Source organism: Cuculus canorus, chromosome 3 (assembly GCF_017976375.1).
Source record: "Cuculus canorus isolate bCucCan1 chromosome 3, bCucCan1.pri, whole genome shotgun sequence".
In the NCBI taxonomy this organism is placed as follows: Eukaryota; Metazoa; Chordata; class Aves; order Cuculiformes; family Cuculidae; genus Cuculus; species Cuculus canorus.
In genome coordinates, this window is record NC_071403.1 from 15,701,456 (window position 1) to 16,278,171 (window position 576,716).

At 39.4% G+C, this 576,716-nt stretch overlaps 7 protein-coding genes and 1 long non-coding RNA gene across 18 annotated transcripts; 4 read left to right on the top strand and 4 right to left on the bottom strand.

Moving 5' to 3' along the window:
- The first annotated feature begins 2,054 nt into the window (after positions 1 to 2,054).
- On the top strand, positions 2,055 to 286,348 carry KCNQ5 (potassium voltage-gated channel subfamily Q member 5). Of its 4 annotated transcripts, XM_054062691.1 has the most exons (15): positions 2,175 to 2,656; positions 196,676 to 196,766; positions 212,835 to 212,961; positions 234,607 to 234,782; positions 235,217 to 235,342; positions 242,851 to 242,961; positions 244,863 to 244,958; positions 248,351 to 248,445; positions 249,934 to 249,960; positions 253,001 to 253,057; positions 258,903 to 259,123; positions 271,540 to 271,648; positions 279,290 to 279,421; positions 280,280 to 280,406; positions 280,789 to 286,348. In XM_054062691.1, the coding sequence occupies exons 1-15, from the start codon at positions 2,307 to 2,309 to the stop codon at positions 281,728 to 281,730; spliced, it is 2,787 nt and encodes a 928-aa protein (XP_053918666.1). In that variant the 5' UTR covers positions 2,175 to 2,306; the 3' UTR covers positions 281,731 to 286,348. The 4 variants fall into 4 exon arrangements, with proteins under 4 accessions (XP_053918664.1, XP_053918666.1, XP_053918663.1 ...); XM_054062689.1 differs by lacking the exon at positions 253,001 to 253,057 and having other exon boundaries at positions 2,055 to 2,656; XM_054062690.1 differs by lacking the exons at positions 2,175 to 2,656; positions 253,001 to 253,057 and adding an exon at positions 196,306 to 196,379.
- Positions 286,349 to 288,971: 2,623 nt separating this feature from the next.
- On the top strand, positions 288,972 to 308,157 carry DDX43 (DEAD-box helicase 43). The gene is made up of 16 exons (XM_054063600.1): positions 288,972 to 289,014; positions 290,411 to 290,466; positions 290,841 to 290,973; positions 292,054 to 292,200; positions 292,690 to 292,771; positions 294,406 to 294,562; positions 294,636 to 294,754; positions 295,030 to 295,140; positions 296,512 to 296,653; positions 298,487 to 298,587; positions 299,347 to 299,434; positions 300,992 to 301,119; positions 301,657 to 301,766; positions 302,473 to 302,611; positions 303,733 to 303,820; positions 307,140 to 308,157. The coding sequence occupies exons 3-16, from the start codon at positions 290,910 to 290,912 to the stop codon at positions 307,245 to 307,247; spliced, it is 1,584 nt and encodes a 527-aa protein (XP_053919575.1). The 5' UTR covers positions 288,972 to 289,014; positions 290,411 to 290,466; positions 290,841 to 290,909; the 3' UTR covers positions 307,248 to 308,157.
- A 1,884-nt stretch (positions 308,158 to 310,041) lies between these two features.
- On the bottom strand, positions 310,042 to 321,195 carry CGAS (cyclic GMP-AMP synthase). Of its 4 annotated transcripts, XM_054063601.1 has the most exons (6): positions 319,718 to 321,186; positions 318,356 to 318,430; positions 317,543 to 317,765; positions 316,671 to 316,916; positions 315,093 to 315,195; positions 310,043 to 313,082 (listed from the first exon to the last, which is right to left on the bottom strand). In XM_054063601.1, exons 1-6 carry the CDS (start codon positions 320,147 to 320,149, stop codon positions 312,740 to 312,742), a joined length of 1,422 nt encoding a protein of 473 aa, XP_053919576.1. In that variant the 5' UTR covers positions 320,150 to 321,186; the 3' UTR covers positions 310,043 to 312,739. The 4 variants fall into 4 exon arrangements, with proteins under 4 accessions (XP_053919577.1, XP_053919576.1, XP_009563113.2 ...); XM_054063602.1 differs by lacking the exon at positions 316,671 to 316,916 and having other exon boundaries at positions 310,042 to 313,082; positions 319,718 to 321,191; XM_009564818.2 differs by lacking the exon at positions 318,356 to 318,430 and having other exon boundaries at positions 310,044 to 313,082; positions 319,718 to 321,181.
- Positions 321,196 to 321,605: 410 nt separating this feature from the next.
- Positions 321,606 to 331,184, top strand: MTO1 (mitochondrial tRNA translation optimization 1). 4 transcript variants are annotated; one of them, XM_054063572.1, is made up of 12 exons: positions 321,606 to 321,921; positions 323,234 to 323,433; positions 324,128 to 324,245; positions 324,883 to 325,172; positions 326,873 to 326,985; positions 327,111 to 327,301; positions 327,547 to 327,677; positions 328,137 to 328,341; positions 328,422 to 328,593; positions 329,308 to 329,426; positions 330,040 to 330,197; positions 330,379 to 331,184. In XM_054063572.1, exons 1-12 carry the CDS (start codon positions 321,726 to 321,728, stop codon positions 330,604 to 330,606), a joined length of 2,121 nt encoding a protein of 706 aa, XP_053919547.1. In that variant the 5' UTR covers positions 321,606 to 321,725; the 3' UTR covers positions 330,607 to 331,184. The 4 variants fall into 4 exon arrangements, with proteins under 4 accessions (XP_053919547.1, XP_053919548.1, XP_053919549.1 ...); XM_054063573.1 differs by having other exon boundaries at positions 321,607 to 321,786; XM_054063574.1 differs by having other exon boundaries at positions 321,776 to 321,976; positions 322,011 to 323,433.
- Positions 331,185 to 342,430: 11,246 nt separating this feature from the next.
- Positions 342,431 to 346,777, bottom strand: EEF1A1 (eukaryotic translation elongation factor 1 alpha 1). Its single transcript, XM_054063187.1, has 8 exons — positions 346,665 to 346,777; positions 345,836 to 346,025; positions 344,699 to 344,878; positions 344,282 to 344,578; positions 343,880 to 344,030; positions 343,457 to 343,713; positions 343,036 to 343,270; positions 342,431 to 342,831 (listed from the first exon to the last, which is right to left on the bottom strand). The coding sequence occupies exons 2-8, from the start codon at positions 345,977 to 345,979 to the stop codon at positions 342,707 to 342,709; spliced, it is 1,389 nt and encodes a 462-aa protein (XP_053919162.1). The 5' UTR covers positions 345,980 to 346,025; positions 346,665 to 346,777; the 3' UTR covers positions 342,431 to 342,706.
- A 7,128-nt stretch (positions 346,778 to 353,905) lies between these two features.
- Positions 353,906 to 358,503, bottom strand: LOC128851894 (uncharacterized). Its single transcript, XR_008449427.1, has 3 exons — positions 356,571 to 358,503; positions 355,972 to 356,081; positions 353,906 to 354,408 (listed from the first exon to the last, which is right to left on the bottom strand). It is a non-coding gene; the product is annotated as an uncharacterized LOC128851894 (long non-coding RNA).
- Positions 358,504 to 365,070: 6,567 nt separating this feature from the next.
- Positions 365,071 to 393,681, bottom strand: SLC17A5 (solute carrier family 17 member 5). Of its 2 annotated transcripts, XR_008449288.1 has the most exons (12): positions 393,542 to 393,681; positions 388,725 to 388,921; positions 387,126 to 387,359; positions 386,545 to 386,632; positions 383,698 to 383,784; positions 382,355 to 382,473; positions 381,314 to 381,472; positions 378,539 to 378,671; positions 376,756 to 376,903; positions 371,201 to 371,291; positions 367,832 to 369,663; positions 365,081 to 366,811 (listed from the first exon to the last, which is right to left on the bottom strand). XR_008449288.1 is itself a non-coding variant. In XM_054063448.1 (11 exons), exons 1-11 carry the CDS (start codon positions 393,600 to 393,602, stop codon positions 369,526 to 369,528), a joined length of 1,455 nt encoding a protein of 484 aa, XP_053919423.1. In that variant the 5' UTR covers positions 393,603 to 393,681; the 3' UTR covers positions 365,071 to 369,525. The 2 variants fall into 2 exon arrangements, 1 of the variants encoding a protein (XP_053919423.1); XM_054063448.1 differs by having other exon boundaries at positions 365,071 to 369,663.
- A 15,810-nt stretch (positions 393,682 to 409,491) lies between these two features.
- On the top strand, positions 409,492 to 486,609 carry CD109 (CD109 molecule). Its single transcript, XM_009564821.2, has 33 exons — positions 409,492 to 409,634; positions 410,746 to 410,906; positions 430,275 to 430,303; positions 433,937 to 434,167; positions 434,311 to 434,436; positions 440,934 to 440,973; positions 441,629 to 441,713; positions 442,412 to 442,508; positions 443,575 to 443,710; positions 444,598 to 444,707; positions 446,312 to 446,551; positions 446,887 to 446,988; positions 447,081 to 447,143; positions 447,877 to 448,053; positions 450,426 to 450,578; positions 451,336 to 451,410; positions 451,844 to 451,904; positions 452,456 to 452,591; positions 453,353 to 453,470; positions 455,481 to 455,594; positions 455,809 to 456,027; positions 457,425 to 457,569; positions 458,528 to 458,704; positions 462,901 to 462,982; positions 464,271 to 464,499; positions 465,038 to 465,203; positions 466,331 to 466,521; positions 469,901 to 470,056; positions 470,146 to 470,211; positions 476,398 to 476,534; positions 480,486 to 480,642; positions 481,058 to 481,160; positions 483,875 to 486,609. The coding sequence occupies exons 1-33, from the start codon at positions 409,576 to 409,578 to the stop codon at positions 484,063 to 484,065; spliced, it is 4,332 nt and encodes a 1,443-aa protein (XP_009563116.2). The 5' UTR covers positions 409,492 to 409,575; the 3' UTR covers positions 484,066 to 486,609.
- The last annotated feature ends 90,107 nt before the right edge of the window (positions 486,610 to 576,716 follow it).

Consider the following 576,716-nt stretch of genomic DNA (forward strand, 5'->3'; position numbering starts at 1 on the left):
ACCGTAAAAATAGAATGCTTAATTCATCACTAAGAATGTTACTTTTGTTTGCTTCCAGCTGTCCTGGCATCTGTGGCTATACTTCAGTACTGCCCCATGCTATTTGTGCTCACAAACTGCCTTCCTTACTATTATTTAAATTAATAGATGATTTAAGCACCACTAGAGGGCACAGAATTATAACAATATTTCTTAGTGGATCACAAAAAGTACATCAGGAACTGGAGTTCGGTAATTTCATAGTTTGTAGTTCAAGTCCCCAGTTTAAAGTCCCAGTTGTGCAAACAGCAATACACGCACGTGGGTCTGCTGCTGCCAGCCGAGACATTGACTACCCATGGCAATTACCCCAACACATTTCAGGGGTGAGCGCTTGTGATACAGGGGCGTTACTGAGAGGGATGGACCACGTGCTCTCATTTGAATGGTGCAGTTCAGCTTTCTGGATACCAGTCCTCAAATATTTAACTCAAGCAACTCAAGCGAGTAGAGTATAAATGGTTTGGGAGGCCCAGATGATGGGAAAGGCACGCTGCACATCTTCAGCTGTAAATAGGGACGGGTAAAATGAAGAATATAAACACTTGCATATCAAACCAGGGAAACGCAAACAAGTATTAAATGAAGGATTAATTAACTCAATTTACAATTCAGAGAAAGAGGAGTAGGTATGTGCCACTGGAAAGCTTAAATATTAATGGGATTGCTGTGGATACTTATCAACCACTTAACATCTGTTTTGACATGTGTGCTGTCTCTGTCATCTCTTATCAGAAGTGTGAGTGGCCACTGTGGTTCACATGTTACCAAGTTCCTGTTCAAAGCTGCCCGAGGAGGAAGTGCAGTGAAGAAAGGAAGAAGATGAAGGGCTTTTTTCCCAGTGCTTGAATGGCTCTGGAGACACTGTAGCAGTAAATTAATACTGTTGATGTTTCCACGTAGCTTTAGTAGAGGCACAAGTTAATGTCCACAGCCAGAATACATCTACTTCACCCCTTACTTCTTTTCTGGGGGATGGAGATGGTGTGTTCATCAAAGGCTTGAGAACCTGGCCTCTGACTAGCCAGTACAAAGAAAACACCCTGAAATTTAATTGAATTTCAGAATGCCTCCATTGATTTTTGCATAACCTTAGCGCCCACATCGCTCTTCATTAACCCTTCACCAATTACCATCGCACTTCTCACACTACGGGTCCTCAGGCTGCAAAAACACAGCTGTTTTTTCACCAAGCTGGTGGCTGAAGAGCCGGTGGCTCATCCCCTTTCCTTTCCTCTTCTCCTCCTAGGGAATCGCGTGGCTCCCAAAGGATCCCAGGGGAAAACCGGGGAGCACCGGCAATGAACGGGCAGGGAGGCAGGAAGCCTGCGTCGTGCTTGGATGGAGGGATGGAGGGAGGGATGGAGGGATGGATGGGTGGGTGGATGGATGGATGGATGGATGACGGACGAATCTATCTATCTATCTATCTATCTATCTATCTATCTATCTATCTATCTATCCATCTATCCATCTATCCATCCATCCCCCCCTCCCTCAAGCTCACCTTGATGCGGCGGGGAGTTAAAGACCCGCTCTCGGCAGGGGGAGCTTTGTTCTCTCGGCGCGGTCTCGGGCACCGAGCGGCGGCACCGCTGCGCTCCGGGAGCTGCCGGAGGGAAAGGAGGAGGAGGAGGAAGAGGAGGAGGAGGAGGGGGAGGGGGGGCACCCGCAGCCAGGGCAGCCCCCGCCGCCGCTGGGATTCGCTCTCTCTCCGGGCACCCGAAGCGGCTGCCGGGCTGCGCCTCCCCCTCGGGGGGGACCACCGGCCGCTCGCCCCGCCCTCCCGCACCCGGGGTCCCGCCGACAAGCCGAGCCTCCCCCCCCGCCCCCCCCCGCGCCGAGACTTACGGCAGTTTTGTTACTTTCTCGGACTTAAATGGACATTTCCCAGGAGCGCGAGTAGCCGCTCGCCGGCCGCCCCGGCGCTGCCTTCACCGCTCCGCGCTCCCCCCTCCATCCCTCACCCCGGGACGCCGCCGCCGACCCCCGCCGAGCCGCCTTTTCTCACCGACTTTTCTCTTCTCTCTCCGCCGGGAGCACTAGCTCGGCCGGTCCCGCCGCGGGAGGGCGGCGAGAAGGCACCGCCGGAGCTCCTCGCCCTCCCCGTCCCGGGCCGCGGAGCCACGGAGAGCCCGGGGGAGCCCCCCGCGACGCTGCCGCAGCCCCGCTGCCCCCTCGCCCCCCGCTGCCTGCTGCGGGTGGCGGCCGCGGGGTGCCTGTCGGCCGCCCGCACCCTGCTCCGCCGCGGCGCCCGGGGTGATGCCATGCCCCGCAACCACGGCGGAGGGGAGGAGGGCGGCTCGGCGGGGCTCTGGGCGAAGAGCGGAGCGGGGATGAAGGATGTGGAGTCGGGCCGGGGCAGGGCGCTGGCGAGCGGGGCGGCCCGAGGAGACGGGCTGCTGCTTCTGGGCACCGGCGGAGCGGCCGCCCCCGCCGGGCTGCGGGAGGGCCGCCGCGGGAAGCACGGCGCCCGCATGAGCCTGCTGGGGAAGCCGCTGTCCTACAGCAGCGGCCCGAGCTGCCGCAGGAACGCCAAGTACCGGCGGCTGCAGAACTACCTGTACAACGTGCTGGAGCGGCCCCGCGGATGGGCTTTCGTCTACCACGCCTTCGTGTGAGTACCGACCCGCTCCCCCTCTCCTCCCGTCCCGTCCCGGACAGAGCCGCGGCGCGCATCTTCCCTCCTCGGCTCCCCGACCATCCCTCCGGGGCGCATCCCTCCTCCGCCCCCCGAGCATCCCCCCGGGGTCGGCCCCCAGGGAGGACGGGCACCCCGGCAGCCACGCCGAGAGCGCCCGGGGGGAGGCAGGGGAGCCTCTGCCACCTGCTGCGCGGCGCTCCGCGGGCGACGGAAAATCCTCGCAGCGGTGGAGGGGAAGCTCAGTTTATTCGGCAAAGAGAACCGGGGGAGAGCACGGCGGGGAAAGCACGTGCTGGCTCGTCTCCCGGGCGCTTGAGGCCGCCGGTTTGCGCCTGGGGGGCTGCGCGGCGCTCCCGCAGCGGGGCCGGGCGGGGCGAGGGGTGCCGGCCGCCCCCGCATCTCCCCGCGCCGCCCGTAACCCCGGCGTGCGCCTCGCTTTGCCGGCACCGAGCGCGCTGCGCGCTTTGAAAAGTTAGCGCCGCACCGGGGAAGCCGCACCGGTGCCTTTCCTTCCTCCCGCGTGTGTTTTTTTTCGGAGCTCGCCTGGTTCCCACCCTGAGGGCACCGCGGGTGGTTCCCACGCGTCTGCTGGAAGCGGTGCTGCCCCGAGGGATGCTGCTACCCGGGGCCATCCCCGAGGGATGCTGCCACCCCCCGAGGGATGCTGCCACCCCCCGAGGGATGCTGCGACTCGGGGCCATCCCCGAGGGATGCTGCTACCCCTGAGGGATGCTGCTATCCGGGGCCATCCCCGACGGATGCTGCCACCCCCCGAGGGATGCTGCCACCCCTCGAGGGATTCTGATACCCGGGGCCATCCCCGACGGATGCTGCTACCCCCGAGGGATGCTGCTATCCGGGGCCATCCCCGACGGATGCTGCTACCCCCGAGGGATGCTGCTATCCGGGGCCATCCCCGATGGATGCTGCCACCCCCCGAGGGATGCTGCCACCCGGGACCATCCCCGAGGAAGGGTGCAGCGAGCAGCCCCTGCTGTGACAGCACTCTCCTCCCGTTATCTGTCCTTACTGTGGTTTGTGTCTTAGCAAGTGTCTCCTCCTGTGGCCCACACTGTAAAAGACCCAGTGAACAAAACCCACATCCCTTCGCATTACTCTCTGGAGAGCGGTACTGTCACTGTGCTGCGAAACTTGTGCTGCCTTAGTGATGGGGTCTGGCCTGAGGGAGCTGTGTGAAGGGGGCACGAGGGCCCCAGATACCTAAAGTGCCTCTAGGGCTAGTGATGCGCCTTTGTTCATTAGCAGTCCCCTATTTTTACAGGTTTGGGTAATATTCAGGGAAAAGGCCTGACTTGGGAGCCTTTTGGATGGCTGAGCAAGATGTTCAGTACCATCTGGCAAGGAATCGTTGCAATGGATCACAGTCCTAAATGAAAATGTTGCGATAGACTACAGAGAAAGGATGATAAGCGTTACTGTATTTGGGATATTATACAGGGTATTTTCATGATTAACTACAGAAAAAATACCTTAAAGAAAATGGAAGACTTAATTAAGATGCTGTAGATGCTATATTTCCATGGTAGTTGTCGGAATCAAGCTACGGGTTACAGCAGCTTTGGTAAAAAAAACAACCGTTCCCTGAAAGCTGTTTAATAGCACAAAGAGTATTCTTCTCCCAGCATCAGAGGAGTCCCCAAATCCTACTTCGATAGAAGTTTTTCTAAGTGAAAAAAATACTTTGCCCAAAGGATGGCAATCTGATTAATAAGATATTTTGTGTAAAGATTTATATTTACTTGATCAAAATTGCTGTAGATAACAAGCAGTAGAAACATACGTAATGTTATATTTTATTCGGTTAAAGGGATTGTTCTCCACTTAGATGATGTCCCCATTCTCTCTGTTTTACTGTGAAAATCATCTCTTACAGACTGAACTTTCATCTTGGAGGTCATTTATTTGGTACCTTTTGCTGTTTGGGTTCTTACAGGTATTATCTTGAGGCACAGATGGATGTTAAGTAGTGTTCTGAGAATCACTGAAGTATTTGCTAGGAATTGCCTTACTGCAGCACCTGAAGTTACCATACAAAATCTTTAAATTTGAGTTTTGGACCTTTCTAATGATGAAAATAATTAAACAAAATAAAGTTCAAGCTGGAAATGAAGTTGACAAGTTTAAACCTCCCCCCCAAAAAGTAAATTTTCAAACAGAGTGAAGTCATGACACAGCAGCACTGTAAACAAGGAAGATTGCCAGCTGCGTTTAGATAATTGCCTGCATAGAAAGAGTGCCAGTTTTAATTTTTAATTGCAAATGGCAATTTTGGCAGCTGTAAATGCCAACATTATATCTTTTACTTGAGCAGATCTGTGTGAAAAAGCTCGAAACATTACTGTAATATAAAGGCACCCAGTAATAAGGACCTTTAAGGATCTGTCATTGCTACAGTGTTTAATGTGCATTTGAAGTTCCATTGGATTTCAATTTGACAGCCATCCTCATTGCCAGTCTATAATTATTTTAATGTATTTATATAATTCTGTTTTAATGACTGCCAGATATTCAGATAATATTTTTGGTGTTTCAGGCTCAATTCTTTTTTTCAGCCACCTGATCAAACATAACTGCATCTTGGAAAACATTCTTTCTTACAGAATTTTTAAAAAAAACAAAATCACAAACAATGCCGCTATTTGAAAAAGAGTTTTGAAACAGACAAATAGGTTATAGTTGCTAAGACATTACTAAGTACATGGATGAAGTGTCTGCTTCTACCTCTGTTAAGCTATTCTTGACTGCAGTAGAGCCCGTTATAGCTCTGTACTATTTCTGTTACAGGAATGGGCTGTCTGGTGTGAGACCTTCTGTGTAGATCATTGGTCTCCTGAAATGAAGCACGTTCTCATACGCAGGTTGAAAGGACGCAAGAGTAGTTTCAGAGTTTCACGTTCAAGTCTTTGATCCGGAAGTTTATTTAGGTTTGCTTGATTGTTTTTGAAATAAGAAGTGGGTAATTAAGTGCCAGTTACAAAAAAAAGGAACCATCCCTGCAGTGGTATTTTCATTCTCATTTCCATAGAGAGAAACAATTTAAAGCTGAGAGTTATGCACAGTTAGTTCTTTTTTCTTTTTGCCCTTTCAAATAAGACAGAAAAATAGGCCAACCACGTGAGGAATGAGTGTGGTGACCTACATTCAGAAGTCAATTGTTTAGCTTATTTGTAAATATAAACTTGTAAAATGCAAGAGGAAGGATTTACTCTTCACCAAAGACCTTTGACTTCAGTAGCTGTGCTAGGGGTAGAGCCGTACATTACATGTTTCTTGGCTCCTTTTTGTGTACCTCAGTAGTTCTTTACACGGAAGCAGTAGTTAAAAATCTAAGGTCTTTAGAGTAAGTTTTTGAAAAACTACTTTCCAGATACCACGGTCTTCTGTTCTTAAATATTCAGGAACACCAAAAATATTAACACTTATAAAATCAGAAAAGAACATTCATACCATTTGTGAGTAATGAGTCAGTAACTTAAACTCCTGCTGGTAAAATATTTATGTCACACCACATCACCTACACATGGAGCATGTGCATATTGAACGTGTGCGCACGTACTTTAAAATGTGATATTGCAACTTTTCAGAAGCATTGCCTTGGGATGTCATTGGATTTCTTTCTGTTGTTGCTGTTGTTGTTTATTTAGATTATTTTGGGTTGTTTGGTCTGATAAAAATGTTATAGACATTGCCTTAGAATGGTCAAAGGGGACTTCCAGATTTCTTGCAAGTTTAACTCTGGGTATCATCTTCAGTTGTCATAAGGATTTTGTATTATTTTTATCCTTAGTTGACATTCTGAAAAAGAGATGACTTGAGATGTTCAGGAAAAAAAATACTACTCTTTGATATTGTTTATAGTGGTAGGATGTAATTACTTACATAAGTTTCCTAATTTAACATATTGGATTTATTTCAGGAATAATAAGGTATCTGTTTCTTACTGACTTCTTTGCAATATATTCCATGCAAAAGTCTTTAACGTTTGCTGGGGGGATGTCCTTCGCTTTACAAAGCCACCACCTTTGCTCTGGAAGTTTCTGAATCACAAATTGCAGGGCTGGATGTGTGCACAAGGGCAGTATCACTTTGCATGACCTGTACTGATAGGTTTCCACTGGCATCTTCTGTTGGCTGTTGCTGGAGTCAGAAGGTACAGTACTAGGTGAATTTAGGAGTCTGTATGATGATGTTCTTGTCCTTTGCGTTGTTGATGGAAAGAGGGCTGAAAAATTGTTTCTAAAAAGATTCTAATGATGTCCTCAAAGATTGAACTAGCTATTTTAGTTTCCCATATCTCCGAGAAAGGACATAGCTTATAATGATTGTATAGCTGTTGAACAGCAGTGTCTTTGCATGTGAGCTAACAGCGCTGCAGGAAGTTTCCACGTTCTGATTAAAAAAACAATAACGTGCAACAGCCTAAATACTTATTTTTTCTTCTACTATTAGAAAGCAGGAGAAACTATTTTCTCTCTTTATTTTATTCATCTCAATGCATCTAATGAATTCCAGGTGCACTCTAAGTTAAAGTCTGTGGCTTACATCTTTTCAAACCACCATTTCAGAGTCAGGGTCTGATGTTGTCAGGATAACAATGTATTTTTATTTAAAAAAAAATGGCAGCGTATTTACAAATAATAGGATTGACAACATAAATGATGTGTTAAATCAAATTTTATTAGGTACTAAGGAGGTAAAAATTTAAACATTTTGGTAATTTCTGTTCAAGTTATTGCAGGCTGGTACTAAGTCACCTGTTAGATCACCCTCTTACCAGACTGAACAAAACTCAGGTCCTTCAACTTCTCTATGTTAGACACAAGCTTGAGGCTTCTGACTATCTTAGTTGCTCTCCTGCATCTCTTGCAGCTTCTGTACATCTCTGTTCAGCTGTGGGGATCACAACTGGGTGCCACAGTGTGAGGCCATGTTGAGTAGAGGAGAAAAATAACTTTGTTCATCCTGATGGCCCCAGTCCTGTAATGCAGCTGTATGCTTCTTGCTTTATTTCTGATGAGGGCATGCTGTCGGCTGGTACTCAGCCTGCTGTGTCTGCAGGAATGCTGAAGACCTTTTTGGTGGAACCGTCACCCAAACAGTGGGTTGCCACCCAGTGTGTGTGGATGGGATTGTTCTGCATCGGGTGCAGATCTCTGCTTTTCTCTTTATTTGAGTTCATAGCTTTTTATGTTTATGGCCTATGTTTTCTTGCATTATCTCAGTCACTGTACATTGAACAGAGAGGTGCAGATATGAATCTTTAAAACCGCTTGCACTTTTACTGTGATTGGCAGAGACTATAAAATGGTCAGCAGTGCTTCATTTCGCCTCCTTCCCGGTGTTGTTCATGGACAGCATTCCTCTCCTGGACCCTTGTCATGGGCAAAACATAACATCTAACTTCTCTTTTTCACTTGCCCATCTCAGGATCTTCAGTAGATAAGTATCAGGAATGTTAATTATGTAATACTTATATATGTAAGTAGATGTGTACTTAACCTTAGTGGAGTGCTGCTTCATGTTTTATTTTTTGAGGCTCAGTGTACTGAATTTTCTCATATGTTCTGGCCTTACTTTCTGATGCAAGAGTAGTGATTCAGGGGAAACAACTAATTTGTCATAAAAATCAATATCTTCACTATCCTAGAAAGAAGAGAATAGAAGATTTTCTTTGAGAAAGAGTCATCAAGACATGAACTGGTAAAAGTTCATGCATGTGGACTATCTTCTATTTGTCATTAATTTCAAATGGGATTAGGAATGGTGTATGTAATTAGGAAGGTGGATATTATCTTAGATTAGCGTTTGGGTTTTCAAAGTTTCAATAAATGTACAACCTATGCAAGAAGGGTCTTCTCCATCTTCTACCAGTCTTTAAGCATGAAGTGAGATAAGAGCTTTCATTATAATTATCCTTTTGCCCTAATTTTTTCCATCATGCAAAATTCACACAGTTTGCATTATGTTTGTGAGTGAGAGTCCTACCTTAGATCTGTTTTCCTTTGTTTGCTGGTCTAGGGCATGACATTTCTTGTCTTTCTTACTGAAGGTCTTGTGTGGTTTGGGGACTCTACGTGGACTTCCTGTGACTTTGTATAGTGAAAGATGTTGCCTGAAATTATACATGTTGCCCAGGAGTTGGATGATTTCTGTATAAGTAATGTTGGATGATTTCTGTATAAGTAATATTGCTTTAGAGGATGCAAGAAAGATTTTAATTGCCTGTGAGACAGTATTTGAGTGACAGACTTTCAGGGTAGGCTCTAGATGACAGCTTAATCAGGTTAGACACCTCTATTTCCTCCCCCCCCCAACATTTTTTAGGCCTTTGTGGTATTTGACTTTTGAAAGTGAAAATAAAAGTCATGATACCTATACAGACTTGATGCTTTTTTCCATGCTCCAAATCTAACTGTATTTTTACTGTTGTTGTTTTTAGCTTAAATGGGTTTTCTGAGTTGGATGAAAGTACAGTTCAACTAATATTTTTGAAAGAATTACAAATAATTTCTTCTATCAACCAAATGAAATACCAATGATTATTCAATCATCAGTAGTAATTTCCCTATTCATGAGAACAGACATCATTAATATATTTACCAGTACTCATAAAAATGCAGTAAAATTTTTCATAATAGTTTCAGTAGAGAGGAAAAACACATGGTTCATAACTTTATCAATCTTTATGGAGAAAACATTTTATTCCTAGATAATGTAAACTCCTGACAGTGCAGATAAAGCTTACTGCTGTAAGGTAGTTGTTTCTTAATAATTCAAAGCTAAAACTTAATTGCCAGGTGGTTTATGGCTCATATTTCCATTACCATGAATGTTTGAAGAAAATTAATGAAAGCATAAAGAATGCTATCAAATGAAAAATCTTTTACATGTATACAAAATAGACATTATTTGCTACATTATTCCTAGTGAGACAGATGTTTACTCCTAAAATAAATGTTGCTTTTTCCCTTTGCAAACCATTAATACAACAGAGCATGCATTCTTGGCTTTTTTTTTTAATTAATGCTGGTGCATTGAGATTTATCTCTAAATATCTGTTGCGTAAACTGTGCAGAGTTTGGGGACAGTTGAATCTTCTTTTTTTTTTTTTTTCTGCTTTCTCATTTTCTCTGCGAGATATTGTTTTTTAAGTTTGTTTTACGGATTTCCTGTAAGAGAGCAAATGCAGATTACCCAAGTGATTGCCACCACACGTCAGTTAAGATAGAAAATTCATTTTTCAATTTAACAATTGCAAAATAATTTTAAGCAGTTGCTGTGCTCATGTGCAAAGTAAACTTCCTTTAAAGATATTAATTAAAAGTTCAAATGTCTTAGAGGTCAGCTGCACTTACTCAAGACATATTTTCAAGTTTCTGTTGAGCATTAGATTTAGCTTGTGGTAGCTGTCTGAGTTGCAGTGTAATTGCATTACAGGAAGCTCAGCAAAACGTTCGTCACTTTGGGCACTGAAGTGTAGTTTCAGGCAGCGCCTTCTTCTTGAAAGACTGATTACTTCTTAATATATACGGACTAGTACAGTGATTCATTGGTGGACATAGTCATCCAGCTAGACGTATCTGAATTTCTCAGTTTGGACTGCACCCAAAAGTATATGTGTGTATTTTCCTCCACAGAGATGGACGTCAATATGTATGATTTTCAAAGGCATGGAGTACCTGCAGCTTCCTTTCATTAGTCGATTGTGCATTCAATGGGTAATTCACTTTTTTCTCCCCACTTGTATAGAATGAAGTTTAACAAGTGAATCATGCTCTTAAACTGATTAGAAATAATGAAGAAAGGAAGTTCTGTACTTGCCCACTTTTTGATTTAAGTAGTATATTTCTGCTTGTCTTGGCTTCCTTCTTGCTTTGAGACTCCCTAGTTCCACAAAGCAAACATATTACACCTTTCAAGATTTATGTAGAGTTATCGTAGAATCACAGAATCACCAGGTTGGAAGGGACCCACTGGGTCATTGAGTCCAACCATTCCTAACACTCCCAAAACCATACCCCTCAGCACCTCGTCCACCCGTCCCTTAAACACCTCCAGGGAAGGTGACCCAACCACCTCCCTGGGCAGCCTCTGCCAGTGCCCAGTGACCCTCTCCGTGAAAGATTTTTTCCTGATGTCCAGCCTGAACCTCCCCTGACGGAACTTGAGGCCATTCCCCCATGTCCTGTCCCCTGTCACTTGGGAGAAAAGGCCAGCTCCCTCCTCTCCACAACCTCCTTTCAGGAGGAATATTTTATTGTAGCCATTCCCATATGGTAGCAAAAGAATGGTGCCAGGAGTCAAATATGACAACAGCAAGAGAGTAAAATCTTTCTGCCTTGAGAGGAAAAAAAACTACCAAACACATTCAGATGCCTCCCTAATTCACAAGTGTCATAGATTAGAGCATCTGCACACACCCTTTTGAGGTCATTCAGTCAGAAATAGCATCTAACTTCTCCTAGAGCATTAAATGTAATTGCTTTCTACAGCCTAAGCTCATCTATAACCATGGTATCTAAGAATTATCCATTAGAAGCAAATGCACAAATCTTCCTCTTCCAGGCTCTCTTGGCAGGCGTGCACTTAAAAGTTACTGCTGGGGCCTTTCTAAATAACTGAAAGGATCCTGACATACTTGAGAGGGCCTTTTGTGGGAAAATTAAGATGAAATATTGTTTTGGATGCATTTCTGTAAGTAGTGGGAGTGGAGGGCTACTCACCATTGGCAGTGAGCATGGAAATGTAGGTTGATCTCCCAAGGAGACAAGTCTGTATCAGTAATGATGTCTTTTCATTGGCAAAACTGGTATGTCTTTGGAGAATGACACGTGCTGGCTCATTTGAAGCTGGCATGGCGAGGCTGGAGCAGCCCCTGCACTGTGCCAGGGCTGGTGAGCAGGGGATCCTCTGCCCTTCAGGTGGCCCAGCACCACAGTATAAGCATTGCTGTGTTGCCAGGAAATCACACAGCAACCTCATCGCCTTGAAAAACTCTTTTACAGCCAATAAAAGTTATGCTGACTGAGGTTGGAAATAGTCTCTGAAATCATTAGGAAGAAAGAAATCTCTCTCTCTGCTCTCATCACTCTGCAGTCGATACTTGTAGAGTCAGATTTTTTTTCACGTGCCTCAGATAAACCATTGCCACAGGAAGGATGGCAGCCTTGCTTTTTGCCAAAGTTTATATATAGGTGGCAGGAAATGTGAAGCACCGTGTGAATGAGCTACTTGCAGATGTCTGTGCAACAGGGAGGAAAGGAGAGACTGTGCTGGCAGTTGGAGGGTTTTCTTAGACTTGTCCCTCAGACCCTTCTGAAGTGCAATTGGGAGGTAGAACTTAGAATCATGGAATCCTTTAGGTTGGAAAAAAACTTCAAGATTGACAAGTTCAACCCTAAATCTATCACTGTCAAGTCCACTAGTAAACCATGCCCTTAAGTGCCACATCCTAAATACCTCTAGGGATGGTGACTCTACCACTTTCCTGGGCACCCTGTTCCAGTGTTTGACAACCCTTTCCATGAAATAGTATTACCTAATATCCTATCTAAACCTCCTATGGCACAACTTCAGGCCTTTTCGTCTTGTTCTATTACTCCTTACTTTGGGGAGGACACAGACACCCCCCTCATTACAACCTTCTTTGAGCCTCCTCATGCCTTCGGCCACTAGAAATGTTAATTCTTTTTTTTTCAGGGAGGTTTCAGTACACTTCCTGAGCAACAGTAGTTAGTTGCAATAAGTATGCATGTTCTGGAGTGATTTATTCACTTGCTAGTCATGTAATCTGTGGATGTTTCTCTCTTCAAGATGTCCCGGCTGCATCTGTAGACTGAAGATGAAGCAGAATTTAGAATAGAAGAGGAACAGCTTTGCTAATGTCTGTGGGTGTTGAAAATTTTTATATAATAGAACAGTTTGTTCAAACAGACACAGTTCTTTCTCCTTAAGCTTAGAAACAATAGATTTCATTTGGTGGCTGGAGATACTGTCTGGAAAGACGTTAGCCTTCCTCAAAGGTCATGCTTGACTGCTGACTAAACTCGTGATTTGGCATCTGCAAATATCTGTTTGCTTGGGTACTGGAATCAAGAGGTTATTGTAGGCAGGGATGAGGCAGGTGATGATCCTGAATTATAAACAATCTTTGGAAAGAATTTTTATTTTCATGGTTAAAATGTTTGTAGACATACTTTTTAGTGGTATTATTAATAGTTTTAGGCACTTATATGGTAATTATTACGAATATCAAACTGAGCATTGATAAAAGCTCTTATGTTTCCATCAGGGATGACGGCAAAACCTCATCTGAATTAGAAACATGTTTATAAAGTTTCTGAGGTTATAATTGAGAAATTCTTCTGTGGAGAGAGGAAGGCCTATCTTCAAAGCTACTGCATTATGGATGTGTGGGCACTTCACATGACGTTTTGTTGTTGAGACACTGTGAAGGGAGAATTATGGTGAGAGCATTTGTGGAATTGCAGAGGCAGAAGTTATCTGAATGGGAACAAGATCACTGAGGTGAAGGAGAATTTATAAATGTCTATTTGACAGATAATGAATATTACTTTCAGGATAGAAATGTGTTTGATTTGTATTATTAATATGTTGTTAATTAACATTTTCCCCCTTTTATTATCTCTTTCTGTAGAGAGAGTGCTGAAGTACTAGCATGACTCAATTTATTGCATTTATATATAAATAAAACATAATATTGATCTTTACGTTTTTCTTCCACTGAGGTCTTGACCCTGCGTGCAGACCTGAGGAAATCAGTCATATTTTTACTACAGCATGAAAGTTTTATTCACTACCTGATTGTATTTCTGATAGCTTTTCATTTGGTAAATGTTTGTGTAAATCTCCATGCTGAGATTGAACCTCAGATGGTCTATTCCCGTCTGGATCCACTCTCTACTGGAGTGTGGGTCACTTTTTAGCTGCTCTTGTGGGTCATTTGATCGGCAGGGATGCAGCTGGGTGAGCACAGTGCAGCCCAGTCTCTGACCTCCAGTATGGCAACATCTACACTTGGAGAAAAACTAGGGAGGTGCATCTGAAATTCCATTATTTCTGAATACCCTTTAGCCTGGTGAGAAACACGATCCTCAGGGATTTTTTCTGCAGGAAGGAGTTCACTCGGTCTTATTCCTCCGAATTTCTCCTTGAAACCACAGTTGAGTTAATGATATCCATAAAATATAAAAGATATCTAAAAATATGATAATGTTAGATTAAATGTTGTTATTGCTGATCTTCATTAATGGGAAAGTTGGAGCTGAAGTAGCTGTACCAAACTGAAGCATGATACCACACCAGTAAGTGTCAGAAGGGAAGCATTTATTTGGAAAAATCCTTTGTATGATTTCGCTTTCCAGTATTTTTTCATTTGTCTATATCTGTAAATCATCTTACCACAATGAAAGGTCGTGGCATTCTTTTTTGCTTGCCTTTATCACCATCTTTAGGGATTAATTATAAATAATATAACTGATAGTGACTGAAAACTTGGATAGCTTAAGACAACGCAATGACATTTCAGATGTGATCTATAGCTGGAAGATAGAACTAACTAGCAGAGTGATCCCTATTTAAGAAATATGATCTTATTAAATTTTGATTGTGTTCTTCAGGTTTATTAATCTCTGGCAAAACTGTATTCTTCTCTGTCTTGAGTGGGAAAGAGGCAAATCTCTGTGAAATAAGACTAGAATGAAAATGATCCTGCATGAAAATGCGAACAGTTGTAAAGATTTCAAAATCATTTAGAGATGAGTCAGTTAAGTGATCCAAGGTATATTTTGATTTTGTGAATGGGTTAAGAATACTATGGAGGTTCACTCAACACCAAATACTTGTATTTACACCCTGCAATGAACCAGAATTTGCCTTCGTCACAATCTGGCGTGTATCACAGAGCCATGTTTTATGGATGCACAGGATATCTGCTGTATTCAGTATGTTGTGATGGCTCAGTAATAAAGTTCCGTCTTTCAGCCTTGTCTTTAAATGTGAGGCTTACTGTAGCGGCTATGTGACGTTGGCAGGTTATGCAGTTCTAAGTATGGATCTGTGGATTAATTCCAAGCTGAGGGCTGCCTTGCCTACCTCTAGAGGGTGTGCAGGTGACGGCAACAAATCACTACACATACAGTTCATACTGTTTCTGGCAGGAGGATAAAACGGGTATCTTGCAGTCTAGCCCTAGGAACTGCAGGTTATGTGTTCTAAAAAATCATTAACTTTTTTTTTTAGTTTTATTAAAAGCAATAATTAATGCAGAATACCGGAAAATTCTTAAAATGCTTCGTGAAAATGGTGACACAACACACCCAGCCACAGCTCTGCAGATCACTCTCGAAACTGCAAACTTCTTTCTTGTAACAAATGCAGGAGTTGCAAGTTCATGATTAAATGATGCCAAGTATTTGTGTCAGTTTTGTTCTTGGGAGTTCTAGCTACCTGTCTAGCTGTCTCTCAGTGTCTTAGGTGCTCTGCAAACAGTGAAAACTCTTCACAGAAGAAATCTGTCTTTGCTTTTGACATAACATGGAAAGGCAGAACGATGGCATTGGTCAGCATCGTGGGCAAATGCTAATTCTCTCCCTACCCATTTGTAAATTACCACAGGCAAAGCATCGCTGTCTTTTATTCAGGATGGTGATGCAGAGATTATTTGAGATGGACCATTGTCATTCCTAATATGATTTCTGTCTTACCTTGTATCTCAAAGTCAGGACCTATCTGTCAGCACAGCTCAAACTATCACTCAGACTCTTAATATTTCAGTTCTTGCAACCTCCCTCTGTCTGGACTCAACAATAAGAGTGCTCGGCCCTGTAACTGTATAACCCCTGCTGCTCAGCCCAGAGTTAGCTCCTCTTACTGCCCAGGGAGAAAGTTATTTCTCTTAACTTTCAATAGCTGCAAGAAGCATCCGCCTAGTTAATTTTGAAAATTAATTTTAAAATTGAGTAATGAAAGCAGAAAGACAACCTTGAATGATTCATTAATTGGGAAGAAAGAATAAATGGAACTGTTCATTTTTGCTGGGTCTGACAACTCAGGAGCGTGTGATAGAAGTGTTGTTCATTTAACAACAAACTACTGACAGCAGAAGACTATGGTGCATTTCCAGCTTACTGCAACTGAACCAAACTTCAGTAAACCTGTAACTAAAAACAGGGTGTATTTTTTTTCCAGTCACTTTTTGAAAGTGACAGTTATTTTGGCAGATACTGAGCTGTTACATTAGCGGGGAATTTCACTGTGTAACTATTGTATTAATGTAATTTATCGCCTGGTTAATGACAGTTTTCTTTCTGCACTATTTGGCTTTGTCTGTAGATACTCAGTTAGAGAAATGGATGGTTGGTGGAAGAACAAGCAGAATGGCAACACCGCTTCCCAGCATGTGGCAGGGATGCCAGGACACAGATGAATTAATTGTGATAAAAATACACAAAGTCTTATGACTTTTTCTGTGGTTGGGAGCTAAAACCCCATGAGATATTAAGTGGCTGATAGAGACAAGCAAGAATGTGGGGAAAACAATCAACGGGATGCCCTGGGAGAAAGGGTTGATGTCAGTCTCATGGGTTCTTTGAAACAGGCTGTTGTCAAACTCTTAAGGCGTGACGAACATTGGAAAAGGTAGACATGAATTGGAGTAGTTTTTTTTTTTTTAAAGTATGTTTTCACAAAGCTCTTTCTGTCAGCAGGTTTCTGCATCTGCATACTTTTGCAGTCTGAAGTATGGAATGAGAAAGGACTTAATTAAACTAGTTGAGGAGTATCAATATCAACTGATCATATTGCTGTGATATCATCACTGTGTCTTTTGGGACATTCTACAAAACTTTTAAAGCCTTGTATAAGCCTGTGCAAATTGTTGAAAAACAGGAATAAAAAAGAATATCGTTGCTTGTGACCTAGAATAGAAGAACAAGTCAGATCTTTGCAACTGAAAGTCTCAAGTAGTTTTTCTATCTTATCAGCTAACCTCTAGATCATAGGAGTTGAAAATTGATTAATAATCTGTCTAGGTAGGCTGAGTCAACTATGTCTGCTCTTTCACTTTTACATTGTGTTCATTAACATAGACCTTAGAATTTGTTGTACACAGGTACACACACTGAAATCTTCTGGTTGTCTTTTGTGTTTGCCTTATTCATGCCTCAGAGAATGCACTGGGAAAGATAGAAACGTATGGCCTCTCCATTCACACAACCGTAGCAAACCAAAGAGAACTTAACACTTTTTTGAAACCTCACCTTGATTATGTAGACACCTTTGTCTTCCACAAAGACAAAGCAAATAAGACTGTCAGCTCTTCTGTCCCAAGGGGGAAAAAAAGCTAAACCAAACACATTGGAAAAACATGGTTATTCCTTTTCTTTTCTTTTTTTTTTTTTTTTTTTTTTTTTTAAATGTAGAGTCATGACAAACTTTTGAGTCTGAAGTGAAGTATTTCTAGGTTGTTTCTGCAAGGGAAAGGTAAAGAAAAGGTCCTTATCAATCTTAGAAGATTTCAGGTGTTTTCTAAAAAGTCACTAAAATAAAGACGCTAGACTTGCCTTTGAGTGGCTTTATAGCTACTCTGCCAGTCGATTTTTTCTTCTTCCAGTGGTGCCCAGTAGGTTTCCTAAGGGAGTAATGATCTTTTCCTACCTCTGTGCTCTCTGGTTAACTCAAGTCCTCCCTCAGAGAACCACGGAACTGGAACCTAAGGGTTTGTTAATGGTCACCTTTGTAAGAGGACTCCTTGGACATTGCTGAGGGATGAAAAGAACCACAGCTTTTATGACAGTGGTTTATTTCCTTTGAAATCTCAGCACCAGCGTGGCATTTAGCTTGCACTATTTTGAGCTTTCAGAAGACTCTCTGATGCATTAAAGCATGTAGATGTTCACATATATATATAAAAGTGCTGATGTACATTGCTGCCCCCACTAATGAAAGCAGAGAATGTGATTTATATTTTGTTGAGTCAAACATTAGTACTTTTGGATGAAGAAGTCTTTCGCAGGTACAAGTGGCAGGCCAAATCCTAAAGCTGTTTACTAGCCATTAATTCCACGCTCAATCCAGAAGCTCTTACTCAAACAAAATACCAGTGAAGAAATAGGATCCTTTATCTTTGTGTTATCCTGAATTTTCTAAGAGTGCTGTGTCGTATAAAGAGAATTCTGCTTCAGGTTTCTATCAGTCCTGTGTCATTGCTGTCTTGTGCAGCCTCAGAAGTGATCGCTTGTGCTGCGTGAACTGTGGTATGTTATGTGGTAAAACTACCTGATTGTAGATCACAATATGCTGTAGGCAATGGTTTTAGATCTTTGCTCTATCTATTTGCAATGAATAACAGAGATTGCAAGTAGCAAAATACTTTTCCTTGAAAAGTAACCATTAAAATACTGCTGCAAAGGTAACTATAGTGTTCCGATAATGATACGGTACAAAATAACATATTTTGCTACATGCAGTTTTATTCATTTCTGAAAATGATTGTTCTCTTGCAGGCATGGAAATCTGGATATGTTCCTAATCTAAAATCAATAGGAAATACTTCAGTTGTTCAAATAGCTCTTAAACATATTTTAGTTTGATAGCTGATTTTATATTATGTTTGCAGCCTTTATTCAAAGCCGTATTTAATAGCAGAGTTTGCTTCATAATGAATATAGATGAAGACTGTTCTTTATATTATCAGTCTAAAACCTCCATGTATTCATATAATGCAGTTGAGGGTAAGTTGGAATTTATTGCTGCATTACTTGACACATAGCTATCAACTAAAAGAACTCCTTCAACTCAAACTCAAGACTTATCACTTCCCATTTAGAAAATGACCTTACATTTAGTCAAATGACTGTGTTAGCAGGGTTATAATGGTTCTACAGTAAAGCAGCTATTAATGGACAGTTCTCAGTATTGGCATGGATCACATACTGGTTCATCCTTTAATGTTTTCATCTTCTCTGGCATTTGGACTACATGACCAATGTAGGTCCCTTCTAACTAAATAGTCCTATTCCCTTCTCTCTCACTCCGTCATCATTGTCTTCGTAGGCAGTGGATGTCAATAACTGTAATTGCTTTATAGTTCTTAGTCTTATTCTTACTGTTATGATAAATTTTTAACTTTCTTAAAAAGGCAGAAAATGTGGGACAATTAACCTACATTTTTCTTTTGTGCTTTTTCTGGCATCTTTGTGTAAGTTGCTAGTTATTAATGACCACCCTTGGGGTATGAAAACAAATATCCTTAATGTTCTCATGATGAAATACATTTTCTTTTGAAAATCTCTGGGACCAGATTTCGTTCATTTACACAATGATTTACATGATTTTGTCCATGATTTACTCAATTTGCTTGCATAGTATTGTGAAAAAGAAAGAGCAAATTAAACCAGCTCAACTGCACCCTCCAACATAGAGGTGTTTCACAGAGAAGAGACCTGGATGAGCATGGGTTTTGAGGGGTCATTTGGTCTATTGCTCACCTGTCCTGGACCACTTGCAAAATATAGCACCTAAGGTTATCTTTTTAGCTTAAGTTTAGTGACAAAGTTGCAGCATGACTTGCTTGGTAAGTCTGGGTTTGTACAAATTGTGTGTTTGTTGGAAACATTAAAGTCTAGCTGGAAGATTCTGTCTACAGAGAGGATTCGTTATGAATTGAAAAAACCTTGCACTTCTAAAGGTTTAAAAAAGGTGATAGCTGGCAATAAAAAATGTCACTGCTTTAGTGTACTTACCCTCATTTTATGTTAAATCTGTTCTGTAGTATTTAGTTTAGAATAGGTGTTCCTCTGGCTCAAATCGCATAGAGTCACAGTTGTGATGATACTCTTGGCAGTACCAGGGACAACTGCTTTGAAGTTGTTTCCTGTTGTGATCGTCTTTCTTGCAGTGCGGTGTATGCCGATACGTTACAACTTGCAGCTTGTGGTGTTTTATTGCTTAATTTAACTATAGCTTGCATTTCTTATGGTTTGATTGGTTGGCAAAGCATGCAGAAATTCTGAGTCAGATACACCTATTTCTGGTTGCCCAGTATAATAAGGTGCAGCCCTGGAGCAACATATTTTGTGCAACTTTCCAGGCACACGAAATTCTGAGGTAGAAGGGATGGTTTAAAATTTAAAAAAAAATAATAATGCCATTTAACTTTGAATTATGTTTGTATTTGTTCTTATGAGCCTCTTGGTAATAATAAAATTGTGAGGGGTTTCCCCCCCCTTTTTTATTTTTACCTTTTTTTCCTTTAATAACTACGACTTTGTTACGTATGAAATATGCCAGATGGACATTCCTGGAAATGTAGGTGTCCTGTACAATCTCAGGGTGGCTATATAGAACTAGCATTGAAATTTCACAAATTTCTGCTTTCTATAACCCTATCTTGGGGCATTGCTGTTGAAAGTGAGTTTTGTTTCTGTAGCTTGTGTAGTCTGGTTTGCATGACCACCCTGCTAGGAAGTGCACTCATTAGTGGTACTGGACTTTGGTGCATGGCGCGAATGGAATATAGGGCTGAAACCAGCAGCTTGTATTTCAGGAGACAATGGAATTATTCACTGCTGATAATTTTTGGCTCATAACTAATGAGTTTGAATCTGTCACTAGAGAAAGGAAAGAGTTTGGCCATAATTCTTACTGAAAAAGGAAAATTATTTGAGAAATGTTTCCGTATGTTTGAAGACTAAGATTCTGTTGAGCAGATAACTGTTAGCTGCATCAAACATGATTATGTGCTTAATTGCTTGTGTGTAAATAATGGAGTAAAATCCTTATGGGTAGCAATTGAGACACACCTGGGGGCAATTACGTACAGCGGTATATAATATTGGTTTCTTTGAAATACAAGAAATATGCTAATACTCATGGCACAAAATTGCACACCTCCATGTACTGAAAATACTGCCTCCTGAGAGAATCAGATAGATTAAAAAAATCCATTTGTTATGCATTTTTGTAAAGAAACCCATTATCTACATTTATTCTTTCTTTAGATTTATATTTTGAGGTCTGCCATTGTTTTATCTGCTTTGTTCGAGCCGATCTGCTTTGTTATCTACCCTTGGCTGACAGCAGACATGGTTTGCTCTGGGAGATACCAATACATGTCTACCAAGATGTAGCCATGTGGGAAACCTGGCTTGCTTTTTGGTGCTGCTAAGCTGCTGGTCTGCTGTTGTTATGACAGTTACTTCAAATCGGCAGTCAGTCTTGAAGTCTGTAGTGACGTGAATACTAAGTTTGGATCACTATGGTTTTGTATTTATGGTTACTTAGGCTTTTTCCCTATTCCATTTCTTCATTTATTTTCTTTTTAAATGTATGATCTTTTGAGTCTTGTTTATTTCCCCTACTAAAAACCTTTGCATGTGATTGTTTTTCTTTCTCCGAAACCTTACTTTAAGATTAAAAACACTCCATTTATAATATATATTTTACAAAACTGTATTAAACACATAAGACTAGATTACTCAGTTTATTTTATTTAAAATACATTTTATAATTCAGTTAGGTATTCATTCCCTAAAATTCCTGGAAATAACATGGACAGCATCTTAAATTACCAGGAGAGGAAAAATGAAGTGACATTGAAGATGCAAAGCCGAAATTTTGGGATATTGCTATGTTATTTTTGGTTTATTTTTAAAAAGGGAGAAAATATTTTTTATACCATTCTAAAACTCATGCAAAGTAATTTTTTGAAAATAATATTGATGTCAATGTTTATCCCTTGCTGTGTAGCTTTGGAAACTTCTGGCATTTCTTCTGTGTTTTAACATTTCCCTTCTTTATATGATGTTGTTTTGTTCTTTTGATGTAGCAGCCATACACCGGATAGATGTTCTGGTGCAATGTGAGCAAGTTGAACTGTTAATTAACATATATACTGGTTTATTCTTCTTGCTAACTGCATACCAGAAGCACCACAAAGTGAATCAGTTCCAACAGATTGTAGACCCATCATAATGTGCATCCATTCAGTGGACTTACACGTAAGTTTACGTGCATGTATGTACGTACAGACATGCTGTTGAACATAGCAGCTGCTGATATCAAGGTGAAGTGATGTAGGCTTTACCCTTTCCACATCACTTAGGGCTACCTTGCACCAGAGCTGGACTGCATCTGTCCTGACTTTCACTTGGCCAAGGACCTCTTCTGGACATCAGGTGACAGTCCATATTTTTTTTGAGCAAACTATCCAAAAGAATGAGAAAACTGTGTTGCAGCCCACCAGAATGATGGTTTTTATAGCATGAAACTTTTATCACATTTTATGACCCGTGTGGCCACTTCATCTATCCTATGTCTTTCTCCCCAAAAATGAGAGGTTATGGGAGCAATCGGTCCCCAAAGACAAAGAGCAAATCAGAGCTGGGGGCTGAACAGCTGAAGTGTTCAGAAGTGTGGTACACAAGACCTCCTCTTGGCTACCCTCTGTTTAGCAGGATAGACATACCCAAATGTACTTAATAGCTGAGTTTGCAGAGCCATAGTGTAGTAGGTTTTTTTAATGTGTTGCGCTTCACTTCACTAGGAGAACCTTTTAACCTGAAATCAAAATGCTTTGCAGACTCTTCAATGTTCCTGTTAAGGACAAAGAAAATCCATCATTTCCTTTGATTAAAGTTTAGATATTTGTGAACTGGTACTTTTTTTCAGGAGGAAGTTTTGCTAAACATTCCCAACCAGGCATTTTCTCTTTTCCACTTCCCCTCTTTTCTTTGGAGATAACCGACATGAAGAAAGGCAATGAGACTCCCACTGGAGAATTTTTCCTGCGTTTTTCATGAGGAATTCACAGAAGGAGGCTGAAATGAGCTTCTTTGCTCTGGTTGGTAGTCTAGGTAGCACAGTTCAGTATTAAAAGTACAAAGTAGGGTTGCAGAGCTGAACAAAAGAGCAGCTCAGATACCAAATGCATAATTTGTGGACTTTATATGGAAGTATGAAGTGTTTGGATTGATAAATAATGAGTGTAGTAGTGGTCTTGTGTTTAGTAGTATGATGTAGTATTTTTAGTGCTTGAAATACTTCTAAGAAAAAGAAGAATTTTTGTTATGCAACTAATCAAAGCAAGTTGCTGTTGCAAGTTAGAAATATACTTCAGGATGTTTAACATTTCACAGCTCTTTCTTGAGAGAATGCAAATGAAGCAAACCAGTAAGTGAAGACAAGTTGATGTTACACTCTGGTGTTGCTTCCTTTAGATTTGGCTTAAGGCATAAAATAACAGCTTGAGAAGCCAGTGCAACAACAGTAACTTCTATGATTCATTTAGAGTACTCACATCTTTAAGCATAAAGGAGCTTTTTGAGGCTACACTCTTGATATAAAAAAAAATTCATAGGAACACATGCCCTTAAATGCGCTTATGTTTTTCTGCCAGGTGCTGCTGTAACAGTAGTGTGGATTTCTTAGATCAGGAAAATAACTGAAAAGCTGTACGATCTTTTTTCACATTATGCTATGAAATACCAATTGAGTGTCATTTGGTATTGAGCTCTGGGAAAAAAATCTGTTTGTTTGGCAACTTCTGTTATTCGTAACTTTACAAAGCTTGGCTAATATTTGTTTCTAAAGGAGAACCACAAGAAAGTGCCACAGGAACTTGTTGATTTTGCTGCAGTTCTGACTGCAAGGGAGGCAGATGCTGATGACTCTCCATACTCCTTTGCTTCTCACTCCTGCCCACCAGTCTGTCTTGCTATCTGCCTGCTTCTTTAGCTCCCTGCACTTCCAGCTTACCATCTTCCATCTGCGTTTCCCTAGTGGACCTCTCTGCAGTTTGTTGAACAGTAGACAAGCTGGGGTGAAGCCCAGTGAGCAGTGGCATCCATGAGTTTGGGAACTAGAGATTTGGAGATCCTACCATATTCCCATGTAGATTTTTAAAATTAAATAATTTTTGAAGGATTCTGCACTTAATATTTCCCAAATTAAATCCAGAATTGAAAAATATTTGTCTTTTTAAAACAAATTTCTGTGGGAATTTTTATGTCCAGTCCAGATTTTGAATATTTTGTAGTTTAAATAAACATCTGATTGTTTTGATTGAAATGAAAATATGCAACATGCTGGAAAGAGATTGACCCAGACCACTTCCACAGTTGCTATGTTTGGTTTGTGGGGAATGTTCACTATGGAGTTGCTTGGAGCTCCTTACTAACATTCTGCGCAAAATCTGAGGGAGAAAACAATAGGAAGGTGGCTGATGCCCTGTGGTGTGTCTCTTACCTTGCTGCTCCAGATGTCTCCTGATGATCACAGCTCACTACGTATGTAGGTACGATGTGGCACAGCTGACAATTCCGCACTGCATATTTTTTTAAAGTTAATGTTAGAAGGTAGTGGTAGATACCACCATTGCTGGCTTTGGACTACCACGTGGACTGCACAGGTTAATTTTTCTAACATGTGAGGCATGCTGAACATATTGAAATTCACTGTGAGTGAGTTGTTGAGGTGTCTGAAGTTCCTGGATGTGCTAGGCAAGCACAGAGCAAACTCTCCTGCTGGGCTTGGACAGACGTGGGCATTGCGGGGAGCTCACTCATCAGGTATTTCTGTTGTGAATTTTACTGTAGTTGAAAGGCAGTTACTGCCGCACATTTTGCAAAAGTGTTTGGCAGCCACACAACTTGCTTCATTTTTATTGACTAATTACAAGACAATATTGGTTGCTCTGTTTTCCAAGTTCTGTTATTCGCATGTGAAGTTAATGATTTAAAAAAATGCGAGAAGTGCTAGGTGAGTGGAAAATCACCATGATTTTAATTAACAGGTAGCCCCATGAGTAGCAGAATTAATAAAACCTGGAATTCCTTTTCTGGATTTTTTTCCTGTTTTGGTGCCTTAAGATGATCCAAGCTCAGTCTGATGTTTTTTTTTCATATGTGGCATATTGCAGATTTCTTTCCTATGCATTTCTGATGTGCCTTTCAAGCTGTGTCGCATGCTGCACCTTTTCTTTGGCACAGGATTTGCACATAGTTTCTCTCCTCTGCCAGGTCATTTATTTTCATTAAATATGTAAAAGCAAGAAACATTTTTGTGAATTTCCCCATCTGTCAAGTCTGAATTCGGCTACTGGGCTGAAAAGTTGATTTGCTTTGAAGGGAGACTGGAGCAGTTGAGCACACACACAAGCCACCTGATTGCATAAATCTTGTTTCCATAAGAATCTGACTCCAATCCCACTGCTAACTCATCCATTATTGGAGAGAGCTGAACTGACTGTATTCCCAGAAACATACCGTAGCACCTCAAGACTGTATGGCGTATTTTTGAGTATACACTTGGTTTGTCAAGGACAGCTGACTTAGTGGAGTGGTAATGGTGGTAACACATATATTCTTGTCCCATAAATATGCATTGTACTTTGCAAGGAAAAGATGAGTCCTCTGTCTCAAAGTTAAACCTGAATAAAATGCAAATCACAACATATTAAAATTGCCTTGTCACTAAGGTCTTTCCACTGCGAAAAAGAACAGCATTCCTGTTGAATGAGTTTTCCTGAAAGACAAATGTGAGATACCCCCACACCTGTTGCTTAATCTCTGTGAACAAAAGGGTGATGAATACAAATATGAGAAATTGTACCCTTTTACCGGCCTGGATAGATGTTGATGTTAAGCAGTGATAGTGCTTTCTACATACTTGCCAGCATTTAGAAATGTTGTCCAAAGAAAACTCTCTAAATAAACTGGGTGCTTGCTGAGCTGCAAGGAGTGAATAAACAGAGAGAGGTTGCCAAGAAAGCGAAGTACAGGGCACTGCTTGGACCGGGCCAGATGTATGGGGTGGATGGAGGAGCCGTACGGGAAAGGCACTTTGCACCTTCAAAAGCTTCCAGAAATGCTCTTACTCCTTAGGGAGCTGGTGCAACTGTACTGTGGGAAGTACATTAAATTAGATTGTACAAACACTTGAGACTGTGTGGAAAACAGAGCAAATGCTAAATATATTCAGTATTTTGTACAGTAAAAGTAAAAGAACACCTGCAAGTTTCTCTTGTGTAGTCCTTTGTCTTTCACAGCAAAAGCATAATCATCCTATCTTTTTGTTACTGAATAGTATCTTCTTTTTATTGAATTGGAAAATGACTCTTTATTAGTCTTGAATGGAGAATTTCCCTTGAGTAGCTGTTGCGTAGAATAACAGTTTAGCTGTTCATGTTCAAACTCGACTGACGAAATTGATTTTGGATTAAATTATTTTAATTTTAAATTTTCTTGTTTTAATATCAAGTGGTTTAGAGAGACTTTGCTGATCTGCAATACACAGAAAATGCAATATCATGCTTCAGCAAAATAACATGTAATCATATTTCTTGATTAAATTTTTACCTGTACCTGTTGTTAATTATTACAGTGTCATTCACAGTGTTGGTAGCAAACAAAATTGCCTGTTGGTGGCAAAGAAGGTTCCAAGTGGCTTTGTTTTTCATTTCATGGCTTTCAGGAAAACAATGTTTTAAAGTTCTGCTTATTTTCTATTGCTGATTAGTAACTGTAACTGAGAAATACTTTCTCTCTTGTGGGTTTTGGTTTGGTTTGGGGTTTTTTTCCCACCCTTTAGCTTCAGCAGATTCAAAACTGAACACCTTGTTAGGGTGTACAAAACTAGTGACAGCTGTACAAAAATATATCTAATACCAATTGATAGGATTAAAATTACTACTCTGAAATAAAAGGCACATATCAATAATCTAGAATGACCAAATGCCTTAGAAACTACATACTTAATGTTGGATACACATTTCAGCCGATGAGCAGAAATGGAGACTGAGTGTATGTGAGCACATACAGTGTATGTGTATATAAACTAATTCAATTATAAACTTGGCAACCAATGCAAACATAAGACTTGGTTAACCTCACTCACATATCTGAAGCTCAAAGAGCAGCAGTATTTCTGTTGCATCCCACCCTGTGTATTTGAATGCCATTGCATCTACATGTGCTGAGCGCTGTGGAAATCAGCAACATGATAAGGCATGTTCCCCTTCGGGCTCCCTTGTTTGAATATCACTTACTCAATGGCTAAAGATTGTCTGTGTCAATGGAATTAGATGATACCTCTTTCTGGGCATGTGTCTACATCACAAGAAAAAATCCATTTTGTTTGTGACTAGTTGGCAGGATGGCTAAAAGCTCTAGGCAGAGAGGTTAAGAAGTGAAATTATAGGAAAGCTGAAATGCCATTTTCTTCAAGAAAAGGTCATTGAAAGGCTTGGATGGAAAGAAGGCTGTTGGAAAGAGAGTGCTTGTACTGGTTTTTGTGGGGGTTTGTGGGTTTTTTTTTCTCCCTCTCCTCTGAAGAAAGATCATTGCATGTCTAAAATGAAGAAGAAAAACAAGCGACTGAGAAGAAATGCCTAGCGTTCCTTTTTATTCTACATATACTTTCCCTGTCATGTTTATAAGAGAATATTGGCATTTTAACAAGCCAGTTAGTAGTATTTTAGAGATAGCGAAGAAAATAAACTAATAAAAGAGTATCCATTGCTTAATCCAGAATTATTTGTGAGATACTGATGATTTTGAAGGACAAGAATAGTTTCTGAAAGATCTAAGTAAATGCCATACTTGTACCAGCAGTAAATGTGCAAGAAGTTAAAGTCTGTGTCCCTTTTAGGTTTCTAAGATTTGTAGAGTTGTAAACATTCTAGCAAAATTGCAGAATGGCAACAGAATTCTATTAAAAATATTATTATAGTGTTCTTCATGAAATTTTTTTTCCTATTTATGTTTTTATTGGCTCTCTGTAGGATATGGGTTCATAACCCAGTCATAATCAGTTCCACTCTGAAATTAGAAATGGGAGTAAAGCCACTTTTCCGCAAGTTAGAGAGTAAACACTGTTTTCGTTCCAGCAAAAATGTGACTAATAATGGTTCTTCCTAAAGACATGAAGTGAAAGGCGTGATATATAAAAATTGTTATCTTGATGAAAAGTGATAAGTTATTAAAAATACTGTGAATTAATGCAATTCATTTCTGTCTACATCTGTAAAGGAAAAAGTGAGCATTTTGCCCATTTGTATTAAAATATTTTAAATACTGTAAACATGCCAATGTAATTTATATTGTCGGTTAACATTTTATATACTTATACCTCTAGAAATTTCCAGGGATTATTTAATGTTATGCACTTCTAAAGCAATTTAAACTGAAAACAAATACAAGGAAAGAAACAAATACAAAGAAACAAATATAAAGAAAGCTGTTAATTATTTCTTAAAATTCATTGATTTTGTTCTTCTTGGAATAAATAAGGGAACTGGAAAACAAGACGGAGATGAGACTTCCTATCCTAACATACCAAAACATGATCTTATGGGGTGAGCCTACTTTTGTTAGAATGGGTTATATTTGCATGTTCAGGTTCCTTGTGTAGACAATGTGGACAGAAGTACTCCAGACTGGTTGTGTTATAGAGAGGGAAGTGATGAGAAATTTGAAACAAGTCATTTTATTTTAGTTGCAATGCATGTTGAAAATGAAAGACGAAGTCTAATTAGTGTATGAGTTTTTATGTATTGCTGAGCTGTGAGGTATGCTGTGTGAACCTTTCTAGTAGGTTTTTCATAGGCTTGTCCCAGTGTGCAGATAGATTGTTGAGGAAGGGATTTGGTGGTACCCTGGCCTGGGACATTGTTCTTTTGTCCCTTGGACCCTCTATCTCAGCAAGACACCTTTGAAGGTGTCAAGACCCAGAGGTGGTAGTTTGTAAAAGATGAAAGTTGTTCCCATCTCCATAGAGCTATCTGAGATTCATGGGTATCTCAAGAAGCTGGAGTGTTAAGGGATCCAAACCGAAACTCCAGCAAGAGGACTTAAAATTAACTTCCTTAAGGTTAAACTCTTAAGATTTCCACTCACTTATAGAAGGATAATTGCTGTGGGAGTCTGGAGAAGAAATCATGTCCAGATTTTCATATATAACAATTAATACTATCGATAGAAGAAAATATTGGCTCTTAAGCATCTCAGGGAAAATTGGTCATTAGGACAATAGCATGATTTAAAGTAAATTTTGTAACAAAGACGTATATGCTGAAATACTTGCAATCTTTCTGCTTTTAAAATCTGAAAAGTGTATACCAGACTAATTATGGTGTTTATAAAGTCTAGTTTATGGCAAGTTCATCAATGGAGATTCTAGAGATTATGATTTACAAACTGTAAATAGAAGACAATGGATGTACTGTTGCACAGTGCTTGGATATAATTTATGTAACTTTGGTGCATAGATCCCAGTCAGATGCAAATAGATCCATTCCAAGAAAGTCATAGTGCTAATTAATAATTCATCTATATATTAACGAAAAGTAATGTTCAGTGCTGTCAGAGGTGGAATTGTGCTTCATGACACGCTGCATTTTGCAGTAACTATGACATGTTCAAATTGGCCATATGACAGACTTTCAGTTTTATTTCTCTTGGCTTTTCTGGTCCTTTGGCAAACTTGATCAAAGAATTTATTTCAGAACAGTCAACAGAACCCCAGGAGTTGAGATGAACTCTGAGTCTTTACTAGGTAATGGCTAAAACCATTTAAAGAAGGTTTGAACTGAGATTACAGTTGTGGCTCGAAGCTCAAAGCATGCTTATTATGAAAAAAAGAAGAAGGAAATGAAGATCAGTTTGATTAAAAACATAATGCTTGTTGCAATGATAGTAGTTTGAATATCAAATACAAGAACTGTGGATATTTGAGACAGCAGATGTGTGGTGCTGGTAAATGTGCTGGATTCAGATAAAATTGTTCATTGACAGCTAGCAAGCAGCTGTGCTGAGGCAGAGCAGTGTTGTACAAGGTGCTTTGGCTTGGTTTTATCTCACTCCTTTATCAACCAAAAGTGCTGATAGGCGTTTCACGGAGCAGCATGATGCACTTTACCTTCCTTTCTTGCTGGAGGGATCTGTTCTTGTTTCCTGTCCTCATCGGATGTATTTCACAGTAATGTTATTTACTGACAGTAGAGTCAGTTCACCTCTGTAACGTTTCAGACTTTTTCGAGTATGGTCTGCTTTTCTGTCATAGTGTGAATTTTCATGTATTCTGAGCATGTTTTCTCTTTTGAAGTATTTTGTATATGCCTTGTACCAAAAACATTAGCTGTTTTCTTGCTGAAAAAGCCACATGTTGAGTTTTATGCTTCTCAGCAGGGACCGCAGTAACTGTATCAATTTTTTCAACACTCATTCAAATTTGCAACCCTGGATTTTTATAATCATTGCATTTTTTTCTGTAGGCATACTTCAGTCCCTGCATTCCTCCCCCAGTTTTATTGCCCGTTTGCGCTTTTTCTGCCTCCATGTTTTATTTTGTTTCTTAGAGCATTTCTTTTTCCTTTTAATGACTTCCATCTTATTCTTTATGCCATATTTTCAGGGTACCTTAGCATCAGTAGACAGTACTTGAGTATGTTGTATGTAGTTTGTGCCATCTGTGCCAGTCACACTGGCGTTTATAAGCTTCACATGGCTGAGAAGAGGCCAGCTTGTATGGGTTTTCTGGGTGCCCACTGAATCCCAGACACCTGCTGCAGGAATATCTAAATACGAGGAAAGAAATTGGAGGTGGCCATTAAACTTAGGTAGGTATGGAAGAAGTTACCCTAGAGTTATATGAGAGCTCCACACATTTAACATCGTCTTGATGATTGCCAGCAAGTTTTCTGAAGCACCACAAAAGAGTCGGTGCTGATGTAAGCCCAGCCTGAAGACACTGAACCAGAGAGCTCCTCCTTGCACAAAGTGGGCTTAAAGCCTTGCATTAAGATGGGTACCTGCTCTGAGTTGCAACACGCTTAACGGTCCATTTATATTCCTTGGAAAGGTGGCAGCATAACTCAGCTTTTGCCTTGATGAATAGCAGACAAAGCATGTAGAGTGTGTTGCTAGAGAACAACATAAAGGTCAGGCAAACTCAGGCGGTCCATCTCCAAGAAAACAGAGACAGTTGCTTTCAGGGACCACAGCAACTGATTTTCCTTCCCACTCAGCTCATTTATGCTACATGATTGGGTTAGCACTTCTCCTTAGCTCATTACGTATAATGGTGTTTAGCAATAATTGGAAGCAGTGACTGTTGATGTAAGGAGGTGTTAGCGGTACTGCGAGTGTGGCCGCCAGTGCTGTACCTTTGGCAGCAGATATATTCAGCAGTGTTGAACCCTGTCTCAAAATGCAAGTAGCAGCTTTGAACTACATCGTTCTAATTTGCTAAATATCTGCTAAATTTGAACTTGTTACTGTATTCCGAATCATCAAATGGCACGAGATGGCAAATGATTTAAAACCAGAACTTCCTGAGCTTTGTGTTTCTTCAATATTACTGAAACAACTTATTTTCAGAATAAGGAAGCTGTCATTTATTAAGTATGATATGCTAGGCTGTTTGGAAAAGAAAATCAGAGGCTGCATGTGTCATCCATGCAGAGAATGGTTGTTAACTAAGTTGGCCCCACTGCAGTGGGTATACCAGTGCTCCACTTGATCTTTCTACACCTTGAAGCTCTTGGCTTCAGCCTTTAGCCCACTCTGTTTACATTGTCATCAAGATGTCAAGGTAGCATCCAAGGACAAGGCTTTTAACATATTTGCAAGATAAAGAAAGATATGAACTACTAAAAGCTGTCCCTGTACATTAAAAGTGTAGTCTAGGTGTACAAGGACAGCTAAACTTAATTCTGTGCTCTGAGACAAGGCATTTATCCACCTTTTGTGCTGCTGTACGAGTCTGAATAGGCAAAAAATGAGTCAAGGCCATGTAAAATAAAAGTAAAAATAGAAATTCCTGATATTTGCTATGTAGTTATGAAGAACATCCATTTTGCATAATCTAAGTCGTATACAAGTCACCAGTTTTCACATTATGGGAAATCATGTGGTTCCATACAAAGGCCATACCTAATAAGAGAAAACAAATGACAGTGCACACACATTTCATGTCCTGGGAAGAAATAGCAGGGATGAATTGTGTAAATGTTAATCATGTCATTTACCTCATGGCAATAGGTTTTTGGATGCTGGGGTGATTAAGACTGTGAAAGAACACATTCACATTATAGTAGAATTTATGAACTGACATTAATGAAAAATTAGTGTTACCTGTCACATAAATACTTGCCATAACGAATACAGATTGTAGGGTTGGAAAAATATCCTGCTTGAGAAAACACCTTTCAATAATAATACACAGTAAGGTTAATAAAGTGTTCCTAAAGATAGATATTTTTCAAATGAAAACTTTGTTGTTCTTGTTTCCGATACCATCAATGTCATGGTGAATATATACATTTTTCCTCATCTTTATACTCTTTTTCAGCTTGATTACCTTTACAAAAAGAAATCCTTGTAGCCAAATTATTAAGACATTTATTCTTTCTGCAGATGGAAGATTAAACGAACAAAAAGTATTAATTCAATTTTTATTAGGATTTTTGGAGCTGTTGATGTAGAATATCTACATATTCCCTACATTTTTAAGAAATTGTTGTAGAATATGAAGAAGTCTCCTTGTTTCTTTGAAAACTGGGATGGTATTTTATACCTTTTTATTTAAATAAAGTTAAATTTGTTAAATCACTATTAGTTAATCTAGGTTACCTTTCCACCAGTAGCCAATGCCACCAGTGCAACCACTAGCACTTCCTATACAGAAATGGGCTTTTAATCCTTGACTTATTTCTGAGTCAGAGTAGGACAACAAATTAATTTAAGTAGGTGCAAATCACAGGAAAGAGATTCTGGATCCATAGACGATCTTCCAAATGTTTTAGGGGTGAGTAGTGGATGCGTATTTAAGGTTTGTGCTGCTCTGTGAAGAGTTTTGCTTCTTTATTGATACTGTGACTTCTTAACACGTACAGGATCAGGTTTAAAAGTTAGGTGTTCAGTATAATCACTTTGTCTTTTCTTGCCTCTTAGATTAGAGCTTTACGATTATGTTATCTACTTCTGTAGCTTAACAAGTTGTATTGGAAAGATTTTGCCATTAAAGACTGAACCGGGAGACATATCGTGACAAGCCAACTTATTAATCTGTGAAGAGTACAAAGTACCACTGCTATCTAATGACTAGGAGTTTTGAACATCTGTAGATTGGTTTTCAGTATCATTGGAGCTGGACATTTTCAGATTGAGAGGACTGGTACTGTACTGATAGCTTTAGAGGTGATGTCTGCTCAAAAGCTGTATATACAAGATAATCTACACACCTGAATTAATAAAATTAAAATACTATTACCTGCATGCTCTGACGATACAGGTTTAAAACCAACTGAAAGTAACCAGAAGAGTTGAACTATAGGCTGTCCCTGTATTCTGCTCTGTCAGTTTACCTTGCTTCTTAGTGTGGAAGCTTTCCTGTCGGGTATGTTCTATGGCATGGAAACAAAATCAGAATAAATCTGTAGTCTAGGAATCCAGACAGTGTAATTTTCTTTTGTTGTTCCTGTTTATCTTGTCACTTAAGTCTTCCTCTGTGATTTGTTTTTCAGGTGTTTTTTTTTGGGGGGGGGAGGATGCACACGTATCAGTTTCTTTTTCTGTATTTTTGGGGTTGTTATCGCTTGGCCTTTGTGAAAGCTTTTTTTAATTGTGTCTAAGCCTACACAAAAGCATTTTTCTTGTCTTACAAGATAGCATTTAGGAAATATTAACTAGATCTTTTGAATGGTCAGGGAAAAGATGCAATGAAGTAAATTCTTAGTTCCGTATCCTCTGCTTGCCATACTGAAAATGTCTCCTTAGGAGATGAGTGACCTGATGAGAAGGGAAAATAGAATGGATTCTCATCACAGAAGGTCACAGGGCTATTCTAGTTTAGCAGACAATTTCAGAATTTGAGGAAAAACATTCTAAAAAGACAGAAACATCTCTCAACTCATAGAAATATGCCTACTAGCTCAGTATCCTAAAGCAAATTTTAATTCAATTTTCTTCCGCATTTTATACATTGCTAATTTTTTCAGGTAATAGACATTTTTGTGGTAGTGTTTGCACTCTGTTGTACTTATGGTTGTCCTACAACTTGTTTTATGTTTCTGCTAAAACACGGTAAAATGAAATATTTTCCTAGGTTATTTGGAAGAGGAGGTGTTTCATGTTATGATAGCTTAGAGTAATTGTTTGGTAAAGTACAGTACAGCTTCTTAAGAAGCAATATAATATAACATTTGCAACTATGAAAGCCATACTTAGGGATAATGTTTTAATAGGACTGTCTTGCCGTTCACTTCCTCTAGACAGACTTTCCTTGTTTTGTTTCTGCTTGTTTACGCACATGAAGCTTAGATGAAACAGTCCTACACACAGATCTTTTCCTTCTCAAGGGGGTGATTTCTGTAGTCCTGACACATGATCTCCAAATACAGATTTTTGCATTTCTTGGATGTAGTCTGAACACCACGGCAGCTTCAGAATACACTTGAATTTCCCCTGTAAGCAGCAGTCCCCGAGTCATCAGAACAGTAATTCAATCTCAGTATCAATAGCAAGCATCTCCTCTATTCCACACAACAGTGGTAACTTGCAGTTTAAATCACAAATACAAGGGGTGCCAGGGTCCAGCTCTATGACCAATGAGCTCCCTCTCTCCTCTTTTGTAGCTCCCAGTGCCATTTTCCCTCTCCTGTAGAATCGTAGAATCATAGAATCATAGAATCATAGAATCAGAATAGTTTGGGTTGGAAGGGACCTTAGAGATCATCCAGTTCCATCCCCCCTGCCATGGGCAGGGACATCCCACCAGCCCAGGCTGCCCAAGGCCCCATCCAACCTGGCCTTGAACACCTCCAGGGATGGGGCAGCCACAACTGCCCTGGGCAACCTGTGCCAGTGCCTCACCACTCTCATGGTGGAGAAATTCTTCCTAATGTCCAGTCTAAATCTGCCCCTCTCCAGTTTATACCCATTGCCCCTCATCCTATTCCCCCTCGTCTTATCACCACTGTCGTTAAATCCATTTCTTGCCCCCATATCTTGCAGATTGAGCTTTCACCTGGTGAGCATGTGGAGCTTACCACACTAACTGTTCTCCATGGGCATCCATAGGAAAGCTCCTGAAACAGCTGAGGAAATTGCTGGAGTGTATTTTCTGGGCTCTTGGTGAGATTGTCTTGGGCTTGTTGTGTGTATGCCGAGTTAGGACCTAATAAAACTCTATTCTTCCACTGTTCTTTCCCATTCTTTATATTTAAAAATAAACCAGGAACAAATGATAACACTTAAGTTCTTGGTCAGCTCTGCAGCTGGAGAGTAAGTGCTGCTTCTACTTGCAAGTGAAACTTGGAAGAAGAGTTGTGGAAATAGGACTCATGGCAAAGTTTTGCTGTGCCAGATCTCCCTAAATGACAGGCAATGAGAGGTAGGTAGCCAGAAAATATGTATAGACTTCAGGCGTTTTGAGAATGACATTTAAAAAAAAACCCTTTACACTGGAGACAAGGATGTGTGGCACTTGTCTAGCATTTTCAATTGGGATTGATGAGCTGAAGTCAGCATGTTACTGCCTGCAACTTGCAGAGAGATTTAACCATCTGTACTCTCATGTTTCTATAGGTTACATCTGGAGCCTAAAAGACACAATGGGAGGACCAGTGAGAATTCAGGATGTTTTTTAACATTTTGATTTTCAAAGCAAACTTTGGGCATCACACCCTGCAGTCACATGGACGAAGTTTTATTTCAGCAGCAATCCCCAACTGGTTCGAAAAAAATTTGAAATTCAAAGTACAGTGGAATTGTCAGATTTGGGATATATTTGCTGGTGTAGAAAAAACACCCATGAATGAAAGGTTTGTGCTAAGTTGTTTCAACTTATTATTATTACTTGAGCTACATTATGTTTTTTTCACTGTGCAAGCTTTATTAAGTACTTCATTAGAAAAGGCTTTTTACTGCTTATAATTCAAACTTTGTAGTCTCCAATTTATACAAGTTCTACCCAAATCAGAGCATAGTGAGAAAGTAAGGACACTCATGAGTTTGTCTTTGCAGAACTAAGCTTTAATTGTTTGCAATCTGTAGCTTTGAGGAGTTTTTCAGCTTACTCTGATTTGCTTGAAGAGCTGTGATTTCCTTGTGGTGAGTGTTCGTCTTTATCTTCATTGATGAATATACATATATTCTGGATTTTTCACTTGCTGCAGATTTCTGAGACTTCATGGGAATTAATTTGAGGAAGAAGATGAATATTTGGTTCAGTGATGGTAAACAGTGTGGAATTCTTAAAAGTGAAGTTACACTGATAATGAGATAAATGCTATAGATAAACGAGAGGTAAGCCTTTGATGTTGTGCTGTCACAGAACATCTGCAATTGCCGCTCTTTGCTGAAAGATAGGTAACAAGCTGAAAGCTTAGGAAGAGAGGCTTGAAATCTCAGTGTGATACGCTGGGAAAGACTTGGGAAAAGCTGAATGGTTAAGGGACTTTTTGAGAAAAAGGCTTCTCATATATGATGTGGCAAAACTATGAGAAAGATGCTTAATGCTACTTTATCTGCTTTCCTTCAGAGTTATTTATTTTCATTCTCTCGTGTTCTCAGGACCAGAGATGCCTGTGAATTATGATAATGTGAAAACAGTTCTGAACACTTCACTGTCTGTTTCTATATTAAAAAATGATTAATTTGTATGTGTGGTGTTGTACAGATGGCTCAGTTGTAGTGCAGCCTAAACCTAAGGGCAAGTAATGTTTTTTTCTCTTTTCTAACTATAGGTTGAGCCGGTATCATAGCCTACCCTCAGATTTGCCTGATGTTTCTCAAGGATGTGCTTTCAGTGATTTTTTTTTAGCTGTGGGCCTTGCTAGCTTAGATTTTTTGTAGCAACATTTCCTTATACCTGAGTTATTTTGAAAATTATCAATTAAAACATCCCAGCTTACTTAAAAAGAAAAAAAATGAAAGAGAAGGAAACAGATGCTTTTATTTACATTCAGCTACCAAAAATGAATGAAAACAAGTAACCAGGAAAGAAGCTACCAGAGTTGATTAAGAGCAAAGGTTTATGGTTGTAGATGGTTCTGGCCTTTGGGACAGAATCTGTGAATATCTGTTGGCATTTGGTGATACTAGAAGCCTTTGAAAAGCAGATTAGCAAGTGGCAGGTGGTTTCTGCCAGGTTAGTAACTCCAGGATGTGCCAGCTGGGGCTCGTGAGGGCTTTCTGGAGCTGTGAGGTGTGCAAGGAGCTGGGAGTGTCACCAGACTTGTGCCTGGTGTTTGCTGTGGTGGCTGGAGGCCAGCGTTGGTGAAGGAGCAGGTGCTTGGCGGGCCTTGGACATCTACATCAGAGCTCCTGGGGAAAGGAGCCAAACAGGATATATGAGCAAAATGCCTCTTCCCTCGTCCCTTTTGTGAAGGTTCTCCTGCCTTTGCATAGCCCAGAGCTCATGAATGCCTTGCCTCTAGGCGTTTGCTTTCAGCTAGGACATATTTGTGAAATAATGTTCTTGCCTTGGAGTTGTCTCACTAAAATTAATTACCGAAGCTAATTTTGTTTTTTGATCCACTATAAGATAACCAAAGAAAAAGGGACTAACCTGGCCCTGGACCTTTGTGTTCTCTTAGGGTAAAGATGATGCCAATGGCATTTACACATGTCTACCTTGGCTCAGTTTCTTAATTAATAATGCAGTGATATTACGAGGTTGGCTGTATTTCTTTCCCTTTCCTGCACTTCCTCTGGCAAGAAAGTGTTTTCCTTGATGTTTCTTACTGTGAGATGTTGCATTTCCTTCAAATCTTGAGTCCCTAGCCAGGTTCAGGCTGATGTATTTAACTGGATTTTGAGGCTCAGCCTTTCCTCCCCTGGGTCTGCATGACGCATGCTACTGGCCCTCTTGAAATAAATTAATGTAACAAAATCATTTCAATCATTCAAAGATTTAAACAAATAATTTAAAAACAATGAGCATACGCTGTGCCTACTTAGTTCCCATCTAAATTGGACCGTGCCCTAATTAAGATAAATGGCCTTTTCTCTTCATTTACAGGAATTGGAATGAGTGTGAGGTTTTGTTATCCCTAGCAAAACCTGGATGCTTCCAGGCTCTTGTGGCTGTTTCTGTCCAGTCTGACTGACCCTGCTCGAACTGATGGATTGCTGTTTGCTACCAGGGCAGGGTAGTAGCAGTAAGGCAACTTCTTCTGGTGTGACCTGGAAAAAGGTTGACAATTAACCACTTTCATGCTGGCAGAAGGGGCCTTAGTGCTTTATTTGCTGGGCCGAGGGATCTGTGTTCCTATGGGGAAATTTGGTGACAGATCCAGAGGCAGTATAGTAATTGCTAAAGAAAGTGCGCTACTTCATGTCACGTTAAGTGTGTGGAGTTTTGAAAAGGCACATCTTAAATGTTATGATTATTACTGTTAAGTTTTATCTAAGGTGATTCTGGGGGTCTGTCTCGTTACAGAGGGGATGTGAGGAAAACCACCTTCTGAACAAGGTGATGTTATGCTTGTATTCATCCTACATTGCTGAGAGAGAGGGAATCCTATTCATTTGCTTTAATATGTCTCTGCTTTCATCCTGTTCTTCATTTTGCCATTAACTCTTGCCAAAAGAACAGGATGAGACTGCGGTGTTGAAAGTGATTTGAGTCACTGCAACTGTCTTTGCAGCATATTGGGTAGTTAACAGTTAAGAATTAATTTTAATTACCTCCTTTCCAGCTGCCTGCTGACTTGAATCTCATTCTCCCTTACCTTTCACATCAGCCCTTCTTTTATTTTCCTTTTTTCCTTCCCTTGACTCTCAGAAAGGTGCTTTCTAAATGAATATTTAAACAGGCCCACTCTGGATATGCGAGTGAGCTTAGACATTGTCCAGAGAAGTTAGCTGGGTTAAACTGATACCCAGAGATACACTCAGGGAGCTTTCTTCCTCCAAAGGCACCTTTTAGGGTTCTTCTTACTTGTTATTGCTGCTAATCACACAGAATCATAACTCCTGTGTAACAGACATTAACATCGTTGCCTACCTTTATGGCTAGTTTTATACATCGGTAGTTCCCTAAAACATTTGACCCCTATTAGGACATGCACACCATAAATTTTAAGTATGCCAAAATTAAAATCCTGTGTTAAAATTAGCCCAGACCATGTAACAAAGCCACCTCAAAGAAATGCAATCCTTGCAGTCGGCTCACATTTTCAATAATATTCTTTCACTGTCAGAACATTGGCATACTTGTAAAATTTGAGGTTAACAGTGTTTGCAAAAATTTATATTGCTTTGCATCAGTTGCCGAGCTGGAGCACACAAACATTATTATAAATAAACAATTTCACATGTTCTTGGGAATTTTATGAAAATCTTTTAGCAACTCCTATTTACACATGCATATTGTATTTTTTTCTTATGCACACATGAAATATGACCTGGACATTGCATCCTTTTATGACAAATCTTCAAGCTCTTAAATGTGTTTGAAGGGTGAATGTTTTCAGAAAGGACAATACAAGTCTAGGTTTTAGTGTGAAATATTGCTGTTTCTCAGTTTTTACCACCAAAGTGCACAATCTAAAAATAAAACTGCTGGCAAGTACTTAACTACAATAGCATAAGGAAGTGTCTCCAGAATAAAGAAATAAACCAGCCTTCAGCTAAAGCATTGGAGTAAAATGAATGTGTAATTCATCTGGGAAGCCACATATTTGGAAGGTACTATGCTATGGCTGGGATATCCAATTTATCAAGACAAAACATTTTGCTGAATGTTGCTTGGAACTGCTCTGAAAACCCTTAGGATACCACATTTTCCACTGTGCAGAGGCCATTAAAACTAAATGACTTGGAAAAACAGTAGCCACTAAATTACAGTTTTATTAGCACCTACATGTACAGCAGTAAAAAAATTGTAAATTCATAAATAAATTAATAATTTTTAAAGCAAAAATGAAAATTAACTATAAAATACTGTATAAACTATGATGTCTCAGGGTAACCATGACAGCAGTCTGGGCTTCATAATCGTTTTCTGGATCTGAGCATGTGCATTTTTTTTCTTAACTGAAAGCAGGGATGTGAGGGATTACTGTACAAGCTCTAGCAAAAATAAGTATGCTCTTGTTCACTGACAAGTGAGAATAGAGATATGTCATTTTAGGTATATTCCTGTGCTTATCAACCAAGTTATTGTGGTTTTTTTCATGTCAGTGTCAAAGCTATTTCCCATTCATAGTGTTGCATCCCGCTGTCAAGTGGGATACAAAATGTGTATTTTCCCTATACCATTAGATATTATATCAAATATTTTTAGAATTAGGGTTTTTCCTTTGGTTCCATAAATGATATGAGCAACAAATTAGACCCAAACTACGTATGTGTAAATGTTTTTTTTTAATACAAAAAAAATGTGGACAAGGGTAGTGTTTTGTTCTGTTTCTAATTGCAAAGAGAATGCTGAAGTTAAAACAAAAAGAATTGTCTTTTTCTATGACAAGTGCTTATATTTTGCAGCAAATATCTGAATTTTAAAATTTATTTTTATAGAAATAGACATTGATATATCATGCGTGATACCAAAGATAGCGAAACTAATCTCCATTCTAGGAGAAATATTTTAATTCTGCTCATAGAAAAGTAGCAAAACAGCAATAGCATAAGTGCACATTGAACCTTTGGCCATCAGCTTGACAAGAATGTCTGGATATAGTATAATGAAAAAGGTGATGTGGTGGCCTGTGGGAAGCAAATGAAACATTCCAGCCAGCTGAGATGTGACACGGGACCTACAGCAGACTTACCCCTTTTGCCTGACAGTGTAAGGCCATAAAGCATAAGAATCAATAAATTCAATCCCATAAAACAATTATTTTGTGGTCCTACAGCGTGAGAAGCCTTTTGCCATTTTGGCATACTCTGTGTAATAAATCTCCCACTCTGGCTGGCAAATTATCAAAAACAATGTCCTGCAAGTTGAAAAATTCAGCAGATTATTCCTTTACTATGATGTGAAGTTTTTCCATTACTAATGAATTAAGTATTAAAACCAAAACAACTCGGAGTTCACTGTCCAGTCTGGAGTACACGTTTCTCTACAAGCAGCAAGAATACATTATTTTTCTTGTTCTTTTCCCCCTTCTTTGTTCAAATCAGGGCGTAAGGGAGTGGGATGGAAAGAATAAAATAAAAAACACACAATAGCAAGGACAGTAACAAAGGCTGTGTTTTTATAATGATCTTTTACTTTACTTAAGACACTACTATCACATAGACAAAGAAAACTTCTAGTTAGAAAACATGCTAAAGATGCATACAATAGTGGTCACATATGAAAAGTGGTAAGTTTTATACTTCTAACTTCATGCTTCAAGTTTTGCCTTTTAAAGCAGTATCTTTGCTTAGAGTGGTATAACTGCAAACAGAATCTCTGCCCATATTTAAAGCCAGAGCTTAATGATAGAATTATCACTGATTAAATGTTGATTTTTTTAGTTGTTGTTTTTTTTTTTCTAATTCTCTGGAGTAATTACAATTTCTATATACTTTTTGTGTATTGGTTTGTTTCTACATTCTTTCAGGTTTTGTATAAAATAGTTCGATTGTGTATCGATATATTTAATTAAACGTGCAACCTGTGTTAAAAGTTCAAAGTCGAATAAGGTTTTCTGTAGGCTCCTTGACTATAGCATTATAAATCCTGACTTGTCATGATTAGATCTGGGTGGTGGTTTTTCGACCAGTAGTCAAAACGTCATCCTGAAGCTATTTGCTACTATATCCCCATTTTGCTGAGTTGTTGCATCGAACAGCATTTTTAGGTTTAGGTTCAGAAAGTCACCAAGGATGAATAGTTGTAGTTTCTGGTTAGTCACACTTCTATCCTTGCATCTTCCTGGGGTGAACTTTAAGCTGCAAGTTTACGAAGCATTTAGGGGATATCTTCCATCTCTTACGTGGACCTTTTCATTTTGTATAAATGATTATCCTTTGCGGAAATTGTCATGTCCTGCTTCCTGGGTGGATCTGTTGATCTGTTTATCAATTTTTTTTTTAAGTATTTTGTGTGATAGGGAGCTACTCCAGGTGATATTTGCTGCCTCTGCTGGCTGCTAGGGCATTCCCTCTGACTTTACATCCGGTATCCTCAATGAGTGGTCTGCCTGCAGAGCTATTGCACAGGTGAAAAAAATATTACTGTTTCATCCTCATTTTACAGTTCCAGTCTTTTACTGTGGAAGGCATTCTTTTTTTTATCATGTGTCCAGAAAGAGATATTTAGTTTGTTGTTCAGCTTGGAAATAACTTAAGATGTTGCTTCTCTGTCTTTGAGCAAAGAGTTAAAAAGACTTTTTCCAGTTGACCCCACAAGAGAAGGTCATTGACTAAAGTCAGAGAGTGAAACTGAGACTGTGTATGGAATATGCCTCCTAGGGTTCAGCTTATTTCAAATTGTAAAGTATATGCTTCAATATTACTTTTGCAGCCTTTGGACTACTTCCATAGTGACCATCTTGATTTTGTGGTCTGACTGCCTAAGACATATAATTTCTACAAAATGCACCAACCCAGAGCAAAATATAATAAACATGCCTTTTTAATATTTGCAACGACAAAAGCACTTTGTCTGCTCTGCTTCTGGAAGGTATCCTGAAAAATGGGAATTAATAAATGGATCAATCCTTGTGAGAGGTCCAATTTTGTCCAAACGAATTGTCATTAATAATCATTAATGTCACACTAATGTCATACTAGCTCTAATTAGGTCCTGTTGCGCTATGTGATATGCGCCTATAATAATAGAAAATATGATAGTATTTCATTGCCTTCCATTTCCCAGCAAAGCAGACAGCTATGTTTATTTGAAATTAGTCTTACTGAACCTGAGGTCTTTGCTAAATGTGGCAGTTTCTTTGTGTGTATGCGGCAGGCTCACGTAACCAACATTTTATCATCAGCATGAGAGTTGAGGTAAGTCTGACTTTCACAGTTAGTTTTCAGATGTTTTATGAGTGGGTTTGCTCTGAAGCGTAGCCCAGAAGGCTAGGGATTTGTTGCCCTTTCCTCGGGTGCTGGGGAGTTACCGCTGCAAGTGTTTGGCTGCCAGGGCGTTGTTTTCCAATTCTGCTCAGTGTGGCCTTCTGCTTCCATCAGCCATTAAGAAATCAGCACAACCCTGAAATCCTTAATTCTTAGCATAATGTGTTATGAAAGGGTTTGTCCTGTATCCATGTGTTCTTCCTGGTTAAGTCCTACTAGGAAAAATTATCTGAATAGTTATAATTGTATTAGAACAGACTTATTACAGACTTATAAAACCTGTTGAGAATTGAGCAAGCAGTGCCGTTCCCCTTAGCTGGATTTTTATCGCTCTGATAAGGACTATATGTCCTTCTAGGTTACATATTTGGGGAGGGTGATAATTACTGCCGTATCTGTCAGCAGTGTTGCAGTGCTTTGATAAAAGACTATTCTGCTCACAATCAAATGACTAAGAAGTTATTTTTGGCTTTGTTTATGGAAAAAAAGACGTTTTGTGAGATTATAGTTGGAGTCTGCGGAGCAAAAAAGACAAATAGTTTCTTGGCATCATAATTTAGAGAGAAGCAGGCAAGAGGACCTCTGAGATCTTCGATCAGCATGAGGAGTTGGTGCTCTGGTTTGAAGTTGCAAGCAGCCATATGCAAATGCTCATCATGCTTGTGCACAGTTAAAAATTAACTCCTTCTGCATACTGTTCTACATAAAAATGCAGCATCATATTGGAAACTGAGTGCTTCAGCCGTAATAATTATTTTCTTACAGCATTATGTGATTTATTCATTTCCAACCAAATTGATAATATATTGTGTCAGGAATACAGGTTTCCCATTCTGAAAAGAAACTTTAGTGGGATAGCATCAACAGTTGTGGTCATTTAAAATTTAAAAATGTTAGTCTAGGGGTTGTAGAAGTAAGGTGTTTTTAAGCAAAAAATATCTTAGAAAGACAGAATTATATGGGAGAAAATATAAGGCCAAACACTTGATGGGATACAAGCAGAGTATAGTTTGTGCAAATGCTATTTCAGGAAATGATGATGAGGTTTACCCATGTAAAGGGGGCTAAAGCTTATCCTTAGTGTCTGGCAGCATATTATAATATTGCCAAGGTATTATTGGAAGTACCTACTAACAGAGAAATAGTCTGTGTCAACAGTCTTCAGCTTTCAGTTTGCAGTAAAATTGAATTTATTATGAAATTAGAACTTTTTAGCATTTAAACAATCTTCAGATAAAAACATGGCTTGGTTTTTCATGGAAAGTAGAGCTGAATTTATTGTTTAGTTAAAAAAATTTCCTCTATACATAGCACATTTCCCTCATGCATAGACTGACTGAATGTCATGCTTGTTTTCATAAACTGTTTTAATATCACCCTGGTTCCATGGGGAGTCACTCTTTTTCTTGGAGGTTCATCCTGTATATGTATTTGGCTTTGACTGAAATACAAGACTGTCAGATGTTAGGGTGGTCTTTTATTCCAGGAAACAGCTGTGTCCCTGGGACCAGAAGGAGAAGCTGAAATGTAAAGTGAGACAGATTCAGAATTCCTGGGTCTTGTGTGGCTCAGACTGAGCACAGAGTTGCTGTCTCACATGATGTTTGGCTGTTACACGATTTGACCAGTTATGTTTTAGGGCTGTTTTAAAAACAAGATTATTCCTGACACCAGAGGCTACAAAGAAACTATTGTATGGTTTCTTTCTTGTTGAAAAGAAACTACCCTACTCATCTGTACAGTGCTGGAAAGCTGGGAAGCATTAGGATTCACAGCACTCACACATCTTTTTCAGGAGGTGGATATGATGTGTGGATGTGTGTGAATGTTACGGTGTACCTTTCAAATTGATTTTGTCTACTTTATTCAAGTAAGGATTTTTTTTGGATGAAGTTTTTCTTCCTGTTTAAAGTTGTGATCCATCAGTCAATATTTCCTATGATATATTATGTGCCTTTTGTTCCAAAAATGTTTCAATGCTACAATTTTTAGAGGCCGCTGTACCACCAAATGTGAAGATTTCTGGCTTAATCTCTCTGTAGTAGTCTCCAGTATGTTCTGTGGATGAAGAAATAGTATTTTCAGCTTGTTCAGTTCAATAGCTAAAGAGATTATTTTGGAATTGAAGTGCAGTTGCGTTTTCTCCTGTTTTATACATAAAAATAAGTCTCTTTTAATCTGAAATTCCTTAAAGAGGTGATCATCGGGAGTTTCAGCTCAATCAACTGAAAATACAACTTCCTTTTGATTTGTACATCATTTTCTTGAACTGTTTTAGTAATCTCAGGGAAGAAGGAGGCTGTGTTTGTGTATATGAATCCAGCAGTCTGATAAACGTATGTAACTATTTTTAGAATGCTATTTTCTGCATTTTATAATTCTAGTTTCCATCTCAATGCATTTTGACACAAATTACTAAAAAATTTTACAGCTTCATAAATGCAAATAAAAAATATAGCATATTAATAAATTTTCTGATACAAAGCTGCATAAATATGTTTTCATTTAGATATAGTTTCCCTGTGTGTGAAAATATATGTAATCTGTGTAGCCTCCTGGGTGCTAACAAGTAGTGCCAAAAAGTTATCGTTAGTTGAAAACCAATGGGTTTTAGTAGGTAACGATCAAGAATATAGGTCTTTCATTAGGAATGAGCAAATATTCGAGAGAATCTTTTAATAAATTTAACTAAAAGTTTCCTGTTAATTGAAAATCATGCTCTTTTCAATTATTACATTCAATTCTTTAAACTGATCCACAAATGTTGTATTACCTTTAACACTTTAATTATAAAATGTAAGGAAAACCTACAGGTTAAAAATAAGAGCATTAGATGGGGTATTGAAACTTTTCTATAATTGGCTTTCCTGGAAAGTAATTGTTTTAAAAGCATCACGAACAAAATCTATTTTACTTTTGGATAAACTTGGGTCTTTCCAGTTTTTTTCATTGACTCAAGTGTACTCTATTTTCCAGTAAACTTTTGCCTTCCTAGGAGGTCAGTGTTTAAGGAGTAACACTGATAGATATATTCTTAAGTTTAAATGAACAACAGGAAGGAGTCTTCAGTAGTCTAAAACAAACTTTCAAAAAAGCATGTTAAAGCAGCATATTTTTTAATTGAAAATACATCTGCCCAATGGAAACTGAATATACCTTGATAAGATGAGAATAAGCAGCCTACACTTTCAAACTAGCAATTCACACGAGCAAAAGTTTGGCTTAGACTTACCTGTTCATGTTAATAGGAGTGCAGAAGTTGTGTATGTAAACATACATACACAACTTCTTTGTTGTGTATGTATCTTCTTTGATCTCTGGCACTGTTTCTATGGTCATCCCTAATCAGTCTGTTTCTCTTCCTAGACATGAACTTACTGAATTGGTTTCCACCCACCCAGATTTTAATACTTCTGCACCAATGCAGAGATGTAATGTGAAGATGTTGGCCCTTATGCCTGTCCTTTTATAGTGCTTTGACACCTGTAGCTAAGGGTCTGCCCTGGCTACCCTGAGGTCTTCTCAGGAATTTGTAATCAAATTTACAGAAATATGTTTATCTATCCCATACATTTGTCTGTCACTTATACATGTGATTTGTCTATCACATAGATGTGATTTATCAACTGGAACAAGGTAAATAAACAATCAACTAAAGTCTGCTGGGAGGTTGGTCAGAAGCACAAATGTGCTTCTAAGTAGGAAAGAAACTTAGAAGGATAGTATTCTGGAATTAAATTCTTATCAACTGACAATAGAAAATTATAATAATAACCAAAAAACCCACTGATCATTCTTTTCATGAAAAAGCCGTATAGAATCAAAGCCTAGAGTTTTATCTACCCTAATTTCCAGTCTCGCAATACAGGCCAGTAATGGATTATAAGAGAACAAGTGAAGGAGCCGAGGTCCTCCTTGATGCCTGCTGTAGTAACCACCTCTGTTTCTGATAAGGGAAGATTCAGGACTTTCTAAACTGGAAGCTGTATTCTTTCTGTTGTGCTGAGCAGATCCAAAGCATATTCCACTGCATGGTTTCACTCTACGTCTTTAATTTCTGACCTATGAGACATAGTAAAGGTTTTCACTTCATGGTTTTTTAGACATCCTCAGTTTAGTCATGTATTTCCCCACCCTAAAGACCTATAGTCTGAAATTATATGAACTCCACTGTATCGTCTTTCCTTCTTCTTTTTCTACACAAAAAAAAAAAAGAAATGTGAATCCCTGTATCTGAAATTTTGAAAGTGGGCATTAATTAGGTTTCACCAGGGAAAAGTGCAGTAGGCTACAAGAGTATTTATTGCTGATCACAAGTGTGTAGAAATATAGCTTACTAATTTTATCCTAATGCACTTGAGAGGAAAGAAATCCAAGCACTGAAAATAAAAGCATCACATGTCCTCCATTATTTGCTTATGGAAGCAATAATACGCAGTAGATGTTACTGCAAACATGAACTGATCCTTTTTCAGTTGAAATCGTCAGTTGATTAACTTCAGTAGAAGGGGGTTATGCCCAAATGGTGAATTTTGCGTGTGCATTCTTCCAACACTTGTGATACAAATAACTGCATGTCCTGATTCTATTTTTATAAATGCAAATTAAAATAAGAAATAGCAGTGGATGTTTTTGCTGAGCAATGTTGACCTATGCATGCTTGGTCAGTAATTGCAGTGCTTCTCACTGTCTAAAGCTATTTCCTTGAGAGAAAGCAATTTTTAAATTATGTTATATTTTCCCATGTACTTTTTTTAAGTATAAATAAGAAACTCCTGTCTTTCAACTTAACTGTTCCCATCAAAAACAAAGCTATGACAAAACGATGGGTCTGGCAGTTTGACTTCAATTGTTAACCATGGTTAAGTGTATCTGAAGTATCCAAAAGCGAGAATGAATGTAAATGATGTTTCTGGAGTTGCCTTGTTTTGAAACTCCCACATCTCATATATAAAGAGTCAGGAATGCATTTATCCTCATAAGCCAGTTAAAAGAGTAATATCCATTTGGGCTTTCAACTTGCATTCCAAGGGAGTTTCAGAAGAGACAGCAGGCTTTCTGTTTCCTGAGGTGAACCCATGCTTGCTGTGGCTTTGGAATGGGCATAATGTCCCTTGGCATTAGGCGCTGTGCTGGGCTGTGGATGTCTCAGTGTGGGGCAGTTATTCTATTCTCCCTTACGCCCATGGAGAGAAATAAGCATTGAGGTGCAGTTCATCTGGCCTGGTTTAGGCCTCTGGTTTCTAATGAGATGATCTGCCTTCTAAAAGTATCAGCTTTTCTACACTGATTTTAAGGGTCAGGTGATACGTTAGGCAATATCTGTCTTCTGTCAGGCGAATCTGATGCTCTGTGCTGCTGTCACGTAGAGTTGCTTCTACCATTACTGTGCTATTGGCTCATTCTCCCTTGGCAACATTTGCAAGGCCACCAGGTGCATAACAGATGACAAAACTTAATTGTACCAAACCCACTGTTATCAAATTAGGGTTGTTTGTTTTTGCGATTTTTTTTCCTGACACTGGGAGCTTTTGCTTCAGATGATTCAAACCAAGCAAAGGTCTCATTCCCAGCCTTGGCAGAAGATAGTAAAAGACTGTTCTGCTTTCATGCTTTTATAGAAACTCGCATGATGTGAGTCTCTGCAAGTCAACAGTGTGAGTCTCAACTTCTATATCAATTGTTTTACCATTTTTATTGCTGTGTTTTTATTGGTCGGTCACAGGACTACTTTGTCTAAACTCAGCAAGTATAGCACATGTAGATCTCAGCCGAGGGGAAGAGTGAGATACACTGTGTGTATATGTATGTATGCTGGTGGGTCTCAAACACAGTGTTTGTAATTAGACTATGTGGTTTCTTATTTAAATTAGGCCAGTATGTGTCTGTTAAATCTTAGGGGCTTCTTCCAAATGGGTATGCTTCTTGAAATGCAATGTTGTTGTCTCTGTTTTGTAAGTGAGCTCAGCATGTCACTTTTTAGGGGGCTTCCTTTCAGTCATATGACAGAATAATTTTTTGAGAAACCTAATTTCTCCTTGGCGTTTGAACTGTAAATGAAAGCAGAGCCTATACTGCACATTTTTAAGGCTTAAGAGGGGCTTTCTTGCATTTGCTTTGCAGTTGACCCTTTAGTCCTATTTTGAGTTGCCAGATGAAAATAAGGTTTCCCTTCAAAGGTTGGTTGCCAGGGGCAACAGGCACTGACGCCAAAAGATGAATACTCTACCTACTTAGGATAATGCCTACTTTGTGAGCTAAATAAAGAGCTAAATTGCAGAGAAGGAAGTTGGATAATGTGAAATATCAAGGGAGGAAAAACAAGATTATTAGGGGTGCAGAATTCAGAAAGGATTATTGCCTTTTGCAGCAGTAATGGTCTGGTACACAGATCGCGTACGCTGCTCTGCAGCTAGGAGCTTGGCTCGCTCAGCCCGCTGATCCATTGAACAGTATCCACATGCTTACCTCTGCCTGTATGGTATATAGAGCTGTGGAAGTGAGAGACAGGGAGGCAGCATATTTTGCATGATGTAATTATTTCTAATTTTACAGAGGAACGATGGTTAATACAGTTGCAAGAAGTTCGATATTTTGAGGTTGAGGTTGAGAAGCTTAGCTTCTGCTGGAGGGGTTACAGTTGGAATTCAGAATTTCTCAACAAAATTCATGTACAGTTCATCTAAGGAAGAAAAACTTCTCTGTGTCTAATAGTGTATATTGGAAGGAATTTATTAGTTTGGTATTTGATTCAAATGTGAAAGCAGTTTTAGTCACTGTCCTCACAAGAAGATAGGATGCTTTGGGGGATTATGGGAGAAGAAAGCTTTTAAAATATTTAAGTGATAAAACTGAACAATATCATCAGAACTTGGCGTCAACTGAGGGTGTCCTATTTGAGCAAAGGAAGATGAAAACCCATCACCCATATTATCTAACATCAAAAGATGTAAGCTTTTAGTTTCTTACAGTTTGTTAACACACTGAATAATTTGTCAGTAACTATGAGTTACACCATATTCAGGTTCATACACTGATGTAATTTTCAGAGACTGTATTTCATGTAATTTTGCTCAAAAAAAATGTAGCAAAAGTTGGAGTACGGACCTGTGCAAGTGACTTGGTGGGCTGAGCAGTCAAGACAGTTCCTAATAAGTTTGTTTTCTGCTGAGGCATTTAAGAGTTTTCAGGCAGATCCAGTAGCTTTTTCATCAGGTTTGTTCTGAAGATACAAACCAGTTCTTCTCACAGCTAACACACTGCTAATTTTACCAAAGAAATCTAGTACAGTTGTTTGACTAATTGGAGACCACAAAGATGGCTCGGACTACATTTTCACTGGAGCTTACATTTACATTGGAGATCTCTTCGTTGCTCTCTGCAAAGGCTGCCAACACCAGTCACAGTTCTGTGTGGAGAAAGATTTCTGCAGATTGGCAGCAAGATAGCAAACAAGTTGCTGATTGCAATTTCTGTCAGGTTTTTTGTTATTATAAACTCTTTCCACTTTGGAGGCAATAAAGAAGAGTCACACTGTATGTCATAGGAGCACGGCCTAAAGATGACTCTGTCAGTGATACTTCAGTGAAATACCTTCACCCAAAGTCAAAAAAGGGAGCAAGAAGAAGTCTTTTCATTTTAAGAGTACTTCTAGTGGTTTTTATATGCTCTGTAACATTCTACTTTGTTTTGAGAATTTCCTGAGGTTGTGGAGGGAAGATTCAGCCTTCAACATATTCACTGCATCGGTGTTGTCACGTAACACATGATGTAGGGAACTTGAGCCCAGGTAAATACTATTTTTAGTCACTATGTAATTTCATGAAATACATTTCTAGCATCTCAGATAAGAAAAATAGCTTTGCATAACTAAAAAATGTGCTAAGAATTAACGTAAGGATATACCTGAGCACTCTTAACTATCCTGTGCTCCGTCGGATTTCTGTGGTTACTGAGAAGTCACCAGCAGTTCTTTTGGTGGTCAACAGAATGACCAGATGAACGTTTTCCTCTGTGAACTTCACTTGCAGTTTGTGCTCATCAGAACAAAACTAAAATTCTCCACCTACAAAACTATCTGAATGATTAGAAATGTTTACCTTTAAAAAAAAGCAGTCCACACTGTTCTTTGCCATATACCGCACAGAATAGTAGAAGAGACTTCTGGCTTATTTCCTGTGCAAACCATCCTCAGATTCCCCACTGTGGAAGTTACTGCCAGAAGAAACCAGACAAAGCCTGTGATTGACTGTTTTTCATTTCTAAATGCTACATGATTTTGCTCAGCAGGCTTTCGAGGGAAGATTTGGGATTGATATCCAAATATATGTACTTAGGCTTCAAAAATACAGTAACCACATGTAAGTAAGAGTGGACTTTGCAATGCATTCATCCAAGTAATGGCACTATTTGGGATGCTGAAACACAATTTAGAAGATGAGAGAGTGATAATTGTAGAAAGTTAGTTTTCTGGACTTCTTATGGATTGAGGAGAAATTGTAGCAATCATCCAGATTCCTTTACCAGTTCTTGCAGTACAAACAATGCTTTAATCACTGCAATGTAAAGACTTTTTAAGCTTATATTTGTGCACACCAAAAAGTTGACTTAGTTTCTATCTTAATTAAAACCAACTGTAAATATAAAATGCTTTCAGTATAAAAGGGTTTCACATGTCAAAAATGTTCAATGCTTTCCTGACATTAATTTTCATAGTATCATAGCATCATAGTATAGTTAGGGTCGGAAGGGACCTTAAAGCTCATCCAGTTCCAACCCTCCTGCCATGGGCAGGGACATCCCACTAGATCAGGCTGCCCAAGGCCCCATCCAACCTGTCCTTGAACACCTCCAGGGGTGGGGCAGCCACAACTTACCTGGGCAACCTGTGCCAGTGTCTTGCCACTTTCATAGTGAAGAAGTTCTTCCTAATGTCCAGTCTAAATTTGCCCCTCTCCAGTTTATACCCATTGCCCCTCGTCCTATCCCCACGAGCCTTTATGAATAGCACCTCTTCAGCTTTCCTGTAGCCCCTTCAGGTACTGGAAGGTCGCTATAAGATCTCCTCAGAGCCTTCTCTTCTCCAGGCTGAACAACCCCAACTCTCCCAGCCTGTCCTCATAGGGAAGGTGCTCTAACTCTCCGATCATCTTTGCAGCCCTCCTCTGGACCTGTTCCAACAGCTCCATATCCTTTTTACGTTGAGGATTCCAGAATTGGACCAAGTATTCCAGGTGAGGTCTCACAAGAGAGGAGTAGAGGGGTAGAATCACTTCCCTTGACCTGCTGGCCACACTTCTTTTGATACAACCAAGGACACGCTTGACCTTCTGGGCTGCGAGCGCACATTGCTGTCTCATGTTGAGCAACCGGCACCCCAAGTCCTTCTCTGCAGGGCTGCTCTCAAGCATGTCCTCCCCCATTGTGTACTAAAAATGGGGATTGCCCTGGCACAGGTGCAGGACCTTACACTTGGCCTTGTTGAACCTCATGAGGTTCTCAGAGGCTGACTTCTCCAGAATTTTGATCTTATCTTTGTAAAAGAATGATCTAAGGAAAATTTTTCTAGCTGCAAGATTATATAAAATCTTGTGGATCTGATGGAACGACCATGATTTCTTACAAGTTTACAATAAACTGAAATATTAGATAATTATTCCATTTGAATATGCTGTCAATGTCTAGTGAAAATGAGTGCCAAATAGTCTGTTATCTTCTTGATATTATCAATAAATATGCTTATGTAGACTTCCTTATTCACTGTATATTAAAATAAAATCAGTTATTTGTAATTCTAATTATACATTCCTTTCACTTCTTTCTTTTTACTTCAATGAATGCTATCTTTCATCTTAACCATACAACTCCATAAACTCTGCCTAACAGGTTTTTGGAAAGGAGCAGCTCCTAATTAGTAAATACAAAACCCCTATGTGAATGAAATTTGAGTTATGGGATTGTTTTAATTCTGTTTTTTTTACATTCTTTTGCTACAGAGGTTTTAAGATCCTAAAGTAACAATTAAGATTATCTAGTTCTCCTGTGCAATCTCTGGCCATGTATGATGAATACCTGTATGAAGGCATCTTCTGCATGAACTGGCTGACACCTTGCACAAGGCTGCTCCAAAATCCAGCTCTTTTCATGGTTAGAAACAGACATCTATCTCGAAGCTTCTATTTCTTCATTGCCTGTTCATATGCGTTTGCTTTTCTGCCAACCATAATCCTTTGTCTCTTTTTCTCTCCTCCCTCACTGCCCCCAAAGTATCCATACATATGATCATACTCCCCGTGGCTTGTTTTTGCTGTGCCAAACAGCTGTTCTCTCTAACCATCCTCGTATAAATTGGCTAGACTTCTCCACTGTATTCCAGATAACCCTCTCACCTATGCCTCTTGCAGTTTTCTTCTCTGTCTCTGTGGGAGTTGCTACTCAAGATGTTAATTTTTCCGGACATACATCAGGCTATGCTGGTCAGACCAAAGACACATTACCAATGATTGCCAGTATGCACAGGTATGGAAAGATGATATTCCTCTGTGCTCCAGTAATCTGCAGCTGTGCCTCAGCAGGGAGTTACATTGACAAATACTCTAATTGTATTCCGAAGCTATTTGTACTTTGGCATTCAAATCACTTCCAGCATTACATTGTTCAACTGGATGTTGCTTGTTGTCGGCACTTACATCTCTAAAAGTGCTAGACATGTATTTCTTTCAACAAGTGTCTCTTGTAGATTAGTGGTTAAGAGTTCAGGAGTTGAATAACACAAGTTTAGATTTATTACAGTATAAAAGTGCATACTTCCGCTCAATCACAAGAATAAACACAAGAATGTTGACCTCAAGGATTCACTGCAGTGAATGTTAGTGGTAAATTTTGTAGCGTGATGCTGATTTGTATTTAAATAAGTCCAAAAGAATTTTGTATGTGTAAGTAGAGTTCAGTGCAGGTTTACACTGATCTTAGTGACAATAGTGGGTGTTAAAAAAGGACATCTGTTAAGACGTCAGTGTGCTGGTAAAACATAAGCAAAATAACTTGTTTTACTACAATCACTATTATTGGAGCCTTTGAAATGAGATTATGTTCTAAACTATTTTTTGTAATTATTAAGATGGCATCACCTCACTAATCAGAATTTGGGTATCTTACCTAGAATGCTGCATCCAGCGCTGGGGCCCTGAATACAGGGAGGACATGGAGCTGTTGGAGCAGGTCCAGAGGAAGGCTATGAAAGTCATCCAAGGGCTGGAGCACCTCACCTACAAGTATTGGCTGACAGTTGGGGTTGTTCAGCCTGGAGAAGAGAAAGCTGCAGGGGGACCTGATACCATCATTCCATTACTTAAAAGGGGCCTATAGGAAAGATGGGGACAGACTTTTTAGCAAAGCCTGTTGTGACAGGGCAAGGAGTAATGGTTTTAAACAAAGGGAGAGTAGATTTAGATTGGATATAAGGGAGAATTTTTTTATGATGAGGGTGGTGAAACACTGGAACAGGTTGCCCAGGGAGGTGGTGGAGCCCCCGTCCCTGGAAACATTCAGGGTCAGGTTGGATGGAGCTCTGAGCAACGTGACCTAATTAAAGATGTCCCTGCTTCTGCAAGGTGGTTGGACTGGATGGCCTTTAAAGGTCCCTTCCAAGCAAAAGCATTTCATGATTCTATCTGGACATAAAATATCTACCTGAGACCCAGCAAGACTCAGCAACACTTCCAGAAATGAGTGGTAGTTTCTTAGTGAGTTTGTATTTCTTGGAGCTTTTGTATCCAAAGACTAGTATGGCACAATTGCCATAGTAGTAAAAGTTCAGTTAAATTGTTTGAGAGGTAAATGGCATCCTTTTACAGAAATTCGTGTTATAATATATGTAAGTATACAAACAGTTAACTATGTATTAACATGGGAAAAAAAATCTCTGGAATTATGTTTTATTGCCTGTATTTCTATTTCCTCATAATTTTGTGAGTTGTTATGATTTCACATTTCGCTTCTAAAAAATCCATTTTGCAAAAATCAGAAATACTAAAAGTATCATTAAAAAGCCTTATTTAGATGAAAAATTGTAGGTACCTTCATTATGGTTGTATTATGGTAATTCTCTGTGTGTACTAATAGCCTTATTTGAGAATCGGTAACCTTTCCCAGTTTGTCCTGTACATACAGCAGAGCAAAGATAAACTATAAAAGATTGTGTGAACGTGTTTGTAATTGTGATGGAGAGAACTGCTTCTGATCTCATTGTAATTTGATTTAATATAGCGTGGTAGCAGAGCATTTGAGATGCTTAGAAAAAATACTTATTGCAATTTTTTTTTCAATTATCCATCAGTTTCTGGAAAATTAAGAGAACATGAATCTGCTATCACTTTCTCAGTGACAGCTATGATTCAGCATGCCAAATGTGGAACCATGAAACTATTTCCTTGATTCTGTATTCTTTGGCAGAAGCATAATGAATAATAAAACACAATCTCTCTAGAAAAACATGTGCTATCTTTTCACCCTAGTTTTGCATGATTGTAGTGAAAAGATTATTTGGTGCTTTTTATTGTCATATCAAGTTGCTAACTGTTGAAATATAATACAAAGCTGTTGCTATATATTACTACTAGGAAGTAGAGTTTGTATGTGTGTGGCCTCATGTCTAATGTTGCAGCTTGCCATCTTCTGTCGTTCCCATCACCTATAATTAGCTAATTGGTACTGTCATTTTTTTCTTTATTTCTTTAATATATGAATTAAAAATTATTAAAATGCTGCTAAAGTAATATGTCCTTTTTGCTTTAGAATGAGAAAAATTGTCAGTCTCATTTATGTAAATGTTTGTAAATATGTATTTCTTTATGTAGCGTAGTATTATATATACACAAATCTAAACAAGAGGTTTGGCCCATCATGGAAGTGTTGGTGGTCTCTGGAAATGTGAGTGATGGGAATTTTGTGTTTTGAAAACTAGATATTGAAAATATGTTTGGGCAAATTGAAGTGCATGGTAAGAGTTAACCATGGTAGCCAACTTGCTTTCAGTAGATTGGGTTGAAAGCTGTTTTTACAGGTAGTACTTTTGTCAGCTAAAAAGGTACCAGATGAGAAATGAAGAGATAGGTGTGGATCCCCAGGACACGGAGCAAGGCTGGTAGGGTGGCGCTGCCGAGGTGACTTGAAAGGCTACAGATATGTGTGTCAACCTCAGGCCTTAGGTATGAGCTGCTGTCTCCCGCTGGGCTGGAGTGCCCATTTTTTTCTTGCCCTGTTAAGATCCAGCCATGTCTATGTGACATGCTCCAGGTAGTAGCATGATGGGCACAGTGATTTACACTCTACTGGTTTCGAGCGAAACAGGAAGATGCTTACGTGAAAGCCACTAGACAAGACTCATAAATTAGTGTGTAATTTAAAATCATGACATTCAAACAATGCTGTAAAATTTAGCATTATCTTCTGATTTGAAATTTCTGACCTGCTTTATAAGGAGACTTCTGTGCGCACTTCTATTTCACTGGCTCTGTAGCCCTGTACTTGACAACTTCTAGGCGTGTAGTGACAGCAGAAAGTGCATTTATGATATCTGCTGGCTTAATGAAAATGTACTGAAAATTACCATGGTAACTATTGCATTATATGAATCAGTTGCCATTCTAGGAGGGCACCACTGCATTTTTCTGGACTCTTTGTACTACAAATCTTTTGTAATAAACCTGTGTTAGTTATTATTGTTTTAGGAGTTGCGATCTGAAAAAAGTTCTAATCTGGTGCTGGAAGCAAGGCTGCTTCAGAGCAAATTGAATTCCCTTTGCCAAATAATCTCTCCTTCCCCAGTAGCTCTGTAAGTAATGCCGTTAGATGTTTGCATAATCCTCATATGTCAGTAACTGAACTTCTAGTAGAATACTATGCAATTCTGTATGGCTTATCTTTGTTCCTGACTAAGGCTTTGGTAGCGTAAGAAGAATATCTGGGAGGAAGAGCAGTATTGCATAGCTTGCAGCTACTTTGTTCTGCCATCAAGTCCCCATAAATTAATTAGGTTTTACTCTCTTGAATGCTCTGGGAGGCTGAGATGTCTACGAATGCTGCAGGAAATAATAATGATGAACTAGTGGGTGGCTCAGTTAATTGCAAAATCTTTTGAGTACAAAGCATTAATAATGAGTTTGCAACTATAGTTCTGATGCAGGTACCTAGTGCTATGCATTGCTACGCAGAGATACCCAAGGTAATTCTGATCACGTTAGCTCACCAACGACATTAGTCCAGGTTTTTTAGGGGTGGTACAGTAATGCACTTATTAACTCTCAGTCATCCCACTGTAAACTTTAAAAATAAAACTTCAAATAGCAATAAATCACTGAGTGCATAGGTAACTTTAGTAAAACAGATACATAGGGAAGGGGGAAGTAGTAACTCATGTGTTGGTTATTTTGAGAAATACAATGGGAATTATTCCATTGCATTCATGTCTTAATGACTGAATATATTCTGAATAGATGGTAAATACAAAGCTTGTGGTTAAAAACATTTTTCTTGATGGATACCCACTATGAAATGATTGGTGCAGTTGTGCCCTTTGAGCACTTTACTGAGGGTGGTGAAACTCTGCCACAGGTTGCCCAGGGAGGTGGTAGGTACCTGATCCCTGGAAACATTCAAGGTCTGGTTGAATGGGGCTCTGAGAAACCTGATCTAGTTGAAGATGTCCCTGCTCACTGAAGGAGGGTTGGACTAGATGACCTTCATGGGCCCTTCCAACCCAGACCGTTCTATGATTCTATTCTTTCTACCATGTTTGCATTATTGTAGGTTAATAAAGTGATTTAGTTGCAACATTTGGTAATAGGAATGTAAGCTCTAATGGTCTGTGCATTCAGCATCCGCATGGTGATGCGGGCACTGTGAGGAGCTGGGGGTGGCACCACATACCAGTTGTGGTAATGGCACTTCCTTGCTACAAAATTTTCAGCATTTAGAATATCCACCTAAAATGCTTAGTGTTTTTCATATGCATATCACGCCTGTCCCCGGAGGAATCAGCAGCTCCTGTGTCACATTGCAGAGTTCCCATGTTGGTGAAGTGGTGTTTATGGGAATGGCAGATTTCCCATGGTGGTGTCCATGGGCTCCTGCAGGGGGAAAATAACTTTGCAGAATCCAATGCTCTTGCAGGTCTCTTTCTTTGATCTTTCACAGAGTTTCCTAAATACTCAGCAATGTAAATATATGTATTAATGTCACTGTCTGTAGTAAAAACTATTAGGTTGGCAGGGTACTGCTGCCATGGGGGATAATAAAATGAGCATGTGAAAGGCACTTACGTTCTGCAGTGTACGCTTCCAGACTGCATTCAGATGATGCTTAATGATCATTGTAGGAAAAGAGTCTTACACAGGATGGAAAACTGAGACCAAACAGTATGTACAAAAATAACTGCCCAAGAACAAATAATTTCTATTGTTTACTGCCCCTAGGCATCTTTTAATTCTGAAAGTTACATGAGGTGGAGTGGCTGCTGCATATCTCCTCTCCAAATTTCAACGTGTTTTCAAGGCCTGTAGATCCTCTTTGGACTACTGGAAGTTTTCCTGTTGTTTTCTAAAATTAAACTGGCTCTCAATAGTAGATATTTCCGGGGCTGGATAATTGCTAGCTAGGCATTTTGTAAGGTAAGAGCAAGCTAGTCGCCGTCGAGCTGTATGTAGGAGAACAGAAGAAGAGGTTTTAAAAATTCATGTTACTGGATAAAAATATTACTGGAAAAAGTAATCTTAGAGATGACTTTATTCGACTTCAAGCATTCTTTCAGATCCTCACTTTATATATGTCATAAGGGTAGTCCTACTAAGTAGTTTGTGCACGATGCTTGTTTCATGGCCCTCCAGAATCCTTTGTGCATTTACCATTTATTATTTCTTAAGGAAAACAATTATTTCATCTCATGGTAACAATATTAAAGAAAAGATACTGGTCCTTTAACAATCAGACCCTTCCTAGGCAATGAATGGCATCCTGGAATTCCTTTGTGAGAAGCAGATGTACTGCCCAGTGTTTTAAATAGTCAGTTACATCAGAATTTCTTTTCCCAAAACTGACCACTTTTTGTTTTAATGCACAGTGTATTAAGTAAACTTAAATTGCATACTATGAGAAAAGACTGTTCCTTAGGGTAACATTCTTCTAATGTGAACTCAGAGCTAGAATTTGTATTTTAATGACAGAGAAATTATAGGCTGTCAATCATTTAGCAAGGCTAGAGTATTCTAAGTTTCTGCTTCCATTGTTACTACTTTAATAAAAATACATGTAACTATAAAGAAATTTCTTTTTTAGTACAATTTCATTAAAAGAAAAAAGCGCTTCAAAATCTAAACTGTAGAACTGTAGAAACCGAAAACAGGATAATGTGAAATACAGTTTGGGATAGCAAAGCAATTTAAAATGTGTGTAAAATTACCATCAATAAACTACATAAGGGGAGATGCTGGAGTCTATCCCTACCCTGGGAAATAAAGCCAAAGCTGAATTTCATGTTATGGTAGCAGTTTAATGGCAGCATAAGGCAGATTTATATGAGAATCTAATGCTGAACATAGTAAAGCATTTGTTAACGCAAAAGATGGAGAGACTATGGCCATCTCTGGTAGACTGCAAAATACAGCCACAGCCTTCAGAGGGAACAGCAGCATCTTCTCCTCCATCAGAAAACTGTTTGCCATCACACAGAGTTTGGAGGGAAGGAGCTGTGAAAGGAGGCTGTGGAATTCCTAGACATGATAATTGCGTTTTTCCAGAGCTATTCTATAGAATCTGACAGCTGCCTGCACCTACTCCATTCGCTGTATATCATTATTGATGTCTTCTATGTATGGGGCTATCACACAGTACTATGTCAGAGTATGTAAGACTGAAATTTGTAGAGAAAATATTGAGACTACATGACATTCGTTTTTTATCGCCTACTTTTCTACAGAAGGTAGTTTCTTACAGTTTTACCCTATCCATAGGCATTTCCATGAAGGCAACCTGTGTGGGCAGATGCTGTACCATAGTCCTGTGCTTGGCCATGATGAAGTAGAGAGCAAAGAGTAGAGTAATCATAGAATCATAGAGTAGTTTGGGTTGGAAAGGACCTTAAAGATCATCTAGTTCCAACCACCCTGACATGGGCAGGGACACCTTCCACTAGATCAGGCTGCCCAAAGCCCCATCCAACCTGACCTCGAACAAGGCGCCTGTCAAGGAAGAGCTGCCTGGAAAAAGGCTTAAGGCTATGGTGCATTATACCTGACATGCTATGGTGGAAAAAAGTGTTTTCTTCTTTTAGTATCTGTGACCTCCCATCACAGTGGTAAGGCTCTAGAGTCTAGCCTTTTCATAAATGTTCAAGAAGGTCAGGCACTGTTTCTGAGTTCAGTTGGGTATTGAGAGAAGTTCTTTTTTTGTAAATGTTTCATGCATTCAAAATAGATGTTATTTCTCCTCAGAGAAACACATGCATTTAACTTATGGACAAACTTTTTTTTTAAAATGAAGAGATGTTATTAAGTGTCCATCAGTGGTCCCTCTCCTACAGAAGCCTGTGCATGATTTTGTCTTTGCAGAGTGGAGCAGTCCAGAAAGGGAACCATTAGACAACAGTGGGATCTTCAACTAAGCCTTACAAAGTCATTGTAGTATTTTGAGGGATATGAATGAGATAGTAATGAGAAATACAAAAAGTTGCAGGTAATGAAAAGGAATGGGGAAAATACCTATCTTTTGGGCAGGATATCTGCAAATATTCACAAGGGGCTGAACTTTTATTCTCTTTATAGTTTGCTTTTGGTCTCTACAGAGTTATTCTAAATGTTGTATAACATTGAAGGAATTAGAAATGGAAGAAAGAAGCTGATAACTGTGGCTTTTAGATCACTTAAGGGATTTTTATTCATCTCAGAAGGGATAGATGGAGCTCTTGCTGTTTTTCTGTAGCCTTTGTTCTTTATCTTATTGCGTAATTGAAATTCAGATTTCACACATATTTGATTCCTTGATATATATTTTCATTAAAAGCTTGCCAGTAATGTATGCTATGTATGTTTTTGAGGTATTTATTAAATGAGATTTGTAACAGTTTACATGCTATTCTGACAGTTTACTAAACCTGTCACTCAAAAACAGATGGCCTGCGTTGGTAGAATTTTTATGTTATGTACTTCACTTATAATATATTTGCTATAAGTACATTTCCTGCACTGCAGCTCGACACTTGAATGGTCAGATGTCATGTCTGCAGTTCATTTCAGTCATTATGTCGTATATCAATCCTAAAACACTGGAAGTACAGCAGTATTCATTTGCCATTTCTTCATACTTACCACTTGAAGTATGTATATTGCAATTGGACATTCAGGTGTCTTTGGCTTTGATGCTTCACTACTCGGGGCTGATCTTTGAATGTGGCTGTGTTGGCCATCTCACCCCAAGATGAGGCCATCCTTTTGGGTACTGTTTGGATCGTGGCATAATCTGACCAGGACAGGAGAGAAGGAGGAAGGGCATGTAGGGATGAGGCAGACCCTTAGCAGACCACATGGGCAGTATCTTGAAAAGCACTGCCTGGTGGCCACCACAGCTTCTGACATGAGGCGCTGCACTTAGGAACTTGCTTAGTGGGTTGCCTACATCCCAGTTTTCAGAGGCAGTGGAGGAAAGTGCAGAATTGTGGCCAGGGCCTAGACTGTGAAGATTCCAGTGGCTCTAATTGCAAGTGGATTTCACACTGGGAAAGTGGGAAACCCCAACAGTCATGCATGACCAAGGGAAGCTTGGATACCAGAGCAGAGGTACAGAGGTGTGAAGAACTGCCTTGTTGTGGACAAGGGTCAACACACCAGCGTCTGAAAGCGTTTTGTAATAGAAACAGTTCCTCCTATTTGCAAGGGCACTCAGTTCTCAAAGAGTGGGACACGCCTACTTTTGTAGGTATCCAAATTGCTCAGAGCTATTCTGAATCTCTTCCTTTCAATATGATTTGCGTTATCCATGCTGGGGAAAACCAAAACCAAAATAGTCCACCATCCTGACAATTTACACATGGATGTCTCGGACTTAATCGTTTCTAGTTTTCATTTGATGTCCAACATTAGTATTGAGCTGTATATATGCAAAAAGTTTGATGTAGACTTTCTAGAAGTGAACTTACATTGAGCTACAGTTGGCTTTGTAGCACCCAGTTCAGGACAGAAGCACTTAATCCAAAGATGAATTTCTAAGTTTAAATGTGTTAGGTAAAGAGGTGGTGTTGAAAGTTGCAGGCTTAGAGCTATGTTAGATACAGTAATCACTAAAGGTGAGTTTTTCTTCAGTCTGATCTATGTGGCTAGTCCTCATGCACACTGGGAACAAAGGATTAGAAGGAAAATTATTCTAAGAGACATTTGAGGTTTGTGGGGTTTTTTTCATTTAAGAAAGCTTTTCTCATAATGCTATATGGGAAATGGCCTGGCTTTGAGGATTTGTCTAGAGAAGCATTAGACACTTGCTGCCCAGGATGTGGACAATATCCATGATATTTGGGATGAGGGTAAATGTGGCTTAACATGAAATCCTATATGCTGCTAGATATTGCTACTTTTTATTATCAAGAAGTTTGTAAAAGAAAGAGTGTTTTCAGTGAACACACCTTCACATTTATACAGAAGTTCATAGCGTTGATGACGTCCAGATTTAAGTAATTGGAATATCTGTGGTGGACTCACGATAAATGTGAAACAGAAGCAAATGGTTGTGGACTTCCAAAGTATTTAATTATATATTTACCTTATATAAGACAGTATTTAGGGATCATCAGTTATAGAGTTACAGTTTCTAGCAGTTCAAGAGTTTATTATGTATTATTTATTATTTATTATTGCATATTTTCCCAAAAACTTTTATATAGCACTAGAGATAATGTAGATGAATAAACTTACATTTCACACAATTTTTGCTCAGTTGTTAACCTGTTTTATGTACCTTTTTGTATCCTCTTTTATGTTTTATGTTATTGACAAACGTTAAACTGAGAAACTTACTAAAACAAAACCTTAATAATATGTCCTGACAAATTAGCAACTTAGTAGATAAACAGTTGAAACTATGCTGAGGGAACATTTTAAATAAAGATAGATATATATATATATATATATATAAAAATACATAGAGAGAAAGTGCATTTTTCTGGCGTGTGTGGTAAAAGCATATACTTTTACTAGCATACTGACTTGTATAATTATGTATGTCCAACAGTTCATAAAACAATTGATTTTAAACAGTTCAGAAGAGATTATTTTATCTGTGTAAAATCTGTGTATTTTCATAATCTGGACTATTAGAAACATACATGTGCAGTCATGGATGAAACTTTTAATTTTCCAGTTGCTAGGTAATGTGATGTTTTTTCAGTTAATGCTAATTTTAAACTGAAGTGAGTAAGAAAGAAAACTCTATCTGGGTTTATAATGGCTTAAGTTTTTCATTAAGGAACTGTGTTATCCAAATCAGTCTGTAACAGTCAATACCACTGTTGCATTGTCGGTTAAATTAAAATTTTTGAGAAAAATTTACAATGGAGGGTTTTGAAAGGACAGAATTGAAGGGTGTTCCTAGACTTTAAATTCACTTTTTTTTAATTAACTCAAGTACCTACTTTCATTATAAATAGGGAGTTCAGTGGAAACCAAACATCTTTTAAAAAAGTATTTTAGTTTCCATGGGTTTTTTTCTGTGACCCATCCTGAGACATTAGATTTTTGCAGCAAAAAATCTAGTTCTAAAACCTATTTTTTGCTCATTCACCTCCAGAGATATACAAATTGTTCTGTTGTTTTGTATAAGTCATTCTCTCAATTTTTCTCTGTCTCATGACTTGTTTTCTTAAACTGGAATACTGATTTAGATGAATGTTGTTAGTGAGTGTGAAGAAATGGTTATGATTTTTATTCCAAAAGCATCTCTCCAAGAAGAAAACCCCTAAAAGCCTCTCTGTCATACATGCTTATGAAGAGGACCTCGTAAAATCTATTCTTCACTTGTGTTGAAGGCTTTGCCAGAAAAATGCTTTGAGTTTGGGAAAGAGAAAATGTGGGAAAAGCAGGACCTTGGAAAGCAGCAGATCAGCCGCTGTTTTATGACACTTGAGTTAAGCTTAACCCTCACATGTACATTTCCACTTCTGCCACTTTAAACTCTCCTTTATCGGGATAGACTATATCTGTTGCTGTAAACACATTCTCAAGGCAAATGTGCAGAAAAGTAAAAAAGCATGTCTGTTGACATCCATGTTTTAAAAAAACTCAGCAATTTAAACCCAGCATGGAACATTGGTTTTCCAGAATCAAAAATATTTGTAATTGGAAAAAGAAGTTGCAGTTCACCTAATGCAACTTGAGAAAGTTGTAAGAACAGATGTAAAAAATAAGTAATCAGATAACCGGAGCCTGAGGGAAGGAACCCATGCAAAGTCTTGCCTAAGATATAGCCACAGCTAATGTTGCATATTGTAAATTAAAGCATTCTTTCTGTATTGAAAATAATAATGATGCTTTAAAATGTTACTAGATTTTGCTAATTTCCTATAGTAATAATATAAATAAAAATATTATTAAGTAAATGGTTTCATAAACTATGTGGACTTGCCCTTTTTGTGTCTAAATGCAGAGGAAGAAGTCCTGATTAATCTCTGTTTGTTGTGCTCTGGTAGCGCACATGAGAAAGCAGCTGAATTTATCATCAGATTTACTTTATGAATAGGACCAAGCATCCATGCCAAGCTACAGCAATTGCACCCTGCATCCCTTTACAGATCCTGTCCTGGAGACATTTCAGCCTGTTAGGTTGCGTGTTTGATATGTGGGAATAACTCACAGTGTAGGGAGAAAGAGCTCTTTTGTGGTTTGAGAGCTGTCTCTGAGCTGCGTGGGAACCTGAGGAGCTCTCTGCTCTGACCCTGGCAATCCTGTGAGGAGGAAGAGACAGCAAGTTCCCAGCTTTCTCCTGTGAAGTGCAGTTACGGCACTGCTCAGGGCCTCCCTTTCACTGTGCCTCAATTCCTACCCTGCCTTTTCTGCCAAAGGCGTGTGCCCTTCTGAAGTCTCCTGCAGGGATTCTTGGAAGTCAGCTTCGCCTCCCTTTTTTATATTAAGTTATTCTGTTAGAGGTGTAATGTCTGATGATCTCAGAGAGTAGCCGTAGTACTTTGGGGAGAAATGAGAAAAGAAGCCCTGACAGGATCAACTGCGGTGGCTGTGCAACATCCAGACACAGCCTCTGTGCTTCTGGCTCTCCAAAGACGTGAACAGAACAGCTGGCACGAGGCTTTTGCCGCATGCACTAAGCACTGCATTTTTACAGAGTGAAAGAAACGAGGTAAATGTAGATAGGTATGTGTACCATGCTTAATTCTTTAACCTCATAGATGACTCACATAAATGGATTTGTGCTTGTAGTAATATATATTACTGAAGATATTTGCTGTCTGTATTGCTTCTGCAATGTAAAAATGGTCTTAAGATTACATTGACCGCCTTTTGGGAGGGTGTATCCAGCACAGAAAGTTGTAACTTCTGGAGGTAACTGCTAATTTCTGTATTTCAAGTGATTTATTGCCCCTTGAATAATTAATCCTTGTGCTTAAAGGCAGGTATTTTTCCTTTTGATCTACTCTTCCTAGACTTAACGGAGGTCAAATCGTCAGTTTCTGCATTAAAGCAATTAATATGTTGCTTACATTGTTTAGTAAGGTATTTTACAGTGTTTTCACAGATTTGGGTATTTTGAATGGCAGTTCTACAATTCCAAATACCTTCCAGTTAACAAACAAAATAAATAAATGTGCAATAAAGCAGTAAACAGACATGAATCTGAATCACTTCTTGTTTTTCAAGCTGAATTTTTTCAAGGAAATTAGTTTATGAACTGGATTTTTAAGTCTGGACTCCATCAGTCTCGAGGAGAAAGAGCTGTAATTACATTCTCTCTCAATTTATGCTGTGTATCTGCACTCCTTTTTTAGAATTTTCCTTTTTAATTCTATTATATTGAACTTAATCTTACATGACAAGTAGCAGAATAATGGAGATAAGTAACAGAAGAAATATAATTGTTCTGTAAAGACTACACAGTTTGCTGTAAGGATATTTGTACATTGCAGTCACTCACTAAGAGTGCAGCTTTTGTGGATGCATCAAAGCTAGCGTTAAAATCTTGACTAGGTTGCTGCAAACAGGAGCTTCTCAGTAACCAAAGGCAAGTGGACTAAACTCTTCTTATTTTATCCATTTTTATGGATTTTATTTTACAGCTTACACAGAGCCACAAGGTGCATTTAAAAAAACTTATTACAGTCACATATTAATCTACAGTTAACTTTTTCCCTTGATTTAGAATCATGGCAATTTTAATTCCACTGGTAAAATTATATTTTGTAATTTTAAAAATATGAATAATCTCAAGACTAAGCTGTTTTCATAACATACTCACAGTATCAGTGCTTTCTGTTTGACATTAAGAACGGGTAAAGAGAATGTTCAGTGAATGCCCTCTTTCCTCAGTTACTGTGAAACAATTTGCCAAGTTGCTTATCCCTGGTGGAGATCAGTTACTGGTAGTGGTAGACTAAGAGTGTACAGACATAGGAACTTTTATCCTAACAATGGCTTTTCTGCCATTGAATATTCTGGAACTATAATTCTTAATTTAGCATTACATCTGTATTTTTTCTTTCAAATTTATTTCAGTAGTAAAGGTCACAGGAGTTCTGATGAATTTCTATTTATTTTTAGGTGAACTAGGTCTTTTCTGAAAGTGTTCCCGTCTGTTAAGTGGTAGCATAGTTGCTGGTGTTAATGTTATGAACTTTTCATCCTTTCTTGGTAACTTTCCAGGAACTCTTAACTTCTGGAAATTAGATGTATTTTATAGAATATGAATTTTAAAACCAGGTGATTTTAGTAGGTCTTTATTTCCAATTTTCTTTAAAAATTCATTTTCTTATTGGAAAAGAAGAGAATAAGCTCAGTAATAGCATGGCTGTTAACTAGGCAAGTTTTAATATACAGTAATCTTCCATTTAATGAATAACACTTAGTAGAATTAAATGTTCTCTTAAAGTATGCTCCTCTGCTGTTCCTCATTATTAATGCCCAAAGGACTTGTGATACTGTGCTTCTTCACAGCCACTGTTTCTTAGTAATTCTACTTTTCTTAGGGTAACAGTCCAATAATGTTTTTTTTACTGTATAAAGTCAGAAAAGTGTATATGGAAGTGTGGTTTATATATTTAAGAAGTGACCTAAAGCACAACGTTATCATGAAGTAGAATACAGAAAAAAAAAAGCTTCAGGGAAGAGAACAGATCTTTTTCTCCTCCACTTCAAGAACTTCCCATCTCTTAGTTGTACAGTGAGCTGGGTATGCACAATGGTGAGAACAACTCGAAATGGGTATCCTGGCTGGTGGCAGTATAATGGTCACACCAAAATGTGTCTGTGAAAAAGATAAATGTGGTCACAGTGTGACAGATAAATGTTGACTGGAAATCAGGAGATGATCTTGAGACTTTTGTAGGAGGATTCTCTGCAGTTCTGGCTACCTACATTCCAGAAACACGAAGTCCACGTAATGTGCTCAGGGCATCTGGCAGAGTGGTCCTGTATGAAACAATTGATATGTAAAATAAAACACGCTCAGCACTGCAATTTCAAGTTGCATTTACATTAGCAAACTCAAGAGCTGGGAATCAATGTCAGCACTTGAGTCTGTGCTCTTGGTCACTGAGCACAGGATTAACAATGCTACACATTTGTTAGCAGTGTTCCATGCCAACCGGTACTGTCCCGACAGCCTTAGGGTTAGTATGTATCAGGACCCCTCCAAGGCTGTCCCCTCCTTCTTCTCCAATGTTTGGCCCCTGTTTTGGTTTAACCAGCCAGCAACAATGTCCCACGCAGCCTCTTGCTCACTTTTGCCTAGTTAGATGCAGGAGAGAATTGGAAGGGTAGAAGTGAGAAAACTCATTGGTTGGGATAAAAACAGTTTGATAGGTCAAGAAAAAGCTGTGCACACAAGCAAAGCAAAATAAGGAATTCATTCATCACTTTCTGTTGGCAGCCAGGTGTTCAGACATCTCCATGGATGAGGGCTTCATCACACATAACAGATACCTGGGAAGATAAATGACATCACTCTTACGAGGAGCGGCTGAGAGAGCTGGGGTTGTTTAGCCTGGAGAAGAGGAGGCTGAGGGGAGACCTTATTACTCTCTGAAAGGAGGTTGTGGAGAGGAGGGAGCTGGCCTCTTCTCCCAAGTGACAGGGGACAGGACAAGGGGGAATCGCCTGAAGCTCCACCAGGGGAGGTTCAGGCTGGATATCAGAAAAAAATTCTTCACAGAAAGAGTCATTGGGCACTGGCAGAGGCTGCCCAGGGAGGGGGTCGAGTCGCCTTCCCTGGAGGTGTTTAAGGAATGGGTGGATGAAGTGCTTAGGGACATGGTTTAGGGAGTGTTAGGAATGGTTGGACTCGATGATCCAGTGGGTCCTTTCCAACCTGGTGATTCTGTGATTCTTGACAGCCTCCCCTTTCTTCTTCTTCCTTCAGCTTTATATGTTGAGCATGATGTCATATGGAATATCCCTTTGGTCAGGTGGGGTCAGCTGTCCCAGCTGTGTCCCCTCGTGCACCTCCAGCCTACTCACTGGTGGGGTGAAAAGTAGAAAAGGCCTTGACTCTGTGTGAGTACTGCTCAGCAGTAACTGAAACATCCCTGTGTTATCATCACTGTCTACAGCACAAATCCAGAACATAGCCCACACTACCATGAAAAAAATTAACTCTGTTCCAGGAAAAAACATCCCAGTTCCACCTGCAGAGAATAAACCTAGGTCTGTTTTGTTTACTAGTACAGATTGTATCCCACTGTGTGCTCTTCAGGCCATGTCCACCAACTCCACCACTGTAGTCACAGCCCACAAGGCTGAAGCATTTTTTCTTGGTACTCCTTACCCTGTCCTGGAATACTAATCTTTTCACTTTTAGGGTTGGGTGCTCCCAATGATGTTGGTAATGCACATAAGCACTGATGCTCACTTAGAAGAAAGGACCAACCCACTGCTCTTCTTTCCCCTCACAAGGAATTAAGGCATACAAGCAAAACTTGCATCTAGTCTACCTGCAAGGAAGGAGGATTTCCTTAATATCAGCTCATGCTATTTCTGACACTATGAAAGAAAATGAATAAAATGTGAGCTTATTTATGTTGAATTTGTCAGTACCGTAAGAGAAATGCTGTCCTTGTTAGAGGAGATGCAGTGATAAATCACAGTAAATGGCAAGTGCAGATAGTATACCAGGCTTAGCAAGTGCAAATCACAGATATTACCATCTTTTTGTTGGTAGCCCATAAGACATATACGCCAAATGACAATGTCTTGTATTGGTAATTAATGAAAAGAGAATATCCATGATCTGTACTTTATATTTAGCATAGGATAATTTGCAAGTAAAAGATCTGGTATTCAGTGAAAATCAACGATTATTACTCTTTCCCCTGCACAATAGTTTTCTTAAAAACAAATTGCAACTCAAAGACTCTAAGTTGCTAATATGTCATCCAAGAAATATTGGACTTGAAGGAGGATGAATAGTTTTAATTATGTGTAAATAGATTCATTAAGAGGAATGCAAAGGTCCAGCAATTATTCATTCTCTAAGATTAGATTAAGAATATTGTGTTTAGAGTCTTGTATCTTAATAGACCACTCTAATTTCTGTTTATACCTATTATTCTATTTCAAATTTGCATTAATCTTCTTCTCAATGAAATGTATCCATTTATCTAACAAGAGGAAATGTTATGCGTTCCTAGCTATTCATGCAATTACTTGAAAACAATGGGGATTTAAATTTTGATTGGCAATAAATACATTTCACTCTGTACTTGCCATTGTTGCCTTGAGTGTCTCTAGACACTGTTATGCATGAGAAAGTCTCTGCTGTAGAGAAGAAATGACTTTAGAAACCAGGAGATTATTAATGGCATTTATATACACCTTGTCAGTATCATCTATTCAAATGTAGTAATTACTTTATTTCTAATTTTTCTTTCCTGTGTGAACTAACTTAGCTGTGGTTTAGTTTAGCTTCTGGTGAAGAGACCATTTACATATATTTACAAGATATTTCTTGTATGTGATGCAAATATCTATTCTCATAATAGGATCATTTACATACACATCTAAATCATACCTGTAGATGAGAGTTCAGAAACACGCTATAAAGCACACGCTTTTCAGTATCATATTTGTGGAAATACATATCGGTAAGTAGTAATAGTGGTGTAAAGTATTTCTCTTAAATACTGCCACTCTTGATTATGCAGGCATAAATATGATAAAAACCAAGCCTCTTACATCCAGGCTTGTTAATCTAGGATAACATTGCAGTCTCACTGGCAAGTTAGTTTCAATTATAGTTCTTAACATAGTCCCTTGCATATTCTAGTGTTTCTCAGGGGGGCTTGAATATCATAGTTACCAAAAGACAGAAAACACAACACAGTAACAGAGAAATTAAAAGTATTTGGTGCCCCCAACCGGCCTCAGTTGAAGGGAAACCATCTGCAGTCATCTGTTTTTCTGATGATTTCTGTTTCTTCCTCCCTGGTTAAGTTTTGTGTGAAGGTCCCCAAAGTGTCTGTTTTCCAAGTCTTTTTTCCTTTCTTTCTGCTGCCATTTCTGCTTCTTTAACACAGACTCAGTCATCTCCTTCCTCATGCCTTACAGATCTGCTCCAGACCTGCTTTCTCCTATCTAGGACCTATTTGTTGACATCTCTTTCCTGATATATATGGAAAGCTTTATCTCTATAGAATGGCGTGTTGTTGAATGGCCTGAGTGGCATCTTCGACTTGGTCTTCTCCAAAGCATGACAAGTATTGCATTGTGATTACTGCAAAATCATTACTCTTGGCTTGACAGGTGCGGTTCTGCCTGTACAATATCCATGTAAACTAAGGATGATACAATGATTTCTCCAGCCATTCTTTTTGACAGTCTCACCCTACATCCGTGAATCACTCCACTATCTCCTCTGTCTCTATTGCATTGAACTTAAATGCTTGTCTTCACATTTAAAGCTGTTTCTAAACCAGCTTGAATGTAGTTCATCAAACTTGTTGCTAATATGCAGTAGTTGAGTTCCTTGGTTAACATATACTAAGAAAAATTAGATGAAAAATATCATTTTCTCATAAGTTCAAAGTTTTCACTTGTGAGTCACAAGTTACCTTTTTGCATTAAAGTCCCTCTGATTAAAAAAAAAAATAGGTGTAAAACTTTGAAGAGAACAACCAAAAAAAAAAATAGTTTGGTAAAACAGTACTGAAATTTAGAACCACAGAAATGTTAGCTAGAAGAAACTTTTGGACGTCATCCAAGGTCCCACTCAAAGCACAGATGTCCCCCATGCTAGAGCATGACAGCCATGAATTCATCTAGCTAGGTCTTGGAAATACCCAGTGAGGGAGGTCCTACCACCTTTCTGGGCAACCTTGTCTAGGCTGCATTACCCTCCTGAAAGAGTGTCCAGCCTGAAACTTGCAAGCCACAATTTAAGGTCATTGGCCCTCTGACACTGCAAAGAAGAGTTTGGCTTCGTCTTGTTTATAGCTTCCCTTCAAGTGGCTGCAGGCTGCTATTAGATCACCCATTAACTTCCTTTCTGCAACGCTGAGCAAGCCAAACACCCTCAAACTCTTTCCACAGGTCACTTGCTGTAGACCTTGACTGTCTTGGTTGCTCTCTGCTGGTTATTCCTAAGTTCCTCCATATCTGTCTTGAGCTGGGATCCTGAAACTGAATGCCACACTGTAGGTGCAGCCTCAGCAGTGTCAATTAAAGGAGAAAATGAAGTTGCCTCTGTGATATCTGCACTCGTAACGCAGCCCGTGTGTATCCCTCTGCAATGGCAGCGTGCTTTTGGCTGATATTCACCCTGGCATTCCCTGTACCCACCAGGTCTTTTTTAGCAGAGCTTAAGTATGAGTACATTGTGCTATTGCTTCATGCCAGTAATTGGACATCTGTGGCAAACTGTGTGATCAGTGTCATCATGTCTTTCCATTTATTTGGTTTATTTTGGTTCGGTTGCTTCAATTCTCTTTCAGTTTCTTTTTAATGTGAAGCAATGAAAAAGTTAAAATAACATTCCCCAGTATTTTGATCATAATATTCTTTGTTCCTTCTTTTATTTTGGGGGTAATTGCTCTGATTTTTTTTTCCTATTTTCAAAACAACATTTTTATTATAAAACAAATGACCCTTCAAACTTTGTCTCCTTTTCCAAACCTACAAAACCAGCCCGCCCTTAGTAATTTAGTTTTGTTCCATCAATTTAATTTTAAAAGGAACAGAAAATTATTTTTTAGATTTTCTTATCATCTAGTTATTTAATATGTGCTGTTGATGTTGGAATAGCACAGTACATATGTACCAAGTTAGTGCCCAACAGCAGTTTCTTTTATGGTCAGCTGTGTGGCAATGGTTTTGGTCTTACTGAGATGAAGGGAAGTTTATGCCCTTTCAGTGTTGTATGTCTTGGTAAGCATGTTAAGGATGTCAGTGTATTCCGAGGATGTCACCATTTGCCTTGGATGTTCAGCAGTTTGAAGTTCATACCAGTAAGAGATTAGCACAATAGCAATACTGCTGAGCTGTGATAATATAAATACAAGCACACACGGATATTAATGTGTAGCACCACAGTGCCTTTGTACGAACTCTTTCTATTTGTTTGCTCACCTGCTGAATCTGTGCATAGCTAAAATATCATTTGTGCTTCTGTGGCAAAGGATGTGTCAAAACGCCTCTGTCTGTCAGAGTGAATTGAAGGAAGTGCAGGAAGAGTCGATCCCCAGGCATTCCTGTCACTCCTGTGGGTGGATCTGTAAGAATATTTAAAAAAATGCATAATTAATCTAAAGCGTAAGAAGATTAGAAATAAAGTAGAACAAATAGAACTTGCATTTTACAAACCACGTGTTTTATGGCATTAGCTTTTTTTTCCACATCCATGGATTTACTGTGGATAACTTGTTATTTTCTCACACTTTCTTCTTTATTCAAATTGGTTTGCATTGTTAACTCTTTGGATCTCTTCAAAACATTTTGGGGAAGCGTTCATACTGATCTGTGCTGAATCACTGTGTGGCTGATCCAATGAGAGAGGCATGATGTTACTCATCCAATTTCACTGTGGCAACGAGCAAGCTTTTCTGCCACTCATATTTCACTTACATACATAAAACCTGGGTGCTGCTCAGCTAGTCACGGTCACCCAGTATTTAGATGTTTGTAGTGAACATCAAAAGAAATCTTGACTGAAGTTAATACTCCTAAAAGTCTTATAGCTTCTTTGTAGTATGTGCCATTTTCTTTTTGTTTTTTGTATGTAAGCCACCTCTAGGGATCAGAGCTAGTGCCAAATTACTATTTTGGCTTCAAAATTACTTCCAATTATGTGGGCTGGAATACCTCCCTAAAAGTCTCCAAACAGTGTATGTAATCACTACTTTATATTTCAATGTAATTTGAAGTAGCTTGAATATTAAAATGGAGTTCGTAAGGGCAATTGTGATCACCCTCAGTCACAACACTGAAGATTGTTTCTGTGGATCTGAGAAGTTCTACTTGGTGTAGGTATTCTGCTATCATTTCCACATATTATTTGTGAGCTGAAGCACTGCGAAAATCTAATACTGCACTTTAATTTTCTGGTTTTGCTTTGCACATCCCGTATTCTGACAGTAATTCATCATGTTATATGTTTATTTCTTAAAAAGAATTGCGAATTTTCCTGCTTTATGAGTATCTTGAGTTTGTAATTTCCTCCTCTTTCTGAGGCAGTGTACCTTCTATCTTGTTGTAGACCCACATTATTAAAATTCAGTTTTGGAGTGTCTCAAATTTACTGAAGTTACTTCTGCAAACTGTTGGCTAGTATTAGGCATAAACACACATTTCCTCTGTTTTGATTTGTGCTTTACAAAGCAAACTAATGAAATTAGTAATGTGGCAAGACAGTGAAAAAAATGCTTACTACTTACATATTAAAACCTTGTACAAAATTTGACATTTTTTAAACCTATTCACTATAGAAGTTGCCAAGGAGAAAAAGATCTGATATTATGTAACATAACTTCTAATTTTTTGTTTGATTCTTTTTTTTTCAAGTATATCTAATTGTTCTTCACCTATATAATTTCAATAACAAAACCCACTGAATATTAGCCATTCTAAGTCTTAAACATTACATTCTGCATAGTGAGAAAACCTTCACTGTGGTCTTCGAAGATCAGCCTGTTTGGTGGATGTTATGCTTCTGGGGTTGGAATGCTATTGGAGAAACATGGAGGCTCACTGGTGGAGGGGGGCTCATGTTTCTTCTCCAATAAATGTTGCCAATGGCTCAGTAAAGAACAAGTGAGAATAAGCTTTCAGCTGCATCAAGGTGGAACCAACACTGCTTGGAGCTTCTAGAAAGCAGAGCAGGATAGAGAAAAAAAAACAAGACCTGTTCTCACATCTTCTCAAGGTGGTAGTGACCAATTTCCTGCCAGTCTGTGGGTCATGTGTTCCGTTCATAGCAGAGGAGACCATGGGCAGTATATCTGCAGATGGTTCTGGGCTCAGGTGCCATGGCTGAGAGGTGGCTCTGCTCTTCATCTGTTGGTAGTAGACATACAATTAATGGAACTCGGCTACAGTAGATTTTTTTTAAAAAATTGGGAAGGGAATGCTACAAAAATCTGTAATTTTAAACATGTCCAGGGAAGGACATGAAGTGTCCACAGATATTACAAAGTATTTAAAACAGGTGTTGCCTTCAGGTGTCTGATGAAAATTTAACAAATCAATTCAGTTGTTCATCTTATATGTCAAAAAGAGTATTTGACCTTCTACTGATGTGTGTTAACTGACAGGTTGTTGGTTCGCATCTGTCCAGGGGGCACATTCCCTCCAAATACACTGTCTGTTTGCGTATTACGCCCTGCAAGAAAGGAATTGTACCTTTCCATTTGAATCTCAGCAGGTAGGTGCCTCTCCCCCAAATGGCACTTTTTACAGCTGGAAAGGAAGGCCAAAACCGGATCTTAAATTCTTGTAAGCACAGTATCCTTCTAGGTCAGGCTGGTTTCAGCCAGAGCCTAATGATGCTTGTGTTGTGTGTGTGTAATGTGTAGCTAGGGCACTTCATTTTTCAGACCTGATAATGGCCACTCAGTTCAAAAAAACGTGATTTATGGAGGTTTGTTTTTTATCTCACAATGTATTTTGTATAATGTATTTTGTCAGCAGTCAACAAGTACAGTAATTAAGATTTTATAGTATTATATTTATTTTGAAATATGCTTAAAATATATTTTTTTACTGTTCTCATGCTCTTCCTTACTTTTTATTTCTTCTGTATTTTCTTTTTCTTCTGTCCAACTCACAGCCTTTTGCAGAATGGGCAGATAGCTGACAGAGCAGGTACAGGAGAAAAACCCTTCTATTTTCTCTTCCAGGTTTTAATTTAGAATGGCTAATTCAGCACATTACGGGTGCTACTGTTTTAGTTGCCAGTAGGGAGTTAGCAAGTAAATATGGTAAAGACTGGCCTTGTTTCAGAGACTGAGAAAAATAATGATAGCTCTTAGAGAAGATGAATATAGTGCCACAATAATAGGCTTCTTCTTTTCAGAGTTTGCTCAGACTAAAAATAAGTGCTTCTGCTCTTGGGCTAAAAAGGTGAGTAAAGTGTACCTGTGAAGGAAGTGAGAAGTAGGAGTGACTACGTCAGTGTAGTAAATTGATATCATCCATATTTCTTTAGGATCTCTAGAGTTAGGTCTATGTAAAGGTAAACCAGTTTTCACATACAGAGGAACAGTAGAAAAAATTTAGATGTCAGACAAAAAAAAGAATAGCTTTGTGTTCTTTTTGAATGCTTAATTTCTTGTGATCCAGGCCCTTGGGAAACTCTGCCCATAAAGAGAAAATCACATGAACTACCAAAATTATATCTGTATGCCGCGTATGTTTACTTCTAGGTGGGTATTCGAAATCGCCTTCTGTCCTTCTATGACTTATGACCATTTTGAGAGAGGAGAGTATAAGGTCACTTGTAAAAAAATTTCAATGTTTTAGAAACTCCAAAGCAAACTCATTTAACGTAGTTATCATTCTCATCATATAGGAAATGTTATATTTTATGGGAACTTGCATATAGTATACAATGGCATTTTAACAACTTAGTCTCTCCTTTTTGTTTTTCAAACTTGTTATCTCTGCATACCAGTGTGAAAGAAAGAGATCAGGAAGAGACCAGCTCTGGCAAATTTGAGGGCAGTTCTGATTCTGTACATCTGGATGGTCGTTATGTACATTTGGATGGTCATATTCAGAGAGTAGTGGCCAATGGCTCAAAGTCCAGATGGAGATCTGTGATAAGTGGTGTCCCTCAGGGGTCCGTACTTGGACCGGTGCTGTTTAATAACTTTATCAATTATATTGACAGCGAGATTGAGTGCATCCTCAGCACGTGTGCAGATAACACCAAGCTGAGTGGTGTAGTTGCCACACCAGAAGGACGGGATGCCATCCAGAGGGACCTGTACAGGCTGGAGAAGTGGGCCTGTGAGAACCTCATGAGGTTCAACAAGGCCAAGTGCAAGGTCCTACATCTGGGTCAGGGCAATCCCCATTTTCAGTACACGATGGGGGGTGATGTGATTGAGAGCAGCCCTGCAGAGAAGGACTTGGGGGTGCTGGTCAATGAGAAGCTCGACATGAGCCAGCCCAGAGGTCAAGCGTGTCCTGGGCTGCATCAAAAAAAGCGTGGCCAGCAGGGCGAGGGAGAGGATTCTACCCCTCTACTCCACTCTTGTGAGACCTCATCTGGAATACTACGTCTAGTTCTGGAATTCTCAATGTAAGAAGGATATGGAGCTGTTGGAACAGGTCCAGAGGAGGGCTACAAAGATGATTGGAGGGCTGGAGCACCTTTCCTATGAGTACAGTCTGAGAGAGTTGGACTTGTTCAGCCTGGAGAAGAGAAGGCTCAGAGGAGATCTTACAACGACCTTCCAGTACCTGAAGGGGCTACAGGAAAGCTGGAGAGGGGCTATTCATAAAGGCTTGTGGGGATAGGACTAGGGCAATGGGTGTAAACCAGAGAGGGGCAGATTTAGACTAGACATTAGGAAGATTTTCTTCTGGCACAGGTTGCCCAGGGAAGTCGTGGCTGCCCCATCCCTGGAGTTGTTCAAGACCAGGTTGGATGGGGCCTTGGGCAGCCTGATCTAGTGGGATGTCCCTGCCCATAGCAGGGGAGTTGGGACTAGATGATCTTTAAGGTTCCTTCCAGCCAAAACTATTCGATGATACTATCATACTATGATACTATCTACTATGATCTACAATCAAATCTTTTCCTTGCTGGATGTACAATTATCCAGTGTAATCCCTGGCATCTCACCCCTCATTAAAAATCAGATTGCCACTGGAAAAACCTGAGAATTGCCTAAGAACCTAAAAATTGCCACTACAAAACCTGAGAACATTCAAAGAAAGAGAAATTATTAGTCTAAACTGTAGGTTACCAGTCCTATCCATCACTGCTAGAATGTTTATATCTGCAAGTATCATGAGGATTTTAACTGTAAAACTGCAGATTTTGAAACTCAAAGGGTTTAACCTCATTTAGAGGCAGACCTAAAAGAACACTGAATACTGCTAGCTGAAATAATTTTATATATCTTCAATATATCTTCAAGAAATTTATGTACTTTTCTACAGAAAAGTCATGTAGTTGTTATTCTCATTTTTTTCAAGATACACAAGCATTAAGTTTTTCAGTTTGCTTCTCATTTCTTAATTTTCCTGTTTTCCATGCTACACACCACTGCTGCTTATTGTCACTGTGTTCTGACCTTCTAGTTTCTCTGAAACAGCCAATATTGTAACTGCAATATCATTAGTCTTTAAACTTGCTTATTCTACCTTTGAAGAGGATCAAGCAAAAAGCAGTCTAGCAAGCTTGAATATTATTATTGGAACTGCCCCATCATCACATTATAGATAATTTGCTGGTTCCCTTTGATCTCCTCTGTGTTCTCTATATTCTGTACATTTTTTCATTATGTTTGTTTTTTCTTAATAACTAGCTCTTGCTCGTAGCATCATTAAAAATTTTGACATACACATATTTTCCTGAAGTTATGTATCTGTTAGATGTATCTGTTCTGTTAATCTCTGGACGAAGTTGTAAAATAGCAGGGGTAGACCTTCCATGTTCTAGTACATCTTGTATCCAGTCTTCCCCCACAGCCTGACATAATTCGAACAGAAGACCTACATTCCTTAAATGGGAAGAGGCGGAACGTCCCACGTCACTTCAACCTGTTAAATTTTCTCTAATAATCTGCTTTCTAGTGGGAAGAGAAGCACTTGAAGATGAGAGATTAAAAGCTGTAACAGAAGAAGACACCAAAGACCCAGACAATAATGGCACCTATAAACTTGTCAGCTTAATGGCTAATCACTGATGAGATAAAGGCTGACAATAATGTCGGAATACAAAGATGCCAAAACAGAAGTAGTAGAAATGTAGTCAGCTGCAAAGGTCATCCAAATCTGGAAAGATAAATCTCCTTAGATACAGAAACAAAATGAAGCCCATGCTCCTAGGGTCAAACAGAATCATTAATTTTCTAATTACACCATAAAACGTCACAGCCCTTTTAATTCACATTGTGCTTCATTCAAAATATCCTACATGATCTTGTTGCTATTACTAATGTACCTTTAGCATTATTGATAAATAATCACTGTTGCCTCTTCTTGTCATTGTTTCTGACTTTGGGTTCTTAAAACATAAAAAACATAAAAATAGTGTTCAGAGATTGTCAGGTTTTGTCTTTGAAGTTATTGCTGGTTTGCTTGTACAAAAATTGTACAAATTCAAAGCTTTCCAAGGTGTGTGGTTTTTATTCTATCCACATAGCCCTTTGTTTTTCCACTTTAGAATAATAGAAGATTTCTATGAGCTGTTCGTTTACAGACATTCAGAAGTTTTATAATGTCTGGGTATGAGAATGCACTTTATCTGACACTGAGTTTTTCTATTATGTATTAAAATAGTCCTTCAATATGGAACCAAACAAATCAATGTTTCTGCTTCTTACTTTCAGCATATATTTCTGGATTTAAGAGACAGAGGGGAAGTTAGGAAACTGCATTAGAAATGAGTGAGTATACACTGAAATAGAAAAGTAGGTGCATAAAGAAAATGAGGAAAACCTGGGACTTGTCAAGTTCTCTCTGCTTCTTTATGGAGGATCTGTGTTGATAAATCTAAAGTTTTCCATGTAAAAGTCTTCATTTATGTTATAAAGAAACCAAATAAATTTAAAACTTTACATCAGGATTTCACACATTTGTATGGGACTTGGACAATCTCTGCAAGGATTACCTTCACCTCATTTTCAGGTATGGCTGGAGGAGAGGAAAAGAGGGCTTGTGTTTTTGTTTTCTGTTCTTGTTAATTCTATTCTTCTAATATTTTAACATATAAGATAGTGAAGTCCACTCCAGTAGCATTTTTTCGTGTTAGTGTTCCCTTCTACCTCTCTGTTTTTTATATAGTGTCAAAGCTGATACATCAATTCTAGCAGATTCTATTTCACACCATGTTAGGAAATATCTAATATAAATTGATGTTTTGGTACCACACCTTATCAGCTTTTAAGGACAGTGTTGCTATATCTTAAGCTGTTCATCTACTTCACTCATTGTTATAACACCAAGAGCTATTCAGTGTTAAAGCAGTACCTAGTCTATTTTTCTCATGACATATGCATAAAAGAATGGAGCCATTAATGTCATGAAGATGCCAGAAACAGACTGAAAATGCATGTTTTAAAAACCTCCTTTAAAAATGATTTAAAATGAGTTAATATATTTGGATGTTTTAAACTAATTTGAAGAAAGGTGCAAAACGCTAAGAAAGGGGAGGAAAGGAGGGACCAATGCCTTTTGCGGTGTCTGTGAAGAGTATAGGTCTAATTTTGATTTATGTGGATTATAGAATGTCATTGGTGACTGTTGATCGAGCACTACATGGCAGCATGTTGAACTGTTCACAAGCATGTGTTTGAATATTATTTTCAAGCTAATACATATTCTATCTGCAATAAATGTGAAAAGGATTACTGCTCTTGTTGTATGAAGTCAGAATGAATAATGCTGGTTTAGATCCAAACAATGTGTGAGGAAGAAAATCTTGAAAGGCAGAACAGTTTCGTTTCATCTTGCTGGAAATTGTTCCATTAGGATTATAAAAAGTAAGTAAAATGTTCGAGTTCTATTGTATTGCAGCTTTTTGTACATATTCATTATTCTTTATATAAGCATATACAAAGACGTGGAACTAAAGCAGACTCTTGCATCCTAGCTGCTGTGTTTCACCAGCTGCACAGTCATTTAGGATGTATTTACCCTGGTAATGATTATTTTAATGAAATCACAGCCTAAATTGATGGTATGAGGGAGCAATCCAGGAACAGTCAAATGATTTAGTACCAAATTAGCAGATAGAGACTGAAGCACTGAGTTTGCTTGCATGGTCCTTCAAATTTCTATGTTCTGCACAAATAATCAAACTGAAGTGGAAACAGTACATAATCTTCCTCATCTGGCTTCTTTGGTATTCTGTGCAGAAGAATATTGAACCCTAAAAAATCTAAAATTAAGGGAGGAAATAGAGCTTGAGGCTGCCAGCATCAAACTGGCTTGAAAATTAGCCAGATGGAGTCAGGCAACCTTTTCAAACTGTTGCAAATGAGGAAAAGGTAGGCTTGTAGTTGCACTTCCAGCTGAATTTTTTTCACTAGTGCAGTTGCTTTAGAATGTCTCTTCTAAAAATAATTATGCTGAGACTTTTAATGAATTCAGTCAACATTAAAATTTCCTGTCAGAAAATTTGCTTTGGGAGTTATCTGCATAAAGGGAAAAAAATGTCATCCTAGATATATAATAGTAAATAATCAGTCAGACTACTCTGGGGTGTGTTATACGGCAATGATACTCAGAGGGATCACACCTTTGAATGTTATTCAGAAGTGGAAAGTGTCCTTTTATTTTCTTGTTGTGATTCCTCATCCTTTCTAAGAAGTGTTCCTTACTCCTGGTCTGCGCAGATGCAATTTCCAGGTATTTGTTACTTACGTGCCATTTTCCACAATGTAGAACTCCACAAGAGCCTCAGTTTCACTGTACCCCATCTATGAATCTCAAAATGAGAGCTATATTCTTGACCTCTACTCCTCAAGGAATACTTAGCCAGTTTAAAAGAATGGGAATCCTAGCATTTTCCCCGTTGCATGAAATTCAAAAGATCTGAGCCCCGAGAGTGGAAATGTAATAATTGCTCCTTTGTAACAAATCTGTTTGGCGGTGTGATTTCTGCTGTGTTTCCATTTCCTGCAAGAACTGACCCAGGCAGTGGTTGAATTTACCAGCTGAAATCTGGACATCTGTTGTTTAAAATGTGTAAATATATACTTGCATATATTTGAGTTACTTCACTTTTCAAAGACCATCACAGGACATTTCAGTAATTTGCTGAGATGAAAGTGACAGAGAAAAAACTTATTAACACTTGAAACACCTCCTTCCTCAGCTGATTTAAAACACTGCAGAGTGGATCCCAGGTACATGACTTTCAAAGTCCAATAGTCAGCAGCCTGTGGCACACAGATGTAGTGCAGGCTGAAGAACTCTGTAGTACCTTGCTTTTGCCTCTGAAGACACAGAATAATCAAAACAACGCTACAATTTTTTGACCAAGTTAAAACATTTGAGATATGCATTTTTCATATGCATAAAGACATAAATTCAGTCTTTCTTTAAAATCCCATCTTTCACTTCTTTATAAGGTGAACTCCCTTTATTCATATTTTTCAGTTATTTTTCTAGCATTGTTAGTAATGTCTTCTATGTACACCTTCTATTTTGGGTTGTTTTTTTCAGTTAAAAGCACCATTTCACTCTCTGGAATTGTCATGCTATTGAGGATGTTATTAAAGCAGAACATCTGCATGTTAAAGTTAGTTATTGGGGTTTTTTGACTCTTGCCTAGACTAAAAAATGCCTAACCATAGTAAGTATTTTCTAACATTTATCCTAAAACATCAATCTCAAAAGACTGGAATTAAAAGTTCTGTTTCATGACCATTTTCTAAAGTAATCATTAAAGAAACCAAATCATATCTATTTTGTGGTGCAGAAGCATTATATGCTTATGGACTCCTCAGCTGAAACTGGCATCTGTGTTACACTGTGAAAGGAATGTCGGTAAATAAATCAATATAAAATCAGGTCAATGTATTTGTTGGGAATACAGAGATGTCTTCTGAAAACAGACTGTTTGCTAATCTGTCTACTTTACTAAAGTAAAAAAGAAAGTAAAGAAATAAACCACAAGAATAGTGACTGAAAGACAAATTTACTTGTGTGTTTTTTAACACTCTACTTCTTCAGAGTTAGAATTTTATGTAATTGCTATTACTGACAGTTCTTAGTTTAGTAAAACTGAGTGAAAAATGACTTCAATAACTACAAAAAACTTTGCATTTTTCACTTGACTTTTTTTCCAGCTGAGTTTATCCCAAAACTCTATTTTTTGTTCTGGAATTAACACTTGGAAGGCACATTTTGAAATATAAGCCATTTTGAAGTAAAGAAACTATTTTCATGAGGAGAAGGAAAAGAAAAAAAAACATATTAATTTAAATGCACTTTGGATTGAAGAGGTCATGAAGAGCTGTAGCTATTATATGAAATCTGTGTCTGTGTTTAATTTAGTTTCTCTGGCACTTATGAAGTACTTGACATAGTTGTACAGCATCTAACTTTGGACTTGGAAAACACCATGTCTACTTGAAATACTTAATTAAAATCTATTTAAGAATGGAATTTTGTGATACAATGTGATAGGAGGGAAAATGTTCCAGTGTATTCTGCCCTCTACCAATAAATATTTTGGTTGCTAAAACTACTGAAATGCTTTTTATCAAATGTTCTTTTTACTGAGACCTCATGTAAAGTAATAATTATTGTGTAGAGAAGGAGGAATAAAGGTATTGAACTTTACAAAATCTAGTCCTGACTTCTATGTGAAGCATTTTCAAGATCTTTACCAAATCCGCTGCTCCCACTGTAGTCTTGAGAGGCCCCAGGTCATCATACACTTGCTCCTGTGCTCATAATGCTTCAGCTACTTCTGTGGGCATAGGAGATGGGTTATTAGTGTTTAATTATGTATAACATCGGTTTTAGAAGTTGAGTTGAAGCGATATTGTGAAGTGAACCTGAAAAAGCATTTTTGTGCATGATGTGAGTTGATGTGCCTAATGAATCTATAAAGCAGATGGCTACTCTGCGATCAGATGATTCAAATATAGCCCTCAACAGCTATAGATTAGACACGAAGACCCAGCAAGAACTAATTCTTTTGTCACCGATAGTTTTTGTTTAATATTAAAACCCTCTATTTAAGGCTGAACAAGTTATTCTTCAATTCACTATCCTTGTCAATATATAAATAAATATTTTATATGCGAATTAAAATGAGGCACCTTTTGAGATATTTAAATCCTCCAAAAATAGTCCAAGATTCTAACCACAGCTAAACTCTTATTTAAAAGTCCTTGAAGACTGGATTTGTGTAAATTATTTTTAACTTACTTTGTTGTGCTGATTGTGCCTCCTTGGAAACTATTTATGAATTTGTGTTGAGTCTTCAAATAGATTTGGCTGAAATATCTTTGAAAAGAGTAGACACCTTTGAAAAGATGAATCATGGCATTTCAGTGGTTTCTAAGATAAATATTTCAGTTTTTCATTTTGAAAGAATGTGTTTTGAAACCACAAAATATTTTAAAGCCTTTTAAAAAGTGATTAAGTAACCCAAGAATAAAATTAATCACTTTATTGACTAAAAGTGGGATAAAAAATTGTGGGGTTTTCCGACTTTATTTCATCAACTGGGTGATAAAAACCCACTATCAGAATTTCCATTTGGAGTCAACCTTCCTCTAGTCTTGCTTTGGTTTGGCTGCCTATGTACATTCATTATTTACACAGTACTACTCCTGGGTTGTTGAGTCTAATCATCTTCTCCTACATGTAACCATAACATATGATCACTGGAAATTTTCTTGTTTATGATCATCATCTTCAAAAGTGCTTAGCTTTTCTTCACTTTTTACTCCCACTAAGCATTTCTAACCTTTGATGAGAAATCTTACGTTCAGCTTTAGTTTCCATAAGTAGTTTAGGATCGTACAGTTTGTACAACATGTGATATTGCTGATTATTGGTTAAATATCTTTTCTTCGTTATTATTCCACTCATGTTTAGAAAAAAAAACAGTATCCCTTTCAGCTATTGATTGCTGGGTCGACCGAGCCAAGCTCTTAAAGCTTCGTGTTGTGTTAGGTACACTTCCATGACTTGGTCATTTAGTTGGGTCTTCTTTGATCTTGCTTGACACTAATTTCTCTTTCTTGAACAGTGGCCAACCTGTACTTGGTATACAGAGTGTATTTTCCAGAGAGTGCTGCTAATATCCCCTGTCTATACTGGAAATACTTCATCTATTAAAACCCAAGGTCATGTTTAACATTTTTTCCACAGCAACCTGACACTGATGGTTTTTTGCCATTCTTGACCCACCCATATGCCTCTTTTTTCTCCTCTGCTATTTCAGTTGAATAGCCTCAGCTTGAAGCCAAAATTATTAATAGGATGTAGTCTTTCAGGACTTGTATCTAGCTTCTGCTCAGTGTTTGGATATTTCTGAACTGGCATGAACATGTTTCCTTTCTTTGGGATATTGCTGCATTTGAAACAGTAAAAGAAAGCTTTGGACTTAGTCTGCTTTCATCTGTCTAATTCCAAACAGCTTTCATATATTTTCCTTCTCCCTTATTTTTTTCATCTATGTTCCTCACAGATACATTCTGGATACTTGCAAAATACTGAAATCTTTTACTCCAGCTCAGACTCCCCCTCTCTCCATTCACTCTCCACCACAATGAGGGTGCCAAGCTCAACAATTGCTTCCATGTCAGATGTGGTAGTTTCTGAATATATTTTTAGTCATGCTATATTTTACCTTCTATCCTTATACAAAATTTACTTGGAAAATAAGTTGAATATTAATGTAGATTTTGGCTTATTTAATCTTATAATTGTAAATGTTCTTTGTCATCCCAGTTTTGTTTGATCCTGCATTCAGATCAAGTGGGTCTGCAATGGTACCACAAGGTCCTTCACATTATGTAGGATACAAACTCCAGAAATTTTTTATCTTTATCTTGAACAAATTTGAATTCAGCAGTACACCTGCTCCAGCAGGAGGGAGGGGAGGGCAAGAGTGGAGAGGAAGTTTTGAGGCTCCATCTCTAAGCTGGCAGCATTTGCTGTGGAAGTTCGTCCACCCCTCAGCAAAGGCTTGAGTCCAGAACTCGGTATTAAAAGATCTTTCACTCTTACTTCATGTATGTGACTAAAGCCAAGTTGCATTTGATCTTTTAATGTAAATACCTTTATTTTAAATTTAAGGCATATCTTAAATGTGCATTTTCTTCATCATTTGTTCTGCTATGTGCAGATTTTTAAAATTGATGAATTAGTTTTGCATTTTGGTTATTTTGGGAGCAAAATGAGTAAAATTAAAGGCACTAGACAAATGCAATATTCCTTAGTACCCAAAGTCATAGGGTACTAATGTGTAAGGCTTCCGAAAGTAGTGCCACGCAGAAGTATGCCTAATAAGTACAGTGCCCCATAATTATTAAACTGCAGGCACCCAAGCTCTTCCATGCAAGGACATAAGTAGTCCCTATATCTGTATGTTTACATCTGTTACATATTAATATTTCTGTGTATTCTGTGGACGTAGCAAAGTCATTTTAGGTTCAGTAGTTGGTTTCCATAGTAGTTGGATTAGTGCTTAACAGAAAATGGATAAATATAGATATTTTGCAGTTATGGAGGTAAGACACCAGCTGTGTTCCCTCTTCTGTTTAAGATATCTTTAGTTTCAGTTAGCTCTTAACAGACCAATGTAGCGAGGATAGGGAATATAGCATGTAATATCCACACTTCACCAAGAAAAAAGCATTCCCTCAGCTTTCCTGAGGGGAGCTTTGATGTTGGGACCAAGGGAGGACTCATTGCTGACCTCTCCTAAGTTACAGAGAGGTGATTGAAGGCTTTTCTGAAGAACAAGTGTGAGCATAAGTAGATGAAAAATCAGATTTCTTCTTTCTCACTGCATACTGCTAGTGTTCTTCCTCCTTTCCCTGCTGGCAGAGGTAAGGCTTGAGGGTTTTATTTTGCTGAGTATGTTTCCCTTGAGAGGGCTCTTCCCCTCAGCAGGGAGAGTCCTTCTTCTTGCATTCACACAGGGGATCAGCAAAGCAGCTGTGCAAACTCATAGAAGGCCATTCTGATGTCTGCCTGCCCAGTCCGCTATGTAGAGGGTCTTGCTGCATGACCCTGAGCTAGACCTCCCTCTTGGTCCTCATCTGGAGCAGCACGTAGTAGCTTCACTTGAGACCTGCCAGTGCCATTGGTAGCCTGTTCTCGTTCAGGACACCCTTTCTTACCTGTTTTTGCTGCAACCCTTCTGATAGATGCAAAGTGTGGTCCAAGGTGTCACAGGGTCTGTCTACGTTAGTATTTTAGTTCGGATATTTTGAAGTGAATGTCCTGGTTTTCCCCATTTGCTGTTCTTTGGTTTGCACCGTGAACAGTCTTGCAACACCTTAAATAGTACAACCACTAAGAGCAAGCATTCAATACTCAGGACTAAGCTTGATTTGGGCTGCAATGAAACACCCAAATTCTAATATTGTAAACAGCAGGTCCACAATACCAGCAGTTTTGCTGTTGCACCACATTGTCCGTTGTGCATGTCGACACAGCTGTGGTTTAGCAGGTGTCTTTGGTAAGGAAGCTGAGGAAAGGTGTTGTCAATGTGTGACAGAGATGAACAGCCCCTCTCTTCATGCTCCTTGAATAAGTAATGGCACAAAACAGAGGTCCTCATTGCACATGGCACATTACAGACAGTTACTATATATTTCAATTTTTTTTTTAATATCATGTCAGATTTATTGCTCTGGAAAGGAGTTTCTTTTCCTGAAAGAGCAATAAACTACTTGTGTATTAAGTCAGTTATTGAAGATACAAATTTAATCCAAAGCACCTCTGGAGGCTAGTTTAAAATGAGAGGGAAGGAATGTAAGTATCGTGCAATTATGTGTGGCGCTCTCTAAGATGGATACAGTAATAAAATTTTTATTTCTTAGAAAGGTGAAAATAGTTTAAGATAAAAATACTAAATTAAGCATAAATACATGCTATATATGAACATCTGAGCTGGGGAATCACCTCCAGTTTGTCAAATATTCTATTGATTGCATGTATTAAACTACTATTCTTGCATTGCTAGTTTCCTAATTGGTAGTTATTTCACAAATACTGACACAGTGATAATTACCTTGTTTTGTAGCTGAAAGATGGTTGAGCAGTTACGTACATTTTATCTGGATTAGTAATTTGTTGGATTCAAAAACTGGAGTGTGGGTCCCATCCTCCATTGTAGGGAAATTGAATAATTCCAAGAATAGTTTCATGGGACTGGGCAGATGAGCATCCACTTCTTGATACTATTGGTTCATCGTCTGGATAAAAACTAAAAAAAAATATCCTCAGTCTGCTTCAGCTAAACATTAATGAATAAGTACAAATTTCTGTTGCATGTTAGTGTACAATATGAATTGTACTCTTGCAATTTTGCATGCATGTTTGCTTTTTCTATGACTGCACTGACAATTAGGCCATCAAGAGCAGCTTGACTGCAAATGTGCACACACGTTACTGAAGGACTGTAAAGGACTGTGTTAGCATAAACGAACTTTTTGTTGCTTTTGCCAACATATTTCCCCCTGAAAACACTGCTTGCTTTATGAATTTATGAACACAGCCAGATTCTCTAAAATGTGTACCTTTTTGTGGTAATAGAAAATAAGCTTAACACTTAACCACACTGAGGATGTTGGCCTTGAAGGGATGAGATATTATAAACAGTATCACCACAGACAGTTGAAAGAAGCAGTGTGGGAGTCACAATTATGGGTTCAAGAACCTGTTTTTCTTTTTTCTCCCACGCACACTCATCTCTTGTCATATTCTCTTTCAATAGTTTGCAAATTTCAAGTGTTTCTCAGAATGTCCTTGTGCTAAGTAGATTAATACAAATATTAACATCAACCCAGAATCTGTTATCTGCACAAAGCAGTACTGCAATAATGCTTACAATGTGGAGAAGAACAACCCAAGTTGAGGTATAGGTTTACGGATTGGCCAATGTATGGGATTTAAGGCCGTGAAAGACACATTACTTCAAAGAATGCAGCATACTGCCTGTGAACCCAGAGTAACATTTTGAATCAGATAGCTTAATTCAAGTACATTTAAATTTAGACTGATTTTCATTCATGAGAAGAGGATAAGTGCTGGATAGATTGTCGCTATTATAATAACACAAATTTTGCCTCTTTATGGGTCCCCTGTTTCTTTCATGTGTTCCTGCATTCCTCAGAAAATGCTATAATTAGTATTTTACAAGCCTTTGGGTGTTAAGAGTGTTCAGCATTTCTCCTCTGGACTGAAACTGTTTTCAGTAGTTCAAATAAGGCGGCTTCAGAACTTTTTACATGGGCAAAGTAAAGTTATTTTTCTTAGCCTATATGGTTTCAGTTCACATGGCTGAAGTCTTATGTATTTCTGATTAAAACATAAATACCTTCTTATGGCCTCACCAGAATTAAACACGACACTTTCTTTCAGAAAATGTTTGACATCCTTACCCACAATCAATAACAATTATTGGAATCAGTAATTAAAAGACCATTTTCCTGCATTCCAGTGCCTCAAGCACCTAACTTCTCTTTTGAGCAATAACTTTAAAATTAAGAGGCAATACAGGGTTGCGTTTTCTCATGCCTTAGCTCCAAATGAGCCATTAGCATTCAACAGCAGATAATTTGGCCCTGTGAATTGCGGTTTGCTTAGAGAACGCTTGCCAATTAAGCAAAATGAGCCTCAGAATTGTCAACAGTGCACTGGTAATGTAACAAGGGTTTTCAGTGATGTCATCAGCCTTTCAAGGAAATAGTAGGTGCACGAAGACTGTAGTCGCACAAATCTGTACTTGACAGGATCATATGCAAAGGAATGGGTCAGAAATTGAAATTCACACGATGAAGCTGAAGAAAACCTGGTCAGCTTTATATGAAATATACTCATCATGAGCTCCAGTCAGTCTAATGTCTGCAGTCAACACAACCCTACAGTGTAAGAGAATAAGAGACAGCACTTGCTCAGACTTGTAGTCTCACTGCTAAGCTGTGTCAGAAATGCTTGAGGACCAGAGTGCAAGTACGAAGGAGGTATCATAGTTGAAAGCTGCGTAGAGGAGAAGGACCTGGGGGTGTCGGTTGACAGCAACTGAACATGAGCCAGCAGTGTGCCCAGGTGGCCAAGAAGGCCAATGGCATCCTGGCTTGTATCAGAAACGGCGTGACCAGCAGGTCCAGGGAGGTTATTCTCCTTCTGTACTCAGCACTGGTGAGACCGCACCTTGAGTGTTCAGTTCTGGGCCCCTCACCACAAGAAGGATGCTGAGGCTCTGGAGCGTGTCCAGAGAAGAGCAACAAAGCTGGTGAGGGGGCTGGAGAACAAGTCTTATGAGGAGTGGCTGAGACAGCTGGGGTTGTTTAGCCTGGAGAAGAGGAGGCTGAGGGGAGACCTTATTGCTCTCTACAACTACCTGAAAGGAGGTTGTGGAGAGAAGGGAGCTGGTCTCTTCTCCCAGTGACAGGGGACAGGACAAGAGGGAATGGCCTCAAGCTGTGCCAGGGGAGGTTCAGGCTGGACATCAGGAAAAAATTTTTCGTGGAAAGGGTCATTGGGCACTGGCAGAGGCTGCCCAGTGAGGGGGTTGAGTCACCTTCCCTGGAGGTGTTTAATGAATGGGTGGACAAGGTGCTGAGGGGCATGGTTTAGGGAGTGTTAGGAATGGTTGGATTCGATGATCGAGTGGGTCCTTTCCAACCTAGTGATTCTATGATTGTATAATTACCCTTTGGAAGCCATACAAAACCAGTGACCCTGTCTGTACTGCTAGTTAAATGTTGTATCCTCATATTTTAAATACTGAGACAGTACCTGTAAGAGGATATCCTTTCACGTTTCTGTTGTTTTTTTCTCTCCCCCTCCTCTCTCTTTCTTTGATTTTTACTGGCATAAGAAACTGGAAGCAAGAAAATTTAGCAGCTCTTGTAGAGGTGTAAGAATGAAGAAAAGGAGCTGCTAATTTGATAGAAATGGGAATGTGGTCATAGATCTGAGGAAATAATTATAGCAATTGTTCTGAGAGGCTTTACACTGTCCTCTTCGCAGCGCAGAAAAAGCCATGCATGGGGCAGTACAAACCATGCTCAACTTGAATTAACGCAACCAGGTGAGGAAGGATGCATGAAATATTTCACCTAAATCACCAGTGTCATTTATAAGAACAGAGTAAATTGGAGGATATATCTAGCTTAGTAATTATTTTTTTTTCAAGTGCTGTGGCACTATATTGAGTGCTATATTGGAATATATAGTAAGCAGAGGTAAATAAAAAAAGAGTTGTCAGGTCACTGCACCATTTTAAAGATCTTACAATAATTTTATACTGCTTCAGAAGAGACAGACTTACAGTTCTGAATCTTGTAACACTTCAGATAAAATGTATTTTCCTTAACTTTAGCTCTGGGTTGAGCTCCCACCTAGTCTATGGTAAAAGAGTTCCCAGTTCACTCAGTGCTCATAGACTGGCTTGACGTTACAAAAGTGTATTGCCGTCTTTGTTTGGCTGCAAACAGTATGAGAACTGATAAAGCTTCAGCATAAGAACCACTGAGATAGTCCTCATCCCGACCATTAATTTCCTTACTCTGTGTCACAGGGCAGTGAGAGGAAAGTTTACATCCAACTAATGCAGCTGCTACTCACTCCCTCGTGTCAGATCCTATCTTCAACATATATTTTCTGATCAATCAACACTAGGAGATATCTGTGTACTGGTATGTCCAAGTGACAGAGGACAGGACAAGAGGGAATGGCCTGAAGCTCCGTCAGGGGAGGTTCAGGTTGGATATCAGAAAAAAATTCTTCACAGTAAGAGTCATTGGCTACTGGAACAGGCTGCCCAGGGAGGTGGTCGAGTCACCTTCCCTGGAGGTGTTTAAGGAACGGGTGGATGAAGTGCTTAGGGACATGGTTTAGGGAGTGTTAGGAATGGTTGGACTCGATGATCCAATGGGTCCTTTCCAACCTGGTGATTCTGTGATTCTGTGATTTCCAGGCAGCTTGGATCGTGTTAGACAATATGACTAACCTTAAGATAGATGAAAACTGACTAAAATGAGTACTGTCCTTCCTGCTGAATCTTTGGCAGAAAAATGTATTTTTTTGTAAAAGTTTCTTGGATTATTTTTTGTTTTGTTTTTGCTATTGATTTTTCCAAAAAATGCTGACCTTCCAGTAAAAGTTTTGTGTTTCCATAAAAATAAAAGCTTCTGAAACTTTCTTGAGGAAAGCTGCAATGTCTTCCCTTGGCTGCTTTGCCATATCAACTCATGGAATTTATGGATGAGTTTATTTGTTGTCTCGTCTTCCAGACAATATATGTTCCTTTGATCTCCTGTTCTCAGTTTTCAAAAACTTAGTCTGTCAGAAGGTGTTGTGGAACTAGGGAATCTGGCTTATAAAAGAGAATGGAAATGAGAGATAAGGGAATGACAGTAATGAGTAGAAACATTTCCTTGAGGGAGACTGGTGACCAACTACTATTAGACGCAGTCATTCCACACAGGGCTAAACTGTACCCTGGACAGTGAGCTTATGAAAAAAGATTAAAGGACAAAGATCTCCTCCATCATAAAAGATGGTTGACAAGACAAAACTTGAGATCTGCATACTTGAAGAAATTACTAGAGAGAGTAAGCTGGCACCAAACTTCACTTTCACCTTCCTGTGAAAGTGAAGGCAAACAGGACCCCATTCCTTTGCTTAGACACTCCCTGTTTGATGAGGGCCCCATCTGAACACTGTCAAGAAAATGTCATTGCAATTAAAATGAAATTAGATTTCATTTTTTCATCAGGAACAAGTTTTATAATCTTTGTATGTTTGAGAAAACATCAGGGAAAATCAAGCCAAACTTGGTGTGTCCCCAACAATGTGCCAAGAGGAAATTCCCCACATCATATTTAAGTACTAACAGTGGTATACTTAGATAATTCTTAGGCTTTCCACCATGAATGCCTTAATTTGGATAGCTATATCACCAGTGTGGAAAGACTGGAGAAAGAAAGAGAACTCTTTCAAGTTTAATTCAAAATTAAACCTGACATCAAGAACCATAAGCCCTTTGAAAGTCTTTTTCTTAGCCTTAGTATTTTTAAGAGGAGTTCAAGAATAAACTGTATTTTTTGTAGTCATGGGTGTTGTCTGTTCATCTGTTTTGAATGGAAAGAAACTAGAAGATATTGCAGTGATCTCTGTGACAACAGACTTAAAGTGACTGTTGCAGTCTTGGGAAATTAAACTGTCAAGGATTCCAAACAGAATTGAATCAAGAAAATTTACTTATTATTGAAACTTAATGGAATAAAAAGATGCAGTGAAATTAAAAAACAATGATATTCTGTGGTATGAAACTATTTAGGGAGCTCAGGTAGGGAGTAGCGTACTGCTGTGGACACGGTATGTTGATATTTTGGCAGTTATTTGAAAAACTGCTAAAGTCAAGTCTTTCTTCATAAGTTCTGTACAAACAATTGACAATTTATTGTGAATTCATCATGTAACTATTCCTATCAAAAGCTGGTACATATTTGCAAAGGCCCGATTTAAGATTAGTGTCCAGTCTCACTCATTGGATTTCCTACAGAAAATAGCAACAGACATATCAAGTGTGGAAATAGAGTTAAATGGAGGCGTGCCTCTCTAAGCTGAGAGGCCCATAAAAAGTTTTCTATGATATCTTTTTAGAGTTCATTTCAGTGCCTAGTCACAGGCATCTGATGCTGTTTGAGAAGCTCTTGGGTCTTCTCCAGGCCACCAGCTGTGGCTTCTGGGGGATGTAGCTCTCCTGCTGATTGTCTTTCATCTACCAGCCCTGTGCCTATGTCTCAGTTATTCTAGTGCGTCTCCAATGGATGCCAATGTTTAGGAAACAGAATGGAGCCCTTAGTTACGATGAATTTCGCCTAACCACAAGTGGCTGTAATTTTCTGGTGTTCATGTTTCCTGTCCTTTTTATATGTCTCATAATAAACATGGTTCGGTGTTTAAGTTAATGTCACATCTGAGAGGAAAATAATGTACACACAGGTTTACAGTGTTTCAAATCTGACAGTGGCTCTACATCACACATGTCTTCTTGTGCAACTGGAATTGTACCAGAGAAGTATGCTTTTGTTTATTTCTATAGTGTCTGGTCAGCATGATGACCTCAGAGATTTCCTCATTTGCTGCCAATCTCCTGTGGCTCACTTGTACAGATTATTGCTGATGTGATTCGGTATAGCTTATTTTTATCATCTGCATTCATATACCCCTATTTCAGACAGTGGCATGCAAGTAAACCATGTGCTTTTCTGAATGTGCTTGAACATGACTTAATTATGTCATTTGGTAGAAAGTAAACACAGAAAAGTGGAGAACAAAGATGTCAGACTGTCCTGGCAATGTATGTTTATTGCGTAGAAGTAATTTTCAAATAAATAGCGTTTAAAATAGAAATAAATAATCCCTCTAAGTACAAACTCTTAGTTCCAGGAGCTGGCCGTTCGAAGAAAGGCGTTGGTCCTTACTGTCCCACCTTGGTGTCTAGGTGTCTACAGATGCATTTGAATCCCAGTGGCAAGGGTGGCCCTTGGGAAACTGAATTACTGCCCGTTGCTGGCAGTGACCTTTGTGGTGAGCCCCTGGCTGTTTCTGACTGACTCCTATAGGTTTTCAACTACGTTATGTAATCTTTTAACAGTGAAGACCACTGTAAATGTTTTGAGGCTCTTAGCTGAAAGACATGCAAGTAGAGTCAAACTTGTTAGGTATCTCTAAAAGCCATTTTCTGATTATGCCAGTCATTCTACTGCAGTCAAGCAAGCCAGGAAAACTAAAACAGCATTTCTTGAAAAGTGTTGAGGGAAATAAGAAATGTTGTTGTTATGGATTCATTTGGCTTTGTTTTGTTCCTTTCTGGAAATGTGTTTGGGGAAAAACATCACCAGGACTTCTATGCCAGCACCTTGACCTACTGAGCCCTGAGGTTTTTTGCAGGGTTTTATATTCTTCCTGTGCATGTGTGGCTACCATCCATGCTAATCAAACTCAATCAGTGGAAGTAGTCAACTGCTGTATGAACTATTGTTCTTCTGACTACAGTATTTTATGGTAGATTTTTAAGATCTGCACTGACTCATACAAAGCATATCTAATCATAAGTAAATTAAACTGCATAGACTGACTTGATATTAATGACAATAGCATTTACAACAGTAGAATATTGATGCTTTTTACTACATAAATGGAAAAGTCCAATGTTTTGTTCATTTTCTCGTCATATATTATTGTATTTCCTTAGACTGAAATTTTATATTTCAAGGTGATTTAATATATAGCAGATTCTTGATTTTTAATCTGAGTCCTTAAAATTTTCTATTTCATACACTTAAGTGGAATAGGAGTTCATTAACAATGCATATTTATAGGCTGATGAGTTAGGCTAACAACAGTTCATTGTATTTTTAGGGAGTCTTTATCAATTTTCACAAGCATTTTAAACCTACTATAATAGAACTTATATTTATAAAATTGCTATAAGTAGTTGCCTATCTGCTCATCACTAATACAGCTGTCTTTTCTCTGTTTTTTTGATACTTAAATAAAAATGTGTGTCATATTTTTTTCAGGGAGTTACAGTTTAACTGTAAATGTGAGTAACAAACTAGCATCTACAGAAATGACACCAGTGCAGTAAAAAAAGAGTCAAAGCAGGTTGAACTAGCTGCAATGGATGCTGGTAAGTGTAGATAATTGCATGAGCTACAAACCCTGCTCAAGAAGCCGATTAATTCTCCTTAGCACAGCATGGCAAGTTCATACACTGAGTTACTGATCTCCAAGATAGCTTCTGTCCACTTCAGTTACTGTGGCATCAGATCAGTGTCTGGCAAACAGGGGCATATTGTACATTTAATAAGTGTTTTCTGTGTCTAATAGACACAGTCTAACAGACACAGAATAGCCCTATCCTTAAGGAACGTGTCCTACAGCATTCCAGGAGGCTTAAGCTCTTGACTCACAACAGAATTCTTCCTTTCCAAGGGAAACCACATTTTTTTTAATAGAAAAGAAATAGTGTTTCAGTCCCTGGTGATGATCCCTGTGAGGGTTTGCACATGCATTCAGATGCTGCCCCGTCTAGTCGCACTGTTCCTTAATTGCAATGCCTTTGGAGGTACACATCTTCCTGTCTTTACTCAAGAAGTGATTGGGTTTGTTCTAGATGGCTCTTGTCAAATATGAAACAATCAATCTTGTTTTGACCCCACTAGGATTCCTGAGGGTGCAACTCCTATTCTTTTGATCTTCCAAAGGATTCTCGTCATCTATTTATATCTAACGATTATGCATTCTAAAGTATTGCCTGACCATTAATCCTCACAGCAGCCCCAGAAAGCAAGTAATGCTATGTTCATTATTTGTATTTAAGAAGGTCTACCTCTGAACTTGTTACAGCATCATACTAGTCAAGGCGAAGGTGAAGGCTCTGAGAGTCCCAGTCCTCCTCTCTCTCAGAAGTTCTGCTGTCTGCTCTGTGTTACCCCAGGTTTCTGCTTAGGATATGTATGGTTGATGCAATCAGAACAATGAAAGGTAGAAAGGCTGCAGATGGAAATACTGTTGCATTGTTGCATGCATTTCCTGTGGTTTTCTTGTGTATTTCTTTTGCCATGGCTGTAGAAGAAGACCTTTATCCCTCTCATCATACTAAGAGATTACTTGTAACTTAATGGCCCGGAGAACTTGGTGAGTACCCTTGAGTCAATATTTGTGTCAATTTAGCTGGGTTATTTCTGCATTTTTTTCTTCTGTTCAGCTACACTAGTGGAAATAGTGGAATTTCTTCCACGAATTTACCAACCAAAGATTAAAAGAAATTGCAAAACTCTGTAACTGTATTGCTTATATTGCAGTATAGTGACTTCAGAAAAAATATAAAGTGTAGAGTAGTTTTAAAATCTCTGCTGTGTCTGAGCGTGTTTCCTAAAACGAGCAGTAATATTTGAGGTGTAAATGGGTGAATAGGTATCAGTGGCATATCATCACTGCTCTGGCAAACTGTTTCTCACCTTCATAAAAAGAAAAAAACCCAAAATATTAATAAAACTGTTTTACTGAGTGCTTTCCTTTATACATATGGGAAATCCCATTGGCTTTTCTACCAAGTTACATCTGCACCCTCCAGTTATACCAGTGGTTGGGTTTTCTGTTAGATCCAAACGTGCATTCTTTAGGACCTCTAGATCCTCAAAAATTATAGCATATTTGCATACATTACAGTATGATTGGAACAAAATGTATATTTGACTTTGCAGGTATTCAAAGAATTCACAAATCTGCACTACTCAGTCATACCAATAAAAAATGTTTTCAGTATGGTTTAATGTTGTGCTGCATATATCACCAAAAGGGAACTTTTCCACTATTTCCAATTTAGTGGAAAAGACTTAATTTATATTGCCATTTTTAAGTATTATCTCAATGTTACTGTATTAGAACACCAGAAACATTATATCACCAATAGTTGAGAGATTTTCATGTTAATTTGCCTAAAATGTATTCTGTCTTTAAAGAAACAGCAGCATCTTCCTTGCTTTACCAAAAATCCAATATAAAGGGAAAAAAAAATTACCTTGTCTTTCTTTGGGTTTTGTGATCTGTCTTGTGATAGGCAGCAGAATAAACAGCAGCACTTTCTCCTTACTTGCTAAAAGCTTATTTAAGGTGATTACTTTGAATGCCACACACCTGGAGATTAAAAGCTTTTTCATTCCATGTTGAGAGATACATTAAATCACTATTGTTTGTCTCCTGTGTTTTCATAAGCGATACTTAATGATTATTTATTATTACATTTACACACATCTGCATGTATATTTATAGCACCTTTTTAGGCCTTATTAGCTCTGTTTTAGCAACTCAAATATCAGTGAATAATTTTGAAAGAAAGAAAAAAAGGAACAAGAGAATATTCACCGTAATATAATTCAGATTTGATAATGAAAAGTTTAGCAACTCTGCCAAGGAATTTAAATGAGTTTTACATGTCTATCAAATATTCTAGGCTAACACTTAGAGTAGGTAAAATGAATGTATTTCTTTGAGAAAAGTATCTGTGTTGTCCAGTCATTTCTTTAAATGTACAGTTTCAGAAACAAGAGAATTTTAGAAATATAATAACTCGAAACTGTGAAATAAACATCAGTGAGGTTCAGCGATGCAACACAGAGCAGTCTGAAAGATCTCATTCCAGAGCAGGTAATCTATACTGTATAAAGGTACCTCCTTTGCTGTATTCCCACTTGTAAAATTCTGCCCTTAAGTCTCAAATTCATCTTCTGCCAGTAAGCTAGAAATGGAAACACAGTTGCCTGGGAGTGAATAAATTTTATTTGGATGCAGTTTTGTTTCTCTACTACATTTCTAAGCTAACTTTTTTTATTTTTATAGACTGAGGGACTGAGGAGGAGACCAAGACTAGAAATTCTCAAAACAGAACATTTCCTTCAAATGCATGTTGGCTGAGAGAGCCTTGCATAAAGAGACCATTCACTCATGCCCTGGTAATCTGGAGTTCACTGAAGTGACACTGTGCTGCCTGCAGCAGTTCTAGCCCACAGGCAAAACATTATTCTGGCAAAATGCTATCAAATTCCCAATGACTCCGTTCACTTAAAGAGCAATTCATAAGTAGGTGCTTTGTTTTTAAAAAAGCAAAAATCTCAGCCCTGGATAGGGGAATGTATTTCCTCTCACAATATGAAGTCAAGGGCAGGTGATTTTCATTTAGAATTTTGAGCCTTTTTTTTTTCATAAAAAAAACATGCTACAGTATGACTGCTTTGCATTAAAAGATCACACTGCATCAAGTATAAGCTGTCCTTTGTGGGTACAACACAAAAGAAGAGCATTGCAATACAAGGCATTGCAGACTGGTATTCACCCAGCTGTGCACTTTAAAGTGGGAGATGAAGAATTACATATTCTTTCTGTTTGTTTTTATCTTTTTTGGATTCACAGTTGCAATGTGAAGAGCTCAAAATTTCATTTTACATGATTAAAACATGGAGTTAAAGCAATCAAGGAAATAATTTTAATTACAAAATTGGTAAAAAAGTCGCATTTATTCAAAAACCTATGATACATAAAGAGTAACAAATTCTGTTTGTGCTGTTTATGTGTGCTTCCAAGGCTAATATTGGATGGGTCTTGGGCAGCCTGATCTAGTGAGAGGTGTCCCTGCCCAAGGCAGGGGTTGGTACTAGATGATCTTTAAGGTCCCTTCCAACTCCAACCATTCTATGATTCTACGATCCAGGTGATACCAGTATTAGCGGCCAGCATTACTCTGCAAACTATGTGAGAGTACTTGAAGTTACTGAAGTTTTGTACCGTGTAATTCATAAGACGTTTTGATGAGCGATTGTGATAGGGCCGTGAGATACACTGTTTGTGAGTTAAAACCTGGTATTTCTACAGGTAATTTTCTCTTCATGTCAGTGCAGCATTACGTACAGTGTGAATTTCCTATCAGTCCTCCTACTCCAGGGACTATCATCTTCCCTGCATCTGCTTCACTGATGGCTAAATTCTCACCTGTCATCTTCTCCAGGTTTCTCCACATATCTTATCACTATTGTCCTAGGCCATTTTATTATCATTGTCCTTCCTCTGTGCTTCATTAACTCTCCCTCTCCTCAGACACTCTCTTCCAAATCCCCAATTTAGCTTCAACTCCACCTCTGCTTTCTCTGTTCTTTATCTTCTACCTTTGAATTTAGAAACCTTGTGCATGATTTTTTTAAGATTTTTTGTTTTGTAAAAAGTGAAAGAGATATAAAAAATGTATTTATTATTATTTAAAGGATATACTCTGTAAATGTTATGTTAGATGTCAGTTAGGAACCTCATTGTATTTGTGCTAGGTTGCACCCTGTCACTGAGGTGACACATTGTCTGCCTGGTACTCATGAGTCACACTGGCATTGTCTGAAAGCTCTGGCATAACCTATTTCTACAGTCAGATCTTCTTCCCATCCGTGTTCCCAGTCTATGAGGATGACTTCATGCAGAAGGTCTGGGCTGGTGTCCAAAATGGCCATGAGAATGACTGCCCAGGCATGCTCAGCATCCTTATCCCAGGCCACGAGCCCTCACTCCTCTCGATCACAGGAGCAGGCACTAGCAGGATCAAGTGTTGTACAGCTGTCCAGCAGCGGATATCCGAAGTGCCACTGCCCGTAGGACAGCATGAGCCTTCTCCTACAAGCAGTGGGATCACCTCCTGGCAATAGTAGGGGGAAGGGGTTCAAGTTGCAGGACTGGTAATGTGTGGCACACTTTGAACTTCGCAGCGTTGTCAGCAAGGGCACAGTTGGTCCCAGAGATGTAGGCACAAATACCATGCTGCACTGCTCAAAGCTCATAGGCAGTGTTCTTCATAGCTCTGGGGGCCAAAGGTGGGCTGGGGATAGAAGTTGTGGTGCCATCTTCTCTTCTCCCACTCCATTTGCTTGCTGCGTCTGCTGTGTCTGTTCCATTTAATTCCACTCTATTGTAATCAAATTTCCTTTATCACCATCTAATATTGCATATGCCAAAAGAGGAAAAACAGATTTTGTTGGTTCAATGCATCCTTTTGATTTCTCAGTTTTATCTTCATTAATCTGTGAGCCTCACAAATACATTATTTCTTTGCAGTAAGCTACTTTTTCTTGAGAAGAACTGACTTAAGTTTGCTTTGCCATACACTGCGACTGTGGATCTGTAAGAAATAAGTAAGTTCATCATCATCATCATCTTTAGCTTATTATTTGCTTACTCATTATCTCCTTGAAATGGAAATCCTTATAAGCAATGCAAACAGCCTCAAAGAGACATCTGATGTCATAGAAATAGCTATGATCTTTGCTTTTTTATCAACTCATATCTCTCATGATGTGAGTTTACTAACCCCTGTAGCTGGAAATTAATCATAAAAGTATACTGAGTGCCACAAAGCTAGGACCAACATCACAGTAAATGAACTTGCCCTCTTCCATTGTCTAAGTGGTAATTCCTCATTATTCATCTCACAAGAAATGGTGTCTTGTCTTACAACTTAGAAAAAAAAAGATGATTGCTTAGTAATGCCAAAGTATTCCATAAAGTGATATGATTAATGCTCCTCTCACCAGATCTGCTGATGGAAGTAAAGTCTTATTCAATTTCCCTGTGGAAACACACTGAACCAATATCTTCAGCAATAATTTTTAAGCAGAAAGCTTTCTGCTTATCTCAGCTATATTGTATAGTCATTTCAGAATAGACATTAAATAGGTGGAACAGGGTTCTAAAGTGGGTGGATTTTCCCTAAGTCACTGAGGCTTCTTTCACTGGATAGAGGTTGTAGTAGAGCTCTTTCCCTTTTTACCATCTGAGATCATTTAGACTTCTTCAATTTTATTATTGTTTAGTATAACTAATACCAGATAATATGACACTTCCTTAACTGAGTGCAAGTACTTCTGTGTTCCTTATGCCTTTTATTGTTTTTGGCCAACCACTTGCTGCAGACAGTCATATCTACTGCAAATATCAGCTCAGATAGCTGACAAGACCCACAGCATTTCATTAAATTGTTATTGCAAGTTGCGTTCTTGATTTCTTTAATTGGCACTTTTTTTTTTCCTGTGGGAAATAATAATTATTGAACAACTTTGCTTCTCTTTTACATCTCTTTATTTTAAACATGTACCACAAGAGAAAGCAATAAAGCAGAAAAACTTCTAATACTTGGAAATGAGGATGAAATGTAAGCACCTTGCCATTAAAGAACCCATGCAGATTGTGTTGCCTCCTGTTGGGGCAACTTAATATGCTGAAAATGGTTGGTTGCAAAACTGAATAGCAGCACAGTGCAGCCTTTCTCACCACCAGTGCATGCTGGGTTCTCAAACAGTAGATGGTCTTGGTTCAGTGTCCTGCTTGGTGGCTTCTGACTCTTTGCCTTGCTGATTTCAATTTCTCCAGGTTGTTAAATAAACTTATAAAATAAACCTAAATAAAAAGTTCCTCTTTCTCAGCTTTTTATTTGCTTTATTGTGAGTCAAAAATGTAGGTGAAGCTATAGCATATGGCATTTTGAAAAAAAAATAGTTTGCTTACAAGCAAAAATAAGAAGTCATTTCCTAACTGCTATAGACTGGGTAGAAATCAAGCAGACACGCCCAGGGTGAAAACACAGTATATGTCTGGCAAACTTGAAAATAGTAGAATCAGCAAGCTTTTGGATAGACTCTCACCATAACTTGCAAACACATGATTATTTGCCAGCAAACTGCAAACACTGTACAGTGTTCTAGCATTTGGGGATAGCCTTTTCATTTGTACCTCTTCTAAACCTTCCTTTCTCTATAACACAAGGTCTATAACAGAGTCTTTTAAGGCTCAGTCCTATATATTGTAAGCAGCTGGAAAATTTCACACACCCACTGAAAGTTCCAGTGAACACAAAATACCACAGAACAGATGCCAATAAGAGATATTTTTAGCTGCTCGTGTTGCAGTTGCTATTTGCCACCGCTGTGACAGCTAATGAGCTTTGAATGGCTGGGAGAAATAGTGCATCCTGCAGTACAAGCCTGAGAATGCCTCTCCCTTCTTTAATGCTGGCAGTAAATGTTTGCTTGGGGTCTGTCTGAAGCTTTATAACAAACCATTACATCATATTTTACACCAGTTAAATGGATTACACCACAGACCTCCATTTCATACATTTTTTTCCATTGCAATCTGGCATGACAGTTTATTGTTTGTTTGTTCTGTAATACGGGCTGTGAGAGGTAATGTTATTGTAAACAGAGATTGACTGAGTGAACATTTGTTGCTAATGGTTAATATTTTCTTACATTTTCTTGGCTTTGAACAAGGATTACTTGAAATGTAAGGAAATCCATTCCATACATTTTCAACCGAAGTTGAACTGTTTATCGTTACATAGTGGAGCAAATTTAAAAAATGTCATCGACTGAGGGAAGGAAAAACATCCTTATGTTTCTCCCTTACTTTACACCGTTATATTACACAGAAAGTAGCATGCTCCACTGCCAGAAGAAAGCCAGACTCATGTTGAATGTGTAACCAGCTGGGTGTTTACCCTTCATTGTTCATACTGACAAGGCATGAGAGGAAGAAATAGAAAAAGAAGGAAATCCAAAGTTCTTGTAATAGGTGTTCCTTTTTGTCTCATAAAATGCCGATTTCAAAATTCTGTTCAAGTGCCTTAAGAGGAAAGCTCTGTTTAGACTCTCAGCTTACCTGCTGGTTTTATGGTATATGTTCATAGAACTTATTGACTGACGTATTGAGGTGTGTGGCAATCAGCCCTTTTTCTTTACAAATGGGTTTATTATTCTTGTGCTTCCTGAAGAATGAGTGTGTAATTACAGAAAGCACTGAATGGACCACCTTTCACTAGTCCAGACTGAAAGTTGTTTTACAGTTGTGAGCCAAGAGTGAAAACCTGTGTAAACACAGAGAAAATTATTTCACGAGATTTCAAAAGACATATACATATGCAGCAGGTGCCTGTAGGATTTGAAGCATGCCTGCTGGAGAGAGGCTGCCCAGCATCTGGCATGGGATTTTGAACACACTATTCTTTCTCAGCTGGCATAGAATTAACATGTATTTTCTTCACACGCACTCTGTAGTACAAGAAATATGTAAGTTCTTACTGAACAGTTTCTGTCCTCTTCAAGTCGTGTTCAAATGATCAGGGTTAAACATGTAAATAGTACTTTTTACTCTAATTTTATAGTGAGGAAACTGAAGTGAAGTGGCTAGGAGATTCCCCTGCTACAAATACACTTCTGCATACTGTTCAGTTTGAGACTCATTACTTTAAGCATGACTGCAAAACATTAATTATTCATATTCAGAAACTTTCTTTTTGTATATATTTTTTACTCCTGTTCTCCTTGTCTTTTCTTTGCAATCTTCAGAAATTGGTTTCTGTTGATTTCAAAGGGCATTGTCGTGTCTGCACTGTATTTTGAATCAGTTTGGCTGTGAACAGTTCTCTTAAAGTTTTCTTGGCTGCTAGCAAAGAATAGGAGAGCCTTAGATGGTCCTGAATACCTGTATCAAGTTTCATCTCAATAAATGAACTAAATCCACAAGGGCAGAGGCCAAATATTATTTCCTGATCTTTTATATAGTTATACGTTTAAATGTTTTTATGGGTCATGAGATGTCCCTGCCAAGGCCAACTGGATCTCTTGCAATTGTGTAAACATGAACCCTATACAATGTAGGCTTTGGCAAACGTTGTGGGATGGGTCAGAGGTAAAAAGTGAAGGAGGAGGTTGGGATCTAGCTGTGGGCCCTTCTGGCTGGGTGGTAGGAGAGTGTGAGCAATAAATATTTGCGTATGATTGAGGTTCAGCTTCTGGTCCAGGTATTTGCAGGTCCATTCACAACAAGTTTTTTTGCATCCACTAGGGTGGTTCACCAGGATGGCCTCAGAGGCCAGAGATCTGATTTTGGATGTGGCACTCTACAACTGTGCAATCATGGCTTATCATGTAACTAGGGATGTGAATACCTCATGAGACATGCTTGTAGGAAAATGGCATCTTTAGAACATTAACTCTCACCGGTAAATGTCTTACTAATATCCAGAAGTATCATGATCATCTCCTTGCTCAGAGGTTTGAATTTGTAGTGCAACCTGAACTTTTGCTTTCTTTTGTGCCTGAGAGGATTTCTGTTTGTTGTTGACTATTACACCAGTTTGTCTTTTGTTCATTACTATGAAACAGCAGCATGTGATGTCTTCAGTTATTTTCACTTTTTTCCAAAACTTTGTGCCATCAGCTCTTTTTTGGTCTGTATTCTAGTATCTCTAATGTATCTTTATGCTTTTATTCTTCTTTGTTATTCACTTGCCTTTTAAAATATTTTCTATTCTTTATCATCTGTTATATTCATCAGTTTGGCTTATTTTCCATATCATTTACAATGTTCTAAGATTAGGTCTCAGTTCTTACTGCAAATTACGAGAGAAATACGCCAAACCAGTGACACTCTTGCTACAGATGATTAAAAAAAATCAGTAATGTTTAAAAAAAAAATTCTATACATTCATTATCACTGCCAATATCTTCTTGTTTAGTGGCAGAAATATTAGCTAATATGAATGGTTAAACTGCATAAACTGGCATACTCTGAGCTTTTTAGTAAACCCTGGAAATCACTTTTCTGTCTATGGCAGCCCATTTTGTTGGCTTTCTGTCAGGTTCTTGAATTTTTCACAGTTCTTCAGCTGCCAAATGTTGACTATGAGGTGATTAGTTTTCTGAAAAATCCACTCTTGGCCTCTATAATGAAGATAAATTCATTGGATTTCTGTATCTCTAAAGAGTAGTTTTTAAATAAAGGATACAGATTCTGGTGAATTCTGCTTGGAACCAATTTGAATGACTAATTTAATCATTCAGTAACACAAAAACTTACCAAAACCAAATATAAACTATAAAGAGAGCCACAGATCAAAGAAAAAAAGGAAAAAAAGACATTACCGTTCCCAACATCAAAATTGCTTTCCTTTGAGTAAATGCAATCATGTCAAGCAGCAAATACATAAACAATGACTCTGTCTTGTCATACATAGTTAATTATTTTTAAAGTTTAAAATTCTTAAATTTTGCCAACTATTGGCAAATGGGATTGTTTTATGAAAAAAAAGAACTTTGGCACTGTGAATTGCCCCACTGATCATTTTCATTTCTAACAACGCTTGTCAAACTGCTTTTCACATTGCATGGCTCTGGACTTCTTCAGCAGGCTTAGCTTGGGAAATCACCTATGTTTTAGTACTAGAACAGAACTAAGACGATGGAGACTTCTACAGAAACCCCATTGATAGTTTTTCTTCCCCAGAGAACAAGATTTCAATTTAAAAAGAAGATTTTCCTTTCTCTTTTTTAAAGACAGCTAAAACAGTAGAACACATCCATATGTCAGTAAGTATGATACCAGGTGACTACGTGCCTCCAGCATCACATTTTGACCAACATTTTTACAAAAGCTGAACTAAAGCAGCAAGACCAATCCAAGCTTGTTTTCATGACCGCAGTCTGTGAAGAGAATATCATCACTGGTTTTATGTTATCTTTATTTACCATTTCCCACCTAAATAAAGATTTTGAAATGAACAGAATACAATTAAATGTAGCGAGGCGTAAGAATTGTCACACTTTTCCCCTTCCACAGCAGCTCGATGCCTTGTGGGCACATGTAGGGTGAAACTCTTGTGTGTAAAGATTTCTAGGTTTTATGAGATGGGGGTCTTTTTAGCCTGCACGACTAGAGCATAGTGTCTAGTTATGCTTCTATGAAGTGAACCCGAAATGCATCTTCTGTATGAACAGTAAACTTAAATGTTCCGAGGAAGAGGATTAACATTTTGTGTCTTGTAAAGGTGGTGCCTTAGAGGCATTGTTCTTTAAAAATCAGGAACAGTGGTGTCTGTGTTTATTTTGTACAGGGAGAAAATTTATTTGCCCGAATTAGCTTTCAAAGTCACTTTAAGCATAAAGAGAAACAAAAAAAATGTCAGGATCTTAGATATCTACTTGAAAATAAAGGTACGCTTGAAAACTATATAGAAACAGTGGAAAGAAAAAGTAAGAAAATAAATGCATTTTTTTATGTTCAGTGGAAACGCAGCAGCATATGTTTGCAAAGAAAGCTCCAGTATCTTCTGTCTGAGGACTTCCTAGTGTGGTTGTGTCCTATATACTTTCAGTAGAAGCTGAAAACTGTTCTGTCATTAGCAAATTGTGAAATAAGTAACATGCTTTGGCTGTGGGTGGCTGAGAGAGAATGAACTTGGCTTTTTCCACTTTGTATCCCTGTAGCTGAAATAGTTTTTACTAAGTGCTGACTGATCTGGATAGAATCAAGGTAGGTTCTATACTAAAAGCATCTGAACAGTGATTTAAAGATAAAAAGAGGTAAATGTATTTCTTCGCATTCAGTGCATTTTGAATAAACTCTTCGGAGAAGCAATGGGATTTGCCCTGGAAAACAGTAAGGTTGGTCGTTTGCCTGTGGGAGTTGGGGAACAATGAGGGTTTTTTTAGAAATGTAAACATGAAAAATTAAAATATAAAAGTGAATAGTCACACTCCATGGATACTGTATAAATGAGTAACTCTATCTAGAGTTAAGGATTTACATATGCTGTAAATACTTCCAATATATCTTACACAAATTTTCCTCTTGGGATAAAACCTGGTTGGAATGGTATCTTTTATATTATCATAATATGAGCAAAAAATATTTTTTTTAATGCAGTGACTTTAAAATATATCATTAGAATATCAGCAGCAAGATTATTCTTGTACACATTCTCTAAGTTCTGTTTTTATTTCGATTTCATTTCATCATTTAGAAACCAAAATTGAATATCGTGAAAAAGTCTCATTTTTAAAAGCTAGACTATTCATGGAGATATGTGGATTTTCTTTGCATTTTCATTTATTGCATTGAGGTTTTTTAATTTTTATTCTGACAATGTTCTTAGTTGTGCTGACTTCTTGCAGACTTTCTGTACTTTCTTAACATTATATAAAGTTAAAGCAGTTGTAGAAAACATCAGAAACACAACCAGAATAAAATTAAGATTTTAGTGATGAACAAGGAAGGACATTTTTGATTCTCATTCAGTGTCTGTTGTACTCTAATTATTCAAGATTTCTGTATTTCCACTTTGCCAGCAGACTCTGTGCAATGTTTTAATGTAGAGCAGAAATAATTCATTAAGTACCTAAAAATGATGTGCAGTTTTGGCACTACTAGTTGAATAGCAAGTAAGCTGGTAATATTGGTATGGTGCAGCAGAAGGATGAATAGGCAGGAAATCTGATAGGTTTGGTTTGATTGCTTGTCCGTCTCCACGTGGCTTCTTGGGACTGCAGTGCCATCACAGCAATGCTGCCTTGGTACAACACAAGGGCTCATTATTATGGTGCAATCATGCAATGCTGTTGCTCTTCTCTCAGAGAAGTTGATCACCGGTGAAAGGCATGAAGAGAATAATTTGAAGAAAACACGTCTTTCATATGCCTTTCTTGGAATAAAAAGCTTTGGGTGTAGGTTGTCATCCCACCAAGTGTTCTGCATTTATAATAAGGTTCTGTAGGTTTACAGTGAGTTTTTCTATTTGCAATATAAAAGACTCTTTTGTATCAAAAGTATTGATAACAGAGACCACAGCACAGTGTTTGCAGTGAATGTAGCAAAAAAAAAAAAGATTTACAAAGGCAGTGTAACGAGACTTCTTTCCCGTGCTTTAGCAATATCAAGGGATTAATCATGACAAGGTCTGTGCTAAGTAAGCATGGTCTTTTTTTGGGATTGGTAAATGGATGCAGAAAGGCAAAATGCTTGCTCTTTCAAAAGCAGTCACTGATAGCTGCTGCATGATTTAGAGCAGATTAGACTTGATTCTGAGAAACCAGGGCAGCTGCAATTCCCACTGAAGTGCTGCCAAGCCAAGAAGTGATTATTACAGCAATAAATCAAGGTAGGCTGTTTGGAACTGGTGGAACACATCTCGGCAGTATCATCCAGTGTAAGTGGTAACAGGAGAGATACTGACACCACAGGAAAGAATATTTGAGGTAAGTTATTCTCTTACTGAACTCCTGTTATATGTTCTGAATCTGTCTGCTAAGGCATTAGCGTTACCTGGGTCATAGATTAAAGCATTCAGAGATACCTCTCAGTTTTTCCTTTACTTGCCACAGTGCTGTGTCATTTTGGCCACTCTTTTGCACTTCTGTTGCACAGAGCAGCTAAGCACTTTTTCTTTAAAATTAAGAATTAGTAATAAGAATCCTGTCTGTCAGGTTCTTCTTTCTGTGATGCCAACCCTGTCACATGTATGGCTGTGATACAAGAGCTGCTCTCACATGGCTGATTCAGCGTCAGAAGTTGCTTTGCTGTGGAACAGCAGCAAAGTGGAGTGATTAGGTGAGCACTCCTTCCCTACTGCTTTCCAACTCTCAGTCTGAGGTGAGAAGCAATGCCAGTCAGAGTAGCTGAGGTAAAATTTCCTTCTGCTATTCATAGTGTGGGATGTTTTGAAAGGTGGCTCCTCTTCTACTGCCACTGAACCAGTGCCCTGGGAGGCTTGGGCCAGCCACTGGGAGGGACAGTCTTTTCCAAAAGGCTAGTAGGATTGTTTGAATTCCAGTATATCCAGACATGGAAATTAGCTATTGTCATTTGGTATGTGAGAGCATATTTTGTGTTTCATTGCGGAGGACCTGTATAATCATCAAACTTACAACACTGCTATTGAGTTAAGATTTAGAAACAGAGGGCAAACATCTGCATGTGAACTGACCGAAAACTTGTGTGTTTCTATGGACTGGAGTTAATGAGGTGAGTAGGTTCAAACTTCTAAAAAACTGAGGAACTAGCCAGATGACTTATCTAGGCCTTAGTAAAGCCTTTGACACAGTATTCTCCTGAAACAAAATTGCTGCTCATGACTTACATGGATGTACTCTTTGATGGAAAAACATAGGCTGGATGGCCAGGTCCAGAGTGTTGTGGTGAATGGAATTAAACCATTAGTGGCTGGTCACTAGTAGTGTTCCTCAGGGCTCAGTGCTGGGTCCAGTTCTGTTTAATGTCTTTATCAGTGATCTGGACAAGTGGCTTGGGGAAGAGTGGCTGGAAAGCTGCCTGGCAGTGAAGTACCTGGGGATGTTGGTCGACAGCCAGATGAATATGAGCCAGCAGTGTGCTCAGGTAGCCAAGAAGGCCAACAACATCCTGGATTGTATCAGAAACAGTGTGGCCAGCAGGAGTAGGGAAGTGATCATTGCCTTGTACTCAGCGCTGGTGAGGCTGCACCTGAAATATTGTGTTCAGTTTGGGCCCCTCGCTACAAGAAAGAGATTGAGGTGCTGGAGCTTGTGCAAAGAAGGGCAACAAAGCTGGTAAAGGGGCTGGAGCACAGGTCTCACGAGGAGTGGCTGAAGGGACTGGGGCTGTTTATTCTGAAGGTTGTAGCGAGGAGGGTGTTGGTCTTTTCTCCCAAGAAAATAGTGATATGATGAGAGGAGAGGGCCTCAAGTTGTGCCAAGGGAGGTTTAGACTAGACATTAGGAAATATTACTTCATGGAAACGGTTGTTAAGCATTGGAACAGGCTGCCCAGGGAAGTGAAAGTGCTACCATCCTTGGGGGCAGTTAAAAGACATGTTGATGTGGTGCTTAGGGATATGGTCTAGTGATGCGCTTGACAATGTTATGTTTGTGGTTGGACTGGATGATCTTGAAAGTCTTTTCCAAGCTCATCAGTTCTGCGATTCTGTGACTTGTACTGGCAGGATTTGTCCCATAGACAACAGGAGGAGAGGTAGTTCAGGAAAAGAAATGGCAAAGGGTATAAATGGCCTTAAGACATCTTCCTTGCCCCATAACTACAGTCGTGTTTCTAAGTACTGAAGAGTAGCCTGAGGGAAAGACCCACAAAGAAAAGATTAGTTTTAGAAATGTTTAGAGAAAAATAATGAAACAGTTTCCTACATGTGACATTTCCTCTCTGCTTATTGAAATGCTGTTAAACATGTGCATGTACTTCCAGACTTAAGGTTCTCTACAGTCAGTAGGTGAAAATCTAGTGTAATTTAACTATTTATCTTTGCCTAGCTGTTAAATGCAAATTGAAAACTCTCTAAACTAGATAGAAACTTAATGGGAGATGAGACGTAAGTATATAATCTTTCACTGTCTCATCGGAATATTAATTTAATTTCACTTACAAGGAATATGCAAATGGTTTCTCTGTGTTATTCATATTCTTTCTAATGGGAAGCTAATTAAAAGAAATTGGGAAGACAGAGAGAAAGAAAAAATCAAAAATAGGTTTGAACTAAAATACAGTTTTATGTATCAAGTTAAGAGACTATAAGAACATTGCAATTTTGAAAGTAAATAGTATAGCATTAATGGTGCTCAAAATTCGATTGGTTAGAAACTTGGTACAAAGAAAAGAAATTAACTATGCTATTTTCAATTACCAGGGACAGAATTCAGATCAAAACTAGTAACTTGAGCAAAATGTACAATAGATCAATTTCCTTGAGTTTTTTAACTTTCCCTAATTAAACATGAATAAAAATCTATTTTATTTTAAGAAGCATTTCCTGTAATTGTGTTAATGAAGATAGGCATGTCCATTCTAGACATATTTTGTAAATCTGTAGTATTTTATAACAGGTGTTTGCAACTGAAAACCAAAGCATCACACAAGAAAGCTCTCATTTTTAAAAATAGCAAGTAACTTTTTAGTGAACTCTATAGCCTTCATAGTTTTTTCAATAAACTAGTCAGAAGTCATTCAAATCAACAGTTTTCTGTCTGCTTCAGCCTGTCACATGAACACTTGTAGCTTCTGACTCAAGATCCGAGCCAAAAAAAGAAATTTCCATCTGCAGAACCAGTAATTGTTAATTAAAGCTCTTTCTCTCATTTGCAAGAGTTGGACTAAGAAGCATTATGATCTGGCTGGTATTTCAGTAATTAATAGAAGCATTATTGCATTATATGTACAAGATTTTTGGCTTATATGAGTCAATAGTTTGTTTGAAAGATTGTAAGTGAGCTGCTTAAAAGAGTAAATTCTTAAAGAATTAATAGGCATACATGGCATGTATTAAAAACTGGCTAAATGCTGGGCCTCAAAGTTAATTTTAACTAGCCAGTGATCATCTAGGGCATGTATTATAGGCCAGTAGAATTCTCCATGATCCCTCCCTAGGTACTATTCAATGATCTCATCAGTATCAGATAGTACAAGTGGAAATAAAAAAATGAAATAAAGAAAAAATATTTTAATAATTATTTTCTCCTATTTCTATAGGTTATGACATGGAAGTTATATAATTATATGGCATGGATCTTTAATATTATTTTAATATCTCAAAATCTGGTAATCTGGTAAATCCGTGGTTTCTGTAATTTGCTGGCTCACACAGTGGTTACGTACATCTCTTTCAGCCATGTTTATTGTCTTCTCCAAAGCATATCTACACTCATCTTGAAGCAGCACTGATACTCAAAATGTACATTGCAATTAATTGTTGTCATTTTTGAAAAAAATTAAAATTGACAAGAGTAAAAATCTCTTCATAGAATGGGCACTTACTGTACTGTCTAATAATTAACCCCATTCTTACCTTCAACGGTGGGGGAAAATAGCCTCCCACCTCCCTCCAATCGGGCTTTCCTGCACTGAATCCCATTACCTCACATTTGTTAACCAATGAACCGCTTTAGCCAAAGGCACGTGGCTGCCCTGTGATTAGCTGCAATTGTTACTTGGTGGTTGCTTTCAGAAAATACAATGCCTTCCTGAATCAGAATTTGTTTGTTTGGACTCCTTTATTCAATGGATTGGTACGTGTGTGTGCTAGTATGGACTGCAGGGGAGGAGATTTATAGTGACAAATCCCGAGGCTCGTGGAGGTGCAGAAGAATGCCAGGGCATGCATGTGCATGTTTGATTAACAGACGGGAAAGAGACCCTAGCCCACAATAGCCAAGTGGGCCACAGGGAACAGAAAAGATCCAGCCTGTGGCTGCCTGTCTGAGTGTGTGGTGGCCACATGTGGGGTGCAAGTATGTCTGATGAGCGGGCTGTGAATTCAGCCCCTCCTATCTGGCAAATATTGAGTTATTTAGGCAGAGCAAAGCAATGTCAAGAGTCAGATAAAGAGTCATACTAGTGCCATACTTGCCCAAGACAGAAGCAATCAGATCGGAGATCTGGAGCTGGTTGCCCTCCAAAGTCTTGTTCAAATGTTTGATCAGTGAGTTGCTCTGGGGTATAGTTAACTTACCTTTTTTCCCCTTCCTTTTCTTTCTTTTCTATCTCTTGTCATTCACATTCTTTTTTTCTCTGCTTCTGAAACTGTCTTCCCAATAAGTTTGTTATCAGATCCCGAATGTTTTGAAAAACTTGCTTTGCAAATTTTTACCTGGCAAAAAGTATGTTTTGTTGAAAAATGTACTTTCAGGTCCTGGGTTCACATACTTGGGCTCTTGTACAGATTCCTCAGGTGTCAATTTTCATTTATTTATGCCTTTGAGTGATGGTGGTTAATCCATGCTTTTACGTTGTCTTCATAGCTACCTTTCTCTTCCTGGCTTAAAGAAAGGAGATACACATCTGGAATGAACTCTGAACAAGAAATTTTCTGGGGTTCCTGTTGCAGTGTAATTTTATCTATACTTGATAGGTAGGCAGGAAGATGAGTGGATCTTCTTTTCTGCATGTGTTGATTACTTTGAAAACTAATTAAATATGTCATCATTATCCATATTTTCCATTTCACTACATTACTTATTACTCTGTATGTCACGTTAAAGATCCTAATATGACAGACTTCATTGAGTTAGTATTATTTTTTCCAGAAATATTTTACTAACAAACAACTGTAGTGGTAAGCATTTTTGCCTTTGCATCTATCCTCTGTTTAGGACAAAAAGGTTTTCAATGAGCAATAAAATGGGAAACAGAAGGTTGTTGGCCACTTATACCAGTTTTAAGGAAAAATTCTTTCATGATTTCTTCATATTTAGGTCTACTTGAAGCTTACGAATCGTAGTACTTGAGTGCTGCTTCTCTGATTTTGTAACAGCATATCAGCTTTTCATTCAACAGTTTTGTGACATTTTTCAAACAGACAACTCTACTCACGAGACTTTCTGAAACACCAAGAGTGGAGGGAGAGAAATTTTTCTTTTTCATGTGTATGTAAGAAATCTTGGCTTTTAAAAACCCTGTTTAAATTTACCCCCAGCTTTCACTGTATTTCTTGTAACTGGGAAACTCATCCGACTGAGCCACACTGTGTGACGCTGTGGAGGAAACCTGTCTCCAGTGATGGTAGATATAGAGATAGAGAGGTTAGTAGCACTGGGCTGAAGTTTACTTTTGAAAATCCCCTACTGTGAGTCTCTGCTAACATCTACATGTTTAAATCACTGAATTGAAACAGATGGTTTATCATTGACTCAACTTATGCACCCAATTATACATATATCCACTAATGAGAAGACTGCACATTCTGTCATTTGCAGTTGATTATACATTTTAGAAGATGGCCTTTTGTTTTAAAATTGATACTGGACCACCATTTACAGTGGAATAAAAGTGGCTAGATAAAGAACACAGTATGTGGTAGGCAGAAGAGGAAATTTTATGCAGATATAAACAAAATACAGCCAAAGGTTTGGAAGGTAAATGAAGAAAGTAGAGACAGAGCACAAAGAAAAGAAAATAATTTCTGCTGAAACAGGAAGTTTGAACAGGAGTGATGAAGTGGAGGCATTCAGAAACCAGAAAAAAAGCTGTTGGCACCTGCTGTGAGAAGCAGTGTATCCAAAAGTGTTGATCTTTGCAGGGAAACTGCATCAAGCTCTAGGAAAAATACGTGACTTCCATTGCTGTTTACTCTTCCAGTGCTGTTTCAGACTGGAGATTTGCATGGCTCAAGTATGGGGTGTATCTTACAGAAGATCTGAAGATCTTCTTACAGGAAGATCTGAAATGGGGCCTTTGACTGTGTAGTTTAGCGGTTTTGATTTGTATCATTTGATAAAATAATAAGCCAGACTTTTTATAGGCTAGTGATGAAGTAGACTGTTCTTATGTTCTAAAGGACAGGAGGACTCCAAATTCTGAATTATGAGCTATGATCTCTGGCCATTTGCTTAAAAACATTCCAGTACTGGTTGGATAGGAAAGTGACTTACAGAACACCTGTTTTTCAGAGGACTACAGAGAAGATCCATGATATCACAGATGATTAAATCTGTTGTCTGCAATTAGTACAAACAGATTAGAAGAAACCATAATAAATAGTAAAATTAGCACATAATTGAATTGCGTGATATATTGTGACAGAGTCAACACGACTTTGCAAAGGAGAATTGAGCTCTGTAGCCTACAAGTGCATTTTGAGGGTTTCTGTGATCAGATGAAGGAGAACTGGTTGATGTGATAGCCTTGAATCATATCAAAGGCTTTGGGCAGGATCCTTCACCAGAGACTCTTAAACAAACTTACCCTGGAATATAAGGGAAGTTCCCAGCAGAGGAAATAACTGATTAAAAGGTAGGAAACAAACATCAGAAATGTATTTTCAGTTTTTACAGTATAGATAGATTGCCAATATAATCAGAATACTTAGAAGTGATTTGTAAATGGATGAATAAAGAGATGCTAAATGGCATGTTATTTAGAATAAGGACTAATAAGGACTGAAGAACTGCAGAAGGATTATGTGATAGTGACTGACCAGATGTTAGAATGATAGTTGAAATTCAGATGTGAGGCAACACACAGGGGGAAAAGAAGCAATCCTTCCTTCAGATACCAAGCAATGGGCTATTAGCTAATGAATACCACATAGGAACGAGATACCAGAGTTACAATAAACTGTTCTGTGAAAAGGTGATCTGAAAGTTCAGAATTGATCAAAAAAGGCAAATGCAATGCTTGGCATTATTAGAAAGCAGAAGAGAACTAAAGAGAAAGCACTATGCAGCTGGACATACGTTTGAGGTTTTGAACACTGTGTACAGTTCTGGTTCCTTTAGTCTCCAAAAGGTTGTTTTGAAACTAGAGAAGTTTCAAAATTGTGGTTTTGAAGAAAACACAAAGTGGTCAAAAAGTATGATAAAATCTTTGTGGACAGCATATATATTAAGGAATATTTAAGTGTGCTAGGACACTTTAAGGTGTACAAGGTATGAGGGTGGGCTGTGGTGTAGCAAAGATGGATAAAAGATTAAGTCCCTTCAACTGAAAAGTAGTGGGGGACATAAAACAAAACCAGGGACTAGCAAGCTGACCTGAGCAGAGGTGGTGATTCTTCACTGAGACTGGATCTGAGCCAGGGAACTCTATTGTGAACGTTAACAGTTTAGAGGGATTGGAAAAGTAACTGGACTGATTCATGAAATTAAAAACATAGGCTGTCAGCTGCAAAGACGCTGTGTCTGGCTATGCCCAGGACAGTACTTTAAGGAAATAACATTATGCATTTCATTGTTCTTATATAATTGCCTATGCTTCCTCCATTGGGCACTGACAGATACTGTGCTTGAACTTTTGGTATGTCTTAGTATGGTCATTATGTTCTTGCATCACTTTGGTTGTATTTAATGTCTGCTATGTAGCCGTATTTCATCTTTGAACACACAAGACATTATTAATTTGGCTGCTGTGTATCAACTAGAAGTAAGCAATGGTTCTGATCAGTGTCTGTAAAAATAGCGTATCACATACAAAATACTCTTGATTTAGAAATCTAAGTGAAATACAGACTGTTCCTTCTCTTGATATCCAAAAGACCTTGATGTATTATGCAGGATTTTTTAGCAGTAGTTCATTCATAGATGGCATTCTATGAACAAATTAGTAGAACTTCTATCCTATTACATTATCACATATTAAAATCTACATTTTAGAAAATACACATGCAGGAACAAGATTTTTTATTTGCCAGCACATATAAGGCGCACGCTTCTCATGGCATATGAAAAATATGTATATTGAGTACCTGTAGATATTTTAATTACAAAAGATAAATTGTTCTGTAATTATATATACTATAAAGTTGTAAGCAATACCATTAACAGACTTATGGTGAATTTGATATGCTCGTTTTTGAAAATCAATATATAAATATGAAAGGTTATCATGACGCCATTGAGTTGCTTGCTTGCAAACTGTAATTGAATGTCAAATGAATGAAGACTTTTATTACCCCACTGACATTTTTATCTTCTGAAATGATAAGAAAGTAACAATCAAATAATTTAATTACACTGTTGATATTTGTAATAAGGCCGTAGGAGATTATTTAAGTGTAATTCAGTTTTTCCTCTCAGACTGAATCTCCTGATATGATTAGCCTTTTCAGTACCATAGGAAACAGAAGATTATTATATACTAAATTTAGGCATTGGTCATTGTTAATGGATTAGAACCGGTGAAAGTGAGTGCATCTGTCGGAGTTTTTCAAAGGTTACTAGCTAATGAGTCAAGAGAAACCCTGTGTACAAAATAACTAAAAACCTGAATCATGCAGAATTAAGACCCTATTAAAAACCTGTCAGTGGAAAGAGTGACTAAATTCACCTTGAAGTGATATAGACGAGCTCAATCCATATATGACACGTTGCTGTCAGTGGCATTGGCCTTGGGATGAGCTGAGATTTGTGTACGTGGGCATGTGTGATATTTCCTTCCAGGTGGGATTTTGAAAAGACTGGCTGAGTGCTGTTAGCACAATTTTGCCATCCTTGCTGTAAAGAGAACAGGGATGAACTGCAAGAACGCTGTGCGTTGAAAATGTTGATGATGTTAGGTTAAACACTAGACTCATCCAGAAGATTCACAGTCTCTGGGACTTTCCCCTTGCCTTCCAGGGAAGGGCTTAACTCCCCCTGCACTCACAGCTCGCAGCCGGGGCTGGCCAGCCCAGGAGGGATGGCAGCATGGGGACTTCCCACAGCAGCTGGTGGAAACCCCCATGCAAGGATCCTGCTTGGGGAGTTGCCCTCTGATAGGAAGCACATCTTAAAATAAAAAGCCTTCAGGTCTTAATCAAGCCTGACTTCATTTATGCATTTGTTTACTCAGCTGTGCCACTTACCAGTTGTCCAGAGGTGCACACAGATTACAGGACTTGCATCAGTGCAGGAAGCAAGGTTTCCTTGTGCACCACAGGCATGTAATGAAATAATATACGAAATCACTAACATGCATTTATGAGGTTTTGGATTTGGTTTTGTGGGACCTTTTCGGCCCTGAAAACCCAATACTTTCTATATATCAAGCCATCTGAGCCCAAAGTAATCGTGCAATTCTGTTTTTAAATATTTCTTAAGAGAGAGTTTAGGAACATCGCTGTATTAAGGTGATAAGCCAGGCTAAAAAAGTGTTAACTCTGTATTTGAAGCTATAAAAGATGCTTGTTTTCATGAGGTGTTTATATGTGTGTTGTTAACTTAGAGAATACTAAAGGTCTTCGATTAAGTAAAAGAGAAGATGAATCTGTTATATATAAATTTAATAAGTAAAAAGTAATGGAGAACACATACATGTATATACATATAACATACTTCATATCACTATAAACAGGGCAAAACCAAAGGTTTGGCTGCAATAGCTTTTAACATTCAGCAGCAACTGTTCCACCTGTATGCTGTTTCTTAAGTCTGCACTGTTGCCCATGAAGAGTTGTACTGGTATAAGAGAAAATTTGAACATAGTCATAGCTGGCAGCTCAAATCTCACCGTTGATAAAGCTCACAGCCACCCCTGTGCTTTTTCTTGTCAGTGAAATAAAATGTCACTCTCAGAGACTGGCAATATCTGTTCTTCTCAACCGCTGTCTGTACCTCTGCCAGTGCAAACTAAGTGTAAATGCAGTTACCAGCGCAGAGGGGATGGCAGCAGTAGCAGATCGTGCAGGGTGGACAGTGGTTGTCGGGGCTGTGCAACATGGCCCACAGAGGTGGGGACTGATGTGGTGCAGTGATGAGAAAATATGCAAGAGTGATGGTGGGAGCATTGGGTTGGCGCTGAGCAGGCAGACGGTATGACAGGGAGCAGGGTGCTCTTGGCGCTGCAGTTCCCATTTCCCTTAGTGCTGTGAAATGTGGTGGCTACAGTGAAGCAATCTGCTTCAAACAAATCTGAGATCCATATAGGCGCCTGGAGCCAATGCTCAGCTTTGTTTGCTTTGTTTTACAGGTTTTTGCTTCTTTACCTTCTCCTTTCACCTCATGTCTGAGGCGTAAACCCGCTCAGATCTCTCTGCTGGCATTTTCTGCATCACGTTCTCTTTGTCCTGCAGTGCTTTACATCACTTCTGTGCTTCTCTTTATGTGTGGTGTCAGTTGAAGATGACGAGAGGTCTGTATACATAAAAATTGTCATAGATTGGCTTAACACAAGTTGGAAACCCAACTATCTAGTTGCGCATGTGCATAGATAGAATCATGGAATCATAGAATCATACAATCACCAGGTTGGAAAAGACCTCTTAGATCATCGAGTCAACAATTCATATCTGCCAATAAACCATGTCCTTGAGTACTTCGTCTACCCGTCTTTTAAATCCCTCCAGGGATGGTGACTCCACCACCTCCCTGGGCAGCCTCTGCCAGTGCTCGATGACCCTTTCTGTGAAAATTTTTTTCTTGATGCCCAGTCTGAACATCCTCTGGTGCAGCTTGAGGCCATTCCCCCCTGTCCTATTACCTGTCACCCACTTGGCCTCACTGCCGTCTTTGACTCAGAGTTTTCCTACTTTAGATAAGCTTTATTTTGATAGTAATTGAATATTATTCTCATAGGCAATGTAGTCAGCTCACTGTCTCACTACCAAAAGTGTCCTGTATCACCGAATACACCTTCATGTTAGTACAGATGTTAGTTTTACTTTAACATCCCAGATTTTTATTCACCACGTTTGAGAAGCATTATAAATAATAAAGGATTAGACTTCAGGGGACTCTGCTCTAGTGTGCAGAAATCACCTGGAATTACACACAAACTACTGGCATAATTTAATAATGAAGCAATAATGTTTTCTGCAATTACTGTGAATAGACACTGATATCTTTTCCGTGGAGATGTTTTCAACACATTCGCTAGAAATCCACACAATTCAATTATGTTCTGTGGGCTTTTTCTGGTGTTGATTTCAAAGTAGATACCTCACGGGATTCAGTAGAAGTTTTGCTTTTGAGCCCAAGGGAAGAAACAACAGTAAAGAGATCTGAGATGAAAAGTACTTTTCTGTCTTTTACTGTTAGAGAAAAGTACAGCGTATGAGAGGATAAAGGTCGGCATTTCCAGAATTATCTAAGCTTCATTGCAGCCTTAGTTCCATTTGCAAAGCAATGTAAGCACTTCGCCGCCTAAAGGCTCCAACAGGTTCAGATAATAACCTTATTGTAGTATAAAATTGATAAAGTACTGTAGGTGCCTAATTCACACTAAGTCCAAGTGCTTTGATGCTTTCAACAGCCCTGCTAGTTACCTCTCAGAATCAATACGAACCTAAAGCCTCCTGAAAATTGGACATTCGATTTCACCAAAATGCAGTGGGATGTGAGTGCTAATGTCACTTCTTAAAATAGGCTTTAAAATCCTGAGCTACATAGGGCCTGATTATTAAAAGCCTAAAGTCACTGACAGGTGCAGAAACGGGTCAAAAAGAATTTTTCCAAAACCCTGAGGACCTCATGAGGTTTTTAGAGAGGATACAAAAAAAGGAAAAGGGAAGACAGGTAGTTTGCATACCAAATGTCTCTCAAATAATAGATTCTTTACAGATATTCACTGAATTAAAAGGTAGATGATTTCCATTCAGGCAAACATTACTCTGTGAAAGCATTAATATTTTTAGTTGCTAAGAAGCTTTGAATTTTAATGCTGCATAAATGGCTGGACATGCAAGCAAATATTACTTTTAGAAATATGTATGGACTAATCAGCTTTATGTAGCTCTCACAAATACACCTCCTAATCTTACAACAAAAATCATTTATTAAGGTCTTTATGAGAGAGCCACAGGCTCTTAACTTAGGCTTACCCAGTGATTAGATCCTGATTAGCACATCCTGTGAGCAGTCAAGAACATGTAGCAAACACGTAGGAGAGCAAGAGGACTGGGGTTATTGCACTCGGGAAGTATAGAGGTTCTATCTATCCTGATAAATGAACAGTGCTAGGCTGTGGTCCTGGAAGCTGGTATGAGATGGTCATTGTGACTGCAGGAATGGCCTGTGGCGTAGCTGAGGTTTAACAAGGCCAAGAGCGAAGTCCTGCACTTCAGACACAACAATCCTGTACAGTGCTACAGACTATGGGAAGAGTGGCTGGAAAGCTGCCTGGCAGAGAAGGACCTGAGGGTGTTGGTTGACAGCCAACTGTACATGAGCCAGCAGTGTGCCCAAGTGGCCAAGAAGGCCAATGGCATCTTCGCTTGTATCAGAAACAGCGTGGCCAGCAGGTCCAAGGAAGTGATTCTCTTCCTGTACTCGGCACTGGTGAGACCGCACCTTGAATACTGTGTTCAGTTTGGGGCCCCTCACTATAAGAATGACATCGAGATTCTGGAGCGTGTCCAGGGAAGGGAAACAGAGCTGGTGAAGGGTCTGAAGAACAAGTCTTATGAGGAGTGGCTGATGGAACTGGGGTTGTTTAGCCTGGAGAAGTGGAGGATGAGGGGAGACCTCATCACTGTCTACAACTGCCTGAAAGGAGGTTGTAGCAAGGTGGATGTTGGTCTTTTCACACAAGTGACAGGTGATAGGACAAGAGGGAATGGCCTCGAGTTGTGCCAGGAGAGGTTCAGATTGGACATTAGGGAAAAATCCTTTACTGAAAGGGTTATCAAGCACTGGAACAGGTTTACAACCAGTGAAAATCTAGTTCAGTTTCATTATCACCATATTAAAAAACCAGAGTAATGTTAATGCCAGTGTCTTTCACAAAAGTATAGGTAGATACCTTCTTCCCGTTCTGTCTTAGAGAAAATTCAGGCTGGTTTTGGTGGCTTCAGTGAAGTAGTTTGGCAGACAGCACAAAAACTGATTTCCAGTAATTTCCAGTCACTGTTTCTTTGATAGGGTGTAACTGGGAACAAGGGAATGAACATTCTAGGGAAGTGGAGAATGACCAAGTGGAGCATCGAATGAGTGGCATGACATCCCCACTCATTGCCCTCCTCACCTTCATTGGAACACCTGAAAAAGAGGTCCCAGCAGTGGCCAGATGTCTTCATAAACTCAAAGATATATGGCACTCTCAGCCATGCAGACACTTTGGTTTAGTAGATAAAGTTACATAAATAGAAGGGGGGAAAGTTTCTACAGTTCCTATAGAGATAAAATTCAAATATTCTGAATGTTTTAATCAGGGCAAAAGTTCCTTGGTCTGTGAGTAAATTTATTACTCAAAACAGATTTGCGTTTATAGCATTTGGGGTTGAACAATTTAGGAGAGCATATACTTACAGTCAGTACATGGAGAAAACTGACTAATAAGAATCTCATGTCAGGTATAATCCTAATCCTAATTTGAATTTTTTTCCAGTGCAAGATTAAACCTCCTTCTTCTTGCTGATTAATATAGTACCAAAATAATTTACATCAGTTTCATATGATGATAAAACTAAAGGATACACTGGTAATATGTTACTATCACAGTGTCATTTCTTTACGGTATGGACTCTAACACATCCTTGGCTTGAAGTTTTTCTTCTCTAACCTTTATCTGTAATACTTAGATGTATATTCCTATAACAGAAATGGCTGCATGAAGGAATTCAATATTCTGTCTAGAAATGCACTACAGAGGATGAGGGAATGGACAAATCTTCTGTATAGTAACAACACATTTGATATACAATATCCCTTCATGATATTAGTAGGCATACTAATGTGGAAGGGGGGAGGGGCAGAAACAATCAAAATAAAACGAGCCAGGTTATCCCAGTAATATGAGATGTGGAAAAAAGCTGTTCTAGATTCCAGATTTCCAGATTAACTTCACCCTGATCAAGTGAGCTTGACATGTCTGAGGGCTGGAGAAGGCAGCAGAACAAGTGCTTGTCTTAAATGGCTTATCTCCAGCTTCCAAGTGAGCATCTCCCTTCTGGTCTTCTTACTGCCTATTTTTATCAAGAAAGGTTTTGGGTTTTTTCTCCAGAATCCCATGGGAAGTTATACTTGGCTATCAGTTTGAGACTCAAACAATAAAGATTATAACGAATGATGTTATGGTCCAGTGTCCTTGTAATTTGATGACACAAATTGGATACACAAGACTCACATTACTCTTTTTTTGTCTCCAGAATTTCTCCTATTTTTTTTTATATAAGCCCTTTCAAAAGCTTACAAGAGTCATATTAAAACAATTTAGGTTTCTTGCCCTGTACAGCCATTTCAGAACTCTAATACTCATATGTTTAAATGTCTTCCTGTAATCTTAAGTCTAAATTTACTCATGTCCCATTTATAACTAATTTACAGTGTTGTATTATATTATGTTGCACTTATAAACCATTTACATTAACTCGGTAATTGAGATATATATATATTTTGATTGTGTTTGTTACAGATGTATAGTTCAGTTCATGAAGTTGCTTATGAGAACTTGTAGCTCTCTGTAATGCCTTTGATCGATGTGTACTTAAAGCCATTAAGGATAACAGTATCTCCACCTGTCTCCAGCATGCTTGTAACTTCTATTAACCACTTATAAGCATTTATATATTATATATCATAGGTATACAGCTCATTTGTGAAATAATTAATGTGATGTTACAATAAGATCCTGGGATATTACAAATTGTGTAATTAAAGTTAAGTCAACAGGGAACTCTTTTATCTTTTAATCAGAATAAATGTGCACTTAGATTTTTACACAGTAAGTTCATTACTATGGTAATAAAACCAGTATTAAAAACACCTCTGTGTGCATGGATACTCTTCGAAGGTTTGGCTGCTTGACAATTAACGGAACAACAAGGACCGATACACCTAATTTAACAGCTGCTTGCAATGATGCTGGTTTTGTTGTTTCTGTAGTGTCACAGAACAATTACCTTGTTTTTCCAATTCACTGCAAGTCATATAGACCTTTGTACTTCTGCACAGAGCAAAACTCTGGGTTTTACCAGATAGCATCATGTTATGCTGGATTTGTAAAGTTATGCAAGCAGTGAGCAATCCGTACCTGGGTTATTTGATGCAAAGGAAGTTTTTCTTTTTTCATTTTCTTCTATTAGGATAGGCTTATTCTATTTTGCACTATATTTTAAGTGTTTAATATTTGGATACTGACATTAAAATAAAATACAAATGCTATCCATATGAGGGTTTAAAAATACTGAATAAGGCCTATCCAACATTATACTTCTTATGCATATATTTGAATGAATACCCTAAAAACAGTATAAAATTAACATCTGGAAAATAGATACTAAAATTCTTCATTTTAGGGATTTTAATTCTGACATTTATGATAATTTTTTACTAAGCATGATTTTGAAGTTTTCACTTTTAAGATGTTTTTTCCACATCTCCTTATTTAGAGGAATAAATCAATAAGACATAGTACCTAGACACAAATCTCCATTCCCAAAATAATGAGATATGGAATTTTTTTTTTTTTGTTTTTCAGAACAAAAAGAAATGCATCATATTATAAAAATACCAGCTTCAGCAGCCTAATAGCATGAAAAATTAGATAAATGGGTCATTTGACATTACAAATGAGGTAACCTAGAGTCTGCAAACTTAGAAATTCGAGGATTCAGGTAGACAAAAATACCAAATAAGAAACACAACTGTTAAAAGTAAGCCAAGAAATAAGTAAATAAATACTGCTACTAAAATCAAAAGAAATAAATAACATTTGAGATACTTTGATTAACATAATGTGTTTTTCTCTTCTCTTCTCTTCTCTTCTCTTCTCTTCTCTTCTCTTCTCTTCTCTTCTCTTCTCTTCTCTCACAAGAGCACATGTACCTAGGAACTGGAGTAGGAAGGGAGTCATTGTTTTTTAAAGTAATGCTTGCTTAAAAATGGTTTGCACAGTTTTCATACCCTTTGGCCACATACTTGCTTGTGTAAAAAAAAAAAAAAAAGCTATTTTCCAGAAGACTGAGCTCTATTCTAATCGTTTATCTGGATGGTGCATTAAAAGATTCCTTCCCTTTGGCCCATCAGTTTGACAGTGTGATAAATTCATCTGATACACAAATGGCAAACACTATATACAATCTTTTTTTTAACTAAGATAGAAATGAATGAATGTGTTCTTTGTGCCCCAGGCTTATCTTCTGCTCAGTGTAGTAATCCATTTTATATTTTTTACATTAGTAATTGTTCTTATCTGGAACATAAAATATGTTAGAACAACAAGCCATACAAATATAGCTAATTTCTACTATTATTACCATAAAATGCTGTACAATGGATATTTTGTCATAGATGTGGATAAGAAAAGCACCAGTTAAATTTATAAGCAAAATGATGTGGTTTCTGTGTAGCAAGAGGAAGAAAAATGCAAGAAGGTGGTTTTGGTGATGAAACTTTTACTAATAGTGTGCCTGGGGGCATTTCTGGGCAGCTGGCAGAAAAGCCAGAGTTAGCAAAGTGTTATAACTTTTCCTGGCCTGAGCTGGTGTGGTCCAGCCAGCACTCTTCCCAGCAGAATGCCTGCATGGTTTGACATTAAAATGATCCAGAGACCATTCCCAAAAGGCAGTTTTCACTCAGCAAGGGCCATGCTAGAAGCAAGATGGTTTTACTAGTGAGGATGTAAGCTTTCTATGCCAGCTGCTCTTAGCGCCAGCAACTGTTCTGGGCTTGCTTAATTTGCTAATATAAAGCTAAGAGCCAGATGTGCCTCTTTTACTGTGGTAGCACCAAGGAGCTTTAATGAAGTTCTGGGCTCGTTTTGTGCCAGTTGTTTGGAAACAATATTTGACAGACCATTGTAAGAAGGCTCAGTTCATGCAAATTTACTACCTTACTCCTCCTCAATCGTATTCGTAACACAGGAAATAAGTATCTTATCAGCATGATATTAATATAGTTTTATTAATATTTGTGACATCCCCAATATAAGCAGGTCAGAAAAGAGAGAGTAGATAACACTATTAAACTAGAATGAGAGCTGTGTTTTCTTATAACACAGGCATGGGCCACATGGTGAGAACAGATACTGACTAGCTCTTTGCTATATGACCATTGTCTCTGGTTTGGGCTAAAAAAACAGAGATCTCATCAGAAATCAGAGTATATGGCTACACGACTACGCAATGAATGGCAGTAACCAGATGCATATTCAGAGGGGGTCTAAGTGGAGGTTACTCAGAATCTCAGTGCCAGGATGTCCTAAGAGGGACTATTTGACTTTGGAACCTAAACTTGGTGTGTGAACGTGCTCCTGTGTTTGCTAAGAAAGAAGGTTTCCACTTTTAGTGAACCCAGATCTTTCCACAGAAGTTGTGAGTTTCTGTAATAATCACATGCCAGTCGACAGTAATTAAGAAAATCAGTGCTGTAGCAAAGCTTGTTACTTGTCTAGTGCCTTCATTAGAATTGCACAGCAAGTGGGAGTACCTGACTCTCTGTAGGCTCACAGCTCTGTGTCGTACCAGACCTAATAAGCTGTGCAAATATGTTCCTTGTTCGTTTACCGTTAGCAAATTGCATGAGTGTCACACAGCAGGTTGAGCACTTTGTAGCAGCGCGACATGTGTTCTTTTCTTCTGAAGAGGTCCAAAGGGAATGAGCAGCCTTGTCCCTAAACAGGTTTGGCAAGGCTGCTGTTTTTGTAACAGCTGCAAATGTATTTCCTTTGTATCCTGGAAGATTTTGAAAAATGTACTTAGATGGAAGGACATATCATGAGATGAAACATGGATTTATGAAAGGGGTGCACTTCAGAACATAGTGGATATTATACGTTGGTCTCGGTGGACAAAGAAGGCAGAAAAATTTTAGTGTACAGTAATGAGATAATTAGTTGGAACTATTGTTACTGGAGTTCTAAATATAGCTTTATTTTAGATATCTTACTGAAAAAATGAGCTTCAGCTTAGTCGATATCACAATGACATAAATAGAACTTTTTTATTTGTTAGTGCCGTTGTTACAAATATTTAACTCTGCTATGTCTCATGTCATTCCCAAGTTGATTTATTAGGTGAGAAACTTCACCATTTCTGTCAGATGAATTTGGTTCTGCTGAATCCCACATCTCTAAATCATTAAATGAGAAATAAAAATATCTTTTTTTTTAATGTATAATTCAGTAGATGTTACAAACATATGTAACTTTTACCAGAATGTAGGTGTTCAGAGTCATGCTTTCCTTCTTCTATCTTTTCAGCCTTCCTATTTTGACCAGCTGTTTTCACACCTCACAAAATACAGACAAGAGGACTGTCTAGCTCATATTTAAAATAACTTCTGAGAATATTAACTTTTAGTTCTCACAATGAAAGAATATTTCCTCTGTGAAGCAGTAACATAGTAAGGTAACTTCACCTCTCTACAACTTGAAAAATAAAATTATCCTGTCTATGAATTAGGTGTCCTAGATTTCGCTGGTTTGGGTTTAGGTATTTTACGGTTACATATATACAATGATCATTATCTTCTTTGCAGCTCAAATATTATGTATCATAGGGAAAAGGTGTTGTACAGGGCTGTAAGTCTCATTGTAAATGTTAATAATTTCATAGCTCAGCACTTACCAGCAAGGAAGGCAACAGGAGAGTTTAATGTAGTCTGTAAATGTTTTTCCATGTTCAGATGCTCTGGCAGTTAAGAGTGGAAAGGCAGCGGCTTGAGAAGGCTGAGTGCGGTGCTGGGATTGAATAATACAGATTGAGGCATAGGATGGAAGAATATCATTGGAGGAAGCTGTTTTCAGGGCATATATTCGTCTCATTAAGGACTGATTTGAAACGCATTGAAAGCAACAGAAAAACTTCTGCTAAGCCCATAAATCCCCTGATACTGAGTATAAAACGTAAAAGACATTAGTCTCTAGGCAACAATGCTGAGATGTTGGTAGGAAGTATCTCTTTCTCTCCATAGTTTGCCCCTTCCACTAACTGGGTTGTCAAAAATGGTGCTTGGGTCCTTGTAGGCCCACGGGATACAATGGAGCTCATAACAATTCCCAGTGCAGTCAGGTTGTGCCTCGCTATCTTTCAGTAAATATTACTACAATGTGGCCTAACCTTTTAGCATTTGTACACCATATTGTCAGCAGAATTGCCAGCTTCAGAGTTTGTATCAAGGCAAGGTGAAAGGGGTGAATATCAGTTTTGCCTTAACTATCCCTTTTGGTTTTGTATTGCTTCAGAGCTCACGAAGGCACTGAGAAGGAAGAAGTCTCAGTACTGATCTCTGTCATAAATTGCCCATCCTAAAGCGCCGAAGCATTTTGGTTAATCGGCTCAAAATTTCTCTTTTTTGTGTTGCAAGTGTCTGTTTCACTAACATATCAGTTGGAAACTGCTCCAGCTATGCTTTTCTAGCTTGATAGCGGTTAACAGGGATGGGAAATGGCAGCCAGGAATGTGGGATTTTCACTGGATTCCAATTTCACTTTATACAAATTTCCAGCTGCAGTAAACCCACCAGATTAAACCCTGAAAAGTAAAGTACTGCTGAATTAGGAATGCATATGCATTTAGAAAATTGTTTATTCTTTTACATTTCCTCATCCGTAATGTTTATTAGGCCCATATAGTAATTTTTCTAATAGAGTTTAGAGAGTAAAAAAGACCTGATCACACACTGAAAACTCCTAAGGGAAATATTATGCTTTGGTTTTACCTTCATTAATGCCACCTGCCTGTGAGGTACAGAACCGATTTTGAGTTCTGAGCAAATGTTCAAGGCAACTTATTTTAGAATCCAGACTTTTTAGTGGTCCATCGATAAAGTCCTTTACATTTTTAGGCTGAATCTTAAGTTCTTTTCTTTAAAATCTAGATAGACAGCCTTTAAAAGGCTTCCCTTCAACAGATTCTCATATATGAGCTTATACTATCCTGTCACCATTTAAATCTCAGCCTAGAATTAAAAGTAGATGTTTACAGCAGTGGTTGATTAACTAACTTGTAAAATGTCATTGACTGAGACTTTAAAAAGTGAAATTGTGTAGAGTACATTATTTGGTATTATTGGAATACTCTTGCTATAGCTGATGCTCTGCAAAGAAGATTATCAAGATTCTTATGTATTAAAATTATTGTTAGGATTTTCATTAGAGTAGTAAACAAAATTAAAGTTGATTATGACTGCAAGAAGAATAGCTTTGCAGGTCATGTACACAACTACTTGTAGTGTGTAGAGCTTTTCTGAAAAAAAACCCAGAACAGGCTAAAGTATTGTAGTTAATTTATTTCAGAAGATAAGATGGAAAAAAAGAAAAAAAAGATCTAGATGCTTGAGAATAATTGCAATATTGAGTTTAGTTCTGGGCTTCTCTGCATAGATATTAGTTATCTTTCTAATTCTTACCCATATTTGTCGTGAAAGAACAGTTCAGGCATAGATTTAGAGAAGGACTATTCTCATTAAACAGTCACATCTGTGCTTTGGCTGCAAGCGAATATGCAATTGGGCCATCACTGAAAAATTATGCAAACAAACATTAGTTGTGTGTTTAAATTCCAGTGAGAGTGTTTAGTTGACCTCTGTTCCAATTTGACTCTTTCTCTTTTTTATTCTGGAGTCACTCTACACCAAAAAATCTACTTGACTGTAAACCAATGCTTCCCAGTTGTAGATTTTACATAAATACTGATATTTGTCTTAAAAAACTCAAAATTTATCAACTTGTCAATAATTTCTAGAAAAAGGACAGAAATTATCATAGTATAACCTGTCTTGCATAAGTTTGATTTTGGTACTTTGTCTAAAATACAGAGAATTTACAGATAGTGTCACTTGCACATAAATTAACACGATAATCTTGCCATTTAAAGTAGGTCCAAGTGAACTTAATGTTTACCGTAGTAAGTAAATATTAAGTAAATGCTTAGTAGAGTAATACTAATGTAATAATAATATGGTACTAGAATACTAACATAGTAATATTTACTATGTTAACTAAATATTTAGTGGGACAATCCTGCAAATCTCATTTTATTGAGCTGACTGTGGCTGGTGTTCTTCATTATACTTTCAGTAGTAGTAGCAGTGGTGCAAATACTGAATTTGGAAAAAATGTTTTTTTTATTTGAGGAAGACATAAGATTTACAAGGTAGATTGTCTCTGTTATTAATATAGTATCTATTATGTATTCAACTGTTAAAAAATTAGCATATACCCAGTCTGGATAAGCCCTGATAAGACTAATGTTGTTACATAAAGCCCTTTTCCCACTGTAGTTCACTCAGTAGTTCAGCTATATGTAGCGTATACTAATTAAAATAAGACTTAAAATTAACTGCTTTGTTGGTGCCTTGTTTTGGGGGATTGGCAGTAATATGTAGTGCTTCCTCAGAGCATCACCAAGGTGCCAGGTTGTACCAGGGATGTACGGATGCAGTCACCCCAAGTCAAGCACATCAACATCAACCAATATTTCTTACGTGAAATACGGTTGATGGATATTTCTGCCCCAGGGATGTTGAGAAACATGTAAATTAAATACCTATTCTCTCTCCAAATGTAGATCTACTTTCCTCTTCACGCAACAGTAGGAAATTTAGTCTAGACAAATGGCAGAATAGTCACCGTTAATTGAAGTAAAAGTAGTGGAATACATTATTCTGCTCCCCATCCATTTTTAGTGGAGAAGTCTTTGTCTATTCATTTTGTATCATGTAATAACATATGAGAAATATATTCAGTTTCTTTTAATTAGATTGGAACACAATCATTTTTTGCTTTCTTTTACAGCACGAGAGAATTGCTAAGATTTTCACTGCATTTGCCATTAATCTAGAGGAGAAAACGAGACTTTTGAACAATGACATGTAATATCATTCCTCCATGCACTGAAGTTTGTTAGCATGGAAAGCATTTTTACTGAGCTCATCAGTGTAAGAGTTCAATTTATAAGCTTGGTAGTTCAAGCCCAAAAGCTCTTTCTAGTGTAATGGGAGTGACTAGAGACAGACCCTAGGCAGAGAATGTGATTCATGCTAGCAGGAAGTGAAATAACTGAAGATATCCCAGGCTACTATGGTGGAAATGCCAGACTTGTCTGATTAAATGTTTTCCCGCATCCTTTCAAAAATACTGTGTGTGCAGCTGTAGAAGTGAAAACAAAGATATTGCAAAAGGATGAGCAGTTAAAGCCAGAAGAGAGCTGACCTTCCTCAATAGCACAATCTTTTGAACAACTATTTTTAGGTTCGGTCTTTGGATAGGTATAATTTACTACATGGGTTGTTTTTATAGTTAACAAAATTAGGTTATTTTCTGCAGTTTGAGTCTGCTTTCTGTAATTTTGATATTACCTATTTGTTTAAACACGACATTGAAGAAGTATTTATTGATAATTATTCATAATAAGGATATAATTATTTAAATAGTCAGCTACAAAGTTATTCTTAACGATGCCTTAAAAATACGTTTAAGTCTGCATTGCTCTTATAACCCATATAAATATTATTAAGTGTTGGGGCAATTTCCATGCCTAGAATAAACTCAGAGCCTGGGATTACGGTCTGATGGTGGTTTTTTGTTGACACATTGGTTAAAGAAGCATCTTCTCTGCAACATTACAAATCCATTCAGAATCGGGGGGAAGATATGATCTATAATCATAGAATCATAGAATCATAGACTCATAGAATCATAGAACAGTTTGAGTTAGAAGGGACCTTAAAGATCACCCAGTTCCAACCCCCCTGCCATGGGCAGGGACATCCCACCAGCCCAGGCGGTCCAAGGCCCCATCCAACCTGGCCTTGAACACCTCCAGGGATGGGGCAGCCACAACTTCCCTGGGCAGCCTGTGCCAGTGCCTCACCACTCTCATGGGGAAGAAATTCTTCCTAATGTCCAGTTTAAATCTGCCCCTCTCCAGTTTATACCCATTGCCCTTAGTCCTGTCACTGCAAATCTTTGTAAACAGTCCCTCCCCAGCTTTCTTGTAGAAATGTTTTAGCTCTGTGAAGCCTCTAAGGACTTATTAAAATCTTAAATGCAGCTTGTAAAGCTGCTGTTCCAACTCCCACTGAAGTTAGCGACAAGTTTTTCTACTGACTGCAGTGGCAGGTCATACTAGAACTGCAGCTGTCAAAACAACTAGAAATCAGTCATTGCGTCAGCCAACACACAAGTACATATTAATCTTAGCAAAAATTATATTCTGGGCAGCCCTGAAAAGAAATCAAATTGACCTTATTTTTTCTGAAGAAATGTGTCTCCCACCCTACTGCACTGCAGAGAAAGCGAGAGCTGTCAGAACTCTGCTTTGAGCATTTAGGCATGTGAATTGGCACTAAAACTGTGAAACTAGAAATCATAATAAAAACCTTACAAAGCCAGCAATTTGAACTCTACTTTCATCTTCAAAAATAAATAAGTGCCCATTACATTTTCAAGTAGTCTCGTGGCAGGTAACAATACCATTTAGAATTGATCCAGAGCACAGAATAAGTAAAAATTGTTCACGCAATTAAGGGTAGGCCCAATACTAAGTATGGTTACTGAAGTATAGTTGCTGTGTATTGTTACGAGGGTGATTAACCTCTTTACTTTGTAATCAGGGCATTTTTCACAATGTGGTCTTTCCAAGGCAAGTGTGCTTGTTCCTCAAATGACACATATTTCACTGATTTCAGCTAGGTGCTAATGCACTTTTTGAAGTGAACCAGAAAAGAAAATGAATTTTGCCTTTCACAGTTAAACCTCTGTATACATACAATTTATGGGGTTTTGTTACTGAGGTAAAAGTTAAAAATCATTTGTAACACACTTTAAGCTTTTTAGCAGCATGGCTTTTAAAGTCATTTTCCTGCAAGGCTTGAATAGCAGTAAAGAAAAATATGCAACTTTAATAAATAGATAGATAGAAAAGTAGATAGATAGATAGATAGATAGATAGATAGATAGATAGAGCCCTATTCTTATTTCCTTTTACTCCCAGTGGCTTTCTGAAACCAAGTTCCTACTGCTACTGGTCCCTGAGCTACTTAAACCCATGCTTTACTTAAGGCACATCTGTAGTGTCACTGGGTTTTCAAAGCAAACAAAACTGAGGACACATGCTTCTGAAAAAAAAACCATTCTAAGACATTGCTGCCACCATCTCTATACTCCCAACTTTGCAAACCACAGTGTGTTGCCTCTTTTGTTCCACTGCAATGCTTAGGACAAAGTGATTAAAAGAACAAGAAGGAACTTCTTAAGCCAGCTTTATGGCCAAAACCAGTGTGTTAGAGCATTACTGTCTTTGAGATGCTGTATATACGTAGTGTTCATATTAAGATGTTCAATATCAATCCAGGGAATTAAAAAGCATCTCCTATAAAGAGTCAAGTAATTAAATCTACACAGTCTAGGAAATCAGGATCTGTGCACAGACATTGCCATGCCAAATCAAAACGCTCAATTTGAGCAAAGTAATATTTGCAGTGAAGTTCCTCAATATGTTCCAAACAAATACGAGCCTGATATTCAGCATTTTCACTTTGGCAGCTCCCATAGAAAATACAACTTTGTTTTAAATTGATTTTGACTGAATAGTTTTGTCTCTTTTACGTTCCTGTAATACTGTGGATAAACAGAGAAGTAGCAAGTTGCAAAAGACTGGTTCCTAAAAAGGGAGGGAGGGTGGATGGTTCAACATTCAACTGTCTCATGGGTGCAGAACAGAGTCTGGCTGCCTATGCCCATATTGCACAGGTGACTTGTACCCCACAGAGTGGTTTAAGCAAAGGCACATATCACTCTGAGGGTCTCCATCAGGTCAAGGCAGGAGACCAATAGTACTGCATTCAGACAAGACAGCAACAGTTCTGAAAAGAACGTATTTTAAAGTAGGAAATGGTATGGATTACAGATTAATTAGATGAAGTCTTGAGAGTTTTCCTTTGGATCCAAAATCTCTTATTCTAACTGTAATCCACTCAGCTGCCTGAATCCCAGAGCAAAACTCCCTAAAGTTCTTCATAATGAGGTAACATGGAAATGTTAATACTTAGCTGAATTTGAAACATTGGAAGCAAATCGTTCTTTATGCTCTTTCAAGTACGTATTACTGCAGACCACTAAAGTATTAGTATTACTAGCATGAAAACTGAAATCATGAACATAAAATAGAAAACCAAATGGAATGTAAAATTCCCATGAGTACCGTAATGGAGAATAAAGTATGCTGTAGATTATCTGCTAAAATGTGTCTTTTAAACCATAATTCCAGAGAATGTAGTACGCAAACTGGCTGTATATCTTAAGATAATGGATCTTAATGTGTTTACATTTTAAATAAACCACATTTCTGTATCAAGACTGTTATGAATTTAACCTTGATGTTACTGGTTAGCCATGAAGAGCTTGAAACAGAGCATATCTGAACGATTTTATTTGGACAGAGCAAGAACCAGAAAAATGGTATTTGTTCTCAAGAAGCAAAAGTGCCTGTACAGTGAATGGCTGACTGTGTGAGGGATAGACTTTATATACAGGGTAGTATCTATGATGGGAGAAATTTGTTTGGGGATACTTTTTACTGATTTAATTATCAATAACATTTATTATGACTCCTAATATTCAGGCTTTTTCTTACATCTATACTGACTGGCAGCGTGAATGGAGTGGATTTTCTCTGCAAAGACTGTAGGAGCAGTCAGCCTATATTGGCAAATTTCTGTGGGAGATAAGAAAATGCCTTTAAGGGAATTCCTAGTGTGTCAGTTCCTTCAGATGTGCTCATTGCTGTTTTTTCTAAAAACCCTGAACGTCTTCCTGTTCTAGAATATCCCCTTCCAGGTAGCCTGTAATCCCTGACCCATGGCTTACTGATTGAGTGCAAGGATCAAGCAATTCTGAAAAGGAGGTCTACATTTTATTTGAAACAGGCAGTGTAGTTGTAGTCAGATAATGAATTAGTCTGGGATACATTTTTTCGCGATGTCCATACTGGCATCAGTTTTCCTGGAACTGTTAAAGACCCTATGACAACTACTGTAATCTCCACGGTGCTCTGGATTTTCTCACTGGACAGAAATTGGTACCCAAAAGTAAATGCTGTATCCACTTCTGCTTTTATTTCTTCTTCTATTTATTTTGGTAGTGTTCGTCTCTTAGCAGCCACAGTTGCAACCTGTAATCACGCTTTACTTCAAGAGTGCTGGCCTTGGTTTCTCTGGTTGCCTGGGGCAGCAGATTTCTTTGGTGAACAGATATATGCTTATGGCTGTATTAATTGGATGCAGTTGCAAGCTGTGAACTGTGGTCTTCCAGGAAGAGGAAAACCTGCTATAATAGGAAAGTATTTTTAATTATATTTAAATCCATTTGTTTTATTATTTTTGTTGGTTTACTTTCAAGTAAGGCAAGGCTTTAATATGTCTGAATTGATCAAAACATTCCATCAGCAGATGCTGAAAATGCCCTTTATGGCTCTTATGCATAAGACAAAATAATTTTTTGATTACTTTTACACTGCATGTGTTCTTCATACCCATTAAAACAATTGGTTGGCTCGAAGAAAAGGGAGAAGACTGGAAATCATGGAAATACTATTAATTTCTGATGATTCTCAATGAAAGTATATTATTTGTTAGTTTTCTTTTAAAACTGTTTTGTATAGTCTTATTCATTATATAATGTTCCCTGTTAATATCCAGCCTTTTGGGCCACTTATAGAGTGATTTATTCAAACCCTAGTGTGTCCACTTTGGTAAGGCAGCCTGTGTTGCGGCTGTTGCTGTTTTCTCCATATTACAATCTGTTCAAGTAGTTTTTCTTTTTCCCCTATTATCACACAATGTTTTTCACGACTTTGAAATAATAGTGCTGTGAAGTGGATGAGAAATTCAGAGTAGAGCTTAGAACTTCATGTAAAAATGTAACTCTGTATTTATGGAATGGAAATGAGGATAGCACCTGCGCCACCCCAGGAGACTCTGGTCTGGAAGGTTCTGCTCTGTCTTAAACAGGGTCCTCTAGGTTGGCTTCTGCTTTGCAGGAAAACTACATTTGACTGCAGATTTAGCAACAAGAGATAAACAGATACACTGCTTGTAGGAACTTTTAAAAGCATTAACCAGTGTTAGCGACACAGTGAAACACTTTTCGGCATCTTAAGTGGAGCACTTTTCTGTGAAAGATGTTTGGAGAACAGTCCGCTTGTAATCTATTAATTTTTTTATAAAATTGGTTGAAAGCCCTGATTATAAAAATATGCAGTAAAGTTTTTCTTACTTAAAAATCAAAGATCTCCCAAAATTAAATTCCTTTTGAAAATTAAATAGATATACTAATTTTGTGTTTGCTTTTTTCTTTTTTTTTTTTTAAATGAGCATGCTTATGTCTGTTTGTAAATATTAAGGCAGTATCTAGAAGCCTCTTGGAAGGAGTGCTTTCCAGTTTTCATGTGAATAAGAAGCTAGAGGACAGGATGCCACTTGTTGTGTTCAGACCATATAGCAGAAATTCATCTGTGAAGAAACTTCCATGTGACAAAAGGTAGATCCTGAAGCTGAAGCCAAGAACTGGATCAGACCCCAGCCTGTTCATTTAGATAAAGAACTTTTAAAAGATAAATAACTCTCCTTTGTCAATTGATGTCAGCAAAACTGATGATGGTAAGATGGTGAGATATAATAGTATCATCTGTGTATGGTAGTAAGCAGCAATGTAAATGACATCATTCCCCACTGAACTGTAGATCCCAAATCAATTCTTTGAAGTGCATGGAGTGTGTTAGACTGCAAAAACAAGCAAAACCACAGCAAAGGGTAACAATCTGCCACTGCCATTCTCTGGCTACATCTTTCATAAAAGAGAAGTTCCACATAAATCTTTTCTCTTCTGAAGGGGGGAGAGGGAAAGCAATATCTGATCAGTAGAAGCTTCTTTTGTAACTTAGTCCTTCAAAAAGTGCTTCTGAAACCTGGAGTATATTTTTGTGGGAGCTGCTATCTTTCTGTATGGATATTGCATGTTGCAGGCCCACTCTTGCCACATAAACGTATTAGGATTCCAGACTGAACTATCGTTCAGCTGTATCCCTTCAGAAAATTATAGGTGCAGAATGATTACCAGGAAAAAGAAAAATGAAAGAAAGAAAAGTGCACTGAAATATTATTGACATACATAAACAGAAATTAAAATTCATAGAATTGTGATTAAATATACATAACTTTAGGTAAACTAACTGGAATCCTGTTTTCTTATTCAAGAGAACGTAAAATTTAATGAATTTTTTTATTACTAGAATAATATATACCTTCATAAAGACATATGTCATAATCAATATAACACTCACTGTGTGATAAGGTTGCATGAGTACATTTCCTCTTTAAAAGTTTCAGTTTTCAAGAATGCAGGAATTTTAAAGTATGTGTTGAAGTAGCTTTATATTTTAAATAACTTAGTTCTGTTTGGGAGATGGAACGACTAAAGCAGAGTTTGCTGAAACTTGGCTTCTCGTATATGTGATGCCTGGGTACCCCAGGGAGATGGAAAACTGAGAGAGGAGTGGATGATTGAAATGGCTGCTATAATTTCAAGATCTCATTATGATGGTTGGGCTTCCTAACACCAATGCACAGAGAAAAGAAAAAAGTGTGCTCTTTGAAGCGAATGGCAAAGCACAAGTGCAACTTGTTCTTCTCTCTCCATTTCTTCAAGAAAAAGCCAAAGAACAGGGAAAACATATAAGGCTGGAATAAAAATGAATCTCAGTCATTTTCTTTCGGCGTATTTAGTGAGGAAAGGAAATAGCCGTGTCATTAACAAGCCATCACTCAGTGTTTGCAGTCCATAAGGGTGTGTAACAAACACCCTGCTACAGCCTGGTGACAAGAAAAGGCATCTTTATGTTGCTCTGTAATAAAACTTCCTTATCATTCCCCAATAGTTCTTAAATTACATGGTTTCTGTCCGCCCTGTATTCCATTTACCCTCTAATTTGGGGTTACAAAAATGCTGTGGGCTTACATTGACTTTCAAAATATACTTCAGTCTGCGTACAACCTGCCAGAAAATTAGATGGGAAGAGTGTCCCACAGGCTTCAAAGTAAGAAATACATGCCAAGGAGCGGGAGCAAGGAGGGGTTTGGTGGGGTAGCCGGTAGTGGGTTCACCTGAGCAAAGGCAGCCAGAGCAGTGGGTGGCAGAAGGTTTTGCTTAGTTAGACAGAAATAGCGCTTCACTAAGCAGCTTTGTATCCTAAATGTATTAATTGCTTTACATAGAAAGAGAAATGCCTGATTTATGAAAAATATATTAGAAAACAGTCAAACTGCCTTCTATACAAACTTCAGAAGAATCGTTTTAAGCACCACTTTATTTTCTTAAAGTAGTACACCCAAAAGGCTACTACCAGCTACATTAGACAGATTATCTGGAAGAATGACTCTGTTCTGCTTTATAGCTCTTTAAAGGTACTAACGGGAGTCTGTCAAATGACAAATGTAACAGGAGAAATAAAGCACAATACAATAGACAACATTTACTTATAATTATTATAAATTAGACAGATTATGGATGAAAATTTGCTTTTAAAAAAAAATGTCCTTGGTGGTCTTTGAACTGAAATCCTTACCCACAGGAATATGCTGGAGAAAATGTATACTTCATATGTTTGGCTCTTATCGTATGCTTTCATCACACCAAGGAAGACAGTGAGTTTCTTAATCAGTAGAAAGTACAAAAAAAAAAAAACCAAGAAATAAAGTGATAGTCTTTATTGTATCTATAAATGTAGCTGCAAAGGCAAGCAAGACTTCTCTGCAATGTGCTGACAGAGCTACACCCAAATGCCTTTTAGCTATGTTCTCATTACGTATTCAAGCGTGACATACCAGATTTCCCAGATTTTTCTTTTTAATGCTATAAGTGCACAGGAAATTGTGGGGGAAGGCAATAACTGCTCAAGGTGTTGCATGCAAGTCATGTTAATTCAGCTGGAGACAGGAGAGTTGCTGTGTAAACCTAAGGGGCCACTCCATTGAGAGCAAGAGCAGAAGCTCTTTTATGGAAGTAGTGGCTTCTTTTCCCCAAGAGCTGTTTGAAATTAAAGCAGAAGTGTCACTTGAACTGATGAGACCTTCTTTAAAAAGGAAAGGACATGGGGAAGGTTGGACTTAGATAGTGTATTACAGTTATTCTGTCGTTTAGAAGAGAGAGAAATGAAGCCAGCTGACAGCCTTTCTATTACTTTTTTGCCTTCATCACTGAAATTTCTTTCAGAGGGGTTTTGAAAAATTTCATTAAAAGAGCTCCTTTTGATTCATCTCTGGAGCTCCTCTCCCCCCTGTCACTGACAGGAGTTGCAGACGACGGCCGGCTAACTGTGCTGGGAAAGCTGTTTCTTCTGCTCTGGCTGTTGCACTTGGTATAAACAAGTCAATATTATTTCTGCTTGGAAGAAAAAGGGTTTGCTGCCTTCTCATTTAAGGCATTTTCTGAGGGACTGACATCAAAGGAGGTGACCTGTGCTTCTCACTCTGTCCCTGGTCAACAGAACATATTTTTCCGTTACAGTGGCATCAAAGGAGTTAGTTCAGGACATTTTCTGAAGGTGAATGAGGCAAACATGGAAGTGCTTTAATGGAGCTTCATCTCCAAATGTAGTGCATGAGAGGAGAAAAAATCATGATGATGCTTGGGGGAAAAGTTTAAGATTGCAGTGGCAGGCCTGGTTCAGCAGATGTGCTGCAAAACATAGAAAAATACATATCTTGGTCCTGACAGGATGGGAATTTCATGGTCAGTCAACCAGAAGAGAATACATTGTACCCAGAATGAAGTTGGTCTCAGGATTTAGCCTGTTTTAAACTTAAGAAATGGAGAGCCAGGCTTGAATTCACTTATCTTTTCATTATTTCTATAAACCGTAAATAAACCTGCATGGTCAGATACTTGGAAAGCTGAAAGCTCTTGGCTGAAGGCATAAAGCAAAAAAAAGAGAGTGTAGGTTCTAGGCAAGAACAGAATCCTGTTAAAAATCTTTCTATAAACTGGCTATGAATATTTTGAAACCGTGATGGTGCCTAACCAGGCGTTTGTCACAACACCGAAGACTCAGATGTCACAGGTCTCATTTCAGTCAAAATTTGTAGTTTTCTAACTTCGGCCTATTCTTTCGCAGTTGCTGTTTAAGCACAAACACAAATAAATACACTTTTGCTCTTTCTGCTTGACATCGCCTACCTCTGCTGAAGTGGCCCTACTGCTTTTGACCACAGAGACCAGTCTTGGCTTTGGTTTCTTTGTTTGCTTTGAAGTCTGGAAGTGTTAACAACTCTGCCTACTGAATCCAAAATCAGGAAAAACTGAAAACCAGATTCTCAGAAACATTTCTTTGTGCTTGTCCTTGCCTTGAAGTGTTGCAAAGCGCTACAAAAGCAAACACTACATTTCAGCATCTAGAGAAGCTATCCACATAGATAGTTTTAGTGTTGTGTAAAGTTCTAAAGTCTTATTCAGCTTTTATAGATCAAAATAGTACTAATGGCAATAGTCACGGCTGATAAGCCAGATTTAAAAGTCTTTATTTAATCTTTGCTACTTGGCTAGCTTGTTTTGTTAGGTAGAGTAAAACTATGAAAACCTAAAAATTAATTTGACTGATTAATATTAATTTTACCACCTCCTCCTCCCCACCACAAAGAAGAACTACACAATAACTCTTAGAATCCATCTTCCTCCCACAACCATTAACTATAAGCACCTTTTATAGGGAAATGTGTCCTTTCTGGAGCAATGGCTTCTGCCTGTTCCTGGAGAGGCAGATGGGAACAGGAAATCTTCTAGTGAACAGGAATGTCCTCATGAGACTTCCCCAGCACTTCCTGACCACAGGCATTCCAACAGCCCAATCACCATCTAACGAGAGTCAGAAAAACAGTGCTAATAGATTTAATGAAAGGTGTTGATTTACTTCAGATGAGAATCTGCTTCAATAAAGCAATAAAGCCACCTGAAAAACCAAAGATATCAGATCATGTATTAGTTTGATCTGGCATATGTATTTTAGGCACACTTTTCCTCTCATTTAACATCCTGGATGGAGGGGATTACTTCTGTGTTCTGTAAATTGCTTTAACTTCTGAAGATAGATGGGGGTGGTTGCTCATTTCTGTGATTTATGTAGTTTCATGTTAGTAAGTTAATTTTATCCTCCATGTATGCATCCTGCAGTATCTCAGTGCAAATCCCTTATTTTATAGGTCCAGGCTGTTGCTGTCGTATCTCCAAAATATACTCACAGAGTGGGGATATATAGTGGTTACATAGCTGTCACAGTCATGGCCTTCTCATGCCTAGGCATCCTAAGAATGTGGAAACCCATGACCCAGGGAGGCCAAGTTCTGGTCTTAGATGAGATCTTGGGAAAAATTTATAATTCATTCCATCCATCTGTTGCATGTATCTGATTGTAGCTTTCAGTGTTCTCCAAGAATATTTTCCACTCTCAGGTGAAGAGCTTTCCCCGTGTTGCTTGTGAAGATGTCTGTGGCATCACTTGCAACTGCTGATGGCTGCTGGGGAACTCAGACTATAGTTGTTGAAGTGGGCGGCAGCATTAGACCTACCTGTGCTTTGTCCCTTGCCATAGGATGTGTGCACGACTGTCACCTTCCTTACATCATGTGCTGAATCCCACAGCATTGGCAGACTAGTACTGAATATATTGACAGATTTATTAATTTATCTGTCTATGACAGATAATGAAATTCATACCTTACCACATGAATAAATCCTTTATTTCTGTTTTATAATGCGATTGATGCAATAAAATTGGTACCAGTTCAACAAATTCGACATTTATTTTTACTTTAATTTAAATAAAGATGAGCATAAAGTTAAGCTGAAAAGATGAGCTGTGCAATTTGGGATTATATGACTTGCCATTTTAACATCTACTCTGTAATTTTCTTCTTGGTCTAGCTCTGTTATTGCTTCCAAAAGAGTGAGAATACTATAATGGACATTAAAGTGCTAGCTGGAAATTGAGACTATTTCAGTTAAACTTGGGTCAGATAGTAGTTAGCTTATACTGTGACCAGTGCAATTCTGTCACAGAAGCTTTTTCCTCTGTAAATATGAGTATTCCAGGGGAATGCAATTGAAGACAGACATCTTAAATATAACTTTCAAAGATTTAATAATATAGGACTTTGTAAGCTCACTGGTGTTCCTCAGCCATTTCTCAGCTGTTGCAGACACCATTGTCATCTAACTAAGGAAAGGAGGATTGACAAGGAGTATAGGCAAGGAACAAGTTTCACAGATTGGTTAAGACTATCTTGTAGTTGAGCCATTGACCCAAAATATCATCCTCTCTGCACTTTGACCTTTAACACACTCTGAATGCCTTGAAGGTGAGCAGCTTATTGGAAAAAAAAGCACTATATTATCTGAGTGTCGGGAAAGCTGGGAATCACTGCAGTGTGTTCACAGAGCCTAACCTGAGCTTGATTTAAGCATTCGTTTTCATGAAATAGCCATTCCATGGCCATCTTGTTGCTTTCATTAAGTGATATTTTGAACTCTTAGTTATTCTTTGTGCAGGTTGTGGGTCAGATAGGAGTTATACTGTGACTGAGGATTTCCAGTCTGCTGTTTGCCAGCAAGTGAGAAGTATTTACATAATTGAAGAGAATTACCTCTTCTGACAGATTATTTCAGTCAACAACATAGCAATGGAGCCTTCTTACACAAACAGGCTTTCATTTGTGTTTGCTCTTTTGTAACACTGTCAGGAGACCGGGGGTATGAAACACCTCAGTGCTTTAACCCAGTGCTTTCCCAAGGGATGGTTCCAAGGCACCCTGCTGCTCAGGCTCTTCCCACCAGTGGCTCTTGTGGCTCTGGGTGGTTCTCACACTTTGGGACTCCTTGCTGTTTCCAGTTGTAAACTTATGACCCAGCAGGTATGGATTGGTTGAGAACATGAGAACGAGCCCTGCTGCTGTTCCTTTCTGCTAGTATCACCTGGAGCAACAAGTTTTCTTACCTTCTGTGATAAAGTTATCATATTGTATATCCTTTCCACTTTGATCCTCTCCAACATGTGATTTAAGCTATCACAAGAGAGGGCACAGTAACTATAAATGACGAGAGATGTGTAAGCCGTTGGTTATATTAAGACTTTCATAATGTACTTAAGCATTCTGCTGCATTTGTATCTGCTGCAAATTATGGTTGTTTATGCTGAATAATTACTATAAAAAGCAAGGTCTAACAAGGTAAATAATAAGTGTAATATTTCCCTTTATCGTAGGGACTTTAGCTTTAAAAATATACATTTATGCATGTCTAGCTTTCCGATCTTTAAAATTAGATGAATTCTAGTAATATTTTAATGTTTCCTTGAATAAATGTCATCTCTCCCCTTTATGAATGTTATGTAAGATTTTCATTACATCATCATTTGCTGAAATACTAATACTACGGGCATAAAAACTAGTCAAACTAGTGATAGATGTTAATAGAATAGAGTCTGCTTGCTGACGATAAAAGTGTTGTAGGGATCTACAGTGTTCTTATAATTTGGATTCCAACCTTATGTTGTTAATTAGAATTGTATGTGTTTGTTGATTGGGAGTTTTGCTGAAAAAAAGGAAAGGAATATGGGCTTTTCCCTTCTTTTCTTCACTTTTTCTCTGCAGTCAGAACTTTTACTTTTACACTCTTCAAGCAAAACCAGACAAGCAGTGGTTTATAGGGTGCTAAACATTGATTAATTGTACTGGTTTCTCAGGTGAGGTTTTATAATGTTTTTGATGATGTTTTTAAAAGTCTGCAGAAATTCCCTTTTCCCACTTGTTTATTCTGTCTTCATAGGACCAATATAGGGGTTTCATAGTCACCAGAGTATTAGCAGTTTGCATGGCAAAATAAATACATATCTGTTGGGATTCATAATTTCAATTCATTGAACAATTTGCCACCAAAAGATAGTGTGAAGTTCAGAACAATGTTCAGTTCCTTGTTAGCCATTTTATCAAAACTACTTGATGTAAATCTAATTGATGTCCAATTTAGAAATTTTAATGTTACCCAAAAAGGCTGCGTACATAACAAGGTCACATTCTGTCCTGGATATGTTTGTGAAACTCCCACTGACAACAGTGGGAGTTCTGCACGCAGAACATGGGACAGAAGGTGGCCCTTGATCTTTAAACTGTTAATATGTAAAAATGGAGAAAAAAAGGCAGCGTTTCAAACCCTGGGTTTCTTACTGCAAGTTTCACTTAGACTAAACCTTCACTTTGGGTCACCATAATTTAATTTGAGGGAAAATTTCACAGAATTCTCACCAGCTGTAGCAGTGTTGCTTCTGGGTGCTCAGCATTCAGCCTGTCTGCTTCTGGCATCACTTTAAGAAGGAATAATCTTAGGCAATTTCCTTGTCTAAGTGATATAAGACCTATTCTAAACCCTGCTTTAAAAATTAGATGCTGAATCTGAGACTCACTGAATGGCTGTGCGCTACTAAATGTCCAAGTCAGCCTTTTGTGCTGCTTAGACTGCTAAGTACTATGTCTTATTAAATGTTAACCCTGCTTCTCATTTTAAGCATCCTGGGGATCTTTGTTTGCAAATACTCTTCAAAGCAAAAGTTATTACTTCTGCCACAGTCTTACATTATGTTCACTGCAGTTTCTAGATAGCATTTTGAGTGATTTTTCATAGAAGAAACTTAAAATTTTTAGGAAGTTTAACACCTTAGGAGATTCATAGTTATAGGTTTTCTTAATTTCTTACTGAAAGATTATTGGAGTGCAACAAGTTTCAATTGACTCTTAGGGAACTTGAAAAATTGTACCTCTCCCAAACTTCCTGCTCAGCTTACAGTGAAGATGGCAGGTGAGAAAGTCACAGCCACTAGAAATGAAGCAAAATTAAGTAAGCTATTTTCTGTTTTGTAAGCTTAAGCCAGAATATAGTACTGCAATTCTTTCTGGAATAAGTGTTTGAAAAATATTTCTTTGGGGAATAATAGACTTTTATACGGGGTACACGGCTATATTTCACAGCCACAAACAAATAAAAGTGTGAATTTGTGCCTGCAGGGGATGAATTGTGTGGAATTGAAGAGCTGAAAGAAGGGTTAACATGTTTGTCTATGGAAAGCTAACGGTATTAATGCTTATGATAAGCTGCACAGGAGTTAACTCTATTTGTCTATATGTGCACCTCCGTAAAGGATGAAATCCAAACTGTACTTGGTGATTTATCATTGACTTGGGGAGGAACAGAATTTCACCAGCTGCTTCAAAGACCATAACTATCCAACCTGGTCCTTCTGCCTGGCCAGAAAAGCAGCTGCTGACATTAACTTTAGTGGAACCTGCCTTTTGTTAGTGAAGACCATTTGAGCAAGACATGGCAGTGCTTTCATTTTTCTGCATGTAAACTCTTTTCACAAAATTTTAAGTGGCAACTTTACCTGCAAATTGTATTACTAAAAAGTAGAGAAGGAGTTCCAATCGAGCACAGATTTAGGCAAATATTGTAGAAATACCCTATGCCCCTAAAAAAAAGTTTAGTCTACACAATACCCTAAAAGATGTGATTGTACAGGATCTCGGATAAACATAAATTTTTTAAATGGAACAGGAGAGCTGACATCGTAGCAAAGATACAAAGGCAGGAGCTGATAGGTCAGGGAGCTGTATCCAGACAGGTTCTTTAACAGCTCCATCTTTGGTTTCCTCTCTTTGCTGTTTAGCAATTTGCTGAATGGTACCAGCATACACCAGACTTTATTAGTACTGTTCAGAAAAAGTCTGAAGAGTCTTGAACAAAAGATCGCTGCGGATATTCCAGTAACATAAACACTTGCAGTACAACTGTAGGTATATTTGAAAGAGAAGAGGAAAAAGCAAGAGCTTGGAAACTTGCACGCTAAACCGTATTTGGGTTATAAAATTGATTAAACTTTCTCTGGAAGCAAAGTAGTAATTAACAAATTACTGTATCTAGTGACAATATTATAATGTATCCTTATCTTACATTAGTTTTATTGTATTTATGAAGATTTCCTGAGACGATTGTTTTCTGTAATTTAAATTATGTAATATAAATTATGTAATATAAGATATGCATTTTCCCTCTGCTATTTCTCAGACGGTGGAAAATTACACATTGACAAACAAATAATTCCTTCCATCTCTCAGTCTCCCTAACAGATAATAATAATAATAATAATAATAATAATAATAATGACAGGAAGAGTTTTAGTTGACTCGTGCTGAATTATGTCCTCAGGCTACTTTCTGATTTTAGACATGCAAGGTATCCCCAGAAGCTGAAATTATGTTTCTGTTGTTAGCATATTTTTTAAATGAGAAGGGACAGACAGGAATAAATGTAATAAGGGCTGTGTCTGACTGCTAAATCTGTTGTTTGTCATAAATCTCTTTTGCAATGATTAATCAACAGCAAAGGACAAGAGCATAGTGCCATTTTATGGTTGCTGGACTTTTAATTTTGAATTGTAACATGGTAGGAAAATTATGTGGTTATAGTAGCTGTAGGCTTTAGAATTTAATTACAGCTGAAATCAAAACATGATTATGTTCAGGTGAGAAACTGCAAGTGCATATGTAGGTGTGTTTTAAGCTAGTGTTTTACAGTTCTTTTAGTATTCTTGTCAGTATTGGTGTGCATCTTGAGTTTACTTGTTATAATTCTTTCTGATAAGTGTTTTTTCTGTTCAGTGGTACTTCTGACATATGAAATCAAATTTCTCTTTCCTTATTAAATCCATTTTTATGGAGAAATACACCAAAAGGAGGAGAATGTTATGCTCAGCTTTAGCTTTCTAATTGCTGATGAGGGGAGGAAATGGCTTAATGTGGATTTCCAGACTGAAAAGTTATTGTAAATTGCCTTTAGGGATTCTGTGTGTATTAGCACTCAGTGGCTTCTGTATCACATTTTTTCCTTTTACAAGTAAGAAAGTACTTTTACAAGTACTGTTAACGCTATGTATGTGACCTCCAAACCTAAAGGCAAGCTGGATTCTATCACCAAAAGCCATCACTTCTCATTATTTTTGAACCCTTACTAATAAAGTTAGTGGGAGTTCGTGATATAAGAGAAGGCGGAATTTGTAATCTGGAACTTAGATAAAATAAACTCTTTTGATGATGTGTGTGTATATACTCATAGAGCCCAGTTCCCTTTCCCATGCACAGATACAGAAAAAAATTGTTGAGACCAACAAAGGCATATAAATACACAGAAAGAATAATCACATTGATCAAGAAGTTTGAAATAGAGATCTCTCATGAAGATTGTTGTGATGAAGATGCAGTTTTTCCATTGCAATCTCTTCTCTGGACCTATTTGGTGTTTCAAAATAGGATTTATTATCTCCTGTTGTAGGCAGATATTGTTGGTCAGAAATGCAGCGTCTAATGGTTTGCATGTGTTTCTGGGACAGGAATGCACGCTAACAACAGGTCATATAATATGGCTGCAAGTCTTCAGGCTGCCAGGAAAACACAGGGGAACAGAACGTGTATGGAATTAACTGTAGTTTCTTTCTGCCTTTGGAGGAGGACCTAGAGAGACTATAGCACCACAGGGCTTCCAGGATGGGAATGACAGTTAGGAGAATGGGGGAGAGAGAGCAAGCGCTGTTGAAAAATAACACAGGTAAAATAGCAATAAAAGCTGCAGTCACCTAAGGAGGCATTGCCTCCTGTCAGGGTACACAGATGCTGGGCTTCTCCTCTTCCTGTACCTATTTCTCTGCATTAACTCTGTCTGCCTATGTAGCAGCAAAACTGTAGAACACTGGAGAGGGCATCCTACCTGAATGTTATGAAGCTCCTAATATTAAAGCAGAAATTTAGGAAACGGATAAGTGGTAAGGATTAGTTACAGAATCTGGTTGTGTTGCATGAAATGTGTACAGTGCATCTCAAAGAAAAATGATGGTGAATGCCTCACTCATTGCGAGCAGCAAGGAAAGATGAAAAAAAATAAGGCAAACAAAAGCAAAATATATCAGCAGTATGATGCAACGATTCATCGGAATTACATTTCTAACTACATCTTCCACATTCATCTAAAACTGTCAGCATTTTATGTCCAACAAAGAGATAAGTAAGGAAGCCAAGCAATGAAGTATTTCTGAAAAGGTATTTGTAGAGAGAAGCTTTGTGCTCCAGAAAAGAAACATCTGGAAATGGACTGTGTTTTTCCACAGTGAAACTGATGAAGAGTCATATCTAGTCAGATAGAGCCATCTGCTAAACCAATAGGTCAAGTGCCTGATCTCTCACCAATTACCTGTCAGGACCAAAGTCTGCACAGGTAAACTCTAAGGGTATGAATCACATTCCAGAATGTGGACTATACTTTACCAGTGTTGTACGTTGCAGATAAATACTGTGTAAAACATTTTTTTATAGATGTTTAGAACCACTAAAACTTAAATATCTTCACACTTATGGTAGCAAATATGTTTGTGATTTTTTGTGCTTAACAGATTTTTTTCAGATTGAAATAACAGGAAAAATGATCGGGAAGAAAACTTAACACAAATCAGAGAGAAATACTCAAGCTGTGTTCAGAGCTAGCCTGATTCAGAATGAGAAAACATTGTTCAGATTCCCCAGGGATCACTGTTGTACCTAAGAGAAATTCTTCTGTCTTGGGTATAAAATTTTCTACAACAAGGGTATAAACTTAAATTCAAGATCAAAGAGAGAAGGGATATGCTTAGAAAAGTGGAGAAAGGAAGCAGCACATGTAGGAGACCATGTTTTTATAGGTCAGACACCAGGAGGTGTGTTGTTAACACATATAAATATATCTGTGGTAGCTTTAATTCATTTATTTCAGGTCCTGATAATCAAGAAAGATTTGCTGAAGAGTTTTTGGGATAGACTTTACAAGGCCTCCCAGGTCGCTGGTCACCTGAGCTTTCATTTTGGGGCTGGAATTTGGTAGGCGACATTTACTGAGATAGGCTGCTTCCACAGATTGTGTATTTGATATCTCAAAGAGGAGGTGGAAAGAGCAGCCTGTCTGCAGCTGACTAAATAACATTAAGATTTATGAACCAAGTAATTTGGGAAGGTCTTACTTTGTATATATATTATGACTAGCAATGCTGAACTTCTGTCCAAGGGTTTCAGAGTGTGTATAACTTTGTTCTCACTATGTGTGCTGTTATTCCATCTTGATAGATGAAGGCATGGAATCAGAAAAATTGGATGTGCCCAAGGCTATTAGGCAAGTCTGTAGCAAAACGGTGAAGAAAATCTGACAATGCTTTCTTTTAAATGACAACTACAGACTTCACACAGGGGCTTGTACACCTTCATCACATCCATCACTCACTCGGTCCATCTGATTTGTGTAATTTATCCCCGAGTCTTACCAGGTATGTCAGTTCAGAGCCGTGCCACAGTTTCTGTCAGGCCTCCAAAAGTGTATCTCTTCATGATTTTTCTCTTCATTGTCATCTCTTGTACCTTTTAACTCTTTGTTTAATGAAATTGAAAGATGGCTGTCGACTGTCTGGGACTAACACAAGCCCGAGATGATCTTAAGTGGCCAAAGCCATCCATGCTGCATGGTGTGAGGCATTGCAGTGGTGAGTCACCTCCTCAGAGAAAGAGCAGGGAGAAACACTGGAAATACATAGGGACTGATTTCTCTACAGGAAATAATTCCCTAATATCAGCTTCACGCAGTAGCTGATAATGAGTGATCTGACAGTTATCTGCAACAAAGAGATTCCAGTCTAGCACACATGACTTGTTTTGAAGTGGGACAGTACTGCCTGGAGTGTTTCAGGCAGAAAGAGAGGACAACTTTTAAAAATAATTTTAAAGTACAAGAAAAGCAAGAAAAGTGTTATGGGGTTTTTATCTTGGTGTAAATATTTTTAGGCTATAAATGAAATACATTTGGTTTTAGGGGGAGACACAAATCCATCAGCAGAGACAATAGGCAGAGGAGGATATTTTGTCCTTGAATCATTTGTGCTTTTGTATGACGAGCTATATTTGGAACCATTTATTAAGGAAAAAAAAAAATCTGTTTATGGATTCACTTGATACCAAGTGTCATTGATGAAAGGTCAGCTGCTGACCAAAGCCCTGGCTTTCATTATTGAGTTATTTAAATATGTAAATGTGAGTACTAGAAAGAATTGTCATTTTTCATATTTATTGAGAGGAAAGAATGTCCCAGATTTGGAACACATCTGTTTTTCAGTTTTGGCTTCCACTTCAAAATCAAGGCCGTATTATATTTATAAAGGACATCTGATCAGAAACTGCAATACAGATCCTCCTTTAAGAGGTGATATATACCCTTAGTTCCCAGGAGGACTGGGCAAATAGATCTGCCCTAGCTTCAGTAAAGTTATCATTGGAAAGAAAAGTTATGTGAAGAAGAAATGTAACTGCATCCAGCTAACCATTGAGAGACAAGCTTCAGGTTTTATTTGTCGCTGTGAACAAATCTCTCAAGGCTTGCTTGTTAGCAGGTCTAAATCAGCATAGTGCCATTGGCTCTGGGGCATGCAGAGACTGAATGTTAGTCATGGTGTTACTCGCTTTTGTACTTATAAAACACAATAACAATTTTCTACTGTATAAGCTTGATGCAACTTTAAAATCATAGCGTGTTTGTGTGCTCTCAGTCTCAAAAGAGAAGTCCCTCAGACTGGCAATGCTTAGTGCTGGTATGAAGCAATAGCTCTGTTGTGTGGATCAAAATCTTGAGCTCTACTTAGCTCATTGGTCATTTCATTGATCTGAAAAAACCTGTATTTTAGTGTCAATTCAATCCCTCGCATTATTTCCCAATTCCATTTTTTCACTTTTTTTGTCAACTGTTGTTTCTTGTCAAACTATAGTCTCTATTACATATATTAATATTTACGACTTAATTCTGCTATAATAGAAATAATAAATGCTTATAAAGAATACATTTTAGAAAGCTAAAGATCTTTTTTCTTCCATTTCTTATTTATTTTTATTTTTCTTTAATGATAAGCCATTCTTTGGTACTTTTCTTTAACGATAATCCATTCTTTGATATTTTTTGTTTCCCAGTTCTACAGATATTGTTAGTCTATGGATATTAAAAATTTTAAATGTTATCTTCATTAGTGTTCAGTGGGGAAACAGACAATTGCACGTTCAGAAGTAATTGCTTGCCTAGCTAATACTGCTCATAGGTTATTTAGGACATCATCATCAGAAACATCTCTTGTGTGATTACGTCGAAGTGGAGCTCCTAAGTCAGTCTATGCAATTTTCTGTGTTGAACTGGCACACCAGTTATTTCTAGGGGAGCTATAATATGCAGTAACAAAAGATTTACCTTCTAGTAACTTAGTTGAGCAATGCAGACAGGTAGGACTCTCATTCCCCTCTAGCTCAGCTAAGGACTGTTTGACAACAAACAGAATTTTTTTTTAGACCCTTATCTTATTTTTTTTCCAGAAGAGATAGATACAGGCAAGTTTCCTAGGCTTCCTAAAAGGTGATTTATCAAAAACTGAGCACTCATGAAGGATGCCAGTGCAGACAGTCTTTTATTGTTGCTGTTAATCAAGAAGCCTACACATACCCCATGGTAGGTGGATGAAGGCATAATCTCAAATGTATTAATGATGTCTTCCTGATAGCCTCTCTTCAGTCTGTTACGATCTGTCAAGACTGTAGTGAAATGAGTACACGTTCATACCTTGAGACTCACATCCCCTCAACATAATGAATTCTTAATGGCAAGAGCAGAGGGAACAAGGATTTTCCTGTGGTAAAAACAAATATTATCGAGCAAAACTGTAGTATAAATCAAGTTATCATTGCACAGTTTTAATACAACGTAAGAACACAAAACAAAAGTGGACAAAAATGGAGTACTGCCATAATTGAAAGTCCACCACAGCTAATTTAGCCTGACTTTAAGAAATAGCTTCAACCCCAAATGTCTCCTATCTATATTTTTAAGATACTTGCATTTATGAGCCTTACTTGACATTTTTTATTTGAATTTCAGTTTCTGGTTCTGAAGAGCCATTTACTGTGGTTTCATTCATGTAAGTAGCTGCTCCCTCGTCTGTGCCACAGGACTTGCAGACTGCAGTGGAGTGACTCTGGGTAGTTTGCAGAAGCATGTGGGATCGTTCCATACAAGTGCACAGAAATAAGCATTACAAAATCTTAGGTTTTGTGTTATCATGAAATTTATTTAGAAAGCGAGGAGGAGAACGGCTTCAATATACTGCCTCAAAGGCGGAGGCGAGTGTTGCAAAAGCTCAAACAAATCTAAATAATGGTTACGTCCGTCTTACTGCTTAGTCAAAACTGCTAAATCTCTCTCTTCAAAAATGCTAGAAGAAAATCCAGTTTATATGGATTGCTACATCTGTTTGTTCATTTAGTAGAGTTATAAAGTATGGGTGGTTGATAAGAGAAGTTACATATACAAGAAAGCTATTATGATGAAGTGGAACTGTTTTAGGAATTTTGTTTATTGTACTTAAAACACCACTTCTTACTAGTCTCATCAGAAGTTGTTTAGGTCTATTAAAGGTTGGAAATTTATTGGCAACATGGTCAAAAAGCCCAGATGTCTTTCATAAATATTTGTTAGGTATTTGGAAGGGTAAAATGTATCTATTACATAAAATCTGACCAAGGATAAAAGATTTTAAACAACATCTATTAAGGATAAATACTATTTCATTAATGATCCGTGCTGGCTTCATGTCCTTAAAGGGGAGAGTTGGATTTCCACCATTTTGGTAGTGATTCTTCCTAATTTCTTACAGTTCAGGATAACTTTAAAGGAATCTGATGTGCCATTGCTTGAAAAGTGCAAGTGGGAAGATCCAGATGTGACTAGAAACTAGTTTTCTCAGTTCCAGTCCTGGGCAAATAATGGCTGTCCTTGAGTGCTTTATTGGAAAGAATAGAGCTCAAGAACAATTTGTGTGATAAAACTCTAAGTGAATTTTTTTGTGGAGACTCATCATTGAATGAAGGTGGTAGAATACACTCCAGTGATAGCGTCCATACTTTTCCATTATCTGGAAGAAAATAAAATTAAAAACAAACAAACAAACCTGAAGGTAGAATTTGTAGATAACACATACTAGTATGTTAAATAATTATTAAAATATGCATTTTGTGTTTAAAAATATGTATATCTTTATAAAGACAAATATAAGGTTAGTTAAGAAATTTGAGCTGTAACTGCAGAAATTTGTATTATGGAGAGCAGCTCTGAAAAGACTATACAGTTAATTGTTGAAGGGTGATGCAATATAAGGCAAAATCACAAAATATTTATACACGTATGCACATATAATATGTTCTGTATGCTAACTCATAACATCCATATGTACTCTTACACACATTTGCATATATGTATAATATGAATAGCATATATACATATGTATAAATGAATGCATTACATAATACCATGTATCATATGCATGTGTATGGATGTATACACTATCATTTAAATACATATTTATAAAGTAGTAAATGTATAAACAGAGTAGCATTGAACAGAAGTGATTTAATTCATTTGTTAGTGGGGAAGGCAGCTGGGAAAGTAGCTTGTGGACAATATAGACCTTCATGGGGAAAAATAAGTTACTGAAGAAAGCCTTAATTAAATAAGCAATATAATAGTGCTGTATGTTTTAACTTATAAGTATCTTCTACAAAATCTGTTTGCTTCTATGCGTACCAGACCAAACTCAAACTATAAGCTTATACAGTGTTTGATTATATTGTAGGCATTTTAAAGAGAGCTCCCTCTTCTGTAAGAAAAAAAAAATCCCCAGACTCTATGGAACACGTATAACTGATGTATTTTTTTTAAAAAAACAGTATAGCATTCCAGCACTAATCTTCTGCTGAACAGGATAATGGTAAAATTGCTTGCCTGCTGATATGCTTTAAAAAAATTCAATGTGATTTATTACCAAGCAGGACAGAATGTGAAATGTCTTTAATAAGCTTAGTTAATAACCTTCCCTATTCTTTGTTTAATCACGTTAGTAGTCATTTGAGCATTTAATTACATTTCCAAAGGTCTTAATGGGAGTAGCAATGTTAGCTTATTACATTTAAATGAACCTGAAATATACAGGCCATTACCCTCCTTGTGCAGCCTCATATTTCCGACAGGACATCAGCTTTAACAATTATATGTCTGCTAATTAAAGCTATTTTCACTAGGATCGGGAATATGTATGAGAAACTTAATGAATCTACCCTTCCACTATTAAGAGATTTTTCAGAGGTTCCTAAATGTATGTAAAAGAAACTAACCTAAACCCAAAGAGAGGGAATATAATAAAATGTCTTTTTATTCTCATGCGTTAATATTCATTCAACTAGCTGCAAGCTACCAGGGGACAGACATATCCCTGACATAAATCCGTCAAGTTCAGGTATCAGTGGAGTTATGCCAGTGATGAACTTGGCCCTAGACTTCCTAAAATTGTACAAACCCTCAAAAGCCCTCGATAATGGGTACAAATGGCTGCAAAGCTGCCTGGCAGAAAAGGACTTGGGGGTGTTGGTTGACAGCCAGCTCAATATGGGCCAGCAGTGTGGCCAGGTGGCCAAGAAGGCCAATGGCATCCTGACTTGTATCGGAAATACAAGTAGGACCAGGGAAGTGATCAGTGCCTTGTACTTGGTGCTGGTGAGGCTGCACCTTGAATACTGTGTTCAGTTTTGGGCCCCTCACTACAAGAAAGACGTTGAGGTACTGGAGCATGTCCAAAGAAGAACAATGAAGCTGGTGAAGGGGCTGGAGCACAGGTCTGATGAGGAGTAGCTGAGGGAACTGGGGTCATTTAATCTGGAGAAAAAGAACTGAGAGGAGACTTTATTGCTCTCTACAGCTACCTAAGAGGAGAGTGTAGCGAGGCAGGTGTTGGTCTCTTCTCCCAAGCAAGTGATCAGACAAGAGGAAATGTCCTCAAGTTGTGCCAGAGGAGGTTTAAACTAGATATTATTAAACACTACTTCACCAAAAGGGTTATCAAGCATCGGACCAAGCTGCCCAGGGAAAGGTGGATTCACCATCCCTGGAGGGATTAAAAGACGTGTAGATGTGGTGCTTAGGGACATTGTTTAGTGTTGGCTTGGCAATGTTAGGTTAAGGGTTGGACTTGATGTCCTTAAAGGTCTTTCCCAACCTAAACAATTCTGTGATTCTGTCATCTCCAAAAGGCATTTTACTGATGAAACCGATTTCTTCCCTGAGAGATACTAGGCAATTTTATAAGTGTTTTGGGTTTTAGTTCTAGTCTTTGAGTCCAGCGTGAGGATTTCCTGAGACTTCAGAAGCTGTCTTATGAGTACCAAGCAAAAATATCTGTACATGCAGAGTGCAAGAGTAATGGAAAACTGTGCTTGCACAGTATTACATATTCCACATAAAAATCAGTTCCCCTTAGCAGTTAAGTAAGGATTTTCTTTGTCTTAAATAGCTGATTATTGAGGTTCTCTTCAGAAATATCAGTTGAATGTAAACTGAAATTAATTTAATCCACAGTTTCATTCAGATTTGAAACTGATTTTTGGACTCTGCATTTTTTTAGTTTCAGAAATGTACCGGAGAAGCAATCTCCTCTCGTTTGACTTATGCTTTGGAATCCTATTCTTCTGCTTAATGGTCAAAAATAGTGTCAAAATAAGTCAGAAATATCCTCACACTCTAGAAAGCTGAGGAGACTGGCTAAGGTAGATACCTTGGGATATTTTTCCAAGTAGAATTTTCTACATCCTCTAAGTGTTGACATTGTCATAACCATGCTGGGCAACTCATACCATCTTCTATATGCTAGGTTGGCTGTATTCTGCTTCAACTTGCAGACTTTAATATTTTTATTATAGAAAAAGCAGCTGGAAAGCTTGAAGACATATACTTGGCTCTTTTCAGTTCATCAGCTGAGTGTTTGGTCCAACATGCCTAAGAAGTAAATACATTTCTCATACTCCCTGAGTATAAAAAATGCCCCTTTCATTAAACTCTCATCTAATGGTAGTCAGTAAATAGAGTAATGTGAGCAGTACACCTTGTGAAAGTTAGCTTCTGGCCACAAGGCACAGTAATAAAATGAATGAATACCTATATATTATAAAATATTATAAGAAGGTACTTTTTTTATAATAAAATAGAATTTGAAATCAATGACATCAGAAAGCTGTAGTTACAGAGGAGTCACAAGTGGGATATTCTAAAGTTCATATATAGACTGCTTTCAGTCAGATTTACCCTTTTCATTACTATGCTTGATGCACTGTGCGTATATTTGGTTGCAGTTCAGGCAGCATCCAAAATATGCAGGAGGAAACCTTGCACAATGTTGCTATCCTTGCCTCTTCTGCTTTTGTGCAATGCTCCCTTAACTAAGTTTACTATGACTTACTTCCGTGAAAGTTAAACCTGATGTTGTTTGGGAGCCCTAGGGGCGGCTGTTAAGGTGTGAATTTGTGTTAAGATAATGCCTGCAGTGAGCAGAGGAAAGTGGGAAGGAGTTGAAGCTGTGGCACGTGCTTTCTAAAAGCAAAATGTAGTTGTAATTGGGACAAACTTTTCATCTAGGGGACCAGACAACTAGGTAGTTTAAGTTTCTATCTTCTGACAACAGCATTTCGTGTAATGTCTCTGTACAATATTATTGAGAAAAAGGGGCAGTGCAAGATTTCAGATACAGGAGGAATCGTAGCGTTTCAGTACTTTCCAGTTTTTGTCAGCTGGTTTGGGAGATTGTCTCCCAAAGAAATGGGGGGAAAAAATTGCTGTGGATGTAGAGAAAAAGAAAAGAAGTGTGCAATGCCTATGAAAAAAAAAATTTGCTTGAAAGCAAATTTATAATAGTATGAAGTATCTGAAAAACTAGGTTCTGACTCATTTGGAAATACAAGGGGAATGACAAAGTAAGTAAGTCAAATGTTCAGCGTTGCTCGTTTTCATCTGCCTCTTTAGAAAAAATATTCCTTACTGTTTTAAGCACCGTGAAACCACTTAAATGGAATAGCACACTGGAAAAATATCAGTCCCTCCAGACCAGTAAACATTCCAGTATCTCTTCAAGGAACTTGTTAATAAATTTGTGCCAAGTAATACTTCTAGTGGCTATATATAAACAGCAAAAGAGAAGCAGCTATAATACTTTTAACTCTTCCATAATTTTGTACAGTGCAGTCTCTTCTTGAAGAAGCACTTCCACTTTGCAGGAGACTGATCCTCCCACTGTTTGACAATACTTTCTCATTCATTCATTCATACAATATTCTTGAACGCAAATATCCTGGAGTATTCTGTCCTATTAAATTAATTATCATGAAATGTAATTTTATAGCCTCTGCTCCTACTGCAACTGAGTTAAGTGTTTTCAAAGGCTACCACCATGCCCACATTGTGCAAGCAATGTTGAAGTTTTGTGTTTGAATCAAGTGTAGCATTGAGAAAGCAATGTAGATGGCTCAAAGGCTCCTTTGAACAAATACTTGGCCAAAGTACAGAGGCAAGCAGTAGGCATCAGAGGACACTCTTTGCATCCGTTTGCAGGAAAGTCACAAATGAACTTAATTTTAAAAGTGAGCTGAGGTTTCGAATTCTTTCAAAATAAACCACAGAGCCAAATATAATGGTGTCTAGGAAACTAAAATGAACGTAAGTGTAATAAGGAATATAGCTGCATATTCAAATCTTTATTAACCTCTGGTTTCACTCATGCGCTATTAAATTGATTTATTTGACTTATATTTATTTGTCTTATGTTATATTTTTCATTTGTATCTCATCTCTCTACAGTCAGAGTTTTCCTGGGGTTTCTTTTCTTATTCTATAAGGATATTTTATCTATTACTCTCCTAGTTTTGCAAGCTCAAACCAACATATATGTGAAACAAGTTTGCTAGTAGTATTTCAACCAATTCAAAGGCAAGGTATGATCTCACTCTTTGTTTATACGCTTATGTGAGCGTCTGTGTTCTGCTAAATACAGACATATCCCCTGGCCAGCTGGGTGTTAGGCTCACGTTTACGAGCTCTCCAGAGCAGTAGTAGTATATTAGATTAACCTCCAGCTGCACACACTATAGAGCTTCTGTTGATGTTAATATAGGCATATTTCTAGCCTTTGAATGTAAACAAAACCAATGCAAATGTTCAGGGAAGAGCCATTCCCTGCAAGAGTTGAATTTCACACCCAGAATTACATTGTCATCTTACTTCTGACCAAGAAACAACTGCAGCAGAGTAAGTGCTTTCCAAGTTATATCTATGATCAGGCATATCTGGCCTCACAATTTAAAAAACGTGTGTAGAGCCATTCAGTCTCGAAGCTAGGACTGCGCAGACATCAGGACAGACAGATGCTGCTGCCATGCACCCAGCTTTGCACACTGCCCTCCAGGAACAGGACCCGGGCCTGGGAGAAGTACCCCATTTCCAGCTCCTTCCTTCTGGGCTACTCCTTGGATTGTCTTTAGGAGAGGTTGAGAGGTCCTCCCTGAGAGGGCTCTTCACGTCCACATCAGTTATTCAAGCAGAATGTTAGTGCACTGGATAATGCTGGGAGATATCTGTTTGGTGAGAAAAAGAGAAACAGATCTAACCATTAAGTCTGAAATGCGAAAACTAAAATAATTTGGTTGTAGTACTCTTCCTTACTTTCTCCTCCGTTTGAGCCATTTTTGTGATTTATATCTACTGCTTTTAAACACCAAAGTATTGGCCTTCCCCGGTTAGATGGGGGGTCAAAATGGGAAAGAATGGAGCACAGAAGAGGAGTGCACAGTTTTTAAGGTACAGCTCTTTCTTACAAAGATAATAAAGCTAGAGAGAAACCCTAAATAGGAGAAGGCCAAGAAAAGTCTATATACTTACAGTTTAGAAGTAGAAAGCTGCATTTTAGTAAGAAACTATGCCTCCTGCCAGGGAGCAGCAAGGGCTGGACAAGAACGTGCTATCATCATGGGTGCATCCCCCTGCGGAAAAGTGCTAAGCTGGTAAAAGTGGGACCATCGACAGCACCAGGTGATGGTCTGGTGCCAGAGTCTGCCAAGGGAAGCTAAGAAGCCAGAGGCAGAGGCAGGGCTGGAGACTAGCTGCACTGTACATAGTGGGGTCCATCCAGAAGACCACCTGCCTTCAGGGATGGGGATGGATGTTGGCCCTGTTGCAGCAACACTGGGACAGGGACCTGTGGGCTCAAGGAGGCTGAAATGGGGTCCTGGGAAGTGGGCAGGGCAGGGGGAGCCCCAAAGGGGTTGAGCAGGAGTAGTTGGGGCTATTGATGCTCTCAGGGCCACAACATCTCCTAAAGGCAAAGTTTTTGCTAACTGCCATTGCTCATGGTGATTACACAGTGAACGAGCACTGAGTTTTAGAATAGGCCAGGGGATGCGCTACTGTGAATGTATTTGTGTTTGTAAATGAGAAGAAGGGGAAAGAGATGGCAAGCTATCAAGAGATGTTTGCTAGGGAATAATAAAATGAAAGAGACCGTAGCAAACATGTGGCAATTGTGGCTCAGAGACTATCGCACCGTCTGTGACTCCTGCCATAGCAAGCAACGAGCGTGTGAAGGAGGACAGGACAGCTGGCTGGGACACAGCAAGAGGCAGGGAGGCTGATGATGCTGCGGTATGCAAAATAAACAGCAAAACAAAGATGCTTATAAAATCAACCACTGCCAAAACAGGGAAGCAAGACTTTCCAAAAGATGCCTTGGCAGCGGTCAGCCTGTGGCCAGGCACAAGCTGGACAGAGCATCCTTCCACCTGTTCCATCCTGTTTGCCTCCAACTCTGTCTACCCTATCCCTGCTTCTTTCCCCTTCTGCTCTGGGACTGTATTATCACAGCTATTAGTTTTACTTTCTGTTCTGTTCCCAGTTCTGCTTCTAGCTTTCTGCATTCTGCATAATTAATGAAAACATTTGTGACAAAAACCAGCAAAAAGACGGAGCTTTTACTGGTGTTTTGCAATGACAACTAGAGCAAATGCTCTGCGAACATTGTAGAGACATAAATACTGTAGCAAAGGGCTATAATTTTACCTGAAATGCCAAGTTCTATAACTGGCATAGTTTGATTGTACAAAAATCCCAAATGATACACCGAGGTACTGCAAGAAGCTGTTCATATTTACTTATGAGAAAGAGAAATGTTTGAATTGTTTCACAGAAGTGTTGAGTAGAGGCTTTGTCTAACAGCGTAATGAAAACTAGAATACAGCATCATTTAATAGCTAGCAAATTATTTGAAAGTCTTTATAAAAATAAAATTAATTTCAAAACCAGAAAAACTTAGTGTTTAAATGATTAGAAATTGTTTTTCATGTTGTTGTGTGACACAGGAAAATAATATACCTGCATTATGTTAGAAGTTCTTATGAATAGCCACGGCTGTCCTAAAGAATATGGTTTCCTGGTGTTGGGAAGGTTGGTTTGTTTTTTTAATAGCATTTGCCATCAACCCATCTGAATGGAGATGAGACTTCCCCAGGCAAAAGAAGAGTTCTGCTCAGAGAATAGTCTGCTCCCTAAGTGAAACTCTACCAGCAATAAGGTTGTATTTGTTCCTGAAAATGTTTATGCTAATGATTTTGTTGGCATTGCTTTGTCACAGAAGGGTGTTAAGTAAAGATGTTAAGTGAAAGTGAATTAGTTTAAGTGCATGGAAAGCCTTGTTTGGATGCTCCTTTTGAGAGTTGAAGTAGTGAGGAATTAAGACAGCTTTGTATGTGAATGAGGGACTGTACCTTAGGGATTAATGCATTTTTACTGATGCATTTTTATTTCTCATGTTTAGTTAATTCAGCTTAAATTTCCTAACCACGCTGGTGTAGGCAGATCCCGAGGGACACAGAAATGAGGCATTGCAGAGACCTATTCAACTGCATTGTCTAAGTGATGACAAGACGCGAGATGAGTTAATTGATCTCAGATTTTTATTTTTGGTAAATTTGAAGAGGCATCTTCTCTATGGTTTTGTGTACACAAGTATGTTGAGGAACGTTAATTTGAATGAATTCAGAACACATTAAACCACTTAGCCTGAAAAGCCCCCGGTAAGGTCTCTTTAATTTTGCATACTAGGGCATAGTGTGATGTGCTTTTCTTCATGTAGCTACATGTAGCATGGCTTTCCTGGCTGTATCTTTCTAAATAAGCTCTAAATGTGAGAAACAAATGTGTCTCATCAATATAAATTAATATTTTGCTGTTGACCTCCCTAAAAAGAGTAGCAGGCACTGGAAGTCCAGAAATGCAAGTAGATCTATTTGTGCTAAATAATGTCATTGTTTTTCTATCTTTTTTAAAAACTATGGGCTCCTGACAAGTTTAGACTGTAGTCATTGATCAGGCAAATGATTTTTTTGTTTCTCAGCAGTATTTCATTTTTGAGAAACCGTGGGCAATACCACTTTTTCATCTTGATGTTTTGATGTTGCTATGCTTGCAGAATGGATTAAGAGACACCAAAATTGCCTCCAACCAGAAGGGCTGATGAGCAGCAAATGTAGACTGTTTTGTGGTTGAAGATTTTGTATGTGCCCTTTTGTTGGCTGTTGTCACACTTGCTTACCTTAGGCATCTAACTTGTGTACCTAAACTTCAAAGTCTGGTCTCTTGGCTCCATGCATAGACAGAAATGATAAAAATAAACTTTTTCAGAGAACAGTTCAGGGAATCTCTCTTTCTTTCTCGACTACACAAGAACTCAGTTGTGACTACCTGTGTGAATAGCCTCCTCCCATTTTACAAATTACTGTTCTTCCAAAAAGTAAAGTGAAAACTCAGTCTTAAAAGCTGGTAATCATTTTGCTGACTGGGTCTGCTAATGACCATGGGCCTCACTCTTCACTGACAGGAGTGCAGTACCTGATTGTTATAGAGATTATCATATTTCGTTAGGTACTGTGTGATCTTTGTCACTGTGCTTAGCATCATCTCTCAGCTTAGAGGGAGGCTTAAGAACTCAAAAATAATTATCTTTTGATTATAGAGCAACTTTCAGTTGTTCAATTAAATATTTGATCCTTGAGCTGGAGAAATGTCTAAGATGCTGCCAAACGGGCTGCAGCTGAGCACACACTGTTGTTTAGTTTAGCTTTCAACAGGAAGCAAAGAGCACAATGTGAAATTAGCAGCTTGATTTAGGTGTTTGATGTACGATGTATAAGTGTGCCTCTGAGGTTGTGGTCTGATAGAGCATGGGACTGCTTGCTGAGAAGAATCATAATATTTCTGTATTGAACCTGCTTTACCAGCTTCAAAAACTCCCTACTACCAATGAGACTTGGTGGTAAACATTAGTTCTTTACACAATCTGTAATTCACTGTTAATAGTTTTATTCCCCTCATATGCTGACTTACGTGGCAGTGCACTTGGAGAATTTGCAAGGGTTGTTTTTTTTTTTCCAGTAAAGAAATTTAAAAGTGTAACTATTCTTATAAGAATTTCAAGTATTAGGGTTTCACATTTCAGTAGTTTCAAAGATAAGATCCAGTGCTGGGGTGTAGCATGACAGCAGATTGGCAGTTGTTCAGTTACTGAAATGCCTGCTGTGAAATGGACGGTTTAAGCAAAGAATACACATCAGCAGATGAAATATGGCTACTTTCTCCTCAAGTCTGATAATTTGGCTTCTAATACTACTAGGGCTACCGAAGTCAATACAACAGTATTGTCCAGAAGGAAATTAACTACAAGCCAGGGAATTGACCTGATTTCTGCCCATTCACGTCACACCTCTTTATAAACTCTTAAAAAGTGTGAAAACCACTCTCTGGTTCATTTTTTTAACTTGCTAATAGAGGGAATAGGAGATTTACCTGCTTCCCTTAGTGGCTGGGAGATGTGATAAGTGTTGGTAATACGTGTCAGCATCCTCAACTGGGAAGGAGGTCTTAGAACAGTGCCTGATGTTATTGTTTAAAGGTTGACTGAAGCCTCCTAGTCCAGAAGGAACCTGACCTATTCCCTAGATACAGCCTGTCATTCTGCTTGTGGTTTCTACCACACTTGACAGATGATGCTTAATCTAGTCTATGGTCCTTATACATAGTATACCCAGAAATTAACATTGCCTAAATTGCCTATGACAGCAAATGTTAAAATATCATTCAGTTATGCATGCTTGCTTTCCAGTGGTACTTACTTTCCTTCTCCTTTAGTTTTTATTATGTGCTTCTAAAAATACTGTTTGTGCTTTTGGTGGCTGGTAGCTTAGACTTCTGCCTTTTCAAGAGTTAGAGGACAATTACACCACATGTTCTTCTGTAGTTAACAGTGAATAGAAAGTCTGTTCGAGCCCTTCTCTATACAAAATTTACTACAATGCTATTTTTGGATATCTATTCTTCAAAGTTTTTGGCTTAAGCTATTTAAAGTAATGTAACAGTTCTCAGCATTTGACTTCGACTTTTACAGTAGTTGTAAAGCTGATGGAAAACTGGCGCTAGTTCTTCTTTTTTGTACCACTATTCCACCACAGCATTACCATTCTTAGAATCTTGTCATCACTTTGGATACTGATAAAAGCTTTTTGCTCAGTAACAAATGAACTGAAAAAAAAAATTGAAAGCTGTCTTGTATGTACTAAGGGGAAAACCAGTGAAGTTATCTTGATGTTATGCTGAAGGCAGAATTTAGGTTGTACCTGTCTTTCAATCAGAAAATGCTGTTACAATGATAAAAGCCTTCCTTTACTGAAGTATTTTTCATACATGAAATTAAGATCTACTGTTCTTCTAAAATTACTTGAACCATGCAGAGAGAGTTAACCTAACATGCAGAGAGTTTAACCTAACAGGCAAATAAGTACTCCCTTCCATTAAAGAGAGAATCCAAGCAATTGGACCTTTTGAGATTAAAAAACATTTTCTGGCAATGTGAAGTTTTTGTGGATATGATTATTCTTGTAGAATAATCCAGGTGTCAGAAGGGTTTGGAAAGAGTTTCCTTATCACCACTGACTATGTGCAAGATGGTGAGGATGACTTCAAAAATACAGTCATAGTTAGTATAGAGATAAATGAACTCAATCTTTCATATCACTGAGGTGTGGTTTACAAATTGAAGTAAATAATCCTTCAATATGAATTGAAAGTGTAGTGCCTTGCTCTTAGAAAAACTTCTCCAGCTCTCCCTTTGCTTTTTATATCTTTAAGTGCACTAGAAGTGGCATATTGGGGACACAAGAAAACACAAGCAGACTATTCTTTTCCTCAGTTTTATTAAAAATTGAAAACTGGACAAGCAGGAGTTTACCTAAAGTTACAAGAGAATACAAATACAAAGGTTACTAAGAGCTTCTGGATAATACGTAATGGTAAATGCCTGTAAATACAAAGAAGGAATATGTAAAAAGTTTATAGATCATAGGGACATGTAATTGGTACATATAATGATTATTGGAGGAAAACTAATAGAGGCATGTAAGGCACAGCAAACATAAGACTGAAGAAAGATATGATTCAGACTGAGGTTCAGCAAAGCAATACAGAATAGTTAAAGTAGTTTCACACAGGAGCAAGGTAAAATGACCAAAATTAAATCAGAGGAGGGAAGAGGGGTTCACAAAACCCTTTTCTTGGCCAGAACCGTGGAAAATGGAAGCACAAAGAATTTATTTTGCTTAAGTGCAGTTTGTGATCTTATGCCAGGATTGCTTTGCTTTTAGTGACGGAGCTGAGAGAAAGTGACAGTTGTGGCTTATGTGGTGAGATTTACCAGGCAGCACATTTTTCAGGCTGAAAAATGGCATAGACCCAGGACTGGTATCACAGGAAACACAATGAGTGTGAAATAGCTCTGGTAGATGCATTAACCACTATCAGTACTGCACCCATTTCCCCTTTCTGCAGACAAAAGAAAATCAGAATAGTAAAATTCAAGAAAAGCAATGTTAGTGAAAACAAAGCTCAATGAGGCTAAAGGTAGTAGCAAGAGTATTAGTATTTGTAACAATAATAATGGCAGTAATAACTTCTAGATACTTCTGCACATATTCATTGGGGTTTCATTTTCAAAAAAAATGGCAAAAAAAGGAGTGAATGTGCATTTACTGACCTGCCATCTGGATACTTTGTCATTAATACATCATAAAAAAAAATAAATAAAAAAAAGCCCACAAAGGGGAGACTTTTCAGGAGGAAATGCTGCACAGACCTTGTCAGGAATTTTATGAGTGAAAGCTAATTGCCCCTTCCTTTCTTTATTTTTCAGCACTAAAATATGGCATTATACCTGTCTTTTCTTCCAAAAGCCTAATGTCTATTTCATGTTATTCCACTGAGGTTTAGTGACGACAGCTCTGAAGCACCTTCCCCACCGCCTGTGACCTTTGTTGCCTGGACTGCCACGTACCATGGTGTGCCCATTTGGAGGGATGCGATGTCAGGATGTGCTGATGTAGTGCACCCAGCAGGACAATGTGTACACATACTGTCACACCACATGCACTCACATTTTATGTGTTTGAAACAGAAAGGATTAGCTCTTTTTTGCAGGAGCTTTGAGTAAAATAAATTCAGTTATTTTCTATGGGGCACATTCCCACTGCTTATTCTATTGTTGTCATACATTGCTCACATCCCTTGCTTTCTAAACTCATTTCCTCATGCTTATATATATTTTTTTCTGTAGAGTTATCTGGTTATATTTGCATTACCCAAGTGACTGTTGAAGTCGCGGTCCAGTTTTGTTTATTCCTTTGGGTCAAGCTCCTTTACATTTCTGCCAGCGATCTGGCACTGTATCCCTTGCTGTAAAGGAAGAAGTGAAATACATGGGGTATGACATGGAAACTCGGATGCTGGATATTTGAAGTCAGTTATTGGTGTAGTATCTATGTATACCTTTAGGCATGTCACTTAACTTTTCTGCATTTGTTTTCCTCTCCTTTAGATACTTGTGTATCTAAATGCTCCATCCCTGGAGGTGTTCAAGGCCAGGTTGGATGGGGCCTTGGGCAGCCTGATCCAGGGGGATGTCCCAGCCCATGGCAGGAGGGATGGAACTACATGATCTTTAAGGTCCTTTCCAACCCAAACTATACTATGATACTACAATACCCTCCAGGAGTGCTGTGTAAAGTAAATGATTCTGTATATGTTCATGTATATAGTCATTTGTAGACTAGAAATGCTCAAAAATTATTCCTGTTTGTTGAGTACTGATTAAAGTCATTAAAAAAACCAGCAAAAGTACCGCATTTCCAACACAGCCCTGCCCTGACATGGCTAGTTCTTACGACTTTTTGGCAGGAGGGTTTCCTTGTAGCTGCAATGCATGAGCAAACCAGAATCTGTTCTATGCTTCAGTCTTTGGTCGAATCAAACAAAATGGAAAGAAACAGACTCCCAGTTGTTACAAGGAATGTTAAACTGTGTATTTTCTTTAAAGATTTTTGAATTGTTCAAGGGTGAAGATTACATTACTTCTCTGGCATTTGTTGGTGGCTCCTATATTTAAAATTGTGGCATAAATATAGCTTGAGCATCTTCCCTCGATTTTGACAGCATACAGCCTGTTGCTCCCATTCTTGACTGCAGTAAACAAGAACTTTATAGGATAAATTATAGAAAATAAATACATTACAGCCAGTTGAAGTTTATTGAGCCTTTTAAATCATTTTAGTAAGATTGTGTTAGTAGAATGTTAATGCAGTTGCCAGCACTGTAACTACAAATTGCTAGGAGGTCAAGAAAACACAATTAATACCTCCGAAATGGTGACTTGGGGCTGGAGAGTTCATCTGAGCCACCCAGTCCTGCTAATATCTGTTCAGAGAATTATATCCCAGAAGGAGCTGATTTCCTTTCTCCTTATCCTTCTCCACATGCTGGAAGCTCTCAGAGGACCTCTCATGTATTATAACATCCATTTATTAGGCTCCTGAGGCCCCATCAGCCAGGCTTTTGTTTACTGTCCTGTCTCCCAGATGGATCCGTGCTAGCAATTGGACGTACTTTCAGGCTTGAAATAGTAGCGAAATTAGGTTCTACAGCCATAGCTCAGTCTGCACAAGTCTCTGGGCAATGCATTCAATCTTCTGCCCCATATCTGGATGTGGAGAGCATACTGCCCCTCCCTCCATCGCGTCTTGCCAGGCACAGATTGTCCAGTGTCAGACTTAATGGGGCATATATATCTGAAATATTTTTATTTTTAGTTCCATCCTCCACATAGCATTTAACTCCAGCACTTATGGCCAACACTGGTGAGAGAGCTGAAATGTCACAAGCACAGGAGTGACTGCAAGTGGAGGGGCTCATCCCCATGCCACCCACCAGCCGGCAGCTGTGGCATCGCAGCCAGGACCAGGGGCTGCCATAGCCTCAACCCTGGGAGGACAGGTGGCCCCAGACGCAGCTGCACCACTTCTGTCCTTCCCTTATCCTTATCTCTCACTGAAGTCCTTCCAGCCCTGGTATGGAGCTGATCTGGCACTGTCCTTGGGCTCTCCTTCTCCTGACAGGTCAGGGACAAGCTGTGATGCCCCACTGGAAGCAGCAGTGACAGAATCACTCCCAAGCAGAGGGGGATTGGAGATTATTGCAGCGTTAAAAGGTTTTTTAGACCTTCTGATAACGTTGTTCCTATCTGGCTGTGAATCTATACATCTGGGGGTTGAATCCTCAAGCTCTTATAAAAAGCTGGGACAAGCAAAACTTTCTATAAACTTCCACAGCAAAACTTTCTATAAACTTCTCCAGCAAAGCTGGAGAATCGTGGAACCAGTTTCTGAGAGATCCAGCAGGACCAAAATTTCTGCAGAGTCTTTCCATTACACTCACCTCATGGGTTGCTGTCGTCACTTAACCTTCACTTACACACCAGCATTCCTCCAGTGAGTTTCAGCCTGCCTCTCCATCATGGTTGATAATGCATCCATCATGTGTGGTAGGATAATGCGGATACTGAAGCATCTATGAAGGAGGTCATTAATGAGGCTGATCTGTGACTAGAGACCTCAGGGGATGAGAACAAGGGAATGGAAAATCCCTTTCTGGGACACATGCTGCTTGTTATGGTAAAAGAACTGCTTCATTCTCCTCCATCAGCCTTTGAATGGGGGTGAATGTCGGGGACATCTCACCAAGTTGTTGGAATGGACATTTGTTTCCTTTGCCATTGTTTACGGTCTGCCAGCATAGCTCCATGCCTGCTCCAAAGACAAAGTGAAAAAAAGAGGTAACATAGATACTGGTGAAGGTTTCCAGGATGTTATTGCAGCTGTAAATTCTTTGAGTCATTTAACTAGAGAGTTACTAGTGAAGTGTTTAGTTCAAGAACTTGATTTGAATGACTACTTTGTTTCTAAATCTTCCAATAGTGATAGGACACTGAGAGGGTGCAAAGTGTGAGCGACTGTGGGTCTTGGCAGATCAGAAAGGTGACTTTGGCAGCAGAAATGTTGCTGAATCTGTGCTGAAACAAAACGCACAGAACTAAACTCTTCTCTGTACCCACCCTTGCATTGGCCATCAGACATATGTACAAAGGAATATTTGTGACCATATACACTCATGTCATCCTCTTCATGCATAAAAAGTGCACTGTACACCCACATGGAAATCCTTCAGAAAGAAAGCCCTTGTATTTCTCAGTAAATTGCGAAACTCAACGGGCTTTAAACAGGAAATACTTAACATGGTATGGAAAATTTCTCTTTGTTTTCCCCTGAGAATATTTAAAGTTAGAAGGGCATTCCAGTTCCACATACTTCAGACTTAAGTTATTTGAAAGCTGCTTTCATCATTATTATTGTATTCAGTTAATTCGATAGCTTTTGTCTGTCTATCCAGCTCTTGTTTTATGGCATTTTTTACTCTCATGATCTGGTATCATTTCTGTTGCAACAAAACTTAGAGTCTCTGAAGTAATGATAATGGAGGTATATTTTGCCTGTCTCCACTCCATGTTGGAATTTTGCCCCTTCTTATATGTGGTGAATATTAGCAGTAGGGCTTGGTTCTGCCCATCGTGGAAACGTTGTCAAACCTCCTGCAGAAATCTTGATGCTTTCAAGACAGGGAGAAAGTGCTGATCGTTGATTTAATTTCAGTTTTCATTTAAAGGAGGCCATTAAAGGTAATCCAGCCTTAAGTCTTCCTGACACAGCACATTAATCTAAAATACTTACAGTAGAGCTCAACACCTCATCAAAAATTTCCTCAAAACATTCCTCTTGGAATCAGTGTGGGCTTTACGGTGTGTTTTTTTATCCTGTCAATAAGTTCTTCATAAAATAAAATTCATGCTTATCGCTCATTTGATCATGATCTAACATTTTCAAAGTCATAGTTCCTGCCAATTAAGAAATTTAAGATTTGCTTGATTTAAAAGGAGAATGTAATAAATAGGTAAACAAGATTCTGAAGACAGCTATGAAGAATTTTGGGGAAAATGAAACAAGATACGTAAAGCAGCCAACATCTGCCACAATTATTTTGTACTGTCTACATTTGACACCATATTTTTAACCTGATAAAAGGATTTTTGGTTACCTCAGATTTCTTTAACTTGACAAAAGAAGATTACATCTTGTTTTCTCTTCAGTAGTGTAAGAACAGACAACTTCTTTGCTGGAATATAATTCTGAAAAAATTGGCTAATTATAATTATACTGAGAAAATCATCTGTTTAAGAACGTCCGAGATATAGTAAAGAGTACTATGTGTTTTCATTGTGTATAAAAATATTAGTCAGTATGTATGCAGGTAATAGTTTATCTTTCGTTTTTAGGGAGTTTTCAAAGGAGAAGTTTTGAAATATAAATGTAAAAAAATTGTAAATCCTATTGACTAATGCTTGTATTGGCTGACTAATTTTAAATTATTTCATTGAAATACACTTCATGATCCCCTGATCCAAATAACACAGTTATAATCACAGTAATGTAATCCTAGTAAAACTTATAATTGTAATGAGCTTGTTGGGGCATTTTTCAAAAGCATCTTAGCTCTGCTACTAGTCTTATTTGTGCATACATACAGCGTTATGGAGATTGGTACCAGTGCTGTTGTCAGATGAACTTGCTTGCTTAGTTAAGCTAGATGCCGGGAGCTTCTTTATTGTTTTTGAGAAATATGTGAGCTAATGAATAAATGCTTTTCTGTCAAATTATTTAGGCTATTGATTTAAAAATCACACCACACTGACCAAAGAAGTTTAAACTGAAAAAGAAAACCAAAAGCTCCTGATCCTTAGTACCTACACCACATAAATGAGAACTTCATAGTTGCTTCAGTATGCTGTGAACTTCTACTAGCCATACTGGGAATATGCTAAATACCTGTAAAAATTAAGTCTTCTTGCTGTTGTAATGTCAGAAATCTTTGCCAGAACTCTGCTGAGATTGTCATTCACTATTCCTGTGACACGTGAGTTAAGAAAGTTCCTTTTTTCATAGCAAAGGGTAAAAAGAATTATGAAACTAATGAAGGAGCACATCACAGAACTTAATGGACATCAGACTCATGTGTGAAGTCCTGATACAGTGCTTGAGCTTTCGTATTTCTGTCCAGGGTTTCTTGGACTACATTCCTTCTTGGAAGCTGCACATCTATTCTGTTTGCACGCAGCAAGTCAGATACGTTTGGCACATGTCTGATTACTCAAAGCAAGCACTGGAAACACAGGAGATTCACCCACTATATCTGAGCCATCAAGCCTGATGTAACTAAATGATGCACCTTAACAGCTGTGTGCAATCTGAGTTGCTACTTCCACCCAGAAATCCCAGAAATTACTGAAAAAATAGAGCTTTAGGTGCCTGAGTTCTTGTAACCACCAATAATCTATGCATTGTAGACCTGTTTATAAACCATTTACATACACTTAATTTGGCAGTAAAATATTAGTTTGAATTTCTTAAAATTTGTAAGAACTTCTGAAAAATTTTTGTAAGAGTTTATGCCCAGCTGTGTCTTTGATTCTTGGAATGTCTTAATAAAAATGCAGCAGTTACCTTATTATTTTACCCAGCTATGTCCTTGGGTAATGATATATGGTCATATACCATATATGATATTATATCACAGACAATTTTTCGTGGTATATTTCATATGTAACTGATAAAATTATTCTCTATATACTGTAGTATTTCTCTATATACTGTAGTATTTGAATGGAAAGCTTAGGTTCAGAAGCCTAAAGTCCAGAATTTTGAAAGTACGTGCAGGTGACTAGACTGGTATGAAATTCCCTTCAGTATACATCATATCTTATCATTCCCCATACTGAGAAGCAGGAACTTTCCTCTGGCTTTTCACTGCAACAATATCAAGGCAAATCTGGTCATGCTCGAAAATCTGCAGTGAAAGAGGAAAATGTGCTGCAAGATGGGAGATCTTCCTCTCTAGCTCTCTGCTCTCCTCTTCCAGGCTAGTGTTTGCCCTCCTGAGTTCAAAAATAGTGTTCTTCACACATTTATTTATACTTGGTTTTTATTTGAATCTGTTTGGTTTTGGCCTTCATGTTTCAGAGGAAATACCTGTTAAATTGTCTGCAAAGTGGAGTGGTCCAGAAAATTTGATCTCATATTTACATGAAGCAGCATTGTAATTATAACACTAGCTGGTGTAAAAAGTGACATGGAAGCTTTTTAGTCGGGTATAGCAGGAGACGTTTTATGACAGGTAAGGGAACAATTCTGTAATAATAATAATAATCAAGTAACCTGGAAACTTCACTGTCATTAACCAAGTGTGATATAGCAGGGACAGTAATTTTTAAGTTCTAACAAGGCTTTGTTTTCTATATTTACAGATTTGTGAAAATTAACAAAGGATTAAAATATATGAAGAATAAACAAAAAAACAGTGACATTTCAGAGAGGATTTCACGTCAATGATGTAGTGCAGTAATGAAAACACCTAAGCAACATAAAAGCCAGTGGTGCCAAGTTGCTGTTAAAATTAGACCTTGTAGATCTTGCTTCATACAGAAGTGACTTTAACTCAGGTGCACTTTTGCATTGTAATGCGTATATTAATATCTTGAAATTGCTTTGGGGATAAATAACGTTAAAGGAAGAGTCAAGACCTCAGGTTTAGAGTGGAAAACTTGAGAAAAAAAATTAGTTTATCAGCTGCATCAGCACAGGAATGCTGCAAAGGAACATCTGAGTATTCATTTCCTTCCAAAATATTTGTTTTCAAACAGTCTTATATTTCTTTGACAAAATCTATGATTTGTATTGACAGGATGGTGGCATTTTGATCATAGAAAAATGTTTTATATAGCCATTGCATGATCATTTTCAGCTGGGCTATGGAGTGAGTGATCCCAAATCTTCTTTTTATGCATGTGCATTGAGTCACCTTGACTTGGTTTACTTCAGACATTGGGAAATTGATCTTTCCTCAGGTATAGTCAAAGATGGAACTGACCCATATGGAGCATCTATTATAGCTACAATCAGTTAGTCTAAATGTTTCCAACAGTGAGAAGCATTTTCTAAGATTTTTCCAAAGGCAGGAACAAATTCTGAGCATTTCTGTTATGGAGATGATGAGAGATAAACAGTGCTTTCTTAAATGTGTTTGTTCACCTCCATGGTGCTGTACTGCACCTGGACTTGGGATTCGGTCAGGCTGACTTTCCTACTTTTAAAGTTCCTCAAAACACAAGTAACTTTTCTGGCTGCTTATAAAGAGGTCAGTCATCATCAGTGTACAAATGCCATTTACCAGTACAAGTTCATACTAAGCCCATGGACCAGGGAAGAATTCTTCTCACTTTGTGGAGTTTCAGAGAGGCTTTAACCCAAGAAGACATGAAAAACATGTCAAACAGATACAGTTTATATCAGCCACTGCATAATCAAATTACTTGAAAGATGAAAACATTCTTCTCTTGTTGTTTTTCTTAGATTAAAAATAGGATATATCTTGTGATGGTATAATAAATAAAAACGGAAAGAGGTAGCCATATTCAGTTAAATGTCACTACAAGGAGCAGCCAGGTGAAGTTAGTGCCCATGCAGTTTCTAATACAAGTTTCCAACGTGCTGCTACAGCCACACTAGTACACTATTTTTTGCATTATGCCTGAGTAGTTAGCTTCTGGACTGAAGTTCTCCTTTCCTGAAATCTGTTCAAAAGCTAGTATACAAAGATTTTTTTGTGTGTCCTGTTTCTTTGGCATTGGCAGGGGGTTTTTTTCTGCAAGGAAGGAGAAGAGAGTCATTTCTGCAATAGTTTTAAGAGAATTTCTTCATTCTGTTAGAAAAAGTTGGTGTGCAATCTCTTTGGCTTTGATTAGGTAATTATGGAAAGGACCTACAGTCCTCTGGGGTTTTTTTCCTTAATTCTCACTGCCTAATACTAATTTTTCTCTTAACAGTCAAATCAACCTCGGTGGATTTAATTCTGTTGCTGTATTCATAGAAGTTATATTAATATTGGGCCTAGGGGTGACTATATCATTAGGGAATTAGTTTTTGAGGTCTTTTTCTTAATCTCTGAAAATTACAATTTGACTTTTAACAGCACACTTACCTTAATGAGAATAATTTTATCACAGTATAACATGCTTTTGCAGTAAAAATGCCTGTAATCCATCTGAAGCAACTTTAGGCATGCACTTCTCCTTCTATGTTGTACGTACTTCAGCCACTATGAATTTCAGAGGGATAGTTCAAATGTTGATATTTTCAGAAGTATGGGCTTCAACTTGAGTTTAAGATACTTTATCAATTTGTACATAGTTCTTTGGAGACACAATAAGCACTTCATTAACTTGCTTAGAATATGGGTATCTAGTGACATCTGAAATTTCCCAGAGTAGCTTAAACATCTATATGACATAACAGAATCATAGAATCATAGAATGGTTTTGGTTGCAAGGGACCTTAAAGATGATCCAGTTACGACTCCCCTGCCATTAGCAGGGACATGTCCCACCAGACCAGGCTGCTCTAGACCACCTCCAGTCTGGCCCTAAACACTTTGAGGGATGGGACAGCCACAACTTCCATGGCCAACCTGTTCCGGTGTCTCACCACCCTCATTGTGAAGGATTTTTTCCTAATGTCTAGTCTAAATCTTCCCCCTTCCAATTTATAGTCATTCCTCCTGGTCCTATCACTCCATGCCCTCGTCAAAGGTCCCTTCCCAGCTTTCTTGTAGCTCCCTTCAGGTATTGGAAGGCCTGGAGGTCTCCCTGGAGCCTACTCTTCTTCAACCCCAACTCTCTCAGCCTGTCCTCATAGCAGAGGTGTTCCAGCCTCTGATCATCCTTGTATCCCTCCTCTGGACTAATTCCAACAGTTCCACATCCTTCTTATGTCAAGGATTCCAGAACTAGACACGATACTCCAGGTGGGGTCTCAAAAGAGCATTGTAGAGGGGTAAAATCCCCTTTCCCCGCCCTGCTGGCCAAACTTCTTCTGATGCAGCCCAGGACATGGTTGGCCTTCTGGGCTGCAAGTGTACACTGATGCCTCATGTCAAGCTTCTTATCAATCAGCACCCCCAAGTCCTTTTCCACAGGGCTGCTCTCAATCACATCATCCCCCATCCTGCATTGAAACAGCAGGTTGCCCGGACCCAGGTGTAGGACTTTGCACTTGGTCTTGTTGAACCTCATGAGGCATTGATAGATATGATCTCTAGGGGACTTTCAGCCTTCTGGTGTGGTGGCTGGTGGCTGAACATACTTTAATGTACCTTACATGACACTAACAACAGAATTAGATTCAGGTAAGTAAGCTCGCAATGTAGACCTTGTCACACCTAATCAATTTGATCAATTTGATTCACCTGAAAGTCTGCTTCAAGGGTGGAAGTTTTCTAAATATAAGCATCTCGTGCCATTTGAGAAACCTTAGAATATCCAGTCCATCACCATGACACTCGTATGGGGGTCCTTCAGCACAAGAATGAGCTTTGATCTCTTGCATGTCTAACAAGTTGGGACACATTTACAGTAACTAAGATGCCGTTGTTTCTTTTACTGTCCATTTATCACCATCTAACCATGATATCTGGATCATATCTGTGTCTTCTGATCTCAGTTGTATAATCCAAGATCTTGATGGTTTATTTTTAAATTATGGATCTGACATGTCTCCCAGTGACATACGCAGGAGAGCCCTAAATTGAAATCTGAATAGGTAAGAGAAATTCTGTCCCAAGGTGTATCTTTTGTTGAGTCATGTCTGACCCGCCAAAAAAAATTTATGTTTTAAGTAAATGGTCAGAAGGAATATTTTAAAGCTATATCATATGTGAAAGATCATGATTAATAACAATAACAATAATCAGGCATATAACTTGCAATACTGACTTCTATATCTGAATGTTCAAGAATCTTTACCATCAATGGAGAGATGCTTTTCTACAATGTTTTTACATTGACACAGGGTTTAAAAGAAGAGGAGGAAGAAAATAAGCAAATTTAATAAAGATAAATGTATCAACAGATATTAAATACAAAAATACTGTGCCTGGTGCTAAAAGTCCCTTTGCTGTCCTGGAGTTAAAGGAAGTATTCTGTGTGCTCCCTGTATTCTCATACCCTTATTGATAGTACTATTACTGAAAGCCTTCACAGATGAACTGTGGCTGGGATATGCCACTGCTGTTATGCACAGTACAGTTAATGTCCTAATTCCTAATTATAAATCTAAAACTTTTTAAGCGTATCTCATCCTAAAAGTACCTGTTCTTCACAGGACCGCAGGCGGCTAACCACGCTGCAGATATCTGTGTTACAGCTGTCTAAAGGTGAACCCTCCACCTCATGTTTCAAATATGAAGAGAAAAAAAACAGTTAAAATATGACTTAAAAAATAATTGAATTGGGCGATAGTTTAACTTGTGGCAATAAAACACAAACCAGCTGCTAATGAAGAGTGAAGGTTACCTGAGTAATTGGTAATTCCTACATTTTTGCGTATGTAGTACAGGATGCCTATTGGTTAGTCTTTTTTTCTGTAGCAAAAATATATTCGTTATCAAAAATATTTTACTTTACTATAAGAACTGTTTAGAACTTGCCAAATTATGGTTTGTGTTAATAATGTAATAACCTTATATGAAATATCATGATTTTCTGAGGTCAAATTGCTGAATAAACAAGACAATCAGGAGGGTTCCCTGATACAGCAACTGTTATGAGTCTCACACCATGCCAATAACTCTTAACTCACCAAAAAGTCTTCTCTTTGTAGGGTCCATCTTTCTTTTTTTTTCCAGAGAAATCTTTAAAGTTTGTTTTGCTGAATAAGGATGTAAAGAACTCTCATTTGCTGTAGATTTAGCATTATGGATAATGTGAAAGTAGTTTGCTATTGTAATTTAGCTATTTTGCATCTCAGAACAAGGGAATATCCTAACCTGCCTGGTAGAGCTGCTCAGCCTGGGCCATTTCTGGCACTGCACAAAACCAAAGCAGCTGCTGTCTTTGAAATAAGAATGTGGGATAATTACTGATATTAAGCAGGGTGTGGTTTAAAGGATTGCTAGATGAGATTTTATACATAGGCATCAGACCATCTACCTATTGGATTTTAGATACAGGCTTTTGCAGGGAAGGGGAAGGAAAGGGAGTGACTGGGTTTTGAGTGCTAAACAAGGAAGAAATACATTGTCACTGAAATTGCTGCATATGTTATATGTACATAAAATGTAAGACAGTAAATGGGATTGGATGCTGATTACATCACACCATTCAGAGTGTTTTCAAATATGTGGAATTATAAATGAACATTAATACATTTGGAATAGAAAGAAGTCTTCTTGAAGTCACAGAGAAAGTACACGTTTCCTATAAATAACCACAGGCATGTTTTTTCTCTCGCTTCTGTAGAGAAGTGAAGAGAATTCTAAATATATGTCTAAAATCTTTATTGTAGTCCACAGAAGATAACTTACGAGGAAGAAGATGATTTGCATATAATTTTTCAGGTTTCATGTAGGGCTGTTTGAGAGTCTCCTGGGAAGCTGATGAGGCAACTGAGAGATGTTGGGTTAACAGTGCACACTCATTTGTGCATGACTGGAAGGAGGAATTTCACGGGAAGTGGTAGCCGACTGCCTATCTGCAGTGCTGATTATGTATTTGCTATACTGCCTGGAAAAGACAGCAATTCATTTGGAATAATTTCTCAAGGTTAGTAAGTGCCAGATACTACGTTTTTCCTCACCTTTTTAAAGGTTTTTTTCAGAGGCAAGCAGAGGAACTGTGTTATAGCAGTTGAACTTCCATCTCATCACATTCTTTAGGTATTCCAGATATATTTTTTCAGACATTTTCCCACACATCACTCCTTAGTTTTAAAATGATCGTGCTGTCACCTGGATGGATGAAAGACAGCATCGTTGATAAGTGACTATTCTGTCAACCTGCATCTAAAACAAGTATGGATGACAAAATGTGTTCTAATAAAATGTATCATATTTTCAAAAGGCCTTAGCACAAAGGCTAGCTTGGATGCTTGGCTCCACTAGTGCACTAAAATTGTGTATGACATCTGTTTAATACAACTACATGGAGCTTAAAAGTGAAGGGCAAGCCTCAGGATTCAAGTTGATGGAAACCTGCTGCCAATGCAGTGTGTGTGCTCATGTAGTTTATTAATCTTGTCAGTTGTTATTACCTTTTTATCTGGATTCTGTTAACTTAGGATTTGTATGTAACTCATGGAAAAGATCTGCTTTTGTTTTCTTTGTTCAGATATGAGAAGTCTGTTGGCATGGTTCTTCAAAGGCATTAAGTCAGTAGCATCATGGAAATTTGGCTATGTTTTGAGCACTTGAGTAGCTATAAAAATTAGACTAGGTTATTTTAACAGACTATTGTTCCACAATCTATCTCATCTTTCCTTCTATGTTTTTTTCTTTTTTCTTTTTATAACTTTCAAGTAATTTGAAGCCACTTTTTATTCCAAAGTTCAGTAAAAGCTGTTACTTAGTCTGTTGGCCTTTGTAATTTCAACATTACATATCCACTAGGTATGTCAACAGTACATAGAAACATAATCCAAACAGCTGAAGCCTTTACATATGGAATCATCCTAACAGACAATTTCTCTTAGCTTCATTTTCTTAGAACAAAAGGAAAGAACTAAATATGCATGTGCAATAAAGAACAAAATAGTAGAAGACATTGATTTGACACTATTTATTTTATTGCTCTGACTCAGTTACATTTGATTATGCATATCTTGTTGGATTATCTTTTTGCTGTGAACCCTTGGCAAGTGTTCTACTGCAATCTGATCTTTACGTTTCCTCCTTTGACCCGCCTGACAGGAATAGACAGTTACACTCGTGTTCCAAAGCAAAGCTATGATCAGCACTCATCCGTGCTCCCAGAAAGTTCTTCACTGAAGAATCTCACTACATTCATGCTGAGTATCTTTGCAATCTTCCCTTTGTAAGCCCTCCACTCTCATCTTGCTGCTATTTTGGGGACCGAAGTCATGCCTTCATCTCTTACTATCAAAAATTTTCTTAGCTTGTGCAAGGTGTAAGATAATTTGCAAGGTGTAAGATAATTTTATTACCACTTGGAATACTTGAAGATAATCACTGTTGTTTTGGGTTTTGTTGCTGTCATGCAATATTAAGTAAGAAGGTTAGTAATGATTTACTGAAGTACCTTTCATGTATCTTTAAATGAACAGCTCATATTTTCTGCCAATAATCCATGTAATTCATTATTACCAATACTATCTTACATAATATGGTACCTTTAGTTTCTTTTAGTTTGTTTTTAAGGCTGTCTTAACTAGAAAATGGCCTAGAGCCTTTCTGGTGTTTGATTTGTCAAGGTTTTTAGATTGAAAATTGAAGTGGTTGGTTTTTTTTTCACAGCCCACATAGGGGCTCCATAAACATAGTGTTATACCCGGCACTCCAGCTCAGCAGCATCGGTCAAGTATCTCATCACTCGGAGCTCTTCTCAGGGAGAAACTGAAGACTGGCAGGTTAAGCTGATAGTCCCTCATACTCATTGTTAATAACTTGGATGGAAGCCTGCAATGTCGAAAATGAGCTGGAAAAAACATGGCTTTTATGCCCTTAAATATTTTTGGCTTGTGATTGGTTGTTAATGTCGTATCCAGGCCCATAATACTCCATCCAAGACCATGCCACCCTACATGTGGAATACTTTCCAGGCACATTCAAGGAACTACAGCTTGCCTCTAAAAGATTCCCACCTAAAGTTTGGTTCTTTGTCTTTGATTTGAGACTATAAAATACGTTTCTTAGCAATGCTAAGATATTTTAAGCTATACACTTCATTTCAGTCATTCTTCTTTGCAGTTGCAATCTCTTTGCTTTGACCACTCTCAGTAATACATCACTACTTATATTTCATGTTATCTTCTGTGTGCTATAAGGGAACATATTCATTTAACTGTAGTCAGAGCACGTTGTTTTTCATAATAACACATTTTAAATCATCTAGATGTCTTTCAGGGCAAAATAAGAATAAACTATTATCATGTTACTTGGGTTAGATTTTTAAGAAAGACTGCAGAAGGTGCAAAATTTGACAAACTTCTGAAAAATCTCACTAAGTACATATTTCTATCTTTTGCAGCTTAAAACCCTTGGAAATATCCTCTTAGGGTATTAGCATTTTTGCAGCCCTCACAACAGAGAGATGGTTCTTGGTTTCAGACTTGATTCTGCACCGTTTCCATGCACACATTCCTTTGACTTCAAGGTTTGTTTTGCATCATTGGCCCTCATGTTCAAGAATACTTATTATTTCAAACACTAGAGGTTTCTCAGAAAAGTCTGGATGCTATATTAAGAAAGTAGTTCTTGTTTTCTTCGTAAAAAAAACCTGATTTGTGGTGTGCTGTATTTGTTGCTGCCTGCAATGTCATTCAAAGCACTGTAGCAGGGATGCTAATGGAAAGAGGGAGACTTTCAGAACTGCTGGCTGAAACACTGTCCTAAGCTTCTTCTGAGACGTTTATTTATTGAGCATAAAGGTGTGTGAGGTATAATCTTTTATTTCTTTTGGATTAATTTCTGTTCTGAGACTTGGAAGGACCAACACTAATGCGCTCCTCTGTATTTTGGTAGTCACTGATGTCGTGTAACCTGATTGATACTCAGTATAGACCATGAGCTTTGCTTATCATGATGCACAACATTTCTGAGTTCCCATTTCGTTGGAGTTTTAAAGCTTTTTCATAGCATTTATTGAAGACATTCTGTAATTTTTAAAAATCTTGAATTTCCTTAAGACTGCAAAGAATTTCTTTGTTGGTGGGGCGATGAAGATAAACCCAGTATTCTTCTATAACAAATTCCTAAATTTGTTTTGGATATCATGTTGCAAATTGTAGTCTTATGCTTGAAAAATCTCTGATTAAATCAGTGAGAGCTTTTGTGGACACTCGTGAACTGGTTTCTATGCAGTTGGTCTGGATAATGATAGTAGTATAATGGTGCCAGGCTGCAGCGCAAGTATGAACTACTCAGACTGTCTGGAAAGCTGTGTGAATAATGGGACAGCTCAACTGAGCTAACCTCTGTGCTGCTTTGGCTGCACTTTGTCAGAACTCGAGCTACGTTGTTTAAAGCTGACCTTGGCAGGCTGACGCACACTGTGGTCTCACTCTGTCTTCACACCTTTAAGTGTAGTAAAGGCCCATCTTTGCTATGTTTTACTGAGGTGATCACAACATGTTTCTCAAGCACTGATTTTGTTACAAGAAAAAGGGATGATTTCCTCTCAGGACATCTTAACCTTAGTAATGTCAACAGCAAAACTCTTATTCATTCCAGCGGAGATGGGATGTCACTCTACAAATGTGTAACTCATGTTTCTGCATCTCTTAGCAACTGTGATGCATCTAGGAAATCTTCACATGAATCTCCTCTGTACCACAAAGGCAGTCAAGAAGGAACCTGCTTGTATTAAGCCTCTTTCCTTACTAAACAAACATGACTGAAAAAGAATTTCATTTCTATGGCCCTGTGCTTGATAAGGAAATGAATTCAGAAGGATGAATTTGTGTGAGCCTAAAAGGAAAGAGACAAAAGAAAAATAATGTGTTTCTGTCTGACAAACTAAAATCATATTAATTTGAGTATTTTCACAGTTAAATGTTCGAGAACTTGGCATGAACTTTGCTGTGTGTCTCCGTTATGGAAAACAGAGCAATTGTTTCAGTCGAAGCGAACACATAGAGTTGTTGATTAGTTACAATACCAGAATTGATGGATTGTTTATCCAAATGTTACAAATTCTCTGGTTTTCAGTTTTCCTTTTGCGGTAGCTATTGCCTCTGCTATATAAATGTGGTTACCAAAATGTGGTAACTATATAAGTGAGGGAGAGAGCTTTTGGTGATACTGATGCAAAATATGCAAACAACTTCAGCTAAACATAGCTTTACTATGGTTTTGTTATATAAATGTCAACTTGAAATTAAATGTTATGGAAACATTCCTTTTATCTTTATGGACTCTACCAGCTGCACAGTTACAGTTTTCTCAAGTACAGTTTACATTTATGATGTTGTTTAAATCTATCACATACATTCAACATGCACAGAAGAATTTTTTAAAAGCAAGCTGTTTGCATTTGTGCAGTAAATACCCACAGTCCAGCTTCAGTCTTCTCATATGCAAGGCAAGTTTGTGCTGACTCCAGGGAGACCAGGAGTCACTGGTAGCAGCAGTTTGATTTTTCCAGAGACTAATGAACTAAAAACTTCTTGCACATGTGTGTCACAGGACTCACACTGTATAATTATCTTGAAAATATGGGCAAATTTTATGGTATATTAGCCATTTAGAATTTTCTTTTTTGCAATACCATGGCAAAGATTGCATTTTAGTCTTTATTTTTTTTCCATACATCTGATTTGAGACTTACCTAGTGACTGAAATAATAAGAAAAATGGCAATTTTAGAATAAAGTTGTGTTGTCCCAACCAAGTCCTCTTACCAGGCAGTTTGAAAATATATTTTAAAAGACAGTCACCCTTTACATAATAACAATATGGTATTGTCCCTGTGGTGCAGAGTGTAAATATTAGGTACTATAAACACAGTTAAAGCAGTACTAGCTCAGAGTCACAGGGTAAGCTGTCTCCAGTCAACAAATCTGGTCCTGAAGCCACAGAAGCAGATGGAGATTATTCCAGACGTATCATCCCACTGTGAGTCATGAAAAATAGACACCGGCATTTGTTAACACTGCCAGCCTGCTTGGCCTGACATGGGCTGGGTTCAGTAGTCATTGGATTAGAGTTTGGAAAGAAGAGCTCACTTCTGTCTGTATCTTCCCTAGTTACTGAAAAAGATTTATTCTGTACTTGCATATAATAAGGATTTAAAAGTAACGATACAAACAGAGCAGATGAACAAGAATGATGATTAACCATCTCTCAGAAGGCCACACAGAGGTGGCATTGGTGCAGTTATTAAGGACTAGGTTCAGGAAAACAAATTAAAAGACACACTTGCATGGTCCTCATATTTGAACTTTGTACATCGTTCTCACTTTGTGTATGCATGCTAAAAATACACATATACTCCAAAACTATGATTGGGCAACTTGATAGCAGCAGAATGTGTCCAGGTCCAGAGCCTGCTGTTTGGGAAGCCCATAAGCCCCCAGTGTGCTGGCAAGGAACCGGCTTACCACGTCCACAGGGTCTTCCCTTGGCATCCACTACCAGCCACTGCTGCTAGAGCTGGCTAGGCTTTGGTCAGGTCCATTGTGCTGGTCTGGACAGAGAATGGCAAAGCACTCCATTGTAAATTTTGTTTCATGACAAAGCAGACTTGCACAGACTTCCATTACTGAGTTTATATTATTTTTTTGAAATTCTGGAAGATCAAACTATTTAAAGAAACTTTTATGTGCTTCATTTAACTATTAGCTGGTGCACATTTAACCAGCCAAAGGCTTCCTGAGGCAATAGGCAACAAGGCTATAATAACCAGGCGAAAACTTCAAATTATCACTTTACCTTCAGTCTTTATGAGTGTTTTCTGTCTAAAGACATTGTAATTTTATTTTTTCATGCTATTGTGAAATAAAATTTTTCAGAAGAAGTTTGGATAACACTGTCATGTCCTCAGCAAGATGATTAGAAGTGAAACTCAGGCATAAGTGCTTCAGTTGACAGCAACAAAGTCATACAGTTTTTCTTTTTGTCTATGAAGCAAAATCAACCAAATACTTTTGGTTCAGGCTGTGACAACCATTAGGGTCAGGTCACAAGGCGCATGCAAGGCAGATGGCTAAAACAGTACCAAGAAAGCTTTCTTAGATGCCTGCATTTTATATCTTCTTGCTTGTTAGAGATCAAATGGGTCAGCCTGGAGTCAGGAAAATGTCTTCCTGCAGTTCAGATTGTTAGGGACTCAGCAGGAACTTTGGACTTTCTTAGCAGCCAGTCCGTGGTCTGCTATCATTTGCAGTCACGCGGTCCTTCCTCGCTGGTGCTTGGAGCTGCAGAGCCCTGCGGATGGGCTGTGCTTTTCCAGGGTCCTGAAGGTGTGGAAGAGCTCAGTCTCCTAAAGTACAACACTGGCTCTTCAGAAGCGCTGTTCAGAAGCGTGGCTAAGTGAACTCATGGTCACTCCCAGTCATAAGCTCTAAGAAATACTTGAATATTCATTTTTTAAAGTAATTCCTGGTGTTTACCTACATAATTATAAAAGCACTACAGCTACTGCTGGGTGTGTGTGCATTACAGCACACTGACTAAGTGCCCTTTTCATCTTTCATATAAATCCCTTAGGTATCGTATTACAAATCCTCATTCTTCATCTAAAGCCAAAACAGCTAATAAGGTGGGCAAGTGCAGCATGTAATCTGTTGGGCCATGGCCACGAGTAGGAGAAATGCATTATGGAAAGACAGAATACAGCCTGGTGAAGAGGAGATAAATACATTTGCTGCACTACTGGACATCTGAATCTATTTCTGGGCATTTAATTGCTGGCTTGAGCCTCAGAAAAGCACCACAGGCACACTGGGACTCCTGAGTATGTCTGCCCCTTGAAACAGTCACTCAAGGCTGAAAATTCCAGCTAATAAGTGTAAAATCCTTCAGTGCAGGGCAAGAGGTAATGCTTTGTGTAACCAAGATACTATTAACATGCATCCTGTTCTTTTACTTCTGTGGCCCAGTTTGGTGGGAATTTTTGCATTTTCAGTAATTTAAAATAAAACCCTCTGACAATCTAAAAGGAGTATTAACAAATAAGTCAACTTACATACAAAGTAAACAGTGTCTATCATTATAGTGAAAAAACAGCATCTTAGCTTTGTTCTTGCCTGGGTTGCAGGAAAAAATAGCAGCCAAAATAGAAAGAGAGTGCCAAGAATAGTAATCTAGATAACGAGGATACTACAGAGAACTGCAAGAATATTTTAGGTTGAAAGGCCTTCATATCTCACCTCAGTAGTTCAATGTTAGGTTTACAGATCTTCAACTGAAAGGTACAAACTAAGTGACGTTATTGGAGTAAGAAGATGATAGCTGTAAGAAGTTAGTGCCAGAAGGATGAGAATGCAGATCATCCCATCATCCCAGCCCATCAAACACACTTGTTCTTAATCTAGTAGATTGAGTGATGCAGTCTCGTCATCTGGGAAAGAAAATAAATATAAAAATTGGTGATTATACTTTGAGCAGTAAAGTATTGTGATGCTCATTGTTTCTTATCTAAGAATTGCAAGTTGATATTAAGAAAAATATTGAAACCGTGTTGTTTGTCAGGTGTTGTACCATGGAGCCTCCTTCCCTGCGGGTGTTCACCACTTGACTGGACACAGCCCTGAGCAGGCAAATGTAATTGAGCTTGCTTTCAGCAGAGGACAAGATAATCAAGATAACCAAGTTGGAAGTCCCTTCTAGCCAACATGAGGCTCTGATTTTTATTAATTCCTTTTCTAAAAGAACACAGTGTAAATTTAGTTTTGTTAGAGATTAATATGATGATTTTAACAGAGACATCCCTGGTTATTTATTTGCCTGTGATTGTCTGAGCCCGATGATGCTCTGGGCATACTGCAAAACTATTTATTTCACACAGTTTTATAGGAAGGTTTGACGAAATGATCTTGTTAAGTTGGAAAAAGTTTCCATTGCTTTGATATATTGGTTGATTGGGTTACTTTTTCATTTGTGTGCTCTCATGGATGGATACTGTTACATGATTTTTCAGTTAAATCAAGATGCCTAGTCCTGTTCAGCATTTATTCTTGTAATCTACTTAAATAAATGTTCATAGCAGGTCACAAAATATATGAAAAGAAAAAGATTCTGCTAGCAGAACTTGTTTTTACAGATAAATAGGTGCAACATTTTTGGCTCACCCTGAGTCCACTCTTTTGCTTGTTAATCTTCCTGAACAATTAGGAGACTGGCAGGCATGCATCTCTGCTGGAAGGAGAAAAACACTGCTCTCACTCACTACAAGGAAGTGCGGTCAGCTGGTGTGTCTCAACCAAGAATGATTTCTGGCTGTACAAGCACACTGTTTGGGTCCCATATATAGCTTGAATCACTCTTAGCCTAGGAAGGACCAGTTCTCAATCCTCACAAGCTTGTCGTGTACACTTTAGTTAACATTTTAAAGACAGTTAGGAATTTTAGACTATCAGGACCAGTTCTCAATCCTCACAAGCTTGTCGTGTACACTTTAGTTAACATTTTAAAGACAGTTAGGAATTTTAGACTATCAGAGACAGAATTTGCAAAATCCCTTCAGTGTATTGCCTATACTGATTTTAATGAGAATTTTTATGAATTGTAGGAGGCCAAAATATCATGTATCTCTGCTCCACGTTGTTAATATAGCGAAAAAATACTGCTTTGTCTTATGATGAAATTCTCTACACTGAGTAAACTGAACGCTGTACGGTGATGGTGGTGGGTGTCATAGAGGTACAGCAGAGAGATGTTGCGTTGGTACTTGCACAGCCAGGAATCGTTCTAAGCTGAGATACACCAACTAACTGCACCTCTTTGTAGTGAGAGAGGTGTTTTTCTCCAGCAGAGACACATGTCTGCCTGTCTCCTACATGTGGGAAATTACAATCCCACTCAGTAGAACATTCTGTGCAACTACAGAAGGCTAATACTTCGTAAAAACTGGCTCTAACTGTTTGGTTGACAAAGGGATCTCGAGGGCTTCTTCTCCAGCATTGAATCATGCAGTCAGTGTTTGGAAATATGTACTTACAATTATAGAATCAGAGAATGGTTTGAGTGGAATGGACCTTAAAGGTCATCTAATTCCAAACCCCCTGCCATGGGCAGGGACACCTCCCACCAGACCAGGTTGCTCAAAGCCCCTTCCAACCTGGCCTTGAACACCTCCAGAAATGGGGCATCCACAACTTCCCTGCGCAACCTGTCCCGGTGCCTCATTACCCTCATAGTGAAAACTTTCAGCCTTACATCTGATCTAAATCTTCCCTCTTTCAAATTAAAGCCATTACCACTTATCCTATCACTACATGTCCCTGTAAAAAGTCCCTCTCCAGGTTTCCTGTAGCCCCTTCAGGTACTGGAAGGTCACTATAAGGTCTCCCCAGAGCCTTCTCTCCTTCAGGCTGAACAACCCCAACTCTCCCAGCCTGTCTTCAGAGGAGAGGTGCTTCAGCTTTCTCATCATCTTTGTGGCCCTCAACTTACTCCAATAGGTCCTTGTCCTTCTTATGTTGGGGGCCACAGAGCTGGAAACAATAATCCAGGTGGGATCTCCTGACACCACAGTAGAGAGGGGAGTCACCCTCCTTGACCTGGTGGTCACACTGCTTTTGATGCAGCCCAAGATATGATTGGCTTTCTGGGCTACAAGTGTGCCTTGCCTGCTCATGTTAATTTTCTTATGAAACAGCACCCCAAGTCCTTCTCTTCAGGGTTACTCTCAATCCATTCTCCATCCAGTCTGTATTTGTGCTTGGTATTGCCCCAACCCACATGCAGAATCTTGCACTTGGCCTTGTAGAACTTCATGAGATTCACTGATGTGTGAGGTCGTACATCTCTGCAAATCTCTGATTAAACTGTACTCATAGATCACAAAGTGCTTTGGGTTGGAAAGAACCTTTAAAGCCCATCCAGTCCAACGCCCCTGCTGTGGGCCAGGACATCTGCCACTAGATCAGGTTTCTCGAAGCCCCTTCCAGCCTGAACTTGAACTTAGTGCTTGCAAGTTCAGCATTTGTGAAAGGAAATTGATCTACTAAAGTAAAATTCATATAAAGTTATCTCCACGCCTGTAATATGTCTTTAAAATGCAAAGCTGTTTCACACTAATATCTGAGCTGGAAGATTTTGGCAAAGAGTGCAAGCCACTGTAAGATAAAACATTGGAAAGTAAAAGCACCTTCTTGTGTTGTTTCAAACAGACAAGCAGCAGCTTTAAAGTATTTAAGAAGCTCGAAGGGCAAGTTTTTCCCCATATGGAAAATAAGTGGTCACTTTGTGTATTTAACATTCTGAATAAACATAGTAGTTATTCCAGAACCTTTGTAACTCAGCATTTAATAAAATAACTCCTTATCAAAACAGAAATATTGTTGTCAAAGCAATGTATAAGCATACTGCTGGCACACAGAGGCCAGACGTGTGAGCAGCAGCTGACTTCCTCACAAACATCCCAGGAGAAGCAGATCCTGCTCTGGGTACACAGGATGCTGCCCTTCCACACCACCCTGTGCAGCCACTGCTGGTGTGCTTAGCACACAGAATGTCTTGTTTGATGCACAGAAGAAACTATGTGGCCCTCTTTCCAGTCGCAGTGATTATGAAATAAAAGAACATGAAAACCAGGATAATTAGTGACATCATTGGGCTTTGACTGGAGACACTCAGACAGAATAAAGCTTCATTTTGAACAGTGTTACATTTTGCTTTAGGTCTATGAAAGCTGTTGGGTTCTGAAAGCAGCATGCGATATGAAACCACAAGCCATTTGTTGCACCCACCTCAGCATGTCCTAGTGCCTGACAAAGTGCACGTCTGCTCTTTGCTTTTAAACTTTGGGAAACTGAAAGCATACAAGGAAATAGGTGAACATCCCACTTCCTCCCATTTTTGAGTCTTTGTGCTGCTTTCATGTTAATACAAATTAGCATAGAATTCCATGGAGAGAGGAGCTAAGTGTTGCTATAAATATATTAAACCCAGGAAATTCTTGTCATTTGAACCATTCAGGATGGGATTCTTCTTCTGTTGCAATCTCACATGCTTCTTCCATCAGGTCTGTTAGTACTGCTGCCTAAGAACAAGAAAGGGCACTTCAGATTCCAGAAAGCATGGAACTTATTTAGATTAAGGAAGACAAGACTAATGGTGTGGTGTAAAACCGAACACCCTCTAGTTAAAGTGCAGTGATTGATTCTTAGAAGTTTAATCCTAACAATGCACTATGGTGGAAAAATAGTCTGTGTTCCATTTATATCCTTGTTTACTACTGGGAAAAAACTATAAGATATTAAAGGGATTTTCTTTGCGCCGGTGATATTTATGAGTCAGCTCATAATTCCCAACACAAGCCATAGTTCTACTGAAATCAACTATAAGGCTTCAGTAAAGACCGGAGTCCAGCTGTTACTTAAAGGATTAAGTAAAATTAGAGAAAGAAGACCCAGATCTTAGTATATTGAAGACATTTTCAAATTTGTTTATTGACACCGTTATGACATTATTCTGCCAATTTTGATGACCCTGGTGTTTGTGGCTGCTTAGATTTCTGTGGTAGCAGTGAGGGGTGATGGGGCTATGAAGTAGCCTGGACTTTTAAATACTCTTGTTGTGCCTATCCTTTTTCAAATTTCTGTCATGAATACATGGTTTTTGTTAAGGACAGATTATTTCATCCTCATTCTCCTAAATGGAGTGTTTAAAAATATTATTCTATATTTCAGCATATTAAAAGGTGGTAAAGTGTTCCTGTCTCAATCAGCCTGCTGAATAAAGGCATCATAAAGTGAACAGATTAACTAGTATTTGTCAATTTTAATCATTTTGTATCATTCCTCCCACAGGCATCACAGGTCGATATAGTTCTGTGGTGCACTACACATCACTTACACTCAGGAATTCTGTTTCCACTTAAAATAACTTTTTCTATTTAAAAAAAAAAAAAACAGTGTGTTTTACTGTCTTACTCAATATTCTGGTAACATGGACAATAGTATTTAGTGACAGCAAATAAACTGCAACCCCTATGCAGAGCTAAGTATCCCACAGATTTTATTAAAATATGCCAAGCAGTCGTCTGAATTTGAATGATTAATTTTTCAGTAGACTTTGCCTCTATCCTTACTTGAAACTGAGACGTAAACCAATACTGAAATATCCTCACTGATCATAAATTACAGCTCATATTTTTGAAGTCCAGAAAAAGATTTCATCCAGATACATGCTAACTCCCAGACCTTACCTAGGAATTGTCTAGGAAAATATTATTTGAATCAAGCCAAAATGATGCTGGTGGTAGTCCTCACAATTTCATGTGTAGACCATCAGGAGTAACAGTGCTGTTCCCTGGCACAGTGTGATGTCAAGGGTCTAGCTGAGTCACATTGAGTGGAATTAACTCCAGAAGCTAAGTTAGACAGGCTTTTTTTCCCCAATCCAATGTGTTTTCTGCTTAGTTTTAGTCACCAAAACTGTGGCACTGTTGGCCGCTGATGGATGATTAGATAATAAAGTGATGTTTGGCCCCATTACAATCAATCATGCCTTAGCTTCAGCGGAGACAGAGCGGTGCTCCCAGAACTAAGCAAAGAGGAAAACGTTGCTTGTGGCATAAAATGTACCAAACAATCCTACAATTCTTCTGTTCTTTTCAGTTTGCTCTTTTACCTAAAATAAATAAATAAATAAATAAGGTGGTGGTGGCAGCATTTCTATTTTATAATCTGAAGACCTGAAAAGCTGATTTTGAAGAGGATTACACTGGTGATTACTGGAATGCATTTCTTTCTTGCACATCTACACATTTCTTATATCGAGGATTATTTTTTCTGGTTAGCAAAAGATTTAATCACAGTGTGTTAGCAAACACTTTCACAGAAAAACATGATTTGAGTATTTCCCTTTGCCCTAGACTGTGGACGAGATTAGAAAAAACAGACTGCAATGAACAAATGATTTTACAAAAAAAATTATGCAGTGGTTTTCATTTCTCCAGTTTCATACCGTAATTCTTTTCATTTTCTCCTTTGCATTGCATAAAGTATTTAACTTAATTTTGTATATATTCTAAAAAACTATCAATGCTACTACCAGTGCTCATTGACAAACACAACGTAGTTTATATTAATATTTTAAATTCCTTTTCTTGGGAAATATCTGTGATGAAGCAAAGGTTGCAAGGTGAGCTATCAGACTTGTCATTGGGAATTAGGTCTGTTTGCTACAAAAGAACAAAAATACCTACAGAGTTGTCTAAATACAGATTTTTTTTTAATAAATTGAGCGTTCACATTTGCAAATTTCGGTCTACCAAAAAAATCTACTCTGTAGATGTGATAAAAGGAGTATTTTGTCATTTTCTAGAGATTTGAGGCACCTGAAAGTGCAAACAAATATCCTGGGATGCAAATCAGTACCATGCTTCCCAAACTTTAAGATAATTAAAATCTGAAAGAACGCATGCTTTATTCTTATTTTGTGTTTAAAATGTCTCCTGTTGAAGCCAATGAAAACCTTCTGGAAAATATCTAGGTCATAGGTATCTCTGAGCATTAAACCCATCAGAATAATCATTTATTGTTTTGTTTTGTTCTGTTGAGCTGCTTTGCTTGCTCAAAGAAGAATGATACCTTCTCTATAGATCCCTAGGGAAATTTACCTTCATGTTTTATTTTTTGTCTATGATGGAATAGATTATCAAATGTGCATTTAATGACAGTTTGGTTGGTGTCCCATAGGTAATTGAGCTATTTCATTTGCTTGGTTTTGATTACATCTCCTGTTATAGCCCGTTTGTTGTTTTGTCAATGTAAGCCAAATACAATCACTTAGCAGACACTGCTAAAAATCTGACTCCTTAAAAATATGACAGAAAAGGTCAATTTATGTTGAAAACACTTTTTTTGACACTGTGACTTAAACGCTTTTGTACTTGTTAAATGGTTGTAATTTTTTAGAATGAATAAACATCCCATAGGGGAATGGAAAATGAAATATTATTTAAATAAAATTAGTTCATCATAGCCTGATGAAACTCGCCTTTCTAAACAAGTTGCTTGATCATCACATTCAGTTTTTAGAGTTTTGGACATGAAATTCAGTTCAAATTTCTGTACTTCTGAAGAAGGTAACAATTAATCCAGAGAAAGAATATATAAAAAGCTGGTTTTGCTGCAAATTTATTTTTTATCTCAAAATTTTTTTAAGGTTTTCTATCCAGTTTATTTTCATACTTTAAGATGATGAGTTCATCACATTCCACCTCTCCGTAGACAGAGTTGTGCTATTTCTGGGTAGAAGGCAGCGCGGCGTCAAGCCCCTAACATGTTGCACTCTTCCACTCGAGGAAAAGATTGAAGTGCTAGTCATTTTAAAGAAAGCCTACAGGAGAAATTTATGAGCTTTTTCTGTTGGAGAGCTCTTATTCTCCATGTGGCTTTTGTCAAACACTTTTAACAAATTGTAATAACCTTTGTCTTGTCTCCTTCCCTTGCATAAACAAGTCACATCGAAACTCTAAATGATGGAAAATTTAATCCACGTGGTTTCCACTATCAAAACTGTTAAACTGTATTCTTTTCCACCATGTCAGCAATGCATCATCTGTTTTATAGAAATGTTGTAAAGATTACTTTTTAAGGCAGATACCACAGGACCTGCGTAAATAGTTCCTCACGCCTGCATTAGCCAACATTTTCACTTTCGGTTTTTCTTGAAGCTAGGAAAATGGTCTGGTGTTTGTTATTCTTTATCCTGTCAGAGAAGACATTTCCGCCCACCTCCAGGAACTGTCTGCTGAGAGACACCAGAAAGCACACTGAGGCTGATGGCAGCTGTCAGGTTTCTGCTGTCTTCCTGTCTTGAGTATGTACGTCTGCTCTGGGATGCAACACGGTACACCAGATTTCAGTCTAACATTATGCATACTTTCTGCCCTATGGGAATTCCTTTCCTTGGAAATCATGTGTATCTGTAACAGTAACTTCTAGCCCAGGAGATGCTGGTTTTGTCTGTCCCTGTCAGCTCCATGAAACACTGAAGCCATGAAGTCTCTCTTTCTCACACACCAAGAGGGATGAGAGTGCTGCCAGCATCTAGCCAAGGCAGGGGCATCATGTAGGGTAACCTGCTTATCAAATATCTATCACTCTGCTTTTGGTGAGAACTGTTCACCAAAACTAATTCTCCCAATGAAAGTATAACAGTGCTATGATTGGCCATCTCTTTCCTTCCTTTCTTTGTAGGGTTTTTACAGGGCATTTTATTCACTAACACTGTAATGGATCTGCTGGTGCTATACATCCAGTATAATCTTCAGCACATTTTATCTAATACCTCACGCAGATTTGATGCATTCAAGGATTAAAAAGTCACGTAAAGGTGATACCTGGTTACTCAGCCAACAAGATCCTGATCATTGTTAAGAAAACATGGGCACTAGTCCTGGATATGGGAAGGAATTACTTATGGAGGGACTCTAATAGCTTCTTTGTAGACTCAGACGTCATGAATCATAGAATCATAGAATAGTTTGGGTTGGAAGAGACCTTAAAGATCACAGAGTTCCAACCCCCCTGCCATGGGCAGGGACATCCCACCAGCCCAGGCTGCCCAAGGCCCCATCCAACCTGGCCTTGAACACCTCCAGGGATGGGGCAACCACAACCTCCCTGGGCAACTGTGCCAGTGCCTCACCACCCTCATGGTGAAGAAATTCTTCCTTATGTCTAGTCTAAACCTGCCCCTCTGTAAGTCTGCAATCAACTACATTAGTTCTGAATTTGTACCACTGGGGAAAGTAAGAACTACTTTTTGGTTGTAGTTAAGGTTCGAAAAAGCTTTCAGACATTTTCTACTCCCATAGAAAATGCAGGATAATGTCACTGCCGATGGCTTGAAAATAATTTTGGTCATAATCCTGAATATCCTTGCATTCATGGGGATTAAGTCAGACCTCAAATAATACTGAACGTAACTCTGGTGGTCTAATTACTTAATTATGTCACTTTAACAGTGATACATTTTTATTATTTACAGAAGAGGTCATAAAAATGTTTGCTGACGTTTAACTTTTGATTATTTTAATTCTAGCAGTAAATAATGCAGCGTAATAGTTTTTAAAGGTCTCTGCTGAGTGTATTTTTTATGTTTACGAGATTCCCTGAGTATGTTTTAACAATTGCTTTAAGCTGAACATCCTCTTCCATATGAACAGCCCTTAAATCACAAACTATAGTAAAATTCTGTTGAAAATTAAATAAATGGAGAATTGGTAGTTCCTAATTAACCAGTAAGAAAAGTTTATGAGAGCCAGATTGAATAAATATCAAAGCTTCTGAGTTATATTATCTTTCATAAATTGGCCTTTCTCCAATTAGTGTGTGCTTTCAGAAGCAGCGGAACGAGATGAAAGGATCTGCATCAAAACTGATTAGTGATGAAACAAAATGGAAGTTGCTGCTTTTGATAATTTACAAGACTATGGCAATGCTTGAATAATTTTATGGGAAGTTACTGCCTAAGGCATATGTTTTACTGTCTGATACTGAATGCATGAGGAAAGACCATCTGTTTTTTTCAGCCTGAACAACTATACGATCTCGACTGAACCACTAGAGGCCAAATATAATTGCTTTGTGTTTTGCTTTGTACTACTCTACCTACAGCAGCATCCTCTTGTATAACATGTATCATAGCACACAGTTCAAATGCTGGCATTCTAAAATACTTCTTCCTCTATTGAGGATTATAAAATGACTACTCAGGGCTTAATGCGAACCTCTATACTTCATCTATGCTCACTGGAAAAATAGTTCATGATAGGAAAGAAAAACTTCTGATACACTTTGACCACGATGACATTTGAACCTTAGGGATTTATGTTTGATGGGCAAATCCTTACTTAACTTCTAGACGGGTGAAAGGTGTTGCTGCATCCCCCATGCTTTCTATTCTTGCTGGGGGAAAAGAGAGGTACTTTCATTCCATGGCCTGAGTAAATAGATTAAATTAAAAATGATAAAAAGTGAATCCTGGCTATTGGTTTGCTTTGCAGGAAAGCATGTTAGTGGTAAATAAAGGACAGAAAGTATTCCAGAACAGTTAATCCTTTTACTTTTGTTGCTAATGTTGTGTTTTACAGCATCTAAAAGTATGCTTTTAGTTTTGCAAGGCTAATAGGGCTCAGTTTCTCCCATCCCCAAACTGCTTACAGTCTAAATTTAGACATAATACGCTGAATGGCAGTAAAAGCAGTGTTCAGTGTTGGAGGGAGGAATGAGGGATAGAGGGGCAAGATTTGAATGTGTGGGTGGATAAATGCAAACACTCCTCTTTTGTTCTTTAACAATAATAATTAGTAACCATGCTTCATTCCTTGTAGAGTTTCTGGAAAAACTGAGAACAAAAGGTTATAGAAGTCTGGAAAAATACCTTTCCAAGACTATTCTGATGTATGGCTCTGAGGATTGTTTCTGTTTTTCATGGATAATCTGCAGAACTATATCTACCAGGTGCTAATCTAAACTGCACCTGGCTTTCCTGAATATTTACCTTTATTTTGATTAATACTGCTTAACTGTACCGGTTGCCTCTCATGACTCACTTTTCCCATCTATTGTGAATTAACACTTTGCCCACGGAGATCTTCCAAATCACAATCCTGAGGAACTATGGCTAAACAAGTCGTGGGTGAGTGGAGGATGGTTTTGTGACTGCAGGACTGGGTTGGCACTTAAAAGGTCCAGGTTTATTCCACATAGAAAGATTTTCTGTGTAGCCTTAGGCAAGTCCCTTACCTTTTCTGTGCTGTGGTCTCCAGCTGTGATATGGGAACAACAAGCTTTCTTTATTTCTTGCTGTGCCTGGTTTTTATAATTGTGCTATAAGAGATCTCTTCCAAGTGAAAACTTGTATTGTGTGTTTGGAAAATACCCAGTACAACTGGGCCTCCAATTTAGTTGGTATTACTGGAATACAACTAAACAAGAGTGGTTTTTAATACCTGAACACAAAGGAAGCAAGAAAATATCATTTTAACTGATTCAGGACTAAAGAAATTCTGCAAACGGAAATTACATTCTTTTACCATAAATTCTTAGTCATATCTTAATTTTATTTTGCCTTCCGTGCAAGACTTAATGAGGAGAAACCACATTTATGCCTATTCCAGTAAGATGTAATTACAGGGGGGTTGTATCTGAAGACCGTAGCAGCTGAAACTACCAGTAATGTTCTGGGAAGTTTTCTTTTTAAAAAATAACTGGGAGAAAGGTGAGCAAAATTGCTCACAAGGTGTATTTTTGTCACTTGAATTAGTTTTTTTTATGAAACTTTTGACCATATATGTGCAGATCTTTATCTTTCTTCAGTTTGGAAGATAGACTTGCCAATGGTATGTTTTAGACACACCCTTTGACCTCCTGTATAGGTTTTATTTACATTTCTTGGTAGAGCTTCTATGCAGTCTCCTACTAGGTTTGATTTTCAGAATGGATCTTCACCTCAGCAGTTAAGTGATACACTCCAAAATGTGCCTCAAATGTCTTATTGCATTGCACATCAGAGTTTTCTAATAGAAATTCTGAAGAAGAGGACTTAATATTTTTGTCTAAAATACTGGATCTATTACAGCACTACTATATTACAGCACTATGGAAAGTCTATGTTATAAGGGAAAGATAAATTATAGCTCCTGAAGTGCACGCTGAGTGAGATGCAATAATATATTAAAGTTTGTATTCAGTAGTTAGAATCAGAGAAGAATTTAGACAGGAAAAGGCCTCTTCTGAAAATCTCTAGGGACAGAGATTTCACAGCTTTGCTGGGCAACTTGCTCCAATGCTGAACCACCTTCACTGTGACTCTTTTTTTGTTATAGATAGTACTAATTTTCTTTTCTGCAAATTGTGTCCTCTCTGGCTTCTTTATAACCAGAATTAGACAGTTGAGGACAGTAGTTGGAGCTCTCAGCTTCCCTTTGTCCAGGCTGGACAAAGCAGCTGTGCTCAATGCCTCTTCTATGTCATGAGCTTCAGCCCCTGACCACCTTGGTGGCCCTCTACTTGGCTTGCTTCAGTCTATCCATCTGCATCTCAAGCTAGGAAGTCCCCAACCGGGCACAACACTCAGATGTAGTCTTTAAGATGCCCCAGTAGTGGGAAAGAATCATTTCCCTCCACCTGCTGGCTGCATTCTTGCTAGTACAGCTCAGCGTGTGATTGGATTCCACTCCCACAACAGCAAATTGCTGAGATTTTCAATTTGGCCACCAGAAACACCCACACATATGCTCTTTTCTTAAATGTTGCTTTCTGTGTCTTCTGAATTATTGTGTCGATTAATCAAAACATCATATTGAAAAGCACATACACCTTCTACACAGATAAGTAATTTCTGTGCTTTTTCCCTTTGACCTTGTAAGAGAGCTGAATCCCTTTTGTGTCAGGAAGGAGCCATTTGTACTTTCTGGCAAATATATATATCTCCATTAACTACAATACCTGCTGGTGTTGGGTGAGAGTATCTGCTAAGAGTCTCAGCAATTCAGACAAAAGCCAAAGTCCTTCCCCTTGCTGGCTGACTGATTGCCCATCATGACTGGCAAGTACTTTAAGAAGAATATTTACAAAACATTGATAGAATCAGTTTTTATTACCTGCAAAATCCAGTGCAAGAACATATGTAGAACATGTACTGCCTTGCACTCATTCAGTGTGCTGCCTGGCTGCTGATCAGTCAGTTTGTACTATTGTGGGTGAAATGAACATCTCTTCAGATCCGATTCATGGATAATTTCACCAGCACCATGTTATTATTTATTATTGGTGAAATAGTACAATAGGAAAGGATATTTCTTATCATCCATAGTATAGGTCTCGGAGCAACACCAGCTCTGCAGGCTCATGTCTGCAAACACCACATGCTGTATGCTGCAAGGATCAGACATAGGATAAGCAAGAATATCTACAGTGATACCAGGTGTTTGCAACTTCTTCGCAAAGAGATTTAGCAGCTTGTCAGTTCTTTGCTCTGCCTGTACATATTCATCAGTAACATGAGATATGCAAGCTCACACAACCTTAAGATTGCGGTTATGTTTTCCCAGTTGTCACAGCGAAAGTATCTTGACAGCATAAAGGTACAGGATTGTGATGCCAAAAGTAGTGTCTGTGTATATTGGGTCAATTTCCCCAAGAAAATCTTGTTTCTTGTGTTTGTTTCCATTAATTCTGCCAGTGCTGATCAGAAGTTTGTGGATTTAGTAGCACGTCATTCTAATGACTTTAATAAACGAGGTTGAGGTTGAATTCCATTCCGTTAATGAAAACTGTTCACTGATAGTCTTCTATTAATGATGGTGAAGTAGGATCATTATAAATACTGGGTCAGGGTTCTGAAAAATATTAACAATTATTAATATTCTTTCTTTTTCAGTTTTCTCCTTGTGTTTGGTTGCTTGATTTTGTCCGTGTTTTCTACTATTCCTGAACACACAAAACTTGCCTCTGGTTGTCTCTTCATTTTGGTAAGTGAAACTTCTAAATACAAGACAGTTTTACAAAAACTTTGATATACACTCACATCCTCTCTCTCACCATGCAGAAAATAGTATAACTCATGAACAGTTTAAGAAACCAGACTTTTCACCGGAATGGTGAAAAAAATATGAAGACAGAGGATTCCACCATCTTTTTCTTTAAAAACAGGTTAGATTGTATGATATGTTAATAAAGTGCTGTATTGCGTTCCCATCTTTGCTTAAAAATTGCTGTGGTTTATAACTGCTAAGTTTTTCTACTGCAGTTTGCCAGTGACTGAACATGAAAGAACTTGATACTGCTGCTGTCACGTATAAAGTCAGTATGTAGTAAGAGGCACTTATACTTAAAATAGGAAATAATTTTGGTATCTTAGATACCAATTTGTGCTAGCTGTTGGTAGATACTGACATTTTAGTGGCAGTTACTGCAGTAGGATGTGGTAGTTTCATTATTTCTTCATAATACGTGCTTTTGCATTATGTTTATCTCTCTTTTTCCCTATTGAGGTAGATATGAATGGATTTAATCCCTAAAAGTCCTTAATATTTTTCATGCATTGTATGGACGCCACTTTATTCATCTGCTTCTTGAAGGGCCATTTAGTTCTTCAAGTGATGGCCTGAGGGTAGGCGGTAGTGATCATTAAAATGTCACTGTATAGCCAGAGTTACCATGGTTATTTCAGTTCCATGTATACAGCAGGCTGGGGCTCATTACGTAGTGCCTGGGGTGAAGTAACTGTTGACAAATGCCAGTATTTTAACAGTCATCACTGTATATTTCCAAAAACCCTTGTCTTCTGAACAGCCCCGTAATTAATTGTAGCATGAGCAGGCCGATAAGCATAATTATGGTGTATGCTATGTCTCTATAGCATGATATGCCACTACAACAAGATAAATGAACTAAAAGTCCAGAGCTAGCTAGGTGCAGATGTGTGGTGTTCTGTTCCATCTGATGGTTTCTTAGCAGGGCTAATTAGAGAGAGTGGTGTTAAACATTTTTTTGCTTCCTAGTCATATAGCTTCTTCGTTTTCTGGAGAGAAGATCAGGTGATGTTAAACCAGCTAAAAGTCATCAGATTTAATCCTATTTTCATACCTAGTCCCATTATTAACATATCTGAACAATACTTTGCAAATGGAAGTCTGTTTGAATGTTCTGCAACTAGTTATATTATTGCAATTACTATACTAATTGCTAATGTTTTCTGGTATAGAAAACAGGAAAATTTGATTAGTGTGAAAATAATTATTTCTAATAGCAGGTGTTTTTGTGACAAGTAATATGTTTCCCTGTATACTTATGCGAATGAGTTGTAGAATGGCCATTTGTTCTGACATACAATATGCATTTCCCATGAGCCACATGTTTGTTGATTGTGTTGGTAAGCTTAGCACTGTTGATTCCTCAGCTGGCTGATAAACACATTCCCTGTGTTTTGCCATGGCTCTCCCAGGAGGAGCCTGAATGTGAAGGAGTGAGTTTGCTCCCAGTGCTGGGCAGATGTGCGGTGAGCTCTGATAGCTGATATACCAGTCCTTGTTGAGGTGTCCCATCAGTGGAGCTGCACTGCTCAAGGTCTGCAGCAGGAAACTGCAACCTTTTCTGCTGCTGTGCCTTCAAAGATGGACTATGATGTTAAACCAGCTTAACAGTTGTGACTGTACATCCTGTGGCATCCCCTGAATGCAGAAATAGCCTTAAGGACGAAGAGGGTTGATGGCTGAGCCTTGAAGCATCAATACCAGCCTGGTCCAACATTTCTATGCTGTAGCCTGGTGTGTTCAGCAAACCCTTGGCACAAATAAATCTAGTGATGACGAATTTTATGGCTCCTGCTGTGGGTCTCTAGTGGAGAAAAATATAAACACAGCCAAGTACGATGTTCCAGAAGCAGGCTAAAGCTGACTGGTTTATTCCAGTTTGCTGATGCATGATTTGTTCCTTCTCTGCATACTGAATATTTAGCTGATATTAGCAATCAAGCAAGCTTCTGCAGCCACAAACCAAGGAAACATACATTTCTATATTAACTCAGGAGTAGCTGTTTGGGCTGTGCCAACGCATAAATGCAGTCACTAGAGTTTTTGCAACCTTCTTGTAGCAGTGAGTCACGTAATTCTTACCAAAGTGCCATTTTGTAGAGACAGTTGTATTAATTATCAGAGGCCTGGTTTAATACTGTTTTGCTGCATGCTTGAGGAGGAAGGTGTATGTTTATATTCTAATGAAGTACCATACAAATATAACAACCCATAGACCTGCCAGCTGGGTTTCTGTGAACTGTTTGTTTTACAGATTTATTCCAGATGGTTCCCCCTACAGCCACTTTAATTGGCTAAAAAGTTAGTGTAATGTTCCTTCAACTTAATACCTGAGCTGCCGGCTGCACGGGTGACTGTGGCTTTGACATATTGCAGCTATTCAAAATCACACAAGGAGGTTCAAGAGGGAAGTGTAAATGAGGTGAGCAAACTTTTCCCTCCCTCTCAGAAAGGCCAGAGGAGCTGAGAAAATTATTGTTCTGCAATCAGTCAATTCCACTTATCTACCCCAGCCTCACCTTACAAAGAAGCAGAAAATGTGTCTCCTAATCACTGCATCCTACATACTCTCTCAGAAAAATACAACAGTGTGTGATATCTCAAAGTAAATAATTGTTTGGGACAACAGTGTTAGCTGAGAGCTTCTGAGCATCAGCACAGGTTAATGGACTTGTCTGGACTTCAGCAACGCCTGAGCTCTACTCCCAGAGCTGACACAAACCTGCCTCGCTGTGTCATGCCATACTCAGCCAGGACTTCAGTTCTGGCATCTGCACAAGTACTACTGTGTTCCTAAGCATCTTCTACTTATCAGGGGCCTGTCAAGGGAAACACATTTAGTATTTGAAATCTATGCTTAAAATGAAAGTCCTGCAGATAAGTGCATGTTTTGTAGAGCAATGTTGGTTCATTACATCAGTAATTAATTTGGTTATGTTTTTTTTGAGAAATAATAAGCCTAACCAGGGGAAGAGCATCAGATAAAACTCCTTATACCTACAATGATAATTATGCTTTAGCCTCAACTGTGCACACAACTTCTGGCACTCAAGTTGTAGCGGTGATATATTCCAGATAGACAGCAGAATAAAATCTACTTCAACATCAAAAAAAGCCACAAGCAGCTTAAGAATCCAACTAACACAGCAAGAAAATAATCTTCCCTATGTTGCTGATCTCCTACAAGTACGTTTGCTGGCACTTTATCAAATAATAAACACAAGAGAAGTAAAATTTAGGCTGGGAGGGCAAAATCAGATCTTTGAGGAAGATAGCCAAGAAGGAATATGCCTGGAACTAGAGGTCATGCACTTTCATGACCAAACTCACTATCTTTTAAGATCATTTTCAGCTAAAGCTATGTGAATAACTGGTTCACTTCTGTTTGTTTGCTTTCAGTTCAGGAAATTTCAGAACCCAAAAAGGTTTGGCAAATTTAAAAGTCAAAAAAAAGTCTTGGATCAGATTAAATATTTCATTTCACCTGGCATAAAAGATTATTTGTGTATTTAAGCATTTTAGAACTTTTAGCTTAAAAATAAAATTGAGGCTGTAGGAGGGAATGTCAAGTGACAAAGCACTCCATTTTTTCATAATTTTAATTTTTAATCAACTTGGAGAGATTGCAAAATTCATGTGAATTTCTGCAGGATTGTTTTTGTCAAATCTGGGTTTTGTTTTTCTCTGAATAAGGCTGGGGTAGAAAGCAGTAACCAGTTCTGTAGGATAAAAAGCTCTGAAAATGTGCACTAGGAACACATTCTTCAAGCAGAAATAGCTCCCAAAGACATAAAACCAGACAGGGTGCAGTAGACGAGGCTACCTTCTACATGTACTGTGGTCACTTATGCGAATCCAAAAGGTGAGCCTAGTAAGTGCTTCTAGCAATTAAAATCTTCCTAATATTCCTTCCTTCTCTAACATTTTCCCATAAAAGAAAAATAGAAAAGGGGCGAATGTTCCTTAAAAACCATAGGGTATAGCTGTCCCATAGCAGGCAAGCATGTATTCAGTTTATCTCTGCTGTAGGACAGTGAATCCATCCACATTCCTGTAATCATACAAATCTGCTACAGGATTTTAGAGCTGGGCAGAGTAGATTTCAAAAGGGAGATGGATACTGCACAATTCAGAAAAGTGGCATTTTTCAGTTAGACTTATTATCCCAAAACTTGAATCTTCTTGCAATGCTTGGATAAAAGTCCTCTAGACCTAAGTAGAGGACTGGATGCATGGCTCTGTAGGACCAATTCACAATGCATAAAAAGAAGCAGTGGATGATCTTGAGATTTTTCTGTTAGAGGTATTTATCCAACGAAGAACGTAGGGCATACACATCTTATTGCAGTTTTGTTGAGTCTTCTGAGAGAACCAGATTAACTGATACTTTAGCTAAAAGATCAGTGACTTTCAAGTTTGGTAGAGCTTGTCAGAACTCAGAATCAGTATTTTGCAGGAAATACAAATTTTCAATGTTTTCCTTCATCCCATCTCAAAGCATGGCTTTATGTGGTGAGCTGACCCTGACTGGATGCCAGGTGCCCACCAAAGCCACTGTATCATTCCCCCTCCTCAAATGGACAAGGGAGAGAATCATAGAATTATATAATCATAGAATATCAGGTGGGAAGAGAACACAAGGATCATCTGACCCAAACTTTCTTGACAGGAGTTCAATATAGACAAGATGGCCCAGCACCCTGCCCAGCTTAAGTGTCCCATACTGGGAAGCCACCACTTCCCTGAGGATATTATTCCAATGGTTTATTGTGAAAAATTTTCCTCTCATGTCCAACAAGTGTCTCCCCAGGAGTGATTTGTACTCATTACTCCCTGCAGAAAGAGAGTCTCCTGTTTGTAGCCACCTTCAAATGCTGGAACATGATGATAATGTCTCCCATAAGCCTTCTTTTCTCAAGGCTGAACAAACCTTGTTCTCTCAGCCTTTCCTCATATGACAGGCTTCTCGGTCCTTTGATCAAAATAAATAATTTCTTGTCTTTGCTGATTAAATTCATGCTCTCCTATTAAGTATGCTAATTTTATTAAATCAGAGCTGACTTGTTATAAAAATTTGGACCAGATCTGATCACAACTGCTTGAGAATATTTGTGTGCAAAAAGAGGAGATTTCTGGTTGGAAATGTAAGTGCTGAGTGCACTTTACTAAAACTAAAAGTTACCAGGAGGAAGTCTGACAGGAAGCAAAAATTTGAATGAAACAGTGAAGTTATTTAAAAACATATCGGTACATGTCCCCAAAGCCATAATTCTTCTGCCAGAAGGCAGCGTTGACACTTCCAACCAACCAAGCTCTAAAACAAATAAGCACACACTGTAGCTATGGAAAGAGATAAAATTAGCAATAAAAATTTATTTCATAACAAAATAACATGGCACTGCACATAAAACTATAAAGGTATCTATGAAAAAATGTATTTTCAACAGTGGTGAGTATGATAAAATACACTTCAGACACACCAGAGAATAAGGACATCTCATTACTGGCATAAGCCTATTATTGATAAGTTTCTGGGCTTGATTTTGTTATCAGTAAAGTTTTGTCCTTTCAGGCCCAATCAGCATGGTTTTATGAAAACCATGCTTCTCCCAGGACTGGAGAAGTGATTCTCCCCCTGTACTCGGCACTGATGAGGCTGCAGCTCAAATGTTGTGTTCCATTTTGGGCTGCTCACTACAAGGACATTGAGGCTCTGGAGCGTGTCCAGAGAAGAGCAATGAAGCTGGTGAAGGGGCTGGAGAACAAGTCTTATGAGGAGCGGCTGGGAGAGCTGGGGTTATTTAACCTGGAGAAGAGGAGGCTGAAAACCTTATCACTGTCTACAACTACCTGAAAGGTCTCTTTGCCCAACTGATAGGTGATAGGACAAGGGGGAATGGCCTCAAGCTGTTCCAGGGAAGGTTCAGATTGGACATTAGGAAAAATTTCTTCACCAAAATGTTTATCGGGCACTGCTGCCCAGGGAGCTGGTTGAGTCACCATCCCTGGAGGTATTTGAAAGATGGGTAGATGAAGTGCTTAGGGATATGGTTAAGTAGTGGACAGGTACGGTTGGACATGATGGTCTCAAAAATCTTTTCCAACCTAATGATTCTATAATTCTTTTATTCTTCTGTGTTAAATAGAAATAACCATTGTAAACAGAATGAAAAATCACACATTGAGTGGAATAATTTTTTTCATGTAATTAAAAATTACAATATGTTATAGTTCTGCTGGGAAAGCTTAAATAGGTTTGATGACTAAAGATGACTAAACCAGCATTATTATACATGATCTGCGATCAGGGCAAAGAAAAATCTCATAACTGAATCACTTAAAGACAGTAGGATAACTATGAACGGGTACCTCAAGAGCTACAGCATTCAACAGGAAATGCAGTAAGGAGCAAGAGAGAGTTTCAGAGTCGCTGCCAGAGTGTTCCCCAGGCAGAACTACCAGTCAGGTACACTCCAACGAGAAATCCCTATTTGCTGTGCAATGTTAAGTTCAGTGGAGCTGTCATAAGTCAGTGGGTACTGGATGAAATACCATCCATGAAATTACTTTCCATTCCCTCTGAATGAACAGGGCATGTTCAGACAAATAGGTGGTAGTGTGAAATGAAGAGGGATGGAAATAACAAACCCACAAGTAGTGTTAAATGCAACACAGCTCATGACGTGCTACAATTTTAACATTAAAATTACTAACCTGTAATAACAAAGTCAGTGTTGATTGTTTAAATAGGTGCATTATACTCTTAAATTCATGTTATCTCTTCCTATGTAAGAGCTTTCACTTAGCTTATCTTGTCCATGACATTATATGGCTATATGCAAAAAGTCAGAAGGTTATCAGAGTTGTGAACAATCAGTTTCTGATTCCTTTTGTTTCTCAGCACAAAGGGGACTAGCATTCAAAGGTGGAGAACATATTTTGAAGAGGAACATGTCCGCCCATATCATTTGAAAAAGAACTTTTTAGCCAGCCATTCAAGGGACCACTTTTTGTAGAGCACAGAATCTCTAGGACTGGAAAATGTGGAGCATCTCTAGGAGTGGAAAATGGACATGTTTCGATGTTAGTGACAGTGTTAGAATTCATATTAATAGGAAAATAGTTCTTTGACAAGAGAAAAGCACATCCTCCTTTAGGCTAATCAATGTATTGTGCTAAATAACCCAACCAGCTGTCCTTGACCATTTTTAAGGACAAATGAGCAACGCTCCTTGCATAACAGCTGCTTTTCCATGACGTGTCTTCCTTCGCATTTTATCAGTTTAGTGATAACAATGTAGCATGGGAAACTACTTAAAAATAATAACTGTAACTTTATCCATAGACTAGATTTGTAATAGCTTATGCTAGACTACAGTAGTGATTTTATTGACTTCATGCTAGAGTTTGATAAAGGTCCAAACCTGTTATGTGCAGAGCAAGATCTACCTCCTTAAAACAGGCAACAAAAAGTTCAGATTGCAACAGTAAAAATGGTTGGATATCAAAATCTCTATCAGAAATTCAGACCTCACCCTTGTTAGGGAAATATTGATTTGCCAAATAGAAATGCAGAACATGTTTCCAGAGGAAAGGCAAAGTACATGGCAATAAATAATATGTGAGGAAGAAGTCTACAATACACAAACTGTCAAAAGGAAAAGAATGTTAAAATCCACAGAATATGAGCGATGTGAAAGCTGTTTGGAAATGTAGGGAACAGCCACCATCTGAGTACAGAGAGAATCCATAATCCACTCAGTCATTTTGCACAGATGTGACAAAACATGCAAAAACGTAGCCTGCTACAGTCAAAATGTCAGGTTTCCTCAAGTGAGAGAAGAAATCTGTTCACAAGATACAGCTTAAAAACTGAGAAGTCAAGCAAATAGATATGAAAATACAGGCAAATATAAAATACATATATAAGGATCCAGAGCAGACATACATACCTATAATACTAACTCTAAAAAGAATTTAAAGTGTAGGTGATGGTAAATACACAGACACAGACTGGAACTGAGTCAAGTCCTGAGGGCTGTGAACTGTGAGTGAGCTACACAGATGAATTAGCAAAATAGGTATTGGCCAATTTAAATTTGTGGGCTTCCATATAGTACCTAAGGAAAAGGTATATGTCGCAGACAGGATAATAACTTTGGTGTCAAATCTGAACCAGACAGGAATTGACTGATTGTACCACATGAAGATGGAATCACAGGAAATGAGTGTCTCATAAAGATATATCTATGTTTTTGAGAGGATGTGGAAGGGGTTTTTTTCTTTTCTTTCTCCAAGATACCAAAATTCCGTAAGCCTTGGGGGAAAAAAAAAAAAAAAGAAAATAGGAAAGCTGCAAAACACTCAGCAAATTGCATGATTTGTAAAACACAGGACTTGGTATACTGACTTTCAAAGTGTACTTATTGGACTGTACAGAGGGGACCAAGTCAATATTTTCACTCAGCCTAAGAAATTGATTCAAAATATCATAACCAAAGATTACTTCAAGTAACAGAAATGTTTGATGAGATGACAGAAGTTAATATCTTTGAGATATTAAATGTGTAATCAGGATTTTGACAGACTGGGTAAAGTCCCTTTTGAGTCCACTTTGCCAAAAGTTACCGATTGTCACAAAACATTTGATTTAAATTACTTTCTGAACACATTCAGTACTGGAAACATCTTAGTGTATATCATCCCAGATGCCCATGGGTTTCCCAATGGTCAAAACATGCACTGCTGTACTCTTAGAGAAGCTCTGTTAATGAGAGCTCTTGCAAACTGGGAAATGGCAAAAAGAAACCACTTTAAAAAAGAACACAGCAAACATCATTCACAAAGTCTCTAAGATTTAGCAATTCCAAACATGCTAAGACCAAAAATAAGAGTAAATATCCTGTCCCGCTGTGCTATACAACATGTCAAATGTTATCAGTTAATTCACATACATGTGTTCAGCCATAAAAATCAGACTAAACCCCCTTGCATGAATACAAAATTAACATGGATGCCAGAGCATAAAAAGATTCAGAGTCCATACTGGCTCTGGCACCCATTTCACTTTTCTTTTGGACACAGCAAAAGATATCAAATTCTTCACAAACATTTCAAAAGAAAGATTTGGGAGCTGTGTTGCTACAGAGATGTGCTTGAATGTCTGCCTGTAACACGTGACATCAGAAACGTGACAACAGCAGACAAAAATGCGTGAAGAAATCACAAAGGAAATGCAAAGGCCTGGGTACAGCTGTACAGGACTTCATTGTTTTCAATATGCGGATAATTTTAAAACCAAAATGAGACTATTTACTGCTGAGATCTTCATGGCCCTCCACTGGACTCACTCCAAAAGATCTATGTCTTTCCCTTGTAGAGGATTCCAGACCTCAATGCAGTACTCAAGGTTCTCCCCTTCTAATATTGAATCAGGAATAATACAAATGTGTATGCAAATTGTACTATTATTTTGAACAATAAAATATGAACATATTCATAACTGCTGATTTTAATCTGGAAACTGGCCGGTAAAACAGAAAAGCCCCTAGTCCTCCACCAGCTTCTGCATCAGAACTGTTTAAAGCTCACACCTTCCTCAAGTTTATGTGAACCAGACTAGTGTTACACTTCCCCTCACATCCCAGTAGTATCTGTTTAAAGTGTAGAGTCCAACTCTGGTGCTCAGTACCTTGAACCAGTAGAGGGTTTTTTCGCTTGAGAGAGGGATACAGAAGCTGAGGTGTTATGTTCTTGCTTTAATTGAATGAGAAAACAATCTCATCCTCTTTGATAATGAATAATAAAGCACTGCTATTTGAATAGTACCAACTATTCATCATGTGTCACTATGAAGAGATTTTAGCAGCTGGTGACATTCTTAAAGCAGTCAACTGTAAATTAAAAAATGAGCATATGTTTATTTTCCCTTTTCCAACTGATCTGGAAACACTGGGCTTCCCTGTTTATGAGATTTTAGGGAAGACAGGACACTTCACAAGCTCTGTCAGATGACATTGTTCCTTCTATTCCTGCTGTTGTGCTAGTGCAGTGAGTCCGTGCTGATTTACATCAAGTGAGCGTCTTCAGTGCAGCTACACTGCAGAAGTGTTGTCTTCAGTAGGGAAGCACTTGTGGCCTTTTTAAAGCTTATTTCAGAGGATTAATTTGATTTGTTGTGGTCCATTTCCCAGGCTTCTGACAATGTCACTTCTAGACCCAGTTCTCCTATGAGCTCTGGGCAGGCAGCTCCTTACACCAGTCTGCAGCTGAGTTATCCTACTTCACTAGCCTTTAGAATATGTAAAACCACAATTTTCATTCAAGAAATATAATTAAAATAACAATAGAGCCATTGTCTTGTGGGCAGATTTCTTAAATGCACACCTCAGCTCATCTATGCATTGCAAAATAACCAGGAGCGTCCTAGAAGAACAGCACAGTGTGCTCAACTTTGGTCATTTTCTCATCTTGAAAATTATTCTAATTCCCAGAAATTATGGTCTAGAAGCAGGGCACCTGTTTTCAGCAGCAACAAATTATTTTAAGTTTTAATAAGCAGTTATGTTAATGAACTAGAAAGCAATGACAAAAAGTTTTTTGCTGTTATAATGTTATGCTTAGGGAAATACTTATCATTAAGAACTACTTGAGAAGCATATTAATGTAGATAATTTCAACAAATCATCACTTGTATCCTAATGAGTTAGGAAAAAAAGTGCTCATCATAGCTAGATTGTACAAAGTATGCTTGATTTAATTAATTATCAGCCCTGTTCATTAGAATCCTCCAAGACCATCTGTTAATAGAAGCCTTGCTTTGGATAACCTCTTATTTTCCTTTCCAGCCATTTGTGTGACTCTCATTGTTCAGTGGCAGAGCAACCAAGGCACACGCAGATGTAAAAAGCTTCCAGAGCACGCTGGCGCCTGTGTTCCTTATGCCAAAAGCAACTGAATCTTTTAAGCCTATGCATTCCAGCCTTGCTTCTCTTGCATATGCATATTTCCCCATGACAACTGGAGCTGTGTATGCAGAAATATTTCAGAAAGAAAAGTTCATCAGTCTGGATGAACTGTGCTTTAAGAAGGAAGAAAGACTTTCCACTGTCCGAACCACCAATGCATCTGCTGTAGCAGTTACTTGCGGGGGAGGGGGAAGAGTGTGGTGGTGCTTAACTGTGAGCTTAAATAGCCAAACAAGGTACAGATTGTGGTAACTGTGGTGCGGGCTCAAATGCAGTTGTGACCGGAAAAGGGTGACAAGACAGGGAAAAGGAAGAAATGGCAAAGGAATCCCTGCTCTGCCTTGGAAGGGAAGGGTTAGGTTTCCAGTAAACCTAAATTTGCTCATGAGTTCAAATACAGCCTTGCTAAATTTTTGAAGGAGGCCAAATTTAACAACAGTGAAGGATTTTCCCATTCTGATGTAAATGGTGTTATTCATATTGCATAAGTAATCCAAAATTACTGAGGTTCCATCATGTTATACATAGGACAGAGCTATTCAGAATACATCATTTATGTAGCAATCCTAAAAATCATGTGAGGTCTAATGATTGATTCTGTCATATGCCTTTCCAATTATGTCCTGATTTTCTGTTTCAATTGCTAAGGAACTAAACAAACAAACAAAAAAATTAAAAGCCTAGATTTATGCTTAATTTTGTAATAAGCCATCCCAAATGAAGTTTAAAAAAAAAATCCTGATCTTGTTTAGGATGCATGCTTATAATTTTTGTTCACGGAAAACCAAGAACCTCGTGACTCTGCAGCTGCCATAGGAAAAAATAATGTCATTCTCTGGCCTGCGTTAACCTTGACAGAGATTTGAGTTTACATTGTGACTGAGTGCACTGATTACTAAAACATTACTTCTTTCACCGTGATGTCGATTTCTTTGTTTCTCTTTGGTTTCAACCTGGACCAATCAAAAATACAACTAAACTGTATCTACTATTATTAAGAGTTTCTGTTCCAATGCACTCACATTTTCTAGGAAAGTCCTCTTCCTTTAGACTTTATTTACAATAATATGTGTTCTCTTTAGAATCAGTTGTTCTTCAAAGAAGAAGTGACCAGGACATAAGGATCATTTTGAAACATCACTATTTCAGAAAATACAAAAATAAGTGTGAAACCCCATCTCCACTTTACTCAATGTCTTTTCTGTTATGAAAGCTTATACTGTATTTTAAAAGAGCCACAAATTTGCTTTGTGTGGAAGAAAACCATGTATCAGAAGTTCTTTTAGCATTCCAGTGCACAGAGTCATATTTACTGTATTTAAACTTACTTACTGTAACTACACTGACTGTTTTTAAAATCTACTTAAGCAGCAGAAATTTCAGTTAATTTTGAGATAATAACACCATGCATGAATCTGTAATGCAGCTAGAAATTGTAACTATTTTTCTCAAGGAAAGAACAAAAGCCTTTTGCGTTGTTTCTCCAAGAAAAACCTTATACTCTTACACCATTCTCCTAAAACAACAAAATTGAAAAAACATCCTTTTGCTCTTTTTCTCTTTCAGAATAGATATAGATGTCCATGAAGTTTCTCTTTGTAGTACATGTATATGCATTTGTGTGTGAGACAAATAGGATTTCTGCCCGATACACAAGCACACCGTGTAGTACAGGAGACCTTCAAACACATGCTTTCAGCACACAATGCCCTTTCTTATCTTTGTGTAATTGAGCGAGCACAGCAAATAGTAATTGCTAATGATTAATACAAAACTGCATAGCACTAATAGGAACCAAAATAGTAAAATACTAATAAAAAATTGCTTCTTTTCAACTTCTACTAGCAGCTTTGTGATACTAATTTAACTGAACTGAAGCTGTAGACTAGTGATTTCAAAATCATTACTTTCTCTTCTTGCCAGTTCTGCATTGGAGACCCTACTAAGGTCTAAAGGATGATGGAGGACATGGTATGCATCAGCTCCTGTAAGATGCCTGTGACAATTTCAGCTTACAGTGCAGGAAGTGTTTCTCATGCATCTGTACATATAGTATGCTTTTCAGGCAAATGAGAAACTTCAGTCAAATGAAATGTCATTAGATTTCAACAAGGAAAATATTTTATTGCAAGCAAAGAATGTTTCGTGCTTTGCTGGTCTCCTCTCCTTTGGTATCTCTTACTCTTGCCCCAAAGAAGAAATTTCATTTGGAGAATAGGATGTCAAATGGCCTGGATGCCTGCCATCAACCCCTATAAACTCAGACACAACATCTAACAATGTGTAAACCAGGTTGAAAATTAATGATTTAACTAGTACTATAAAAGTGGTACTGAAATAACTAAAATAAATAATCTTCCTTTTTTCCACTTGGCTTCTTGTCCATTATATCCTTGTCCTACGCAAAATTTCCTACGAGGAAATGCAGTACATGGTAGCTAACTATTGAGAATTATTGTTACTACATGGACAACTTTTTCAATTTTGAACATAATCCTTTCTAAATTCGTGAAATAACTCTGGCCATGGACTTAAGCTGAAGTTTCTTGTAGTAGAATGTAGAAAAAGAAAATTTTAACCAGTTGCAGAACACATTTTTTCCATGTGTTCTTTTCCAACAAAAAAAAAAATGACATTTTTCTTTAGCCACATTTTAGCAAAAAGCATTCTGCTTTTGTGATTTAGGCATTCAATATGAGATTTACAGAAGTGGAAATGAGGACATAGAAGAAGGTTCTAAAACCTCTTTCAATGTGATGTAGTTATATAAGCTGACATGCTTTAGGAAGGAATACTATGTTTTCAAATTGTTCTGTGATGGAAAAAGCAAATTAAATTCACAAAGTTTCAATGTACTAGTAAGGCACCTTTACATGACACTATATTAATAATGCCATTTCAAGTAAATTTCAAGTAAATTAATGGCTGAGTTGACACATGTGATATGTACAGCCTTATTGGCTTCTCAAGTTGTAGGTCTCACAGGTAAAAAACGTGCAAACTTTTATTGGGAAAAAGTCAATATTGGATCAACCCTACTCTTGCAAATAATCCTCTATCTAAATAATTTACAGTGTTTTCTTAGCAGTACCACACTAGTCCTCATCCTGTAGAAAAATCAAATTAATTGAAGGACAAGGAGCAGCTTTAGATTGGACATGGAAATACATTCATCTGCCGAATAAAATAGAGTTGTCTTCCTCTTGTTCTTGGTGAAGTGCTTAAGAAGTTCCTTCAGGTACTTTTCTCCTTTTGGTTAGCACAAGAATTTTTATTTTAAAACCCACAACTTCATGATGGCATTCCAGAAGAGAATCTAAATTGAATTTAGAATTTCATACCAGTGTTTATGTACTATATCACTGCATATTATAGGGATTCGTATTTCCTTAAGGTATAAACATAAATTGTGGTCCAAACTCTATTGGCAACTCTGCTAAGCTCACTTCAGTACTGAAAAATTTCTTCCTATAACAGTTGCATAAATACAAGCTGATGCTATTGAAATGAACAGTCTAAAGAAGTTTCCAATGTGAAAAGAAAGCCTGACAAACAAGGCAAGATTTTTAAATGCTTTCATTCACAAGTTGTCCAGGGAAAGATATGCCTAGTATGAACATTCATTTACTGTCTTGTAAACAATTACATGCCCGTTGTATGTAATTACATTTGCATGTATCTTAACCTACTTCTAGGAACAAACTGATTTCCGAAGTGCTTCTGCATCATCATAATCACCTCACCTGTTAGGGATCTGAACAGGCTGGACCACTGGGCTGAGGCCAATGGCATGAGGTTCAACAAGGCCAAATGCCGGGTCCTGCACTTGGGGCAAAACAACCCTGTGCAGTGCCACAGACTAGGAGAAGTCTGGCTAGAAAGCTGCCTGGAGGAGAAGGACCTGGGGGTGTTGATTGACAGTCGACTGAACATGAGCCAGCAGTGTGCCCAGGCGGTCAAGGAGGCCAATGGCATCTTGGCTTGTATCAGAAACGACGTGACCAGCAGGTCCAGGGAGGTTATTCTCCCTCTGTACTCGGCACTGGTGAGACCGCACCTCGAGTACTGTGTTCAGTTCTGGGCCCCTCACCACAAGAAGGATGTTGAGGCTCTGGAGCGTGTCCAGAGAAGAGCAATGAAGCTGGTGAAGGGGCTGGAGAACAAGTCTTATGAGGAGCGGCTGAGAGAGCTGGGGTTGTTTAGCCTGGAGAAGAGGAGGCTGAGGGGAGACCTTATTACTCTCTACAACTACCTGAAAGGAGGTTGTGGAGAGGAGGGAGCTCTTCTCCCAAATGACAGGGGACAGGACAAGGGGGAATGGCCTCAAGCTCCACCAGGGGAGGTTCAGGCATGACATCAGGAAAAAATTTTTCATGGAAAGGGTCATCGGGCACTGGAACAGGCTGCCCAGGAAGTTGGTTGAGTCACCTTCCCTGGAGGTGTTTAAGGGACGGGTGGACAAGGTGCTGAGGGGTATGGCTTAGGGAGTGTTAGGAATGGACTCAATGACCCAGTGGGTCCCTTCCAATCTAGTCATTCTATGATCCTATGATTCTATGATTCTATATTGCTACAATGACAATATTATCTACCAAACGTTCATCTTTCAAACTAAGAATTAGTTTTATGAATGTGGATGTATAACATATCTTCTTCACTGTTTAAATTACCTGTGGGCTCATCTTCAGTGTCCAAAGTCACTGAATATTTGGCTTTGGTATTTTTCAAGTATGATTCAGTACTTCAACGTTTCTTAGTTAGTAGCCAATCTTAGCAGATATTCAGTGTTATCCAAGTTAGATATCCTGATGAAGGATATCTAACTTCATCATTCTATCCTGATGAAGTTAGTTCCTTCATCAGGAAGCTCTGTAGACTGTGTTTTATGTGTAGATGTGCAACCATCCTGGGAACAAAGTCCCAAGATTGGCTTGGGATCTTCAGGTGGTCAAGGTATACATGCACAGTGGTCATAAGTTTCCTGGCGCTTCAAAGTTGGTTATCTGTAACAGGCATATTTCTTATTTTCTGTTTCTAGGAATTTGTCATGATTGTTGTCTTTGGTTTGGAATTTATTATCCGTATCTGGTCTGCTGGATGCTGTTGTCGATACCGAGGATGGCAAGGAAGACTGCGCTTTGCAAGGAAACCATTCTGTGTAATAGGTGAGTGCCCCAGCTTTGGATTTTTTTAAGACAAAAATTGTTTTCCTTCTTAGTGAAAACTAATGGAATCAGACTTTATTCACAGTAACCAAGTGTAAATCCAGAATAACTGTGTCACCTACCATTTGCCCACGGCTTTTCTAGATATAAAATCACGAAGTCCCTAAATACCAGTTATCCTATGTTTCCACAACTATTTCAAGAGACCCTTCTTAGCTCTAGAAATTCTCTCTGAGAATGATCAACAGGCCCACAACCAATCAAAACCATATTTTCAGAAAGAATCTGGAAGAAAACTGTTTCCCAATAAAGGTAGAAATCAAGGATGGTTAACCAAATTAATCTGATAATTTCTGGTAAATTATTCTGGTAAAAATTCCGCATCTGAGGAATTCCTGCAATGGAGAAAGGAGGTGCACGTGTAGGTGGAAAGGCATCACAGACTACCTCTCCCTCAGAAAGAATCACCCCATCTACACTATTGTATGACATTTTGGGAGAGAAGGACATATTGGTATTGACAGTTCTTTTGTTCAGGCAGCAAGGGAGGTGGGTAGGTATGTACCCAACCCCATCTGGTGTCAGGTCACTCAGTTGCCCTGAAGCTGCTATGTCTGGCTGAAAGGAAAGTGGAAAGAAAATTGAAAAATATTCCCAGTCCTTACCAGCCACCTGTCAAGGGAAAGCTGGAAATTCAGATGTTCACTCTACCTGGCATCAACAAACCCAGCTACTCTCCTTAAGCAGGCTTACCTTTATTGCAAGATTTTGTGGTTCATCTGAAACTTTGCAGTGGTCAAATTTTTGTCAACACATAAGGAAGTACCAGATGGTTTAATTAGTAAAATTAACCTACTTCAGCCATTTAGAGTTTAACTTACTAGAAATTTACAAATCTTTGAAGAATTTGAACTTACTAGAAGCATTTGACATCTCAGAGTGGTTTGCTGCTTTCCCGAATGCTGTTGTGTGAGAACACTAGCAGTTTGTTCAATTCAGCTTTCATTTCTACTCCCTTTCCTACCTCTATTCAACTGATGAGTTTTCTGCCAGTAAGGACTTTTTTTACCTTCAGTCTGAGGTGTTATTTCCCAGCAAAAGTGAATGGAAGGGTTCTTCCTTGTCCAAAACTCTGCATGTTTCCATGGGGTCAGTGATGGAGATTTTCTCCCTTTCCTTTAAACAGCTCCGTTACCCTCCTACTGCTCTTGAAATAGTTCAAGCAGGTCTCCTGGCAAAGGCCTCAGTGAGTGCTGGAGTTTGGTTTACTTCACTTGATACTGTTTTTTCCTGCTTTCTTTGGAGTCATGCCCTCTCTTTATTGCACCTATGCTTACACAGGTCATCTCTAGCCTTAACAGCATCTTCTCTGTCCCCTTTGCAACTCCATCCCTTGCTAGCAGAATTAACTAATAGACAACAGTCTTTTGTTTGTGGATGTCTTCCTATGCTAGTTCAATGAATCTAAAAGGAACTTTGTTCTGCAAAACACTATACAGCTACTAGCACAGCTGCTGAAAACTTGCCATTAATTAATCTGTGTGTCTCTTCTGCTGATGACCAATTTTGGTCCGTTTCTGGAATTTAGCCTCCCTGAAGGGAGTTTCAGATGTTCAGCATCTCTACAGATTTGATCTTTTGAGGATGAACCTTTGGCAAGTCATCTTGAGTCTCTTGCTGTGTAAGGTAACTACTTGCCTTCACCTTGAATTTGCAGTCATGGCAGAGTGTGCCCTAGCAGCAAAGGCCAATAGGTTGTATTAGTAGATGAAGATGCATGTTTATCTCCCTTTATTCAGCACTAAATTGTCCACATCTAAGATGCTGCAGCCCATTTGCTCCATCCAACACCGTACATTAAAGTCAATAAACCAGAGTGAATTCAGTGAAGGCCACCTAGATGACTGGTGCTGGAACATTTGCCCCATGAGGAGAGGCAGGGAGATGTGGGCTTGTTCAGCCTGGAGAAGGGATGGCTTCAGGCAGAACTCTGTGAACTCATTGCAAAGGTCTCCTTAAAAACACATGACTGGTTTGGGGCTATTACTTTTCTTGTGTTTGTTTAATTTTTTACTTACTCATCCATTCAGTTATTCTTTCTGCTTATTGTTACAGTGGAACAATAATATTTCAGCAGAGTTAGTCTGTTTACTATTAATTAAATTTGCTATGTATCTCCAGCAGATCTGTTCTTTCATTATTTTTGTGATCAAACACAAATCACATAGGGAAATGGCCTTAGAGACAGAAATAATAAATTTGAGGATTACCTTAAGGGTCACATTCAGACAGCCTTTTTTTTTCAATTAATAACCTAATAACCAGAAAAACTTTATTCAGGGCCAAAGCTCTGTGCTTACATTAGTGTGTCTACAATGTCACTACCCTGACAAATTAGTTCATCAAGCAACTCCGTGTGCTACCAGGTTAGTAATGATATCGATCAAATTCTTTGACAGTTTTGTACCCTTGTTTATTTTTGTGAAAATAGGAGTAATAGTGTAGCATTAGACCTTGTTTTGTATTTTCTTCTTCTGTGTTAAGAGTTACCTGCCACCCTTCATTTTCTCTGGTTGAGTATGAGCCTGTGTACATGATGTAAAGGGCTTATTAACATACCATCCCAGATATTTAACATATGTACTTAAAGATGGATTTACTTCCGCAGATCCTAAATTTCCCCAGCATATCAGTCTGAAGCTCGGCCGTTAGCACTGTAGAGCAGTGTTGCTCTGTTATGCTTTGCACAAAGGTAGAAATCAAGACACCTCCTCTCTCAGCTGCTGCCTCTGTGTGCCAGAGGCTCCCATGCCCAGAAAAAAAACTGTGTCTGGCTGTGCCTTAGGGAAATACACGCTCTCAGAAGATCCCCACTATAAAAAAAAAGGACATGTCTGCTAATCAGGAGGAAAGTAAAGGATCTCCTCCATGTAAAGCCAGTCAAGGAGTGTAACGTTTGTCCAGGGCAACTAGACTGCCTCGTGATCCAGCCCGGTGAAAGAATTCATGTATTTCAGTTAGTCCATTAGCAGTTTCCCCACAGCTGCTTCTATTTTACCTCTAGTCAAGCTACAGCATGATGGAAATGTCACAAGTTCAAATTCTGTTGAGGCTGCAGAATGAGCAAATTCCCAACAGGAAGCTTAAGTCCATTATCTGTAATCAGGCTCTTGAACTACATGGCTGGCAAACCTCATTTCAAAACATTAAGTGATAGCAAAGGCTGTTGCATATTACTGGATCTATTTTTCATTAATTAGAGTGGTAACGAACCATCATATGGCATTTTTGTAAAACCTTTATAAACAAGTCCATATCTAGTGTGTTACAAGAGCTGCTGAGCTTTTAATTTGAATTAATTCACTATGTTTATATAATGATATATTGTGCGTCTGTCACCTTGGTATTTAGGCATATTATATAATTTAAATACACACAGACAGTAAATCTGCTCATGATAAAAAATATAAACAGCCCCCTTCCAGCATAATTTGAACTCTAAATAACCCACTGATGATCTGTAATTAAGTATATGCTTGACCAGGGAGATACTTCTCACATCACACACATCACATCTCATTATAAATCCTGGCCAGCAGGAGCAAATTCCATGTTGGGGAGGTCTCCTGCCAGCCTGGCTTGAACCCTTCTCAGGAACATGCTGACCACTTTACTCCAGAAAATTCTCTGATAGCAGTAGGTGTATTGAGATTGGAAATTGAAAGTTCGTCAGATAATTTCCGCAGCCATAATTATGTGCAATGAACAGCAGCACACTTTAAGCTAAAACAGTCCCAAATTGTGTAGGTTTTGAAAATTGATATATAGTGGCATATCTTTGGGTTTGACAATCCTGCCAGTACAGATTTTAGAAAAGCATAGGAAAAATAATGTTTTCTCGATATCATCTATGGACCTTATTCCCTCGTGTTTACTTTTGCCAGCTAATACCCTCCCTGCTGAGAAAGGTGGTGGTTGCTCTGAGTAAAGACACCAGGCTCTGGTCGTCTTTTTCTGGAAGTTTTGTGTCTGCTATTCAAAAAAAAATCTGCTAGTTTGCTGCAATGCGGTTCATGTTGAAGTTTCTTTCTGGTATGCGCTAAAGAGTTCAGCAGCGTGTATTTATTGATCGGTATGCTTTTTTGATCTTACACTTGCGTTCCTACCATGTTATTTTGAGTAAAGGAGTGCCTACTATGAATTGGGCAACCTAGGTGAGGTGTTTAATAACTTCTTTCCTGCTGGGCAGCTGTGGGTGGTATTACATTTCATCTTCAGTTTGAGGTTTTGATCTGAGGGCTGAGCATTTTTTGCATCTGTATTTTGTGCATCTGTTGAGATATTTGGTAATGAAGGAAGTCTGCAAGGCTAGCATGAGATTTCTGATAATGTGAATTTTCATTGAAAAATATTGATTAATTGAAATCAAAGTAATTCCTGGAAACAAACCAATTCCCTTTTCCTGAGGAAAGGCATTTTATGTTCAATCTGGATTTTTTTCTCTTTATCATCAAAACTGAAAGCACTCTCTCACCCAAATATGCAGAATAGCCAATAATACAGTTTCTAGTTTCTGGATAAAATATCTTTAAATTCTTGCTCTGGGAGATTTGGAGCAGGAAACTACAATCTCTCAGCCCCATTGAAACTACCCAAACATCAATAAATAATTCTTAATTTGTCCAGAGAGAGATGGTGATTTACCCTGTCACCTGGTGTTAATTGTAGTCATCTGCTACATGAGAAGCTTTGATTGCTTTCATCCAAAGAATAATCAATCATTTTGTAAGAAGACAATTCCATCAGTACAAGTTCAAAGAGATCCACACCAGAATGGATTAAATAGGTTAGAGCACCAGAATGCGATGAATCAGAAAATGAAGGTAGTTGTGATAGAAAGCCTGTTAAAAGCCAGAGACCTTTTATTAAAAACTAATTTATTTGTGATACTGTAATTACTTCCTTAGAAGGCTATTGAAGATATTTTCCCAAGCATGAGGTGATGTTTATTCCAAATTAGACTGATATAGCTCAGTACCTGCACTAAAATATTTAGCAATTCTTAATTCAGTTCACCTTTGCTAAGAAAGTCTCCTAAAGTCAAACATCACAGTCAAATAATTTAGAAATAATGAGGTTCTCTGTCCATACTCACTCGGATTCTGTAAATGGTTTATGGATTCTTTCAAATGACTGATCATCTCACATATTGGGATCTCAGAAAATATACTCTACATATATGGTAACATATATTATAATTACTAAATTAGATATTATAAAATACTATATATTGTAAAATATTATATGCTATAACTGTATATTATAGAACTGTCAGTGCCACTTATGACCCACAAGGTTTGAGTGACATGGAAATGTACAGTAAGAAGGAGGTAAACAACTGACAGACCAAGAAGCAGTCAACATGTTCTGATTTTAGACTTGGTATGTTCAAATTCGCTCACATTTTTTAGGGACTGGCTTTAAACTTGTTGCTATTACAGATGCCCAGTATATAAAGGTGCTTACAGAAACACCTTTCTTTTCACTACCTGTCTTTATTCTATTTGAGGTATCCATATCCTGCCTTACTACACTGAATTCCCATCCTGTCCATAGACGAGATAGTTGCTTAAATTTCCATACATACATGTAAATTCTTCAGTCCAAAATTAAGTTATTGTTAGTGTAAACGCTGGTGTGGAAGTTAGAGCTAGATAGGATTGTGCCAAATTCACTTACCTACATAGCTCAGCATATGACTCTCAAAAGCAGTAAAATGTTTGGCTCGTTTTTCAAATTGTATCATTCCTAGAATTGAAAAAAAAATATTTTTAATGAAGTGAATAATGTGTAAGAATCTAATTGATACACAAGGAAATACTTAGCTCTCTGGGCTTCTTTCCAGATATTGTGCTGCAGATCAGCTGCTTCAGTGTGTGACGTTCCTTGTAACTCCCATTTCAGATCACCATCAGCTCTTTCCCACAGCTCCTCTGTAAGAGGAATTGCTGCTTCAGTGGCACTACAGATTTTGCTTTTGCAACAGGGAATTATGCTCTCCAGGCAGAAATCTGAATTGTTTAGGGACATTTCCATATTGGTCTAAAATAGTATCCTATTAGACTAGGTGTTTGCTGGTTTGGACTTCTGCAAGTGCTCATTACTCTGTCCTTGGCATACGTACAGCCATTCACAGGATTGTGATATCCTGAGCTCGCAGTACCACTTTATTTCAAAAGCCAGTTTCCGTGGGTCTTCTTTTACTTTAGTTGATCAAATTGTACTTTTCCTTGTAGTATCTCAGCCTCATCCCTGTGAGCGCACAGGAAGATATTTGAAGAGGTCTAAGTGGAGTTATTGGCTTGACACATACCGTAGAAAACTTTCTACAATGGTTAGAAAGCACTATGCAGCTAGGGGAAACATAGTGAGAAATTAAAAAGTGCATTAGAATAGAATAGAACAGAACAGAACAGAATCATAGAATCATTTAGGAAGGAAAAGACCTTTAAGATCTAATCCTTAACCTAACAGTACCAGTTTAGTTCACCACTAAACCATGCCCCTAAGCACCACAGCTATACATCTTTTAAACACTTCCAGGGATGGTGACTCAACCACCTCCCTGCCCAGCCTGTTCCAATGCTTGACAACGCTTTCTGTGAAGAAATATTTCCTAATATGTAGTCTAAACTTCCCTGAAGAAACTTCAGGCCATCTCCTTTTGTCCTCTCACTTGTTACCTGGGAGAAGTGACTGACACCTGCCTCACTACAAACTCCTTTCAGGTAGTTGTAAAGAGTTATAAAGTCTCCCTTCAGCCTTTTTTCTCCAGACTAAACAGCCCCAGTTCCCTCAGCCACTTCTCATAAGACTTGCTCTCTAGACCTTTCATCAGGTTCATTGCCCTTCTCTGGACATGCTCCAGCACCTCAATGTCTTTTTTTTGTAGTGAGGGACCCAAAACTGAACACAGTATTTGAGGTGTGGCCTCAGCAGCACTGAGTACAGAGGAACAATCACTTCCATGGTACTACTGGCCAGAGTATTTCTGATACAAGGTAGGATTCTGTTGGCTTCTTGGCCATCTGGCCATACTGCTGCCTCATATTCACCCAGCTATCAACCAACACTCCCAGGTCCTTTTCTGCTGGCCAGTTTTCCAGCCACTCTTCCCCAAGCCTGCAAGCATTGTATGGGGTTGTTGTGACCCAAGTGCAGGACCTGGCAACTTAGCCTTTTTGAGTCTTATAAAATTGGTCTTGGCCCATCAATCCAACATGTCACGATCTGCAGAGCCTTCTTACCCTCAAGTAGATCAATCCCTCATGCCCAACTTGGTGTCAATTGCAAACTTAATAGGGATGCACTCAATCCCATTGTCCAGGTCACTGATAAAGACATTAAACAGAACCAGCCCTAACACTGAGCCCTTGGGAACGCTACTTGTAACTGGCCACCAACTGGATTTAACTCCATTTACCACAACTCTTTGGTCCTGGCCATCCAGTCAGTTTTTTACCCATCGAAGAGTACTCCCATTTAAGCCATGAGCAGCCATTTTTTTCAGGAGAATGCTGTGGTTGTGTCAAAGGCTTTACTAAAGTCCAGGTAGACAATATCCACAGGCTTTCCCTCATCTACTAAATGAGTCACCTTGTCACAGAAGGAGATCAGGTTAGTTAGGCAGTACCTGCCTTTCCTAAACCCATGCTGGCTGGGCTTGATTACCTGTCTATCCTGTATGTGCTGCTTGATGGCACTTGAGATGATCTGCTCCATCAAGAGATGATCTGCCACCTTCCCAGGCACTGAGGTCATGCTGACAGGCCTGCACTTCCCCTGATGCTCCTTCCTGACTTGCTTGTAGATGGGTATCACATTTGCTAACCTCCAGTCAACTGGGACCTCCCTGGTTAGCCAGAACTGCTGATAAATGAAGGAAAGTGTCTTGGTGAGCACTTCCACCACTTCCTTCAGAACTCTTGGGTGGATCACATTCAGATGGAATGGAATGGAATGGAATGGAATGGAATGGAATTCAGTGCACTGGAGTGGCATGGTGTGGCATGGCATGGAATGGCATGGAATGGAATGAAATGGAATGGAATATTTCAGTTGGAAGGGACCTACAACAATCATCTAGTCCAACTGCCTGACCAAAACGGCAAACTGAAAGTTAAAGCATGTTATTAAGAGCATTTTCCAAATGTCTTATAAAGACTGACAGGCTTGGGACATCAATCACCTTTCTAGGAAGGCTATTCCAGTGCTTGACCACCATCTCGATAAAAAAAATGCATCCTAATGTCCAGTCTCTAGGATGATCTACCCAGTCACTGTGTATTGTATTGTATGGTATTGTATTGTGGGCAACTACTTCATTCACCTTTTTTCTGTAATAATTATACTTTTGTTACTCCTTGTATACAGATGACTTTGTTTCTTTTACATTCAGCCTGCAGCATAAAACAGGAGGAAACATTTGCAATACGTCTTTCCATCTCTTTGGTGCTTTTAGTTTTTAATTATTCCTCTTGTGGCTGTTGAATGTTGTGGCTTTGTCACTGTCCTTGCTGAAAACTAGTTTATTTCTGTTCAGGTCATCTGTGTATATGCAGAAAAAGAGTCGTAGGTGTGGTCAGTTAAAAACAGTGGTTTCATTTTGCTTGGCTGTATCGTCATTTAGCAACAGGCGTTTTCAGTTGGTTTAGAGAGAGTGTTTGTTTCTTTAAATGCTGTTTTCCGGTATCTGCTAATCTTTCATTTGTTAACTGGCAATGCTGACAGTTTAAAGCACAAGCTTTCCTCACTGTTACGTTCAGTATAGTCAAGTTGATTGCCAGGTGTCTTCATCTGGCCTTGTAACTAGCTTATCAGTGATCATAAAGCTTGAAGAAAGTTAAGTTTCCACAGATGTTTCCATTCTTTTACATCCCTTCAGAGCACTGCATGCTGCCACCAGCACTGCTCAAGTGACTGATGGACAGAGTAGTCCAGTGGGAATAGCAGAAAACCTTTATTTTTATGATCATGCCTCCAATCGTTGCACTCCAATTGCTACAACGGAAAAAGATTTGTGTACTAGAAGCGAAAGTAGGGTTTTTTAATTCCTCCTTTTTACAGCTGCTGTGTTAAATACAGCAATTAGGAGGAATTTGACAATGTAACAACATTGTTACATTGTGTAACAGAGTTACAGTATTTAAATCTCAAGTTTAATACAGCTAAGTAGAAATATTTACATATTTCTAGGTAGCAAATTGGGCATGCTCTGCACATTTTAATTTCCTCCATTTCCTTCCCACCCCTAGTACTTAAACACTGGGCTCCCATAACCTGCAGTCTCCTCTTAAAGGAAAATTATGGTTTTTATCTTTAAGCTTGTGCTGATAACTCTCAAAAGTGAGGGTCTTCCCTTTCTGCTGATAGATGCTACTGCTGTCAATAATAAACCTAAGGAAGGTGTCCAACAGATCTGTCTTACATCAGTCCATGTAAGCTCCAAAATGGTGTAAATGCTTATTTGAGCCTGGGCTAAGCTGTCCCTGCCGCATCAAGAGGTAACTTTAGCCAATTGCTTCCACCCTTGTGCCGCATTGTCCTGGTCCCCCCACGCATGTATGTGACCATCTCGGGAGCAGCCGAGGTGAGGGCAGGGCCCCTTCAGTCCCAGGGCTCTCCTTTGCCAGCCCAGCCTGCTCGTGACATCTCCACGCTGGGGACTGCTTTGTTTCAGATGACAATGTCACGAGGCAGAGTGGCAAGGTTGTCGTGCAGAGTGACATGGTCTGCTGTATTTAAGATCTCATTTGGGGATTGCCTCCTGTAGGGCTTGTGGAAAGAATATCAGATTATATTTATTTTTGCCTCTTCGACAAGCACTGAACAGAGTTTCTATTTCTTTTTTCACGTCTTCCACACCAGGAAGTCTCAAGGTGCCGCACACTATTTTTCTTCAAAATACAAAAGCTTCATACTAGTACAGTAGTCCCTCTTTGGCTCCCCACCCATAAATTGGTGGTGGGATAGCAGCTGAGAATAAAGAGTGGCTGAAAATCTCTGGTTCAGTGTTGTCTGAGTAAACTGTATTTAGAGAATCAGAGGAGTCCCAGGAGGCACTCACACTGATTATGCAGACATCCAAAATGGTTGTGTAAGTTAGGAATGCAAGTCCTGGTTTTAGGCAGCAGGGAGAGATTTATGCGTCTAGAGAGTGGATCAGAAAACTTAAGGTAGGAATCCAGTTCTTTCACTCGGCACTGAGGGACCCATGTTCCTGTCTTCGACACCTGCTATGGACAGTTTGGCTGGATAGTGTTTACCTCCTGTTCTCCTCCACCCCACAAATCTGAAAGCAGATTTTTAATACTATCCCTTTCCCTCTCCACCTACAGACAGACTTTTCCCCTCTCTTGGAAACATGCTCTTCCCTCACTTCCTCTTTTCAGCATCTTTACTTCTCAGTTTTTGACTGTCCACTTTTACCCTCACATCCAGGATTTTTTCTGTTCCCATGGTTTTTTAGCCTTTCCATGCCCACACCATTGCATCGCCTTCACTTTATGCACAATTCGGGAACTCGTTAGATTGACACTAGCAGACACCCTGCCTGCCCCTCCCTGAGATATCAGAGTATGTTTGAAAAGGCTATGAAAGTGCAGGCTTGTACCTGTAGATTCCTACCTGTATGGTTCAAGAATCCAGCACAGAGATAGGACTACTTCCCCTCATGGGCTGGATCACGTAGGATCCCCATAGGATCCCCATTTGGTGTCTTTCTGTACACTGATTAGTGCCAGATACCTCTAAACAAGGTGTTAACACCTATATCCCTTATAGTCAATCACAATACCTTTCTTTGGACATTGGGTAATCAGTGACCGACTCATACAGGAATCCAGATCCCCTGAAAAATCTAATTCCGGCACTTCAGTGAGAAACATCCAATCTTGTACTTAATTTTCCTTGGTTATTCCTTTATGTCCTGTGGCAAGGAATTTTACAAGTTAATTGCACGTTGTATTTCGTGTTATCAGATCTAAATTGCCGTTTGATCTCATTTTTATAAGGAAGGGTAAGTAGGAGGCATCCAACAGACCTTCTCATCTTCCACTACTTTGCTTACCTCTATCTGCCATCTCATATTTGTCTTCTGACTAACCACTCCTAAATTATTCAGCCCTTTCTCCATGTACAAGTCTTGCCACGTCTGTTGTTATTTTGGTTTTTTCTTGATGATGACTTTGTGGTTTTCTTACAGCCTGATCTAATAAGCCTCTTTATTCCTCAGGTGGGTGTGTCTGGCCATCCATCCCACTGCCTTTCCCTGCAGAAATCTTCAGGGTTTTTCCCCTCCACAACAGCCTTTTTCACTGAGGTCTTCTGTCTTCCAGGAAAAAGCCTCAGACACAGTGAAATAACCTTGTTTTCCCAGGGCTTGTAAGGCACAAAACAGTTACTGGGCAGAATAAGTGAAGATTTATGGGAAGGATCTGCATGTGTTACTTGTGGTTTCTTTCTTTGATTGAACACAAATTGGGCTGGTGAACAGTGGGTCAAAGATATGGTTTTAAATGTGTTTCTGTCCACCTATGTTAAAGCCAAATAAAACTACTGAATAAATAGTGCTTTATTTCTTCTGGCAGGTGCATATTAATAATATTAAACATCAATTATTGGAAAAAGCTATTGAAGTTAAATCCATGAAAGACTTGCAATTGAACTTAATCTTAGCTTGCAGGAGGCCCTTAGTTTATTAAGATTTATTGAGCTAGCTGAGAATAACATAAAGATGTTTGCAGAGAACTTAGTCCATAGAAAGTGTGTACTCAACAGGGCCATGAACTAATGTACTGTTAATTGCTAACAGTACAAAGACAGGTGAAATGTTCCCATTAGTGTTTTTATTCTTATCTAGACTAAATCAAAAATGATAACCAGAACTACAATTTAAAATACAGTATTTGTTGAGCTGTTGTGATTCTCAACTCACAGAGAAATATTCTGGCTATCTACAACAAAAAGTAAAATGACAGTATTTTGATATATTTGTCACTATGGCCTGAAAGTGTGTTGCTTTTACACCGGAGCAGTGTACATATACTTTTAGTATATTGGCATATTAATAACATCAGTTGGTCCATTCTTGTGGATTAAATTAGGGCCTCATTATAAAATTTGATTAAAAAATTTCAAAACAAAAATCTGGCCCCTCTTCTTTACTCTAGAATTTCATAAGGATGTATTTAGTTTCCATGTCTAAAAAATGCCCAGTATTGACTTTTTGAAAATATGACTTTTTTTCCTATTTCAAATATTATTTGACCTACTGAGTCCAGTACTTGTTTAGCCTTACTAACAAAGGTCTTCAACTTGTTTCCAGTTTTGTTTTATTTTGTTTGGGACAACGTATGATTGCATTGTATGGTAAAGAGCGTACTGAGGTTCCTATAAAGAAAGGAATTTACTAACACTGCTGGGAGTATTCATAGACAGAAGAAACTTGTGATAGTTCTACTTGATGCAGAAAGACTACACAGCTCCTTTCTGTGGCCGAGGCAAGAAATCTTAAGCTAATCATTTTTCATTCAGAGAGGCTGAAGAAATACACAAAGCATTAGACCAGCTTAGAAACAAATGTTTAGCAGAAGGGTTTGCAAATAAAATTTGGTTTATGATTCCTCAGACCACTTTGCTTTGCAGTGTCTATGTGTGTGTGTTGGGGTTCGGTGGCAGGGATTTACAAAGAATCATAGAATCATAGAACAGTCAGGGCTGGAAGGGACCATCATCCAGTTCCATCCCCCCTGCCATGGGCAGGGACATCCCACCAGCCCAGGCTGCCCAAGGCCCCATCCAACTAACATCCAGTCTAAATCTGCCCCTCTCCAGTTTATACCTGATCCCCCGTGTCCTGTCACCACAAGCATTTACAAATAGTCCCTCTGCAGCTTTCCTCAGGCCCCCTTCAGGTACTGGATGGTGGCTATAAGACATGCTTATACTTACATGCTTATTTATCCTGTCTGATGTGCCACGGAGGCATAAGCTGGGCTTCCACCTTATCACATCTCATCAGTTACTGCCAACCTCAGACAAGTGGGTGGTCTTGCCCCAGCTCAGGTGACCTCCAGGTGCCAGGGCAAGGTCCCATATGTCTTCCACTTGTGCTGGGGCTTGTAGTCTTTCCTCCCATGGACAGGCTCACCAGTGGGATGCCATGGGGTACAGCCCCATATGCACAAAGCTGCTTTGCAGAACTGACCTCATCGCCAGCACTGGATGCTGGGGTCTTCCATCAAATCTGAAGTTTCAGCATCAGGACACAGTGCTGTAGCTAGTCCTCACAGTGTTTGCCGTTATAAAACCTTTGAATTCATCTCCTAAAGCACACTTGCAGTTTAATGCAGAGTTTCTGTTTCATGGCACTGAAAATACAAGAAACTCAACCTATTATATATTATTTTGTGTTGTGGTTTAATGCCCACTGGCAATTAAGCACCATGGATTTGTGCTTTTATAATGCAAATACATATGTTTTTTATATATATTCATATTTCATGTTACATATTATATAGGGTTTGTACCTCATGTAAATAATACTATATGTTATTTTGTATACATACTGTATTACTCAGATGATTTCAATAGGTTGCAAATGCAAGCTATAGATGGAGAGAAGAGTTCAAAATGGTTCATTTCTTTTGATCTCTTCATTGGAGTATTGCTTAGCTGATGAGTAAGAAAAATCCAAGTTTCTACGTATAGATCAATTTTGGTGAACTCCTTAGAATTGAAGTCAGTGACTAATGTAGCCATTTTCTGTTATTAGGAAAAAAATCCATTAAAGTAGAAATAGTAACCTCTGCATTTGAGGGAGGTTTATTCCGCTCCAGTGCCTAGGCAGTACTACACATTTTTATATAACTTTTTTCTCTTCTCTATGCCTGTGCCATACATCCCTATCTTCCTGTTTTACAGCAGCAATAAAAGTAAACTTTCATACTCATCTGTGTTTATCTTTGCACATTATCTTGATATGTAAAACTATTTCACTTTCCTACTTCTAAAAATACCAAGCTGTTTTGAATCTTGAAAAAAGATTACCCAAGGAAGCAAAATCACCAGCTTGTTTTTCCTATAATGACAATTAGGATGGTTTCCATCCAGAAAGTGTTATAGGTTTGAAAACTCAAAGACCTTTTGGCTGGATTGACAACAACATCTGCAAAAATCAAACAGCGTCATCCATCCCAAGAATTTCCTGAAGATATCCTGCCAATTACTTTTACTTGTAGGTGACAATTAATCATAACCTGTCTGGCATCTGAGCAGAGAGATCTGATCCCTGACCAGAAAGAAAAGCTATATTCAGGCATAGCTGAAAGTAAATTTTGCCAGGACTCAGGATCCTGAGCACCATTATTTTAAGTATATGCAAAACTCAGATTATCTCGTATTGCTTGGGTTTTTCTCGTTGTTGATGTTGTTCTTTAGGCTTTTTTCCTCTGTGAAATTGAGGCCTTATTATTGTAAATCTACTCAGCTTTTTGCAGGAGGTACAGAACTCAGCTTCCTTCCTCTCCCAAATTACACTGGAGATTTTCAGGTGATATAATTCTATGGATGACATTTTATAGGAGGAGAATAATGCTTGAGAGTGACATATTTCAGATTGTGAACTCAAGTGACCTCAGAAGACCGTGTATACCATATATCTCCAGAGTAGTCTCTAAACACTCAGTTGGCAGGTTTTGACAATCTTGCACATACTGGATTGTACTTCATCAATAAATAGTTCTGCTTCTTCCAATGGGACAATTTACAAAACATAATAACATCTATCTTCTTTCTAAATATGGTAATATTGATCATCTCTGTATTCAGAGATTTAATTCCATGTGTAATCCTAAAAACAAAAAAAAAAAAATTGCTGCCATATCTGTGTGAAATATCCCACTGATTTCATATCAAAGGGACTATTCGCAGAGCAAAGCAACTGCCATCTGGTAAAAACATTACAATTTGACTCTTTTGAAATTAACTCTTGCAGCGTGCTCTAATCAGGATGTTGGTTTTTTTCTTTGCCCTCTTGGACTGATAGAGGGAAGTGGTTAATCTCTTGTTTGAAGCTCAAGGCATTTTTGCAGCCAATTATGACAAAGCAATCCTTTCCAGTCTATGACCTTTCTCAAAGTGCTCAAGGAATAATGATACAATTATTTCCCTCTCTGAATACATCTCTATTAGGGTATTCAGAAGCCTTAAACTTTGTGAATGTCCTTTTTTCTTTTCTTTTCTTTTCTTTTCTTTTCTTTTCTTTTCTTTTCTTTTCTTTTCTTTTCTTTTCTTTTCTTTTCTTTTCTTTTCTTTTCTTTTCTTTTCTTTTCCTTTTCTTTTCTTTTCTTTTCTTTTCTTTTCTTTTCTTTTCTTTTCTTTTCTTTTCTTTTCTTTTCTTTTCTTTTCTTTTCTTTTCTTTTCCTTTTCTTTTCTTTTCTTTTCTTTTCTTTTCTTTTCTTTTCTTTCTTTTCTTTTCTTTTCTTTTCTTTTCTTTTCTTTTCTTTTCTTTTCTTTTCTTTTCTTTTCTTTTCTTTTCTTTTTTCTTTTCTTTTCTTTTCTTTTCTTTTCTTTTCTTTTCTTTTCTTTTCTTTTCTTTTCTTTTCTTTTCTTTTCTTTTCTTTTCTTTTCTTTTCTTTTCTTTTCTTTTTTCTTTTCTTTTCTTCCCTTCTCCTCCCTTCCCTTCCCTTCCCTTCCCTTCCCTTCCCTTCCCTTCCCTTCTCTTCTCTTCCCTTCCTTTTCCTTTCCTTTCCTTTTCTCTACATCGATGATGCCCTCCAGCCCTAGCCAGCTGTGGCTGTTACTGTAAACAGTTGAAGGGAGCTCTGAGAATAGCTATAAACTGGAAGGACTAATATATGGACAGATATTAGAAAACCTAAAATGCTGATCATTTTTCCCCTTCCACAAGTCACACTTCCTTGCAACTCAGAATAGAAAGTTGTTAATTGCACGCTGTATTTCTTGTTGTACCAGACAGAGCCGATGTCATAGCACCCTTGGTGTTCTTTGTCACTAGTGGAGCCCAGTGGCTCTATAATGCCACAGAATCAGAGTTTAAAAATTTAGGATCATGTCCTTTAGCAACTGTCCTGAGAACTATTCATAAGAAATGACCAGTATAAGCTGTGTCTTTTCTCTGGGTCATAGATAATGACTCTAGCCCAAAATTAAACCTTAGAAGGACATAAATTAGCCTAAATTTGGTCATACTGTTGCCAGTTAATTTACTTTGTGACTTAATACAGCAGCAGACTAGATAAACTACGTTCTTGAGATTTGCTGCTTGTTCCTGCAGTTTGAGGGACAAATATGTCCTACTCTTATCCTAGCTCGTTGTCCCTCTGTGCTGTTCTGTAGCCAGAGCAGACACAGTAACTGACAGCCATTGCAGTTTCCTGCATATTCTGAACAAGGATGTGTAAACTATTTGATGATACAATGATAATCCTAAAATTAGGAAACTTTGTTCCTTTCTATTCTGATAAAATCAGAGAAAAAATATCTCAAGATTCACTTAACCTGTATTGGCTCCAAGCATCATTTCTATTTAGAAGGAAAGGGCATTCCAACATATTAGCATTAAATGCAGGCAACGGGAAAAGCTCTCACTAACATCTTCTTTTACATAAAACTTTGAAGAATATGAAACAGCAAAAGATAATGTCAGTTTGTGTATTAGTCTGGGCATTTACATAAGCTTTGAGCAGGTGGTAGATGGTCATGAACTGCATTTCCTAAGATTATCCTGACACTTTCTTTGTAATATTAAACATTGCCCTGATGGCACATTAAGGCTTGGGGATGTTTCACTCTGTCCAAGTAAAGCTTCTGTGTTCACCTTTTTACCTGTTTGGATTAAGTCCTTTAACTGGGCCCACTGGCGTGATACCCTCGAAGACTGTAAAATCTCCCAGCATTCAGAAAGTTCATGGCAGGAACATTACAAATTAATTACAAATAAAACAATCCATTATGATGATTATGATGCCTCTTTTTTTATCATTATGAATCTCTTTGTCACAGAGTTGTCATTGCAAGTGCTTGTAGCTTAGAAAGGCTGATTACTCTTCCAGGTCACCCAGAGTTTCTGATCAAGCTTGAGTAGGGTAAGGCAGCCCAACGCCAGCCTTTCTTTGTGAAGTGGAGAACTCAAGCTATCACATCTCTCACCAGCTAGCTGAAACTATCCCTGAATTTCAAGCTGTGGCATTACTGGGCTTCAGTTACTACTCTTTACTTATATGTCACTATTTTAGTGAGGTTGGACAATCTAATATAGCATACACATGCATTCTGGGTTCATTCTTTATTTTTCAGGGTAGGGGGCGCTGTTAACACAGTGGCTGTGAACTGAAACAGCATTTGCTAAATTACTATGAACAAAACTTTGGTGTAATCTCGGGAGTTTCGTGAGTGGTGCTAGGTGAGAGATCTGAAATGTAAGAGTTCGTTGTTTGAAATCTGATTTCAAAACGTGTTTGAAAGCAAACATGGCAAAAGCTGCTGAGAAGATCTGAAATCTCAGTCTGGAGTTAAACAAGAAGGACACACTCTGCAAGGACAGGAATATGAGAGATATTTCCAAAGACTGAATGAAATCAGTCACATTGCTGAGAAGACACTTAACATTTTGAAAAGTCGTAACAAGACATTAGCCTTGAAAAAAAAACCAAAGAAGTAAATGTGCCTCAGAAACCTTTTTGTCTAATAAGTTATTACCAATAAGTTTGGAATTATATTGCCCACTACTCACTTTCACATCCTAAACTTTCCTGTTGCTTTACAGCAAGATATAGAGTGAAACCTTAGTGCCAGTTAAATTAATCAAAATATTCCTTTTTACTTTAAAGAAGCTAGGATTCATACGTAATCCACTTTCTCGGTTTGTTTTTTCCTTCCTAATTTCCCAGTTTTGCCACTAAAAGGCAAAAAGAATAAATATTGATTGAAGAAGAAAACATTGATAAAAGAGGAAAATACTGATGGAAGTTTGTTCAAGCCTTTTAAAACTATAGGAATACTATGGAGGTTTTAGCTAAATTCAAGTGGAATATGAAAAGAAGCTCAGAAGACTTTGCTCTCTCATTTATAACAGGGCAAATAACACCAGAGGTATGTTAGATAAAAACATTGTAAGGAGAGAATCATAAAGTAATTTTTTTTTCCAGTATTGCTATGCTTAGAAAAGAAAACCAAGCAAGTTTAACACATTCAGAAGTGACTTTCAAGTGTTGCAAGGTTTTCTTTGGACTCCAATTTCATTCCAAGAGGTGTTTATTTTGATTCTTACACCTGTTCCTTGCAAGTTGAACTACACTGAAATAATGTGCCTGCCTCCCTTCTGTGCCTCTGAGGGAACACAGCCAGGGAGGGCTGCCCTAGGCAGTGGACACTCTCTTTCTTTCCCTATTGACAGCCTCAGGAGTTTGTGGGGGTGGCTTTTGTGGGGTTATGTTGTGAAGAAGAGGTGAGGAAGATGAGAAAGCAGTGTGTGAAAGAACCACCATAAGCCTGGGAAGGCTCTCTTCCCTTCTCCAACTGTTTTTCAAGCATGTGCCAGTGTATTTTCTGCTCACCCTTTCCTCACCATCTCCTCCTTTTCCTCTTCCCATCCCTAGCCTCCATCTGTTATGGAAGGGGATATGAAGGTAAACTCCTTTGGACCAATAGTATTAGAAAGTGAAAAGCGAGCTATGCTGCTGTTGGCTTCTTCATCTCTTACAGTCAGAGGGGACCAGAGACCCTCAGTGGGACAGAAGGTTCCCAGCAGCAAAAGGCAAATGCTGTGCGGTGCTGGTAAAATTGAATTAATTTGATTTTTTTTTCAGTGGGAAGCTTCCAGCAAAATCCATGTTATAAGGAAAGCTGTCAGAGCTCCTGGAATGGGAAGGAAGGAAGGCAGGGCAAATCACTGGCTTTTTGTAAAAAACATGACCTATTGAGAATGGTTGAAGCTAATGCAAGCCCTCAGTAGGCACTTCAGTAATTTCCCTACCAAATGCATAATTCATAATATTTAGGTGACCTTAATCTTTTTTACATTCTAAGAATAATTTGGAGGAGTGCATGCTGCTTTTCTAATGTCATCTGATTTGCTGGTAGCCAGTCACCACTAATGAAAAATGGCTGTTACAGTGCTGCTCTGCTCGGAGCAGTGTGGGACAAAGAAGCTAACGTTGCCATCGTGTTAGTAACCAGGGACACTCTTCCTTCAACACAGGCAATGTTGTTCAAGGCTTTCTGTTACAGCATGCTCTATGTCAGCCTCAGATCTAGATAAACATACCTAAATATAGAAATTTTCTTGTAGGTGAGTACGCTTGCTACGTGTGTATACCTCCAGCACAGTCGGTCAAGATCTAGGGCTTAGTTCAGTGGAGTGTTTAGAAGTGTCTCCTGTTACATGACATACCTACGACTTCTGAAGGGCATAGGCTTCCCAGGTCTCAGAGCATAGCTACTGGACCTAGCGGGTGTCTCAGATACCTTAAAGCATCTCAAATGGCACTGAACAAATAAATTTGGGCAGCTGAATCAAGCCTTTTTTTGTACCAAGCCCAGAATGTGAGTCAGCTGAGCAGCAGGCAGGAGCCTTCCTGAGGATTAGCTGCACCTTTCTCAGTTGATGTGATTTCCCCATGCTGCATGGAGAGTTTGGACACCTGCTTCACATGAAGACACCTAAATTTAAATGTCTTCACGCGAAGCTGAATCACACCCCATCTATTTTTCAGATCTCCATTGGAATTTGTGACATCTTTAACCTTTCCTGGTCAGTTATCCTACTTCTGAATTATCATGCGGACCCACTACATCTGGTTGCTGTCTTCTTGTGACTTGTACTGTACAGATATGCCCTAAGACATTTTATCCATTTCTGGCTCTTCCCTGATACCTGAATTTATTGGATTTACATATAGAAGCAAATTCAGCTTTTTTGGTAGCCGACTATATAGTAGACTATGCCTATGATCCACCTAAGTAGTAGCTAAAGGTATTTTAAACTATCATAGCATAAAACCGGCAGAAGGACAACCTGGCCTAAAACACTGACCAACAGTGACACGGGGCAAACATATAGCAATATTCTTCCATAAGAGTCTCTCAGCTTCCAACAGCTACTTGGAAACGTCCTGAGCCAGGAGTGGGATTAAATTTTCTCCCATGAGATCATCCTGCTGTCTTTGAACACGTGTAAACTTCTAGTATCTTGTGACAAAGATTTCCACAATTTAACAGTGCACTCCTTATACCACAGATTGTCTGCACCCTTAGTTTTGTAATAAGAGAGCAAAGCCATCCATTGGTCAGTTCAGTGAAACCCAGGATGCTTGCAATCAAGGGTGCTTGGATTTCAAGTTATTTTGGTGGCTGAGCAGAATGAACCAAGGCTATTTTCTGCTATACTGGGGGAGGCAAAGGAGAGATTATCCTGCCTGTAGGTACAGCCGGTCTCCCTCACTACTCACCTTTTAGGCCTCTTCACTCGCTGGGTCATTTGTGACTCGTAGAAGGCTATACTTGGGACAAGATAAGTGTTCATGCCCAACATGAAAAATTGATGGCAACAAGAACTTGCTTTCAGGAAGTTATTCAGTGGCAAACATGGATTTAGATTATCCTTGCATATAAACATAGAAACATCACAATATCCTAAGATTTAAACCAGGTGTTTCTTACAAAGGCTCTTCAAGCTTTTAATGTAAGGTCAGGAAATTAGTGATGAGGGGATGAAGTAACACAGCACTTGTTGTGTGACTTTGCAATCCCTGCACATCTATGTTTCTGCTCCAGTCATCCTAAAAGAACATTATGCCTTCTCACAACATCCATGTGCCATCACTATGCTGCTTCTCCTCCTTTCTCTTTAAATGCTGTTCTGGCTGAAAAAGCAGTTGGCTGATTAGTTCATGCAGAACAAATTTGCTTTTACAGTTTGAGTCTGTGACCTCAAATAATAAATCCTAACACTTGCTGGGCTTCAACAAACTTTCCAGAGTGCCGGCTAAAAGACCACTTTTGAGTACCCAGCGCTATATTTCTTCCTTTCCAGGAACTGGTACATCAGGGAAGTTATGTCCAGAAACTGCATTCCTCAACCACACAGTGTTTGTACTCATAGGAAATTTGTATATGTCTTGTAAGTGTGGTTCTACTGGACTTGCACCGCTGGAGCTGTTCCATTTTTTTCTTACCGATGTTTTCTTTTTTTGCCTTTTCATAGGAAAGTTGGTATGGGAAAAGATAAAAAGGGGAAAAAGTTTTAGTCCATCTACTGATTTTTATGATTTGCTTCATCAAGATTCAAAACTTCTACGTTTGATTCCTTCAATACTGCTTCTCTTATCCGTATTTTTTTTTTCAAAATTACTACTCTCAGCTTTACCCTGGAGGCTCCTGAGGCAGTTTTTGACACCAGCCTTGACCTTGTATACCTATCTCAGACGGGAATCTTGAGTGCTACAAAGCTCACATCCACCAGAGGAGAAGTCTCTCTTTTGTTCCCTCATTCAGCTCATGTACATGTATGTGTTATTTATTGGTACTTGGACATTAATATTTTCTGTAATATATTTCTTTCAGACATCATTGTTCTCATCGCTTCAATAGCAGTTGTTTCTGCAAAAACTCAGGGTAACATTTTTGCAACATCAGCACTGAGAAGTCTTCGTTTCCTACAGATCCTTCGTATGGTGCGCATGGACCGAAGAGGAGGCACATGGAAATTATTAGGTTCAGTAGTTTATGCACATAGCAAGGTATGTAATCCTAGGTGCTGATTTTGTCAGATTAATATCTTCACTTTATATGATTCTACAAGAGGCCAAGGAAACTAACGTTTATCAGTTTTGAGCAGAATACCTAAAATTTTATGAAGGGACATCAGTTGTAATGGGCATTAGCACAAACACATCAGGCCATATTAACAGCTAATGGTTATTAGAATATGTTGAAAATGTGGTACTTAAAATGCTGTTGCAATTCCATATATATTGGTGAAGTTGCTGGAGCATCAAACTATAGGAGCGGATTTGGTCCAGTTTTAGAGAAAATTTGCATCTATAGGAAAGCATTTGACTTTTAACTGCTCAAATGTCAAAAAATAATATAGATCTTTTCATTATGTCTTCCTTGAAAGGATATTCTGTTTGATGTCTCAAGTTGATATTGATGTCTGATTTCTTTTATCTAGGAATTAATCACAGCCTGGTACATAGGATTTTTAGTACTCATCTTTTCATCTTTCCTGGTGTATCTGGTGGAAAAAGATGCAAATAACCAATTCTCCACATATGCAGATGCTCTCTGGTGGGGCACAGTAAGTACAGAAAAGTAATATGCACTATTTAACCAGTATGCTAGAGTGCTTTGAATTTCACCTACTGTAGATTTTCTCTTCAGTAAATTGTTTTCACTGGCAGAAAGTTGGTCTGAGAATCCCTCCTCCAGCTATTCATTTGTACATCTATAGTTCATTTCACCTAATCCTGCAGAACAGCTGTTTATGTGTTTCTGCTAAAATAGACCACTGGACCTTCAAAAGAATAAAACATTTCATTTTTTAACCCAGATCCTTACAGTAATACAGTTTGTAATGTGGTCCCCAAAAGAGCTGCTTCAATCCAAATTAGAAGGCTGTAAGCTGCAGTGCAGGAAGAGGAAAAAGTGTCAGGAAAAAAATGGAAAATCTTCTTACATCAATTTTGAGGTGCAGGGAGGAGTGCCCTTAGAATGATATTGTTCCTCTCTTCTCCGTACCTTGAGTCCAAAAAAGTCAAGAATAAATATTTCCATTCTGGTTTGGCCCTGTTCTCCAATTATTTTTACAGGTGTAAAGCCCTGATTTAGTTGAGCTCATCTTTAACTATTAAATCAATTGTTTTCACTTTGTTAAAGTCTGTGGGATCTAAGTATGTGCCGGACTACTTTTCTGGGAGAAGGAGGATTATATGAATGCTTACATGTTTAATTAAACTAGGCTTTAAAGGAACAATAAAAAAAAAACTAGGTCTGAAATGTTGATTATTTTTTTATTTATTTTTATTACACGCACATTTTTTTTGCTTTAAAAATGCCCTGTTGTGAGCTAGTCTCCTGCGCTGTGTGGGGACTGACTTTGGTAGTTTGGGAAAATGTGCCCCAACAAAGCCTGTAGCAGAACTATTGCCAGGCAGTATAAAACTGCTTTTCTTTTCTTTCTCATGTATTAGAACAAACACTGTGAGCTCTGATGGTGTCTGGGTAGTGAAACAATGCCTGTGTGGTCATTAATGCTGACATATCCTAAAGCACTCATTAGTTTTCCTGGAATAAGTGTGAGACCTGGACCAGCCACTGCCACCTTTCCTCGTCAGAAGGATGCAGAAATGAAACTTTCTCACCTCAGACCTTCTGCTGACAAGACTTCATCTGAAATCAATAGTATCTGCAGATTCTGAGCATGCGTAGATGGATGGTGCAAAAGCCTCTTCCAAAAAGCTTTGAATCCTTGAAAAATATTTTTAATAAGTTTTGTTTACATTTTTAACAAAGGTCAAGGTCATTTCCTATTAGTAGGACTAGTCTGTGTATTTGATATATGTTCATCTAAGGTTTAATAATTTGTTATGTCTTCCCTAGAGACTGCATTTCTGTGTTATCAGTGCACAGAATCGGAAGCTTGGAAGAGCCAGACCTAGCAGCTTTTATTTGTGCATTTATAGATATGCAGAAATAATTGATGTTTTAGAGCGTCGATGCAGATCTCTAATAAAATATGCAATTTTATCCTGTAATCCAAATATATAAATTTGTTTGGATTATAATTTGTATTTGTAAAATTCATGTTGGCTAAAGCCGTGAGAGAAGGTTTTGCCCTCAGTCACACCATTTATTTTACAGTTTATCTATCTGTAATAGAGTAGAATTTGTCCTATGAAGGAGAGTTTCACTTCTCTTCAAAAGCTGAGGTCCAAGTTTGGCTTAAAGCTTTCTGACCTACTGTACTGACATGGTTGTAAAGCATTTGGCTTGGGATTCTGGTGTCCTCACTGATGGGTACCCCAGCTCAGGCTGTCTGCAAACATCATTGCTCCTTTGAGGACAGCTGGTGGGGAGATGGTCCTATGAGAGACTCTCCTGAGGCATATAGGTGGGATGTGGCAGTGTATGGATCTGGGAATGCACATTTCCAGCCATTCAGTTCTCCAGGAAATACTCTTTATCTCTCTGCAAAGCCATGCGTGACTTTTAGCATTGCATAGGCAGGGAGTTCAGACTATGCAGAGGGTTTTACCACCTGCCAGCAGATGACAGGGAGGGGACACAAGCACAAGGAATGGGAAAGTCCTAGCAAACTCAGACCTCAACTCTGACACCTGACTGAAGCTTGTGTCAGATCCAGACCCTTCTCCCTGAGCACGAACAAGAACTTCATGTTAGAATTTGCTTCTCCACTACCTGCTGATTGCTATTTTTTAGGAAAAACCCTGCTAAGAAATAATCACTGTACAGAGTGGTGCTTAAAATATTTAGTACACTATGAAGTGAAAATGTATGACTCATAGGTCAGACAAGGAGTGCAACTGAGAAAATAGGAATCTTTTATTGAGATCAGCAGGAAAAACAACAAATTATAATCAGAAACCTGAAAACAATCTATATTGTGTATTTCTGTATCTTTTCTTCTTTCCCCAGTGTGTGGCATGAATACATTTAAATTTTTAATGTACTTAAGTGCACAAAGTTACTGAAAATCAGTGTTCTCCCTTACCTGTTATCTCTGCCATTTTAATAATAGTATTTTTTGTACAATATGTAAAACAGTATGTGGGAAATGCATAACGTGCTTCTTAGTCATGGTTGTTTTTACTGCCAGAGTAACCCACATGCAGATTTTGAAAAGGTCAGATTGTGTGGCATTCCAGGAGAAATCAATGCTTAATTTCATTGATATGTTTATTTGCAAAAGTTATTCTCACTTAATCCACAAAGTTATCTGCCAAATCCCAGACTGAATTCTGTCATGGCAGAGATACAAAAAATAAAAGACTGCATTGAAGTGCGGCATAATCACCTTAAATTTCAAGCTTTTAGAGGCATTTATGCCTCCCTTACAGGACCATACCCAGCATGCAGCAATTAATGCATTCATTAATTCAGATTATTTGAGGGCCACACTCTGCTATGGTCATTTCCATGACTTCATTTTCAAAACCCATAGTTTCACGCTGAAGCTGAAGGTAGGATATGACATCCTAATTTACATATGAATCCTCTACTGTATTTGCAAGTGTAAGTTGTAGTGTGCAACCTGCATTTTAAGCATCATGCTAATGTAACTACTGTGGATATCCTTGTGGTTTGGATCTCCACAGTACTACCTAACACAGCAGCACACAATAGAGTGTGTTGTATGAAGAGTTAAGGTTCAGAATTTGCTTTGGTAGAGGAGGTAAATTCCTTTAACAGAATAAAATAACTAAACTATTAGGGAACAAAAGGTAAATTAAAAAATGTGAGCCTTTCAAAACCAAATCATGTATGCTTTTCTGGAAACTGTTAGTGTTAGCTAGACCTCTGTGTGCTTATAGTGATATTTAGTTAGTACATTAATTAGTTTTAGCTGTAAATGTAATGCAATTAAGATTCCTGTCTCTCTTACACTTTGACAGAATTTCTCTTAATAAGTCACTATTTCCTCTTAGTATCCAGTAGTTAACAGTTGGATACAGAATGGCTCTGGCACTCCACAGTGACCTGTAGAGGAACGAAACATCTTACTATGAATAATATTGTCACAATTACTAGCTCAAATGACTTAATATTGATGACGTTTTTCTCATTTAGTGTAATGATAGCATGAGAGAACTACTTTTTTTTCAGTTAATTGATGTCAGGTAAAGCTTCAAAAGGTAAGTACCGCTAGCAGAACATAAAATGACATCAGAAAGAAATATTAGGGTAGAGGAGGGCCTCCTGGGTCCTACCTCATCTAATTGAAGACACCTAAGTTACATAATCACATTCATTATTACATTACCTCACTTATTATTAGCATGTTTATTAGCTCCAGCGATGATATATAACAGAAGTTCAAGCATCTTTGTGAGTTTTGAGTCTAGTCAGGAGACACTGCCTGCCTTGGCCGGTCTGTCCAGATACCTCATTTATAGAAGCAACCAAAGTGGAGTATTTTGCTTTTGGTACAAAAGATAGGACTCAGCCCACTTAGTCGTGTAGAAGTATGATTCAGTTTCTTGAACATAGGCATACAGTGCCATAGAAGATCTGTTGGAGAGTGCGCTGCCTCTTCTGCGGGTGGTCCCTGATCAGAAGGCCCAGGGCATTCCAGGTGGCACTAGACATTTGTTTTCAGGAAATCCTAAGTCCTACATTTTAGCATAGGATGAGTTACCTGCTGAAGGAATCTATTTCTATTATGCACGTTGCAGTGATAAGTATTTTATTTTTCAAGCTATGGGTGTAATGAATCCTGTACAAATAAGCTCCGAAAGGTTTGGTTTATTGTCCTGGTTTAGACTGTGGTGATCAGACACAAGGCTGCTCAGCAGCTATCCTGAGAAAGACACAATTTGCACACTTTGTTATTTCTATTGCTGTATCTTGATCCTCTTTTTCACCACTTTGCTTCCTCTGAACAAGTCTCCTCTCAAATAAACAACCAGTCTTCAATTACCTTCACAGGTTTGCAATGGATTTTGTAGTTCTGTTGTCTAGTCGCTCTTGGCCTTGTATGGGACTGCTGATGCAGTCACCTGCGTGTCAATGTCCTTACAAAACTATAATCCTCAAAAGATTTATTCGAGTCACCTTTAAACTTTGATCACTTGTCTTTTAACTACTTGCAGAATCTAGTCACAGTGCTAGATGAAACTTCTGTCTGCTTCTTACATTATTAGCAATGACGTCTGGAAATTTCTCATGTTGTCATAGTTTCATGTCCAGCAGTTTTCCACACCCTATTTAGTTAACTTAACCTCAGGGCTGTGACAGTCTGGGCCTGGCCAGTGGTTTAGTCATTCATTTACAGCACTAAGGAAGATACTGGGGATTATTCCTGAACTTGATCCTGAAGTTGTCTGGAAAAATGTTTCCATAGTTGTGTGGTGAGAGGAATATAAAACAAAGATCAAATCCATATGTTCCGTGTTGAGTAAGATGATACGGCACAGTGCTGACACCCAAAGGCCCATGTAAAGACCATCCTGAGATAAAACAGCTCAAAGTGAGCAAGACGCTGATACTCTTAATCATATACTGATACCATCAAGTCTTCAGGACCTAAAAGAATGGGGGGAAAGGCTTTAATATGGTCCTGTTGTTTTCTCTGGAGAAATTCCAGAGATACAGTCTGTGTGAATGCTTCTGGTTTTGGATCACTCCTAGATGTCAGATCCCAAAGGCTCAAGTTTATCTTTGACTTCTTCGGAAGACAGTTTGGTGACCATATCATCAATATGTAGATGACACCTAGTTCCGTTTCCCTCTTGTCAGCCCAGGCAGAAGATATCTCTGTACTTTCCAGCATCTGGCAGAGATAGGGAAACTAGTGTCATTCCAGAGCTTCAAACCTTTCTGTGGTGACTGGCCTGGAAATAAATTTTGAAGAACTTTTATTCAGGGATTCATTTGAATGTTTCATTGCTCTCAGGGTCTTAATAGTCTAAAACTGTTGTGCACTTGCCTTCTGACGAGAAGAGCTGGGAACACCCTCTTCAGCAAACAAAGGAAGACTAAACCAAGCCCCTCTGCCAGGCCAAGAGTGTGGTTGCATCAGATGATCTCTGCCAGCAAGAGGGAGAGGCATTCCTGTCTCCTCTTCTTCTTATCACTTAATCTCAGCCACATGCCACCCCCTGCCTTGTGCAGGCTCCAGAGCTTGTTAGGCACCTGCATGAGTTAATACAACTCACCAAAACAGCAGAAACAAGCCACGCAGCAATGAGGATAATTCCTTCCCAGATTTTGCTCTCCAAAGAATCCAGCAAAATCTGGGAAGAAAGGCTGGGGCAGGGAAGTGAAGAGGAGCAAAGAAGGAGAATGAGACCCGATAAGCATGTAAGGTGGTGTGCCTCACAACCAGGCTCGCATTACAAAATTTTAGACTTGATAAGTACTTGAAATATCAGCTGTAGCCTTAATTCAGCTCACTCTCTTTTAGCCACTATGGTTTTCTCAGGATAAATTACACCCACAGTTTATTCCCAACAATAGGAACAATTAAAAGCACTGTTTACTATCTACAGAGCCCTAAATAGTTGAAATCTAATTACTTCCAAAAGACTTTCCTTCTTTTATCCTGCGGTGACCCCAGCATTAAATAGAATTGCTTTGGCCGTCTTGCCTAGGAATGAACTTTGAGGAAGCTGGATGCAAAATAATGTCTCTAGAAGGCATTTTCCTGAAGAACTCATTCCTGCCAGAATATTTGCTAAGCCTGAACTTGCCCACATTTGGTACACAATGTGAAATAATTCTCCGTGCACATGTTCTCTAGTAATAACAGGCCCTGGAGTCCTTGGCATTCAGCCTACTGTTGTCTATCTTTGTGCTTTAACATTGTGTGCTGTTGCCTGAGCACGCGCCCCACAGCCTCCCGCCCAGCCTTGGAAATTCTCTGCTCTGTCCACATCTCAGGCAGCCGGGTGGGTCCAAACTCCCCAAGAGAGAAGAACACAGCTGTGACTTTCTCCTGCCAGTCTAGTCCCCAAGTTTGGGACTGATATGCTTCCCAGGCCAGAAGTATCTTGAAGGAGACTTCCTTGGATCAGGAAAGACCCCCAGCCACACACAGACATGAAGCCATAATCTTTTTTCTGTGGAGATATGCTCTGTAAACCATCATCATGCACTATCATTCCAGCAGCATTTGCATGTGCGCTGCATTTCTACGTGGCCTGCAGTCAGTGAGTTTCTTGTGGAGACCCATCCCAAACGTACCAGGCTCTGCTGTCATCCACAGCGATGCCACATGGCAGGGATGCTCTCCGGTACAGCTTTTGAAACACCGGTATGCTCAGTCTCTGATTGCACTCACCACATGAAGGGATTATGGGTGCCCTCCTCTTTCTCTTTGACCTCTGCTCATGTAGGTCTGAGCTAACACTGTCCAACAGTCTGAGGTACCTTTACATCTGCTGCATAGCAGTAATCTTTGAACGTTCATGTCAGGAGTGATGTAGGTATATCTGAGTTTGTCATAAGGAAGAGAAAAGGACCAGGAACAACTTAAAGTTCCATCCAGCTTTTGATTAGTGTTTTTTGTGTGTTCCAGAAGATGATCCACTTCAAGTTGTACTGAAGGACTTGCAGAAAATACAGGTCCTTCTTGTTCCTTTGACTTTGTCGTCTGTGAATCTGACTTCCGTTTATTATTATTTCTTTCCAGTGTAATCTCTGTGTAATTTATATTTGTGTAGTTGTGCAAATACATACAGTTATATTGCAGAAAATAGGTGAAGCACCTTTACATCCATGGAAAAGAATATTTTCTTCTGCCTGACACATAATTTCCCATCATTTGCCTTGACTTTGACACCCTAGACCTTCTGTTTCATATTTTGAAAGTTGTGTATTGCTTATTTAGGAATTTTTCTCACATTTATTATTTATCTCAGTTTTATTCAATCATAAATAGTATGTTTTCATAGAAAAATGTATAAATGCTAATTCATTTATGTTTGTTTTTCTTTTAGAAACAACCATACATATTTCATGTGTCTTCAATTATTTAGTGGAAATGCTTTTTCATGACATGTAAATAATCTGCAACTAATCTCTCAGTGACTTCTGGTTAACCATGTTATTCATTCGTTTCTTTTTTAGATCACGTTGACAACCATTGGCTACGGAGACAAAACTCCTCTCACTTGGCTTGGAAGGTTGCTTTCTGCAGGATTTGCTCTTCTTGGCATTTCTTTCTTTGCACTACCTGCTGTGAGTATGCTTATAAAATCTGTCAAAAGGTAACAGAAACTTCTGCAGCCTCTAACGATTCTATGATACAAAAGGCTGAAGGAAACTTTCTACATGAAGAACAACTGTTTAAGGCTTTTTGCTCCATGACAACACTGGTGAACGCTATCCAAAACCAAATGAAAGGTTTGCTGTTGCTGTCACTGCTCGAGTTTTGGGGAGTCTCTTTGGCAAGGACAAAACTGGGAAAGAATCCCAAATTAGGTAGCACACTGTTGTACAAGGTTGAAATTCCTTTCTTTTGTTACGAACTGTGGCTCATAAATTACTGCTTTTCTTTCAGATTTTTTAAAAATTGGCTGATATGTTTTTCTGAATAAGATTCTATCTAAAAAAAAGTGAGGTATTTCTAATAGATTGCCTTGTTTGTTCAGGCTCCCAACAGAGAGTAGCAGAAGGCATTAAATCAACCAAAAGTTAATGTCATTGAATGTAAAAGTGCAACTATTGTTTTCTGTGATCGACTGTAAATAAACATGACTGCTTATATGATTCTTTCATCAGCGTTCAAAAGATTTTAATAGAACTGGGTTCAGTTCTAATGACTGAAGCATAGTGTAGTTTCAGAAATAACTTTTAATTTTTGTGACTGAATTTCCATTCTTTTTTAAATTACCGTTGAATAAGTATGAAATCAGAAATGGCATCTGTATATTGTTGCATTGCATCCTGTGCAACATATACAGCAAATCAATATTTTAATACTTGGGTTCGATCACTGTAAAATATATATGTGATAACAATACATTTGTTTTCAATCATATAGACAAACTAAGATTAAAAGTCAGAATTTGCCAACAGCATTGAATCATCTAATGTACTGCATTTATTTCTTACTTTAAGAACAAAGAGGTTTTCAGTATCTCTGGCATATTATAATGCATTATAATTATAATACATTACCTGTTTGTGAATCTTGGTCATTTAATGGCAGCTAGTGTAATTAATGTTCTTTGTTTCCTAATCACCACTAACAAGAAAGTTAGTGTTAGCAGGACTACAATGAACATTTAAAAGATTAATAACCTTGCATATTGGGCATGACAGAACTTTTGTTCCTCATGTTACACCTGTGTGCGGATACTTGTCTTCCTCACAAACACTTTTGTTTTTAATTTGTCTGTAAAGCAAGTTATATATATGCGGATCATGTGCATTTTTAATATTATTTTATCCTGACTAAAAATCAAGTGGAAATATTCTTCTTTGTAATGCAGACATGTCTAGCCAAGGATGGCAACATTCTCAGTCTTTGGTTCTGTTCAGCAGGAGTCAAATTTGTCTTACTTATTCAAAGATAAAAAAGCCAAAAGGGGAGATGTTTCAACATCAGCTTTTTTCATAGCCTATAGAATGAACAATGGAGACTATTTAGAAGGGAAAGAGTGAGAAGGAATGGTCTTAATCTATTAAGCAAGGCATTTTCTAACTTTTCTAAAATCAAAAGTTATTATAGGTATTCCAGATTTGGATTTCAAAGTCTATATATATGGCATATCTGGCAGCTGGTAATTTCGTGATTCCTGGCTTAAATTCCTCTGAATCCTCCTGCCTGATGTTTTATATATCAATATATATCCATGGCCCTTAGAGCTGCAGGAACATAGTGCAGCACAAACCCAAGCAATGTTTAGGACAAGTGGTCATTGGTAGCACCACAGATATTACCTCTTAAGTAAGGAGTCTTCTGCTTCTCCATAAACAGGCACTGTTGTTAAGCCTTATACTGTCATATACCATCATAAATGTGTTACCTGATGCAATTACACAGTGTAACATCTTCACAAAAACCTTTGTAGTTTGTTGTATACATTTGTTGAAAAAAGTACCTACATAATGATAAATGACTTATTGTATTGCAGGGAATCCTTGGCTCAGGATTTGCATTAAAAGTGCAGGAACAGCATCGTCAGAAACATTTTGAGAAAAGAAGGAATCCAGCTGCCAGTCTAATTCAGGTAAATATGAAATCAGTTAAAAGATAACAGTAGGTGATTTAAAGTACATATTGAAGCAAATTTTATTATTTCAATATGGAAGAATTTGTGGAAATAATGTTTAAAAGATTGGTTAATTTCATTAAATAAGTTTGTTCAGTGATTGCCATGTGTTCCTGTAATTGTGTATATAGCATTTCTATGTATAGGTTTTGAGTTGTTATGTCCATGCTCAAGAAACAAAGTCAAGGACACCAACTGACTGCCTGCAGTTAGCGAATTGCTTGGAAAAATAGAACTGATAGCTAGAGAGCCCATCTGACAGCACAACACTCTTGCTTGTATTAAGCTACTTTTCATCTCCTACAGGGTTTAGAATGCACCAATGAGTGATATTCTTGGCAAAAATGAAAAGTGTCCCGCACAGAGAATTGCTTTTAGTATTAGTCAATTCATACGCTGGAACAGTAAGTGTTAGCAATTCCAAAATGTTTGAAAATGTTGAAGTGTTTTCAGCTCAAATATGGACACGGTGGTGCAGATCAACTATCTAGAGATATTTTTTTTTAAGCAAAATTGTCATATTTGTTTAATAGCTGTTTTGCATGTTTTTTCTTTTACTCAGTCCTAGTTAAAAACAATAAAATCATCTAAAAATTATTTTGCTGCAAGCTTTACTCTATGCACTGAAAAAAAGTGAGAAAATAATCTAGCATCCTAGTTGATTTTCTTGGGATCCTAAGCATTTTATGTGTGCCACTTATGCTGTTTTTTTAATTCTGAAGTAATAAATCCAAGTAAAGAAGATGAGCATGAATATACTAGAGTTCCATGATAGATTCAGGATAGATGCCAGGCTGTCTTTGAAGTATTCTTAAAGTTAATAAATGCTTTCCATTATTACTGTTCAATGTTTATTAAATACTAACTATTATTTATTAGCATAATATAGAAATAGAAATAAATAGAAATAGAAATAATAGAAATAGAAATAATAGAAATAGAAATAGAAATAGAAATAGAAATAGAAATAGAAATAGAAATAGAAATAGAAATAGAAATAGAAATAGAAATAGAAATAGAAATAGAAATCCACTCCTTTTTGATCTATTTTACTGTAGAATGAGTTTCCGGAATATTTTGCAACACATTCATTCTAATCTACTTTGATATCTTCTTCCAAGTTTGGCTGCCACAGGAAACACGCAATAGATTTTGCTTTCAGATGTAGCTCTTATTAGCGTATGACAGTCCAACCTGAATGTTAGTAAGACAGTGTGCTGAGTAGATTGAGGAGCTATCTGACTGATCTCAGGAAGTGCCTCTGAATGGGCAAAAACACTGAGAAAGGAAGGCATTTGTGGTGGGATCCCAACAGGGATGGTTTTTCGGCAGTTAAATGTTAATTTTCAAGCTCAGCATTTTCAGTGGTCTGGAAATTAATATAAAGTTGCTGGTTGACATAATTGACAATGGCACAAGTCCGGACAGAATGGTAAAGATGAGGGCAGGCACGTGGGAATGAACCCAAGGATGATCTGGGTGACTTGATCCAAATGGTTTAATATACTGAATACAAAACTTGATCTCGAAGCACTGAATTCAAACTATTACAAGATACAAGATACATCGTAATATTCATGACTTTGGAAAGGATTTGAACAAGGATGAGAAACACAGACGAGAAAGCATGAGGAGGAAGATCTAAGAGCATCATAGACGTTCCTAATGTTTTACTCCAGCTGGTTTATTATATCCCTTAGGTACAGAACTAGAAAGGTAAAATATAGGAGAAGGATGACAGTATCACTGTATACGGTCATGCTGGTACTAACATGCTACACATCAACTCAGCATCTACAGTTTGTAAATGAGACTGGAAAACTCAAGAAAGCAAAGAAAACACTGAAAAAAATTAGTCCAGGACTGGATTAAATTTCATATTCATAAACGCAGGATGTATCTGAACTTCATATCATCGTCTACTGTAACAGTGTCTGGGCTTCTTTTAATTGTCTGATATGGATATTGATAATGCACTACCATGGAAATCAGTGTTCTCTAGTTTATCAGGACAATTTCAATTTTCTAAATAGTTACTCTGTAGAATTAGTTTGTGCTAACTCCTCTGCTGTCGTAGATAAAATCCCCGCTAGAACCTTTACCTGACTGAAAGACAACTAAGGTATCAGTATAGAAAAATGGAATGTTTCACAGGGGCTTACTTTTCTTAATATGTTTAGCTTATAACAAATATTCAATGTGAATATTATTTGAACATAATAACTTGAATATAATTTGAACAAGTCCATGGAGGAAGTACAGGAGCCTACAGGACTATTTAAAGTAGCAGACAGAAATGTAATAAATATCTTTGGCTATAAACCAAAATCAAAGAGTTTCAAATTTAAAAAAAATGCAGAGATTTTTGACAATGAGAATGATCAACCAGTGGAACAGTTTACAAAGCAAGTGACATTCTCCATCTGTAGTTGAAGACTAGATGTATTTCTGGGAGGTACACAGTAAGAAAACACAGAGTATTAGACTCTGTGCAGGAATACCTGGATGGCATTTAATGTTTGGCAATGTACAGGCAGCCCAGATACTCAGCTAGTACAAATTAATATAGTTGTGCTGACACCAAGGAGGTTATTCCAGTTGGTAGAACTTGCTATCTACGTGCAGTTATAAATCTAAATGGTGAATAAATTTCAATGCTATGCTTTGGTTACTCACCTTTGAAGAGATTTGTTTCATGTTTTTAAACATTTAGCAGAGTTTCAAACCACAGAGAATACTTCACTTTTCTTCTAAATGCTTTTTACCTGGTTTTCATTATCATTTACAAAATGTATTATGACACTTTCTTTACCTCAGACTGCAAGTTTGTGTGGGTGTCCCCTATGGATTTATCACAAATAAATCACCGCGATGCTTTTTGAGCACCTTTATGTGCCAAATATCTTCTGGTGCTTCCACAAAGCCAGTAACTCTTACTTTACCATGTAAAGTGTGCTGTGATTCACAAAAGTTTTGGTAGTTTTTTTACTGGTATTTCCTTAATAAACCTAATAGAGCACATCCCAATCTGAGTAAAATCTCCTTTCTCCGTAATCAGTGCGGTGGCATTGTCACTTCATGTTCTTGGTTCCTTTGTGCTTTTCTATTGTTTCCCCATACCAGGCTTCTTGGCGGTTTTATTCTACCGATGCCAGCCGAACAAACCTGACAGCCACCTGGCGATATTATGAAAGTATTCTTCCTCCCCTCAGGCATGTATCAGTGCTATGAATGATAAAAGAAAGCTATGACTTGTATTGGTTACTAATCTGCTTTTCATTTTTTTTTTGTTTCATCCCCTGCTCCCTCTTGCCTTGTTTTTTCTTTTTTACCATATATCCTGCACGTAGTGTGTATGGCGTAGTTATGCGGCTGATGAGAAATCGGTTTCCATTGCTACCTGGAAGCCTCATTTGAAGGCCTTGCATACCTGCAGCCCTACAAAGTAGGTACAATTATGGCAGCTGGTGCTGTTCTCAATGTCTGTTCAAGCTTATAGAGAATTACTATTTGTCTGTTTCATCTTGTTTTGTCTTCTTCAGTCCTCTCATTAAAAATCTCAGCTAACAAATCAGATCAATATTATCTAGGAACCTAAGACAGTGGGACAAACTCATTTGCCATTTATCTGAGCAGCAGGTGTTAGAAACGTTTTCCTAAAACCCGACTCATATCAAGGTTAATGTTTCATCCAGCTCCAAATTATTTCTAAGAGAAGAATACTAAGTTTAATGCTTGGCTTGATATAATGGTATTTTAATACCTGTGCCTCTATACATGGCTGTAGCTACAGATCTACCTTTGTGAGAGAAGAGAGCCTTGTGTTATTCTAAAGGTGAATGCACTGGAGAATTTGCTCCTTTTTGTCATAACTTCTGGTATATTCAGTATTTCCTCTAGGGCAAATTATAACCTCAGTTATACACACAGTCAGTGGAAGATGACTAAAAAGACCTGATGTCACAGCTTGGCAGACAGGAAATATTTGATGGGTGAGAATTCACAGAGCACTGGCAGCCCAAGACTCTGCAATAATTCAGTAAAAGATTTGCCAGAAGGTAGTAAGTTGTCTGATTCAATACAGAGCACAAATCAGGAAGTAAAAGATACCTGATAAAGATCAAAAAGGAGAGCACTAAGAGCCTTATGGGAAAGCTCTGATAAGCATCCTAACTGTTGTTATTGCAGACAGAGCAAGAGAATTAGTGGTTTCTCTCAAAGCTGGGTGGTGAACATCCACATGACAGTAAAAAGGTAATTGTGTGCCAAAAACCTCAGCCAAAAAGAGATTTGGCTGGGTACCCAAAGCTGATCTTTGAATTTCAAAGAGTTGACAAGAACAGAGCCATAAGTAATCCATTACCATAACTGTAATTCCAAAATGCTCCAAACTAAAAGGAGCTTTTAGATTAAAAGTTACGTGGAATATTGATTTTGACATATACAAACAGGTTGAAAGCAACATTGGTATAAATGGATGGATATAAAATTACATAAATAACGAAGCTGTATAAAATATTCTAAAATAGTACTGTCCCTCGAAAGATGTTATTTTAAATAAGTGTACTGCTGTGCTATCCTAAAATGAAATCTTTTTATTTACCAGAGATAACTTTATCTAATAAGAGCCTACAGCTTTCTGTTATATATGTGTCAGCAATGCATTTTGCCTAAATGCTTTGCCAACTCAGTCTGCAGTGGTATGTACTAAGCATGTTATGCATGTGTTAAAACAACTGAAAAGTTTGTTTTCCAGAAGCGTTGTTGTTCCGAGTCTTGCTTGAATGTTTTTGTGGTTGCAAGGTAACATGTTTGTTGTACACTAATTATATCCATTTATGTTTATCATATGTCTAACATCATCTGTAACTAAGTAATGTGATTACTATCTGCATAACAAGTATGTTTTTCCTTTCTACTCCCTGACCTGAAGAAAAGAACAAGGGGAAGCTTCTAGCAGGTTTGTAGTTTCTTTTATTTCTTTTATCTGTGAAATCGCTGCTCCTTAATGGTTTTGACATGTTTCAGGTTCTGTACAGTAGGTTCAATGAACTGTAACTGTTAACTGATAATAATCACAAATTCCATTTTTTTATGGAATCAATAACTCAAATCAATAGAGTGATGCTGATGATTTTTGCTTCTTTGTCCCACCTTTTATATGGAAAAACTAGGCAATTTTTTTACTTTTCTATTCACATGTTTTAACTCCAAGGACGTGCTTAGTTTGAACAATGCCAGAGTAGCAAGTGGAGCAGCCTCCCTAGACCCAGCTCCTGGGCAAGGATGCAGCCCCAGCTTCTGCCATAAAATCAACACTCGCTATTTTCAGGAATTGCAGTGGAAATTACAGTTGAATTTGGCTTTGTGAACAAGCCCGCCAGCCCTTTGTCACAGCAGGTGGGACCTCCCTAATGGGTCTGGTTGATCGTCGCCTTGGCAAGGGTCTGTGCTGCCCTGCAGGAGCAAACTCAAGGCTTCCTTAGTGCCATGTCTCCATGTTTCCTAACCTTTTCCTGCTGTCCTCTCCTAAGAAGCATTTTGGGACACAGCAGATGAGGGGGAAAGTACTACTGCATCGGCTTACCTGTTTGCACTCCTGCATGGTCCTGTTGGGGTGGACGAGGCAGCCTGGCGTCTCTCCTTAAATAAGCCCCACCACCACCAGCCAGGAGGGCAGGTGGGGTTTCCACCAGGCTTCAGTGCCAGATGAGGACTGGCTGCCTACAGCACCCAGAGACAGGATTGGCAAGGCTTTTCTCCCAAGATGAATAAATCCCTGAGGATGCACAGTAGCAAGGCAGTAAGAGGAAATGCTGCTCTTTTCCATACTTATAGTTTGAGTCCTTAGGGACAGGAAAGGACAAGAGAAATTACACTGCCTCCAAAACTCATTAGGGATGGGAGTCCGCAGGCGTTCAGCAGCCAGCACTGCAGTATCCAGCACGATGAGAGAGCAGTGGAGTTTACCTCCGAGCAGAAAACAATGAAAAACCAAGAAAAAAAAGTGTCGGTGACACATCAGCTGCTGAAATGCATCCACCCCCGAGTTGTACAGTAGTTCACAATCTCTTCTGGGTTATTCAGTCAGGAGTGGAAAGTCTTCACATCAATTACCCGTGTCCCACTCCACTTTCCAGACTGCTCCTCTGGTGCCTGACTCCATCCTTTTCCCAGATGTGCACTTAACTGTTGTTAGTGTCACAGTAACTCGAAGGGACTGGATTTGCTCTGAGATGTCCCTCATGAGAACTTCACCTGCCCTGTCAGTTCTGTGACGTTTCATATACATTACCCCCTTAGGCTTGCTAGCAACATATTGATCTTTTTAAATTATTATCCAAACATTTTGCACTCGCCAGCGGTATCTCAAAACTCCTTCAAAAGCAACATTTAAAATTTACTTCAGCTTTCTAAAGGTGAGGCTGAAGTTGGCAGTAAATGAGTACATACCTCCAAAACAGAGATTTGTGCAGAGGGGAGAGGTTATTCCCAGTTGTACCTGCAAACACTCAAAGAGACAAATTTCTTTACAATAAGTAGAAGCTACATGCAAAAGAAAAACCCAGCTGTCAAAACTATATTATATTACATGCTCCATCTTAGTGGTAACTGTTGTGGTTTTAAAAGTATTCAATGATTAAGCCAGATTTTTTCGCTTTATTTTCACTGAATGGAAGATGTTTATCCCTTCAGAAACTCTAAACTAATATGTGCACTGCTGCAAACAGTGTAGGTATAAAAGCAACGTAGTCAACTCCTGAGATCCTAATCCGCAGTAAAAAACCTACAGACAACTCAGTGCCTTTTAGAAAAGGTGTGTTTTGTTGGTGGCTGTTTATTGTTCTCAGCTGATATACTGCTGTGTGCTTGTATCACTTAAAATACATGTGGTGTGTGTGGTTTTTTGTAGTAAAAGTGTAAATGCAAAGTTCTGCAATGTGCTGCAAGATAACTGTCTTCGACTATTTAACTTCTTTCTTGCTGCAATGCTGAGTGACTTGCATGGGATGCTATGTGTTTCGTTTCACTCTTTAAATGAAGGTGTGTTTGCACAAGTAGTGCATTGGATTGCTTTCTGAATATTCTCTTTGCTCTATACATTCTAATAACACTGGAGAGAAACTTCAATTCTTTTAGGTAAAAGTTAATTATTTTCTTTCCTACCAAAATGACTTTTATGTTTACAGAAATTAATTCTTGCATTTTGTCCTGTATAGACTTACAGTCTTTCATTATGTAATTAAATGTTTCTGTGCGTTTGAGTTGAGAGAACTGTGCTTATGAAGCTGGAGCTCCATACTGATTTTAAGAAAAATATGTATGTTGTATTTCTCAAAATACTATACTCAAGTATTCTAATTAATCACCTATCAAAAATTATGGTAGGCAACCTCTCTGTTGCATCCACACTGCAAATGAGATATCTCTATAAATCCGTTCTAGAGTTCTGAAAATCATTTAAAAAGCCTATATGTTAAAGTCTCCGTATCTACAAATGCACACACTGGACACAACTAATATTTATTTCTGTTCAATTATACAATGTGGCTGAAATTCTTCCTCTGGAGGAAACTAGATCAAGACTGGTGAATCGTACAGCATCCTGAGAGTATAAGTAGTCTTAAGCTGTGTGTAGAACATGCACTGGGTGTCTGCAAAGAATGAATGTCACCCATCTAGTGTTGCAACTAGAGAGTCTGAATATGAATTTCTTATTCGGACAACTCTCTCTGGTGAATAACGAGGAGTTTTGCCAGTATAGGAGCTTGCAGGAAAACCTCATCCCTGCTCTGAGGGAAACAAGTAAATTGTACTCTGGAATTCTCTCCACCTCCTGTATCTGTTTCTAAAAATAGATTTAATGTAAACGCTCTGCATGAACCATATGAGAAAAAAACTGCCAGTGGTGCAGAATCTAAATTGAGGTGGAAAGCCTAACCCCTTACCTAGCAGTGGAATGCTTAGTAACATGGTCCTCTATCTCCCCTCACTCCTAGTAAGCTTTGTAGTAATAAACAGAAGCTCTTCAGGATGTACACCCCTCGGAAACATAGGTATTCAGCATCCTGCCTATTCACATGATGTTTGAGAATGCAAACTAACATCAGGTGCATGACTCATTTACTTCCACTCCTTAGTGCTTTAAAGTTCCTTACTTCTCCAAATGGGGTTTCTTGATTTATTTATTTTTAAGTGCTTGTAATTCCCTTGTTGCTTGTTGCCTGCAATGACGTTAAGACAATGGCAGTAATACCAGTTCTTTGAAACTCATCCAGCCGGACAATTGCAGTGTGCAGCACGCCGTGGTTTGCTGAAGCCCGATTCCCCTTCTCTGCCTGAGACTTGGCCTTTTGGAATGCATTACCTCACGGAGATCTAAAACTGGGGTTGAGTATTTGGGTAAAGACATTTCCTCAAGTCCAAGAGGATTTTTATAACTAGAGCAGTTGAGTTCTCCATCTAATAATTAGTGGGGAATACTAAGCTGTAACATGTTAGGCAATATCAACAGTCAAAATGTTCAATTCTTGTTAAGAAAAAAACCCTTGGACACAGCCCATGGAAGCTGTGCCCGAGTCCTGTAGCGGAAGGTAGCGGAATGCATGTGAAATCAACCATCTGCTTCGGCTGAATTCTGTTGAAATTGTGTCTCTTACCAAAAATGGTAATTCCTAGATGGATGGATTGTATGGGAACAAATCCTTTATATATAACTCAAGTTTATTACATTTTTTCCTTACATTTCAAAAATAATTTAAAAGTTAATGGATGTACAAACTGATTATAGAAAATGATAGAGGGAAATAGTTTCTCTTCATCTGGAAACTGTCTTGAAAAAGGGGAAAAAAGGAAAAAAAACACAAACCCCCTGAACTTCATTTATTTTTTTCTGTTTGATTATTGAACTTTAAGACCTTATGTCTCTGAAATTCTTGCTATTACTCATTGAAGGTATGAGATATAACATTACATTTCTTGGGTTCATGCTCCTAGCATGAGGCTGGTGGAGAAGTTTTGAATGTTTGAACTTCAGGTCCCGCTGTATTATCCATTGCATTTGCATTTGTTCAGCGTAGGTTAATTTCACTAAAGTCATCTGTAGGCTTGGTAAGAATCAACATCTGTATTTACTGGAAGTTAACTGCTGAAAACTGGCACATACATTTGCTTGCTCTTGTTTGCTATGTGTGATAATTTTTGGCAGTTTTAACTTCTGTCATGACTTGAGATCCAAAGCATTTTCCTTCACCCTCAGGCCCTCCAGTTGCTTCTTATTCATTCAGCTTCTTCCTATTCCTGCTTCCACCAGCTACCTCCGTGTGAAAAGCTGAAAAACAAATTGTAAATTGTGACTGGTAGCAAACAGTAGTGCTGCGGGTCTGCAGCTGAAGCGGAGCAGAAAATAAACTTCATACCAGAGAGGCAGGAAGGTAGGCAGGGAAATAGGAAAGTGGGACTGGGAGGCAAAGAGATGCTCAGTTAACCAAAAAGTATAATCAGATGCAAGGGAAAAGGAAAGGTTAGTATCATTTATCAATTAAAACAAAATCTTTTCAAGTCTAGTCATTTGGTCTAGCAGCGAAGTGTCTGTTCCTCCTGCGCTGAAGCTACAGTGACCTCTAGTGTCCCTAAACACCTATTCCTTCGTAAATCAAAGGTGGAAAAAACAGAATTAAAAAAAAAATAAATAAGAACTAGAAAGTCCTTTTCTATCCCAGGGAAGTGAATAGATCATGCATGTACTGATTGAAGAACAAGCAGTAAGATCCTACAACTGACCTTCCAGAAGACAAGCAAATGGAGAAAAGTCACTTGCTTTTCTCCCACAGGTGCCAGTTGTAATTGATCTCCACTGAAAGATGCTTCAAAGTGTCAGCATTATTGATCTGAATACGTTTTGCAACTTGCAGCCTGCAAGAATAGGTGCAAAGGGATTACCATTGCCAGGGAAGATTTCAGTAGGAAGCAAATATGTATGTAAATCAACTGGGAAAAACAATCACGTCACATATGGTACAAGAAATGGTGGACAGACCCACATGTAAAGGATTGCAGAGATGACTGGAGACAGCTGTGGTTCTTTCAGTTCCTTTTCATTTAGGTCTGATTCAGAAATATCTGTAGTTTCATTTTCCTGATCTTTCTGATGGTTTTTTGCCTTTAGGACCAACATTCACCTTAAAGTTTGGGGGTACTTACAGGGTCATGTGAATTTCCAGTAGCCACTAGCAGGTTTTCATTAATTCAAGGGATTTTCTTTAGATATCTTGTATAAAGAGAGAACAGGAGAGAAACAAAAGTATAATACAGTAGGTTCTGCAAGTGGTGAAGGATTTTTAGCACAGCACTAGACAGTGCTTATCCAACCGTCATCAAATCAGAGCAAAGGGCCCTGAAGGCTTTAGTGGCCACTAATTCAAGCACAGAATGCCCAAGGATGCTCGAAAGGGCATAAGTTTATCTCCACTCTGTATCTCCAATATCTTCTCCACCATTGACTGCAACAGAGAAGCAAAAGCCAGGAACTATATAACCTATAAGGAAAAGAACTTGTACTGTGGGAAAAAGCCTACTCAGGATTTCCCCAAAATGCTCTGATTCAGTTAGTCCTTCATGATCTGTTATTTGTCTTATCAAGAAGACCCCCCTTGGCAGGTTGCTCCCAAAGAGAGTATCTTCTCCCAAGCATGAATTCTCCACTGCTGTAAATCATATGATTTATGACTACGCTGATCAGGACCCAGTGACTTGAGGAGCATTTCCCACCAGTCTCAAAATAGGAACAAGGATCCAAGAAGAGAAGACCTGCTATAACCAGTGTCTCTGGAGAAACTCTCAAGATGCAAAATAGAGTTTCCAAACCATGCTGCATTTCTCTTCACGATGCAGCATCCTCCGCATGGACCCTTGGCATGCCATTACATTACCATTGCTACAAAGCAGATTTATTTCTTTTTAAAGTATGAGGTCTGCCTTTGAAATTAATATTTTCATTCTCAGCATTGCACTTTTGAAAAATGTCTCTAGTACAGATGAAGTGTCTACTGTTCCTTTCACCATTGCCTCATTGCTTTGATTTGGAGAACTAAAGATATTCGGGTTAAGCAGCCATTGTGTAACCATTCAGCTTTTATAAATGAAATAACCATGTGTACAAATCATTTAAAGGCAGCCATTGCTTCCATTACCACAAAGTAATTGACAGAACAACACATATGCTTTTTCATTCTTTCATTTTAATTTTTGGTTTAGAGTTAATGGGATTATTAAAAATACGGTTCATGCTGATAATTTTTATGGCTTTTTTTTTATCAGTTTTCCTCTCATTTTAATTAGTGCAACAGGAAAAGAGCTGACCAGAAACATTTTTATTCTAAGATTTGTCAACAAAAATTTAATTTCATTTCATGCTTCAATACCAAATACAGAGGAGTTAAAAAAAGCACAGGGGACATATGCCTGGGAATAATATCTATACAAAGAAGTCCATTTTGATTCTGTTGCTCATGCTGTATAGTATGACAATGCAATAATGTGGTTAATAAATATTTTACAGCTTATATTTTCATTAATTTCTACAATGCAAAAGATTCCTGAGCTGAAATGTGATTCAGTCTTGAAATGTAATTTTTATTGAAAATTAAATCCTAGAACTCACTTTTCTTTCAAATAGTAAGTTCTGTGGGTCTTTTGTATTGCATATGCAACAGCACACAGTACTGCAGGTATGGGTAACAGTTTGCAATGGAAACATAATATTTCCAGCACAATCATGTGTTTATTTTGACAATTGCTTACTTTGGGCAAAGGAAGAAGGGGATTACACTCAGAAATTACAGGAAAGATATTCTTTCAAGTGATTCAACATGCCATATAGAAACACGTTTATCTAATAATCTTTCTATGGATGTGCTCGTTTTATAGCACTCTTGAAAATTATCTCATTATAAGCTTCCCAGCATGTGCTTTGCCTGTTACAAGCTGTATCCTTTCTGCTCTCAGTGATGTTTGTATTGAGAATGCTCTGCTCTGCTCTGCTCTGCTCTGCTATGCATGGACAAATATATCTGATTATCTCAACATTTCACAGCCGCAGAAGTTTATAACTACATTCCATTTCATGTAATTACAGATGAACACTGTGTTTTCAGAGTGCAGTAGGTTAAACATCTAAGAACCACGTAGTTCCTATTAGCATTAGTTAATTAGCTGCAGAATTCCTTTCTGTTGAAAACATCTTATGGGAATGCCGAAGTTAAATGCAAAGACTTTGGGCGTACTAGAAAGTGTCTTGACTTCAAGTGCATTTATAATTTGCAGGTAGACAGTCTTTGCTATAGATATTTTAAAAGCACCCCCAAAGCCTAGGCCAGCACAGGAAGACTGCTAGACCCGCTAATATCATACCATGAGCTGCTCCTGCAATGCTCCCATCATCTCTCCCCTTGCAAGAACAGGACCACTGATCAAGAGGACCATTCCCTTGTACAGGCAATTGAAACCTTGTAGATAAAACAGAGTTTTCAAATCTTGGTGTCAAATCTCCTTTCTGTTTCCCCTTTGTGCCTTCTGCTACAAGAATCACAGAATCACAGAATCACAGAATCACAAGGTTGGAAAGGACCCATTGGATCATCGAGTCCAACCATTCCTAGCACTCCCTAAACCATGTCCCTAAGCACTTCATCCACCCGTTCCTTAAACACCTCCAGGGAAGGCGACTCGCCCACCTCCCTGGGCAGCCTGTGCCAGTACCCAATGACTCTTACTGTGAAGAATTTTTTTCTGATATCCAACCTGAACCTCCCCTGACGGAGCTTCAGGCCATTCCCTCTTGTCCTGTCCCCTGTCACTTGGGAGAAGAGGCCAGCTCCCTCCTCTCTACAACCTCCTTTCAGGTAGTTGTAGAGAGTAATAAGAAGACAAACAAAGGCAAAAATGGTAAATAATGAAAAAGCATAGGTGGATAGTCATAGTGACCAGAGGGTGTTCATCAGATGTGTTTGAACATGAACAAGGGTAATTTAAGCAAATCTGCATATCTCACATTTAGCTGACTGGAGAGGAGGTTTATAAGCACAGAAGGGGAAAAAATGAGCTTACGATTGGCCAACTATAACACCAGAGGGCCAACACTGATCCAACAATCACAGTCATGAGCTTGGCTAGTCTCTTGGACCTGTCCTGAAGCACCTGTCTGATACCACCTGCAGGCAGTCAGCTCCCAGCTTAATCTCCAGCAGTGACTTTAGTGAGCACACAGCGTACCATTACATTCCCATTAATTGGTCATCACGCTGTTTCTTGGATGTTTTGTTCATTTTGGTTTTGTCTTGTTCAAGTAAGTGCTGTAACGAGAAATTCTGGATATGAGTGATCACTAACAATACATACGAAATGTTGGAAGTGCCACATCAAGAAAAAGCATGAATATACTAACAGTATTTTTGCCTGCTAAAAAAACCTCAATACTACATGGCATGCAGTAATAATAGAATACATTTTGTTCTTGTTTATCTGAACGGACGGCCAGAAATGCACTGAGCTGGGCTGACCAAGATGGAAATAAATCTACTTAAAATCCTGGAATAAAAAAAGTCTTAGAGATTACTCTATAATAACAGGGTGAAATTTGTTCCAATTTGTTATTTTAATTACCTTTACCAGGTTATTCTTTACTGTAAGATAGACTGCCATTGATAATGCCCTATCAAAACCAATTACATCAAATAAGTTTCATTCCCAAATGAAATATATTCAATGAAAATAAGAGTGTAAGAAACAGATTCATACTATTGAGAATTTTTAGAAATTAGTTTTGATCATCATACAACAGAAAAAAAAAAAAGAAGCGGTGTGGAGGAACTATAAAATAAAATAAATTTCTCTTCTTCACAGTCAAAAGCTAAGTTTTAAGGAGCGGGTCCGGATGGCCAGCCCACGAGGTCAAAGTATAAAGAACAGGCAATCTTCAGTTGGAGATCGCCGGTCACCAAGCGCCGACATTGCCACTGAGGGCAGCCCAACCAAAGTCCAGAAGAGCTGGAGCTTCAATGACCGCACCCGCTTCAGACCCTCGCTGCGACTGAAGAGCTCACAGCCCAAACCCGTGGTTGACGGTAGGAGTTTTTCATGCCTCGTTTGCCATTGAGTGCTGCTCCCCGCCTGCTCACGCTCTCACACGCCTGCACTGTGAATGCAACCTGGTTTGGGAAAGCAGAGAGAGTTATCACATTAAGACAGAGACACTAGAAAGTTATAGCATTCTTCAAAAAGCACTCCAACAGGATTTTTTTTTAATAAATCTTGTGTCAGTGGTCCATCAGGAAGAACAGGTGTAAAAGGGGGTCTGTAGGGAAAACTGCAGGTGAACTAAATGCGTGCCTTGAGTTTGGCTGCAGCAGCTCTGCTGTCGTGGCCTCTCTCCTGTTGCTGGTCGCTTCTGCTGCCCAAACCCACTGCCTCTGACTGGTGGGCCATGCACCGTGGCCGGTGCTGCACTGGCTGCGCCTTTGCCAGCCGAGAGCACAGTTTATACAGCACTGGCACTCCCCAGCAGAGGAGCCTGTGGGGACATGTTCTCTTACCTCCACCAGGTAAGACCAGCTGCCACCAAGAGATATACTTGTGGGTGCTTTAAGTTTTACAGGGTTGGATCTGTTTCAGTAAGGCAGATGGCTTTTGCAAAGAAAATCAGCATTATTGCTTTGATGTCTTGCTTTCTAAAGGGTATTTTAGGTGTAGAAAGGACCCCTAATGCATGAAGAATTGGATCTTTGTGAAAATGGCATGCTGACCCCCACAGCAGACAGGAATGTTGTCTTTTATGCATGCTGCCTCCCACGGGAATAGATGTTGCCCTTCTCTGCTCTCCGTTTGCCACCTGTGGTCCTCTCAGGCATTAAACCAGCCACTGTTCATCACTGTAGATGAGGCAAAAGTCCTCATCTACAAATGCTTACCAAAATGGAGACAGTGACTCTCCTAAAGAGGGACCACCAAAGTGGGTGAGAGCAGCCCCTCGAAAGGCAGGAGCTGAGAGCACCAGATGAGCCCGATCCCTGTAGAGATGGGTCCTGCACTGAAAGGGACACTGACACAGCTCGGGGTGTATCGCTGTCCCAGCGGGTTTGAATTTCAGTTCCCCCATTCACATTTTTCCCAACTTATCGATGTTTTGTTCTTTCCTGTGGGACCCTCAGAGATTAAGAGAAACAAAGTGACTGGCTATGGCAGGAGGCAGTGACCCTGACTGTACGGGAAAGGTCCATCATAAATCATTTGATCCAAGTAAAGAGATATAACTGTAAACTCTTTCTGTGATGGCAATCAAGCATGTTACATCCAACAACTGTGGCAAAACTAATTAGTCAGAGTGCCATTTGGTGTCTGCTTCCTTTTTAAGAGGATATATTATCACAGACATGTAGGTTGCAAAATATCCATTGGACTGAAATGCCACATCCCTCAGCTGAGGACATTCTACACAACACATCTCTTCAGGAAAAGCCTGGGTAAATAAACATTTCCTGGAGGGCAAACAAGACAAACCAACAGTGTTTGCTAAGGTCATTGTTCCAATCTAGCTTGTCTCTTGCAGAGACCTCTCAGATGCACAAATCCTGGATTTGGCTGCATTACAGTGAGCTGTTGGGGTGTACCAGCCACCAGGCTGCTATCCAAGTTGCTCACCATTCCTTGCTCTGTTCTAGGGCATGGGGTCTGGCTTGCCGTCCTATGGCAGCTGTGGCACAAGGGCTATGTGATGCCTGCTTGGGTCTCGCACTGACATGGAGCTGGGACAAAGCCACTTGCTCTGCAATGGGAAGTGATAAATGCTCTAGGTACCAGAGTGGGGTTGAAGATACTTCGCCTAAATTTAGGCTTCCTATGTAATCACTTACATAGTGCAAATATCTCCCCAAAACCACGCCAGAAGTGACTTCATAGGTTAAACCCCTGTAACTCGTACTGTGCCTGGAAGTGACCTAAGAAGAGAGTAATTTGTTGAGCATACTCACAGGGTATCAGCAGCTCACTTCTGCCCCAGCCCCACAGCCTGCACCTCACTCAAGCATCTATTTAATTTTTCATCAGCCCATTTGTCACAGAGACATTTCCTCTGCGTGTCCTCTATTTTGTCCTGTATGTATTGTCGTTAATAGCAATGAACTGCATGAGAAGATTGTGTTTCTTCTTATTGTCTCCCTTTCGTGGAAAAGGTGGTATAAACAGCACCTTAGGTACTTCTGCAGATAAAAGATAACAACAATAGAATGTTCATTGTAGTGCATAAACCCTTAAGAATCTTCCTGCTCCTCAGGCAAGCGCAGTCTGTTTCCTTGTCAGAAGTTTCCAGCTGCTAGTCCACCCTTATGAACTGGGGCCAGCAGTTATGACCAGTTTCTCATAGTGGCAGGAGGAACAGCTTCCATTGTCTCCAGCTTTTAGGCGAATGCCAAGTTTCCACTTTGGGATTCCATCCAGCTACTTCTAGGACTGGTAGCATCACAGCAGTGTCCAGTGTGCTTATTGCTGAGACAGCTCCCTGCTACCTTACAGTCAAGGGAGGAAAAGTCACTGCCAACATCAATTTTGTGTGTGTGTGTGTATTACTAGTTTCACAGTTTAATATGCTTTCTGCATTTGACAGCTCAATGGAAAGAATGTATTCAGTTTAGAATATCTTACATTTTTCACTGAATGAAATGTATTTGCAGCATTTTATTAATACTTCTTGATTGTCACATGCTCCAGTTTCCTCCTTGAGGTATTCTCTGTCCAAAGGATTAATTATGTTGGTGTGTTAATCTTCCAACCAAACTAGAAGCTACCCCTTTCAGGTGACTTTTGCAACAGACCCTTTGGACAGAGACAACTGGGTACCCAGTACAGTGCAAAACTTTATATCAGTGAACTAGTGAAAAAATAATAACCTCCCATTATGAAATTCCCCTTCTAAAAGAAAAGACATTCTTATTTGTTTGATTTTTCTTTCCCCACATGGGATCTGTGGTTGTAAGTGATCTTCCATTAGCACAGGCAGAGAAGGAACTACCACACTGTGAAGGTGAGGTGCACTGAGCTCTGTTTAAAAATAAACAAAATAGGTAGAGGATTCAGACAGGAAGAGACATTGTTAGTGCGTGAGAATGAGTTAAGTCGGTGTAGCAACTCTGCAGGACTGACTGAGTTCTGATAAAGGATGTAGTTGGAATCTGCGCTAAAATGATCAGGAAGAGACTGTTGGAGAAACTAAACATTAGCAACTAGAAACTGTTCGGTAAAAGTAAGTTTCTAATCCAGACAGGAGCTTTTGAAGACAGCTAAGAGGCTAACAACTGAAAACTTAGTAGCCTTCCTACCCTAGGCTATCCAGTAAAAAAAGCTTATTAATGCTCCCCTGCTTCATATTAAAACCACAGAAGGAGGGTTCCTGGGAGCAAGCAGAACACTTAAGCTGGCCAAAGGTATCTCCAAAAACGATTTCAGCATAGCAGGCTTAGAACAATATGACCAAAACTGTTGCACAAATGGCTTTATTTATGGGTAGCAACAGTCCTCTGAAACTGCCTATAAACCATTTATTGCTATTGCCAAAGTGGGGCCTGGCAACAGCAGCAATTACTTCAGCTACATATGTGCATTTGCAAATGGAATTCAAACGTGAGTGAGCTTTGATGGCTGGAGAGAGCCTTGGTAGCATGGCTGCAGATGCCCTCTAGAGCATTTAACAACAGCGCAGGGGAGCAAAGCTGAAAAACAAGACTTATGTAATCTGATTTTAAATACATGCCCACTTTCTGGTGACACCCGGCTCACAACTGCCAGAACTCTTGCTGAAGAGGAGGCTCAGCACAAATCAACAAAAGTGCCAGGAGGGTGTATTTCCAATACCTGTTACCACTTTAAAAGAGAATCATGAGGAGCAAGCAGATCAAAGGGAAACCTTCACTACTCAAGAATGGTAAATAGTGAAATTTTACAAAGCACTCAGTTAGAAGGATAAAATAATTGTACAGGGTTGTGGAAGAGCCTTCCCCAAAGGGATTCCTTGTCACATGGGTGAAGTTCTTGCCTGACCTCAGAGCCACACACAGCCACCACCATACCCGTACACCAAGCAAGCCAGGAGCCACCTCCACCCCCGAGGCCTATTCATGCAGTACAGCTTATGTCCTGCACCAAAACCAGGGCAAACACAGCCCAGGTGCCCAAGGGGAACAGCCTCTGACACCTGAGTACACCCAATGGCAGCAGCCTAACCTATGCCAGAATCTGTGCAAGCAATAGAATAGTACAAGTGGCCTCATGCTGTTGCTTGGATGCTATACCCATGCCTCGTTGTATTTAGCATAGACCCAGCCATGGAGACTCATTTCACAAAATATCCCCTCTCCTTTTTCCTGAGGAAGACAACCTTTTCCACTCAAGTCATGCTGCAGTCTTGCACAGCCACAGCTGAAGAAGTGGATGGATATTATGTTGTGCAAGCAATTCTCTGTAAGGGAACAAAAATGTCCTATTATACTTGTTTTCTTCCATCCCGTGCTTCTAAGCCTCTGCATGAGTTATTGTGCCTTTACTGTAACCTAGAGACATTGTGTGGCTTTTTGAATAAAACATCAAAAGCGTTCAGCACTGGAGATAGGACAAACATATTTCATTTGATTAATTAAAAAGAACTCTCTAAGGAAATATTTGATTTCTTACACCGTCCCTGAACATTATACGCTCACATGACCTCTAGCCTTTCATTCCCTAAAGAGCACTTGCACAAAATCCTCAGGGTAGAGTATGTTATAATAACCATGGAAAGAATGCAATTGTGCTTTTCAGCCCCCATGTCCTCAGTTAGTACCATGTAATTTATGTGTTGCAAAAATGACAGGTTTTCCTTTCAGTAGCACAAACATCTTGACCTTGTATAATGTTCACTTGATGTGGCAAAGGTCCTCAGTTTGGTTCCTTTTACATCTTGTTTAGCTTAAATTTGCTAATTCAAAATGAAGCTGCAGGATATCGAAAGAAAGATGCTCGATTTGTGTAAACAAACCCCTTATGATGAAACTCAGTGACATTTTATTAGCAATATATCAATTTGTTCTTGACAAGAGATTTATTTTCTTGTGATTGTTTTACTTGATGATAGAGCTCTCATTTATTACTGTTGTCACTGCAATTAATTAGGAAGATCTTATAAAAATAATCTGGTGTTCTGATCTAAGCTCTGAGTCATTTTTTTCATTTTGTGTAAATAAGTACAGGTTGTTAGTTTTGAGGCATTATTTTAGTTTATTCCAGCTAAGGTCCTGGCCATATGAGTCCATAATTTAGTCTCTCTCTTTATGATAGGTCTTGAGGAGGCTGCTGTGCACTGTTGCTCACTGAACTGAGCGCTTACTCAGTGGTCACAGATGAATGATTAACAATCTCAGCTCTGTGAGAGACAGCAGCAGCCCACCACACAGAAATATGATGTGCATGGATTTCAGATAACCTCATATGCAGTGAAGAGTAAACAAATGAGTTAAGAAGTCATTGTGAGAGGACACTCATAAAACTTCCCAACTACCATGTAACTCACTTGCACCAAATATGAAACATTTGAGGAATGTTTTCATTTTTATATAATGGTGTTGGGAAAATCCTTCATGGTTTTCTAAAATACAGGACTCTCCTGTGGCTACCTGAATCTAAAGTTGCAGTCCTCTCCTTTTGCTCACTGCCACCACCTCCTTCAAACAATAGGACCTAGAAGTCTCCCAGGGCTCAGTACCTTTGTGGACCTTATGGAATAACAAACATGATATCAATTAATGTGTGCTAGAGGGTCTTCCAGGGAGACGGTCAATTAGGCATATTTAGCTTGTTAGTCCACAGTTCTGGAAATTGTCACGTATATCTGCAATTTATTTTACAGTTTTAACTTCTTGTTTGCAATGTATATAAAATACAGAGATATGTATCTAAAGATACACTAAAATCATGTTTATAGAGTCATCTAGCATTTCTTTCTTATCCTTCTCACGTGGCCATCTAAACTTTCTGGCTAAAGTGCTACTATTTATAATAAGCGAAGCCATCTTAACTGCACAATTATTGTGCATATAATGAATTTTTTTTTTAGAAAGGCTCCTAGTCCTCCATATCATCACTCAAAATGAAAAGGACTCCTTTTTAATTAAGTAGTAGGAACTGTTCCATGAAATATTGCCAGTGCAGAAAATTTTTGAGAAGTTAAATAATAACTAAAGATAATTGAGAGTTGTTAGAAAGGAATGCTAGAATTTTAGATATTTGGAACCTGCCTGCATTATATGATAACTGATATAAATTAGGTTTCTGACCTTAAAAAATTGCACTTACTTAGAAGTGAGTCTAGGTAATTATATCCAGAATATATAAAAAACCTTCCAACAATCCTGTCATCCACTTTGGCCAAATCTGAGCTTTTTTAGAAATGCTTTCATATATGAAATGCTTTCATATATAAAATGTTGATAGGGATATTCTTCTGCTTCATACTGCACTGCAGCTACCAAATTCCCATTCTGGTGTCCTCTTCCCCATCTGGGAAGTTTTGACTGTTTCAGGAGAAAGACGAGGGCGAAAGTAATGGGCCACACATCTAGCACTACTGCATCCCTCACAGGTACTTTCCACGGGGTAGGGGTTCAGGTCATGCAGAAGGGAAAGGAAATTCCTACAAGCTCATGCAGAAGCACTCCTCCTTCCAGGAGGCACCAGTTTTCTTCCTTTCTGGAGAAACTGCTTTTCCAACATGAAAATAGCAGCCATTTCCTAAAAACTCCCTGTAAATAATGTTTTGAAATGTTGTAATCCCTATTCCCTCCTTCTTAATTTTGCCACTTGAATACTATTGTGTACCACCAGGGATTTTTGGTGACTTTTCCTAGACAAATACCAAGCACCTAACGTGAAGAGTACATTATGGAAGTTTACTTCTCTTGCCTCCTTCTTGCCGTTATGATGGGAAGAAAGTATTTTCTTCTTTTTTATTCAGAGATCAAGGAGATAAATACATGATTCACTCCCTTGGGCTTCCTTTTTCTGGCCTCTGCTCTGGAGAGCATGTAAACATAGGCTGCTGCCTTTCTGTCTTCAAGGGTGCTTTGGGCATTCTTATCATTAAGAATGCGATTAAGTTCCATCCCTACTGACGCTGCTTTTTTCAGTTATTTTTCCTATGGAACTTAGCAAGCAATAATGGTAAAATTATTTATGTGAACTCTTTAGTGAAAGAGAGTTAGTTTGTTGATGGTTTAAAGTAAGGGAAAATTTGAAAGAAAATCATTTCTAGGGGTGATGAAGGGAATTTGTATTCATGGTTCAACAAACAGGAAAGTAAAGAGAGCTTGTAAAGAGGCGAGAAGTTTCATGAAACAAATTTAAACAACGGCATTAGGCTGAGACACATTTTATTTTTATAAAGGGAAATTGCATGAATTGTATAAAATATGAAGAAGTTTGTACTTGGAATAATTTTTGGGGGAAAAATATTACTGAGATTTTGTGTAACATTCCGTGCATTATGGCATTTGTGGAAACACTATAAAATACGTGCAGGATATCTCAGTTTTTTAGAGAATACGGGCTGAATCCCTAATTCTCCACAGCAAATGCTCAGGGTGAAAAAGATACTTCAAAGCTTGTGTAAAGCTGAGTGAAATGCACCTCCCTTGTGGACAACTTAGGCATTATCTACAGCAGCATAACACAGGCTCTACACCACTTCTGAAAGAACAGAATAATTAAGAGTATTAAGCTGCCAGCACTGCATCTTGAACAAGAGGGATCACCTGAACTCAGTAGCCATTTAACAGTAAGGCAGTTAGAAGTTTAATGCTGAAGCAGCTTCCTGGGCAACCCTCCTGCAGCAAAGCTATGCATCTGTGCCTTCCACAGGGCTGCACACCATGTGATGGGACACTCTGTCCTCCAAAACTTTGAATTTAAGTCTAACTTTACTTGCCTAGAAATTACATGCACTGTATTACCCACTCATTTTCTTTCTGGCTCTTCATACAGAGAATGAGTTTGGAGATGTTGGGGTGCCCTGCACTGCTGCCCTGCGCAGCCAGAGCAGCTCTGCGATTGGATGGAACTGCCGAACAGAATGCAGAGCAGGCTGTGGAGCTGCATCATGGGTTGCTTGATTTTCAATTCCCAAGTTGAACTCTGGATTTTGAATGATGGTTATAACCTATGATGTGCCATAACTGAGTATCTGTGAAAATCAGGCCACCATCCATTTTTTTACCTTGAAATAATAAGGCATAATGAAAATTCAGTCAGACTTTTTTCCAAATCGTTCCTTTTATTGTCAAATTGACACAACACTCTGCTGTATCATGAATAATTGAGGGTCATATGCAGACTATCAAGTTCAGGAACCTATTTAGGTTTTGCCATGTCCATAAGGTAGGTACTCAGCCTCAGCAGAATTATTTACATCACCCACATGAGGAACCCTAACTACCTCCTACACAGACACAGTAGGATCTAAGATCTTCTGATGGCTTCCAAAAAACACGTCAAAGAGTCTATGTTGGGATCACCAGACCGATCACTGTTAGGAGCACTTCCACAGGACTATTCATGGTTTTGGCACATACACTTACAAATGCTGGCTTGTCGTTGCCAGCTTATGATGGTTCCTAGAAAACAAATTTAAAAGTACAATATCTTTTTGATTCTGTTCAATAGGCACTTCATTACTTGAATGTTACTGACATTGAAAGCGTGGAGCTATGAGGGTGATCAGAGTAGTGTCACAATTTTCCCAACACCAAAGAATGTTATTAAACAACAGAAAACACTTCTAAGAAAGGGCAAATGATATTCACAGGAATAATAAATCAAGCCTTACGCATAACTTTTCCACAGAGCCATATGAAATGCAGTTCCAAAAGTGTAAATTTTCTGTTGGTGACATATAATGTTTCAGAACAGTGTAATTTTTAGCCCATTCCTTTGACATGATCATAAATGGCTGGAGTTTGCGTGAAGAATGCTTAAATGCAACGACAAGCAGGGTAATATGAAGATTATTTTAATGCCTCTTTTGTATTTCTTGGCAATTGCTTATTTGCTGTATGATTGAATCAAAGACTGTTCTTAAGGAAGAGAGAGGAAGAAATTAAAAAATGGCAAAGACGAGACTTTAGCCCAAAGTAAATAATGTCAAAGATCACAAGATAATGGTGGATGCCTCATCAGTTGTGAAAGAAATACTTTCCAGATTGACGTTTACGATCAAAACATATTCCAAATTGTTAAGATGCCGGTATGAGAAAAGATTAATGGTTTCTGGATTGTCTTCTTAAGGAGACTTGCAGTGGTATGTATACATCTTTATTGGGAGACACTTTGGCCACCACCGAGACTGGATTTGTGAGCTGCTCAGGCAACAGTCTCGCAAGGCCTGTTTAGCTGGTGGCAGAGGCTCTAGAGAGAAAGAAGGAGCAGTGCTAGCCCTACGAAGACCTGGTAGAGCAGCCAAGTTCATGCAGAGCAGCTGCTGCCTAAGGTTCCTTGTAGAGCATGCCTGGACCACGTGCAGCCGTCCCAATGAAGAGCAGGAGATGTATGTGAGGACTACAGGGAAGAACGAAGAAGGAGATGTGTGCCGGGCTAGGCATGAGCCAGCACCAGAGGGTCTACCTGATCCATTAAGAATGGGGAGGGCTTTCTCTGTAAAGAGGCAGCAGTGTGGGGAGCGCGTCAGAGGCCGTAGCTTAACCCTGTCTGGGAACTGGCAGGGATTTAACAGCAGGAGCTGCTGAAGCAGCCAAACTGGCCCCAACACAGCCCTGACCTCAAGGGTGAACTCGAGAGGGACAGAAGTGATACAAGTACATCTCACCTCATAACTATGTCTCACATAACATGAGCTTTTACTGGAAAAATTCATCAGAATGTGAACTTCGATTTCAGTGGGTTTTTGAGCTGGAATTTGTTTTTTTCCGACTTGTTACTCTGCATTTCCCAAACTTTTTTCCCAAGTCTGTTCAGTATTATAAAGAAACATGAATGTTTCCCATACAAATCAAACAAGGTTTATAGCTTTTCACAAGTTTTATTGACATGTGGTACCAAGTGCCTGCCATAATGAAGGAACCTCATGTCAGTGGGAATATCACAAAGAAAAAAAAAGGAGGTGATTTATTAGGAGCGGCATCTCTTCTTAAAGCTAGCTTAAATTTGGAAGAGTTTTCCAGCATCTCTGTAAAGATTTTGCTGATTCTTGTTTCCACATGTGAGCAACATGGAATACAATAATTGCACCACACTGTTCTCAAAATTATTCTGCAAGGACATACTGTGTTAAGGAAGCCCTTTTATTCATGATACTGTACAGGGCAAAGGACTCAAGAACTCTATCGAGTCAGAGAGCCCTCTAGAAACATGTTTGTTATAAACTTTCAAGCTGGAGTCTCCTGTTTCACTGGGGTTACATGGCTGTAGATCCTGTGACCTTAGCAGAATTATTCCTAATTTACACTGACATAACTGAGTAGATTCTAACCTTAGAGAGCCACTGGCAAAACCAATAGCATAAAAAGCTCTGAGTTTAGTGTGGTACCTAGAAATGAGCTGGGAGATTTCAGAAGTAACCAGAGAGTTTGATCAGACATGACACCTGGAAGGTCAATGTTGTGAAATACTTAGCATCTTCAGAAATAGAGCTTTAGGTAGTTCATATACCTATCAAACTAATTACATATTTTATTTTAGCTAATTACATTTTTGGGTAGGGATCCAAATCTTAGTTAAATAGGATAGGTGGAGAGACATCTCTATTTTATCTATAAGATAAGCCAAGTCAGTAGCAAAGCTTGTGGATGGGGGATTTCAAAGTTTGTAAGAAAATTTCACTTTTACATTGAAATTTTTTTAAGGTGGCTTTTAATTGTTTCCTTGAATTGTGTTCTTGAAGACATTACTGACTTGGCTATAAACCATCTTTCTTTCTATATAAAGTTGATCTGTCAAAGATAAAACCTCCTGCTCTTCAAATCTACAGCAGATGTTCCTCATGCATGTTCTAGTTCAGCAACAGTCAAAAAAGAAAATATATTCTTGAGAATAATAAACTAGCCAGAGTCGTCAAAATAAATCATTATGGGCAAATATCAAATCTGTGAAGACAACAATGCAGCAATACCAGTTCCTGAAGATGCAGCCTAGTACCATATTGTTTATTCTAAAATAGCATTCCTATTTTATTTAAGAGGTGCCATGAAATTTCAAGGCACTTCTGAATGACAAAGAATATCCTTTAATTTACAGTCTTTGTGGAAAATTAACTTGAAAAAAAACGTCCTGCAATCATTTGTGTCTTATTGTTCTTCAAATTTGCTTATAACAGAAGCCCCTGAAATGATTTACTTGCAGTGTTTCTGGATGAATAAAAGCTTATGTTTTAAACAGCAGCATGAATGTAGGTAGGGGCAATATGACTGGGAAGAAATCTCCTCCATTATTAAGGATAATTGAATCCCATCCATTTTTCTCTGTTTCATATGTCACTATTTGATTTTACACTCTCTTGTTTCTGAATCCGAGACACTTACATGTTGAAATACATCAACCTATTTGCTTGAAGTTGATGCAGGTGAAGAGAGAGGGTTTGGGAGGAAAAACCATCTACTCTCAAGACAAATTTCCTGTATTTCATGTGCCTTTGAGACATATACAACCTGGGGGCATTCACTGACCTTGCCCTCCTTACTCTGTTCCCACTCCAGTGCGTTTTAGTTTGTTGAACTTCTTTGTCATGCATCAGTCCCTGTTTTCTTGTGTGTTGAGGTACACTGGGCACTTCCATGATTTCTAGTTAGTTCTGAAATGGTAATTCTGCAGAGGCAGTGTTAGAAAAGTGTAGAGGATACATTTTTTTCATGCAAATAAATACAGTAACTTGGCTTAACCTCCTGTTGCAGAGGAAGGTTGCAAAATAGCTGAGGTTTAAGGTGGCAATGGGTTCCATACTGGATATCATTCTCAATTTCTGACAAAAAGGTACCTCATTTATTTTCACCAGTAATAAAATGTTGGATCATTCCGCAGCCTCCTTAGTAAATGAAATGGATCTTCTCCTTTGCCTTCCATGTCAGGTAGTGGTAGAAAAATAACCTTTTAATATAACTTCAGCATCTTTTGATTCTGCCTTTACATCTGTTAGCTCACTGCTTTCCCTTAAGACAGTGTGATGAAAAACAGTGAGACATAAGTAATAGACCTACTGGTACTAAGCTATTAATTTGTTTGAAAAAATAGCAGGGTTTTCTTCCTTTCTAACTTCTGCTGTTTACAGCAGGGACTACCAAGGCCTTTTATGACACAAGCAGAGACACAGACAACTGCATTGTATAGTTTGTAAACTGATGAAGCTCTGTCTTATTTGATTTGTAGTCTTTATTTTTCCAGAACCACTGTGCAGGGTTAGAAAACACTAAGCAGGAGATTTTTAAATGTGTCTTGTTTAGTCTGCTCTTGTATTTTGCAGCTGACACCAGTCTTGGAACAGATGATGTTTATGATGATAAAGGGTGCCAGTGTGATGTGTCAGTAGAAGATCTCACCCCTGCTCTTAAAACTGTCATCAGAGCAATCAGGTGAGTAAAAAATACGGAATGAATAAATATCTGAGATTTCTTTAATTAACATACTAATTAGCTGTATGTCAATTAATAAACTGGTAGGTAGTTGAACTTATTACCTGGCTATGTTTGTTACATAACTAATGCTAATATAGTTTATTTATGCTTCCTTTTCATCAGTGTTTTACTTATAAGTCAAATATTTAATCTGTTCTGTTTCCAGCTTTTCAATGTCAAAAAAATTATTGGACTCAGAAGAAAAAGAGAGTAATGAGTGCTGGTTCCCACTATATTTTCTGTAATCCAAAATACTGTAATCCAGTTTTATGTAGTCTTACTGAATGTGTATCACCTTGCCTGAAAAAGTTATTTCCTTTAAAAGTTTAGGGTTTTATTGCATTTCCATATTCCTGAAACTGTCATGTGACTTTTATTACAACTTTCTTCTGGTAACAGCAGAATAATTACATTCCTTCAATTGTGCAAAATCTTGGCTGCCACTAAATATAACCCCCCATAATTTAAAACTAACAGTCTCCTTATTTTCCAAGAAAGTAGCAAACTACACTGAAACTTATAAAATTACTTGTATTGAAAGCCTAAACTTAGCATTAACCCTCCTGAGACTGCCAAGGCTCTTCATCTTGCTGAATATTTTGAAGTGCAAATCCTGACAGGCAAAATCCCCACCATAAAGAGCAAATTACCGAGCAAGGAGAGCTCAGGCATTCCCTCTCTGCTAACAGCAAACCCAAGGTTATTGCTGAGGGTCACTCAGCTCTGCATCGCGATCACATCAGCAGCCAGCACGTCTCACAGGCAGGCAGCAGCCACAGTGGTTTTCTGCAAAACTCTACAAGAGACAATGTTTTCCTGCAAGGAGACTCTCGCATGAGTTTTCTCAGCACCATGGGAAGGAAGAATTTAAGCTCTTTATCAAATAATTTCATGAAGTGATAACCCAGGGGCTACTTGTATTTCCTTCCTCTTTTTCCACTGATTGCCAATGAAGACAGATAACGAGCAAGTCTGTTTCTAGTACTTTTCTGCTAGCACAGACAGCTTGTCAGATCACTTGCAGACATCTGTTCCAACCATTTTTCCAACCGGCTTGGAAATGACCTCATGGGACGTGTCAGATACCAGGTCCGTGTCCACCGCCACTGCAACTGGCAACTCAAATGTCACCGCTGAGCAGCGTCCCTTGCCAACACAGTTTCAGCAGGTGACTGAAATCTGTCTACACAGTGGACACCCACCTACAAAGCAGACCGACTCTTTCAAAAGGAAAATGCTCAAATTAGGAACAATCAGCATAATTTGGTGGCTCTGGTGCCAAAGATCTTTGTCTGTGTTGTTGCATTTCAAACAGACTGGTTGACACTTGGCTACAAGTGCAGCTTCCCACTGTATCGGCAAGTCATGCCGGTGGTCATCTCATTCCTAATACTGACCAAATTCTTTAAGATCCTCTTAACATTTTACTACTAAATTCATAGGCACCGCTGGATCGTTCAGTGCATCACCTACATCTTTGCTTGATTTTCTCGGTAATTATTAGCTCAAATGCAAAGTCCCGAAATGCGAAGGATCTCATTGGCAATCTTTCTGCACAGTGTTACCCACAGAAATGTTCTGATAAGAACAAAGATGCAACAATCCGTTTGTTTCAGATATGCACTATTTAGCGGATAAGAGTCAACTTTTTAGACTATCTCCAACTTTTTCTCTGTGCACTTGGCTAATCAAAGAACAACTCATTTCACCACTGAGGTTGAGAATAAGAATTCTGCATCTCCGCTTGCTATCAATTAGCCACAAATCTCTCCCACCTCTCCCTGCAAATGTTAGTGTTTCAATAGATTACAAGCAGCTCATACATCTTGCTTCAGAAACGTACCTTTGTTTGAGATCTGTAATGCAGTAATGCACAATGATCTTCAGACTTTCATTAAATGCTATACCTTAATCTCTCAAAATCAAGAGACTGATAATTCAGTTCATCAGGTAGCTGATACTCCTCTTTCTGATTATTCAGAGTATCTGTTACCCGGCTACACCGGGATCTATGCAAACATCTGAAGAAGGATCTGAGACACTATGTAGTAACTGTAGAATTTCAAGATGATAACATCTGCCTATATGGAAACTTTGTGCCTCATTTTGAAGTTTGTTTTTAGCAACAGCTTTGAATTGCAAAGGCAGTGGGGGAGGGTGGAGGCTGGTTTTCTTTTCATGCTGGTATACAGGAGCAGATGAAGACAGAAGCTACTTGAATAGCTTCATGAGACACTTTCAAAAGACCTTAAATGTAAGCATACACAGCTGAATCCATTCTGGCTACATCACCTTGAAAAACTACAATAAAGAAGAGTATTTTTTCCTGCTCAGATCTGGGTACAAATTGTTTTACAATGATACAAATGGTCCTTTTGTTTTGGAGAGAAAATGAAATTGGTAAAATTAATTCATGCCTGTGGGTTTACAGAGGTAGAGCCTCTCTCAGTTTTGGAATTAGAAAGAACTAACCTGTTTTTCTGTCAAAGGAGCCTAGGATATTCTGGTTACTCTCAGGTTAAGCAGCTTTGGAATACCAAAACACAAAAACTGGGTTAGTTATCATCTTTTATTTTGGCTATTTCCAAGTGCACTGCTCCAGTTTTTGACCTTGCTTATTTACATCTTTCCCAGGGCTACCTCGTTCTTCCAAACAACTTTTTGATTTTAAACAAACACACCCAAATTTTCATTTTGAAATAGTCAGAACAAGAGGTGGAGAAAATAGTTCTTTCCTGAAAACCACTTCCATTTCTTAACACATTGTCCCTTTCCCAAAATAGAACTCCCAATCAGTCCTACTGAAGACCCACTGGGCAGAGCTGTCTGGTAACATGTCAAGCTGTCACCCTCCCCTCAAAGCCCCTCAAGCTGAGTCTTTCACAGCCAAGGGCTGTGCTGCCCCCTCCACCTCCCTTACTACAAAGTCTCCATTAGGAAAGACCGACTGAGGCAGTGAAGAAAGTAAGGAAAACTCTTCAATGCATTTGCACAATACTGAAGTAGGGAACAGATGGGTAGCTTGCTGCAATGTGGCATGCTCCATAGCATGCTTTGGGCCAAGACAGGGTCAGTCCTGCTCCTCCGCAGCCTCCGGCTGGGATCAGAGCAGTGCACAAAGAAATTCTTGCTAGCGGTACACAGAGCCTTTTGTGCCAGCAGGTTTTTGTAGCACTACTCAACAAGCGCTAGTCTTGTTGTGAACAAAAAGCCATTAATATCCTGCAGTGTTCCTGGAAACTAACAAAAAACATTGCATTTACCAGCACTGTTAGTTGACAATGATGAATGTATATAAAAGAGACTGAAAAGAAGATGAAGATACCTTGTTTCTATATATTGCAATATCTCTGATCATTTTTCATAGCAAGAGACACTAAATTCTGTAATACTCTTCACAATGGAAATGATGAAATTATTTTACTATTTATGGAATACAAAATTAGATTTGAGAAGCATAAATAAAATGCAATAGGAAATAACTGCAAAGGCAGGAAGATGAACTTGCTGACCTAAGAGGTCTTTTCTTTCTTTAATTCTAGTGATTGCATAGATATGTTTTCATTTGTTGTTAATAAGAAATAATAAATGTCACTAAATGTAATGAAATTTGAGAATTCTCGAGCTGATAAGGCATATAGTTGAATGGTCATACATATTTAATAGCCAAAGAGGGAAAATATAATATACCATTTACGTTCATTCTTTGAAATTTTTCTGCCACACCTTTAAAATGTATTTTTAGCAACCATTATGAATTTGTCCAATGATGGCATTTCAGAATCCTCAGTTTCTTGTAAACCCAAACACATTATCTATTTTCTGTGCAGGTGGTCTTCAGAGTCTAGGCAAGGCTCTTAGATGTGTCTTTGGCTACAACAGAACTGTGCTTAAGAGAAAACAATGTCTCTGTCTCCTAAGTGGTAGGTTAGGTCAAGACCCAAGAAAGGAGGCAACTCATCCCACATGTAGAACTATCTCTCAACCACCTTTGTCTGTTGCCCTCTCTATATTGGATGCTGACCTCTTCTGCACATTGCGGTTTACCAGGAAGAAAGGTTATTTGGCATGTTAAAGGTAGAGAGATGGAGGAACCAGCACAACCTGAGCTGTGTGCATCTGCTTTCCTGGTGTAGTAAGCAAGCAAACAACTTGTGGGCATCTCATCTAGCTATGGGCAAAACAATTTACCTGCCTTTTTATCCTTCAGGCAGGAACCACGTGTAAATTTACCTGAATCCCAGTAGGACAAAGCTCTGCTTCCTAAGATAGTGACAAGACAGACAAGGTTTAAAAAAATGACATGAATACAACAATGCTGTAGAAAGGATTAGAGATGTTCTGACTCAGTACCAGTCTCAGTAAAGTGCACTAGTGACAAGCAGAAAGGTTTTCAGTACTGGAAGGGGCAACATGAATGGAAAATAAAATACAACAAATGCCAGGAAATATACACACCCTGCAGGTTCAAAAACCACCGTAATTCTAGATCAGTGCTCATCTGGCATTTGACAACAGCTAAATAAAATGCATGCTGGTTTTGGTCACTAAGGGTCAATAAGACAAAAGTTGGTACTGGACCTATAACTTTCCACAAATTACCAAGACCTGTATAGATTAGCGATACCTGTGGTTTAGACATTAACCATAGACAAAATATGCTGATATATCGTTCTAACTGAACACAAAAGACTTTTTTCTGCTCTCCCCTGGGTGTATTATTGAAATAGGGTACTTTAGTGATTTAAAATACAAATAATCTTTATAAAAAAAAAATCATGAGGACTACACGCTTTGTTCTTTTGAGTTAATTCTTGCTGCTTGGTCAGTACCAGCGGCAGAGTCTTGCCAGCGGTGACTCGAGCTAGTTTATGATGAGTCTTGTTTGCCCCCTTGTGGTATAGCCAGAAAAGACGGACCCAACTGTAGTCTGTTTGCTATTTTCCTCCTTTTGTGTTTAGGGCTGGTGCTTCAGATACTTGTGGTATGAATCACCTTGAGCTCACTCCCCCTTTTTCGTATGGGTAGGTTATGCACCTGTGCCCGCAAAACCGAACCCTTCATTTTTATCCCAGAAGAATACGCCAGAATAGGCAATTTTTTATTCTAGAAGCACAAATGAAGGAGGCTCAAAGGGTTTTTTTGTTCACTATTTTCAATATGCTCAATGTAGTTGTAATAATAGTAAATAATTTTGGATAAATAACTATATTTAATAACTGCAAAGCAGTTGCTAGGCTCCATCAATGCAAGAATTCAGGGGTTTTGTTTCTTAATTAACTTGTGGTCTTTTAAAACTCCACTCTTTTATAACCATTCTTTTTTTTTTTCACAGTTTTTGTAAAATTATATATATTTAAGCAATATGGATCTGTTCCAAACCCTGCTGAAGTTAATTAAGATGGTGACACAGAGCTAATACCTAAACGAGAAATAGTACAGTTGAACATCATTCATATAGCTGTGATGCTTTTCATCCTGTTTGACTTCTGAACATTATGAACAAACTGCCTTGGTAACAAAAAAAAAACTATAATAAAACTGCAAAGCAGAAATTAAGACTTTTGTGCATGTTGATTAAAAGCTTCTATGGCTGTTATTAAAAATTAGTCTTCTGTCTTTTCTCTTGTAAAATCACCCAGTTGTGGTAAGTTCAGTTGTCTTCAATTATGCCAGTAATCCTTTCGCTCAGCTTTTCTAAGCGAGTTTCATGTTTTTACCTTATCAAGAATGTGAAGTAAAAAAATTGTGACCTTCAAACAGAGAGAATAATAACAAAAAAAAATTATACTTTCTTGTATGTCAGCTACATCCTTTATTCTTTGTAACCTGAATAAAGAACTAGATTCCACAAGATTGTCTGTGCTGCTATTAAGAACAGAATATCTTGGCATCATTTGACAGCTAAAAGCGAAAAAAAAATCTGCATCCCAGCTTCAGAGGCCTTCAGGTTACAAAAGACGCCGAAAGCCATCAGCCTGTGGAACTGGTTGGCAACGTAAAAGAGGAAAGTGCACCATCTGACATGTTTAAAACTGCATGGAGATCAGTCCTGAACTGTCAGGGTGATGCACTACTCCTAACAGGCCTTTTCCATTTTTAATTTCTATAATCAGAATCATACTTCAAGCTGTACACCGGTGACAAGAAACCTCATTTTTAAAAGGAAATATTAGCAACCTAAGCGCTGTGGGAGAAGGCTGACATTATTTGGAAGAACATTTATGTATAGTACAGGAAACAGTAGAGGATCAATATATATATTTAATCTGACTCTACATATCTATTATCATAACGTCTATACTAACTATAATAAGTATGGAATTTCTAAATTCCACTAAAACACCACTAACCTATTTTTGTCACGGAGTGAGAGCCATGTTTTGGGTTTTATTATTATTCATTGTCTTACAGCTGCCATAGACATATGGAGGGAATACATTAACATGAAATACTGGGATTTGGCATAGGATGCCAATTTATTGTCTCTGCATTTTTCATTTCAATAGATAGTAAACATCAGCAGTTTAGCCCTAATTGGGATTTGTAAGCTCTTTAACACAGACCAGAAAGGCCAATATACCTGATCCCTTGTTTTTTCTCCCAGCTCCCATGGTTCTCTCTTCTACAGTTCTAATGTAAACCAAAGAGAACTGCAGGTTTTAACAGCTGATGTGGCAAATTGGCTCACTATCATTAACTTTCCAAAGTTGTCCTCTCTATTATTTAATATTTGCAATTTAATATCAAGCTTTCCGTTCTAAAAAGAGCTACTCAGTGGACGTCATCTATTCACATAAGCATCACAGAAACTTGTGCAAGTTTCACATAAAAAATATATTCCATTCAACAATTTGGGGTGTTTGCTGTTATCTGGTACTTACTGTTCTGCATTAAAATTCAAGGGAAAAAAAATCACTAAAGCTAATAAAGCAATAATTCCCATAGTTTTCAATACAGAATGAGCATGAAAACTTCTGTTTAGCCTGCAAAGTTTAACCTTATGTTGGCAAAATAAATTAAAAACCAAACCTAGGCCTGGATGTTAATTGAAAAAAAAAAAAAAAGAAGAAAAAAAAAGAAAATTTAATTTGGTGCATAAATTTAATTATTTTTTACAAAATGGAGGGAAAGAACTTAAAATGAGGAAAAAAACCCAAAACACACTAGACGCTAGAAAAATCTTTCCTCTAACAGGGACAAAAGTAGTTTAAGCACTAAATGTAGCTTACAGGATATCTTACTCAATTGGGATTAATCCCAGGTTCAAGTGAAGCATGTACTTCAGTACTTTTCAAATTGGGCACTCAGCATAAGAAGAGACAGATAAGGGTATACTAAATTAAACATGCTCTGTGCTCTTTAAAATAGTGTTACCTGATCTTTCTTACATAACAATTCAAAGGGATAGCTACAAGTCATTTGTACTTACACATCTGTACTTATAAAAACAATTTTGTAAAGGGAAAAGTTCACTTGCAGTAGGTACACTGAAAATATCTTCCATTTAAAAATTTGCTGTCAGATTTTATCAGTGGAGTATATTGTATTGTTTCACAACTGTTGAAGATTAATCTGTGGAATGCTTCTTCCGTACAGAATTATGAAATTTCATGTTGCAAAAAGAAAATTTAAGGAAACACTTCGTCCATATGATGTCAAAGATGTCATTGAACAGTATTCAGCAGGTCATCTAGACATGTTATGCAGGATTAAGAGTCTTCAATCACGGTAAGGAATAAGAATTTCTGCATCTTCTTGTGTCATTCACTGCATAATGAACACTGGTAATGTTTAACATCCTTGTGTTATATTTGAGTACAAATTGCTATCTATTCTTCCAGTCCAGCTTCTCTTTCTGTGAACACAGCTGAGCCAGAAATTACATTGTGGGTGAAAACAAAGAAAAAAACACGTATCTAAGTTGTCCCCAGAAAACGGAAGTCTGAAGGATAAAACAAGTAACCTTCTATTTGTACAGTACATTCATTAAGAAGGTCAGGAGGCTGCCAAAAGGATGAGGTCAACATTGAGAACTGCCTTTCTCCCATCCCAGATATTCTCTTTTCATGTAAAAGAAATCTGGAACTATTGGTAATGTGCAGGATCAGGGATCATATTATGTTTTACATTCCCAGTACCCTGACATTGCATCATGTGTATGATGTGTATCTCAGCATCAGGGCTGAGATTCCTGCTTCACACGGACAACCTTCCCAGGACTCTATGCCCCTATTAGGATGGGGAACCTGAGGGTAGCACTGGTACAGCTGTTCCCCTCAACCCATCAGGCTGCTGGAGAGGTCACCTCCTCTCACCCTCTCAGCAAGGCTCACTCTGACCCTCCCAGATGATGCCTAAATTGTGGCCCCTGGTAGGTGCCAGTAGAAGAGAAAAGCTGACGGTCAGCTAACCTCCAAATGCTCAAAAAGCACTCTTCTGTTTTCCTTAATTCTTTAATAAAACTGTCTTCTTTCTCAGGTGCTTTTCTGAAGTACTACAATGTTAATTTTTAATGTACAGATTAGCAAGCACTTCCATATCATCACTGTTTTCAACAATCATTGGAGCTTTTCATTTCTCTTACAGTGTTGACCAAATTCTTGGGAAAGGACAAATCACAGCAGATAAAAGAAACAGAGAAAAGAATCCTGTAGAGAATGAGACAACCGATGACCTCAGTATGTTAGGGCGTGTAGTCAAAGTGGAGAAACAGGTAGAGTGATTACCTATGTTGCTTTGTCTTGCTCTGTTGTTCATGCCTCTTGTGTATTTTATTGCCAATTTCAAAGGCTGAACAGGTGTTTTTTTTAATATCTGCTTCATTTACATGGTGAAATAAAATTTATAGGAATCGTATTACCTTAACTGTCTTCCATTTACAGAAAAGTAAGAAAGAAAAATCACAGGTTGCTATTTTTTTTCCCCCATTTTATCACATTGCTTGTGAAAAATCTACACAGCTTCTATCAACCTTATTTTTCAAGAGTTACAGTGTATTCTTTTCAACAGTCGCATTTCCCCTTTGCTGGGGTTCCAAATATTTTAAATTAGTACTTGGCATTAATGTTAATTAACCTTTTCCTCTCCTGCTCTAGGTACAATCCATTGAGTCAAAACTGGACTGTCTCTTAGATATTTATCAACAAGTTTTGCGAAAAGGATCTGCATCCGCACTCACTTTGGCTTCCTTTCAAATGCCAGCTTTCGAGTGTGAGCAGACTTCTGATTACCAGAGTCCATCAGACAGCAAAGATTTGTCTAATTCTGCACAAATTAGTGGATGTATATCCAGATCAGCTAGTGCCAATCTGCCTCGCGGCCTACAGCTTATACTGACACCAAATGAATTTAGCAGTCAGGCTTACTATGCTTTTAGTCCAGCTATGCATAGTCAAGCAACACAAGTGCCAAACGATGGACCTGCAACAGTTAATAATACATCAAACCAAATAAACCCGGCAACTAAGCCAGCAACTCCAACAACATTACAAATACCACCTTTCTCAGCAGTGAAGCATATCAATAAGCCTGAGCCTGTTCATATTATTCCTGTAACCACACAGGAAAATGTTTCCGATGTCACCGCTTGCCTTGTTGCATCAAAGGATAATGGACAAGTTGCACAGCCCAGTGCAACAAAGGATCTCACGTGGAGAAAAGGTCTCGATACAGAAGGGGAATCTTTGCTCTCAGTTAAACCTGTGGTGCAAATGGATTTAGGAAAATCTTTATCTGTACAAAACCTTATACAATCAACAGAAGAACTGAATGTACAGATCGCTGGCAGTGACTCCAGTGGTTCCAGAGGTAGCCAAGACATATACTCCAAATGGAGGGAGTCAAAATTATTTATAACTGATGAAGAGTTGGAGACAGAGGCAGGAACAGAGACTACTGAAGCCATCTCGCGTCCATTAGTGGAAACAACCCTCTCTGCTGACTCTCTAAGGACTGGAATATCAAGATCATCTCAAAGCCTTTGCAAGGCAGGGGACGGTACAGAAGCACTCAATCTGCTCCATGTCAAACTCAAATAACAGCTTGTGGGCTTTCTTCATTGGCTGGGTCATTCCTCTAGTCATACATATCATAGCATGAACTGTTTTCAAAGCCTTTTTAATAAGATAAAATCACAAAAATCAGGATGAATCTGAGAAGCAGTTGAATGAGCCCCTATCTCCTACTTGCATGAAAATGCATGTTTAAGTGATGGTTAACATTCACATTTACACCTACAGTACAGCAGCCTTTATATAGTACAGTAGGTTTAAATGACAAGTTGCCTACAAAGCTAATGCTACAGGATGTATCAAAAAGCAAAAATTTGAGCATTTAGACCTAGTGCCGTTTCTACAGGGCAGAAGTAAAAATTGTAAGGTTTAAAGCACTTTGCTTCTGAACTAATTAAATATATATATATATAATGTCCTGATTTAGATGATAGTTTATGTTTACAACAAAAAAAAATTATCTACAGCTGCTAGCAAGGTACCAAGGAAACCAGTAATATAGGATTGAAATGGCTGCCAGTTGCAAGACACACACATGAGCTCATCAGTAAACAGTTATTCTTAACTTGGAAAAACAGTATGTTTTATATGTTAACAGTATGTTAATACCCATCCAACTTTTGGTGATTTAATACTGTGGCAAAAGTACCTGACACACCACTATCACATGGTTCTTTATAACAAGAATGTTATTTCATTTTGCAATGAAAAGTTTGTATTTTAAGGATTAGAGCAGACCTCAGAAATGGATAACCTGGGTGACTGCACTGCACTACAAATTCAGGGGAACCTCTCCTTCTTCCATTCTCATTGAGGAGCTGTCTTGTGGATCTGAACCATTTTGGCAGGTGAGGGAAGGAAGCAGGCACTGCCTTTATTATAGAAGCAGTATTTCCTTGTATGGAAATTCTTGGCAATTTTCCTCACATTCATAATCTGATACCATAACAGCACTTTATGAGGGTGGGAAAGGAGGGAAAACGAGCAACTGAAATGCAGAGTAAAACTAAAGAGGATAGAACAGGGCAGAAAGAAAGACAACACAATCAATGGAGGGAAAAAAAGAATATGGATTTAGATAGGCAGGCAGGAAAATGACCGCGGAAAATAAGAGAAGAGGCAAAAATACTTATTTTTATGAAATCCAATCATCAGTCACAGATACTAAGCGTTATTTCAAAAAAAAAAAAACAACAAAAAAAAAAAGTCATGTAGGCAATCAGAAATGGAAAAAGAAGTAGGGAAGACCACCTTAACTGAAAAAAAAAAACTGAAGGCAAGAGGAAATTTGATTGGTTGGTTTGGTTTGTTTTCTTTTTTAATAAAAGGTGAGGAAGAGAGAGGGGAAAGTGGTCACACTCTTATAGCTCAAGACTGTGTCCCAACTGCAGTCATTTCTTGTGAACTTTACAAGAGAGGACCTTCAGACTCCTTCCTCCTAATTCCTGAGCTTTCAAATTCAAAGCCTACATCAGGCCAAGCATTCCTGCTTGATACATCCTCTTTTTTTCTTATCCTAACCTACACTTCACTTCTGCTGAGATGCAGAAGTGGTGTTAGTGTCTCTCTGCACACCCCCAGCAAGGCTGCGCCACTGGAAGAACCGTTGCAGAACCTAAACAGGCTTTCATCCTTCCCAGCTGAACGAGGTTTCTGTGTGTTGCCTCCCCGCAGATTTATACCCTACCTGCACCACAGGCTTATAGACAACCTGACTTGGGCTCAGCTTCCCTCTAGCAGCAGGAACACCAAATGTACGGGGGTGCCAGTGCCAGCTCACTCAGGGCAGTGTTTTCTCAAAGCCCAGACCTGCTGGGAACTTACTATATACATCAAAAACATCACTCCGGTCTTAACCATGGCTAAATGCTGTAGATTGTATTGTGAAGGACTTGATCTGTTTACTATGAAACCATTGTAATTTCTGCTTCCATATTTCCTTTACAGAAGTATTCCTGGATGTTTCATGATAACCTTATTATGTGAAAGTACAGGCAAACTGCGGAGTGTATATATTGTGTAGTCATATGGGGTCCACAGATGGTACACTGTGTTCCATGGCTTACGCCAGCGCAAATTTCAGCTGTTAAATCCTGAAAGACACCCTAAAGCACAATTTCATCACCACAGATTTGCTATATAATTTACAACATTCAACCTTTCCTGTTTTCTTTTATGTGCAGTCTGATCATACTAAAGCCTGATTAGAACAGCAGTTTTGTGAGGATAGATAGTTTTTTCCCCACATCTCAGTTAATTTAACTATTAACTTATTTGAATGTCTGCGATTTATCCAGACAGATCTATACGTTTAAAGTGCTATCCAAAATTTAAAACCTCACAAAGTTTTTTTTTTTAGGCTTTTTTTCCCTTTTCCTAACTGTTTATGGTGCCTTTCTTGCCTTTCATATGAAGCCTCCTGGTAGCCTAAACATAAACCTGTGCTTCGGTTCAGCTCAGGAGAAAAAGATCAGGCCCACGGCAACGGCATGTCAGTGATGAAATTCCCCTCCTTGACAAGATCGAAAAATCAAGGCATCATGTATTGGACTCCACTCTGAAACCATCATCCGCATGAGCAGATGGTTGCACCCCCATTGAGCCTGGAAGGCATCAATGAGAGAACTGAGCATTGGCCCTGCCTGTATGGATTCCGTACAGAAACAGGGCCTTGGGTTTTGCTGAAAATTTATCTCATGGAAACTTGGTATTTTTGCCTTAAATGACATGCTTGAGTCCTTCTAATTTTAAGTTAATTTATTTAATACAGTTTTGTGCACAAAAGAATGAGTTCTATAAATTATGTATGAAAATGTTAATGTCTTTACAAAGTACTGATAAATCCAGAAGATCATATCTTTTCAAAATGCAGTTTAAAATCCTAATTTTTTTTCTTTTCATGCTCACCATTATTATTTTTGTAGCTGCAAGTCTTATCATATAGTAATTTTTTAACATAATATTGATAGAAAATAGAAAGAGTAGTGAATATATGAAATCCTGGAGAAGAAGAATTGTTTGTTCGGATTTTTATAAGCTTTGCTCATATTTCTTCATGAGGAGTTTCCTGTTTCTATGCTCTCTCTTCAAAGACAGTGTCATGACCGACAGTTATTCATTGGTTTCACTTAAGAAGGAGCTGTCTGGCTTTTCAGGTCTTGTCCTGTGCTGCTTATTAAAGTCCAGCTCATGACAGCTAATACGAACTGTTCACGAGTAGGGACAAATGAGAAACTTTTTTTTCTGATTTACAGTCCAGTTGAGGATTGTTGAAGAAAGAATTTGAACTTAAGTAAGAGCTTTGGGAATTTGTAACAGTTTTCTGATCGGCATGTTTCTTGTACCCGATTGAAGAGATAACTGAAAAGAATAGTTTTGATTATTATTATTATTATTTGTTTTAAAATTTGTATTTGCTCCTGGCTTATATGATCTATACTTTTTATTTAAATATGAATATAGTGTTTTAGCCTAGGGTTCAAGATTGCAAAGATCATACACTTTTATTCGCAGAGCCCACAGTTGTTCCATATGTTTTTGAGATAATCCTACTTAGAGTGACTGCTCTCATTATAGTATGGTGATGAGTAATTCACCTGCTCTTCTGTGATGAGTCAAATCATACTGAATTGCTGATGTATAGTAGAACATCTGATGTACAGTAGTATTTCTGGGATGGGACCTGCAATCCTTACTCAAGCAAAAATTCTATGGGATTCATTCATTTTATGGAATTCAAGAATTTTTCTTGAATCAGGAGCTCAGATTCAAATCCTTATTTAGTTGGGCATCTGTTTAAAGTGAAAATGGTAATATTCCAGTTATTTCCTGAGGAAACTAATACTTAGCTGAACTTACCCATGTCACATTGACTATACAAATGAAAACGCACAAAAAGGGAAGAAGAGAAGGGACATTTTTAAAAAGCACAGAGGAAAGGAGAATAATCAGAAAACAGGAGTAAGCAGGAAAAGAAAATATAACAGCAAAGGAATGCAAAAAGGGTTTAAACACCTGAGGCTAAATTCATCCTTGGATGGCTTCAGTGACTTCAATGAATTCGCTGCCCAACTGGGTGAAGTTCAGCCTCCACTGGGATAATCAGGCTCAGTTCCACTGACCTTAAAGGAACTGAACCCACCTATACCAGGAATGAACTTGCCTCTCTGGGCCAACTTTTATCCTGACTCACGTCATACAATCCTTTTGTATTCATTAGGTTTGGATGAAATACAGGTAAGAAAAGAATTTGCCCCAGATATTTCTGCTTCACATTTTTTTTTCAAGTGTGTTAATCAACTTAATTCAAATGGATTACAACATCACACAAAGTGCTGTCACTGTCTAAAAAGGTTAATTGGTTTTTGAAATAAGAATTGTCCCCTGCAGCGTCAGTGGAAGCATGTAATATTTTCCTGCGCATTCATCTGGATGCAGACGTGGCTATTCATTCAGCTGTGGCCACACATAGGACAATTCTAAACATATTAATTATAATCTGCTAGTGGAAGCATTTTTTACTTCTTCGAAAGATAAAAAAACGTTTCATAACAAGCTTAGAAAGCACGAAGGCTGCTTCCACTGACACTGCAATGACATTAGCCAGTACATTATAATGTTAATTGTAACTTCTTGACAAAGTTGAATCCATATTGTTGTTAATAAAAATTATTTGAAAAGTACCATGCTCACTGTTTTTTTTTTCCCTTACATAAACAATTGTATAGTGTAAGCACATGTCAGGCAAAAAAAAATTTAACCTTGCTCACAGTCTTCCTTTTGAAGTTTTGTAATTTTTTATTGAATGGACCAAAATGCCACTCAGGATGTTTACTAGAATAAAATGTGCACAAACTACTCTGATATACTCAGTTTCTGGTAACTGTTTACAGCTGAGTTTTCTTAACTTAAGAGGTTTCAACATCTCTATGAAAATTAGTTTGGATATTATTATTGCCTTCCCTGTTAAATAAAAGGGAATTAATTCAGGATTGGCAATGAGGGGCTTGTGCAACAAGCAGGATTCCTAAGGGCATGCCAATCTGCTACTTCAATGTAACTGGAGGCTTAGGTGAAGCCCTTTCCTCTGCGCTGAATCATGGAAGTTGCTCTGAATACTGCTGCACCAAGCCTCCTTTACTCACTTGGCTCTTCGTGCAGTCCAGTTGAAGATAAGCTTTAGTATTCAAGTGTAAAGTATCAATAGAGAGATGCCACCTGTTCTTGTGGTTTCTTGTGATATCTTGTGTTCTTGTCCTTGGAGGCTTCGAAATCAGAGCAAAATAGTGTCATGTATGGATGACCCCCTAACTCTCTCGAGAATGTAATCCTAGGTAAAGACACATTCTCCAGAAAGGCGTGTTTTCCATGTCAACCATTTGTACCCACAGGCTATATGAACACTGCCAAGCTCTGCCTAAGCATAAAAACAGGTCAGGAAAAAAAGCAAACATGTATGCATGCTCTCCTTTTGCTAAACCTGGACACCTTGCTTCATGTGTACATGGAGACAGTAGGGAAGGATCAGCAGTATGAAGTTTTTTCCTGCCGAGTTACCCTGCAGGTGCCAATGGCACAGGTAGTAACGTGCATCCATAAAGACACATGCAGCAATGTTCACTGTTCAGCTCTGTACTCCAGGAGTACAGGAGCATGCCTAAAAGGAAACTATAAACCCTCATTTAGCAGATTTTCAACTTAATTGTGTGTGTGTGTGAGTGTAGCTTTTCATTAGGTACTTTTTCTATTTTTTTTACTGTGAGGATGCCAAGCACTGGCACAGATTACCCTGGGAGGCTATGGAGTCTCCACCCTCTGGAGATATTCAGAAACCACTTGGGCACAGTCCTGGGCAACTCTTGGTGCCCCTACTTGAACAGGGGGTTGAACAAGAATCGCCTCCCTTCAGCCTCAGCCCTTCTGTGATTCTGCTTCCAACACTGTCTCAGCTTCTGTACATTTTACCATAATAAAGTCTTCATTAAAGCATCATTAATGCTTAATTTGAAATTAAATATTAAGATTTGCTTAAAAAAAAATCAGATTGCAATGTATCAGCACGACACCCACCAAGGGCATGTAGTGGCAGGACGAGGAGGAATGGCTTTATATTGGCAGGGGGAAGATTTGGATTAGACATTAGGAAGAAGTTCTTCACGATGAGGGGGTGAGACGCTGGCACAGGTTGCCCAGGGAAGCTGTGGATGCTGGAGTGACTCTCTTTAATATATTTGCACTTCACATACAAATCAAGGCAGATACACCTTAAGCAAAGACATATTTTTGTGCCAAAGTGTTCTGAGCAGAGTCCACTTTGGTTCTCCAATGGTACAAGAAAGAAAGAAGCAGCGAAGCAGCTTTGCTTTTTTTTCTTTGCTTTTTTTTTTTTTTTTCAATAGCCAAACGATGCTGTTTCTTATTCCAGTATAACAGGCTTCCTGGAATTCCTGCTCTCCCCCTCGCACTCCACCTTCGTTTCTGGGAGATTTGCAACACAGTGAGTTGGGAGTTTCTAGTATTTCATAACCTTAAGCAAGTGACAAACTGATGAGAGCCAGCATAGCTGGGGAAGGTATTTTTATAGGGGCAGAGAGCCATAGGATGAGGGGGAATGGCTGTAAATTGCAAGGGGGAAGATTTAGATTAGACATTAGGAAGAAATTCTTCCCTATGAGGGTGGTGAGGCACTGGCACAGTTTGCCCAGGGAGGTTGTAGATGCCTCATCCCTAGAAGCATTCAAAGTGAAGTTGGATGGGGCTTTGAGCAGCGTGGTCTGGTGGGAGGTGTCCGTGCCCATGGCACCGGGGTGGAACTGGATGAATTTTAAGGTGCGTCCCAACCAAACCATTCTATGATTCTATGAAATCACTCAGTGCTCCCATCCTTCCCACGCGTTCAGCACCCAGTTCTTGACCCTCCCATGGACCGCAAGGTCTACCCCAGGAGGGCGCGAAAGGCAGGACTTAGGACCCAGCAGACTCCCGCCGCAGCCAATCAGCGCTTAGCGAGCGGCCCGCCGCAGCCAGTCAGCACCGCAGCAACAAAGCGCGCCAAGCGCCGTCACGTGGCCAGTGAGGTAGCTGCCATGTCTGACTGGGACGCGAGCAGCGACGAGGATGGCGGCTCGTCCGGCCGAACGCCGTCTCCTGTCCCCACCGCCGTTAGCCGCGGCGCGGGTCGAGGGAGCGCCAGGGTGCGAGGGGGGCAGTGGCAGCCCCGTGTGGCGGCGGGGTCCCTCGAGGAGCGGCCCTGGGGCGGCGCCGCCCCGCTCTGCTTCCGCCTTGATAACGCCCTGGTGGGAGCTCTCATAGGTAACAGAAACCGCCTCGCTGCCACACGAGTGTTTGACTCACTGAGGGGCAGAAAGAGGGGTCCTGGCCCTGAGGTTTGTGCCTCAGGGAGGTTCCAGCCCCTCATGATCCCCATCCATCACCTAGGGATGGCAGAAGGGATTTGCAGGGGAAGGGCTGAAAAGCAGCACTCTTCTCCTTCCCGGGCTAGCTGAGCTGTGTAGAGAGGAGGGTGCTGGCCTCGTCTCCCAAGTGACAGGATGAGGGGGAATGGCCTCAAGCTGTGCCAGTGGAGGGTCAGACTGGATATCAGGAAAAAAATTTTCATGGAAGGGGTCAATGGGGCACTGGCAGAGGCTGCCCAGGGAGGTGGTAGAGTCCCCATCCCTGGAGGTATTTAAGAGATGGATAGATGAGGTGCTCAGGGACACGGTTTAGTGGCAGATAGGAATGGTTGGACTCGATGATCCAAGAGGTCTTTTCCAACCTGGTGATTCTATAAAAGAGATTGGATTGGTGTCCATTTCCCATGGCCCGCAGTCTGTAAGTGGCTCAGACCCGTTCCCAGTCACTTCAAGGAAGCCATACAAGAAGTAATTATTACAAAAAAAAAAAAAAAAAAAAAGAATATTTCTTATCTAAGCTAGAGTTAAGTTTTCATTCAAGTAATAGTGTTTTTTTGAAAGTTAGACAGAATGTCCCTCTGATGGCATGGTTTCTTTCAGACAGTGTTTTTCCAGACACTGTTCACTCTTTGAAGATGATAACGTCTTACTGTTAAGTGTGATCTGTGCTGAACAGATGTGTCTTCTATAATCACTGCTGTTTGGAGCCTCTTCCTATCACAAATGCAGGGCATCAGGCAGAGCTGGAGCCAGCTCCAAATTAGCAAGAGGTTTGACTGTTGTGAAGTTCATAATAACATCAGAATTGGTCCTTGGAAAGTAACAGAATATGCATAAGATTTCTAGGAAAATTTGTACGTGTGCATGTAAGGGGGGAATATGTTCTGTAACCAGCTCTTGTCTCAGTGCACATGATTGATGGAGATCACATCTTTGCCCAGGCCTGATAAAGGATGCTCACTTTCTAAAACTCCAAAACAAGTCCTAAAGAGTTTATTTACCGGTGTTTTCAGTATCAGAAGGGTCTCTCTTCTGAGCTGGTTTTGTTGCTGTGTCTCTTCAGCTGAGGTGTTTTACCACCCCACACCCATGCCTTGCATCTGGTTAATTGCTGAAAAAGCTGCCTGCATTATCTAACAGTTTGGTGTCACAGGTTCTTTCATTTATGGATGTATACACTCCTATGAAAGCCTAAGGTTTTGGTCACAACCAAAGTACTTGCAGTTACCATATGTAGCTTTTGACAGTTTGACCTAATTCTATGTAATACTTGTGGTGTATCTTTAAAACAGGTCGAGGCGGAACTAGAATACGAGAACTTGAGGATTCTTCAGGTTCCAGGATAAAGGTACTATGTGCTGTGTTTCATCCAGGCCTGGAATCTGTTGGGAACATAATTGCATTCATTTCCATGTATACTGGAGTTTCTGCAGCAAGCTGAAGGATGTTAAAATAACCGTAATAATTCTACTCTTTTACAAGAATTGTTAAAAAGGAAGTGGAGCTGGAGGTGTAACTTGAATGGTATATGAAAGTAGGAGAAGCTTACTTATTATTTTTAATTAAGTATGCATTAATTTCTCTTTCTTTTAGATAAGGAATTAAAAAGTCTTTACCTGAGAACTTCAAATTCAGAAAAATTTCCAAGTCTGTGTTCAGTATGTATTCTTATATGTTTATCATCACAGTATTTAAAAACTCAGTAAGGTTTTATGAACATAGGTTATAAAAGGAAACAATGATGCTGAAGTGAAGATTTTTGGCAGCGTTGCTGTGCAAAATAAAGCCAAGATGTTGATTGACAATGCTCTTGCAAGTTCTGGACAAAACTACGTTAGAAGTGGGACTGAGAAAGGTAAGAAATGTGGGTTTGGAGGAAAAACTAAAACCTGTGGATTGGTTTTTCATATATTTCATAGTTTGGTAGAGTGTTTTTATATTTAGTATTTTACCCAAGTGAATTAACTTCCACCTTGTTCTTGGACAATTGTATAACCTCCTGAAACAGAAGTATCTAGATACTCAGCTGTGAATAGTTTCCTCCACATTAAACTGCCAGAATTTTGTGAAAATCCGTTCCTTTTTGTTTTCAACAATTTTAATGAATGCAGAATGTTACACTACTCGGTTCTTGCATTATCAGTCTGATTCCCCCAAAACAGAAGTATCAGTTCTAGTTTAAGTTGTAATGTAGTACTTGTGCAGTATTAAAATGCAATAAATGTAATCTATTATAGAATCATTAGGTTGGAAAAGACCTTTGAGCTCATTGAGTCCGTCCAACAGTACCTGTCCACTACGAAACCATATCCCTGAACATTTCATCTACCCATCTTTTAAATACCACCAGAGATGGTGCAGCTTGGGGTTGAGTATGTCTCAGACGAGTATGTCTCAAGAGGCTACAGTTAACACTTCCTTAGTATATGCAACTGTTTTCCTTGTGTTTCCAGGTTTTTCACTAATATATAATTGTGTTGCTGTTTATATCTTCAGTGTAAAACCTTTCTTTCTTAACACCTGTTAGCCTCATCAAAAAAAAAGAGGTATAGGGACTTCGTTGTCGTGATGTTGAATGGTTTAAAAGTAAACCTTGCTCTTGTAGCTGCTAAAATTAAAGCTTTTTGTCTCCATGTCATCTACTGGGCTTACAAGTTTTTCAAAAGCATGCTGCACAACAAGCCTTATTTATAGCTGAAGGAGCAGCATTTCAGAAGCTGTCATTGCTATCTTTAAGTAACTGAAGATGGTGAAATGCTTCTTTTTGTATCAAGACTGGCTTTATACAGATTTTACTGATGTTTCAGGCTTAAGACCTACGAAAGAATTTTCTATTTAAGTGCCTCGTGTATTCACAGTCACATAAGAGGCCTTACAGTAGAAAACAAAACAAGGTATTTGTTTTGACGGGGGGTTCTTCCCCACCCTCCAACAGATTCCATCAAACAGCAGCATTTTGGTGTTAACTCTGCAGAAGAAGACTTGGACATAACCAAACCTGCGAATGCCCCAATGAAATCAGTGATTGACTGGGCCTCTCTTCGAAAAAATGCAGCTAAATATGAAGCCATGAAGTGGGCAGGTAAGTCTTAAATATTTTTATTTTTTGCTTTGAGTTGGCTGACAATTTGCATGTCCAAATTAGTTAAGTAGTTGCAGTGAAGTGACCACGTCAGTATTTCTCAGCATAGTCATAGACAACATTGTAGTTGCTGTGTGAAGACTTGAACTTAGCACTCAATGGTTTTTGACTTCACTCTTTGAAAATCCTGTTGTTGTGTATGTGGCCACAGAAAAATCTGAAGATTCTTAAATATTATACTATGTATGTTAGTAGAAATTACTTCAGAACTTGAAATCTTGGGAAGCAGTTCTCTTGAAGGTATTTAAGTGTTTGTCCCTGCCTTCATCTTTTACATAGAAAGCAATGGTCTTCCACCACTTTTGACTTTTCTCCCTAATAACAAGGCACAGTCTGGAGTTTGGGATTTTCATCTTAAGCTTTAGCACTCTGATACTGAATCTGTAGCACTTCGTACTGACTCAAGTTTACGTTTTCTAATTGTTTAAGGCTTGCCTCCAGTTGAGAAAAACTTCTATAAAGAATCGTCAAGGACTGCATCTATGTCGCAGGAGGAAGTGGAAATGTGGCGGTAAGATCATTTCTACAAGTAATCATCTACTTGGCAAAAATAACTTTTGAGGTATAAAGCCCAGAAAGCAGGAGACGAAGTACTGAGACAGAAGCATTGGATGTTAAGATCTTGTAATAACTTAGGTCTTAGGAATTCTTTCTTAGATATTATTATCTTAGATGAGATAATATTAGTTGCTTGGAGAATTAACTACTTTGAAAGTATTTTACCTACATGACTTTCTGAAGGGAAAAAAATCAAGACAATTCATTGACATTTTGGCTGTTTCTTTGCATTTCATGAGGCGGAATGTTCACATTTTCTAGGTCCTTCGTATTATTGTTTACATGTTGACTACCTCTTAGATTCCATTTTTTTCCATGTATTCTAGTCAAATACTATGTTGAAAGCAAATTTCCACCTCTTTTACTGTTGTCTTTCTCTCTGTCTTGTCTTTACTACTGCGTCCTGTTGAGTACCTGCCTCAGTTAACTCTTATCTGTTCATTTTGATCCAGCAGTCTACATAGTTAATTTGCAGGATCATCTGTTTCACATGATTCTGATCAGGCTCTGGTAATAGTTTAAGCCTTTTTCAAGTAGTTCTAAGGAAGTCAGCGAAGAAGAAGCATTACCTTTTATTACTTTTTCTATTGCATGCCCACCAGAGAGACCTCGTTATAGTGAGTGAAGCATGGAATAGACACTTGTTTCCTTGAAGTATATGTGCGCGTTACAGTTAGCGCTGGTCAAAAGACACAGAACATAGCTCTGTAGGTTCAGAACGTGCATTTAGGAATAACACTTATGTGACAAAGGAATGTGTTTTCTTTTCCATCTAATCTGTTGCTTCAAGGGAAAAAAGTAAGAAAGGAAAAAAGCATTTTTGTAAACAAGAGGAGAGGGCTTTCCTAGTCCACATCCTGCTTTAAGTAATGTTATTCGCTGAGTGGGATCTTTGGAAGAATACAAGACTGAAATGAAGATAAACTGTTTATGCATACTAATACCTCTTAACTTGAGGTAGCTTCTGAAGTTCAATTTTTATGTAGCTCTTTGCGTATGTTGTTGTGGTTTGTATTTTGTTTGTTTGTGGTTTGGGTAGGGGGTTTTTTTGAGCTTGACTTACTGACCACATTCTTTTTTTCTAAACTTTTTGAAACCTTTTTCTAAACTAAAATACTCTTAGTGTTTTCTAGAACATCCAGGGAGCTGCTCTGAAAAGATTTTGGAAGGGCTTTCGCCAGAATATTGGATTCTGACAAAGAAGTCTAATACATTCCTATGAGTTCTAGGTTGTCTTTAGGTTTCGGATCTTGTTAGTTATTTGATTTTTTTTAGTGGAGTATGATTGAAGTCTGATATGACAGGACTGCAGTTCATGTTAACATCCATATACAACTTCAAATTAGTCATTCTTAAGAAAGAAGAGTTTCTTTAAGGAGAGTGTTTCTGTAGTAAGCCTTTCTTAGAAGTTAGAAGAATGGTTGTAAGTCTCATTCAAGAGCCTGAAATTGGGTTTTTTTGTTGTTCCAGGAACTTTAAAAAAAAAAAAAAATCAAAGAAAGCCCAGAAAGACAGCCTTTTTTGTTAGCCCCATTTTTTCAGATAATAACCCTTTAAAGCAATTGTACTCCTTTTAATTCTATACAGGAAAGAAAACAATAACATCATTTGTGATGACTTAAAAGAAGGTGAAAAGCGCTGTATTCCCAATCCGGTTTGTAAATTTGAAGATGCATTTGAGCTTTATCCTGATATTATGGATAATATAAGGAAAGTTGGTTTTCAAAATCCTACACCAATTCAGGTACTACTTCAGTTTTGATGACTCTTAATTAAAGCTTAAGAGAAAAATTTAAGTGTTTGTTGTTTTATATTAGTCTCAGGCTTGGCCGATCATACTCCAAGGAATCGATCTTATTGGTATAGCACAGACTGGTACCGGGAAGACATTAGCGTACCTGATCCCTGGATTCATTCACTTGACTTCACAACCACTGTAAGAACTGCTCACTTGTCCGACTTGTTTAGCTATGGATACTTACCTCCACCAGCCATGTGATGGTTTTCTAGTAGATGTGGTAATAAATCATAAATTGCAAAAAAAAAAAAAAAATAGATAAGCTTGGAGGAATAAGTACCCCACTTGTCACCATAGATTACATAGTAGCAGTGTGCAGAGAAAGTCTAGAATAGTAAAAAAACATTCAATGTCGGATATGATGGACTTCGTCTAGCCCTTATTAGGTGCATTCTAAAGATGGTTTATTGCAGATCCAAGGATCAGCGAGGGGGGCCAGGAATGCTAGTCCTTGCTCCCACTCGAGAACTGGCGCTTCAAGTAGAGGCAGAGTGTTTGAAGTACGCATACAAAGGAATTAAGAGGTAATCTTACTTTTTGCTTGCTCGTTAACTAATTTTTTTGTCCTACCACTTGTGGCTTAATTTACCTGCTAAAATAATTGCATTTGTTAAGAGGGCAGGGAAAGGCAGTAAATGCAGAGTTTGTATTTTTCTCAGTTTTTCAAATGCCTGCTTTCACTACTTTCAGGGTGAAAGACTGTTTCTTATATAGTCAGAGTTCTCATATTGTAGCTTTGTTGCTTCTTATCCATCTGTATGAACAGCTGAGTAGAGTCTGGCTGTTTCTTCTTGCCACCTTGCTGCTAGGTAGCTGTAGACAGCAAGATCATCTTTCTCTTTGCCTTCTCCTGTCCAGGCTGAACAAGCCTCATTACCAACTTCTCATGTCGTGCACTCCACCCTCTTGACCATGTTGGAGCTGCCTGCTGGACTTTTGCAGTATGGCTATGTCTGTCTTGTAATAGAGGCAGAGCGTACGAGAACTGGATATTGTGCTTGAGGTGTGATCTCACAAGAACTGAATAAAGGAGAATAACAAGTTGTCTCAACCTGCTGGCTTCCTTGGCTGTAGTACGAGGCTGGCTTTCTTTACTCCGGAGTGACACGGCTGATATTCAGTTTCTTGCCCACTCAAGTCTTTTCTGCAAAGCCATCTTCCAACATGTTGGTTCTCAGCCGTGGGGTATTTCCATCCCCATCTCTGCTTCTATTGAACTTCATGAGATTCCTGTCAGCCCATTTCTCTAGCCTTTTGTGGTCCTTTGAGTAACAGTCTAGCCCGCTGGTATATCAACTGCTTCCCTGATGTAGTATCATTCAAACCTGCTGAGTTTAAATGAGTCTTCATTTAAATTACTAAACCAGCTTAACTGCACTCCAAAACTTACTTTGAGGGCTTTCTGGTAACTTTGTATAGCATTCAGAATTAGTCTTGTAGTCATCAAATACTGAAATGTATGCTCTGCTTTCTTCCTAAAAATACTAAGGAGTTTTACAGAGTGTGTTGTGTGTAAGCCTAATACCTGATCGAGTGTATTGATTGTTTTAACAAAAAATGTGAATATTGATGGTACTGTTTAGAAAATCATGCATCCTTTCATAAGTTCATCTGGTTTTTGTATGAATATTTTCAGTACAACCCAAAACATACAGCTTAATAGATGTCTGCCTTCCTTTCACGATTACTTTCACAACTTCAACAGAAAGGTATTGCTGAACTGTTGAGGTAGTATCATTCAGTGTTAAGTCCTTTATTTACAGTGATGCTGTCAACTGCACAAACTATTCCTTCTTCTTTGTAATACATGAATCTACATGGTAGCATTTATTTTAAAAATATTGACTTTAGTTGAACTTTAATACACTGCTTCTGTAAAATGTTTTCTTTTTCAGTATTTGCATATATGGTGGTGGGGACCGAAAAGGACAGATAGACATGGTTACCAAAGGTGTGGATATTGTTATCGCTACTCCTGGCAGACTGAATGATCTTCAAATGAGCAACTTCATAAATTTGAGGAGCATAACATACTTGGCAAGTAGCTGATATGAAATGAGTAATGCACCATCTGGGAAATGGTTGGCTTAGTGTGAACTTAAGCTTTAATGAAGTTTTCTTTAAACTTTTTGAATCTTAATTACAATACATCATAACGCTGAGGTTCATGTTGGAGAGGTAGTTCGTGCTTACTGTAATTACATTGCAGATGTGGAATATTCCCTAGGAAAAAATAAAGTAGCCTTCTAGCACAGTAAACATTTTAAAGATGCTAAATCGTTACCTCATAATACTAATGTTTGCTCTTTTAAAGTTCATTTTGTCAAGAACAGTTACTAATGAATGAAATGCTTTTCCCAAGTTGTCTTTTCATTTAAACATTACCAATGACTCAAAACTTAATAAGAACTTGTGTAGTAAGCACCAGAGTTGCAAATAGTTAGTCACCCAAACATTTAAATATCTGACTTTCTTTTGATCTCAGTGGGAAAATAGCCACATAAACACTGCTATAAATCCTTATGGCTTTGGTTCACTCTTGCCTTTTGCTGTGCTGGACACTTAAAACCATAAAATATTTTCATCTATTTAAATTATTTCTGTTTAACTGGTGACTTGTTGCTTGATTTGACAACTTACCTGCTTTTCCTCTTGCATCACCACCTCCACTGCCCTCTAACGGTTAAATACCCTTTATGCTGTAAAAAGTCAGCTTCAATTCTAGCTAATAGTTGTGAGCTTACTGGCAGGGCCAGTGCTGGTATAGTATCATTAGAAATCTGGACTTCTGGAAAAAAAGAGTTATTATTGGAATTCAGAAGATTATTGGAAGTCAGAAGAGTAGTCTCGTGTAGAAGAGTAGTGTGTAATTGCAGGAGGTAAAAAGGCCTGAAAACTTGCTTTTGGAGAACTATAGGAATATTAGTAATCTTTCTCTACCGAGGTGAAGTATGGTCATACTACAAGCGTGTGCTGCTTTGCAAAGCAAAGAATGTGTATGTAACCAAAATCAGATGTTTCATTATGTGCAGAATATGCAATTAGTATGACATTGCTAAAAAGAAATAGCTATCAAATGGAAAAATACAATGATGCAAAACAGGAGAAAGCCATTTGTTGTTGTACCACCAGCAGTTAAATATTTTCAGAAGATTGCAGAATATGGTCCTTGCACTATTTTCAAAGTGGTTAATGTCTCACGCCTCAGACTTCCTGGAAATGCTGCACTTCTTTAGAGTTGATATGAAAAGCTGGACATCTAAAATTCTAGGGGTTTTAATGTTACCATATATTTTTCCATAGCTTCACTGTCAATTTTCAGCCAACAAATAACTTAATCTTGCAGTTTTATTTCAGAGAAAATACAGGGGTATTAGACTGTAGATTTAACGCCTTGGATGAAGGACGCTTTTCATTGAAGAGCTTCATTTACAATTTTCGTTTAAAGCTATTGAAGAGTCTTGTGAATGCACACAAAATTGCACTGAGTATTATTCGCTGGTATGGTATAATTGTTTCCCAATGAACTTCCAAGGTCAGAGACTGGGGTACAATTGTTTGTTTGTTTGTTTAAAAGAGCCTGAACAAATAATTTTCTTGTGAAGAACTGGCCTGTAACAATTCCTTGCCAAGAAATAGAACTTAAATGAATAATATTAACAAACAACCAGAAGTCTAAGATTATGTCAATTGGGAGAAGATGTAGCCTATAAATGAGCACTTGGCTATTAAGAATTTTGAAAAAGAAAATGTATTATGGAGTGGGTTGTGCAATTAAAAATGTTACTATTAAAATTATCTGCTATTTAACACCTTGCTGAAGCTCTTCTCTAAAGACCTAGATGCAATAAATAGCCTTGTCCTGTGCAGGTTTTAGATGAGGCTGACAGAATGTTGGATATGGGATTTGAACCTCAGATAATGAAGATCCTGATAGATGTGCGGCCTGACAGACAAACTGTTATGACAAGGTATGTAAACATAATCATACTAAGTACTTTAACACTGTAAATGTAGGGTAATTGAACAATTTAACTTCAAAACAAACATGTCAGTTTTATTAAAAATTTTACTCAGTGAAATGAGAATGGCATCAGTTTTCTTTCTAATTCTGCCTAGTCAGTCCTAATGAGTCACTTGACAATTTTATATTTGTTTCTTCCCTGTCTTTGGATGTTTTGCATCAACTATAAAAACAACGGAGTTCTAACCATCAAGAGAAGTGAGGATGCTAGAATTTGCCATATCAATTTTAAATGCCAACTTCCATTTCTCCATCTGGGACCAAATGTGTATCCTAACCTTTTGATCAGTATCTGTGCTAGTCTGTACTTTGATTAATTTGGAAATTATGCAGCTTTTAGGAACTTAATGATAGAACAATAATTTTGTTACTGTATTTTGCATAGAAATTGCTGTTTTAGAGATATAAACAGACTAGAACTTTGCTTTTGGAGTATCATTGAACTATTAAACTTGCTTTTGGTTTTATTAGAAAGGCTACATAAGTGTTGCCTGTACTTTTAATCTAGAAAGTTATCTTTAAAGTCTGAGCTCTGTTTACTAATACCTTCTTAAAGTTACTTCTAGATATTATATAGACTCCCTATTGCATACTCAAGTGTTTACTGGTGTTTAAGGAAGAAAAGAAAGAATATGGTGAAGTTAATGAATTGGAGATTTTGCACCCAGTTCTCACGTGTGTGTTTTCCTCTTCACTTTCTGTGTAGTGCTACTTGGCCTGATGGTGTTCGTCGCCTAGCAAAATCCTATTTGAAAAATCCTATGATTGTATATGTTGGCACTCTTGACTTAACGGTAAGTTGTATTGGTTTGTTTTGTTTTTTCTTTTGGAGAAGAACCTACAGTCAAACCAGAAAATATTTTGCTTATAACTATATGTAAGTAAATGCACCTGACTTCAAAATCAATCCAAACTTTCAAATCAGCTCCATGTTATTCTTCTAAAGCTTCATTAAAAGTTTAGAGAGAAATTTAAAAGAAAAAAGTAGGAAATAATTTCCCTCTTGTATTTCTGTAACAAGATCTTGATGTGCTAGATATTCAGTAGAAGATCTCACAAGCATCAGGTATGAATCAAACTGGAATTTGAATATTGTACTTTGCAGTGGCATGTGTTCTTGCCTGAACCTTTGTTTTTGCAGGGTTCCTTCTGTTCAAGTTCTTGTTTCTCACTTACTGCTTCTTTCCAATCCATATGGCTCATTATCTGGATGTGTGTTTCTTAGCTGCTGCTTTCCTCTAAAAGAGTGGAAGCTGTCTACTGAACTCCTGGAAGGCACTTGTCTAGAGCAGGAACTTGGAGTAAGAACTGTCCGTAAAGTACAAAACTTCGAATATGTGGGTGTATAGCATACTTGTTGTGCTTGTGCAGCTACATTTAGTTGGCTTCAGCACCAGCAAAGTTTACAGAGAGAGTTCTTCCAAGATCTCTGCATCCTGGTCCAGAGATTGCTTTGATTTTAGTTCTTAAAATATGGAATTTTCCTTTTCAGTTCCACTTCTTTTAGTGATAGAGAACAAGGAAACTTAGTATTCAGTACGCTTTTAGGTAGAAAGGGGAGGAACCTGTGCTTTTTATGTGTTCTGTTCAGAACTATGCTTTTGTCAAAGGGCACTACTTGTCAAAGACAGAGGACTGTAATTTGAAAGATACCAGCTGCCATTGCAGGTCTCTTATCTGATGCATTCATCTCTTTTATAGGAGCTTCTTTTAATTGAAGAGGTGACCTCGGGGGCGGGGGGGTTCCCATGTGAAGAGAGACTGTTTCTATGTACTTGATTGATTCTTCAACCCTTGCCATAAGATTGTGATGCAGTGTCATGAGAACATGTAGGCCTTTGTACTACTTACTGTAGTATACCTTAGACATTGTGACAACCTTCAAATATAATGCGGTAGTTACTTTTTTATAAACAACCTGTTGTTGGAAGAATTGGACAAATGAAATGCAGAATCTTTAAAAGATTGTCCTTTCAAGTAAGACTGGCATTGTTTGAACTTGCTTTGGATTAACATAAAATACGCTCAAATTAAAGTACTTCAATCTGATTTTTCACTAATATTAAGAATATTTATTTTGCTTTGCTAGTCTGCTAATCTGTGCCCTATAAATCTCTGCAAATGTATGATTTAGCAAACTGCTTAAAGATGAATTTTGCTGTTAACCTAAAGCAACCTAGGAAACAACAAATAAGTCTGTGTTGTTTGGACTTCAAACTGATATATATTTTGGTTTTAAAATGTTTTTTCATGTCATCATATTACTAGTTTTATAATAAAATATGGGAATTGACAGGAAAAATATTATTCTGGCCGGTTTGTTCTTAACATTCTTTTCACTGTTTTAACAGGCAGTAAATACAGTTGAACAGAGAGTTGTTGTTATCGATGAGGAAGAAAAAAGAGCTTTCGTGCAAGACTTTGTAGAGTCAATGAAGCCAAAAGATAAGGTCATCATTTTTGTGGGGAAAAAAATTACGTATGTAATCACTTTCTAGTATTACATCTGTACATGTTTTCTAACAGAAATAATGGATAGTTTCTTAGTTCACATAATAGTTACCAGGTGTAACAGTTCTTGTCAGCAATATGCTGGTAGTATTAGTATTTTTTTTTATTCATTAATTCTTTGAGACTGACTGGTAATTGTATCCTTTTTAATATCATTAGTGGTGGTGCATCTCAATTTCACACAGTTAAAGTAGGTTCTTGGGAACACATTAATGTGCTGTACTGTTTACCTGCATATGCAGCTCGTGTATACACAACCTGATTGAGGGGGGGTGGTCATTGTACCATACCTGAGCTTTTTGAGAGAACAACACAAAAATCGCTTTAATATGTGTGGGGAATAGTCTTGCTTTCACACTGTTCTGTAATAAATACTAGCTGACCTAGGTGGGGTTTTTGCCTCAGGCAAAGTTTAGCTTTTGTGGTCGCTTATCTTTTGGATCTAAATACTTGTTGGGTTTTTTTTCTTCTTTTTTTTAAGAATCATTGTTTTATTTCATTCTAGAGCTGATGATTTATCAAGTGAGTTTAGTCTCCAAGGAATTCCAGTACAGTCACTTCATGGTAACAGGGAACAGTATGATCGAGAACAGGCTTTAGATGACTTTAGGAAAGGTACGTTTGTACCTTAAGTACTGCTTTGTTTAGCCTCGGTTTTTAAAGCTTGTCATGGGCAGAAATTTGTCTATTTGTAAGTGTTATGTCTCTTCAATACTATAGAAATTAACGTATTAAAGAGCTCTGAATTATTTGTTAACTAGACAAACAAAAAAGCCCAGCAGAGATTGTTCTTCAATAAAATCTCGAATGTCTAAGAGTTAAATAATTTAAAGAAAGGCTTTTTTTTTTTTTTTTTGAGGTCTCTGTGGAATATCAATGTTGCATTAGTCTACAGAATGGTAAATTTAACTGCTACATGATGGTGCTTCCAGTGCAACAGTTCTGCTCTTGATTATGCCAGTAGGGTTTTACTTTGGGGTTATGTGATCACATGCTAATAAAGCAAAGAGTAGTTGTATGATAAGGATGCCAGCTGAGAATATAGTTGTTGAAGTTCCTGTTCTTTTCATGGACTCTTTATATGAGCTAGGCATGTTTCTTGGCTCTCCTGCAGCCTGCTGTTCTACTTGTGAAATACAAATAGTAGGAAAATGACATTTTGAGTGTCACCTTCTATCTGCAGCTAATTCAGCGTGATGTGCAGCAAGCATATTTTTTTTTTCGTGTGTTAAATGCATTACACACTAGAAAACAATAGACTGGGGTATATTTTCTGTTTATTCCATAAACTCCTATTCTCTTTTTGCTGTACTCATTGTAGGCAAAGTCAGAATACTGGTAGCTACTGACTTAGCATCCCGTGGCCTTGATGTGCATGATATCACCCATGTTTTCAACTTTGACTTCCCTCGCAACATCGAAGAATATGTTCATAGAATAGGTCGCACTGGAAGAGCAGGGTAAGCGGTTACAAGAAAATAGTAATATATTGTCAATATTTTATGCACTGCATAGGAGCTTCTCCTGTCAGATGCTAGAGCTACGGGTGATGTGGACTGGGGAGAGTGAAGACTCCAGAGTGTATCAAAGTATGTTTTAGATAATAACACACAGCTTTATGCTTTTAAATTAGTTCACTAATTTAAGTTAAATTTAAGACAAAAGATTAAGACAATTAATTTTAAGATTAAGACAATCTTAATCTTAAATGTTAAATTTAAGACAAAAAGATTTTCCACTTTCTTGTTATTTCATGGGATGGGAATGGGGGAGGTTTGGAAGGTAGCGTAAACATCGGGAAGAATTAGTTCAAAGCAGGTTCTGTGTAGATATTCTGAAACGTCACTTCTTTGCTTGTCTTTTTGTGAGCCACTGAGTTGTTCAGTTTCATAGGCAGCCCATTGGGAAAAAACATGTATAAATTCAGTGTTTTCAGCCTATCAGGGTGGTGTAGGTTAGGATTCCTGAATGCTGCTTTTCCAGCTTGGCACAAGTGTGATTTCTCCTGTGTATGTGTTTATTTTAATCATGATATGAGTTTATGTCTCTTCATACTTAAATATGTTGTCTTTATGCTAGATGTCTTGTCTAAAAGTCTATATCAGTTAAGCCTTTGCTTCATTTTAGGTGAAGTGCCGTATTTTGATCTTTATGAAAAGTTGCCTTCTGTCGTGTACATAGTAAATACTCAAGCCAGTTTCATCTGCCAGTTCAATGATGTTGCCTGTAGTACAATTTATTGCTGTACAGGTCATAGAATCATAGAATAGTTTGGGTTGGAAGGGACCTTAAAGCCCATCAGTTCCAACCCCCTGCCATGGGCAGGGACACCTCCTGCTGAGATCAGGCTGCCCAAGGCCCCATCCAACCTGGCCTTGAACACCTCCAGGGATGGGGCAGCCACAGCTTCCCTGGGCAACCTGTGCCAGTGTCTCACCACCCTCATTTTCAAGAAATTCTTCCTTATGTCTAGTCTAAACCTGCCTCTCTCCAATTTCAATAGGAAAATTTCAGTAGGTCAGTAGGAAAAGCCTAGCAGCAGTTGTTTTGAAGGTCAACAATTATTTCTTTCCTTGTTTAGACGTACTGGAGAGGCAGTAACACTTATCACTAGGAGCAATTGGAGGGTTGCGTCTGAGCTGATTGAAATTCTGGAAAGATCAAACCAAGTAAGAATACATGTTTATATTGGTTTATATTGGTTCTGAGTTACCACCTGAAACAATACATGAAGTTGGTGAGTGTTTGTAGTGTCTTGGGCAAAAAATGGGTACTTAATCCTTGTCCTGGGTATCCTTAGCTGTGTTTTACCTTACAGATGAGTCCCAGAAAAGGACCAGAAACTTTGATTAAAGCCTTCCACATCCAAAGAAAAACTAGTTAACTTATACACACACAAAGGTCTGCAGAGGAATGATAGGATCTGTTTTATTTCATAATATTTTATTTTATTTGTGTTTCACTTCTGGATGCATGTACCAATGTTCTTGTTTAACAGTGTAAATATTAGCAATGTTTATATCAGAAGAAATTCAACTATCTATCAGTTTATGGTGTCTGATGGTTGTGTTATCTGCATGTAGCTTTCAAAGGTTTCTTACTTGTTTGTAAATAATACAGGAAATAGGACTGGGATATGATTTACTTATTTTAAAGAAACATTTTTTTCTTGCAGCCATATCTGGGAAGCCAAAGACAATTATGTTGCTGTTTCTTGCTGTAAACAGAAACAGGGGTTTTTTTGCCTGATTTATAGTAAACTCCCTGTTCATGCCCTGACTCAAGTTCAAAAGTTTCATTTTATTTCTTTTTATTTGAGAGTGGTGAGGGCTTGAGTACAAACTAAATTGCATTTACCTAGAACCTATGGTGTTGTTGCAGACACTTACTCAAACTTTAAACTCTGAGTTAGAGCTTCACCTAAATCTATTGGTTTACAACTCTTCTTTAAAAGATGTTACACCACTTACTGCAAATCTGATAAGGTGTTTTTGAGGGAGGGGAGGAAAAGGAGTTGTCCCCTGATAATTTCTTGAAGTTGCAGGTTTGGGAGTTTTGTTTTGGGGTTGTTTTGGGGTTTTTTTTTTTTCATTTTTTTTCCTTATAAAATGTAAGAGGTGAAACCAGTAATGATACTTCGAAGCCACTTCAATAGAATTTAGAGATGCCTTGCTCTGTATTATAAGTCAACCGCTAGCATCCATGCCTTGTTTCCTACCACAGACTGTGAAGTTCCCTAACCTTTTGAATGTGATAGTTTGACTGGGAATAGGTCTCTGAGTTCAGAGGAAAAAAAAAAGCATCTCTCTGAATCCTTACTTTCAAGGGTAACTGTTATTCGCAACATTATTCTCAAACTCTTAGTTATGGCTGATAGAAGGGAAGTATCCATAGAGGCAGCAGGTTTTCTCCTTGTGATAAAGAAAACGGCATTACTTCAGTGTCAAAGCATCATGTGAAAGGGAAGGAGAGCAACTGAAAACGTGATCCGAAGGTTCAGAATGCTTCTATTTCAAAACAAGTAAGGTGCATTTGTTAGCCAGGTGCTTTCCATTATTTTAAATACACAGGTAATCTCCCTAGAGAAAAATGGGTACAATTGAAAGACTTCTGTACTGTGCTGCCAGGATCCTATATAAAAGCTTCTTAAGCATGGACAGATTAACTAGGGTTCCATATAAGTTATGCATCTTTACCCTTTTCTGTTTTTTTTTCATTTTGACTGCCATACCTAGCTTCTATTTTTAGCAGATACACAGACTGTCCATGTGAAAATCTTAACAAACTGCTAGATGCTGGATATTACTTTACTGAGATTTTTACATTCTCTATCCTGCTTCTTCCCACTCTTTCCTAATGCTTGCTCAGAAACCACTCTTGGAAGATATTGTTGTGATTTTAGTTGGAATAAATCTGTTTCATGCTGTAGGAGAAGATCTGATCTGATCATGAGGAAGAAAATCATCCAACGTTTCAGCTTCGTAGTAATGTTGTCTTCTTATTCCTACCTCTATTGATACAAGTCTGTAGTGGCTTTCAGCTAGAAACATGCATCTCTTCTTACTTTATCTTTAAAGAGTGTCCATAACTTAAGCAGAATAGATTGTTCCGTAGGCATCCTGTTCTCTGGATTCCGGACAGCCAGGGAAGCTGTTTCCCCATAAAAGCAATTCAGCACATGAAGTATGTACTAGTGAGCTTAAGAGAAGGTACTTGATAGAAAATGGCAAGCATCGTTTAATTATAAAGCCTTAGAAAAGAAGCTCAAACTGGAGGAATATACCTTCCTGCTCCACCGGGCCTTTTGTCCCGGCTGCATTCTTCTCCTGTTCAAGCATTACCAGGTCTAGGCATTTCAATGGAGGCTTTACAGTACAAATAGATTTAAATAGTGTTCTGTTTGCACTGTATTTGTGCTACTTGCAGAGGAACAAACCACAGAGGCAGAGCAATCACATTAATGCCATGTTCACACACACTGCAGAAGCTTCCTCTTCACTCTCTGATCAGGAAACTGATTCTGGACTGGATGTCTTCTACCTGGCTGCCTGGTTATGGGCTGTAGCACATTGTTGCACCAGGCTGATTTTGATAGTTTAGCGATCTAAAACCTCTTCTGACATACTGCTTTTAGCAGTAAACATTGCATTATTGGTTGCATTAAGCCTGACATGGTTTAAGAAGATTTGGTGCATGCTGCCTGTGTTCCATGATCCTATGGGAATGGTATATATTCTTTTTCTTTCATTCAGTGACCAGTGGCACTCAACCTAATAAAGTCTGTCTGTAACTTTTTGCACCTGGCCTCAGGCCTTACAAACATGGGTAGCTGAGGTGACAAAAGTGTGCTGATGATACTATTCGCCTTGTTTTACTCATAATTACAAACATGCCAGAAAGCACTGGATCTTGGTAAGATGCTTTTGTGACCTCCCAGTGGTGGGAGAACAGACTACTTCTGCCCTTCTCTTCTTGTATTTTAGCTTTGTTCTATCCATGTAAGAGCTCTTCCTATGGTAATGCTTTCTTTAAGTACCAAAGTTGCTTCTCAGAGGCTCTTAAAATGTCCAAAAAGAGTTTAATATCAATCAAAAATGTAACATTCAAATATATGTCTGGTATGGTATCACCTCTTAGTGGCATTGGGCATTTTTTCCAGATGTTCATTATCATTGAAAGACCCGTTCCTATCTGAAATGTCACAAGCTAATTAAATCACTTGTACTTTGTCATGAGATATGGTGATAATAGCATACATATGTAATTGGAAATCCAGGGACACTCTGCTGACTAATTTTTAGTATAATTTTATGTAAAGAGATTTCTCTACACATCTCTACAGAAAAGACAATCTGTGAAGAGACAGGACCCAGATAACAGCAAAATTAAGGTTGGGAACACACAAATTAATAGTATGGTTGTAAAGCAGAGTCTGAAAGTTCAGATTTATTTAAAACTGACCTTGTTCTCGCACTGCTTTTTTATCAGGCGGTTCCTGATGAGCTTATTGTCATGGCAGAAAGATACAAACAATTTCAACTCAAGAAAGAAATGGAGAGGGATTTTCAGAGACCTCAGAGAATGCCCTTAAAGTAACTAATCTGTTCAAGTTACAAAAATGAAGTAAGTCATTATAGTTAGTTATAGTACCTATGGGCTTGAGTTTAGAAGTTTCTTTTCTGGGTTGATTGTTTTTCGTACTTGACTCATTTAATTGGAATCTGTTTTAAAAAGTGGCTTAGAAAAGAAAACTGGATTTACTCTTTATAGAAATAAACCTAGTTTTGCACTTGGACACTATTTTAACTTAAGTATTATTTTCACTATTTTTTCTTGTATTGTGTGTAACTTCTAAAGCCATTATCTGTTGGTTAAAAACAAATACTGTGGGTTTGTTTGGTGGGGTTTCTTTTAGTTAAATGCAGTATTGGTAGATAAGAATGTAAGGTGAAGGGTCTGGAGCACAAGTCTAGTAAGGAGCAGCTGAGGGGCCTGGGGTTGTTTAGCCTGGAGAAGAGGAGGCTGAGGGGGGACCTCATTGCTCTCTACAGCTCCCTGAGAAGAGGCTGTAGTGAGGCAGGTGTTGGTCTTTTCTCCCAAGTAACAAGTGATAGGATGAGAGGAAATGGCCTCAAGTTGCACCAGGGGATGTTTAGATTGGATATTAGGAAAAATTTCTTTAGTGAAAGAGTGGTGAAGCACTGAAACAGGCTGCCCAGGGAAGTGGTTGAGTCACCATCCCGGGAGGCGTTCAAAAAAACATGTAGGCATGGCACTTTGGGACAGGGTTTAGTAGGCACAGTGGTGTTGGGCTGACAGTTGGACTTGATTGTCTTAGAATCATAGAATCGTTAAGGTTGGAAAAGAGTTCTGTGAACTAATCTTTGCTGAAGCGGGGGGGGGGGTTGGCTAACTTATTTTAAAATGTAAATATAATAAACTACTTATTATTCAGATGCTGTATTCTCTCTGCTCAGTTTTGCTGGTGATGGTCATCTGTAGAAGGTCTTCATCTACCCAAGCTGATCTGGAGAAGTGGTTCTGGTTTGTGTCAAAGTAACTCCATGAGGTTTTTTTGTTTTTTTTTTTCTTTTGCATGCTAGAGTGTATTTTTATTTTATGTGGTGGATCTTCTTTTTTAATAAAATTGTCATTTTGAACTTTTTTCCAGTGTCATTGATGCCTTTATATTTGGAGTCCTAGAAATCACATGTGGGAAATGAACTTTTGCGAATTCTTCTATATGTTTGTAGCATGCCTTGAAGATATTTTGCAGGTGACATCTACTTTTGGATAGGGAAGATAAAGAAATGGGACATTTCAATTAATATTGAAGAGGTGCATGTAAGCAGCATGACTGAATGTCGTGAAACTTGAGCGACTTCAGAAACAATCATAGTTGGAAAAGGAGGAAAGAAAAGTTGGAAGGAAAAGGCTGAAATTATTCTGATGTGGACACCTGCTCCTCTGAGCCTGTGCGGATCAGGAAGCTATCTATCTCCTGAGGGGTGGGGTGGAAATATATGGGGAGGATGATTGACTGCTTCTCTTAATACCCCTGAATATGAAGCCAGAGATACTGGTGAAAACAAGGAGCCTATTGCAGCTCCTCTGGTGCCTGCTCTAGGAAGGAGTGTAAACCCTTTTCTCTCCCTTACGGAGGAGTCGCAGGGTATGAAGCCAAAAAATGTGCAGTTGCCCTTGCCTCTTTGGAAAGTGCAGGCTTATCAGTGAGTAAGTGATAGTGGCCCATACATTTGAACCTTAAATGGTTGCTTCCACTTTGCAACTTTGCGGATGTAATTGGCTACTTCATCTGTAACCATCTGGCCTAGATTCCTGAGCCGGGGCCCTGCTGTGCTGCCCACGCCAAGCCGATGGTAACTGTCAAACAATATTGCATCCCAGACCAGGGCTGCAAGCGTTCCAGTCTGACGAGTGGAGCAGGAGGCAGTGCCAGCCGCTGGCAGGGCCTAGGAATCACAGTGCCCGGGAAGCCACTGCCACAGCTGCCTCCCCCACCCTGGGTGAAGAAGGGGGCAGGGGTGGCAGAGGGTTGGGAGCAGCCCTGCCAGCTGCCACCACTGCCCGGACACTACGCAGGGGCAGGAGGAAAGTACTTGAGCCATTCTGGCTCTTGAACAAGTAGGAATTGCTAGGGACACTAGGACTGCTTTAATAATCCTATTTGGCCTGTTTGAAAACCAGAGAGGATTTGAAGAAAGACTGTAGAGAATTTAATGAAGTCAACCCCACCCCTCACTTGCAGTTGTGGTACAGGACGTGGTTGCTTTTGTAGAAGAAATAGGCAACAGTTTGCAACTCTGGAAAGTGGTGACAGACCTTCCTATGCTTTCTTTTCGATAGCTCCTGCTTCAGAAAGCCAAGACCAGTTTGCCTTTACCTGGCAACAGAAGCATTGTACTTCCTAAGTGTTGCCACAGGGATGCATACAATCCCTTCTCCTCCAAATGCCAGTGGCCGATGTAGCCTGGTGGTTGGGTACCCTTATTATTCATCATCATATTGGTGATCTATTGATTATGTCAGAGTCTCAACAAGAAACTGAAGAAGCTGCCAAGATGCTGAAAATGTATTTACAGGATGAGTTTGGTACCACTGATCTGTAATGCACCTTGTATTTATGACAGAGAGGCAAAAGTTAACGGTGCTACTGCTCCATGTGAGTTGATAAAAGTGGATTGACTGTAGTCAGTGGGGTGAATGTAACGATGTGTTCCATTCCCTCTTTAACAAAACCAGCAGCAGTTTGGTTCAGGCTCCGGAGGAGGCAATGGCCTGCCCGCATCTGGGCCAAGAACTCTAAGACACACACAAGGAGCAGAGCAAAACAGTGAGCTCCTAATGAGTCTCGTGCGTAGCTCTATTATATGCAATTTGACTACAAGTCAACCACTTTTATCCCATAAACATGACAGGCTAAATGAGCTTTCTGTGAGCTCTCCCTGCTGGGCAGCGTGGCTGCATGGTGCTGATCTCCCTGGAGCTGGGACACCTCTCAAGGGTGTTCCTCAAAGCAACGAGATCTTTTACCAGTGACAGATCACTGTTGAGCCCCATTTGAATCCTCCTTGCATGGCAGCTGGGCTGTACAACCAGACAATTCTCTAACAGGGAGCAGTTGTTTACCCTAAGTAAGTGTCACAGTTTAGCCCCAGCCTCCAGCTTTGTTGGCAGCTGAACGTGAGCAGTTGTGACCCCAGCTCCCCAGCTCTTAGTATTTCTAAATCACTGGCTTGGATTGTCTTAGTTTATTAAAGTTCCCAGTTCTCCATTCAAAAACCATGCTCATAATGTGCGTTATTATTTCAAAAACTCTAGTTCCTTTACAGCTGAACAAACTTTAACCAGAAGTACATGTTCCCGTCACACAAAGAGACCTGTGCGTTCGAAACTAAAACAGCTTTAATCAAACCATAATGAAGAAAATACTATTAATAAGAAAATAATAAAATGTATGCAAATACATGAAATCAAACCCCCTTCTGCCCAATAACTACAGCACCACTGGTGCTGCAGAAAAGACGTAGGGAAAGTCCTGGACTGGACTCAGCAGCAGATGAGAGCTGGACTCAAGAACTGGATTGAGGAATGCACAGATCCAGGTTTGTTATCCAAAGTGTGGCTCTGCTACCCGATGTGCAATAAGTCGATAACTATATCACCAAGAGAGATATTGCTTTATCCAGATTTGCCCAAATCCCAGGTGCTTGGAGGTTTTCCTCCAATCAAGTACACACCAAGGAGGTTGTTGCGTGCTTTTATACACAAAGTTACACAAAGCCATGCGTTATTCATCAAGCATCTGATTACATATTTAAATATAATAAATGCCAAGTCATCCCTTGTACCTTCTGCGCATTCTCCAAGGGGGTCTTCAGAGGTTGGTACACCAAAAATTGTCTGCCAAGTTCATCTATTGGTTAACTCCTCCTGAATTTTGGCCCAGTATTTCTAAATCACTGGCTTGGATTGTCTTAGTTTATTAAAGTTCCCAGTTCCCCATTCAAAAGCCATGCTCATAACGTGCGTTATTATTTCAAAAACTTAAGTTCTTTTACAGCTGAACAAACTTTAACCAGAAGTACATGTTCCCATCACACAAAAATTTCCAAAATATCATCATAGGCTGGGACGCATCTTGGTCGAACCTCCTCTCTATCTGATGATCCTAAGATATTTTTAAGACGCTTAAAAAATATTACGGGCTTTTACCAATAGGACCAGGGGCAAAAGAACAGGTGAGGTGCATGTTAAACACCAGCCATCAAAGAAGAGAGCTTGATCCTTGTAATCCCTCAGTTTTGTACTGAGTATGACATACGTGGGATGGAATACTCTGTTGGTCAGTTTTGAGTCACCTGTCCTGTCCGCTTCTCCTTGTAGGCGTGACCTTTTTTTTTGTCCCTTTGACTTAATGGCATTTCACCGGCTCAGGATGTCCTTGGCTTCCCTAGGGATAAATATAATGGCCTCTCTGCGTACCAGTGCCCTGTTACTTTGGTGTTAATCATAGCTTTTAAGTGTAATCATTTATACAGACGATCACTGTCTGAAAAAACATGTAGTTAGCTTTCAGAAAATGAAGTTACTTAGACAAGGCTTAGCTGAAAGTCAGAAAATCAGTACTGCTCTTGCTCGAACCAGAACAATAAGTAGCATTTTAAACAGAATAATCTAATATTGTCTGATTTAGTTCACTGTTTGCTTAACTTTCTTAGCATGAGTAGAAAGACTTGCTCTGAACCCCTAGGCCATGAGCTGCGAATCTCTAGTTCAAACTTTCCCAGCACATACAACCTGTTCAGTCAAAATATGGCCACCTGAATCTAAGAAGACTGGAAAATACAGAGGCTTCAAGGACATGGAACAACACCAGCTGCCCCAAGCCAAGATAATGACCTGTCTGAAAGACAGCAAAGGGATCCAATCCAAAACAAGAAGACTCCAAAAATTACTTCTGGACCAAACCATTGCCTGAGAGGGCAGGTAAACAGTCTGTAAGAGTGTAATCGTCCAGGGATTTCTTGGTTCATGTTGGCCCCTCTCTGTGGAGCTTGTCTCACCCTGGAGTTGACCATGTTACTATATCATAGAATCACCTCTGCTAAATGATTTATTTTATAAAAATCTCATGCCTGAGAGTCTGCTTTGCAAAACCTTGGATATGAACTATGGAGCAAACTCATATCAGATGCCCAGATGGGAATGTAAGTGAATTGGGCATAAGCATTATGAAACTTTGAAATCTTAGGTAAGTGACACAAGCGAACACATACAATCCTTTGGCTATAAGCAAACACATATAACCTGATTTCCCCTCATATATTTCCTCTATACAATAAGTAATTGCATGGTCTTATCATTGAGCTCTGTTAAGTCGCACTTCTATTTAAATACGAGTTCAATCTAAAAACCTCATCCATAACACTGAAATTTGTAATTTTCTGAGAGTTCTTAACTTTGGCTTTTTGTAGTCTCAGACTACTGAGGAGTAACTTAAGGTGCTTCTGGTTTTAACAACTATGCAAATCTACACAATTAGATAGTTATTGCAAACAATGGTTTTAACACATCTCCTGAAATATTGGGAATCCGTTGTTCAATTGATAGTTTATCTGTCTTGAAAGGAAATTGCTACTCGCTTTATCTTCAGGGCTGAGCAAGTTGTATTGGGGAATAAAAAAGTGTGGCAGCTTAGACTTTTGCAGGCAATCCAGAAAATATCCCAGGTATTTCTGAAAGCAATGATCCAGGTCTTCCGAATGCCAGTCTGTGTCATTTGGCCACATTACACAGGCGTGGAAAAAAGCAGTTTTGACATGATATGAAAAGAATTTTTCTAACTCTTTTGGATATTTCATTTTAAGTCGCTCTAGAAGATACTTCAGAAGCTTAAGACAACCTTTCCTGTTAAATAAATAAGGAATTGTTAGGTACTTTCTACACAGTCAGTTCTATTTATGTCTTTCGGGTATTTTAATACATATCATTCACAAAAGCAATAAAAGTGTTCTTAGTCTAACAGAATTACATATTCAATAATTTGTTGAATAAAATAAGTGCAGCAATAGGCTGGATAATCCTAGAACTGCAGCGCATGAGGTTAGATTCTAGCAAGGAAGGATTTCTACTTAAAACAGCTTCTGTGCTTGCACCGCTTTCACTGGTAACCACAGTAACACAGATACACAAGGTGTTGGTCAGCTTACAGTGTGGTCTTCCAGCTGCAGATGCTGCCAATATAACATGAATTTGGTGCACTGCTTAAGATTAAAGCTGCCTTTTCAGCTTGGGCTTATATGGAAGGAAATGCCATCTCTTTCCTGTGGCACGCCATGAGAGGAAGAGGTCTATATTTCAATATGCTGCTAGGTAGGGACGTAGCATGTCTGATAATACTCATAAAGCTAAGAAGAATTATGCATTAGTTCTCTTGTGAGAACACAATGTAATTAAGCAAACTAACTTGGTTTGCCATTAAGGAGGTTTTGTACATGTGGGTTTTGTTCTTTCTCTCGAAGAAATGTGGAAACCAGTTTTTATTAGAGTGAAAAATCACATTTATTCATCATAATCCCACTCAGATGTTCTTTTTCCTTGCCATCAATTTAGAAACTGCCTTGGTATGAAGTGTAATTTTGTTCCGAAAGCTCAGAAAGCTGAGCTATCAGACTTTTAAGCTGGTTCTTCTAAACAGGACTGAGTTTGGGAAAGATTATTTAACAAGTTGCATGTTTTTACTTTCTAAGGCAAATCTGAACTGTAAACCTGCAATGTGATTCGTTTCCACCTCTCACTGAGTAAGTGCAAGTCAGATGTTCATAGAATACAGGCAATGTTGTGCTGCTGTAGAACAATTATGCCTAAAAGCCTTATTCACAGAATCACAGAATCACAAGGTTGGAAAGGACCCACTGGATCATCGAGTCCAACCATTCCTAACACTCCCTAAACCATGTCCCTCAGGACTTCATCCACCCATTCCTTAAACACCTCCAGGGAAAGCGACTCGACCACCTCCCTGGGCAGCCTGTTCCAGTGCCCGATGACTCTTACTGTGAAGAATTTTTTTCTGATATCCAACCTGAACGTCCTCTGATGGAGCTTGAGGCCATTCCCTCTAGTCCTGTCCCCTGTCACTTGGGAGAAGAGGCCAGCTCCCTCCTCTCCACAACCTCCTTTCAGGTAGTTGTAGAGAGTAATAAGGTCTCCCCTCAGCCTCCTCTTCTCCAGGCTAAACAACCCCAGCTCTCTCAGCCGCTCCTCGTAAGACTTGTTCTCCAGCCCCTTCACCAGCTTCGTTGCTCTTCTCTGGACATGCTCCAGAGCCTCAACATCCTTCTTGTGGTGAGGGGCCCAGAAATGAACACAGTACTCAAGGTGCGGTCTCACCAGTGCCGAGTACAGAGGGAGAATAACCTCCCTGGACCTGCTGGTGACCCCATTTCTGATACAAGCCAAGATGCCGTTGGCCTTCTTGGCCACCTGGGCACACTGCTGGCTCATGTTCAGTCGGCTGTCAACCAGCACCCCCAGGTCCTTCTCTGTGCAGCTCTCCAGCCATTCTTCCCCCAGTCTGTAGCGCTGCATAGGGTTGTTGTGTCCCAAGTGCAGGACCCGGCATTTGGTCTTGTTGAACCTCATGCCATTGGTCTCGGCCCAGCAGTCCAGCCTGTTCAGATCCCTTTGCAGAGCCTCCCTACCCTCCAGCAGATCCACACTTCCTCCCAGCTTAGTGTCATCTGCAAACTTGCTGTGGGTGCACTCAATGCCTTCATCCAGGTCATTGATAAAGACATTGAACAGAGCTCCCTATTGTGAGTAATTAGTCTTCCATCAAATTCTTAAATGTTGAACCAAACCAGTTCTAGCCAGGCTCAGACAGGCTTCAAGTGAAAACTCATCAAAAACACTGACCTACAGCACTTTGGTCCATCAGATTCACAGCATGTCTTTGAGCTGCCATGGTTGTTCATCATGGCCTTCTCAATATGTGAGAAAGAGAGCCGCCAGGTGTTTCCTAAAGTTGAGTACAAGATCATTAAATTGTTAAACAGCAGTACTGGTGTCTGTAACTAGGAGAAAAAAAGACACTTTATAATTGACTTAATTTTAAATATCAGCACTTCCTTTACACTTAAAAAAAAATTGTAATTCAGTGACTAAGATTAGTTAATTCCTCCTTAATTCCCCAGCTGTTCCACACAAAGACAACTGAATGTTAATAACATATGACAGTTAATTTTTTTTGTGCTTTAACTATATTCTTAAGGATGTCTGGATTTACTTTAAAACTAAGCTTAATTCTGAATTTTCCTTCACTTGTTGAACATGATTTGGGGAATTACCCTATTCATAGAATCTACTACCTTTGAGTCTCTGTTCTGTATCATTAGCCTTACTGCATAACCATTCTGATTTTGAATAAAGAACATCTTCACCATTGGTTTTGATTTCTTTGTGCAGGTAATATGCTTGCGAGTTTGTCTTGGCTAAGGTGACTGTTCTAAAGCATTTGGTTTTATTCCTCTGGTAACGATTCTGAAAACAACTGATAACGTAGCTCAACCTGTTTTTAAAACACCAGCAATAATTTTTGTCTTCCTTTCATAGTCAGGCTGTTTGCCTTGCCTGTTGGGTTTAGTTACTGTTTGTGTTGACTTTCCACAGCAAAAGAGAGCCCAGCAGAGCAACAATGACTTATTTGGCATTAAGATGGGCATGCTAATTAAAAAAAATATCAGATCGCCTGAACTCTTTTTACAGAAATCATCAGTTCATGTAATGCAATGGCAGGTTGGGATGTTTCTGCAGTCTGATGTAGGGTTGGTGTGGCAGTTCTGGGGGAAAAAATGTTGTAGCTGTACCAGAGTTCAATGAGAAACAATCTTGCTTGAAAAGTACACAGATCACCTCCTGCAGAAGTATAATCTGTGTATGCAGCCCCACTTACAGGGACGTCCCCCGCCTTTTTTAGAAGTCTCCTTTTAATTTACTTTTTTTCTCTTACAAACAAAGAGTGGATGTTGCTGTTAAGCACAGCACTAGCACAGGAAAGATCCATCTTCATGGGTCTGCATAAAGACCGGCTTTACTGTTCCATCTGTCTAACCAACAACCTTCTTCGACTGTACAGAAGAAGGCCTGAACACGAGTGTGTAGCTTGTGGATTGGGGTGTAGCAGTCTGCCTTAGTAGATTTAATATAATGCTCTTAGGAGCATACGTATCTGTTAGCACACAGCCTGGCAGAGCAGTTTTGTTTTCAGATTTCAGTACAGGACAAGCAGTGTCACAAATACAATGTTTTAAAGAGGGATTTCAATTGGTTTTGCTCTGGATATATCCACGATAAGATAAAGATCTCTACCATGAAGGCAGAATACTGAACAGAATCTGGATACCCTTTTTAAAGCACTTATAAGTAATAGTAGAGTAAAGCTATAGAGAAAAATCTCATTTCTTAACTCAGGCTTATTATCTGTATTTGAGGTACCTCTTAGAACCTTTTCTTTCTTGTTTTGTTTGGCTACTAAATAAAGTGATTTATTTCTGAACTCTCCCCTGACTTTTCTTCCCAGCCACTGTTCAATTTTGAGGCCGTCCTGTGTGCTGGGTGGCCAGCTCTGCTGAACTTCCAAAGTCAAGATGATGTCCACTGATATTTCTGCTGGAAGATTTTTGATTTGGAGAGTTATTGCAGGGCTTCCAGCCTTCTTCCTTTTCACAGTTACTTCCACATCTAGTAACAAAGAAGAAATTTACCTCTATATATACATTTATATATTAAAAGAAACTTTTTTTTCTTTTCAGATTGTTAATGTTTTTACTTAAGAGAAATTTAAAATCAATCAAAAGAAATACCTCATTTCAGCAACTGTCTCTTTATCCTACAGGATATGGATTTAAAATAAAACATTATGAAGGCCTCTTGAGGAGTTCTGTGAAATACAGAACAGTTTTATTGAACTGCCGTGTTTGCTTGATTTACTGTGTCTACAGAGTCAGAAATACAGTAATGTTTTCCAGTGAACCCTTAACATTCATTATTTCCATATGGAAAGAGGATTGTATAGTGGAGTGATGGTTTAATTGAATAACATGATTAGCTCTGATAAGTTTGTACTGATTCTTAGTACAAGCTCAAACTTGAGACACAGGGACGGGAGGGGTTACTGTTATAGCTACGCTGCCACAAAGAGGCAACTTACTGGGCAAAAATAACATTTTACTAACAGGGCAATGCATAAATGCAATGGAATTGAATATATTTACAATGTAATAAGTTGCAATGTAATTGTATTTACAATGTAATTGTAATTTGGATCTTCAGCACTCCTAGGTGAAGCTTGTTCTCTCAGTACTTACTTTTAATGTTTTTTACTTCTTGTTTAATAATGTCTCTTAATGCTTGAAGCATTTTAAAGGCTGATAATTTTCCATCTTCATCTAAAAATTTCAACAAATACTTTTCTTTTGGATTTCTCTTGAATGTTAGATAATAAAAGGCTCCAGTGTCATCACATTCCTCCAGCTGAAGTCTTGCAACAGGCATTACAAGCATGATGTCAAACTCATTTGGTTCAAATATCTGCAAAGTATGAGCATACAATAATAAATGCGCAACTTAGATTTTCTCCTCTTCAGGCTTTTACACCGGTTGAGGTTTTACTAAAACTGCTTCATATATTTCTCATGTCTGGTGTGAAATATGAGTTTCTTTCTGTAATTTGTATTACAAGACTGGTGTCCATTCAAGGGAGGAAGAGTGATTTACTGATAGTAGTTCATATCCCAGCTTACCGACTTAAGAATTTTAAAAGTCTTAAGATTCTAAAGCTGTTCTGAGTAATACTTAAATGCTGATCTTGGTCATCCTTTTGCACATAGAAAACAGCTGTAAGGAAAAAATTGCATTGCTCCGCTTGGAGCTGGCTTAAAAAAGAAAGTGTCTCCGTAGAATTATAGAACGCTTTGGGTTGGAAGGCACCAAGGTCATCCAGTCCAACCCCCCTGCAGGAGCAGGGACATCTTTAACTAGGTCAGGTTGCTCAGAGCCCCATCCAACCTGACCTTGAATGTTTCCAGGGATGGTGCCTCCACAACCTCCTTGGGCAGCTTGTGCCAGTGTTTCACCACCCTCATCATAAAAAATATCCCCCTTCAGTGGTGAGACCCCACCTGGAGTATTGTGTCCAGTTCTGGAATCCTCAATGTAAGAAGCATATGGAACTGTTGGAATGGGTCCAGAGGAAGCTAAAAGATGATCAGCAGGCTGGAGCAGGCTGCCACACGAGGGCAGGCTGAGAGAGTTGGGCTTGTTCAGCCTGGAGAAGGGAAGGCTCCAGGGAGACCATATAACCACCTTCCAGTACCTGGAAGGGGCTACAAGAAAGCTGGGGAGGGACTGTTTACAAGGGTATGTAGTGACAGGATAAGGAGGAATGGCTTTAAATTGGAGATGGGAAGATTTAGGTTAGACATTAGGAAGAAATCCTTTCTGATGAGGGTGGTGAGGCACTGGCACAGGTTGCCCAGGGAAGTTGTGGCTGCCCCATCCCTGGAAGTGTTCAAGGCCAGGTTGGATGGGGCCTTGGGCAGCCTGGGCTGGTGGGAGGTGTCCCTGCCCATGGCAGGGGGTGGGGTGGAACTGCGTGGGGTCTAAGGTCCTTTTCCAACACAAACCATTCTATGGCTTCAAGTGCTGTCAGGGAAAGTTTAGATTGGACATTAAGAAAAATTTCTTCACAGAAAGGGTTCTCAAGCAGTGGCAGAGGCATGGTTGAGCCACCATCCCTGGAGGTGTGTAATAAGCAGGTAGATGAGGTGTTTGGGGACATGATTTAGTAGTAGACAGGTAAGGTTGGATTTGATGATCTCTAAGGTCTTTTCTAACCTAATGATTCTATGATATCTAGTCTAAGTCTACATGTTTGACTTTATTCCAGATTGAACTAGAATTGAAAGAAAAATATTTCTTCTCCTTTTTTTAACTGAAAATTGGCTCGGAGATGGTCATGCAGTGCCATACCCAACTCTACCTCTGGTTACACTGGTCTTACCTGTGTGCCATGCACTTGCTGAAGCTTTAAAGCGAGTCCCCTTTGGGCAGCTCCTCTTACTAAAAGTATGCGCATCCATTTTGCTGCAAGACAGCTAGTTCATAATTAGAATCATAGAATCATCGAATGGATTGGGTTAGAAGGGACCTTAAAGATCATCCAGTTCCCTGCCATGGGCAAGGACACATCCCACTGGATCAGGCTGCTGAAGGCCCCATCTGAGCTGACCTTGAACACCTCCAGGGACGGGCCAGCCACAGCTTCCCTGGGCAACCTGTGCCAGTGCGTCACTGCCCTCATCATGAGAAGATTCCTCCTTATGTCTAGCCTAAATCTGCCCCTCTCCAGTTTATACCCATTGCCCCTCGTCCTATCACTACAAGCCTTTGTGAACAAACTAAAATGATTAATTGTTGTCAATTAACCTGGGGATGTAAAGCGGGAGCAGCCGCGCTCCAGGCTCCCACAGCCTCGCACCCACCTTGACGCGCTCGTAGTAGCTGCCGGCTCCCAGGCGCTCGATGCTGCCGAAGCTGCCTTCCTTGCTCCGGATCGCTCGGATCAGCTGCGAAACCACCCGGTTCACCAGCCCGGAGGCTTCGGACACGTCCTGCCGTGCCAGGCTGAGCCGCGACAGCACCTCCCGCAGCCGCAGCCGGGACACGGGGGCGGGCGGCGGGGCTGCAGCCCGACTCCGCGCCGTGGGGTCTCGGGGTGCGGGGGGAGCCTCCCGAGTCCCTGCGGGGCTCCCTGCGGGGCTCCGGGCAGCGGCAGGTCGGTCCCCCCAGGAGGCTGCGGTGCACACCCCGTGCCTGCCCCGCCGCTCTCCGCCGTGAATGGGCTCCGAGCCCGCTGGAAAGGGAGTGCGGAAACGGGGAACGAGGCTGCCTGCCGCTCTGAAAGAAGAAATCATTTGTTAGAAGTTATAAGTGTGAATTAACTAACATATAGAATTCTAACGTAGAGGTTTTTTAGTGGGGCGGTGACTGTATCTGGTTGAAGCCAGATAAGAATGACTGGTACAACCCACATGGGAAGGACCACCGGCTGGGACAGATAAGGCCCGGAGACAGCCTGGGCTCCCTAAGGGCACGTGCAAGGAGGGAAGGTGAAAAGTTCAGCACAAGGAAGACTACCTATCTTCTGTTGCAGAGAGGAGGGAGCTGGCCTCTTCTCCCAAGTGACTGAGGACAGGACAAGGGGGAATGGCCTCAAGCTCCGCCAGGGGAGGTTCAGGCTGGATATCAGAAAAAAATTCTTCACAGGAAGAGTCATCGGGCACTGGAACAGGCTGCCCAGGGAGGTGGTCGAGTCACCTTCCCTGGAGGTGTTTAAGGAATGGGTGGATGAAGTGCTGAGGGACATGGTTTAAGGGAGTGTTAGGAATGGTTGGACTCAATGATCCAGTGGGTCCTTTCCAACCTGGTGATTCTATGATCTCCAAAGACCCCATCGACCATTACCACAAGAAAATGTGCAAGCGCTAAGACTAGGAGACCTATGATAATGAATTCCTGGAATTAATCTTACTATGACAACGAGTTCCAGTGACTAATCTTACTAACCCTACCCACTTCTTGGAAAAGTCATGACTATGTATGCTCCCCTACTGCATATGTATAACACGGCACAATAAAGACATCCCGGCTTTGACAGATGGGGTGCAAGCTTGGAGGAAAGATCCCCCCTGCACCCTGTGCACAGCCGCATACGTGCACCTAACTCTGCCTTTGGTGTCGTCACTCCGCAAGTCAGCGCGACTCGGGGGAAGAGCCGGTGCGGGCAGGAAACGAACCCCCGGCGGGGCGAGGAGACGGGCTGCGCGGCTCGCATTGGCTCTGCCCGGCGCTGCGCAGGCTCTGCCCAAGCTCTGCCCGGCTCAGCGGGCGCGGGAAAACTCCGAGCGCGCCATCGAGCCACACCCTCCTCATACCAATCGTTCGGCACCATTTTCCCCTTCTCGAGGGGCGGGGCCACGCGAGCGCCGCCCCACGGGCAGCCCCGCCCCTAACAGACAAAGGCTCCGCCCCCTCAGAGCGAATGCCACGCCCCCAGTAGTAAAGGCCACGCCCCACGAGGCAAAGACCACACCTCCATGGACAAAAAGCCACGACACATGGGCAAAGGCCGCGCCCCCGTAGACAAAGGCCGCGCCCCCTTAGACAAAGGCCGCGCCCCCATCGACAAAGGCCGCGCCCCTGTAGACAAATGCCGCGCCCCCATCGACAAAGGCCGCGCCCCTGAGAGGCAAAGGCCCCGCCCCAAGATGCAAAGGCCCCGCCCCTAGTGAGAAAGGCCACGCTCGCGTGAGGCTCCGCCCCCATGCGCAAAGGCCACGCCCGGATGCAGAGGCTCCGCCCCCTAGAGGCCCCGCCCCTTCCGCCTCCCGAGTGGATCCCACGCTGCGTCCAGGTCCCACCCGCCCCCCTCTCGCTCCGGTGGGGCCGCGCGCCGCTTCCGGCTGGGCTCCCGCCTCCATTGCCGCCGCCATGCTGCTGCGGAGCCGCTGGTGCCGCCTGGCGCTGCGGCCCGGGCACCGCCGGGCGAGCTGTGAGGCCGGGGCGGCAGCGGCGCGATATGAGGTGGTGGTGATTGGTGGGGGCCACGCGGGGACGGAGGCGGCGGCGGCGGCCGCTCGCGGTGGGGCCCGCACGCTGCTGCTCACGCACAGGATCGGCACCGTCGGTACCGCCGGGGCGCGGGGAGGGACCGAGGGGCGGTGGCGGCGAATCGCAGCGTGGTTTGGGCTGGAAGGGATATTAAAGCCCGTACAGTTCCAACCCCCCTGCTATGGACAGGGACACCTCCCACAGCCCAGGCTGCCCAAGGCCCCATCCAACTTGGCCTTGAACACCTCCAGGGATGGGGCAGCCACAACTTCCCTGGGCAACCTGTGCCTCACCGCCGTCGGCGTGAAGAGTTTATTCTAATATCTAATCTAAATCTTTCCTCCTCCAATTTATAGCCATTCTCCCCCGTTCTTTCCCCTTTCCAATCTAAAGCCACTCCTCCTTGTCGTGTCACTCCATGCCCTTGTAAAAAGTCCCTCCCCAGCTATGCTGGCTCTCATATGCTGGCTGTGAAATACTAGAAACCGCCAACTCAGTGTTGCAAATCTGCCAGAAACGGAGGTGGGGTGCGAGGGAGAGAGCAGGAATTTCGGGAAGCGTTACACTGGAATAGCCAACAGCATTATTTGTCTTAAAAAAAAAACCAAACAACCATTTTCTTTTTTTCTTGTACCATTGGAGAAACAAAGTTGACTCTGCTCAGAAAATTTTGGCACAAAAATACAAACCAAGGCAGACACACCTCAAGCAAAGTTGTATCTGAAGTGCAGATGTATTAAAGAGAGTCACTTAAGCATCCACAGCTTCCCTGGGCAACCTGTGTCAGTGTCTCACCCCCTCATCATGAAGAATTTCTTCCTAATGTCTAATCTAAATCTTCCCCCTTCCAATTTAAAGCCATTCCTCCTCATCCTATCACTGCGTGCCCTTGGTGGATGTCATGCAGTCTGAATTGTTTTAAACAAATCTTGAAATTTAATCTCAAGTATTAATGATACTTTAATGAAGACTTTGCTATGGTTAAATGTACTGAAGGTGAGACAGCCTTGGAAGCAGAATCACAGAAGGGCTGAGGTTGAAGGGACCTCTGGAGGTGATTCTTGTCCAACCCCCTGTTCAAGTAGGGGCAACAGAAGCCAGTTGCCTAGGACTGTGCCCAAGTGGCTTCTGAATATCCCCCTGGAGACTCCACAGCCTCCCAGGGGAACCTGTGCCCTAAATCTTCCCCCTCCCAAGTTAAAGCTATTCCCCTTCATCCTGTCACTTCTCCCCTGCACTCCCCTGGTTGCCTTCATAGAATCAGAATGGTTTGGGTTGGAGGGGACCTTCAAGATCATCCAGTTCCAACCACCCTGTGGTGGGCAGGGACACCTCTCAAAACAAGCTCTGTGCTCCAGGTGAATGGTGTCCCTGTGTCCTTTTCCTAGGGGAGATGTCCTGCAACCCCTCCTTCGGTGGCATCGGGAAGGGGCACCTCATGAGAGAGGTGGATGCACTGGATGGACTGTGTGGCCGTGTGTGCGACCGCTCCGGCGTGCACTACAAGGTGCTGAACCGCAGCAAGGGCCCAGCTGTGTGGGGGCTCCGCGCCCAGATCGACCGGCAGCGCTACAAGGAGAATATGCAGGTGTGGGTGTGGGTCGTGCCTGGCTGAGGGCAGAGGTGGGATGGTGTCGGCATGGGTGGTAGGTGGTTGCCGGCCAGGGGTGGTCCCCTGATGGTGTGCCCCTGCAGAGGGGGTTCCCAGGTAGTTTTGGGGGCCCCTTAATAAAAAAAATAGTTACTATTACAAAAAGTGGAATATTTTGGTTTAAGCTAAAGTTCATCCAAGTAGCTGTATTTTTTGAAAGTCAGACAAAACATCCCTCTGATAGCACACGTTCTTTTATAGCATGTTTTTTCATATAGTGTTTTTCGAAACACTGTTACGTCTCATGTTCAGTGTGATCTGTGCTGAACAGATGTTTCTTCTTCTGTGGTCACCTCTGTTTGCAGTCTTTCCCCATCTTAAATGGACGGTCAGACAGAGCTGGAGGCAGCTCCAAATTAGCAAGAGATTTGACTGTTGTGAAAAAAAAAAATCTCTAGCGTTTTATATATAGGTCATGCCTCATGACTAAATAATTTGTTTTGAACTTAAACTCTGTGAATTAAAAGTTCTGCTTGACAAACCAGGATAGTACAATAACCTGGACTTTGCCAAGTGACCTGGTAAGAACAGAAAAGGGAAGGTGATAGATATTTTGGAAATCAGCAGGGTTTAGGACTGCCCACGTGTCTCAGAACTTCCTAGATTTTTGCAGTAACTCCTTTCATGACAGAAAGAAATCCTTAACACACCACTGTTGACAGTTCGTGAGGCATCTGTGGAGGATCTTCTCTTGACAGAGCCAGAACCAGATCGTCCTGGGAAGTGCCAAGTCACGGGAGTCGTTCTGGGTATGTCCTAGTAACTCAGTAAGCACCTTCATTTACACACCAAGAGCAGCCTTTGGGGTGAACATTTCTGATTCATCATTGACAAAGTTGAATTAACTGATAGAGGTGATCAGGCCAAGTGTGGACAAAACTAGGTTAATGCGTGTAATCCAATGAAAAACATACCCAGACTAATAGGATATTGGGAGGCTGCATAAGCCTAATTTTCTTCAGGCTCGTGATACTGAATTTCATGCTGTGCTTTGAGATTTTGTTTGGTAAACGATCTATGCTGCTGACAGCATTACAGGATAATGGTGTCCTATCACTAGTAGACTCATGCTTTATTACCCCTTGTGGTTGTAGTGAACAAGCTTTCCTAAATAAAGGCCTGGATAAGAATTTTGCCTAGGAGTGGGTTTTCTGTGTTAGGGGTAACATGCTTTGTAATAAGAAAAATATACGAATATCTATATGCTGCTTACAGTAGTTGTAACTATTAATGCTTTTGTTTTTTTAATGCTGATTTTGTTAGAAACAGTAAAAGGTGGATAAACCTGCAGTGGACAGCGTTAGTCTAGTTTTAGACAGAAGTACCAAAGTAACAGGGCTTTGTATGTATTAAAATATGTTCATCTTTTAAAACCTGCTATTTCAGGAGATGGGAGCACAGTACACGCTGGTAGTGTCATCCTGACCACTGGGACGTTTCTGAGGGGGATGATATTTCTCGGACTGGAGACGCACCCAGCTGGGCGACTAGGAGACCAGCCAGCCATTGGGCTGGCACAGACTCTGGAGAAACTGGGATTTGCTGTGGGCAGGCTGAAGACTGGGACACCACCCCGACTTGCCAAAGATACAGTTGACTTCAGTGGTCTGGAAGAACGTGCAGCTGACAATCCTCCAGTGCCATTCAGCTTCCTCAGCGAGGCTGTGTGGATCAAGGTGCGATATAACACATCAAATGCAGGTAGCGGAGTAGGGAGGTGGGGACTGGTTCAGGGAGTATCATGCTCAGAACCAGCCAGAGAGTTGATAGCTGTGAAGGGGAGCTGGGCTGTATTCCTACTGCAGGTGTTATGTTTCTGAGAACTCTCAGTGCAGAGGAAGAAACTTTATTTTGAAAGCAAGTACTTTTTCCCCTCTCGAGAACCAAACTTTCTTTGCTTTTAGAATGAGAATTGTATGACATATGATGCAGTTAGCAGTATTCTTCATGTGCTGCTTACCTGAGTGGTTTACTAAGTGCTTCCAATATTAGACCTGGATCGTGGAGATCTGTGATGTTTTGCTTTACCCCAGCTTTAGAATAAGAGATCAAAATATTGAAAATGGAAGTCATTAATAGTGTTGACTAGGAAAGAGAAAGTATGGAGTTACCCACAGAGCTCAGAAGTGGCTTGTTAACAGTCACTTACAAGAAGAAGAAGAAACAAGATTTTCCAAAGAAAATCCTGGAAAGTGGATGGCATTCTTGCATAATATAGTTAAACGGCACAGAATTAAGTATCAGGAGTTAATTTACCCCAGAGCATGTAGGAATTGCAATAACCTATTATAATTGGAGTGGTGGCGAAAGTAGTATCACTTGAAGTCCTTGGTATGTATAGGAAAGGTTTCAAGGAGTTGAAGCGCAACATTATTACTGTCTTGAACATGACACACAGAATCACAGGATGGTAGGGCTTGGAAGGGGCCTCTGGAGATCAACCAGTCCAACTCCCCTGCTGAAGCAGGTTCACCCAGAGCAGATTGCACAGGAACATGTCCAGGCAGGTTTTGAAGATCTCCAGAGAAGGAGATTTCACAGCCTCTCTGGGCAGTCTGTTCTAGTGCTCCATCACCCTCACAGTAAAGTTTTTCCTCATGTTCAGACTTCCTCATGGGACTTCCTGTGTTCCATTTCATACCCTTGCCCCTGGTCCTGTCACTGAGCACCACTGAAAAGAGTTTTGCCCCATCCTCCTGACATCTACTCCTTAGATATTTGTAAGCATTGATAAGATCCCTATCTCAGTCTTCTCTTCTTGAGGTTAAACAGACCCAAGTCCTTCAACCTTTCCTTATAATATGAGAGATGCTCCAATCCTCTGATAATCTTTGTGGCCCCAACTCTATTGATTCTTTTTCAGAAAAAGATCAGGGAAATACTTTAAATTGTGCATTTTTTTACATACCTTGAATTTTCCCTATTAATTGCAGGAGTTTGAGAGTTTTCTTTTTTTTCTTCTCCAGACTCTTTTAATTGGCTGTTAGCTGTAAAGTCAGCACCTCCTTACTTCAGACCTTTGATTTCCTGTGGTTAATTTGAATGCTGTGATATAATGTGTTGCTTTAATAGGAATAGTCATCTTGTAATTAGGAATACAGTGTATAGAATAGACCTTGGATTCTGGACTCCTAAGTTCTCTTCTGTTCTTGTCTGCTTTGTCAGGACCACAAGTCCTGGTCTGTGTTTGTGCATGTTTCTCAAGCTCTCTGATTACTTGTGTTCTTTCTGTACAGTGGGCATGACAGCAATACCCATCTCGCCAAGAGGGCCAGCTGTCATGGAAAAGCCCTTGGAGATCCTCAGAATGGAGCTGTATAGTAAGAATGCAGTGTTGTGACTGGATTAACTTAAAGTGAGATTTGGCCTCTTTCAGCCAGAAGATCAGCTGTCGTGTTACCTGACTCGCACTACCTTGAAAGCCCAGCAAATTATCCGTGATAACCTCCACCTGAACAACCATATAAAGGAGACAACACGGGGCCCACGGTAAGTATGTGGCATCATGCAAGGCTCTGAACGGTATGAGCTGACAATCTGTCTCCCTCACTTGGCTTCTGGAGAGGTACTTTTTCTCCATGTAAGGTGGTGCCCGTGGCTATTTACTGTTGCAGGTACTGTCCCTCTCTTGAGTCAAAGGTTCTGCGCTTCCCAAACCGAGAACATCAGGTGTGGCTGGAGCCTGAAGGCTTGGAGTCCAATGTCATTTACCCCCAAGGCATGTCAATGACGCTGCCACCTGAGCTCCAGGAGCAGGTGATCAAATCCATCCCAGGCTTGGAAAAAGCTAAGATATTACAGCCAGGTGAGGGGAGTGAAAAGTCTTGAATCTATTTGTCATATTGATTACCAGTTAATGAAAAACAGATTTTGTTTAGAGCATAGCAAAATAAAGGAAATTAATTCTTGGATGCAGGAATTTTTTCTTGGTTGTTTTGAAATTACAAATAAAAGTTGATTAACCTAAGTCATTCTGCCCCACTGATTGCCTTTGATATATAGGAACCTTCAAAATCCCTCCTTTAAGATCTGTCTTTTTGTTCATTGTAGGCTATGGGGTGCAATATGATTTTTTAGATCCCCGCCAACTGACGGCTTCTCTCGAGTCTCGTCTTGTTCAGCGCCTCTTCTTTGCAGGCCAGGTAAATGGCACTACAGGCTATGAGGAAGCTGCAGCTCAGGTGAGTGAATCGATTGTGTACTCAGCGCTCAGAAAGGCATATTGCCTTGGCAGTTGTCTTCAATACACAGCCTTGATAGGCCTGTTTTGTGCTAGTGAGCTGTTACTACTTCTGTTTCTCACCCTGATTCCAGACTTACCCAAATATTTTTACTATTAGTGTCTACAGTTGCTGTTACAGAGATTGCAGTAATAAAAGTAATTAGAAGCACTGTCAAATGTTTCATCACAGAGACTACAATGGGTATAATAGAAAACATGGAAATAGTCTGTAGTTATGTAAGCAGGGGCCAAGAAGCCCTTCAGACAGTTGTGATATCCCAGGAGAGCAACTGCCTAGATTACTAGCACAGACTTGCATTTTCCAGGGTAGTTTGACACACAAGTTTTTGGAGGTGGATGTGCTGGTATTTTAGCCATGAAGAGACTCATAAATGTTTTTTGTTTTCTGTCTGCCCAGGGCGTGATTGCTGGGATCAATGCTTGTCTACGGGTTCATGGCAAGCCCTCTTTCATTGTCAGCCGCACTGAAGGCTACATTGGTGTCCTGATTGATGACCTGACCACTCTGGGCACCAGTGAGCCATACCGGATGTTCACCAGTCGTGTGGAGTTCCGCATGTCCCTCCGACCTGACAATGCTGATGCTAGGCTCACCCACAGAGGTATTTTCTTATGGTGACTTTTGTAGTGAGCAGCACTGCCTGTTGTAGAACTTTGTCTCTCATGGCATCTGTCTCGGCAGGTTTTCAGGAAGCTGGGTGTGTGTCACAGCAGCGGTACGAACAAGCAGTTAAGATGAGGGCTGCTTTAGAGGATGGAATTGCAACACTAAAATCCCTTCAGTTCAGCCTATCCAAATGGTCTCAGTTAATACCAGAAGTTCCCATCAGTAGCAGTCGAAGATCGCCTGTCAGGTAAAGGTTGCAGCTGAAGACAAGCTTTCTTGTCTGACTTATGCTTGCTTTATCACTTCTGTCTTGTAGTTTCACTGTATTTGTCCATCCTTCCTGAAGCCATCAGTACTCCAAGCTTTATCACATTAGGGGACAGGCATCTGGATTTTTGCCTGTAGAATAAGTGCAACCTTGGTATTTTTACTATGCTGCATTTCCTGGTGGTGACAGAGGCTCTTGAAGTAAGGGGGTATTCCACTACACAGTCAGTTCTTGCTGTCCTTACTGAGAACGTCACCAAGTGGTAACAGTTCTATAGTGGGTTGCTGCTATGCTGAAAGCTTGATAAAGCAGCAGTTGATTTCAAGCTAGTGTTGGATGGTAGCTATTCTTGTACACCAAAGGCCCTTGCTTCCCTTACCCATCCTCTATTTCATCTTATTTTTTCTGTTGTTTTAAATCAGTGACTAAAACCTCACTGAATCCTTGTGAAAGGTTGCCCTTGATGTCCTTACCTCATCCTTCCTATCTGGCTCTTCATTTTTCATAAAGAGCCCCTCTTCAAGAGCTCAAATTCTCTTCTCTGTACTGAGAGGAGATAGCAGGGAGGTGAGCTTGGCCCTGCAGTTGTTCTGCTTTATGCTGAGATCTTTGCAAGTTTGAGCTGGGAGCAATTGTAAGTCTGCTTTATGCAAGCAACTCCTTCCTACCATTGAAAATTACTCTTCTTCACAGTGCCTTTGACATCCTTCGATATCCAGAGGCCAACATGGAGCTTCTGGCAAGGTCTTTCCCAGAGCCCCTGGGAAAGCTTGCTCAATGGAAAGAACTGGCAGAGAGATTGAAAATAGAAGGTAAAGTACAAGCGTCACTATGTCTTAGTGGGATTAGGCCAGACTGGATGGGGCCTTCGGCAGCCTGATTTAGTGGGATGTCCCTGCCCGTGGCAGGGGGCTTGGAACTAGATAATCTTTAAGGTCCCTTCCGACCCTAACTATTCTATGATTCTATGATTTGTGTACACTTTGTTCAGTAAGGGCAGAGCCAATCCATTCATCCCAGTGTTTCACGCTGCTGTGTAGTGAAATGAAACACTGTTGTCAGAGCATGCAGCTTTTACCATAGACCACATCCCTGTTCAAGCACTTCTTGCACTGTGTGGAGTGAGGTGAATTATTCGTGTTCGCTCCTCGGCTTTTCATCCTTAACTGCTTTGTCAAATAGACCATCCTTTCTTGGCGTGAAAGGTAAAGCCAACCTATGTATTTAAATTTCTATAACAAATTAAGAGTATGACTCCCAAAGTAGTGGTGTGAATTAGGCTGTTCAGTCTGTGAGGCTAGAAACTTCCTTAGGAGCTTTTGACTGTCTCGGTGGATTTGCTTATTCTGCTTCCAAGAATTCTTGCTAGTGACTTGTTTCACATTTCATATCTGGTCTTCTTGTTTCCCTTATCTTCTGTTACAGCTGCTTACGAGTGGTGTGTACTCAATCAACAGCAGGAAATAGAAGAAGTGCGTCGTGATGAAGCCCTTCAATTGCCAGAGGATCTAGATTACTTTGCCATTGATGCATCACTCTCAGCAGAGGTGCGGGAGAAACTGGACTCTAATCGTCCCCAGACGGTAAGATACTGGGCCACAGCAAGGCTGAACAGCAATGAAAGCCCTTCTGTATGTTTCCAAGGGACATGGGAGGGTAAGAAGAATCAAGGAAAGGAAGTACTCACAGGTTTTGATCTCATTTCTCACTAGCTCCAGTGTGTAGGTTTGTTCTTGCTTCACTTGTTCCTGTTTCCACTTGCAGATTGGTGCACTCAGCCGCATCCCTGGAATTACACCAGCTGCTATTGTTAACTTGCTAAGATTTGTGAAAACCAATCACCAGAAGAAGGAGGAGCTAAAAGCTTTACCTCTGACTCGCCAGTATTTACCAGGGAAGGTGTACACAGGGAAAACAACTTCCCAAAGACAGATTTCAGCAGAGCTTTCTGAAGAGGAGCCGGAGAACACCTTTGTTAAAACACCTTTGTAGAGAAGTGTACCCCTCCTGCCAGAGCACATGGCAAGATTGCCTGGGCTCACAAGCCTCTTCACAGAAAACTGATGCTCACTGAATTCAAAATGGTTCTAGGTGTGTCCTGTGGCTGTGTCTTCGAGTAGAACAAAAATGACAAATGCGAAACCTTAAGCAAATGCTGAGGAACCTGAGTACAGCCTGTGGTGTTGCCAGTCCAAATGAAAAGACAGGGGAATTGCTTTTAAAATTGCATTCATTTGGAAGATGTCAGATATTCAAAATCTGTTCCAAAGAACCTTTGAAAGGACAGTGTTTTGTTCTTGTGAAGTGAGTACAAAATGTTACCTAGCTGAACCCATGGCAGCGCAGAAGGATTTGAGCTGGAAAGTGTGCTCCGTTGACTTTAGTCCTTGTTTGTAGCTGTGCGGTGACTATGCACAGTCTGGTATTTTAATGTGATGTCAACCAATAGGAGACGCTTGGTTATGAACATGTGTGCCATATGAATATTTATACTTATGTAGGAGACCTGTCAAATGTAAATACTGTATCCTGGGCTTTTTTTGTCTGCTGTAAAATAAAGCTTGCCTTGAAACTTGTTGAAGAACTTTCTATAGCTTTCAGTAGAGCCTTGGCAGTTCGCTGGGTCACAATTCACACAGGTAAGGAGTGAGATTCACTACAGAACTGGTGAAGGCAGCTGGAGTGAGACTCGCTGCTGAGGCTGGGGTGCTGAGGAAGGTGGGGTTGTGCTGGAACCTGCTCCAGGAGCCCCAGCTCCGGGCAGTGTGGTGACTGACAGAGTGACATGCTGACCGTCGGGGTGGGTGGCTTGGCAGCCCAGGGGAGCAGAACCCCAGGGGGCTCTTGTCAGCACTGCAAGTGACAGTGATATATTTGTTGTGTGCCATCAAGAAACACTACATTCAAGCTGCTGTTGTGCACCTGCTGAATCCTTGCCTGACTTCGGCAGCAGTCTCTGATGCTTGTCTTGTTTCTGAACATCTTCTGAACTGACTGGGTAAACAGGCTTGGGAACAAGTTTTGTTGCTGTTAAAAACAGCGATCACTTTGAAATTATGACCCTGGACTTTATCTGTTTGTTCTGGGTGAGTGGTTCTTTTTCCCGTCTAGAGAAAGGAGTCAGAGCAAATCCTTTTTGTTGACAGAGACCCTGTCACGCAGCAGGTGGATGGGCAGAGCTTGCAGCTTTTTTGGGGTGTCATTTGCCTGCCTGCAAGCATCTGCTTGTCACCAGCTGTTGGCTTGGACTGAAAGGTTCAGACACATGATCTTTAGGTCAGTTCATGTCAGAACGGCTCAGAAAAGCTAACTGCCCCTTTATTTCTGTGCCCTATTTTCCTTTCAGCTTTGTTGGCTCAAAGAACTACTTCAACCTTGTAAGCCTTAAGTTAAGCATAAAGAGTTTCCTGCAGTGTAACTCAGACTCCAGGTATGGTGCTCTTGAAATTCCAGCTGTGTGAACCCAAATAAGCCCTGAATCCCTTGCCTCTCTGCCTATTCAAAGGAGCAGAGCTTCTGATCAAGAAAGTTTCATGCTTTCTTCACTGCTTTATCTTTGTGTTGTGTTTTTCACATACCTATGTCTGTAAAAACTTAGATCTAGTTTTTACACAGTAGGAAGGAAGCCCTATTGACACCTTCATCCTCTGGCTTTTAAGCAGATTGTGCAATCTCAACTGCATTTCCTAGTTCTTGTCAGCAGTCATTTGACAGGAAAACCTTGCTTCCAATTAATGTGTGTCTGGAAAGGCAAGTCCCTTGCACCCTGCTATAAAAGCAAACACTTTCCTCAGCTTTCTGTGCTTAATTTATTTCTGTGCTACAAAGGCCATTGGTTCTGGTCTCACACGCACCAGTGTAAATCAAAGGGTGATTCCACTGAACTGGGCTGCCCTGTTGTCAAAGGAAGAGCAGGAGGAGTAGGCTTTTGCTTTTAGCAATTTAATAACGCACAGCCATGGTCTAAGGGGAGAGAGTTAGTTAAGGTTGCAAGAAATTGGAAGTCAGAAGTGCATGGATGCATTGCTTTCCCACAGATTTTTTTGTAACAACTGCTCTCTATATTTCAGTGTGGAGTGGGTCTTTGGCCACTAGTGAGCTCCCTTGTTGAGACAGGGTGTCCTCTGTTCACATATGTGGGTTAATGATGTCCCTATTTGCTGAAAAGGAAAACCTGGCATGTGCACAAGTTAGAGGACTGGCTGTTCCTCAGGTGTTAGTTTCATGTACTGTAGGGCTTGCCACAACATCTTGTGCTTGTTGAATAGTTGTTTGAGAAGACTTTCAACATAAAAAGAAATCCTAGCTACAAGTAGTTCTACTCATTTTGTTAAAAAAGCCAAGCACAGAAGGGCTAAATAATCTGCTGTAAACAGTATGAGCTCACAGGATGCAGACATTTTCCCAAGTGCCTTCTAACTCCACCAGGGATTCGTTACAAGAACCAAGGTTTGGTATTTACATGAAGACAAAGTAAGCTTAGACCCTTACAGGTCCTGTGGTCTCACTGAGGCCAACAGGATGGGAAGGGCAGAACCAGAGCAGCTGTCCTTTACCGTGGATGTCTGCTTGCTTTTCCTTGGGGGTGCAGTAATGAATCGCACTTTGTCCTCCTGTAATCCTCACTGTGACCAGGCAAAGTGGGGGGGGGGGGGGTCGGATGCGTGGTCAGATTGGCCTAACAACTTGCACATACCGGGAGCTGTTGTGTTCCTTCTTCCAATGTGAGTCTCTCCTTTTTTTCCCTCCTGCAGAACACGCGCCTGGTGATTACCAATTTTCCCTAAGCCAAATTTCCTCAGATCTCTACCCATTCTACTTTGCACTAGATTTTTCAAGACAGCTGTTTTCTTCCTTTCCTATTCTAGTTTTCATTTAAAATGGACTTCATTTAAAACTTGGACTGCCCAGTTTCTTCATCTTTTCTTTATTCCTGACTGGAAGATGAGAGCAAGAGGAACGTGGGAAGACATTTTACACTGGGAGACACTGAAAGGTCTCACCACTCAGTCTTTGATTCCTGCTCAGTGCTGCTCGAACATTTGCAGCGTTGCAGCGGTGGCTGTGCTACACGGCTGGCCTCAGCCCTACACTTTGCTGGCCCTTGCAAGCACAGTCGTGCCTCGTTCTTGAGCGTTGCCCTCGCACTTTGGTAAGCAACGATCTTCACTTGCACTCATTTTAGATGTTGAGGGGTTTATCAGCTTTGATGCCTGCATCTCCCAGGTTGTGCTCTTCCACCTAAGGACGAGTACCTCAAGACGCCGTTTAGTGAGTGCGAGAGGAATCTGCTGTCCCCTAGGAGCTGCCATGTCCACTCGTGAGGTCCTCTCTGTGCTTTCCTCCAAACCACAGCCTGTGCTGTTCAGAGTTCTTCCAGGTGTTCATTTCCATCTCTCGCCATAGCTTCAGGGGATAGTGTGACATAAAATGTGTCTTCCCCCTCTTGTGCTGGAAGTTAGTGGTGGCTGAAGCATTCAGCTGGAAGATGGGAGACATGCTCTGCAATTGCTATTACAAAGGGCAAGAGAAAAAGGTATTGATTCTTGATCTATTGTTTTAATGACAGAGATGCTTTAGAGAAACAAAGTTATGATTTGTCTCTTTTCTTTCTAAACCACTGTGTAGGCTTAACCGTGCGTATGTAACTGGGAGAGGACACAGATGTGGTCTCCCATCAGATGCTTTCTGACTCCATGGTCACCATACGTGGCGTCTGGGCCTTCACTGCTGTGCTAAGGGGTCCAGTAGTGGCACATCTAGCCTGAAAGCTGGAGGCTGCAACCTCCTCGCCTCTTTGGCATATTTATGTCTAGATATTTTGACAGCCTGTGATGTCTCTTTGGGGTGCTCGGCTGTGAACCCCAGGCTCGAACATGTCCTTGTCCTCACCTTCCCCATCCGTGTTCCTACAGAGTCAGCACCTCCCTGCTGTGGGAGTGGGTCTGCAGAGCTGCCGCCAGCAGCCGGTCTGAAACGGCCCCCCAGGAGGAGCAGGGTTCAGCGAAGGCCAATGCTGCGGTGGAGATGGGAGGGAGATGAAATGAAGGGTGAAGGTGTTCATTTCAAGCATCAGATGCAGCTCCCAGCATAAGCCCCAGGAGGCAGATTTTCGGGCACCGCTGGGGACGGATAAGCATGCGCTGTTCTTGTTCCAAGTGACTTAGCAATTGATGTGGTTGACTGGAGAGCAGGCACGGAGCCAGGTAGGAAATGAGCTCACTCTATGCCTTACAGGGCAGCAAGAGGAGGAGGGAGCTGACAACAGGCTTATGACTGCTCTCCTCGGTTGCGACTTTATGTGGCCTTAGTTGAAAGTTGCCGCGTATGACCAGATGGTGGTTTGTGTCACAAGCATATGGGGTGGTTGCAGTCACAAGCGGAACGGCTGCTGTGGCTGGGACTGCTGACCTGGCTGCTTCAGCGAGGCTTTGTCCTTGTCCCATGGCACCTCGCGGGACTTTGGCCGGGCGGCTGCGGGCCGGCTGGGTGACGGCAGTGGGGGTCTGGAGTGAGCTGGAGGGGGCTGTACAAGAGGCAGAGCGCTCGCGTCACACAATGTGAGCTCAGTCCTCCTCAGTTCTGCCACGAGTGTGGAAATCCTGTGGAGTCATGCCCAGAAGTGAGTCGCAGGAGTTAGCCTCACAAGGGGACTATGGAAGAGCACAGCTCGTTTGGGGTTGCTCTCCTTTCCTTGGTCTCTACGCATCCCCTTCCCCTCCAAAGAATTAGAATACGGCCATCCATAAAATGGATGAGAATACTACTGCCCTCCACTTCAGCAGCAAACTACATAATGCTAGTTATTATTACTAGAAATAGCAGTCAAGTAGGAGCAAACCTGTAATTACATTTAAATTCACCTACTCTTCTTTTTCTCTGGGACAGACTATTTAAGGGCTTGTTTTACACACAGACGACTGTTAGCACCAAACAGGCCTATATTTCTTTCCCAAAATATCCATACCCTGTTAGCAGCTCTACAGACCAGCTGATAAAACCAAATGTTTACTAAAAATTTAACAATAATAACTAAATACATAATATATATACTATAATATAGATAACGTTATATATAAGTAGAAAATAATAACAGAATATTTAGTCGTTTTGGTGGGTTTTTTTCATTATGTTTACTAAGGAATTAGCTTAGAATCCAGGTTTAAAAAAAGCATTTAAGAATTCTGGCAACTGCAAAGAAAATAGGGACCTCATGTATAAGTATTTCATATACAGAATATACAAATGTACCTCTGTGTGTTTATACACACACACACACATATATACATCAAAGGAAAAAAAAATGGTAGCTTTGCTTAAGATCTGCCCAGCTGGCTGCAGATAAGCAGAATCTGAAACTTTCTTTTAAATTTCAGCCCTACCGGAAGAAAAACAACCTTCTGGAGTGGAAGGGAGATTGTCTTGCCTTTCCATCGCTGTATGGTTTGGGATCAGCTGCCTTGCCAGCAGCACTGAGCCATGCAGAACATGGACCTGGGGTTGGGATAGCAGCCTCTGCTGCTGCTCTTTCCCTTTGTGTTGAATAATTGGGATTTTACTGGACTGGAAGAGAAAAAGTGACTGTGGCTGCTGCTGGCAGGGCCCTGAGTTAGGAGTGAGTTGGCTTTGGTTATTTCCAGAGGCTATGTATGTTATTTAAAAATATGCTATAAGGACAAACACAAGTCTCTGACTTTCTGTGCGGTGCCTGAGCTAGCAGGTGCTCTTGCAGAAGGATGACCAGGTTACTGATTACTTTGCTCAGAGGAGACAGGAATCATAGAATCATTAGAAAAGACTTTAGAGACCATCAAGTCAAATTATACTTGTCTACTACTAAATAATGTCCCCAAGCACATCATCTGCCTTCTTTTTAAACACCTCCAGGAATGGTGACTCAACCACACCCCTGGGCAGCCTCTGCCAGTGTCTGAAAACTCTTTCTGAGAAGAAATTTTTTCTAATGTCCAATCTAAACTTCTCCTGGCACAGCTTGAGGCCACTCCCTCTCGTACTATCACCTGTCACTTGGGAGAAGAGACCAACACCCACCTCTCTGCAACCTCCTTTCAGGTAGTTGTAGAGAGTAATAAGGTCTCCCCTCAGCCTCCTCTTCCCCAGGCTAAACAACCCCAGTTCCCTCAGCCGCTCCTCGTAAGACTTGTTCTCCAGCCCCCTCACCAGCTTCGTTGCTCTTCTCTGGACACGCTCCAGAGCCTCAACATTCTTCTCGCAGTTAGGGGCCCAGAACTGAACACAGTATTCGAGGTGCAGTCTCACCAGTGCCGAGTACAGAGGGAGAATAACCTCCCTGGACCTGCTGGTCACACCATTTCTGGTACAAGCCAAGATGCCATTGGCCTTCTTGGCCACCTGGGCACACTGCTGGCTCATGTTCAGTCGGCTGTCAACCAGCACCCCCAGGTCCTTCTCCTCTGTACAGCTCTCCAGCCATTCTTCCCCCAGTCTGTAGTGCTGCATAGGGTTGTTGTGCCCCAAGTGCAGGACCCAGCATTTGGCCTTGTTAAACCTCATCCCATTGGTCTCAGCCCAGCGGTCCAGCCTGTTCAGATCCCTTTGCAGAGCCTCCCTACCCTCCAGCAGATCCACACTTCCTCCCAGCTTAGTGTCATCTGCAAACTTGCTAAAAGTGCATTTGATCCCCTCATCCAGGTCATTGATAAAGACATTGAACAGAGCTGGACCCAGTACCGAGCCCTGAGGAACTCCACTTGTAACTGGCCTCCAGCTGGAGTTAACTCCACTCACCGCCACTCTCTGGGCCCGGCCATCCAACCAGTTTTTAACCCAGGAGAGTGTGCGCCTGTCCAGGGCAGAGGCTGACAGTTTCTCAAGTACGATACTGTGAGAAACAGTGTCAAATGCTTTTCTAAAGCCCAAGCACACTACATCCACAGCCTTCAGCCATCAGCACGCTGAGGGCAAACCTATCGCTGCAGCATCCTTGGAAGCACACATTTGGCCCATGAGGGATGTTTCACCAATGAAAGCTCAGCTACCTTTGAGAGTTGTTTTTCTTTTCCTTAGAAAAGGAAGAAAGAAGCAAAACCTGCACACTCTCAGAGCAGTTAAGCACAGGCACAGCTCCTTGGCAGCCATCAAAGGGGAATCGCATTGTGATTTATCTCCGCATTTCCTTAGTACTTCACCCAGCAGCTTTCGAGGCAAATACATGTTAAACTGGCACCCTGTCAGCACAGAGAACCTGGCAGATTTGAATTGACTAAATATTTGAAACATAAAGGATTAAAGAATTATCGATAGGTATCCAGAAAGAGTAACCTTAGTTTAAAAAAAGCAGACAATGATGTCATTGATTTATAAGACAGAAATGATCTGAAGAGACTAAAAAGGCTAAGCCCCCCACAGTTTCTGTGTTTTGGAAACCAATCTTGGTTTTCTGTCTACCAGGTTTTTCTTTAGCTGTTTTACAGCCCAGGTGCTCTTTTTTTCCTCCTGAAGTGAAGTGGTTTCAGCCTTCCCTTGGCTATGTAGTAGGTGCATTGCAGCAGAAACGATAATACGGCCCAATGTTATTTTCCATGGTCACATTTAATTCTGTTTATTCCTCGGTTTAGCTTATGATTTGGCTATTGTTTAAGATTTTCAGTTTCAGAAGATGAAATTCCTAGACAGAAAGCACCACTTACTGCAGTCAAACAACATGAAGGATTTATGGACTTGAAGATTAAGAGACCTGGAATCTCATAAACTGAAGTGTCAATACCGCCAGGCATTCATCAGACCTTATTGCTTTCTACAATTACCTAAAAGCAAGTTGTAGTGAGGTAGATGATGATCTCTTCTCCCAAGTAAGAAGTGATAGGATGAGAAGAAATAGCCTCAAGTTGCATCCCCCCCCCCCCGCTCAAGTTGGGGGGGATGTGTTCAGATTGGATATTAGGAAAAATTTCTTTACTCAAAGAGCAGTGAAGCATTGGAACAGGCTGCCCAGGGAACTGGTGGAGTCACTTTGCCTGGAGGTGGCCAAAAAAATGTGTTGTGGCACTTTGGAACATCGTTTAGTAGGCACAGTGGTGGTGTGTCGGTGGTTGGACTTGATGATCTTAGAGGTCTTTTCCAAACTTAATGATTCTATGATTCAATTTTATGCACTTGTACTGAAAGAGAGATAGAAAACCCTCCCTGTAAGACTCCCAGCTCCCTCTTTTCCCGGTGTCCTTCCTTGCCCACCTATCCATGGCACAGCACAGGCAGGAAAAACGCCAGCTTAGCAGCTTGGCCAGCACCAAAGTGAACAGGCTTTAAAAAGCGAATAAAGAGGAAGGCTCAGCCTCCATCCTTGACGGCAAGTAAGGCTCCACACAACCAGTTTGGAGACAGGCAGAAATGAGTATTTTATGTTCGGACTCAAGCTTTGCAGAGCTTGGGACAAAGCCACAGGGTATTCTGGGGAGGAAGGGAACTCCTCTGCCCTCCCCTGTCCTCCTCTCACTCCTCCTCTGCCTGTCAAGCCCCTCTTGGCACTACATAAACATTTAACTAATATAAATTAAAGGCAGGCGAGTTGTATTTGTGATCCAGATCAAACTCATGCTGTTCTTAAACAGCCACTGAACCATTTTGCACTGCTGAGGAAAAGTATATCCCCATACAGTACAAAGTTTAATTAGCTTTTACATGGTTCTATCATGACCAAACCTAAAATTTAAAACATGCATTTAGGGAAATAATTTGCAAAAGTTTATCAATACCTTTCAAAAGGCAGCTACCATCAGAACGCTAATTAGTCATTTATGTGCAATTTCAGTAAAATTAACTATACCAGTTACTAGCCTAGCCGGTCTGAGATACAATTTAAAAGTCTTGGGACAGCAGCCTGAGCAGAGCCCCTTTTATTCCAGCCTGAAATATTCACCCAGGGAAACAAAACCAAGCAAGAAGTTACTTGGCTACAGCTGCTTTGCCTCTGCTGATCCATTTACATGGTGTGAATTTTGGGGTTGTCCTATGCAGGGGTAGGAAAGGGACTTGATGATCCTCATGGGTCCCTTCCAACTCAGGCCATGCCGTCCTTTCCCTAAGCAGACCCGGCTTTGCCATGACCAGGTCCCTGAACACCTGACTACATAGATTTTTAGAATATTTCTGCATACTAAAAGCCCTCCGATTCCCAAAGTGCGCATCATCAACTAAAAAGGAAATTACATTTCAGTTTTCCAGCTCCCCACTGCCGGCTCCAGCATCAACACTCAAACTAGATTAAATAAGGTGATAGTCTAGCAAGTTTTCTGCCTTCAGCGAGCTACATCTCCATGACAGGATGCTTTCACACTTACGTATAAACATCACCAGCGTTGCAGGACAGTGTGGAAAGAGTTAAGGAGAGCTGCAAAAGTTGCTTGAAGAAATAAGCAGTCAGAAGACAAATACAGTTCTCAACTATTAACATTTATTAAAAGCTTGACCAAAGAAGTTTTATGCCCAAGTTTTGTTTACAAAAATCTTAACAATTTCCCCAGGTAGTAAAAGATTTTAATAAACGAACTGCGATGGCATTGCATTACTGCAGAGAAAGCAAATCTAGTCTACAATAGTAATGAGAAAAAAAATCAGAATCTGTGTAGAATCAAGGTTTTAAATACTCGAAAGCAAGCACTGGTATCGCAGGCACAGCATTCACAAGCACCTGTTTTTACTGTGTACCTTAGCTGCAATACTGTCTGTTCTCTAGGCTTTGGCTGGTTTTATGGCTCCTACAGTAGCAGAACCACCTCCACTGCCCCAAACCAGGAAGGCAACTCTTGCCCCAACCAGCTGGGCAGTTTTTAACATGAACCATTTTCCCAGCAGCTGCTGCAGTTAGCCACAGCCGGTAGTTTTTCTCATCTATACAGCTGATTAGAAGATAATGGCCTCTTGGAAGTTGCACAGCCCACCTTTAGCTGCTGCCTTTCCCTCAGCTTCTGCTGCTTGGGATCAGATACACTTTCACTGCCTAATACCATTTCAAATCTTATTTTGCTTTAAGGCCTCAGTTTGAATCAGCTGCTTATTACAAGCTGCTTTCCAAGCTGTACAGAGCAAGTACACCCAGCTTGGCACAACGCTGTGCCAAGAGCACAGAGGAACCACAACCAGACTGGGTGTCGCACGTCCAGGCTGTGGCCAGCCAAACCAAACATCCTGCACCGACACAGGATCGAGAAAGGAATCTCACCGACACAGCCGCACTAAAGATACAGTTTGTGCCAAAGCCGCTTTCCTTTTCAGCCAAATTAGAGCTTCGCTGAACCGGTTTGACCAAAGACTCTTGAAAAAAGTCAGCGGTTTAACTGAAAAGCATGCAAAGATTTGGCAAGATACTTCAGCTCGTACCGCTGCCACAATCATCTGCCTCAATTTTGAAGTTATGTACTTCCTGTTGTCTTGGAGATACTAGCAAGCCTTTAAAAAATATGAGTTTTAAGAATCACAATGAGATTCCTTCACAACATTCCAGAGCCTTCTAGACTGAAGTACTCTAGCCCTTGCTTCTGCTGACTCTGCTACCTCTATACCTCCAAAACCAGCGTATAATGCACTAAGGTTTTAGTGTAGTTGAGATACAGAAGGCGAACAGAAAAGAGACCCAACCAGAGCGAACAGAGCATAAAATCAGTAACAGCAGTTCAGGATTATCCAAGCAGTACAGACACGAGTTCCCGCAGCGCAAGGACACAGCTGAAGGAGGAAAGGAAAACAAACGAGAGAATGTAGCCATTACAGACAGTACAGACTGGTGTCATGGAACAATAATCCTTCAAAGATCCTGAATTCTTTTTGAACTTACGTGCAGATGCTGTGGGGAAATCATGTTAAAGGTTAGTAAAACAGCTGCATTGTTATGCAAGCCACATCTGATTATCCATTAACTGCTTGTCTCCACTTCCCAATTCAAAGCAAGACTTATAATTTGGACTCTCCCTGTGTTAGTATTTCTTCCAGCCCACAATGCTTTACCCTGGATTATTTATCTGGCAATTAATAGCAATCTTTTCGACTAGTTATCCAATTCTACCTCAGTTGACTGTTTGATCAACATCTTCAACCCCATCATTTAATGTCCTTTGGTTCTGACAGAGCAGACTGCACATTCATCACATCTCTGTGGGAAATGCACCAGTACATCCTCCAAGCAGAAATGCCAAGAACATCTTTGACCCAAAAATCCAACACCCAGGAGCCACCAAGCAGGTACAAACACCACCCTGATGGAGAGGAAGCACCTTGTTTTTCTCTCAGCTGGAATCAAAAATTGAGTAAGGTGCTAGAGCTGTGGGTCATTCCTTAACAAAATTTGTTTTAAAAATAAACTATTGAATGTCTTACTCCACATTAGAAGACATTTAGATATGTGAATAATCTTGAAAGACCTATACATTGCTTAATCTGTTCCTGCTAGCAAATAGAAAAATCTGTGTACAAGACTCATGGGAAACCCAGCACCCAACTTTTTATGCTTTAACATTAAATGTGGTTTAGTTCACAACTATTTCTTCTTCCCAATATGAGGTTTTCTTTAACTCAATGCATCACAAAACGCTGTTTATTGTTACCTATTTGAGCCATCCAATCTAAAAAACATCTTAAAAGAAGCACCAGTAGAAGTAGTTTACTTTAAGGCTTAGATCAGTTAAAACTGTGCAGCTGAATTTTGCTCTTCAGAAAAATCTGAGAATTTGTTTTGCAACTTCTGAACATACTTGGGTAATGCTCATCCTTTCTGGTCCCACCAAGACTGTATTATAGGTTTTTCTATGAACTTAACATTAACCCAAAGAACACAGAGACATAGCATTGAACTTGTTTTAATGGTCTCAAATTCTGTGACAGATTTTTGGTCAAGTTTCCATTTTAAAAAATTTATTGATTTTAAGGACTAATAACTTAAACTGCCACGAAACAAATGGTCCACAAACATTCCTTTCCTTCTGAAGCTTTTACGATGCATTGTAATCATTAACCAGTCTTTTACTATTAAACTTAAATGGCCAATTGAGATGAACAGTTCTGAGACCGTTCTTCCACCACTGATTAAGACTGAGGTGGCAGCTGATGTACAGAATTTTCATTTAGCCTTCTGGGCCTTCTGGGCAGACTTTGTGACCTTGCCAGCTCCACCAGCCTTCTTGTCAACTGCCTTGATGACACCAACAGCAACCGTCTGCCTCATGTCACGCACGGCAAAGCGACCTGAAAACAAAAACATGGTTTATCACTTTTGCCTGGGGCTATTTGCAGTGCTACCTGCACCTCAACACATTAAGTGGGCAAATCCCACTCTAGGACAGTAAACAAGAATGGGACAGAGACACATTTATCTAGCGAGTACCCACACGCTGCTGAGGAGCATCTCTTTCAGAGACTGGAGTCAACAAATTTCAGGAGGTGCCTTACCGAGAGGAGGATAATCAGAGAAGCTCTCAACACACATGGGTTTGCCAGGGATCATATCAACGATGGCAGCATCTCCAGATTTCAGGAATTTGGGGCCATCCTCCAGCTTCTTGCCAGAACGACGATCAATCTTCTCCTTGAGCTCAGCGAACTTGCAGGCAATGTGAGCAGTATGGCAATCCAGCACAGGAGCATAACCAGCACTAATTTGGCCAGGGTGGTTCAGGATAATAACCTAGAAAGCAAAAAAAAAAACCAAGTTAAAACCACAATAGTTTTGAATACCACTGCTTTGTCTTACACAAAGCCAGGTGTTTCATGTGATTTGCTTCAAGCAAATCTACTAGCAAGAAAGAACAAGACTAGTACTTGACAATCCAGAACCACATTTCAAACATCTTTTAACAGCTGCACACATTACCTGTGCAGTGAAGCCAGCAGCTTCCATTGGAGGATCATTCTTGCTGTCACCAGCAACGTTGCCACGGCGAACATCTTTCACAGACACGTTTTTGACATTGAAGCCAACATTATCACCAGGCAGAGCTTCGCTCAGGGCTTCATGGTGCATCTCAACAGATTTTACCTCAGTTGTAACATTGACAGGAGCAAATGTAACCACCATGCCTGGCTTCAGTACACCAGTTTCCACACGGCCAACTGGTACAGTACCAATGCCTGCAGAAAAGAAGCAACACATAGTTTCAGCTCAATGAATACATGTGGTCCCAGGAAAAAGCATTTCAGACAAGCATTCTACATCTTCCACTTGATAAAACAGCTCCCAGGAAAGCAACTGCAGTTCTGTTGCTAGCAAGTGAAAAGCATTACAAGGAGCACGTACCGCCAATTTTGTACACATCTTGAAGAGGCAGACGCAGAGGTTTGTCAGTTGGACGAGTTGGTGGCAGGATACAGTCCAAAGCTTCAAGGAGGGTGGTTCCACTAGCATTGCCATCCTTTCGGCTAACCTTCCACCCCTTGAACCACGGCATCTGTAACACAAGAAAGCCCAGGCGTAAGCAGTCTTGACAATTTTAATGGTAAAAGACTAGAGACCAAGTAGTGCATCCTCTTAGTATCATCTCTGTATACTACCCCAGAGTAAGAATTCATTGAGTGCTGGGATTTTTGGCCTCAGCACTTTCAAACACAACTATTACAACGCATGCAGTCTACTATTGCTTAATTTATCTCAATAATCATCCCAGTTTAACTTCTTAATACGAACAAATGTCAAACCTACGTTAGAGCTTGGCTCCAACATGTTGTCTCCGTTCCAACCAGAAATTGGCACAAAAGCTACAGTGTCTGGGTTGTAGCCAATTTTCTTGATGTAAGTGCTGACTTCTTTGACAATCTCTTCATATCGCTTCTGGCTGTAAGGCGGCTCGGTGGAATCCATCTTATTGACACCAACAATCAGCTGTTTTACACCCAGGGTGTAGGCCAGAAGGGCATGCTCACGGGTCTGCCCGTTCTTGGAAATACCAGCCTCAAACTCACCAACACCAGCAGCAACAATCAGGACAGCACAATCAGCCTTTGAAAAGAAAGAATAACCCCTTATTATAATGCTTGCATGTGTCAAACTATTGGGGAAATCCCCCAACCAAGGAGGAACCTGCCCGAACTCCTCCAGTCCTTAGTTGACTTTACATACCTGAGAAGTTCCAGTAATCATGTTCTTAATGAAGTCTCTGTGTCCAGGAGCATCAATGATGGTAACGTAGTATTTGCTAGTTTCAAATTTCCACAGAGAAATATCAATAGTGATACCACGCTCACGCTCAGCTTTCAGCTTGTCCAAGACCCAAGCATATTTGAAGGAACCTTTGCCCATCTATGGATTAAAGACAAAACCAATCTTGTGATTTTTTCCCCCCCTTTTTAAAAATAATACGCTTTTGCACTTACTCTGGAAAGATCACACACTGGCCAAAGAGCAAAATCTAAGAATAGTAAGTGGTTTCATACTGAAAAATGTGGCTGCTTGTTAAACAAGCAACAAGATACACTTGGCAGTACTAGTGAGAGATGCCAACTGTTTTCAGTTACTTAACCTGTTGACAGTTTAGCCCTCTTGAAAACTTGTTAATTGCAATAACACATCTTTACGATATCTCTCTTGAGCCTAAGCTTCACTATCAAGTGTCCTCTACAAACTAAAGTTCTGTTACTAATGCAATCCCTGTGATAATCAACACTTTAAGTGCCACTCAGATTAACATGCAATACAATTAATTCTATGATGAGCATATTAATGCGTGTTCAATTATTAGCGACAACCACTTAACAGCTATTCCATTATTAAAGGGAAAAAAACCAACACGATGAAAATAAGTATGATCAATAAGGCATTCTACAGGTTCAAACACCAAAATCCCCACCTTTTTTATTTTCAGCTGTAAAACTTAAAAGCAACTTTTAAATTTTACCCTCAACTACACATAAACCAACACTGATGCTTTTAACTCCACACTTCAATTACAATTCCAGACCTAAATATTTAGATGCCGCTTTATGCTACCTTTTTCTTCCCTGGTCCTACATTTCAGTTTGAGCTTGGCAAACGAACGTAATGGCGGACTCCACAACTTTTTCAGCTATCGGGACAACTGCCACCCAGCTGCCGCCCTGTGGCCGCAGAACACTTGCGCACTTATTCAGCTACTGGGACGGTGGCACCCAAACCGCCTCCCCGTGGCCACAAAACACTTTGCAACTTTTAAGTTTTGCAATTAAAACACTATTCAACCCGACACCCCAAAAATCTCGCTGGGTACCACGGCTCACGCACCTCAGCGGCTTCCTTCTCGAACTTCTCGATGGTCCTCTTGTCGATCCCACCGCATTTGTAGATGAGGTGGCCGGTGGTGGTGGACTTGCCAGAGTCGACGTGGCCGATGACGACGATGTTGATGTGGGTCTTCTCCTTTCCCATTGTGGATCTTCCTCAAGTTCTTTTCCTTCGCCGAAAGAGTCGACACCTAAAATGTTCCACAGTGATAAAGATATAACGCACGGCCTTCATGGAGAACGCGCCCCCCTCCCCCCCATCGACCGCATGGCGCGTAGGGAAGCTGAGCGCCACGCGGTGAATGGAGGCAGGGGTGGCTTCGCGGTCCCACGCGGTGAATGGGGGCCCCGCCCCGGGGCGCCTTTGGTGTCTTCCCCCCCCCCTCGGGTTCGCGTTACCCGGGGAGGGGGGGGCGGGGCCGCCCCGCTCCTTTGTGCGTGACTCACCCCGCCGCGTCCTCCATTTTGTGGCGCTGGCGGCAACCAGGAAAAGGCGAGCGGCCATTTTTTACACTCGTGCCACGACCCCCTCCCTCCACCATCCGCGCGTCCCCGCCGCCTCCCGCCCAGCGATAAACGGAGGAGTGAGGCGTGGTGAGACAACCGGCGCCCATGCTGCACGGGGTGGCTGCTCCCCATCCCGACACGAGGAATCATCGAGGAGGGACGATGCTCCGCCAACCCAACGCTTCCCCTCTGACCATAGTCCCCTCAATCATCGCGCCCCCTCCCCGCCCCCCCCCTCCGCCTCACACTGCCCCGGCGCCCCCTGACCTCGCCCCGCCCCTCTTCCAGCCCGGCCTGCCCCCTCCTCAGCGGGCCGCGCTCACCTACGATGAGACGGCGGCAAACCCGGAGCGAAAAAGACCGACGGCGTGAGCGCCGCCCCTTATATACCCTGCGAAGGGGCGGAGCTTAGCGGTGAACACGTGACCACTCCCGGCGGCCCGCGTGGCCACACCCCCTCCCTCTCCCCCCGTGCGCGCGGGCAAAGGGCGCTCCCCGCCCCCGCCCCGCGGTGTCCCGGGGGTGGGGGGAGCAGTGGGGAACCGCAGGGGCGTTAATGGTGGTTCCTAATACAGGCAGGGAACTCAATCAACGAGATTAAAAATGTACATCTAAGTCATGGAATGGTTTGGGGTGGAAGGGACCTAAAGCCCACCCACTTCCACCCCCCTGCCATGGAATCATAGCATGGTTTGGGTTGAAGAGACCTCAAAGCCCATCCAGTTCCACCCCCTGCCATGGGCAGGGACACCTCCCAGCAGCCCAGGCTGCCCAAAGCCCCATCCAACCCAGCTCTGAACATCTCCAAGGATGGGGCAGCCACACTTTCCCTGGGCAACCTGTGCCAGTGTCTCACCGCCCTCATGGTGAAGACTTTCTTCCTAGTATCTTACCCCCCCCCCCCACCTTCCAATTTACAGCCATTCCCCGTTGTCCTATCGCTCTCTGCCCTTATAAAAGTCCCTCCCCAGCTATGTTGGCTCTCATCAATTTGTTACTTGCTCAAGATTATGAAACACTAGAAACCCCCAACTCATGGTGTTGCAAATGACCCAGAAACAGAGGTGAGGAGAAAGAGAGCAGGAATTTCAGGAAGCCTGTTAGACCTGAATAAGAAACAGCATCGTTTGGCTTAAAATACTACTACTAATAAAATAATCAAGTTGCTTCTTTCTTTCTTGTCCCATTGCAGAACAGAAGTTGACTCCGTTCAGAAAACTTTGGCACAAAAATACAAATCAAGGCGGAAACACCTTAAGCAAAGATGTATCTGAAGTGCAAATGAACTAAAGAGAATCACTTCAGCTTTTAGGGTATGCACCTTCTGCTTAAAAAAGCCTGACTATGAGAAGTGCCCCCATGCTCTATTTTCACAAACTGGCAGCCTTAGCACATTATTTTTGAAATCGTAGCAGCGAGGAGTCATGAAACAGCTCACATCAGAAATAAAAGCCCTCGTGATTCCACTGGATTGTTCTCTTGTTTACTCACACCTAAATGATGTAAGAAAAAACATTAACGATTCACAGGATCATAGAATCACCAGATTGGAAAAGACCTCTTGGATCATCGAGTCCAACCACTCCTATCTGCCACTAAACCATGTCCCTGAGGAACTTGTCTACCCATCTTTTAAACATCTCCAGGGATGCGGACTCCACCACCTCCCTGGGCAGCCTCTGCCAGTGCCTGGTGACCCTTTCTGTGAAAATTTTTTTTCTGATATCCAGTCTGAACCTCCACTGGCACAGCTTGAGGCCATTCCCCCTTGTCCTGTCCCCTGTCACTTGGGAGAACATCAACACATCCTATAACTTTTTGAGTGAAATTAAGATGCAATGCACAACAAATATTTATGTTTGTTCTTTTAAAATGATCTGCATAGGAAGCAAAGATGCATTCTCTCTTTTATTCTTCAGGTATGTTATTTGCCTGTGTTAGGAACAGTTACTTATACATACCCAACTATAATCTCTTTCATTTTTCAGTGTGCCATTCAGATTGCAGTTGTAGAGCATGGAAGTAGCACGTTGTTCAAAAACAAACAAAAAAGAACAAGAACAACAAAATTTAAAAACCCACCTCGTGCATCTACAGTCTCACTTCACTCCAAGTTTCTCTAGCTGCAATACACACAGCATCAAATTTACTACAGCAAAGAGCCTTAAACTTAATGTTTCATGGATCGATATGGAATCAAAGCGTTTCCACAATATCTGGTATTTTTCCACATTTTAAAAAAATAGCACGCATTTTGTAAGAAAAAAAAAGGTGCTTGGAGAAGTATCGTGCTAGAGAAGAGGCTGAGTTTACACCTTTAACACAAAAATCCAGTTTCACAGTAAAACCTGCAAACCAGTTCAGATATGGTTAAACATGCTAGTTTTTAAGAAAGAAATAAAGTCACCAAGTTCTTTATCTTCCCCTCCTATGTTTTTAGGCAGTGATTAGTGGCAGGGGTTGGGGCAAGGGAAAGGTGGTTCAGCTTTCCTCAAAACTAACATTTAAGGACAGTTATTAAGTGGGAACACTGCATATAAAGCCACAGTAATAGAAGGGCAGAAACAGGGAGGTGTATCACTTTCTGCAAATGGAAACGCATTATCATAAAGTGATTTAACAGTTCAGGTTGAGGATCAAAGGATAATTTTTGTTAAGAAAGCTAAGCAGCACTTTTTGGGTCTCTGTAAAGCAAAGCCTATTTGTAAACACGGCTAAAAAGCTTTATTATTCAGGATGGTTTGAAGCTACCTTCTAAAATGTGTATCTCAGTAGGAGATATTTTTAATGGATTGATCTGTCAAAGCATCACATTCTCATAAAAAGGTAGTTTAAGACTTTTCAAATGCAGTCGATGACTTGTGCCTCCCGAGGGACGTAGGAGAAAGGAAATGTCTTACTGGTTTCTTTCATGGCCCATACTGAACTGTGTGGGGTTTTTTTTAAGGGACTTTCTTTTAGAAGACTATTTCATAAAGGCATTGAGAGTTATGTATTTCTTAAGATGGCAATTTCTGTGGTATGTATGTAGCTGAAAGCTATCAAAGCTGAATTTGTTGGACAAACTTTTAGCCACAGTCGTAGTTCAATTCTACAAGTCATTTTTACCCCTCCATTTCTTTGAGTTTCCCAAGAATTTATTATTCGCTCTTTAATCTGCCCAATACATGCTTTTATTCTCCCAACAACTACTCTATATCTCTCATTATCCATTCTATTAGTGGAACATTCCTGTTACCAATCTCACAAATATTTATACAGCTGGGGAGCTTCAGATATATGAGTAGCTTCACATAATTGAGTGGAAATGCATTCTGAAGAATCCTCTCAGCTAACACAGATAAGCATACCCTGGACTAAATCCTGTATGTAAACAGTCTGTTACAAACATGAGATTTTGTTCATTTGGCAAAACTGATCTCTTTGATATGAAACACTTAGGAAGAAACAGAGATAAGAGATTTCAAAAAGTCAAGGTCTTTTGGGCTTCGGAAGAGCGCTGCTTAAATCCAGCCTGACTTTAGAAATAGAGGGACTTTGTGGGGAAAAAAACACTCATTCTCCCCTGTCTATTGATGAGCATGTGCTAAACTGAAATAACCAATGGCCACATGTGCCTCCAGTGTAAGAACACGTAGAAGGGTTCTTTAAAGCATTTGTATTGTATGAATCTATAGAATACCCATCATTTAAAAAAGGAACCTGATAAAATTATATTAAAATGAAAGTTCTGCTGTCAGTACATCTAAATATGTAAGCCAAATAGTCTTAACTTTTAAAAATAAATGTTAACTGGATTTGGAGAGCACAGAAACTACTGCAGCATTTCATTTTAGCGTGTGGCTCCAGCATATACAGTAAGTACTTATAAGCTTAGAACATGGTCACAGCGAGTGAAATCATGCTAGAAAATAAAAGATGTGCTCACTGAGCACCTCTAAAGAATTTTAACTCTCTTCCATGTACATATGGAAGTGGCATCTTTTTGGTCAGACTCCTGCGCAAAGAGGAAGGTAGCTAGCACGCGCTGTTTTAACTGCAGTGAACAAGGTCATTCAGGAGTGTAAGCAAACAGACTTTATAAGCACAAGAATTTAAACACAGATCTGATAAATACAGTTTATTCAGCTCACTATATATGGAAGAAGAATTAAGATTTCTCGGGGGCACTTTCAAAAGGCCTGATGGAAAAGTAGTCCAAAATTACCAATAATAATTGGTGATTAGCAAAACCAGATTCTGATATACAGCATTACTATGTAATACAATTAAATTAATACTTACTGTGAAATGCTTTCTAAGCCTTATGTCACAATTACTATGGTATGTACATTAGTCCAAATGTTCAACATAAACTACAGCATGAACACACAGCTTTACTTCCATCTATTAATGCTCTTTAATGCATTGGTTCTTAATAGAAATAAAAAGCATCTACATCTGTTATGAAATCATTTTCCCTACATGATCCTAATGCTTACTATGGGATTGTACAATCACCTGTTTAATAAATAAAAGAACAATTAATAGAATAATGGTGTTATTCATGTATGAAGCGATTAGACAGAAAACCTGCTTCAAAAAGAATGGTTTATATCAACTGGGTGAGGTAATCTAAACTACTTGAAAAAAGCTACTTTGAGAAGTTATTTAGCTCTGTACTAGTAGCTGATATTTTTATATAAATGAAATTACTTGGCAAAAGAAAGAAACAACAGTAAATATACTTTAAAATAGTATCTTAGGAGACAGCTCAAAATAAACCTCTCCATCCTTGGATGGTCTTTAGGATTTGACCTGGCTAAAGGCCTCAACAACCTGGTCTGATCTCATAGCTGGCCTTGCTTATAGAATCAGAAAATAAGATGTTACAGTAGGAAAGATAAGAGGGTGGCCTTCAAAACTCTTGGGAGTACATGAATGAATGAATAAGCAGCTACTGCTTCAGAAGTTTCAAAATAACACAAGCATCTTAAAAAGGCTTTCCCTAAAAAAAGTTTCCTGTGGGAAGCACCACTGTTCCAGCTACAGAACTTAACAATGAGTGAAAGACTAATGCTTAGAGGACAGTCTGCTTAAAAAAATAAAATAAAATTTAAAAAAATAATAATTTGACAATGTTTTCAAACCACCTTTATCCACAGCATAAGAAGGCTAAGCAGGCAGAAAAGAATCTCACAGGTGCTTCAGTAAGACTGTTCTGGAACTGAATGGTGAATGGGAAGGTAGATGCAGACCACTAGAGGACTTCAGATCCAAGAAGTAATTCCTCCTTTAATTCAACCAAAAAGTGACCCTTCACTTGTAAACACCTGACAAAGCTTCATATACTTCATTAGTGCCAGGCTAATTTACACCAGCTCATGACCTGGCTCCAGGCAAAAAGCGGAGTTACTAGACACCAATGCAGAATAAAGGGGAAGGGCTGATGAAGTAACCACCACTATTACAGAGAAACAATATAATTTGTTAAACTGTTCTGTGGTTTTGCATTAGTGTTTTCCAACAGCAAACAGGCTACAGCATTTGCTCCTCTCCTCCCAAGTGGAATCACATTTTTTAATATATCCCACCACCTTTAGGATACCCTAAATGAATGGTAAGCCGTTCTAGGAGTTCAATTCAAAGAATACCCTAAATGGTAGTATAAAAAATAAAATAATATACATAAGAGATAGTGTACTGTACATAAAGAAAGTGTCAGTTACTGAACAGAAATCCACTGGTTGAGGGCAGTTTGGCTTGTGTTCTCAATATATCATGAACTTCCAAAATTCCATTTTAAAGCTCTAGTCTCTTATGCTAAAAATAATTTTGCCAAAAGCAATATATTTCTCCTTTTGTGTTGTGGTGAAACCTTTAAGTGTGACCACAACTCCTCATCCTTTGCTTCAATAGCTTTGTTGACTGTCCACTTGTAAGGTTCATTTTGCTGCTTCTTGCTGTAGTAGGTTTGGAGCTGGCTTATGTGCTTAGCAAGCTGGAAGTGCATCAACAGAAAATCTGCAATTCCCTGTTCTCGTCTTGCAGACGTTTTGCATTCACCACCTTTTGCCTCTCCTATTCCAAATAAAGGCAAGTTTTCAAGGAGGGAGACAAAGTCTATAGGTAGATTCCTAGAAGGGTTTTATATGAATCAAGAAAAAAAACTCTGTGGCTGCAAGGGAAAGAAATGTAATAAAAGTGATTTTGGTGCAGACTGCAAAAGTCTGTTATAAATTTGAGACATTGGATGGATAGGCCAAAGGAGGAAGAAGAGCAGTACTTGAAACTTGGGTTACTAAGGACAGTGTGGATACATCCTAGCTGTTCAGCTGAAGTGCCATCCACTGTTCACTCTCTCATCTTGACATTTCTGTGGTTTCGAGTTTAGGTGTCGCTCAGGCCGTAGGATCAGTTTCCACTGCAATCACATGTTCTTTGTTCTTGCTAGGTGGTAACCACAGTAACCAGAAGTGGTGCAAGTCAAGTAATTTAGAAGCTTTGCTCAGATGTAGTGTACTCGTATATAGCATATGCTTGACATTTATTCAGTGAATTTGAGACGATTTAAGTTTGGAAAGGTTTCAGAGAAGAACTACGGGAATACATCTAGATCTGGAAAAGCACTTATACTTGACCTGTTTAATGTATACTGAGTTTACTGAAAGGCAGTTTGGCTTAATCTCCAGAATTGTACAGGACAGAAAGTCCTACAAAGGAAGAATCACAAGTCTGGACACAAAGATGTAAGAAGATTCAAGATTGCTGGTAGTTATATTAAGGTAGAAATACGAGCCAATTATTTGTAATTGTCAATGAACAGTGGGACCAGCTTGCTAAAAGCAAGAAGCCAAAAGGTGAAGAAGTGCCCAATATTTAATTATGTTAGTAAAAAAGCAAACTCCCAAAAAGCCAAACAAACAAAAAAAAAACCCAAACCAAAATAAAGGAGAAAGAAAGAGCACAAACATGAGCTGGACAGTTATGGAACAGTCAATCTAATTTCAATTCCTGGAAAAATATATTGGAACAAATGGACTATTTTTAGAAGATAATAGGTTGATAAGTAACAGCCTCTGACTTGTTAGGAGCAGATTGCATCAAAACTAATATTTTCTCCTGTGGCAGGTTTAACAGGCTCACGGATGGGGAAATGTGGATATCGTTAAGCTTAAAGGAAGATTTGACACCCCTTCCAGGTAACTTGCGTAAGTAAGCACAGCAAACTTTGGACAAAATAATGGATGTGCAGGAGACCAGCTGAAGATGGCATATGCTCAAAGTAATTTGTAATATCACTATGAAAGGATGTATCAAATGAGTTTATGTGGACACAGACTTTACTCCACCACACAAATATAGTTATAGTTAGTTATATATGTATAGTTATAAAAACACATGAAAGGAGTTTTAAATTGCACACTTGGGGGGAAGAAGGGGCTGAGCACTTCAGAGGTCAAGAACAGAATTCAAAGTAATGCAGGCAAGTTAGAGAAATGGTCTAAAATAATTAGGAAACAAATCAAGGTTAGTGTTTGTCCTTTTTAAGGAACAGTTCACTGCACGAACATGGGAGAAGTAGCCAGCAGTCCTGTAGGAAAGGACCTGGGGTTAGAGTAGATCACAAACTGAACATGAGTCAACACTGCCGTACTCTTCTGAAAAAAGCAAACGTACTGAGATATATAAACCTTTCGCTCTACTTAGGACTCACTAAAGCCTCTACTGAGCTACTTTGTGCATCTTAGGAGCCATGCTTTAAGACAATACCTAGAGATAATATCAGATTTGTGAGCAGCTGGTGGAACTGCCATCATTATCCAACTTCTTGCAAGCACCTAAATAAGCACCAGGAATGGTTCAAGCATAACTTACACTTCTTCATATATGGACTACATATCCAAAAGTCTCTTCAAGCCTTAATTTACATAGGTTTACATTATTTAGAAGACCTGTGCAATCATGAATTAATTTCTTATACCATAATTCCAGTCCACGTTGTTTACCTTCGTAAGGAAATCTACCCAGGACTTGAACGTGTTTGTATCAGCTGAAGGTCAAACTTTTTCATTACGGTAGTCCCATCTGAATGGAAATTCACAAATATTTCAACTGCTAATCATGCATCTCGCTGTATAAATTCCACCTTTTGCACTAGATGATCAAGTACATTTCACTGAAAATTAAAAAGCTAGGCTAATATAACTTATCAGAAAGGTGTGGAAGGAAATGGAATAGTGAGTCCTAAACTCCAATCACGGAAAAGTCAAGCTAAAAAATGAAAGACGGGAGAAGAAATTTTGTACCGCAAGCAACTCCTGCCCCTGCATAGGGCAGGTTATGTTGGAGCTGTCAGGAATAGAGTAGATTCCTGGCATGATGTTATAAAGTATTCATTCCGTACTGCTTTCTTATCAAAATAAAATGCTGGAAAACATGTTTGGCTTCTCCAGCAGTTTCTAAACAACAACCAGAAGGATGCTAAAAAAAAAAAGAGAAGAGCACATGACTTTCCCACGGGCAGTGATTCTACGACAGGAACTATCAACTAAGGGGAGGTCAGTCCATATCCACTGCTATGCCTCATAGTCCCTTCTGTAACAGCACTTGTGAAAAACACCACCTGTGGTTTTGCAAGGCAGTCCATAGAGGACTGGCATTTCAGAGGTTAAAGCTTGTACCACATGATGTATAAAGTAGACTTCGTCCCCTTTAAACTGTGAATGGGTGTTGAGTCAGCTCTCTGCATCGAGGCCAAATCTCAGAATGAAGGGGAGCCAAGGCTGACGTGCCATCCCGTTAGGCCACGGTGACAGAGGACAAAGGGAAGTCCAAGCGTAAAAGACTGATGCTTGAGCTTATAGATGTGGCTATTCCACAGGCCAGGGTGAAAGCAAAACACTTAAAAAAACCCACTATGGGATAGAAAAAGACTGCAAACTGATTCATATGAGCGAGTCGTGTTACTGTCCTCTACTGCCTGAAACAGGAACTTTCCTACTCTCAGCAGGAGACAGATTGTACTGCTGAAACTATGAATAGCAATGAAGGATCTCCTCTGTGCAAAGCAGGGACACCTAGAAGGTCTATGCTAGTTACCAGACAGTCTCCATATCACAATCCATGCCACTCCTAAGGTGACCCAAAGTGGAAAGCACACTCTGAGTTTTTAATTCAGTATGCCATTTTTGATTCAGCACAGAGGATATTAAATCACCCTCAGCTGTTTTATGCACATACAATGTCATTCACCAGAGAAAACCTAGTTGTGTGTACACACTACTTATAGGTGCAAGCACTGTAATCAGAAAACATGTAGAATCGCACACACATGCAGTGGGTCACCTGCTTCTCCCTATCTAAATGGGGTTCCCCTCACCATCTAAAGTAGGGGCGCATGTGTATGTAAGTGAAATGGCAGTTGTAAAGACATAATGCTTTCTAGAAAACAAAACTTAGCTCCTTCTCTAAATTTAGCTCTCTAGTCATTAGAGACAAAGAGCAGTATCACTATTTATGGGAAATAGTTTATACTTGATTTGCAAGCTAACGCAGTCCCATTTACTTCACAAGGCTGTGCAGTGAGTCATGTTGCCCAGCAACGTTCACACACCCATATGAACTAAGGAAGCAGAAACTCTTGCTCACTTGCTTTCCCTTTCCTTCTGGGATATTCTTGAGAAACAGCATCCACTAGCAACAGTTCAGAACAATGACATTCCTGTGAAGAGGACAGCGACTGGTGTGGGTGAGGCAAACTGTAATATAGAAAATATGATAAGAAAGTCTATTCCAAAATAAAGTTTTAATTCCTTCTTTTAAGCTTACATCTGAGTTCAGTAAGTTGAAAGGTGTTACTCCATGCCAAAGCTAAACCTATGCAGCTGTGAATACCTGTCAGAAGAACCACTCTTCTCCTCTACCAAAAGATTTCCTGCACTGGATCTAGAGATTGTTTGAGAGTGAGAGCAGTGAAGCCATCCACGAAAGCTGCAACCCCCCCCCCCAAATTAACTCCACATGATCCTCAGAGTCAACTACAGGAAGTGGCATGTATCATTTAGGTGGTGAGGCTCAGTTAAATCAGATTAGCTACAAAGGGAAATTGCACTCTTACTCTCTTGACTAAGCTATGTGGCCTTGATTATAAAATGATCAAGGCTAATCTAGGCTGTGTCACTGCCACACACATACCTAAGGTGCTCAGACCTGCATTTCATGCTTAAAACTTGGGAAAATACACTTACCTCTTTCATCAAGAGCCTGAGTGTTCTTCCGTTGCAAAGCTATTTCTCCTATGCCAATTCTGAAGTATTCATTACTCAGCAGCTAAGTCAGTGGTAGTACACACAAAATAAGAATTATAATTTACAATGTCACAAGCTTACAACAATATTATATTACATTTTACTGTGTGCATGACTAGGTGAGGTCAGACCATCTTAGTGTAACCCTAATCTTGTGACAACCTCCACAGTCTCTTAATTCTGAGTTCTGAACCAGGAATTGTGTGGTTTTTTTCTGTTGCCATATGTTTTTTTCTCCTTTTTCCTTTTCTGACTCTACACAAGTCTGCTAATGGAGGCTGGGACTTAAAGGGTAGCATCTCAAAGCATACAAGCACAGACAATACCCTGGTACACCCATTGATCAATGGCAATATGCAACGATTACATCGGATCACATATTGTTCACTTTCTACTCAATTAATTCTCGTAGTACGTTGAATAAGCAAAAATTACAGAAGTGCCCAAATGAATCCAGAGCTTAATTTTAATTGAATTTTGCTTAGTTTTTTGTTTGTTAGTTTGCTTGTTTTTATCTTTTTTTAAAAAAGTTATGCACCATCATGTTCTTATGCTGCATCTTAGAGAAGCCAGACCAGGTTCCTGGCATTTCAAATTGGTCAGGCTAATATATATACCCTTTAAACAGTAGCTGACAATACTCTGTCATCTATATACAGAAGTAGCTTTTTAAAAAAACATGTCAACCAAATATGCTTTCCATTTCAGTTTTACAAACCACTCCATTCTTTCATATTTTCCCTCTTCCAGCCATAACACATTTGTTCTCCGGTGACTGCTTAAGGCACAGGGGAAAAATAACACTGCAAAAGAGATAGAACAGTGATTTTTGTTTTGATTATATGACAAAATACCTCAGGGCTTCTTTAAAATTTAGTATGAAAACAAAACTATGAGAGTAATATGTGCTATGGCTTTGAAATTATGATTTCAGCCAAACCAGCAAAGTTTCCAAATGGTTGCCGATGCATCCTTGATGTTTCCCAGAATAGCAGCAGTGAAGTGTCTCATGTACTTTCTCTCTAACCAGGCTCAGAGAAAAGGAATGCAAACCATGCGTGGAACACAGGCCACACCTGTGTCACATTTACCAGAGTGCATCTCATATTATCCATAGGATATAGGGGCATCACCCAAACGTTACGAATTTGTGAATGAAACCAGAGTACTTCTGTTTTAAATGCAGAAAGTACAGATTGATTCAGAGTGAAAGAGAAAGCACAAACCTGTGTGAAAAAGCCCATATCTGGTTTTCACTGCACAGATTGCAAGAGATATACAGCATAACATATAGCATATCACCCTCATCTTACCTTAACAATAAGTATAGGATGGATTGAGGTGGTTCTATCCAGCTAATCTCAACAGAACAAAAAATCACTCGAGCTACCATCCAAGCAGCAGTGGAACTGGTTTTCAAGGATTATTAAGGTAAGCCACGGTGATTAAGCACGATTTATAAACCTGTCATTCTTACAACATGCTAGGCAAGTCTCAGTCCAAAAGTACCCACAAGGTTTAAAAATAATGATCTGTCATCACTGTACTTGAGAGTGTTGGCATGCAGTTCTCAGTTACCTTCTAATAGGCACGTCAGAGGTTTCAAAATAGACACCAAATTCCCAGTGGATGAATTATAAAGCACGTCTCATATAACTGCAGCTGGAGCTACACACAAAAAAAAAATTATCAGTATAATCACATTTTTTCTGGTTAATTTGAGGCATACATAGTTTCTACCGCAGTGCTACATCTGTTGAGAAGGCAACAGGAACTGCAGAGGTTAAAAAAAAATAATTAATAAGAGAGAGCACACATGCACTAAATAACAATCCTGAGCCCTTTTCAATCAAATAAGAGAAAGCAAGAGCACAGAGCACTGCCCTGCCTACCAGGAAGTCCCTGTTTGCAGTGGAAGTGAGATGAAATACAGATGTAATTGTAAAACTAGCCACTGGTGCAGTGATCTTAAAGTTTTCACCTCCGTAGCTCAGTGGAATAAAATGGCAGAATGCTTGGTGACCAGTAATAGAGAAAAAATAACAAGAATAAATCCATCGCTTGGCTTTAGAAGTCATAAACTTACCAAAAGTCTGCAGGCATCTCACCTGCACTGGGAATTACTATGAGTAATATCACTTGCAGTATACAATACACAACTTCTGTCTTGTAATTCCCTCCTCCCTGTTAAGCAAGACACTTTGATCCAGCGTAACTATAGCTGCCTTTCTGCATGTTTTACACTTTGATTGTTTAATACTTTGATTGTTTAATTTTCTTTTAAAAGTGAATAGCTGCAATATGCAGATATTAAATAAAATATCTAGTTAATAGGAAGAGTCACATGATTGACTCACGTCCTATACAAAACCCAAGAGTTTGGGTACCATTTCCCGTTTCCCATACTGGAGATTAGTTTAATAGTTGCCAGTTTGTCACTCAGCTGAAAACTATACTTGCATCATACCAATATCCTTAAAAATCTGTCATTTTAAACTTAGCTGACATATAAAACACGAAGCTGATTTTATGCAGACAGTGGGGACTGCACTGGCCAGATGCCTTTGCTGGAGGAAGTGTTACCTATGGCTGGAATCTCTTCCCAATGATCCTGCTTATCATTATGCCAGAGCCTGCTAATTTTCAGATTCCTAGTTTGTGCCTTCATCAAAATTAGCCAGTGTTTAGCTCTTGGTTCCCCTCCTGTGTTACCTGTTTTCTAGGCATGAGAACCTTCCACAATGGAACCAAAAATAAAATAAGAGAAAGCCTTCACATCTCAGCTATCCAGGACTGACAGCAACAGTAGATAAACCTGCTAATCTAACAGTCCCAAGCCAATTGCTGACTTTTTTTTAAAGCTGTGGAGCTACAGACCATCATTTGCATGGCACAGGAGCTTTGAAGAGCAGCAAGTCACTGACAGTACTGGTTCCCACTCTCCAACTGCCTCCCCTCCCATCTCTTCCAAGTAGCTGTCTGTTATACTATGCCATCTGAAGAACAAAGGCAATAAGGCACTGCAATACCAAGATACTTGGGAAGCCTTTGAAGTTACTCAGATGGAAAACATTGGACACGTAAAGACTGGCTCGCTATTCATACTTCATTATCGTATCATTAATATGTCACTAACCAATACAGTTCTGCCTATCTACGTAAGGTCACTTTTCTCGCTGAAGGAGTCAAGTAGGTCTACTCAAACCTTTACAGGAGCAGAACTACCACTGGGCCTCTTTCCTTTTGAGGATGATGATAATAAGGGTTAGGGTTCAACTTGAAGCTATTTTCATTTAAAGCAAAGGCTCTATGTCACAGTTACAGCTGGAGGCAGTGATTTCAAACAATCTGTGGAGGGGTGGGTGAAGGGACCTCGAAGGATACTTTGGGGCATGACTGAGCCCTATTTGAGAAGGTTTAGTACATTTCTTTATGAGTAGTTCTCGGATCAAAATCAAGTGCAGTAAAGGCACTATGCAAAATGTGAAAATAAATAATCTTTAAGGATAACTGACTTGCTGATCTTGAGATTTTTTTTGAAGGATCAGCATTTTTATTTCCATCCAGTTGCCTTGAATTCTTATAGTGCCTTATCTATATTGCTCTTTGTGTCTTCTCATACATGCGTGCACTGCCTACGGGGTGGCTGGGAGGAGAGGGGTGCTGGCTGCGCACAGCCCTGCTGGGGCAGAGGCGTGCCATGGCTCTCCATTGTTGCAGAAGCATGCACCGGCTCAGCACTGCCACGCTACACACTCTAAATCCCTGCTTTTGTGTTTCCTCACTGCCAGAGATAGCTGCTCTGAACAGCAGCCTCCTTGCCTGGCGCACCGAGACAAAGAAATGTACAACCGCATAGTTCTACTTCATGACTCAGCTGAAAAGATATGAGTCAAACAGCAACCTCCTCAGAACAACGGGAGCTGCGTATTAACCATCTGTGCATGCGGTTGTGATTTTGCATCATATTTTGTGATTCAGAAGAATTAACACAGGCACAGAGGAAGAGGAAACCTGTAGAGAGATTTATTTTTTTCTCCTGTAGGAAAACATCTGCCTTTGTAAAAGTGTGTTTGTACAGGTTGCACATTCTCTGAACACTGAAACTTTCATCTGGGCTTCAAAGTGACACATTTACTATTTAACTTTCATTGAGTAGAAGCAGACAGATGGATTTAGTTTGGAATTTTGTTTTGGTCTGTTGCCTTTTTTTTTTTTACCATTAGATCCTCGGTTAGAAGTGAAGCCAGCTGCTTATAATTCAATTCCAGCAATTCAAACTGGTTGCTTGCATTTTGACTGCTTGTTTAATACAGTTGGTATTTCAATGGTCAAAAATAACCTTTGAAGTTAGCACCCCGTTAAGAGGAAAGCTGGGGGGAGGAATCACAGCTTCTGGGGCTTGTGATTTTAGTGCGTTCTTAGATTGATTGAAGAAGACTGCTGTGGATTTATTTTCACAGTCTGTTTTTGAACAGAAGGGATAATTTGAATCCCAAGAATGTAGCAATGCATGTGAAGTTATAGATATCTATTACATCTAAGCTTGAGTGAACGCATTTTGCATGCACTTCGACTTGGGCAGTCAAAAGCACAGCTGCTGCCCAGCTCTAAAGAGTTCTGCCCACACATGCCCATTTTTTTACATTAAAGGCGCTGGCTGCACACAGGCAGCTACACAGACCTTTGATACACAGCTGCTTGGTACCTGTTTTCTTTCTAAACTTATTTAATTCCCTCCTCTTCCCCCTCACATCTGTGACAGAAGGAGGAACGAGGCTGATTTCCACACTCTGCCTGCAGGAACTCCAGCCTACTTCTCCCACGGGAGCGAGAGTTTAGGGCTGCAACAGAGAACTGTGGCTTCTGTTGCTGGCAGCGTGTACTTCACCCATTATGTATGACAACAGAGCTTTGCCACATGCCATCTCCTTTGCAGATTTGGCTTTAGGTCATACTACAGCAGCACCCCCACAGATGCATCGCTCTCAATAGCTGCTTAAAGTACCATTGGCATGAACGTGACTCTACAGAGAGATGTTAAATTAACACCGCTATCCCCGTGTGAATATTATTCCACAATGTAATCCATCTCTATTGCTATGCACATCTTGTATTTTCCAGTTTTCTCTACTTTCAAAATCATGCAGAAATTCTTAGCAATTCAGGCAGCTATGTATTAACAATTCAAATATCTTGATTTCTCGTTCTCATCACACAACAGCTTTTAAGCTTAAGCAGAAGCTATTTTCATAGCAGAGAATATTAACATAAGTAACTGCAGTGGAAGTAGATTCCAAAATATGCACATCACTAAATCCAAAAGAAAAAAGACAAAGACTGCACTAACTGAACAACATTCCAGACAAGAAATTAAGCCTTTCCATAGCCATTCCAAATGAACTTACAGTTCAGCTTACAGTTGAACCAGTTATCCAGTTATGGATATTTTAAAAAACCTTTCAAGTTCAGTCTGAGAGCTTTAATCAGGCCTGCTGACTGCGGGAGCAGTGCTTGACTGGGCAAAATGAATGCCAGTTATGATGACGGTAATGACAGAGACTTAATGGCAAATCAGACTGTGGCAAATAATTAATTCCACTATAATTGCTATGGGCTTTATCTTCCATCTTATCTGAGCAGAGCAAGGCATTATCTTCTTCCTACTAGACAGCAAAAATCACCGTGCCCTTAAAGTTATTAAGTACTTTCCCAGCTGAACAAAACAACAATGGAAGATGAACTGAGAACACATAGCAGGCAAATTTGAAAGCATCATAAGTCAGTGAAGTCACAATCAAATTTCACTTTCACATTCTATCCATTCATACAGTTTGATTTTCAGATCATTCAGAAGACAGACATATTTTGGTACTGTTGAAGGAAATGCCCTCCTTTCTTCTCTTCCCCCTGGCCCTTCATGCAGAAGGCAGTTGAAGTGTTTTTGCTTAAATATTAGCATATTAGTGCTCATTGGGACTGGTAGACTTAGGTCTTAGAACAAGACAATTTCTGTTGCAAGGGACCTACAACCATCATCTAGTCCACCTGCCTGACCACTTCAGGGCTGACCAGAAGTTAAAGCAAATTAAGGGCACTTTCCAAACACCTCTTAAACATTGACAGGCAGTGTCAGTCTTGAATTGAGCTGCAAAATATACCCCATTTCAGTTCCCTTTTAAAGATGTCCACAGCAATTATTGTCTTTATATGGTCACATTATCACAAAAACTATCTGCAAATTTTAGAATATTGTGTTTTCCCTAAATTGCTTACAAATTATCAGGGCTCTTGCTCAATTTCCTTCTAATAAGTACATGTAAAACTTCTTTTTTTTCCTCTTCAGAGACACTATTTAAACCTGTAGATACAGAAGACATTTGATGTTTCTGGTTCTCTATGAAGCCCACCGAGATGGTCAATGAAAAAGGAGTCAAAGAAAGTGGTTGTTTCTTTTTCTTTTCACCATCCCCAATCCCTCATCAAAACCAGACAAACCCTCTGGCTTCTCATCTATTAAGTCTTCTCAACTATTAAGATGATTCAGAAACAGAAGATTAGTCATTTACTGCTAGAATGCTTCAGCAGAAGAGGTTGTCAGAGAAACATCAACAGAGCCATGTTTTCTATTAGAAAACATGACAATATCCAAGTCTGGAGGAGCTAAGTTTATTAAGAGTCTACAATGGAATTTAATTTAGCAAAAAGACCAGAAAAATTAATATATTCATTTCCTATTCTGAAGTAGTCATATGGAAACATATACACTACAAAAAAGACTTTAAGAAATTGCTTTTATGAAATTTCCTGCCAAGAACATTTTATGAAGGTTATTACCACTTTTCATTCAGCTGTACTCTGTAGCAAATGGATATTCTTTAAATGGAGGGGAAGGCAAACAGAATTTTGGCTTAATAGCCACACTTTCTCTCTATTACCATGCCTTGGGCAACTCCCAGGCACCCTCTCTTGCAGTGTGTTGCAACCTTTACAAGTTATGCTGCAATAGGAGCAAAGTTACCATTATTCTGAGTTAATCTGCATTCACTTGAAAATGCACATCAGTACCTGAACTTTCTTTTTAATTATGCCACTACCTGAGTTTTCATGTTTTGTATCTGATCCAGGCTTGAACTCTGCCAATGTGTAATCCACTGAGAAACAAAAATCAATTCAGCATTTTTGTAGCCTACACAGGATAAGGAAAATTGCTTCTTTAAAATAACACATGCGACTCTTCTAGGGCAGCACTGCTTATATGATAAGGCCAAACAGTTAAAATTTCATGTGGAAATAACGTTTCTCAAAGAAGTGCAATTTTCACTGGATTGAGTTATGAATCTCGAGAACTATATTGGCCAGATGTGTATTGGAGCTTTTTAGAAATTACCAAGTGTTACGTTAAGTCAGATCAATGGTTTTATACACAGTAAAATACTAATTTCTACACAAAGGCTTTGAATCATGTAGATGTAGTTTTAGTTTAAAATGCATGACCAAACACCATTATGGCAGCTTTACAAAGAAGGGGAAGGAGAAAGGTTGCAATGGTGATTTAATTGGAAGGGTGTCCATTTTCTCACTCAAAGTAACATTTTTTATCCTCTGTCATGCCCTTAAGTTCCCCCCATCATTTACATTGCAAGTGGGCTTTAAATAACTACTGGTGTCTTCTTGCAGTCCTTTTTATGGCTCTTGGAATCTTACAAAATGTTAATAACTAACACCCTGACATAAAACAGTTACTGGGGCTACAGGCAACTTTGCTGGGTGGAGGACAAGAAATTCCAAGAAATATAACTCTCGCATTAAACATGGGAAGAATTACTTCTACAACAGACTATATGCACCAGCACCTAACATGTAAATAAATGAAAATTTTAAGCTATTTTTCAGAATTATATAGTCCATTAGATACAGAATTGCATACCGTTAATAATGGTTGTATGAGTGAAGCGTGAAGTAGGCAAATCAGCAAAGCTCTAGGTTGACTCTAGCATGGTCTGAAGATTAAACAAATTCATTTAAAAAAAAAAAAAAGGCTCATTACATTTCTTCAAGGAAAAAAGACCAACACTAGGCTAACCAATTTCTCCTTAAGTACTTACCCCACAAGATTCTCTTCATATCTTCAGGATTATCTAAATCACCATTGACGAATACACTACTGCCAGTGTGGTGGTTTTCTCCCAGTAGGCACAATAACAGTAAAACTTAATAGCAAATAATTGATGTCAAATTATAGCCATTCCTTAGCTTCAAGTTAGACACAATCTTCTTCAGTATAACAGTTTGGGCCAGTGCCCTTGTACTAATAGAGACAGCATCTTTACTGACAGGTCTCAGAAAACGATTTGGCCAGCCAACAACTGTTTGAGTGAGAATCATTTTTATTTATTTTGTTTGATTTGACTGCTCTTAATTCATGTGATTTAAGAGTGGACATTCAGCTTTTTCAGATACAGGTACACAGAGAAATGAGAGACTTTTTTAAGATGCTGCTCACAGTAACAGCTTGAAAAACACAATAGCAGTAATTTAGTTGTGATTGTTGATCCCATAATGTAAAAGAGGAGGCCTGACTTTTAGAAGCATGTCTTTCTTTCCCAGATGCTATAAGTGATCTAACAGAAACCCTACCTTTCCATATGAACTTTATCTCACTTATCTTTGTAATGTTTAGGCTTCCTCACCCACTGCTTTCCTTCCTGGCAAATACTAAAAATATTGAAGACCTGTTAAACTCAAAGGTTAGTTCATTTATCATGGAATCAAACATTCTCAGAAAGTAGAATAGGAGAAATTGGCAAATAAGTGATTGAGAGAAGCCAGAAAAAAATATATCACAGGAACAGTTCAGATTCTGGGAACTGAACTAAGATGACCCTTACACATAGAAAACACAGTAGTTACAAGTTACCGAGGAATATGGAGATGGGAAAGCACGAAGCACTGGTGTCTATACATCACCAGTTTAGAATTTAAAAAGCCTATTTAAGTTAACTCATTTCTGGTATTTCTGAGTGTCAAATAATTCAGACTTATCTAATGTGCATGACTGATAGCTGGTACCCTTGGAACAAACAAATAGTGGATTGGAAAAGACACCCATTACTTCATGGCCTTTCCTTTTTTGAAAAGCATGATGAAGTCACTTTTCCAGCCTGTAAAAGACCACGGTTCAGATTTTGGGTTAATACCCATCACAGAATCACCAAGTTGGAAAAGACCTCCAGGATCAAGTCCAACCAGTCATATCAACCACTAAACCATGCCCCTGAGGATCTAATCCACCCATCTTCTAGATACTTCCAGGGAAAGTGACTGAACCACCTCCCTGGGCAGCCTCTGCCAGTCCCCAATGACCCTTTCTGTGAAAAATTTTTTCCTGACGTCCAGCCTGAACCTCCTCTGGCAGAGTTTTGAGGCCGTTCCCCCTTGTCCTGTCCTCTGTCACTTGGGAGAAGAGCCCAGCTCCCTCCTCTCTGCAACCTCCTTTCAGGTAGTTGTAGAGAGCAATAAGGTCTCCCCTCAGCCTCCTCTTCTCCAGGCTAAACAACCCCAGCTCTCTCATCCGCTCCTCGTAAAACTTGTTCTCCAGCCCCTTCACCAGCTTTGTTGCTCTTCTCTGGACACGCTCCAGAGCCTCAACATCCTTTTTGGAGCGAGGGGCCAGAACTGAACACAGGATTCGAGGTGCGGCCACACCAGTGCCGAGTACAGGGGGAGAACAACCTTCCTGGACCTGCTGGTCACACCATTTCTGATACAAGCTACAAGCCAAGACGCCATTGGCCTTCTTGGCCACCTGGGCACACTGCGGGCTCATGTTCAGACGGCTGTCAACCAACACCCCCAGGTAAGACCCAAGACCCCCAAGACCCATTTCATGCTGTAGGATATTCTGTGAAGAGTTATTCCATCTCTGTTACTAATGCTGGTAGAACTTTGCACTAAATGTTCCCAAAAATAATTAAGCAGAACTAGGTCAGAAAGAGTCATTGAGGCGAATGCACTTAAAAATACCTGGCGGCACTAAGACATGCTCCCAGGCAGTGGTTCAGCTCCTGCTCTGAAATAGGTGAAATCTGATTTTGAACCAACTTCTTTTATTCCAGGTGGACATCCTAATTAGAGGGTTCTTGATGGACCAGAGAGCACAACTTCTTACTCTGGTACACCTGTTAAGGAAATGCAGTGAAAAATAACAATCAAAGGATAGTTTCAGGAAAACAGTCACCACAAAAAAACTGCCTGATTTTTTTTCCAAGATCCTGTGTCACACAGGTGAACTGAGATGAGAGGTACTCAAAACACTTGCTACTTCTGAAAATACAGAATATGAAAAATGTTTTTGAATGCATGAAACTGTCAGAGAGCTGTGCAAACAGGATCATGGCAATACAACAGAAACAGTATCATGAAAATATTAGTTAGCTTTATCCTTTTTACAGGGTTTTTTTATGAGCATGATTCAGAAAGGTAACACCTTTTTTTTGGTTTTATTTTCTTGTTTGTTACATGTTAAGAGCCTCATTGAACCAAGAGCAAGAATCTCATCCTATGTTTCGATACTTTTAAAATTTAAATTGGAAGTAGTTATGTACTACTAAGTTAATTATAGCCTGTTGTCTAGAAATAATAAAAGGATTTACAGCATTTTTTCCAGTCCCACTTTCCAAGCTCTCTTGAAAGTTACAAAGTAATCAACATTAGCATTAATGGTGCATTGGATGAGGAGAAAACAAAAGCTAGTATGCTGGCCTAAGATTTCTAGATTGCTTTGTTGCTGATATTCCCACAACTGTGTCAGTTTTAACTGAATCCAGTTCAGGCTTATTTCAGTGGTACAGAGAATGCCTACATTTACTTCTACTGCACCTCCTACTTTAAGTATCTGTTTTTCCGTTTTGGTATTCAGCTGAACTCATTTCAAGGGCAAAGACTGAAAGCATGGGAAGCTGAAGTTTTCAGCTTCAGCACGGGGAAACAGCAACCCCCATGTGTTGCCCGGCTTAAGGTCTCTATAAAAGCAAAGGCCTCAATTAATTTAATCTACATACAGACACTTTTATTATACTTATTGGAACTTTTTTCTCCTCCTCCTTTTTAAACAAGGCTACTGAAAGAGGACAAACATCTGTACACACAAAGTGAATCTATTCCTCTTAATACAGTGACAGGTGGAAGATAGTACTCACCTGTAAGACTAGACAAGAAACTTCTGAAGCAGGTAATTTTCCAGGAAAATATGAACCAGCCCTTAATCCAGTCACCAGTCTTGTTCTGCATACTTTGATAATGGTGTTTTAACTTCAGACAGATAGTAATTTTCAACAACAGATGCACATGTAAATATTCATCTCATTTATTGTGGGAACACTGAAGACACAATATAGCTTTAACATACTCCCACTGAACAGCTACTAATTTAATCTGAACTTCATACTTTATTGTGGAAATGCTGCAGACAGAAACAGATTTAAACACAGTTCCACCATCAGAGAACATGACACTTCAAGGAAGGTCAAAATAAAATGGCTCTTAAAGCTAAAAAGAAGAGGCAGATGTCATTTCCTAGAAATGAAGGAAGGTAGGCTCCACTGGAGCAGCTTTAGTACTGGGCTTTTCTTTCAGATTGGTGGTAAATGAAAAACCCAGAGCCCCATGATTTTTGTTTTTTCACCTAATTGCTCCAATCCAGGAATCTTTGGCACAGGAATTTTCCTTTGCTGTGTGACTAGAAGATTATTCAGCCATTTATTCTTATCAAGGCCACTGTGTTCATTTAATCCTACTGTGTGGCATTGAATTGCATGTTGTGCAAAGGATGCTCGAGTGTCAAATTCTATGTTGATAGGAGACTAACAGCACCAGGTTATTGCACTAGTTCTTTTTTACTCTACTTTTATCTGACTAACAAACAAAGCTGTTAGAGAACGAAGCTTCCTCATTGTTCCCTACACTGGCCGTATTTTATTGCATTTACACTGACAAGCTGACAAATATATCTACATGCAAGAGGAAAGAATTCCACTGCATTGATTTAAAGAGACAAAAAATGAACTGCCAACCAAAGTTATTTTAAGGTAAGCATGCACATATTCTATTCCTAGTCCATTCTTGCACACTGCCTAGATTTAAACCACAGAGTTGTACTGCTTCTTCTTTGCACAGATGAATAAAAATAAGGCCTATTTAAAAAATCTGCACCACAGAGAACAGTAACACATGGCTTATTCTGTCAGTTACAACGGTACATTTTACTTCCTCATTGCTCTGCATCATTTGTGAAGCTGTATTCATGAAACATGGAATGTTTGTATATCGAAAGCTTGTGTGTAAAACAGAATAAAATTGTGTGCATTTCTTAGACGTTAATTAAATTACTGCCAAAACAAAAGCACTATAAAAGATTGTAGAAAACTAGAGCTCTTCTAGACTTAAAAAACCTATCAATCTCATCATGGAAATCAAACCACTTTTTCTTGGGTACAATCCTTTGCATGACATTCTTCCTTACAGTACCACATAATCACTTAGCTTTTTCCTCTCATTTCATTATCAACAAACATCTGCCTACACAATTAATTTAGAAAATATTAATTAAAAATAGGAAAGAATTGGAGCCTAGCACACCAATTTAAAATAGTCTCTGATCATAGATATGATATCAAGTCCTAGCATGAAACTATTATATTTAATCCAAGTGGTTTCGTGTTAGGAAATAGCACATATATGCTGTCAAACAATTTTCAGTACAAAAGAGATACAGATAAAGTAGTTTAGCTGAAAAGCTCTGAAGACTCCTAGGCATCAGTAGGGAAGGCACTTCTCTGGTCATGTAATTCTAGCACATGGGATCCAGCACAGGTTTGGTATTTCAACATCTCTTTCAGTTTCTATGCAAGTGATATCCACTGACTGCCCAGTCCTGAACTTCTCCACTTGCAAATAATGCAAAGAAAATTGCTCCAAACAGATTAATAGAAGCAGCAATATAGAAAACGGTCTGCCATTCTCCCACAGTATTCTGTCAAAAAGGGGAAAGGGAAAAAAACCATACAGTTAGTTTGCAGCTCCACACTCAAGAAAAGGTTAATTTTAAAACCAACACCACATGCCTTGCCTGTTTAAATGTAAATGCTATTCAGCATTTCATAGCAACATAACAGCATTATAAACATAAACGATTAAACAATCAGTATAACTTCAGTTATAGTCAACTTCAGTTTAGTAAGACAACTCACGTAGTCTAATGCAAATCTGATAGGACTATCTATGTGGATCAGTTTATCATCTGAGATGTAGAACCTTCATATCAAAATTCTCATTTACACAAAGGCAACATAAATTCACAGAGAATATTACTGTCTTGCTTTCAAGTCAGGTGATCCAAGAGCTGCAGTGCTCCGCACTAAGCAGTAAGCTATTCTTAATGACTACTATGTGGATATTCCAAATCATAAACTTTTTAGCCCAAACAAGTTAGCTGTCTTTACTCTGCTTTCAAGAGGAATCCTCTGATATTTAAGAAAGGCCTTAAGACATGGGTAGAAAAGAACTGTGGTTTGTTTGTTTTTTTTTTCTTTTCTTTTTAAATAAAGAAGTAATATCTCTAGATGTCTTAAGTCTTTTTTTTTTCCCTTTAGTTCCAGAGGACTACTGTAACAAACCTGTAAACAATCTTACTACAAAAACAGAATAATACCAGAACAGTGCATTAGTATGGGGAGAAAAAAACCCCCAACCAAACAACAAAAAAAATTCCACTTGTTAAGATGTCTCAAAGAACTAATTAGTTTGGATTAATGTATTAATGAATATAATGAATATTTTCACATTACATTTAAGGAAATGATTGGAGTGATCACCAACTCCAAAAATTCAACTGTATCAATAAACGTACTCCTCCCATCTTCCTTTCTTAGAATATTTTAGAATAATTCATATAATTGTTTAAAATAAAAAAAAAAAAAAGAGTCAAACAACTCCTCACTTCCTTTTTCTACTCCGAATCACCCTTTGACTAAACCATCTTAAAAGTCAAATCTAACACTGTTCAAGCTAGGTGTATTGTGAAACTAACACAGCATACAATGTCCTAATCCTGTAATGTACATACAAAGAGATGTATTATAAAACCCACATATTTAAATCTAGTTTCTCACTCATCTGACAAATGCTGGCCTTATAACTCAACACCTCACGTGAGAGACTGATTTTGGAAAACAAGTAAGAACTTGTCTTAATTTGCTCAAAAAATACCACAACTGTCTCACCTAGTTGGCACTTTAAGAGAGTTTTACTGTGATGAAAGCATATTCATTTTACTCCTAGAGAATATAAGGGGTGAGTCATTAAAACTTTGAAGTCCTACACAGGTCTTTTATTTTACTGATCAGAATCAGAAGAATAAAGGCTAGGAATTAAGTCACTCACAGCAACGGTACAGTACAACTTGCATGGATAACCCATATTTCATTTTATAACTGCAGACTTGAGAAGACAGAATTTATATTGAGTGGAGATAAAAATATAACAACTGAAAAAATAGTAAGCAGACTTACATTACGAGTGAGGTTCTTGGCAATAACTGGCCCCACCATTCCTGGGATAGTAGCAAAAGAATTTGTGATCCCAAGGAGAATTCCAGCATACCTGGAAGAGAAATTGTTAATGCTGCTTATTAAATTCTCCTGGTTATCAGTCATGGAAATAATTTTGCCTAGGCCTCATCTTGATCACACAGACAAGTTAAAACACAAATGTTCCAGTGGGAATAGCTTGCTTTTATTCCAGTAACAACTCACTGACAACTTGGTACATACGCCTCTGGTTTTCTGAGGCTAGTTACGGAATTTGAGTTAAATCACTCATGGCCTTGCTCAGGATCCATAATCCAAACCCACATCCCCTTTGCTAAGCCACAACCAAACCATCTGGAATGGATCCATTGGAGAAGTCAGAAAAGAAATGTTGCATGCCTTGAAGTGGAAAAGCAAAAGGAGTACGACAGAGTGCTGTGTGGCAATAGTAAGAGATTGTTCAGGCAGCATCGCTAAAATGTGTCTGCCAAGAAGGCGCTATCACCAGTGTGGATATATATCACCACTTAAACTACAGAGCATACGACTGGAGTTCAGAGCACTGCGGCTGTTCTGCCTTTCAGCCTTCTGTGGGTCAAGGCCGATGGGAAACGGGTCTGACTTAACCAGTTTTGCTGGTTGCTGTTCCTGCAGCTCCATCTGAGGCTTCCCGTTCCATCAACTGTGTTGCTCTATCACACTCACGTGCACACATATGTACCGGCGTCCATAAAAACTCACTGGGAAAACTTGGTAACTTGCTTAATATCTGAGTGTCAGCACTGCATCTCTAGGCAATTAAAGATCTCTCTCATAGGAGTGTTGCAATAATGAAAAATCATGTTTGAAACTGTACCACAAGCACAGACTTGTGAGAGAGTCTGAAGAGAAATAAGAGCTAGACATTCTACAGCTGAGCTCAACCTTCCAACCATAGAGCAGGTACCTAAGGTTCAGATTTTCAAGGTGGATTTGTGGGCTGAGGAATCATATGAAATACTAATAGTTGCAGTTTACCACGGGAGAAAGCAGTTATCTCTTAGTGATTTTTTTAGGCTGTTTAGAAGAGTGAGATTATGATCATACTGATTTTAACAGAGTAGAAGTACAATTTAACTGCTAAAGAGCGATGTATAGCTTTTGACATTTTATTTACCAAAACAGAATTCAACCATACAGCATTGTTAGAAAAGTTTGTGATATGTGTATCCAGTTCAATGATGCATTTTTCCTGAGAAAGTCTATTATCTAGACAACTAGCCAATTTTTTCAACTAGATGATGTAAAAGTCAATGCTACTTATCAGTTTAAAGCATGGCAATGTATTTTAGACTGAGCTCCAATGCCTTAATTAACATGATCCTTTATTTCTTTTAAATGTAGCGTGTCGTTGTTCCCTTAGGCGGATAAGCATATATAGCAAAACTCCATTTAAAGCCTTTAGGTGGAAGCAAATGCATTTTGTCTTCATCCTACCTAAGCTCTACAATACTGCTAGCACAGACTTCTGAAACTAAACACAATCTAATAGTTTCTCTGGTCACCAAAGGCCTTTGGCAATGAATTGCTGGCTAAATGCCTCTATTTATGTCCGGTGTTTCTGACATAGGTTACATTCTTGATAACACTTGCTGTTGAATGCAGATAACTACTATGCCACTCCCTTAGCACAGTGAAAACTCCCATATGAAACGGGAAAGCAAAAAGTGCCTTGTTTGTAGAGCAAGACTAATGCTAAGCTATTGGTCAGGTTCTTATGGCACAGTGAGGACCAAATACAAGCTAACTCACAGAGCAGTTTAGTAGTAAAATCAAGAGTAAAAACCCAGATACATGAATTGGTTTTTTGCATAACAGAGCCACGGGAATATTATGGGGACTCATTGGAACAACAATACTAAAATTTGTAATCATGGCAACATATTGATGTAGATTTAAAGAGCTAGAATAAGAATACATTTTCCCCACAAGAATGATCGTCTCTCTCCTGTCCCCAACTCCCCCCAATTCAATGCACTGATAGCATAATAAATACGTGTTAGAAACCAAAAACACAGAGCAAATATTGCTTTTCCATCAGTACCAGTATTTTCATTTGCTTTTTCCTGCAAATAGAATCATTATTTCTTTGGAATAATGCAAGTTTTAGTAGCAACAAGGGGCCCTTTGCTATTCTAGTCAGCATACTTTTAACAAATTAAAACAGGGATTTACAGAGCATGTTGAAACTGCTTTGAATTTCTTCTGGTTGTTCTAATATCTTTCAGTAAATTAAAAATGAATATTGAGCTCTGGATAAAGTCTTAACAGAGGTTTCATTCACAATTTTATGCAGACCTCATTTTCAGATTTTTACAATTATGTTTAGCATTCCCTTGAAATTGTGAATGTCTGCCTTGCCATTTCATCCAACAAAGTTCAGACAGTTGCAGAAAGTTAAGTAGGAGGAGGAAAAAAAAAGGCTTTTTTTTCCTCTCATTTTTGTATTTCTGTATTTAAAGAAATTCTTTTTCTACAACCTTTGTTACAAAGTCATGCCCTTTATCTTCTGTCTCCATTTGGATAGATGTAGCTTGAATTAAAGCATACATATGCTCAATACAGAATCACTGATTTCAATAAAACAGCATCCACCCTAACAATGTTCCCATGCAGGAGAGTTTTCCCACGTATGCAGCCATATGTCTCCAGATGCAATACTGGGCCAAAGTTCCCGAACCACCAGCAAGACACCTGCCTCTCCTGCACTCATAACCAATATGCTCCCTTCAGCCTATCTGAGAGGAAAGAAGAGCTAGAGGAACTTCTCTGGTTAAAATGCAAAGGGAATAAAACTATTTTGTTGAGGGCAGGAAGAATAGAGTGGGATTTGGTCAGAGGGATCAGCAGACGTTCATGTCATGAATCTATTTATGCCTGCTGACGTGTATCAGTGTCATGCCACGTGATTTTTTTCTTGTAGCTTTTTTCAACACCTAAACCACTTTGTATACTGCCACATATGAATTCACTATTGAAATAAACACATTAGAAATGTAAAGTAAAGTATCTCTCAAATTAGAAAAAATAGACAAAATCCTACTTCTGGAAACCTCAGCCATCACCTGCATGCAGAAGCTCCTCGCACATGTCTCACAAAGGCACACATTGCAGTTGCAAGACTTCCTTTTTCCTGTTGCACACAGTGGACGGGATGAATCGTACTCAATGAGCACCATTTAACATTTTGTTTCACTTCATTTGCCCAGTGCATGGACTCAAGCCTCACTTTCTGCATACTACTCAGCTATTGCAAGTAGAATTTTAAGAATCCCAAATGTTTTCCTGTAGAATTCTTCACAATATTAATTTATTTTCACAACACACTTGTGAGATGGGAGTGACAATGTGATCCTACAGATGAGAAATGAAAAGTCAAGAATTTGCACGCCAACTGGATGTTTGACATCCTCAGGGTCTTATTTTAAGAGTATTTAACAGCATTGCTCTTAAATTCGAAGCACAGCTCCACTGATGTCTGTACACTTGCTAAGTAATACCATTTTTGCAAACCAGAACTTCATAGTTTGATGAGGCATGTGAAAATAAGCAATAAATCAGCTAGGATCCCATTAATCTCACTGAATCCAACATTAGCTTCTCAGCTGTTTAAATTTGGGCTCAAGCTGCTGTGGACTTGCTTTACACACAATAGTAGTCCAAAACAAGCCTCAAGACGCATTTTATCCCTCTTCATAACTTAAGAGTTCAGATTCCTAAAGCCACGGGGTATGAACATGGTCCCCACAGAGACTTCACCAGAGTTTGGTACAACTGGTTGACCACATGCAAACTCTGTGACAGAACATTGAAAAGACCCAAATTCCAAAAGCAATATCCAGCTACATTAAACCTGACCCTTCTTTTCTCCTGTAATGCTCTGCTGCAGCCATTATGGGCTCTCCAACTACTACAGCTGTGAGGCAGAGGGCTTTGGAATTAATGGACTTGATAATTCAAGAAGTCGTCTCCAACCTGGTGATTCTATGATTCTATGAATGCTATCCTCTCTCTCTATACCACACTCAGTCATTTCTAGAGCAGGAGCCATCCTGTGCACTGAGCAAAGAACGGGACCTGTGCAAGGGAGTATTAAAACAATGACACAAGACTGCAGAAATATCCAAGTTCTGCCATTAAGTAACTTAACAGCCTTCTCACATTAATGCTCATGTTTTGTATTTTTAGACAGAGACATAAATAACAACCCCTAGCCAATGTTTTACAATTTTAGGACACTAGCTGCTGTAGTTCTGCAAAGCTAAGCTTGAAACAGAGGTTGTACAATGGCCTCATAATACCCTCTGTACAGTGCTTTAACTACATCTACATTCACAATTCTGCTTGATTTAAAACAAAGTTCCTCACATAAGCTATTCTTTCATTCTTTCCCATTCAATTCATAGTACAAGCTGTTTAGAGTTGGCCACTGACATCTTCTTGCTTGCTTGCTACCTAGTCTCATATGCCAAGATTAATTGGGCTCCTCCTATTTCATATCTATTTGTTCAGTCAAAACTTGTCCATCATTGTGGACATGACCACCATCCTTCCATTTGCCAAAGCCTGGATATCATCTTCAATTTGGACCTGACGTCTCCCACAGAAATTGTCCAGATCTCAAGGATCTTATTCTAGATAACATTTCTAAGAAATGTTTCTTCTTTCTCCACTCACACTTGAACTCTTTTCATCTCACACATTAGTGTATGAACACTCTTTTCTTTGGTCATAAAGTCATTTGACCCTATTCATGTCTACGTGCTACTGCAAATAGGTAAATGAGTGACAGTGCGAAGTATTTGACTTCTAGCACTGCAAAGAGTGCATATGTGGACTTTCAAAATAATACCTATATACCCATACTCTTCAAGGAACTGATGAATCTGTCAGGTTCCAAATTTGTAATACATTGATTGGAGAAATTACAGCCTGAAGACTAACTTTCTATTTTTAAAATTAAGTAATTTAATCCCGTACATACAACATTCACCATCTACTGTTAACAGGTCACATACTTATAAAGAGAATTTTACACCAGTGTATAGAATATAGTGTTCAAATACAAAGAATTTGCCTGTATCACAGCGCTGAGAAATGGTTATGTTCATACTAAAGGTTGACAGTTCTGAAGGGAATATTTAAATGAGTGTAACAATTATATTACGCTGTTCCAAAACCACTGTCCTATTAAGATCATTAACAGGACAAAACAGGACAAAAAACTAGTAAATATAATTACAGAAATTATATTATTTATTACTGCAGGATGAAAAATTGACTTATTCTAGACTGTTGTGCATATCATATCCTCTGCCAAACTTGCACTTTTGCAAATACAGTGCTTAAAATTGTACGCTTGAGTCATTGTCAGCGTTTGCATTCCATGTCGGTTCAGCACATGGTCCATAGCTAAATCTCTCAGCACCCCAGCAATACAAAAAACAAGTGGTCATAAGTGCATGAGGTACACTAACAATAGCTTCAGCAATACTTACGAAGGTGCTATGTCCAAGTGATTGATACTATAGCCAGATGTACAAAATCCTCCTAGTGTTGTTGATATGGTCACAAACGCAACAGCCAGGGCATAGTTGCAGCCTATGAATCCAGCCGCTACTAAGAACACTGCAGGTCCAATCATTCCTTTAAGACAGAAATCTCAATATCAATGGACTTTTAAAAGTAGCTCTAAGCTGTGTTTAAGTTTTCAATGCAGCTTTCACCACCACCTAGTGTACAGAATCCAGCACTGCACTACGTGCATTACAGTGGACCTGAAAGGAAGAGCAGATGGTTTGCAAACCTGTTGCTGCCTCAGAAAACTATAACCAGACCAGAAAAATCCCACTCTGGCTGCAAAGAACAAACTTCAGCTAGATAAAAAAAAATTAACAAAAATCAACAGATACTGGAAGTGACTTCACAAATTAATCTTATGTATTGTTATAAAAATAATAAAAGCTACTTCACTGGTAGGTAAACAGTGCACTGTAGAGCAATTACCCCCATCTAACTCTCCAGGTTTGAAGAACAAACACTGACTTCTGCTGATCATACTCAAGTAGAGCTGGAAGGGTTCATATAAATATATACATATATATGTGTATATATACACACAGACATATATATGTATATTTCTCCTACCTAGAATGAGCTTTATTTCACATTTACAAGATCCGAATGTCTGATATATCTGTACTGGAGCCTGTTGTACAATTCAGAGAAGCCAGGTTAGCTTTAGAGATGCTACACCAAGTACTAGAAACAGCTTAGCAGCCACCATGAGCTAGCGCACGCTGCTTCCTGTCTGAAGGTAACTTTGGTACCCATTTCCCAGTACCAGAGCTGGCCATTTACATGACCTCACCATCATCTCTGGAAACAGCTCCAAGTACATGCTTTTGTTGATGAAGCCAACATAACAGTCCTGCTTTTCCTAACACAACAGCACGTTCCCCCTCAGTTGTACACTCTTGGATGTGAGGCTCTGCAGTAAACTGGATCACCAAAAAGTTGTAGGCTTAAAATATAAAAAGCTTGAGAGTTTATTACAAGAGCTGCTTCAAAGAAAGCAATTGAATAAGCAGAATGGAGACGGCGGCAAGGATGGGCATATATCAAGCAGGCTGCAACTTGTGTGGATTGCGTGCCTCATCTCCCTTTTTTATTCTTCTTTCCACTGCCCTCTCTTTTAATCAGCAATCCATTTCTGCTTCCTAAAACCAGCCTTTTACTCATTTTCCTTAAAAACTTGATCTTGTTGATCTCTTGATGATTTCTGATCGTATCTCCTCCAAATTAGTCAAGATTATTTTGGATTTTATTTGGGCTTTCTACCCTGGTAGGAACTGCAAATTTTGCAAGTGCATTCCTATTCAGTTACTTAAGTCTTACATAAACAAAACACTGAACAGCACAAGGCTGTTCAGGCTCATGCAAAACAATATTCCATCTCAGTTTGAGAAAGTAATTTACAAGGTATCATTCCGCCAACCATTATCACTACTGTAGCTGTGATTCTACCTTACCATTTATTTAATAAGTTTGCTTGTACAAATCATGTGTCTCTAACCTAAACAAAGCTTTTGGCACTCTCTTATCATTCTCTTGTCCAATAGACCTACTTTTTAATGGAAAATGCACAAATAAAGCTGCTCCTCTTCAACCACGTACAATTCTGCCTAATTGCACAGCAGAATGCCCCACTACTCTCCCAGGCCCTTCATTTTTCCCAGATCGATACTATATGTCCCAAACAGAGATGATACTTGCACTTACCTATTAGGGTAAAACATCTGCGAACACAAACGGTGGACAAGTTCCGTTTTTCCCGTAAATAATCAGCAATTTGCCCAGACAGAATTATACATAACCAGCAGCCAAAATAAGGTAGGGCAGATAAAACCCCATTCTGTTAAGGAGATAAAACAAAGACAGTTAAAACACTGAAAACAATTCAATATTCTGAAAAATCACTTATGCTGGAGCATTAACAGAGACTGAAGCAGAGGCATCAAAAGCATCCATCCACATAACTATTGTTGGTATTACCATAAAAGAAAAACTTTGGGACAGAAAAGCAAAGCATTTTAAAGTTACTGATCTGTAAACTCTCTGTTGCATGATCTAATCTATAACTAACAATGCAGCCATCCAGACCAAAACCTCAATGGTTTAAATTAGCAACTGCGCTCAGGAAAAAGAAAACTATACATGAAGGTATCTTGTGGATATTAACCCAATCATGCAAGTTTCTAGAAACACCAATTTCAAGCAGGACAGGCTATGGAGAGAGTTACTAAAGTGGACGCTGCAGATATGAATAGAAATCTGAAAGCTATATGGAATCTCTGGGGTTTGGACTACTATAAACTCTTCAACATTATGTTATCGCATATCTGTGAGCTGAAACACCTGATGCTAGCTGTAATCAGAGACAAGATATGTAACTAGAACTTTCATCAGATCCAGGCCAGACATCCTGTGATCCTAAAGCAAAGACTTCTGCCTGATTCTGCATGTTTTTCTAATGAGGGGAAACAAAAGTTTTTTGCTGCGTAAATTTACAGTGTTTCCATACAACTATGTATAATTACTGATGATGAAGCGATAACGTCCAGTTTAGACTAGACATTAGGAAGAATTTCTTCACTATGAGAGTGGTGAGGCACTGGCACAGGTTGCCCAGGGAAGTTGTGGCTGCCCCATCCCTGGAGGTGTTCAAGGCCAGGTTGGATGGGGCCTTGGGCAGCCTGATCCAGTGGGATGTCCCTGCCCATGGCAGGGGGGTTGGAACCGGATGATCTTTAAAGTCCCTTCCAACCCAAAGTATTCTATGATTTGACCTAATCTGTGATTAGGTATTTTGATAGCTACCGGATAGAAATACTCTTTTGCACACTATTATAAATGTTTACTTGTCAAAGAACAATCGAAAGCTGCCCTCGAAAATTTAATTTGAAGTGAAACCAGAAACACTTCCCCACCTAAAATCCATTCTATCAGCACTCAACATGCTGCCTGTTGGGTTTCAATGCTCAGCTTTCAAAAACAGTAAGTAAAACTTCGAAAAACAGAAGACAGTCTCATCAATAAAAAACCCCAAACAACTTCTTTTGAACCACTGTTCAAAGACACAGCACTATTTTTAACCAACTGCATTCTTTTATGATGGAAACTAGCAGACTTTACAGCAGCCACCGTAAAATACTCAAAATATTTAAAATAGCAATGCAATTTCCATCGAAATGTGCAGCAACAAAGTTAGTCCAACACCATTATGCAAGCTTTTTCTTTTTTTTTTTCAGATGTACACAACAGTCAGTACTGAAGTACTGAGTCACCCCAAGAAGAAGAAACAGAACCCAGAGACATAGGAAACCACTTCACAACAGAATCTGTTAGCATTTAATGCAAGAGTGTTTTACAAAACACATGCAATCAAGGGCTGTCGTAGTAAATTACTTTCATAGATGTTTATACAGGTATTCCCTCAAGAGGCATAATAAAGAACGCAAGCAGCAACTTCAGCGAGTTTTACCAGCCATTTTGCAGCTTGCCGTACTGCACCCTTTTCTTCCAAAGCTGAGATTCCCCATCTTTTCCTCCCGAAATTGCTAGCATGCCTCTTTCCTGCATGGTGTGCATCATGATCATCAGCGCATCATCCAAAATAGTATGATGCATTAAACCAGGAAGACTATACTAAACTTCTTGGAATTTCTGAGCACCTTTTTATATGAGCTGTAACAGCTTCTTCCAGGTATATTATGATACCACTGAAACATTCTCATTAAAGACTGACCATTACAGTCAAGTAATTGCTATAAATAAGAATATTCCACTCCCCTCACCACCCTATTTTTCTTCTCTGATAAGTAATCTTATTTTTTAAGAATTCCTTGAAATGTACTATACCTGGACCTTAAGTCTATGGGTTTTTTTCACCCTATTTACCCTACTTAAAAAGGCGTTTTACCTCTGCTGCTCATTGAAGGAAAGAAGCAACAATTTGGGAAGGGATTCAATCAGACTGAAGCTTCCCCCACCTTTTTTATTTCTCCCCCTCTCCTTAAAATACTTTCAAAAACACCACTCGTACAATGATTTCCTTATTTCTATTTTTCTTTTTTTAACTGGAAATGTTCTCCTCTATGAGCGAGCAAAGAAGTAGCAGACAGTATTTCACAAGCCATAAAACAAGCTATAAAATCTGAAGCAATCATGCAAACCATAAAACAGAGAAAAACATTTTTATAGTTACTGTTTTAAATCAGAGCAGTTAAAAATGGGTAACGTGCATTTTCAACCAGAAAAATAAGCTTGAAAGCTAGCATTAAGCTAAATGTCAAATAAGTCCTAAAACCAGTGGAAATTACAAGGCAGGCAACATTTTCAATCCATCCACTTAATTGTGGAGATTTTACCATTTGCCAACTATATATTTACATTCCAAGGTTCTTCAACAGGTTCCTCCATTCTAAACAGCACAGAATATCTCTTATTTAATTTCTTTAATTCAGAAGAAAGTGACTATATTTTGATTTGCCTCACCTCCTGTGCATCAAACCTCAGGATCTCCTTCATGTATGTGGGTAAGAGTGTGAGAAGTGTATAGAAAGTCCAATTATAAGAGAAGTGTGCCACAACAATAGCCCAGAGTGGAACGGACTCCAGTATAGGTCTCCAGGGAACAGATTTCTGTGTAGAAAGCTAGCAGGCAGAATAAAAAGGAAGAGAAAGAGTGATCAGGACATCAACATGAACATTTGCTAAATACAGTGCTTTGATCCTACCCAATTCTATGCTGATCGTTCATTTTGAAGGGCACAACATGAGTCTTATGGCATAGATGTAAGTTATCAGCAATGAATGAATGATTGTGTTCAGTTCTCACTGAAGGTATACTAAGGCATGCTACCACCCTGTTGTTTACTATTGCAAAGTAAACCAATTACTAATATGTTTTGTAATCAGAATTTCAAAAAGTATGCGTTCCTTTGTTGAGATTTGTTGCCTTCTGCTTTAAATATTTAATCATTGATAGTAGAAGACATCCCTCATGTTTATTTAGGCGATTTGTTTAGTTTATTTCCTACTCAATCCAAGATATTAAATTTGGTGTCTCAGCCAGCTTCACAGGCTGTAAATTCATATCCCCAGTTAGAACTAACTCTTATGCACACTTCAGGAACTGTCTCATTAGCATTTTCAAAATATTTTCTCCACAAACAGTGAGCTCTCTTACTTTGGAAGACACATTGAAAAAAAAGTACAAGCGTTGTATTGTGAAGATTGAAGACACCATGAAGGTCTGGATCTATTTTAAGGAGAAGTGATAGACTTCAGCGTTTTACTTAAAAGCACTGCAACAACATCTGTGACAAAAGGCACCATTGTAAATGCTTTGTATAAGTAAGAAACAATCAGTAATGAAACTACTGCACTGTATTTTCAATTTTTTGTTTCACAAATTGTGCCTTTTATCTCAGATTAAGGATGCTTTTCTAGATATCAACAGAGTATGATGCTAATGGCAATATTTGTGGTTTATGTTCTTACTTATGTAAATATGACTATACCAAAGTGCTGTACCTGATCTTTCAGAGAAGAGAGTATATATTCTCTTTCAGCATGTGAAATGCTCTTGTGAGTTTCTGGTGTATCACTAATCAACCACATCCAGAAGAAGAACCACAATACACCAAGTGCACCTATTGTCATGAAAATATAGGTAAAGAGATAGAAATAAAAACATAAGCAATTACATTGAGTGAATAACACTCTCAGATGATTTAGTTAGGTTTTTCCAAATACTGTAATATAATTGTAATGAATGTTATTTTTCTATCTACATACAAACAGCAGCTCCCCAAAGTGGTTTAATAATACACATTTAGAGGTAATAATAAAGAGGACTAAGCAGGAAAGCTTTTTTGTGGTTGTTGTTTATTTTTTCCTCTTCCTCTTGGGAGTGCCTCAGACACAAAGAAAGTTGCACACACAGACATATTGTATTTTTATCAGTCACATGGAACAGCCACAAAGGATACGGCTTTACCCAGAGAAATAAAATTTCACATTAAGTTTAATCACCAAAAGTACTTTATGCAAATACATAGACTATCACTACATACAGCTTAACTGATGTACCAATCTTTTTGGTTTTAAGCCAAACCCCAGAACTGTCATTTGAAAAAAGTAACTTTTCAATAGTCAGTCCATATCAACTGTACTTTTATGTAACTACAACATTGTAACTTACTCCATTTTGACCAATTCTTTGTTTTGAACCCTTTTTAGGTGATTTTGTTGAGGGAAGTGTAACCCTTGTCTTTTATTCTGGATACTCCCTTCTCTGTGCAGAAAACAAAATGGCTCAGCCAAGTAAACAGACCTACTGAAAGCATCAGTTAGATCTATGACATGCTGTTAGAAAATATTTTCTGTGTTTGAGCTTCTTCTAGACTATAACTCAGAGTAAACATGCTATGTCTTGTATTTTGGGTGTTCCTTCAGGGTTCCTGTGAATGCTAGAGTGATTTTACACACAGTCTCTATTTAAAACAGAAGTAATTTTTCACATGTTCTTTCATTCAGAGTATAAGTTTGTTCCTGGGATTAAAGTTATTAACTCAATTTCACACTTCAAATAAGAAATTTCAGCGTGTTGTTTTCAAGTGGTGGGAGAGTTAAGAGTATTTGACTTGTACCAGCTTTTGTCCAACTCAGAGACAGCTTTGCTCATTGAAAGAAAGGCTTACGTAGTCACACACAAGAATCTACTTAACTTCAAATATCTCTAATTTCCCAGGAGGAATAAAATAGCAAAATTACATGTCAAACATATTTTTAAAACTTAAGTAAATTTTATAGTATAGCATGCTTTTCAAAAAGAGTATGGATTATATTTCTAACAATTAAAAAAACCAGCTTACCAAATATGTAGAACACGTAAACCCAGTTCATATAGTAGCAAATTAAACCAGATAATGGGAAAGAGACAACAGTTCCGAGCTGTGCACCTGCCAGAAGAAAGCAAAATTAAGTGGAAACCCAACGATTAGATCTCCTACAGATCCCTTCAACTAAATAGCATTTCACAGTTATTTTGTCTTATTTTTCGGTAATAGATCATGCAGAAAAGATTTGTCACCACCACTAGAGGGCTGCCATTTCACCTTAAGGAAACACAGGCAAAATAAGCTGCCTTGGCAGCTCTTAAGTAAAGTCACAAAGCCTGAGCATCCAAATTAAAATCAAAAGTAAATGAAAGACAGGCATTCTTGGCACAGTCATCTCCACTGAAAGGATGGCTCTAGTACATCCAAAACAATGCAAATTAGTCAACTGTCATTGCTGAAAATAAAGTAAGCAGACCACAGTACTATTAAGGACGGGGCAGGAGGGAATGTTCTGACTTGATATAATCAATTTGCATTCCTCATAACTTCTAAGAGCTCCACAGAAACAGGAATGCTAGAAACAAAAGCCAGAAAGCATCCATATAACCAGCAGGCTCAAATCCCATGGTCCCTGAATTCGACAGGGTATAGGATCAGGCAAGAAAGAAGAGAAAGACAAGCAGATTCCAATTCAGATAGAAGGCCAAAGCAAGAAAGAACTGTTCTTGAGTTTATAATTCAACACATATTTTGCAATGGATAGTGAGTTCGTTCCCCCCAATCTAAACTAGAAACCCTACCTGGATTATTTACATACTTAGAAAGTCTACTGGTGATAAATAGTAGTCGTTAGTCACATTATCACTTCTCCAAACCTAATCTCAACTCAGAAAACATTATAGTATGTTGATACACGATACACTGGCTGCCTAGATTCCAGAAAGCTTCAACTACAAACAACTAAAATACGTACTTCATGCAAAATGCAATTCAATCTACAAACCCATATAAGCTCAATAATACGGTCTCTTAGAAAATCAACATGATCATGATTAAAGAGACCAGAGATCACATGACTACCAATCATAAAAATGCAGGGAAAGGGAAACACTCCAAGTTTACTCAAGATGCCTCATCCATCCATGATGGTTAACAGTTGGCAGTTCCAAGGCCACAGCCTCCTCTCACTAGTACACTACAGCATACAGCTTTACAAGTTACCAAAGGACAGTTTAAAACCTCCCAGTTGTTAAATTCAGTAGATGTCAATCCCTACTCAGTGCTCTCAGCTCAACTTGTGTGCCGGCTTTCACATCAAGACTTCTTCTAAATCTGATTTAATTCACTAATATGGCTGAAAACAGATACGAAAAAAAGAGAAAAAGCTTTCTGCTGCATTAGGTGCCTTACAGTGACTCGTGGAAGGGTCTGATGAGTGCCTGAAATAGCACAAAGGAAGTAATGAGACACTTGGGTAGGAGGGAAGTAAGAAAATGTGAAGAAGAAAGGATTAAGGCTTCATTCCTGTATGCACAAGTGAGCCACTAGACTGGCTTAGCTATTTGAGAAACCGTAGATGTAGTTTACATGGTATAGCCCTGTCTTCTCGATGAAGCCTAAGTCTAGTAAGAAAGAGTAATTAATACTGACAAAAATGAGTAAAAAAACAACAACATTACTTCATTAAGTGAAAGCAAAATTTGTCATCCTCAAAGAAATAAAATATATTTTGAGAAGTAAATTTAGAAAGTTACATTTTTCACCTGCCCCACAAACACTGCATTGAGCAATGTGACTGACCAATAAATGCCTAAAACAGTTGAAGGCTCAGTGGAGATGAGGAAGACCAGTGTGTCCATGAAGCCTAGGGAATAATGCAGGGTGTGACTGACTGCAGCTGCTGCAAAGGAAGCTGACTTTATCTCAACACAAAGGGAACTAGAGGGTGGCCTTTGTTTTAGATAAACGACTATGTCAGTTGAGTGGATCAGCTGACTACATCAGCAGTCGAGTGCTGTAAATGTTTCCAAGTTTATTAAAAGTGTGACTGTCTCCCTGAGTTAGCCAGACCAGCATGAAGGGAGTGAATACGTGGCTCAGCCCAACACAAAGTACAAAAACTAAACATCTAACCACAGAATTTCTATGATATCAACAGACTTGAGCTGTCTTCAACCCATCTATTCCTTTCCAGTGACAAGAGATTTCTAGTGTCATGATGGTCAGCATACTAGAGACTAGGAATGCAAGTGTATTGCAATTGCTATATTTTGCTAAGTGTTAACTTACAGCTGTACTGTTTTTTCAGTATATTTTGTATCACTCTGCTAAAATAAAAATCCTGTGTAACAAATAATCTTCAAATCAGTACATTTGATATCAAACATTACAACTTTCATGTGTAGAATATTTAAAAGAACCCGGTTAGGTAGTACTGGACTCTGAAGAGGAGCTCTTGCAGCAATACTTGGAACATTGGACATTTTCTTCCTTGAGTTCCTCCAAAAAACACTTTAAAAAGACCCCCCAAAACCAACCAAACACTTCTTTCCTGTGTTTCTGACCTAGCTTTTTAGTTCTTAAGTCTCTTTTATTTACAGTATCTTCTACTAATCAGCTTCACAGTAACTCTTTGCACCACTCTACACCAAAATTAGTCTGAAGTTCATATTTAGTTGCAGATCAATACCTTTTCTCAGGGTTATAAAAGCCATGAATAAATGAAGATAATGAATGCAAAGCAAGATTTAATTCGATATTATCCTTTCCAGATTAAATGCTGATTAAAATTTATATTATAAATCCCTTTGATTTAAGTCAATCCTCCCTGTTCCTGCAGTAAAAATGTATAATCCTGTTATCAGCGTGGGAATTTCTCACCTGCATATGAAATACTAAGGAGCTTGCTGCGTTCAAGTGGAGGAGCCCAAGAAGACCACATCGAATGCATAGCTGGGAAGGTAACACCCTAGAAAACAACATTTCATTCCATGGAAACGTGACAATTTTAGAACTCCCTAAACTTTGCAGGTTTCAAAATATATTTCACTATAAAGCAGTAGTACAATCTGTTAGTTCCTTGTTTAACAAGAAATAACTTTACAAAAAGTGTACAAAGCATGAGAGTAAGTAGACAGAATTCATTGCTCCTGGTTTTGATTCTGTATATACTGAAAGAGCTGCAATAATACAAACAACATTGTTCTGAGCTCCTGGTTTCTGACAAATGAGAAGAGATAACTCTAATTTTGTCTCAAGCATCCTTACAAATAAAACTTTTTTCTTAATCAAAAAGCTTAGGCTAAAATACAGGGCAAGCTTCTTAATTATTGAAAAAAATTAAAACTAAGATACTTAAAACAATCCATTCACCACTCCAGCATACTGACACCCACTGGGTCTAATCACTACAATTTACTAATTCAGATACATTTTCAAGTTACATAGAGAAAAAGGATTACCTCTCCCAGTCCTTCCAAGACTCTGACAGCTATGAGGTAGCCAACTCCCAGATCTGCAGCTAAAGGAGTAAGCAAGGTGAATACAGAAGTACCAAAAATGCCAAACCCCAGTAAGATCTTCCCTCCGATTTTGCTTGCAAGATATCCTCCTGGAATCTGAGTCACAATATAGCCATAGAAAAAAGAACCAAGGATCCATCCCTGAGTATCAGCATCCCAAGAATACTTTTCCCCCTACAAAGAGAAAAAAAACCAAAATGCAATAAGTTCAAAATAGCAGTTTCTTATGACGATATTGTATATAAATCGGATCCATCATTTAGTCCTTTATATCTAAATTACAAATCTTTCATGGCTTTCTTTCAGGTAGTTTATGGTCTGCTCAGACAGGTGTAGCCCAAGTATAAAAATAACCACGACTTGAAATGTAAGCGCTCAGGAAGTTCCCTCTTTTTGAGTTCGAAGTAACCTGGATTAGGTGACACAGGTACAGACTACGTAATCTGCAAGAGTGCGGATCCCACTTCTGTACCACAGTAGACATTCTATCATGCTCTAGAAAATGGCATTTCCTGCAGAAAATTATGGGCAGAAAAGCAAACCAGTAGGTGAAGATGTTTAAATTTAATATAAAGAAAGACAGCAGCCAAGGACAGAACTCAAAAGCATATGTGGAAGAATAGGATAAGCACTACAGAGGGAACATGAGGAACATGATTTTAGCTGACAAAACAATAAAAGCAAAGATGACTGAGATAGAGGCTGAAGCTATAAAGGAAGTCAGCAGGAAGACACAAACTGTTGCCCAATAAAGTGATTTTGAAGCTTGGGATCACTTCCAAAAGCCCATTTTATGAGCACCTAAACAAGCAGCATATATTTCACAGAAGTGATGAGGCAGAATCTTCTTCCCAGAAAGTTCGCTGTCATAATTTGCTCGGGATAAATAATAAATTAACCTCTAAACAAGGAAACAAAATGAAGACAGGAAAATGGCAAGAGTGTTCAGTAATAAAATTCAATTATTAGGTCAGATCTATCCAAGCCCAAAAGTTTTGGTTTTTTTATAGCTTTTTAAAATATCTAGCAGTTCAGCTAAGAAATGTGATTTTAAGTATTACTGTGAGGAAGTCAGAGATAAGCATATAAAGACAAGAATCATGATTTGGGAAAGAGATCAAAGAAATGAGGAAAAAATATTACTTGTTAATTTGTAATGAAATTTCATGCCATTGAGACTGTACAAAGAACAGGCAAACATGGACAGTGATGTGAGCTCTGACGCATTTTTAACAGCAATGGTTGATCACTGGCATATAAAACAGTGAGTCGCAGTAGATCTGCAAGGTCATATTAGCCAATTTGTATGGAATAGAACAGAAAGGATGTACGTTAAAAAAAGTTACCCTAAGCACAGCACTTCTAAATTATCTAGTCATTTAAGGCTATTATTTTTCAAAATAGCTTTAAAAGAACCACTGAAAAGGCCATCTGGTAAAGAACAGCTTGTTCTTTTACCTAAGCATGAATCATCAATCAGACTTCTATTAAAAAGACTTTTACATGTGACGTTACAGGACAATATGTTTGAGACCTCACCGTTGTGTTGCGAGGAACATTTAGGCTGGAGGAATGTTCTGGACATACACTGGAAGTTGTATTCTTTACTATGCTTGTGTTAGGTTCTACCATATCCACCAGAGCAACGCTTAGGTTCACACGTAAGGCGTACAGGAGGAAGAAGCCAAAAAAGGCCAGTAGTGCTAGATTGTAGCGAGCTGAGCAGCATGCAGGGACTGAAATGAGAGTAAATGAGACATTTTTGTTTTAACAGAACCAAACAAAATAAGAACTGATAAGCAGTTTTTACTAATAATCTCAGAAACTGATGACTGAGAAAAAAAACCCCAACAAGCTACTTATTCTAGTCTTAAGGGGTGTATTCAATAGGAGTAGAGGCTGTGGAAGCCCAGTTCTCTCCTGATGTGCAAAACAAATGTAATTCAGGTTTACACAACTGGTAGCTATCCAAGCAAATGTAGGGGCTGCAGTGTAAGTGTGATGTGTGGCCAGCAGAAAGGGATTTAGAAAGATGGTTTCAAAAGACCTCTCCAAATTACAGTAATATTTATTCAAAGTAGAAATTCTCACTAAAAAAACCCCACAAAAACTAAGACTAGCAGAAAGCCTCTATGTAAAAATGGTTAAAGAAAAAACAGAGACTCTTAAAGTACTGTTAAAAAGCAATCATTGAGATTCCAGGCTGTTTTCTAGGACAAGTTTCCCTTGTATAAGTTTGCTTGTAAAGTAATATGCTGAAACCTACCAAATAGCAAATTAGCAGAGAGACAAAGGGCAAACACCATGGTGGCACTGTGAAACAGCAACAGTTTCCCTGTTGCCCAGTATGCCCTTCTTCCATAGTCACCATACAACAATTAAGTTGACAAAGGAAAACGAGTCTTAGAGTCAGCATAAAATCTGTGTTGTGGCATGAAGTCGACTCTAACAGCTGTTTAAACCCAGATATCAGACTTTGCACTGTAGCATGGTGATTGATTCCCTTCTACAGCAATACACAGCAGCATTTGGCAGAGATCATTCAGTATCAGGAGATTCAGATCAGAACTGAGCTGTAACTTAGCCAGCACATCACCAGTGGCAATAAATTTTGCATCTATACAAAATACAGTTTACAGCTCTGCAGATACTCTTTATGAACTGGAGATGCCCGAATCTACTGAGCAGAATTGTTGAGAAACTACTTGAAGAATCTGCTGAACTTGCATATAGTTAGGGGGTGGAATTTACCTCCTAGTGAGAAAACTGTGGTGCTAGCAGAAAATTTTATAACCTGGACGTCTGAAACTCTGGGAGCGTTGGGGATCAGCACCTGCAGACATTACACTAGTTTACAGTGATCTCATCTTTCTCTGACTATTCAGAATTCAAATGATGAACAGAACAAGTAGATCTATGAACAACAGGATTGACTGGAGCTTCCTCTGGTGCTGCAGTATGTCCCTTAAATGGATTCTCTGATCTGCAGTAGGAAGCAAAAAGCATGCCCAGTGGACAAGCTATCTGAAGACTCCCCCCCTTCCCAATAACTTCCTAGAAACTAGCCTGCACGATTTTGTCTTTTTCAGTGGTGGAACCAACAGAACCTTTCTGCAAGACTGTATTTTTCATGAAATTAGTAGAACTTTGTATTTACTATGTTCATTTAGTAAATGACTATTAAGTGAAGCTACTGCACAAATATGCAAAATGCCTTCCAGATCTGTGGTAACTGCAAGTCTTGCCTCAGCAGTGTTTGATAAAGGCACATCCGATTTTTAAATGACATGAAGGAGAGCAGCCAAGATTTTATTGCTTACTTTAAAACAATAGGCACCAAGAGCAGGAAGTACTTACTGCACAAAAACTCGTCAAGCAGCTTCGTTGTCCATTAATGTTGTTTAAAAAGCAATTTGCCTTAGGTAGAAAATGTACAGTCATGTAATTTATAAGAATTAATATAATCACAGGTAAACCTATTTAACCTTTCCACTGTCTGTGTTTGCAGGGGTTAAACAATAATAACAGAAGGCGGAATATCATAATGAACATGTAACCCTTTCCTTGGAAATGCAGATTAACTGGAACATCTCTTACTCTTCCTCTGGAAGCCTCTCTCACTGGTATACACCTTTACTGGAAAGCAAGCTACACAAAACAGATGTGCACGGACTTAATATCACTAATGTCAGTTGTATTTTTTTTTCCAACTGTAAATAGTTTATCATAACAATTTAACAAACACGTAGATCTAAAAGTCTGAAACACATGGCTGCTAAATTATTGCTTTCCTGTCTTTCCATTAAGTGCATTTGCAATACCCAAGAATATTAGATCAGGTTAACAGAACAGCATATTCGAGAAGATTCCAGACATGTTGCAGTCCCCCATCTCTTCAGAAGGTTGCAATAATGAGAGAGACAAAGACATTCACAACCCCTTCCCCCTAAAGTTTAAGGTAGCTAACCATGATGTTCAAGGTCTTACCTGGGTTAGTAGTCTCGGGTCCTACATGTACAGTTAATTCTGATTTCAGGGGCATATTTTATAATACTGTAGCTATGACTGAACAAGGTTTTAACTGCAGTTAAAAAAAATAGGTCTGTGCTGCAAGTTGCATGGCAGTTAAAGGAAATTGCTCTTCTGCTGTGGTTTTCCTTGTGGGTGAGGTGAACCACCTCAACTGGAGCATGAAACATTGTACAAACTTAAGAACACATTGCTTTAATAACCGACTTGAACTCAAATTTATCTCATTCTGGCATTTTTAAGCCACTTTGTCAGCAGCCTCTCTTACTGCAGTTAGACATTTCCCAGGCAGGTTAGAGTATTTTTGCATGGCATTCTGAAGAAACTAAAAATGTTACTTTACTCTTTATAGTTTGACTGCTCTGGGAAACCAAACAGTACAGACAAACCCCTACACACATTAGCTCTGTTGTTATGCTGTGACCCGAAAATGATCTTCCTCTTCTATAATCACCTTTATGCCTGCATTAACCTTGCTTCCTCTCCATGCTTCCATAACAAGCAACTAGCCTGACTCAAATTCTGCTGTAAAATGAAATTTGCCATAACCTCGGTGGACTCCAGCAATCATAGAGTTGCCAGGTTGGAAAAGACCTTTTAGATCTTTAAGTCCAACCATAGCTATCCATTACTAAATCATATCCCTAAGCATTTAATCTACTTGTCTTCTAAATATCTCCAGGGATAGTGATTCAGCCACCTCCCTTGGCAGCCTCTTCCAGTGCCCAGTAACCCTTGTTTGAAGAAACTTTTCTTGAACTCTATTCTGAACCTCCCCATTCCTTCTTGTCCTATTACCTGGGAGAAGAGACCACCACCCACTTTGCTACAACCTCCTTTCAGGGAGTTGTAGACAGTGATAAGGTCTCCCTCAGCCTTTTCTTTAAGCTAAACAACCTCAGTTCCCTCAGCTGCTCCTCTCAGAAGACTTGTTCTCCAGCCCCTTCACCAGCTTCGTTGCCCTTCTCTGTACGTGCTCCAGCACCTCAATGTCTTTCTTGTAGTGAGGGGCCAAAAGAAGCTGGAATTACCCACTTGCCTTCACTGAAAAGAGACCGAGGACGAGGGCTGCACACATGTACTGCCAGCAGTGCTGAGGAAGCTGGTGAAGGGGCTGGGGAACAAGTTTTAGGAGAAGTGGCTGAGGGAACTGAGGTTCTTTAGCCTAGTGAAGAGGAGGCTGAGGGGAGACCTTATGACTGTCTACAACAACCTGAAAGGGGGTTGTAGCAAGGTGCATGTTGGTCTCTTCTCCCAAGTGATAGGCAATAGGACAAAAGGAAATAGCCTCAAGTTGTGCCAGGAGAGATTTAGGTTGGATATTAGGAGGAATTTCTTCACCAAAAGGGTTAACGGGCACTGGGACAGGCTGCCCAGGGAGGTGGCTGAATCACCATCCCTGGAGGTATTTAAAAGACAGGTAGATTAAATGCTTAGGGATATGATTTAGTAGCGGACAGGTATGGGTGGACTCAAAGATCTCAAAGGTCTTTTCCAACTTCGTGATCTATGATTCTATAACTACACCACCTTTCCACCCCTAATCTCTGCCAGGATGAAGAGCTGAGTTTAACTCTAATGCCCTCTGACACTGCCTCTTCCTCAGGACCAGATGCCCATGGAGAACCCCGAGCCCACAGGGTGATGTGCTGTGGCCGCAAGACCCGATGCGGCCGTTACCCCTTCTGATACCAAAAATGCCAGCAAATAAACCCTCTAAGACTCGTTTTGGAGTTTTAGACAGTAAGCATCCTTTATCAGGCCTGGGCAACATGATTCATTCATTCTCCATCATTCATGTGCAATGAGACAAAAGCTGGTTACAGAACATACTGCCCACTTGTATACATACATATACATTTTCCCAGAAATCTTATGCATATTCTATTACTTTCCAATTTTAACGTTATTATGAACTTCACAGCAGTCAAATCTCTTGTCAGTTTGGAGCTTTGGCTCCAGCTCTGTCTGACCTTGTATTTGAGATACAGGCTGCAAACAGAAGTGATTGCAGAAGAAGACACATCTGTCCAGCACAAGGTCACACTGCACACAAGACCTCGTCATCTCCAACGAATTAACAGTGCCTGGAAAGTCACCGCTTGAAAGAAAACACGCTGTCAGAAGGACATTCTGTCTGACTTGCAAAAAACCTATAATTACTTAGATGAAAATTAACTCTGCTTTAGCCCAACCCAGCAGCGCCCCGCTCTCTGCCACAGCGACCGCTGCCCGCAGCGCCGACAGGGCCCGGGCGAGGAACCGGCCCCGCGGCTCCATGGCAACGCGACACCGCGGCCACGGCCCGGCAGATCCGCCCCTCTCACCCGTGCCAGGCTGGGGCTCCTTGAGCAGCGGGGTGCGGTCCTCTCCCTCCTCGGTGTCCATGTCGCCGCCACCGCGGACAGGACGGGACCGAGCGCCCGCCCCGCTCTGCCCATCCGGGCAGACGCGGTCATGTGACGAGTGATCACGTGACCAAAGACAACGGGCGGAAGCGACTTCAGCCGCCGCAAAGCGCCGCGCCCAGCGGGGCCCTCGGCGGCCATCTTTAGTGAGGGCAGGGGCCGCCCATCCGCAGCTCTGTCCCTCCCGCAGGGGATGGGCTGATGGCCACGGCGGCCGCAGTGGTGCGCTGCGGGAGTGTCTGTCTCTTGCAATCATAGAATCGTCATAGAATCACAGAATCCCTAGGTTGGAAAAGACTTTTGAGATCATCGAGTCCAACCATACATGTCCACTGCTAAACCATATCCCTAAGCACTTCATCTGCCTGTCCTTCGAACCCCCCCAGGGATGGGGACTCCGCCACCTCGAGTCGCCACCTCCACCTGTTTGGGGAAAAGTTCCTCTTACTTAGGACAAATCTCAGCAGGGCGAGTCACGCCTGCCCTTCCGCGGGCTGCCTGCCTTGGTGGCAGCCACAGGGAGGCTAAAATGCCACGGGAGAAGTGTTGTGACAATAAGTGTCTGTGTCTGCTGCACAGGACCTTTATTCTGTGTGCAGTGTTTCTGTCCCAGGTTGCCATGCAAACATGTGAGATGTGTGTGAAATGATGTGATTGAGAGCAGTCCTGCAGAGAAGGACTTGGGGGTGCTGATCGATGAGAAGCTCGACATGAGCGGGCAATGTGTGCTTACAGCCCAGAAGGCCAACCGTGTCCTGGGCTGCATCAAAAGCAGCGTGGCCAGCAGGGCGAGGGATGGGATTCTGCCCCCCTATTCCTCTTTTGGGAGACCCCACCTGGAGTATTGTGTCCAGTTCTGGAATCCTCAGCATAAGAAGGATATGGAGCTGTTGGACCGGGTCCAGAGGAGGGCTACAAAGATGATCAGAGGGCTGGAGCACCTCCCATACAAGGACAGGCTGAGAGAGTTGGGGTTGTTCAGCCTGGAGAAGGCTCAGAGGAGACCTTATAGCGACCTTCCGGTACCTGAAGGGACTAAAAGAATGCTGGGGAAGGACTGTTCACAAAGGCTTGTGGTGATAGGATGAAGGGCAACGGGTATAAACTGGAGAGGGGCAGATTTAGACTAGACATAAGGAAGAATTTCTTCACCATGAGAGTGGTGAGGCACTGGCACAGGTTGCCCAGGGAAGCTGTGGATGCCCCCCTGGCAGGGTTCAAGACCCGGTTGGATGGGGCCTTGGGCATCCTGGTGTGGTGGGATGTCCCTGCCCATGGCAGGGGCGTTGGAATTAAGGTCCCTTCCAACCCAAACCACGCTATGATTCCATGTGTAAGCCTGGGAACAGTGGTAAGAGCCCAGAAAAAGGCTTGTGTCTTGAACATCCAAGAGAGTAGATCATAGAGTTTAGACTTATTATTACCTGTCTCTCGAGCTCTTTGAGATGGAAGCCAAGATGCCGATGTGCTTGCTGCTGCACCTCTGTCTGGGTAGAAGGTTCCAGCCTGAAGAAACTTGCATAAACCAAGTCTTTAAGTGCATAAGTAAAACTGATTCCTAGAGTGAGGCCTTAAAATACACAAATAAAAATGAATAAGCAACATAGAATAGGTATTGTAATAGAGCTTCTCCTCTCCAAATCGTTGGTTTTCAGCCTCAGTCAAAGCTAACAACAGGGTAGAGGTCTTGTGAGTTTTACAGGCTTTTACACAAAAGCCTACCTCTGCTTGGCTTTGCCCTTGGCAGGGCCGAGTGCTGAGTAATGTTGATGATCCCACCAGCCATCCGCTGAAAGCCTTGGCTTTGCTAGATGCCCGAGCCATCATATCAATGTGTAAATAACTGCCTGGAAAATTTTGCATGCTGGGAAATGGAAGAATGTAAAAGATTCCTGGCAGCATATTCAGCTGTATCATATTTCATAAGGTTGATACACTAATTTTGCAAGTATCAATAGAATGAGTGTAGCTGTGTGCCAGTCATAGAACATAACATCTTTGGGAACATGTGAAGCAAATCAGGATCTCTGTTCTGAAATTTAGCTTAAGAGTATCTTCTCTGAGTCAAACTTACCTAAAAATTACTCTTCTAGACAAAATTACAGAATGAAAGTCAATTGCTTTATTCTGACAAAACACACATAGAATGTAACATTTTATGAGAAGTTGCAACATTTTATGAGAAGTGGAGATTTGGTTTGTAGCACTTGAGGTCTGCAGCTTTGTATTTCAAACATGCTGTACTCTTCTTGGCCTTTCTGTGTGTCCCACCAGGGAGAGACCCCAGCATGCTAACACCCAGCCCATGAGGAAGGGGCTTACGGGCCATGACTAATGTGCTATACAGGGTTCTGAGTATGATTGCTTCCATCATAGGTTGAACCTCAAACTCTGGCTATACTCCCCTTGTCATAACACAAGGAGGACAGAGGACTTCAGGAGCTGCAGCAATCAACAAAGCTTTTCTTAGGCTTCCTCTTTTACCTCTCTCTTATTTCTTCCCACTAAATATCTTAAATCTACCTACACTGTCAGTGCGAGATAATGCCAACAAACCTTGCAATAGCAAGGAATGTGGATTTCTCTCCCCTGCTTCCTCCTTCTCCGATCTTGCACACCCTCACTGGTGAGTGAATCTTCCTCACTTTCTGCACCAAGAGCAGCTTGATTGTGATGCTGCAGCCCGAGAGTCAAAAGGTGACATAAATAAATACAGGTTTAGGAGCGTGTGATGCATTGACCTCTGTCATAGCAGATAAGAATATAATTCCTTATTTCCCAGAGGCTGACTTTGTGTATAGCTGTACGGAAACCTGGGTGGTTTGTCTCTGGTCAGCCTATCAGGCAATGCTGGTCATTGCCTGTGCTCTGTTCTGCCAGGCTCTGTGTCATACTCATGATGCAGTCCTGATGTGAAGCATTTGAAGTATTTTCTGCTTTAATTCTTTTTATTTTAAAAAAGGACGGTTGTTTGTATTCAGTCACTGTTGCCCTGGTTATTTTCAGGGCTGGATGCAGCTGTGCTCTATTAGGCTACGGAGGTGGGGGACAGCACTGCTTAGCACCCTATTTCCCTTGTCATTTGGCTCCACAGCACCAGAGAAGAGAACTGCAAAGGTCTGTACTTCTTTCCCCAAGTCCCACCCCAACGTCTCATATCATCAAGCTAAAACGATGTGCAGGAGCATGTCTCGTGTAGAGCAGCAGAGGGCTCTCTTTCCTCTCAAGTCCAGCTGGGAGAAGAAACCTTGCATCGTGTCTGGGTCTTAAGAGAAACTCCAGCCTTGTTTCCTCTACTGCCATGGCTTTGTAAGGCAGCCTCTCATAATCGCTCCTTGGTGCAGAGAGGATGCGGTTGTGATGATGTAGGAAGATGTCTGTAATTTATTTAATATTTTACACTCTTTAACATTACTTGAACGAAGCAACCCTCAGTCCAAAATGTTGAGGGTTGATCTAGAAGGTGAAGAAGGCAGCCTGGGAAAATATATCAGTCATGCTCATGACCTAAGTCACAGATTTGCCTCACAGAGCAAGATAATGCCTCTTCTCTTAGGTTATGATGTTTTATAGGATATAGTTGTTTCTGATTTCCCACATAATTATCAGTCTTTTTTTTTTTAAATTATTATTAGTGTTAAAACATACCAGTATTTATTCATGTTCTTTTCAAGAATCTGACTTTCCAAGTCTTGTTTTTCAAGGTAAGCAGAAGAAAGGAGCAGAGAAATACAGCTCATACGCACAATGTAAGTATCATATGGTTATTCCTAAATAACTGTAAGTAATATAAGCAGAGTTCAATCAGTGAAGTTTGAAATATCTACTTCTAAATTTGTCTGAATCTCCTTACATGCAGTACAGTGTACAGTATTATTAGGTATTAAATGCCTAACACGGATATTTATGTTTTAGATCAATAATTTATAAAATGCAAGAATATAAAGCTAAGGTATCAGATCACTGGGACAAGAAAAGTAGATACACATTTGCATCGAGGCAAAAAAATTCTCAGGTTTCCCACAAGACAGCAAGTTACAGTCAGTCAAAAAGGACAAGAGTTTGGATGCTTTGAGCCATGCAGTCCTTCTGCTGTAGAGCTGAATACAAAATCATTACTAAATCATGCATAAGTTAATGCTGACCAAATCAGAAATGGTTTATGTGAGTCTGGCAGTACAATGTGTTTTCGTTTGTCTGGAAATATTCTGTCTGCTGCAAAAGCCTCAGGGCTTCCTGTCACTGTGGATATTCTTGCCTGGAGGTTTATGTTGGGAGGGGACATATTCATCATGCCCACTCTTCTAATAATTTCTTACCAGAGGCACTCCATGCAGCTAAATTTTTGATATTGACCAAGACAGCAGAAAGCTTGGAACTTTCTTTTTTCAGCAGCATTGCTTCCACATGGAAGAATGCATTGAATCCTCTACAAAGTACTCTCCTAGGTTATATGGCAATGCTCAGCTAAATTCAGAGAAGTGACTTAGCCTTTGTATCACTTAAATTTTAGTGTTGTGATAGCCAGTGGAAGTATACATTGGAAATACAGGCATTCATGATGTCTAGACTCCTTTACTTAAAGGTCTTCTTACTAAAGGAAATGGGAGTAGCTATGATGCTGGACATTTCCTACTAGACAACTGGCCTGTGTTCAGGACGCTCATATGTACATGGAAACAGATTCGATGTCAGTGACATTTAGTTTTACCTCAGCGATGAATGCTGAACTGGGGGAGGAGAGGGGCTTTGCAAAATATTTATTTTTAACTATAGTTGTTTCCTTATATATAGAAGTCATGAATGCCCTTAGAGAAAAGGAGAGATTAGCCATCAGTGCTGCCCTGCAGTCTTATGGATGAGTACTATATTTTCTGGGATAATGGTTTTAAATGCTTGACTGTGGATATATGGGCTATTAAGAGATGTTCAGAGCTCACTAAGAGGAATTCTTTTGCCACTGGGCTTATAAAAATATACGAATAGCTATACCGTGTCCATTTCCCTCAGTATCCCATCTCTCACAGCAGTTGATAGGAAATGCTGAGAGAAGGACATGTACAGACCAAACATAGGGTGATACATCCTCTGAATAGTTTCTGCATGTTTGAATACACTGACTGGTGACTCAGGGCCTTCCTGAGCTGGATGTAGTACCTCTGTATTCAGTAGTCCCTGGCAGATTTGTCTGTAATTTATGCCATCTGTTTTTGAATCCATGTAAAATTCACTACCCATGTGCTCTGAGGCAGGGAGTTCTGCAGTTGAACTGTATGCTATGGGTAGGGGTATGCCTTTACAGTCTTACACTAAGCATCCCGTGAGAAGTATCTTCTGAATCCCTGGTGAAGACTTACCTCTCCCTGTGCACATGCCTAACCCTAGAAATATTGGCTTTCAAGGCGTATTACTAGTGGAGAGTAAGGTGCAGAAATATTAGAGATTTACTGGTTTGGGGGTATATTTTATGAATTCCAATGGTGTGCATAAATGTTTGACTTAGGCTTTTAGCTGTGTGGCTCAGTCTTGTGAAACTGTGTCTTTGTACCTGCCTAGTGCCAGACTAGAATAATTCTTTCAGGAGTTTCCACCCTATGATGTGAAGCATTATGATATTGCAGCATTGATGCTGTTTATATCTGTGGCAAAACAAAATCAATCTGAGCTATCCTGTAATGAAAAATGGAATAATGAGGATAAAAGATGCTATTATCTCACATATTATCTTGACAGAGTTTTGCCCTATCCCTGCTGGGAAGCTCTGCTGGGAATGCCTGCTGGCAAATTGATTGGTAGCTGGATTTGCCTGGAAATGCCCAAGAACACGCTGCAGCTTTCACTGAAGTATTTTCTGACTCTCTGAATGCAGACTCTGTAATGAAACTTAATGATAAAACTCTTGGAAGATACTCCAGTGACAAAAAAATTTACTTAATCTTAGAAGTCCTGGTATTTACAAAATTGTGTTATATGTAATGATGAGAGATCCCCCCAAATAGATTTCTTTTGTCAACAAAACCACGAAAATAATTTCTGCAGAGATCTCAGAAAGCTGGATGGGACCCATCATGCAATACAGGATGATGTGATTTTTATGCTCAAGGAACACAATATGCCAGTAAAAATAAGAACCTGTGAATTAGATACTTAATAACTTAAGTATTAGAGAATTAAAAATGTGTGTAATAATGTGAGATCTCTTAGACTGGTTGGGAAAATAGGGAACGACTTTACTTGTTTTACCAGCAGGTGTCTAAGGAAGTCCTAAGTCTGAAAATTCTCAGATGTTTGGTATCTAGGTGTGCCTAGCAAAAAGAAACAAAGCTTCTTGCAGCAATAACAACACAAGTCCTTTGATGTTGACTTGCAGACTGTTGAATTTTGAAAGAGTAAATGTGATCCCTACCTTAGGATTTGGAAAGTAATACAAATCTTTAAATTTAAACTTAAAAAGTGTCAGCTCGGTAAAATAGGGCAACACATCCCTTATGAACTCTTAGTTTCTTGTTGAGGTTTGTTTTTTGTCTTACCATATACTTCAGATAGCTGCAGGCTAATTGTTCCTTCTGATTATCATGGAAAAGTCTTCCCCAGTCTTTCATAATCTCCAGTCTTTTATAACTCCCATGTGTTCTTTAAATATCCTGCAAGTATTTTCCCTTCTATTTGCTGGGAGGGCATCAAGCCTGAAGAGCCAGAATTTTTTAAGATAGATCTAAAGCATATCTATACTTTCTTTGCAACTCATGTCAAACCCTGCCTTGACTCAGTGTCAACACATCCATTTGCTCAAGATTACTGTTGGGATAGCCTGGCCCTATACACATTGAATAAGATTGGATCAAATCCTTGCCCAATGCCCATCACATAATTCTTTGTACCTGCTCACTCAGAGCTCTTTCTAGTGACATCATGGTATGTACATCTGAGACTCTGCTCCCTTACCACCAATTCTCATTTTGATTGTATTATGCACTGCAGAGCAGCTCTTTGTCTTATTGTAAAAATTTCCATTTACTAGAGAAGGCAAAATAATGCAGTAGTAATTGCTGCAGTCATTCAAATAGCAACCTAGTTGTGGTTTGCATTGTTTTAATTAAGATGAAAATGTATGAGCATAGCAGCTAAGCATAAGTAAAATGCAGTTGGAAAATTTTAACAGCTCTGTTTCAGACATAAAAAGGAATGTAATTCCAAACTCCTGAGCTCTGTATTATCTAACTGTCAGGTTTTGCACACTCAGTTCTTGGAGGTTTTCAGGATTATTCTAGATAAATCTGAGTGACCTTGCTGACCTTATTGACGTATAAACAGCAGGCTGGACTAGACAACCTCCTGAGATCCCTGCCGCCCTGAATTTTCCGGTGGTCTGAGGATCCTGTGAACTCTCTCAGGAGTAACAAATAACATGTGCACTAGGTTTCTTAACTATATGCAATATATGCGTTTGGATTTTTTTGTTTGTTTTGTTTTTAATATCCAATGTACATTACTGCTAAGGAAGAAAATGAGAAGAAAAGAAGAAATTCCCAGAACTGCTATTAGTGGTCAGAAAAATCATGGGGTGAATCTTTAGCCTAAAAACATGGCTAGGAGGCCTTAGAAAGTTGTCTAATGCAGGACACATTTCAAACATATGACAGCAATTTCCAAATGTTTGGTAGCTACAGTAAGGTTTGGAAAGATGTAGCTCTTGGGTCCACACCCTCTTCATTTAAATAAATACTACAGCTTCTTTGCGTGTTTGGCAATGGAACCAACAGTTGCCTTTTTAAACATATCCTATAGCGGCATTACTCAAGGGCTAAGTGTATTTAGACTTTTGCTATTTGGTGACTTGGAAATTGAAACCTTTAGTCAGGTCCATCTTAATAACTGAGATCAGACTCCTAACCCTCCCTTCCTTCCTTTGGTAAGAGTTTGTCCTCGGGAAGAGACAAGTGGTATTTACCCGTGTCTAAACTAAACACAAAATTTTGTGTAAGTTTTATATATAGTTTGAGTGTAGTTTTAAAAAATAATTCTTAATCACTTCTGTCTATAGAAGTCATTTCAGCTGCTACAGAAATTGGTTCTGTAAGAGACACCTTGTGTAACACAAGGTTGACTCTCATGTTATATGATCATCAGATGGGTGTAATCTAAAATAGAGTGGAGGTTCTGAGAGGTTTTACCTACAGAATTAATGCCTACCTACCTCTACTCTAAGTGACTTGCTTCTTAATACCACAGTTGAGTTGGTTGGAAAGTGAAGGACTTTCCCCCCTCTTTTTCTTAGATTAAAAAAAGCACAAAGTAAACTTAAACATGGTCGCAGTTTTAGCTTTTGACCAATTTCCAAGCAGAAAGTTTGGTTTCCATTTTTAGAAAAAAAAAAGCAAGAGATCACATCCTAGAAAAAACTCAGTTTCAGTGTAACAACTACTTCTAATTCTGTCATCTTTTTCTGGGTGTTAACCTTTTCTGGACCTGCTAAGATGGAGGAAACCAGGACTGAAATAGTGTAGTCTCCACCATTGTTAGATGCTTTTGACAATTCTATTTAATTCTGTTTAATTTTGGGAGCAGATCCCTGTTCTGTCTTGTCAAGGATACATTCATCTCTCTATGATTTTTGTCCCTCGGCTCAAGAGCAACCTCATGGATTTTCATCATGCTGCCTGGAGAACACCTAGCCTGATCTTCGGTATGTCATGGAGTACAGAATTTCAGCAAGCTGCCTCTGTGTTCAGCCTAATTACTTGGTTTGGACTTTTGAGAAAGCATTCAGATATGATGGGAAGACAAAAGAAACAGCCACTGTGTTCCTTGGTAGTGGTTTCAGGAAGATAATCTGTGTTTATAGTAAGCGTGTCATTTCTTATTGGCACTTGATTGACTTTAATGTCTGACAATTAGTTCTTTTTCCACTTTTCTTCCCTACATCATCATCTGTTATTTTCTTCCCATGAAAGTGTCATGGAGGCCCTTCTCAGTCTTCTCTCTCTGATAAGTTAAAATGTGCATCTCTTTATTCTATTCTTTATTGTGGTTTAGGGCATTGTCTCCATATCTTGACTTACTTTTGTACGAAATGTAGGAAATGGGGTTTGTCTACATTATGATTTGCTCTCGGGTCAGTCTGCTTTTGAGAGGAATCTGCCTCTGCCTACAGGGATACACTGGTCTATAAAACAGATTGCTGTACTAACATCCCCTTTTTCATGGTAGATGAATGTTGTAAGTAGTTATAAACAGAAACACACATTCATTATCAAATCTGCCGGGTTTTATGTACGTAATTAAAAGTGAAGCTACAATGTACGAATGCATGTACTCCAGAATGCTGTGATATACTACTCTACCACATTATGGAAACACTGTTGTTAGAAATACCTTTTTTAAAAGCTGTAATTATATTTTCAGTTTAATTATAGGCCATAGCTTAAGATAGTTGGATCCTCAGAGAATTCTCACCTTCTTTAAAATGAAATAGTGTTAATGCACACTGAACTGTTTAATAAAAATAAGGTTTTTCTTGGCTGTTTCAGCAATATTTGCAATGAAACGGGGCTGCATTGACTTTTTGAAAACCCTCAGAGAGCAAAGGGAGTAAGACTGGCTAAGATAAAGTGATGAATGAAGCTTGGTAAATGGAATTTCATCACATACAATTGTAAAAAATCTGCTTCCTAAACGTTCTGCTCACATGTATCAGATAAGATACAGTATCTCAATCAAAGTTAGGGGGCTAATGCAGCAAATCATGTAAGAAGTCTCAGTTCTTCTTATCAAAGTTACAGAGATATGAGTGAGGTGGAGGATACAGACTTCACTGAAGGCAATGATTTCAGTGCCATTGATTTCTGTAAAGCCAAAAGTCTACTTTGAGAATACCTGCGGAGGAAGTCTGAAAATTCAGCTACATATTATGGTTCTGTGAGGTCCATCAAATGCTAAGAATAATTGTTGTGGCAAAAACAAGGGGCAAAGTCCTAATCTTCATTCCATTATGGTCATTCTGCACTGCTGAGTCAGTTCAAAAGGGCTGTAAGGCCAGGTAACCTGGTAACTGAGGATTATTTTTGCTGTAGGGGAACTCCTAGATATATAATTTGTAGATTTGCTCCTCAGACTTTCACATTTCCCGTACTATAATTTTGTCATTGTTTCTTTCTGGATCTCATTCCTATAAGTTAATCTCTCATTAGTCATTGAAAGCTCAATGAATGCACTTAAGCTATAGTCATTTTACATGTTCTAGAGGTAACAAAATATATTTCAACTACTTGTCTTGACTCCCTGTTTAGACATTTCAATAGAAATTCTATTTTTAGTATGAGATTTACTTGATCCATTCACAAAGCCACTACTGAATGTCTGCTCATTCAGATGTTGGTATCCTAATGAGTCATACAAATCTGGTCAGAGAAGCGCCCATTTCACTCCATTGTCTGTCCAGTGAATGTAAATAACTAGTTGTAGGCAACGGCATAATCTATGTTTGACCAGGTGAATCCTATTTGCTGTGCCTGGAGTAACAGTTTAAGTTGGAAGTGAATTTGCAAAATTACATTATTTATCAAGAGAGATGTGTTCAGGTACTAGGAAAAAAAAAAATCTTAATTGCAGCACAGAGCAGATTTTCATGAAACTCCACCCTGATAGCTCAGGGCAAGTTTCAGTGTGTGGCACACCCTTCACCAGTGTAATATAAAACGTCTTGACACATTCCATCATCAGGACTAGCATCAGAAGTGTTATTACTGAGCACTCCTGGGACAGGGTTATATCCTATGCTTCTATCAGTACTTTTCAGCAAACGCAAATACTTCAGGCTTACATCCAAGCAAATAATGTGCCTTCCTAATATCGCATAATAATGTCCTCCCCACCTATTTGTAGTATTCACTGTGATTCTTGTCCACTTTACTATGAGTGTGAAAAAACAGACATTTGATTCCTTCCTAGTTCCATGTGCTGCTGAATCACAGTTTCTGCTAGGATGTCATCCAAAACCTGCTGAGATTAATTAAAAGATTTACCCATTGCCTAAATGAGCTTTGTTGCAGGCCTTGAGTTCACTGATGCATAAGGCAGCAGGCTAAGCTTTTGAAAAGATAGAATATTGTGCTGAATTTTTGGTTCAAATTTCCACAGAACATAGCACTTCAGTTTTCCCTGAAATTTGCCTCATTTCATGGAAACACGCTTTGTTTGCACCACAATCTTGTTGAATGCCTGTTGAATCCAGATGAATGTCTGCCCAGCCAAGTTCACTGTCTGATGTTAAAAGCAGGACAAGGCATTGACCATTCAAGTCCTTGCTGTTGTAATTTTTGTTGACATTTTACCCAGCATTTTAAGTACTGTATTATTTCGGTTTTTACCGAAATTTACCAAATTTACCAAACAGTGCTACTTTCTATATGAGATAATAGAGAAAAGCAGACCTTGTTGTGTGTATATTTATTTCCAGGCAGTCTTCACAGAATTAGTAGTGCTTGCTAGGTGCTGCGATCCTTCTTATTTCCCAAGGCAGAAGATGTTTTCTAGAATCATTAAGAAATCATTCTGTTTTTCTATATTTACTTAAACACATTTTTGCTTTGGCTGCAACTCAAAGGTGTGATTTCAGCTGAAATATACATACAGTCAGGCTAGACTTAGAAACTAAGTTGTATAAGAACAGACAGGAGTATAGTTGTCACCTGCCTGAGGCCATAGCCAGTGCTGTAGATGACTTTTGCAGCCTTTAGAGGCTCTGTTTGTAAGAGACCATGAAGGATTAACAAAATTAAGTTCCTGGGGAACAGTGGAGGTGGTAAAAGTGGAATTTTCATTATAGTGATATATCACAGATGGGTTTAAAACTTGAGTCTGGTAATGCTTGCTTAACTCCAAAATGTGAAAACTGAACAGAGTTTCACTGAACAGCTAGGCTTCACTGCCTGGCACACCAGACATAACTACAACCTGTTTTACTTCCCAAATTGTGTCTCCAGAGTATCCACTTCACTGGTTTGGAGGAGTTGAACGTTATTAAATCCTTTCATGCTAGGTCATACTCTTTCAAAATTATTCCTAATATGCAGAAGTCAGGTCCAAACTAAGTTCCCTCACATAGTGATCTCAGTAAGTTGCTGTGCAGTTCCCTCCTTCCAGTTTTGCACACAAATTAGTCTTTCAGGTGTTTGTCAGAGCCAGGTGTTTAAAACCTACTTAGTTCTGAGATACTGCCAAATGTTCCTTTCTTTGGTCATGAAAATGATGTGCAGGGTTAAAAGCTAAGGGCTTTTCTTTAGCTAAACACAGATCTCCTCGCAGTTTAATAGGACTAATGTTTTATCTGCCTGTTCTGGATAGACAGGTATTTTTTTAGCTGAGGATGTTTTGTGCCCAATAAAAGAAGCCAGTCGGTGTGCAAAACCTTTTCAAATCTAGGCACCCCTAAGTTTAAGTTTAACCAATTTAGCACAAACAGAAGTGATGCTTAATTTTGTTTGAGTTACCAGCCTGACCTAGATCAAACTAAACAGTGACGTGTAACTGCATAATAAAATCCTAGTGTAGACAACCATAAATGCGAATGAGCAGATTAACTGAGTGCAGGGGAATGTAACGGACCTGTAAAGTTGTGTGATAAATTATGCTTACCTGAAACACAAGTCAAGTTGAACAGAACAAATAGTTTAACACTTAGTGAGTGTGAATAGGATATTGGCTTAGCCTAATTCTCTGGAATAATGCTTATTTTCCAATTACTCCTGACTCATTTTTATCCACTGTGTGTGGAAGAATGTGCAGAGGAGGCTTGAGATGTTATATGTAGTGTAGTTAGAGTATACACTGGCTATAGGGTTGAAGCTGGCTCAAAATGTCCTTATTTTACCTCGTATCTACTCATGCTCCACAGTTTCCTATGTACATACAGTCCCAATAGCCACTTGTGGAGCTGTGTTGCAAATGGGGCCCTGAAATGAGCTATGTTAGAAGTAAAACTCTCTCCAGAAATTGCTGGCACAGGCTACAGAGCAGGAATGGGAGAGCTGCGGAGTGCAGATCTGGGAGGTGCTGAATGGAGAATGGGAGACGGAGCTTCTGGGGCTGGTTTCTAAAGGGGAGCCCATCATACAGTATAACTATTCCCTATTCAGGTACAGTATTCCGTGTTGTTTGGGCACCAAAGAAGGACAAATGGAGGAGTTGAAGTGATGTTTTGGGAAAATCACTACTAATGTTACAATGAAAATTAGTAGCCACAGTGCACTTTTGAAAATCAAGACTTTTGTTTAGATGCTGGTAAGAGGTGACTGTTACAATTTTGTCTGAAGTAGGCTATTACATGTTTAAGTCTACTGTAACTGGGAACTTACTGAATCCTTATGTACCACATTTGATTACTAAATAGTTTGTTTAACCATGAAGATCCTTTAGATGTACTTACAGAATCATATGTCCTGTTTAGAAATGAAGTGATAGAAAGGGGCTTTAAGTGTCTTCTAACAAACAGAGGGAATCAGAGAATGGTATAACTTCATCAGAGGAAACTCCATGTTGGATCAGGAAGGGAATGAAGGGGTTATGTTCAGAGGACTGAGGGCTTCAGAGATCTCCAAGTGGTAGGATGGTCCTCAATTACTTTAATCTGCCTCTGAGTAGATGGATATTACTTACAAGTAGTTGTAAGAAATGGAGCTTTCATGCTATGGAATGTCATCTGACACTTATTTCTGTTTATCCATTTCTTATCAATGATAAATCTATGCTGGATACATTAAACTATAATATTAATAATCCATTTCTTTTATGTTCTGTAGGATTCCTTTATTGGAATTTTTGTAAAAGAAGAGATCAAATACATATACAAAAGCATCTTTAAATAACAAGATTTTAGTTAAAAAAAGGGAAAATGCAAGTCTACAATAATGTTGCACAACTGGGCAAAACCTGTGAGGTCTGCAAGCACTTTTACTAATGGATTTTGGGCTACATCCATGCTAATGAATTAAAAAGTGCCAGCAAATATTCTTGAGACTGGGATTTGATTGTCTTTACCCTCAAGCTGACCTTGGCATGGTTTTGCCCTGGCCAGCAAGCGCTCTCTTGAACAATTCATGGTGTAGTTTGGGAGTTAGCATGGACCATACCCAATAGGAATTTCAGATGTGGCTGCCTTGTTCTGCAGACTGAGGGAATTGATTAGGCTTGACAGGTATGGTGGAGTGCCAGTTGGGCATAGCGCCAGAGACTGGAGAAGCATGTACCATGAACAAGTTTACCATCCAAGGCAGGGGTGCTTGGGATGCAGCACTAGATGTAAGCACTTTTTCCAGCCATCTCCAAGAAAAGGAGTGGCCGTGACTGTCTTCCCTGCCTGTTTATCACAAGCAATGAGATAAGGACTTAGAAATAACAACAGAAAACAACTCCCAAACTTTGCCTCATCATGCAGCTTTTGCAGGTGAGGAGCTGCCACGACAGACCTTACAGGCATCAGCTATGGTAGCTGTTTCCCTAGTCTACAGGGTGCCACCCTCTCTCCTGTCACTGCCAAGACTGGCGCTCCAAAAAATATCATCAGAGGTATGACACTTACAAAAACAAATGTAAAAGGTGTGAAAAGACTGCATGACTGCCTGGGATACTGTTAGAGCACAGTGTTTATGTACATTTACTGTTTATATCTGATTTTCATAAGAAAAAAACATGATGCTTCTATTCAGGGCTGTAACTGACTATCTTTTGTCTGTGTAGCACAATGTAGAGGATGCCAAGCCCAGCACTTCTGACTTCAAGAACTGGGTGGATTTTCTAAATGTATTAAACTTGTGCAAGGATGGAAGAATTCAGACAAAACAAAACATCATTAGGTGTGTCTAGTCTGCTGTTACAATGAATGCGCTAAAGGAGCAGAACCTCATCCGCTTTTTGGACTCTAAAAGTGGGTTAAGATGCATACGCAGACACGACCTTATTTTGCAGATATTAGGCACAGAGGACAGTCCAGCCAAAGCTACACTACTCATTGGTTCACATATAAGTAGCTACAAGGCTCCTTGGATTTCTGCCAACATCATTCTCCCTGTTCAGACCAAGAGCTGTTCCCAACTTGCCCACCGAGCCTGAGTCCTATGCCAGCACACTTTGGTTGGCTCTCCAAGTCTCTCTGAGTTGCTGCACTGCAAAGCCTTAATGAGAAAGGGGCAGAAAACATTACTCTCAGAGTATATTTTGAAGGATATTGTGTTCATCTGAGAATTCCACCTGCTTCGCAGCTGCATCTGCCTGAAGATATGAGGTATGAGGGCTGAGGAGCAGAAATGCACTCATGGATATAGGTGTATATCATAGAATATGATATATATGGAACAGGTTGCCCAGGCTGCCCAAGGCCCCATCCAACCTGGCCTTGAACACCTCCAGGGATGGGGCAGCCACAGCTTCCCTGGGCAACCTGTGCCAGTGCCTCACCACTCTCATGGTGAAGGGATTCCTCCTTACGTCTAGTCTAAATCTGCCCCTCTCCAGTTTATACCCATTGTCCCTAGACCTATACCCAAAAGCCTTTATGAACAGCCCCTCTCCAGCTTTCCTGTGGCCCCTTCAGGTACTGGAAGGTCGCTGTAAGGTCTCCTCGGAGCCTTCTCTTCTCCAGGCTGAACAACCCCAACTCTCTCAGCCTGTCCTCGTATGGGAGGTGCTCCAGCCCTCTGATCATCCTTGTGGCCTCCTCTGGACCCGTTCCAACAGCTCCATATCCTTCCTACGCTGGGGATTTCAGAACCAGACACCGCTCCCGGCAGGGTCCCAGCAGAGCAGAGCAGAGGGGCAGAACACCCCTCGCCCCCCCCCGCGCCCCGCCCTCGGCCCCGCCCCGCGGGGGCTCTAGGGCGGTGGCAGCCGCTCCCTCCCTGCCCGGTTCCAGCTCCGGCTCCAGCGCAGCACCCAGCGGGCAGCACCCACGGCGAGCCATGGCTTGCACCTTCCTCCTTCTCCTCCTCTTCTTCTTGTGCGGCTCCGCGGCGGCCGGGTACGTGGGGCAGGGTGGGAGCTTCCCCGGGGCAGAGCAGCGCTGCCTTCTCCCCGTCCCGCGAGCATCGCCTCCAGCCGCCTTAGCGCAGCGCCTCGGTCTGTGGTTCTGTGTAACCCACGCTATTGTCACGGAACCACGAGGCTGGAAAAGACCTTTGAGATCGGTAGACATTAGGAAGAAATCGTTCCCGGTGAGAGTGGTGAGGCACTGGCACAGGTTGCCCAGGGAAGATGTGGCTGCCCCATCCCTGGAGGTGTTCAAGGCCAGGTTGGATGGGGCTTTGGGCAGCCTGGGCTGGTGGGATGTCCCTGCCCATGGCAGGGGGTTGGAACTGGATGGGCTTTGAGGTCCCTTCCAACCCAAATCATTCTGTGATTCTGTACCACCAAGTTAATTAAAACAAAGAATGTGCACAGTGCACTGTGAGGGCAAGTATGTCAGCTTCTTGGTGTTACATGTAAAAGTTTTCAGAAAGAAATTCTAATTACATTTGAAACCTAACTGTATCACTTGATGGTTGATAGAAATACCCTTGCAGCTCATTGGAGTGTAACCTTAAAGCTCAACAGAAGTTTAAGGTTTGGATCGCTTGTAGATAGTAGTGAAAGCATAGTCTGTTAAACTGAGGTACCACCGATCTATTGTGCAGTTCAATGTAAGTGATTATAGGTAAGCAAAGAGAATATTTATTTTTCTTGTTCAATGCCTAAATTTGAATATGTAAGGAGAAATGGCTATAAATTGGACGGGGAAAGATTTACGTTAGACATTAGGAAGAAATCCTTCGCAATGAGGGTGGTGAGGCACTGGCACAGGTTGCCCAGGGAAGCTGTGCGTGCTCCCTCTCTGGAAGGGTTAAAGGCCAGGTTGGATGGGGCTTTGAGCAGCCTAGGCTGGTGGGAGGTGTCCCTGCCCATGGCAGGGGGGGTTGAAGCGGAATGGGCTCCAAGATCCCTTCCAACCCAAATCATTCAATGATTCTAATATCATCAAGCCCAACCCTACCTGCCCACTACTAAAAAAATAATGTTAGGTGGACACTGTTACTTTTTGTTGAATTGTATTTCACTCCCTGCCTGTTGTTCCTCTGCCCATTTGGATTTTTTAGACCTACGTTCCTGGTGGCAGTTCCCTGGAACATCCGTCCTGGAGCAAATGTGACTGTGGGGGTAGCTCTGCTGCCAGACAGCCCAGCACAGGTCACCGTAAGGGGAGAAGTGATCAGAGACAACGAGACCATCCTGAGCAGGGAAATGGTTTTTGAGAAAGGTAAGAGAATGGGATTGGATTTAGATTTGCCTTCTCCCGCATATAGTTTGTTTCTCCTAAAATATCACAGCTTTCAAACAGCGCTAGACCCCAAGTAGAGTCACTTATGCGAAAATAATCTTGTACTCTGCTGACTCTGTGTGCAGGTGGTTGCCTGAGTGTACTAAGTCATTGTAGACTCTGAAAACAATCGGGTACTAGTGAAGTGTGATGGATGTGGGGTTTCTGAGGAGCTGCGAAGTGCTCTGGTCAGTAGTGGCCACCAAAGAAGAAGTAGAGGAAGAAATGCTCACTGGTAGGCTTGTTGTTAAAATGCAAGATGGAAACAAGTGAGATAATGGCAAGGATTGAACAAATAAGATGATAGAGCATCTGGAGCTGGCTGCTTCTCATGCCCTAAAAAAGGGAGGACCTGAGGACCATATGAAAGTGGAGGTGACTCTGTTGGACATCATTACTTGAAAGCTCTGTGCATATGTGGAAGCAAATGTTTCATAATCAAGAACTGAATTGTGGGACAGGTTGAGGATTGAAGTTAAGTGATCATTAGAGCAGCCTGATTTAATGTATGTGCCCTGAGCAGCAGTAGAGGACCTAGTGGCAGTCCTGAGTAGTTGGAAAACTTAGATATCCTGGTCACTGCTCCTTTTCATGAAAGTCAGCTAGGAACAGAAGCACAGAGAGGCTCTACCTGAGAATTGCCCTCATGGGAAAGAAAATATCTTGTCTGGACAATCCCCCTTGCAAACTGCTCTTAGTTTGAGGCAATATAAAAATGATATCCAAACTCTAGCTTTTTATTAGTCAAAAGTAGAGAGTCTGGGAGCAGTATGAGGTCCTAGAAATGTGTACCTTGCTATAATGTACTTTCTCCTTTTTGACATCAGCTGTTGATGTCTTATAGTTCATGTAGATGCCTTAACTGGAAGCATCATACCTTTATGTCAAACCTTCATGAAAGCCCACCTCTCTTCACAACCTGTAGAGAGGACTGAGGCTTTGAGTGTGATGGACTGCATTTGACCAGTGTAAAAAAATTATGGCCTCGTGATGCAGAAAAGCATGTCTGATCAAAACTCTTCTTGCTAATTTAAGTACTCTGAAAAAGTTTCCCAGAACTGTGCATTGGCATGTTTTACTTCACATTGGGTATTGTTTACGCGCTCAGACTTTATATTGTTATCAGCCACATGTCCTCCAGCAGCCAGTCTGTAAAAGCATAAGCCTGGGTCAAATGTCCTGTAGTGCTATGGCTAATTAAAAAAAAAAAAAAATAAATCTGTGTTCATTCCTGACATATCAAATTTATACACTTGATGTGTTAGTTTCCAAATCTAATACTAAAAGTTGTGGCAATGTATGCCTAGGGCAATTCCTTTATGAGGATGGGTTTGCTAGTGCCTAAAATCTGCATGCAAGTAAAGCAGACTGTCTGTCATGCCTGTGGTCATTAATCTTAAGTCTCCATAACATGCTACATGCCATATTTAGATTTTGCTTCTTTAAAAGCACAGGCCAAGCCTCTTGGACTGGGCACAGTGGAGGATTCAGCAGCGGATAAAGAAACATTCTTACTCTGTGGGGAAAATAACTTTGATATATTTGTTATGCTATTAGTAGTAAACTTGCATTTTTAAGTTCACAATTCCTCTTCAAAACTTCCCTGGCAGTATTTTGAAACAAAAACAAAACAAGCCCAAACCAACTGATTTGTTGTTTTAAAAAGAAAAGCTGTCTTCTCCTTTTCTTCCTCTGACTGTATTGCTTTTTATGTCCTGCTTGTGTTCTGCTTAACATCAAGTTGAGTGAGCCTTGCATGAGTTTGAACCTGTCTGTTGTTGTCCTTTTCAACATTAAAAAGCAGACAAGCAACTGGTAGTTCAAAGCATGTGAAAATATGTGGATGTCTGTATCTGCACAGTGCACAGCGTGATGCTTGACACAGGGAGCTGGAATGGTGGGTGATCAGGAACAGAAATGCTATAGGGCATTACTTGAAGTGCATTGATCTGTTGAAAATTTTTAATTTTTTTTTTTGTCCTGTCTTTTAAATATATATTTGAATTTTCCATGCTTTTTAACTTGAGAGATGGAATAGAAAAAAAGAAAAGAAAAGGTGCTGGGCATGCAGCATATTTCCTCTTTCAAAAATATTACAATTTAGTATATGGCCATCCATTTTTTAAAGTTGAGTTACATAACTTGTTAGTAATTTGTTTTCTGTGAACAAATATGGAAGCAAACTGTTAGGGGCCAGGAGCAAGGGAACTGTCTTTTAACAGAGAATGTAGTGTTGACGGTGTGTATCTGAAGGTGCTGTGTTGTGAATAGAGTTGCTCAGAGAGAAAACAGGTTTTCAGAGAGAAAGCAGTTTGTCAGTGTAAGACTCTTAAGCATTAAGTTTTTCACTGAAAAACAATACAACCTTAAGATAAAATATGTAGTGATATCGTAGCTTTGTTAGTCTAAGAGTGTAACTGAAGTAAGCCCAGGGGAGATTTTATTAGGCAGGCTGTGCAGTTGAAGGAAAGAAACCAAACGTATCTCCAGGCACAGAAAGTCTTCTTTGAATGACATAATTGCTGCATATATTAGTGCCTGGAAAATATTTCTTTATCTGTCATTTGGGCCACAGAATGTGGCTGATAGAGTGGCATTACTCTTCCGGTGGTGCACATGGGTTTAATGAATTTTATTGCCATGTGTCTATAAAAGTAAGTATTGGGAGGCAGGGTGTAGCTGAAGTTGTTGACTGTGCTGAAAGTTGGAGCTGATTGCCTCTTGTTAGGCTACAAATTCAGTGGCACTGTTGCCTAAGCTGGCTCAGTTATGCTCTGTATTTTTCCTTGCATGGTGACAGCAAAAGCAGAGGGTTAGCTGCTTTGGGAAACTGATCTGATTGAAAAATAACGTTTTTGTTTTGTTGAATACAGTTTTAGGTTCTCTGGTTTAGTATGCAGATATTCACGCTGGTGAAACTGAGATGGACACAGGATTGGGAATTGAATGCTAGTGGTATAGGACAGACTGAGGAGATGTTTTGTATTAGTACTGTTTAGTCTTACAGACCAAGTTTAGCCGAGTACTGGAGTGTGAGGCATATTACATACCTGTCTGACACAGTGCATCTGCAATTGTTTGAAATTCAGGATGCTGTCTGGTTCATCTGCAGCAGCTCAGTATGGTACATGTCCTTGTCCTTAAGTTTGTGAGTTAGCCCCATAAAAGGATCCTGTTGAATTAGAGGGCAGTTATTTTTTCTTTGCACAATATAACTCTCGCTTTATGTAAAAAGTAGAGTGCTACCCTCTGATGGCTGGTAAAAATATGCACTGTTTTAACGTTACTGGAAGTAGAGATTTGATTTCTCTGTGATTCTTGACCATTAGAGAAAGGCTTTAGCAGTGGAACTTGGTTCACATCATAATCTTGCTTTTCATATAACAAAGAGAGAAGTGCCTAGTTTGTATTCTTTGGAGTAAGTGAGAAAATATGCACGTGTGTTTGTTTAAAGAAGTGCTGATACTTTCAGCTTGGCTCAACATATCAGTATCCAAATGTACTGTAGCAAGAGAGATTGCTCAAGACAAATGTTTGACACAGAAATTAAGTTAATTAGATTAAATGTAGTGAAAACAAATGAACTGAATGCCTGCAAGCTGTATGCTGCTGCTACAGGTAAACTTTGTGTGAGCAAGCACAACCCCCCCAAAAAAGTCGGTGTGCCACTACAAGAGAATAGGTTTCCAGTGTCTGAAATGGACTCCAGAAGAACACAAAGCACTACCTAAAGCTTTTTTTGTGCATGTATCAAGCCTTGACACATTTTCCGTGGAGACAGTATCAGAAAGATCCTGACCCTGATTGAAAATGACTGCAGAAGATAACAATGACTTATGTGCAATTCAAGCTGTTAGATTTTCTGGGTCAACAACAAAAAAAAAAGATGGAAAAACAGACAGGCAAGTTAAATTTTATGCATGAATGGCTTGATTTTCAGTGATTACAGTGAATGGTGACTCTTGCCATGCATATTTATGCAGTCGTTGATCAATAAAGATTTAGTTTGAATTGGCAAGAAGTGTTGTCTTACAGGGTTTGCTACCCAGACATTGCAGTGAGTGTTTGTGCATGAGAAATCTTATACCTTAATTGTGAGAGCTTCTGAAAAGTCTGTTTCCCTTGGTGCTAGAATGATTTTGAAAGAGTAAGTAGCATGTAAGTTGAAAAAACAAATTTGCTTTAAGAAAAACTTTCATATGTAATGAGGTGGTGTTGTTTCCCGACTGTATGAATGGTTATAGTTCTTAAGAGTAAGATTTATTTAGAGCTTCTAGTAGTTAAGGTTCAGCATAATGTATTTAAGGCACGGTGAGTGACAACTACTTTGTGAACCAAAGAATCCAGTTTAAAATATTATGTGTATTTTGGGTTCCCTGCAAGTTACTTATATGTGTTAATTAACTTGCACTGCTTTTCTGTATTTTGTACTTGTTGACAGAGGTTACCAAGCTGAAGTGTGGTAAATACTCAGCTGGGATTTTTGAAACATGATAGAGTTGTGAGAACGTCTGCCAAGCTCAGACATGTAGCGATCATCCATATAGACAATGGAAAGTCTGCTTTTACTGGAAGGCATGTTTTGCATACTTAATAATATGTTTCTGACCATGTTAGTATATGAAACAGTGAAAACCACTAGCAATAGTAAGTTGTAGATAACAGTTAAATGGGAATGAATGGCCTAAATATGTCAGTCCCTTTTGTTAACCTTCAGTTGCCTCTGTACCTTATTTCAGCGTAAAATGACTGGTCACTGGTGACTACAAAATCTATGCTGAAATCTGTGGGACAGAGGGTTTTGGTAGCAGTTTAGGGGGACAGCTTCTTTCTGCCTAATTCTGCATCAATGTCAGACAGCAAGAGGGCAGGGGTCCTATAATTTTGCATCTGTAACTTCCAAATGTATGTGTAACTATGCCTCATGAAAAATAAGTTGTCAAATAGTCAGCACATGCAGATAATCTACGCAAAATCAGAATATAGAAAAGGTTTTGGGGAAGGAGTTGTTGGGAGTTGTGTTTGGTTCAGAGACAATGGAGCTAGTGGGGAAGAAGAGGGTGTTCTTTTATGGGCTTTTGTATTGCTGGGGTATGTATGAGACAAGAAAACCCCAGGTTTCTGTGCCTGCTGTTGAATCCATCCTGTTAACAGGACTATTAAGTAGTTTGTGGAAACATGAAAGTAACAATCCCATCCATTACTTGAGCTTTATCTTATTGATTGGACGCTGTTTGAGATTTGAGGGAAAGAGCCCTTCTGTGTCTCAAGGCTTATATGTTCATATGCAGGGTCATTCTGGTCACCATATTCTTCATTGAAATCCAGGCAAGGATTTTGTGTGAGTGACAGATCAAGCACTGCAGGCTGTTTCATGGTACCTTGAGAGGAGAGGAATGATTGGCTAAGTCTGTGAAAGGTAATAAAAAATCTTTCTACAAGATTTTTCAAATACATCAACAAGGAAAGGAGGACTAGGGAGAATATTCAGTCCCTATTGGATGCAGAAGGAACAACAGTGACAGGGGATAAGGACAAGGCTGAGGTACTTAATGCCTTCTTTGCCTCAGTCTTTAATAGCAAGGAAAATTGTTCCCTCTGTGTACAAACCCTGGAGGTGGAGGAGCAGAATGAGGCTCCCATGATCCAAGAGGAGGCGATTAGAGACTTGCTTTCCCACCTAGACACCCACAAGTCTATGGGACCGGATGGGATCCATCCAAGAGTATTGAAGGAGCTGGAAGATGTCCTTTCCAAACCCCTTTCCATCATCTTCCAGAGGTCCTGGCTGACTGGGAAAGTTCCACTAGACTGGAGGCTGGCTAATGTTGTGCCCATCTACAAGAAGGGTTGCAGGGAGGATCCGGGCAGCTACAGGCCTGTCAGTCTGACCTCAGTGCTGGGGAAAGTCATGGAACAGGTAATCTTGAGTGCTATTGTGAAGCACATGCAAGAGAACTGGGTGATCAGGCCCAGTCAACATGGGTTTACAAAAGGCAGATCTTGCCAAACTAACCTGATCGCCTTCTATGACAAAGTGACTCAACTACTGGATGAAGGAAAGGCTGTGGATGTGGTCTTCTTGGACTTCAGTAAAGCCTTTGACACAGTTTCTCACAGCATTCTGCCTCAGAAACTGTCAGCCTCTGGCCTGGACAGGCGCACACTCTCCTGGGTTGAAAACTGGTTGGATGGCCGGGCCCAGAGAGTGGTGGTCAATGGAGTTAACTCCAGCTGGAGGCCAGTCACAAGTGGGGTTCCTCAGGGCTCAGTACTGTGTCCAGCCCTGTTCAATGTCTTTATCAATGACCTGGATGAAGGCGTTGAGTGCACCCTCAGCAAGTTTGCAGATGACACTAAGCTGGGAGAAAGTGTGCATCTGCTGTAAGGTAGGGAGGCTCTGCAAAGGGATCTGAACAGGCTGGACCGCTGGGCTGAGACCAATGGCATGAGGTTCACTAAGGCCAAATGCGGGTCCTGCACTTGGGGCACAACAACCCTATGCAGTGCTACAGACTGGGGGAAGAATGGCTGGAGAGCTGCACAGAGAAGGACCTGGGGATGTTGGTTGACAGTGACTGAACATGAGCCAGCAGTGTGCTCAGGTGACAAAGAGGGCCAATGGCATCTTGGCTTGTATTAGAAATGGTGTGAGCAGCAGGTCCAGGGCGGTTATTCTCCCTCTGTACTCAGCACTGGTGTGCTGCATCTTGAGTACTGTGTTCAGTTCTGGGCCCCTCACCACAAGAAGGATGTTGAGGCTCTGGAGCATGTCCAGAGAAGAGCAACAAAGCTGGTGACGGGGCTGGAGAACAAGTCTTATGAGGAGCGGCTGAGAGAGCTGGGGTTGTTTAGCCTGGAGAAGAGGAGCCTGAGGGGAGACCTTATTACTCTCTACAACTACCTGAAAGGAGGTTATGGAGAGGAGGGAGCTGGCCTCTTCTCCCAAGTGACTGAGGACAGGACAAGGGGGAATGGCCTCAAGCTCCGTCAGGGGAGGTTCAGGCTGGATATCAGAAAAAAATTCTTCACAGAAAGAGTCATCGGGCACTGGAACAGGCTGCTCAGGGAGGTGGTCGAGTCACCTTCCCTGAAGGTGTTTAAGGAATGGGTGGATGAAGTGCTTAGGGACATGGTTTAAGGGAGTGTTAGGAATGGTTGGACTGGATGATCTGGTGGGTCCTTTTCAACCTGGTGATTCTATGATTCTATTATTCTATTCACTTGTAGCAGAAATGGTGGCAGGGGGCAGCTGTTAGGGAGGAGGGAATATTACACATGCCAGTGTGGGGTTCCCTGTTGCTGCTGTGAGCTGGAGGGGCTTTACAGGTTTTAGGAAAGGGGTGAGAGAAATAAACAAAGTAAAGGCTGTGTATTTGGGGGGGGGGAAAGCAATGGCAATGAAGAATGGCAATCGGGAAGCAAGATGCTATCAGAAACACCAAGGAAGGGAAACAAAGGGAGAAAGCTCTTGAAGGATTCATATTTGAGGAATACATACATATTACCCTAATGTAGCCGAAGAGTAAGAAACAAAGTAACTAAACACGATATTGTAACTGTCCAAAAACAGCAGAAAAGGGGAAAATTATGTGTATAAACTTAAAATGAGATCAGGTTACAAAGGTTGAGCTTAAAGAATTAGTGTGGATTTGAAAGGACAAAATTGGAAAGACCAGACAGTGAGTAGGAAAGAATGTGAAGGGTAATAAGACAGTATTTTTAAATATCATGTTGGTACCAAGAAAGCTAGAAAAGGATGTGGCTTGCTACTCTGTCTTATGAGAAAAGCATTGGTCAGTGATGCAGAGAGGTAGTAAGTGTTCAATCTTCACCAGGATTCGACCAACTGCTATTGAATAAGGCTAAGAGTTAAGGCAACAAATGGAGAGAGACAGGTTAAAGAGTACTTTGTTAAAGTAGATATTCAGTCCTGATAGAATTGTCTGTAGACTGTTTAGGGAATTCAGTGAAATAATTTTAAAACTGCTAGTGAAGTCTTGAGAGCATGCATAAAGACATTCTTTCTGGAAGACTGAAAACCTGCAGATCAAATGCATTCAGCCGTGGGCTGGCAAGGGTTGTAGGTGGAGAAAGAGCATGATATTGCTATATTTTGACTTTAGTAAAGCTTTTGATAGTCTGACGTGGCACTCTGACAGGCCAGCTGGGGACAGCAAGGAACTCTTATTTAATATGTTTGTGGCTGGGTGGAAAATAATATTCACAAAGTAGGTCGAAGTGGTTCACGCTCAGACTGGAAATGGGTCACCCTGAAACGATATTGTTCAGTATGACTGACATGGATGAAAAAAGGGAGAACATTTATTAGATTAGTGAAGGGGTGGCAGCTGGGAGGAGGGGTTAGATTTTAAACTCATTTTGAAAATACGGTAAATGATTAGGGGAAAAACTGGAGTGTGATTCACTAGGACAACTCACAGTTCTGCTCTTGTTCAAGAATAAAAGAGCGTAAATTTACTGGATGGAGAACAAGATGAGGCAGCAGTTCTGCAAAGAAGTGTGTGTGTGGGGAGTGAAGTGGGTAATGGTTTAAAGGTACCAAAAGGTAAATGCTTGTAAGTAATACTGTGGTACTCAAAAAAAGATAAGGCAAATGCTGTGCCTAGATGTACACACAGAAGTATTTACTGTAAGCTATGAGAAAGTATTCTAGTAATCTTCACAGTTTTAACTGTGCATCCTAGGGAATGCTGTGCTTGATTTGGGGCATTCCTCAAGGAGGCTGTGAAATAACTGAGACGTTCCAGGGAGAGGTTAGAGGGGAGGGAAAGATCTGAGATCTCTCAGGAGGCAAGCTCAAACCAGACAGAAGAAGGTGAGCCTTCACATGACATGGAAATAATTTGTGGAACTCTTTGTCCTAGGTGTTGTGGATGTAAAAAGGTTATTGCACAAATTCATAAGACAAAATTCCTTCAAGGACTGGTCCAGCATAAAGGCACTAGCTTTGGCTTTTCAAGCCCCAAGCCTCAGATTGCATAGGCTGGTAGGAGTACCCAAGGAAGGGTCACTGTATTTGTTCTGGTTTTTTTTAAACTCTTCAGATATCTGTCCTTGACCATTACTGGAGATGAGACCTTGGGCTGAACAGATTTTTGATTTGACCCTAGGAGTCTCTTCTACATTCTGGAAAGCATTTGAAGAGAAATGGGAGGAACTGGCGTGTAGTTCAGGAAAAGTGTGCTATGCATGTGGTTGTTCCTCTTCAGGTCCACAAAAGGTAACTGTAAAGAGAAAGGGATGGGAACTCAGTGGATCTCCAGATGCGTCTAAGGTGATGTCCTTGGTGATGTCTAAGTAGAAAGAGATCCAAGTTGAAGTGTTGACAGTCATAGTAGTACTTGTAGAGGCAGGATGCAGTTGGGAAAATCATGAGTCTCCAGTCATACACAGGTGACTTCTCTATTCATGAGACTTTTAGGATTACTTGCATTGGCAGCGTTGCTGATTCCTGTGCTTTGCTACCCCTGATTCCGTGTTTGTGAGGGCAGAGTTGAGCTCCTATCTGCAGAGACTGAATAGCCTGTGGCAAAGAAATGATGCTGGTTCACCTAGATTCACTGTAGTCTGAATAAGTATGTTTGTAGAAAACATAGCCAGAGTGACAGACGCTTCTTCCAAACTTCTCCAGCTTCCTGGAGGTACAGCTGTGAGGTCCAGATGCTTATTTTGTATGGTTAGGGAATTATATTGCCTTTATTCACTGGTGAGGGAAGTCTCTGGTAATATTTTTATATATCTAAATGATTTTGTGGTCTCAGAAAAGTTATGTGGCTTTGTCATCACAGGCTCTGAATGCATTCCAGAAAATGGAAGAAAACCAATATGAAAATAAACCTTCTTTCACTCCCTCTAAGCAGAAACTTAAATAGTTCCTAAATGTTTTATTTGCAGTGAATGGTTTTTGAGAGGTGACTTGACTTTGGAATTTTGTTCTACTTGCAGCAATTGATGCGGGAGGGTGGTATTAATACCACCAAATTTCTGGCATAGACAGGCTTAGCCACATTTTGTCCTAGTATGATTTCCCTATGTTTCAACTCAGAATAAAAACTGCAGCTTTTTTAAATTGCAGTATAGTGGCTTTGTCTGTGTTTATTTCATGGGCATCAGAATGGATAATAATGATGGCTAATAGTGCCTTGAAAGCAGGATGTGGAGAGGCCTGTGATTTTGTGTGTTTATGTATAATCACCAAGGAAAAACTAAGTGAATGAAACGAATTTCCCATTTAGTTGTTTAAAAGGCTTAAGCCTGAGATTATTCTGAATTCTCTACATTGTTTTGTAGGCTGGATCTGATGTCAAGAGAATTTTCTCTGTAGTATTCAAAACTTGTCTTGCTAATGGCTATACATTTATAATTAATGGCAATATAGTTGTTTGGATACAGTAGGCATTTATGATGCCATGTGCATGACAAGAAGTCTGTGGATGGCTTTTAGAGGTTGATCTCAGGACAAAGTGGGATAGAGCCTGTACTTGTGTTTAACTGTCTGGAATGGTAGCTGTCTGATAGCTGTCAGAAGGTCTCCGATTAAAAAGATGATTTAATTTTAGAAATGTGAAGCCGTTTTGTTTTCCTACCCAGCATGCAGTGTTTCAGATAAACCACAGAGCGTTTTAAGGTTTGTGTTCATGCAGCTGACCACTCTCTAACCACTCAACTGAAAGTACTAGTACTGATGTAGTCTGTAGTGTTGGTCGTTTTACTTAAGAAGACTGAGTGGAGAATTAAATGTGTGAATTATCACCTAAGTCTAAAAAGAAATTAGAAGGGTCAGTCTGCAAGAAACTTGGTGCTCGCTTGTGGAAGGGATCATGGATGAGGCAGGGCAAGGGAAAGGTTGTGCGGCATTGACAGTGTCTGTCTGAAGGAGCAGGAGATGGTGGTTTTCGTCAGGGGTGAATCTGCCAGTGCTGGTGAGAGGAGGGCTGAGCTTGTAAAAGTCATAAGCAGGGAGATACCAGGTTTCCTTTGCCATGTGAAGTAGAAAGACACGGGGAATGCTGTGGTAGGGGGACAGAGGAAAGGCAGCACCCATTCTCTTCTTGCCATTCTTTTCGGGTAAATCTGTATCTGTTCTGTCCCCATCCAGAGTGTTTCTGGTTGTGCGTCCTGTGGTTGAGTTCCCAACACTCTTCCAATCATGGAGTAAAATAAGATGATTGGGGAAATAACTTCGGAACTTCGGATTTAGCTGAATAAGTTTTTTTTTTTCTTGTCATGTAATTGTCCTGATTGTCAGGAAAATATCCCTACACTCTGCATCACGGACTGAAGCTAGAACTTGCTAGTGACTAGAGACTGTGGTAAAACATGGCTTTAAATGCAAAAGTGTCTGTGCACATTGCCTTTCTCCTGTCCTGTAGAGCTGCAGTGCCCTGTCTCTGGCCCAGACCCTCAGGTGATAAATACTGATCCAGTTCAGGTTATTCCTCCTGTTCCTTTATGCCTTTCTCCATAGGCAGCTCTGCTGCCTCTCCACTCTCTCTCCCCTTATAATTTCTAGTGCTTTTAGCCTTCAAAATTGCAAAAAGGTCTGAAAAGGATAAAGAGGTAGTGGGAATAGGGATTAGGGTAATGAGTGGCTGTGGAGGGAAAGGTACATAGTGCTAGCAGGCTGGAGGGGTTTATCATAGAATCATAAATCATAGAATCATAGAATGCTTTGTGTTGGAAGGGGCCTTAAAGATCACCTAATTCCATGCCCCTGCTGTGAGCAGGGACATCCCACCAGCCCAGGCTGCACAAGGCCTCTTCCAATCTGGCCTTGAACACCTCCAGGGATGGGGCAGCCACAACCTCCCTGGGCAATGTGTGCCAGAGCCTCACCGCTCTCATGGTGAAGAAATTCCTCCTTACATCTAGTCTAAATCTGCCCCCTCTAGTTTATACCCATTCCCCCTTGTTCTATCACTACAAGCCTTTGTGAACAGCCCCTCTCCAGCTTTCCTGTACCTTCAGGTGCTGGAAGGTCGCTTTAAAATCTCTTTGGATCTTTCTCTTCTCCAGGCTGAACAACCTCAACTCTCTCAGCTTGTCCTTATAGCAGAGGTGCTCCAGCCCTCTGATCATCTTTGTAGCCTCCTCTGGACCCGTTCCAACAGTAACGGTTTAGGAGGCTTTGTGGAGCAAGAATATACCCTTTTACTACAGGCCTGTTGGCTTCGTTTGGGCCACATACTGATGTCCACTAGCAATCCCTGTTGCATGTGTTTGAGTGCTGTATTACCCCTCCTTCTAAGATCTGACCCAAATTTAGCCATGACTTTTCAGCAGTGGCTCACACTATGTATTTTGGGCTACTTGTCTAACTACCCAGTGCTAATTTGAGTTCTAATTTTAGGATAATAGGATAACACATTTAAAGAAAACAGCAAACTTGACACTTTTGCAAGCCTTTTTTTAATGAAGAAATTTTTTTTTCACACCCTCAGAAGTTTAGGTGCTTATGCTTCCTTCTTCTTTTACACAAAAATAGTATATATTTTGGATAGGAAGAAAAATCTGGGAGGACAAATGTTATTTTGTATTTCTCGGATGTTAAAATGAGTTTTTGAAACAGATTCTGCAGTAGAATAAATTCCACTGCATAAATTTACCACTGCAAAAGAAAATGCTTTCCGGTAAACATTTCCTAAGCATGGATATGTGAACACAGCTGCCAGAAGAAGGATGTGGAATAATTTCAGTAAATCAGTCTGAAATGGTTCCAGTTATATTTTTCCATTCTCATACAGGACTAAGAAGGACTGAGGATGTCAATAGAACAGGTTAAATATTCAATGTTGAGGTTGAGTCTGTTTGTAGTGATACCTGCCACATGAGCTAGAATATAGAGTCAAAACCTGAGTGTGGGTGAATTAATTAAGAGGCTGAAGTGCTGCTGTACTGATTTTTATTGGCCCAATTGCTAGTTCAGTGTGCCAAGCCATACAGCTATTTTTCTGAAACCTCTGTCCTTTTTGGGGTGTGGAAGCTGGAACATGTACATCTAGTCCAAGTGCTGATGGTGTCAGCTCAAGAAGGGTTAGCATAAGTTTCTGGCTTTGGGTCAGACCTGTGCAGTAGGAAGAATATAAGATGCCATTGTTTGTGCAGCTTTCCAAAAGATGCATGTATTTGGCTCTGTAGAATTTTTTCATATTTGTTTTGCTGATAATAAGACTGTTAGACCTCAAAAAAAATGGCATGGTGGCAAGGTACGTTAAATAGACACCTATATTGGTGACATGTCTCTATCACGCTGCCTTTGGTTCCTCTTCTGCTGGACTGTTCTGAGTGCCAAGGACTCTGAGGAAAAGGAGGCAGGGCAGCGTGGTGTTTGTTTCAACAGTATTCCCATGTATTTCCTCAATGCAGCGTTTATTGTATTAATGCAATACAAGCTTAAAGAACTCTGTGAGAGAAGTGATTTTGCAAGTGACGGGGAAGGATATTTTTTATTGATGGATCATGTGACTTCTGTGGGGATTTTTTTCTTGTTTGTTTTTTAACTTTCCTCAAGATTAGTCTGGAATGGTCCAGTGAATTTTTTTCTGCCTGCCTCTGCAGCTAGGGCATGACTCCCACCTGGGAGTTTTCTTTAACTAATCCCTTGTGGTAGCAGGGACTTGTGCTCTTGCCAGGTCTTTGCCGTCCATGGCCTATTGCAGTCGTGCCAGTTAGTTCGCTGCTATAGAGAGCGGATATAACGAGTTCAGAATAAAATGTTTTGTGGTCTGTGATGCTTGGTGCAGATGGCGTATCTGTTCCGGACTCCTTTCTAAACCTATGTTTGCTGCCTGGATTTAGTTACCTGTAATCACCAGGACCTGCATTTAATAACTGAAGGGATTCCTTGCAGGGATGTGTTGAAGAAGGGTGACAACCATTGCCATTTCTGGAGACAATGGACTTGACCAATGTCACGTGTAAATCTTGTGGAAGTGTTACACACTGCATGTGGGTAAAAGTGTCTAGCTGCATGATAGCAGAGCTTCCAGATCTATGTGCTAGCTGTTGGACTGCGGTTAACTCCTTATAAACCCGAGATTGTTGTATGATTAAATAGAACTTTAATTCATCAAGTGATGAGAAAAATGTGGTGAATTTTGGCAATTCAGCATTAGCATAAAGGAAGTATTTTGCTCACTTGAGCATATCTGAAGCCATCCTTGGGTGTAGCTGAGCAGAGCTCCAGAAGATTGCTTGCAGCTCGATAGTCTCTGAGAACATGGGAAAATCTTGCATGACAGAGGCATTCACTGCAATGCCAAAGAGTTTCAGATCTGCCCAGGCTGCTCATTTCCTAGCAAAATAATTATGTAGTGACATGAATTGGAAGATTACCTCATGCCCCGGAGCCTCTTTTATGATTATTACTGGCTGGGAATGAGATAGCGCTCTGGGCTTTATCAAGGCAGCCAGAGAGGCTGTAGCTCCCTAACACCACTTCAGAGGGTAAATGATTTCTGAGATGCTCAAAGAGATGACTGCGATTTATATCTCCCTTTTCCCCAACTGCTTCCCCCCTCTGCATCGTGGCTGTATCTGGCTCAGCATGATGTTAGGTCTCCCAAGCCTGGGAACATGGATGAAAATCTACCTAAGGTAGAAAAAACCCTTCTGCTTTAAGGTTTCTGTTTTGTATGCTAGTTGTTCTCAAAATAGTTGGAGGCAAGCAGGCACTACCCTGATGAGAAAGCTGCAAAGTGCCTGCCCTGTTATATGAAGGGTGGCTTTGAAAGCTGGTAGATGCTGCAGGGTGATGTGTAGCAGTCTATTTATGCACTCTGCCCTTTCAGTGCCTGTGTACTGGTGTGTTTGCATTGGCACGGGCGAAGATGGAAATAGAAACCCTGTGGTATGGGCTTTAGTAAGAATATCAGACTTGTGCTTGGTGTCTTTCAGCGTACTGAAGTCACTGCTGTAGTTGTTGCTATATTAGCTGTTTTGGATAGATTAAAGCTAGTGTAGCAATACTCACCATGTGTATATCCGCTCCAACAATCTGTGGTAAATAAAATGAAGTTCCTGTTCCATGTTGATAACTCAGTATCAGCAATAACAAAAGGTTATGTTTGGGTTTTTTTTCTGGTGACACAGTGTCATGGGTTGCGGTTGTACAAAACCCAGCTTTAGCACAGCCTTATTTTGCTGAGTGATGGGAACTAGATAAGGGTGTATACAACTGAGAGAAATTTCAGGAGGTGGCTTTATACCATGCCTTCATTGGTAGTTACAGATTCGCAATTTCACATAATTGTTTAGGTTGGATCTAGCCTCCTTTACCAGTGAAATATTATAATTCCTTAAATAAATTCTTCCTAGTTAACTGTTAACTTCGTGCTCGCAGCCCAGAAGGCCAACCGTATCCTGGGATGCATCAAAAGAAGCGCATCCAGCAGGTCGAGGGAAGTGATTCTGCCCCTCTATTCCTCTCTTGTGCGACCTCATCTGGAATACTGTGTCCAGTTCTGGAATCCTCAACATAAAAAGGATATGGAGCTGTTGGAACAGGTCCAGAGGAGGGCTACAAAGATGATCAGAGGGCTGAAGCACCTCCTGTATGAGGACAGGCTGGGAGAGTTGTGCTTGTTCAGCCTGGAGAAGAGAACGCTCAGAGGAGATCTTGTAGCAACCTTCCAGTACCTGAAGGGGCTACAGGAAAGCTGGAGAGGGGCTGTTCACAAAGGCTTGTAGTGATAGAACGAGGGGGAATGAGTATAAACTGGAGAGGGGCAGATTTAGACTAGATGTAAGGAGGAATTTCTTCACCACGAGAGTTGTTAGGCACTGGCACAGGTTGCCCAGGTAGGTTGTGGCTGCCACATCCCTGGAGGTGTTCAAGGCCAGGTTAGATGGTGCTTTGGGCAGCCTGGTGTGGTAGGATGTCCCTGCCCATGGCAGGGGGTTGGAACTAGATGATCTTTAAGGCCCCTTCCAACCCTAACTGTTGTTCTATGATTCTGTGATTCTATGATTCGATGAACAGTAACTTTGTCTCTTCTGAGTTAGGAAGACGTAAGTTTCCTGTGGCTAAAATATTGTCTCTTTTAGTGCAGTTTGGGCATGGAGTTTTTTGGGTAGATGTTGGGAATAAATATATCAGCTAGTTAAGAGGGGGTTACATTTTCTATGAGTTGGGTGCACTGCGGGACTGTGTAATTCCTCTCCTGTCGCTGGTAGTTGTTGTCCTGTAGCACTGTGTGCCAAGTAGGCTTGGCCAAGCGTGGGGTTCCCAAGCATGTGAAGTGAAGCAGGGTGCCCTCTCCACTGGCTACTGAGAAAAGAAGTGTATATTTTGCCTGAGGATCTTAGCTGGAATACCGCTAAGGTTGGTGGGGTTTGCCTAGAGTCAGTGACTGCATGGGTTGCTTTTTCAGTGAAGAGGAGAGAGGGATGATAGAGAAAAAATGTTGGCTTTTACTGTAGCATAAACATGTTGTGGAAAGAACTGTGTTGCTTAGGACCTGATGTCACCCAACCCCATTAAGCTTTTGAATACCAGAATGAAGTATTGGGGTGTGCTACCCACAAACTTCATTTGTGGGTTGTGAGTCATTTAGTTTAACCTAAGTTGTATTTTGAATAAATGGTACACGCTGAATGGGATTTTTCCTTTAGTGCTCTGACAGCAGCCAGGATAACCTGTGTTCAGTCTGCTGCGACTTCCCTCTGTTTGCCACTGCCAAAGGAAAGAATTCCTTGACTTATAAAACTAATGTTTATTGGAGTTCAGAGGTCAAGTGATTGCTTCATCTTGGAATGGTTTTATGTCCAGGATAAAGGAGGACATAAATTAAATCACAGAATAAATAAATTAATATAAAGAAATTATTTACATTTTCTTTCCATACTCCGTGAACAAATGAGTAAAAGATGGGTATAAATGCATTGGTTTTTAGGAGTTATAAAAAGGTCTAACTGAATGGAATCAGCAAAAGAAAACATGAGTCAATATGAGTCAGTAGTGTGCCCTGGCAGCCAAGAGGGCAAACCGCATCCTGGGTTACATCGAACGCAGTATAGCCAGCCTGTCAAACGAGGTGATTATCCCATTGTATTTAGCCTTGTTGCAGTCTCACCTTGGGTACTGTGTGCAGTTCTGGGCCCCACAATTTAAGAAGAATGGTAAGGTCCATGAATGCATCCAGAGGAGGGCAGCAAAGATGGTGAATGACCTGGAAGGGAATGCCGTATGAGGGGCAGCTGAGGACTCTGGATTTGTCTAGTTTGGAGAAGAGGAGGCTGAGAGATGACCTCATTGCTCTCTACAGCTTTCTGAGAGGGAGAAGTGGAGAGAGAGGTGCTGAGCTCTTCTCCCTGGTACCCAGTCATAGGATTCATGGGAATGGTTCAAAGATGCTCCAAGGGAGGTTTAGACTGGAAGCATTCTTTACTGAGGGCGTGGGCAAGCACTGAAACAGGCTTCCCAGAGAGGTCACTGTTAAAGAGGCATTTGGACAATGCCCTTAATAACATGCTTTAACTTTTGGTCGACCCTGAATTGGTTGGGCAGTTAGATTAGATGACTGTTGTCGGCTCCTTCCAATTGAAATAGTCCCATCCCATCCTATCACAAAATATGTTACATAATTAAAATAAAAGCTCTGGCACTTATGGCTCCATGATGTAATTGTATACGGGCGATTAACAGCACGTTTATTTGGATTTTAAAAATATGTGAGGCCACATTATCTAAAATAGTTAAAGTAAGTTACATTAACCCACATACATTAAGGTGTTGGTTACTTATATGCATGGTGTCAAAATGCATGAGCATGGTTAATTCTGGGTGCTCCTTTGCTTAGGAGTGGTAAACCTTATGCGTGGTTTTGAAATTGTTAGTCGCTATCTGAGCTGCAGAATTAATGGGAAATAATAACTCGGGTGGAGTAGGGGACTGAATAGGTTGTAAAGATGTTTCAGTCTTTGTGAATGTAAAGAAAAATTTTCAAGTGGGGAGCATGGGTGTCAGCCCCTGCTAAACAGGGAAGTAGTGTTGCTGTAGACTGGAGTTCATAGTTTTGCAGCCTGCAAAAGGTATTGCACATTTTCCATCAAACATGTAAGGCAGGAAGGAGTGGAGTGGATGTACCTGGTGAAGAGAAGGCTGAGAGCTGGTGTCAAGTGGAGAAGTAGCTTTAGGTTGTTGTAGAGGTGATGGCTCAGCATAGACATACTGCCGTGCTGCTGACGTCTTTGCATAGCAGTGAAGCCACCAGGTAGGATGTTACTGCTAGAAGGAGTGGGGAGATTAAGGCAGTTTTTTGCCATTTTGCCTTTCTCTAATAACTTGTGGTTTGAAGTCTTTTCCTTCTAGAAATGTTATTGATCCTGATAAAAATGACTTCAAAAAATAGTTTCCTGCTAAACTGCAGAGGAGTTTGATAGAAAATACCCTGAGTTTCTCTTACATGTGAAGGAATTACAGAATTAACTTCACAGAAGCAGAGGGATGCTTTGGTCTTAGGGCAGTGCTTCCTGAGAGAGGAATCTTTCTCAAGGATGGCAGTGCCAAACCATGCCCTACTTGTTCAGGTAGCTCCCAGCTGGGACACCGTTGGCACTCTTGGACTATAATTGGAGCAGAGCACTGCATTTCAATTTTTCTGGGCTATTCTCTGTCTGGTTCTTCTAGGAGACTTGTTATGGTAGTGATTGTTATGGAAATGCTGAATCTGGTAGCCTGATAGTGGGGATTGTGTCTCTGACTATTGGGTTTGCCCCTGTTTGTTTGTCTCTAGGCTTGTGGCAATGGGTGCGTGATGGGCTGAGTGCTCCACTGGGATGGGTCTCAGTGTTATTTCGGTTCTCGGTCTGCCGTCCTTCCACCGTGCTCCTTCATGTGTCTGTGGAGATGAGCTGCTTATCCCATAATCTAGTGGTATCTGCAAGTGGCCTTGACAAGACTATGGAGGAGTAAACGCAGGGAATGAGATCTTGAGTGAAATATAAACACAGGATATCAATGCTGACTAATACAGCAGTTGTTCCAGGCTGTATATTTTTTTGTTGCATATACACAGATAGTGTTCGGCAGTGGTCACCTGGCTGATAAATGTGTGCATGCTGGCCACCTGGTCACAGAAGTTGCATATCTGTTGGCTAGACGGTCCACGTGCCTTGAATTCCAGAGCAGCTGCATCAAAGGATTTTGATTGTCTGGTGGGTATTATGGGCAATATGGGAATTGGGGAGAAGCGGTGCTCTACTGATTAGCCTGATAATGTTAAAGTTTTGGTAAGTTTGTATAAGGTTTCTGACAGTGTGGTGTTTGTTCTTTTTTTTATTCAGATTCTTTTGGGACTCTTGTTCTGCCAGTAGTAAGTATTTCTTTCCTTTTCTGCTTCCTCAGAAAATGTTGACTTCGTAACTTTTCGTCTGTTTGTGTTGTTGGGGTGATGTATTTTGTATGTGATCCTAGCTATTTTCACATTCTCAGATGAGTGTATTTACTGAGCGATAAAGCCAAGGAGTTTTCAGATCAAGTGCTCGCAACTTGTTCCAAGTAATTACAGAATTTGGGAGCTGACTTCCTCCCTCAGCCCAAGCTATCATAAAACTTGAACATAGAAGGTTGCTTTGTGTTTTTTTTGACTGGCTGATACCTGCATCTCACAGACACACCTCATAGACACACTATGAGGACTAATTAGAGCTGCAAGAATTGTGCAAAACAATAATTGAGAAATATTAAAATAAAAATGTATTTATACACACTCTTCTTAAGGCTTTGAAAATGCACATTCAGTGAAAGTACATAATAAGCCAACTATTCCATGAAAATGTATAATACCAAACTGTGTGTTGAGTATGAATCTTGAATTTATAATCCTGAATATTCATCTTGAAAATATGATCTAAACAATTATTAACTGTGTCAGGAAAAAGGTTTTACCAAAGTCTTTTTTTTTTTTAGCCATCTGTAAGTCTGAGTATCCCCAAATCCAGTGAGTTTAAATTCTGATCTGAAATAAACTGTATGTCTTCTGTAATAATCTGGTCATGTTTGATAGATAGATAATCAGTGACAATGAGCAGCTCAACATTTTGAAGACTACTAGGTTGAAATGGATTTGTATGAACAGTAAATTAGTAAACATGAAAAAGCTCATTTTTTAAAAAAGACTAAATTAACAAATTTCTTAATATAATCTGCCTACGTCTTTAAGTGTCCAAGCAGCTAAAACTGAGTGAGGTGAACTCCCTCTCTTGCTGCTATCTGAAGTGATGAAAACTGACTCATTTTTTAATAGTAAGATGTCTTTTTCGTTCATGTAGCTATGGCAGACTTATGTTTTGCCCAAAGTGTAGTTGGCTGGTAGCAGAAGGTAGGTAATGAGTTTCTGATTTCAGCTGTCATCTTTTCCAGAGGAAACAGTACCTTCCTTGTCTGAGGTGCTCATCACAGTGGCTAGTGTGGTCAGGAGAAGTATGTGGGATGGCCTTTTTCTCTCTTCAAGAGTGCCAAAGTGGGGATAGTAATACCATTCACTTGGAGGATCTGTTGACTAAGATAAAATATTTGTACTGCAAGTTCCTAGTTCCTACTGTTAGAAGCTACCCTGCTCGTATTTGGGATAAGAAACAACCCTTAGAGAAGGAGTTGGTAGGGCTGAGATAAATAGTTACCATTACTACAGCAGTGACTGTATTGTTGCAGTTTCTGTAAGCACAGATCTGTGAATCAGAAGGTTACTTTGCACCTCGGCTGTCCTAATACACTGCTGTGGCAATGCAGACTTCATTGCCTCTGACTTAGCTCAAGAAAGGTAATCAACAGGCAGTTTTGTCACCGTGTTGCAGGAAGGAAAGATCTCTTGAAATATGAAAAGTACAAAAATAAGGGAGCAACTCATGCTATCTATCATTATTCATGGCAGGAAAAGGGTACAGAAAAGTACATGAGGTCTCTAAATGACATTTACAGACTTTCTTCTTTTAAAGAAGAAATCGAAGACTGCCTTTGCAAATATGTTAGAATAATTCTGTAAGAGTACAATTCAATGCGATGATGAGACAGAACAAGTTTATTTTCCCCCATTGTCATTTTGAGTGTTTATGTTTCCTGGACTTCTTGTAGGGATTCCTGTCTGCTTTTTTTAGGGAATACACCATCTTTAATAAATAGTAACATTCATAAATGAGTTAATTTTGAGGTAACATTTGATGGATGCAGTAACTAAGGCTGTTCCTCCTATTTAATATATTCCAGAATACTTGGCATGGAAGTTGGAGGATGTTGAAATATGTGAATCATATGTTCTTGGCAATGTGTATACAATAACCTGTAGCTGAAAAAAATGCAGAATCTATTTCAGTGTGATGCTTTGCACCTAAAATTCATTTCTATCAGTTCAATTTTAAAAGAAGAATCTCTTCTTCCTGTGTCGTCATACGCCTGCTCATCTGTGAAAAAGAGAGCCTGGTTATTTTTCCCCTTTCTGATTTTGTTTTCCTGTCATGTCTTTAAAAACAGAACGTCTACAGAGAGGGTTGAAATTGTAGTTAACTCCTCGTTGTAGGTAAAGACACAGAGAAGGAAATGTGTTTGACACAGACATTTGCATCTGCTTTGTCACCCCTGTGACATTTTTTCCTGTTCAAGTATTTCTGTTACCTCACTGTGCGCTCTTAAAATGAGTTTTGACAGCATGACAGCCTTTCGTTATAGAGGTTGGTAGGATACTTCTGAAGTGCTGTGCCTGGTGAGTTAACAGCTGTAATCTTCATCACATTAACAGTGCAAGAGGAGTGCTTCATTTCCATATATTATGCTTAAAAATGCAAACTTGGCTGTTTTAGTTGTCTTAACTTTAGAAGTTTTGCTCCAGATTTACTGTTTTAACTGCAAACAGAAGCATGTGACTCTTAAGCTTTTTAGCAGGGCTGCTTGTTGGAACCAGTGATGTGTTATGTTAAAACCCTCTTCCCTCTTCAAAGAGGTGCTCCAAAGCAGACGGTGGTACAGAAGCAGGCATCTGGGCTGGGATGTCCTTGAGGTCATTCATTATCTGTGTAGGCTCTACTTGAGGAGAAATTCCCATGTGCTGCAGCAGCTCTGCTTCAAGCCTTTCAACCACTGTGGCTTGGATTCTTCCCACCTTACTTTAGGAAATAAACTGATGCATCTGAATTATGAGCTTTAGATTTCATCTGTCCACTGGAGAGATAAAGAGAGAGACCTATGCATGGTTATTCTGATATTATGTGGTCTAAATTTCCTTGACAGTGATGTCTGTTTGTGCTTACTGCCAGAGCTGAAGGAGCCTTCAATGTCTATTCTAAATAACCATATAAAATATCTCTTCCTTTATTCCTTAATATTTTGGGGAGAATAATTATTTCACTTTCTAGATGAGTCACAATATGTGCTGTAATAATCAATCATTAAACTGAAATGAGACAAAATTGGTGAGCTTCCTATTGAAAAACAGTATCTCACCTCATGAGATCTTCATTCTGAAGTTGATTTTTCTGCTCTATAGAACAAGAAGCTAAAGCTTGTAAAAAGAAATGCAAGGTTTTCTTACTGTCTTGCTCAACTTACCTACATGTAGCTTCTTCAGATCTTTTGTATTTGGAACATTCATTATCAAAAAGTGACAAAGCTAGAAAAACATTAGCCCCTAAAATCAAACCCAGGAAATTTCTCAGTAACTGTGAGAAGAGAGAGCACAGCTTGTGTGTCTATGAATGGTGTATGAATACTTACATTGTTGATTACTACTGAAAATTAGATGCAAATACGTTGAAAAGATCCTTCTGCCGACATAGTTTCAGGTAATTGTTGAAATGACACTTTAAAGCCCTGAAATCCTCTTCTCTTTTTGAGAATTTACATAAGTTGACAAGTTCAGGAATATCTCAGATTTTTTGTGTCAAATGTTTTTGAAATAATAGTATCTTCAAGAATATTTAGAATAGTTAACAAAGTGTCACTATTTTCTTTTTAGCTGCCTTTGAACAGTGCTTCTGGGAGTTATGAATTGCTGGTGGAAGGCCATGCTGATGGACGGCGCATCTTCTCTAACCGTACCAGTTTGATGTACATGTCGAAGAGCATCTCTGCATTCATCCAGACTGACAAATCTATGTATAAACCAGGACAAGATGTGATGTTTAGGATTGTCACCGTCTATCCTGATCTCAAACCTTACAAAGCAACTCTGAATATATATATCCGAGTAAGTATGCAGAGGAACCTAGTTATACATTGGAACTTGCGGTATGTTCCAACTTTATGTAATAAATAGATCATATGTATTGCTAACTAAATCTTGCTTGCAAGCCCACTCATGTTTAACATGCAGCCTGATTTTTCTCCTAGGACCCTCGGAAGAAACTGATTCAGCAGTGGTTGATGGAGGAGGGTGATTTGGGTGTAGTTTCCAAAAAATTTCAGTTGTCAATGAACCCTCCACTAGGAGACTGGTCCATAGAGGTGGAAGTGAATGTAAGTATTAACATTGCCAAATCACAGAGAGATTTCATTTCTTCTGGTAGATGTGACTAGAACTTTGTTTACTTTGGTAAAGCAAACCTAGAAATAAGCATGGACCACAAAATGAGGAAATTCTTCCTTCATGGCAAACCCAAGCTATGCAAACCTCACAAGATTTTCAGTAGTGTACGATTTTGTACAGAAAGACGTTAAAAAAGCATTTATATAATATCATAAAGTCCATATTTTGATTCTAAAATACAAATATTATTTAAAAAGTGAGGGGTTTTAATATAAAAGAAAGATCTAATGGAGTACTATTTTTTAAAATGAAATGCCCTTATGTTTATTTTGTAAGCGAATACACAGAAATTCATTGTGCCCTGCTGTGCAGCCAGTCACTGTCTCAAGGGATGTGGAATCAAAGACTCATTTACAAATCTCTGCCTAGTTTTAGGGGTGTTGCAGCAATTCACAGTGACTGAGGAGTTACTGAGGAAAAAATAACTATGCAATATAGAAAAGATGAATAGTAAAGTAGAACTATTGCATAACAAAACTGGTATGATCTGGTTTGCGTGTTGCTGTTGGTAATAGTTCTATCAGGCCAATCCTTTAAGCTGTACACTCCTCATACACTGTGAAATATGTTCCAAAAATAGCTGGAGGTTAGCTGTGCAAAACTGTGTGTCAGGTTTATTCAGACTGCTCTAAATGTCTCTAATTTGGGAACTGCATTTCCGACTTGGCTTCCAGTGGCCATTCGGAGACACTTAGCTAGTACAAACAGGACTGCTTAATGTTCCATAGTAAGGGAAATGATGGGATAGAAAGCAAAAAACCTCATGTGTTCATGTATTATTTGGGGGTACCAGTTATGTGCTTGATGGATTTCTACAGGCTGAGGCTGGTGCTCAAGTGAGCATAAGGACTGGTTTTTTTTTTTCCAAATGCATTCTCATGTGGGTGTGGAGTTATTACTGTTTTCTTTGATAGGAAAAATGTTTTACATTGCTCCTGCCCTTTTCCCTGTGCTCAGCTGCTCCTTCCCGTCCTGTTGCTGCTGTTCAATAGCTTCTCAGTCACATTGAGGCAGCTGTAGTAAGGCTGAGATCTAAAGTGTGCCAGGGAAGTGACCCAGATTGAAAAGCATCTCTGTATTTTTCTTTGCCTGACCCAGACCAGTTCAGTGAACTGGTGGTCAACAGCACAGACTCACTCACTCACAGTTGCATAGGGGCTTTTCAGGAGATGGGAAAGCGTGTCTCAGACACAGGAACAAAGGCTGGTGAAAGCGGTGGGCTCCTTCCGCAGCATCCTTGCCAGACAAAAAGTTTGTAAAATTTTGCTTGGGCTTTTTGTGCTGTCTTAAGTAATACTTAAATCAGGAGGACACTGCTGAAGGAACTGCAACAGCTATTTTCAGGCTCTGAGTATGAGTGCCACTCCCTTCTGAACAAAAAAAAAAATGTACATAAAGAAAAGGAAAGAAAAGTAGTTGTTTTAAATAAAAACGCCTTATAGGTGCATCTGGGTTAAAGAAATAGCTCTGAGAAAACAGACAAAGTGAAACCTTAGTAGATTGTAATTGATGGTGTTCTAAATTTTAGCCATACAGAAGGTTAATAAGACTGGAAAATGTATGACAGAATGGGAATGTCTCTGAAATCATGAGTAACGAGAAAATAAATAGGGAACATTTTGTTCACTGTCTGTTCCCATACATCGCTAGAGGGCACCAGATGAAAGAAGTAAAGAGCAATTTCAAAATAATTGCAACAGGATAACTGAACTGTAGAGCACAGCATTGGTGTGTGTTATGAATACTGAAAACTCAGGTGGGATCAAAAAAATGTCTGGACTAATTCACCAAAGTACAAGGCATTAAGAGCCGGTAAATAGAAAGCCCCAAAGCTTGAGCTGACGCAGTGTCACTGCTGGCTACTCTGGCTGATACAGTTCTCTAGGTGTTGAACCTCGGCTACTGACAAAGACTGGACATTGACTTTGGTGTTAGATCTAGTGCAGTACAATTTTCTTAGGTTGTCTTTATCAATACAAGATAGGAGATGATGTGATTGAGAGCGTGTGAGCAACATGAGCCAGCAGTGTGATCTTGCAGCCCAGAAGGCCAACTGTATACTGGGCTGCATCAAAAGAAGTGTGGCCAGCAGGTCAAGAGAAATGATTCTGCCCCTCTATTCCTCTCTTGTGAAACCTCATCTGGAGTATTGTGTACAGTTCTGGAATCCTCAACGTAAGAAGGATATGGAGTTGTTGGAACGGATCCAGAGAAAGCCGTGAAGATGATCAGAGGGCTGGAGCACCTCTGCTGCGAGGACAGGCTGAGAGAGTTGGGGTGGCTGAGTCTGGAGAAGAGAAGGATCCGAAGAGATCTTAAAGCGACCTTCCAGTACCTAAAAGGGGCTACAGGAAAGCTGGGGAGGGGCTGTTCACAAAGGCTTGTAGTAATAGGATGAGGGACAGTGGGTATAAACTGGAAAGGGGCAGATTTAGACTAGACATAAGGGGGAATTTCTTCACCATGAGAGTGGTGAGGCTCTGGCACAGGTTGCCCAGGGAAGTTGTGGCTGCCCCATCCCTGGAGGTGTTCAGAGACAGGCTGGATGGGGCCTTGGGCAGCCTGGGCTGGTGGGAGGTGTCGCTGCCCATGGTGGGAGAGTGGAATTAGATGATCTTTAGGGTCCCTTACAACCCAAACTAATTTATGATTCTATGATATTTTCATCTCGGTTTCCCTACTAGCAAATCTTTTAAATTTAGAGTTTTAGCATTCAGTGTTTGGAGTTCTCGGTAGAGCTCTGAGTGATTGAGTCAATATCTAAAGGTGATTTGTGGAATCAGCTTTCGCTCATCAGAGGCAGGAATAATGCTCATCACTAGGATATCTTTCTCTGGTCACAGCTGTTAGAGAAGATGGGAAGTACAGCAAAATGCTTTTAGTACATATCTTGGGAAAAGATCAACTTGGACAGAACAGAATTGGGATTTTTTTTCTTTTTTGACAGAGGAAATGGTTAATATTTAAGAAACACTGCATTTAATAAGTGTTAAAAAGGGTAACTAGGAGACAGATATCAATATGAATTGAAGTATGAGCTCCTGCACATTTGTAGGAAACTTAAAGATTTCAAGAAGAACTTGATGGTTAATAAAAATATCAAAGATTTTTTTTTTTAAACTTTGCTAGAAACAAAAGAAAAGTAGTGGCAGAGCCCAGTAACATGAGGAAAAATTAATTATGTGGCAGAGGTGGAATCATTTAATAGGGATGATGGTTCTGAGTGTTTAAGTGAATCTCAGTGGGAAGACATTTGAAAAGACATCAGAATATGAATTTCTTTAACAGAAAAGACTTAGTGAGGTAACATGGGAAACTGTAGACCTTTCACGGGGCATGAGAAAGGAAAAGACAAAGGTGATTTGGGATTCCACTGATAAAGAATTAAATTCTTTAAGGGTATTATAGATTTGGTTAATAAGGTAGATTTACTAATATAACAGATGTGTGTAATGGCTTTTCATTGTACAAAATCCTAATGTAGAAGAGCAACATATGTAAAGCCTGTGAAAGAAGAATGGATTGAGTTCTGGGCAATCAACACTCACCAAACTGTTGACAGAGTTTGCAGATGGAGCTGGGGAAGAAAGGTCCACAGTGGGAGACTGCAGAAGTGTCATCTGTCGATTGTATATCAAAGGATCAAATTAAGTGATGGATTTATTGTTTACAGTCTGTGAGTGCTGTTAAGAGTTTTAAGAGGCTTTTTAATCTAGTGGAGAAAGACAGTACAAATCAATAGAAATTGAAGTCAGACAAATTCTATTTCACATAAATAAAAAAATAAAATTAAAAAGCAATATGCATTATTTCAGTAACATGTACCTACACAGCATCCTATATTGGATAAGGCTATCATGCAGAATATATTAAATAACCATTGCAATGTTCACATTATTCTTCTAATGGGTTGTTGCACAGACTGTTGTTTTTGTGGTAGCATGTCATACCATTGGATTAATGAAAGCTGCGAGGAACCTTGCAGAATAAAGGAAAAGAACTTTTCTAATAGGAAATTTTTTTGATTCTCTTGGTTACACATTAACTTATGCCCTGAAGAACATGTGGGTCGTATGGAATGGGATTCAGTTTAAGGTTTAAGATGTGTGGAGATATCTTTGTAGGAAGTGTGGTGGAGATTTAGGTGGTGTTCATTGAAAGCTAGTGAGTGATCCAGATCACTCCAAGTGGATATTCTTTGCTAATGCCTGGATGTTCCTCGCTCTTCTGTAGCTGTTCTGCTGTCCAAGGGAGATACAGTTTTTTTCCATGTCATATATAAAGTTGCATCAATTCAGAAACCTGTTCCTGATAACAGAGGTCACTGAGAACTTGGATTTACTACTCAGGAATGCTTATTGTATGTCTGACATTTTTAATAGATATGTTTACCTATCCTTAGGTACTACTATCCTTAATTAGTACTACTAGCTTTGGGTCCACATGGTGTCCAGCACAGCTTATGGATATACATGGGGCTTTAGGAAAATCTTCAGATAGCAAACCCAGGCTGATCTCCACATGACTTGGCTATCCTGATGCCATGACCTGAGCTTTCTAGTTTAATAGTCAGCTGTCCAGCCTTTCTGTCTCAGGTTTCCCTCTTTTCTTTAAAGAGTATTTTTAAGTCAGTAAATAACATTTCTCTTCCAGTGGTTACAGATCAGTTCCCAAGTGTACTGAGTTTGGATTCCTGGAAGTACTGCCTCTGAATCCCGCGTTAAATCAGGTTCTGGCTGCTGGCTGCTGTTGAACATCCTGTAGTACTTTTTAATAAGAGTTCAGGTGTTAGTACAGCTGTTCCAAGAAAACTGAAGAGAGAATAATTACAGTCTGGTTCCAGAGTCTCCACCTTGTATTTTAGTTGGATATCTTATATTTCCTGTTGTGGAGCCTGGTGCTGAAAGCTTTTTAGTTGCTGAGTTTTAGTTGTAGGGATCTCCAAGCAGAAGTCGTTCATAGTTGTAAGGCATTTTGTCATCTGATTTATAGAAGTTGTTATTTGGAAATTTATGATCAAATACTGAAGAGTAGTCATGTTTCTGATGTGCCAAGGACTCTTTAAAATACTTTTGAAGAGGATTATATTTTTCTAAAAGCTTCAGCTATAAAGCAGCTTTCAAAATCAACTGGGGTCGATTATATACTTTATACTTCGGATTTTTTAACTTTTGAAATTTTATGTATGTTATAGTGTATCCACGGTGAGTTTTGTGATGTTTTACTGCTAGGTCAGCTACAGAATTCACATCTGATCTACTGTCTTTGGGTTTATATAATTACTTTAAAAAAAGCATCACTCTCTTTCGAAATTGGACTATATGCAACACTTTTGGTATTGGCTGTGTATTCACTAGCTTGCAGATGAACACTGATATTTAGTCAAGATCTGATAGTGTGAAAACAGGTGACATTGGTAGGACTCTGCTTAGTTTCTGGAAACCCTGCTGGTGGATTTGAGCAGAAGTTTGGGAATTCGTACAGAATTTAATTTTTGGGTTTATTTCCTACGTGTGAAAATAAAGAAGGAAAGTGATCATGAAATGATTCTGTTAATTCTGTCTAGATAAACATCTGTTTTACTTAGCTGCAAAGCAGAAGTGGAGGCGTGCTTCTGGCAGGGGCCGTGAGATGGCGGTGAAGCCACAGGAATAAAGCTGCTGCCAGCACTGTGCTTTTTCAGGGCAAAGCCCTGAGACTATTGCTAGAACTGGTGACACATAAATGTCAGAAACAAAGAAGAAAATGGACCTAGACCAGATTCATTTAAGGGACTTTTGATTGCCAAAGAAGAAGAAAAATTTGGGGGGAATAATTCCTGCGATCTCAGCTGTTGGATGAGACCCAGATGACTTTGAACAGGACTGGTTTGTCACAGCAGATAGACTGTAGTTGTTAGTGATTCCTAGATGTGAGGGCCTTCTGAGTAAATGACTAACCTTAGGATTATAGATGCTTTTGAAATGTTCTTGTCCTCTAGATATACACTGTAGGACCTCCCTTTTGTGTCTTAATTTTAAATGAGCTGGTAAAGATACTGCTGGTAGGTCAGTTATGGTTCATCACGATGACTTAGATACTTTTATGCTAGCTAGCTCAGATACTTTTAAAAATTTATTTATTTTTAATACAGGAACTAGCTGTATGTAGATATTTGCAGATTAGAAGCTTCACAAGCTGTTTATTATATGTACTTACAATCTGCCACATATAAGCTTCTCTGTCCTTCTATGGTGCAAATACGTACTGCTGGTTCCTACAGGAGCTCCATAACAGGAGTTGGTAATGGCTGAGGCATGGTTTAAATTCACATCACGTCAGAAATTGTAATTTAGCTTTAATATGGCTGGGTTTTGGCCTAGAATCTAACCTAACCTAATATAACCACAATGTTTGTATTTTCTCATACGATTTTTTTTTTTAATAGGGTCAAGTACATTATCAAAGATTTAAAGTGATGGAATATGGTAAGTGTTACTTAAAGGCTTTTAGTAGTGACCAAAATTGGTAGTTGATTCTTCATTGATTTAGGCTGGCTTCCTTTGACTAGCACGAACCTTTTGAATACTCCCAGAAAGTCCAATTTTCAAATCTCTTCCTTCTCTGAATCTGACTCTGTGTCCTGGGAAAAACATTGTCTTATCAGCTGCCCTGTTTATCTTTGATAGTTTTATTAACCTTCTACTACAGTGTCTGGATGCCATACAATCTTTAAAATACTTAATCTGAAGCCTGTAAGATGCAATTATTTATCCTCGTTTTCCCAGAGTCACACAGGCAATGCGTCCATTGCAAAATATCTGTGTAACATTTGATCATGAAGCTTGCTGATGTTTCTGTGAAGACTGCCTAAGCTAAATAGTGGTTTGTTTTTTTTTTTTATTTCAGTCTTAAAAACTTGTGTGCAAGCTGCTTTTATGGTACTTGTTCTCTTTTCAACAAAAGGTCTTAGTCTGGAGCGTGTATAGGACTGAGTTAGAAGTATATCTTACCTTATATTCTTTAGTAAGTTGCCGTAGTTTTTATTGCATTATGTGTTCTACCCATTTTACTTAAAAAAAAAAAAAAGATATTATTTCTTGTGTGAATTTAATGCTTTCTCTCTATATATACATATTTTAGTTTTACCAAAATTTGATGTTATGATAACAGCACCGTTATACTACTCTTTGAGAGAGGAAGATGTAACTGGTGTTGTCACTGCAAAGTAAGTAAATTATTGCTGCCATTGTCACTCTCACTCTTAAGAAAATTATCTTGGGTCGTTGTCAAAATGAAAACTTGTATTTGGAATGTTAAAAGCGCCTTCTAGTCAAAATTAGGTGGCTGGATTCCATTTCTAGTTACTGGATTTTATTGTATAGATTAGTTATTAGGAAGAAATTTTTTACTGTGAGGGCGGTGAGGTACTGGCACAGGTTGCCCAGGGAAGCTGTGAGTGCCCCGTCGCTGGAGGTGTTCAAGGCCAGCTTGGATGAGGCTTTGAGCAACCTGATCTAGTAGAAGGTGTAAGGACACCTTACATGGCAGGAGGATTGGAACTTGATGATCTTTAAGGCCCCTTCCAACCCAAACCATTCTATGATTCTAATTAAGAACTCTTGAGAAATTTAGAAGACACATAATTAATTTTCCTATGTTATATAACACATAATAATAGCAACAGGTTTATAGAGCTTGTGTGCAGGAAAGAGCAGCACTGTGTATCTTCTCCAGGTTTTGGGCTTCTAACTTCAGTGTCAATAAACTAGTCTCAGGATTGAAAACTCCGTGCTCAACATACAAATGTGTTCTAGACATACTTGAGGCCAAGGAAAAATATTCTAGTAGAATCTTTTGCCTTGAGAGCTCTACAGGAGCCCAAGCCCTGGAGGCAGTTCATTGTTTGACTTTGATGTGTTTCAGGTACATGTATGGAAAGCCAGTAAAGGGAACTGTGACAATCACTTGCCTTTCTGTCTCTTACTGGACAAACAAGAGAAATATAACGACAACAATGGAGGTGAGTCTTTTGTTAGCTGTTTGTAGCATTGTAGATTTTAAGCTTGTCTCCTCTTATAGGTTAAATATGCCTGGGACCATTCTCAAGTTCACTGGCACGATCCATGGAATGACTTGCATGACTAGCATTAAACTCTCTTTAGTTTTTGAAACAAAGCAGCTACATGCGGACTGCTTGTTAGGAAACATACTTGGCTGCTCTGTTCCCTCTAACTGTTCATGAAAGTTATTTTTGAAAGTAGCTAGTTGGCCTTGCTAGAAAAACTTTCTGGGATCCACTGTAGCAGCGTAGGTGATGGAAGGACTGTGCCCAGGAATGCTCGCTGGCCCTGTGTGTGCCCCTGGAGCATTACAAAGCCAGAGGAGACCATTGCAAATGTCTGGGTAGAGCACTAGGGTGGTAAAGACCAAAGCATTTTGCCTACTAATTATCTAGTCATTACATGGGAGTTACTGTACAAGGTGTAAGCTGGAGCATGAAATTTAAAAAGGCGGTGCAGTTTTGATCTGAAGACTTAAAAGTGGTCATAGATTTGTGGCATCCTTTTGGAAAATCAGGCCTTTAACTGTTGAGCTGTGAACTATGTTTAAAACAGTTTCAGTTTCTGCTAAATGGTGTTCCTGTCGTTGTCTGTTGGCTGCGTTCAGCAGTTGGCTGGGTTCAGTGCCTCCAGCAGCACTTAGCCTAAAGAAACTCTGAGCTCAGGGGTGTTGGATAGGATATCCAACCTCCTCAGGCATGGACCTGTTTGTTGTATTTTTCTGCAAAGCATAGGCACCACTGCTCTGGCAGTGTAGAAGAGGATAATTATATTAGAAAAAACAAAATAACTTTTTCCATAAGGTATTGTTTGCTCTAAAAAGTAATGAACTTCTACTGAATTTAATAAAAATGGTGACTGAAAGCAAAAAAAATCAGATCAATGTTCATAATTTTCTGTTGTTGACATTCCAGAACTTGTATGTAGGAAGAGCTAAAGGACTGAACCAGAAATAAGCAATTGTGGATGAAAAGGTGTCCTTGGCTTTGCTAGGTCAATGTTTTTTTTTTTTTCCCTACATTGCAGATAAATGGATCTGTGAATGTAACGTGTAACAAGCTTATGTTGCAAAACTTGAATGCTGATCAGTCGTGGCACCAAGGTGACAGTGATTACACAGAGCCAATAGAAATTATTGCAGTGGTCACTGAGTCGCTGACAGGTACGTGGCTGTGTGATGTCTTCTGAGAGAAATCCAAAGATTAAGTGGTGCTGGAAGAGCTTAGCACTGTGTGGAAGGCCTTGGAGCACTAAAAAAACCATCATGTGCTGATGGTAGTACAAACCATCAATGTGAAAATATAAAACAAATGATCAATGTGAAAATATATTATCTGAAAAAATACATTACCTAAACTGTTGCTTGCTTTAATAGCTTAACCGGCCATTAACTCAATTTTACACTAAATGATTTATTAAATAACCAAGAGATATGTTGAGATGAGAGGGCTTGAAGTCAATGACTGGTCACTTTTGATGAGGGGAGTGAGCGTAAAGAATTGTTAGCATTGGACTGAGTATTACAAAGTTAAGTTTAATCATAAGCTTACCAGACTTGTATGTTTGTAAACCACATTAGTAGAATAAGTTCTCTGGCCACATGTTGTCCACTGTCTTTACCCTCTTCAAGACCATCTGATCTGCAAACTGATCCCTTTTGTGAGCTCATGTTCCACTGCACTTTGAGTATTAGAAAACAATAATTTGTACAAAATTTCTGCCTGTCCCAGAAATTAGATTTCATTACAGACTTTCTGTAGTAACCCTGGCAAGTGAAGTTGGCTGATTTGAGATTCTTGATTTCCTTCCTTGTGTCATTCTGATGTAGTCTGTATGGAGTAGAGCACTATGTGGTATGGCTTATTAACATTTTGGAAGACAGTACTGGTGTATATACCACCTTTGCTGTAAAGATGAAGTAAGGTAGGAGTGGAAATAATGAAAAATGTGATTGGATTATTTAAAATTCATGGACAATAGATAGTATTGCTTCTAAAGGAATATGTATGTTAAAAGCATGTTGTCTGAACATATACAATTATTCAACAGGAAACTCCCAAAATTCAAGTACCATTGTATTTCCGAAGCAGAGCGACTATTTTATTGAATTTATGGACTACTCTAGAGTTATAAAACCTTCTCTGAACTTCATAGCTACAGTAAGTTCTTCTGTTTTATTATTATCTGTGCATAAACAAATGTGATAACTTCTGTCTTTTTGCTTAGATGCCAATGTTTACCTCAGATTTTTAAGTATAATTTACAGATTTGTTTTCAAATTATCTCTTTTTCATGATACATTTTTGCAAATACTATACTTAGAGGCATTTGTTCTATAGCATTCCCTATCACTTGATCCTTATATAGTGTTGGAGGGAAATATTTGAGTATATTTGAGTATATGTTCTTATAGAAGAGAAATCTTTTCAGTTTCTAGCTGATTGTTTTTCATTAAGTGGCTGCTTTAAAACAATAAAGTAGTTGTTGAGTCCCAACTCTTTTAATATTTGTGTATGAAAGTGTGTATGTATTTAAATACACACAAACATATCCTTTATATGATGTGTGTATACAAAACTAAGCAGTTGTTACAAAATTCAGTTAAACTCATCAAATCACATTGCTCTCAAGTGAAAATGTCTTTTCTGCCTTCAGTCCTGTCTTTCTCATAGCAGGTGCAGTCCTCTCATAGAAGTATTTAACGTTCTTCATGCTCTCCATAGTCTGAGTTCATTATTTCTGCATTTAGCAGGGGTTGTATATTCACTGCATTTTGCTTGAAAAAGGGAATTGACTTTACAGTTCTTGAGCCTTTGCTTTGTAGAAATCAGACCTAAATACCAATAAAATAGGTTGAATATGGGCTTTCCACCTCTTCCTTCCCTCCCTGTTCCGAAGATGAGCTGAGTGAGAGGTAGCTGTAGCATTTAGCAGTGCTTGCTGCTGGGAGAGAAGAAGGTGTCAGTTACGATCCCAGGAGAATGCAAAGGAACAGCTGCTGCTATTACTAATAGGTGGAGGCCTGCGTATGCTGCACATAGAGAGGAAAAGAAAATAATGAAAAAAAGGAGAAGTAATAGAGCAACAGAGCTCTAAATTGAAAAATATAAGGGAGACATTAGTTTGGTGCCTTTAATGTAGAGGTTGAATTTTTGGAGCCTGTAATGTACAGGGAGAATGGTGTTACTGTGAATGAGAATCCGCTTGAGTGTAGGAATAAAAGTTAACGTAAGTTGTAGTGCTGATTGATGGATGCTGGCATGAAAAAAGTACAGGCTGTCAATTTTGGACTTGTTTCATGTGTTTCCTTCAGCTCCTTTGGTGAATCTATAAAGATTCAGCTCATCTGATACGTTTTTCTGCATGTGATGTAATTTTAGGTTGTCCTTTGTTGTGGTGGTGAGATACAAATGATAAAATGAAATAATCAGGCTGTAGATAGGATATGCATAATTTGCCTGAGAGCCATTTTCAACAAGAAGAGTAATTGAGAGAGCTGAGAGACAGGTCACCTTTTTGGTTCCATGTGCTTTGCTTTGGTTCTTTTTTTACTCTCTGGAGTTTAAAATAATTTTGTTCTTGGCTGACTTGCCTACCTGCAGTGCTCTCAAGGGATTGAAAATAAGGTTACTGATGTGAGAAATATGAGGATGCCCTTTTTTTCTTTTCATATGATGTGAGAGCAAATATATTGCCACCTGTTATGTGTTGGAAGTTTAGTTTTAGCCTGTTTGATAGGTGTTTTCTTTCTTTTTGTTTTTAGCTAAAAGTGACACGTTCTGATAGCAACCAGCTGACACCTGAAGAGAGGCAGAATCTTGTCACAATCACTGCACAACAGTCAGACCTGCTTTTTCACCACTCTTCACTTTCTCACCTTGAGAATGAGGCAACAGAGGAGAGAAATCTGACAGTCCATGTCCTGAATTACACAATCCCAGAAAATGGAATTATTGATATTGAGTTTCCAATTCTTTCTAATACAAAAACTCTGAGAGTTCAGGTACTGCTTTGTAATATGTTGCTTTGGAACAGCAACACACTGAACTGAGTGGGCTGTGATAAACAGCAAGCTGTTCCTGCCTTTTACAAGAGCTGATATGTCCCCTACTGTTATCTTCCTTACTTACTATTTATGTTAGAGCTGGAAAGAAAGAGTTGATCTAAATACCTGCATTAAGATAACAAGGGGTAAAAGAAAATAGGTACCCAAAGAAAACAGTGAAGTGGCCCTGTATAGCTATTAAAGTTACCATGCTCTTGTAAACAATACCATGAACATGAACATCACACAGATGTTGTTGTTTGTTAAAAGCTTCATTTTACATCATTTTACAGGCAGAATTCCTCAGCAGTAGGACTGACATAGGTGTTTATGATGTATTCAGCTCCCCCAGCCAGACTTATCTCCAGGTTAAAACAAAGAGCCAGGACATAAAGGTACAGTCTGAGAGAAAACGTGCCAAGATAAGAACAGTTCAAATTGCTTATCATATTGCCATACTCATCTGTATCAATCATTATTTTTCTAGGCTGGGAAGCCTTTTGAGCTGAGTATTGAAAGCAACAAGCCAGTGAGAGAATTCCACTATCTGGTAAGGTACTGGTTTTACATATGGGGACAATCTAAGATGACTTTTACTAGCCTGGAAACAGTGAGTGGCGTATGATTGAATGTTAGAGAAATTCAGCATTTGTTATTGTGCTTTGTGAAAGAGATGGTCCAATGGAAAGAAACTTTATGGCTCTGTCTTCATTTGTAAGTGGTATAGTTCAATGGGAACAGATTTAGGGTTTAAAATTTGACACTGTGGACTTGAGGTCCAGATATTTTAAGGTACCTTTAAACTAGCTCTAATCTGATCTGGTAAAATATATACTTGTTTTTGACTGAGACATGTCATTGGGCCCCAACTTATACTCTCCAAGCTGCAAACCAAAGTGTGGTAAGTACAGGTGTTTTGGGGATTTGTTTTTAAGATTCTATGCCCGATTCAAACTCAAATGCTATTATAGATAACCCACTCGACCCAGCCATATTAATATTGCATTTTTATGTTGTCACAGCATATGCTGTGCACTCATTGTTATAGTTCTTTACTTGTCCATGGTGATACAGGAATAAAAGCATGGCCAAAATTTAGTTCTTTCATTTAAATGTTGACATCACCCATCTGTTCCATACCCAGTCTCATAGAACTGATCAATGAGTTAGTAAAAAAATAAAAAAATCACAGCTATATGTCTTTTAAGCATTATTTGTGGAAGGAATTGCAGAGCTTATGGCATATTGAGACACTAACAGATTGTTTCATTTTTCCCTTTCAGGTGTTATCTAAGGAACATATTATTGCTTTTGGCACAAAGACTGCAAAATCTTTCACTTTAACAGCAGAAAATTCCTGGGCTCCTTTGGCGTGTATACTTGTATTCTACGTTGATGAGCTCGGAGTGGTAGTAAATGATGCTCTCACTGTCCCCATTCAGCCTGTTTTGGATGACAAGGTAACTATATTGAGCTTGAGTATGAGACCATGTTTTTGTCTGTTTGCTGCATGGTTAGCAGTATTTTAGATTATAGAATTGTAAATGTAAAAGATTCCTCATTAAGGATCTAATCTGCGGTCTGTGCAAGACCTTGGAAAGACTTCTGATAATACCAGTGAAGTTAGGGTCCAGTTATAAATGTAGGGCTACTGCGTATCTGAAAGAAATTTTTACTAGCCTTATGTTCTCTACATAAACAAATATACGGCATCTCCTTGGGTTTTTAGTACTTTGGTCAGTTGCGGGGCCAAAGACTGTGCTGGCTGATATAGTGGAGAGGCTCTCATAAGTGCTCTAAGCGTGGAACTGTAAATTTAGTTTACAAAGACCTTGTTCTAGCCAGGCAGGGGTCACTTTGTATGTGGTGACCATGGGGAGCCCAGCACATAGCAGTGTTCCTGAGGAAACTTTGCAGAAGAACCTTCCTTCCATAAGCTGTGAGTCCTCCTAGCTTTCCTGGGGAAGCACAGAGGAAGCTTTTTATGTCTGTATCATTAGTGAATGTGACCAGCGTTTGTGTTTCATGTGATTGTTACAGAGAGAATGAAAAACGGAGACAATAAATTATGAGAATGTAACATCAGCCTTAATGTGTTTGCTGTGTTTCATAAGATAGTGGAAAAATGTAAGATAAAGAGAGAACTGATCTTAGTCTTCAAAATTTCAAGCAATTTCTATTTCACCATTTGAACACTAGCCACTGAAATTAATTCAGTACTGTGGAAAGCTAATTCTCTGTAATGAGCATCCTTGCCAAGCATTTAGTTCCTGTAAATGAGTTGGTAAAATCAAACATACTGTGTACGCAGAAACAAACCATTTTTCTGCCTGAATCAGTCTGATGCCCATTTACAGTGAAGCACATGGTGCCAAACCCATTTATGTTGGCAACATTAGTGTGTTTGCTGTTGCTCTGTGACTTTCATGCTGAATGTGCATGGAAGATACCGTTACAGAGATTTATCAGAAGAAGGGGTGTGATGGGGCTGTAGATTCAGACATCTGCCTTCAAGTACTTATGTGTAAGGTCAGGATTCAGTTGCTTAAGCACAGGCAAAGAGGCCGCAGGGTATTCAAGATGTCATCATAAGACAGGTGAATGTTTCACAGGTCCTATGGGAGACCTGTTCCTTTCTGGAATGGGAGCTGAGGGTCAGGCAGTGTGCTGTGGGACTTCTCAAGTGGTTCTATGTGCCTTCAGGGGACTGTCTCATCTCAGTTGTGTGTTTAAACTCAGTTTACAGAGGTCGATTGCCCTGGAAGAGTGTGGTTTTAATTTACTCTTCATAAACTCTAATGCCTACTCCAGTAGGATAAGTTATGTGTCCTGTCTGGCAGTATCACTGGACACGTCTTGGACACCTTTAAATGTTGTAAATGGCACTAAGTGCCAGTGTTTATGTAACTGAACCCCACCCATAGCCAGTACAGTCAGTGGAGCCTGTAGGACTGTTTTCTTCACCACCACTTGGTTTTAAGCTTCATGGTGAGCCAAACTGCTGTCTAGTCTCCAGTATTTCTTTTGACTCTGTGTGTTACAGGAGCGTAAACACTGAACTGAAATGTGAAGAGATAAACGGCAGTAACTCAAGAGTTGAATTCTACGTCTAGACTGTTTGTAGTGGTGGGGAAAAGTAATGGGGGAAAAGGGTAGAATTATTCACTTTAAACAGACATTCTGCATTACCATCTGATGTAGTGGGCATATGATGAATTAGAAATACCTTAGAGCAGATGACTCTTCTGTCTCCTCAGCATTCTGATGCTGTGTATTAGCCTATTTGTTTCAGTCTTCCTTACACATGCGTCTACTACATATATCCTTTTTCTGTATTACTGTCACTGTGGAATACTTAGGTGTAATCTTCGAAGGGTGAAGTTTTTTCCAAAATAATCTTTCTCTAAATACCTCACATGGTGTGTTGCACATTGATAAACAGTGAATGTGGTTCTGTTACTGCCCTCAGCTCTACAAACCGGTCTATGCGACTAAAAGGGTTGCTGCATGTGTACTAAGAGTTGGTTGAAATGGCAATGGATCCTGATGCTGCCTTCTCACCAGTCCAAGGAACTGATGAGCTAGGAGAGCAAGAGAGCAAAATGAATGCTGTAGTATTCTCTTAATGGTCCTAGGAAAAGCATGGGAGAGGGATTGGAACTAAATGATCTTTAAGGTCCCTTCCAACCCTAACTGTTCTATGATTCTATGATTCGAAATCTTGAGTCTTAATTCTAGCCAGTTAAGCTAAGAAAATTCTTCCTTAGAGTTGTGGGTGGCTGTAAATATCACTATATAATTTAAACCAGTTCTGTTTTTACTTTTTTTCTAGATTAAAATTTCTTGGAGCAAAGATAAGGTCAAGCCATCTGAGAAAGTCTCCCTTAAAATCAGTACAACAGAACCAGGATCAGTAATTGGACTTGCAGTTGTTGATAAAAGCGCAAAGCTTCTAGGAGAAAGTAGTGACATAACAGAAGACTCTGTAAGTTACTGGGGGAAAAAAGTTTTTAATTGTTGCATGTATGGAAGACCTATGATTATGGAAATGTTACAGTTTATATGTTGAATGAATAATGTTCTTTGCAGGGGATTTTTAGTCCTTAATTATGGGAATAATTTTTACTTCTGCAAGTAGTTTTTCAACATGAGTGGAAAAGACTGTAAGGGCTACAAGGTAATAGGCCCAGCGTTTCTAATTCCAATTAATACTTTATTACTGTTCCGTTTGATAAACTGCTCAGTAAATGCTTGGCAGTTTGTACTTTTGGGAAAGATAAAATAGTCAGAAAACCTTCCTGATGATATGTGTTTCATGCTTTTTTAAACTAGGAATATAAAATAAAGAAAGAATTTTATTTTTTGGAGAGCAGAATGATTTATTTATCTTTTTTAATTCCCTTTACTTGCAGAAGCACTAGTGTATCAATGATTTGAAAGAGCTGACAATATACATCATTTCTAAAGTGCTCCAATGACATAGTCTAAGTGCCATTGAGTATCTGTGGGCTGTGGGCTCCTAATTTAGGATTACGTATCTTGGCCACTCTTCCATTAATCATGAAACCATTGCAGCCTAGTCCCCTCCATCCTGCCATGGGTTATTTTTGCTTTGATTTGAGAGCTAAGCAAGCTGCTGCCTGAGGTACAGCTCTATGAATTAATGTCTGCAACAGTCAAAGTTCTAAAAAATATGAGTTTGCATTCACTCTTTGGATGATTTTTGGTTGTTTTTGTCTTAGGTCTTCCATGAGCTCAATTTGTACAGCACAGTGCAGTACTTCCCCCTCGTCAGAGGTTCTTTTGGTGTCTTTCAGGTATTTTCTGTTTTGTATTCTAAGCTGAGTTTTTTTTTAATGCTTAGAGATTTGCACATTACTTGCTAGAAGAAAATGCCCTTTTTACAGTTTGGGGCTGTAAACTATGTGCATTGGCTTCTATGGGTTTTGAATTGTGAAATTTATCAATATGTAAATACTCTGAATGTAAAGAAATATGTTTATACTTTCATAAATATGGATTGCTATATGCTTGATATTGTTCTCCCTTTGAAAAGTCTGCATTCATTAAGGCAATATTCAGATGATCTCAGTTTTGCTGGTTCCTGTATATTACATGCTTTAGTTCTATAATTGCTTTATAATGATGACTTCATTTTCTTGAAAAGAAAGAAAAGAAAAATAAAATAGATAAGCACTGTTAATGTCCTGAATGTCCTGTATTGAGATATACTGTATAAATTTTATCCAGAAATGCAGCCTTTGGGTATCAACTGATGCAATTCTTGAGGAGGATAAGGAACATTTTCTTTGTAAGTAATAAAAATACATGTAGCCAAATCTAATTTACTGAGTGGGGAAGGAGGTCCATGGGTTAGGGCCCCTATTAGGTCATTTGACTGTACTGTTTAGAAGCTGCATCTAGCCTTGCAAACCATTACAATTTCCAAGGTTCAAGACGTACAAAAAGCATACGAATAGTATTTTAAAAACTGCTTTTTTTGCTCTTGTCCTGAGTGACACTACCCATTAAAGGCCTGAGGGTGAATGGAGTTTTTATTTGCAGTTCCAGTTCATATATGTTGCAGTGGTTTGTCATGTGTAGCATATTACACCAGTTAGATAAGTATCCTGGAGAGGCCATGTAGAAATTTAGGTTTGTGTGAAACTTATTTTATTCTCAAAAACGGAAACATGAAAAAAAATAGTTCCTACTGTCACAGAGTAGTTTACTGTATGTAACGAACACATAGCTTGTAATCCAAGCAATGTAATTATTTGACTTGTCTTAATGTAATTATTTAACTTGTCTTTTTCTTAAACCTAGATATTTGTAGGTAGGACTATATTTTTTATTTTGTAGATGGTGGAATGATACCCATAGAGGATGGTTTTGGTGATGATATACCAGTATCTAAAAATGGACCTCCCGATTTCAGCAACCTCTACGTGAGGACACATTTTCCAGAGACTTGGCTTTGGATCGACACTAAAACTAGGTATGAGTTTAGAAAGAAATGGAAACTGATTTAGCCTTGCCCTTGTGATTTTTTAGGTTTTAGTAGAATTCTTCAGCGTTGGTGCCGAAGAACACTGCTTACAAATGTAGTATTATTTATATTCTACTACCACCTAGGGGCCACAAGTGAGACTAGAGACCCACAAAATGAGGCATTATACGACTACTCGAAATAGGACAATGCCTGACTGAAGGCCTTGTAGTTTCAATAGAAACTAGATAAAAATGCTGGAGACAAAAGGAACTGTCTTAGTTTTACAGATGGGGTGATAACAGACAGGGAGACCCAACCTTTTTCTCAACAGTACATAAGAAGGTGATTAGTCCTGAAGGGGAAATCTGTTCCTGTCTGCACGTAATTCAATGAGCAGTTAAAATCATTAAATGATGGTGAAATCTGACCTGTGTTGTGAAGCACAAGTCTTGTACTCTTTCATGGTAGAGAAGTTCAGGAAGCAATTGTTATCTGAGATTGTTTCGAAGGATCTGTAAAATTGATTACATCTATTGTGATTCAATGTAATTACCTTCAATTCATGTAATTTAAAGTAATTGATCTTCTTTTAATCTGATCCCATCACAAATACTTCTAAATTATTAGGAAAAGAAAAACAGATTATTGTGAGCTTTTCCTGCCAAGAGTTTTGACTTAATTTTTGATGCATTTTAAACATTCGTGTCCACTTACTGATTTTTGTCAATGGATGCTTTTGAAAGTCTGCTCTCCCCTTCTGCCATCAGATCTGACACAGACACCACAATGGAAGTTACTGTTCCTGATAGCATCACATCCTGGGTAGCCAGTGCTTTTGTGATGTCTGAAAACAGCGGGCTTGAAGTGACGACTGCTCCAGTGGAGGTACCGTGGCCCTAGGCAGTTCTCCTTTAAACACTGGTGACACTGTAGCCTATTACTGTAAGCTATGTTTTAGTTCTAACAGCAGCTTCTCCATATACTAATAAAGTCATTGAGAGGCTGTGTGTATTCAAACTGTAAAGAAAATATCCTCACTGAAGAGGTATATGATACCGTGTCTGCCCTTGCGCTCATCTAAATATCTCGGACATTGCACAGATATTGGGTGCCTATTTCTCACCTCCATTGACCTGCTGGCCACGCTTCTTTTGATAGAGCCCATGTTACGGTTGGCTTTTGGGGCTGCAAGCACACGTTGCCCATTCATGTTGAGCTTTTCATCAACCACCACCCCAAGTCCTTTGCCTCAGGGCTGACCCACTGTAGTTCTCATGCCCTCAAATTCTTGGGGAGGTGCAACTTTTGGGATCCAAACTGAGATCTAGGTCCAGATTTTATAGTTGCCTGCTACACCAGACACTGAACATGTGCTTTGAACGTCCTGATCATAACTCCACTGTAGAATTTGGAGCCTGATCTGGATCTTGCAGCTAAGTCTTCTTTGAGACTGGGATCATGATTCTCATTTCTTTCACTCAGCTTGGCAGAGATGGGCCAGAAAGAGGAATAGTTTTCTGATTCAAGCTGCATGAAACTAAATATTTGGCCTCTCATCCTCAAATTTGAGAAGGCTGCAAGTAGAACAGATGTTGAAATTATTGTTTAACTTTAATCACCCACATGCACTGTTCAGTACTTCACCCTCATTGGGATGTTTAGATTGTGCTTAAGAGTTCCATATGGATGAAACATGTTAATCAGTACCATACAGAGAGGCAAATAAAAGAAATGCATGAAAACTGTAATGGGAAAATAAATAAGTGACATCTGTGTGCTTAATGTAATTTACTGCTTTGCATCTTGTTTTTTATTTGACTTCTACTACACAGAGTGTCAATAATTCAACCCATATTTTATTGTAACATACCGGGATATTCCTGGTTGTAAAACTTCAGTATTGCAAGAGTTTTAGAGAAAAGCAAAACAAAAAAAAGACAAAGAAAAAAAAGGTATATAGGGAAAAACTCAACTAAGAACTAACAAAAAAATTCTCCATCAGAACTTCTCTGATGTCTATTATCTAAAAAAGGTTTTGGCACTGGAAGTTTACAAACAACTTTTCAAAGTTTAAAAAAGAAAATATTGGAATATTTGCTAGCTAGAGAGAAAGCTGAGGGATTTTTTTGATCTGAAACTCAAAACATTTGGAAGAATTTTTTTAATCGAGCTCAAATTAGAAATAAAATTGGTGTTTCAGTAATAAAGGATATTGTGCTTCAGCCATTTTTATTATACAGATGTTCATAAACAGTGGAAGTTTGATCCCGTTCGACTTGATGAGAGCTTACCATTGACTTAATCTAAAAAACTCTGTTCACCAATAAAAGTGACTGCTTGCTGGAATGTTTGTGCAGTTTTTCTTTTAATTAAGCAAAGATGCATTTTTAGAGATATAACTAAAGAATTTATGCCAAGATTAATATTACAAAACAACACATCATTTGAAGGTATTGGTGAATTACAGCATTTGTGAGAGTTAGTTATTTTGTATTCCAATGTGCATTTCTGTATTGATATGGAAATAGGGCAGATGACAGATTCTTAATCATCCATTACTTGTATACTCCAAACAGTTCATATTTAAGGGATCTCAGGACAGATCACAGCTTCCACACTTGCCACGAGGTAGACTCCTAGTCCCAGTTCAGTGCCTCTGTTAGAACTTGTGTCAAAGCTCTCATCTAAATGATGCCACTGAATACCTACAAAGGTGACAGTGACCAGAAGCGCATTTGGCTTCTGCTTCAGCCCTGTAGTAATACATTTGTTAACTGTAGAGTACAAGTAAACATACTCTGTCATTTGAATTTAAGAGTGATCAGAAGACAAATGATATAATAATTTTCTTGCTAGTATTGACTATAAGGGTTCACTGCCAATTTTGTTTTGCAGCTAGAAGCTTTTCAACCTTTCTTCATTTTCTTGAACCTTCCATATTCTGTCATCAGAGGAGAGCAGTTCATTTTGGAAGTGAACATCTTTAATTATTTGAAAGAAGCAGCTGAGGTAATATAACAGTCTCTGTACTTGAATGTTACTAGACGCTGCAAGGGTTTTCATTGCCAATGGAGACCGCATCTTTGTTTTGTTAAGAACCTTGATATTTTCTTCAGTGAGCAGATCATGAAGCTATTTCTCTATACACAGAAAAAGTGGCAGCTTATGAAAGCAGTTTTTCAATATTAACACCATGTATTGCAAATTTTACTGTATTTTACAGGTCACTGTTATCCTGGATGCGAATGATGCTTTTGAAATTATTCTAACATCTAATGAAATAAATGCTACAGAAAATGAACAGTCTGTATCTGTACCAAGTGAAGATGGGAAAACTGTTCAGTTCCCAGTTAAGCCAAAACAACTGGGAGAGATTCCAATCAAAGTGACAGCAATATCATCTGCTGCTTCTGATGCTATCATCCAGAAAGTTTTAGTAAAGGTAAACAGTCTGCAGTTTGGCTTGTTCCTGAAAAAAATTGTGCCCCAAAATAGGCAACAGAGTGCAGCAAAAAGGCAAACCAATTTACTCGTGTGCCTCTTGGTCTGTGTGATTGTTTTCAAGTCAGGTGGCTTTAAGTAGAAAACACTTCCTTTCAAATAATTCCTTCTTTAAAATTCTTTAGATCCCCTTTCAGGAGTGAACATGTAGGTCTGCTCTACAATAGACAGTGTGTCAAATGCTTCTGAAAGCAAGGTGAAACATATTTATGCATCAGTGAAGTCGTGGTGCTACAGTTAGCTTAATAATCTGTGGAGAGTGAACCAAATAACTGTATTATAAATAAGTACAATTGGTTTTGCCATGCACCTGGCTATGGGTCAAAACTTATTTTATATGAAGATTTCTGTATTTTGCTAGTGGTGGGAATTTAGCCCCCAGCTTTCTGATTAACCACAAACTGGTAAGAGTTCTAACTTTGGACATCTAAGTCTGATTTGTGTTAAGCTCCATTTCAGTAGAAAGCGGTAGACACTTGTGCGTATCTTAGATCATAGAATCAGAGAATGGTTGAGGTTGGAAGAGAATAGTCCAACCTTCCTGCTTGGGCGAGGATCAACTATAGCAGGATGCATCACAGAATCATGTACAGTCAGGTTTTTAATATCACCAAGGACAGGGAATTTACAGCCTCTCTGGGCATCTTATTTCAGTGTTTGAACACCCTCACAGTTAATAAAGTATTTTTCTATGCTTAAAAGGAAATCCCTTTAGACTCTGTAGACTACTTAAACCTCTATCCTGCAGGGCTGTGAGCTGTTTTCAGGTGGAGCCTCTTACTGCCCTGACTGTTGAAGTTCAGTTGTTGTGCAGAAGAGAACAAAAGCCTGTTAGACTAAGGTATAGACTGAGGAAAGAAACCCATTTATTTTCTTTCCTTCAAGGACAATTTTTCTCAAGGGATTTTGCATGTGTGGGGAAACAAAACCTTTATGGTCATGTACCTAACTTCATTTGAAACCCTCCTTGTATGACAAGTTATAGGGTTGCAGACAGCACAAAAGATGCCACCTTTAGCCTTGGCAAGTGCTTGGCCACGGAGCTCTGTGCTTAGCATGGAGCTCACTGGAATCAGAAATGTTCTCCTTGACTTTGTGGATGTGTTTTATATAATTAACATGTGGTCTCGAGAAGCAAATAGTCGAGGTAGGTCTTTATATGAAAAATATCCCTGTGTCAGTTTGGATGGGCCAATAGTTCTTGATGGGTTAGCAAGCAGCACAAAATACCTGTGTTAGTACAGGTGTTAGTAGTGTTAGTACAGTAAGCACAAAACTGCTGTCCTAAAAGCAACAAACTACTGGAGTTTACCATAATCCTGTCTTTTATTTTGATAGGCTGAAGGGTTGGAACAAACGTATTCTCAGACAGTCCTTTTGGATTTGACTAGGAATAAACCACGAGCAGTGTCAGAAACTTTGGATTTCACTTTCCCTTCTGATGTTGTAAGTGGAAGTGAGAGAGTGCAGGTCACTGCTGTTGGTAAGGATTATTTTATTTTATTTTGTTCCCGTGTTTATTATTTGCTGACCAGCTATGTGGTTTTTTCATATTTTTTTCTGCCTGCTGGGATTTTGTTGAACTCTGTATCTCTTAGGGATGTAGATGTCCATAATCCAGCTGCTGGCATCTTCTGCACTGCAGGCACAGGTGGTGTTTAAAGAACAGAGCAATTGCCAGTAGTAACTAGCAAGTAGTAACCTGTGTGTAGTAACCTGAGGTACCCTCTTGGACCCCCTGCGGGAAGACCCTTACAAGATTTCCCTGGTATGGCTGCAGCTTTATGGATTTTTAGGGAACTGCATTAATTTTTTTTTAATTCCTCTCTTAATAGGTTGAATTGTTAATTCAAAATAATTTACTGTCGTGAATTAAACTAAGCATGGGAAGACGTTATGAATGGAGTATATTATTTCTTTAATATATTTAATTTACGATATTATGGTATTGACTATCCATTCTCAGAGTTAGAGAGTAAGTCAGATCTTAATAAAGAAGGTCTTCAAAGTTTGCTAATATCTTCTTTTAATTCTTCTTGTCTGTGAGAGAAAATCTAAAACCTGACTGACTGTGGTTTGTTGTGACACCTAGCCTTTGATAACTATGTGTAAAAGAAGAATTAAAGGAAGTTTCAAATATGTACCATTATTGAAATATTTTCCTGGATTAAATATCTCTTGTATCTCTTTCATTTATTTTTTTTGAATCATCGCTATTTGAAATTACTCTGTAGTTGGTAAGGTTTGTGGGGAGAGGGGACATTGGGCACGAAGTTCATCAGAAGGTAAAGTATCTTTTTCACTTGCTTTGTGATATTTAGTACAAATGTTCCTAATATATAATATTTTCTCTCAGTTTAGATGCTACTGCCCTTTGTGGTGGAGGTATGCATTTATTTGCAATAAGCTTTAATTTATTTTCATTAAATTGTATCTTGCAGGTGATTTACTTGGGCCTTCTATCAATGGTTTGTCATCACTGATTAAGATGCCTTATGGCTGTGGTGAACAGAATATGATCAATTTTGCTCCAAATATTTATGTTCTGCAATACCTGACTAAAACCAGGCAGCTGAGAGAGGATATTAAATCAAAAGCTGTATCATTTATGAGAAAAGGTCTGTATGCCTAAATGAAAGATGTTAGATTTTTAAGAACTCTTACTAGTAAAAATATATCTGTCATTCTGCATTTGGTATTTGTAATACTGCTGTGTTGGTGTGTTGAGAAATGGAAGAAAAGCCCATCTTCTCTTTCCTCTCTTTCCTCTCTTTCCTCTCTTTCCTCTCTTTCCTCTCTTTCCTCTCTTTCCTCTCTTTCCTCTCTTTCCTCTCTTTCCTCTCTACTGACAGAATTAGCATACAAATGATTTTGTTTACCAGGACAGTTTGAGTTTTTTTTGAGAAAAAATCGCGTTTTTATGTACTTTTTTTCAGATGAAAAATGCATTTTTAATTCATATGGGTTTTCTAGGTTCTTGTTATTTCTCCTTTAATAAAACCAGGTGTGGGCAAACATTTCTGACCCCTGCTTGAGGCACGGAGGTTGAAAATAAGGCAGTGGGCACAGTGTATCATAGTTGTCCCACATGTATATCTGTTTTCAGTGACACCATCCCCATGCTGCCCTGTACTTGTAGAGCTCAAGGAGTGGCATTTGCTCCGGTGGCTTCCCCCCATCCAGATTTTAGACTTGATCAGAAGTGAACTGTGAGCTGGAAATCTGGAAAGCTGGAAAATTTTACTTGGAAATTCTTGTATATTTTAATCCGGAAATACTCCAGGGCACCGCAAAGTGCCAAGAACATAGTTGCACTATGCTTCTCTGTGACTTTTGGATCAGACAATGTCTAACTGCAATGTACCATGCTCGCCATATGTCAATCTGCATGCTGAGAGCCTGGTCCAGGAATGAGACCATCCTCATGTGAGCTGCTCCCCTACTAAGGCACTGTGATGACATTTAAAAATTTTGTTTACTCTTTATAGGTCTTTGAGTTTTTATTTTTGGTTTTTGTTTTTTTTTTTAAGTTGTTGACACTTCTCTTGGAAAAGACAGAGCTCAAAATAAATTTTTCTGTCATCAAGGTCCCCACCTCCTGTCAAAAGCAGTTAAATGATTTTTTTAGACCCTTCCTATTACATGGTTTAGTTGAAAAGTAGGGAGGTGTGGAAGAGATGTGTTAAGTAAACAGCTACTCTGAAGTCTGTAAGCAATCTACTACTTTTTAAAGCCCGAGTTTTGCTACCATAATTTGCTGAAGTTTTCCAGTAAAAGATTTATTCAAGTTATTTCAAAGCAAGTGAAAATGATTGGATTAAATGTCATAATACAAAGCATTGTGTTACTTATCTTGTTCCTGGAACTTTGAATTTAAGAACGTGTTTTTAACACTGTAGTAGCCAAAACAGTAAGTATGCTGAAATATTTGTAACCTTAAGACAGAAAAGAACCACAGTCTATAAAACATTCTGGGTTTTTTTTTTTTCTTTATTTTAACAATGAATTTCAATTGTTGCATTTACATTTTAATAATGTAATCTTAAATTGAAATTTATCTTTAGTTTGAGATGTAAGTTTTATAAGCTTATTTTTTGAAAGGATTGTCCTGAAGTTTAATTTAAAGCAGACATAATTTCATGTGTTAGAATTTACTAAATATTTGAAAAAGTCAACTAATAATCTGAAGTAATTTTTTTTAATTTTAAGTTAAATGCTTTGGAGAAGAAGGGATCAAATAGGTAGCAGAGACTGTTATGTGATCTTTCTTTTAGTAGTTTTTATTTATGTAGAATGAAGGCAAAGCAAAAGAAGAGCTGCCTTTAAAAAAAATACCTTCAGTTGTGGGAATGACAGATCCCATTTTGAAATCACTTATTCAGAAATAAAGAAAATCCTGGTTGGTTTGAAAACTTTGGTGCTAAACCCAAAGCAAGCAACAAATTTGAGCCATGTTTCCAAGCTGTTGGAAATGTGAGATCCTTTAGTCTTCCACGTATTTCTGAAGTCCTGTCCATCCTGACGCACTCCTCTTCCAGCATTGCTCAGTGAGCCTCCTACATCTCTTGGCTTCCAGCCAGTCCTCTGGGAGTACTAGTGTACATCTTCGTAATAGGATCCTTCTTTTCCTTGCCATTCCACTTGTATGTGTTGACAGTTGAAGTATTGGGGTTTTACATCTGTCTATTGGAATGAAGATAGTGTTTCACAGCCCGCAGGTCTCTTCTTCCAGAATTTCTGCAGGCTGCCCCATGTTAGATACGCTCATGTTTGGGGACTTTTGCGTGACTGCAGTGAGGTTGGCGTTGAGAAGAAAGCAAGCAGACTGTAGGAGATAGCTGAGTGATCGCTCCGTCCTCTCTCTGGTTCTGCTCACCTTTCTCATCCCTCCCAATCTTAACAAATTCTGAGATAAATTTATACCTGTGTAAGGTCTGCTTGTCAGTCTTCGTTAAGCAGAGCGTTGGTCTTAGTGCTTTTACACTACCAGCGGTATGCTGGTCCTCGTACTTACTGCTATATATCACCTGTTCAGCAAAGAAGCAGAAGATCTCTGTTTTCAGGCCTTGCATTCAGATACTTTTGAAGAGGAAGCAATCTATTTATATGTATACATGCACTTGTGTTCGTCTTAGCACATTATTTTGAGACTTAAACTTTGACAGTGACCTTTAGTTTCCTTGGTGATAAATAACACTCATTCCTTCTGTTTTCCTCCCATTTAAAAGTTCTTGGCTCCTCAAGATTGTTACCTGAGATGACAGATTTGTCTGTGTGGGAAAGATTCTCCACTTTAATCATGTAATTAACCACTGTCATTCCGCTAAATACTTTATAAACCCCCTATATTTAAATCAAAACTGTCACTTCAAACTCTTCTAAAGAGACAAAACCTAAACCTGATGCTACTGGGATAAGAGTTTATATGGGAAGGAGCACTGGTATACTGTAGCAGTTCAAATTCACATCTTTATATCTCTACTATCATAGAGAGACCCTGGCTAGGATTTTGACTTACACTGTAGCTTGGAGTGAGGGACCAGGCCATTTTCTCCTCAGTAATTCAGGCTGTGGTTCACTCACTATGTATCTATATTCAGGAATGTGTGTAAGCAGGTGATTAGTCCTTTATCAGTGAAAGCAAGGAACGTTTTGCAGGGGAACAGTTGTAGTTAGATGGACATCACAGGAAGTATTTCCAAATTCATTCATTTCTGTAGCACTTAATGATGGTTGCCTGAGGGTTTTCTGTCTGCCTGGCTGATTAAGTATTGTGTCTGTATCTGTCAGGTGTTAGACTAATGAATACACTTTCTTGATTATAATAGCCAAAATAATAAAGCCATGGAAAAAGACAGGGTTGGGGGAAAGAAAAGATGTCTTGCGAAATGCCACAAATAGAAAGGATTATTGTTAAAGATACACAGATGGCAGGCAAAATGTGAGGGGAGGAAGACTTTAGATATCAGAAACTACAGTGAGTAGCATATCATTAGAAGCTTTTTATTTCTGACACGAACACACGAACGACATTGGTTCTGCTCAGCTGTTGAGTAAGGATGCTGCTAGTGGTCATGAGCAGCTAGTGACCCCTTGGGGCCCTTTTGTTAAGTATGTTCAGCAGTCAGGAGAAAGCTGCACTTGTTCTGGTTACTGAAAAATCTTTGGATACATTTTTAAATAGATCCTTCTCAGGATTTCAGGAACTTGAAGTCTTTTGATTTTTTTTCACTCATTTCAGAACAGCCTTTTCCAGCACACTTTTTTTCTGATAGCTAGTTCTTTGATTTGACAAAAGCAGGTTGCTGAAAGGATCTGTTTTTTCAGCAGCATTTGTAGTTCTGCTTTCCTTGTTCTTCCAGTTGGAAAATACTTCAATTTTGCTTGTCCTTCTTTCTTCTGGAAAGATAAAACCTTCTGTAGGTGCTCAACTCCGGCTCCCCAAAGTGACAAAGCACTGAGCTGTAGTTGGTACCCTGCTCTGTGCTCTCCGTTGTGCTCCTGGAGCTGCCGAGTAATGTGTGTGTGGGGCTGTCTCTCTACACCGCACTGTTGGGTTTGGGTGGCAAATGAGCAGGAGGTTACTGCTTCTGCTTTTGTAGATGCATCCGTTGTGTTACTGCTGCCTGCTTTCTCATCATCTGCTACGTGGTTTTGCATGTGCCTTCATATTTGGGAGATTTTTTTATGAAACATGAGTCAAGTTGTGCTCTTCTCAGCCTTAGAAAGTGCCTCACTTCACGTCAGCAGACAGTTTGTGCTGGAACCCACATGAGAGAGAAATGTTCAATACCTGTCTGCTTTTTCACTTCAGGCTACCAGAGAGAGCTGCTTTTCCAGAGGGATGATGGTTCTTTTAGTGCCTTTGGAAATGAAGATCCCTCTGGGAGCACATGGTAAGTAGTTCTGCCAGATTTACTTGGAATTTGAGTATTTTAGATATTTTCCTTGCAACTAAAATTTTTTTTGTGAAGCTGGTAAAAATTTCCAGCTGTATTAGCCTTCTGCCTGGCTTTCATTAGGTGTTTAGGCAAACACTAAGGTCATACTCTTGGATAAAATGCTGCCAAAGCCATTAGTAGAGCAAGGCTTTTTAATTTTGCAAAAGATTAATGATGAATTATTTTTGCCAGGGCAATATCTTGGTCTGACAGTTTTTCTGTAGCTTTCCTCAAAGGAATGAAGAATAAAAATTAAATTACTTATTCTTGCAGTTGACTGAAACCATTTAGGGCTGTGCTATCATTGCTTCAGATTTTTGGTTCTCTCCATACTGGAGGTACAAGACCGACTGAGGTATTTCCTAGGGTTTAACAGGTTTACTGGCAGTAAAAATTTACCCTACTTACCTATCTTACACCTCCTTTTTCTGAGACTGCAAATACAGCTGAAAAAGACTTTTCAATGCTGAATTTCACCATAAGAAATATAGTGAGCATAGTAGTGGAGGCTAGGTAGACAGCAAGTTCCATTACTTTGTTCAGCTAATCTATTTTCACTTAGTTTAAACATACTAATGTATTTCAGTACATGCTGCTGACTTTTAATAGAACCATCCCACTTACCGTGTCGCTGATTGAGTCACTCCTGGAGTCAGTGAGCACGTTTCATTGACGTCAGCAGGCTTTACCTTTGACTCGGTAGTGATGGGCTGGAAAATGAAGATAATTTATCTGTACTGGTAACTTTGTAATAGTGCAGTGCAGGTTACTTGAATGCATGTTTAGCAAAGAAGGGAGTCAAAGCAGCGCTTGGAATGATTAATGAATAAAACCATAAAAGTTGTTTCAGTGATATATTTACAGGGATAATCATTATATTTAATATCACCTTCATAACTATTACTTTGTAAACTATTATTTTTGGCAGTTTAGCCTACCACCTACAGACAGGAGAGCGACATTGAATAAAGATTATTAAAGTGTGCTGGCAGGCTTAGAGTCTATTCTTTTTCTTTACTGTTGAAACATAACATTTGCAAAAGGGCTGATCTTTGGGAACAAGGACATAGCTTCATTTTTTAGTGGATTAAGCTTGCTTGTCTGGGTGAGGCCTGTACTTTCATCTGTGCTTGGAAGCTGTGTGTGAACACCTTATGCATCACAGTATTCTGACATAATTTTAAACAGAAGAAGCTGTAATATGTTGCTAATTTTGTCACATTTCATTAACCTTTTCCCCAAGGTTATCAGCTTTTGTGTTAAGATGTTTCCTTCAAGCTCGTCCATTCATAGATATTGACCAAGATGTGCTCATGGATACTGCTAAATGGATTGTTCGGCATCAGAAAATAAATGGAGAATTTCATGAGCCTGGGAAAGTGCTGCACAGTGATCTTCAAGGAGGCACCAATAATCCAGTTACTCTCACAGCTTATATCATGTCATCCCTCCTAGGGTTTCCAGATAAACAGGTATTGGAATTCTTAAATAGAACTCATAGTTACTGGAACACTTCATAAATTTTCATCCTACCTGGCAAACACTTGGTGGTTTAAGGAAATAGAAGGATGTCTGAAATGAGGAAAATTTTAACCTGGTTTCTTTAAACTTCTCTGTACTTTGGCTTATCTGCCTGAGATAATGCAAAGTATGCTCTTAGACCCTTCAATTTTATGTGCCTTTGCAAAAAAGGCAGTCGATTTTAGCAAGAATGGTGTGTGTCTTTAGTCCAAGAGCTTGCAAAGAAATTTAGTAGGAGAACTAACCTTGGAGAAGTTAAGTCATTCCAATTGGTTTAATTGAGATTACTCATGTTGATAAAAGATAGTGCCGGATCAAAAGGTTTGTCTTTGAGGTTCGTGCCTGTGATTCTGAAACCGATTTTCATTATTTCTTGGTTTTTGTTTGGTGATGGTAATGTTTCTGTTTCTGGAGAAATTCTTCTAAATTTTAGTGTTTTAATATATATTTTATTCATTGTACATTTTTTAATATAATCTTCATTTCCAGCATGCTTATGTCATAAAGAGTGCTACAAACTTTCTAGAAGATAAATTTGAAGAAGGTATTTCAGATAATTACACTTTGGCACTTGTGACCTATGCATTGTCCTGGGCAAAAAGTACAAAAGCAAAGGAGGCGCTGAATATACTGAACCAGAGGGCAGAACACCAAGGTATTGCACAACTCTCTTATACAGTTGTATAGATGGATTTTTGTCAAATTTAAAAATACCTGTCACGTATCTACGGCCACGTAGAGAGTTGAGATCAAGAGAATCCTTCTGAATTCTAATCTGTTTAAGTATGATATAGAGAATAAGCTAAGAACTTCCAATGCATCCTTGATGAAAAGTGTCCATGAATGAATTCACAATTCATAGCAAAGCTTGGCTTTTCAGTCTTAATTACTGTGTTCGTCATGGGAGTACTGAGGTGCTGTTGAAGAACATTACTTGTCAATTTTTCCATGTTATTATGTGCACTTCTAAGATTAGCCTGATTAAAGGGAGATGGATGAGGTTACTTTTTATTCCGAAGTAATTCAGATAGATCACGAGGTTGTGGGGAAGCAATTAGTTAAAATCAGTGTCAGGATGAAGAGTTGAAGGATTGGACTTTATGTAAGACAATACAGAAATGCATTACATTTTCTATAGGGACCCATCATCTCATCATGTTTAACCTCTTCCAAGTTCAGCGTGGTTGAACTTTGTACCTTGTTTTGGAGGAAGAACAGACCATATGGTTCATAAGAAATGGAATATTTTGGTTTAAAATAGTAACTGTCGTCTTGAAAAACCCAAAGGAATTAATGTTCTAGCCTAGAAATAGAGCCTCTTGGGTGTCCCTCTGTGTTTACTGAGTTAGGCCTTTTGGACAATCACTTTTGGGAAGGAAGGGAGGAAGTCACAGTTTTGGAGGGCTTCACTCAAGAATGAGCCTAGTGAGCAGCTGTGCTACTTGAGATGCCTTCCCTAGTCCTAAGGGGAAGGAAGCGCCATAGCAACAAGGTGGCCTTTTCACAAGGGCTCTTTTACATAAGCACTTCTGGCTGACAACAGACAGACAACAGAAGTTCATTGAAATCAAATTGAGTGACTCTTTTGAATCCGTTTTTTTTTTTGTATCTACTTTCAGCCATTGCTGAGGAAGCGCTTAGGTCAGTCCTTTATGGGACATATGCCTAAACATTAACACAGTTTAAAGAGCCTTGATAGATCCCATACATAAGGATTAATTAGAATGCTTCCCAGAAGTCCAAAGGCTCTGGATCTGAGGTTATTATTGGTTCCTTTTGCAGGAGAATTTCGTTTCTGGATAACACCTGCCTCTGAAATTTCTGATTCATGGCAGCCACGGTCCATTGATATTGAACTTGCAGCATATGCTCTGCTATCACACTTTCATCAAGACAGAATAGCAGAGGGGATTCCTATTATGAAATGGCTAAGTCAGCAGAGAAATCACCTTGGGGGATTTTCATCTACTCAGGTAATATCTTGTCTCAATGGGCTTTGTTAAACTTTCTAAATGAGCACAGTATATTTAAAAAACAAAAAAGAAAAAGGGACCATTTGTTTTTCGCATAACCATTACTGAATTTTATTTTGCTGTAACAACCTTGGTTACATGCAGGCTTGCATTCTTAGTAATATTGGCATCTTAAACCTGGACTATGACTTTCAGTATTTTGGCAAATATAATGAAAAATAGAATTAGAGGGTCACCTTTATTATATAAAATATTAATAACAGAAGATCTTAAATTAAGAAGAAGAAATCGTGCCCATGGAAAAATATTTAATCAGATCTTGCAAGCAAGTGGGTTAAATATCCGTGTTTACCTTCTTTCCAAGGAGAGAAACCTCTTTCTGTTCTTTCATATGTGGGTCATCAAACTCCTGAAAGGCTATTAACGTAAGATAAGAAAGGGGAAGAGGTTTTAGAGAAACAGCCTAACCTAGTGCCTGTGTTGGCAGGTGGTCTTAATAATGCACTTTGTCCTTGCTATTATGTAGATTTTTGATGGGCCATGAAATTTGGAAGATCTGCATTATCTCTAGGAGGTTTCCATGTTATTGAAACCACATCTTGTAAGCTGTGTTGGCATCCAGAAAATTTATATAGTACTTTGGATTGCATTAGTTTAAACAAGCTTTTAAATTGACTGCAAATGCTGATCAGAGTAAAATGTCACATTTGCATCATACTGCTTGGTACCAAGCTGTGCAGGCTATCCTTCATTATTTTCAATTGTTTGTTGGTATTAACCTGAGAGAAATTTGTTCTACTAAGTAAAATGCAATTTAAGAAGCAGCTTGGTTCCCCTGAGGTTCTAGTATTCATTCAATGTGTTAGTTCTTTGCATATTGTTTATAGAGGATGATTGGAGCAGTAAATGATTAGCAAAAACTTTTCTCTGTTCTCCAGAAACCATATTCTCTTGAAAGTTTGAATATCCAGCAGTGTCCCATTTACCCCTGAGGGCGAAGTTAGGAAATTAATTTAATCCTTTTGTTCTTCTATAGTCTAAACTATTTTGATTTCAAAATGATTCCAATGTCTCTCTAGATGCCTTTTTTAATTTGTGGAAATGACATCATACTTTTTGCTAACTTCTAAGATTGCTTTAAAAAAAGGTTTTGAGTGTTTCTTTCCATGAGTTTATTACATTAGAAACTTAATATATCGTTAAACCATAAGGAAGAAAGTAATCAGTTGCACCTGTGATGTTTCATAAATTAGCATGTGGTAACTCACTACAATTTGTGTAGGTGATAGAGCTTAAAATGATTTTGCAATCAGTATGTTTCGCTTTGCAATGCTTTTAATGTTTGAGCATAAAATGTACATATCTCATATGCACAGGAAAACAATCCATACAAAAAATAGCGTATATATGAATGTAGATTTAAATGGTAGGAAAGAGTTGCAAATTCTGCAAACCCTGTATTCCTGGGCAAGAGAAGCCTGTGAATCTGAGTTGAGACTGTATTCCTTAGCATTTCAAGTTGTGTATTACATGCAGCATTGTCACACTGAGCCACGCAGCTTGTGCTTCAGCTGTGAATGTGTCCTGGTGAAAAGCTTTGGGTATGCCTTGTGGTTCAGAGCATGCCAAGGGCCACGTTTATCTTCTCTGTAGGTGTTTTTTTTGCCCCTTTTTTTGTCACCTGTGTTTCTGAGACTCATTTGAGGCTGGGCGGTGGAAGAGCTCTGAAGTCACCTTCAGCAATGGCAGATAGCATTTCTAGACATCTTGAACTCTGTTTCAGTTTAGGGTGAGAGATGTGACTGTAAGGACTGGGAAAATGCTCTTCAGGGTATATTTTGGTTTCCACAACTTGAGTAAGGGCAGGTATATTTCTGCTTTCAGATGTTTGAAATCAGATTCTCAAACATCATAGAGCGCCTTAAGTCTGTAAGATAAATCAGATAAACAGATGTGATAGGTTACTGTAGTTTCATTTACTTTAAATTGAAAAAGGCTTTGTAAGTTCGGGCTTCGAAGCAAAAAGATCTTCAGCAAGAACTGACATATGAATAGTCTGAGTAAGGGCAGAGTAATTCAGACGCTTGGTCACTGTCTTCTGCAAAGGAGTAATCAAAGATATTTCAGGGTAGGTATTGACTTCCTACTGAAAAAATCTGCCACTTACTCCAGACTGTTCAGTCTTTCTGTAGCTCATTAGCTGCGTCCGTTCAGTCACACCATGTTAAGCACTGGAGCTGGGATTCCAGCAGTAGTGGTTCAATGTACCAGCAACTTTGGTATTGTTGCTAATTATCTGATCTTCCTCGATTTTTAAGAAACCAGTGAAGCAGTTCATCTCAGACAGGGACATGGCATGAGAAGAAGAGTAATTTCTAATTGTTAAGGAGTGGTTTCTACACATTTAGACTGAATAGGCAGCACATGCTGGTACCTTAAGATATGGCACAGTCACCACGTCATAATTAATGAGCTTCTGTTACATTAGAATTTTGTTACTAGAAATGATCTAAGAATGAATAAAACACCTCTGTATGCTGAGCCTGCAAGACTCATTCCTTCACTATCACTGGTCAAAAATAAGTGCAAAATTAACTAAGTGAAGAGAAAAAATCCCTGAGATATATGATTGATCGCTTTATTTTTTTTTTCTAGAAAATTATGTATGAATTCTCATTCACTAAACCCTACTGAAACAAATGCTCAAAAACTGCGTGTCAGGTTCAAAACCTGGGAAGCTAAACCTGCACTTGTACACAAAGATAAATAAAAGAGAAAGTGAGAGAGAGATATTATAGTATATTTATAAGCATGTTCTGCAGTGGTTAAGTGATCACACAGAAAATATGATCAGATATAAAGTATAGAACAACTGAATCCCTTTGAAGTAATTTCTGTGGATCCAATAAATTCTAACTTCAGTCTTTTCAAAAAGAAATATTAATAGTTTTTCAGACCTATAGCTTTTGAAGTACTAGATATTTAATCCTTAGTCACTATATACATCTGGACAGTAACAGAACCATTACTTTTTCTCATTGGCTTTCTCATTGCTGTCCGCATGGTGTGTGATTTTGTTGTGTCAGGTCTTCCACATACCTTGCACAACAGGAGAACTTCTTGTCGTTCTCCCAGCTCATTCCCCATTGCGTGTCGTAGTACCTAACTTGTCATGTGCTGCTGTCTGTCTTCTGTGCTAAGATCCTTCATGCCAGTGGAATGCCAATGGAGATGTGTAGGCAGCTGCATGAAACTACCAACATAATCAATAAATGGGACAACACAGGGACCATGAGCTCTCCCAGCCATGGCCTACACACAGGTAGTTCACTGCACAGGCTTCTTCTGTTTAGTACAGAAGAATTATTTTTCTCAACAGGACACAGTGGTGGCTCTGCAAGCCTTGAGTCTATTTGCAACTCTCACTGCTGCAAGCAAGACAGAAATGGATATAACAGTGACAGCACCTTCTTTGAAAACTCCAGAAATATTTTCAATTGACACTCGAAACCGTTTTCTGCTTCAGACCAAAGAGGTACTGTAAATAGCAAGGAATGCTTTTTTAAAGTCTGCTGACTGAAAGTACTTAAAAAATACTGTTTTACTCATCTGTCTTTCTTTCAGATTACCCCTGCACAACCAATGACAGTTACAGTGGCAGCAGAGGGAACAGGATTTGCTGTCTTTCAGGTATGCAGTGCCATTGTTCTTGCTAAAGATATGCTCTCAAAAAGGGAGGTTGGAGGCTTTATAAAACATGCTAATAAGAACAGTCTTCTGAAATGTCTTATGTCAGTCCCAAAGCACTTTAGTAACTGAAAAATGCTGTAAACCGTATATCATGTGAGTGGACATATTCCTGTTATTGATTGTTTATGTCCAATGGCCTGGCCTTTTAAATACTGCTGAATGCTTGACTGTTTTGAGACACTTCCAGGGGACAGAGTAATGTCAAAGCAGCCCTGTCCACCTGTAGAAATGCAGTGTATGTTTCCAAAACAAAGGACTACAGTGGTACATTGACAGACAAGAAGGTCACAGTGAAAATTAGATGTGGACCAGGTAGAAATGCCTCATCAGGAATCTGTGGTTAACTGTGGTAAGGCACAGATCAGAATAGAACAAGATTACATTGATAGTATTATTCTCCTTTTAATGAAGTAGAATACAGTAGTGCAAAAGTTAAAAGTAAGAGAATGCTATGGTTAGGTTCTCCAGCAATTTTTACACTGTTCTGAAGTAGCATGAAAGGCAGAGTCAAAGGATCCTGCGAACTACCAACAGTAGTAGATGCTTAGCATCAGCCAAAAGTGTGAGCATGGCAAAGAGTGCAGGGAGGTGCAGTGATCCCTTCTCTGCCTGTCCTGCAGAAGACTGTGTTCTATAGTATAAATTCAAACATCTTTAATTGTATTCAAACAAATTTAGTTGGGGTCAACACACTGTATTTAGAACTAGCTGACAATAAATAGGCCTTCTATGCTTTTCAGCTGCTTGCTCTTCTCCCATGGTGGAGATTACGTTCTGAAGAAACGCTGCCTCCAAGATTTTCCCTAATCCTATGAGAAAAATTATATGAGATGAAGGATTTGTATTTGATATGGCCACTAATGGGTCTCTTCCCGGCTGTCTCATCCATGATAGTGACTTAGAAACACACAGGTGAAAGAGACGACCTTTGAAAAGCTACAGATAATACAGAAGTTTTAGTCTCTGAGCATGAGAGTCTTGTTTTATTGGAAGTATATAGATAAATTCATATTTACTGAGTTTATATCAAAACCAGATGGAATTCCTACTAGACTCCTTCTAGTTGTACTTGGGAAAACTGAACTTGGGCTGCGTTTAATGGTCTTGAAGTTTTATGCCAGGTCAGATTCCATCTCAAGTTCCTTCCAACCTGCCCTTTACTTCAGTCTTCTTATGTATCGGGAAAATAAAAAAGCGTGGTGTTCGTTGCTAAATATGATTTTGGATGAAAGACCTTTACAAAGAAAACTTCACAGCTGCCTATCAGCAGTGAACAGCAGCTAGAGATGCACCTCATTCATTCAGCACCAGTCTGCACATCCCACAGTGCCATAACTCATGGCCCATGTTTATTAATTCCCAGAAGCGCAAATGAAGTTTACAGCAAAGTTCAAAAGTTTCAGAGGATAATTTAAATTCAGACCTGCATGCCAAGACAGGAATGAACATCTCAGCAGGACTGCATTCACACATCTGTGATTTCAGTGTGTGTGTATATGTGGAATGTAACAAAGCAGGGCTCCAGAACATTTACGGTTAAGTAAGGTTAAGTACTTAACCTTAATTATTGTTGAGAAATATTCCCTGATATTAAGTCAAATAATTTGTCAGGCAAGCCAATCAGAAACTTTTCAGCAAATTGCTTCTTGCTGGAAAACACTGATTTGTTGAAGCATGTTGATTCCGATTACGTTTTTGCCAACAGGAAAATTTCACATGCAAGCCAGCATGTCTGGTGAAGACTGAGCAGAACTCTTCCACCCAAAATAGTCAGAAGCTGACTCTGATAAAGCTCCTTTGGGGTATATAGCACCATGATTTAAGTTCTTGGTTTGTTATATGAACGTGCTGATGTATTCCCAAATAACTGGTGTTCAGGAACCAGTGCCAGGTTATCTTCTTCTGTGCTGCTCTTCTGTCACTGTGCTGTTGCCTTTTTTCCTGCAGCTTTGATTCAGAGATGCCATGACTTGATTCAAGATATTGTACTTAAAAAAAAAAAGTGGAGTAGTTTCTCCAAAACTTTTTGTTTGCTGGGACCAATCCTTTCCTTCTGCTTCCTTTGACAGGTCTAGTATTCTAAAAGAAAGAGCACTGATGCCATTGGAATGAGATTTCTCTTTTTCCCAGACATAAACTAGATCTGGGTTGCATTTAATAAATCAGATAACATATGACATTGTGATCACATTTCTTCAGCTGGGTTTCATTGTCTTAGGCCCGCCAAAGTACAGTGGTGAGATTCACTGTTCTGGGATTTGGCTTTCTGGCCAAATGTAGCACGTCAAACCAGTAACGCATTTAAATATCACAAAACACAAGATTTGGTCCATTAATGGAAAAGGCTGCTTTCCCAATAGAATGTATTCTTAGGAAAAAAAACTTAGATTTTTGTGAAATCTCACTGTCTTTGTGTGCAAGTTGGCAGTGCATTCACTCTTGACTCTGCAGGATCTCATAAAATGTATTTATTTTGGATAGTGTAGTTGCAAAAGCAGACATTTACTTGTCATTTTGTGGTTCTGCTGTCAACAAGGTCTCCGAGCTCTTCCCTTCATTATATGGGCACATACTATCGGTGTCCTAAGATACTGAGTCTAAAGGGGAAAGGAGAAGATGGCTGTGGAGTTAGGGTATATGAAAAGCACTCTTTAGAGAAAGGAATTGAAGGATTTCTCTTCCCTGCTGAAAGTCTTTGGAAGAAACATCTCTTCTAGAAGTAATGTCAACCACGTTTGGCAAGTACCTCAAAAAATCTGGCATGACCCATGCCTTCTGGAACAAAGAGGGATTCCACTGAAATGCAGGACTGGCAACAGAAGTGTTAGCAAGCTCCAGGAGGTTGGGTATGGGCAAAGTGGATTGATGGGCAAGATATCCTTGATCTCCTGGTCATGTATAGACAGGGAGTGAGGAAGAACCTGCAAATGACCTGTTACTGAAAAGCACTGACCATTTTTTCCACTCAGCATATTTTTACTAGACTTAAGCAAGGGACTGGATGTTATTCAGTGAGATGGTACTGAAAAAGATACACTGTGAATTGGACACTTATTTCTCCATTACAGTTCGAGTGTATGCCAAGTAGCTGAAAAGAGACGGAAAGATAATGCAGATGATTTCATTGTATTCATGCCCTCAATCAAACTGCTAGTTGAAGACCAAAAAGAAGAGAGACAAAGACATTGATTAGGGCATCATAAATAATTCATGGTTTTTGAAATGTAATGCAATTGGTTGGGTCAGATACTGTCACAAGCATCTCTCATGCTGAAGATTGGCTTTTAGTTTTCTCTTCTTGGGCCTCTCGACAGAGTTGGTTTTGTATGACAAGTCTGGACTAGTTCTGTCTTTAGCTTTGGCAGCTGCTTCTTAAAAGGTTTAAGAAGAACTGCAGTTGCTCGTTTTGTTGATTTAATGCTAGTTTCTGTGTAATAACCTTCTGCCCCCAAAGTAGTAGTGTATCAAGAAAGAGACTTCAATTAAACTCTGTGTTGTGAAAAAGATTTTTCCTTCATTGTCATGAGTAATCAGAAAAGGAAAGTCAGACCATAAGAATGATAACTCATTCCACGAAAATACTAGGTGATTGACCTGTTCAGTATGTGGTTTCAGACATCGTGTGTTGCAATATATTCCCGCTCATTAGCGTTCTGGCAAAAGTTAAAACAGCTTTGTTTCTGCGATGACAGATCGTTGATGCACCAACAGCTTGTCTTTACCAAACTATCTGCATGCCTTTAACTGGCAGGCTTTCTAGATTGGCTTCACCCTTGGTACTTCCTTCTCCCACAGAGAATTTTTACAGGATAAATCTTCACCTTTGCACCATGGTTGTCTTGAGTACCTGTACAGAATTGGCACTGTACTCATAAAGCTTGGTAAATTCAGCAGTGCAGGGCAATGGGAATCATGTGTGTGTAGACTGAGAGAGCATAACTTTCATATCAAGGAGTGAGAGATGCAATGGCAAAAGCAATAAATCAGGAATTAAAGACTCCTCTGTTTGCACAGACTTGCTAGTGTATAACTGACTTGTTAACCTATAACTTGGATGACCCACATTGTACCTTTAAATTCAGACTGACAATTTTCCATTTGCTGCCAGAAACTGTTGTAAAGGAACCATGACTTCCCAGAAGGACTTTTGATTCCCTTTTCCTTAGCCAAACAAAGTGCATGTTGAGGTCTTCCAAGGGGAATTATTTGAATAGAATAGAATTGCTAAGGTTGGAAAAGTCCTCTAAGATCATCCAGTCCAACTGTCAGCCCAACACCATCATGCCCGAAGTGCCAGGTCTATCTAGTTTTTTTTAATACCTCCAAGGATGGTGACTGAACCACTTCATTGGGTAGCCTGTTCCAATGCTTTACCACTCTTTCAGTAAAGAATTTTTTCCTAATATTCAATCTCAACGTCCTCTGACATAACCTGAGTCCATTTCGTCTTGTCCTATTGCTCGTTACCTGGGAGAAGGGACCAACACCCACCTTGCTACAACCTCCCCTTAGATCTCCCCTTAGCTTCCTCTTCTCCAGACTACTTTCTGATTATTTTTCTACTGAAATCAAAGACCCTTCCATGCACTGCTATGTGTTTTATCTTGATGACGAAGGGAACCGATAGTGATTTTGTTTGTGAAAATTGTTTGTAAACTTACTATTTTGTTGTTGGTGAAAATTGCACTTTTGCCAAATAATGTGAACTATTTCTTGATTTCTTGTATTTGATTTTTTCTTTTTTGATCATGCCAGGGTTTTGAAAGTTGAGCCTTCTGATTCATCACATTGAAGTGCTGAGTCAGCAACCCATTCTCTTGTCTTCTGTCAGAGATGGTGTCCTGTTTATGTCCCAGCAAAGGGACGCTGCAGTTACCATTAACATCAGGTGTTAATCAGTCAGAAGCACCCTGGAAGGTTTTCTGAAAGTTAAATTTAATTTTTGCTATCTTTCATTGGGTATGAGTACATGTGTATGCTAGAGCAGATGTGCTGGGATGACTTGTATAATTTCCTGTATTACATGGCCACTAGAGAAGATGACCAATGAAGTCTACTAGAATAGGACAAGCGTGAAGAGATATCTCACCGGTATACCCTCTTGCCCTTCATTTATTTGCAGCACAGGGCTTTCCCAGTCCATGGGTCATCTCTGAATGCTCTCTCTGTCTTGGTAGATATTTCCTTCATGGATTTTTTTTTTTCTTTTTTTGGTTCCATAAATCTGTAACTTTAAAAATATTTCTAAACTTTTAACACTGCTTCTTTCTTCTTTTGAATCTGCTCCCCTAGTTCTTGTATTTGGAAAGAAGGCATAAGAAGGACTGTGTTGAGTCAGACCAAAGCTCAGTCTAACACAGTATTCTGTTTTCCACAATGGAGGAAAGTGGATGCTCAGGAGGCAGTATAAGATAAATACATGTAATACATTACCTGACTGTCTTCCACCTCTTACCATGTATTATTCCAGACGTTCAGCTGGAGACAGTTTCTGTAGGCTTAGAACCTATTTGTTGAGCAGAAAGGGCAAAAGCTCTGTCCCTGAGGCAGACTCAAGAGTGTAGCTTTGTATTTGCACTGATGATGAAACTGCTTAACTACAAGAAAACAGTGTTGTTCTGGAGTTGGAGCAGCATGCTATTTCTCATCTGTTTAGAGTGTATGAATGCTGTGACATGAAGACTGAAGACAAATTCTGTGCATACGCTCTGTATTTGCCCTTGCTCTGCTTTCATACATAGCCTCTCTCTTTTAACTCAGTGGGTGTCAGTCTCTGAAGTTTGCCTTTATTGATCCCATTTCACTCTGTGAGGAAGTAGCTGCATGCATTATAAAGCATCAAACAGCAGCTTGGGAAAAAATTGCTGGTTTTCCCTGAGCTCCCTTGTATTTTCCTCAGTTGTATCCTGGAGATTGCATTGGTTCTGCTGCGGTACAAAGTGTTCAGAAGGAATATTTCTTTCAGAGAATTCCTGTGAATCTCATGTGTGCAACTGTCAGATACGAGGTCATGTATCCTGCCTCATGTGAACATTCCTCTGGCCTTATAATGTTACAAATGTAGTGTTTTAACTGCACAGATTTGCTTTACGTATGTCATCTAACGTCTCTACTTGCAATCCACAGCTCAATATTATTTACAACACAAAATTTACAACACAGAGGCTCAGGTCTGTCCAAAAACAAGAAGCCTTTGACTTGAATGTTGATGTAAAAGATGACAAAGATGATAAAAACCATTTAACCTTGAATGTGTGCACAAGGTAAGTAATTCAGCTGGAGCATCTCATACACTTCTTTGTCTACACAGCCTTTAAATTATTTAAAATGAGGTAAATTATACATTTGTTTGTGTGGATTTACTAATATATGGGTTACAAACACATAACTAAAGAGAATGAAAGAATTACTTATTAAAAATGACAGTAGTTAAACTTCCATGCAAAAATTGTTGCGGGTCAGGTCATATTTTTCTACTGGTACACACAAAATTAGTGGTACCCTAAATCTTAGACGTATACGTAAGAGTTTGTGTGAAATACAAGGAAAAGCTCAAAGGCTTCTTTGGTGCAAATGCTTCTTAGCTATGTGGAGAACTGTGGACAGCATTGAAAACTGAAGGAATGCCTTCCACATTCTAAATTCTAGTAGCAGACTGTGATAATTGCCCATTACTCTTACCTATTGTGAACAGAAAACTTCTCTTTTGATCTAGAAGTAAATACTTTTTTCTTTTTTTAAAGAAAAAAAGAGAGAGGGAAGTTCTGAAGTGCTGAAAACACCATGAAATAGAAATAATTATCTCTATTAATAAATAGTCATCTCTATGAATAAACTTTGCTCAGAACAATTTGGGCAGGAGTCAAAATCCATTTTTACATGATGATAAATTCTACTGGGGTTTTGTCTTATTGTGCAAGTATCTTTGTGATCTTTCATTTACCAATATATCTTGTAGTCATTAATTTGATTATATAATATAATGTGAGCATTATTCTAGAGTTGAAACATGTATGTATAAAAGCATTATATGATGGTGTTTGTTCCCTGACAGTTTCTTCAGCAGACACTTCTTACTGTGGTTAAAGAGCACTGCATATTTCACAGAAAACCCATTGTATCCATGTATTATATTTATGTTTTTTGTCTTCTGTCTTTTATTACCTGCAAAGATGTTGAGATACCTGCATTCTTTGTATTTTAGGATTTCATCTGTAAATAGTTCCTCTAGAAACACTGTTTAGTTCATGTGAAATTATAATGAGTTCCTTGTAAAGACAATATTTGCAAACTACCACCTGATTCACTGTGATTACTCTTGCATTCCTTTCTTCCACATCCTCTTTTTGTTATTTATGTAAACTTTAAACACCCTATGTCTCAAACTATTTTTATGCTCTGCCTACCACAAGGGAGCCGTGGCTAGAGTTGGAGCCTCTAGGTGACACCATCATACAAATAATGAGATATAGTGTATATGATTTCAGTACAGAAAGAATTGATTTAATTTGGGAAGTAGCCAGTACGCGCAAAGCCAGAGCCCTGTTTTTATGTGTTTCTGGTAACCAATTCAGTGATACAGATGGTGGACAGGGACATTAGAATACAAGAGAGCTCTTGAGCGAGAATGGGCTTTTTCTATGAAGTGTCTACAGCTTTCTAAAGTTTAGCTGACTTTTAAAGGGCTCGCATGATGCCTCTGGGGCAAGTCTTGCCTGAGCATTCTAATTTTCTAGCTAAGACCTTTGGCTCAGGCATACAAACAGGAAGGGCTCCATCTCTCTGGGAATGTTCTAGGGTGATGATGTTTTCATTGCAAAGTATTCAAAGGATAGAAGAAGATCCATTATAAAAATGCCCTGAAGAATATGTGGAACTCTAAGATGCATGAATTCTTATCATGGAGAATGGACTACTATAAGTTCTAGCAAGTCTGTGTTTCTATTCTTTAGGCTGAGACTTTGTCTCTGGTTGCTTGGCTTAATAGACTAGTCATTGTCTTCTTTTTTCCACATATAGAATATATGCATTATCTATATTAAATTCCTGAATTAGTTTGTCTGCTTATTATATTTAGAGCATGATGTGGCTTTCTGGTAGAGAAACCAAAGTAGGCAAATACAGAAAGACTGCTGAAATCTCAATCAGTTTAGCTAGCTGTGGGTATGCATAGTCAGATAATGGAGGCTGCAGCTTTGCAATTTTTTTTCTTTCTCTAATCTGCAGAATATTCCACTATATTTCAACCAGCTTAATGAGTGGCCATGGTCATCTCAACTGGATATTAACACTGGAGCAGATGATTTCTCATTCAAATTGAGATGACTTTTGGCTATGGGAGCTAACTTACTGCCTGGAAGTCAAATACCCAGAGCTGCCAGTTTCTTCTCTGGTTGGTCTTGTTGCCCACATGCTGTTTTCAGGCATGGGAAACTGATTGCTGATGGTTCTCGTCACCCTTTTGTTTATGCTTTCTGTCTGTGTTAGCTTGGTCTTGGTTTCTCCTCTTTGCATCATCTGTGAAAGGGTCTTGCACAGTTCTTACGTTGCTGAAGAACTGAAACATAAAATCAAGCTCAAAATGTTTTTGGTTCTCTTCAGGTAATTTTTTTTTTCGTTTTTTAAGAGAACATGAATTGAAGAGGTGATACCAGTAGCCACCTCCAAAGCTGTCTCTCTTCTTTGTTAAAAGAGTTAGATCCTCATAACTTATAGGGATACACCTTACTTCCTTCTTGACAATACCAAGTTGTTTTGGTTACCTGTTGGTATTTTGGTAGTATCCCAGGCTGACTAGACAGCTTGGGTGTTTTCCTCCCTTCTTATTCATAATTATGCAGAAATAATTGCATCCAGTTCCAAATCAGTTGTTTGTTTTCAATAGCAGCTACTTTGGCACAGCACATTATCCAACAGATGGTTTCATTTGTTTCTAGTCTCATGAGCCAGCTGAAGTCAGCAGTTGTGCTGTATTTCTTTCAAAGACATATCTGCGTTCAATCAGCCACGCTGCCAGGCTTAACAGCATTGCTTTGAAAGCAAGTCTTCCCTTTTTTGAAACCATCCAGCTCTACAAAGAAATAGTTTTATCCAATTACTTTCAACTACTGTCAGGCCTACAAAATGTGGATTGGAGACGCTTCTATTCTATTTTAACAGTAATCGTTTACCCTCCACGCCAAGGGCGGGGGGAACCTCTTCTGCCACCACCTACTTTATTTAAAGCAATACCATCTTTTGCAGGTCATATAAATATCACTTGTAGCACAGAACACCATAAATATATCTTGATAGTTCTGTTGTGCAGCATAGTATGTAGGGCTTGTTCAACAGAACCAAACTTTTTAGCCCAGCATCTGATTCTCATATTGGGAGAAGGTATAATAATAAGCATTATTTAGGAAAAAAAGAAGGAACTTAACTTATTAAATTGTCTTTTTCTGGAGCTGGATGAATAACATGGCTATCCATTTTAAAACTGGAACTTTGATAAATAATCTGATGATAACTTTGTTAATGAAACCATCAGTCTCTATGAAGGAAATATGATAGGGTTTGGGAGACTTTTTTGGTGTATACCTTTATCTGACTTTCCAAAAATAAACAAAAGTGCAACAAGGCATACATAAGAAGAAATATGTATATTTCAATTCAAGAGCAGTCTTTTAATTACTTCTTCTGAAATGTTGTTAATTGCAATATTTCTTGCATATTTGTGGTGTAAACCTGCACTTACAAGTGCCAATGGAAGGCTCCTAGTGGTGTCAGTGTAATGTCTCATAGGATTTATGAACTGTAGTTTTCCCAGTGCTAGACTTGCTTTTGCATATGTAATTGAAATGATAGAATCATAGAATAGTTCGGGTTGGAAGGGACCTTAAAAGATCATCCAGTTCCAAACCCCCTGTGATGGGTAGGGACACCTCCCACCAGCCCAGGCTGCCCAAGGCCCCATCCAACCTGACCTTGAACACTTCCTGGGATGGGGCAGCCACAACTTCCCTGGGCAACCTGTGCCTCACCACTCTCAAATTATCAAGCAGAATAATAGAGAATTGAATTATTATCTCTTTATAGTTAGAATATCTCTTATTGGCATTTTGTGCCATTTGTTTATTCATAAGCATTGTTGCTTCCATAGGTGGGATTTAATGATCCTACAGTGAATTATTGTATTTCTACTAAAAATTTCTTTATCTCTGTGTTTTAAAAAGGTATTTTGCTTCCGGCACAGCTCCCGGTAGTGGTATGGTCCTCATGGAAGTTGGCTTACTCAGTGGTTTCTCTGTGTCACCGGATTTCATTCCGTTAGACAATACAGTTAAGAAGATGGAAAGAGACAATGGAAAAGTCAACCTATACTTAGACTCTGTAAGTTGAAAATAACAAAGTAATGTGTTTGTAGTGATGTTAGTCTTGACTCTGCCATTCTTTGTTTTAAAGTTGGAAAGACATTATGATCATTTCTTTGGGGAAATCAGTATCTGCTATTCACATTGAATTAATAGTTGCACTGTTTTTCACTGAAACTGATTTGATAGGTACAAATCAGTTATATTTGTGAGGGGTTTCTAGATTAAACCTCTTAAAAAATTGTATATAAGAAGGCAGACATTTCAAGAAGTCTGTAATTTGGCCCAACTGACTTTAAATGAGATAAGCATCTTTATAAGCATCCTGACTCCAAGTTGTTAGAAACAGACTACTGCTGAGCAAGAAGTTCTTACCTCTTCCACGAAACGACCATTACAAGGCTTCTCAGGATGTTTCTCTTCTGTTTTTCTAGCTAAATGAGACACAGGTTTGTGTGGATATTCCAGCCGTGAGAGACTTCAAAGTGGCAAATATCCAAGATGCTTCAGTAGCTGTAGTGGATTACTATGAACCTAGTAAGTCTCAGTCTCATTCCAAATGGATCTTAGTGAATCAGAGGTCTAAAAGAAAGTTTCTTCTTGTGGAAACAGGACAAATTTTAGTGAAGAGAAAGCCACACTGAACTGAAATTTACTTTTTTTTTTTTTTCATTGAACTGCAGCCTTTTTGGATATTGACATGCCAAATTTTCTAGCCAAATAGTAGTGTTTTCCCATATACATGTTTACTGTTCTAAGGGGTTAGTTCCTCAGCTGGTGCGAATTTGCTTTAATCTGTCCCAATGTGTTCCCCAAACTACCAAAACAAAGCAGGAACTTCAGTGTGGCTCTCTTACCGAGTTAATGATTGTTTCAAATAGCTTTTCTATCTGTTTCTTGTTTGAACTGAGTCTTTCTCTGGAGAAAAAGCCAGTGTTTTGATTTCTTGAGCTATGTAAAAAAGATGTACTTGGAAAAAAGTTTCAAAGATTTTTGATTTGGGTCTCCTCCTAAGGGCTAGAGAAGAAGTTCTTCCTTCTCCTTAGAGCTAGAGAAGACGTTGTTCTCTAGGTCTTGTTCAGCCTGTAGAAGAGAATACTCTGAGGAGATCTTATAGCGACCTTCTAGTACCTGAAAGGGCTACAAGAAAGCTGGAGAGGGGCTGTTCATAAAGGCTTGTGGGAATATGACCAGGGGGAATGGCTATAAACTGGAGAGGGGCAGATTTAGATTAGACATTGGGAAGAATTTCTTCACTATGAGAGCGGTGAGACACTGGCACATGTTGCCCAGGGAAGCTGTGGCTGCCCCATCCCTGGAGGTGTTCAAGGCCAGGCTGGATGGGCTTTGGGCAGCCTGGGCTGGTGGTGTGTCCCTGTCCATGGCAGGGGGGTTGGAACTGGATGATCTTTAAGGTCCCTTCCAACCCGAACCATTCTGTGACTCCATGATTCTATGATTTGGGCTTGGATTGAGATAAGGCATAAAAAATTTGTATAGGCAATTTTCTTCATGTTGATTTTTTTTTTTAGCAGAAGACAAAAGACAATCAAATCTGCTGTGTGTATTACTGTAGCTAGATAAAGATCATACTTATTTTATGGAGACTGAAATGTATGTTCAATCACAGACTTTTAAACTAGAATAGGAAATTAATTGATGTAACTACACTGTCCATTAACCTCAACCATGTTTTAAGGCCTAATGGCTTAACAACTTAGAGCAATTTTTATTTGAAACAAACACATAACCCTTAGAATCCATGGCCAAAATGAATTTCCACATGCTTCAGTTCCTAGGAGAAGAGCAGAGCTCAGGACCCAGTCTTTTGTAGGATAACGAATACGTGTATTAAAATTTACATATAAATGCCTGTGTGTTTATTCTGTTTAAATACATTCAGTATCCATAAATTCTCAGTTCTATACCAATATTAATTTAAAGATATAAATTAATATCCTTAAGGGCCTAAATTTGTATGATGTAATCAGTGCTGCAATGGAAAGCTTTGACTTTCAGAAAAAAATTATTTCAAATATTAATTTACAAGACACCATTCATATTACTGTGTAGCATAGACATATTATTGGTCAGCATAAATACATATGCCATGATTCTGAGTTCTCCTGAGAGTCCTATCTAACACAGGGACCTGCTTTTATTTTAATCTATTATATTCCATCACTCTTGTAGTTGGTGACCCAAGCTGCAAGTGTATGTTTTATGTGATGGTGACACATTCATGACATATTCAGAGCTGGCAGATGTCTAAGGAGTCCTCGTGTTCTCGCATGTATCAAAATAGTTACATTTGTGTGGTGAATATTACAACTGGCATAGGTGTAAGAACTGGGTTGGATACCAATACAGCACTGCCAGCCAGGAGATCTGCCAGTGTTAATATATATGTCTACTCAGCACATTTAAGTCACTGCTGCTTCTCTTACCTGACTCTGTTCAGTTGGGTGTCACTGTTGGGTAAGCATTTTGGTCCACAAAGATACATATTTTATTTTAATTTTCTTAATATCTTGAGGTTTGAAGAAAAACTGGATATAATTTCAGTTAAAAATTACTACTAATAAAAAAAGAAATTGCAGCATCCCTAGTTGGAATGAAAACCTTCAAATAAAAAATGACCCACTATAGGAATGAAGTTTGCAAAAGCTTGTTCTTTTAGTAATTACCATACATTGATGTTTTTGAAACAAATACGATTTTTCAGTCTTTTAGTCTCTTTGGTCCTTCAGGGATTTGGGGAGTAAAATGCAGGAGCAGAAGCTAGATGAGCTGAGCAGCCCCGGGTTGAGGAAGGGGAAGCTCCCAGGCATGACAGTGGAAGAGAAAGCATCAGTTATGAGACTAGGTGTCGTAAATGTTGTAGCCAGTAACCTGCCAGGTGAAGCATCTGAATTCCTTTGTCATGGGCGTTGCTGTGTAGGTAGGGGCAAAATTGCTTTTGAAATGTGTGAGTGAGGTTTGCGAACGGGTTAGGTCTAGCACTTCAGAATCAATCTATTAAAGTATGCCTTTCACCAAGCATTTGCCTGAATATACTGAGACTATTTTGATGTTTTCGATGTTTGATGTTTTAATGCCTAGGCTTTCCCACTCTGGGAAGTATTTTGCAGTGTATGACAAGGCGCATGTAAGAATTTAGAGCATCCTTTAAAATGCTTTCTTTGTGAAGTTAACTTGTTGGTTAGTTCTCAGAAGTTCATTAACTAATGTTAACTAACCTTTCCAAACAGGGAGAAGAGCAGTGAGAATTTACAATTCAGAAGTAATGCAAAGTATAACCACCTGTGACTTCTGTGAAAGTGATTGCAGTCTTTGCCACCGAGATGGCTCTGCAGCCTTGCTTCAGCACTCTTCGTTGGCCTCCTTGTTCTGTGTGTTGTTTGTCATTCATGTAAACTTACTGTGCAGTTGGGTGCTGTAAAACGAAACAGGTTATGTTTTGTATCTAAGGTTTCCATAAATTATCCAAAGAAAATTTTATGCTCAGATACCGGCCTGTGTTTAGTGATTACAGTGACCAAACTCCTGCTGTGTTCAGGGAGAACTGGGCTGGCCCATATGGTAAATTTCTGGCTGTGCCAGAAAACTTCTTTAAGTGTCTGCTGGAAAAACTTTCCAAGTGTTAGCTTCATACTGAAGTTATTGTCTGAGAAAGCACAGTTACTGAGAAAGCAGTCTGAAGAAATACAAACCTAGCTCAATGTTCACATTCTCTTTTCACCCCAGCTTTCAATTGTGCTTGTTTTTTTAGGAATACGTTAGTTCACTGTGCTTTTCTGAAACACAGTCTGCTTCTCCATTGGAGTGTTACTAAGCAGAGAGCTGGGAGCTTCATATCAGAGCTCACTTTGTTCTGTTCTGCAGACATGACACAACATTAATACTGAATTTCGCTGTATGCTCTCATGGGGAATAATATGAAAAATAAAAGGAGCTGGCTTCAGAGCAGATCCAAGAGCCAAAAAGTACTGTATTCACAAACTGCTGAATGCTCCAGAAAATTGTCAGTCTTTTTTTATCATTACAGAGAAAGTAGGTGGATTATTTTTGGCCAATTCATAAGCTAATCACGTTTGAAAATAAGGCCTCAGGATGTTCACGTGCATTTGACTCTGGAAGAATTTTACTGTAAATGTATCAAAGATGAAGACTAAGACTTCATTTTTCCAGGGCTATTCAGAAACAAATGTAATTCTCTTTCCATGTGACAATGCTGGTCTCCATGGCTATACTTATATCCAACAGAATTAAGGTTGTTTTGATCCTTCCCTGGTTTTTGGAAGTCTTCTAGAAATGTCACTCTGGGCCATCATTAATGTCTTGGGTTTGCAGTGTTGTCAATGATTTAAGTGGCATCACCCCCGAACCACTGTTTACTCCTCTCTGTGCCACATCCGCTGGTTGGCCCCGTGTGCCATCTGTGAATGCAACTCCTGCTGTTGGTTGATGGGAGAGGCTTTTTAGTAGTATGGGCTGAACATACATTTGGTCCAGCAAAAGAATTGACATTCTTGCTTCACTTTAAGAACATCCTTGTATGCTTAAATCCTTTGCTGAAGTGGGATGGTGAAGAGCAGCAGGCACTTTTAGACCCAAATCTGCTCTTTGCACATGGGAAGAATTTCAGGTCTCCATGAGTGGAAATGGGGGAGCTCTTACCTCCTGAGTGAGTGTGTGAATGTCTTCCCTGTCTGGCAGCCGATTTATCCTTTTTGAACACTGCCTGTGATGTCTAGTAGTTACTTCTTTTTCATAAGGAAGTCAAGCTGATAATATTCCTAGTTACTAAAATGAGGTGAATAACTGTTATGCCAACTAACAGAGTTAGAAAATTTAAGGCTATTGGATCCTTTTCTTTCATACCTTTTTGAGACAGAATGTGTACATGTCCACATGTAATTATACGGCAATTTCTAATTTTTATTCAAATTTTGTTACTGCTTAAATTGTATATTTTTGTATTTTATGCTCATCTATACTTTCATTCACAAAAGAAATTAGTGCATGGTAGTAGCATGGGAAGAGGCCTGAACTTCCTGACCGGTGCCTTCTAATACTGATGCATAGGTTTTTAAATGCAAAACTAGTTTAGGTGGTGTTATTTGTTTTACTTTAGCTGTGTTTAGAATTTACAGTGTTTTTCACAAACTTGGGGTTCTGTTCTGTCTCTCTGGCAGAGCTTAGGCCTGGTTCTTTGTAGTAAGTTCATGCTTTTCACTTGTCTTCGGCACACTTTATCTCTCACCCCTTGAATAATTGATTAGTGCCTTAACATGAGTGCCTGTGCTGCTCTCTGACCCACATAAACTAATATTATATTTACTGAAATCCAAAGCACTGCTTAGTCAATAGGATGCAGGATCTGACCCTCTGTAAGTCATCTCCTTGGTTTCATGGGTTTAGAGCTAATAGAAACCAAAATATAACCCAAAATATATCTTTGCATCTCAAATCCTTTGCTCGTATGTGGGAGCATAGATTGAATTGTGCCAAGTGTAAGATCTGGAAGACATTCACACTCTGAACTGAGATATGTTTTGCTGCAGTGGAACTATGAAAGCAAAAAAGTTCATCTTTTGCTTTTGGAGACAGCAGCCTTGACATGTCATTTGCCTCCATTTACTGTAATGTCAAGAATCTGAAGTTCACATACTTTCAGTTTTTACTATATGTATAATACCTAAGAGGGATATTAATGTTAGGGTAAAGAGGCTTATTTTCTAGACAAGATAGAGTGGAGATAAACTGCTCATTTGCAGTACATAGTAGGAATAAGTGAGTTTTATTTCACAAGCAATCCCAGCTTCCTGAATATCCTCAAGAAAAATGGAATTAAATTGCTCCTCCTAATTTCAGAAAGTACAGGTTTTAATAGTATTCCCTTACATTTGATTTTGAGACAAACAACACATGGTTTTTAAATGACTTTTGGCTGCCTTGTACACCCTACTAAGAAGCATCAGTCACCATGTGATGGAAATTGTTGGAGTCAGTGAACAAACATTCTCTTTTATTTTACCTTTTTCTACACAGCAGGCATATTGTTACAGCTATCCAAATCTGTACTAAGCTGTTTTAAAGAAACAGTGTACAGCATATGAATTTAAGCAATTGTTTACACCAGGTGGCCTTTAACTTTCCTACATTGATGCCTTCAGTCACTTTACAGTTGCGGCTAGCCTTTGAATGAGTTGCAGAGGATAAAGTTTGTATTCTGTATTGGCAGTGAGTGGAACAAGGGAGGGGGAATATTATATTGCAGAGTGACTTTTCTTGTTTTCCTTGTTGTGTAGGAACCTTTACACAAATGTTCAGCATATACATTTTTTCCATTGCTCTCTATAATCAGTTTTTGATTTTACAGGGGCCATGTTCCCAATAAAGTTATAAGGACATATTTTTTAGCAAAAAAAAAATCTTTAGGAACTCTTCAGAAACAAGATCTTTAAGGAGTGGTGCTGAAAGCAGTCGGGAAAAGGTATTTTGTGATGGAGTCTTCATGTTGCGTTGCCGGAACATTTCTGTGTTGTTACTGCTTCTTTGAAATCTGAGTATTCTCTGATACTTCCCATGCCTTTTTCATCCATGTGCTGTCAATGGACATGGTCTGCGCAGGGCCATCAATATGCTCTTGAATCAGTAAGAAAGAGTCATTTATTTAGGATTGAATTTAAAAGAAAAACATAATGGATTTTAAAGGATCTTCTTCCCCAAATTCTACCTTTGCTGTTGTTCATGATCTTAGCCAAGGTTTTCTCGACAGGTTTGTCTGTGGGTGTCATCTAGAAACCTTCTATACCAAACAGAACAGGGAACACTCATCCTGTGACAAGTGCTTTCTAACAGGTTGACAGCACCTTGGAGTCTGCATGCTGGTTTGGTTCCCAGTATGGCACCACCACGCTCCCATTTACTTCACAAGTAGGAGCGTGTGGCTTGTGCACATCAGTGGTGTGTGATAAAAGGGTCGAGTGGCTGAACTGGAGCAGGAGAAACAGAAGAGCTAAGGTCCAACATGACATGCCTTTCTTTTGTCTTGAAAGTCACTGCTGAAAACCAGACCTATGATTAAAAAATTGTGTTTATTCAGTTTTCAAAATATTATCCTAGCAATGTTTCTCCAAATGTGTTGTTCAAGAATATTGATAGGATTTGGTTTAAGCAGATCCCTGTAAAACGTATAGGTATAATCACTATATAGGCTCCAGTGCACCACAGTGTGAAAAGTGTGCGCAATTAAAAACATGCAAAATCTTCACAAAGTACCCAAAGGGAAAACACTGTGTGATGTTCTGTTTTTTCAAAATATATGGTTAAGTTTTTAGAGAAGATTATATGGTCCCTAATGGCATGATTTTTCTGTCTCAGACACTCAGAAAGATTATTCAATTTAAATTTTAATTCTATTATATTTCTATTATTGCCTTTCTTCTTCTACCATAAATCTTCATGCAGAACCATCTTTACGTATTTAACCTCTAAATACATTGAAGATTTTTGAATTAGATGTTATCACTAGTAATTTATCCATAAAGTATAAAAGCAATTATGTGATGAGGTCTTTTGAGTTATTATTAGATTCTCCTTCTTCCTGTGTCAAAATATTTGATTTCAGTGCTGGTTTTTATTAAGTTTATTGTATTTTTGTGTGCCACTTGGAAATATCATTGCACTAATGCTACTTTATGCAATAAAGTCTGACAGCGTGCTGTGTGAGATCAATCCAGTAATTATATTTTCTAATGGATAAGTCTTTCTTTTCAGATATGCATGAGCATTAATTGCTTATGTACTACATTTGAGTCACCAGAACTCCAGTGTTAAGATTTCCTTTTAATTTCAAGACAGACATTTTATTTCTGTATTTCTTAGTGATTGCCCAAAAACTTCATAAGCCTTGCTCAGATCTTATGATGTTATATTATAAATTGACTTTTTTGTTGTGGTTTTTATTGTTCTTAGGTTGAGTGGGATGCTAATATGAGGAAGAAAATATAAAAAATGCTGGCTTAAAGGAAGTGTGATATAAGCAAGTGTAATGTATCATACATTAGCTGTCCTTCTGGCTACTGCATTTCTTCTTTTTCCATATCAGGCCTTAAGCATTTTGAACTAAAATGAGATGTAGTCAGATACCACTTTGATCTAGTTTAGGATCACTGTATGCATTTCCACTTTTGATGAAATCAGAAATGGTGGAAGAAGAATACTTTTAAGAGCTGTTTTGAGCAAATGCAAGTGAACTAACCTGCCAGCTATGAAAATTGCTTCTGTCTTTTCAAATAATAAATATTAAAGAACTAGACTGTTTCACAGGATTTTGGAAGATTGTCAATGATTTCTTTTTCCTCAAATAAAGTTTGCAATAGCTGTTTTTGAATTCTATTAAAGATGACTTTTAATACTATCTGTCTAGTGTTTCCTTATTTAGCAATACCGCTAGCTGGAGTAGGTGACAGTTTCTCTGCATTGTCGACCACAATCCATCCTCAGCACGTCTTAGAGGCTGCCCCCCCCCCCGTTTGAAGCACATACTGTGAAGCCGTGCAGTGCTGGTTTCCAGCTGAACATGGGCCAGCAGTGTGCTCAGGTGGCCAAGAAGGCCAATGGCATCTTGGCTTGTATCAGAAACTGCGTGACCAGCAGGTCCATGGAAGTGATTCTGCCTCTGTACTCGGCACTGGTGAGACTGCACCTCGAATACTGTATTCAGTTTTAGGCCCTCGCTCCAAGAAGGGGTTCTTCTGTGTGTCCAGAGAAGAGCAATGAAGCTGGCGAAGGGCTGGAGAACCAAGTCTTATGACTTTCTTTCATAACATCCTCATTGATAAATTGATCAAGTATGGGCTAAAAGGGCTGGCACTGAGGTGGGCTGAAAACTTACAGAACATCTGGGCTGATCAGCAGCACAAAGTCCAGCTGGAGAGCAGTCACTGTTAACGTACCCTAAGGGTCCATACATACATAAAAACATAGAAACATAAAAGGCTTTAGGTTGGAAATGACCTGAAGTTCATCCAGTTCCAACCTTTCTGCCATATACACCTTCCACTGGATCAGGTTGCTCAAAGCCTCATCTAACCTGGCCTTGAACACCTCCACGACTTCTCTGGGCAACCTGTTCTAGTGCCTCACCACCCTCACAGTAAAGAACTCTTTTCCTAGTATCTGATTTAAATCTCCACTCTTTCAGCTTAAACCCATTACTTCTCATCCTACCAGCCCACTCCCTGATAAAATAGTCCATTTCCATCTTCCCTGTAGGTCCCCTTTAAGTACTGGAAGGCTGCTGGCTTTTATATGCTCGTATGTAGCTGTATCACTGCTTTCCTGCTGTGGTGGGTTGACATCAGCAGGCGACAAAGCACCTACCAGCCGCTCAATCATCTCCCACCCCGAGTGGGATGGGGGAAGAGAATTGGGAGAGCAAAGAGAGAACAACTCTTGGGTTGAGGTAAAGAGAGAAACAGGAAGCAATGCAGAGATGATCACCGACCACCTCCCATCAACAGATCAATGCCCACCCAGTCTCTGAGCGACAGTTGCTTTGGAAAGTACCTCGAGTTTTATTGTTGAGCATGACATTACCCAGTATGGAACACCCCTCGGGTTAGTTTAGCTCAGCTGTCCTGGCTGTGCCCTCCCCAGCCTCTTGTCCATCCTCAGCCTACGTGGTAGGAGAGCAGCATGAGAAATGAGAAAGCCTTGACACAACTGAAACATCAATGTGTTACCAAACTTCTGGTCACAAATCTGAAGCGCAGCACCATGTAGACTACTATGAGAAAAATAAACTCCATCCCAGCCAGATCGGTATACCTGCAAACCCCTCCAGCAGGTCTCCTTTCCTGTGATTTTTCATGTGATGACGTCTGTGAGCACCGACAAGCCAATGCTGTGGAGCTGAGAGCTATTGCAGTGACCAGCAACTCATCACTGTTTCTTTTGTCCTCTGCCTGTGTGTATCTGCTGCTGCCTCTCCCCTCCTGGTGAGATTGCAAGCCTCTTGCCATCTAAGTAAACCCTGCCTTTCCCTGTGTCGGTAAAGTTTTGTTGCAATAGGGTCTCTCACTATATGTTCCAATAATATAGTTTTATGATGAAATACAGTGAAGTCTAGGAGTATAAATTTAGAAATATTTTATTTTGATGGGATTTAAAATATCTTAGTTGTACAGATCAAGAATCCACTGAAGTAGAATTACCGTAGTTTTGAAAAAAATTCACATTCTAGCATTTGTTTTACCTACCTAGAGCTCTCCCCGCAATCCTCAGACCTTGTAGAAAATACACCTATTTCCAGATGGCAGCAGATGATAAAAGATAGAGAATGTCTCAGCCTTGTTTCTTGATTTTTTTCCTCCCATATCTGTAACTGTTTTAAGAGCTGCAAGTTTGTGGGTTTATATATTTTAGCCCAGTATGAGAAGATAATAACGCAATAAAAATGCTCTGCTTAATCTCGTTGCCATATGTTTTATTTGTGTGTTCTTATCCTTAACACATAACTTATGTTGATGTTCCTTTAATAGAAAAGCACTTCCCAAAGTGGAAGATGGTTTCATGGTTTTTCTGGTTTCTAAAAATATTTTCCCTTATGCTCAAGACAATATTTGCCTGATGTCTGCCGTTTGTTCTTCTCCCTTTCTGCCTCCTTTCTCCCCATTATTAGCACATTAGGGGCTGAGAAGTGGTAATCTTTAACAGCAACGAGAACCGCAGTGGGCTGTAACTGCTAAGTGGGGAGTACATAAATTTCTAATAATAGAAAAATATGGATGCTGTTTGCAGGCTTTGCATGCTCTGCAAATCATCCTTTTCTCGTTTTCCCTTTGATTCTTTTTGTTTGAGTTTACCCCTTGTTGCTGGAGTGTTGCTGCAGTCCTGAGAGGTGACAGGACTGTGACCTCAGAGGAGTAACTGAGGAGGCAAATCTCCCTATACTGTCTAAATAATTGATGGAAGGAGATGGGTTTCTGAAAAGGATAGGTCAAAACACCTAAACTATTTTCTGATTTATTTATTTACTTATTTATTGTGCTTCTGCTTTACAGGGAGCCTAAGGAGACTGATATCCTAGTGAAAGTATCTTAAGATTATCATCAAGCTCAATAAATTTGGGGGAGAATTGAGGTATACATACAAGGGTGAGAAATGTTTAGTTATGAATCGCCAGTGCACCCTTCGGCTTCTCTTGGGAATGACCCAAGTGCCCAGTATGATATAGAAGGTCCTGGGACTTTGTCAGAGCTAGAGCAGCCCCTGAGCAAGACGTGCCCTGTGCGACATGGAGCTGCCTCATACAGTGACCCCTGTTTTGGTAAGATTTTTCCATGTGAAAAAAAATACAACCTAACACAGCCATGGCTTCCAGGGTTGATTTTACCTCTGAGCATACTTGTGCCAATACAGCTGTGGTCACCTGGGAAAAGGAGAAGTTAAAACCTCATGCATCGGAGTTTAAGCTAGCCTTGAACTGTGAGAGATTAGGAATTAATCTGATGCATCTAATGTGTAGCTAAATTTTCTTGCCTTTGGAAGCTTCCTCTGCTGGTTTCACAACTGGGCTGGATGTGTTTCTACTGTTATACCTTACAACACAATTCCTAAGTCCTTCCAGTGCAAGAATTCCTGGATGGAACTGCCAATCTCTTATCATCCTCTTCTGGGTTTTGAAAACCTTATAATAATTAACCTTATAATAATTAAGTGACTGGTACAGTGGAGGAGGGATCATCTTCTGAAGGCCCAGAAAGGAGAGCTACGTTGAGTCGAGTTGTGTTTGGGTCCTGCTTGGAAAACTGGAAAGGAGCCTTATTAAATTTGCAGGGAGAAATAGACTGAGGGGACTACCAGTACTGCGGAGAAAAGAATTCAAGTGGAAATGTGGAAATGCTCTAAAAACTTTGGTTCTACTTTAACAGAGATAAGAGCAAAGCTCTGTGCTCGGGAAGGACAATACTTAGCTGCACAGATGCTGAGTGGGGAATGACCAACGAGGTAGAAATTCTGCTGAAGAAAAGCTGGGATGCAAATGGATCATTCGCTGAATGCATCTGACATAATTTATCAAGCTGTTGCAAGAGAAGAAAATGTGATATGTTAGGTAAAAATTAGCTAGGAATGCCTGTACTGCATTGGGAGAATAATAAAGGCCAATAAAAGACAATGTGGGAGTTTATGGAGAAGCTGTTGTAAATCCTGCCTGGGTCACGGACGTGTTTTCTCAGTGTCCCTGACATTTTGTTTGTCTGGGTCCAGAAACCTATCACTGGCTCTACATTTAAAAGGTCATAGCAATCATGGATAAACAATCGCATAGCAATATAGGCTTATTTAGACACAGACCTGGCTTTGTGTTTATATTCCTACTGGCAATTTACATTTAGTTTTAGTCTTATATTTTAGGCTCTGTTTGTTGCATGTGGTATCCTGTTTTATTTTCTTCATTTGCCATTAATTTAAGTCTTTTATGAAATCCATACTACTCATTCATTCCAAGCTGACTACAAGGATTGCTTTGTAGTTTTACCTTTTAATATATTTCACGTAGTTTTATGAACTCTGGTCTGCCATAATCTCCCAGTTGATATATGAACAGATGAATGAACCTAGAAGTGTATCTTCTAGGACAACACTTTTATTACGGTCATTGAGAATGCAATAAAACTGATTCACTGTTCATGAAATCTGTAAGAAAAGGACAACCCACTGATTTTATTACAATGCCATTCAATATATTTTATTATTAGAAGAAATTATCATACAGTTAAATTTACAGAGAGTTTAAAATTTGTAGGGTGGTATTAATACAGGATATTAATTTTGGAATCTGAGTGGAAATAGTTGGCACCGTGGTAGCTGGACTGAGTCACTTACATGGAAATTTGCATTTCAATTTTGTCAATAATTGTTTAATTAAAAAATATTCTTGTATTAAATATGAACAAAAAGCTTATAGAAATGTAACATGAAACAATATCTTAAATCAACTTTGGATGTCCATTAAAGTATTAGATTTACTATTTTTTATTTCAATAGTGATGTTAACCCTAAATAAAACAAAGCAGGAAGATGAGACATGTAGACTACAGACCAGTTCTTAACAAGGTGGTTTTGGTGCAGGCTGCAAGGTAAAATGTAGACTCAACCAGAGCTTGAGTTAAAGTGTGAATATTCGTCCTGGGAGTGTCAGGCAGATGCGTGCCTAAATGGTACAGAAGTGTTTACTTCTTTCTTCTTCTCTGACCTGCGGACACCTTTAAAATACCCGTGACCACTTGCAAAGAAGAGCAAGATGGTGGTGGTCGTTTTCAGACCTCAGGAACCCGTTCCCTGTGCTGTGGTAGCACACGACTGCTCAGCCCTAGCAGGGTGTTCATGTCTTAAAACCAGCTGAGACCTTAGGCACTACTGCATAGGCAAGAGAGGATTTTAATATGTCTGGAGTAAAGAATGAGAAATCCTATCTGTAATAAATACAAAATTATATTAAAAAAGAACCTCTAGGTCTGATTCACAAAAGCCGCCTACCAGGGAGACTCGATGGATTTCCCTAGGGACTCTTCTGGCTCATGTTAATGGAAAGGGAGAACTGGGCTCAGGGATACTTTAGGTAAGTGGATAGACATTTCTTTATATTTTTTTTAGAGATGAATGCTTATTAAAATGCTGGATCAAGTGACGGGAATAGTAATATAAGCACATGTGGAAATAATGTACTGAGAAAACTCTGTGGTTTCATATGGAGAAAAAAGATAGCAGCCAGTGCTATCTCAGTGAGCAACTAATTAAGCCAGAGATCTCTCTGTACATTTTATTCTAAGTTCAGTACAAGATCATATATCAGCAAGGTGCCATATGATTTTTCCTTTGTTGTTTGCAGTTTGATTTCAGGAATGGACTATGTATCATCACCATAGTGATCACTGAAAGATGAATGGGTTGGCTGGATGTTAGATGACAGTTAATATGATTAATGTGCCTTGTTCCTGTGCATGATCATTTTCCTTGGTCAATTGTACACGTGCAGCTTAGGTCAGTTGTTTCCCCCTATCTGGTTTTAACTGAGTCTTAATTAGAATAGTAAACATATGAACGCTTATACTGAGATAGTTGCCGGGAGTGAGTTTGCCATTGTTACATATTCAGCTCACTCCATTCAAAACAGAATACCGCAGCTTTCCTGGTTGCTTCCCTGACTCCATCCTCCATTTTTCCAATACACGGACACCAATCACAGTCTAGAAGACTTTTATTACAGGATATAGGAGAAGTAAAGAGAAAAAAAGGTGTGAATTCTTCATGAGGAAGCAGTGTGTGGTCTCAAAACAGCAGCTCTCACTGAAAGAGTGTGAGACATTGAACAGTGCATTATACAGAAAAAAAAAAGCCTAGCGTGACCTATCCAGCTCTGCCTCATCTGCTTCTCTGGTTTCACTATTTTTTTCACTTATTCATGACTTTATTCTTCTACATTTGCAGTGAATAGGACCGGGATAATGCTGCACAAGGTCAAATACAGGAATACTCTCAAACACAAACCTAAACCCCAAATCCCTCTGGATTAGCACATTTTGCCTGGCAGCTGGTGGGGCACATCTGGCTTTTAGGAGGTTTGTACCTAACCTTTTTCTTTGAAGTTAACTAAAAACAAGTGATGTGAACTGCAAGCAAAGCTGAGCGTCACCTTGTGCTCCGCAAGCCTGAGCAGCTGCAGACAGAGTGACAAGGAGGGAGGCAGTGAGCAAAGGTGGCTGCAAGGAGCAAGAACAGCCTGGCAGGCAGGGATTGCTGTTTGCACTATTTTGCCACAATGCCCAGGCGTGAGAGTGGCTGTCATCCACCTGGGGCGATTGCCACACTGTGCCTGCTCACTGACCAAAAATACCTTTGTCAAAGGGATGTGAGTCTGTCTGAGAGACATAGGGAAAGCTGGCTGTGTGGGAGAAGGAAAGCGAGAGTAAGAGAAGGAGAAAAAATTTAATCAGGCTAATGTTGAACTGCTGGTGCTATATCAGTATTTATTCTGTGCTAGTGGCAGCAAAACCGACTCTTCAGGCTGACATTATACGACCTGTTTTGCAGGTCATAGAACACATTCCTAAGCGTATTCATGATGTGTTTTCTTGGCCTGAACATTAATCTCTTGCTCTACATCACGCGCAGTGTACGTGTAATATAGATCACTCGGTGAAGGATGTCAAGGAACAGGACATGTTAGCATAAACAAGCCCAGCAGAAGTCAACAACATCAAGCTGCAGTGGGAAAAGGCAAACAACAGAGTCCAATGTATAAACAAAAGTATACTAGAGACACGTGATGCCCTTCCACTTCTGAGCTACTGGGAATGCCATGGCCATGTTTCGTTGAGGTCTGCAACAGGAAACCAGTGGTCTGGTTGTGAAACATTCAGGGACAGACAACAAAGGCTGTCTAGAAAGCACAGCCACTGTAGGAAGGTTAAACGAATTAGGGTTGTTTGAAGCCCCTGGAGGTAGGGGATGTTTCTCCATCAACTGTGTCCAGCTATGACAAATACTCTTGAAAAGCTGAAGAGAATAATTTGTCTGCTTTGACTATGAGAGGTAAGATTAGAAACAAATGATTAGACTGCAGAAAGAGTGTTTCAGATTAACTATCATGAAAAACCTTCCAAACAGCACAAACCTGCTGTGGGATAGGCTGTTGTGGGAGACAACCTGCTTCTTCAGCAAGACACTCTTTAACAGCAAATTAGACAAACATCTACTGATAATGACCTGGGGCCGTACGAGTCTGTCTAGGTGCTGGAAACGGAATAAGTAATCTCTTGATGTCCCTTATGGTGCTGTGTTGTTATAAGCTGATGTCTGTTAGCTCTGCTGTAACGACACAGCGTTGGATGGCTTTTAAGAGACATATCAAGATCTGCAAGATGTAACTTTCCGCTGATGCTAAGGTAAGCACTGAAAACCAGTTTTAAATTCATTGGAGGACAGTGGGAATACATAGAGTAAATGAAAATCTAGCCCACATTTCCCTTCACAGGTGGGATTCTTAAAAGCACAATGGGAGTGCCAAGACGTTGGACTTCTTATTTATAACAGGTTTTGCAGTATTTGCAGAATGAAAATCACTCTTGAAAACACTTGATTGGAAAGTATAGCATGAGGAATCCTGTAAAAAGGGGCATCAGATACAACGATCTGAATTTCTGAGTCTTGCAGGGATTGTCTATGCCTAAGAAATCTGAGCAGGCAACCTAACTACAGATCCAAGTTACATAAACATACACCAAGTACGTTTTTCCCAGGCTGTTCCTAAGGTGGGGACAAATTGTATCATATGTTTTATGGATTCCAAAGCCCAGCTCCTCATTATTATAAGAGATTGAAATGGCATCCTTGTAACTGTGCTGGTTACAGCTTTACATCAGATCACAGTGTGCAGATTCAGCTTTACAATGTATGAGCAAGCTACCAGGAGAGTGTTTTGATTAGTGGCTCTGATTCTGTGCCAAGCTTTGTCCTCCTTACCACATTTCTGCTGAACTTTCCTACCTTTTCACCATTTTCTTCCCAAAAGATAAAATTAAAATGCTAGTGGCTACAAAACCAGAAAAATGATACTAAAAATACCTTGGGCACATGATCACACTCACAGAAAGCAGCATTGTGATAACCAAGATAACAAGAATACTTCTGATTTTTAGTTATGCTTTTCCATGAAACCTGAGCTCCTATTTGCCTGTCCAAACAAATGTTGAACAAATAAACTGTTTGTCGCTGAATTAAGTGTGTGCTGAAGGCAGGCTGTCAGGCAGAACCTCAGCTCTATAACCAGTACCTTTAAAATATATCTAAAGATGAGGCCGGCATGGTCCCAATGTTCCTATTGTCATATTTCTTGCTATACTTACAGTTTTCCCACATTTTAATTGCTGTGTCTGGCTGTGCAAGAGTCTTAGGAGGCCAGAACTACACAACACCCAAGAGTCAGGGCCCTTCCAGGGTGTCTTCCGAGTCCTTTCTCAGCAAGTAGCTCTGCTCTTGCTGTTCCTTGGCACTGAGCTGGTGGGGAAAAAAAGGCTCATTATTTAAGTGACTAAATATCTATCACATGTAATATATTGTATATGTATTATAATGTATTCACTGGTGCTGGAAAGCACAGTATAATGTGTGTTTGTCTTTTATTTATCAACAAACAGCTTCTCCAGGAAAGATTGTTTTGGAGGTGGAACCTTGAGGGGGTCAACCATGCTACAAATTACTGCAGGGCATCCATCTGTGAAAGAGACACTGGTTGCTGGACATGGCTGTTGGCAATGACAGCTGACAATTGTTGGCCTGATTATCCAAACCAGAAAAAAACTCCTGTTTCTTGGGACGCCAACACAATTGGATGGAATTAGACAACATGAGTAATAAAACTTATAGTGATTTTCTCTCTTCCAAGTGAGAATACAAACTACTTCCATAAAGGGAACTTGGAGGGAAAATGAGCAAAGATCTAGAGATGCCTCGACACCTTCAAAATTTTAGCTCTTGAAAAATTCTTTGGCATTGCTCTGCATCTTTCCAAATATCCCATAGTATTTACAGAAGGAAGTCTAATCAGATTGTTTAGCAGCACTGCTTGTTAGAGCTGCTAATCACCATTTCAAGTGCCTGAGAGAATGACAGAGAATGTAGTTGGTAGCACACACTGGTTGAATATAAGTCAACCAATCCAGCCTGTAGCATTACACGGGAGCAGTGATGAATGCAGGGACACCTTTTTGACATCTGCAAGTTACTAGTTTTGCATATCCACATGTGTATGACTTGAAGAGAAGAACAGCAGTTTGTTATTTTCTGTTCCACAGCTTGCAGTTGTATGTATAAACACTTAACCTTTGAAAACCTCCCAAATCTGTGAAATATCCAATAATTTAGGTCCTTTATCCTGGCAGGAGTTCAACCCAACATTTCCAAATGAGTGTTGATGAATTATGTACACTTATCAGATACTTTCTGCATTTCCATTCTTCTGGTGTGCAGATGCCCATGAAAGAAGCCACAATGCTCGGTCAGAGCAAATACCAGAATTTCTGCCAGTGAGCTATTGTAGATTTACCATCTGGGAAACAATGGATTGCATGCATCTTAAAAATTAACTGCTCTGTCATTAAGTTTTAAAAAATTATTATTTCTCGGTGAGTGCAGTAATCTATACATCAGCACAAATCTGTGCATGCCTTGCTGCACTGAAGCACAGACAGAGCCAGGCGAGGAATTTTCTTTGGAGGCCATCAATGAATCTCAGCTGAGGAGCCCTCTTGAAGTGTGAATGCAATGCTCAGCCACCATCTGCATGTATTCTGATTTTTTTTAGGCCGTCTTCAAGTACTTAAATTGAATGTTTCGGAATCAGAAATGGAGATGAAGTTCAGTTCATCTGAAAAATCCCTTCTGAAAATCCCAGAGTCCCAGGGAGCTGTAAGTGATCTGCTGCTCTGAAAACGCGCTCACTGCTGTCCAGTGACCTGACTATAAGAGATCACTGGTAGGTTCACAATGGGAAAACATTGCTGATAGTCAAAATGAAAAGATCTGCACATACAGTATTATTGTAACTAGGGTAATGCTCAGTGATTGAGACTGTCAGTGTCTAAGAACCAGGTGACAAAATTTTTTTTAATACTCTTTCTCCTGGTGAGAACAAACAGCCCAATGCAACTCTAGTTGTGTTCCTCAGCATTCTGTATTGGATTTTATCTGGATTTAGGAGAGTAGTCAGTTTGTGTGCAAGTCTTTCCATGCACAAAGTTAAACAGAGGAAATAAAGGAGGTAGAAAGATCAAACGACTATGCTGTTTATTATTTTCCCCTTTCATTACCTACAGCAGAGCATAAAAAACTTATGTATCATCATGGTTTATGAAGCAGGGTGATGTTCAGGAAGATCAGGTTTGTAAATGTAATTCGTGATTGAAAAATCCCATTTTTTTTAGCTTACTTGGGAAATGCCACTAGTTTGGCAAAAATAGACATTCAGCCAGTCTGTTTTCACTGGATCTTATAGCCAAACCATTCTGTTATAGAGTCCCAGAGCCACAGGAACTTGCCAAGTTTCCTTTCAATTTTCTGGATGATCCACAAGTATTTTGGTAAGTTTTGCATAGATCTCTGATGCAAAATTAGATCCCTTAATTAAAGGAAGAATGTGCAGTTCAGTTTTTTAAACAGGATTTTCTTTTAAATGTAATTACAGAAAGAATTTATAGCTGGTTTTATTAAAGTAAATGAAATAATTTCAGATATATTCACTAAGAGATTTCGCAAAAGAAGAGAAGATTTTTTAAAATGATGAAGAACCCGTTTAGTCCCCAGCTGCTGTGTGCAGCCAATTCCCATTTTGACAACCTCTCTGTAACTGATTGTAAACGATACACTGATGTCCTAAACAGATTTTCTGAAACCATGTTTTCCTCAGATCAACCATCTGGACATCCTTCCAAGTGCTAAACTAATGGAATATGGTGTCCAGTCTCAGCTGAGCATAACCTAGGTGAAAATATGTCAATCAAAAATGTTCTAGTCAGATCATAAACCAGCTGCTTCGTGGTTTTTTTTCCTGAAGTATGTGAAAATTCAGGCATGCACAGGATATCCAGTTTTAAAATATGCAGTAGAGTAGCAGTTGTCACTTCAACATACTCAGGTAGGTCAGGACTTGATGTCCATGCAGTTGCCACTGGCTTTGGTCCTTCTCAGTGTCCATGACCCACCTGTGCCAGGCATGGTACAATCATGGAGCTAAAATATGGAACACGAGGAAATAGTGAGATAAGTAGGAAGCAGCAGTTTCGAGCAGACTTGATTCATAGTACGTGTCTGGAAGAGCCCTGGTGTAGGACCTCTGGACCAGATCCTCTAATCTTCTCTTTGAATCACATTAAAGCTACAAAGCATCAACAACTATAAACTGTGTAATTAACTGGGGCTTACGGTGCCTTGCGTGATCGGTACTTTAAGGGCACATCAAGATCATTAAGATTGCTTTGAGTAGGGCCCTTAGTGGCATCATGACCAATTTTAAGGGTCAGAGGAGGAACGGTGGTGGGATTTGAGTTCAACTATAAACTTTTGAAGTGATTGCAGATTTGGGGGTGACAGGTGGCTTGGTTTAAATATTAAAAAAAAAAAGCCTTCCATTGTACACCCCCATGTGACTAAATAGTTATTCTTGAAATATCATCAAAATGGATTAAAAAGAAATGTTAACCATAAGCGCAGTTTCATTAATGCATTCAATTTTCTCCACGGAAAACAGGAAGTTTTTAATGTAATTCAATGTCAAAGCCCTGCAGATGTAACTGTTGTACTTTTTGAAAGAAAAAGTTAAATAGAAGAGACAATCCTATGATTAGCTTTTTTTTGCCATTTTGACTGATGCTTCACCTCTGTATGCAAAACTGGTGAGTGGAAAAAATCACTCAAGAAACTGAGAAATGAAAGAAATTAAAAGCACCTCAAAATCACTCTCTCTGTCTCCTGTTCAGCAAATAGAAAGGATGACCACAGTATTCTGGAACTGCTTTGCCATGCAGAAGGTGATTCAGAAATGGAGGAGGTCCAGGAGAACAATGGGAGCGGTGAGGAGTGAGGGAGGATTCCAGATTTAATAACATTGGAATATTGAATCAAGCCTAAATTTCATTAAAGTTTTTGAGTTTCTTTCCTGAAATTTGGAAATATCAGAACAAAGCTTTGGATTCTGGTGAAAAGGCAATATTAAGATAGTTGCTTCAGAAGAAATAGCTACTGAAAAACAAAGCCGCAAGTCCAAAACCTCACAAGGAGAAACAGCTGGGTTTGGCCTGGTATGTGTTTATCGGTTCTTAAAATTCCAGCTTCATGGCTCCAAACACATAAAACAATGAAAAACATCTTTAATATTAGCAGATGAATACATTGCAATCAATAGGCAGCTCCAGTCAGACTGTTGAATCATATAATCATGGAATAGTTTAGGTTGCAAAAGACCTCTAAGATCAAGTCCAACTCTTAACCTAGCACTGCCAAGCCACCACTAAACCACATCCCTAAGCATCACATCTACACATCTTTTAAATACCTCCAGCGGTGGTGACTCTACCACTTCCCTGGCCAGCCTGTTCCAATGCTTGACATTTCAGTGAAGAAATTTTTCCTAATATCCAGTCTAAACCTCCACTGGTGCAACCTGATGCTATTTCCTCTTGTCCCATTGCTTGTTACTTGAGAACAGAGACCAACACCAGCCATGCTACGATCTCTTTTCAGGTAATTGTAGACAGTGAAAATGTCTCCCCTCAGCCTTCTTTTCTTCAGAGTAAACAACCTCACCTCCCCCAGCCACTCCTCAGGACTTGTGCTCTAGATCCTTCACCAGCTTTGTTGCTCTTCTTTGGACACGCTCCAGCAGTTCAAAGTCTTTCTTGTAGTGTATCTCTCAAAAGGGAACACAGTATTTGATGTGTGGCCTCACCTATGCTGAGTACACGGGGACGATCGTTTCACTATTCTTGTGGTAGTTTCTATAGGAGAAACGGTGTCAAAGGCTTTACTAAAGTCTAGGTAGACAACATCCACAGCCTTTCTCTCATCCTCTAAGTTGGTCACCTTGTCATAGAAAGAGATCAGGTTAGTCAAGAAGGACCTGTCTTTCCTAAATCCATCCTGATTGTACCTGATCGTCTGGTTCTCCTGTACATGCCATATGATGACATTCAAGAGGATCTGCTCCATAACCTTTCCTTGTACTGAGGTCAGGCTGACATGCCTGTAGTTCCCTAGATCCTCCTTGCAGAAATTCTTGCAGATGGGCATCACATTTGCTAAACTTCAGTCAATTGGAAGCTCCCTGGTCAGCCAGGACTGTTGATAAATCATGGAAAGTGGGTTGGAAAACGCTCTTGCTGGGCCCCTCAGTAATCCTGGGTGGATCCCATCCACCGCAATAGACCTATGTGTGTTTAAGTGGTGTAGCAGATTGCTAACTACTCTTGGATTATGGGGTTTCTATTCTGCTCCCTGCCTCTGCCTTCCAGCTCAGAGGACTGGGAACACAGAGAACAACTGATCTTCCTATTAAAGAATGAGAAAAAGAAGGCATTAAATACCTCGGCCTTTTTGTCACCCTGCGTTTTGTCACTAATGTATTTATAGAAACACTTTTTTGTTGCCTTTTATGCAGTAACCAGATTAAGTTCTAGTTGGGTTTTGGCACTTCTAGTTGTCTCCCTCCACAACCTCACAACATCTTTATAGTCCTCCCGAGTTTTCTGCGTCCCTTCCAAAGGTTGTAAACTCTTCTTTTTTTCCCTGAGTTTCAGCCAAAGCTCTCTGTTCAGCCAGGTCAGTCTTCTTCCCTGCTTGCTTGTCGTTTGGCAAACGATCTGCTTCTGTGCCTTGAAGATTTCCTTCAAGTATGTCCTGCCTCTCTGGATTCCATCAGCCTTCAGGACTGCCTCCCAAGGAATTCTCTCAATCAGGCTCCTAAGCAGTCCAAAGTCTGCCCTCTGGAAGTCCAAGGTGGCAGTTCTGCTAATGTCCTCATTTCTCCAAGAATCAGGAACTCTGTTATTTAATGATCACCATGCCCAAGATGGCCTTCAACCATGACATCACCCTCAAGTCCTCCTCTGTTTGCACACAGCAGACCCAGTGGAGTGTCTTACCTATTTGGATCAGTCACCAGCTGTGTCAGGAAGTTTTTTTCCACACGCTCCAGGAACCTCCTAGATTGTGTCTTCTCTGCTGTATTGTATCTCCAGCAGACAGTTGGTAGGTGGCAGTCCCCCATAACAACAAGAGGTAGTGATTCTAGACTTCTCCCAGCTGCGCATTACAATATTTTGTCTGCTTCCTCCCCCTGATTAAGTGATCTATAACAGATTACAACCATATCTGCCTTCTTGACCTTCCCCCTGATTCCTACCCATGAACAATCAACCACATTATCACTGTCATTAAGCTCTAGACAGCCAAAACACTCCCTAACACGCAGGGGTATGTGACTGCTACCCCACAGCCTCTCCTTCCTTGCTTATCCCTTCTGAAGAGTTTGTAGCGGTACTTTGCAGCACTTCAGTTGTGAGAGTCATCCCACCATGTTTCTGTGATGACAAATATATCACAGTTTTCCAGCTGCACAATGGCTTCCAGCTCCTCCTGTTGGTTGTCCATGCTGTGCACTTTGGTGTGGATTCACCTCAGCTGGGCTAATGATCTCACTGCTATTTTGGGGTGAGAAGAACTAATTCCTATGTGACAATTCTCAGGCATTTCTATGGTTCCTAATGCATTGATAAACCCTTGTGTCTTTGCTGCCATGTGGATCTCCATTCACTGAACTGTATGTTGGGAATTGGTATCAATTCCTTTGTTGCATCAACATCACATAACGTCATGATCTGACTTCTCAAGAACATTAATGATGTAGCATTAAATTAAAACTTCTAACTCAAGTTATTCTCTACAGGAGAAAATGTTTCCATCCACACTAGGAATCACAGGATTGCATTTCAGGATTAATTCATATTAATCCAAAGGAAAGAGCCTATATTTCCCTGCGCAAAGAAGATTTTCTCACCAGATCCCACAGTATGAATAATCTCAAAATGTGCTGAAAACGGGCTTGGCGCTGTGCACACTGGTAAAGCAGCCCCTCCCTTCAGCTGCCTACAGGCTGAAAAACAGACTGAGGAGGCTAACTATTGAGAAGGCAGACAGCAAAGGAAACTTGAACACATTAGAAAAACTTAGCTACAAGTCTTGCGATGAATGACAACTACTTTTTCTTTTTTTCCAGGAATCACTGTGTCTATTGGTTATACCAATGACCCATCACTGAGAATTTATAAACTGAATTTATAGACTAACATTACAGGATTTCTTTCTTCCTTCCTGAACTTATATGAAGTATCATCACTTATTTTGAACAACAGTGTGTTTACATCATAGCATATCAAATGACTAAGCCTATTATTTTTTTCTGATTTTAAAGAATGTCTAGCAATAAAACTTACTTAATATACTATGAGGTCCCAGTGAACCAAATATGAGCCTTTGTCATTCAGTGAGAAAAGTCGTGTGTTCTCCAGATGTCAATGGATCAAATTGTCATTGTGTGCTGATTTTGGCTGGGATGGAGTAAACTCTTTTTAGTAATTGGTATTGTTCTGTGGTTTCAATTCAGTGTAAGAATAATGTTGATAAAACATTGATGTTTTAGTTGTTGCTAAGTAGTGCTTACACCAAGCTGAGGACTTTTCAGTTCCTCGGTCTCTGCCTGCAGAATGATAGTGTACAGGAAGCTGGGAGGGGACACAGCCAGGACAGGTGTTCCAAACTGATCAAAGGAATATTCCATATCATTTGACATCAAATACATAGCATACAAAGCTGAGGGAAGAAGAAGAAGGAAGGAGATGACATTTTGGTGTGTCTCTTCCTAAGTAACCATTACTTGTGATGGAGCCCTTCTTTCCTGGAGATAGCTGAACACCTATCTGCCAATAGGAAGCAGTGAATGAATTTCTTGGTTTCTTTTGCTTGTGCATGTAGATTTTGCTTTACCCGTTAAACTGTCTTTATCTCAACCCATGAGTTTCCTCACTTTTAGCCTTCTGATTCTCTCCTCCATACCACTGGGGGAGGGTGAGTGAGTGGTTGTGTGGGGTGTAGCTCTTGGCTGGGGTTAAACCACAATGCATGATACTTAGAGATTCATTCAACAGTGCTGGGCAGCCTTAACTCCCAGGCATGTCAGAGAGGCTTAGGAGCTCTCAGAAACTTCTAACTTTGGGAGCTGCTAGTTGAGATGCTGGCATAGTGCTTATTCGGACTGGTGAGTTCACTTCATGGGCTCATTTCCTTTCAGGGACAGATTAAACCTGCCATCTAGCTCATGAAGCATGCTTTCCTTTTTCTCCTGGGCAACATGTTGTTGCTTATAATTCCAGAGCAACGTTAAACATAATCGTTTAGTAAATTAAAATATGAAGAAATTGTGTTTTCACCTTCAAAGTGAGTGATGCTTTCCCCAATGTACTGATCAGGTTCCAGCACAACTTGAGGGTGCCTGGAGAAGAAGTTGGCCTGGAAGTCTGGAACAGAACCAGAAGGGGTAAAACTTTTGTGTCTGTAGCAGCCCTTAGTTCATTAAATGCTGCTAGAGATATCCTGAACATTTTTCAAAACTGAAAATTTACAAATTTTGTATTGTGGGTCACAGACTAGGTTACAACATTTTAGCGTGCCTTCACCCTGATGAAAATCTCATATTATTCAAACAAAAACCCAATAATACTCTGTCAGCCTTTTCTTTTTGTCACCATGATGATACTACTGTAATCTAACCTGAGATGTTTTCTAGGAAGTACATATCTGGTTTCAAATTCTCTTTTTTTTAGCAGATCTTTACCTAGACAACAGCTGGTCTCTGCCAGGCTTTTATGTACCTCTTCCCTTCCAGTAGCAGCTCACACCCTGAGTACTTCTGTGCAGATTTCCTCCACCTCTTCCTCTGCCTAGCTTTCATTGACCTCATTGTTGGGCTTCTGCTTTCCTTGAGAAAGTTTATGACCATCTAGAAATTACCTCTGCTAGGAAATTATTCTTTTCCTAAAGGAGTGTGTTCTTAAAAATAGCAATAACCTTTCAGGATAGACTCATGGATGACTAATATTTTGGCGTACCTTCAGCTTTTCATATTCTCTCCTTCTCTCTCTTTCCTTTCAGTTCCATTGTGTGGATTTTCCAGCTCCCTTTAGAATATAATTGGAAAGCATATCTTTGTTTGTCTCTTCCATGGCACTCTTTATTTTTTTTTTTCCTCTGTAGCTCATAGAATTATAGGATAGTTAAGGCTGGAAGGGACCTTAAACATCTAGCTCCAACTCACCTGCCATGGGCAGGGATGCTTTGGACTAGACCCAGCTGCACAAAGCCCCATCCAGCCTGGCTTTGAACAGTTCCAGGGATGGGTCATCCACAACTTCCCTGGACAACCTGTGCCAGTGCCTCACCAGCCTGACAGTGAAGATTTTTTTTCTTTATATCTAATCTAAACCTACCCTTATTCAGTTTAAAGTCATTACTCGTTGTCCCACCACTTCATGACCTGGTAAAAATTCTTTCTCCAGCTTTATTGCAGGACCCTTCTAGATACCGAAAGGCTGTTATAAGGTCTCACTGGAGCCTTCTCTTCCCCAGGCTGAACAACCACAATTCTCTCAGACTGTCTTCAAATAAGAGGTTCTCCAGCTCTCTGATCATCTTTTGACTTCCTCTGGACCCTCTCCAACAGGTCCATGTCCTTCTTATGCTGGGAACCCCAGAGCTGGATACAGTACTCCACGTGGGGTCTCCCAAGAAAAATAGAGGGGGAGGGAATCATCTCCCTCAACCTGCTTTTGATGCAGCCCAGGATATGGTTGGCTTTCTGAGCTGCAATTGCATATTCCCAGCTTATGTTAAGCTTCTCATTAAACATCCTCAAGTCCCTCTCTTCAGGGATGCTCTCAATCCATTCTCTGCCCTGCCTATATTTGTGCTTGGGATTGTCCCAACCCTTGTGCAGGACCTTGCACTGGGTCTTGTAGAAATTTATGAGGTTCACACAGGCCCACCTGTCAAGCCTGTCTAGATCCCTCTGGATGACATCCCTTACCTCCTGTGTGTTGACCGCATCACTCAGCTTGGTGTCATTGGCAAACTTGCTGAGGGTGCGCTCAATCTCACTGTCCATGTCGCCGACAAAGATGATAAGCAATGCCCGTACCAATACTGATCCTCAGGAATGCCACTCCCCATTTTGCTACTCTGGAAACATGAAGGACTGAACAAATAGCAATTGGGTAACCAGTTCTTTGACAGCCAGTGTCCTTATTTTCCCTAGGTTATATGATTTTTGTTTTCCTCATTTTTTGCCATCCATGATGAAGACAATGCAAACCTTAGCCTTTTGGAATAGACATATGTAATAATTCTCCACTTCTTTTATCTACAGCAATCGATGTCAGTCTGTTCTCTTTAGATTTGAAGTGTAAATCTCTGTTCCTTTTCTCTCATCTAGCTGAAACAGTGTGGGTTTTTTTTCTTGTTTTTATGAAGAGAACCAGATAATTACTGTGCTATCACCAGCATCCTCTCCTAAGCTGCATAACTGCCAACGTGAAAATTGGATTCCTCTTCCTGGATTCCTATCTTTCCCAGCACACACTGTTCTACTGTTCACACCATTTATTCTAATACTCGCCAGCTATTCAGTGCCTTTTTTTTTTTTTTTTTTTGGTACGAATCAGTCTGAAGTTCCCACATGGATAAGCATTAGTCCCTCTTCAAGGAAGACATAATCAGAACAATTAATTTCTGAAGGAGAAAGGAGTGAAAGCCATCGAACTTGCTGGCTTCCACGGCAGTTAAAGTCACAGAGGTGACTTCCAGGCCAGGTTTCCAGGCAGATTGAACTGCAGTAGCTCCTGCTGCCTTTGTTTGGAGTGGGAAGAGGCTATGGCTCAATCCATGTCTGCTCGGGGAGGGGCATGTGGAGTATTGCAGCAGCTTGAGGCCTTCTTGCGATCCTTTTGAGACCAAGAGAATGCTGGGGACTGAGGCCTGCAGGAGGCACTCCAGATCATTGATCTGAGGCCAACTTCATTTGATAATCCCTTCCAGGACCTGACTGGACTCCTCCAACAACACTACGGAAGCCTACTTCATTTTCTGTCCCCCACTCCATTTAGTCCTAGTGTTGGGATTCTCATTTGCATCTGCATTGTTCTGCTTGTTAGAAACCTAATACTCAGACTAAGATTTTCATTTATATTTATGGGCTGTGCTGCAGAAAGCAGACAGAAGAGACAACTCCAAGAAGAGGTGATTCAACAACGGTGTGTTTTACTGGCTTTTTCTATGGGACTTTGACACTTAGATATTTTCTAAACAATTAAACAATGCTGTCTTCCATGATCACTTATTTTCTTTTGATTTTCAACAAAAGTGAATCTTCTCTTAGGACGATCACCTCAATGTCATCAAGCGTGTGCAGTGCTACACACTCCTTGTGGGACAGCTGCCTCTAGGAACATGGAAGCGTGCTTGCAACAGAAAGGGGCTCAGAGGCAGAGACATGTGTAATGGAAATTCCATTAACCACACTTTAGACACAGCAGGGGGGTAATAACTGAGCTCCAGAAAAGCCCAGGTAGCTTGTAGTCATTCAGTGATTCCACCTAAAATACCATTGCCCCATTGACTGCTATGCATTTGGAACTTAAACAACAAAGGTAGGTGGATAGGAGCCCCATAAAAAGGAAAGGAATTTTTGATCAAGACCTTTTGACTGTGCAGTTTTTTGTGGTCCAAGATCAGCAAAGACAAACCTTCAGGGCACACAGCAGTGTGCTCTGTAACTGAAAGAAGGGATCAGTACTGTACTCTGCTGTTTGTTCTTCACCTGTTCTGCATGCCTTTCTGTTTGGCTCATTCTCCCTTTCCTAGGTGTGATGTAGATTTTACGTATGAGGCATACACAGAAAGATTCCAACAGACCTCTCATAGCTTTTTCCATTGACATAATGCTTTATGCATTTTAAACCGTTTCAAATAAATATGATAATTAGTAGAGATAGTCAACAAATTAGGAACATAAGGCATTTTTGGAGAATGAGCAAAGACCACCCAGCATATCACATATTTCCCTTACACACATATCTTGCCAGCTCTACTCTAGCCAACTGCTACACAAACAGCTCTAATATTTCAATCCTGTTTTATTGGTTGTGTCTACATTTGCCAGAATCATAATTAAAAAGTGTGCTATAAGCCTGACCAAAGAATCACAGAGCATCCCAGAAATGACAGAAAACAGGGCTACTAGGAATTTCAGCTGATCATTGTTTCCATTGCTTCCATGACCACTTGTCATGCTCGAGATGTATTTGTCTAACCTCTTTTTAAAGATTTCACATCAGCCATCGTACTGCTTTGGTCTCACAGCTAAACCAACGCTGTGTTCAATACCCACCCTCCTACCACCTCTGCTCCCTAACAACAGTTCTTACTCCTCAAAATTCCCATCCTGTGTCCCTAATGAAACTGATGTTGGGATGACAATTCAAATTGGTAATATCTTTAGCTGTTCCTGGGTAAAAAATACCTCCTGAGAGTCTCATTCAATATAGCTGACCGGCACAAATAAAAGCTACAATTTCTCACCTGGTCATTTGGAAGCATGCTGGTTTTTGGCCAGTCGCAGTAGTAGCAAGTGTAGAAACCTGCTTTTCAAAAGTCTTTAGAATCTGCTTCTCATCTCTTTTCATGTAGGATTTTTATTTCTATAGATGTTCAAAAGAGAAAGGGCTTCCAATGTTCTTGCACCTTTGGCAGGCTACGAAGCATATTAAAATGATCACTTTGCATTTCCTTGAACGTAGCCCCAGAACAAACCTAGATCAGAAGGAGGGAAATGAGTTCACCCCTCTGCTATCTGCAGAGTTTTATGCCTCTGTGTTTCTCACCCACCTCCTCGTAGGCGAGGAATACAATTCTTTCTCAGAGACTAATAACTACATGGAGCTCAAGGGGGAAATAATTTCCTGGACGTTGAACCATAATAGAGAATTTCCTGCTCTGCTCCTGCTCCTGCGGCAGTGGGGCTCAGCAAAAGCACATTGCTAAGACAGCTCCGGCCAGCCACTACGGGGAAGAGACGACATTTCTTAGGAAAGACCTGGCTTCCTAAGATTATTTTTAAAAGCCCAGTCTGACAGACAGCACATTGAAGACCCCACATTTTGTGTCTTCATGATGGGAAATGCCTCATCAGAAGTGGGAAATAGAGCTGATTAGCTACAGCCTCCAAACAGAGCCAAACCATTGCATTGTGCAGAGCACAGCACTATAATCTCATTTCCAGCTGACATAGGCTTAAAAGACAGGTGCTTCTTGGGTACACAATTTGTAGACAAGTCCCAACCCCTTATTATTACATGAGGTGCACAGAGGACGGGTCTTGCCATACCTGTGCAGTGTTATTGCTGGAAAGTTCTAGAACTGGTGCATGCATGAAAGCCTCTTCTGGAAGGTTCCAGAATTGAGTTGGATTGTTTCCAGCGGTTGCTCACAGCTCAAAAGACCTAGACCCAGGGTGACCACTGTGTGAACTCTCTGGGTGTGCATGCACAGTTCAGGTACTCACTCCTTCTCCCTCCCAACCAGAGAAATTCAGCTGGTTTTGGTCACTCCTCCACCACAACGCCGTCCCTTCTTCAATCATGCCTTCCTGCTATCGGGCAGCAGGATGTTAATCAGTCCAAGGCTTCAAGTGCATGTGGTTCACAATGAGGTGAAAGTAAGACATACAAAATAAATCATCTGAAACAATTAAAGAAATTGGCCCTTCCACCCAATCAGCACTGGGGTTTTTTTTTAAGCTCCTGCAAAGTCATCTTGTGTATTGCATGGTGAATTGAAGCGAGACACCTAAAACTTAGATTTTGTGAGTCTCAGAACACCCTAGACCCTCTCTGGACTTGGTCCTAATGTATATCCAGTTCATATCTGATGAAAGTTGGATAGTCTGGCCTGCCTGAGAGCAAATCCCATTAGTGGACCATGCCATCAATAAGAAACCGATGCTAGGCTGATTCCAGTCAAGGGTAAGAGCAACCCAGCCTGTCTAAAAGTCCTCTGAGAAATAAGTATGCCTTTTAAACACGGCTAGTCGGTGAGAGCTCTGGGATCTCCTTGGCTTTCCTTGCAACTCAGAGATGATAGCAGAGCTCTGCCAAGCCCCCTAATGCAGGGTCTGGGCAGATCCCAGTGCTGCACACCAGGGGTTGGTGCTGCCCTTGGCTGATGGATCTGCCCTCTGGAGCTGCATCCTACTGGAGAGTAGCCCAGGAAGAGTTGTGCAGAAAATGAGACTCAGCATCCTAGCCCCAGTGTTTAATCACGAGGGGATCAGGAAGGGATATGTGTCCACAAGCAAAGGAGATGTCAGTCTTGGTTGCCAGAAATAGGTGCCTAATGTAAGTCCAGGTTGTATGGGGTGGGTTTTTTTAATATCAGTAGTTAAATGCACTGAAGGCAAAAAAAAAAGTGGGATAAATCCTGTTTATAGTCCCTTTAACAAAGAAAAGTAAATTTGCTTTTCCTGCTTTTTTGCTTCTTACGTATCTTTCTAAATGGGGATTCTGTCTGTAGCATTTTACAGTAATGGAGGATGGAGTAACATTGCAAAAACTGGCATTACATTCCACTTATTTCCCATCCCATTCCTATGGGGATTTAGGGAGGAACTGCACCAGACACTGCATTTGGCACGGCTTTGGTCTTCGTTTTTTTTCTGAGCCCAGAAATCTCGGTTTCTGTTTGATCATGATGAGACTGGTGTTGAGGAATTTGCCACCAGTGAAAGAGCCACTGATCTTTCAGGGAGGATGAGACTGCAAACGTTTACTGTTACTCCTGGATTAGAAAGGAAAACAGCATGAACAGTAGCCTTATTTAACCTGTGTGCTGCCCTTCAGACAGCCTGACATCAGGTCTGTTGCAATGGCAAAACAGCGCTGCTCTGAGTCTGCAAAAATAATTAGGATATTCTGCTGCTGCAGGGACGGGGGCCAAGCAGCAAAGACAATCTGCCTTTGAATGCAATCAAATAGGAGTTTCTGCTAGAATGCTGGGGGAGGGAAATACCAGAAGGACAATTTGAGAGCTAGCAGGACGTCTGGCCCGGTGGCCAGGCAGTGCGCCAGCCTGTGCCGAGTCACTCGGCCACCACCAGCTGCCTCCATTTGAGAAAATGCTGACCCATTTTAAGAAGGTTTGTCAGCCAAGATGTTGGGCCTTCCAGTATTTAAAGGACACCTGAACTGTTATCACAGCTACTACTGCTAATGGTGAAAATGAGTACAAGCATACAAATTCTAATGAATGCTCTCAATTATCAGGACCAAAAAGTAACACGAAAATGGCAGTGTTCCAGTATCATCGTGTTTGTTTATGGTTTAAAATACATTCAGGACAGATTCGGTTTCTTTTTCAGGCTGGAGAAAAGAAGGTTTACAAATACTGTGGCTGAGTACCTGACAGACCTCTTGCCGGTCTCTGTCCAAGCTTAGATCCAACTGCTTTCCACCATTAAGGTGAAATTCCCAGCTGCAGCAGTGCTGGAAATTTACTCCTCATTCATTTTTCCTCTAGTTCCAGGAATGAAATAACGCTATAAAAAATGCATCAAAACAAGCCTGGAAAAATATTTGCTGTAGTACAGAAAACAGGACATAAGAAGACTGTGAATCACAGCAGTTTTTGTACGTCTGTACTCAAATAAAATAAAAATTTCATTTGCAATGTATATATTATTCTTCCAGACTCATTTTTCTGAAACAGTTAAAATATGACATCATTTTGTAGAATGTCTGTGTGCTTTTTTTCTAAGACAGGTCTTTTTTGTACTCTCCTCTATAGCAGGGAATACTAACTCTTATAGATGATGTGATTTATTGTCCCAGCTGCTCTTAAACAACACAGTCTTATAGTTAAATCAATTTCCTGAATAAAATTATTGGTTTTATAATTTATAGATTATAATCCGAGGAGTGAAAGCAACTCAGTGAAACTTCTCACCAATGTGTCACTATCTCGTATCTGAGTAAAGCTGTATTGCTCAGATTTTGTGAACAGCTGAGTCCATAGAATATATATTTTACAACATCAGCATTAACTATATTATTTCTTTCAAACAGAGATCATGATGAGGCAAAGGCAATTGAATACTGGGTTGCTGGCATTTGTAGACGGAAAATAGTAAAGCAGCTGGTAAGAGCCGTCCCACGAGTTTTTGTCTCAAGGAGCAGTGCAGCCCTTGCTGCAGCTGTGCCCAGGAATCACTGCCTGCTCCTCTGGTGTGAGGGATGGCAGGCAGCTCTCAGCCTTCCTCCAAATATACCCAGGCACTCGGCACTTCTAGTTCATGGCCTGTACTGCTGGAAACTCAGTTACTGAGCCACAACAAGAGCTGGATGTCATTGCTGGTGTTATTTCCCTGGTACGGAGGGGTACTTGCTGACTTTTCAGTCTTTCAGATATGACCATTACTAGTCTGCTCTTCTGTCAGGCACAAAGCTATCTCACTAGCACAACAGGTCAAGCCAATAGACAGCTGGCAGCCAGATATAGTCCCTGTTTTAGAACTGAGGATGGAGACAAGTCGGGTTTTTCTGCCATTCCACACCGAATACACTCCTATTGCCAGTGACAGACCTACCTCCAAGACCTTTACCTAGCAGCCCCGCTGGGTCCTCTATCTTTCCCTTACCTTCTTTCTCTTTTGGTTTAAAGCAGCAAAGTGCTTGCTGGAAAACAGGAAACCTCAAGCCATTCCTGTTCACAGATGCCAGGGAAACCAGGCTTCACCTTCATGGCTGCATTGGGCTCCTCTCCAGAGGCAACTCCATGGGGTTGGTCCAGCCTTGCTGGTGGGATGGCTGCAGGGTTCAACCAAGCCCCCCACCATGCCACAGAAGAGGGCTTAAGTAAAGACAATTATCCCATACGGATAGGAATGCCAGATCAGAAGTGCAGAACAATGGGAAAAGAAGGTTTTGATATAATCAACAGGGCATTCATAAAGCCATCAGCTTGAGAGAAACCCATAATCTGGGGAAGGGTCATATCGCTCGGAGGGGGAAGGCAACAGGTGCTTTAATTTTCATGTATTTTTCTTGGGCCACAAAGCAGAGGTCACACAGGGGATGTTGTGCCCCAGCACCACTCCTTCATGCACCAGATGCTAAGAAATGAGCTTTGTCCACGAACCTCTCCCTGGGGGATAAATCCTCACTATTTTCACAGGCATCTTTACTAGGAGTTATGCCCTTGGTCCAAACTGAAATGCTGTTAACCAAGATTGATTGTTGGTGTAAGCAAAGGCAAATGATCGGTTGTACAACTGTGACTCCTCTGTGTGGAGACAGACCTTTGCTCTGTTTCTCTGAACTCTCGAAGTGGCAAGGAGGATTTACATTGAGAAACAGTAATGGATATCTCACGTGGACAGACAACAGGGATGTAGCTGCTTGGAAAATTTCAATGTGAAACTGAAAAAAATAGCATTTCATCCAAAAAAAGAAGAAAAATTCAGGTTAAGTTTCAGCCAAAAATGTCAAATGTTGGTGGGAATTGCTTCAAAAAGCAAATGATGAAAGAATTGTGGTTTCCTATGAAAAAGCAAGAGAAAAACTTCCAGGAAAGTTTTTGCCTAGTCAAAAATGTACTTTTCCATTAAAAAATAAAAAAAGATTAGATCATACAATGTCTCCCCAGTCCTGGTTAGGCCCAGCATTCCTGAGAGGACCCTATCCACTAGATGTCAGTCTATTGCCATGCAATAAAAGCAATGAGCCAGAAATGTCATCAGAAGTTTTTCAGGATGAGTATATTTCCACTGGACTGTCTTCTGTCAAAAATGTTGCCAATAACTCCTTAATTTCCATAAAATTCCTCAGTTTTGGATTTCCAGAGGTTTTCAAAGTGATTGCAACACATTCCATGGACTATGCCAGCCAGATATTTTTCCACTACCACATCTAACCCCTGACTGACCTTTGATTCACTAGACCTTTAAAAACTTTTAAGCAACATCTGATTATCATATAAAAAGAGTTTAATCTCCCCTAACTCCTCCGCCCCTCACACCTCCTCCCAGTTCATGGTGTTACTGATTTTCTAGAGACAGAGAAATAAGCACCTTATTTAGCTGAGGAATGAGTACACAGCAAAAAAAAAATAAAAATTCAGCAATATTTTACATAGCTGAAGTACACATCTTTCTTCCGGATACCAACACATGAAGAAAAATGGGGTGTATTACATGAAACATGGCTTTTAACATTTTTTTTTGTGATTGTCCTGATCTCAGCAGTCTTTCATTTTGGGCTGCAGCTGTTCCAAATAAAGGCAAAAAGAACCACTGAAGGTAATGACTACAAAAAAGGATATTCTTCCCACTACACGTGACAAATGCCGTGATATTGTAAACCGTTCCCACAGTCCTGTATTGATTTCTGTGGAATTTATGGCAGTTGTATCATAAGAAATTGTGGCCGTCAGTTTCTAGAAGTTGTGGTCTGGGTGGAGGGCTGTTTCAGTGTATTCTGCTGCTTGTGCCTTCATCAGTATTGTTTGCACCTTCTTCAGTATTGATCCTGTTCCAAGTGAAATATAGGGGATTTAGATCTGGCATGAAATGCAATAGGAGAAATTAGACTCCAGATCAGAGCGGCATTTTCTTTCCTGGCTGCAAAACTATAATTTTATGAGGCTTGTTCAGATACTTCCCCTGCTGAATTAGAACCTGAATTTTGAGAAGATTGAGACTCCCTTTCACATACAAGTTTAACAACAAGGGCAGTTCAGATTTGGAGGGGTTTGTACATGGTAAGCTGTCTTTCCTTGCACACGGAGGCAAGTGAGCAATACTTTAAGTATGAAACCTTCTAGGGCATCTGGGTTCAAGCTTTTTCTTGATGATCAGGTACGATTCCTTCATGCTCAGAAGAAACTCTGTGTCTTCAGAGAATGTATAAAAATTTTTCTGAAGGAGTCTTTTTTTCCAGGTACAATTAAATTACATCCACCTCTTGCAGATTAATTTTGTGGACTTTCTCCTGCACTTTTTAATACAGGATTATTAAGAGATAGATAATCAGTTGGCAAAAGTAGTATGTGCATCAGATTTGTGTTTGCAGAATAGGAAAGAGAAAAAAGATCCTAGTCTGTCATAAAACTCCAAAGCCTCATCTTGCTTTCAGAATACGAGTGAAGATTGAGAAAGGTACCTCCTCATATTAAATACCCTCCTGTTTGCCTAGGTGGTGGGCATCAAGCCATTCTTCATAGTAATGGTCTTGGTAGAAACTAGGACAGTTTCAGCTGACTGCTGGTCTTATGCAGGTAATGAGAGGTACACATTCGATTGCAAATACTGAAGCCTCAGCTACCTCCTAGAAGTTGCTGTGACTGGGTTTTACAAATTAAATTTGAGTGGTTTTTTTCCATTTTTTTTTTTTCATTTATGAGAGAAGTGGCTGGCATAATAGAGAGGTAAAAATAAGTAGTTGATAAACTGAGTATCTTGGTGATGTCCAGAGTTCAGTGACAAGAAAATTGTCAATAGTGAGACCTGAGAAGCAATACACACATAACTTGCTTAAAAGGAGCCTAAAGCAGCAAAAGCCTGGGAGAAAGGACTAGTTAAATATATGTTATGACTTGCAAGCACTATTTCCATCCACATTTGGCTTTCATTTACAAGTCGTGCTTTGCACATGGGGTCTGTCTCACAGGTATAGTGTGTTCCAGACAGCAGAGATCAAAGGAAATTGGATAAATCTGACTATTGAGACTTAACACATAATGTATGCTGGAATATATGATTCAACACCTTTGGTCCTTTGTAGTTATTCATAAGCTGGAACACACATATTTAAAGAGGTTCGCTGGAAAACTGTTGTTTAATTTGTTGTAGCCTAACGCTTACCTTCAAACCATTAGTGGGATTTTCCCTGTAACAACAGTTTATATTAACTGTGACCTCTCAGGTGGGTCTTCTTTGTTTTTCGGTGGTCCAGGATCATTAGCCTGTCTGTAGGTGATAATTATTTCTCCAGTGACTTTGAGAACATACAGTGATCAAGCAGTTAAAATAACAAAGAAGACAACCCAACCCACTCTAACCCTGTGCAATTTCACTATAATGAGTCTTTAGATCTTCTCACATAACAGTCCAGATCTCTATAGCAGATGGGAAATAATAGTGCTTTCGGCTTCAAAGTTTGTTCAACACACTGGAAAGCCACATTTCCTTTTTAGCTAGCCAGCAAGGCTGAGTTTGCATGTGAAATCATCTGGTAGCAGACTTTCTCAAGACAAGTGCTCTGGACTCTTCCTTTGACCAAAACTGTATAGCTTCCTTTTACACAATATTTTTAAGATTTGGTTCTGGGGGTAGGTAGTCAAAGTTTAATTTATTCTGAAAACAGTTTTCAATGATAACAACAGAAAAAAGCACCAAGGCTTTTTTTTAGATATTTTTTGACCACTCACATGGAAAAAATCTGCTAGAAAATGTGTTGCTAATAATCTTTCCATGTAAGCCATCTTTAGGATTTGCTTCGATATCCCTTCCTCTGAAGAGTGTGTTTGGAATAATTGGAAGATTCACATTTTCCCACAGTCCTAGAAAATATGTACTGTGGGTTTTGACTTGTGCTTTAAGGCCACCCCCACTTAGATAGTTGAAAGAGTGAGGTCAGGCAAACATCCTTCGTTGGAGGTTCCAGTGGTCCTTCAAACTGCAAATAGAAAGATGAACCAGCGCAGTGTTCTTGTACAGAAGTCCAAGTAATGTCTCCGCCCAGGGATGCAGTCTTCCCAGCTAGATGTTTATTTAAAACTTACTTTGTTGTGGAGGGATTCTTTGGGACAGGCACTGGGAAGTAAGGGAAAGACTGAGAATTTTAAGATGAACCAAAGTATTGCAAATGAGAGGAGTTGGTCTCCAAAATGTTAGTATAAAGCCTGCAAAGACAAAAATGGTCCAGAAATCAAAACTGAGATATAGTATTTCCCCTGCACTGAGGAAAAGTGGCTGTTTGGAAGGTGATTAAAAAATGACTAAAAGAAAAGGAAGAACCTGCACTGAACCATCCATGGAGAGGAGCATTAATTACATCTCCTCAAAAAGAGATGCCCCTTCTGTAGAGGAAGTCAATTAGCAGCTTTCCATTCTCTTTCTCTCCTATGTTGAAACCATTGTTGAGAAAGACAATTAGGAAATGTTACACACACACAGACAATGTGAATTAAGTGACTAGATCAGCAGTTAAAATACCGATTTATAGAGCCCCCAAACCAGTATCTGGCCATAAGAGAAGATGAGGAGGAACTCCACTACCCTGAGATGAATCATCTTGTCTTGGTGTGATGAACAGGGAGACCAAGAGCAGTCAAGAGGCTACAGAAGCTGCTGGCCATCTGGCTGTCTTTTGAGGCCAGTAAAGCCTGAGTCAGAGCTATCTCCGAAACACGCAGAGATGACTGGGTCCCATCCTGAACTGGGACACATAATCTTCACTGCCTCATGACGTATTTTTGAGGAACTGTAAAATTCGTTTGGGCACTCTAACAGATTCTGCCACAGTGTCAAGACCACACCTCAAGGCTCTCTGAAATGACATGATAAGTCATCTGGGGACAGCAATTCAAATGCATAGACCCCTAAGGACTGGTTGGATATTGCTACACTGCTGCCGTAGATATTGCCAGTCCCCAGATGATCAAATCTAGAGTGCAAATAGACAAAGTGGTGCATAAGTGTGTGAGAAAGAAAATTGGCCATAATAAGCAGTAGCTCCTCAGATCAACAGAAAGAAGAGCAGGAGGAAGTTTGCATGAAACAAAGGCCATAGTAAAAAGATGAGAGATAGGTGGAAACACAGAGAAGGTATCAGTGGAGAGCTGAAGCAGCTGCTGAAAGACAGATGTCAAAACACTTGATCAGCTCAAGTAGGATCTGAGTGTTGTGCTTGCACTGCTTGGCTTGTTCATGGTATCAGAAGGAGACTGGAAAGCAAGGAAGATGGGGGAATGTGATGGCAGAGCAGCCTTCAGAGGTGCTGTACACACTAATACTACAAATTGCAGCTGCCTGAGGTTAGGGAAACGCCACGTACCTGCAGGCAGACACTGTGATACAGCAGACTGCAGAGACATAAAGGAGAGGTGGGGGAGTGGAGTGGAACATTTTATGCAAAAGATGCAATACACTGCTAAGATAACAAAAATACTCCTTTGAATCAACTTACTGAAAGTAAGAAGTGGAAATATCTGGATAGATGTTTAAGAACGAAGCAAGTTTCTCTGCCAGGACAATGTGCCTTTAGACAGCTGGAAAGAAACATGAGAGGGGCTGGCTAGTAGTAACTTTCTGCTGAAGTCAGGCTGAGAGGGAAAGCTTTTGTGTCTGTGCATCAAAGATGCCTAAGAGATGTAAGACAAAGCTGACAGACTTCTTCAAATGCTGTTTTTGCCCAAGCAAAAATTTTAGCACACGAAATATGATTCTTCTTCAATGTGTGAATTTAAGTAGCATTCAGATCCAGGATATGATAAAACATATAGTAACTGTATTACTGATTCTCCGTATTAATTATCATTAATAAGAATATCTTCTCATTTAATAATAGTAGTCCAGAGTAATAAAGAGTTTTATTAGGTTAATTAGGTTGAGTTTTTCACTCCTGGGGCAAAGTTTAGCAAGATTGTCTCTTCCAAACAATAATCCAGCAATCAACTGTTCCTTCTGAGATATTTCAGAATTGGAGATTGTGACATAAGCACTAAGAAAGTCACAAAAGGAAATGAGTGGGGTTGTTCTGCCTCTCCAAAAATAACAGGGAAATATTAAAATTCATCATTATTGGCAGCCTCAGGGCACATTGCTGCAAAGTCAGTGTTGCTGGGACAGTGCAGGGAAGTTTGGACAATATTTGCTTGCACTTTGCTGAGTTCTCATCATTGCTTATTCATTTCTCACTTTTCAGTATAAAAAAGCCAAAATTTTTCCTATTTGGATGGCAAAATCCGTCTGAATAAATTAAATTAGAAGTGAGCAGATACCAAGTGATTTCATAGAGTACGACAGTTGTAGGTTTTGTGCAGGGGATTTTCTCAGTATGCGCAGTTTGGAACAAAATTCACGACATTGTTGTTTCTCCCCTTCAATTCTTAGTGTTTATTGAGTCATGCCATTCCTACTGGGACATCTTTGTCAGAAGAGATGTGGCAGCTCCTCACAAGCTCTGTGCCTGACTAGATAAGTCACAGCAGAGCAACCCTAGGGTTCAGACAAGCAACCAAACTGATAAGTTATGAGTTTGATAAGTTATTACAAGTCAGAGGAGCCACAGTAATTCTGTGGATGTGCTGTAACTGTGTGGCAAATCTGTTACTGTGTAAAGCTTCAAACCTCTTTCATTGCAGACTAAGAGATTTGCAGCATCCAGATTAGGAGTTATCTCTTGTGCTTACTTTGCTGGCAGAGTTAAAATACAAAGACTATGGGTATTTTGCATCAGGGCTATTCACATGACAGGGCTGTGCAGTGGTTAGGAAATAAACCCTCTACTGTTCAAGACTAAATAGTAGGTCAAGCTTCATCATCAGTATGTTTCGATCTTGCCCAGAGAGCTGAATGGCCCAGTTTGTGGCTTTAAGTAGTCCTCCTTTCAGCTTCCAATTGTTGAGGCTGCTTTCCTCTCTCACACCTCAGTATAACCTTGCTTAGTCAAATTTCAGATTTGATTATGTGAGGATGGGCTGCAGCTGGTAAATAACTGTGCAAAAGTTGATGTGTTTCACAAAGGCTGTTAGCAGAACCAAGAAAGGATGAATTTGTTTGCTCTGTACAGAGGTAGCAGGATTTGAACCCAACAAATGTAAATTTGCTCTACTTTTTTTTTGTTTGTTTGTTTGTTTTTGTTAACAGCTTTTTCTTGTCAAGTCAAAGTGACATTATTTAGTGAATTGTATTGTATAAGGAATGAAAAACACTTCAGGCTTTTATCTGAGCTGGTGAAATACACAGCTTGACAAAACTGAAATTTCTTTTTCTTACCGTGAGAGAAATAGTGAAGTTATTTTAAAGCCCTGTGATCTCATTAGTTTTTGCATGTTGTTATTCATCAGCAAACATATAGTACAAGCCATTCCCGTTAGTGTGTTAGCGGTGTTAAAGTTTCAGGCGCTCGCAGTATAACTGCATGAGAAACCAATGAGGTCAAAACATAGTAGGCAGCTAACTCATTCCCTCAGGTAGCATTAATGGAGAGGAAATGCAGCTGCCCACACGCACAAGACCATTTTCCATGGATTTCCATCCAATGTTCTGTGCTTGCTGAAGTTTTCCTTACTTGTTTAAAGCAGCCAAACTAATGTTACAGAAAAGAAGAATTAGTCAGATGAGAGAATAATACTCTGGGAGTTTCCTCCAGATTTGGGAGTTTCTCCTTCATTATTTTCCATTTTCCCAGGCAACCACAAGATAAACTGATACCTGTCTCTGTGCTACACGGAGTGCTGTAATGTCTTGCAGTACCAGGAGAATTGTTTTTGTGACGTGCTGAAAGATTCTTTTGGTGTTCTCTCTTGCTGTCTTAAATCTGTATTGTAAATATTGCTGGAGGAATGAAGTTGGAGCTGGATCAGTTTAGAGAATGGTTGCTACTGGTATGAATACAAAGCATCAACAAAAAGTAAGAATGAATGGGATGTCTGAATTTCCCCAAGGGAAATCCTTAAATATACACTGCAATTATGTTTAAAGTACACTTTTAATCTGCAGTCACTTGGTGATGCTCTTGAGTTGTGTTTCAGGTTTGGAATATATAGATTGCAGAAGGGAATATATTGCTTAATTGTTATTCTATTTTCACTTCTCTCTCTCAGCTGAATCCTGAATTTAGGACAGGGTCCCATCATACATTCCTGAGCCCCCTCCTAGATCTCTTCTGCAAAGACTCAGTGAACAAAGTTAGGCTTATTATGAACTCTTCAGTGCAGGAAATGATTAGCCTAGGAGGTGGGATTCGTCTCACTATTTCCAGTCGCCTAAAAATATCTACTGAAAATTAGTTATTCAGACTCTGCATTGTTGCTAGAGAGACGGAGGCCCTTCCAGAGAGTACTTCATCTCAACTCACCAGCTAGCCAGCTCTCCTTTGATAACAGAAGAAGCATAAATGAGTATCATATACTGGATTTTTTTTTTAGTCCCCTCTCTTAAATTCCCTTTCTCTTTTTTTGCCCCATGGGCTAATCCAGTGCTATGTTACATTCACATTACAGCACAGCCAGAATCTACCTGAGATACAGCAGAGAGCACATCATGCAGCAGAAACCAGCATAACACATATGACCAAATATTCGGAGATTTCTTCAGTATTTCAGCTGTAATAGGAATATAAGGAGCAAAACCATATCTTAAAACAATGCTAATAGCTAATGGCTGCATCAGCTCTGCCATGGTATTTCCAAGACTCCTGTTCATGCCAGACTCCTGTGAATGCACTGTCTTCTGCAACTGTAGCTGCTGAAGATCTGGTTCTAGGACTATTCTGACACAGTGCTGCTTATCTGAAACACTTAAATATGGTTATTAGAGTGATAAAATGAACTAGTCAATTCTGACTTGTATATAAGGCCAAAGAATCCAGCCATATTTTATTTTTGAGCACATATATTTCCCTGTATACCTTTTGCCTCAGATGATTATGTTTAATATGTTAAGCCCTTGGATGAAAAATTATTGTAAAGCATAAAGACTTACAAGTGCTTTATGTTTTGTGTTTTAACAGTGTGTAACAGAGGAAGCTACCTTTATGATGCCAGAAAATATCCCTTAAATATCTGGTGTTCATGGGAAAATAGCTGCAAGTTACACAACTAAAAAGCTTGTACTTATGGCAACTCAGTGGCAAATGGACGACTTTTAAACCAAACTCCAATACGGAGGTCTTTTTATTGGCAATGTCCTTTCTTTGCAAAGCAGTGAGCTAGATGTAGTTTGTTTCTTTGGCCTCATGGTCTGATTAAGGGTGGTTGTATTGGAAATAGTGTGGCCAGAGGGACTAGGGATATTTAAAAGATGTGTAGGTGTGGCACTCAGGGACACGATTTAGTGGCGGACTTGGCAGTGCTAGGTTTATAGTTGGACTTGATCAAAATCAAACGTTTCTGTGATTCTCTCAATCTGTAATCAGGGAGCCTGAGAATTTATGGATGTTGAATCGGCACCAGTTTTCCTTAAATTCTGAGTACATTTATGTGCCATTTGTCTAGGCATGATTTCTCAGAGTTTGTTCTGGGTCAACCGCAATTTAAATGTGATGTAGCAAACCCCATCTGGACTGGACACTGCATTTACATGGCTATGAGATCTCAAAAAAAGATCTTAGAAGGCTTTATTATCTGCTGTGAATAGTGCAAATACCAAGAAAGGAAGTTGATTAATTTCAAACGTTATTTTCACACTGCTGCATTCTGAGGGTTGCTTAAACGTGGTTAACTGTATAGGGATGTAATGGAAATAGGGTGCAGAAACAAAGTCAAAAAACCTACTGAAGAATTACTGACATTCCTTTACCAGTATCCAAAGAATTTAAGCAAAAAGTTGCCCTAATGGCAGCTTGGCAAGTCAAGCGCAGCCTCCTGTGGCTTAGGACATCATTGTCTGAGGCATTCCTACCCTTGAGCTGCCAGGGAGGCTGACCTTAACTTGGACTTCTTTTTTTTGTTTTCTTTCCAGTGCACAGTGTATTGATCGATGTTGCTGGCAGATTTGCCACTGAGGTATTTTCCAAACCCAGTGCCTGGAGGCCCTACGCTGCTCGTGTAGAACAGATTGTCCTGTCACTGCAATGCAAGGGCTGTGGCAGCTTTATCCCTCACTCTAGGAACAAAATGAAGGATCCAATGAGAAATGTTCCTAAGCTTTCATAAACAGAATGCATATGGGTCAGAGTCCTCAGCCTGTGTGCTCCATCTATGGAAAGAAATAATTAACTGCTGAATCAGTAAATTCCTCTCCAGCAGATTTCTCAAGCACTGTAAAAGAGTCTGATACATTGAATGAGACATCTGTGTTGAAGAGTGGAAGAAATGCTTATTCCTGTTTTGTCTTAATCTGTTTTGTTCTTTCTATTTATTTTTCAGTAAAAGAAAACATTCTCAGTATTTGTCATCCTTATGTACATCCATATGTACAATATCTGCTACTTTTCCGGAATGACCACAGGAAACAGTCTAAAGTTGTATGTTTACTGGAAATTGCACGAATTAAATGAATACAAAATTCATACAAAAAATTCATTCAAAATTCATTCATACAAAAATATTATTTTTATTAAACAAGGAAGAACATATGTTTCATGTAAAATACATTTGTCATGCAAAGAGAATGACAAATGGCACATAAACACACCTAGAATTTAAGGAAAACTGGTGCTGATTCAACGTCCACAAATTCTGCTTGTTTTTCATTGGTACTGGTGGCTTGGTAGGAGCTATGGGTGACCAGGACTATAAGGTATTGATGCATGCTAAATATAGTAGGACTGGACCCCAGACAACTCAATTATCTACTCAAATGTGTCAATAAACTGCATTCTTTGAGCTTTGAGCTGCTATTTAATAATTGTTAATGACAGATCTGCTAAAAGCTCAGAATATACTGTGTAGCCACTGAAATGTGTAATTTTGTGGCATAACAGGACCTAGTGGTGCCTCCCTCTGCCAGCAACTATTGGTGCAGAAGATCAGAAATAGTCTGTAGTTACTTATGCTTCACTTTCCATCTCTTTTATTCATATCTGTGGTGTCTTAGAGCCATCTGGGTCTAGCAGAACCACGAAGCTGCTGCACATTGAGGATGGCCTGGGAAAGGGACGTAAGGTACTGGCTCAAAAGCACAGATGCCCAAAATGTTTTAAAGGCAACAAAGAACAGCGGGCAATAGGAAATAACTGCCTTGAAAATGTAAGTATGTCGAGAACAAATGTGGCACAGAGGGTTTCTACCCAGCAGAGGGAGATAAGGTCTGAGTACCTCAGCCATCCTGGTAGCGTCACCTTATGTTGCACTGGGTCAATTTTGCCACAAGACCCCTTGCCCTGGAGCATCAGGGCACAGTGGCTACAGTGATGAGGATTCAGTTATATTTCCATAAGTTTGACCCTGTCTTTTACAATTACTGGTTTGATTATGCTTAATACAAATTTGCAATAATTAGTGGGTCATTTTAACCTTCAGTTTGTTTTCTGTAGAACCACCATCTAGCTGAGCTTTCATGCAGCTGATTATGACCAAGCAAGTGCATAACTCTTTTCCTACTGAGGTGCAACTTATTTTCCTAAGATCAGTTCTTAATTTTGTGAAGATCAATAAGAATTCCCATTCTACCCACTCCAAACTAGACTCTAGCATTTTTTATGCCCTCCTGGCTGTTTCCCACTCCAGCATCACCTGCAGTTTCAGTGGCAGTGCTCTGTCTGTCATTGAGATCATAGGGGCAATGGCTGTAGATCCAGCAGATTCCTCTGGAACGCTGATTGAGATTTCCTGTTTGGCAATTAATTGCTAATAATTAGTCTCCAGGCACATTTACACCAAATAATTAAGCATGCCAAGGAATGGTCTTGGGACTGAGACTCCATCATTTTTACTATTTATAAACTGCTAGAACAGGTATAGTTGTGATTTTAGTCCGAGCCAGCCACTGCTTTCTCAAGCAATATTCGAGTATGACGTGGTTGTCATGGACAGGCTGCCCAGGGAGGTGGTGGAGTCACCTTCCCTGGAGGTGTTTAAGGGACCGGTGGACGAGGTGCTGAGGGGCACGGTTTAGGGATTGTCAGGAATGGTTGGATTCGATGATCCAGTGGGTCGTTTCTAACCTAGTGATTCTATGATTCTATGATTCTACGACTAGAAGACATTGATTGCTTAAGCTGGGCAACAGGCACCTTATGTGTGGTCACCACGTTATGGAGGGGAAATTAAACAATGTGGACATAGGAAGTTCTGTGCCAGGAAATGGGTCTAAACATGTTTAATTTACTTGTAGATTTGTATTGTCTGGATACATTTTTTTTGATAGCAGTGGCAATATTTATTTGCAATTTGTACATTATTTATTCATTTCTAAGTTATTCCTGAAAATGTGATGTAGGACAGTGCCAGAAAGTATGTGACTATTAAGATTCACAACACTGACTATGTTTCCCTTATCTGCGAGACCTAAACTCCTTTTGTAGGAGGAAATTACATGGATTTGTCAAAACTGCATTGTGAATCATCTCCTTTCTATTTCCTAAATGTTTGCAAATAATGTGGATTTTCATTCTGGTACTGATCTGAGTTTAGGCTGACTGACTTCTAGTCCTCTGACTCCCATTTTCCTCTTTTTCCAAAGGAAGACCCTTGATTTACTTTAGCCTTCTGGACCCTCAACTATCCTCTATGAACTCTTCAAGATTATGGTTTTGAAATGATATCAGAGTAAATTTTATCAAAGCAGCTTTTATCACTGCTTTTTCATTTGCTTTTTCCCCGCTCTAGACAGGATTTTCATTCTCTTTGCAGTAATACCATTATCTCCTTTAAACTTTTAAATGTTATTGTAAGCTTTTTTTTTTTTTTTTTCTATCTATCAAGGAGGAAACTATTCTTTGAAAGGTCTTCAGATATTACCTTGAGATGAGGTATAATTTTTGAATATATACATTTGAATATTCCAGTGCATTGTAGGAAAGTAAGGCATTCATGGGTTTGTTATCCCCGAATAAAACCTGCATTTTTTCAGTTGTTAAATACACTTGTGTGAGACTTTTGAGAAAAGGTGGGAATGAGTCGTGTCAAAAGCTTAAGGACTAATTTGTTTACCTCAGTGATTCCTTTACCTTTACCAGTTGTTACACTGTTTAACTTGGGAAAGAACGGCTTATGCATGCACACATGGGAAAGCAAATAGAAAATCACTTTATCATTTGTCAAACCTGTGCTGAACTGTTTGAAACAGTGTTATGCAGACTTTCTCTTTTGGGGAGTGACATGAGTGACTAACTTGGTAATGGAATTGGCAGGGAACATGTTGGCTAAGTGCTTGGAGCAAGAGGTTTGATGTAATAAAGCTGTGCTCTCAAGGCCTTTTCTGCATTCTTATAGACAATCAGGAGATCCAGTGGTTATTGTTCCATTTTATCAGTCCCAGTGTGTATTACATGCCGATCCTCACGAAGACGCATTAACTTCTGAAAACTTATAGTTTAATTAATACATTTCTTTTTCATTCTGTATTAGATGTATCAATTGTTTTTGCATCAATTTAGAGATTTCATTTATTTCATGTTTATTCATGGTAGGAATGTGAGTCTGCTTCTGAGTGTTAATGGAAGTGGAAAAGCCACCTAATGTCTTCTGCATCAATTTAATTTCCATTTCCAAAACCCTTGTTTTCACATGGACTGTAATTAGGAGCATTCTTAATAACATGCTTACTGGCAGAAGCATTTCAAGATTTTATCGCTGTGCCTGGCCCAGTCTGCCCATTGAGACATGACGTATTTATCATCTGTTCTCATCTGTAGAATATCTTTGATTATAATCTGACATTTCCTCATTTTTCAGACCTGATATTCTGCAATACCGTATTTTTTTGTAGAATTAGAATAGTGTTACTGAAAAATAACTACCACATTTTCTAGCAAAACCCAGGAGTTCCTCTTAGATATTGGATACTTAGAATATATTGTTGTGTTACTGATTCTTCCATTCTTCCAGAAGTGTGTTTAGCAATTTACTGTCTTCTGTTATTAACATACGGTAAAAATGGTATAAGATTTTATCAAAACGTTGGTCAGTGGTATTTAAGAGACTGAAAAATCTCTCAGGGTAGGATTCATTTGAGAATAAGAGACATAAATATAGATCCATAAATATACATGCTTGGGAGTTCTTGTTATGGCATTGATGCTTGGAGACTAGTAGTTTACATGTTAATTTGATTGCCCTAACTTAAGGTGTCTACCATTACTTCAGATGCATCACTCTCTACGAGACATGCATGGGACAACACCCCTATGGAAGACCTTGGTCCTTCTGCAGTAAAGATTAAGGTGACCCAGGATGCCCTGTTTGACATTATAGAAAAGGCAGTGAGTGTTTATCTTCAGGCAAATGTATCAAGCCCTGGACATTTATTTTGGGTTGTGATGAACTGCTCTGCAGGCTCCACTGACTGCACTGACCAGAACGTTGCTCTCTGTGGAAAGCTTACATAGCTAGTTCACACGTAAATGCCTACATGTAGACATTTCAATTTAGATATTTGAATTTGGAGTTCAAGTTCCACTCTGGTAGAACCAAGTTCCACTTTGGAACAAAGTTCCACTCTGGTACAGGAACTGAGAGCTTGCAAAGAACTTGGAATATTATGAATATAAAATCCTTGTAGATGGAACAAAGAGAAACAATTCCATGTTTAGAAAAAAATAATTTCTCCGAAGCTCATGGAATACTGTCAGGAAAAGAATTTTTTTCTGATTCTTTATCTTACATCTTCTATAATATTCATATTTTCTCCAATGGCTATAAACATACTCTCTTACCTATCAGAGCCACTTTTAAGCTTCTGTAAATTAATGTTTTGCTGCAGGTAGCATTTGGGCTTGCACATATCTTTCAAATCTGTTCTTAACATGAATAGGTGAAATCAAGCATAAAATCTCTTCTGGCGCTCAAGACTTACCCTTGAAATATCTTTAGAGACAAGAACGTTATGTAATACAGTGTTGAATGCTTTGCACAAGCCCAGTACATGATGACAGTTACTCTTCCCTTATCCACCAATGCTGTAGCTCCATCATAGAAGACCACCAAATTGTCAGCCATGATTTGTCCTTAGTGAAGCCATGTTGGCTGTCACCCATCACCTCCTTATTTCCCATGTGCCTCAGCAGAATTTCCAGGAGGATCTTCTCCATGATCTGTGGGGCACAGAGGTGAGACTTACCAGGCTGTAAATCCCCACATCTTCTTTTTTTCCTGTTTTAAAAATGTAGGTTATGCTTGCCCTTTTCCAGTCGGTGGAAACTTCACTGAACACCCACGACTTCTCAAGCGTGAGAATAATGCTGTTCCTTTCCTTGTCATGCAAAAGATATGAAACAAGCTTCGTGTAAGGGAAATACTGAATCATATATTTTGCCAGTCACGTATACTTTAAAAGATTAGGGCTTAATTCTCAATTCACTCAAGGCAATTTATATGACTAATCAGTAAAAAATATCTTTTAACTGCATTATAAGTGAATCTTCCTCCTTACGTGGGGGAACTGAGCTGCTAGAATGTCTGCAGGATCAGCCTCCAATTTCCAATAGCAGCTCCCCTGTTACTTGCAGTAATGGAAAGTAGATGTCCTTATCCATGATGGAGCATCACAGAACCGTGACAGGCCCTTCCCTGCTTGCTTTTCTTTTTGAGCAAAAGTTTGCTGGAATGAGGTAAAGACTTAAAAACATGAAGCCTGAGACAATCCCTTTGTCAGTGGTGGGACAATGTCAAACAAAGCCTCTGAAGAAAGTTCAGTGTAGGGGCTCTTTACACTGTGACGCACTCGCATTAGATATTGCTGTATTGTTTATTCAACATTGCTATAAAACTGTATGCTAAACGGATTACAAATCCCATCTAGCTTGTTATTAGTTACAGACTAGTAATCCTGTTTAAGGCTTTCAGCTGATGTCATGACACATACCTGGATTGAAGAAAGTAAAAATTTTCAATAACGCTGGTCTTGTTTTCTGACATAGGCTTCATTTAAACAGCTTTTGAGATGTGTCACGTTTTAGTAAAATGGAAATTCAGAACTCCTTCAAAAAGCAGAGAGATGCTTGATAGCATTAGCCACAACAGAATCCGGTGTTTCTAAGAGAAGAAACTGCTAACAGGCATTCTACTCATTGTAGTGAGGCAGAGGATACAGGTAAGGCAGCACAGTTCATAAGTCAAGGTTTTGCTCTGAGGAAACCTCTGTCTGACATTCATTATGGCACCGGTGCTCAGTTTCAGCATGAGCTTTTACTCCTTTACCTCTGGAGAAGACTATTTGTTCATTCTAACACCTAGCACACAATTAAATTGATGAGGTTGTGAGTTAGGGCTGTTTTAGGAATAAGGTGGAATTTAGTTGAAACAAAGTTCTCAAGGCAAAGGATATATTTATAATAGCACTGGGCACCTTCAAGTGGAATTTGTGGCAATAGCTTTGAGTTCTTCCTGGAAAGGGAGGAACATCTTGCAGGAGGCGTCAGTCTCTCTGGGCTGCGTCAGGAGCGATAGAGTTCCACTGCAAATTGCAATTAATTCGCTCTAGAATATTTGCCTGGAAAAGTGTTTTTTTACTAGCTTAAGTCCAAATAAACGACACGTCTCATCTCGTGCAAGAGCTCATCAGGGTTTGGAGAAGAAGCACACAATTTTCTCGAGCAAGTAACTTTCTTACCACATTACTGAAATCTGAAATTCTTACTACGTTGTTAATACCACCTGCATTTTAAGAAAAAAAGTATGAAAATGCAAGTTGATAGTATCCACAAGGAACACAGAGTTCTATTATTTTACACTTTCCAGTTTTACATGTCAGATTTTTCTTTCTTGTCCTTTGAGCTGTTCTTCACTTGATTTCCATGTCTCTACTTAATTCTTTCAAATTTGCCATGTAAGTGGTTTGTTTTTCTATGTCACGGTATTCAGAGGCTTTTCACCCCTAGATATTCCCCTATGTTACATCTTGCTGTCACTTTCAAACTGTCTCTGGTTACAGCTATATCCCTTATATTTTCATGTACTTCTGCTACAGCACTACAGATAATCTTGGAAAAGCCACGCTGCTGAGAATAGGATATCTGTAGCACAGAGTCATCGAACTGTGAGATCTCCTGGTTGAACAACGTAGTTTTCAAGGTTCTCTGTGGTCTGTATTGTGTGACTTTTTATTTCTTTTTGGACAAAGCCTTTCTTATATTGCAGTTAATGGCAAAACTGTAATTTAATCACAAATGTTCCTCTGATATCCATGATGCTCTGTGAAGAATTTACAAAATCTTGTTGAGGGTGATTGTCCTGACCCATTGTGCCATGTCATATCAGTGAAATTTGACTCAGATGATCTTGGAAGGACAGGCTGAGGGAGTTGAGCTTGTTCAGCCTAGAGGAGAGAAGACTCCAGGGAGACCCTATAGCAGCCTTCAGTACTTAAAGGGGCCCACAGAAAAGCTGGGAAGGGGCTCTTTATGAGAGAATGCAGTGATAGGACAAGGCTTAACAGTTTTAAATTGAAAGAGATTTAGATTAGATTAGGAAGAAATTTTTGGCTGTGAGGGTGGTGAAGCACTTGAAGAAGTTACCCAAAGAAGCTGTGACTGCCCCATCCCTGGAGGCGTTCAAGACCAGGTTGCATGAAGCTATGAGCAGCCTGATCTAGTGGAAGATGTCCCTGCCCATGGCAGGGCATTTGGAACTAGACGATCTTTAAGGTCTCTTCCAACACACACCATTCTGTTATTGTATGATTTCTTCCTGGAAACATCCTTCTGTCTTCACTGACAGATAGAATCCAATTGTACTGTTTTCATGCACATGGCCAAAGTCATACCTTTATGAGAGAAAATGGCTTTTCATGCTAACTACTAGAGTCCATTTTCTTAGCTGATATTCATAGTCAACCTGACATTCTGGCAGTAGCCTGGCAGTACCCTAGCAAGTTATTAATAGCTGAAGAGAAAACTTGATCAGCAGCAGAGTTTACATGTTCTAAATGGAGACAGAATCTTGAAGAATATTCAGAGTTGATCCAATCATTTTTCCACTGTGCAGAATGGCAATACTGCCAAGATTCAGTCTAGGAGGCTATACAGCATATTTAGCAAAACATAGAAGTATCATAGTATTTATTAGTCTTTCCCTCCTTCAGTATCTTTGATAAACTGATGGGTTTACTACTCAGATATATGGCCAGATGTACGAAAAGTGTTAATGCAAATTATTTCATTGTCACGAGCTAGAAAATACTGGAATCTAGGTGGTATTTATGGGAGTATCAGCAGTTAATAACTACAATTTCAGAAGGAAGCTGCTGTCCTGTCTCTGATGACCATGAAACCCAAATTTAAATTTCATGTTGCATTTCTACAGAAGATCTGTTACTTTAAAACTGTTTGCATCATATTGTGTGTGTATGTGTGTGAGTTTGGAATGTGTACATGGGACAGCCAGGGGACAATAAGCATGTCTGTGTTAGCTTGGACACTGTTTCCATTCCTCAGTTATGATCGAATGAAAATATTTAGAAGTTTAATTTAAAAAGTGCCATTAAATTGTAAGACATAGTAGTGCTGGACCACAAGCTGTGTAAAAACCACATGGGAAACTGATGATTACAATTCTTGTGGACTCTGTTGGGTTCATGTGACGTGCGCTACCAAAGAATGTGTGTTCTCCTTTCCTTTTCTCAGTGGAACAAAAGTCTTGTAATTGCTGTTTTCTTCTGCATTAACCATAGTGTTTTATTTTACTCTGTGGACGTGCTGTCAGTCCTGTCATTTAGTTCTGTTTCAGTGCAATATTTCGGTTCATGGATTGTTTCCATCAAGACAAGCAGGACTCCAGCTCCTGCTGTGTAGCACGCTGACTAGCAAAGGTGACACAGTGGATCTCAACGAGTTCATTCTGTGTGAGAGGTAAAAGCACTTCCCTGCATGATTTATTATGGATGATAACTGATAGAGGCTGGACTGCGTAATGGAATAGATTACTTGCTCTTTTGTAAACAATATCCTGTTTCTTAACAGAAAGCATTGAAGAATTATAGGTTACCATTTGTAACGTCACGAATTGTTTCAGCAGTTTTGCTCAACTCATAAAGTTGACAGCTTCCAGGGGCAGCACAAGCAGCACCTTCTACTTTACAGCATTTCTCCCAGTGTGCTACAACTATAAAGAAAAGCTGTGAATGGTTTTATTATGAATCACTGAGCTGATGCCAAGTAAAGATAGACCAAAGCTTTCTTCCACCAAAGATCCTAAGGGCTTGCTCAGGACCCTGTAATTCTGGCCCCTTACAGGCTTGGCAATAGTCAAAGTGATCTCTCTCACTAGTAAAGGGTGGGAAAGTGGTGAGACGTATAAAATGAGATATTTCAGCACCCAATTAACTCATCTGACAAATTGAATTAAGCTCTTTTGGGGGTTATCTGAAGTCTTTATTCGGGATGCTCACAGCATTTCTCCTGACTGAGCTCCAGGATGAATCGAGGTCTAAATCCTGAATGGCAGAGAAGAGAGTTGAAGTCTTGGATTGTCAGCGAGAGCCCAAGCATGAGGAGCGTGTCTCCTGCTAGGTTGTGTTAAAAGCATCATTAATGGCTACATTGGAATGTGAAGAGACCACCACTCAGGTGGCAAAAGTTAGGGCTCTGATGGCTTGTTAAAAGGGTAGTAGGACACCTGGACACCTGTCTCAGAAGGAGGAGGTCTTCCAGTATTTTTCTTGCTACCAAACAAACATCCTTTCTCTTTTGAGATCCAGTCTGTGATGACCTGTTCTCCCCTACACATGGGAGATGGAGGGGGCTCACTTGTTTCTGGGCATCGCTTCAGCTTCCCTAAAGCCTTCACCATGGGTGCCTTCTGGGGGAGCTTCTAGACCTGCAGACCACCAAAATGTATTTTAATGCCAGCCCCGTCTCTGTTGGTAAAAAATTATAACTCATGGAAAAAAAAATAATCCGTGTATGCTGACATAAACTCATGCACTGTAATTTAGATTTCTAAATTATGTGATGCAGCTATCACATTGATTACCCTGCAGTTATACTGTGTAGTTATTAGCTGTCTCTCAGTAGGATGCACTTTGTTATAGTAAAGTCTGCAGGAAAAAAACGGATCTGCATTGCCTAATTTTCAAGATTACTGGTGCATTTCACCAGGACCCTAAAAATTATTAGTGTGTTAAACAGAATATCTACAATACATGAAACTTTCTAATAGATTTTTTATTTTACAAACTAACTACAAACTAAATTGGGAAACACCAATCAACCTAAAAATTTGTCTGTAATTGAAGGACTGCATTTCACCCTGTTATACACACTTAAATTCAGAGGTCCAAGTCCAGGAACTACTTCAGTATGTATCAATGTTGCAACTAGAGACATTGTTTCTGTCCTATGAATAGAAATATTATGATATTAATTAAAAAAAATTCAGCTTTCTCATAGGAAGGATTTCTAGCCACAGGAAGAAATGATAATTAGAACAGTACTCACATGATTTTTTCTTTCATGTTTGATAAAAATGAAGAAGGGAAAATCATGTATACACTTGTTTCACAGAAAAGAACAATCTTCTACAGCTTTTAGACAGCGGTGTAGATACTAATTTTTGTAGTTGTTCACATGCATATCTTACCTCCAGTTAATTGGTGAGGTGAAAACTTATTAATTTTCACACCTTATCACAATTATACAGAAAAAAACCCCAACCAACAACCCTCAATTCTTTGCTGTATTTAAGCATCACAAATTCCAAAGCTTAGTGAAGTACAAAATTACAACCAAAATAAAGTTCACAATAAGGTCTTAGAGAAAGAGATATCATAAATGAAAGTTTAAACCTTTGAGAAATTGCTATTATAATTTATAGAAAAAATGTTGTTATTTCTTTTGCGGAACAAACAAGAAAAGAAATTTCTCTAGTATGTCTTGACTGTAGAAAAGCTGCTTCAGCTGTGCTCTGCTTATGCCATGTGTCCTAGACTTGCTTTGTAGAGAACAGGAGGTTTGAAAGAAAATAATTCATCTATGGGCATGTGAGAAGATTGAACGACAGGCAAGATCTCATCTCAGCAGGTCTTTGATTTTTTAATGTATCAGAAGGTTCTAAAAGAGACTTTGAGCCGTTATTTAATCCATCTGCTTGGCTAACGACAGGATCAATCAGCTTTGATTCGGATGTTTTGCATGATTTTACCTCTTCAGAGGCAGAGATTCCCTGACCATTGAGATACTCTTGTTCAGCACTTTTTTAACTCATAGATTAATTTCTTTCTCCTTTTCTGTAGTTTCAAATCAATGACCTACTCTCTTGGTCACAATAAAGAACAATTTGTTTCTTCCTTCTCTGTAGTAGACTTATGTATATGAAGACTGTTGCCATGTCTCCCTTGTAGACTAAATATGTTCTTTATCTGTATTTTCTGAAAATAATCCTGTTTTAGTGTTTTGGAAGGGACCAATAAGGATCATCGAGTCCTTGTGTCTATGGGTGTTGTCCAAATGCTTCTTGAATATTGTTAGGCAGCCATTTCTCCTTCCCCACAGAGCTGTTCCAGTGCTCCATCACTCTCCGAGTGAAGAACCTTAGCCTATTATCCAATCTAAACCTCCCCTGGCACATCTTTCTGCCATTTCCTTGGGGACAATCATTGGTCACCAGAAAGAAGAGATCAGTGACTGCTCTGCCTTCTTCCCTTGTGAGGAAGCAGTAAACTGCTTTGAGGTTTTGCTCCAGTCTCCTCTTCTCCAGGCTGAATAGACCAAATGACTTTACCTGCTCCCCATAAGGCTTCCTCTCTAAACCCTTCACCAATGTTGTGGCCCTCCCCTGGACACTCTTCTTTTTCTACTGCAAGGTAGGGACACACCAATGCAGAGTAGAGCAGGGCAATCACCTCATTTGACTCGTTAGCAATGCCCTTCGTGATGCACCTCAGGATACAGTTGGCCCTCTTGGCTACCAGGGCACACTGTTGGCTCATATTCAACTTGATGTCAACCAGAACCCCTAGATCCCTTTGTGCAAAGCTGCTCTCCAGTCTTTCGTCCGCAGTCTGTATGGACATCCAGGCTTGCTATGTTTCACATGCAAAATCCAGCACTTGCCCTCGGTCAACTTCATGCAGTTGGTGACTGCCCAGCAATCCAATTTGTCCAGATCCCTCTGCAGGGCGTTTTTGTCCTCAAGAGTGTCAATAACTCCTGCCAATTTCATGTCATCTGCAACCTTAGTTATGCAACCCTCAAATCATGCTTGAATGAAATTCCCTAAATTGCACAGTATTGTGCCTAGAACAAAAGGTATTTAGGAATAGTTAATTTTAGCTAGTAACAGAGGTGAGAAAAACCCATTATTTTTTTGTTTTCAGTAAGAGTTTCCCTAAAATATGGTTAAAACAAGATTCTCTCTCTCACTCTGTTTCATATTACATTTTACCTTCCAGGCAATCATACAAGTTTGCATCTGGGAGGCTGTACTTGAGTAACCATAAAATAAAATATATGATGTCAGCATTAAGATAAACAAGCTGAAGACAATCTGGCAATATGATAAAGGACTGTTATACTGCATGAAATGGCCAAACAGAAAAAAGAGTAAGGATAAACGCAGATGAAAGCCCTAGTAATGGAGTTTTTGTTAACTTTTTTACCAGAATAATCCTTAGCTATGACGTAGATATTTTTTATGGTGTTTTTGAGAAAACACAATACAGAAGTCTCTGTAAATCATTAGGTGATCAAATCGTCACTGTAGAAATATAAATTCCCATTTAGTCCATATTCAGTTTTTACAGAGAATGCAGGTTAAGTCATGTCATTAACTTTTTATTTTTACTTATTCCTGAAGAAATAACTTAAAGTCCACACAGTTCAGAGAAAAATACATGTAGTGATAAGTTTAATGTGTTCTAGATACTCTGTTGAGGAGTACATACCCATTTCTAGATAGTTCTTGGACAAATAGTGTTCCTTTCAGCTTTTATGGAAAATAGAATGATAGAATGTTTTAGATTGGAAGGAACCCTAAAGATCATCTACTTGTAACCTGCTGGCATGGACAGGGACACCTTCCACTAGACCAGGTTGCTCAAAGACCCACCCAGTGTCGCCTTGAACACTCCCATCTAGAACTTCTTTGGACTGCCTGGTCCAGTGCCTCACCATACTCATGATGTAGAATTTCTTCCTTATATCTAATTTAAATTTCCCCTCTTTCAGCTTAAAGCCATTACTCGTTGTTCTATTACTACACACCCTTGTAAAACAGGCTCCTTATAAATATCGAAATGACACAATAAGGTTTCCCTGGAGCCTTCTCTTCTCTAGGTTGAACAACTCAAACTCTCTCAGCCTTTCTTCATAGGAGAGGTGGTCCATCAATTTGATACCTCTTTGTGGTCCTCCTTTGGGCCAGCTTGAACAAGCCCATGTCTTTCTTGTACTGAGAGCTCCAGACATGGATGCGGTTCTCCAGGTGGGGTCTCCCGAGATGTTAGTAGAGGGGAGAATCACCTCCCTCAACCTGCTGACCACACTTCTTTTGATATAGCTCAGGATACAGATGGCTTTCTGGGCTGCAAGCACACATTGCTGGCTAATGTTGAGCTTCTCATCAAACAGCACCCCCACATATGTGCTTGAGATTGCCCAATTCTTAAAAACCTCTTCAGCTAGAAATCATGAGAAAAATTACTTCATTAAGGGTTTCTGCTGAGATCGGGAATTATGGTAATAGCAGATCTGTACTCTATTTTGACTTTGCCCTTACATTAGATAAATGACTGCTATTACTGCTCTGGTGGTTGTTTACTCAGAAAATGAACTGAATTCCAATTCACTTTATTGTACTTCATGATTTATTTGCTTAGTGTTGTTTACAGTGTGCCTTAGCTGGCTGAGACTTTATCACGTTTGCATTGAGAACGTTGTGAAGAAAGTTAGACTGATTGGTGTGTGTTGCATGCATAAGGAATGCTCCTCTGTGGCGAGTCACTAGCAACTTGATACGTGTTTATACTTAGGAAAAAAAACCACTAGTAAAAACTGATAACACTGTAAACCCACAGTTTTTATTTTCTCAAAAGAAACCTTGTAATCACACCTTCCATCTGTGGAAGAACTTTTGCCATCGCTAGATGAGTTAGTATATTCTTATGACTCAGCATGCTTAGTGCCTGAAGGAGACGTACATGAAAGCTGGGGAGGGATGTTTTATAAAGGTGTGTAGTGATAGGATGAGGGGGAGAGGCGCAGATTTAGACTGGACATAAGGAGGAATTTCTTCACAATGAGAGTGGTGAGGCATTGGAGCAGGTTGCCCAAGGAATGTGGATGCCCTATCCCTGGAACTGTTCAAGGCCAGGTTGGATGGGGCCTTAGGCAGCCTGATTTAGTGTCAGGAGTCCATGCCTGTGGCAGGATGATTGGAACTAGATGACCTTTTCGGTCCCTTTGAACTCAAACCATTCCATGATTCTATGCTCCCAGGTCCGGGATGACTCCACTCTTTTCTCATACAACTCTGCACCTCTCTGTGCCATTAACTTTCTCTCCTCTCTAAGCACAGGTCTTGATCATACAAGCCTTCTGGTAAGTTGTATGCAGCAAGTGATGCAGTGTTGAATTCTTCAGGCTCTGCTGTTTTGCAAGTTCATATCCACATACTGTGACTTTTCCAGCCTGTTATGATTTGGGAGAAGAATCAATCTGTACTAATCAGAAAGAGAGTTTTGCACTCTTAAAGCCAGCTAAAGCAAAGAGCAGCATAAAGTTTCACTTTAGTCATCTGGTAAAGCAACTACCTGCCTCTCACCAAGTCATCATTGTCTGAAATAAGCATATATTCCAGAATAAATACTTAGAGGTGACGTTTTCAAGGTTCAAACAGAATTTCATACTGGTGGTAGTATAGTTGGCTGTTGGCTTAATTAGTGCCATAGATGCCTCTGTTAGGCTGGAGAACATCTGTCAAACAATTTATTTTGGGTCTGGGAGTGTCTGTTCTTATTTGACTTTTCACTCACTAAACTCTCATTCTGCTGTAATGATGAATGCAGAACACATTGGAGCTGATGAGAGAACACAACCTGCAAGAGAAAACAAAAAATAATATACAGCAGTTACCAGAAAATTTCAAACCATTTTTATGGGGAATCTTTTGGATGAATTTGGTGGCTGTTTGGAGAACTGAGCCAGTGTTGGAGCCAGAGGACAGGGACATGTACACATTCAGGATTAATCGTGAATCAAAATGCCTGAAAAATAAACAATGGACGGGATGTACATACTATGGAGCAGCATCATTATGGGCCTCATTAGTCTGGGCAACCTGGTTAGCTGAATGCTATCCTGTTGACACCTCTTTGGCTCCTGCTGACCTCATTTTCACAAGAACTGTGTTTATAAATTCTATGTGCTTTACTGTTTTTTAATACCATGCCTGAATCTGATATTACATAGCTGGAGAAAATGCACTTGTCAGATTTGTATTCCTATGTGACTGTTCTCAGGCACTTTTGTGGTCTCTAATATATCAACAACCCTTGTGTCTTTGCTGCCATGTGGATCTCTATGCCCTGCCTCCGGCGAGATGGCAGACTGAAGGACCTGGCTAGTGCATCATCCCTGGAACACTGGTGTTCCACCTCCAGGCTTATTTCTAGCAGGCCTGGGACAAAGAAACACTATGAGCTATACAATACAACTGGTTACGGTAATAGAACCATATTTAGAGACAAAACTGTCTCAGTGGAATTATTTTATTGATAAATTAAACTAGGACATGAATAATTTTGCTGTTTTAAGACTGATAGTTAGGGTTTTCTGATTTTCCTTTTATTCTGTCCACTCATTTTTATGTTTCTCGTATTTTTAGAGTTTTAATGACCACATTTCTGACCATAACGGGTAAATTATAGATTCAGGTTGATACAACATTGTGAACTTTCTGTACTGTGTTTATGACAGATATGAAAGATCTTTAATTTTGGAGAGGGTAAACAGAGCAGCACAATTATACATTTTTTAAAATCCCTTCATTTAACCCAAGAAATGTGCTAATGAATTACTGAACAAATGAACTGCATACATCAGTGCCTGAGACTCACGGGAACAGATTTGCTAACTTGCATCTGTTGCTGTTGTTAGCATGTTTTTGGTTTGTCTTGTGTACGGAACAATCCCACAGCAAATATGGCCTGTAACTTATTTACCCATGTTAATGTTAATGAGTGTATGTGCATAGCTACACATTACTTCTGCGTGGCTATTTCTGGAAGAAAATAAATTTCCCCTTTGCTAAACCAACAAGAGGAATGCATGTATAGTTTTCTGCAGCAAAAGACCATTAGCACTATATTTCAATTTCCTTGCTCTTTTCACTATGATAAGATATTATAATATTTTAAAAATAATGCAGTATATTTATATTCTAGTTCATAAATCACTCTTGAATTGTTTCTCAAACATTTCCTTATAAAGATGCATAAGTCTTGGGTTAAAATCTGTCCAATAATATTTTGGGCTTGTATCAGTGATGCAAAATAGTTACAATAGAAATTAAATTTCAGCTATTGTTCCTTGTGAAGAAAGGTAGTCTTTGCCACATGCAAATCCTTCTGTGACCACAATCCATGTGCTGATTATAAATGGCTTGACGTGCTCAACATTATGATTCCGGTTCTTCAAGAGATCCATATTTTTCTGCTAGTGCATGATGTTTTCCACAGCCCAAATAACTGAAAGGATAGTGACATGTTTACAATAAGAAGCACCTGCTCTCCAACAGCCAGCAGAGACTTGGGAGTTGCTGATTTGCATGGACTGTCAGTGCATCCTGAAAAAAAATGCATAGCAGCAATGGAATGTTTGGTGTCTGGCACCTCAGTGGAGACAGAAACTGGCCTGATGATGTTGGCTATGCTGATGTGGGTAGGGGTGACAGCAACCCAGCCACTCTCAGACTACTCTTCTATGAGCTTTTACAGATGAGAACACTCCAGCTCTGGTACAGTCCTAGCAAAGGTGAGCTGGCTTTTTCATCCGGTTGTCTCTGAGTACAGGACTGTCCAGCCCACATGCGCTTACAAAAGCTGGTGTCAATAAACCATTCATTTCACTGTCCTTGAAAAATTCACACACGTGATTATGCTAAGGATAAGTGAAGCCTTCAGGCAGAAGGAATTGGGAAGTTAAAGCCAACTGTTAGGTCCCAGTGTGGGTTTAGTATGTGATGGAAAAATGAACTATCAAGTACTCTCAAGATCAGCTTTATCTGCCGTTCCCGGTGTAAATATTTGAACACGCACACACACACACACACGCTAAAACAGCCTAAAGCAAGGACTTGACAGCTTGAGAAGGAGAATCCAGCATACATGATAACACATTTCCAGCCTAAGTGCTCACTCAGGTGGTCTGGATGCACTGGGTGCAAGGCAAGGTTACTGCAGTACAGTCTGTCAGCAGGTGTCCTGTACGTGACTCTTCTTATGCACTTGATAGATGTTTCTGATGCTGGAGCCAAGATACAGCTGAGTTTCAGACATCATAATGTTTGGCAGGTATGAGCTGTAGCTTTGCAAGACAGACATGACCTAAGGATGCTCAAGTTGACAAGAATCCTAAAAACCTCTGGGAAACATGGGAAGAAAAGAAACAGAACAAGTCCAAGTAACCTTTGAGAAGCCACTGTGAAAAGTGAATTCATTTCTTTATTGCCTTCTTATTGTGCATCAGTAAATTTCTCTTTCGGAGATGAAAGATTAATTAAAATGTACTGGATTTTCCAAAATGCCTCAATGACTGTTTGTGTATACTTTGAAGTCAGAACATAAATGAATATCTCCTTTGGACAAATGTGAGACTACTCAAACTTGAACATGTTTGAATCCAGGGCCCAGCTTTGCATTTAGTACATATTTCTAAGGAAAACACAGTCTCCAAGGCACATTTGTGACACAGGGGCTGAAGCCAGTATCTGTGTGGTTCCTGTGAAACGCTCTGAGGAGCTGTGTCTCATGGTCATCCTCAAGTCAGAGGGCAGAAGACATGCAGAACAGCCAGTATAAACCTATGCTATGGTCCGGAGACAGTTTACCTCAAAGCATTTGAAATAGCAAACACATCTGGGGATCATTTCCTTTTCCAAACGAACATCACAACCTGATCTGGCTCTTCAGACAGTTTAAAATTCCATTTTCTTCAAAAATTCATACAAAGTAATATATTAGAGAAAAGATCTTAAAAGAACTGAGACAAAAATGGCTCTAGGGAAACAAGATGAACTGATTAGACATTTTTGTGTAGTTTGATCATCCTGCAATTCTTATTATTATTTTTTTTGGTACATTTAAAAGTGAAGTATTTATTACCTTAAATAGCTTGCTGACTAGAGAAGCAGAGTGACAAATCATATATTATTTGGTTGCTTTGATTTAAAGTATGTTCTCTATTGTAACTCCTATGGGTTATTCATGTGCATGGGTAGCTTTTGAAGGAAGGTCTAGTGGCTGCCTCTGTCTTTTGTTTATCTCAGGATCCCCAAAACAACAATTTTTATCCTTATGATGGAATAGCTCACAGAAGGATGTGATGGGGACTGGCAGAAAAAAATCTAAATCAATATTCTGTGTTTTATGCTGAGTCTGGAATGAATCTATAGAGAGACAGCAAGGGTGATCTATGAAGAATGATAATTATGAGGTCAATAAGCCTTTGAAAGACAACCATTGTTAAAGAACATTGTTAAAAATTATTTGCATCCTTAATGCCCCACTGCCATTCAGAAAACTGTGAAACAAAGTCCTGCTGCAGTACTACTGAACTTGAGGTTTTCATAGCTGAGCTCTACAAACTGTAAGTAGGGATGGTATGTAGTCTGTACAGGTCAGAGTTCTTCCACCCATTTCTCAGTCGAAGATCATATGGATGGATGTGTTTTCTTAGAGAAGTGAATTGGTCTCAGGATGTACTAGATAAAAACTATGAGAAGACATTGATTTTCAGTGGATTTGAACTCAAATTCAAACATTTCTGAGAATGTTTCCCTTAGTTTTGTTGTCCTCTTTAAGATTGTTCAACAACTGAGAATATCTCTGAGCCACCATCAGCTGCTGTGATTTTTGGAGTTCGTTAACAAATGTTTTTGTGCTACTTGACTTTTGTAAGTCTATGGCATCTTTTCCTCCCAGCCTATCTGCTTCCAGACTGTCTGTCTGATTTAATGCCTCTCCAAACCAAAAGGTTGTGGTCTTCGGTCTCCTCCAGATGCTTGCTGCCTTTATTTCTCATAAGCCCTTTCATATGTACTGCATAAACTCAGATTCAGTAGAGTTTTATTATTCTATAGCAATTATAAGACTTCTATAGCTTGAAAAAATCAAACATTCTGCCATGGCATGCTCTCCATGAAGAAAAGCTCTTCTAGTAAGTGATATATACTGATTCTGCTACAAAGTTTAGAAGTGCAAAATAAATGAACTGTTTTTTAAACTGCTAACCTTGTTTAAGTGTTGCCTTCTGGGCAGAAAGTTTGCTCAGGTACAAACATTGCTTTCGGTTCCAGTAACATATATGTACATGGAATCATAGAACAGTTTGCTTTGGAAGGGACTTTAAAGATCATCCAGTTCCAACCCCCCTGCCATGGGAAAGGACAGCCCACCAGCCCAGGCTGCCCAAGGCTCCATCCAACGTGGCCTTGAACACCTCCAGGGATGGGGCAGCCACAGCTTCCCTGGCCAACCTGTGCCAGTGCCTCACCACTCTCATGGTGAAGAAATTCTTCCTAATGTCCATTCTAAATCTGCCCCTCTCCAGTTTATACCCGTTCCCCTTGTCCTATCCCCAGGAGCCTTTGTAAATAGCCCCTCTCCAGCTTTCCTGTAGGCCCCCTTCAGCTATAAGATCTCCATGTACATCATGTACTCTGAAAACCAGCCTCTAGATATTATACACACAATTTTAAGACAAGAGTTTTATATGAACATAAGGCCTGTGATACTGCATACGGTTTGTATTTGGATACCTTGGCACCTTTTTTAGAAACGATGTACACAATTATATGTGTGGCAGCCAAAGTGGGACGTTGGACTGTGCAGCCTGTGAAAGTGGACTTTTAAATGAGGGTGAACCTAATTGACTTTTTTGCTGGAAAGAGATAGATGCATGTAAAACATGTAAGGTAGATGCTAAATCTGATAGTCTGACAGAGGTGAGGCTCTGCTGCTCCATATATTGGGCCCAACCAGTGCTGAGTATGAGCATGTATTCCCAGTAGGCACACAATGCAGTACAGTCTATCACATGGATAGACACACACAGAAGCACTCAGCACTTGCACAAACACAAAATCATCAGTGTCGCCATCTTTTTCTCCTCTCTGGCTGATCAGGAAGAAGGTTTGTTAGTGGGAAATAGGTATGTACATACATACTGTATGGGTACCCCCAGCAGCTGGGCTTAGCACCTGGTCTGTGTGCCTGTGGTGGGCCTGGGAAAAGCTGGGACTGGGTACTGTCTGAGTTCCCTCATCTGCCATTGCTCCTCTACACTCCTTTCCGTGTCCGTGGAGATAAGCTTTTCATTGCTGACACGTGCAGTACAGAATTAAAAATTATCTACTTTGAAATAGTGGGTAGCGTTGGAGTGAACAGGCATCTGAAGAAGTCAATAACAATCGAGGGACAACACTTGCTACACCATACTTCTAAGCAACCTGCAGCAAATATTAAACTTTCACAGCTAGCATGCAAGCTGCAAGCTAATGTCCCCTCCACATAATGAAATGAGTGTGCCCAATAAACTGTACTTGTTTTTGCCTTTGCAAGCCTTTTGCTTCTTTTAATTCTCAGCAGAGAAATGATGTGAGTTCTGAATGTCCACTTGTCATCACTTGTCATCTTGCATCACAATGCTTCTGTTTAAAAGAAGCTTCAGGATTCAAAATACTGAGCAGAAAATTCTCATAAAATGGAATAAACTGAAAGCTTTTATGCAGACATTCTAGAAAAAACCCAAATTTGGCAAAATTACATCCCCAGATTTGACCTTTATATCTTCCTGTTTCCTGTTCTGAATGTTAAGGATGGATGATGATGATGATTATTATTATTAATAACAACAGTAGTAATAATGTAGGGTGTGGTCTCTGATGAAATAGGCATATTCGTACAGAATAGGGGCTGTCTGAACGGTTTTCCAACAGGGTGAATGCTTAGATAATGCTTGGCAGTGTTTTTTCCACTGGTTCCTCACATAAGGTTTTGTGAACTTGGGCTTGGAGTTGTTTGGAGACTTGAAAATAACAGAAATTCCATTAGATTTCACATAATTTTTCACTTTCTTCCAACAAATGAGCGAGATGCGAAAGTTTAATGCATGCAGCTGATGTTTTCTAAGCCTAAAAAGATGGCTTTCCAGAACCTCTGTACTTTTGGTCTCAGGAACACAGTCATAAGCAGTGGAAGGTCATGGCTGATGCTGAGCAGCTGGGCCTGTTTTGAAAGTTCGTGGTGTGGGAGCAGTAAGATAAACAGCAGCTCAGCAGAGTCCTACTAAAAAATAAATAAAGCATGTTATCCCCAACTTTTGTACAATTAGGAAAAAATACCATCATGATGAGCGTGGACTGTATTAGTTAAAGATTTAAAAAAATTTCCAGAAGGCCCTGACTTCTGGGAACTTGGTTTTGATCTGGAGGAGTAGAACAGTGCTGTCCATAGCAGTTAGGTTACATATCCCACAATCATTGTGAAAATCACATATTGGTTTTCACATGAATCGGCTTCCTTTTTATACAGTTAGAATCATAGGATCGTTTGAGTTGAAAGGGACATTAAAGCTCATTCAGTTCCATCCCTCTGCCACGGGCAGGGACACCTCGCACCAGCCCAGGCTGCCCAAGGCCCCACCCAACCTGGCCTTGAACACCTCCAGGGATGGGGCAGCCACTACTTCCCTGGCCAACCTGTGCCAGTGCCTCACACCCCTCATGGTGAAAAAATTCTTCCTAATGTCTAAGTTTAAATCTGCCCCTCTCCAGTTTATATCTTTTTATACAGCTTTTTTGTAGCCCCTTCTGGCACTGAAAGGTTGCTTTAAAATCTCCTCTGAGCCTTCTCTTTTCCAGGCTGAAAAAGCCCAACTCTCTCAGTCTGTCTTCATAGCAGACGTTCTCCAGCCCTCTGATCATCTTCGTAGCCCTCCTCTGGAGCCGTTCCAACAGGTCCACATCCTTCTTATGTTAAGGATTCCAGAAATGGACACAGTGTTCCAGATGAGGTCTCACAACAGAGGAACAGAGGGGCAGAATCACTTCCCTCAACAGTCAGTTCCCTCGACAGTTGATACCCAAATTTCATTTAATGGATCTGACTCTCTATTCCAGCTAATTGTGCTTAAAGATCCATTATGTTCAAATGTAAAGGTTTATTATGCATTTTTTGGCCTTTTGTTTATATCTTCATACAAAAATGGCATCCACAGAGTGCTCGTCTCAGAGCTGAATGTGAAACTGGTGGTCCTGAACTAGTTTCTTATGATTTACCATGTACTTGGCCCCTCTGCTCTTTTCTAAAAACAAATGATGATAACATCTATTGTTTTTTATTTTAATACACTAGAATTAACTGTAATTTAAGTTTTCCAAACATTGTAAGCAGAAGTATATAAAGTTGTGCCAAAAAGACTATGAATAATAGATCTGAAGAATATCCTGGAAATGCATGGTTCCACTATAGACTGCATTAGGCAGAACTCCTCTGGCAAATTTACTAGGTTGTAGGGACTATATATTTTTATTTTTCTTTGCTCCATTTTTTTCTCTGTTGAAGCAGAAAACTACACACTATATCTCAGCCATTGGATGGGAAATTTATAGTATTTTACAGAAGAAAATAGATTAAAAATACCATTTCAAAAAAATCTAATAACAACTTGCTGGGTGCTTTGTTGAACATGAAAGAAATACCTGGAAAAAATTATAGGCCTTTGCTGGTTTGTTCTACCACACTTTATAAATGTCCATAGCTGCAGATCTTCTCCACAAATAGCTCCAAACCCTCAAACAGTTTCAGAGCTGTGTTATTGCAATCAGGAGGTCTATTAAAACTTAACCTTATTCTGTATTTCATATCTTGAGTTATTTGGCAAAATGAGGATTGAAGAGATGAAAATAATAAAAAATGAAGTGAATTTACTGGCCCTTCCCAAGCAAGGTGCCTGTTTGTTTTTTCAAGTCTAGGATTTGTCTTGACAGTGAAGTATCACTAATGTTTGTGTAAGGGGATAAAAGAGAAGAGGTATAAAGATCTAATAACAGCTGCAGTAGGAGCATACAAATGGAAAGACTGAATTCTCTGACTTATGGTGGGATGGAAGATATGTGTTTGCAGTTCGGAAATGTTAAATAGTAAATGCTCCAAGGTCTGACACAGTTTTGGTTTGGTTACTGCTTCATTGCTGTGACAGGATCTGATGTTTGAGAAGAGATAATATGTGTTTTACTGTTAATTTGTTACTTTTAAATAGCTTATGCAAATAGGTAGCTTTAGAATTTGTCAACATCTGAAGTAAAAGATCACAGAATCCACCACTGGCAAGGTGTAAAACAACCACAAATGGCTGTAATACCAGTAAGAACAGAAGCCAAGAAATCACTGACTACCCTGACCAATTTTCCTTAGTCTTCTTTTTGCAACTGACACGTTGGTAGAAGCTCTTCTCCTTTCCTTTCTTGTCCATCACCAGGTTCAACTCTAGATGGGCTTTGGCTTTCCGAAACCCATCCTGACAGGCTCAGTATGCCTAAATTTCTCCTGGGTCACCTGTCCCTCCTTCTACCTCCTATCTTCTTATTTTTTAGGCTGGACTTTCATTTATTTGTTAGTATGAGGTCCAGAAGACTGTCTCCCCTCATCAATTCCTCAACCACCTATAACAGACAGCTGCCACCAATGCACTTCATAAAATCCTTTGTTGCTTGTGCTCTGCTATATTGGCTGTGCATGCTGATCGTTGAACCCAGTTATGCAGTCAAATTTGATGTGATTCAGCAGTCACCTTGGCAGCATTGTTGGTGCCTCCGCAGAAGAGCAGCATGGGATGGCAGTCTTAAGGTCAGACAAGCCTTAGCAGCCTCTCCACAGTATCCTTGATCCAAGCCCTTGGCAAGCAGCAAGACCACCTCACTAGATGATGGGTCAAGTTTGGTAGGTGAGACCTCTCATGCTTGTATGAGAGTATCGTACAAGCACACTTACTTTCCAGCACTGCTGTGGTGTACAGCCACTACTGGCTTGGAGGTTTTGTGGACACACAGCCCAGTGCCTCCTCTACTACCAGACCACTGACCCCATTCTGGAACTGCAAATGGGATAGGAGCCATCCTGTCAGACATTTCCTTCAGAATTGCACTTTGACTTTATTCTGCTTGACATATTTTTAAGAACAGCTTAATGCCCTAGACCACTTAAAGGTTTTGTCCTCTAGCTGCAGTGAATGATTTGGAAATAGGCTGACTTTGTAAAATAGGGATATATTTTGCCAGTTACACTTGGTTTGCACATAATTTTACGCTTAGAGTTCTGCCTGGTTCTGTGCATATTTCAGTAAGATCCACCTCATGTTACTCTATCTGAACTTGGCAAAACCACATCAAATAAGGTATTATTTTTTATCAGTGAATGCATGTCTTCTACTGATAAGGTATTTTTTTTCCCTGAGGTGCTTAAGATACATCACTTCATATACTGAAACTGACTGCATCAGAGACAACAATAAAGAGACACATTTGAGAAGTTTATACAACCTTCAGGGTAAATCACCAACATAACTTTACCCGAAAGCATGTTCTTGACTCAGGTATGTTTTATCACAACAGATATCCGAAACATGTTCATAAACAGTAAGATACTTTGCATTGTCTAAACTTTAATGACAGAGTAGATGATTTTCCAGAATGTCTTTGCCAACTGCCTCAAGCAGGCAATTCCAGTATAAAATACATATATACTCAGAGTTGTTCAAGTTGCCTCTGCATGGTCATGCTGACTTTCAAGTTGGTTAACAGTAAGTGTATGGGGAACTGATATAAATAGCAGACTATCCCATACTCTTTACAGCTTCTCCACTCTGAGGCTGCGCTTTAGTGATGGGCTTACACCAGTCTCAGCTGGCATGACTGCTGAAAAGTGACATTCAGGAATGGGTTCCTGGGGTGGTTGAAAGAGGAGAGTGCACCGCCCTTCCCAGTGGAGTCATGATTGTAGTTCTTAAACCAACTTTGAAACCACCCCCTGAGGGAACTAGAGTGGGTAGGAGAGAGGGTGCACGTGACTTTAAAGTGAATACAGAGTCCAGCCTTTAAAATCCCATCACAGAGCAGATTACTGGTAATGCAGACACAACGTCATTTTCAGACCAGGAATGTTTTGTGTAAGCATTGTAATTTCCATCTCCCCTCTTTTATTTCAAAACTTCTAGAAAGTATTAGATTAATTCCAGATGATCAGGAGATAGAACTGATTTACAGCTCTGTTCCACAATATACGAAGTGGAAAAGAGTTATGTCAGGTTGAATCAAAGTTGTAGTCATTTTTTTATTCGTCCTTGTAAGTGTCCACTTTTTGTACTTTCAATATGTTGAACAATATGTTTGCTCAATATATTACAAATGCGATTGACTAGATGTTTCTGATATGAAATAACTTCTGGAAAACGTACACTGCTTAGTTTCCATGATACATTTTGTATTGCTGTTCTCCTGAAGTAGCTGTCAGGAGGGAAACCATCATTTAAGTCATTTGTCCAATCTGGCAATAAACCAGTAGAGACGACACTGCAGAAAATATTCCCTCATTGGCAGGCGTTTCGATGGGATGATCTAATAATTTTTTCCACCTGTAGTATGGAGGTGTCTAAGATTTATTACAATCTTAATATAAATTCAAGACTATGGATATGTTTTTACGACATTGTTATGACAATGACAAAAAAAGGCTAATATAAGTACAAGATAGCTTTATAGTATCAGTATATTAAAATATGTCAATACAAATTTGTGATGAAATTTAAGTAAGAAGCATGTAAAAATGGGTAATTTTCGCATCTCCATTATTTTCTAATTAAATTTCTATTAAATCAATTAATTCTATTATAGAGCAACAATGTTTTTCATACCAATTCAATACATGGCTTAAAAAGAAAACTTCAGTTTCAGGATGATTTGAAAACAATGTCATTGCTAATATTTCTGGATCTGATTCCATATAATATTTCTGGATCTGATTCCATATAACTATGGCCCATATTGTGACAAAGGATTAAGAGTAGGAGCCAGATCTGAAAAAAGAGTACAGGCCTGAATAAGAAGATATATATGTATAGACTTCTGTTGCCTTGTTCAAAGATGCACTCTGACTTCTTCTTACCTAATAGTTTTCTCCTCCAGAGGTTTCCATAAGAATGCTCTTTTCACCCTGAAAACTCCCAGCATTTAACCTAATGTCTAGATGCCTACTTCCCATCTAACCATCCCTGGAATCCAGATACAAGACTGGGAAGAATATAATATCCTGAATGACTTCTCTGATATTACAGGGCAAAGTAAACTCTGAGAAGTCTTTCAGAAATGCTGATGCTAGAGTAACTGGAGATATTACTGAAAGTTTACTACGATACTTAGAGAAAAGAGAAAATAAAGGCATGAGGGGACCCGCCTGCATAGGGAAAAGACATCAAAAGAACGCTCCTTAGGAGTGAGAGGAAGGCTGGGCAGGACCACAGAATAAAAGGTGATTCTAGACAATGCAGCAAAAAAAAGAGTCTGGAAGCCATTTACATAAAATGGGACTTGCAACACTATCTATATTCTATGGATCCTGCTAAAGATGACAAGGGGAAACAGCACTGGGGGAAGATAGTTCCCATGGAAAGTGCAGCTGTAGTTTTGCAACACTGATCTGTGAAGAAGACACAAACTGCGGGTACAAACAACTATCTGCTGTGTCCTTAGCTCACCCTTACTCCTACTATACATACAAATCTTGCAATGAATGTGAGTCAGGACTGATCTGGCTGTCTTGGAATCCAAATCTTTTCAGTGGGCGACAGATCAGACCAATGAAATTAGCCAGGCTCCTGTCTACAGGATGTTGGACCAGTTCCTGAGGTCATAACTTCTTCTGCATCTGACTTAATCGCATTTCCTGTAGGTCCTGCTGTGTAACAGGGCAATATGTCTTTTTGCCATACTTCTCCTTAAGGGTGAGATCTTGGGCACATTCTTATTTATATTCATCAGCAGATGTCATAGTTACACAATGAATGTGATGGTCATGGTACTTATTTGTATTTATATTTCGCTGCCCTGTTCTCTAGGAAGAGCATTCTCATGCCTTGAACACCTCCAGGGATGGGGCATCCTCAGCTTCCTTGGGCAACCTGTGCCACTGCCTCGCCACCCTCATTGTGAGGGAATTCCTCCTTACGTCTAGTCTAAATCTGCCCCTCTGCAATTTATAGGCATTCCCCCTCCTCCTATCACTACACAACTTTATAAAAAGTCCCTCCTCAGCTTTCTTGTAGCCCCTTTTAAGGTACTGGAAGGTCTCTTTAAGGTCTTCCCAGAGCCCTCTCTTCTCCAGACTGAGCAACCCCAACTCTCTCAGCCTGAATTGCTTGATTCATTTATTCTCCAAGATGTGTTTCACAGTAAAAGAGGAAAAGTATCAACTCCACAAACTAAAAGTTCAGTCATGGTTCACGTAATTGCTCCAAAGGAAACAGAATTGGTTTTGTATGTATGTATCTGTGTTACAGTTGTGTTAGTATCACCACTTTTAAGGCAGTGGTGAAAACACCAGCCTATGCTCATACACTGAAGACTGAGTCAGTCGTTTGATGCCTTGCTGCTGCCGACAGATTTCTGCTAAGATGTAGTTTCCTGCTAAGCATGGGAGAATCTTGTGTCTCCGTGAAGCTATAGCAGAACCTGTGGAATGTGGAAGGCAGTGGGCTGCAGAACTGGTGGGCTGCAGGGCTGCCCTGTCTGCATTTGTATAGTGATGGAAGTTTACGGAGTCCCTCTTGGATTTAAAGCTCCCACATCTTCCCTTCTCTCTCCAGGTCTCCAGGTTTGAAAGTCCCGCAGGTTACTTCATTAGCGGAAAAGTGTGTGTTTCCTCTCTGTGCTGTGCTTGGAATGTAGCTGGCAGCAGTGTAAACTGCAAAACTGTAATTAAATTGCCAGTGTTTTCCACTGTACATATTATGCCTTGCAGGATAGGTGTGTTTTTTTACAAATTCTCACGCGAAGACTTTTTCATTAATGCTATTGCCTATTTAAGGGCTGGGTGCCTTTTTTTAAAATTTTTAATTTTTTTTTTTAATTTTGGTAATGGAATATGTTTCTTCCTTGCAAATTTTGCTACTTCAAAGCAAGATTTCCCTCCCTGCTCTGATAACATGGCTCTGAATTCCACCTTCACCATGCCCATTGGGAAGACAATCTTTTTGAACAACATTCTTTAAGGATGTTTAAAGTTTTTTCATAGTCTTTCATCCAGTCCATATCCTTAGAGTGGGATCTTTAATGAGATCTCTCAAGCAAACTAAGAAAAAGGTTTATGAAGTGATAATAGCAACTTTCAACACTCCCAGATGACTAGTCATCCAAATGCATAGCACTGTACTTTGTAAAATTCTCTGTTTATAGTGTTTTGCACCTGGCCGTTAAGCTATGTCATTTAAATGCTATTTTCCTAGAGCATAACAGGAGGGAGAAAGTACTTTTCTGATCTGATAATTTTGTTTGACCTCTTGAGGAAGAGAGACCTACATGAGGTAAGTGAAAGATCATTTGCCAATAACCAGTCAGGTTTTCTCTTCTGCTGTGTTGGACATCCCCACACACTCCAGCAAACTTAACTAAGATTAGATGATACTTGTGAACCCAACAGAAGGCATGGACTAACTTGAGGTTAACATGTTAAAAAAGAGACTAAGTGCAGTATGTGTATAAAATTTATATCTGGTACTACAGACTGGTTAAATGATAAAAAGCCTTAAAGACTGGGTTCATGTATGAGAAGGCTTATGTATTGAGTAATGTACTCATAAGAAAGAATTATTGGAAGAGTCTTGTAACTCCAGACTTCCAAGTATGGCCTGATTTTTTCACACCTTGCTGGTTCACCAGCTTCCACACTTTCCACATAGAACATGATGTCATTGTTACGTCTAATGAATTTGAAGCCTTGACATGGATGCGCAGCTATCCACCTCAGTGGTGTTATCTGTGTATTCCTCAGTCAGAGAACTGACCTAAAGCAGAAGAAGACCAGGAGACCCTTAGGACAACAGTTCTTATGGCCAGTCTGGCTAAATGTTGTAATGAGTGCATTGAAATAAAACACTTAGTACTCTAGGGAAAGGGAGTTTAATTCTGGCAGATAAGTGAAAATATTTTAGGGTTATCCTTGGTTTTTTAAGTGGATTCTTGGTGACTGTAGACTTAACTGGCTTGTTAATGCAGCTAGCACTGCAGCTATATACATCTGCATCTCACTAGTCTCGACCCTGTAGCCCTAAGGGCAATAAAGGACAACTACAGATGGTAAGAATCAGCCTAGGAGCTTGCTTCCAAACAAGTTTTGCACTACCCTATAGTGGTTTCATCTAGGCTACATTCACCTGTTTCATTTCCAAGACAATTCTCCTATTTCACTTCAGGAAGGCAATGTCAAAATTCTTACTAAATTGAGATATATGTTATGTATTTTTTGTTCCAAGTGTCATTAGAGAATTTTTTTAGTTGATCTGAATTTTTCAAAATTCTTCAAAAAAGCCATATTATTAATGCAAGTGATGTATGAAGATAATCTCTTAAAATGACAATGTGTAATGCTACTTCAAGTGATCTCTGCATGACCTTTTAAAAATCATGTTACTATAGTGGTCTTCATCAGATTGTACTTAAGTATGGCTGTGAATTTTGTCTCTGGAAAGCACTTTCTTGTGACTACTATTTGAGTTTTTATGAGTCCTTTTTAATAAAAGGTGGTGTTCTCCCTGCATACTGGAGATAGTTTCCTCACACTTATTGCTCTATTTCATTTTTTGTGGCACTCCCAAATCCATCTAAATTATGGACCGGTTTCGAAAATCAATTTCTCTCTCTTTTCCTCTTGTCAAAAGAACAATGGAAATCACTAAAAAATTAGACCAGTGAGTTAGCCCCTCCAGGCCCCTATTTTTAAAGGACTTGATTTTAAATCAGTGAAGGCAAAGATGTATTGTACTTGGAAAATGCAGAGATAGTGGAAAAACATTTTCTTAAAAGTAGGTTTCCTGCATTTCAGTGCAGTCTTCCTTTCCATTGATTTGAATGGCAGTTTAGGAAAAATAAAGGAGTAATTAATCCACGATAATGTTTACCAAAATATCTCTGCAAATAAACAAGACCTCATGCAAACAAATGTGAAGAGTTGAATTATACAGGACTTGTTGCAACAGCTTTGTTGCCATACAACCTTTTTTTTTATTTCCAAAGTGTTTTGAGATACTTTAGATTTCTGAAGAAAATTAAGCTGTGCTGAAATGAAATGGAATAACGTATTTATTTTGAGCTTTTAAAAGAGATAAAAATCAAACGAACCCTGGTAATAAACCAGACAGCACTCTGAAAACACGTGTTGTAATATCTGCAATATGTGATTAAATCATTGCGGATGTTTTTGGTATATATTTTAGAAGCAGTACGGAATATTCCTCTGTATATGAAAAACACAATCTTGGCAAATCTTGGCTAATGCAAAAATTTTCTTGTTTCTTACCCAAGAATACCGTAGGAGTATGGGAAGTGGTAGCTGTTTTCGGGTTCCACAGAAAAGGTAGTTTTCCCTTAGTCCTGGAGGACAGTGAAGGCATGTTGCAGCAGAAAAAGTAATGAGTAGGCATTGGCAAGTCTGGTGTGAGGCATAAAACATGTTCTGATTTATTATAAATACAACAAGGTTTCTGAAATTCCATCTATGGGTAAGAGTATCTTAAACTTAATCCCTCTGATCTTAATTTTTCATATTTTATGTATGTACACATTTATCCATATGAAAGGGTAAATATTAGAGAAATATATAAGGAAAATAACATGTCTGATGTGAGACAAAGAAAGAAAAACTTTATTTGTGAAGCTGGGCTGTAGTTCCTCTGGCAGTTTGAGCTGTATACTTCAATGTCCTCTTCTACATCTCGGGGATCTTCACTGTCCTCTGTGAATTTGGAGCATAACAAGAATATTGACAGCAATACAGTGCAAATTGAGAAGAGAGAATACCTGAGGAGAAACGAGCTTCATGAATCCCTAATGACACAGAGAGAAACATTAGTATCTCTACAAACTGGAAATACAAGGTGGATAATCACAGAAAAAAAACATTTGAATGTGGCTGATCCAGAAGACGAGCTGTGAACCGGCTTTAGAGAAATGCCAGGCAATGACGAGCAGAATAACACTGTGAGTGCAAAGAAAATGGCCTTTGTAGTCTAAGAAGTCTGTGTAACATGCCTGGCTTGGGCTGCCTCACAAAGTGATGAAAAGGGAATAGGACACAGCAGTGTAATACCGACTTTCAATGTCGATGTGTGCATTTTCATTGCTCACTTAGGGCATCCTGTGATAATGTGAGTTAAAATATCTCAAATAGGGAAAATTTGCTATGCATACCTCTCACAAGTGATGCTTTGGGGTACATATTATGAACATTTCTCAATAATCCGCCCTCTCAGGTCTGCCAAAGAAGTCAGTGATAAATTGAAGACTGTGGTTTAAAGCAGAAGCATGCAGCTTCTTTGTATTTACAGTCTCCAGCTTCATGGACTTTTCGCAGTCTTTGATTCTCTAACTAGACAGGATTATCACATTTGATTTCCCTGTACTCTTCTAAAGATGAAAATGAGGTGATGGCATGATATTTGCTCAATTCATCTCAATTTTTAGATAGTCCAATAGTTTTGAACGTTTGTTCTAAAAGCAATGGTTCTTCGGGGCTTTTTTGTGGACTCTGCTCAGTTGCACTCGGGTTGATTTTGTTCTGTAATCCCTCTGACACTTCCTGTTGACTAGAAAAGGAAAAGTTCTGAAAAGCACACAAGAAATCTAAAGTAAGTTATATGCTCTTGAGACTTAGTTAGTGCTGCTTGACTTTGGATGAGAATCTGGCTCCGAGCCATTCTACAGCATTAGAGTTGCGTTATAATTCTATTTCAGACCCCTAGGAAATATGTAACATTTTAAAATACCCATTTCAAAGCATACTAATTTCCTTGAGCCAGCAGTTCTGTGTGAAGATTTTTAACCTTACAACATCAGTGAAGATGTGAGAATTATGTTCTCACTTTCCTGTTGTGTACTTTAGAAGTTACCATCTGGAAGAGCAAGAAGCTGCAGTAAAGGACAAGTCTTTTACCAGACGTGATGAGGAGAGGAGGGTGAGAAACATAGCTTGAAGTTAGTGTACTGCTTCCAGAGCTGAAAGCCAAAACTACTTCTGGCATGTCTTCGAAGAGCCTAGGGGATGCACTAAATAATTCTGGATTTATGCCTGCTAATGACTCATGTAAAGCATTCTTATCACAAAGGGACTTCAGTAGAAGCCAAGAATCAGACCTGATTTGTGTATCTGTGTGAGTGATAGCAGAAAGGAATGAAGCAATTCTTCATCTTCTTTTTCTATAGGCAAATGCTTGTCTTGTTATTAAAAGAAATGTCTTGCATGGGAAGAAACTAGGTATCAGCTATTCATTATTAAAATATTTATGAAATTGTAAACAACTTATAAGTGTAAGTTTTATGTCAATGAATCTGTGAGAATCGAGCAGAGCATGTCTTATTTTGAAAGAATGTGGATCTTTTCTAGATGGGAAGTATTATATCTCAAGCCAGAAACCCTTATAACTCCCTGACTTTAAAAGTTTTGTATATTACCATCCTTAAGGAATGGAAATTGAAAAAAATGTGCAGCTTTGCTCTACATATGTAACATTTTGTGTCATCACAGTGAGTATGAGAGACCTGGCACATCATCTGGAGCTGAGGAAATGTAGCAGTATGTACATCATACTTTAGTCCGTTCTCATGACTTCTGTACACAAGAAGGTAAGATGTTGTTTCCTAAAACATTAGTTTCAAAACTGGAAGGTAAGCTCAGAGCAATATCAGTTATGTGTAATGAACAAAATCTTGTTCTCATAGCCTATTAGCTAATACAGAAGGTTATTGATATAGCTCAAATACAGTGACTTTCTGATACTGTTACTCATGTGAAATACAAAACTAGAATCAAACAATTTGTTTCTAGATTGTCTCTATTCTTTTTTCTTTAAATGCTCTGTTCTAGACTGTAAGAGAATATATTTTTTTAGACAGGCCCCACATTTACTTTAAAATTCATTTTGCATTTTGGTTTAATCAGAATGAGCAGTCAAGTCAGGTTTTCCTGTTGCAATGAACTTTTTAGTATGACTGAGAGAACAGTTATCTTTAAATGCTCATTTTCTTTAAAGAAAGAGGGAATGCTGAAAGTGAATATAGGTTCGTGTTTCTTAATTTTAGTGATAAATGAGAATTGCTTGCTGTATAGATTTTTTCCAATCATAGCGTTACTATTTTTTTTCTCCCCACTCGCTGCATTCCAGAAGTGATGTTATATATCTGGAGTCTTATTATTTTTCTCTTTGGAAAATGAACATAAATTTCTATGTAATCCAAAATATAGCATATATTCTAGTTGCTATCTGAAGGAGAGCATTTCTTTTTATTTCTGTCCAACAATAATCTCTGACTGGAATAAGCTGCATGAATCCAAGGGAAGCCTTATGTTTACTTTTTTTCCAGAACCTTGAAGGAAGGTGTTGTGAGGCAGAATTAATACAAGTGTCAAGCTGTAAGAACAGAGGGAAAGCAATGCTATCCTGTCCTTCCAATCAAAAAATTGCACTGGGGGAGAAGGATATCATGAAGCCAAGGATGTGCAAAGCGAAAATCATTCCAGTCCCTGACAAAACTCTGAACTTCTTGGAAGCCAATGAAGGTGAATTTGGTTGCCAGCAGACAATTATGGCCTCACTCCAGATTATGGATCTACCACTATAGTGTGAGTTTCAGGCTTTTTTTTGTTGTTTGTTTTATTAGTCTTCAGGTGTTTAGATTTCTCTTCTCCTGCTTGACTTTTAAATTGCCCATAAAAAGCACTATATACAAATCTTCTCAGTTTTCTTCATGCTCAAGTAAATGCATAGCTGTGAGCATATATCAGATTTTATCCACAGAGAGGTGCCCTCATCTTTGCAGAGTCCTCTATATTGTGCCATTAAGAGAATAAAATTTTGTGTTAATCGTGAAAAGACCTAAACAGCAGAAGGCAGTAAAATGTAATTTGCAATAAATAAACAAATAATCATCAAATCTCCACTGACTAAGCAATTTGTTCAAGTATACTCTGTGTCCTCTGGAGGCAAAAGATGATCCCAAAACTATATCACATGAAAGAAATTTGAAGAAGAATATTTAAAATTTGATCCTAAGGTTAGGGAATAGACATTTGCTTTTAGGTTTTTAGCACAGAAGCAGCTTGAAATAACACCTTAAAAAGAAGAAAATCATTCTTTGTTGCTAATTTGCAGAAATTCTTAAACGGATTATTTGAATTGATACCTTAAACTTCTGTTCCACTTTGAGCCTAATACTCTTCACGTGTCATTTAGTTTTAGTCATATGTTTTACTATGTTTGCAGTTTAATTTTATTTTAGTGATAATGGGTTATAAAGAGTTTAATGAGAACGGAAGGCAAGAAGGAATTGGCAAAGCAAGGTTTGGGAAAGTAAAAGAAGGAAAAATATCACCTACAAGAAACAAATTAATATTTTTGTTTGTAGAGGGTATTTATCCACAGATAATATAAAAGTTGAAAACGGAGATGTGTGAAAATTATGTATGTTTGTAGTCCCTGCAGACATTTTACCTAAAAAAGGTTTGTCTTTCTAACTTCTCCACCAGTAAAGGTATTGTTATAAATCATAAACAAAAAGTGGGCAAAGTCAGGTCCCACTGAGATGGGATGACCATAGAGATTCAAAGGAAGTGTATGACTAGCTGGAGAATGCTTTTAAAGGACCAAACCAGAAAGATTCAGTGAGGCAATAAGAAAGACATCCTTTGTCCAGATGGAAGAAACATAAGAGACAAAAAAATCAAAATCTAGAGGAGTAAATTGCTAAGAAAAAGCAAATTAGAAGACATCAGTTTATTTTTAAATACATTGGAAGCAGGAGGCCTGGAAGAATCTGATGTATAAAACAGATGTCAAGGTGCATTGATTGCGGAAAAGTTGAATGAATAATTTGTGTGGTGATAACTACAGAGCATCAGGGGAAGGGTATTTTCCACTCTAAGGTCTTTAAAAACTTGTGAATTAGGTCAAATTCAAGGACCAGCGGAAGTGTTTTTGAAAAATTAGAAACAATTAAAATTGTATCCGATATGGGATGGTAGTCAATTATGTAGTTAAAATGGCATAAATCCTAGACTACTTCTAAACTATCTGACATTATGGGAGATTCTACTAGGAGAAAACTTACTTTGAACTCATTTTGTTTCTCACACTCTCCCTCAGGATGTGCTTCTAACTTCTGTTAGATATGGGATACTGAAACAGATGAAACTGTAATCTTAACTAAAAATGGTTGTGGCATTCTTCCGCATTTGCCGGAAAACACAGAAAATTTTTACAGTTACTTTAAATTTTTCATGTTATTAATATTATTTTTTTTATTAGGACAACAAAAAAATCTGAAAATCTCAACCTATCTATGCTGAAGCTTCTCACAAGGCAGTAAACCTGTCATTTATTGCAACAGCCCTTGTGGTGGTGGTTACAGTATTTTGTAACTAGAAAGAAGTAAAGACAAAGAAATAAGAGGAAAGGAATGAAAAGCTAACTGTTTTAGTAAGCTTTACGCAGCAGTGTGTACTTGTTTGGAAGACAGCTTTGTAAATTTTCTAACTGGGCAAAGCTCAAGGACACAGCTTTTATGATAGCAATTAGTCAGAAGATAGATATTTGCAAATTATATCTGAAATAATCCTAACTTTTACTTTTTGTTCCTTATATGAAACCCAAAGTTAAAAAGGGTGGAAAAGCTGTGACTGATAAATTAGGAGAAAATAAGTTTGTTGAAAGTAGAAGGAATTCACTATGTAATTTTAATGCCAATTTCCTAAATGCTTTAAGTTGTTTGTTCGGTAGTTCAGTGGTAGCTCAGTCTGCCTAATGTCATTAGCATTAAAGAAAAATATAAATATCCTGAAAGTCTTGTTTCCATTAGGCCAAAAGAAAATTACATATGAAAATACTGTCCTTGTTTTACACACATGACAAACCCTTTTCACGTCCCTGCATTGCTGCCTTTATTGTGGTGAAAGGGCAAGATCATTGTCTGACAATAGCAAAATGTGATTAAAATTTACCTACTGCTATTAACAGCACATATACATTTAAGAGGAACAATATGCAAGCTGAGAAGTGCTCTGGATGTGTAATGCATTATTTGATGACTCTTGTGTTCCTGACAACTTTGAAAATTGTGGAATGCCAGCAATTTTTACCTCACTACATGGTTAGCCCATGAGATTAAATGAATATTTTTTTTGAAAAGAAGCAACCCAGCTATTGTCAGTAATTGTTGGATACAACATAAAAAATACTAACAGTAACTTGGAATATGAACAAAGTAAATTTGCGATATTCATTGAAAAAACCCATCTGAACCTTGCTTCAGAAATGTCGAATCATTTTGTTCAAAAGGCAAAATAAGGCAGAATTTCACCTTTTCCCCATTAGCACTACCGATGCTCTACTAGTAGACACAAAACAGTGCAACAACTGGTAAAATGCTCTTAATGGAGGCACAGCTATGATATAAGTGGTAGCTTTTCTACTGTAAAATTAAGAACAACCTGCGAGCAGCCTACACAATCTGCATAAGCTGCAAACCTCATACTCCTGTTCTTTGCTGAGAATCTCCTGAGCTGCACTGGAAACCAGAAGCACTGACAGTCCTGCACATAGAATCATAGAATAGTTACGATTGGAAGGGATGTTAAAGATCACCCAGTTCCACCCCCTGTGCCATGGGCAGGGACATCCCACTGGATCAGGCTGCCCAAGGCCCCATCCAACTTGGCCTTGAGCACCTCCAGGGATGGGGCAGCCACAGCTTCTCTGGGCAACCTGGGTCAGTGTCTCACCACTCTCATGGTAAAGAAATTCTTCCTCATGTCATGGCCCTGATTGATTTGAAATGGGGGCAGAGATAAGGTTGTGTAGCCACCCTAATCTCGGCCCTACTCTACATAAGGGCTGTATCCACTCCTGCCTTTTCAACAATACAGTTTCTTACTTAAACACACAGCCGTAGCCTGCCCGCCCCCAGAGACATTTGAATTCCTGAGAAGTCCTGATTTTTTTGCTCTTTGTCAAAGGCAGAAAAAACTGAAATATCTTGTGTGTCTCTCTGCAGTTAAAGGAAGCAACTAAGCCTTCTAATTTATGGCAGTATACTGTACCAGCTTTGCCATTTTGCTGTAGAAAACACAGAACTCCATCATCTCTGGCAAGAAGAGGATGTTATTAGGAAGGTCTCTCATGAACACTGACCTTATCGTGAAAGGCTTTAATTGTGCTAACCTTGAAATGAAAAAGGAGTCTAATAGGGAAGCAAGACCAATAATTATTCTCCAGCCCAGGCAAGGTGTCCTCCCCTGACAGGGGATCAAGTTAAAAAGGAAGGAGGGAGGTTAGCAAAAGGATTGCAATAGGGGTTTCAGACAACTGAGATGGGATGCACGTTATGTGTGAAACAATGAAATATCTTAAAAAGAAGCAAAATGAGGATTAGCATACTGGATAAAACCCTAAACTAGAGGACGTAGTGTATATAAGGCTGCCCAGGAAGGATTCAGAAATGGCAGAAATATTAAATCTTTAACAAAGGTCTGCTACCTTCCAACTGCCCAGTTTCCAACTCCTAAATATGTTTCAAAAAAATGAACCAAAAATGGTTTGTAGGCAATTTAATTAAAATTTTCTGCTCTATAAAGCCGTTCTTCTTGACAGATCCTCTGTCCTTTGTTTCTGTTAAGCTCACCTTTCCTGGCTGTTGAGCAATTACAGTTTTCTCTCCTAGTTTAATGACCTATGGTATCATATATAAATTAAGTTTTAAGTGGAATATGAATCCTTCTGTCAAAGAAAGTCTAGGTATGGATAATATATGTTCTTAAAAAGTAATTATTTGGTACCTGCATTAGCTAAATAGTCTAGGAAAACGGGAACTGCTGACTTTTTTTGAAAATCACAAGGTGAAGTTGAACACAATACTGCTTATAAGAAAGTGTCCTATTAAATCAATATCTGAGACACTAGAAAGAAATTAAAGGCTCAGTCCTTGAAGGCAATGGGGTAATTTATAGCATACGATATGACGTTTTACTGAACCGGGTTGCAAAGCTCGGCAGTCAGCACTTTGAAGTACTTGCCCTGAAAACCATGCAGTAGACATAATTCAAAAAGTGAATTATTTTAGTTTCATTTTACCTTATGAAAAAAAGTTACATTTGGAGGTCTATTAACTTTCAACTTAATACCTTGGATGCTTTTTTATCCTTTGTTTCAGCTTTTCATATACAATTAATTGTAAGAATAAAAGCTGAAGAGAAAAGTGCATTCTGAGCAGTTTTTCTCAAAATATGTGGTCTACAGCACAGTAGAGTAGTGGCAATACATTTTAGTTAATGGATTAATTGCATTTTTCTTTTAAGATAAAAGGTAGGTAGTACCCCTCTGGATGATGCCAGCTAGGGGGCTCCGATGCTGTGCAGCATTGTGAGTATTTCTCCTGACCAGGTACCAAATGTCTGGTATGCCAATGCCTGTTTCTTCCTGGACTCAGCATCCATGTTCATTACTCCTTCAGTATTCACCCAGTTGATGGCTTCAGACCCTACTGATATCAAGCTCATTGACTTTTTCCTTAATTCACATTAATATTTTTTACAATATCTGGCTCAAGGTTTCTTTCCAATTTTGTTAGAATTCATTTTTTTAATCTACATTAAAATTTCAAAGATAAACTGAATGCTCTGTGACCCATTTACAGTGATCAAACCTGGCAAATTTCTTTGACCATAAAGTATTAGTGGGCCAGATTTTGTGTCTGCCTCCACTCCTTTTTCCCCTGTCTCTGCTAAAAGCTAAATGTTTTGGTGGATTTAGTCACCACCAAAGCAGCACATCCCTTCTGCCAACTTCATCTTCATATTAATTGAGCTCTTTGCCATATACCTGAGGGATCAAAAAAATGGGGACATCTGCAACACGTCATTCTACTTTTACTGCTGAGCTGGCACTGACCATGGACGTGACACTTTTAGTGTGAAACCCAAAGAACCTCTTGCAATCAAGACCATAATTTTTCTGTTTCCCCCAGTCTGGTTTCATCCAGTGATAAATAAGTGAAGTTTGTAAAATATGTCACCAAAACCTCAACCACTTCTGATACTGGTCAAATGGAAGTCTTTCTTTTGCCTTAATTGATTTCAGAAAAGGCTTTAAAGCAAATAAACAATTTGTTAATTTGAAGAATGTTCCAGTTTCTAAGCATGATTGATTTTTGCAGGGCTGATGTGGAGTAGTCACAGTAATAATAAACTCTGTCAGCTGCTATGGTGGTGTGACTCAAATGTTCTGCTGAGGAACTGAATGTCTGCGCTTTAAAAGGTTATCATTTTGCACAGTCCATAGCTTTTCTTCTTTTCAGGTAAGTTACTTAACTTATATAACTGTCAAAGGTTTAATATATCAGTTGTAAAAATGTGATATTTTCCACATTAATTAGACTAAAGCAGCCCCATTGTTAGCCATATTTCGACATAACTCAAAGCTTGAACAGTGTTCAAAGATTTTTGTTCTTTCCACTGCTGAGTAGAAGTACAACTATTTTAAAGAATCTCACATAAAATACATAGTAGTATTTCTTTGTCTCAGTGATTCAGTTTTTACTATTTTGGGTTTGGATGGGCAGTCCATGCACTCAAAAGTCTTTTGGCAAGAAAAGTACTAATCTATGTGTGGTACACCATAAAATATTACTGAATGGATGGATCTTTCTTTTGTATTACTGCAATGATTTCAATTATTATTCAAAATTATTGCTTGTTTTATAAACACAGAAATGGACAGCATTATTGTCACTTGAGTTCAATTAATTTATTCCTATTTTAAATTCTTCTTAAAACACCAAAAAGACCCAAATCAATGTAAATTCATCTGTAATGCTTTTATTTTTGAAATTAAATAGTGCATGTCATCTTGCTTTCTGTCATTTTTTTTCAGTTGTATAAGCAGCTAAGCTGCTCTGCAAAGAGCCAGGGTACTGTCTAAAATCCCCTCAAACCCAGTAATAACATCACATTTTAAAAGACATGAAATTTTAATGTAGATACTCAAAATGTTAAAACTAGATATAAAATGTAAATACTTTGGTTGTGCTTTCTACTGCACTGAGGTATGTACTGTAAGAATCATTCCAAGGTAAAGTTTCTGGATAAATCCAAGATACACAGGAACATAAGTTATACCTATATTGGTGACGGGGTCAAAGTGCTTAGTCTATTCTCTATGCAATTCCACAAGTGAAAAGGTAGCCCTGCTAAGCTGCAGTAATCAGACATAGGAGCACAGTAGGGTATCCACAAGGCTGCCAAAAGTAGACTTTGACAGGTCTTAACAAAATCTGTAGTTCTTGCTCAAAGCACTCTTGTAGTCCATTGCAAAATAAATTATGACTGAAATACTCACAAGGCAACTACAGTGATTCAGGTTTTGGAAAACTGGACTCACTGAAGGTAGAATCGGATATTCAGCTATTATAAGACACTTTGACCACACTAATGTCAATACTTTACAAAGGTTGGATAATCTCCGTTTGCTCAAAGAGAGTTCCCTAAAGATGTGGTCTAAAGATCAATGAAGTCATTGGGAAGTTTTCCATTAATTTCAGTGACTTTTATATCAGTCTGCAAGTGTTTAATGTTAATCTATTTTTAAAAATAAAACACAGGTAACCTTGGAAGCAAGTACAAACACTCATGCAGTTACAAAAAGACATTCAAAACATTAAACTTCAAATAACACTTCAAACGAGAAACAGATTCAGAATCTCTAACAACTTTAGGCAATGAATTCCACAGATTATCACCACTCTTACAAGTGCTGCTTTGCTCTCCCACTATACCTTTCCTCAGCTTTTATTTCCACTGTGAAATGCATGTGAACACATGCACCAATATGGCACAATACAATTGCGGTGTAGAGGGATGGGTTTATAGCAAAGAATTGGAACTGGTGTGCTCAGCTGAATCTACTGTGATCTATCCCATTTCCTTTTTTCTCCCCTCAGTGTTTTATTTACATAACAGAATAACAGGGATGAACGGTTATCGGAGGACAGGAGGAGAAAGGCCATCTATTTTAGCAAAAGGAGTTACGTTGTGCTAGAACAGACTTCTTGTGGAACTATAGTATAAAATAAAACATAGATATAGACACTACCCTCAAGAGAACAAATCCAGGTCATTAGGTCTTTGAGTAGAAAGACCTGATAAACACATGAGCAGTCTTGTCATTAGATTTCTGCCATATTTGGGGCTTCTTAATGCTCCCTCTTTTTTCTGATGAGCGTTATTTACAGTAACACGTCTAAGAAATCAAATCATCTTAACTATTACTGAAAAATAACTTTCTGTACTTGTCATAAAAATTGTCTTATGACCATTTTGAAAAATTATTCTTATAAAAATTGCAAAATATTTGTAAAGAATGTGCAAATTCATGAAAATCATGATCCAGATGTGGACATTTTATAGGCAGGAAAAAGCTACTCTTTCTTTTCATGAAAAATAGAGTCATAAGACAGGAAAAAGCAGTATTTTACTCACACATCGAATCACATATGAAGACTGAAATAGTATTGCTAGTACCCAGTTTCTAATGTCTTCAATATAAAAAATAGTTAACTGAAAATGCTTGACAAAGTTGTCTAGTCTTCGTTGAGAACAGGAGGAGAACCAGTATGTGTAAAACTATTACAATGCATGATTTAAGGAAAAAAGTGAGACTTGAGTTTTAAAGAGGTTCTCTGATTTTGAATTATTAGAGTTTCAGGTCTGGTTTTGGACATCATGAAAGAAAATGCAACTTTATTGAGTTTAATGATTGTAAAGAAGGATGGAACAGTCCATCCTCATCCCACATTATTATTTCTACTATTACTAAATAATGTCTTTGTTTTAGAAAAAGACCAAAATATTGTGGGTGTTTTTATTTGATTAATTCACACTTTTAATTATTTTGAACTGCCATTATTTTGAAGGAAAGATCTACAGAGTTAGCACAGGAAACTGATATGGTATAAACTTCTATAAAAGTACTCTTACTGTACCAAGTAATGTATTCTGCTACACTGAAGACAATATGGTCTTTTGGTAACAATTATTTGTTGTTCTGTAAACAAATTCACATTTTCAAGGGACCATTACCCTCTTGCTGGAGAGCAGTACTGCTTCCGGCACTTTCCCTCCTTTACATTCTTGTATTCAGCAGAGGTGTTAGGCTGACTCAGAAAACTGTGTGGGAAGCAGTTCCTCGGAAAAGATGTCTGGAAAATGGCAGGAGAAGACACTATTTACATTGTTGTGGCAGGCCAGCATGGTCTGTCACTTCCACAAAGATGATGCTCTTCTTTTTCTTTGCTGATGTCTTGAAGGCTGGTCATAAGCTTTTTTTCCTACACTTTCCCATGCTGCTCCTATATTGCCTCTTCACCTCCAACTCCCATCTCTCTTTTACTGAAAACAGAAAATGTTGTCATCCCAGTACACTTACTGAGATGTGAATCTGAAACCCTGCCTGTTGCATGTGAACCTTTTCCTGGACATCTCTGGCTTTAGAAGAGGTTCTTGACACGCTCAGAAAAAATGGTCTTCTAACCCTTTCTGCTGTAACATGAAAATATGCCTTTTTCTTGAGCTCCTATGCCTGTGGTCTCCAGAGATGTATCTTCCTGCCATTAATTCAAATTGGAGAATTCAATAAAATTCAGACATAGCATGTAACTAGAATTTGCAGTGTTTAATTGACATACATCTCTGCATTTATTCTGAGGAAGTAGGTGAAATTGTACCGAGAAGCAGTGGACCTTTGCTGTCTTGTTTGGAAAATGAAAATCATCAGCTCAGCCATAATTTTGTTACGCTATTTTTTCCAGGTTCCAGATGGCTCTGAGATATTGGTAAAATGATATATAGATTTAGACAAAATAAGCTATATTCCCAGTTGCCTTCTGCTATTGAGCTGTTTCCCTTGATTTAATACTCAGCAGTGTCATAGTAAATTGCTGAAATAAAGTTAATTTCTTTTTCTTCTTTACTGTGTATGTGTGGCATTGATTTCAGACGTTAACAAACCTTTTGATGTGGTTCTTACTGTCTACCAAAGGCACTGTCATAAAAATATGACTCAAGGTCATGTTAAATAGGATATTTATAACAGGAAATTCTGTCATGAACAAATGAATGCATAGATTACATCATCAGAGATATATATTCTGAAATATTTGATTTTTCACCTTGAAATTTTTGAACATGTTTTCAAAGATTTCAGTAGTCTGTGAAGAGAAAATCTCTATACTGAAGTTCTGGTTGCAAAAACATGCTTCCAAAACCTGTAAAAATGAACTTGAATTGGAAATAAATTATTCAAAACCTGTCTGGGAGCTGGAGTTACACTGTTAGTCTTTTTGGCATTAAATATCTATTCTTACCGGACTGCATCATAGTTTCTGTTAGAAAGCGTGAAAAACCTGACCAGATGATGTCAGCACAGACAAGGTGGCTCCTGGCAGCAGATGTTAAATAGTGGCTGAGCTTAAACACTGTGAAATGCATTTGGCTATCTGGCTGTGCTGTGTGACCTCTCCTTCTAGGCACATTAGCCTCAGCCAGCAGAGTCCCTGGCACAGAGACGTGAGCACGAGTTTGGAAACATGTCCGTATTTCAGGCAGAGGCACAGAGGCAGCTCCTTGCCCACTGCTGGCTCCTCTTTGCTCTCTTCTGGCTGAAAACACCCCCCTGAAGGTTGCTTCCTGAAGTGGTGAATGTTTTCCTCTGGAAGGAGCAAAACATACTATAATAGAGGTTTCCAAAGTTTTTATTTTCTGGAGACCTATGTGATAGTTGGGAAGACCATAATAAGAGCTCTCCAACTCCTAAAAGCCTCCCCGTTCCCTCTCTCTTCTTCTCCCCATGAAGCCGTATATGAAACCAGATGCCTGATCCTTTAGTTCTCTCAGCTGCTGTGACTAAGATGAACTATTACCCAGTCCTGACGATGTTTATGAAGAACTCGCTGAAGCTTCTAATGTAAAACATAAAACAAATCATGCACTGAAATATTCAGGATCCATTTGATGGGTCATTGCCAGCCTCTGACAACTCACATCTCCGTTCTAGAATGAGGATTTCAGCTGTCTTTTGGTAATCTCTCTAGAAGGGACCTGCCTTGAACCCTCAACTGGGACTGTCATGCTGTCATTCCCTTACCTGTTAAAGGGAACATTCCCTTACCTGCATCTCTACTTTTTTTTTTTTTGTGCAGCAAAAACCACAGTGTTGTAAAACAAGGAAGAAAAAAATCCACCTGCAAACCAACACACAAACCCAATAGGGCTTTGCCAACTAGGGAGCTGGGTCTGTCTTCTGAATTTACTCTTTGTAAGCCCCTTCAGGTACAGTTTGAACTCCTCACTTGACACACTTGCTGCTCCTGTAAGAACTGGCTCAACTTCCCTGCTGCTGGGGTGCGGACACAAGCCTCACTTTCTCCTTCTGAAGAGGAAAAGCAAATACTTATCCATGTTTCAGGTTTTTACATTATCCTGCTTCCACTTGCCTCACCTGGAACCAGACAGCATTGATACTTTCAGATATTTGACGTTTCTCTTTGGAATTATTCAATATTAACATCTTTCACATGTCTGAAAAAGAACTGGTTAAAACATTTTCCTTTCTTTGCTTTTCAGGTTTGCTTTTTAGGCACTGTGCCCCTGACAACCTGTGTGCAGTTCTGAAGAGCTTCTATTTGTACTGATGGTGTTATCTCTGCTCTGGTGACACCCCACCTGGAGTACTGCATCCAGCCCTGGAGCCCTCAGCACAAGAAAGACCGGTTGGAGCTTGTCCAGAGGAGGGACACAAAGATGATCAGAGGGATGCAACACTTCTCCTATGAAGAAAGTCTAAGAGAGTTGGGGATGTTCAGCCTGGAGAAGAGAAGGCTCCAGGGAGACCTTATTGCTGCCTTCCAGTACTTAAGCAGGGACCTATAAGAATAGCAGAGACAAGCTTTTTAGCCTATTGTGACAGGACTAGGGGTAATGTTTTTAAAGAAAAAGTCAGTAGTTTATAGCCGTATTCCTGCACAGCTCCTTCCAACAGTAGTGTGAAATACCTTTTAAAAATGCCCAGTCCTTCTTCTTTTTATTTTTTCATACAAAATGAAATCCTCTATGTTATGGAGAAGCAAGCTCTGATTCTCTGCTCTTTATTTCTACTGGCTGCATAGATTATTACTTTGTCTTGCTACCCTTATCATTACAAACGATACTCTGGGTGATCCAGATTTCTCTGTGCTGATGTCATACACTTTTCTATGGCACAGACCAACACACCTTTGGTGCGTGGTCTGATTGCTTTGCTGAATGTTACAAGTTTGTGATTCAGTACTGTATTCCAGTAACCCTTTGACCTGCTTTAGCATGAGGTAGTTTTGTTCTAGGCTAGACTACGTTGTCACATCCCACACTCACTGATTTTTTTCATGGCTGGATGTCTGATATGATTTTCTAAATCTCAGCAAGATTTTCCAATTTCTTATCTCTATGCAGGTATTTTGATACAAGGAGAAAAGACAGCAGGGAATTCTAGCTTCTCTATTCCGCAATTCTTCTGTCTAGTAAGAAGCATCTACTGATTATTCTTGCAAAGTTTACTTCCTAATTTTAGTGTTTTCCCTAGAAATTTTGATGAAGAGAAGGGAACGAAATGCCTCCTGGTCTTTTGGGGCTACCTATGTACCTAATGCACACATAGAATCAGGAAGAACAGTGATCATACTATAGGATTTTAGACACATAAAGCTCATTATTTTGGCAGAACAGGAGTGGAAGATTTAGAGGAACCACCCTTTATCTTCTCCATGCGAGTCAATTTCAAAGTACAAAAAAGAACACAAGTTGCTTGGGGAGTTGATAAAATAACAGTAAAGGAGGTATTTGGACAGAAAGACAGTTGTTAACACACTCTTATTTTCTGGCAACAGGAGTGTGGGGGCTGGAGACAATGTCATTTCATCTGTGCTCAGGAAAAGAACAAAAAAGAATCTGATTTCTTATTGTTAAGCTGGCAGCACACAGGCTCACAGTTTCTGGGTTCTGGAAAGCCAGACATTCTTCTTAATGGAAGAATATTAAAGCAATACAGCTTGAACTCTTCTTTAGGCCTAGGAGTGTAAATCTGGAACAAGTTCACTGGTTTTGATGAGGATACTTTGGATTTACACCAGTCACTGAGAATAGAACTTGGCTCCATATCTTACCCTTCTGGTGGTAGTGAAAAATAAGATCCTAATGCAGACATGCAAGTGATCACAGGAGTATTCTCATACTGATTCTACATTTCACTTTTAGATGAAGGATTTAAGACTGTGGAACAACATCTAACTTACACAAGAGTACCTTTGAGCAATCTGGTAAGGACCAGTAAGAAGAGTAGCAATCTAATGCTTGCCCTGCTCATACAGCTTTCCTGTATGGGTCTCTCTTGCCTCATAAGAGGAACTTCAGAAAATATTGCCATGGATTTCTTTTTATTGATTGATTTTCATAGATATAACACACAAAAATAGTTTATGCAGTAGTTGTTCAGAAAAAGGCTACATAGAGTTGGAAGAAGGGAAGAAGCTCTAATAGTTTTTTGTTGTAATGCCTTTACAGAATTGTCATGAAGTAGATCATTATTGACCCTGGCATTACCAGCATTTGAACTGCAGCATTATTCTTTCTAGCCCAAACTCATCTTATTGTAAGTAACTGGTTTGCAGATGAAAATGTTACACAGTAAAGCTATGTAATTCTCATGTGCTGTTTAGACAAGATCTTTTCTTTGGTGAGAGTGTGTGTGGAAAATTTTACAAGCATAAGGTAGAACCGGTTCTAACCTTCAAAGGTTAATTATTGGTTTTCTTTCAGATAATATTCCATGTCCTGCCATATCTTTCCAGCTGTTTACTTGCTATAGTGCAAAGATTTCCTAAGCCACTCTTCTTGGCATGATATATTCACAGATAAAGTTCTTTAAAATGATACTCAGATGGGAAAGTTTCTAACAGGCATCAAAGCCCTCAGATTCGTATTGCTTTCCCTATTGTTTAGTAATTTCTGAAAGGGAGTGGATCTGTCTGTGACCTGGCTAATTGAAATGTAAGTCACAGAGCATTAAAACCAAATGGGAAGATGGAAATGAAAGTTACTGAAGGATTTTCAAAGGAGTTTTCAATCTCATGGACATTCATTGTCACTCGAGTGTCCAACTGCCTCAGGCTGCATTGGAAGTCCCATCATGAGAGCTGGAAAAAACAAAACCGCAGCTAATCCATACCTCTAAACATTTTTTTTTTAAATTAAACTACAGTCACACACTAAATAGAGTATGATTTGAGGACATGCTGTGCTTCTGCCACAGGCTTTAATTGGGCAAATATGTTCATGTGCTTTGATTTCTCCTAGACATAGACAAGTATCAATAGAAGTGTCATCAAGCAGCATATTTTGCTCTTGATTCACTTTGATGATCCGGGCCCATTCTTAGCTGGAAACTGCTGCCAATGTTCTTAAAATGTAATGTCTTGACAACACGATCCTTTAAAGTTAACAAGATTATGGTCTTCAGAGTTTAAAGAAATGATATGAGAAAATGCAAACACTTTTGGTCTGGAACTTTCATGAAACAAAGCGTCTCTGGCTCTTCTCCCATTTCTGAATACTTAACATTTGAAACCAAGTGATGTTCCAGTCCAGTAAAGCACTTACTGTTTTCATAAGCACTGAGGGGCATCAACGACTTTATGAAATCAATTAAACAACTTATGAACAAAAATAGCTATATAATGCTTTCAGATGCATTCTGTCCTAGTTAACTCTGTTCCAACAAGTAGATAATCAAAATTGTTATTGTTCGGTACTTCTTTCAACCTTCAATTTCCATTATTCTCTCAATATATGAGAAATTGGAATAAACCAATAGACTGACTTCACTAGCTTCCTTTGAGGCAGAAAGCGATGTCTCAATGCTGTAAAAGAAGTGTCGGGTTTTTATTGATGTCATTAAAGATGATATATTTCATGATGTCTAGTTCCTAATGAAGAGGATGTTCAGTCACACAGATGGCACATCTGTTTTATATGATATTTCTTGTGAGTTATTTATATGAAAGTCCATTACTGTTCTGGATTCTGTTTATATTTGTTGAGACCTTCCCACATGGGATTGTTGGAGATACTTAATGCCTACAGAATCACCAGCACTGCACAGTTGCAGTAAAATACATACAATTTCCTTGGCAACCAAAGTGCGACGTGGGTGAAACCATAAATACAAACTAGCTCAACATGCCTGTCCAATTTTTCTGTCTTTCATTTTCTCTGTTCATCGAAAATATCCATGGAGTGCATCTGAGTGTTACCAAGACATTACTGTTTTGTTTTCATGTTCTAAATGTTTTTTTTTGGAACATTAAGAATTTTTACCAGTGGTTGCTATATTCAGCTATAAGGCAGAAATATTGCTAGAAGTTGGCAAACCTATTAGTAACTCTCCTTGATCCTTCTGCAATAATGACACGGGACTGAAAGTTTTTATCACTGCTATGTTAATTGACAACTGCATGGTTGCATACTATGAAATCTGAGATGCTCCAGTGGTGAAAGAGTCTTAGGTCTACATGGGAAAACTGTAATTCACTTTGTCACCTTCAAACCCAGATTTGAGCTTAAGCTGTGCCTTAGGTAACACTACTGCTTCCTTACTTATTGGGTAAGTGTTTAGTCAACACTTTTTCTATAAGTATAGACATTAAACATTGCATGGGGTAGCAGCTGGTTGGGCAATTAGTAGCATTGCTTGCAATACAAGTTTCAGTGCCCCTATATTCAGTCAAAGACCAATGCAATCAGAATATAATTGTCAGTAAAGATCATCGTGATAGCTGATCATTCATCAGTTAGTCAGAGGAACACAGCATCAGAAAAAATTGGGCATATATTCTACTTGCACCTAAAATACTACTTCTTAACATACAAAACTCATGGGTATTCTCCAAAATTCTTCTTCAGATAAAGCTTTGTCTCATTAGCCTGACAGAGTTCGCATTAAAATAAGATACCAACTTTCACTCTATATTCTGAAAGCACAAAATAGGATACAGTATGGAAAAGATGAACACCTTATTTCCTTGCCAGAGGTTCCACTGGCACAAAAAACTATTGGTAAGCCGATATTTATGAGAAAAACAAAAACCATACCAAATCCTTTTGTTTATAAATGACGTGCAAGAAGGGAATACCAAGTATAAATGTGGTGAATCTGTTTCCTTAAAAGACTATCTAGCCAGCTACTTTTAATTTTAAAAGATTTGTAACAGTCTAAGACATTTTGTAAATTCAGTGTTTAAACAACAATAACATAAAAAAGCCTGAACAGCACATGTAATTAAGTATACTCAGTTAATTTTACTGTTGATTTCTCAAGGTTTTAAATTGTCTAGAGAGACAGACAAAAATCTGAATCTACAGGATTATATAAATGATCGGGCAATTAATAAACCTGAAAGTGCAGATCTATTGCTATAGAAAAACTTATGCCTCTTCTGAGTTGATAGATTATTTATGGCAACTCAACCACTGACACAGCAGGAGTGCTTTTAATATTTCATTGCTGAAAAACATTCTTAATATGAAAGTCCAAATTTGTTATCTTTTCACAGTACACAGCTGGCACTACTCAGGGTGTTGAAATCCATGGTTTGACATGCGATGCTTTGAATGTCCTGGGAGCATGGAAAAAGCTACGATTTAATATTCGTCCTTTTTCAAACAAGGCTTTCAGGCACTTTTTTGGTGTTACATCAGCAAAGACTAGGCTGACAGTCATGATCAGGCTGGTAGGCTTCCTTCCTTCCTTCCTTCCTTCCTTCCTTCCTTCCTTCCTTCCTTCCTTCCTTCCTTCCTTCCTTCCTTCCTTCCTTCCTTCCTTCCTTCCTTCCTTCCTTCCCTGTTACATGCACAACCCCTTTGATTCATTCTTTTCTTCTGTCTCTCAAACATTCAAAACAAAACAAAGAAAAGAAACAAATCTTGTGACACATAACTAAGAAGGCTAGTTGGACTTCTAACCTCATTTATTTGTATTTTTGCTCGGTAAATCCTTCACAGCAGGAGCTCTCTCCTTCCCAAGCTTGTACAAAATGCAGTGCTGGAGGAAGCCTTTGGAAATGACTGCCATCAATTCTAAAATAACAAGAGCTGAGTTTGATCACAGAATGGGGTGTTTGCAGAGCATATGCACTGTATATTCTAAGTTCCAAACTTACTGCAGTTAATGAAACGAAAGGGGAAATATTTTCACCTCTTTCTTATATGACTAAACAGACATTTCTAAATGGCTTTTGTTAGAATCAGTAAGTAAATTTCATAGCTCTCGAGATATGATACAAAAACCTGAACTATGCTACAGCTTCAAATCTTCAGCTGCATTTCTATACAGATCCAAAAAGCCCACAGTTTCTTCATGGTCTGAACTGGTTTCTAACACCTAACTTGAAGATGTACATAGAGTAGATAGTTTTCAAAATGCTATAACTTGTTTTGAATTTTAAATTGAATGCAACAATAGAAGTTATTATATAAAACAGATAGATTGTGTGTAAGCTATATCAATATTCTGAAGCTTTTCTGCAAAATGCATTTTTTCTGCAGATCCTTCTCTTTCAAGCTTCTGAATGCCTCATTGATTTTGCAACTATTTTACCCACTTGTGACAAGTCGTGCCATTTTCAGACAATGGTAACTAGTAAGTAAAACTACCCAATGTGTCACCCAGGAAAAATGATGTGGTGGTGCGAGCTACAGCCCATTCCTTGTCACGTAGCAGCCAGAGTCTCTACCATAACTTGCTGAGAGCCATGAGGGGGGCTTGCAAGGGTTACTGCATGGGACAGACTCTTATGCGGGTGTGAGATCCACTGCTGAATGTCAAAGATGAGTGTTCACTACTTGGTTGCTGCCCATGGTGCAGCATGGGACATTCTGGTCTGTGTTCTCCAAATCTGCCTCCTGCTGTGCCTGTTTTTTCCAGCTTGATCTCTTGCCTGTGGTTATGCTTCCAGTTTCAGTTGCCTTTCTCTTGGTTTGGCTGCAATCACCAGGGTTTATGACCGTCTTACACAAGCCCTGAGAGACAGCTTTGTTGGTGTGAATAGTTCTCTCTCTAAGTCCCCTAATTACTGCTAATATTTGTTTTGTTTTCATAAAAGCTCCGAGCCAGTTTTTCCATGAGGTTACCAATAATGCTGCATATGCTGAGGAGTTCTTGTGCATGCTCTCCTGCTATGTCAATTCTTTACTCATTTTTGGTAAACAGTTCTTGTCTGGGACAAGTGTGGCCTGAAAGATGACATCTGGTGCACTGATGCTCATCTGGGTTTTAGTAGGTGCATGACCAGTTGAAGTCAGTCCTTTATCTGTTGTAGTATCAGATTCCCCTCACACACTGCCTCGTCTGTGTGAGCAGCCAAAGCTGAGCTGCTTCAAGGTACAGGCCAGATTACAGCAGAGCCGTTTGAATTCCTATCCAGCATTAAGCTCCCCACATTTTCCTTGTGGATTGCTCCACACTGCCAGTCCAGCCACGTGATCCTACGTGCAGCCAGCTGGCCTGAGTACAGTCAGAGCCTGGTCAATATTTGGAAAGAAGAACACATATTGCCTGATTTCATCTGAAATAATGGAATATCCATAAATACAACAGGATTTTTGAAGAGGTTGAGTAGCTAGTCATTTGCCAGATTGGTTAGCAATGCTCTAAGTCTACCCATCAAACAAATTAAATTGCTTCTACAAAAGCAAATCAGGAAATGAGGTAGTGAAAAACTGTCTCAAGCACCTTGTTCATGGTCCGAAACTTGAGCTTTGCCTCTCACAATTCAATTTCTCAACAGAAGCAGCAAAAGTTGAGAGACAAATAATTAATAAAAAGCATAAAATTTTAAAATTCTTCTACACTTACAAATACAAAACTGTTTAGTCCCCCTGCACCTTCACAGTCATCTTTACAAAAGGGCTGACAGAAAGACTGGAGCAGCAAAAAGAAAAAG

Excerpts from the sequence above, each read along its gene's own strand:
- KCNQ5 (XM_054062691.1), top strand. The coding sequence starts at position 2,307 with ATGCCCCGCAACCACGGCGGAGGGGAGGAGGGCGGCTCGGCGGGGCTC. Across the intron at positions 242,962-244,862 it reads CTTTCTTTGCACTACCTGCT|GGAATCCTTGGCTCAGGATT; the intron begins GTGAGTATGCTT and ends ATTGTATTGCAG. Across the intron at positions 271,649-279,289 it reads ACTGTCATCAGAGCAATCAG|AATTATGAAATTTCATGTTG; the intron begins GTGAGTAAAAAA and ends TCTTCCGTACAG.
- DDX43 (XM_054063600.1), top strand. The coding sequence starts at position 290,910 with ATGTTGATTGACAATGCTCTTGCAAGTTCTGGACAAAACTACGTTAGA. Across the intron at positions 294,563-294,635 it reads AAAATCCTACACCAATTCAG|TCTCAGGCTTGGCCGATCAT; the intron begins GTACTACTTCAG and ends GTTTTATATTAG. Across the intron at positions 298,588-299,346 it reads AGACAAACTGTTATGACAAG|TGCTACTTGGCCTGATGGTG; the intron begins GTATGTAAACAT and ends CTTTCTGTGTAG.
- CGAS (XM_054063601.1), bottom strand. The coding sequence starts at position 320,149 with ATGATTTCTTCTTTCAGAGCGGCAGGCAGCCTCGTTCCCCGTTTCCGC. Across the intron at positions 315,196-316,670 it reads GAAAGAAAAGGTTCTAAGAG|GAAACACCTGGCGGCTCTCT; the intron begins GTACCTCAAATA and ends ACTCAACTTTAG. Across the intron at positions 313,083-315,092 it reads GATGGACCAAAGTGCTGTAG|GAAAGGTTGTCTTAAGCTTC; the intron begins GTCAGTGTTTTT and ends TTTATTTAACAG.
- EEF1A1 (XM_054063187.1), bottom strand. The coding sequence starts at position 345,979 with ATGGGAAAGGAGAAGACCCACATCAACATCGTCGTCATCGGCCACGTC. Across the intron at positions 343,714-343,879 it reads AGATGTGTACAAAATTGGCG|GCATTGGTACTGTACCAGTT; the intron begins GTACGTGCTCCT and ends TCTTTTCTGCAG. Across the intron at positions 343,271-343,456 it reads CTGCTGGCTTCACTGCACAG|GTTATTATCCTGAACCACCC; the intron begins GTAATGTGTGCA and ends TTTGCTTTCTAG.
- CD109 (XM_009564821.2), top strand. The coding sequence starts at position 409,576 with ATGGCTTGCACCTTCCTCCTTCTCCTCCTCTTCTTCTTGTGCGGCTCC. Across the intron at positions 465,204-466,330 it reads CCAGAGGGCAGAACACCAAG|GAGAATTTCGTTTCTGGATA; the intron begins GTATTGCACAAC and ends TTCCTTTTGCAG. Across the intron at positions 466,522-469,900 it reads GGGGATTTTCATCTACTCAG|GACACAGTGGTGGCTCTGCA; the intron begins GTAATATCTTGT and ends TTTTCTCAACAG.
- MTO1 (XM_054063572.1), top strand. The coding sequence starts at position 321,726 with ATGCTGCTGCGGAGCCGCTGGTGCCGCCTGGCGCTGCGGCCCGGGCAC. Across the intron at positions 324,246-324,882 it reads AGTCACGGGAGTCGTTCTGG|GAGATGGGAGCACAGTACAC; the intron begins GTATGTCCTAGT and ends CTGCTATTTCAG. Across the intron at positions 327,302-327,546 it reads AGCTAAGATATTACAGCCAG|GCTATGGGGTGCAATATGAT; the intron begins GTGAGGGGAGTG and ends TGTTCATTGTAG.
- SLC17A5 (XM_054063448.1), bottom strand. The coding sequence starts at position 393,602 with ATGGACACCGAGGAGGGAGAGGACCGCACCCCGCTGCTCAAGGAGCCC. Across the intron at positions 381,473-382,354 it reads TCTCTTCTCTGAAAGATCAG|CTTTCTACACAGAAATCTGT; the intron begins GTACAGCACTTT and ends TCTGCCTGCTAG. Across the intron at positions 376,904-378,538 it reads CAGATGTTTTACCCTAATAG|GAATGATTGGACCTGCAGTG; the intron begins GTAAGTGCAAGT and ends TCTGTCTTAAAG.